This window comes from Eurosta solidaginis, chromosome 5, assembly GCF_040869045.1.
Source record: "Eurosta solidaginis isolate ZX-2024a chromosome 5, ASM4086904v1, whole genome shotgun sequence".
Lineage (NCBI taxonomy): Eukaryota > Metazoa > Arthropoda > Insecta > Diptera > Tephritidae > Eurosta > Eurosta solidaginis.
The window spans coordinates 218331027-218890417 of NC_090323.1; the positions used below are offsets into that span (position 1 = coordinate 218331027).

A 559391-nucleotide genomic window follows, 5' to 3' on the forward strand; every position below is an offset into this window, starting at 1 on the left:
AGTAAAATAAATTGTGCACTTTCTTTCCGGAACAGTCCTTAATTGGAAATTCGCCAAGTGGGTTAATCCGTTTATCGATAACTACTGTCGACTTGTGTATATTTCTTGTACCAATGACAGTTCGCCCCAGCGCGTTAGGGACTTAGAATATACCCGCGGTAGGTATGCTTGTCGTAAGAGGCGACTAAAATACCAAATTGATTCAAGGGGTTACCAGCGCAATATATAGCTTCTCCAACCCAATTGTCAGGTGAGGCGAATCCCGTTTCACTGACAGCCGATGCTCTGGCGACCCCGAACTCCTGATGGATCTAGGGGGTGGGAGGGCGGTATGGCCTAGAATGTTTCATGTGATCATACCAAATAGTTCCCGAGATGTTCGGGCTAGTACCTTTATGGTGCTTGTTACTGGAACGTACCGGATCTGCATCCGGCAATGGACCATCAACATCGATAACACTCCCCAAGGCCAGTTTTTGTTTTTGCAATATATATGTAGGTATCCACTTCTAAGTTAATCCACAATTTGACATAAAATTCCATCATTAACCCTTCATGGCAAAAATTGGAGTTTATCGGTACACAAATGCCACAGTACTTAAATTGCCCTATTTCTCTTGAACTAAGCAAGATTTTCTGAACTTTTTTTTACATTGCAGATGAAAACACAATTTTATTCAAGGTTCAATCATCTAATCGATTATTTTACCCAGCTGTACTTGTAAACAAGTTATTATAACTTTGATTGGATAACGGTTGGTTGTACAGGTATAAAGGAATCGAGATAGACTTCCATATATCAAAATCATCAGTATCGAAAAAAAAATTGTATTGAGCCATGTCCGTCCGTCCGTCCGTTAACACGATAACTTGGGTAAATATTGAGATATCTTCACCAAATTCGGTGCACGAGCTTATCTGGACCAAGAATATATTAGTATTGAAAATGAGCGAGATCGGATGATAACCACGCCCACTTTTTATTTATATATATAACATTTTGGAAAACACAAAGAACCTGATTATTTAGTAAATAATACACCTAGAATGTTGAAATTTTACGTGTGGACTGATATTGAGACTTAATAAAATTTGAAAACAATTTTAAAAATGGGCGTGGCACCGCCCACTTGTGATAAAATCTATTTTACCAATATTATTAATCAAAATCGTCAAACCTATCGTAACAAAATTCGGCCTTTACTATAAGGAATGCTTTGCAGAAAAATTAACGAAATCGGTTAAGGACCACGCCCACTTTTATATAAAAGATTTTTAAAAGGGTCGTGGAAGAAAATAATAAGTTATATCTTAGCGAAAAAGGGCTTTGTAATAATATAATTTTACTTTCTAAATTGAATTATAACATTAAATTGGAAAACACTAAAATTTTTTAAAATGTGTGTGACACCGCCCCTTTTTTGTCTAAGCAATTTCAATGTTTCGGGAGCCATAACAAGAAATGGGAAAAAATTCAAATCTTGAAAAATGGGTGTGGCACTGCCCCTTTCTTACAATGCATTTCCCAACGTTTCTGGAGCCATAACTCGACGAAAATTTTGGTGTTTAACAGGAAATATTTTCAGTAAAAATGGACTAAATCGGTTAAATCGCCTTTTATATAAAAAATTGTGTAAAAGTGCTGTAATAAGCTATTTCTAGTATAAGTTGGAAAATTTCGTTAATAACCCTGCCCTTTTTTTGTAATAACGCTTTTTAGTACAATGGCACTTGTGTGTTTATGTTTGTTGTTCTGTTATATCTTTATTTTAAAATAAACCGTAGGGAAATCCCCATATCTAAAGGAAAAATGCATTATTACCCGCTCAAGGTCATTGGTGTTAGCCTCTGTATCCTTTTTGCTTCTTTTAAACGAAAATTAGTTCAGAATAGAACCATATGTATATGTATTATTGAGCAGCCTTGTATGTAACACTATTAAGCACACAAAACAAACAACAACAGCATTTCAAGTGTACAGCTGGGTATGTAATGTTCGGTTTCACCCCAAAAAAATTTTTTGTTGGACTTTTAGATTGAGCCACAATTTCATTCAAAGTTCTATGACTAACGGATAAGGCGTTAAGTGGGTTAATCGGTTTATCGATAACTAATGCCGATTTGTGCATATCTCTTGAACCAAGCCAAATGGAACCCTGAGTCAAGTTGTGTCTTAATATACCAATTGGTACCAGTGAGCTGCAATTATTCATCTTTTAAGGTTATTAGTGGACTAACCAAAAAATGAGTATTACTGCGTATGCAAACAAAGAATATCAAGCACTTATATCCACTAACACCCATTTACATAGTCATGCTTCGTAAAATGAATAACCGCTCATAAGCCACGAAACAGTTCAGTACTCAATTGTCTTATTGAGCAAGAAAGTCAACTGTGGCATACGAAAACACTAATTGGAATAAGTAAGACTTACAGTGCAATAAAATGAATAAAGTCAAATCAGTCTTCTGACGCTAGCAACACAACGATGTACACGAAACTAAACTGAATACAGCGCCAAAGTAAAACCGATGATAAACGAAGTATACAGTGTATTACACACGAAATCAACGTGCTACTGAGTTAAAGCGAATATGACATTAGTTTATACTCACCAATGTCATATATGTATGAGACATATGTGTTAGGGCACTCGTATGTATTTTCTATTTTATGTGCTAATCACTCATAGTATTTGTCTGTACTTGACTAAATACACATTTAGACACAATTTTTTGGCTCATGACTAAGTGCACTAATTTTATTGGTACTCAAAGCAGATCTCTGATTGGTACCTATATAATACAAAAAAAAGTTATGAAAATTTTGCTTGCTTGAAGACATATAGGGCAATTTAGGTTTTGGGTCTTTTGTATGAGGGTTGATGATAGAAGTTTATGTCAAATTTCATTTCATTTTTATTTGAGTTTATGGTTTCATCGACCTTACAGACTAGATAACAATATTGACTTAGTCCTAAAGACTAACGTATCTTGAAATACATTTAAACTCTAGTTAATATATCAGCTGTTTGCGTTCTTGTTTGTTTTACATTAAAAAGTGACTATTTTTATTTCCTTTATATTAAGGTCTGTTGAATGTTTGTACGCATTTTCAATACAAATCTTGCCATCGATTTTTAAGTAACTTCTCATTAAGCTACAAACTTGAAACTACACAGATAGATTACCACACCGAGACAATGCAACAAAAGTAGAAAAAAATTCCGTTAGGTGGAGCATGGATCGAAATAATTAGACACAAATTTGGAAATTCGGAATTTTAAGATTGATTTTTAAGTAACTTCTAATTGAGCTACACAAATTACGAATCGAAATAATTAGATGAGAATTTGCAAATTTTAAACCGGCTTTTAAGTAACTTCTCGATGGGTTAGAGACTTGAAATTTCAAACTTAATTTAGAGGCCGATGACAGTATAAAACATAATACAAAAAGTTTCGATAGGGGGCGCACGAATTGGGATGTTAAGAAAAATCGTACGGAACGGGGGAATCGTGATCAATTTTCAAGAGACTTACCATTGAGCTACAATCTTGGAACTTCATCTACATACTCACTTGTAGCAAAATTCAAGCTTGGCATACACATATGAACAATTTTTATATTTTTATTTCTCATAAATATTTTTACAATTTTTATGTCAAAATTTTAAAATCAAAGTTCAGCGAGAATATGTCTTCCTATAAGGATACATTTTTCGCTGATTTTGTCCATTTTTATAAAGGAAATGTTTAAAATTTATTTATTTTCTTTTTATTATATTTATATAAAAAATTATTTACTCTGACGAAAATGATGCTGAGGTAAACGAATTAATTTATTTATACACAGATATTTCAAATTATTGCATTCACTTGTTTGATCACACCAATTTTTTCTCTGCAAATGTCGCCGCGTCTATAAGTAATCCAGATAACGAAAAACCAGTGTTGTCGCACAAAAAAGCCTACCCCAAAGGCGGCCTTAAACCATGACGAAAAAAATGCTCTGTAGTTTAACTGGAGTTTAAATTTGACTAGGGTCTAAGCAAACTTGGTTTAGGCTTAGCTGAAAACCCGGGCCGTAAACCATTTTGTCGGACGAATAGGAAACAGATTATTCTACGGAATATTTATAAAATGAAAATTTCTGAACGAAAAGGGACAGCCTTACATTTTTGGTAGTCAATTAACAAAATTTTTAATTTTTTCAAATATGTTTGTCGTAAATGGGACAAGATTTATTTTCTTTTTTGGCCGTCAGTATATACCGTTGTTTTATATTTTTGAGCTCAAGGCCGGATTAAATAAAACACTTAATTTTTAATTTAATTTGTTTTATTTTAATTATTCATCAATATTTCGACTTCCCTCTGAAGTCATCATCAGGACTGACTGCAAAAAACAATACGTAATTTTAATACCAATATATACAAATAAAAACATTCATTAACGCATCAACACCACTTACATCTTCAAACGCGCTTTCAAGACTAACATTTAACATAAAAATTATAAAAAGAAATAGCGACTAAAAATCTAAACAAACAGAGTAAACAAATGAAAAGCCGTAATTGTAAACAAAAAACTTTAAAAACAACAATATATTAGACGGCGAATAGTACATCGATACATATATATTTGGCATTACAGTGTTGTTGTGACACGAAGACGAAACCTTTTATGTTTGTGTAGGTCTGTAAAAATGCATCACGAGCTTTTGTTGTTTTTTATAAGGTTGCGATAGACGTGAGAACAATTCGCGATGTCCGTATTGAAATTCATCCTCTTATTATTAGGGGTGTCCACTATATGAAGCATTTCTAATGTGAAGCGCTTGTTGTAATTTTTCCCTTTTTCTAAAATGGTTACATTATCAAAGTCTGGATAATGTCCTGTTTCTTGGCAGTGGGATGTTAAAGCCGTTCTGTTGTCCGAAAAATTGTTCCTTAATTTTATATTGGATCTATGTGCGGATATCCTTGTCTTCAATTTTGTTTTTGTAGTCCCCACATATACTTTCTCGCATACGTGGGACCCGTCGCCATTGCAAGGAATCTTGTATACTACATCCGATTTTTCTTGTGTTGGAATTTTGTCTTTAAGGTTGCTAAACATTTTTCGTAGGGTGTTGTTATATGGGAAAACTAACTCACGTTCTCTTTATCGTACGTGTTTGAATATTTTATTCTCTCCGATAATTTCGGGACATACGTTGCAGACTTGTAAATATTGGCATCTCTAGTCTCTTTATTACCTATATCACTGGGTCGGGAATAATAAACACGAATTATTTTCGATGTTAACTTTATGGGAAAGTTGTGGTTTTCTTGATTATTTGTGATAACTTTTATGTTTTTATCGTGATAAATATTGTCGCTGATGGATAGAACTCGTCTGACGAAGTTTTTGGCTGTGTCCAAATTATTATCTTCTCATGTTGGGAGTGAAAGTTTATAAGCCTCCCCGAGGTTGTTGGTTTTTGATACCAATCTATAGTTAAGAAATTATTTCTTTTGATAGCCAATGTATCCAAAAATCGTATTTGCCCGTCTTTTTCTATCTCAATGGTAAATTTGATGGATCTGTGATATACATTCAGTATGTTAAGCAATTTGTTTGTATCTTCTGTTTTTACTATAACGAATAAATCATCCACGTACTTTGTAAGTAATCGTGGTTTGTTAACATATAAAATAACGATAAATGGGACAAGGAAAATACATAAATACAAATGAAATACAGACTATTTTATGGTTTATAGTTATTTATTGTAAGACAATTCACAATTTATATAAACTTATTTTATAAATTTCACAAAGTTTAAAATACGACTTTCTTGGTTTAGATTTTTTCAGAATCCAACGTAGAAAAAATAAAATTTTAAAACTTGATGAAAAAAAACACAAAAGCCTTTTAGAACATAAAACAAATTAAATTAACAAACAAAGTAGAAATTCGAGACAGTATATTACTCCTCCCACCTTAAAAAAAACAATGCCTTCATTGTTTATAACATGTTAATATTAAATTTCTTAACTTAACATTTTACTCAAGTTTAAACATATTTATAACTCCTATGTGGAAATCGGGAACGATAAAACGACAAAACTATTAAATTTTTTGAGTTTTTAAGCGGGGTTTACCCTTATTGCTTTAAATGTATGAAAACATTTATTAGAAGCAATTTTAATTTATAATTTATTTAATAATTTGGAAAAAATTTTAAACAACGTGACATCAGGGCGGACAAGGCGACAGTTGTTTCGATTATACCTTGTAAATCTCTTCAAAGCCTTTTCTCCCGGGAGTGGGATTTGAACCCGAACTCCTACGATGGTTGAAGTGTTACAAACGCATTCAGCCACGTCATGCATTAGTTGTTGTAAATTAACAATTGCTTCAAATAAATGTTTTCATACATTTAAAGCAATAAGGGTCATACAAATAGACAACATTGGTTAATTCGTTGTAGTTCTATAAAACAGAACAAAAACAACACCAAAGTTTCTTTGAATGCCGCCTTACCAACGCATAACTTTTCCATATGATAAAAAAATATTTAAATATCATACCCCAAGATGATTAAAAACGTTCAAATTTAAAAGCATTTTCTGTACCATAAATGTGATTATTCTTGAATAATCATTTATGATTCATATTTCGAAACACTTTTTATACTCAGTTGAGCAGAGCTCACAGAGTATATTAAGTTTGATTGGATAACGGTTGGTTGTACATATATAAAGGAATCGAGATATATATAGACTTCCATATATCAAAATAATCGATAACTTGAGTAAATTTTGAGGTATCTTGATGAAATTTGGTATGTAGGTTCCTGAGCACTCATCTCAGATCGCTATTTAAAATGAACGATATCGGACTATAACCACGCCCACTTTTTCGATATCGAAAATTTCGAAAAACCGAAAAAGTGCGGTAATTCATTACGAAAGACAGATAAAGCGACGAAACTTGGTAGATGAGTTGAACTTATGACGCAGAATACAAAATTAGTAAAATTTTGGACAATGGGCGTGGCACCGCCCACTTTTAAAAGAAACTTTTGGCAGTCGTTGAAGATATCATGATGAAATTTGGCAGGAACGTTACTCCTATTACTATATGTACGCTTAGTAAAAATTAGCAAAATCGAAGGACCACGCCCACTTTAAAAAAAAAAAATTTTTTTTAAGTAAAATTTTAACAAAAAATTTAATATCTTTACAGTATATAAGTAAATTATGTCAACATTCAACTCCAGTAATGATATGGTGCAACAAAATACAAAAATAAAAGAAAATTTCAAAATGGGCGTGGCTCCGCCCTTTTTAATTTAATTTGTCTAGGATACTTTTAACGCCATAAGTCGAACAAAAATTAACCAATCCTTTTGAAATTTGGTATGGGCATAGACTTTATGACGTTAACTGTTTTCTGTTAAAATGGGCGAAATCGGTTGATGCGACGCCCAGTTTTTATACACAGTCGTCCGTCTGTCCTTCCGCATGGCCGTTAACACGATAACTTGAGCAAAAATCGACATATCTTTAATGAACTTAGTTCACGTGCTTACTTGAACTCACTTTATCTTGGTATGAAAAATGAACGAAATCCGACTATGGCCACGACCACTTTTTCGATATCGAAAATTACGAAAAATGAAAAAAATGCCATAATTCTATACCAAATACGAAAAAAGGGATGAAACATGGTAAGGTAATTGGATTGTTTTATTGACGCGAAATATAACTTTAGAAAAAACTTTATAAAATGGTTGTGACACCTACCATATTAAGTAGAAGAAAATGAAAAAGTTCTGCAGGGCGAAATAAAAAACCCTTAAAATCTTGGCAGGTTTTACATATATAAATAAATTAGCGGTATCCAACAGATGATGTTCTGGGTCACCCTGGTCCACATTTTGGTCGATATCTGGAAAACGCGTTCAAATATACAACTACCACCACTCCCTTTTAAAACTCTCATTAATACCTTTAATTTGATACCCATATCGTACAAACTCATTCTAGAGTCACCCCTGGTCCACCTTTATGGCAATATCTCGAAAAGGCGAACACCTATAGAACGAAGGCCCACTCCCTTTAAAAATACTCATTAACACCTTTCATTTGATACCCATATCGTACAAACAAAGTCTAGAGTCACCCCTGGTCCACCTTTATTGCGATACTTCGAAAAGGCGTCCACCTATAGAACTAAGGCCCACTCCCTTTTAAAATACTCATTAACTCCTTTCGTTTGATACCCATATTGCACAAAGGAATTCTAGAGTCACCCCTGGCCCACCTTTATGGCGATATCTCGAAACGGCGTCCACCTATGGAACTAAGGATTACTCCCTTTTAAAATACTCATTAACACCTTTCATTTGATACCCATATCGTACAAACGCATTCTAGAGTCAACCCTGATCCACCTTTATGGCTACATCCCTAATTCAATTCAAAAATGATTCCAAATTGTGATTGAAAAATTGTTCTCTTTTATTGACCATCAAAAGAAAACAAGTTTTATTATTCTCTATGTTCATTTTTATAAAATCTTAAAATTTGTTCATCAAAGTTATCGAAAATTATTTCAAAAAGTGATCGAAAAATGATTTTCAGTTTTTGATGATTAAAAGTAATCTTATTATTTATTTTGTTCAACTGTATGAAAACTCAGTATTTATTCGCAAGGAGTAGTCAAATTGTATTGATATGAAGGAAAGTTCAAAAATTTATCATCTAAATGCTGTGTGGGAATATGCAAAGAAGGCAATTGGGATAAGGTTTACAACAACTAAGGCATGGCGTGGCTGAATGCGCTTGTAACACTTCAACCATCGTAGGAGTGCGGGTTCAAATCCCACTCCCGGGAGAAAAGGCTTTGAAGAAATTTACAAGGTATAATCGAAACAGCTGTCGCCTTGTCCGCCCTGATGTCACGTTGTTTAAAATTTTTCCCAAATTATAAATTTTTTTTTTTATGTTTAATTTGTAGTGCGTTATTTTGACAAACTTCAAAAATTCAATTAGTGATACCATATCGCGTAATAACAAACAAACGAAATTACATTTTTTTCCTTTTAAGTTGATTCTTATATTTTCGGACTTTTCTACTTCTATATTTTATTAAATGATGTGCCTTGTCGTCCTCCGTTTGCACAACCTTTACTTTATTATAAGGATTACAAATTTTCCTTAATCTTTTCCTTGAATTATCTGCTTTAACATAATTTAAGTCAATAGGGCTTTCTTGTGTATTTCTGTTTAAATAATTTATTCTTTTCTCTTTAGCCTGTGGGTCTATTTCTGGACTAATTTTATAAAAAAAAATATTATATGGAGTTACGTTGGTAGTAGAATGAATTATGTTATGATTATATGTGAAAACGGCTTGTTCTACTCCGAAATATTTAATTTCTTTGCATTTGACGTATTGATTATTCTCAATTTTTCATTCAAAGTCTTATGAAAACGTTCAATATCTGCGATTCCAGTTTTCCCCGTAGTTGTCTCTACTACAATATTCAATTGTCCACACCATTGTTTTATATTAATATTATTTAATCCTTGATCCTGATCAATCTTCATTCGATTGGGCTCCAGACATTATAGCATCGATGCTATCCACGTACACGGCAAGATACTTAGCGTCAACATCAAAAGGAGTTATTAATTTTATGTTTTGCAAAGCAGATTCCCTGCGTCCTCTCGCTTCAGTCATGTTGGAAAAATCTTGTAGACTAATTGTTTGAAAACTAGCGTTTAAAATATCCAGCTGTTCGTCAATGCTCATATAGGAATCAGAATGATTTGTTTGATATTTTTTCTGGTTAATTTTCTCTATGGAGATTGTTTGTATAGGTTCTCAACGATCTTTTGCACAGATCCTACCGACTGCGCCAATGAAATACAGACTATTTTATGGTTTACAGTTATTTATTGTAAGACAATTCACAATTTATATAAAACTTATTTTATAAATTTCACAAATTTTAAAATACGCTTTCTTGTTTTAGATTTTTTTCTGAATCCAACGTAGAAAAAATAAAATTATTAAACTTGATAAAAAAAAACACAAAACAAATTAAATTAACAAAGTAGAAATACGAGACAGTATATTACTTACATATTGCTATGTTTAATAGAAATTATGAAGCGTATTTATTAATAATTGTATATTTTGTATGTGATTGGTGAACAAATCCAATTGAATTTTTAATAAAAAAACTTGGAAGAAAGCACATGGGCCCACTTGCGGAACTTTTTAACACAGATTGAGTTTTTAAAGTTGTCAAAGTTTTATGAGTTTAACCCCTCATAAGAAGCTAAATCTGAGTTCAAGTGGGCCTAATTATCGAATACATTGAATAGCAAATGTGCTTAATTCTTACTGTGCAGTCCTTTCAAAAAAACTTACTTTAAAAAGATATGTAAAACGAAAGTTTGATAAACAATGTATGTATATAATTCAATCCATATGTATATAGTAAACTCATAATAATAATAAATTACATTTAATAAAAAAAATTTATTTCATAAACTAATTACATACCATATAGAGATCGTGGGCGACAGATATATAACCTCAAAATTTCAAATAAATTCGTTGAACAACACTAGCAGGTTTTGAAAATGTTTTCCAATTACAGATTGGTCGATTAGTGGATTAGCGTGTAGTGCGCACGCTTTTTGCTTAATTATCCACATAAAATAATTGAAAATCATCTTGATAAAGGCCGGTTATAATCCAGTTTCTGAAAGCAAGATCAAAAAAGGCGTGACTACCAAGTACTAGCGAAGTTCGATGCATAAACATACAGCTATGGAATCGTAACATACGATCACGAATCGAAAACTATATTCACTCAAGCGATAAAAATTAGGCTATCCAACTATTTGAAAAAATAGTAATATTTCATGGATCTAATGAGTACACGTTGTCCCTAGTTTACATATTTTACGGATCGTATGTAACGATTCGGCCGCAGGTATATGTGCGTCTAGGAAACGATTTTTTTTAAGTTATGTGAGCTCGCCCAGGGATTGGAGTTAAACCACAATAGAGTTAACTTTTAGAGAAACAAAAAATGTCGGGCTTTTTGAGAAGGCCATTGTCAACTCTTTAGCGGTAACAGTTGACACCGACAAGTTATAGCTTTATTATCAGTTTCTTATTGATAGCGAGTCATTATCGATTTGTTATCAGCTCGCTGTCGATTTAATCTCTTCTTATTTGATTCTTATCAGATAATTATCGAGGAATTACACCAGTGCTATAAAATTTATATTGAAGTTTTAAAGGCATTTGTGTCATAAGAAACCGATGAGTCGTCGTTAACAAATCGCTAACATGCCGATTAAAAGTTCGTAGCACTCCGATAACAAATCTATAAACAATCAAAAACAAATCGATATCCTTTTGATAACATGCCGATAAATTTTTGGTAACAAAGGTAAGGCAAAATATTGATAAGTTTCTAATGATAAATCCAAAATCTTTAATAAACAAACGAACAGCGCATCTACTAAAAATTCATCGACATTTATTTTGTTTTATTTCATTTTATAAAATTTTTATTTATTTTATTTGTTATTCAATTAAATTATATTTTATTTCATTTCATTCTGTCTTACTTTTATATTTCCTTTATTGTATTTTTACTTATTTTATTGTTATTTTTTTTTTTTTAATTTTAATTAATCTTATTTTCTTCATTTAATTTAATTTTATTGCTTTGTTTTATTTCATTTTATTTTAACAATTTTATTTTTCTCCCGTGTTTACACTTTCTTATTTCTTATAAATCTAACCAAATATAAAATAATTTTGCAAGTAACGAAACCTTAAAAAGAATAAAATTCCAACTCAAACCTGAATACCTGACCTCGTGCTTTGGTTTTGTAAACACTCTAAGTAACGCATTTGCTCATTGCTTCTCTGCATCCGTATTTTCAACAAAACAACAGTGAATACATCTCTTCGTGCACTTTCATACACAAAAGTTGTGTATATGCACAGGGACTTTAATTTATATCAGTGGTCGTCGCGCCATAGTTCAATTGAGCCAGACTTGCTTCACACATATTCTACTCTCCAACGTTAGTCGATAGCGAGACAGCAACGAATAAACATTGTGCACGACTGTGGCAGAAATGTTAAGATTCCCTGTGAAAAATATTACGATGGAGAAATGCAACTGGTAAGCGACATCCTTTCCATATGTAGCTCATCTTCCAAACATGTTTAAGTTTGGGTTTTTACCTTTTTAGGTATGTTATACTTAAAAACTTTCCCACACAATATGACTTCTTTTCAATTATTTAAAAAAAAATTGTTACAATTTCATTCTGGACTCCCTTTTTTCTGAGCCAAAAAAATGTTAACCTCTGCACTGGAAAAAAATTACTATAGAGTGTTTAAAGTAACTTAGAGAAATAGTAAAAAAATCAAATTAATGTATCTTTATGTTTTTTTTTAAGGTCAGCCATATATTTTTTTAACATTCTGTATTTCCATGGTGTAGGTTAGGTTGAACTGACCGGTCCATGAGGACCTCACATAGACTGATTGAGTCCGTAGTGTTACCAGAAGTTTGTTTTAACGATCAAACTGAAAAACCCTATCAAAAACCAGGACCTATGTTATAAAATAACTCCGTCCTCTTGGCAAATACTAGAAGCTTCCTATGACTTAAACCACTTGCTGCTTCTAGATCTAACAGCTGTGTCACTTCTAATAGCTGGAGTCTGCCTGGCAAGAGCACAGAACGTGCTCGATCGTTTCCTCCTCTAGCCTGCACTTCCTACATCTGCTATCACTGACCAAGCCTAATTTAAAGGAATGTGACGCCAGAAGGCAGTGCCCAGTCAGAATACCCGTTATGGGTCTACAGTCCTCTCTTTTTAATGATAGAAGCAATTTTGTTGGTCTAAGGTTGTAAGACCTGCACATAATCTTCGACAGCCCGCACTTGAACCCACGCCTTTCCCGCTTGGTCGATCATGTGCACCTCTCGCCATCGCTTAATTTCGCCCAGTCTAATTGGGACGTCTACGGAGCAAGCTTCAAGGAATGCGCCCTTTTTAGCTAGTTCATCCGCTTTTTCATTGCCATCTATTCCCATATGCCCTGGGACCCAATATAGATGTATGCTTCTCCCTGTCCCGATTCTCTTCAGGGACTGCTTACACTCTAACACGCATTTAGATGCTGTGCTATGCGAGATTATTGTCTTAATTGCTGCTTGACTGTCAATATAAAAGTTAACACGATTGCAGATTGGGCCATTTTTTTCCAGGGTTTCTACTGCATATTCCTTATATTCCAGGGCTTTCTCTATGCTTATTACCACCCTATGCAATGCGGTGTCTATCGACTTGCCTTTGGTGTACGCATGCTGTGTTGTGGAGAGCAGCTTTTCATCCACGTTGGACTTTATGTACACATCTATCAGCCTCTCTAAGGTTTTGAGCAGAAATGATGTTAAGCTAATGGGTCTATAGTCTTTGGGATACACGTGACCGATCACCCGCCCCCTCCGCAGCATGGGCCATGTAGCAGGACGCCAGGATAAATACCTGCTTCTTCTTTTGCTCAACGGCCACCACTACGAGGTCCTCAGTAGTGTAATTAGGCAGCATATATGAATGCAGCTGTTTCCTTACCATTACTACAGCTCGCACCCGTCCTTCCGTTTGCGCGTAGAAAACGCCAAACCCACGCGCGCTAAGTCCGGAAACCTTTCCTCCCGATTAGAGCCACGGCTACTGGATCTGCGCCACGTTAGACAAACCCTCCTCAAGGGTTAGGAGGAGTTCGCTCGACGCCACTTTACTGTGTTGGAGCTTTATCTGTAGGACTCGCAGCACCATTGGGCTGTTTGTCCCCCTACAGCACCTTCGTCGTGACGACGTCGTCCTCCCCTTGCCCTTTTGGTTTAGAGTATTCGAGGCCTCTTTCAGCCTCTCGTAATTGTTGTGCCGGGTGTCCCTCTGTGCGAGTCACAGCCCCATTTGGCGGTGGTCCTCTTCTAACACCTTCGTGGTGACGTCGGGGACCTCCACCTGTCTTTTCTTCCCTTATGCTATTGAGGTCCTTTTCGACTTCGCCCACCTCTATCGTGTTAGGATTTTTACCCTCGGGACTTCTTTTCCTGAGTCGCATGTAAATTTTGCGCATGACATTTTGCCAAGCTGCGTGTACAAAATATCCTCCGCCTGCTTGTTTATTTGGAAGATGTAGAACTGACCTTCCTCGGTAGGCCGAGATACAGTAAGTACCTTCCAATCCTGTGTCGGTATGTTCGGATTGATTCTGCAGAAGTCGCAGTGTATCCTCCGACTTCATCACGCATGTTATCCATACCTTAACTTTTGATACCGTGGGGATTTGCGCTTTATCCACCACCTCAAACCGCGCGTTCGTGCCTTGCCTTTGGAGTTTGGAACCACTTCCTCCAGCCACCGCAAGCTCGCGATGTTGTCGCACGCTATCATTTTCACACCGTTATACCATCCCCCCGAATCAAAGGTTGGAAGGGGCTTACTTGGTTGTTCCGCATCATCTTAAGCATTAAGCTAATAAGCTCCCTTTCCACAGATCTCCACCTTTCAGTAGTCATTTGTCCGAAAGGACTGCTACGATCAACCAGCGCCACAGTCAGTGACTGCTTTGCCACATCACTCATCTTCTCGGGAAAAGCGGAGTCTTAGTGTTATCTCCATTTGGCACCTCCTAGAAAGCCGTATTCTTAGCGTTAACTCCCTTTAGCACCTCCGATAAAGCCGGAGTCTTAGCGTTATCTCCTTTTGGCTTATCTCCTACTTTAGATAGATAAATATTAAGATGATTTTCTCACGTTATGCACATTTTTTTCAAACGAAACATGAAGCACGCCCAGCAAAGCTTTTGCCAAGTACTTACCCATTATCACTGCAAGCTATAAAATTTCCTTTACCGCGCAAAGCACCTTGAATAATAGTATGGAGGCCATCGCGAATGCTGAAAAAATAAAAAGGCTAAAATTGAAGAAAAGAAGAAAATTTAGAGTTTTACTTATAACATTCTAAAGATCCATCGACTCCAGGACAATATATAATATTTCCCTTTTTCGAAACTGCAACGGCATTTTTGAAAGGAAGCGGAATTTGTATAGTTACGTCTGTATTATCCTGTAAACAAGCAGAAGTCCATGCATAAATATATGTACAGGTGCGAGTAAAAAAATGGCAGCAAAAATTATGTCAAATTTTTAGTAGTTAATTTTCGTTTATTTTAGTGAAACGGTGATAAATTACAAATCAAAAATTATGTAAACCGATTTCGCGAAAAATTCGATACGTTATTTTAAATTTTATTTGCGTCACTCCCATAAATTGCCATCCTCGAAAGAGCTCCCCCCTGAAGGAGCTTGGGAAAAGATCGCGGAGATAGTTGATTACATGAATTAAAATAGTATCCGTATAGCCGCAATTCAAGGAACAATGCTGTCAGATCAGACCTTGAACTTGCGTTGGCTACAACGACGAAGGAAAAGATCGCACAAGGGGTAATGGTGTAGTGCCTTCATCACCCATTACACCAAGCAATATAGTCTATTTCAACCCAACATCAGCCGCAGGGACAAAGCTTATGAAAGTCAAGGCATAACCACCGGTCAGGTGATGTTGACCTAAAAATAATTAACATTACTATTCCTGCCACCTGCTGTCAAGTGGCTATCGCCTTGATATCAGTGCGCTACTTAGTGGCGAAAACCGTCTAATTGGCGATTTCAACGCACACCATGACCTTTTGCATTCCAGCTTGCCTGTTGACATCAATGGCAGGCAGCTAGTACAACAAAAAGACAATACGGCTTTCTGAACGATAAACGGCGATGCCGCCACTAGAATTGCAGGTAACAGCTCGCAGGACATTTCCATCGTCAGCGCAGATATACTGCGTCGAATGGCAGCCGATGTCCACCTTAGCATGTTATCACCTGTCCATACTCCTTTCAATACAGCGAACATCTTATTTTATCACCTCTAAAAAGCGGACTTTTATTAATTTCAAAAAAGCTAGCTGGGGAAACCTTCAAAAATCAATCTTTTGCTGCTCGCCCAATTCCGACTGATGTCTGGCAATGCGAGCGTGCCTTCCGCAATGTCATCGCTTCAGCTTCGGCACGCTTTATTCCGGCAATAATACCCCAATTCCTGGCTGAAGCTGCAAACTTAGCAAGAGAACGTGACAACTCGACCCTAGAGACTCCCATGTTGGGCATCTAAACTTGGATATATTTGAACACAAACCAAATGGGAAGAGCACTTAAAGAACAGCAGCCTCTCTGCGGGTGTTGGTAAACTGTGGTCAACGCTCAAATCCTTGCCTAATCTAAAAAAACTCAATGATAAAGTATATATCGCCTTTTGCGATAAAACTTTGTAGGACTCGAACAAATTCGCGAGCGCTATTTGCTGGCAATTTATAATGCAACCTTCAGTAGACAAGGCTAGACGTCGTGCAAACAGACGGGCACATAAATACAAACACGACGTGTCACTTATTACCATCACCCCTACAGAGGTCGAAGAAGCAATCAAAGAGGAAAAGCCCTCTAAATCAATAGGCCCAGACGGAATAGCCATGCCAATGCTACAAAACCTTGGCGATGAGGGAATAAACTACCTAACGAACGTTTTCAACTTGTAATGGAAGTCCTTTGTCATTCCCGAACAATAGAAAATGACAAGAATAATTCCACTACGAAAGCCTGGAAAACTAGCTAACGAAGGCGAGTCATATCGATCGCTATCACTCCTTTCGGCAGCAGCGAAGCCATTGGAGACCGTCCTGCTCGATGGACCGCAAATTATGTGAATTGTCGGCAAGCGTCGGTTCAATTTACCACAGGGTGGTATCCTATCCCCGCTTCAGTTTAATTTCTACATATCCCTCCGCTCCCTTCCCCACAAATATTCCAACGGTGAGTGGATCAAAAATGCTCAACGGTGTTGCTCAATTGTGTTTCCTGAAAGCGCCTATTGTAACCATTTGAAAGTTGACGTTTTGACCATTTCATATGGTCATAGTTTTAATTGACTTTGTGGCCATTTAAAGTGGTCATAAGGTCAATTGACGTCATTGTCGTTGACCTTATATCACCTCTTGTATAATTACATCAACTAAATTGGCTGTCAGTTTATCGAAGGAAATGCAATAATAACACAGGCCGACAAAATTTAACCAACATTCAGACCCAGAAACTAGACTATATATTTCCGAAGGTTTATGATGCGCTGAGTCCAAATCTGGCTCTATTAGATCTGGTTTCGATATCCTAACCTAAAAGTGCAAAAACACCGTTTTTGCCCATATTTGAGGTTATGTAGCCTTGCATATGTTTCCTTTCACCAAAATTAAAGGACGGCACCTTTAAATACAAGTCTTCTTCTTTCAAATGGTGTTGAGTTTGCTCAAATATCATTTTTTTCTCGCTGAGATAAGACATTTTGAAATTTTCATGTTTCTAAATTTCCCAAGGTACGGTGGGTTTGCCTGCTTGTGTGGTAGGGGTGGTCTCTAGGGGTTAGGGGATACGGGAGTTGATGGGTTAACAGTTAAGTTGGTGACCTGGCAACTCTCGCACTAAACAGATGTGTGTTTGCGATCGCTCGTCGAAAAAATATAAAAATTTAAAATTTTACAAGTTTTAAAAGCTTTAAAAGTTGTTTACTCACTCATTTAGAGGCACTACAAAATTCTGAACATTGTGAAATTGGATTCCAGTAAGATAAGTAGAAATATGATTATTTATTTAATATAAAAATATAAAATCTGCTGATCACAAAAACAACAACAATATTTAATAAGAACAAGCGCGCAACCTACGCGGCCAGCTGATGCTATCTGGCTGTCAAACTGAAATTAAATGGAACGTAAGCTCCAGTTAGTGGAACGTAAACATTAGTTAGCAAAGACTAGACCCTGCACATCACGATTTTTAAAGGGTAGTTGCACGGATACTAGCATCGACAAAAAGCTGCGAAATGGACTCTACGGTTAATATCGTAAATGCAATAAACATGATATCACGTGAAATAAACCGCTTATTGAAAGATTCTGGAAATGTGAAAAGGGAAATAAAAACTGGGATAATCGACCAAACATCGAAATTGATAGCTCTTATTCCAGCAATCGAGTCATTGAATATCAAAAGTAACCAAAATTCGGAAGATATCCGTAAAACGATTCGAGAAGAGCTTGCTTCATTCAAAGAATCTATGGAAGCTCAAACTGACTCATATACATATGCCAACGTAATTAAAACTGGGGTTGTAGCATCTAAGCCTGCAATTGTAATCAGCGCTCCTCAGGGAAGCCAAGATAACCACTCCCAGATACTAAAAACATTTCGATCCAATGTTTCATTTAAAGACACCAACTTTGCTCCAGCAAGAATTACTCCGGTATCAAACAACAAAGTTCGCATTGAGTTTGATAATCAAGACCAGCGCGAAGTCACAATGAATAAAATATCCAACGTAACTACGCTTATAGCTGAACACGCAAGAAACCGCCAACCACTTGTTATAGCAAAAGGAATATCAAAGTCAATCACCTCAGATGAACTGATAACTTTGGTGAAAAATCAAAATCCAAGTGTATGTGCTAGTATGAAGAAAGATATAGACATAAAGTTGCGATTTATAAAACGCAACAAACGAAACCCAGAATTTCTGTACAATGCCGTGCTTGAAGTTTCCCCCCTGCTTCACAATGCAATGATTAAAGCAGAACGATTAAATGTAGATCACCAAAGAGTCCATGTATCAGACTACAGCGGCTTCGTACAATGCTTCCGATGCCTTCAGTTTGGTCACACTAAAACAAAATGCGATTCGCAAATCACACCATGTTCTCATTGCGCTAGCAAAGAGCATACATTTGCCCATTGTCCCTACAAAAACGACAATACAAAGTTGAAATGCTTCAACTGTGCAGCCCGCAATGAAAAGTCTGAAACAAATGTAGATATTCATCACTCAGCAACGAGCATAAAATTCTGTCCCCAAATCCAGGCAGTATCCCAACGTATTAGTGCTCGCACCAATTATGGGCCATAAGCCTCTGAAATTTATACAAGTCAATGTAAATCATTGTCATACCGCCTATAACGAACTAGTCCAATATATTACTTCAAAATCAATAGATATAGCATTAATCAGCGAACCACCAGTTGATAAAGATAACAATGTTCGTACAACAAATGGCGTTCAGATATATCAGTTCCCAGCAGAGAATAGAAGAACAAAATCATGTATATTGGTAAAAGAAAACGTGGCGGCACCACTAGGTATTACTCAACTGTCCACTCCAAATTTAAGTGTAGTAAAAGTTCGTATTGGTCAGCGTCTATTATACGTCGGCAATGCATACGTAGAGCCTTTAGTTGATGAGTACGATACTCTCAGTGCAATAAACCATTTTCTGTTATCAACATCTTCCTCTTTACGTATAATGGGTGGAGATCTTAATGGCTGGCATCCTTCCTGGGGCTCGAAATCTGAAAACGCTCGAGGAGCGGCAGTTGCGAACATTGCAGCTACTAACAATATGATAATTTGTAACGAGGGTACAACACCTACTTTCACAGCTATACGGCACGGTTTGTCGGCGACGTCTATCGTTGACATTACAATGGCGTCAGACAACATTATAAATTATATAAAAGATTGGCAAGTAAACATTGAAGCAGTTCAGAGCTCTGACCATAACTCGATAACTTTCAAGCTGGAGAAGAATGAAGAACTCAAATCATCCAAACGAACATCTACCTTTTTGTTTAATAACAAAACCGCCAAGTGGGACATTTTTCATGAACGCCTACATAAAAACGTACAAAAGTCCAAAATACTAAACATAAACTTTAATAATTGCACCTCACTAGAAATTGATAATGCAGTCAGTAGTCTTACAAGCAGTATACGCGACGCTTGTAACGAATCGATGAAAATAAAGAAAGGTGGAAAACCGTGTAATCCCTGGTGGAATCAAGATCTACAAGCCCTCAAAGAAAGCTGTATTAAACTTCACCACAAACTTAACTGGTTAAGCAAGAACCACAGACCAGTAAACGCAGTTGCACTGATCCATGCGGAAGCAAAACGCAAATACGCTAAAGCCTTACAAGAAGCATCGGTGAGAAATTTTAGAGAGTTCTGTAATTATCAGGGTAAAGAAGATGTATGGATGGTTACAAATCGTATCATAAAAGATGCACCTACTAAACGCCCACCGATAACTCTGCACAAAGATGGTAAATTTACTGAAACAAGCAGCGAAACAGCTGAATCACTATTGCGCCACTTTTATCCCGAAGATAGTGAAGATTCTTCAGCACGGCATCGAAATATACGAAATCAAGCTGAGCAGATTTTAAGCACTCCGAATGATCCAGATTTCACACAAGATGAAGTTTTTGAAGCCCTAAACTCTATAAATCCCAACAAGGCTCCGGGTCTAGATAATATTACATCTGATATTTGCATGGAGGTAATGAAGGACTACCCAAGGCTTATAACAAGTATATACAACGCATGCTTAAGAATAGGACATTTCCCCAAGGCCTGGAAAGAAGCCTACGTAAAAATCTTGCCAAAAACGAACAAAGTAGCTGACAGTTTATCATCATACCGTCCAATAGGTCTGCTACCTGTATTTGGAAAAGTTTTGGAAAAAATATTTACCCAGCGCTTGGCGTATCATGCTGAAAACAACAAATTGTGGTCGTCCAATCAGTATGGGTTTAAGAAACAAACGTCAACCACAGATGCACTCTACAATGCAGTACAAAATATTAAGGATAAAAAGTGTAGGCGATATCAAGTGGTTTGCGTGTCTTTAGACATAAAAGCCGCATTCGATAATGCCTGGTGGCCAATGCTGTTAAGCCAATTAATTCGATACAAAACGCCTTCAAATATTTATAATCTAATCAAGAGCTACCTCCATGATCGCACGGTAAAACTGGATTACGCAGAATCCACCGCAACAAAGCCTATGACCAAGGGCTGTGTTCAAGGCTCTATATGCGGCCCCATTTTCTGGAACATAATTTTGGATGACCTGCTCTCGATGCCACTGCCACAAGGGTGTGAAATACAAGCATTCGCAGACGATGTACTACTCACGGTCAGTGCAAAAACACGCGCTGAGTTGGAGTGCTTAGCAAAAATAAGCTTAACCCAAATAAGTCAATGGGGAAAGGACGTGAAATTAACATTCGGCGAAGCTAAAACGCAAGCTATAGGATTTACAAGAAAGGCAAGAGCTGCAAACTTATTGATGAACGGCGTCACCCTACCGTTGGTAAAAGCCATTAAACTACTAGGTGTGGTGATAGATGATCAGCTGAAGTTCATAAGTCATGCGAAGTATATCATAGCCAAAACACAAAGAATTTTTAACAATCTGTGTAAATTCGTTCGACCAACTTGGGGCATCCATCCTGAAAACGTCTTAATAATATATCGACAAGTAATAGAACCGATGATTACTTACGCTGCCGCCGTTTGGGGTAGTGCAACAAAGTATTATTACATTCGTCGACTTCTACGATCGTTCCAACGATGCTTCGCTATTAGAGCAATACGAGCTTTTCACACCGTATCTGCAACATCGGCTTTAGCATTAGCTGGCTTCAAACCATTACATCTGAAAGTTACTGAAGCAAGCAATATATACGAAACAAAAAGAACAGGTTACTTTAATACAACATCAAGAGAACTCACTATACAAAAAAGCGTATGGCCACATAACCTACTGCATCCGGCAGATCGACAAACAATTATTTATGATATGGTAATGCAACAAACACAAATCGATATAATATCAACAATCGATACAACTTTAATTTTTACTGATGGAAGCAAGCTGGAAACCGAAGAATGTGGCTGCGCTTTTGTTGTCTTTCAACCAAACGGCACCCACTATAAGGAGGCATTTAAATTAGATAACGTTTGTACTGTCTTTCAAGCCGAGGCCTTAGCTATAGATTCAGCTCTAGCATGGTCCCAAACCTATCTTGGGTCTACCAGGCTACACATCTTAAGTGATAGCCAGTCATGCCTTGAAGCTATTAAAGATCGGAGCAACACGAATTCATTGATTGCATCCATACACGAAAGATTATACCAATTACGTCAAAACTATTCGGTTGAGTTCTCATGGGTGAAAGCTCATATCGGTATCATGGGCAATGAGCTTGCAGATGAAGCGGCTAAAGAAGCAGCGGCGCTAACAACAACTCCCTCGTATTACGCATGTCCACTTAGCTACGCTAAGCGCCAAGAACATCAAAAGATTTCTGAAACGTGGCATAGTGAGTTTATAAACGAACCAACTGGAAGCGGCACTAAACTATTTTTTCTATCTCCTGCGGAAGCGGAAAGTTATAGTCAAATACTGGGTATATCTTTCGAAATGACTCAAATCCTGACAGGTCACAGCTATTGCAAGGCGTATTTAAAACGTTTTAAAATCATCGAAGAAGATACATGTCCATGTGACTCGACAACATCACAAACAATCAACCATCTTTTGATTGACTGTCCAGCCTATGAAAGAGCCCGAAGACCTCATACAATACTATGTGAAGATCTCGGCGTACGACCATTCAACATTATGGAAGTCGTTAGACACAAGCAACTAATAAAATCACTTAATAAATTCGTTTATACTATTATTAGTACTCTAAAAACTTTTAACGCATAGATTGTTATTTGATAAATTTTCAATGCTTGCTATTAAATTTTAAATTGTAATATATTTTTGCTTGTATCCATTTGCAAGCGGTATTATTTTAATATTATTTACAACTAATCTGGATACATACATACCAATATTATGAAGAGTTATCATACAGTAACATAAGATTGTAATCACAAAGTTAAAATAATACATTCCTCGAAGCGCGGTTAGAGTGTAGAGACAAAGAAAAAAAAAAAACAGTTAAGTTGGTTAGCCCACATGTGGTGTGAGATATCTAGATAAATAAGACTTATTTTAAGAAAAATGTGCGAGTAAACGCTGTCCCCAGGGTTAAGTGTGTTAGCCTGGTTGCGGTATGACAGGGGTGGTTTCTAGGGGATAGGGCTGTGTGTGTATGTTCTAAATTCTTTACCTCGAGTCGGCCCTAGAGGTAAAGAATTTAGAACATAAATTGCGTGCAAGCGAATGCGCCAAGGATAGAAGTCCATCACCCCCAGGAAAGCGACCGAGGAATAATTCGTACTCGACCAAGGAGAACAACGTGGTAAAACCCACTACTACTCTAAAAGATGTCTTACCAGGGCACGTGGGTGGACACAAACGACGGCAAGAAACGCAAGAGAAGACGGAGCGGAAAGAGGAAACTGCAGCCCAAAAGACGGGAGAGTGGCAGTTAGCCAAAAAGAAGAGCAAGAAAAAATCACTTAAGGCTAGGCCGGATGCAATCATCATTTCCAAGGCGGGGGATGCGACGTACGCCGACATATTGCGTAAAGTGAGAAGATGCGACGAATTAAAATCCCTGGGTGATGACGTCAAAACGATTAGAAGAACGGCGAAAGGAGAGCTGTTACTAGAACTGAAAAAATCGCAAGATGGGAAAACAAGCGCGTACCAAGCAGAAATTGAAGCGGTACTAAAGGACTCAGCTAAAGTTATAACAAAGTCCCAAATGGTCACGCTACAGTGCAGAGATCTCGATGAGATTACTACGCCCGAGGAGATTTGCAACGCCCTCCACCAGCAATGCAACATCAAACTTCCAGATGTGGCTGCCATAAAAAGCATACGCACAGGGTACAGTGGCACGAAGTCGGCACTTATAAGCCTTACAGCGGATGATGCCAAGGCGGTTCTTAATACGCAAAGAATCCGGGTAGGATGGGTTTCCTGCCGAATTAGAGAGTTCAAGCAAGAAAAACGCTGTTATAGGTGCTGGGGCTACGGGCATATAGCTCAGAAATGTAAGGAGACTGTAGATAGGTCTAGCCTATGCAGGAAATGCGGCCAGGAAGGTCATAAGGCTGCAAGTTGCGAAAATGCACCGAAATGCGCGCTATGTGGGGGACAACATTCAGCAGGCAGTTTTAAATGCCCACAACGAGAGGGCAGCAAAATGACTGTCTCATGAGGGTATTGCAGCTCAATTTAAACCATTGCGAGGCAGCCCAAGAGCTATTATCCCAAACAGTCTATGAAGGAGGATATGACATAGTGGTACTCTCTGAACAATACAAAAATCGCCAGGAGCAGGGTTGGCTCTCAGATTCAGCAGGGAAAGCCTCAATTTGGGCACCAGGGAAATTTCTCCCACAGGAAATTATGACGCCAACGGTAGCAGGATTCACGTGGGCAAAAATCAACGGTATATACGTCTTCAGTTGCTATGCCCCTCCGAGCATGACCATCGCCGAGTTCGAAGACATGATATACGGGATCACCATTGAAGCACGAGGTAAACACCCGCTTTTAGTGTGTGGAGACTTCAATGCATGGTCATCTGTGTGGGGAAGTAGACGAACCAACGAAAGAGGGAGAGTTCTCCTCGAAAGTCTTACTTCTTTGAGGCTAGAACTCCTAAATGAACCAGGGATATATACCTTCGATACAGGTACCAGACGATCCATTATAGATCTCACCTTCGCTAGCAACGAAATAGCAAGACGAGCAAAATGGTCCATAAGCAACGTCTACACACACAGCGACCATAAAGCTATTAGCGTAGAGCTGCTCGAAACTCCACGAACGGTAGCAGCAAGACATCGACAAAGTAGGAAATGGAAACAGCACCTTTTCGACCCACAAATATTTGACATTATCTGGAAGGACGCCATAGTACGAGAATCGCATGCGGAAGACCAGTCGGTTCAAATCACTAAGTTGCTATGTATGGCATGTGATGCTGCCATGCCCAGAAGTCGCGGAAAAGCACAGCGCATCCGGTATATTGGTGGAATGACGAAATTGCGGAAGAGCGTAGAAAATGCCACAAAGCACGAAGAACAGCGCAGAGGGCACGCTCATCACCACGATATGCAGAGCTACACAGCACCTATGTCGCACAAAGAAAGGCACTTAAAAATGCCATAAAAAAGAGCAAGAAGTTATGCTTTAGGGAACTGCTGGATAATGTCGACCTAGATCCTTGGGGATCAGCCTACAGAACTGTGATGGCCAAAGTTAAAGGACCGATATCACAGCAACCTACGTGCACGATACTGATGAATATTATTGTTGAAACACTTTTCCCGGCGCAAGATCGCTGGACTTATCCAAGCGAGGATCTAGAAAGTACGGAAATTCCGCAAATTACAGAGCAAGAGGTGCTGGACGCTGCAAAAAGAGTTGCTGATAACAAATCCCCAGGACCCGACGAAGTACCAAACATAGCACTTAAAGCCGCGATTACAACTAGGGCTACATTATTTACTGATCTTTTTAATGCCTGTATGCAAGAAGGCGTGTTTCCTCGCCCGTGGAAACGACAAAGACTTGTCCTATTGCTGAAACGTGGTAAACAGCCGGACCAACCATCCTCATATAGGCCACTTTGTATGCTGGATTCCCTAGGGAAGATTTTCGAGCGTATAATTAGTGAGCGCCTACAGCTGACTCTAGAAAGACCAGGTGGCTTATCGAATAGTCAATATGGATTTCGCAAATCAAGATCCACCGTAGATGCAATACAAACAGTCGTCAATATAGCTAGAGAAGCTATCTCTGGAGGCCAAAATAAAAGGAAGTTCTGTGCACTGATTATGTTGGACATCAAGAATGCTTTTAACACTGCGAACTGGATGCAGATAATGGCAGCGCTGCAAAGCTTCGGCACTCCAGCTTACTTACGCAGAATTATAGGTAGCTATCTTAAAGACAGAGTACTTCTTTTTGACACGGATCAAGGAGCTAAAGAGTACAAAATCACAGGAGGCGTCCCACAGGGATCTGTTCTCGGTCCAACGCTTTGGAATGTAATGTATGACGGGGTGCTAAAGATTGATCTACCAGAAAACACGCAAATTGTGGGATATGCTGATGATATTGCAGTGGTAGTAGTGGCCAAGAAACTGGACCTGCTTAAAGCATTATGTAATGACGCCGTAGCAAGAATAAAGGAATGGCTGACCAATACAGGACTGGAGTTGGCTAGCCAAAAGACGGAAGTGGTATTAGTAAGCTCCAAACGGTCGGCGAACGAGTTAGTCTTAACTGTCGGGGATCATCAAATCACCTCAAAGGATTCCTTAAAATACTTAGGAGTGCACATTGACTCTAAGTTAACTTTCAAAGAGCACTTCAGAGCGGTGGGGGAGAAAATTACCAAAGTTAATGGATCACTTATGCGAATAATGCCTAACATTGGTGGTCCGCGCGAAGCTATACGTCAGCTATTGTCCACAGTAACCAGCTCAATAATACTATACGCAGCACCAGTGTGGTATGGATCTAAACAGACCCATCAAAAATATATATTAGCAGCGTACCGACTTGCTTCTTTAAGAATAGCAAGTGCTTATCGGACGGTGTCCGACGACGCGATCCTGGTTCTAACCCGGAAAATCCCAGTGGACTTACTGGCAAGCGAAATGGCCGATCTGTATAACACTAATATCGAGCGACCATCTGAAGAAGACAAGAAAAGAGCAAGGACACAAACAATAGCTAAGTGGCAAGAACGGTGGGAGGCCTCGAGTAAAGGGCGTTGGACTTTCACACTAGTTTGGAACGTAGCTCAACGGAATGAGCGGAAGCACGGCGAACTGAACTACCATCTCACGCAAATAATGAGTGGACATGGCGGTTTCAAAGAGTATTTATGGAAGCGTAGGATAGAGGAAGATCCTCATTGCCCAATGTGTACCACAGAGTTAGAAAACGCAGAACACGTCATGTTCTACTGCCCCCGTTTCCACGAAGAAAGACTCACCTTGCATGGAGTCTTTGGGGAGGAACCTACCACGAGAAATTTAGTTTCACATATGTGCAGCAGGAAAGAATGCTGGACTGCAGTGAGCAAAATGGCATTTATAGTAATGACACGCCTGATGGATGCTGAGAGGGAGCGCAGAGAAATGCGCATGCGAAGCAGTGGTGATTAAATGAACACTCAGAGCAAATAGCGGGAACCTGGACGCAGGGACAACAGTAGGCTCTTAAAAAATGAGAAATATGGAACGCCACCCTGAAGTAATGCGAAAGTGGTGCCGGGGTGGGCGACGGTTCCAGAACGGGGCTGTTTTTTAGTCTACGGACACACGGTTGCTGCGACGGCAGCAATTATGGTGCATTAGGCATTTTTCAGCCTCCCCGCGAAAAAAAAAAAAAAAAAAAAAAAAAAAGGGCTGTGTGTGTGACTTGGTACCCGAGGGTTAGATAGTGTAGAGGTGTGGTGAGTTAGCACACTTATGGTGTGAGACAAAATTTTAAGAAAAATAAGACTCAATTCAAGAAATTTAGTAAAATTTAGAAAGATGAAAATTTCGAAATGCGATATCTCAGCGAAAAAGATGATATTTGAGCAAGCTCAACGCCATCTGCAAGGCTACATAACCTCAAATATGGACAAAAAATGTGTTTTTGCACTTTTAGGTAAGGATATCTCGAAAACCAGAGCTGATAAAGCAATTCTGAGGCCAAATTTGGATTCAGCGCATCATAGACCTTCGGAAATATATAGTCTGGTTTCTGGGTCTGAGATGCTGTCGGCCTGTGTAATTAATTATTACCAGTAAAATTTTACCATAAACATCTCCACTGCGTTTTCGAACCGATACGTATTTTTTGCGCCCCCAAAATTATTGTTACACAGTGTAATTCGTTCTTACCTCTTCCGTATTTTCGATATTATGACAGTAAACCTGGCCACTCAAATCGCAACTTATTATAGTACGATTGCCATTGATTTCGGTTTTTAGTAAAGTTGATATCATAAATAAATGTTTTTTCAATGAAATAAACTCCAATTGCTTGCGTATTCCACTAAAACTGGTTATAGTACATAAAAAAATGCAGCCATCTTTGACGCCAACTGCGAACGTATTTGAACTTAAACAAACAGATGCTGTTATCTCGTTGGAGCAATTCGGTGGTGGCTTCAGCTGGAAGCTATTGAAATAGAAGTAAACGCTTGAATTATTTTAAAAAAGTTTAGTTAAATTGCTGTTTTCAAGATAAATTAGATATTGATCGGGTAGGCTCCAGAAACTAGTACTACTAAATTACTAGTGTCAGCATCACATACACTGAAAGAAAAAGACTAGTAAAATTAACCGAAATACGGGTCAATTCAACCGAAATTTCTGTAAATTTTTATCCATCGCAACAAGATGTTGAATCAACTGCACACAAATCGTTGATTCGTAATTGACCGTTTTAGTAGTCAAATGAACAAAAAAAGTTGTTGCGACAGCTTTGTACGAAAGTACCTATGTTGCCATATACATACATACGTAAATATGTGAATACATAAATTCGCATGCTTGCTACGTATACATACATATGTACGCACTTACTAACCGAACTTCAATTGGGCGCACATCAAATATGCTGGCACACCTTAAACATTATACACTTTATTATTTTGTTTTATTAAACACACTTTCACCAAATTTTATAATTTATTTAATTTATAGGTTTGAACTTCGCTTTGCAAATAGAAATGAAAATAGTAGTCACAAAACTGATTCTCAATTCTTTCAATTGCAGCTCAGCTCATTCTCAATTTCTTCTCTCGCATGTAGTTGCCACACTTGATTGTTTCGAACAAAACTTTTAGTATAAATGTTTGACATAACATTTTAAATGGAGAACTTGTAAGTTATAGAAAAGTAAAGAATCAAATCGCAGGAAGGTAATTCACCACTGGAGTAACTTTACATGTAATTCGGCAAGTTTAATTTTCGTAACACTTTAAGTTGAAACGATTCCAAAACAACTCAAACTTTTATGTTGTCAGAAACACCAACATCAAAAAAGATACGTTCGAGTGATGAAAATTTGTAAAAACTTGAACAAAATGTTACTAACTTTGGAAAAATCCTGTTCGTTCAAACAAAACTTTTGCAACAAGAGGGCGCAATTTTGCATTTCGCTTGGAGAAGTTGAAAAATTGTACCCGATAAATAGTTGTCCCGGTATCTCATAATTTTTTGCACAGTAAATTCAAAAAAGGGGTTTTTGTTTTGTATTGATAACTGGAAAACTATGTAGTTTTTTGTTGTTTTCCCATTTTGTGTGTTTTTTCGATTTGGTGGTTTTCTTATTTTGGTGTTTTTTTTAACAAGTGGCACCATCGTCATAAGTACAAAGTAGAGAGCGCAGTGAGCGTAAAATTCTCTTTGAAATTTGCTCACGTATTGACTGTTGATCGCTGTTGAAATGACCAGTGAGATCAGTTGTGTTAACAAAAAAATCAGTTAGATTGATTAGGAATCTGTCAATTTTACAGAATTTTGTTAACTTAAGGGCGACAATTTCTCTTCTGTTGAAATGACTAAACTAATTTGTTCGCTTGACAAAGAACTCGGTCAAATTAACCGTAATTCGATCAATTTCACCGAATCTCCTTTAAGTCAAGAACAGAACAGATTTGTTGATTTTACTGGCACCATTTCTTTCAGTATACATATGTTTGTCATGTCACATTGAACCTTATTGATCTGAGGTTTTTAGTCGCTTCTTACGGAAGGCATGCCTATCGCGCAAATATCCCGACGACCCCCACTGGTGGCTGCTTAGGTCAGGTGTGAATGGGAAAACCTTGCGGACTAAAGCGTCTTCAGCTATTGGCACAAAATGACGTAGGAATTGAATCCACTCTACTGCTCATCAGTTTTCTTTTATAGTTAGCGTTGGATCAAGGCGAAAGTCCTTTATTTAACCCCCTGAGGAACATTTCTCCCCATTACTTTAAGGAGCATAACACCACCTTTTGACAGGGACCATGAAGCCAAGGCGTACATCAAGGAGAGCAGGATGAGATTACCTACAGACTACACCGATTCTTCGTTACATTTTATGGATGACATTACTTTGTCTCGTAAGATTGGTTCCTAAATCAAACGTTTAGCAATGACTAGCCTAGCAAGTCGCAAGTGCGCGACTCTTCCTTTGTGCATGATCGAAAGCGTGGAGCCCTTTATCTAACTGAGAGAAGGTAGAATCTAATCCAGTCGGAATCGTTGGTGTTTCCCAACGTGATTTGGACTAGGCGCATAAGCTTCGCAGTGAAGTAAATTTCATATACAGCGGCGTGCAGGTAGCTCCTTTACGCACTGTCAAAATCCACTTTTAAAAGTCAATGAGCCTCCCTACGATTTCCATTTCCATGCTATTATAATTATTATCTACCAACTGAGGTCCTCAGAAAACAATATTTTCAACAAGCTTGAGCCTTAGTTATGTTGATATGGTTCGTCTCTTATTTTGCTATATGTGGCGATAGTACTCGTATTGCGGGATTCGCCGGACTTGTTGTAAACGGTCACTCGGCACACCGTCGCATCAAAAAGTTGTGTTGCTGAATCTGATCTCATAAGCTCTCGGAATTGTCCTATTATATTCCTGGGATAGGGACCGTTTCTAGTAGTTGGCTACTGTGATGTACCATGAATTAAAAATCTGGCAGTAAATGGGCATTTAGCATTTCGTTAGGAGCATTTGAGGCTGGATGTGCAGTCGATATTAAGTCCGTCTTAAGTGTGGTAATTTGGTAGGAACTCTTACATAATGGCCTAGCGGCAAATTGCTTTGTATATTCCTAGAATTGTCCCTCTGGATTAACGGCAAGTCATTTGAAGATTTTGTGGCGGCTTTGTAACATAGTTGCAGACGCAGTTGTATGAGCGGTGAATTAAAAACGTCGTGCCATATCGAAGGTCCAGTCAATTCAAGAGAAAAGTAATATCAAATACACTTTACAAAAGTTTTTGTAAACTAGGTAGCCCCTCGACAGAGGTTTGGGACTACGTCCGAGTGTATTTCTCTAATGTTGTTGTTGTATTGACTATAAAGACTCTTCCCGAAGGTTTTGGGGAGTGTTATCGATGTTGATGGCCCTTTCCCGGCTGCGGATCCGGTACGTTCTGGTAACAAGCACCATTAAAGTACTAGCCCGATCATTTCGGGAACGATTTGGTATGATCACATTAAACCTTCTAGGCCATCCCCCACTCCCTAGTTCCATGAGGAACTTGGGGTCACCTCAGCCTCGCCTGTTAAATATGTATATGATAGATTCATATTTGTAACAGGATTCCCCTCGCGTAGGTGAGGTTGACAATTGGGTTGCGGAAGCTTTGAAGCTAAAAAGCTTTGTATTGCGATTATCAACCTCTTGAATCCCATATTTCTTTAATGATAAGCTTATGCGTTAAAGTTCATCTATGCCTTTCGAAGTCGGCATAGGACAGTTTGTAGGAAAAAAATAAATTCGGACAAGAATCTCTGATTCTGGTATGGAACGGAGTTTCGATGCTTTATTATACATAAACTTCCAAAGGGATTTTTAGAAGTGTAAGGATGGTTTCCTAAAGGGGATTGTCCGCTTGACTATGTGTGGGTGCTTTCTTTAACCATCTCCTGCGTTAACTAAGGAAACAATATAAAAGTCTAGTTGAGGGGTCGACTGCTAATACGCTACCAAAAATATCGAGAGAGGTGTCAAAAAACGCGTATTGACCTCGACAACAATAATCCGAAGGCGGAAAAGAAAAATTGTATCTCTGTCCTGAGATATTTGCAGTTGAAGTTGGTGATTTTCATGTAGTTGTTGTACCCACAAAAAAAAAGTGGGTAAAAGTGTTTTGCGCGGATATAGTTTTGGTCTCCAAACCGGTGTTGGACCCACCCAGAGTAATTTTTTATAAGCGCGGCCGAAGGCCGCCAATGCTGAAAGGTGTTCTGCGCAAAAATACTAAGGATCTCAGCCACGGTTTCGGAGGGACCCGTGGGTCAATTTTCGGTTTTTCGTTAATATCTTTTGAACGAGTTAAAATTTGTATTTCCGCCTTCGGATTATTAATACTGACGTCAATAGGCGTCCTTTGACACCTCTCTCGATATTTTTGGACGCGTATTAGTAGTCGACCCCTCAACTAGACTATTACCGGAAACAGCTAGAAATTGGTAGATTCCCGGGTTTTCAGTGCGAGTTTAAACTACAGTTAAAGTTGACTAGAGCTTAAAATTGCCACTTTGTGCGATAACATAAAATTTCGCTGCTCATCTCAGCTTAAGCGGCCGAAGTAGTGTCAGGGTTAAACTCTAGTAAATTACAACTGTAATTTAAACTCGCACTGAAAAACGGGGCATACATTAGATATAGATATTTGGCGCTTCCAGCAAACACGACCATTTAGTAATCACTTGCTGAACGCCCCGTTGAGTATTTTTAATCCACTCAACGGTTTGGATATTTTGTCAGGTTACTGAGCTTACATTTTTATACCCAGCGTGCTTTGCACACAGAGTATATTAACTTTGATTGGGTAACGGTTGGTTGTACAGGTATAAAGGAATCGAGATAGATATAGACTTCCATATATCAAAATCATCAGTATCGAAAAAAATTTGACTGAGCCATGTCCGTCCGCCCGTCTGTCCGCTAACATGATAACTTGAGTAAATATTGAGATATCTTCACCAAATTTAGTACACGAGCTTATCTGGACCCAGAATAGATTGGTATTGAAAATGAGCGAAATCGGATGATAACCACGCCCGTTTTTTATGTATATAACATTTTGGAAAACACAAAGAACCTGATTATTTAGTAAATAATACACGTAGAATGGTGAGATTTGACGTGTGGACTGATATTGAGACTCTTGATAAAAATTTGAAAAAAAATTAAAAATGGGCGTGGAACCTCCCACTTGTGATAAAATCAATTTTTGCAAATATTATTAATCATAAATTAAAAATCGTTAAACCTATCGTAACCAAATTCGGCGGAGAGGTTGCCTTTACTATAGGGAATGCATTGAAGAAAAATTAACAAAATCGGTTAAGGACTACACCCACTTTTATATAAAAGATTTTTAAAAGGGTCGTGGACGAATAAAATAAGCTATATCTTTGGAAAAAGGAGCTGTATATCAATGGTATTTAATTTCCCAAGTGTATTTATAACAATAAATAGGAAAAACTTCAAATTAAAAAAATGGGCGTGGCACCGCCCTTTTATGACTAAGCAATTTTCTATGTTTCGGGAGCCATAACTCGAAGAAAGATTTACGTTTCCTAATAAATTTGGTACACAAATTTTCCCTATATCAGGAAATATTTCTAGAAAAAGTGGACGAGATCGGTTAAAGACCACGCCCACTTTTATATAAAAGATTTTTAAAAGGGTCATAGACGAAAATAATAAGCTATATCTTAGCGAGAAAAAGCTTTGTATCAATAGAATTTTACTTTCTATATTGAATTATAACATTAAATTGGAAAATACTAAAATTTTTGAAAATGGGTGTGGCACCACCCCTTTTATGATTAAGCAATTTTCTATGATTCGGGAGCCATAACTCGAAGAAAAATTAACGGATCGTAATAAAATTGGGTACACAAATTTTCCCTATAGTAGAAAATATTTCTAGAAAAAATGGACGGGATCGATTAAAGACCACGGCAACTTAGATATAAAACAAGTTTAAAAGGGTCGAATACTAGAATAATATTCTATAACTTAGCTAAAAATAGTTTTGAATCAATGATATTTCACATCAAGTTTTACTGTAAGAGGAAATGGGGAGGCATTTTTTTTTAAACGGGCGGTGCCACGTGTTATGTAGAAAAGTAATTTATCTGAAATGAAATGTACAATTGAAGCTCACGCTGAGTATATAATGTTCGGTTACACCCGAACTTAGACACCTTTTTTGATTACGTTACATTCACTCAACGTATTAATTCGACTTTTTAGCAATTTTCAATAAATTTTTTCTTCTTAACCTTCGGTAGACACACCTTTTTTTTACGTAAACGAGATACTGGGGTAAGTGTCACCCCAATTCATTAACATGTTAAAGTCTTTATTTCCATTTTTTTTTTTGTAAGTATTTAAAATAAATTTAAGAGGAATTGTATAATTTAATTAGTTCAAGGACATCAAATAATATAATACAATACTTGGTTTTTATTGACATAAAGAAAATTTCTATCAGAAATAGGTTTTGCTTTCTAAAGAAAAAACAATATAAGGAAACTATCTTGGACTTCAAAAAACTATGTAATTTAGAAATAAATAAGTAAATATACGAAAGAAAAACGAATTTATAAAAATTAGTAAGTTTACTTAGTTTAGCTAAACACTCTAACAAGACAATTTGAGATTATAAAGTTTATTCAATCTTCTTCCGCGCATTGATTTGTTACCATAGCTCTATGTTCCTCACACATAGGTAGTGGCAGCTAGCACAGGCCTTGGACGTCTTCCGGTCTTTTTTCTGTCCTAAAACTCACATCTAACAGGTTTTCGAAGTCTTGTGTTACGAGTTGCGCAAATGTCCTGCACTGATAATATTTGCTGTATTTGAATACGCAGGCTTCGTCTAATATGCGTAGACTCTAAGCGCTCTTTTAAAAACGCTCCAACTCGATTAGAGGACGAATTCTAGACCACATTGATCTTAAATAAAATCTTTCATTATAGAAATGGAATTGAAAAAAGATGAAAATTCACCTTATGGAAAAAAGTACGCGAACTACACTCTGGGGTAAATTTCACCCACTCACTTTCCTAAATTTGGTGCTCACTAACTTCTGACGACTAACTGCCTGAATTCGAAAGCTAACGGTATATTTCCAGATGTTAAAAATAAACAACCAACAACCCAGCAAACATTTTGTGGGGTGACTCACACCCCAGTGTGTTTACCGAAGGTTAATACTATTGTGAAGTGTGAACAATAATTTAAGAAAATGTATTTCAAGTGTCAGTTGGCTCAACTCGCCGTTCATGAAAAAAAAAAATTTATCTATTAGTTGTGTTCGTTGAAAGCGCTCTTTCTCTCATTAGCATATTAACATCCTGGTGTGTTCTTACTCATTTTCCAAAATCAACTGCTTGCCAACAGCCCAACAGATAATCACTCCATTCGCATAAAAACTAAGCAAGCGGTTTTCACTTAACCAACCCAAAGCCACAGCAAAACCTTGCGGCGATGTTGTACAGCTAAGCTCTTCGATTTCGTGTGAATTTGTCATATTCACATTTAATTGCCCATCATCTATACGGCTGCCCGACCGACATAACCATATGTGTATATCACCATCCATAGTAGAACCAGCAAATATACTTTTATTAAATCCATTTGTACTTAAGCTGCTCAGACATGACTTCAATGGCAAACTTTTGACTTCTTTGAAGATAACTAAATTACCAGTTGGCATACGTTTTGGTACGAATAGTTTTAGAAATTGTTGCATGTGATCACACCAGTCATCGTGTGGCGCCTTGCTGCTCGCGACCAAAATAGGTGCATTGTTTGTGTGTACTGATAACCATGCGGCAATGCCTTGGGAATTTTCCACTGCACCCATTGAAAGTTTTTGATATATCTGTATGTTAGATTGTTCAGCAAGTATGACTGCGCCAACATTATCGTTGGTGTCATTTAGTGGTGTAGGTCCCTTTAGTAGTTGCTCCTCAACAGCAGGACAAATTTTACGTAACCAATCGGCAAGCTTCCTTTCGTCCACTACACAATCCATGGATGTGGAGAATTCAGTCTGTGTACTCATGTGTGAGCTAAGTGCAGTTTCGACGGACTTATCGTCCCGTTTTGGCTCCGGGTCGGTGCTAACACATGCTTCGACTACTTTATTGTGTTTTTCCAATTGTTGCGTTGGCAAAAAATCAACAACTTCCGAAGAATAATCAGATAAGTCTTCCATTGAATATTTTTAAAAATTGTTTCTTAAATAATGTGCGAGTTTGTAAATAGAAACTAATAAAGAATGAGAGATTTGTTGTTTAGAAATTTGAATGTGTTGCCATGGAAACTAAACGTTGTTAAAAGAGGGATGAATGTAACAAAGTGATATATGGGACATAAAGGGTAATCTAATATATAAAATTCTTGTGTCACGGCGTTAGAGGCTTAACTCCTCCGAAACGGCTGAACCGATTCTCATGAAATTTTGTGAGCATATTGGGTAGGTCTGAGAATTGGCCAACGTCTCCCTTTTTTTTCGCTACGTGCCTAGGGTCTTGAGATCAAAACGTGGACCCGGGTACCCCTAGAATGTGTTTGTACAATATGGATATCAAATGAAAGCAGTTGAGGAGTGCTTTAGTGCAGGGTAGTTTTCATACCTTTTGGTGACTAGGGTCTCGAGATATAGGCCAAAACGTGGATCAGGGTAACACTAGGATGTGTTTTTACATTATGGATATCAAATTAAAGCTGTTGATGTGTGCTTTAGTATAGAGTAAGTTTTATGCCGCTGGGTGACTAGGGTCTCGAGATATAGGCCAAAACGTGGACCCGGATACACCTAGAATGTGTTTTTACATTATGGAGATCGAATTGAAGCTGTTGATGTGTGCTTTAGTACAGAAGAAGTTTTACACCGCTGGGTGACTAGGTTCTCGATATATAGGTCGAAACATGGACCCGGATACCCCTAGAATGTGTGTGTATTATGGTTATGGTTTATTAATTTTTTCTTCCATCGCAACATAGTAACTAAAGTAACATCATTTAGATTGAAATATAAGAAAAAAGGTAAAGCATTCTGTAAAATATGATATATTAGTGTTGAATGCTATAACTATATAAATTATTGAATCTAATGTGTGGGGTTACATGTCACTTAAAAAGCAATTAAAATGAGTATGTATGTATATGTCGAAATAACAAATATCAAATGAAAGCTGTTGCTGAGAGCTTTAAAGTAATTTTCATTGTGATATTCGATTTAGTCGCATCAACCTGGAAAACTGATAAATATGCATGCGAAGCCGAAATAAAGACAAGAGCTAAAAATACCCACATACCTATTTACATACGTCCTATTCGATTTGCCTGAAATTTGGTATATAAATTTGCCTATATTAGTATTTACGATGCTGTTTTCCGGGAAGTAGACCAGAGACGGACTGGGACTGGGATTAGGACTAGGACTGGGATTAGGACTAGGACTGGGACTGAGATTGAGACTCGGAGTGTGAATGGGACTGAGACTCGGAATGGGACTGGAACAAGATACATACCACCCTCTGGGACTGGCACTAAAATATGAAGAAGAATGAGAAAAACTTGAGAGAAGAGAAAAGAGAGAAGGAGATTGAGAAAGTTTGTTTCCCTAACGATTAAATTGAACTGGTCGGTCCGTGAGGGCCGCACATAGACTGATTACCAGATGTTTGATTAACGACCAAACTGAAAAACCCTATCAAAAATCAAGATCTATGCTATAAAACTACTCCCGTCTTCTTGCTAATACTAAAAGCTTTCTAGAACTGTACCACGTGCTGCTTCTAGATCTGACACATGTATCACTTTAAATAGCTGAAGTCAGCTTGGCAAGCGCAGGGAACGAGCAGAGAACGTGCTCGATCGTTTTCTCCTCCAGCCCGCACTTCCTACATCTGCTATCACTGACCAAGCTTAATGACGCGAGAATGCAGTGTCAATCAGAATACCCGTCATGAGTCTACATTCCTCTCTTTTTAATAATAGAAGTTACTTTTTTAGTCTGAGGTTGTAAGACCTATGCATGAGTTTCGACACTTTACAGCCCCGCGCTTGGGTCCACGCCTTTCTCGCTGGGTCGATCGTGTGCAACTCTCGTCTTCTCTTAATCTCGCCCATTCTAATTGGAACGTCTACGGAGCAAGCTTCGAGAGATGTGCCCTCTTTAGCTATTTTATTCGCTTTTTCATTCTAATCTATTCCCACATCCCTGGGTGCCAATATAGATGTACGAGTATACTTCTCCCTATCCCGATTCTTTCCAGGGATTGCTTATACTCTTACCCACTTTTAGATGATGCCCTTTGCGATATTATGGCCTTAATTGCTGCTTGGCTGTCAATATAAAAGTTACCGCGGCTGCAGTTTAAGCAACTTTCTTTCATTGTTTATACTGCTCTGGCTACGGCTAATACTTCCGCCTGAAAAACGCACAGTGATCTGGCGGCTTGCAGTGTCAGTTTATTTCCAGATCAGCACGATATACCACCGACCCTACGCCTTCCGCCATTTTGGGCACCCTTGCGCCAACCATCCACTTCTATTGTGGCTCTAACAGCCCCTTCGAAGCGCAGATACGGAATCAGGTAGTCTGTTTTGAGACACTGAACGTAGTTTCAATTGTTAAATCTATGTTCCTTGCCACCAGGTTTACAAGTGAAATGTGCAGAATGGCACACGGTGTAGCCGTCGTGATTGTTTTCGGGGCTCCCGTAATGTGGAGCCTTGATGACGTTCATACCCACTCTAATTTTTATACTCAGCTGAGCAGAGCACACAGAGTATATTAATTTTGTTCGCATAATGGTAATCCGTAACGGCATAAAATAATCGAGATAGATATAGACTTCTATATATCAAAATAATCTGGGCGAAAAAAGAAATTCATTTAGCCGTGTCGGTCCGTCCGTAAACACGATAACTTGAGTAAATTTTGAGGTATCTTGAGGAAATTTGGTATGTAGGTTCCTGGGTGCTCATCTCAGATCGCTATTTAAAATGAATGAAATCGGACTACAACCACGCCCACTTTTTGATATCGAAAATTTCGAAAAACCGAAAAAGTGAGATAATGCATTACAAAGGACGGATAAAGCGATGAAACTTGGTAGGTGCGTTGACCTTGACGCAAAATAGAAAATTAGTAAAATTTTTAACAATGGGCGTGGCACCGCCCACTTTTAAAAGAGGGTAATTTAAAAGTTTTACAAGCTGTAATTTGGCAATCGTTGAAGATATCATGATGAAATTTGGCAGGAACGTTACTCCTATTAATATATGTGTTCTAAATAAGAATTAGCAAAATCGGATGGCGAACACGCCCATTTAAAAAAAAAATTTTTAAGGCAAATTTTAACAAAAAAATTGAATATCTTTACAGTATATAAGTAAATTATGTCAACATTCAACTCTCTCCGCCCTTTTTCATTTAATTTGTCTAGAATACTTTTAATGCCATAAATCGAACAAAAATTTACCAATCCTTGTGAAATTTGGCAGGGGCATAGATTCTATGACGGTAACTGTTTTCTGTGAAAATGGGCGAAATCGGTTGAAGCCACCCCAAGTTTTTATACACAGTCGACCGTATGTCCTTCCGCTCGGCCGTTAACACGATAACTTGAGCAAAAATCGATATATCTTTACTAAACTTAGTTCACGTACTTATCTGAACTCTCTTTATCTTGGTGTAAAAAATGGTAGAAATCCGACTATGACCATGCCCCCTTTTTTGATATCGAAAATTACGAAAAATGAAAAAAATGCCATAATTCTATACCAAATATGAAAAAAAGAGATCAGACATGGTAATTGGATTCGTTTATTGACGCAAAATATAACTTTAGAAAAAACTTTGTAAAATGGGTGTGACACCTACCATATTACGTAGAAGAAAATGAAAGAGTTCTGCAGGGCGAAATCAAAAGCCCTTGGAATCTTGGCAGGAATGCTGTTCGTGGTATTACATATGTATATAAATAAATTAGCGGTACTCGACAAATGATGTTCTGGATCACCCTGGTTCACATTTTGGTCGATATCTCGAAAACGCCTTCACATATAAACCTAAGGGCCACTCCCTTTTAAAACCCTCATTAATATGGTACAAACACATGCTAGAGTCACCCCTGGTCCACCTTTATGGCGATATCTCGAAAAGGCGTCCACCTATAGAACTAAGGCCCACTCCCTTTTAAAATACTCATTAACACCCCTCATTTGATACCCATATCGTACAAACAATGTCCAGAGTCACCCCTGGTCCACCTTTATGGCGATATCTTGAAAAGGCGTCCACCTATAGAACTAAGGCCCACTCCCTTTTAAATAATCATTAACACCTTTCATTTGATACCCATATCGTACAAACACATTCTAGAGTCACCCCTGGTCCACCTTTATGGCGATATCTCGAAATAGCGTCCACCTATAGACTCCCTTTTAAAATACTCTTTAATACCTTCCATTTGAAACCCATGTCATACAAACAGATCCCTATGTTCATTTTGCTAAATGGTGATTTTCCTTTATTTTGTCTCCAAAGCTCTCAGCTGAGTATGTAATGTTCGGTTAGCCTTTCTTACTTGTTTGAGGTAGGTTTTTTTTTGTGTGGTTGTCTACTAAACAAGGACTCAATAGCATAGGATAGGCTTTACAATCGCCAATCCACGTTGAGCTTCCACCACAACTAGACTGTCTAGAATGATTCCTAGATATTATGAGCAAGGTTTCTCCTGCAGGGTCACCCCTCCAAACTTGGGCCTGGTTCAATTTCGACCTTCTAGACAAGACCATATCTGTTTTCTCCGCGTTGGCGGTCAACCCGACATTAAATGCCCAGGTATGTATATCCCGAAGTGCCCGATCCATTAAAGAGCTTATTGTCAGAAAGCACTTTCCACTTGTGACAATTGCAACATCGTCTGCGTAAGCCGTAAGTTTTACGGGTCACTCATCAAACCGCCTAAGTTGATTGATGATCAGCGTCCACAGCAGAGGTGATAACACCCTCGTGCGGCGTGGCCCTGACCAATAATTGCATGGCCTCGTACAGCCCCCATTGTGAAGTATTCTTCCTGTAATTTAACATGCAGCCGATACAGACGAAACTGATATAAATGAAGTAAATTTAATGATATGATATGATTAATTGGAAAGTAAATTTATGACAAACAATTTGATACTAAATTAGAAACGTTTCATGCACTGTATTAAATAAATCACGCGCTAAGATACAAAAGAGCAATGTGGCTAATAATTGTTGGAAACCTTTTACAAATGATATTTTCCATTGGCTGATGCATAGTATTCCCATCGGTTTGGTATAAAACAAAAAAAAAATATCAACAGTCGTCACTGCTATCGTCAATTACTACGAAAACGTCATCAGCGTTTTCATACTTTAAGCAAGATGTCGACTTATTTACTAAGCTTAAATCCATCAACTTCTCAAATTCATCGTTTTGATGATTTGATTTATCAAAAAAATAACTAATATTTTGCTTTTCCTCAATTTCAGACGTGGTACTAGAATTTATATCCGCTAATTTCATTAACGAAGAATGCAAACTATTTCGCTCTATGAAACGATCTAGATGTGTCTTGGGCTTTGTTGGGGAAGCTGTAGCAATAAACAAATTCAATTTCTTAGCCTTTTCAGTTACATTCTGCAAGCGATGACGTTTTGCATTTACTAATGCATCAAAACTATCATCCAATGATAAACGTTTTGATATAGGTGAAGAGCTCGTTGTATCTTTTTGTGAGCAAATTGATAAATTTCTTTTATGCGCTATTAAATCTAGATCATCCTTAATACTCCATTCATTTAATAAAAGGCTTAAGTCGTTTGAAATGGATTCATAATGCAAAGCCTGGCCTTTGAATGTGATAAGTTTATGCAGATGCCCTGTTTCTCGGACTATTCCATTAATAATTTCTGATATATCGTGCGTCAATTCATCGCAATCGCTTTCCAAATCGGATGGCAAAGTTTTAGTTATTGGTGTTGAGCATTGGGCAGCTACAAGATAACTGTTTGGTTTGTTTTTAATGGGAGTACTAGCCCCATTGATTGTAGCAACCTTTTGTCGCTTAAAGAATTTGTCAATTAATTGCAAACCCTTTTTATTATTTGTACGTTTTTGCTGCGGTTTCGATTTCTTTTTCGTATTAATACCTTTGGTTATATCTTCCGTGGCATTGATTAAATCAGTAAGGTTTTCAAGCGAACTTTGCATAGGCACATCCTGTAATTTAGCTTTTCGACGTCCTTTTGTAGCTTTCGGCGGTTTTTCTTTGGATTTGATGAATGTTGCAACCAAATCAGGATAAGCATTTTCAACTAAATAGAAGGGTTCAACTGTACTCCAAAGTGAATTAAGTCCTTTAGGATTTTCACTCTCGTAATCTTCAAGTTGTTGTTGTGGTATGAGACCATTGAAGAAACCACGTTCATCTTGCCAAATTATTTCAAGACTTATCACACCACGTACAGTTCGTTTCTTGAAAATTTCCTTGATCGATATATATGTGACAGTATTTAAATCGGTGTTTAATGGTATATTTTTTACCTGCCAACGTGCTAAGAGCGGTAGAAATTTTTGAAAGCAGTAAATTTCGGTCCACTGTAGTAGATGACCCATTTGTTTCACAAACTTGATTAAGTTGGGTTGTCGCCAAATCAAATTTAACTTTGGTATTATGGCCGGTTCATTGAGGAACTCAGCTATAATTTCTTCAGATGGAAATGATGGATCAGTTAGGGCCTTTTTACGTAAAGCAAGTTCCGCTTTCAACGATAAACGCTCCTCCCTAAAAGAATAATAATAATACATCAATATATTTTATGTTTTAAAACAAAGAAAATAAGTGTGTTTGGAAAGAAAAGAAAGTGAAACTACATAGAAAAGGTGTGAGAAATGGGAAGCTGAAGTCAGCATTTACAATTAGAGGTGCAGTGTATGTGAGGAGCGACAGCGCTGCGAACAGCCCGCCAACTGCCATAAGCTGCGTAGACGACTTGCATCAGTTTCGCTAGTTTAGTCTTAAGTATTTGTCCTAGTTGTAGTGAATTAATCTTTGGAAGGGTAGTTAAACTCAGTTATTGTACTTTCTCGTTTTATTTACTTTCTTGTTTTCTTAAAGTTGCTTTTCACTTGTGCTGTCCTAATGATGGTGGGTAATGATGCGAATAGCATTGGCGATAATAGTCTTGTACTAATGAATATTTTATGCAGTCGGCAAAAGGGTTTTAATGTCGCACACTTTAATGCGAAAAGCCTAAATATTGAGAAAATGGATCAGGTTAGGAGAACATTTGAGCAATCTTCGGTAGATGTTTTAGTGTAAATGATTTCGTTAATACGTTGTCTGTAGTATCTGTTGATTATGATGAAATAATATTATGTGGTGATTTTAATGTAAATATGTTATCCCGTGATATGTATAGCTCCCGCCTTTTAGGTGACATGTCTAGTGTTGGTCTTTCTTTAGTAAATTCCTCTGTACCGACTAGATATGGGAATAATTGTTGTCATAGTCTACTAGATGATTTCATTGTGTCTGATTTGTCTTCTGTCTTAAATTTCGACCAAATTTCGTTTGTGTCTGACCATGATTTAATTTTCTGTTCTGTTCCTTTGACATTTGATCATGGCAATTTAGTTTCGGTTCCTTCAAGTTTTCCTGATTATCGCTCGATCAATTTTAACAACTTGAGTACTGAGATGTCTTGTGTTGACTGGACTTATTGCTGGAACTTGCCATCGGTAAATGACAAGCTAAACTTTTTAAATAATATATTGTTATCTTTTTATAATGCTCATGTACCGATGCGCACAGTTCAGAGAAAATCTCGATCTTGCCCATGGTTCAACAAAACTGCTCGTGACATAATCTGTAAACGTAACAAAGCCTATGCAGTATGGAAACGGAACCGCACTGATATAAACTGGCGTTCATATACGAATATACGGAATGTAGCTACTGCAACTATAAAACATGAGAAGCAGGCATACTTTCGAAAAATGTTAAATTGTGAACTTCCTAATAATGTGTTGTGGCGTAACTTGAAAAGTCTTCGTGTACTTGTTAAAGACAACCTTGATTGCTCGCTAAACCTTGAAGATCTGAATGTAGTATTCGTTAATTGTGCTACCTCTTCCAATGACCCAATCACCCACCCGATGCATTGTCCTGTGAATTTTTCTCAGAAATTTGAATTTTGTGCTGTGTCGGAGCATGATGTGGTGAGATGCATTTATAAGATTCGCTCAAATGCTATTGGTGAAGATGGTATTCCTGTAAAATTTATAAAAATTGTTCTTCCACAGATACTGCCAGCCCTGACCCATATTATCAACCACTGCATCACAACCTCGTGTTTTCCTGATGTCTGGAAGATCGCATGAGTCCTTCCTGTAGCTAAAAATAAGTCCGCCTGCCGTCTAAGTGATTTTCGTCCCATAAGCATCCTTCCTGCGTTGTCGAAGACTTTTGAGAGCTTGTTATCAGAACAGATTCATGCTTATATTGACAAGTTCAATCTATTTTCCCCATTCCAGTCTGGATTTAGAGCAAAGCATAGCTGTTCAACTGCAATAATCAAAATCTTGGATGATATTCGGGCCCCCTATGACAGTAACAAGATAACAATGTTGTGTCTGCTCGACTTTTCCAAAGCGTTTGATTCTGTCAACCACACGTTGTTATGCATGAAGCTTAAGTCTTATTTTGGTTTTGGGGACTCTGCTTTACGTCTCATGAGGAGTTACTTGGGTGGTAGAGCGCAACGAGTGAAGGTGGGATCGCAAGTCTCTAGTCTTAAGATGTTATCTAATGGTGTCGCCCAAGGTTCGATACTTGGACCGTTATTATTTAGCCTATTTATTAATAAAATATTTACCACCTGCATGTATGCTCAAATGCATGCTTATGCAGATGATATACAACTTTATATGTCTGGAACACATGCGCAATTTTCTGAACTTTGTGCCAAGTGTAATAGTGATTTGTCAGCTATTTTGTCTTGGGCGCAAAAAAATTATCTTTTCCTTAATAGTGATAAATCGTATGTGCTACCTATATCTAAAAGGCAAATTAACTCATCAAATCTACCAGCTTTATACATTAATAATAAGTGCCTTAAGTACGTGTCTAAAGTAAAGAATCTGGGGGTTGTTATTAACTCTAGTCTCTCTTGTGATGATCATATTAACGCTGTTATCAATAAAGTTTACTACACTCTACGTAATCTACGAATGTCTGCCCCCTTCACCCCACTTGGAATTAGGAAGCGGCTTGCTATACAACTAATACTACCAATTATCTGCTATTCGGAATGTATATACAGCAAATTAGTTTCAAAATCGGCACATAAGATTGATGTCGCCTTTAATCATGACACGCGGTATGTCTTCGGGTTGGCTAAGTATGATCATATAACAGCGTGGCGAACGAGTCTCTTGGGTTGTGAAATATCTGAGTATCTTAAGGCAAGAAAATATATATTTTTGTGTCGTGTGATTGCTGATAAAATGCATACTTATTTATATAACAAGCTAACATTCTCTAGATCTGCTCGCATAAATGACTTGATTGTGCCCAGCTACAATTATCTAAACTCTGCAAGACTTTTCTTTATCAATGCTATCTGCATTTGGAACTCTATCCTCAACTCGGTTCGCAATAACTTAAGTAGAAGCAACCTTAAGAATGTTATATTTTCTTTCTTTGGTAAGGTTTATACAAATTAGAATCTGAGTTTAACTACTTATTAGTTTATTCAATCATTGTTGCTAAATGTCCTTCTCACAATTCTTGTTAAACTGATATATTATCACTTTTATTACTTTTTTTTACATGCTTACCTGTTTTCTAAAATTGTATATGGAATAATATATACATTTTTAAGTTTTAAGTTTTAAAAAATTATACTCATTAATATGTAACCATTGTTGCACTATAAAAGATCATACAATATCTTATTGTGCTAATACTGTCAATAAATAAATGAAATGAAATGAATGTTATTTCCATATTGTTGTTGTATTAGCAGTTATTGCAATGTACGAGTATTGCTACCAAGTGCGGAGCTAGTACTAACTCGCCTCAAAAATATACCGAAATTTACTCACACAAATGTATATATGTATAATATTGTGGCGAATATTATCATTTCTAGCATCACTATGCGGTTAGTAAATAAACACAACAACAGTAAGCCATTTACACACATACATAGAAGGCGACGAAGATTATTTCACACACATAACCAGCAGCTTGAAGCAGAGATTATTTCACATACACATATATGTAGTCATCAGCTAAGAGCAGAAGTTGTAACTCACACATACACACGCATATAGCTAGAAGAAAAACATAAACTACAGATATCTATATATATATAAATCTAATTCTGTGTGTGTGCGTGCTCGCTATGGAAACGTATTTCTCACACTTCAATCATCACCAAATTTTGGCTATAGGTTCCTTCGATCAACATGAAGGTTTTAGGCTAAAAATAATTTCGATATATAGAAGAGGCGTGGTACCTCCTATACAAATGGAATCTTTGGTACTGCATAACTCTGAAGGTATACATGCCAGAACATTGAAATTCAGTAAGGAGTTATATGAGGTCAATCCTCAACACCACCAAGAAAATGTGGAATTGGGAAAAAGGGGACGTGGCACGTCCCATACAAATGGAATATATCATACTGCATATCTCTGGACGTAGTAATCGTAGGATAATGCAAATTGGTAAGAAGCTATATGACGTTAAGTACTAACACCTCCAGTAAAATGTGGAATTGGGAAAAAAGGGGCGTGGCACCTTCCCTACAAATGGGATTTTTCAGAACTATGGCTCCCGTACAAACTTAGGTTATTTTAATACCTAAAGTTTGACTGCAATGTTGAATTTGGCTGCTATTCCTTTTGTACGTTTTCAGTCTACATCTTCTATAAAAATCAAATTCTGCGTGTGTGACCCTATGAAAACGTATTTTCTACACTTCAATCATCACCAAATTTCGGCTATAGGTTCCTTCGATTAAGAGGAAGGTTTTTCATATATCAGAATAAAGAATTTTAAATTTAAGTTTTTTTTGCTATGCGAACGAGCAATCTTAGCTCCCAAAAATGATCATGTTAACAAAATCAATGATCGCATTCAAAACCAAATTCCTGGTGAAGAGTGGCGAAATATACATCGATCGATACAGTTACAGATGAAGATCAAATTGTGAATTATCCAATTGAATTTCTAAACTCTTTAGACCACCTGGAATGCCTGCGCAAATATTAACTTTGAAAATTGGCTCACCAATCATGCTTCTTCGGAATTTAGACCCACCAAAATTGTGTAATGGAACCAGACTTTGCGTTAAGAAATTAATGCCGAATGTAATCGAAGCAACAACCATCAGCGGTAAAAGCGAAGGTGAAGATGTGCTCATTCCACGGATCCCAATGATTCCTACAGATTTGCCATTCAATTTTAAGAGTTTCCTGTACGCCTTGCTTTTGCAATTACAATCAACAAAGCACAAGGACAATCGCTTACTGTTGCAGGATTAAATTTAAAAAGTCCGTGCTTTTGCCATGGCCAGCTATATGTTGCTTGCTCTAGAGTTGGAACGTCAAAAAATTTGTTATTTTTGCACCGAACGAAAAAACCAAAAATATTGTGTACCCACACGCATTACAATAAGATACAATAATAAAATGGTTTAAACGAAAATTTCACCAAATATGCGTACAAAATTCAGTTCAATTTACAGAACAATAAACTAAATTATCAACAAACAAAACAGATAAAATAACGCTACATTCATTCGACCTCGGGCATTACAACGTTTTCTGGGTATAGCTAGTACATGTATACAAATAAATAACCAAGTATGAGAAATTCTCGGCAAATAACCGTAATAAGATTTAATAATAATCTTGAAATTTTTCCAAATTAATCTATACTGAAATACTACACACTGAACTCGAAAGAGTATAGTAAAAAAAGTAAAAATTGTGAACGATTTACAAAATAATGTGAAAATGGTACAAAATCACCAACGATGCAAGATTTGGGCAAAAGTTTATCTATGTATTGAATTTTATAAGATATGTTGATCGATGAGTGTATGAGCTACCCAACGCGCTAGATAGATATACCGATAATCCTTGATAAAGTTGTCATGACTCTCTTCTACCAGTTTACTTACTACTTCGTGCGTAAACAGCGTGTTTAAAAATCTATCAACACTTACTTCCAAAGACTTTCATCGCATCCGCGACTGGTGCGACAAACGCCACAGCCGCTCTTTGTATGACTTTGTGTACGTCCCATATGCCCACAATTACTGCAAATGGTTTTATCATCAACACGCATTTCCAACGCTGTATATTTACTATCTTCACTTCGCCATGATCGAATTCTGAAAATTGAGTAATATATTTATATTTGGATAGTAGATACAAATATACATTCTGCATACCTCTCTAAGATTTCTACTTCTTTATATTTATTGAATAATTTAAGTACTCCATCACGTCCAATGCCACCAATACCTTCTGGGCAATAATCACATCCACAAAGTAAGGCCATTACAATGGTTTTGTTTTGTCCAAAATCTAATCGAGTAAATAGTAGTAATGTATATTAGAGGCTCTTTCAACAACTGGTATCGGATATGCATTACGACAAGGTTATGGGGCTTAAAATATATCCGCGGCAGGTATGCCTGTCGTAAGAGGCGACTAAAATACCAAATGGATTCAAGGGGTTGCCAGCGCAATATATAGCTTCTCCAACCCAATTGTCAACCTCACCTTCTTCTCGGTGAAAAGCCGAGTCTCAGCGTGAGCTACCTTTAGTATCACCGAGTATGCTGAGGTCTGATCGTTACATGCCTTTAGTTTATATACGTTTTTATTTCTTATTTCCTCTGTATTACAGCTTTTGAGGTACTTGGTTTTCCAGTACTTACCTCTCCTCTCCGCGTTGCAGATTTTGAGGTCTGGTTCCTGTTGTTGTTGTTGTTGTTGTTGTTGTAGCGATTAGGTTACTCCCCGAATGCTTTGGGGAGTATTATCGATGTGATGGTCCTTTGTCGGATACAGATCCGATACGCTCCGGTAACACAGCACCATTAAGGTGCTGGCCCGACCATCTCGGGAACGATTTATATGGCCACATTGAACCTTCAGGCCATCCCTCCCTTCCCACCCCCAAGTTCCATGAGGAGCTTGGGGTCGCCAGAGCCTCGTCTGTTAGTGAAACGGGATTCGCCGCTCGAAGGTGAGGTTGACAATTGGGTTGGAGAAGCTATATATTGCGCTACACAACCTCTTGAATCTGGTTCCTGTCATTCCGGCTAGTTCGCTTCCTGGTTCTGGAACTTGTCAGGTTCAGCCGATCGCTGCCCGTTGCTTCTCGAGGCTTGTTGTTGTAGCGATAAGGTTTTGGGGAGTATTATCAATATTGATGGTCCTTTGCCGGATGCACATCCGGTACGTTCCGGTAAGAAGCACCATTAACGATTTAGTATGACCACATGAAACCTTCTAGGCCATCCCGGCCTCCCACTCCCTACATCCATGAGGAACTTAAGGTCGCCAGAGCCTCCACTGTTAAATAAACAGAATTCGACACGGGTAAGTGGGGTTGACGGTTGGGTGGGAGAAGCTATAAATTGCCCTGGCAACCTCTTCAAAGGTTGCGCTACACAGCCCCTTGAATCAATTTGGTATTTTAGTCGCCTCGTCCGACAGGCATACCTGCCGCGGGTATATTCTAAGCCCCTAATCCGCTGGGGGATTATCGGGGATTCTTCCTCTCTGAGGTACCCATAGGATTACCTCAAGGCTCAGTATTGGCACCTATATTATTTCTTATATACATAAATGACATAGTCAATGCTATCGAAGGTTGTGAAATTAGAATTTTTGCGGATGATGCATTAATTATGATAAGTGAAAATAATATTAATACTGCACTCGCCAAAATGCAACATGAACTAAATAACTTGTATAAATGGTTGTGTGGTAATAGACTGAAACTAAACATAAATAAAACTAAATATATGATAATAACAAGGAGGAATATCAATGAGGAGGATATAGCCGAGCTAAAAATAAATGATGAAATCATACAAAGAGTTAACAGTATAAAATACTTAGGAATAATAATTGATAATAAACTCAAATTTGAAGATCATATAAATTATACAATTAAAAAAGTAGCTAATAATAATATAGGAGTGATGCAGAGAACAACTAAATTCATTCAAAAAAGTACAAAATAATCTTATATAAATCAGTTATAGAACCGCACTTCGTGTACTGCCCGTCCATTCTATTCATAATATCGGATAAAGAAGTAGACAAGCTCCAAAAGCTTCAAAATAGATGCATGAGATTTATTCTTCAGAAACCTAGAGATACACGAACGGCTGACATGTTGAAGACTTTAGACTGGTTAAGTGTGAAACAAAAGATTTTTTTCTACTCCATGAAATTCATATTTAATAAACATGGAAATGTACCTGAGTATTTAAATAAAAATATAGCATTAGTTGAGCAAACTCACAACATAAATACGAGGAGCAAACATAATTTCAAATTTCCGTTTTTTCGAACTGAAACTGATCAACAGAACATTTTCTACAAGGGTCTGAAAAGTTACAATGATATGCCTAAGGATATAAAAAGTTGCAACCAAATAACAGTATTTAAAACAAAATTATATGAATATTGTAAAACCTTAGCTATAAGATAAAAAAACTGTAATATTTTCAAATTTACGAATTAGGCTTCTGGCCGTAATAAATAAATAATCTAATCTAATCTGATACCGGTTGCAAAATTGAGAATTGGTCGAAGCAAAGTTCTTGTCAATGAACTGTCTTCGACATTTTTCCACTGGCTCGCTGGCCTATGTCAAGCGATCGCTCCCGTCGTTGGTTGGGTTAACCACAGACACTCCCCGAAGGTCTTGGGGAGTGATATCGATGTTGATGGTCATATGCCGGATACAGATCCGGTACGTTCAAGTAACACAGCACCATAAAGTTACTAACTAGCCCGACTATCCCGCAAACGACTAATATGATCACATTAAACCTTCTAGGTCATCCCACCCCCCACCCCCAACCCCTAGTGCCATGAGGAACTTGGGGTCGCCGGAGTCTCGCCTGCTAAACATGGGTATGATACAATCATATTTGTAACAGGATTCCCCTCGCGTAGGTGAGGTTGACAATTGGGTTGCGGAAGCTTTGAAGCTATGTATGCAACTTTGTATTTCGCTTATCAACCCTAGCATTCGTTCTTTATTATCCCCAAAACCTTAGAATAGTGTATTTATAGTTACAACAGCAACAGAGATTGGTCTTCAAACGAATTTTAATATACGCTACCTTCCAATCAAATTTAGAAATACGTCATTCTAGAATAATTTTTTGATATATCAACATAAGCGATCTTGTAATCGGTGATCAACAATAATCATGATCATATTTTAACTCGAATTAAAGATGACTACAAATGTAATACCTTAAAACCTTAACATTTTACATTTACGTTCAACTTCGCCCAATTGCATATCTGTACATACCCATCTTTTCTCTAATTTGCCGCATATCATAAATATCAACTGCACCTCCTTGAGCAGCTTGCGCACCTTGAGTAGATACCGAAAAATTGCGATACACACGCACAGCGCCATACGCAAAACAATCCGAATCCTGACTGATCACACCATCAACTAACTATATAATACTCATAACGGTAAATTGTATTTATCAGAAAATAATATTGATATGCTTGCCCCTTTTCTGTTGAGAAACGCGCAATAAGCTTCAGCCTCACCGGGAGCCTGAACACATTGTATACCCATGGATTGCAAAAGGGTTTCGCATTGTTTCAACACATGATTGAATCTAGTTCTGCCTTTATCTTTGTTTTTGTTTTGTGATTCTTGTGTCACTACTTGTATATTTTGACTTGGTTTGGTACCTCGGAACTGCAGCTCAGCACGTTTTGCAATCACATTGTTTTTAAGTTTAGGCGCCACTCCTTCAAGAACGAATACGGGTGTCACATCCTCCCAAATTAAGTAGCAAGTACGAAAGAACAAATTTCTTTGGGATAAAATCAGTTAATAATATTCAATGGTAATACTTGTTAGGTACTTACTTCAAATGATGCCTAGGATGAACAAAGTAATCTACAACATTAAGACTTTCACAAATCCAGCCAGCAAGGTCGATCGCCACTTTTTTACCTCTGAGTTCACAGAGTGGTTTGCGGTCAGCATGTGGCGTTAGTACAGACCAAAGGTCTTTTACACCCATTTAATTAAATTTTTTGCAAAAAAGAAATACATTAGAATAAAAATTAAATTGAACTTTGGCGGTTCCTGGATAAACGAGTTTTTTAAATTTTGCAATGTCAGTCATTGTGGATCAAAGTTTCATTCACAATGAACAAAATTTCTATCACTCAGCTGACGGAAACATGTTTGCAACGTATCAACTAGTGATGGACGATACAGCGAAGTTAAAATAGATATATCGATTTTTGAATCGCGCCTATTTTTTACTGCTATAGCGATCGCTTTAATATATTTTTAATAAGCGAATCTGCAATTTGTATATTTGGACATAAAAAATGAATGTTTTAGTTTGTTTATCGGAGTAGATTGAATGCTATACATTAATTTAATTTAGTATACAGAATAAATGAACCAAAATTGGAATAAAAAGAAAAAATATATATCTTTTATTATAAACTAATGCAATGTGAAATTCTAATTTTCTGAGATGTTATGATACAATATTATTAACTGGCTGACGACGTCGTGTTCAGTCTCGTATTACACTCAATGAGATGAAACTGGCTGAAATAGATGTCTATGCATCTTTGTTTTATAAATTTTGCTAATTGAAAATGCTTTGATTTTTAATGTAAGATGAATCAATCCGAAATAAATCTGTATATGTAACACCATAAAAACATGATTTATTACTATTATTTTTATACTATACCGATGTATTCAGAAATACTCCGTATGAATTTATTCAAAAATTTTTATTTGGCTGCATAATGTTTTTATAGTAAAATTAATTAGTTTTAAATGAAAAATGCAGAGCAAAAATATAGCAAATTCTTCAAACTATTATAAAAATATTTTTTAACAGAAAATTAGCAACGCACTCCAGTGCTCTTGAAATCAGAGGAAGAATCCAGCCAAATAATATGACAAAACTTGAAATGCATTCTCCCAAAAAACTTAAATTTTGAGTTACATCTGTTTACAATAAGAAGCGTGATATATATTTCTTTGATTCTTTTATTTTTCCATCAAAAACACAAATTCTATAAAACTGCTAACGGCTACTGCCTAGAAGTATTAACTTAGAATTACACAGGCAACCAATCTTAGACCAAGTCTAAAGACCCAGATCTATTTGGCGTCATTTGTAATTAAAAACAAAAAAATTCCGTCATTTAATCTCTTTTATACACTTCATGAAATGTTTATATGAGCGGAGACTTTTACAATTATCACCGGGCTATGCATGCGTTTCATTTATGGGCTCCTAAAGTTGCCACATTTCACTGCTTTTTTTACTATAATTTGCTCCTGAAAGAGCAAACTAGCTAAAAGTAAACACAACCGAGTGAAGAAATATCGCTTCATGAAGTAATATCGCTTCATGAAGAATTATCTTTTCATGAAGAAATATCGCTATTGGCGAAATGCTGTCAAAATGCCAATCACCGATATATTTGGATAGCAATAGCTGCATTCACCAATAGCGAAATATCCTTCCATCATTAGTATCAACAAAAGCCCCCATTGATAACTTTTTATAATCGAAAAGCTTGCCAAATATCGCTAACTCGTCGCTAATAATGGTGGGTAATGACACTATTTTTTGAGTGTTAACACAGTAGGACAGGCACACTTTGCAGTGTTATCACATTGTGTTGACACAATTGTGTTATAACTGATTATCGAAAGTCGATATGAGTGTTGGCACAATATCAGAGCACAGTACTGTGTTAGGCAAGGTGCACACGAGGCTACGCGTCATAGACGCGTACAAGATATTTTATGTAGCTACAATTCCTCTACGCTTCAAGATCTGCATACGTAGCTACTTACAAGCGTCGCTACAAAAATTTATTTATGCTGTATAATTGCCATTATACAAAAGTTGATTTTGTATAAAATTAAAAACAAAAGTTTTCACCACCGCGCATAAGAGAAAAAAAAAGAATTTTCAATTCAAAACGGTTTTCAATAACAATTTTTGTTTGTATCGGTCAAGATAAACATGTCCAGCGACGAAGAATTGGTATTGTTAAATTTCCTTCGTCGCAGAAAGGAAAAGAAAGCAAAGAGAAAATATTGGGCACATCCATATATTCAGAAAAATGTTAATTGTAGACTGTTTGTATCTGCAAAAGAGTTGTCTCAGAATGAGACAAAGTTCCGGACATTTTATCGCATGTCAAAAGCTACATTCAAGGATTTGGTTATGCTCGTTGGTGCTTCCATACAGAAAGAAGACACCAATATGCGTGAAAGTGTTCCTCCTGAAGAACGGCTTATGGTAACATTAAGGTATGTGTATAACATTGTTTCATTCAATGTACGGGATTCAATTGTGTAGGGCCTCATTTTCGGAAAAGTTTCAGTAACGTTGTTGTTTTAGTAATGTTTCGCCCCACCTAATAGCTGCGACCGATCACAAATTGCCATCAATATCCTCTAACGAGAGTCCAAGGAAACTTGCTGTTTCGACAGGGGTGGACCATAATTAAAGGGGTGTTAGAGGTATTGGTGATTCGCGTTTCCCTAGGCAGAGTGCGTTTCTCCTGTTGTTGTGTTAACAGTGGTCGTTCCTCTTCTGCTAGTTTTTGGTATTGTTCTTTAAGTACTGGATTCACCGGGCAATTCCTGGCATAGAGGTCCGACTCTTTGTGGATTTCACTGAGGTCCTGTTTGTGGTTTTTAGCTTTATATGGCTGTGTCCTCAGGTACCTTATTTCCTCATAATGCTTACGGAGATAACCTCATAAGCCCTGGGCGGTGTAGCCTCATCAATCAGATGTCTGTTGGGATGTCCAGGTTTCTGGGTATTCAACAGAAACTGTTTTGTTATCATTTCATTTCTCTCCCTAATGGGGAGTATTCTCGCCTCATTATGTAGATGGTGTTCTGGGGACGTAAGACGACAGCCCGTAGCGGTTATGAGGGTGCTATTTTGGCAGGCCTGTAAATTCTTCCAGTGAGTAGCCTTTAGGCTTGGCCACCATAACGGGGACGCGTAGCATGCAATCGGCCGGCCAATTGCTTTGTAAGTGGTAATGAGCGTTTCTTTATCTTTACCCCAAGTGCTGCCGGCAAGAGGTTTGAGGATTTTATTACGCCTCTGGATTTTCGGTACAATTGCGGTTGCATGCTCTCCAAGTTAAACAAAATAGGGGATAGGACACCACCCTGTTCCACACCTTGTTTAATTCCTCTTGGTTTTGATGTTTCGTTTCTGAATTGCACCGATGCCTGCCGACCACCCAGATAATTTGCGGTCCACCTTTTAAGACATGGGGGAAGGGTAGACCCTTCCAGGTCTTGCAGTAACAAGCCATGGTTGACCGTATCAAAAGCTCTTGATAGGTCTAGCGCTACGAGTACTGTTCTATGGTGGGGGTTTTGATTGAAACTGCAATTTATCTGGGTGCTAATGGCATTTAGCGTGGTGGTAGTGCTATGAAGTTTTCTGAAGCCATGCTGATGACAGGCTAGCTGCAAATTTGCTTGGAAATAGGGGAGTAAAATGGCTTCAAGCGCCTTGGCTACTGGCGACAGGAGAGATATCGGGCGATATGACTCTCCTATGTTAGCTGGTTTCCCAGGCTTTAGTAGCGGGACCACCTTGGCCATTTTCCATTTTTCGGGTATGACAAAGGTGGAAAGAGACAGGTTGAAGACATGCACTAAATCTTTAAAACCCTCTTTCCCTAGGCTTTTAAGCATTGGCATGCCTATGCCGTCTGAGCCCACTGCTTTGGATGGTTTAGCATGACCGATGGCATCGCCAACCTTTTTGGCGGTGATGGTAATTGGTTGCGCGCTGAATTTATGTTTATGTGCGTGTCTGTTGGCCCTCCGTCTATCTTTGTCGACCGTAGAATGCATTATATATTGTCGGCAGAAAGCGCTCGCGCATTTTTTCGCATCCGACAGCACTTTATCACCAAAGGCGATGGAAACTTTCTCATTGTGCCTAGACGGATTCGATAGGAACTTTACGGTGGACCAAAGTTTACCTACAACGGCAGAGAGGTTACAACCGCTTAAATGCTGCTCCCATTTCGCCCGCTTGTGTTCATCCACAAGCAATCTGATGCGTTGTTTTATATCCCTTAATTGAGGGTCGCCGGGATCGAGCTGTCTTATAAGGTCACGTTCTCTCGCTAAACTTGCGGCCTCCGCCGGGAAGTGGGGCCGAATTTCCGGAATTCTACCGGCGGGAGTTAAGCGAGCCGAGGCGGGCATCAGTCGGGATAGGAAGGGCAGCAAAGCGGTTGTCTGTAAAGGATTTGTATTCGTCCCACTTTCCTTTTTTAAAGTTAATGAAAGTGCGTTTTTCTATGACGATGAAGTCAGCTGAACGCTCGAGCGAAATAAGTATAGGCAGGTGGTCGGATGCCAATGTTACCATCGGCTGCCAGTTGACGCAGTTTACTAGTCCTGCGCTAACGATTGATATGTCCGACGAACTGAGACAGCTTCCTACCATACGTGTGGGGGCGTCTCCGTTTATTGTGCAGAACGTCGTTTCTTCTATTTGATCCACCAACATCTCACCCCTACTGTCCGCCCACAAGTTTGAACACTATAGATCGTGATGGGCATTGAAATCGCCTAAGATAATGCGATTGTTGCCAGTGAGTAAGTCGCTGATATTAGGGCGGTATCCACTGGGGCAACAGGTGGCAGGAGGGATATAGATGTTGATGATTTCTAGGTTTGCATCGCCTGACCGGACAGATAAGCCTTGACGTTCTAAGACACTGTCCCTGCGGTCGATGCCGGAATCAAATATATGATATTGCACAGAGTGGTGTATGATAAACTCGAGGCTGCCTCCATTTCTGCTCTCACGATCTTTTCTGTGGACATTATACCCAGAACACGTCTGCAGTGCAGATCGTCGCGGAGACCAGAACATCTAGGAAAGTGGCACCGTCCATGGCAGGAGTTGCATTGGGCGGATGTCGCAAACGTATATATTCTGTGCTGGCAAACGGTGCAAAGGGAGGTAGGGACTAAGAGTCTGTTTCCCTGACCTACACAATTGCTGTATTCAACTATTGAGCGAGCGATTGGATTTGATTGTGGTGAAAGCTATGAGCCGCCGTTATCACTAAATTGCACATAACCGTCTAGGCCATTTAAACTGCTGCGTAGAGATGCGACACAAAATCACTTGCAGCACCTGGGGGAAAGTACAAAGCAACACCTTTGACGATGTAGAACGCAATTGGCCGACCGATCTTTTTTGTGAGCCACCAGTATGGTCTTCCGATCTACATAACCTCCACTGGATACAGTTGCAGGCCTACCATAATTCTACACTCATAACTGCTATGGAATGCTTGGTTAAGACATCTAAATAACACGAACTCCTCCTTGTTGAAGATCGAAATGATATGCTAAACAAGCTGCTTCTGAAATTGTCTAAGCCGGGATTTCCCGACCGAAAACCGTTTTATCCAGATAAATACGCGCTGGCCCGCAAAGGTTTGTAAACACAGTTTGCTTAAACCGCATTTCCATACGTTGCAGATAAGTACGCACATTTTCAGGGCCCGATACCATCTCGCCTTTCATAATCTGGTTAAAATAGTGCTTAGTCCCTCCAAAACCTTCCGGGACCTGGGGTAATTAAACACTTCCCCGTGAGTTCCTTGTCACTTGCTCAGCTTCGATATTGTTACAGAGTAAATTCTTACTTATCCAGAATCAGCCCGGCATGCGTCATGTAATCCGCATGACATACACCACCGAGTCTATTGTAATGTAGAACCAACAACTCTAGCAGTTATTTCTTTGTCGTCCAACTCTGTTGAAAATCCTAGTATTAGGTGTTGCTACAACAACAGCTACCCTGTTCTGATGATAAATTCGATTTGTTATAGGAATGTTTTCTGAGTCGGAGCTTTTCATTAGATATGAGTCTCTTTGAATTGAGGCCACTACTGAGTTGGTAGCGAACATGTTGTTGTGTATGTGCGTGGTCTAAATTCTTTATAACTTTTTGTTTAGGTATCTGGCTACAGGATGCATGTTCAATGCGCTTGCTTTATATTTTCAAAGAGGAGAATGTACAATCGGAGTAATTGTTGAAGAAACAACAAAAGCTATATGGAATTCATTAAAAGATTGTTATATGACGTTGCCAAATGAGGAGCGTTGGAAGAATATTGCGGGACGGTTCTCTGATCTATGGCAGCTGCCAAATTGCTTTGGAGCTATCGACGGAAAGCATGTGCGAATTCAAAAATATCCAAATTCGGGCTCAGCTAATTTCAATTACAAAAACTACCATTCAGTAATATTACTTGCCTGTTGCGATGCCGACGGGATATTTACATCAATAGAATGCGGATTTGCAGGACGAAATAGCGACGGGGCAGTTTTTAAAATTTCGACGTTTGGACGTTGGTTAGAAAGTTAGAATAATTTACCATCCCCAAAGGAACTACCGCATGACGAGAGTGGAAATAAGTTTCCATATTATTTCGTAGCAGATAACGCCTTTCCTTTAAGGAAAAATGTTATGCGGCCTTATCCGGAAAGAAACATTGTCAACAAGATGCGCATATTTAATTATAGACTAAGTCGCGGTAGGAAGAACATAGAGTGCAGTTTCGGAATGATGGCAAAAAAATTTGGAGTTTTCCCAACACCTATACGATGCCAAAAGTACGAAACAATCATTTCAATTATACAAAGTGCATGTATCCTACATAATTTTATAAGGAAAAAAGATGGCATATCATACACGACCTTCCTTCCCGATATCGAAAACCAGCAACCAGTTCAACGGAACCCAAGTACTCTGCCAGAGTTCGATAATGTAAACATAATGGAAAATTCTGCCCCACAAAACTTACGACACTATTTAAGCAATTATTTTTTATTACCAAATGTTTCTTTGCCCTGGCAGTGGAATTATTGTTTATAAAAACTGTTAGAATGTTTTACTTTCCATTTAACAACATTTATTGCAATAAATTTAATTCAAATAGTTGAAAAAAAGTGAATAATAATTCATATCAAATAATATTACGAATAGTACTCGATCTGTTCTGTGAATGAGGCTAGTTTGAACTATGTGTACACATGCGAATAAAATTATAGCAGCAAAAATTAATTGCAAGTTGTTTCAGCTACTTCCTTTTTTGTTTTCACTATTTTTAAATAAAACTTAAATGAATTGCAGAACGAAAACTATGCAAACCGATTTCAAAAACATGTTCTAAATTTTGGGAAACATTTTAAGCATGTGATTTTTTAGTCCATCTTATTTGTATATATATTTATATAATTATTTTTCTAAAGCAAAGCTAGGTGAAAACCGCAAAAAGGCCTTGTGCCAATACTTACTTCCCTGGGTGTACATGTATTCAAACTAGCATCCACTTGTAACACTGGTACTTTTTTCGTTCACTATTGTATCGTCTAATTCATGACTACTTTTATGTAGTAAGATACTTATGAGATCAGCCCACTGAAAACATACCCATTCTAACATCTGTTTATAACTAAATAATAGTATAATTATATAACAAATAATATACAAAAACGCAAGTTTACTCGTTTGTGTAAAAGGCTCTTTCATTTTCACAGTAAATTGTTTCAAATAGTACTGGAGTATAGGTTGGAGTATCATCGGGCGAAGGAGTTGGGGTGCAGACTTCTATATTTTGGCCATAAGACGTTGCTGGATCAAACAATTCCCGCCTGACAGATTGTGCCCTTTGTTCATTTAAAAGCTCCTCTAGCAGCCTCATAGATCGAATTTTAAATGTGCGCAAATTCTCGAGAGAAAGACTTCTTACGTCGGGAAGCTCATTAGAAACATTTTTTGGATCTCCCGAAGTTGTATTTCCCTTTTTTGTTTTAAGGTAATTTAGCACCGCCACATCGACTTCATCTCGGGCTGTTTTCTTTCTTTTCTTGGCACTAAATGCAAAATTGCTTACTTTGGTTGCAGATCAAAGACCCTGTCTTCGTGGGGGCACAATCGCTGTAGTTGTCGTCAGCAATTGATCCGTTTTCAATTTCATCCAAATATTGTTCTTCCATTTCTGATATTATAATGTTGCTGGTATTTTCAGAATGATGCACTGGGGCCCTATTCAGTAACTGTGAGTTTTAAAATGTACACTTTTTCTTCATATAATTTGTATGAAAGAAAAATGTACATTTCAAAACTCATTTAGGGCCTCTGGTTTTACATATGGAAGAACGAATTGCATAATGTCGTGCAAATAGTAAGGCCTCTTCGCTTTAGTAGAAGATCCACTAGGAGATGGCTTGAGACTTCTTACAAAGCCATTTCGCAAGTTCTTCCACCTTGCTTTGCAATCAGGCACTGTAAGGAATAGTGTAATAAATTTAGATCTATTTAGACATATTCTTTGTTTTTATTTATAAAAAGAAACCCAAAATCTACACACCTGACCAATTCATTTCCACACCAATTGCTGCCCACGCTCTTTCTGTAACATCTTTCTTCGAATATTCTGCTAAATAATTTTTGTATAGGCAAGGATAATTCTCAACCAATTGAACGAATTTCAAGATTATGAGTACAATGAACACACAAGCACAATGGACTATGTATGTATGAATGTGCACTTACGATCTGAATGTCATTCTCTGTGCTATAGAAACAGTCAGCTTTGTGCCATCGAGTGTGCCACTGTGTTATAAATTAATCGATAAGTGTGCGTGTGCGTGCCGCACATTACTGAGTGTTAACACAATAACACAGCACAGTGCTGTGTTACTCAGCGTTAAGCCGGAGTCATTGGTGCCGTATGTCGTATCGCTGTATCCGTATCCCTAACGTAATCAGCTGTTTATTGTTACGACGGTAAACCAAAACCCAATTGGTTGGCTACGATACGGTTACGACTTTAAGCTGGAGACATTGGTGCTTTATCGGTAACCGTATCGGTAACCTTATAACAGCTGATTCGACCAATCTTATGAGAATCAATGCAATCGATATTGGTGCCGCTAAGGTCGTAACCGTATCGTAGCCAACCAATTGTGTTTTGGTTTACCGTCGTAACGATAAATAGCTGATTACGTTAGGGATACGGATACAGCGATACGACATACGGCACCAATGACTCCGGCTTTAAGCTGGAGACATTGGTATTTTATCGGTAACCGTATCGGTAACCTTTTAACAGCTGATTCGACCAACCTTATGAGAATCAATGCAATCGATTATTGGTGCCGCTAAAGTCGTAACCGTATCGTAGCCAACCAATTGGGTTTTGGTTTAACGATAAACAGCTGATTACGTTAGGGATACGGATACAGCGATACGACATACGGCACCAATGACTCCAGCTTTAAGGGCGAATTAATGGTGACTTATAACCATAAAGCCATAACCAGATAAAACAGCTGATCGAACCTATCTTATGGAAATCAATGTAATCGATTAATGGTGCCATACCATAACGCTAACTCGCTTACATTGATTTCCGTAAGACAGGTTCGATCAGCTGTTCTATCTGGTTATGTCTTTATGGTTATAAGTCACCTTTAATTCGCCCTTTAGCGGCACCAATAATCGATTGCATTGATTCTCATAAGGTTGGTCGAATCAGCTGTTAAAAGGTTACCGATATGGTTACCGATAAAGCACCAATGTCTCCAGCTTTAGTCGCTATTAGTCCATCCGCAGTTGTTTAGACTTCTTCCATTTTTTTTGTTTATTAGTTGTACGAATTGATCTTATCTGCATAAAACCAATAAATTATGGATGAAAAACGTAAGTATATTCGTAAATATCCGTGGATATGTAAATCAAGAATGCTAAAACTTTAAGGATATATCAAACGGAAAGAAAAAGCGCGAAGCGAAGGAAACAATCAACAATTGGCAATTTGCTGTAATAATTTAGGTGATTACTACAACCAACAAGGTAAATATCAATTTGCAGTAATTGAGTATCAGCAGGAGGCGGAGCTGTATGCGAAACTGGGTAAAAAGTTGGAAATGGCGAAAGCGCATAGAATGACTGGAGAAATGTTTATGTTATTGAGTGAGTTTGGAAAAGCTAAGGAGCATATACAACTATACCTCGGTGAGTTATTTTAAAATCAAAGTAATTTCACGAAGATCTTATTTAAAACTCAATTCGGAAGATATTGTCAAAAAGCTACAAAACAAAGTTGAAGAACAACGTGCATATGCTACTCTGGGTCGTGCACACCTGTTGCATGGTCAAAGCACTTTAGAGACTTCAGCTAGTATCACGATGGAACAGTTAAGGCAGGCTGAACGCGCTTTTCTTAAAAGTTTGCTTTTAATTAAGGAGTAAGTTATGTATATCTATCAAATAGCCAATGTGTATTTAAAAAAAAAAAAAAAAAAATCATTATTCATTGCTCTAGGCTTTCCGGTCAAATATCCAAGCTAGAGCAGTTGGATATGCAAGCACGCTGTTACCTTAATATTGGTGTTGTAAAAGAGCATATGGAAGAGTTTGAAGAATCCATCGCGTATATAGAAAAAGCTATAAAAATCTGTAAAACACATGATATATTCGAATTGACCCACTTATGCTACACTTCGATGAGCTTGCAATATTTCTATAAAAAACATGACTCGACACTGGCGCTACGGTATTGCAACTTGGCATTGGAGGTTGCAAAACGCCTGCCCAACAGGGTAAAGAAAATATGCGAAACACTTATTATAAAATCAGAGATATTAATTAAAGATGGCGATTTTGCAAGCGCCAAACAAATATTAACCAAAGCATATAAGAAAAATACACCTGACGAAAATGATCGATATACAATTGAAAAATCGTTGCGTATAGGTAGGTTCTTTATAAAAGAAATATATATGTGCATATAAAGATATGGCTTGTAATTGTCCGGGATTGTTTCCAGAGCGTACCAGATCAATATCCGGACAAGAACGATCTGAAAGAAAAAAGCAGGCTTTTCTCTTTTTTGTAATAACTTTGCTCCTCATAATTACTTCCCATTACAATAATATTTATCTTTTGTGTTTCCTCTTTAGTTGTAAAAATTTGTCAAATTCTAGACGAATTGATTACCACCAGCTCTGTTGACTATGCAAAACGCAAAAGTTTATTTGAAAAACTTGGTGATGGTTGTTGTCAATTACAAAACTATTCTAAAGCCATTGAATACTATCAGCAAATGTTAAGTTGCGCTGAAAAAAAATTGGAGCCAGAAAAGAATTTAATACCGATTTATGTTAGTCTCTATCAAACCTATAAAGATAATAAAGAGTATGACAAAGCTCTAATTTATTTATGGAAAGAATACGAGCTCAATAAAGATATACCTTCGGAGGCATTCACCACACTATGTGCCATTGCTGATGTTTGCGAGCAACAGCGACAATCGTTCTGGACAATACAAGACATTTATCAAAAGGCGAAACAGCAAGTAGCTAAAAATTGTGATGATCGGAAGCGTGCCAAGCAGGAGCGCATAGTCTTTGTACGACTAAAAAAACTGATGTTAAAGCATAAAATGCAAATGCTAGCTGATGAACTATTGCAAGAGGCTAAAGAAAAAGGTAAGTAGTTGTAGCAACTAAAGATGAGTATGCATATATACATAAATAGTATGTGGTTATTAATACGATATAATACTTCACAAAGGCATACATTTGAAATTTGAAGGCGATGAAAGCGACTCCGAGTCAGATGTTGATTCGGCAGCAGACAAGGATGAAAACACCCCAGAACTAGGTGATGATGTATGTCTCGATGATTTAACCGATTCAGATATGAGTGATTTAGATGAAACGGAAAAACCGCGACCACACCGAGCAACTCGTGGCGTACGTGCACTCACAATTAAACGTAATAATAAAGGTGAAACCCAATTGCATCAGGCATGTATAGCAGGAAATATAGAATTAGTGAGCCGTCTACTTGATCAGGGTCATGTAGTTAATGTGCGGGATCATGCTGGTTGGATTCCGCTGCATGAAGCCTGCAATCATGGGCATCGGGATATAGTCGAATTACTATTAGATCGTGGCGCAGCAGTAGCCATCAACGATAAAGGTGGTCTCAGTTGTGACGGTATAACACCACTTTACGATGCATGTTCAAATGGATTTCTTGATGTAGTTGAACTACTATTGGATCGTGGTGCTGATACGGCTATTAAAACTGATTTTGGTGAAACATGTTTGAATGGTTTAGATAAATGGCGAAGTCAAGCTAATTTAACAGAAGGCGAACAAGCGCAATATGAAGTGATCAGAGGGCGTCTATTGACAACACTTTCGGGAGCTGGAATATGTAAAAAATTAGCAGCGCCTTTGAAAAATGCAGATGTTCAGTTTGCAACAAATACGGGTTCGGACAGCGATGATAAGACTTTGATGAAAGAAGAATTGAATTGCAGTGGACGTAAGAGTACCAGTCTTAATCGTTCGAGCGAAAACAAAAGATTAAATAAGGTAATTTACATTAATTTGCGGGGATATCATGAATATATTATTTTGGAGGTAAGGAGATGGAAATTTTTTGCTCGAGTTCCATAAAAGGACCCTTTTTTTAAATTCGTATAGCGCCAAAAAGTTGTGAGTTATGTGGTTACAACAAGGCTAGCTGGAGATATCCTTTTTGCCTATAACAACACTCTGTTCATACACAGGCTATCAAGGGGATTCAAGGGGTTGTGTAGCGCAATATATAGCTTCTCCAACCCAATTGTCAACCTCACCTTCGAGCGGCGAATCCCGTTTCACTAACAGACGAGGCTCTGGCGACCCCAAGCTCCTCATGGAACTTGGGGGTAGGGAGGGAGGGATGGCCTGAAGGTTTAATGTGGCCATATAAATCGTTCCCGAGATGGTCGGGCCAGCACCTTAATGGTGCTGTGTTACCGGAGCGTATCGGATCTGTATCCGACAAAGGACCATCACATCGATAACACTCCCTAAAGCCTTCGGGGAGTAACCTAATCGCTACAACAACAACAACAACAACAGGCTATCAAGCTTTGCGAAACCGTGAAGTAAAAAAGTGCTGAAATAACCATGTTTTAGTTTCGGAAAGAAAGTTACCCTTTTACCGATAGCCTCCATTGGGAGCATGTTGCTCTTTTAGGCGAAGTTTTGTAGAGTGGCATCTATGTTGACGATCCTTTCTGGATATGTACTTTGCCCCGTAGAACCTTCTGGGTCATCCCTCCTCCCACCTCCTAGTTCCATGAGGAACTTCGGATCTTCACTTCCGATCCATTCATATTTTTAACATGATTCGCTTCTATAGGTTTGACGATTGAATCCCTCCATTGGGCGCATACAGCGCTGCCTGTTAAAAATTTTCTTGAAATTCCTAAACCTCTGCGCGACCTACAAAAATGGGTAAAAACAAGTATCCAATTTGGTCCAGTCGTTTTCAAACTCTGAGTAGCCGCACAAATCTGGATAAATTTTTATATATGTGTGGTCATAAGTGATAACGGATGCCCTTTGATTGAAATTTTTATTTTTAAGGATTACAAAAAACCATCACCACGCGATAAATCTGCCAGCGTAGAATATAAATCAGTAATGGCACATTTGAAACATCCCAACCGGGCATCAACCTTTGATGATGTCAACTTTGAGAACTTAAGTGTCGGTAGTTCGTCACTATCTTCTAAATCCCGACGCAGCGCATTATTGGATGAGAACGAAATAGTTGATGATGATGATTGGTTAATTGATGATTTAGGTCCAGAACGTAAAAAACGACGTTTCCATACGCCTACAAAAGAGTCCCCCGTGAAATCGAAACCAACCTTGCATACAAATTCAATTAATAGTACGTGGTGTGTCGATGATGTTTTGGCACCTGATGATGCTTTTCAAGTGCTATTCGATGCATCAAACACTTCCAAGAGCAAACAACAACGGCATAAACAAACACGAAAATTACGCTTATCCGGCTCATCTAGTACAAGCACTAATTCTATTTCTAATTTATCAAATAGTAAACAAAATAAATTTAAGCATCAATCTTCATTGCTTGAAAATGGTTTTTGCCGTTTTCGAAGTGAAAGTCCCAGATCTGCGGAAGATGACTGCTGCGATGCCATGCCAAATAATATATTTTCAAATGAACCTGATTCAACTACAACATCAATACATTTACTTATATCACCATCAAAATCTTCACCAATTCAGTTACAAACCACACAAGTTATACCAACGACAATATCTTTTAAGGTCAAAATAGAAAATGAATTGTTATTAGTACCGATTGAGCGTAAGAAATTGAATGATATAAATATACGTTGGTTAGCTGAAGAGGCGGCAAGGCGTTACTATAAGTAATTAAAAAATATATCTACAATACCTATATGTGGCTTGGAATCATGAAACCATCCTATTGTGCGAAAATACCGTTGTTCACTTTGTTGAGTGATTCTTATAGGAAATTTAACGCTCTTTCCAATGGAACAAACCGCAGTTTTCTATCCTTCTTATCGCATTTAAAGCCAAATTGAACCACAGATACGATTTTTGAAATATCTCGATCCATGCGCCACCTATCGGAGATTTTTTTCTTATTATTGCATTGTCATCGGATTCTGAACTATATTCCTAGTTTCAAGCTTGTAGCTTATCGTCTAGTTACATAAATTTTAATTACAAAATTCGTTCACAGCGGCCGGCCGCTACACAGAGTCAAGCTAAACAACAACTTTAAACGCGTTTTTCTCGAAAACTTGTTTTCGCACAATAGGGTCGTTTCATGATTCCAGGTCACATATAGTAATTAATATGTCTTGATATATATATAAATATATTTTCTTAAATTTCAGTTTGATTGGACTAAAGCCAGTCTTACGTTTAAAAACAGCCGATGGTTTTGCATATGAGGAGAATGATTCTGTCAATGTAGCTGTGGAACAGAATATGATATTGGCTACAGTACTAGATTGGCAAATATCACCGCTTGCGCAGCGTTATGAGGAAATATGCCATCAGTTGAAAAAAGGTAATTAAACACACTAAATTATACCTATGTATGGCTAAGACAAGCAATCTATATTTTCACGTTTTATGGATAAAGAGCGTTTTTGAATCTATAACTAATTTTTTTTTTAAACGGTTTTATTTAGAGATTTGGTTTAATGGTGGGGTCTATATTTAATAGTCCCATATTCCAGGTTATTATCAATCGTAAATGGTGCTTAATTAATGGATTAAATTTCCAGTGTTGTATTGACGCACGTTGAGCTCCACCAGTACACAATGGTAATACCGAATGGCCAGAACCATGGGAGGCAGCTTGCTATTAGTATTTTACTTCCAGTGATTTTGTCATATTTTTTTAAGAATATGGCAGAGATTGTGAATCTCTATTTGCCAGGTTATTTCAATTGAGATTAGTTAAGTATTCAATATGCAGTAATTATTTTGATGAGTGCAATGAAAATTGCATTTATTTATGATTGCAATAAAAAATTGTAGTTAGGTTAGACATATGCAATGAGAATTGCAGATTATACAAAACGAGCTGCTTTTCAGCATTAAATATGTATGTAATCAATATTGTAACGAATTTACTGCAATTCCCCTTATTTGCAATCTTCTGCCAACGTTCGTATCGCTAAACTGTTGAATAAATAACTCCAATATTGAATAATGGAAAAATGGCCTTTATTAAAGTACTTCACAATAACACTTATACTTTGCAACGAATAGCTTGCTTAATAACCAAACTGATTGATAGCTCAAATGAAACTGATTTCTCGCCTCTACTGTCGCGCCTTTTATACTTTTTTATTTCTCATTGCATACTTCTAGGCATTTCCTTCCAGAACTTACTAGTTAGTTATCAGCTACAAAATCGCCAGCCACAACTACGTTTATAACTTCTCATTTGAGTAATACTTGCACAAATTATTGCCCTCTCTTGTGACAACTCAGATAAGATATATGCATGTGTTTGTAAATTGCTTCTCCGCTGCTCGTATACGTACATATGTGTAGACGCAATTATTGATTCGTTTATGTAGATACATAATGATTTATTTATGGATGTGCATGATATCACTGTTTAGCATCGGCTTAGAGATGGCAGTACCCCTTAGTGTTGCTAATATTGTAACAATATTTTTTATACGCCGTTAATATGTGTCGTTTGTTTGCGAAACACGAGCATTTTTTTATATTAATATATTGTACCGAATTTAGTAAAACTCAACTTATTCCAAGCCTTCTGCTAACGTTCGAATCGCTAAACTGTTGAATAAATAACTCCAATATTCAATAATACAAAACGGTCTTTATTAGACTACTTTGAGAGTACTTCACAATAACACTTAACTTCACGACCAATGGCGTTTTAAATCAAACTGATTACTGACTAGTCAGCTTGCGCTGCTTTTATACACTCCGTTGCTTCATTCGCATATTTCTACTAAAGTCTAGTAATTTCGTGAACTTCATGCTTGGTTACTAGCCATATGCGTGTGTATATGTGAGTACTACTTCGGCTGATGATGACATGCTTTTGTGAGTATCTCTCTACTGCCTTGTATGTATGTGCGTAAATGATGATTGATTTGTTTACGTACACAAGAGTAGCAGCTTGCTTTATTGTTGCTGTGCCCTTTATTCAATAACCGCTTAGTGATGTGAGTATCACTTAGTGATGCTAATATTCGTCACATGATATTAAATTTCAATGGGGCTTGTTGCCATGTATTTTCCACTTTCACCGTTACGATCCGTTATGTATATATAAAAACGAGTTGGTTATTAAATGGCACCAAGCCAGCTTTTAAATCTCACAATACACTGATTCCTGTTAGGAGTGCAAAAATACCACCGTAACTCCGGGTCAGGGAAATATAGCATCTCCCAAGTCCGCGAAAATGGAGCACATATGCCAACCTTGAGGCCTATATTAATTTTCAGCTAAACCAAAAAAAGAGCGAAAATATTAAGGTTAAGCCGAGGATGACACTGCACGACCACTCAGACGAACTGACAAGAATGGAATGTTATAACTAATTTATTTTCTTAATCCTCTATTATTATTTGGTGTCTGTCTAAACTTTTTAATATGTTTATCGCTTCTTGTTGTGTCTAAAGTATTTCCTTCTTTATTTCGCTTTTTATCTTTCACTCACTGATGCGAAATTTCGAAAAATTATTTTTCTGTTGGTTTTTTCTACCTCTACTTTCCCCCATCCTTTTTTTTATCCTTCCATTCCGATATCCCCCACTTTCTTCTTATTCCCTCTTACTTCATATATTTTTTGCCACAAGGTTATTGTAAGATTCCATACCACAGCATTTTCACGAAAATAAAATAAAATATATATATATAATTTATTTTTGATTAATTACGCTTCATACACCGAAACTTAGAAAATTGCTTAGTTATAAAAGGGGCGGTGCCACGCCCATTTTTTTTAAATTTTAAGTTTTTCCTATTTATTGTTATAAATCAACTTGGGAAATGAAATACCATTGATATAAAGCTCTTTTTTGCAAAGATATAGCTTATTTTATTCGTCCACGACCCTTTTAAAAATCTTTTATATAAAAGTGGTTGTGGTCCTTGACCGATTTCGTTAATTTTTCTTCAAAGCATTCCTCTTAGTAAAGACAACCTCTCTGCCGAATTTTGTTACGATAGGTTTAACGATTTTTGATTTATGATTAATAATATTTGTAAAATTGATTTTATCACAAGTGTGCGGTGCCCCACGCCCATTTAAACAAAATTTTACAAATTTTTATCGAGTCCAATATCAGTCCACATGTCAAATTTCAACATTCTAGGTGTATTATTTACTAAATAATCAGGTTTTTTGTGTTTATATATAAAAAGTGGGCGTGGTTATCATCCGATTCCGCTCATTTACAACACCAATCTATTCTGGGTTCAGATAAGCTCGTGTACCAAATTTGGTGAGGATATCTCAATATTTACTCAAGTTATGGTGTTAGCGGACAGACGGACGGACATGGCTCAATAATAAAATTTTTTTTCTATACTAATTATTTTGATATATGGAAGTCTATATATATCTCGATTGCTTTATACCTGTACAACCAACCGTTATCTAATCAAAGTTATAATACCCTGTGTAAAAGTACAGCTGGGTATAATAAAAAAAAACCAATAGCCGCCATCCAGTGAGTTTTACAGCTCTGGATCACGCTCAATTCTCACGGGAATGCTCTGAATCATTGAGAGACTTGAGAAGCAGAGGTCGTGATATTTTCGCACACGTGGAATGTGATAGGTAGATGTCGCCGCTGTTATTCATTATCTCATACGGCGAAAGGCTAAGCAGCGACATCTATTTTTGAAAAAGTAGCTTTATTAAAGGCAGCGTTGCCAAAACAAGTAATTAACAAATTATCTGGCTCACAAATTGAACCAGACTTCTGTCTGGATTTATCTGGCTCAAATCGTTGTTGTTGCATTTACATGCAAAATTATTTATCTGGCTCAGGATCTTTGCCACCGGATGCTGGCTAATGTTGCTGCACAAAAAAGCCTACCCAAAGGCGGCCTTAAACTGTGACTGAAAAACTGCTCAGTAGTTTAACTGGAGTTTAAATTTGACTAGAGTTTAAGCAAACTTGGTTTAAGCTTAGCTTAACCAACTACTAAAAAACCGGGCTTTTATCTTAAAATATAGTTTTTGATTTTACTGTTTTATTTGCATCCTCTTTATTCTTTCTCGCTCTTCTCCCGTCTTTCTTTCTACATATAATCAGCCCAAATTTAATCACATTCATATTCAGCCCAATTCTAAATACTCCTTCGGAATTTTGTTCTCGGGAAATAAGAATTTCGAATTTTCGAAGTCGGCTGTTTTGTCAATTGAAATTTCGTTGCGCATTTCTTATTTTGTTTAAAAAATGAAAAGTTTAATTATTGTTGCAAATTTTTTTGAAATTAAGAAATAAAATATAAAGAATGCACAATATTGCATTTCATGCGGTATTCACTGAAATGAGTAATGAACACAGCAACATCAACAGAGGAGCATAAGAAGAAGAAGGACGGCAGGATAACACAGATTCGCCGGAGTTGCCTGCTTCCATTCAGCAAAGCAATTTTCTGGTGGCCAAGTCGAGTTGAATTCGTCTTTCGTCATATGCCAAAATCTACGGCCGAATCGTAACATACGAACCGTGATCGCATGCCGTTTTTTAAACCACAATAGATTTAACAAGTGAAAAAACTCCTAAGAAAACTCCCTCTCACTCACATTCATAATACCTGCTTTGTTCAGAATAGGAGGAAAGGGAGATGTGAAAAAACTCACAAGGAATTTTTATTTAGAATACGAGGAATGGGAGAAGGGAAAAAACTTGCACGGAATTTTTGTTTAGAATTGGGCTGATTACCTCCTTTAACTGGTTAAGAAGTAAAGTAAATGAAAAGAACTTTTTATTTAGATTAAGAGGAGTGGGGATCGTAAAAAACTCGAAAGGAATATTTGTTTAGAATTGGGCTGAATTTATCTCTCTCGCTCCTTATCGCTCTCTCCACCAATCTGTCCATCTTAATTTAAATTTCTCTCCATTTCTACTGATCCTCAAATATCTTCATTTTGTTTATCGCTTCTTTTTAATCCTTAAAAACTCTTGACAGCAATCACTATATATGTGACCCGGTCTATGAAAAGGTGGCTTATAACTAAAAAAACAGCTGTTTCTCGCAATTTCTTTTTTGAGTCATAAGCCACCTTTTCATAGACCGGGTCACATATGTTGTTTGACAGTAGAGACTTCTGGATTTCCCTAATGCCCTTCATGTTTTATTTATATTAAATATTTCATATTATTTGTATTGCAGATGTGAATAGCGAGATTCAAAGCGCCTTGGAACAAACGCAAACTTCAAATGTAATTTGCTTGTCCGATTACTGGCTGTTACCGCCCAGCACTGAACCGTTATTCAAAGCGGTGCTGCATCAGGCTAATTTACGTATTATTAATTTAAGTAACAACTTTATACAAAATGAAGGTTGTCGTCAACTGGCCAAATCAATACCAACACTCAAACAGCTAAAAGCGCTTAATTTGAAAGGTAATTTTATCACTGCAGACGGCATAGATGCTTTACTTACAACACCGAGTGGACTGGAAGAACTAGAAGAGTTGAATTTAAGTCAAAATCCTTTAGGCAATGATAGCTTACGCATATTGGAGAGATATTGCAATAGTAGTGCAGCGCGATCACTGCAACAAATATCGCTAGCAAATTGTAATTTAACAAATTTGTATGATTATGATTTGGCTTTTTATCAATTGAGTGCGCTTGATTTGAGTTATAATAAACTAACAGATGATTCCTTGCGCAAGCTTTTGAAAAAATTAAATGCATCACGACTAAGAGAGTTGAACTTGAGCTATACACAAGAAAATATTCACAGTGCTGATGAACGTAATGCCGCTATTAATGCCGAGCATATCACAACATTTTTTGAGAGTGGCACATGTGAAAAATTTCGGCGTATTAAACTTTGTGGCTGCCACCTTAGAGATATGAATATTTATAAAATTGCACAAAATATTCAAAAGGCATCTGAATTAGATTTGCTTGCATTGAATGATAATAAAAAATTAACTGGTGCAACTTTACTGACAATATTAACGAAAATACCACAATTGCGCAAGTTATGTGCAATAAATTGCTTGGAATTTGTGGATGATGAACGTTTGGATAAAATAGAGCAATTGAAACAAATGCCAAGTTTCCTAACATTAACTTTAGGAGACAATTACGATGAGTATGAAAGGCGTTTGCGCAATATATGGCAATTGAATTGGGGCGATAAAGCACAATCGAAATCGTTTTCTGGTTGTTTGTTGCTGTATATAAATGAGCAAGATCTCCAGCAAAATTGGTAGCAGAAATACGTACATATAAAGGAGAAAAACTTTGAAAACTTTTTAACACAGTTTTATTGATATCTGAACCTCAATCTATGGAAATATATCCACAACACGATATTTCGGCCCGGTTTTTCAGTAGTTGGTTAAGCCAAGCTTAAACCAAGTTTGCTTAAACTCTAGTATGCTTTTTTGTGCGGCAATATTGGTCTTTTATTATCTAGATAATTTGTAGATACGGCAACAGCTGGATTTTGTTTATCCAACAAACATGGAAAAAAATTCTCTAGCGAAATTTATATATACATATGTGACTCGGCCTATGAAAAGGTGATTAAAAAAAAAATTTTCCACTTTTTCTGGTTTCGATAGTTTTTGAGACGCTCTTTTACGTGGTGAAAACTAGAAAGTCCAAACTTGCTTAGAAGTGTTCTGGAGATGATATTTTCATCCACTTCCATTTGACCTTCAGCTTGAAACAATGCTTGTAGTTCGTCCTCGTGATTGATACCAACATCATCGAAAGAATCATCATCATTCTTTTCGTTTTCACAGAAATATGTTTGACAGACATTATTCACAAGCGGCACACGTCCTACTCGTTCAGCATTGCTTTCTCACACGATTTTTTTTCGGTCAGAAACTGGTTTGTGCTTTGCATTGAAAAAAAAAAATCATCGCTCTTTATATACACACACGAACTTATCTCATTTATGCTCTTTTGCCTTTTTTGGTTGCCTTTTGGCCATTACTCTTCATAATGCAAAAGAAAAACTACTAAGAAACTGAAGAAATGAATTGTTTATCTTTAACAGCTGTTTCTCGCAATTTCTTTTTTGAGTCATAAGCCACCTTTTCATAGACCGGGTCACATATATAGTTCCGGAAGTGATATCCAACATCATTATTTAATTATTCTTAAACCAGATAGTTCTCGAGTTGATATTGAACTTCATTCTCCAATCACTACTAGCCTTTGAGAAATTTTGTGAAATTAAAAGTTCTCGAGTTGATCTGCGACGGCATTAATATTTTCCAATTATTATCGAGAGATTTTGAGAAATGTATAGTTCTCATATGTGTATTCAACACATTTCTCCAGTTGATATCCTACATTGTATAACGAGCGGAGGTGAAGTTGAAAAAATCTCCAAGGTGGTACCACCAAAACCAGCAGCTGTTTATTGTGAGAAATAAACACCTGGTTCATAGCAGTAATGAAGCGTAGTTAATCAGTTAGAGAACAACAAGTTGGAAACTAAATTTTTTCAACTTAAGTAATAGCATTTTTGGTTTATAAAAAATTCCCTCTTTTGCTGAGTACGCTATGATTTTCGAGTATGCCTAGTTATCAACATGAGCTCTAAAGGTATTCAAGCCCAAATGTTTGTTGGGTATATTCGACGAAATTTCGAACGAACGCAAATAACTGATAGGTTAACTAGAGTTTAACCCAGCCAGATCGACCGCTTAAGCTCAGCTTAAACTTCAGTTAAAGTAGACTGAAAAACTGCAGAGTAAGTTTAAGTGTAGTTTAACTGAGAAACTGAGTTGAACTTGTACTGAAAAACCGGGCCATAGAGTGTTTAAAACCTGGATACCTTAGCAAGTTGCAAGCATATCTGATTTTCCAAAAATTTATTTGGATAGCTAAATTTAACATTTCAATCGAACAAAAAATTACCATAGCGCTTAAGATCTATAGATCCATTTAAAGAATGTTTCTAATATCCCAATGCATCTGAAACTGAATGAACAATTATCAGCAGTATATTCACTATATCCGTATTATTTTTTCCACATGCAAGTATAACCGCAAGGATTATTCAATTTTTCGTATGTTTGGATAGCATAAAAAATACAGGTAATATGTAGTTAGTTAAGTCAGCTAGTTAGAGCCTTCTTACATCAGCTAAGTGGATAAGTCTATCTATCTCGGTTGCTCTTGCTATAATACCCTATCTCAGCCAATTTGTGAAGAACAAAAACAAAGTTTGGTTTAAGGTCAAATGCTACATTGAAATACGTTCAGATCGTTTGTAATTTAGTTCTGTGATATGGCAATCTTTAACCAAGCTCTTGTTAAGTAAATTTTTCAACTGTCGACTGAGAAAGGGTAATTATTTTGCAAAATAGTTTTAGCAAAGTTTTTAATAAAACTTATTTTGCCTAAGTATTATTTTCGACAATAAATATTGTTTCTATAGTGAAAAACAGGTTTTTATAAATTTATTTAAATGTATTGCTTAATAACATTCATTCAATTTATTTATTTTATTCTATTCTATTTATTATTTTTATCTCCTACACCCCTTTATCCGGCTTCTTGCCTTTCAGTTTTTAGGTATTTACTTGTTTCCTTAGAAAGGTGGTTTTCGTTGTTCTTGTTGTAGCGATAAGGACACTCTCCGAAGGCCTTGAGGAGTGTTATCGATATTGATGGTCCTTCGCCGGATGCAGATCCGGTACGTTACGCTAATAAGCACCATAAAGGTACTAGCCCGACCACCTCGGGAACGATTTGGTATAACCACATGAAATCTTCCTTTGTTGGTGGTATTTAGTTTAGACGTACACACACCGTGGCGGAGTGTTGTATCTAGTTAGTATACGCTGGGCATCATAACCAGCTTCAGATTGATGGAAGGGGCGACAGGAGTGGGACCGATGGACATCGTCCAACTGCCGGTAAAGTCGGTTGACGGATGGTGTTTGCAGCGGACTAGTGTCTTATCGATCAGAGATGGGGGTTAAGGTAATTTGTGGAGGCGATGACGAATCGGTGGATCGATTCCCAAGCAACCAGTGATTGGTGGAATCGATACCCGGAATAAAGGGACATTTTTTAATATCAACTGGAGCTGCGTCCACAAACCGCCTGGTACGCACATACGAGCGCTGTGCCTGGGCAAAAAAGGTGTATTTGGCCCACAGCAGGAGAGTTCAGTCTCAACCATGACGCATCATCTAGTAGATTGAGACTGATCGACTTCGACAATGCACGAAATACTGCCATATCCAACACTAGGTTAGGTTGAACTGGTCGGGGTATGAGGACCTCACATAGACTGAATGAGTAGGTAGTGTTACCAGAAGTTTAGTTAAAGACCAGACTGAAAACCCCTATCAAAAACCAGGACCTATGTTATAATATAATTCCTTTCTCTTGGCAAATACTAGAAGCTTTCTAGGCCTTATGTCACTTGCTGCTTCTATTTATAACAGTTGTATCACTCCTAATAGCTGGAGTCTTAGCCTGAATAACGCATGGCACGAGCACAAAACGTGCTCGATCGATTCCTCCTCCAACCGCACATCTGCTATCACTGGCCAAGCCTAATTTAAAGGCATGTCACGCCAGAAGGCAGCGTCCAGTCAGAATACCGGTCATGAGTATACAGCTCTCTCTTTTTAATGATAGAATCAACTTTGTTGGTCTAACACCCTAACCCACAAACGCTTTTATCTAAATACATTTGCGGGTATCTGTTGTGCTATCATTGAGTAATTAAAAACACTTCAACATACCCAATAAATTTGTACATTATTCAAATATATTTGCTAATGGGTTTCGTAAACAATGGGGCTGATAAGCTGAGAATACGGCATATTTGACAATGAACCTCATGAAAGGTTGCAAACACAAATTTTATCGCAATTATTGCTTGTTATACTTAAAAGTATTTAAAAAGTAAAGAGTCTACCAATTACAGCACTTCTATATTTTTATGCATATACATTAGACTGGGTCGATTTATTAACCGATATCGCGCCATCGATTTTTCAATAGGATTTGGGCTCAGGAAAAAAAGTTCCACTACGCATACGCAAAAAAATAATATTCGAGCATGCGAAATTTAATTTTTTTTGTATGAGTTAATTGGGTATTGCCCGTATTGCTTTAAATGTATGAAAACATTTATTTGAAGCAATTTTTAATTTTATAATTTATTTAATAATTTGAGAAAATTTTAAACAACGTGACATCAGGAGGGACAAGGCGACACCTGTTTCGATTATACCTTGTAAATCTCTTCAAAGGTTTTTCTCCCGGGAGTGGGATTTGAACCGGCACTCCTACAATAGTTGAAAGTGTTACAAACGCATTCAGCTGCGTCATGCCTTAGTTGTTGTAAAGTTTTTCCCAATTGCCTTCTCTCCATATTTAATCTTTTACACACTGCATACTTCGTATTTAATTATGTGTTAAAGTTATGCTTGGTGGTAAGGCGGTTTTCAAAAAAACTTGGTATTGTTGCTGTTTTTGTTCTATTTATAGAACTACAACGACTTAACCAATTTTGTCTATTTATATGAGCTAATATTATTATTAAATATATTAAAAAATTGAAAATTGCTTCAAATAAATGTTTTCATATATTTAAAGCAATACGGGCAATCCCCGATTAACTCATACAAATATACAAAATTGGTTAATTCGTTGTAGTTCTATAAATAGAACAAAAACAGCAAAAATACCAAGTTTTTTTGAAAACCGCCTTACCACCAAGCATAACTTTAACACATAATTACATACGAAGTATGCAGTGTGTAAAAGATTAATTATGCAGAGAAGGCAATTGGGAAAATTTTTACAACTAAAGAGCCCATTACTGATACTTAGCATAGACTTGACTTGACTTGGCGTAAACTTGGCAACTTAGCCACGATTACACTCCACTTAGCGTATACAATCTGGCATCATAATCAATAAATGTCAATTTGTATGAAAAAATATCAAAATGGAAACAAACAAATGGCCTCTCAAAATGTAAACGTCACTTAGAACTTACATAGAAAATCAAAATTCAACAGACTTCTAAATCAAGTTAAGTGTTGCTAAGTTTTGAGTAATCAGTAACATGCAATGTTCATATAACAGAACTGTAAGTGACAGTTCTCAAGTCAAGTCAAATCTATGCTAAGTATCAGTAATGGACCCTTAAGGCATGACGTAGCTGAATGCGTTTGTAACACTTTCAACTATCGTAGGAGTGCGGGTTCAAATCTCACTCCCAGGAGAAAAGGCTTTGAAGAGATTTACAAGGTATACTCGAAACAGCTGTCGCCTTGTTCGTCCTGATGCCAAGTTGTTTAAATTTTTCCCAAATTATTAAATAAATAAATTTTTTTTACTTTTTTTCGTCTTTGATTTTTAAGGTTTTTTTTATGACCTACTGAAAAAATTTTCATTTGATTGTAACATTTTCATGTATACCCTGTCCGACCCAAAAATGTCCGCCAAAAACGTTGTCGATAACAGTTTTTTGAAATTTTTTTTAGTAGGTCATGCAAAAATGCTTAAAATCAACGTCGAAAAAAAGTTAAAAAATGAAATTTCGCAGGCTCAAAAATAATTTTTTTGGGTATGTATAGTGGAACTTTTTTTCCTGAGCCCAAGTCCTATCGAAAAATCGATGGCACGATATGGGTTAGCTTTCGACCCGACCCAATACACATATTGTAACGAATTTAGGGCAATTCCGCTTATTTGAAACCTTCTGCTAACGTTCGAATCGCTAAACTGTTGAAAAAATCACTCCAATGTTCAGTGTTGCAAACTAGTCTTTATTAAATTAGTTTGGGAGTACTTCACAATTATACTTCACTTTGCAACTGATAGCGTGTTTAAATCACACTGATTACTGACTACTCAGTTTGCGCTGCTTTTATACTCTCCGTTGCTTCATTCGCATATTTCTACTAAAGTCTAGATGTTTCTCCTACTAGAACTGCTGTATCTCCTGCTTGGTAATTGAGGTACATATATGCGTGTGTATGTGTGAGTAACAACTTCGGCTGACTACATCTGTGTGTGAGTTATCTCTTCGCTGCCTTGTATGTATGTTTGTAAATGATGATTGATTTGTTTATGTACACCAGAGTGGCAGCTTGCTTTATTATTATTGTGCCTTCATTTACTAATAACATAGTGATGCTAAAATTCGTCACAATATGTATATACCGTAGAAATAAAGCTTGGCTTTTCCAGGACCAGTTATGACAGCCTAAGAATGAAGTGCTGTTAACAACTAGATTAGAAAAGCTAGTTACCAGCGCAATATCAGGGAGGGTTCTTAGACAGAAGTGAATTCGGCACGTTTCTATTCGACAATCGAGGCTATGTAACATTTAAGCAATTACTTTGTGATTTAGGGCTGTAGAGGCCGAGCCTTAGGTTAGGTTGAACTGGCCGGTCAATAAAGACCTCACATGGACTGAATATGTTGCCAGAATTTGTTTGACGACCAAACGGAAGAACCCCAAGTTCCAGGTACCAGGACTTAAGTTATAGAATCACTCCGTCCTCTTGGAAAATACTAGAAGCTTTCTAGGACCTAGCTTAATTGCTGCATCGAGATTTGGCAACACTGCCGTCCGTAATAACTGGAGCCTTGACCTGGCGGGCGCAGGACACGAACATAGAACGTGCTCAACCATTTCTTCCTGCAACTCTCACTTCCTACACCTGCTGTTACTGATGAGGCTTGACTTATAAGCATGTGACGCCAGAAAACAGTGGGAGACTCATATGGTGCAATATCTCTCATATCGCCAGTAGCCAAGACGCTGGCTTTCGAAAAATACATAGCATCGCCACCGCACTTAACGCCATCAACACACGAATAAATTGCGGACTGAAATAAGAAGGGTATACCCTTCCTCGAAAGGTCTTCCGTTAGCTAAATCTAAATATCGAAACAGATTTTTCATTTTGGTTCTTTTTTTTGAGATTTTTGTATCTGGAAGTGCTAAAAACATGTTTGTCTGCTACATTCACACGCTTTTTTCAAATTTTGTCGACCTGTGTTATCAGTTCAGGAACGTCACATCAAAACCTATACGAATTAAACAAGGGGTGCCGCAGTATGATGTCCTATCCCCACTTTTGTTTAATTTTTACTTCCCATTTCCCATTCACCTCACAAAATGTGACACTGTCACTTACCAAATCTTCGGCGACCTTACTTACAACGTGGATGTGACAGTATTGGACATCCACGTCGATGGTATTATGCTACCGACTGTCCAACACCCTCAAATACAGGACGTGATGTTCGACCAGGACCTTCATTTTGCCGATCATGCAGTATCAATTGTATCTAAAATTCAGAGCCATAAACATCTGATTCAAGAAGCCCGCCGCGCAGGGAATTAAGGAGTTATCTCCCTAAGCAGTATGAAGAACTCCGGCACTTTAGAACTCAGCCGTTAATCCTGATGAGAGTAAACAAGCCCGCTATCTCATCCATTATGAGTCGCCCCAGGTTTATACCGATAATTGCTCGGTGAACCCCGTTCTTAATGTAATATGTTGAACACTTACTAATCCTGAATCAACCCCGATGTCTCCACATGACAGCAACTGTCTTTTTAATTGTAATGCAGAACCAACGCCTCTACCACCCATAACAATTTGGTGCAACTCCGTTGAAACTGCAAGTTTCCTTTGACTCCCGTTGTAGGATGTTGATGACAATTTGTGGGCGATCGCAATGCTACAACAACATGAAAGTGGAGAGGTCACGCTTTGGTACAATAAGATGTCAGTTAATCAATGCAAAATTTCTTTTGGCTTGACATTCTTCTGCACAGCGAATTGGGTTGAACTCGCTTTGCCACCACCCTTAATTTTTTTTTAGTTTTTACGACAAGAAGTAGAGTCTATCAAATTTTTAAAGTTAATTAAATTAACATAAAAATAATTTATGAAACCAAGGCGAATCTATACAAGGTGATGCCCAAGGCGAATTCAGTACCAGGTGTTGTTATCCCAACAGCTGATTACTTCTTATTGATTATTTCTTTAATGTCAGTTAATCGAAATCAATTAAAATTTTATTTTGACTTGACATTCTTCTGCACGGCGAATTGGTTGAATTAGTTGCCACCACCGGGTATGGATTCGCGTTGGTGATGGCAAAGCAAGTTCAAGGCCATTCGCCGTGCAGAAGAATGTCAAGTCAAAAGAAATTTAGCATTAGTTTTCAATAAGTGACATATTGTTGTACCGAGGCGTTATATGAAAAATTTCAAGAAGAAACAATCAGCTGATGGGATAACCGCAAGGCGAATTCAGTACCAGGTATTATCCCAACAGCTGATTGCTTCTTCTTGATTAGTTTCCATACAGCGCCTTGTCATGTTGTAGTAAGTTAATCAGAATCAATGAAAATTTTCTTTTGACTTGACATTCTTCTGCACGGCGAATTAGTTGAATTCGCTTTGCCACCACCTGGTATGGATTCGCCTTGCTATATTGTAATAAAATACTTACAAACTAGTCGATTTTCAATAAATACAAAAGTTGCTACTCGACTAATCGATTAACCGAATAATCGATTGTAAACAACTTCCTCCTTTCACGAAAAAAAAAAAATTCTGTCCTGTTAGTTTAACATTTTGATTGCAAAATTTAAAGAATTTTCACATTTGCATTAATTTATAAATATAAATATTTTATTTTGTGTTTGTATCAAAGTATTCCTTGTTTTTCAATTATTTCTTGTACAAAATCTGCTTGCAAGAATCAAACAGCCTGTAAAACCTCTACATGGTTTTTTTTTTTTCGTTTTATTTCATAATACATTCTTATCTAAATTAATACCGTTCTTAAACTTATTTGGCCGACTGTTTAACCTCTTCAAACATATTTCGAGAAATAATCAGACGTTGGATTTGAGATGTGCCTTCATAGATTTGATAGATTTTAGCATCACGCATCAACTTCTCCACTGGATATTCTGAGTTGAAACCATTACCACCGAAAATTTGTACAGCATCACTGGCAATCTTGTTTGCCATATCCGCTGCATGACACTTCGCTATCGAAGCATAATAGCTGTTGCGACGACCCTGATCGACTTCCCAAGCAGACAGCTTATAAGCCAGTCGTGATGTTTCCACACCGATTGCCATATCGGCAAGCATAAATTGCACAGCCTGGTGATAAGCGATTGGTACGCCGAAAGCCTTGCGTTCGAGCGAGTATTTCAAGGCTTCATCTAGACAACGCTGAGCCAAACCGACTGCGCCAGCGGCGACAGGTGGGCGTGTTTTATCAAAGGTACCTAAAATAAAAAAGCAGAAAGAAGTACTTACAAAAATTTGAAAAAAGAGGGAAATTTAAGCTCGAGAGAAATAGAACATGCATATTTTTAGTCTACTCGAATCGAACTTCGAATCCAATATCGAAAAGTTCGAATGGTTCGAATTTAAAGAATTTAAAGCTTAAATAGACTATTTTAGTGTCTTAATAATAATAAACGTTTCTAATTAGAAACATTTCCTGATATGTGGCTTATAAAAATAAACTTAAATGGTTTAGAATAGCTCGAAATATTCAAATAGTGGGAACTATTCGAACAATTCGAGCTATTCGAATAATTCGAAAACTCGAATATACACATACCCCTACTTTAATTGTTGGGGGGGGGGGGGGGGGGGTGAGCAGATTCAATAGGGGTGGACCAGAGCTAAAGAGGTGTTATAGACCATGGTTCCACATTGCAATTAAAAATATGGTTGATGTCATGTGTGAGCACATTGCAAGCAGGACATCCGTTATGTGTATCGGGGTTGATTCTGGATTCCTGGCATAGGGTGCGACGCCTTTTTGTGGATATCACTGAGAACCTTTTTGTGTTTTCTTCTACATACGGCTGAATTCTAAAATGCCGTTCTTCCTCATAATGCTTGCCGAAATGGCTTCTTAAGTTCCTGGGAGGCGGGCTCTCTGCACTCAGATGTCTGTTGGGATACCCAGGTATTCAACAGAAACTGTTTCTTGGGTATTTAATTTCTCTCCCTAATGGATGATAAGCTTATTTTAGCTTCTGAAAAACCTCTTATCTAAATAATACGTCGTATCGGATATAAATTATCTTGAGGATTTTTTCAGACAATAATTTATGCTTAATATATATGTAAGTATCTTGTGAAATTGTTTATCCAAAAAATCTGTTGTGTGACAGATTTATGCTATAGAAGTCCGTTTCTGTCGGTTCCGAAAAACGATTAATCGGACACCCTAATATACTCGTTCACCAAATTTCATCAAGATATCTCATTTGCGGGTCTATCTCATTTCCTTTAAGGACTTACAATTTTCGAGACACACTTACTATACCATTTCAATTTCATAAAAGGTATAAAAACTTAATATAATTGGATTGGTAGAGGATAAATGTATATCTGGTTTTCTTTTTCTACGAATTAAAAGACAATAATCTAATTCTAATTTTTTAATTAAGGTGTCGTTTTCGATGAATTGTCCCATATGCTACTAAGCTTCTGGAGGGCTTTCATAAATAAATCTTAGCTCGTGTGCGATTTCTCTATTTCCTTAATTGCTTTTTGAATTCTTATCATTCCTTCGCCCTTTATCTTTTTCTTCCTTTTTTTTCTCGTTTCTACCCCACTTCCTCATTTTCGATTCATCTCCATTCCCTCGACCTTTTTTTTAGTGCTGTTACTATTCCTTTTCTCTCTCGGCCTTTTCTTCTCTACCTTTCGTTTTCCCAACTTACTCTTTTCCCTTCTTTCCATCCATCTTATCGCTTGTCTTCCTAAAACTCCACCCCTTTCTCTCTTTCTCCATTCTCTATTTCTTTCCGTATTCGTTTTCCTCCCTATTGTAATTTCGCTACTCATCCACACCATCTTCACCTTTTTCTCCCGCTGCCTCATCTCCCCAATATACAGGATCAAGATAAATATAGTTTCGGTTACAAAACTTATAGAAGTTGTTTTCTTGAAATATCGAAAATTAAAAAGCAGACTTTGACGAAATTCGATAAAATAACAAAGAGCTGTAAAGATTTAGCAATCTTATTTTGGGCAGACATCATTTTGCCTTAAACAAAAGCATTGAAATTGTGCTCTTGGTGATTTTCGTAAAAAGGGGGTTGATTACTTGAATGCTATTCCAGCCATTTGAAATAGCAGTCTACTCAAGGTAGATAGAGCACAGACTGGGGGACTGGCATAACCCAAGAGAGCTTTTGTATATTTAGAAGCCCATATATCCTGATCATTTTAAGCTGCTATAAACTACCGTTTGACGCATAAAGTTCTAAAAGAAACGAAAAAAAAGTAAGGACAGCTGTGCCCAAGGCTGTATGAAATAGATATGACCATGAATCTCTAACCTGAACAATAGGTTGTATGGGATATGTACTATATGAACGACCAACCTATACGATTTTTTCATTCAGCAATATATGCCGCATACGTAATCATTTGGTGAAATTTGAAGCTTGTAGCTGTTCAAATGAGGCGAAAATTATGAAAAGCTTCTGATCATCCGAACAATCGGTTGTAAGAGATATATACTATATATACGACCGTTCTCTACGATATTTTGAGACAACAATAAATGCCGTATACGCAATCATTTGGTGAAAATTTAAGCCTGTAGCTATTACGAAAGTTATGAAAAACTTTTGATCTGAACAATTGGTTGTAAGAGGCATATATATACTACCGATAGCATCTGGTGAAATATGAAGATTATATCTCATAAATTGAGAAGATATGACAAAAACAACCTATTTTCTGAAAAATCGATTGTATGGGGACAAATGTCTAATCGGCCAGCTAAATAAACCTGCTCACCAAATTTTATCGAGATACATCAAAAATTGAGGGACTAGTTTCCGTTCAAACAGACAGACGGGCAAACGAACATGGCTAAATGAAACCAGATAGTCCACCCAATCAATTCGGGTTACTTATTGTAGGGTCTATTTCTTGTCCTTCAAGAACTTACAATTTTGAGATTCGTAACAAACTTATTATAGCATTTTAATTTCATGAAATGTATAATGACACTGAAGTTGGCACAACCCCAAAACGGTTTGTCTGCAAACTGAATTTGACAAGGGATTACGGAAAATCATTCCAATAAAACTAAATTGCATAATGTACTTTAACAACTTACCCATGGCAATTTTGAATCCAGAACCTTCACCAATCAAAACATTCTCCTTCGGTACACGAACATCTTCAAATGTAATTCCACGTGTATCAGATGCACGCTGTCCCATATTTTGTTCTTTACGACCAGGCGTAAGACCGGGTGTATCTCGTTCCACAATAAAACCGGTAAAAGCTTTAGATGCAGGCGCTTTTGGATCGGGATTAGTGCGTGCAAGTACGAAATACCAATTAGCTACACCACCATTGGTAATCCACATTTTTTGTCCATTTAAAATATATTCGTCACCCTTAAGTTCAGCCTTTGTTTTAATACCGTTTACATCAGAACCAGCACCAGGTTCTGTAACACAATAAGCGGCAACAATTGGTTCTTCTAGTAGACGTCCCAAATACTTTTTCTTTTGTTCCTTGTTACCAGCCAATATAACGGGTGTTTGCTACAAATTAAATATTAAAATAAGTGTTTTTTCAAACGTAGAAGTTTTCGGGTATCAAAACCATTGGATTTGTTCAATTTACAACTGAAACTTACACCCAAACCGCTTGCTTCTAGCGCAGTCATAATGCCGGTACAACCGTATGCTAATTCCTCGGCAATCAAACAACTTGTAAATACATCTAAATCCATTCCACCAATATCGGCTGGTATGTGATTGTTCATTAAACCTAGAGACCATGCTTTCTTCACAATATCCCATGGATACTCGCCAGTCTTATCGTATTGAGCTGCTACTGGTATGATTTCTTCGCGCACAAACTTCCGTGCTAAATCTTGCATTTGTTTTTGGTCTTCATTTATGCCGAAGGATGGACCATTCGGTGTGACGTGCGAAACAGCGGCATAGCTACGAGCCGCTAGTTGACGTATAGTTGTGGCGGCAGTGATCTAAAAGTAAAAGAGGAAGTATTATAAAATAAAAACGTAAAATGTCGATTTAATGTGATAACTTCTCACAAAGTTTTTGCATTTTAAAGCTTAGCTATGTGAGATAGTTAATTTATTTTATAATATTGTGACGAATATTATCATCACTAAGCTGATACTAAATAAATAATCACGCAACAATAAAAAAACATGAAGCAGCCACTCGTATATACATACATGAACACATCAATCATCATTTACACACATATATAACAGACAACGAAGAGATAGCTCACACACAGATGTAGTCATCAGCCGAAGTTGTTTACTCACACATACACACGCATATATGTAGCACAATTACCAAGCAGGAGATACAGCAGTTCTAGAAGGCGAAACGTCCAGACTTTAGTAGAAATATGGGAATGAAGCAACGGAGATTATGAAAGCAGCGCAAGCTAAGTGGTCAGTCATGATTTAAGCACGCTATCAGTTTCGAAGTGAAGTATAGTTGTACTACTCCCAAAGTAGTCTAATAAAGCCTATTTCACAATACATAATATTGGAGTGATTTATTCAACAGTTTAGCGATTCGAACGTTAGCAGAAGGTTTCAAATAAGCTGAATTTCTCTAAATTAGTTACAATATGGAGGAATTTATAATAGGGGCTAGGCAAATTGTTGAAATGTGGTTTAAAGTAGAGCTTACGATTTCTCGAACATGTTCGAGAAGAGATTTCTCGCGAGTTTCTCGAATCGTAAGGCTCAATAGATTGTCGAATCTCGAATTACTCGTAAAGCTCGCGAGCTTCTCAACATTAAACTTAATCGATTTATTGCTGTCTTATATATAGCTTATGATTTCTTCTGGAGCACAAGCCAAAATGTCCGCAAAACTACAAGTAAAAAACTCCGAAATGTATAGACTATTGCCAATGCAGCGAATGAATTGAAAGTCGAGGAGATCGCGTGTATTACGAGTAATTCGAGATTCGAGAATCTCGCGGGAAGCCGTGTTCTTGATGTCTCGTTGAAAAATAAAATATTGCGAACAAAATTATTTGTATAATAAATATGTTTTGAGTTAAATGTCATTGAAACAATATAATCAACAAAAAAGTCACAAGGAAAAAAAAAACAAGTGTATAAATACTGTCCATACAACGATTAAGTAAGAATTTTGAGGAGCTCGCGAGATTTGCGAGGACATCGCGACACGAGAATCTCACGAGAATTCGAGTTCTCGATTTCTCGGGTCTCGAAAATCTCGCTTGTGTTCGAGAATAAATCGTAAGCTCTAGTTTATAAACATAAATAAATCGACCTATCCCAATAAAAAGGTCGTTTTTAAAGTTTTGTTAAGAGGGACGTATCTCAGACATTCTGTTAATAAGGCAGTATCTGAGCGAAGTCGGTAATAAAGTGCTATCTCAGGTGACTGGTTTAAAAGATTGTAACTGAATTTATAATTTTTTTTAATAAAGCTTCGAGTTTAACTTAATTTATTTCCTATTTACAATTCGCGAAGGACAAAAATTAGTAAACCAGAATATTGTAACGATTTTAGGGAAATTCTGCTTATTTGAAACCTTCTGCTATAGTTCGAATCGCTAAACTGCTGAATAAATCACTCCAATATTCAGTATTAGTATTGCAAACTGGTCTTTATTTAGATTACTTTGGGAGTAGTACTAGTAGTACAACCAATAGCGTGCTTAAATCAAAACTGACTCGTCGTTACTAAGCTTCCGCTGCTTTTATACTCTCGGTTTCCTCGTTCACACATTTCTCCTAACGTCTAGTAATTTCGCGAACAGTTGTAGCTCATGCTTGGTTAGTTACCAGCTATATAAGTACATGTATGTTTGTAGTTTATATCCATATGCGTGTGTATGTGTGAGTAACTACTTCGGCTGCTGACTACATCTGTGTGTGTGAGATAGCTCTTCGTCGCCTTCTACATAAGTGTTGCTAGCTTTAATGTGTACACGTACATAAGGGTGGCCGCTTCATGTTTTGTTGTTGCGTGATTATTTATTAACAGCTTAGTGATGCTAATATTCGTCACAATATAGATTCATGTGTCTTCTATAGTATAGTTTAGCATTTTAAGGCGTTAACGAATTGTGAGCAAAAATTCAACTAAATTTAGTGCTTATCTGTTCTGCCAAAAAATTCTTTATTTCAATTACAACCCTATTAACCGGCGTCCTGGGATACTAATTTATCAACGACTTCGGTCAGAATGTCTGACAACATCCTTTTTAACAAAACTTTTAAGCTATGACCTTTCTATTGGGATAGGTTAAAATATTATGCGCAATGTACCTCCGAAGAGAATTTAAGTCGAGATTCGCTTCCAATTTGCGTCGTGCGTATTTTACATGACTTTGGGAAGCTTTTCATGACCTAAATACACTTAGTGTGTTTGCCAAGGGGCGACCTTGATTATAAAAACTTTTTTCTGATTAGAAAAAAACCTTCTTTCTAAATTTTTGATGTTGCTTTGCCCAGGGCTTGAGTCTAGGGCGTCAGTATGCTAGACGAAGCACGCTATCACCACATCACGGCAGCCGCAAAATTGCAGTTTACACAGCTATAAATTAACAACGAATCACTCCATTGAAATATTTCTAACTTACAATGAAACTTTGAAATATTTACTTTCGTTATGCTTTACAGAAATGGTTGATTCCTTTCGAATAAGGACTGCGTTTGAAAAAATTGTCATTTAAAAAATTCGAGATATGTCGTATAAACTTTATTGTTTTTTCCAACGGCACTTTACTCCTTTTTTATTGCGGTTTTTATGTCTCTAAATTTTGCACCATAGTTTAGAATAAATTTGAAAAATATTTGCACCTCTTCTATTAAGGCTTTTATAATATAGCAAGATCAAACCGATTCATTATTTCTTAGCTTCCACTTGTTTTATACTGTCAGTTGCCTCGTTCGCCTATTTCTGCCAGGGTCTAGGCTTTTCGCGAACAGCTGCTTATTTATTTCTCCTTTACGTATCTGATATTCACCTTTGTTTTCTAGTTATATGCATGTGTATGTTTGAGTAATAACTTATGCTCTTATATGATAACTACATATGTGTATGTGAAATTATCCCTTCGCTCTTAGCTTCGCTGTTTGCATGGATGTGTGGTTGCTTACTTTGCTGCTCTTGCACATTTATTTATTAACAGCATAGTAATGTATAGAACTGCTAATATTAGCACCATATTTTCTGAGGCTTTGCAAACTGCTGAGCATCTTTTGTGCACACTACTACCTTGGAGGTAACTTTTTTTATACTCAGCGTGCTTTGCACACAGCGCATATTAACTCTGATTGGATAACGGTTGGTTGTACATGTATAAAGGAATCGAGATAGATATTGACTTCCATATATCAAAATCCTCAGTATTGTAAAAAATTTTGATTGAGCCATGTCCGTCTGTCCCTCCGTCTTTTCGTTACCACAATGGCACCGCCCATTTGTGATAAAATCAATTTCACAAATATTATTGATCATAAATCAAAAATCGTTAAACCTATCGTAACAAAATTCGGCAGAGAGATTGCCTTTACTATAAGGACTGCTTTGAAGAAAAATTAACGAAATCGGTTAAAGACCATGCCCACTATTATATAAAAGAGTTTTAAAAGGGTCGTAGACGAAAATAATAAGCTATATCTTAACGAAAAAAGAGCTTTGTATCAATAGAATTTTACTTTTTAAATTGAATTATAACGTTAAATTGGAAAACACTATAATTTCTGAAAATGGGTGTGGCACCGCCTCTTTATTTTCTATGTTTCGGGAGCCATAACTCGAAGAAAAATTGACATATCGCAACAAAATTGGGTGCACTAATTTTCCCTACAGCAGGAAATATTTCTAAAAATGGACGAGATCGGTTAAAAACCACGCCCACTTTTATATAAAAGATTTTTTAAAGGGTCGTAGACCAAAATAATAAGCTATATCTTAGCAAAAAAGAGCTTTGTATCAATAGAATTTTACTTTTTAAATTGAATTATAACATTAAATTGGAAAACACTAAAATTTTTGAAAGTGCGTGTGGCACCGCCCCTTTTATGACGAAGCAATTTTCTATGTTTCGGGAGTCATAAATCCAAGAAAAATTAACGGATCGTAATAAAATTGGGTACACCAATTTTCCCTATAGTAGAAAATATTTCTAGTAAAAATGGACGGGATCGGTTAAAGACCACGGCAACTTAGATATAAAACAAGTTTAAAAGGGTCGAAGATTAGAATAATAAGCTATAACTTAGCAAAAAATAGTTTTGAATCATGATATTTCACTTATCAATTTTTATTGTAAGCGGAAATGGGGAGACATTTTTTTTTTAAACAGGCGGTGCCACGTGTTATGTAGAAAAGTAATTTATCTGAAATGAAATGTGCAATTGAAGCTCACGCTGAGTATATAATGTTCGGTTACACCCGAACTTATACACCTTTACTTGTTATACTCAGTTGAGCAGAGCTCACAGAGTATATTAACTTTGATTGGATAACGGTTGGTTGTACAGGTATAAAGGAATCGAGATAGATATAGACTTCCATATATCATAATCATCAGGATCGAAAAAAAATTCGATTGAGCCATGTCCGTCCGTCCGTCCGTCCGTCTGTCCGTTAACACGATAACTTGAGTAAATTTTGAGGTATCTTGATGAAATTTGGTATGTAGGTTCCTGGGCACTCATCTCAGATCGCTATTTAAAATGAACGATATCGGACAATAACCACGCCCACTTTTTCGATATCGAAAATTTGGAAAAATCGAAAAAGTGCGATAATTCATTACCAAATACGGATTAAGCGATGAAACTTGGTAGGTGAGTTGAACTTATGACGCAGAATAGAAAACTAGTAAAATTTTGGACAATGGGCGTGGCACCGCCCACTTTTAAAAGAAGGTAATTTAGAAATTTTGCAAGCCGTAATTTGGCAGTCGTTGAAGATATCATGATGAAATTTGGCAGGAACGTTACTCTTATTACTATATGTCTGATTAATAAAAATTAGCAAAATCGGAGAACGACCACGCCCACTTTTTAAAAAAAAAATTTTTTTAATTCAAATTTTAAAAGAAAAGTTAATATCTTTACAGTATATAAGTAAATTATGTCAACATTCAACTCCAGTAATGATATGTTGCAACAAAATACAAAAATAAAAGAAAATTTCAAAATGGGCGTGGCTCCGCCCTTTTTCATTTAATTTGTCCAGGATACTTTTAATGCCATAAGTCGAACAAAAATTTACCAATCCTTGTGAAATTTGGTAGAGGCTTAGATTCTAGGACGATAACTGTTTTCTGTTTTCTGTGAAAAGGAGCGAAATCGGTTGAAGCCACGCCCAGTTTTTATACACAGTCGACCGTCTGTCCTTCCGCTCGGCCGTTAACACGATAACTTGAGCAAAAATCGATATATCTTTACTGAACTCAGTTCACGTACTTATCTGAACTCACTTTGTATTGGTGTAAAAAATGGCCGAAATCCGACTATGACCACGCCCAATTTTTCGATATCGAAAATTACGAAAAATGAAAAAAATGCCATAATTATATACCAAATACGAAAAAAGGGATGAAACATGGTAATTGTATTGGTCTATTGACGCAAAATATAACTTTAGAAAAAAACTTGGTAAAATGGGTGTGACACCTACCATATTAAGTAGAAGAAAATGAAAAAGTTTTGCAGGGCGAAATCAAAAGCCCTTCGAATCTTGGAAGGAATAGTGTTCGTGGTATTACATATATAAATAAATTAGCGGTACCCGACAGATGATGTTCTGGATCACCCTGGTCCACATATTGGTCGATATCTCGAAAACGCCTTCACATATACAACTAAGGGCCACTCCCTTTTAAAACCCCCATTAATACCTTTAATTTGATACCCATATCGTACAAACACATTCTAGAGTCAACCCTGATCCACCTTTATGGCGATATCTCGAAAAGACGTCCACATATAGAACTAAGGCCCACGCCGTCTTAAAATGCTCATTAACACCTTTCATTTGATACTCATATCTAACAAACAAATTCTAGAGTCACCCCTGGTCCATCTTTATGGCGATATCTCGAAACGGCGTCCATCTATAGAACTAAGGCCCACGCCCTTTTAAAATACTAATTAATACCTTTCATTTGATACCCATATCGTACAAAATAAATACTAGAGTCGCCCCTGGTCCACCTTTATGGCGATATCTCGAAAAGGCGTCCCCCTATAGAACTTAGGCCGACTCCCTTTTAAAATTATCATAAACACATTTTATTTGATACCCATATCATACAAACAAATTCTAGAGTCAGGCCTGGTCCACCTTTATGGCGATATCCCTAAATGGCGTCCATCTATAGAACTAAGGCCCACTTCCTCTTAAAATACTCTTTAATACCTTCCATTTGATACACATGTCATACAAACACATTCCAGGGTTACCCTGGGTTCTTTTTACAACATGGTGGTTTTCCCTTACTTTGTCTCCACAGCTCTCAACTGAGTATGTAATGTTCGGTTACACCCGAACTTAGTCTTCCTTACTTGTTAAATTTAAAGTCAAATGGTTACTATTTTCACTTAATACTGATTTACTGAATACCTTTCATCAAATAACTTGCGTCTGCGATAGCACACAACCCATGCTCACGTTCTAACAATAGTTGCCCTAGCGCAACTGTCACGCAACGCTAAGCGAGGGTTGTATTTGACAACTCGTTTCTTCTCTTTATTTCTATTTCTCACTAGTATTTTTTTTTTGACATCTGGTAGCACACACACAAACTTAGTTGTCAATTTGCAACAATGACAGCATCTATGAGATACTCTCCGCAAGTAAATTATTTAATAAACATATTTGAGTAATAACTTTTTAGATTTTAAAGTAAAAGAGCAATTGTGAGCGATTGTGTAAATATTAAAGTGTTTCGCATAGAAGTAAAAATTTGTGCGAAGTGTACATTTAAACGTGTAAAATAAAAAGAAAATGGTGAGATTCTTAAACAATTTTCTTTCATTTTTTTTTCAATAACAAATAACACCTAGTACATTATTAATATTAGTGGGTACCTTTTTTTAGTTTTTAAAAAATTTGACATCAAAGGCCACACCCGAAGAACCGCACAAAGTTTCTTCTATTACAAGCTAGTAGGTGTCATTAAACGACAATGATTTTCTTCTGAGTCTTGCTACGATGACCCGCATTTTACCTCACAACAATAATTTCTAATCAAGTATTCATAAAAATAAAAGATCTATATTACCTTGATTTGTTGATAAGTATACAAAAATGTTGTTTTTTCTACTTACATTAATATTTATGTACCACGTATGTATGTATACATGTATGTATGTAGCTATATACATGCATACATACATTATTATATGAAATGTGTATACATTAAGGTGGGTCAAATTTTTCTTGCCTTTAAAGTATACTACCGTCCATAGCAAAAAGGCAGTAAAGTTCACTCAATGCTTTTTAAAAATTTTGATGCCAAATCATTTCTCCGACACCAATTTACTCACTAACTTAAATACTTATTTTATTGATATTAGACAAAAATTGCAAATTAAATACAGATAATTATATCAACAGCCGGACCTGTGCGCATCTTGCGCAACCAATATAAAAGTCTCTTATCAAATATCAACTGAAATCAGCTGTTCTATCAATCAATTAAAACTTACAGCTTGCGCTGCTATCTGGCGTATGGTAGCAAATGCCGGTAATGCAGAGGAAATATTCACAATAGTGCCACAGTACAAATAGATTTCTTTATGTGCTCACGATCGTTTATTTTTAACAAATTATTTTAATAAAATATAGCAAAACAAAAGCACTACGACCAAAAATACCCAAAGCTCGCTAGTAGCACGAATCTCTATCTTTACAACCAAAACTTTATTTATAGATTTGGATTCCAAATAAGAGCGAAAAAGGGACCCGTACATAAAAACAGCAACTAGAAATAATATATATGATAATTATATCAATAATAGTGAACACGGGAAGTACTTCTAATAAAAGCACTGCTATAAACATCCAATGTTACTAAGCTCTGTCTATAAATATTCCACACAATCAGGATTAAAAAGCTATTAATAATTAGTATGTGCCTATATGGTGAATAAAGGAATAGCAACAAAAAGGCAATACTTAGAGACCAATTTCACGGCGAGCAGCGGGGCATTCATATGGCTGAGTGGTTAAAGGCATTTGCCTTTACACTAGGATAAAGTATGAATGTTGGAGATTTCGAATTCAATACTCAGCTCCCGAGAATCTAGCTGATGAAGGACTGAAATTCAGAAACATGTCCTAGTAACTATCGCCGTTTGTAAACTTTGCATTTTTTCTCTAATATCAATAACAACAAATAAGGAAGTCTAAGTTCGGGTGAAACCGAACATTACATACTCAGCTGTACACTTCTGGTTCTATTCTGAACTAATTTTCGTTTAAAAGAAGCAAAAACGATACAGAGGCTAACACCAATGACCTTGAGCGGGTAATAATGCAATTTTTCTTCAGATATGGGGATTTCCCTAATGTTTATTTTAAAATAAAGATATAACAGAACAATAAAAATACTATTGATACAAAACTATTTTTCGCTAAGATTTAACTTATTATTTTTGCCTACGACGCTTTTTAAAGTCATTTATTAAAAGTGGGCGTGGTTCTTAACCAATCTTATCCATTTTTACTAGAACTATTTCCTGCTATAACGAAAATATATGCAGCCAATTTTGTTACGATATGTAAATTTTTCTTCGAGTTATGGCTCCCGGAACATTGAAAATTGCTAGACAAAAAAGGGGCGGTGCAACACCCATTTTAAAAATGTTTAGTGTTTTCCAATTTAATGTTATAATTCAATTTAGAAAGTAAAATTCTATTGATACAAAGCTCTTTTTCGCTAAGATATAGCTTATTATTTTCATCTACGACCCTTTTAAAAATCGTTTATATAAAAGTGGGCGTAGTCTTTAACCGATCTCGTCCATTTTTCCTAGAAATATTTCCTGCTATAGGGAAAATTTGTGTTCCCATTTTTATTACGATCCGTTAATTTTTCTTCGAGTTATGGCTCCCGAAGCATAGAAAATTGATTAGTCATAAAAGGAGCGGTGCCACGCCCATTTTTTAAAATTTGAAATTTTTCCTATTTATTGTTATTAATCCACATGGGAAATAAAATACCATTGATATAGATCTCTTTTTTGTAAAGATACTATATCTTATTCGTCCACGACCCTTTTAAAAATCTTTTATATAAAAGTGGGCGTGGTCCTTAACCGATTTCGTTAATTTTTCTTAACAGCATTCCTTATAGTAAAGGCAGCCTCTCTGCTGAATTTTGTTACGATAAGTTTAACGATTTTTGATTTATGATTAATAATATTTGTAAAATTGATTTTATCACAAGTGGGCGGTGCCACGCCCATTTTAAAATTTTATTCAAATTTTTATCAAGAGTCTCAATATCAGTCCACACGTCAAATTTCAACATTCTAGGTGTATTATATACTAAATAATCAGGTTTTTGTGTTTTCCAAAATGTTATATATATATAAAAAGTGGGCTTGGTTATCATCCGATTTCGCTCATTTTCAATACCAATCTATTCTGGGTCCAGATAAGCTCGTGTATCAAATTTGGTGAAGATATCAATATTTACTCAAGTTATCGTGTTAACGGACAGACGGACGGACATGGCTCAATCAAATGTTTTTTCGATACTGATGATTTTGATATATGGAAGTCCTTATCTATCTAGATTCCTTTATACCTGTGCAACCAACCGTTATCCAATCAAATTTATAATACCCTGTGTACAAGTACAGCGGGTATAAAAACAATTGTATAAAGCAATATGAGCATGTCTCGCGAATTAAATACAGTTAAATATTTATCATTAACAGTTAACAGTAATAAAGTTAAAGATAAAAAATATATAAAATTTGTTTTATATATCGAACAGTTTAATTTTCCTAACCAGAAAAAACAGTCTATCAAATTCCCAAGACAACACAGCAGTATAATATAAATATTACTGCTTTTATTCTCTGAAAATTGGTTATACATAGAAACGTTATAATTTAACATTAACATTGTAATAAAATTTCACTGTAAGGGTGATTCCAAGCAGTGTAAGTCCAACTCTACTATGAAAAAAAAAAAAAACTAAAATAAAAAAGCAGTAAATTTCATTTTACTGCTTTAAGATTTAAAAGACATGAAAGCAGTTCGCGTCTAACTTCGAGCTCCGAAAAGAATTATGATGTACTAGAAGAACATGATAATGGATCTCCATAAAGTTATTTAATAGAACATATTCGTAAATTTTTGTTGTGTACCAAATAAAATTATTTATTTAATTATAAAAAACCTTCAAATAGGCATTTCATATTTCTGTGATTTTATTTTTTACACCTTATTGACTTTTTTCTATGGACGGCTTATTTGGTTCGTAATTTCTCAGCAATGGTGGTTTGTATGAAAAAAAAAAAAAAAATCATTGATCGGATGTGGATGTGTGGCGTTATGCAACTCTTCGCATATTTTAGGTCTAAGTTTGACTGGCTTCTCAGCGCAGACAAGTGCTTTCAAGAAGACGCGTTTCCTCCCCAGTACGGTGCCTGTACCTTGCAATTCGCAAGTGCCTGAAGAGTGTAAAGTATCTCTAGATGCACCGCCCTATACATAAATAAAGAGCTATTGTTATGCTCAATGTGACGCAGACTGAGTAAGTAAAGTACTTAGGCCATCTTGTGCTATCCTGTATGCACACACATATACATATAGCTTGTGGACTCTGAAACAACTCCGCCGATTTTGTTCAAATTTTAATTCGATACAAATAGACGATGTCCTACACAAGTATGTACATCGTCTTACCTTCATTCAAGTGAATGCAATTATAGAGCAGAAATATACCTCGAAGAACCTTCTCCGAATCACATGTGATGTTGATTTCTATACCCTGTGACCTCTGTTTGGCTAACAAGTACTTTACTTCTCAATTATGTACCTTAACAGTGTAAATTAGCACTTGTCGGCAAGAGGGGGTTTTCCATAGGATTTCTAAGGGGACATTAGTTGGGTTGGCAATGTGTTGGTTGCCAAGGAGTCCTTGTTCCTTTCATAAAAAGCTACTAAATTAACAATTATGCTATAATTTATCGCACAATCTCTTTGGCGGCTTTAGCATACGTAATTTGGTTTATTAATTATATACAGGGCTGTTCAAACATTTTTATACGGAAGTGCAAATCACAATACAAATACAAAATTATATGTACACCGAATCTTTTATAAATAAAAAAAAATATATTTTAAGTGTTTAGAGAATAATGAATAAATTTTGAATTAAAATTTTTCTCAGTGCTACAATATTTTTGAAAAATTGTTTGGTGTCAATTTGTTATTATAAATTTGAATTTGAAGTGCCTGTATAGGGGTTGAGCAGCCCCCAGCGGGTTAGGGGGTCAGAATATACCCGCGGTAGGTATGCCTGTCGTAAGAGGCGACTAAAATACCAGATTCAAGGGGTTGTGTAGCGCAACCCTTTCAGGTTGCCAGCGCAATATATAGCTTCACCAAACCCAATTGTCAACCTCATCTATCCGTGGCGAATCCTGTTTCATTAACAGCCGAGGCTCTGTTGGCCCCGAACTCCTCATTGATCTAGGGGGTGGGAGGGCGGTATGGCCAAGAAGGTCGTATGTGGTCATAACAAATCGTTCCCGAGATGGTCGGGCTTGGTACCGGAACGTACTTGCATCCGGCAAGGGACAATCAACATCCATAACACTCCCCAAGGCCTTCGGGAAGTGTTCTTATCGCTACAACAACAACAAAAAACAACAGCAACAACAACAATAACATATGCATATGGAACTCGAAAATACCCTTCCATCGCAAAGGGTTGATGCGCTTCTTTATAATTTTTTAAGTAAGAACTTCTTGCTTACAACTTGAAGTAAATATTAATTTATAAAATATTCCATACGAAAAAATTGACCCTCCCTAATATATAGCTATGCATGACTTAAAGTATCCACGTAACAACATTGTGTAAATGTATTTCAATGTCATATCTATGTCACTATTTGTAGTCTATTTCAAGGGTTCAAAGTACAAAAGTGACCTATGTAGGTCATATAGTAATACCACCTACATATAAGGAGTCATCAGTGATCGTTTAGTAAACAATAGAAAAATATTAAACAAATCTTGCTGACGTCACCTTACTAGGCTTCCACACATTTTCACATAGTTGCACTCTGTTTTTTTTTTTTTGTACTGCAACTCCTCCATTTTCACTACACTTCCAAAGTCATCTTCAACAACGCATCCGCATGACTGTTATTGGGATTTTTCCTTAACACTTTTATTGTATATTTTCTTTCTTCCTACTGCCATGTGCAAGATATTTGCTTACCTTATTCAAAAAAGCCATATTTAGTTTGCGTTAAAATTGATTACAATAAATAACGAAATTATTAAGTTTTATTTATGTATTATTGTGAAATATTTATATATAAATGCCAAGTGCACAACTAACTCTCCAACGAGTAGGTATTTAGTATTTTTTTATTTATGAGAATTCACGTTCCTAACACTGCTATGTCGGCGGTACGAATAAAAATAAGTTTACTCTGTGCTCTTGCTTTATTATTGAAATTCGAATACATCAGTTTTTTGGACTTTGGAACCTCGCGCTCATTGTTTAGCGGCAACCTCAAATACGACTTGTTGTTATCAAGAAATGTGCTATTGTGTGTGCGCGGGTACCCATCTAAAAATTTCCAACTTATATAAATCTTATATCAATTGATCATCGACCTGATATTTAAGGTTTGAAATCTGTAAAGGGGAGGATATTTTTTATACTCAGCGTGCTTTGCACACAGAGTATATTAACTTTGGTTGGATAACGGTTGGTTGTACAGGTATAAAGGAATCGAGATAGATATAGCTTCCATATATCAAAATCATCAGTGTCGAAAAAAAATTTGATTGAGCCATGTCCGTCCGTCCGTCTGTCCGTTAACACGATAACTTGAGTACACGAGCTTGGTACACGAGCTTATCTGGACCCAGAATATTCTGGTATTGAAAATGAGCAAAATCGGATAATAACCAGGCCCACTTTTTATGTATATAACATTTTTGAAAACACAAAAACCTGATTAGGTATTTAGTAAATAATACACCTATAATGTTCAAATTTGACGTGTGGACTGATATTGAGACTCCTGATAAACATTTTTTTAAAATGGCCGTGGCACCGCCCACTTGCGATAAAATCAATTTTACAAATATTAATCACAAATCAAAAATTGTTATACCTATCGTAACAAAATTCGGCAGAGAGGTTACCTTTACTATAAGTAATGCTTTGAAGGAAAATTAACGAAATCGGTTAAAGACCACGCCCACTTATATAAAGGATTTTTAAAAGGGTTACGGACGAATAAAATAAGCTATATCTTTGCAAAAGAGAGCCTTATATCAATGGTATTTAATTTCCCAAGTGGATTTATAACAATAAATAAAAAAATGGGCGTGGCACCGCCCCTTTTATGACTAAGCAATATTCTATGTTTCGGGAGCCATAACTCGTAATGTAATTGTGTACCTACACATATTTTCCTTATAGCAGAAAATATTTCTAGTAAAAGTGGACGGGATCGGCTAAAGACCACTGCAACTTAGATATAAAACAAACTTAAAAGGGTAAATTTTAGCTGTAACTTAGCAAAAAATAGTTTTGAATCAATGGTATTTCACTTAACAAGTTTTATTGTAAGAGGAAATGTGGCGAAATTTTTTTTTAAACGGGCGGTGCCACGTGTTATATAGAAAAGTATTTTATCTGAAATGAAATGCACAGTTAAAATTCACGCTGAGTATATAATTTTCGGTTACACCCAAACTTAGACACCTTTACTTGTTTTTTGGAAGTAATTGGTTATGAAAACTATGATTTGAGGGCAAATACCCTTTAAGGGGATGGTGACCATGCACAGCTCGTTGATGTCCTCGTAAGAGCAAATGTAGACATCACCGCGTTATAGAAAACACGAAGGACAGCACGACAAAAGAGTTTCGTAAAATCTTCCGATGTATGCATAGGGAGGAAAGCGCAAATCGGAGCTTCAGTGTGGTTTTGTGGTAGAAAAGAGACTTCGCTACAAAATATTGTTGCTGATGTTTATGTTTTAACCGCCAAAAGCTCTGGAAATGTTATGGACATTGTAAATCTTTTCAAGTAGCACAACTCACATTTGATCGCTTAAAATTAGAACACACACACAAGCATTAGTCCATTCTATATTACGAAAATCTTTTAGAAAATTCAAGTCGAATATTAAACAGACATACACTTTACCAATTTTAGAATATATAGCATTTCCTTACTTATTTTATTGGCGCTTAACTCTTTAAACGGTTATGGCCGTCCAACAACTCGCGCCAGTCGCTTCTTCGCTTTGCTAACTGGCACCACTTAGTGACACCAAGAAATTTAAATCGTTTTCCATCTGGTCCTGGGGCCGCCCTCTTCATCTGCCTCCATAGTCTGGTTTCGATAAAAATACTTTCTTAGCCGGATCACCATCTTTCATTCGCATAACAATGCCTCGACAGCGTAGCCGTTGCGTTTTAATTCGCTGAACTATGTTGATGTTTGCGTAAAGCTCGTACAGCTCATCATTAAATCTTGTTCGGCACTCGCCGTCGCCGTTAAAGACAACCCCGAAAGTTTTGGGGATTGTTATCGATGTTGATGGTTCTTTGATATAGATCCTGGACGTTACGGTTACAATAACCATTGAGGTACAAGCCCACATTAAAGGTTCTAGGCCAAATAAACTTCACTACCGACCCCCCGAAAGGGTTGCGCTATATAAGTCCTTGAATCCCACTGTAATTAAGTCAACAAACTGATTGAAGCTTATGAGTGGGTCTTCAGACCTGGTAATTCAAACAGATTTTCACTATACGTCAAATTTTTTAGAATCTTTTTGCTGATTTCAAAGCATATTTTGGCCGCACGAAAAGGGGTTACCTGTTTACTGCTATGTTTGAATTTCAGTTGCCTGCGAAGCCTACAAAAGTAAGCAAGATCATTAGCCACGTTAGGATTGATTTTTTGAAAAAAAGTAGCATAATCAACTGCGCTGCTTCGCAATCCTTATTGTTTATATCGTAACTACTTACACTATTCTTTGGTGGTCTCTTATCAACAAATGTGCAAATGTTTAAGTGCATTATACCTACTCATGCAGATACACAAAAAGTAAATTTTTTCTGTTTGTTTCGTCATAAGTATATATTCTTGTTCTCAAATCGCATTCGTTTATCACTTTCTCTCATTTTTGATGTTTTCTTTACGTTACGTTGATGTTAAAGTTACCTGTTACGTGAAGATGTACAGTGTTGCAGGAATAGACGCATTGTTAACAAATGTAAATTGGCCAGATACACTCAACATTTAAAAGCTATGTTTTAACACCTGGCATGGCTGCTAAAACGAGAAAAAATTGTGGCCGGACTTACATCAAACGCTTTGCCCAGAGCTTTGCTTCGTCAAATGAGTTCAACGCGTGTTTTAGATGCCGTATTGCTACACAGAACGTAAAGTGAATAAAAAGAATAAATGCAACGCGCGATAACCTCCGATTACCTAGATTTTAGGCTGAGCTTCTGTCGCAATTTCGTCGTGCTCCTCTTAATTTTATCTACGAATTGGTGGGATCGGACAAAGAGTAATCTCATCAGTCGAAGTGTGAGGATTTTATGCAATTTGCTCTATCTCTTTATTAAGACTCACTTTTACTTCGTTTATGCACGCAGGTTACTCGCGTTGACATCTTACTCGTTTGGTACATTGGGTCACAGCAGATATAGATCGAGCTTTTGCAGGCCCATTCTAGTCATAGTCGGTTTAAGAGCGCACTAAGGTTTCCAACGCCTTAGAGCCAGCTGCAGCATATATAAATATGCAAATATTTTCGGTTCTTGGGAACCGTCGCGTTAAACTAATACCTATAAGGAACGATGAGTCAGCTTAGAAATACAGCGAGGAATCACACTTACCAACAGGTGCCACTTAAGGCTGGGTATAAAGTGAAAAACTAAATTCCTCTAAATAAAAAAATTCGCTCTATAGATGCACAAGAAAAGATCGGATGGCACCGTTCGCTACATAAGATTTATGCAGCTATGGAAATGGATCAATGAATGCAGGGTCCAAGGCTTCATTGCCTAGGTCACATTATGTGAATGGGCGAAGAACGCTGCAGCACAGATAGTATTGTAACGAATTTTGGGAAATTCCGCTTATTCCAAACCTTCTGCTAACGTTCGAATCGCTAAACTGTTGAATAAATAACTCCAATATTCAATAATGCAAAATGGTCTTTATTATACTACTTTGAAAGTACTTCACAATAACAATTATAGTTCACAACCAATAGCGTGCTCAAATCAAAACTGCTTAGTCATGTCTCAGCTTGCGGTGCTTTTATACTCTCGGTTTCCTCGTTCACCCATTTCTCCTAAGGTCTAGTAATTTCGTGAATTTCATGCATGGTTACCAGCCATATACATGTATATTTGTAGCTTGTAGCCATATGCGTGTGTATATGTGAGTACTACTTCGGCTGACTTGTATACATGTGTGATGATGATTAATTTGTTTACGTACATACGAGTGGCTGCTTAGTATCGGCTTAGTGATGCTAATATCGCTTAGTGGTGCTAATATTTGTCACAGTATTTATATTAGGGGTCTGCATTCCACTGCACAATTGTGCTCTCCATGCGTATGGGAATGGGCAATTACTTTCAAGTTTTGGAGACCCAAGAAGGAGGCAGACCTGCACTGAGTTGGGAGAGATAGGGGAAAGAAGGCTTGATGCTCCCAGTTGTCGTCAGTTATCGTGAAGTAGGGAAGACTGGCGTGATTTGCTATGCAAAGATCAAACTTAAACGGTTAGGCGCCCCTAATAATCGTGATGATTTATGTGTACAAGTCAATGCTACCCTACTTAAGCAAACCTAACTATCGGCACAAATTTTGTCGGCATACAATATGCACATATGTATGTATGTGCTTGTATTTGCAATTTTCTTATTAAGTGTGTTCTAATATTATGTTCGAAAGAATACTAAAGATGAGTCAAAGATGATAAAAACCAAAACAAAAGGACGTACATACCACTACACTAATACTTACTAAACTGAGCATCCCTTAACAGTACAACTAGAGCTAAATACATGTAAGTACCAGAAACGATATAATAGCCGTGTTTTTTAACACGCGTATATCCGTTTACGCTTAAACTTTATATTGACTGCTAAGAGACAAACTATAAATACACCTCTGAAATTGCTGCGCATAAATTTTGTCCTACTAAATTTCAATACGCATTATACTCAGATGTAACTGAAATATGTGTCTTTGTTTCACCCTGTACACTAATTCTATGTATTATATGTGTGTCCACAATTCATCGCAACTGATTCAGCTATATGTTATACCCTATGGCCATCAGAGCGTTGCGTCTCCGCTTTTCGGTACACCCTGTTGCTGTAGCTAGTTGTTTTACCACAGCCGCTAGATGAGTCTCCTAAGCATTATCTAAGCGAAGATAGGCGTTTTTTAACACGCGCAAACGAAACGTATACGCGCGTGTTAAAAAACACGGCTAATATAGAGACATAGGCGGCCACCGTGGTGTGATGGTAGCGTGCTCCTCCTATCACACCGTATGCCCTGGGTTCAACTCCCGGGCAAAGCAACATCAAAATTTTAGAAATAAGATTTTTCAATTAGAAGAAAATTTTTCTAAGCGGGGTCGCCCCTCGGCAGTGTCTGGCAAGCGCTCCGATTGTATTTCTGCCATGAAAAGCTCTCAGTGAAAACTCATCTGCCTTGCAGATGCCGTTCGGAGTCGGCATAAAACATGTAGGTCCCGTCCGTCCAATTTGTAGGGAAAAATCAAGAGGAGCACGACGCAAATTGGAAGAGAAGCTCGGCCTTAGATCTCTTCGGAGGTTATCGCGCCTTACATTTATTTATTTTTATTTTTAATATAGAGACATTGCATAGACGAAAAATCGTGTGTGGCAAGCTTCACAAAATTCTAGTAAGTCACATTCACCACTTACCACAGCAGAATTTGTTAAACTACCACTGTCTGTATTTGTTATTTATAATCATTTGTACACTTTTTATTCAGCTAATGTGTTCAGAATTTTAACTTTTACTCACTAAAACTCCAATCAGTGTATTTCTGTGCTTAAATTATGTTAAAAATTGTGTTAAAGTTTTTGGTGGTGAAAGTGACCTTCTAGAATTTTTTTACGCTCCGCTGCTTTCCACCGAAGTTCGCGCATGCAATATCTTTATATTCAAAAATTTTTGTAAGTACCGAGCTACACCCCCATTTTTTGCTACCCTGCCCATTGAGTTCACGGTAACTTGGATGCTAGTACTTAATAAACCTTAACTTCTTAGCTGGCATCTGTAATATGTGTATTAGTAAGTATATGCTATTCGGTGTTGTTTTTGTTTTAGTAGCTTAACATTTGCAGGCGCTAGCGGCGAGGTATTTGCCCGGTTAACACCAACATTTATGCCATACACACATATGCATAAACGGCCGGGTCTTTGTCGGCCAAATTTGTACACATATACACGAATGTGTATGTGTAGGTGCCGAAGTGATGCGAAAACATGGTCGCCACCCAGCAAAATTTTTTAGCACCGAAAATTAAAAAAAATTATCAAATATCTTTGGTCACACTTTCCCTTTCTTTTTCAAAAAAAAAAAAAAAAAAACAGAAAATGCAATTATAATTGCTATTAGTCGCTGGTGAGAGGTGATATTCAATGATTGGATCTGATATGATTTTATGTGGTTTCGATGGGTTTCAAAATGGTGTGATTTCACGAATCCTGCTTACTTTGGGTATGTGTTATGATATCCATCGATATTTATATTGTGACGAATATTAGCATCACTAAGCTGTTAGTAAATAATCACGTAACAATAAAAACATGAAGCAGCCACTCGTATATATGTACATGTAAGTGCCGAGATCTCTCACACACACGCATGTGGTCATCAGTCGAAGTAGTTGCTCACACAAACACACGCATATGACTATGAGAAACGCATAAACTACAAATATACATGTACCAAGCAGGAGATTATTGAAGGTGAAACGTCTAGACCTTTGGAGAAATATGTAGACGAGGCAACAGAGAGTATAAAAGCAGCACAAGCGAGGAATCAGGATCAGTTTTGATTTAAGCACGCTATTGGTTGTGAGGTTTAATTGTGAAGTACTGCTCCCAAAGTAATCTAAATAAAGACCAGTTTGTAATACTAAATATTGGAGTCATTTATTCATCAGTTTAGCGTATTTAACGTTAGCAGAAGGTTTCAAATAAGCAGAATTTCCCAAAATTCCTTACAATATTATAATAATGTGATATAATATGACCACATTTGATCAAATGGATTTTGTATTAATTGGTTTGTACAATTAAAAAAATACCAAGTAATAGCTTCATATGATGTGATATCGTATGACAATATTTGATCTAATAGGAAGGAGTTGATTTAATCTGATCTAACCAAATTTGTCGCAACATTTGGGACTGTGGTTCATTGAATTGAAGTATTAACGAATAACGCCCGCAAACTCTACCATAAAATTCGTCGATATACATACAGAAGATTTTAAGCCCAGGTTAAACTCCTGTAAAAGCGAAAATAGCAACCTGGTGACCATTGTAATGAGTGTAGAACGAACACCCAGGGAAGATAATAAACTCCAGCCCAAAATCGATGATGATTAAATGAATTAGTGGGGAACAACTGTAACGTAGTCAGAATAGCAATAACCAGATTACTTGCGGAGCTATACAAATACGTAGCGAGGAATATGGTCGGACAAGTGCATTTCTCTAAAATTAAGTGTTCTTTGCCCATTCCACAAGAAAGGGGCTTCTGCAAATCGCACCAACTATCGCGTATTAAGCCTTCTTAGTATATCATATGAGGTCCTGTCAAGCGTATTGTGCGAAAAATCTAAGCCCACTGTAAATCGACTGATTGGACCTTATCACTGCAGCTTCAGACCTGGTAAATCTACAATCTTTAGATTTTCACTATGCCCGAAAATCTGAGAAAACTGCGCACACACTTGACACACTTTACCTCTTCGTCGATTTTAAAGCCGCCTTAGACAGTAGAAAAGGAGCTGGGCAACGCCATCAGCTCAGTCAGAACAACCCCTGCTAGTCCTTAGAAACTAAGCGAGATTTTAGACAGGATGACACAATACCGCGATATTTCTTTAATTAGATGCTGGAGAAAATTATACTAGCTGCACAACTTTGCCGCTCTTAAACAATATTCTATAATATCGTGCGATAACTGGCGTATGCTTACGACATTGACACCATTGGGCTGAACACTCATGCCATAAGTTCTGTTTACACCACACTGAAAAAAGAAGCGGAAAAGATGGATTTGATGGTGAAACCAAGCGAAGTCCTTGCTGTCATCAAGCAAAGCGTCGGCCTACTTGCTCCTTGGCCACCACGCCACTGTTGAAGGCCTTCTTTATTTAAGGAACCAGCGATTCTTACTCTTGCAAACAAATCCTAATTTGGACTGCGTAGGCAATCGAAAATTGACTATAACAACATCAGTCAAAAGTGGCAATGTTCGACATACAAATTTCTCGAAATATTTATAATCCTCTACGCGTCTGCAATGGCTTGTACCGAACAAGATTTTATCAGGAGCTGTACGAGCTTTATGCAGACACTATCGTAGTACAGCGATATCGATTGTTATCTGTTATCCTAACCGAATTGCTTTTTCTGGTTAACCGTTAAATGAAACCTTTGGTATTTTGCGAAAAAAGTGCAGGTGATATCACTAGTCTTTACCAGGCGCGATATTGTTTTCTTAACTGTCATAGTTACTATGTTTTCTAAAGATTTTGCAATCAGGAATACAGAAAACATTTTAAGTTTATTCAATTTTTCGACGTAGCTGTTGCAAAATGTACAGAAACTTATTAAATGTTAAAATTGTATCCAAACGGCAATACTCATGCGTAGTCGTGTGCGTGCAAAAAGTCCTGCAAACGCTATAAGGCAAAATCTGAAGCCAATACATTTAGCAAAAAGTGCTATCAGTTGATTGTAACTGTTCCTGGCAAAAGGTTGTCCTGGCGGCTGATAGTGCAAACAAACATTTAAACCAGTAAACGCACACATACACATGCACACAAGTGTCTTACTGCAAACATTTTAGTATACCCACAAAATGTGAAAAAATTGTATATTTTCTTAAGTCAAAGTTATCTAATCGTTTGTGAAACCGTGCTTTATAGTGAAAAATGTAAATAACAGTAAAAAGTGTGAAATTAAAATGAGTGATAAAGGTTTGAAAAAAAAAAAAATTGTATTAATTAAAAATTATTTTCTTTAAAGCTCAAGTTACGCAGTGCTTTCCGAGACGGCAGTGGTGTGAGTTAATTTTTTTGAATGAATGTTGTTCAACTGCACTGATTTTGTATAAAAAATTAAAAAAATAGACTAAAAATAATTAAAAAAAAAAATGTATCTGCTTTTGCCAAAAAGTATGCCTAAGTTAGGGTGGAGCACAATTATACAAAATATATTATGTTCCCTTAGCTTGGAGAAAGAGCAGTTTAAAGGACATTTTTATTTTGAAATTTTAAGTTGGCACACTGACTATTAAAGTTATAATACTACATTTACACTAACCTCAAATGAGTACTTCCAAATGAGTAATTTAAAAGCGTTTACATTGGCCTTCTTGGCATTTCATTTAACTTTCCCTGCAAGACTCCTTAACTGCCAGTACACCAATCTATCGCGATTAAGGGCCAATTAATGGTGACTTATCCATAACCAGATAAAACAGCTGATCGAATCAGCCTTATGGAAATCAATGTAATCGATTAATAGGCCCATAAGATAGCCAACCAATTGGTTTTTGGTGTTTTGCCATATCCATAACCTAAAAATATTTGAGTTGGTGAATTTATTAACTTTTTGTATATTTTATATTGTTTGTGGAATATGTTTGTAATTTTTTGCGTTTTACTAATTTTTGTAAAAATGTCAGCTGCTTAAGGTTATGGCACCATTAATCGATCACAATGGAGATGGTTAGGGTGGGTCGAATTGTATGGACGAAAGTTAACCGATATCGCGCCATCGATTTTTCGATAGGATTTGGGCTCAGCAAAAAAAGTTTCATTATGCATACCCAAAAAATAATTTTCCAGCCTGCGAAATTTAATTTTTTTGACTTTTTTCGACTTTGATTTTTAAGTTTTTTTCATGACCTACTAAAAAAATTTTCATATAGGGTATACATGTATATATATATGTATTCATGTATACCCTGTCCGACTCAAAAATGTCCGCTAACAACGTTGTCGATAACAGTTGTTTGAGAAAAAAAAAATGTTATCGACAACGTTTTTAGCGGACATTTTTGGGTCGGACAGGGTATACATAAAAATTTTACAATCAAATGAAAATTTTTTAGTAGCTCAGGAAAAAACCTTAAAAATCAAAGTTGGAAAAAAGTAAAAAAAAATGAGTTTTCGCAGGCTCAAAAATTATTTTTTTGGGTATGCGTAGTGGAACTTTTTTTCCTGATCCCAAATCCTATCGAAAAATCGATGGCGCAATATCGGTTAATAAATCGGCCCAGTCTAATGGGTATGGTTACGACTATGGCGTTAGGGTTACGGAAGTTTATCTGGCCCTTTAATCGCACGGACGTAATTGATTAAACAATAACTTGATAAAAAAGGAAAAAATATAACAGAGCAGCTTCTGGTAGAGTTGTCAGTTTTGCTTTGAAAAGCTAGTGAAAACTGTTATTTATAAATCTGGTACAGTACTGAAATACGTCGCTAAACTATTGCATTCTTGCGGGGTTTCTTTTAGTAAGGAATTGTCAAAAGCGTGTGTGGATCGCATTTGCAGTCCCAATGCGGTGAAATGCGATCAAGTAAGTAATTTCGGAAATGCGATTTACATGAAGAAATGCGTTGCATTTGGTGCATTGTAAATGTGCTATAAGAGGAGTTTTTTTTTGTGTTTCATACATTTGCTATATAACATTTGTATATATTTCTTTCAATACTTTTAATAGCCAAGGTTTGTCATGTTATAACCTTTCAAATTTTATTTAAATACGTCTTAAGCTGTAAAGAACTATTTTCCTTCTCTCGAGAAGCATCGCGAAAATCTTCCCAAAGCTATATTTTTTGTTTCTTCATTGCATTAAAATCTTACTAAGACCTAAGTCTGCTGAAATTTCCCGTTTAATACTACAATCTCATTCGATGAAGTCATCATATTCAAATATGGCGAATATTTGTTCGCAAATTTTTATTTAACCCTAAATGTGCCACAAGTATACTTATACACAAATTTATAGTACAATATGGAAAACAAAAACGGCTACCGTGATCTTAATATTCACCAAAAAATATCGCCCAAAACCCAAAATGCCTTCAATACATATTTTTTTTTCGGGTACTGAATTTTCTTATTTTGGACTCAAGTCGATCTAAATTATTTAAAATATCTAATTTATCTTAAATCGATTAAATGTTTACTCACTCAGTCTACGATCATATCGGTTGTTCTGGGTTATTCGTAAACTGATTCACCGTTAATCTGCTTTAACGGAGGTTTGGCAACGCCATTCGCTAAGATGCTGTCACCCTACATCATCGACCGTCTATTTAGCTAGCTACTGCTCCTCTTTCCAACATCAAGGTTATTTACATTCTCTGTGAGTGCCTGTGTGGGTGTTTGTCTGACTCAAATAACATCAATAAAGTAATATGTATTCATTTATTACATAATAATAAGGCATATTCATCTTTGGATTAGCTGATCGTTTATCAGCCTTCGCAATGCTAATTTCACCGTTGGCGCCTGAGCAGGAACCCGCTTCTACAGGCGACGGTGTAAAATTAACGATAGGCGGCATCACCGAAGAAGCGAGCTAACTGAATGCACACGAAAATAACTTTATGCATATTAGCATATAATATTTTAACTCATTGCGTGCCAACTCTTTTTAAAGGGTTTTCTAAAAATAAGAAAAAAAAAAAGAATAATAAATTGTACCCTCGTAAACGATTTAATAGACGTTTCCTAAAAGAAAATATTAACCCAAAGTAATTCAGTTTAGTTTTTTTTGTTTTTGCTAAAATGAAATTTTTGCTATCTGGCAAATATAGCTATCTTCTTGAGAGGTTTTCAAAATAAAATTAAAATTTGTGTAGCGAAATACATAACAAACATTACGACCACCCTGACACATTGGTATTAAGAGCTCAATTTTTATAAGTTTTTTATAACTAAACTTGGCATTTTATAAAGTTTACGAGAAAAAAAGAAGTTTTTATTCACCCTAATGTACGTACATACACAACCACGCGCATATAGATGTTTATGGAAAAGTTGTGAAAAGCACATAAAATAAAATAATAAAACACAAGTTTATTTGTGAATAAGAAAGTTTACCAAGTAAACAATAAGCAAAAAAAAATTTTCGCAGCAAAAAAACTGGCAAAAATTCAAGCCATCGAAGAAAAAAAAAAAACAAGTGAATATCGTTTCATCATAAAAAAATGGCACAATTTGTGACGCACATACAACCGACTTTGTTGGAAGCCTCACAGGGTCATGTACCCCATCATCATGGCCATCATGTTGGTATGCAACATTCTTCGCATTTGCCACATAGCGGCCATAATATGCCATCGCCGCCAACAGCACACAATCATCATCCACATTCACATTTGCATCATCAGGAGCAGCAACACAATCATCATCATCATAGTCCACCATCGCAATTGTCGTCGCCGCCAAGTGGAGCACCATTACACCAACATCATATGGGCAAACATGGTGGTGCCAAACATGAGCATTTTGCACATCATGGAACAGTAAGTAACATTAAATATTTTAGTTGTGTAAATACGTATTATTATGTATGTATGTGTGTGTGTACAAAATATTTATGCGTATGTGTATAAAATCATCATGATTTTAAACAGGGTGCGTCAATTCAGCTACATGACAAATTAAATTTACGAGCCAGACCCGTGCGCATCTTGCGCAACAAATATAAAAGTCTCTTCTCAAATATCAACAAAAATCAGCTGTTCTTTCAATCAATTAAAACTTACAGCTTGCGCTGCCATCTAGCGTATGATATAAACTGCCAGTAATGCAGTGAAAATATTCACAATAGTGCCATAGTAGAAACAGATTTCTTTGTGTGCTCACAATCGTTTATTTTTAACAAATTATTTTAATAAAATATAGCCTAACAAAAGCTCTACGACCAAAATTGCCCAAAGCTCGCTAATAGCTCGAATCTCCATCTTCACAACCAAAACTTTATTTATAGATTTGGATTCCAAATAAGCGCGAAAAAAGGAAACGTACATAAAAACAGCAATTAGAAATAATATATATGTCCATTTCAAATGGTCACAAAGTCAAATAAAATAAAGTTACATTTTTTTGTTTTAAATTTTGGAATACGGCGCTCCTTTTACCATATTTTGGTCATATTCTAGTAAATAATCGGATGGATACTGGCTTAGTGAGGTTCTCTCTGAGCTAAGATGAACTTATTAAAAAAAAAACGTTTTGAGAAAATTTGTTTTTTTGCTGATCTTAAATTGCTGGTATTTTTCCCCAAAATGGTTGTTGTCGCTGTGATAAAGACACTCCCTCGACTCGGAATAGTCATAACATCTAACGGAAATTTCCTAAATGGCCATAAAGTCGAATTAAAAAAGGTCAAAAGACAATTGATCTCACGACCCTTTGAAGTGGATATAATTGATCTTATAGCCATTTGAAGTGGTCATAATAACAGTTGACCTTTTGGGGTTTAATCTTATGTCACCACACCATTTTTTTTCTAGCGTTAATGTTTTTAGCAGAGTCTCAATAAGTTTTTCGCCAATTGACATTGTATGACTATAAATACCATCAACTGTGGGAATCAAGAAATTTAAATACCGTTAAACCAAAAGTCTAGCGTCGTTATTTCTTTGGTCTGATCGGTACAATTGAAACAGATTTCTAGGTGCTAAACATGCAGGGTACCGTCTTATAACTAATCTTTTTCGAAGAGAAAACAAGCATGGTTCTCCGGCCAGCACAGAAACTGGCAGTTCCAGAGAACGAGTAGGGCCTGACCTCTTTCTTTTTTTGTGTACCGATAACTAAACCACCGAACTTTTTGTGTAAGTATCATCGGTGTTAATGATTTTTTCCTTGGTACTACTCCCAGACGTTCCGGCAACAAGCACAATTAGAGCACTAGCCCGATCGGGAATGATTTGATACGACAACGTCAAACCTTCTATGTTTTACGTTTATTCCTATTTTGCTTCTTTATTACAAACCGATGGCGAAATGCACGAGATTCCTGTGAAATTGGTGAACGAGGAAACCGAGAGTATAAAAGCAGCGCAAGCTGAGGCATGACCAAGCAGTTTGATTTAAACACGCAATTAGTTGTGAAGTAAGAGTTATTGTGAAGTACTCTCAAAGTAGTCTAATAAAGACCATTTTGCATTATTGAATATTGGAGTTATTTATTCAACAGTTTAGCGATTCGAACGTTAGCGGAAGGTTTGGAATAAGCGGAATTTCACTAAATTCGTTACAATATTTTGGCTATTGCTGTCGAAATGCTCGTTATTATAATCAAGCAGGCAACTATCGATCTGAAACGATACAAAATTGAATGTTTGAAGACATTTATTTGTTCTTGAGCAAGCTATTTCTAGTTATGGTGATGTATGATCCTGATAAAAAAAAAAAAAAAACTAGTCCCAACAGCTGCCTGTAATATCGTATATCCAATGAAACCAACTACCTAGCTAGCCCCGAGCTTCCTTCCCATAACAACAGACACTCGCGGTTGATGCGATTGACACACACTCTTTAAGAACATATGTCAAAGTTCAACGACACCAAAGTGGCAAAAATCCATTTATACGTTGAAACGTAACTTACATTTACGCCTCCTTACCATTGAACTAGGTGAATATAAGAGACAGTTTAAGCCGAGAGCTTTTTGTGTCAGATGTACATAGTTCCAGCTGCTCAGAAAAAGTTTGCAAGTAGACAGCTGTATTTGCATACCTTCATTATCCATGATAATAGAGTTCGAATACTCGAATGGAAAATAGTTTTTGTGGAAGAAAAGTATCGATATGACATCATCCCAACAAACATCGAAAATACTTCTTCAAGCTTCGAGAAATATACAGGCCTCAACTTGATATTCAACATCATTCTCCTGACATCATTCTCAAATTAGTCTCCAACCTTACAGAAATATTAAGAAATGTACAGTTTTCAAATCTACCCAAAAAACATTTAAAAAATATATATCCTAGGAGAAACATATATGTAGTTCTCAAGTTGAGGTTGAACATCATTGACTAATAACTATCCCATCTTTACCTTTCCAACCTTTGAGAAATTTTTTGAAATTGTTCTCGAGTTTATCTAAAGCATTATTCTCAAATTATTATCCTGTTGATATTACACATTAAATATTGAGTTAAGGTGAAGTCGAAGTTGAAAAGAGAAAGGTTCTTAAAAGTGGCACCACCGAAGCCAACAGCTATTTAATGTGGTTGGTAGCATTAATAAAGCCTTATTAATTAAAAATAATTTATACTTATTTAAATTTATTTTCATGACAATACTGCAGTACTGGAATATTAAATTCGAGCCCAATTAGATAATCACACTTGAGTACAAGTTGAGTACTATTCTTTTCTCAACTTGAGAAACAGTTTTTTTTAAACAGCTGACCTTTTTGTTGGGAATGATTCTCAATTTGAACCACTGTTGGGGAAAAACGCTTGAGATTTGATAACTATGCTATTTATCAACTTGACTTCTAATGCTAATTATCAACTTGACCCCTAAAAGTTTGTTGGGATATCGCATCATTTTCAAATTAATTTCCCAGAAAAATCAAAATATTTTTTTTTTCGAAACGGTCTAATATAAGTTCCCTCATAAAATTTGTAATATGCAAATGACTAAATTAGTCACAATGTCGCATCATCAGAATGTAGACACGCCATGCTATACGTTGTAATCAAATACAGATGCTTATACATAGGTACATACCTACAAACTCACTTTTACTCTATTATGTCACTGAGTCAGTATTGTTAATTAAACAGTCGATATTCTTTTAATTGAACTGCTTGAGTGAGAAAGACACAATGAGAAAAATTAAGCTACATGGACTTGTACTAGCATTAATGTCGAACTTAGCTAGATCCGGATACCAATGCGAAACAGAACCGAGTCGGTCGATGCGTCTTAAAACTAGAGTTGGCAAATATTTATGTAGATGCGATTTTGCCACAGCATGCGACAGCTTAGAAGATATCGAATGAAGGAATGATTGTAGCGGCATATGCGTTTCCTTCGCAAACACTCTTAACAATAATGACAATCACAGTCCCGATAGTAGCTCTCGTAAGAGACATAATGAACTGCGATTATATGAACCATTTTAAGCCCGTGATGTGTGTTGGCACAAGTAGCAGTTTCAGCCATCTCCGGTTGATCGTTTGGTAATCTGTTAAATAGAGTTCTTATCAGAGTTAACCGAAGATGAGGAAAACGAACCACAGTAGGTCAAGATACTGCAGTAAACTGCTTATTCAGCCCTCGATTCGGTAAATTCGTGCAGTTTTCTACTGCTAAATTTCGCAGTCATTTTCGAGCGAGGAATGTGGCATAGCCGCCAATGTAGCCGTTTGCTGTGTTATTTTACAGTAGATAATATCACAAGTCAGGGATTTTACTGCCTGATGTTTTTGTAGCTAATTGTTTCTGTTAGCGAGCTTTAAATAGCTCTTCGATCATTATTCAGTCACAGTCACCAATAAATCGTAGCGCCTTTGTTTAGCTACATTTTATTAAAATAATTTGGTAAAAATAAAAGATTGTGAGCACACAAAGAAATCTATTTGTACTATGGCACTATTGTAAATATTTGCACTGCATTGCTGGCAGTTGCTATCATACGCTAGATGGCAGCGCAAGCTGTAAGTTTCAATTGATTGATAGACCAGCTGATTTTTGTTGATAATTGATAAAATACTTTCATATTAATTGGGCAAGATGCGCACGGGTCCGGCTCGTAATACTTACTACTAACTTGACATCACTAAAGTTTATCGAAATACACTCAAAATCGGATTCGACAGACATGGTTATTTAAATATTCGAAACCTTGCATCACTTCACTTACGTACATGGAATTGTACACCCAAGCTCATGGGGTGGTTTAAAGTATACGCATAAAGCATTTAAAGAGCGTAAATATCCTTTTTGACTGGATGTTGTACGTGCCATGGATGACGTAATTCTTAACTACGACGTGCGTATGTAAGTAAGCTTTCTTGTTTTTATACACAAAGATAATCCCGTAGACTTGATGGGTGTTTTGAATTTCAGCATCGACGCCAGTTTGCCGACTACGTATTTACAAACATTAAAGGATATCGAATTTTTTGGATTAAACGGTATGGCGGTTATAAAATATTATCAGCCCAAGATACCCTGTAGGAAAAATCATTGCTTATCAATCTTTTTTACATGCAAACTACAGGGGAAATAAAACAATTTTATCTAGTAAATTTGTTTTTTGGTTTCGGGTTTACAGTCCAATAAATCAGAAAAACGCCTTTTTTATTTTCTCGCCAACGTTTTATTTTTATTTTGGTCTTCTTCAGGGCCTAATTACAAAATATATAACTTAGTATATAAGGCCTTACATTGCAAAAGAGGGTTAATAATTATTAATTACATATACACACAAAAGTACATACGTATATAACACAATTATCGAAATCACAGATTCTTACTCAAAATTACTGCGTTCTTCCTTGTCCAGTTGTTTTGTATAGATATTTTGTTTTCTGCATTCTATAGAAATGGTCATATATATTTCTAACGATGTCAGCAATCATCAGCTGCTCTACATAGTCCATCAAGCACGAACCGGCTGACAAAATATCAACAAACGTCAAATACGTATATATATAGTTTGTTGTTTGAATTTACATTGTGTTCATTTTATTATTTAAAATTTTATATATGAGCATTTCTGCACAATGCAGAAAACAAAATATCTATACAAAACAACTGGACAAGGAAGAACGCAGTAATTTTGAGTAAGAATCTGTGATTTCAATAATTGTGTTATATATGTACTTTTGTGTGTATATGTAATTAATAATTATTAACCCTCTTTTGCAATACAAGGCCTTATATACTAAGTTTTATGTTTTTTGTCATTAGGCCCTGAAGAAGACCAAAATAAAAGGTCGAAACGTTGGCGAGAAAATAAAAAAGGCGTTTTTCTGATTTATTGGACTGTAAACCCGAAACCAAAAAACAAATTTACAATAAATAAAGAAAACAGTCGGTAGTACAAAAAATATGAATTTTATCTAGGTAGGCTTATCTCGCGGCAACGTGCGGTATATTGTAGCGTTATTGTGATGCAAAGAGGAGGAGATACGACATGAGTGGGAGGAGCTGGGTAATAGGAATACTGCCCGCAAATTGTATCAAAAAATACCGCGAATGACGAAAGTTTTCATTTTATTTTTATTTAATTTTATTCTGTTTTATTTTATTTTATTTAATTTGATTTGATTTTATTTTGTCTTCTCTTATCTTATTTTATTTTATTTTATTCTATTTTATTTTATTTTATTTGATTTAATTTTGTTTTATTTTATTTTATTTTGTTTTACTTTATTCAATTAATTTTTATTTTATTTTATTTTACTTTATTTTATTTTATTTTATTTTATTTTAATTTATTTTATTGTTTTTGTTTTTATCGGCCTATTGATAAACGATTCAAGGTTCGATGCGAGCTCAAGGCCAGAACAATAATTTTTTTCCAATGATAATTATTGTAATTTTTTAATTTTTCTAAATTTGAAAATTTGTATTTTGTTTTTGGAATAGTAAGTAGACAATTTTTCAGACAACCTGCCATAGCTGCGCAGATATATCCATTTCGAAGGGTGCTAAGCCTTCATGTTGTTGTTGTTGTTGTTGTAGCGATTAGTTACTCCCCGAAGGCTTTGGGGAGTGTTATCGATGTGATGGTCCTTTGTCGGAAACAGATCCGATACGCTCCGGTAACACAGCACCATTAAGGTGCTGGCCCGACCATCTCGGGAACGATTTATATGGCCACATTAAACCTTCAGGCCATTCCTCCCTCCCCACCCCCAAGTTCCATGAGGAGCTTGGGGTCGCCAGAGCCTCGTCTGTTAGTGAAACGGGATTCGCCGCTCGAAGGTGAGGTTGACAATTGGGTTGGAGAAGCTATGTATTGCGCTACACAACCCCTTGAATCCCTAAGCCTTCATCATCAGTACGCTTAAACTATCTGCCAACGTACATATATGTATCATTAGGTGGGTCGATTTGTAGGTGGGTCGATTTGTAGGGACGAAAGTTGACCGATATCGCGCCATCGATTTTTCGATAGGATTTGGGCTCAGGAAAAAAGTTCCACTACGCATACCCAAAAAAACGTTTTTTTTTTTCAAAAAACTGTTATCCACGTTTTTAGCGGAAGTTTTTGGGTCGGAAAGGGTTTACATGAACATTTTACAATCACATGCAATTTTTTTTAGTAGGTTATGAAAAAAACCTTAAAACTCAAAGGCGAAAAAAAGTAAAAAAAATTAATTTTCGCAGGCTCGATAATTATTTTTTTGGGTATGCCTAGTGGAACCTTTTTTCGTGAGCCCAAGTCCTATAGATATCGGTTAATAAATCGACCCAGTCTAATGTACATACCAATATACAATGTATACCAACTGGCGATTCACAGAGCCATTAAACTTTCGTGCTCTCAACAAACAAAAATTATAAACAAATGTGGTCCAAAATACATACATATACATATATCCATTCATTTGAAAGCAAAAAGAATTTGTTTAGATCATCAGAAAATTCTCCTGCTACATGTTTTTTTGTTTTTTGTCTGAGATCCACATGATCCACAATAGAAGCTGGCATAGATTCCATATATAATATCTAGACTAGAGAACATTAGAATATGCAAAAAAGTATCTTTTACTCTCAGAGTACTCTAATGATTTTTTAAAAATAGATTAGTTTTGTTTTGATTATTTTGCTCGAAACTGTGTACATCTATACAAACATATATATTTAAATACTCAACAAACTATTAATGATCTGCTACTGTACACATCACACGCCTAGATCTAAACAGTATACAAGTCAAAAAAACAAATTGTTTAGAAAAAAATGAAAGACTTATTGCCGCTCTCATATGCGGTCGAGGAAATTTTGTATTTCCACAAATTCTTTCTCGGTGTGTAGTGGAGTTACCATGGTATGGATGATAAAGTTCGGTAGCCATGAAATCCATGAGGTCGATAGCTTGCATATTTTGAAAATTTAAGAAATTTGAGTTAGTTCTCTTTAGGTTTAGCTGTGCGATATATTGTAGATAGAAATTGCTCAACTGTTTCTATGTATATCCACATACTATTTTCTTCTTAAAATCACAAATTGAATCTCATTTTCATTTTCAGTATAAAAAATGTCTCACCGCCGTTTGCATGTTGAATAAAATTATAAAGTGAAAAAGCAATTAAATGCATTTGGAACATTATTAATATATTCATTAAGTACACAAATAACTAGTTTACATTATTGATTAAAACGGCGTAACCAATCAATTGCAATTAAAGAGAAAATAAGAAAAAAAGAAAATGTTGTCGCTGAAGAAACGTTTTCCATCGTTAAATAGTTTGGGTGTAAGTGTTTCGAAGAATTTAATGTGCAAAACAAAAACAAACAAATAAAAAAACAGAAAATAATTTTAATAAATCTTGATGCATGCATATATCAACTGCAGTCAGCTATATTTTAAATATGAGCTATTTTACCTATAAATAGTATATATATGTGTATGTACATTAAGCTGCCCCTTAAAAAAAATTTGCTTTGCCGGGCTGAACCTAAAAAAGCAAAATTTCATTTTTGATAACTAGGCATACTTCTAAAATCTCAAGAATTGTTTCGAAACAGTGGCTCAACTCGAGAATCATAGCGTACTCAGCAAAAGAGGGAATTTTTTTAAAAGCAAAAAATGCTATTATTTAAGTTGAAAAAATTTAATTCCCAACTTGTGGTTTTCTACCTGGACTCCAGTGTCAGAATCCATACTACAGTATTTTCACGAAAATAAAATAAAAAATATATAATTTATTTTTGATTAACTACGCTTCATTACTGCTATCAACCACGGGGCCGGGCCAATTCCTGTTCTGCGAAGTGATAAAAGGGAAATGATTTTTCATACATTTGAACCAATTTTTGTGTGAGGTTTTTTTTTCCATTTTATTATTTCACAGAACGTGAATTGGTTCCCAGATGTTTATTTCTCACAATAAACAGTCGCTGGTTTTGGTGGTACCACCTTGGAAATTTTTTTTCAACTCCACCTCAACTCGATATCCAATGTAGGTACATGGAGAAATGTATTTGATAGTCATTTGAGAACTGCACATCCTGTACAAAGGTTGGATAATAATTTGATAATGATAATAACGTTGGAGATCAACTGGATCAAAATTTCTCAAAGGTTGGAAAGTGATTGAAGAATGAAGTTGGATATCAACTGGAGAACTATCTGGTTTAAAAATAATTAAATAATGATGTTGCATATCACTTCCGGAACTAGATATATATTTCGCTAGATAATTTTTTTTCCATGTTTGTTATTTACTTACTTAATTGGCGCTTAACCATTTTTGTTGGGTAAACAAAATCCAGCTGTAGACGTATCCACAAATTATATAGATAATAAAAGACCAATGTTGCCGTACAAAAAAGAGTACCTCTTAAATTGTGACTGCACAACTGCTCAGTAGTTTAACTGGAGTTTAAATTATACTAGGGTTTAAGCAAAATTAGTAAGCTTAGCTTAACCAACTACTGAAAAACCGGGCTTTAATCGTTTACCATGGGAAACAACTTACAGAATTAGATTATGAAGATAAAAATAAGAATTCTAGCGGGCCCGAGAATTTGCGAAGTTATCGACTCTCAAAAAACAAGAAAACGCAATTGTACCATCCAAAAAAACTTCAGTTTGAAGTTGAGTCAATGAAACAGCCAAAACTTGATACTTTTGTAATACAAGTAAATAATGGCAAATAGAGCTGCCGAAAAAGTAAGGTTATGTTGTTGACATCACCTTTGTTATTGCATTATGCATAAAACCCACACTGGTATTCGTATGAAATTTGTAATTTGAAAAAAAAAAAAGTTGATTTTTTGAATATAAATTTTCCGATTACATGTGCTGTACAGTATCGACATATCAAATGAATCTATATAACTTTACTAAATTTGCTATAACATTGCTATTTTTGAACCGATTTTAAAGTGGTTCACGTCATTGTGAAACTATTGATCTATGCTACCTCACTATAATCAAAATCATATAATTTTTTTTATTAAAGCATTTGGCAGAATATCACAGTCTTTAAAGGGATTTATATCGTTTTCGCAGTTCCATCTAAAAAACTGAATTTTTTTTAGATAGTACGAAAATGGCGTTTTCTTGGCTTTTGAAAGTCGATAACTTCGCAAAATCTTAGAACCAATAACATTTTTTCTTATTTTTACCTTAATACTTAATCTAATTCTGTAAGTTTTTTCACGTGACAAATGATAAAAAAATTAAGGATTTTGGTTTATTTTATATAAATTGCTGCACCTTGTACACTCAGAGAAAAAATCGTTCTAAAACGAACGAAAGAAGTTCAAAATTAAGAACATTCTTTGAAAAAACTCTGTTAGGTACGTTTTTTCTTAACTTGTGATCGATGGGCTTGTTTTAAGAACAGTTTTTCCAAGCACACCGTTTGTATTTTATGACCAGTTTGGTATTGATGTGTGAAAAATCTGTGCTCATTTCAAGCACTACTAGGGCTTGATTTAGGATTTTTCGTTCTCACGCTTCGAGAACGATTTGGGGTCGATTTAACATTTTTAGGTCTCAATTTAAGAACGGTTCGTGCTTGATATTTGGTGGGAGGGGAAAGTATTTTTTTAAATATATTTATTTATTTTTTATTAATAATTTTTTTTTTCATAAATAAAAAATATTTATAACAAAAAAATTGTTATTAAAATTCAAAAGTTTTAGAAAAAATGCATAATAAGCATTTTCTCATACATTTCTCTTATTGAGAAATTATTCTTATTTGAAGATGTAATCTGCATATATACTTAAAACATTTCATAACAAGTTTGAGAATTACCTGTGCATATGTGAATGGAACTGAACGAAAAATAAGATTTAAACAAAATAGAACATAAAAAAATTGTTTTAAAAAAATTCAGAGTATGACGGTTATCGAACTCGCGCCACACGCAACATCATAGCCGCTGGGCCACTACAACTGCTTGATAGCTGGTGCCAAATGTTGTATTTAACATTGTAGTGCACACGAATTGTACCGTTTTTTTTCTTGGGCTTAATTTAAGAACATCGTTCTCATTAATAGAACATTTGTTCATATTTTAAGACCAGCCGTTCTCTTTTCAAGAAAATGGTGTCAGTTCAAGAACAAGGTTGTTGTTTTAAGAACAGGTCGTTCGTTTTTCAAGAACAAAAAAGTAAGAACATGAAAAGCTTGAATTGAGTCCGGTGGTGCTGGATTTTAGAACGGCGTTTTTCTCTGAGTGTATACATATGGTTTTCAAAATTTTCAAATACAACGTGCCAGCTCTGAGAGTTATCCAAATCGAGTGAAGTTTTGCACAGCTTAATTTTAGATCATAATTTATTATATTCCGTGCGCCGAACTTAATATTGTAAAAATACAAAGAACGGCTTAATGTACATTAGACTGTTTCAAATAATTTTTATTTTGATGCACGCTCAAACATTTTGTCAAAGAACTTTTAGCACTCATTTAAAATACTAGGATCAAAGTACCGATGCTAGTACTTATACCAGTAAAATAAATCGAGTATACTTGACCGAAGTGAGTACTGACGATGAAGTGCTCGCTAAAAGTTAACCTAGGCGAAATGCAATTTTTTCATATATTTTACAAGTTCCAAACGTTTGTAGCACTCTGACATCTTTTCCATATTAATAATTTTCATGTAGTTTATTATATAGCAACGCTTCTCGCATCCACTCTGTCGTCACCCTTACCAAAAGTGAAAAAAACTATTGATGGTAGCGTGCTCCGCCTACCATACCGTATGCCCTGGGTTCACACCTCAGGCAAAGCAACATCAACATTTTAGAAGAACATTTTTCTAAGCGGGGTCGCCCCTCGGCAGTGTTTGGCAAGCGCTCCGAGTGTATTTCTGCCACGAAAAGCTCTCAGTGAAAACTCACCTACCTTGCAGATGCCGTGCGGAGTCGGCATAAAACATTTAGGTCCCGTCCGGCCAATTTGTAGGGAAAATCAAGAGGAGCACGACGCAAATTGGAAGAGAAGCTCGGCCTTAGATCTCTTCGGAGGTTATCGTGCCTTACATTTATTTAATTTTTTTAAATGAAGTGAACCTAAAATAAAATACAATAATTTTAATTAAAATAAAATAAAGTAAACTAAATTAAATTATATTAAATTAAATTAAAGTTAATTAAATGATGTTGAGTAGGAGCAACAACAGTTAACTTTAATAGTTGGTTGTTATTGGATTTATTTAAACTAAATTAAATTAAATAAATTTAAGTTAAATTAAATAAAATTACTTTCTTGTATTTCGGCCTTTTAGTTAATATATTCAAGGTATGTTTGAGCTCTAGGCCAATATATACATATGTTTATTAAAAGACAGCAAATGTGTTTAAGTAATATATTTGTCGAATGGTTTGTCTTGTCAATAATTCGACTTCAATCTGAAGTCATCTTCAGGAACTTATGACTGCACCTGGTCGACCAGGTGAATATATTAAATTATATTAAATTAAATTAATAAAAATCAAATTAAATTAAAATTCATCGATTTTTTATTGACAAGTTTGTTATCGGCAACTTATAGATTTGCTATCGGTGTGCAAGCATTTTATTATTGGCATGTTATCGGAAAGTTATCGATTTCTTATCGTAATTTGCATCTTGTCGGTTTGTTAACTACGACTCATTGCTTTGTTATAAAACAGATACCTATAAAACTTCAATATAGAATCGAAAGGACATGTGAACCTAACAAGTAGATAGCAAATCGATAGCAAACTGATAACAAAACGAAAATTTGATGATAGTAATCGGCTATCTATAATAAACAGGTAATAAAACAAGTAAAGATGGGGCTGTCTTCTGCTGTTTAATCAAACTGATTTAATGACTAACAGCAGCTGTGTCAAACACCGATATCGTTTAAACCTGGCATAAAACTGCATAAATAAGATAATTGAGATAACGACATTAACAATTCTTTTTGCCTCCTAAGTAAACTGCCTGATTAGAGGAGGATGGCATGGTCGAGCGTCTTCTGTGCGTCTGTCCGGCCTTCGCTAAGCTCATCATTATTACTATCACCGTTACCATCGTAAACATTATTCTCACTATTAAAATCATTACTCCTCGGACACTAATTTGCAAGCAAACCTGACCGAATTACGATAGAAGAAGAACAGAGAACCTACTAAATAGGATAAAAAAGAAATCTTTAGGATCACTGGCACAATCATGTGAAACTGGTCGTTTGGCCTGTATTCTGAGAAAATGTGGATACCCTTAAAAGTATTTGCAGTAGCTTATGTACTTATGTGAATGCCCAGCACTAGCACACATTAGGTTTCTAACTATGGGCAGTTACATATTGCCGAAACTTAAGGAAGTAGCTAAATGCTCTGTAAAAGACATCAGCAGATTTATTGTACGCATCAAATTGTTCGAATAGAGTACCGACTAGCCATACCAAAACATCAGCAATTGGTTCCAGGAGAAATGTGCATCAAAATGGTGCTACTTGGGCTCGGAACTTTGGTGTCCAGTCGGTACAGCAACCAACCAACCAGTCGGCCATTTTTAAGAAAAAACCTTGCGAACTTTTCGCGACAAACTGTACTGACTTTACATTCTATTTCTGTGACTAAACTTCATTTATGTTTGTAATGTTAGATAATGTTTCCAACAGGGTAGGAATTAAAGTTATTTCCGAACAATTATGCTTCAACCCTTGTTAATTTTTTCAATGTTTAATTGGCAAGTATGAGAGAAAGTTGTTCTAAAATATTTTTAAATAAAATTCAATCTAATCTCAAAATATCAACCTTTAAAAAAACTATTTCAATTGCATGTTTGTATGTATGTGACTCCTTAGTAGCAAATAATAAAAAAGTAGGTTACGTATACGCACCGGTACCCGTGTTTTCATATGATACGAATATGTCTGCGAAGATGTACGCGTCATATCCGTCAATCCGTCGCTATCCTAACCTTTTTTTTTTGTTTCTCCTTGTTTTTGAATAAATTCGCAAAAAGAGTTAACGGTGTTTTAATATTCTGATCCAGGACTGTTTAGGCTTTGTTGATCGAAATTTTCGTGTTTACTCTGAAACTTTCTACTTTTGCAGGCCGCGAAAAACACACCTAAATGTTTTTTTTTTCTAAAACGGTCTCGTGTACTTAGATATGTAATTGAAATTTTAATTTAAATGTTTAGTGGCATGAGATCAGCATACTTTAATTTAGTTACTTCTATATACAGTCATACATATGTATATATGAACTTATTTATAAAATAATTTCCTTTTGCGTACACAAACATATATGTATATTAGAGCGGGTCAAATTGTATGGATGGATTTTTTCCCATCAGGAGTATAGCAAAAACGTAATCTACAGATGATTCTAAGAAAAATTGCTGAAGACACCATAGCTCTAAGTCCGATTACGAGGTCCCGACTTTTGCAAAATTGATATTTTCTCATAATTTAAGCCTGATATCTCTACTAAAATTCAAAAACACTATATATATTAATACAGATTATGAAATATACGTAAAATACCTTTAAAGTAAGCCCAATATGATATTTTTCCTATAATTCTATCAGAAGCTATGAAGATTTTTTAGCCAAACCCTACATTCAAATGCAAAATATCTATTTTGGAAAAGTCGGGACCTCGAAATCGGGCTTCGAGCTATTTTTCTTAGAATCATCTGTAGATTACGTTTTTGCTATACTCCTTAAGGGCAACAAATTTGACCCCCTCTAATGTATATGTATGTATATAGGGCAAGGGCCATGTATGTAAGTACATATATACATACATAGGTAAACATTTTTATTGTTATTGGGTTTTGTGATTGCTATTTAACTTCATATATATCAGTGAGTTTTACAGCTTCGGCTCACGCTCAATTCTCACGGGAATGCTCTGGATCATTGAGAGACTTGAGAAGCAGATGTCGTGAAATTTCCGCACACGTGAAATGTTATAGGCAGATGTCGCCGCTGTTTTTCATTTAACTCATACGGCGAAAGGCTAAGCAGCGACATCTATCTTTGAAAAAGTAGGTATATTGAAGGCCGCGTTGCCAACCTAAAAGAAGTAATTAACAAATTATCTGGCTCACAAATTGAACCAGACTTCTATCTGGATTTATCTGGCTCAAATCGTTGTTGTTGCATTTACATGCAAAATTATTTATCTGGCTCAGGATTTTGCCACCGGATGATAGCATATGTATGTGTATATGCATATTTGGTACAAATTATTTGCCATGACCTATGTACAGTGATGTTCCATGAAACAGAGCCACGTACTATCAAAATCGTATAAATTAAAGAAAACAAGGGAACCTATGGATTCAAAGTTTTTTTATTAATAGGTAGAAAAAGTTTATTTATAGATTTCACATTGATACATCAATTCAACTGACTAATGTTCCTTGCCCACAAATTTCTAAACTTGTAATATTCTTCTATGGGTGTGACATAAAATAAAGCCAGACGAAATTTCTTACCTTTGGTTGTGCCCCCCCAGCGGGTTAGGGGGCTTAGAATATACCCGCGGTAGGTATGCCTGTCGTAAGAGGCGAGTAAAATACCAAATTTATTCAAGGGATTGTGTAGCGCAACCCTCTCAAGGGGTTGCCAGCGTAATATATAGCTTCTCCAACACAATTGTCAACCTCACCTACCCGTGGCGAATCCTGTTTCATTAACAGCTGAGGCTCTACCGACTCCGAACTCCTGATGGATCTAGGGGGTGGGAGGGGGGTATGGCCTAGAAGGTTTCATGTGCTCATTTCCAAATCGTTCCCGAGATGGTTGGGCTAGTACCTTTATGGCGCTTGTTACCGGAACGTACCGGATCTGCATCCGGCAAAAGACCATCAACATAGATAACACTCCCCAAGGTCTTCGGTGAGTGGCCTTATCGCTCCAACAACAACAACAACTTTGCTTGTGTCCCGTGATGTGACTGCTTGAAATTCCACTAAATTGTGAATAGAAATTGATGTAAGACACTTGATTTGAGCGCAATACTTGGTAGAGTGTTATTGCTGACTGCTGAGCTATGACTGAGCCCCTAATCCCCTAGTTCTTGACAGGAATTCGCAGGGCTGCACCCATAGTTGCACCCTAAGAATACTTTTTATGCTCAAATAACTGACTGCGAGAGTGATTTTTATAACTACACATCCATTTTTAACATGCTTATATTAGCTTTACTTGTATGTATGCTTGTTTGTAACCCTCTATGCTAGGCTCGCAAAGGAGTGTTAGACCCATCTAGCGGCAATTATTGAAGACTCGCTACAGTGGTGAAATAACTCGCTATAAAAGAAGTTATGCCTAATAGCGGAGACACGAACCTCCGTGCTACGGTGCTATCAACATCAAATATCTTAGTGGATTGTAGATACTAAAACGATACCATATTGGCGTGTTTTTATACTCAGTTGAGCAGAGCTCACAGAGTATATTAACTTTGATTGGATAACGGTTGGTTGTACAGGTATAAAGGAATCGAGATAGATATAGACTTCCATATATCAAAATCATCAGGATCGAAAAAAAATTGGATTGAGCCATGTCCGTCCGTCCGTCAGTCCGTCCGTTAACACGATAACTTGAGTAAATTTTGAGGTATCTTGATGAAGTTTGGTACGTGGGTTCCTGAGCACTCATCTCAGATCGCTATTTAAAATGAACCAAATCGGACCATTACCACGCCCACTTTTTCGATATCGAAAATTTCGAAAAACACAAAAAGTGCGATAATTCATTACCAAAGACAGATAAAGTGATGAAGCTTGGTAGGTGAGTTGAACTTATAACGCAGAATAGAAAATTAGTAAAATTTTGGACAATGGGCATGGCACCGCCCACTTTTAAAAGAAGGTAATTTAAAAGTTTTGCAAGCTGTAATTTGGCAGTCGTTGAAGATATCATTATGAAATTTGGCAGGAACGTTACTCCTATTACTATATGTATGCTTAATAAAAATTAGCAAAATCGGAGAACGACCACGCCCACTTTTAAAAAAAGTTTTTTTTTAAAGTCAAGTTTTAACAAAAAATTTAATATCTTTACAGTATATATGTAAATTATGTGAACATTCAACTCCAGTAATGATATGGTGCAACAAAATGCAAAAATAAAAGAAAATTTTAAAATGGGCGTGGCTCCGCCATTTTTCATTTAATTTGTCTAGGATACTTTTAATGCCATAAGTCGAACAAGAATTTACCAATCCTTGTGAAATTTGGTAGGGGCTTAGATTCTGGGACGATAACTTATTTCTGTGAAAAAGGGCGAAATCGGTTGAAGCCACGCCCAGTTTATATACACAGTCGGTCGTCTGTCCTTCCGCTCGGCCGTTAACACGATAACTTGAGCAAAAATCGATATATCTTTACTAAACTCAGTTCACGTATTTATCTGAACTCACTTTGTATTGGTATTAAAAATGGGCGAAATCCGACTATGACAACGCACACTTTTTCGATATCGAAAATTTCGAAAAATGAAAAAAATGCCATAATTCAATACCAAACACGAAAAAAGGGATGAAACATGCTGATTGGATTGGTTTTTTGACGCAAAATATAAACTTTAGAAAAAACTTTGTAAAATGGGTGTGACACCTACCATAAGAAGTAGAAGAAAATGAAAAAGTTCCGCAGGGCGAAATAAAAACCCTTGAAATCTTGGCAGGAATACTTTTCGTGGTATTATATATATAAATAAATTAGCGGTATCCAACAGATGATGTTCCGGGTAACCCTGGTCCACATTTTGGTCGATATCTGGAAAAGCCTTCACATATAAAACTACCACCACGCCTCATTAATACCTTTAATTTGATACCTATATCGTACAAACACATTCTAGAGTCACCCCTGGGCCACCTTTATGGCTATATCTCGAGAAGGCGTCCACCTATAGAACTAAGGCCCACTCCCTTTTAAAATACTCATTAATACCTTTCGTTTGATACCCATGTTATACAAACGCATTCTAGAGTCACCCCTTGTCTACCTTTATGCCGATATCGCGAAAAGGCGACCACCTATACAACTAAGCCCCACGCCCTTTTAAAATACTCATTAACACCTTTTATTTGATACCCATATCGTACAAACATATTCTAGAGTCACCCCTGGTCCACCTTTATGGCTATATCTCGAGAAGGCGTCCACCTATAGAACTAAGGCCCACTCACTTTTAAAATACTCATTAATACCTTTCGTTTGATACCCATGTTGTACAAACGCATTCTAGAGTCACCCCTTGTCCACCTTTATGCCGATATCGCGAAAAGGCGACCACCTATACAACTACCACCACTTCCTTTTAAAAGCCTCATTAATACCTTTAATTTGATACCCATATCGTACAAACATATCATATAGTCACCCCTGGTCCACCTTTATGGCGATATCTCGAAAAGCCGTCCACCCCACGCCCTTTTGAAATACTCATTAACACCTTTCGTTTGATACCCATATTGTACAAACGCATTCTAGAGTCACCCCTGGTCCACCTTTATGGCGATATCTCGAAAAGGCGTTCACCTATAGAACTAAGGCCCACTCCCTTTTAAAATGCTCAATAACCCCTTTCATTTGATACTCATATCGTACAAACAAATTCTAGGGTCACCCCTGGTCCACCTTTATGGCGATATCTCGAAACGGCGTTCACCTATGGAACTAAGGATCACTTCCTTTTAAAATACTCATTAACACCTTTCATTTGGTACCCATATCGTACAAACAAATTCTAGAGTCACCCTTGGTCCACCTTTATGCCGATATCTCGAAAAGGCGACCACCTATACAACTACCACCACTCCCTTTTAAAACCCTCATTAATACCTTTAATTTGATACCCATATCGTATAAACACATTCTAGAGTCACCCCTGGTCCACCTTTTTGGCGATATCTCGAAAAGGCGTCCACCTATGGAACTAAGGCCCACTCCCTTTTAAAATGCTCAATAACCCCTTTCATTTGATACCCATATCGTACAAACAAATTCTAGGGTCACCCCTGGTCCACCTTTATGGCGATATCTCGAAACGGCGTTCACCTATGGAACTAAGGATCACTCCCTTTTAAAATACTCATTAACACCTTTCATTTGGTACCCATATCGTACAAGCAAATTCTAGAGTCACCCCTGGTCCACCTTTATGCCGATATCTCGAAAAGGCGACCACCTATACAACTACCACCACTCCCTTTTAAAACCTTCATTAATACCTTTAATTTAATACCCATATCGTACAAACAAATTCTAGAGTCACACCTGGTCCACCTTTATGGCGATATCTCGAAAAGGCGTCCACCTATGGAACTAAGGCCCACTCCCTTTTAAAATGCTCAATAACCCCTTTCATTTGATACCCATATCGTACAAACAAATTCTAGGGTCACCCCTGGTCCACCTTTATGGCGATATCTCGAAACGGCGTTCACCTATGGAACTAAGGATCACTCCCTTTTAAAATACTCATTAACACCTTTCATTTGGTACCCATATCGTACAAGCAAATTCTAGAGTCACCCCTGGTCCACCTTTATGCCGATATCTCGAAAAGGCGACCACCTATACAACTACCACCACTCCCTTTTAAAACCTTCATTAATACCTTTAATTTAATACCCATATCGTACAAACAAATTCTAGAGTCACACCTGGTCCACCTTTATGGCGATATAGAACTAAGACCCACACCCTTTTAAAATACTCATTAACACCTTTCGTTTTATACCCATATTGTACAAACGCATTCTAGAGTCACCACTGGTCCACCTTTATGCCAATATCTCGGAAAGGCGACCACCTATACAACTGCCACCACTCCCTTTTAAAACCCTCATTAATACCTTTAATTTGATACCCATATCGTATAAACACATTCTAGAGTCACCCCTGGTCCACCTTTTTGGCGATATCTCGAAAAGGCGTCCACCTATAGAACTAAGCCCCACGCCCTTTTAAAATACTCATTAACACCTTTCGTTTGATACCCATATTGTACATACGCATTCTAGAGTCACCCCTGGTCCACCTTTATGCCGATATCTCGAAAAGGCGACCACCTATACAACTACCACCACTCCCTTTTAAAACCCTCATTAATACCTTTAATTTGATACCCATATCGTACAAACACATTCTAGAGTCACACCTGGTCCACCTTTATGGCGATATCTCGAAAAGGCGTCCACCTATGGAACTAAGGCCCACTCCCTTTTAAAATGCTCAATAACCCCTTTCATTTGATACCCATATCGTACAAACAAATTCTAGGGTCACCCCTGGTCCACCTTTATGGCGATATCTCGAAACGGCGTTCACCTATGGAACTAAGGATCACTCCCTTTTAAAATACTCATTAACACCTTTCATTTGGTACCCATATCGTACAAGCAAATTCTAGAGTCACCCCTGGTCCACCTTTATGCCGATATCTCGAAAAGGCGACCACCTATACAACTACCACCACTCCCTTTTAAAACCTTCATTAATACCTTTAATTTAATATCCATATCGTACAAACAAATTCTAGAGTCAACCCTGATTCACCTTTATGGCGTTATCCCTAAATGGCGTCCACCTATTGAACTATGGCCCACTCCCTCTTAAAATACTCTTTAATACCTTTCATTTGATACACATGTCATACAAACACATTCTAGGGTTACCCTCGGTCCATTTTCCCACATGGTTATTTTCCCTTATGTTGCCACCATAGCTCTCAACTGAGTATGTAATGTTCGGTTACACCCGAACTTAACCTTCCTTACTTGTTTTTAGTTATTTTAAACTATATTTATTACTTATTACATTAGGGTCTAACGACTGTGGTGGTCAGCTCAAACGTTCTATGTTTTTTTTTTTTATCAGAACGAGTCGTTTGCTTGTTTTCACATGCTCGTTATTTTTGTTGAGACGTTCATAGAAATTTCATGTTAAACATTGTATATAATTAAGTATGTTCACACAAAGTTCTGTTGTATTACAGAGCATTCCTCATAATTCGCTAAAAATTAGTAATTGTTCGATTCATGTCAAAACCATTACGGCCCTATCGCTACGTTTTGCTAATTTGAAAGTGTTCTAAAGAAAAAATTTGATGTTGCCGGATCTTCGCTGTGATTTTGTCTCACCAAATAATGACTGTTCACTTGATTAGTGTTCAATAGCTTTGATACAAAAATTTAACCTTCTTTTCACATATACTGTGTTCCCATATTTCTTTTTGGGGTTATGTCGGATGCTTTACCGTGCAATAGGATTTGAAACCATTAAACCATACCATGATTCGCGGTGTTTAATATACCACCTTGCTAGCTACCCAAGCTGAATAAACACTTACGCGAAAACGGGCTGGGTTTGACCGTCACAGTTGTTGGACTATAATCATCCAAAAACTTTACGACTAGAGTAATTCGGGAAAGTAGAATTGGCGCATCCCTGCCAAATCCTAACAAAATCTAGTAGATTTCAGGTCCAGACATTGCTCATAAGCTAGCGAAAATAATGGTATGGTTTCTACGAAATTACTGATCTGTTGCTACTCTTTTGGGCCTCTCAGTATTTTTGCTGTAACATTATCGACAGTGATTTGGCCGATTCTTCCCTCGATTAACTGTCGGTTCTGGCTCCATCGCGGGCATTTGCAGAATGTTTGTTCAGCATCCTCCCTCTGGATCCCCGTAACCGCACTTAGGATCTTCGGCCTTTATATTTTTTGGGGTGACGTAGTTATTTACCTCGCAAAGCTTATGGTGCTCTATGCTTCAACATCTGTTTATAGTTTCGCTTTCCATCTGCCCTGTTGCTCATTTTTCTACCGTTCTTGCCACAAGAAACGTTTCTTTTCTACTCTTTTTACTAACGACTTTCATGCGCTCTTGATCCGTGTAATAGGTTGGTGGGAATTGTTTCGCTTGTCACTTATACGGCTGCTCCTGATACCGCGCGATAAGCGGTAGATACTCTCAGAGCTGCTGTTCGCCGTACAGCTGTTAGAAGCTCACAACGATGCCCACAGTGGATAGGGTGATGTCCATCAACGGTTTCCTTTTGTTTTTTGTTAGTCCTTCGATGTTTGCTATCAGCCACTCAGCAAATATACCTGTTTACATGCCGTCTCAGTCGCATGTTGAATTTGTCCCGAATATGTCAGTCGGGAGTCTAACCTTACTCCTTAATAGCTGACTACCTTCTCTGATGTTTCAAAGCTAATTTCTTGCGGTATGCGCTTTTTTAGTAGGAGTATTAACTCTGTTTTTTCCGATGCCAACTGGACTTCACGCGAGTTAAGCTACGCCTTTGTGCGTATCATGACTAGATTGAGCTTTATGCGTGCTTCTTGTGTTCCGGGCTCTAATGACTGCAGTAATGCCGTCTGCGAATGGAAATAATAATGAATTATTAGGCATTTCAATATTGAAAATTCCATCGTAACTGGCATCCTGCTCCGCATGTGACTTTCATGGAACTCGGGCCCTCTGAGGTTTGTGATAGGTAGCAAGGTCGCGATGTTGACAGCGTGTCTTTCGTCTAAGGCTGCAAAAGGTACAACTCGCTTTGATTTGGCATAACCTCGCTGTGTTATTTCTACGCTTGTAAGAACATCTTCAATTGCCCCTAAAGTACATTTTGCAGGCCTGCAGCCATAGTCCTCCTTATCGTTGTACAGCGTCTACTAAACGTGGTTTTAGGAGCCTTTCAAAAAGTACTCCGGCAGCTTCAAGCATACATAACCGCCAGTATGCTGATGAGGAGGCGGGTTTCTCTCTTTACCAATTAACACAAGCTTCAGATTTTTCCATTCTTCGGGGAAAAATCCGTCCTCTACACATGTATTACACATATCCAGGATAATTTCTGGGAGCATTTTTTCAATTTCCTTTATTGCTTCTGCTGGTATGCCATCTGGCCCTGAGGCCTTATTATCTTTCCAGCTTTTTACTGCAAAATATATCTCTGTTGAGGTAAATAAAGTGTGCTTAAGAGGAAATTACTATCTTCCCTTATTTCGTGGGTGGGGAAAAGTGCTTTTACTATTTTATCCATTTGAACTGTATCTAACTTCGGTGCTATTTCTTTTTCTTGTATGACTCTGTTTCTACAGTAGCTTGTTCCTGTCTGGCCCTTTTATATACTCTTCTTAAGCGTAAGTAGTTTCGTCTTATCTCTGCTATGTCTTCCGTCCAGAAGTAAACGCTGTTTATTTTGTAGCATTGACATAAATTTGCTGCTCTTAATTGGCTCCAGATATGCTCTCCGATACCATCGTAATATCTTCGCAGCCCGGCCAATGAGTCAGAGTTTATGACTGTTAGTTCCAGCCTAGCCGCTATGTCCAGAACCCGTCTTCATCTTGGATAACTAATTGGCTTTTCCCATTCACAGCTCTCTAGTTATCGTCACCCGCTATGATCACCGCTCCGCCCATTTCTCGGGCCGTGTCCTCAATATCGTCAAGTTTTTGTTGGAACTCCAGTATGCTAGCCCTGGGTGTCAGGTAACTATTGATTATTGTGGAGTGCTGATATTGGGCCAAGACGTACGTGGTTTCGTTGCCTATCTTAGTATGAAAAGCCCCTCTTCCAGACGCCAACCAGAATGTAGCGGTTCCAGTGCGGTCTTCCAGGGAGCAGCCGGCGTCTTTTCGTTTATATTACAGAGTAGTGCACTTGTTTATGTTAAGGTAAACTAATTTGTTATTTCCAAAGTGTCACAACATCCAAAACAGAGGCTGAAACCACAACACAATATCGCATAGTGTGAAACTCACCCAACGAACGTGCCAGTATGAATTTGTTTCCTATTCAATATTCATTTGGTTTGCTAAATAGCTTTTGTTGCTGGCTTCACCCCAATCAACACGATATTGATCTCTGTGGTGGTGGAACGTTCGCCCTCTCATTCATTACCTCGTATTTTCGTGTATAAGAGAGAGGGTTGCAGTTTCATACCATTCTTATTGCTATTTTTATAAGCTATACAAAGCGTACAGAAATGTATGTATGTACATAAGGGTGGTCCCTGAATGCAATATTTTCTATGCGAACATAGACTGCTCCAGCGATACGGAAAGACTGAGGAAAGTCCTATCTAAAGTTGGTACAGTCAGGGTACTGACAAAATAGGACGACTGGGAATGATCACAGAGTAGCGAAGAGTCACTCGAGGCGCTACTTAACACACTTCCCATAAGGATGTTAGTCGGAAGAATTTTGTAACAACATCTACACTTCAAATACGGAGCGAGAAGTCCCAAATTAAATGGGCGACAAAAAATGTGTCAACTTAAAATCTCCTTTTTCAGATGAGACATTCTCTGCTATGTTGCAGATGGTAGGTGGAACGATTGTAGAATGGTTTAGAACTATCGTTGAGGGTTGCATAAAACTGAGAACGAATAGAATAGTATTCATATCGAAAGCGGGAAGAACCAGTGATCTGCACCCGAAAGACTACATCTTTTCGGCTCCAAACCCTAGAGAAATTAAGATACGTATATATTGTAACGAACTTTGGGAAATTCCGCTTATTTGAAACCTTCTGCTAACATTCGAATCGCTAAACTGTTGAATAAATCACTCCAATATTCTGTATTGCAAAATGGCATTTATTAGACTACTTTGGGAGTAGTACAATTATACTTCACAATTAAACTTCACTTCGCAACTGATAGCGTGTTTAAATCAAACTGATTACTGATTCTCAGCTTGTGCTGCTTTTATACTCTCCGTTGCTTCATTCTCATATTTCTACTAAAGTCTAGAACGTTTCGCCATTTAGAACTGCTGTATCTCCTGCTTGGTAATTGAGCTACATATATGCGTGTGTATGTGTGAGTAACAACTTCGGCTGACTACATCTGTGTGTGAGTTATCTCTTCGTTGCCTTATATGTATGTGTGTAAATGATGATTGATTTGATGTACACAAGAGTGGCAGCTTGCTGTGTTGTTGTTATGCCTTTATTTACTAATAACATAGTGATGTTAAAATTCGCCACAATATATATAATCAAATATGAATGAAGCATTATTCTCTTCAAAGTAACATGCTTAAGTTAAGGGCATGTCGGCGAATACTGCATTGCATAGGGTTTCCATGAATATAGATAACGCCATGGAACACCAGAAATATGCCCTAGGTGTTTTTTTGTCTCGAAACGTGCAATCATCGACAGTCAACTCGATTGAAGTTCATCCGGGCTTGACAAATTGGATAGGCTCTATGTTAAGCTGCAGAACGAAGTCGCAATGAGGCCACAAAATCTGTAAACAGAGAGTTAAACTCACGCTGATAGATCAGCCCAACCGCCAACGCCGAAAAAACCGATCCAATATTATTTACTACGAGATATAAGGTCTCTAATTGGGCTTGGAGGGGTAACTCTATAAGAAAAGTGCAGCACAAAATATTCAGGAATTTTGCTAGATAGTATGTTGTTGTGGAAATTCATGCGGAAGAGAGAGCGAATAAATCCTTTGTGGTACTGTATTCATGCAAGAATATGCTACAGTGCACGTGGGGCTTGTCGGCAAAACTTTCTCATTGCGTATTAACGGGAATAGTCAGTGTGGCTAACTCGAGAGAGCTTCTATAGTCAAGTATACGCTAATTCTCAAGGTTTGGTGCGTCGACCCCTGCTCCTTAGCGCCAGACAATTTACAATACTGCAGAGTTCTCCATGAGGGCTCTCATAATCCCTCTGATTCGTAACCTTCTCCACTCTTTTTCTCTCATTGGATTCACCTGCCGTTTCATAACGAACTTTGTTAATTTTCTGCCAATCTTGCTCCCCGAGTCCGACGCATCGCTTATGGCGCTTTGGCATGCTCTCGCTCATGACTCTGTTTTTCCTCTGTTTTTCTAGTTATCAACGCAATTTATCGGGAAGATTGCGTTGAAATACAGCCCCATATACCCTCTGGCTGCAAATCATCCACAGTTCTTGGTCAACAAAATTCCACCGTCCTCATAACAAGCAGAACGGCGTGGATGGAATGCCCTAGAGCTCTCTCTCTCTCTCTCTCTCTCGGGAGTTTTGAAAGTGTTGCGTAACCTGTTTCGTTAAACCTAAGCCGACAACCAACAATACTGTAACGAATTCTGGGTATTTCTGATATTTATGCACCTTCTGCTAACGTTCGTATCGCTGAACTGTCGAATAAATAACTGCAATATTCAGCCACCGTGGTGTGATGGTAGCGTGCTCCGCCTACCACACCGTATGCCCTGGGTTCAACTCCCGGGCAAAGCAACATCAAAATTTTAGAAATAAGATTTTTCAATTAGAAGAAATTTTTCTAAGCGGGGTCGCCCCTCGGCAGTGTCTGGCAAGCGCTCCGATTGTATTTCTGCCATGAAAAGCTCTCAGTGAAAACTCATCTGCCTTGCAGATGCCGTTCGGAGTCGGCATAAAATATGTAGGTCCCGTCCGGCCAATTTGTAGGGAAAAATCAAGAGGAGCACGACGCAAATTGGAAGAGAAGCTCGGCCTTAGATCTCTTCGGAGGTTATCGCGCCTTACATTTATTTATTTTATTCAGTATTGCAATATGGTCTTTATTTATTCTACTTTGGGAGTAGTACAATTATACTTCAATATCACGTACTTCACAACTAATGCGTGTCTAAATCAAACTGATTAGTTATTACTCAGCCTGTGCTGCTTTTATACTCTCTGTTGCCTCGACTGCATATTTCTCCAAAGGCCTAGACGTTTCACCTCTAGAACTGTTGAATCTCCTGCTTAGTAATTGAGCTACATACCTATATATGTGTGTATGTATGAGTAAGAACTTCGGCTGATGACTACGTGTGTGTGTGAGATATCTCTTCGTCGTTCATTTACACAAGTGTAGCTTGCTTTAATGTTTTTGTTGTTGTGCCTTTATTTACTAACAGCTTAGTGATACTAAAATTCGCCAGAATATGATGAAATTTTCTTTATATTTTATATGGTGTCGAAAAATATAACTACAGTTAGTAATGTCAATACTTTTTTGTTGAATTGAATCGACTATCTAAAAAAAAAGTGGGCAGACGCTACCACTACATCAAGTCGATAGAGGCTTCCGAAAAAATTCTGGTTCTATGTAGTTCCCAAAATGTCTCTGTTATCCGCCCCTGCATACTTATTAGTAAGACGTCGTCAGTAAAAGCATACATGGACGTGCGAGCTTATGGACTAAACATCTAAGAACGTTCTGTCTTAGTGTATTGCGTTCGCGAGGTCAAGATTTTAGCTTCTACGGGCGGCAAAGTCGCCAGATTTCGAGGTCTGTTGAACTAGGTCTGTTAAACTAGGTCTTAGAAAACTTACAGAACGAATTTATTAAATAACATAAGTCCTGGTACCTAATTGGGGGCTTTCCCTTTGGTCGTCAAACACATGCTTGACACATTGAGTCTATGTGACGTCTTCACTGACCGGTTAGTTCCACCTAACCTAACCTACCGTCTGAAGAGCTGAGCCTGGGACAATTGTTTACTTATTGTTTAAAGACCACCCTAATGTAATCACCGAGCAAGGAAAATGCAACGAAGCATAGAAAATTTGTAGAAAGCAAGTGCAGCATGAAATTTCAACATTCACATTAATAATGCTTCCTTCCATATGCACATGAAAAAAAAAATTCGAAAAATATCCTCAAACATTGTGTATTTACTTAATTGCTTACTGCCCTATTGACTTGTCCAAAGGACATTTTTTCATAACAAATTTTGCTTTTGATATATGCAAGGGTGGCAAATATTTACTATAGGGTTATTGAATATTATGCTTAGGGTAAAGGTTCGTGACATTTTTGCATTTAAGTATGCTAACGATTGCAAATATTTCGAATTCATTTTAATTGATCAGTATTGTTTAAACTTTACTCAAGCTTCGATTATCAAACGTGGAGGTTTTTAATGTATGTAAGAACCTCTTTATGCTTTTCACTCCACATCACGAAATAACTAAGAGTCACGCCACCTAGATGATAAAGTATCTGCCTTGCCAAAGCGAAGTATTTGCAGAGATTGTGAATCGGCGTTTCATCCTCCAGTTCACACAAGCGAAAGATTTGTGCAAGGAATAGTTTTGTTTTACTTAGGTGATATCGTAGCCCTCAGTGACCCGTATAGCACCCAATGAGAGTTCGTAAACCCTCCTGCTGCGAGAATGAATAATTTGGCCTTTTCCTTGGGGCATTCAATGTAGTGTGGTCTGAGCTACCTTGTTTCCCAGGTACCTTTGGCTTTCCTAGTATGTGCCTTTGTGAGTCTGGACCATAGAATGCTTCTTAAACACCCTGCTTGGTAGGTAGTCTACATGTTTATTACCTTCGTGTTTCTGATGCCCGAGGCCTATCCAGATAAAACCTAGTTTTTGGCTCCCAGATCATTTACCAATCCAATACATTCCTTCACTAGCTTAGAAGAAATTGTGGAGGACTGCAAAGCATGTAACGTTGCCTGGCTGTCAGACATAATGAGGACCCTCCTCGCGGACAAGCCTCTACGTAGACATCATTTAACAAAGAGTCCAGTACAGCTCTTCTTGATTTCTTTAAGGTATCATTTAATGAGCATTCCAAGTGAGAGCTCTGTCTAGTGTAACCCCTTGGTATTCTGCGTCCATTGAGAATCGGATATTGGTGCCACCAAGGGTTGGTTCTGGCATGGATAGTTTTCTTCTCCGGTATAATGCACTGGGTCAGTTTCTGGATTGATACACAATCGCGTCAACTTTCTATGATGTGGAGGGCTTGTTGCATATGATTGGATATTGTTTCCGCGTGCATCTCTGTCATCTGCATACCCTTGTGTGTCAAATCCATTTGATTTCAGTAACTGAGGGAGGTCATCTATGACTAAGGTCGCCCTTGAAGGCATCCTCTAGTGGCCCCAATTGACTCAGTTGCTCCTCCCAGCTCAATACTGATTTTGCTTTCCTTTAGCATGGATAGCACCCAACGAATAATCATTAGGCTTACATTCTTGACAATCATAGCTTGTTCGAAAGCTTGGTGTGTAGTGTTAACGAAAGCCCCTTAGATGTCAATAAAAGCATGGAGGATTTTTAGAGTTCATAGTTTTTTCAATTTTGTCCGTGAGGCTATGAATAGCCGCCTTGGTAGATTTTACTAACTGATAGGCAAATTTAGTCCTACGCAGAGCGAATTTGTTAAGCGAAAAGGATAGGTTTGATGTAGAATGAGGATAAAACGAAGTACCTACTGTCATCAACCAAATAATTGGTACATTTGCGCAATCACGCAACTGTTGGCAGCCGTAATTTCGGAATAGTAAAAGACTTTGTTTATTTGGGAATCACCCTTGCTAATAAATGCTATTTTGGACAAGGTAGACAATTGAAAAGTAAAGTCCTCTTTCGGCAAACGGATGTCATGCTCTACAAGTCGCTTATCGTATACGTCCTGATATATGGTGCAGAAGCATACACACACACATCGAATGAGGCGGCTCTGTGAGTGTTCGAGAAAAAAGTTCTTCGAAATATATACGGACCTCTACGTGTTAGCAACGGCGATTACACTGCAAGAAAAATACTGGTAAAATCAACCGAAAAACGGGTCAATTCAACCGAAATTTTTGTCAATTTTTATCCATCGCAACAAGATGTTGGATCAACTGCGCACAAATCGTTGATTCGGAATTGAATGTTTTAGTAGTCAAATGAACAAAAAAAGTTTTTGCGACAGCTTTGTACGAAAGTACCTATGTTGTCATATATGTACATACATACGTAAATATGTTAATACATAAATACGCATGCTTGCTTTATATACATACATATGTACGCACTTGCTAACCGAACTTCACTTGGGCGTACATCTAATATGCTGGCACACATTAAACATACACTTTATTATTTTGTTTTATTAAATGCACTTTCACCAAATTTTATATTTTATAATTTATATAATTTATAGTTTTGAACTTCGCTTTGCAAATAGAAATGAAAATAGTAGTCACAAAGCTGATTCTCAATTCTTTCAGTTGCAGCTCAGCTTATTCTCATTTTCTTCTCTCGGATGTAGTTGCCACACTTGATTGTTTCGGTCAAAACTTGTAGTATAAATGTTTGACATAACATTTTAAATAGAGAACTTGTAAGTTGTAGAAAAGTAAAGAATCGAATTGCAGGAGTAACATACATGTAATTCGGCAAGTTTAATTTTCGTAACACTTTATGTTGAACGATTCCAAAACAACTCAAACTTTTATGTTGTCGGAAACATCAACATTAAAAAAGGATGTTTTTTATTATCTTATTAGATTCGTTCGCGTGAGTGAAAATTCGTAAAAACTTGAAAAAAATGTTACTAACTTTGGAAAAATCCTGTTCGTTCAAACAGAACTTTTGCAACAAGAGGCACAATTTTGTATTTCGCTTGTAGGAGAAGTTGCAAAATTGTATCCGATAAATAGGTGTCCCGGTATCTCATAATTTTTTCCACAGTAAATTCAAAAAAGGGCTTTTCGTTTTGTATTGATAACTGAAAAACTAGGTTTTTGTTGCTTTCCCATTTTGTGTGTTTTTTCGATTTGGTGGTTTTCTTATTTTGCTATTTTTTTTTAACAAGTGGCACCATCGTCATAAGTACAAAGTAGAGAGCGCAGTGAGCGTAAAATTCTCTTTGAAATTTGCTCAAGTATTGACTGTGAGATCAGTTGTGTTAACAGAAAAATCAGTTAGATTGGTTAGGGATCTGTCAATTTTACCGAATTTTGTTAAATTAAGAGCGACAATTTCTTTTCTGTTGATATGACTAAACTAATTTTATCGCTTGACAAAGAACTCGGTCGAATTAACCATAATTCGATCAATTTAACCGAATATCCGTTAAGTCAGTGTACCGAAGAAGATTTATTTATAAGCTATACGATCTCTACGCCGATATCAACGTAGGCCATTGGTGCCAGTTAACCCAACGAAGAAGCGACTGGCGACTGGCAGCCATGACTGTTTAAACGGTTAAGCGCCAATTGAGCTTGCAATATAGTCCATGTCTCTTCCGGCTTAGTGCAGCTTCCATCTTTCTTTTTCATCGTACCAATTTGTTTTTCGTTGTTCCGCTACTTCATTCACTGTCCTTTTGTTAGGCCAGAGCACAACCATAAACCATAACAAATGTACATAAAAACTTTAATTTATTAAAATTTGAGTTGCGCATGTGCAAAATAATGCAAATTAGGGTGGGTCGATTTGTATGGACGAAAGTTAACCGATATCGCGCCATCGATTTTACGATAGGATTTGGACTCAGGAAAAAAAGTTCCACTACGCGTACCCAAAAAAATAATTTTCGAGCTTGCGAAATTTATTTTTTTTGACTTTTTTTCGACTTTGATTTTTAAGGTTCCTTTCATGATCTACTAAAAAAATTTTCATTTCATTGTAAAATTTTCATGTATAACCTGTCCGCTAAAAACGTTGGCGATAACAGTTTTTGAAAAAAAAAAATTTACCTTTTTTAGCGGACCTCTTAGGGTCGGAAAATTTTGTTTAGTAGGTCTGCAATAAACCTTAAAAAATAAAGTCGAAAAAAAGTCAAAATAATTAAATTTCGCAGGCTTGAAAATTATTGTTTTGGGTATGCGTGATATCGGTTAAATTTCGTCCATACAAATCGACCCACCCTAACGCATATGGCTTCAATTCCTCATGTACATATGTATGTATATATACGTACAAGAGCATGACAATATGTATATACATAAGAGTACAAATTTATGTAAGTGGTAGAACAATAACAAACAAATATGAAACCGGTAACTTCGTTTATGAAAACAATAACATTTGCACGTGCTAAGCACGTTGCTAAACACGCGACCGGCTCTTCATATCAACCTCTCTCTGCTCTCTCTTTAACTTTTTCGAAATTACCACCCACTTTGCACTCAATCCCTAATTTCGAAAATACACATATTGAATATTAACTGCGCAGGTCCTTCGAACATCCTGAGTTACCGAACTCAATAGCCCAGCTACTAGGATTCTTTAAAGTTGCGTTCACATCCAGTCTAAGGTGAAATTTTCAAGAAATCGGAAGCAAAAATTCCTCTTAACAACGGCGGTTAAATGAAAAGAAAATCTATTATACACATACTAACTTATATATTATACATACACATATAGAAAAAGAATTAAAAACGGGTTTTAAAGTGTTTTAAGCACCAAATTTGTATTTAAAAAGTATACTAAAACCTTTTAAAGGTTAAATTTATTAAGTTTTTTATAAAATAATGTGCACATAAATGAAAATTTTCACCTGCAAAAATAAATGAAAAGCTATGACTAAGCAGTGACGACATCGACTTACACAATTTCTCTATACTATATAGTAAATTTTTTCTAAAACTAAAGTGAATTGCTGGAAAATTTGGAACTTTTTTAGAAAATGGTGACGGAAAATGGAACGCAGGTAATTTTGAACACAGTTTTGCTTTTTTTAATGAACTGAGAAATATGAAAATTTTGCTATTAAATAATGAGGCAGCCATATTGGCGTCCATCTTTGACGATATCGATTTTTCATAGCTACTAAGAATTATTGCATTTTCTCTACAAAACTCCAGAAAATTTGCACAAAAATTTGAAAAAAATTAATTTTTTGATGTGAAATGCATTTTTGTTTAATAAAAATCGAGTATTACTTAAAATATCTATCAAATTCCTATTCAGACCCACCCATTTGGAGGTGGCTGAAAATTTTCATCGATTTTTCGTTTTCCTGTCGCAATGGTAGCGAAGGTAAAATATATATCCGTGTACATTAGGATGGAGCGAAAACATCTTTTCTTAGCATATCATTTTTGAGATGCGGATATAATTTATTTTGTACACTGTTTTGATGTACGTAGGTGCACTGCGTAGAAAAATTAATCAAAAATACTTAAATTAGGTGCGAAATTTAATTCATTAAAATAAATTTGAAAAAAGGAGGGTATATTTCAAAAGAAGAGAGTGGAATTAAACTTTTTTCGAAATCAAATGAAACTTTCTTTAAACTGAATTAAACTTTTTTCAAATAAAATTTTTTTCAAATCAGATGAAACTTTTTATTTCAGTTAAAACATTTTTCAAATAAATTTTTTTTCAAATCAGATGAAACTTTTTATTTCAGTTAAAACATTTTTCAAAGCAAAAGAATTTTTTACAAATGAAACTTTTTTCAAATTAAATGAATATTTTTTACACTAAACGAAACTTTTTTCAAAGCAAAAAATAAGAATTTTTTTCAAATCAAATGAAACTTTTTTCAAAAAATGAAACTTTTTTTTAAATCAAACGAATATTTTTTTAAATTAGATGAAACTTCTCAAACCAAATGAGACCTTTTATTTCAAATATGAAATATAATATAATTTTCAAATGCAAATTTCTTTAATGAAACTTTTTTCAAACTAAATAGAAGAACTTCTTTCAAATCAAAAGAACATTTTTTAATGGAACTTTTTTTATTTCAAAAGAAACATTTTTCTAACCAAAAGAAACTCTTTTCAAATCAGATGAAACTTTTTTCAAACCAGATGAAACTTACCTAAGGAAATTACACTTTTTATTTCAAATAAAACTTTTGTCAATCAAATGAAACTTATTTAGAACCAAATGAAACTCTTTTCGAAGTCAAATTAAACTTTTTTTAAATCAAACGAAACGTTTTTCACATCAAATGAAGCTTTTTATTTTAATTAAAACATTTCTAAAATCTAATTAAGTTTTTTTTTTATTTCAAATCTAACTTTTTTCTTGCTTCAAATCAAATGAAGTTTTTTATTCCAAGTGAAACTTTTTTCAAATCAGATGAAAATTTTCTCAAAAAATAAGACTTTATTTCAAATAAAATTTTTTTCCAATCAAATGAATCTTATTTCGAATCAAATGAAACTGTTTTCATTCGAAAATATTTGTTGAATTATGAGATCCACAATTTTTGCACCTTGTTTTACACCACCTAAGAACTATTTTTCTAATATTATTATTATTAGTAGATCTGGAAGCACTGCGACCTTTGTGCAGAACTATTATGCAAGACCTTTCAGCCCAATTTGGTATCTGGAGCCTTTTGATGTATCTAAGTACCTCTCCAGGCTTTTTACGCCATGTCATATAGGGATTAAGAGTCCACCACCTAGATGGGATAGTCTCTGCCTAGCTAGAGCGACGCATTCGCAGAGAATGTGAACCGGCGTTTCATCATCCAGCTCACAGAAACGACAAATTTGGGTATGGGATAGATTTAATTTACTTGGGAGATATCGTAGACCGCAGTGTCCCGTAGAGTACCCAGTGAGAGTTCTTAGGTCCTCTCTGCTTAGATTAATTAGTTTGGTAGATACTTTCGTTGCCGGAAGTATAAACAGTTTGGCCTGCCTTTGCCCTGGGCAAACTTTTGCTGAAGATATAGTGGACGGACCACGGATGGACATATTTCAGTCAGAATTAAAAAAAAAAAAATTTGTTTTATTACAAGCCACCGTTCTACGATTAAAGTTAACATACAACTTCAGCTGATTATAATAGACCTCCTATGTCATTTTGAGGCTCAATTATGTAATTTGAAAGCTTGAATTCAAAAAATCGGCCTAGTTGATCGGTAGTTTTAGTGGAACAACTAAGTTATAGATTTTCTAAATTTTACCGACTGCTGAGTTCATATTGTCGCAGCGAATTGTAGCTGTGACGAGAGCTGTGATTCATATATCGTAAGCATGATTGCTACAGATATGTAGATGTAAGCATAGTCAGTCAGTCACGGCAATATCCGTGAAGTGTTTTGCTGTGATTTCTTAGTCGATGTAGCAAAATCACAGAGCAAACTATAAAGTTTAAATACAAAAAATTAAAAAAATATAACTACTATATTTAAATATATTGACTGCTGCAGCTTCCAAACTCTTTATCTCAGAAAGCTTTTGAAAAAACTGTTTATTTCAAATATTATTTGCCCAATGCCCTACCTCGGAATTTTATTCAGAAAGTTCTTCTCTGAGCATAAACTCAATACATTTTGACGTGAGAGAGGACTTTAGTGAAATCAATTGTGAGACGGCGCGTTCTTCAACCAAATTCTGAGATGGGAAATTTTTCAAGCAGGGAGTTCTTAAAAAATATTTTCTGATACGGCGTTTTCGAACTGGCATCTGCGATAGTGTGAAATTCCACTAGCAGTTGACAATATATATAAATAGGTACTTTTTTAATGTTTTTTATTTCAACTTTTTCGTTTTCTTCTCTTGTGATTTTCCACACGTAGTGAAAGATCACTGCAAATCGAAGCGATATCTTAAAAAAAAAAAAAACAAAAAAAATTGCCGTGACGAACTGTGATTACAGCCTTGTATCTTTTGGAATGCTGCTTACGTATTATGGCAATCACATACTGAACAACTGCTCTCATTACAACTTTAATTAGCTGTGATAATATGAACCAACGAGCCGTACCCGTCCGCATCATGCGCGACCAATCTAAAAGTCTCTTATCAAATATCAACAGAAATCAGCTATTCTACTAATCAATTAAAATTTACAGCTTGCGCTGCCATCTGGCGTATGAGAGCAACTGCCGGTAATGTAGTGCAAATATTAACAATAGTGCCATAGTACAAATAGATTTCTTTGTGTCCTCACAATCGTTTATTTTTAGCAAATTATTTTAATAAAATATAGCTAAACAAAAGCACTACGACCAAAATTGCCCATAGCTCGCTAATAGCCCGAATATCCATCTTTACAACCAAAACTTTATTTATAGATTTTGATTCCAAATAAGAGCGAAAAAGGGGCCCGTACATAAAAACAGCGATTAGAAATAATATATATGATAAGTCTAAGATTTGTACTACGAGAAAGTAGCGCCAGATGGCGGAGTAAAATGCCACATACTGGACTATGCAAACGTCCCCGCTATGAGAAGAACTGTGGTTGGTTCTTTGTGATTTAGTTCATAGTGCGTAGGTAGTTAGTGCTTAAGTAGTCAGAGTCCTTCATAAAAACAGTTGCGTCTGCGAATACATGCTGTTCCGCAAAAATCACGGGATCTAACAACTCTATCTCTAGTTATAGGTAAAACAATTCCTTTATTTTTACAATTTAATCACTTTTTTATAATGGTGAATTCACACATTTCAAGGTTAAAGTCGTCTCCCATTTGTTGGGAACTACATTTTGTACCCAAAGAGACCTAAAATTATGGCATACATAAAGATGAACGAAAAAAGTTAGGCCTTACCTTTCACTAATAACGCTCAATCGAAGAGTGCTAATATTTTTGTACGCTCCGCCCTAATAACCATATCCACTTTCGTCTAAGATAGCCGATAGTGCTTGTGTAGTGCAGGTGTTAGTGGTGTAATTTTGTGGCTTTTTTCTGAGTGCACTAAATAGGAATTTACAGGATTCTTAATTCCATATGCAAATCTTAATGTGTACATATTCAGCGTTGTGTCAAATTTCAAGGGATGGTGTCTATTAATAAGATAAGTTAACTTTTAGGCGCGGCTATGGAAGTATATGCATACGTATGGGATTAGGACATTGCTACGGATGTGCGTGTCTTATTTTAGTTAGCGCACATTTTCATCATTTATTTCTTATTTTTAGGTCAACCAAATGACAATGCAATGACAAACTTCTAGATATAATATAGTCACAAGTCATCCGTTTTAGGCCATCCCATTAGTATATAATGAGTCATACGAAATTTGGCTTAAGGATTTTTGGCGTCGTTAACATATTTTTCATATTAAGTCCTTCAACTTGCTGTAGTCCACGCAAAACTTCATTTTCCATCCTTCTTCTTTACAAGTACTACCGGTGAGCTCCATGGACTAGCTGATGGTTGGATGACACCGCTGTCGCTCATTTCTTGTATGATTTGACTCAGTACTTCCCGCTTCGCCAGTGGAACACTACGTGGAGCTTGACGGAGCGACCTCGCGTCTCCAGTGTCAATTTGATGTTTCACAACATTGGTGCGGTCTGGTTTGGAACCATCCTGGTCAAATATGTTTGCGTACTTTAGGAGCAGTTGCTTTGCCTTACTCTGATAATCTTCCTCTAGCCCTCCGTCCATGCCGTGATGTCATTTGAAAGATCAGTATTACTAGTTGAAACATGTTCCTGGAGCTGTTCACAGTTAATAATAACTTCAGCCTCTGGGCATCTTCCCAATATAGCTCCTTTGGTCAGTTTGAGTGGTGACTTTAACTCATTGAGTACTCTTACTGGAATACGTCCATCTTGTTTTGTCATAGCCAGGGGTTTTCATACAAGTATGTTCGATGTCGATTTGTTTGCTGCTTTGACAACCCACACTTTGTTTGTCCCACAGTCTCCATTAACCTTTGCCCAGATGACTGCTTCTGATTTTGGTGGTATTTGCTGACTCTCTTCCACCAGAACTCGTTTACTGCTGTAGCCTTTCTCGTAGCCGAAATTAAGTGCACATCCATGTTCTTAATCGCATCGTCTTGCTTTGCATATCGATCTTGATGCCTTGGTCGATTAAAAATTTCACTCCAATTTTGACTTCCTCAACAATCTCTGCCACTATAAAATGGTGTAGTACCGTGACGTTCCCAATTGCTACTTCACATGCTACTTCTCCAATTACCTGGGTGTCCTCTCCCGTGGCTGTACGTAATCTTGCTCCAAGGAATGGTCTTATCTTCTTGTTGACTAAATCCGATCGAATGATGGAATGAGAAGCACCTGTATCCACAGTCAGTAAACGTTCCTTTCCATCCACATACCCGCCGACAGTAAGAATGCTTGACCTTCTTCCAATTTGCGAGATAGAGATTATGGGGCATTCAATTGCGGGAGCCAGCTGTCGCCCCTTGCGGCTGACTCGCTTTAGTTAACGATTGAGTAGATTTGGAAATTTGCTCATCTCTGCGTTTACGGCCACCCACATTGTTGGAACTGTTAGGGTTGGTACTGCAATGACATGCAATGTGCCCTGGCTTTCCACACTTAAACCATTTGACGGCAGTTTTTCTGCTGCGTTCCTTTTAATGCTTCCAAAGTTGTGTCTACGCTGTTTCCTGAGTCAGTGCATGGGATACCGTTTCAGCAAATGTTAGCTTTGGGTTTGCGTATGGAGCTCGCTTCGTTTCCACGTCCCATATCCCATTTATAAAACTCTGGATTTTTACACTCTCGGTGTATTCCATGGGCGCATTTGCCAAATGAGCCAACCTTTCAACTTCCGAAGTAAAATCTTGCAAAGTCTCATTAGCCTTTTGGTAGCGGTTTTGCAACTCTATTTGGTATATCTGTTTCCTGTGTTAACCCCGTATCGCCTCTCTAAAGCGCTCTTCAATGTTTCGTAGTTGTTCCGCTCTCCCTCGGGAATAGTCTGTAGGATTTCAGCAGCAGATCCTTTCAATGCCACGAATAGTGCAGCAACTTTATCTTCAGTACTCCAGTTGTTCACTGCTGCGGTCTTCTCAAACTGAATCTTAAACACCTGCAAAGGAACAGAACCGTCAAAGGATGGTGTTTTTACCTTTGGATTACTCGCTGGAACAGCTGGGCGATTTAGTTGTAACTGCTCCATACGACCTTTCAAATCATCGACTTCTGCCTGAAATTCAGCGATTTTTGCATCCTGCGCTTCCAGCTTTGATGATACCCTTGATTCCTGTTCTGACAGCTGCGAGGATATGCGAGCCTCTTGTGCTTTCAACTGCTCCGCCATATATGTCTTCTGTTCTTCTAGCTGTGTTTCCATCTTGGATGTAATCTGTGTCGACATTTCTGAAATACGCGTTTCTTGTGCCTCAATCTTTGATGTTATGCGTGTCTCCTGCGATTCCAGTTGGGATGCCATATATGTCTTCTGTTCTGCAAGTTGAGATGACACTGTCGATGTTTGAGCAGATATTGCAGCCAGAATCATGTTCAAGTCTGTGCTCGTAACTGTCTGCGATGTCTCGTTTTTCTCTTCAATTTTTGTTGTTTCATCGCCATCAAGATGAAAGACACAATCTTCCACGTTAATTCCTTATAATTCCATTGCCTCTCGTAGTCGTGCCTGAAGTTCGAGTTTATTGCTGGTTGTATTCAATCCACGGCTCTCCAACTCCTTCTTCAGTTGTTGGATCTTCAATTCACGCCACTTTACCCTGTCCTTGTTGTACTCTGCAACAATTCCTCTTCTGACACCAATTGTAACGAATATAGTGAAACTCCGCTTATTTTACACCTTCTAATAAGGTTCGTATCGCTAAATTGTTGAATAAATAACTCCAATATTCAATAATGCAAAATGGTACTTTGGAAGTACTTCGCAATAACATTTATACTTCGCAACCAATAGCATGCTTAAATCAAACTGATAACTGACTACTCGGCTTGTGCTACTTTTATACTCTCTGCCCAAATGTCTAGACGTTTGCTCTTCTAGAATCCTCTACCTGGTCACGAGCCATGTAGTGCGTAACCATATGCATGGGTATATGTGAGTACTACTTCGGCTGATGATGACATGCGTGAGTATCTCTCTGCTGCTGGTATGTATGTGTGTACATGATGATTAATGTGTCTATGTAGCTTGCTTTTAATGTTTTTGTTGTTGTGCATTTACTTAGTAACAGCTTAGAGATGGTTATATTCGTCACAATATCCTTAACTTTATTTAATTTAATCTTATTTTACTTTACTTAATTTAATTTTATTATCTTTTTTAATTTAATTTAATTTAATAAAATTTTATTTTTTAATGTACTTTCCTTTAAACTGATAAACTAAAACTTTAAAAAGTTTAATTTTATTTTTTAATTAAATTAAAATTTTTTAAAATTAAGTTAAATTTTTTTATTTTCTTTTCTTTTATTTATTTTCTTTTCTTTAATTTATTTAAATTTATTTCAACTTTATTTTTAATGAACTTTCCCTTAAAGTGATAAAATAAAATTTTGTAAAATTTTTTTTTTAATTAAATTTTAAATTTTATTTTTTATTTTTCTTCTTTTTCTTTAATTTAATTAAATTTAACTCGATTTTATTTTTTAATGCACTTTCCTTTAAACTGATAAAATTGAATCATATTTAATTTTATTTTTAAATGAAATCTAAATTTTTTTAATTAAATTGAATTTTTAAAATTTTTTTTTTTTTTTTTTTTTAATTTATTTAAACTGCGCTGCAATAACGCATCACAGAGGTGGTAACGGCGTACGGCACGACCTAAAACATGTATCTCTGCATACTTTGCGGTTAATAGCAATCTTCTCAAGCATTCTTATTATCCTAGGTAAACAAACTTATTTAAAAAACTGAATTACTTCCGGAATTCACATACATGACTGCCTCCGTATTTAAATTACAAAAGAGCTTGTCTGTAATAAGAAAAACCTACCTTTTCAATTCATATACTTCCAGCATAAATTAGTATGTATGTATGTGTATGCGTACATACATATGTCCAGAGGGGTGTTTCCACTGCATGCGCATCATGTACATTGGTAAACATTAAAAAATATATAAAAAAAACGAATTCTATTCACGTTTACTTGCCATGGATATATTATTTTCAGATGGTAGAGAATCACAGAAAAAAGGAAGAAAAGGAAATAAATAAATTTTAGATTGACTTTTCGAACATCAAAAAAATTCTACTTTCGAAATCGCTCTGATGCTCTCTAACAGATGACGCCATTTTTAATTATTCATGCTCTTTCGAATTTAAAATGCATGAGTGCAAACATGAGTACATAGTAAATTTCAACCCCAAAGAATTTGTAAACAAATATGTATATATGTACATATATACATTTTTAGTAAACAATTTTATTATTCGATAGAGTACATATAAACTCTTTGAATATAGATATGTATGTATGATAACCAACAGATGGTTGCATATTTATCTACTATATACATATGTATGTATGTATTGAAGAATTGACGTACACTTACATACTCCATACTTACGTAAAAATCCACTTGCATTTGTAGGCATGACACTGTTGCCATTTAATCAAGATAGTTTGTTAGCAGGTAAATAGGAGGGTTGGGTGGTTGGATAGCAACGGGAAAACTTGAATGCACCTGTCATAAGTTGAATGACCACTTTTATGTTTTGTGTTATAATATATCTGGAAGGCAAATCTTTTGATCTTATATTTTCAGTGAAAATTTATGTAAATTAGTTAGCAGATCAGACAAACATTGTCTTCAACTTCGGTTAACCTCAAACTGGGTTGGTCCCCTTACCAAATAAAAATTTTTACAACAGAGTTCACTATTTTTTCGAAATAGCAAAAGACTTCGTTTATTTTGGAACCAGCTTTAACACAAACAACAAGACTAGCTTTGAAATACAACGAAGAAGTCCTCTCTCGGCAAACGAAATCATGCTCTACAAGTCACTTGTCGTGCTCGTCCTGCTACATACATATATGGTGCAGAAGCGTGGAGCATGACATCAGATGAAGCGGTTCTTAGAGGATCGAGAGAGAAAAATCTTTGAAAGATGAATGTAACTCTTTGCTTTGGCGGCGTCGGGTAAAGAAGACGATTTAATGATGAGCTGTACGAGCTTCATGAAGACACCAACATAGTACAGCAAATTAAAACGCTTTCTAGATCATGTTATGCGAATGATAAATTACATTCCGTCTTAACAAGTATTATTATCGGAACCCACCTATGAAAGCAGCGGAAGAAGGCCCCACTCCGCTAGAACGACCAGGTGGAAAACGATTTAAATTTTCTTGGCGTTAAAAATTGACGCCTGTTAGCCTACCGAAGAAGCGACTCGCGCGGCATGTTGGACGGCCATTAAAAGACCCGTCACATAAACAGTTTTTCATATACATGCGTTTAACAAAATCGTATGCATTATGAGTAGATTGCACGCATTTTTATGGAGAAAGGCAGATCGAGCGACACTAGCGCCATTTGACATGAAAAAGTAGCCAACTTCCAACTTTTGTTGCAAGCAAAGCATAAGAAGAAGAATTCGACATTTGATTTGGCTAAGGGTGTTTTCACACTTTGCAAGTGAAATTATTTTTTCCATTTGTTGGTACTTTTCTAAAATTTTTCACAGTTAAAAACTGCAATTTAACAAATGAGTTGAACACAAAATAGCAAGTATGAATAGTAAGAATGTTTATAACAGTGCTTCGCGAAATTTTGTACGTGAATGGGCAAGGTGAAATAAATTTCAATTGCCAAGTTTGAAGATCCTTTATATTAACGAACGCATTTCCTTGGTTGATTGTGGCGATGTTCCTAGAATGCATAAGATTGCGTTGAACTCATCTATATGAAAACCTTCTTGGTGGGTCGGCCATAAGTAATTAAGGTATTCAATAATAAAAAACTCTCAAAACACGAAATTAGAACGAATGTATAAAAAAAAGATACAATTCTATCAAAAGGGCAACGCTGGGTGTATGACGTTCAAATTATGGTGACATCTGCAACACACACCACAAGCCTATTGGTTGCCCGTATAAACGAAGGCAGTTGATTTACGACTCACGCAATTACACATCTTGCGGCTACAGCACTGATTTTACGTTTGTTCGTAGCAATGCTGTGCGGGGTGTAAAATATTCTGAAACTTAACTGTTAAATATTTAAGATATGCATGGACTGGTTTTTATTTTAAAGAGCTATCTTTGTGGATCTAAATTTCAGAATTTTTTGAAAGAAAATGTAAGATCTTAATTTATAATATGCGTAGATAAGGGGTGAAGAGCAAGATCATTTTGAGGGGCTAAGTCCCAATCCGCTTTCAGAATAACCCAAATTCTGGTTTGGCCTTCCTGAACTTCAGGGGTATAAAATAATAAGATTTTAAAAATATTCGCCTCTCTGCCCCAACCTCGCACAACCGCAGGCATCCAGTATGAATATAAATAAGAATTTAAATAATATTTTCAACTAATTAATATTTCTTCGACTCTACTATTTTCAGGGCGATGGTAATACATCATTTCTACGTGCAGCCAGAGCTGGTAACTTGGAACGAGTTTTGGAACATTTAAAAAATAATATCGATATTAACACCAGCAATGCTGTAAGTACTTTATTCGCACTTTTGTCCGATTTACAATGGATACTTTGGTGGACATTAGCGGCATACGTAGACTGAATGAGTCCAGTGTTACCAGAAGTTTGTTCAACGACCAATCTAAAAAACCCTATCAGATACCAGGACTTATGTTATAAAATAACTCCATCCTCTTGGCAAATACTAAAAACTTCCTAGGAACTATGCTACTTTCTGCTTCTAAATCTGATGGCTGTGCCACTCGTAATAGCAAAAGCACTTCCCACATCTGCTATCAATGATAAGGCCTTATTTAAAAGCCCCTGACGCCAGGAGGCACTGTCCAGTCAGAATATTCATCATGAGCCTACAGCCCTTTGTTAATCTAAGTTTGTAAGACATGAACATGATATTCGACATTTTGCAGACCCGCTCTTGGTTCCACGCCTTTCCTGCTTGGTTGATCGTGTGCAGCTCTTGCCTTCTTTTAGCTAGCTCATACGTCATCTGTTCCCATCTGTTCATATATGCCCATGGACTCAATATAGATAAATTTTTACCTTTCGCGATTCACACTTTAACACACTTTTAGATATTGACGGTTTTTAGGGCTCCCTTTATGCCAAGCATTGATGACTTACACACCTCCCCTAATTTTTTCGAGGTACGTTATTTTTTGAGTGACCGTCCACCAAATAAGGACTCCATAGTATAAGATAGGCTATATAAATAAAACAAATGTACGGCGCGATAACCTCCGAGAGATTTTAGGCCGAGCTTCTCTTCCAATTTGTGTCGTGCTCCTTTTTTAATTTTTCCTACAAATTGGCGGGACGGGACCTACTGTCTTCTAATTGAAAAACCTTATTTCTAAAATTTTGATGTTACTTTGCTCGGGGCGGGAACCCAGGGCATTCGGTGTGACAGGCGGAGCACGCTACCATCACACTACGGTGGCCGAAGATGGGCTTTATAATCGCTGTAAATATTCAATCAAAGAAAGAGAAGGCGATAAACCCTGCTTACACCCCAGAATTCTTTTCCATGCATACAATGCTGTCGAGACCTTCGGCACTCTCTCCTCCACGTTGAGCTTTCACGACAACTTACTGTCTAGAATGATTCCCAGAAATTTGTACACGGTTTCTCGTGAAAGGTCACACCACAAAGCTTAGGCCTAGACCAATTTGGGATCTTATACCTCAATTCTTGAAAATATCTCGCCTTATGCTCCACAACCTCTTTGTGCCAAAATCGAAACTGAGCCTTACATTGTTGTTGTTGTTGTAGCGATAAGGTTACTCCCCGAAGGCTTTGGGGAGTGTTATCGATGTGATGGTCCTTTGCCGGATACAGATCCGGTACGCTCCGGTAGCACAGCTCCATGAAGGTGCTAGCCCAACCATCTCGGGAACGATTTATATTAAACCTTCAGGCCAGCCCTCCCTCCCTCCCCCAAACGGGATTTTCCGCTCGAAGGTGAGGTTGACAATTGGGTTTGGAGAAGCTATATATTGCGCTGGCAACCTGAAAAGGTTGCGCTACACAACCCCTTGAATCTGGTAGTTTAGTCGCTTCCTACGGCAGGCATACCAACCGCGGGTATATTCTGACCCCCTAACCCGCTAGGGGTAAGCCCTACATTGAATTCATGTTTCAAAGTCAAGCACTGGGCAAAGTGTTCTACGTAAATTCGCCTTACATCATATTTCAAACACCAAATTAAAATTTTAATTATCTCTTATTGTATTTTTCACTCATATATTTCCAGAACGGCTTGAATGCACTGCATTTGGCTTCCAAGGATGGGCACATACACGTCGTGTCTGAATTGTTAAAACGTGGCGCTATTGTTGATAGTGCCACCAAAAAGGGTAACACCGCCTTACATATTGCTTCATTAGCCGGGCAAGAAGAGGTGGTGAAACTTTTGCTGGAGCATAATGCCTCAGTTAATGTACAATCGCAAAATGGTTTTACTCCACTTTATATGGCAGCACAGGAAAATCATGATTCTGTAGTGAAATTATTGCTCGCCAATGGCGCTAATCAGAGTCTTGCCACTGAAGATGGCTTTACACCATTGGCAGTGGCCATGCAACAAGGTCATGATCGAGTTGTTGCTGTACTATTGGAAAGTGATACACGCGGCAAAGTGCGATTGCCGGCATTACATATTGCTGCTAAGAAGGATGATGTGAAAGCTGCTACACTACTTTTGGATGTAAGTATGAAGGGGGGGCAATTATGCAATTAATTCTGTATTTACATATGCACTTATGCTGAGTGATTTTTACGGCAAAGGATTCCGAGACGGTCAGAATTATGGTCCGGATAACGGTTATGGTGCCTGTTATAGCGGCTGCTGTAGTTAGGGGTATATTAGCGGTTACGTTGCAGTTAAGGATATCTGTATAATTATGCTTACACGTATGGTTTCAGTTACGGTCATGGTTATGTTTATAATGGCAGTAGCTTTTACGGTTGCGTTCATAGTTAAGGTCAGGATAATGATTTCGGTGGCTAAGACCGTAGATATAGTTCTGATTCGAGGCTTCATACAGGTAGCAGGTTCAAGCCCCGCGCACAGCTCAGACAAGAGATATGGATATCAATCGACAGACATACCTACCGCGGATATATTCTGTGCCCGCAGGCCTGAACAAACCAGCCGTAAGTTCAGCCTTCACGGGATTGGTTAAAGAGGCAAGTGGGACTGGCGGCTAATGAAGACGAAGTACTTCCTGTCATCTAAAAATAAATCGGTTCATTCGTGCCTTGGTGGCCTCTTTTTTATTGATGGATATAAATTCGAGACTGTGTAGGTCTTCGTCTAACTGAAAACCACCATTAACAGGGAAAACAATGTCAGGTGCTACTTTGAACTGAATAGACAATTGAAAAGTAATTTACTCTTACGACGAACAAATATCATCATCTACAACAGCTCGCTCATTAACACTGTCCTGATATATGGCTTTGAAGCATGGGCGGTGACGGAAGATGATGAGATTCAAGTGGTTGAAAAGCGTAATTCATAGTGCAACCAAATTGTCAATCTCAACTATACGAGGCGTATCCTGATACAAATATGAATGTATCAAGCACATATTAAGCAGGCGCGGTTGTGGCGACTCCAAGCTCCGCATGGAACGGTGATAGGCTGGATAACCTAGAACGCTCAATGTGGTCATATTAAACCGCTGGTCGGGCGGGTACATTAATTGTGCTAATTACCGGAACGTGTAGATCTATCTATACCCCGCAAAGGACCATAAACATCGATAACACTCCCCAAAACCTTCGACGGTAACGATAAAGTTCCGAAAAGTGAGACAAGCAACTCGAATATTTCCCCTGGAGATTCAAATACGCCTCGACCGAGACATTCACGCCTCATTGATGCTGCATGACTGAGTATAAAGTGACTGCATAGATCTAACACAGGCTGAGGCTGTTCAGGACATTAAGCCGCACTGCATGGATCCTAATAGCAACATGGACCCAACAGCAACATCGACAGCTGGCGGGGGGTGGTATTAGCCCAGCGTTTGCTTCGCTTACTCGAGTCGCACGTGTCCACCAGGGAAACACCAAAGTCTTTACTGACGACAAAGCTGAATTCGGAAGTGCCTGCTAGTTGCATGAGATCAGCGCCACAGTCCTAGCGATATCCGAATAAACCTATAATTTTTATCAAAAATGTATTCTATACCGTTGCGAGAAGGTCTAGAAACCCCCAACAGCCTTCGGCCTCACGGGGACAAAGCTTATCGCAATGTAGCTTATAAAATAAATAAATGTAAGGCGCGATAACCTCCGAAGAGATCTAAGGCCGAGCTTCTCTTCCAATTTGCGTCGTGCTCCTCTTGATTTTCCCTACAAATTGGCCGGACGGGACCTACATGTTTTATGCCGACTCCGAACGGCATCTGCGAAGCAGATGAGTTTTCACTAAGAGCTTTTCATGGCAGAAATACACCCGGAGTGCTTGCCAAACACTGCCGAGGGGCGACCCCGCTTAGAAAAATTTTCTTCTAATTGAAAAATCTTATTTCTAAAATTTTGATGTTGCTTTGCCCGGGAGTTGAACCCAGGGCATACGGTGTGATAGGCGGAGCACGCTACCCATCACACCACGGTGGTCGCAATGTAGCTTGCTGACTGAATAATCTCAGTCTGGAAAAGATGCAGTGATGGGGCAGCTAAAATTTCCACAAGGGCCGACTTTTTCCATCCAGCATCAAAAGTGTCTAGGGCTGCTAACTACACCAGCGTTTCATAGAAAAAATCGGCTTTACAACTATATCCTACAACTCTTCTATCATCCTGGGTGAGAGCACATAGCGTCTCCCAGTTGCCCCTTGACATCAGTACAGGGAAACCGAAGCCTTCATAGACTTCACCAGCAGTACTCCCACAATTGAAGGTGGTTCAAAATGAGGGAAAGCAGTTTATTGGAAAATGCTTCTCAAATAAAAACATCACGAGGATTTAAATCTGAAACAACATTAAACAGTTAATAGCCGATATTCAAGTACAAAGAAGAGGGCTTTCTCAGTGAAATATTTTTATTTTTAAAAATTTTTAGGTCTTTCAGAGTGATTAATTTTGATTTTCGTATATTTTCAATCTCTGGTTTATGAACATTTTGAAAACATTGCTGAACTGTTCGGGGATAGTTTTTTTGGGAAGGTGTAAGGAAATAATTTCGGGATTATGTCGGCACTATTTCGGGGTTATGTCGGGTCTATTTTGAGATTGTTAAGGGATCATCTTGGGATCATTCCAGAGCGATTTCGAGATAATTTTTGGTATAATGTCAGCGATTGTATCATTCATTGTGTAGTCTTCGGATTGTTATCGGCATGTTATTAATTTGTTATCGAAGAGTTATCGGTGGACGTGTTTTTGGCTTATTATCGAAAAGCTCTTGATTTATTAACTAAATACTATCGATATGTTATCGAAAAATATCGGTTTCCATCGGTTTGTTATCGAAAAAATATCGATTTGTAATTAAAAAGATATAGATTTGTTATGTAAAAATTACAAATTGTTACCGAAAATATGTCGATTTGTTATCGAAAAATATCATTTTGCCATCGGTTTCCTATCGAAAAAATATCGATTTGTAACCAAAAAAATATAGATTTATTATGGAAAAAATTACGAATTGTTACCGAAAACGTATCGATTTATTATCGAAAAAAGTATCGCTTTTCTGCGGAAAAATGTAGATTTGTTATGGAAAAATATCAGACTGCTATCGATTTGCTATCGGAAAAATATTGATTTGTAACAAAAAAACCCCGATTTGTTATCGAAAAAATATCGATTTGTTATCGAAAAAAGTATCGATTTTCTATGTTAATTTTAATAAGATACACATTTCGAAAAAATGTTTGGACTTGTTTCTGTGCGTCTGCTTAGAATAATTTTTATTTTTTTATTTAGGGCTTCAAGAAGGAGTTATTTCTTTGTTACATAGTAACTTGAGCAAAAGGAGCCAAAGCATATTCGTGATTCGGAAATTCTTAATGCCTTTCAATTAAGTCTCCATAGAAGCTAAAAACAGCGTGTACTTTTGAACAGGGACGGAAAATAATAATTTTTTTTTTTTCGAAGTCGAAAAAGTCCTGGTCAAAAAATTTTCCTAGGTGAAAATGTTTGAGTTCCCAGCTATCCCTATAGCAATATCATGTCGAATCATGCATCCTTTTTATTTTTCGAACTTTTTCCATAAAAGTCCACATATAAGAGTAAAATCTGTATTTTTATTTTTTGAGTCCGATAGAACTATTTAAACTCGGATTTTTAAAAATAAAAGTCCGGAAATAAAAGTTAAATCCGGACTTTTATTTTTTAAAGTGAAAATAAAAATCCGGCTTGATAACAAAGAAACGGCTTATCCGAATTAAACAAATTTTTTATTTCGAATAAGCCGTTTCTTTGTTATCTAGCAGGACTTTTATTTTGGCCTTAGAAAATAAAAGTCCGGGTTTGACTTTTATTTACGGACTTTTATTCAAAAATTAGGGGGAGTTTAACTAGTTCTATCGGCCTCATGTAATAAAAATCCGAAAATAATTTTTATCTTGATCCAAATATATTAAAAGTCAAAAATTAATAGTTTTGTAAGGAATTATATTATAAAAGGAATAACAGTTTCTGCCCCTGCTTTTGAATAATTTTTTTGGGGTGCTCCTGCTTTGATTAGCCGGAATGGAGTATGAGGGCTTCTAACGTTACACCTATACTATATGAAGTACCATATGACTCACATCAGGTAAAAGTCCACTTAATGTCTTTTCGTCTCAGATGAATGTATATGTGTATATGTATGTATATCTGCTTTTTAACGAACCATAAATATTCTTTTTAAACTCTTTACAGAACGACCACAATCCCGATGTAACTTCCAAATCTGGCTTTACACCATTGCATATTGCTTCCCATTATGGCAATCAAGCTATCGCTACTTTGCTCATACAAAAAGGTTCCGACGTCAATTTCGCCGCTAAGCATAACATCAGTCCATTGCATGTTGCTGCAAAATGGGGTAAAACTAATATGGTATCACTGTTGTTGGAAAAGGGTGCCAACATTGAAGCAAAGACACGTGATGGCTTAACACCTTTACATTGTGCAGCACGTTCCGGACACGAACAAGTTGTTGATATGTTGCTAGAGCGTGGCGCACCGATAAGCGCTAAAACAAAGAATGGTCTAGCACCATTACATATGGCAGCACAAGGTGAACATGTAGATGCAGCACGCATTCTACTTTATCATCGTGCACCAGTTGATGAGGTAACCGTTGACTATTTGACTGCACTTCATGTGGCAGCACATTGTGGACATGTACGTGTTGCCAAATTGTTGCTAGATCGTAATGCTGATGCTAATGCACGTGCTCTGAATGGATTTACACCATTGCATATTGCATGCAAGAAAAATCGTATTAAAGTGGTCGAATTGTTGTTACGCCATGGTGCAAGTATTAGTGCTACAACAGAGAGTGGTTTGACACCGTTACATGTGGCTGCATTCATGGGCTGCATGAATATTGTTATCTATTTGTTGCAACATGATGCGAGTCCCGATGTGCCAACTGTGCGCGGCGAGACACCACTTCATTTGGCTGCGCGTGCTAATCAGGTTGGTATGAAATTTATTTAAGATTACAAATTTGTGAATTATCACATTTATTGAATCATCAGCGTTAATTTGATCTTAAATTTTGCAATCAGTAATTGTCTGTACATACAAACAAATTATAGTGTTAAAACTGCACTTTGTGGTATTGTGCCCTATACAAACCAAAATAGTGTGAACTTCATCGCCAAGTGCTGACGAATCTGTAGAATAAATAGAATTTAAATTATAATAATAATAAAAACAAATAGATTTGTGATGATCATGTGCAGCTCTCGCTTTCTTTTAATCTCGCCCAATCTAATTGGATTATCTATGGTACAAGCGTCGAGCGATGCGCCCTGTTGTTGTTGTTGTTGTTGTTGTAGCGATAAGGACACTCCCCGAATGCCTTGGGTGTTATCCATGTTGATGGTCCTTTGCCGGATGCAGATCCGGTACGTTCTGGTAACAAGCTCCATTAAGGTACTAGGCCGACCATCTCGGGAACGATTTGGTATGACCAAATGAAACCTTCTAGGCCATGCCGCCCTCCCAATCTCACCACCCTTATGGAAATCAATGTAATCGATTAATGGTCTCATACTATAACCCCAAAGCCATAACCATACCATAGCCAACCAATTGGTTTTTGGTTTCTCGCCATATCCATAACCTAAAAATATTTGAGTTGGTGAATTTAATAACTTTTTGCAGATTTTATTCATTGTTTTGGATACGTTATGACTAAGAGACTTATTTTTTGTGGAATAAGTTTGTAATTTTTGCGTTTTCTTCATTTTTATCAAATTTTCACGATTTTTAGGTTAAGGCACCATTAATTGATCACATTGGAGATGGTTATGGATATGGGTATGGTTACGACTATGGCGTTAGGGTTAAGGAAGTTTAATTGGCCCATTAGTCGCCTCTTACGACAGGCATACCTACCGCGGGTATGTTCTAAGCCACCTAACCCGCTGGGGTAGCGATGCGCCCTGTTTAGCTTGATCATACGTTTTTTTCATTTCCATCTATACCCATATGCCCAGGGACTCTAAATAGATATTTATTTATTCCTATCCTGATTTTTTCAAGGGATTGCTAACTCTAACATACTTTAAGATGTTATGCTATGAGAGATTATAACCTTAATTGCTGCTTTGCTGTAAATCTCTGCTTTAATCACGGCTACTACTTCCGCCTGAAACCACTACAGTGATCTGACAGCTTGTACGACTTGTTTATTTCGGGATCAGCGCATTATACCCCAGACCCTACTCTATCCATTAGGTACTTTGGAATCATCGGTATACATGTGTATCGTCTCGTTAAGCGCCCTTGCGCCAAACTTCCACCTCTATTGTGGCTCTAAGAGACACATCGAAGCGCAGGTAGAGTACTAGGTAGACTACTTGTCCGTCCAACATTTTATGACGCTATACTACGTACGGTATGCGCTTAAGCTGCCCCGAGACATTGAGTCTCGTTGCAGTTGTTAACGCTATGTTCTTCACCAGGGGTCTACAGGTGGAATGTGCATAGTGGCATATAGTGAAGCCGTCGGGGTCGATTTCACGGCTCACCCTTTAATTTTTTGAGAAAGGTGCTTTTTTTATGTGGCCGTACACCAAACAAGGACCCCATAGTATAGGACAGGCTTTACAATCGCTGTAAAGATCCAATGAGAGAGAGAGAGAGTGATAGAGTCCACGTACAGGCCAGCATTTTTTACATGCATAAAAGCCGCTGTGCTTTCTTCACGTAGACGTTCCAACACAACTTATTGTTTTGAATGATTCCTTAATATTTGGTATAAGGTTTCTCTTGCAGGGTCGCACCTTCTAGCTTAGGCCTAGGCCAAATCGGTATCTTTTATCTCCTAGCAAACAAGACTATATCCGTTCCCTCATCTAGAGTTCAAATCATTGTACTGTCAAATATGTAACAATATATAATAACGGTTATTAACTGCTATAAATTTTCCTTACCTTACAGACTGATATTATACGCATTTTACTACGCAATGGCGCCCAGGTGGATGCACGTGCTCGTGAACAACAAACTCCATTACATATTGCTTCACGTCTTGGTAATGTTGATATTGTAATGCTCTTATTGCAACATGGCGCTCAAGTCGATGCCACTACAAAGGATATGTATACTGCATTACATATTGCCGCAAAAGAGGGACAGGATGAGGTAAAAGAATTGATAGCGAAAAAGATTGTGGATCACATAGATACGGTTTATTTGATGCAATTATTTTGGATACGCCATCAGGAGTATTTTATTTAGTCTGTTTTTGTTTTTTCTTGTTCTACTTAAATTTATATACATATCTGGTTTTGTTGCTTTTTCGGTACTCAATTTAAATAGTTAGTAGATTAGTTTAAGTTGTTGTTTATATTTGTTAATTGAGTACTTTTGGCGTAAAGTTCTTTTCATTGTTGTTTAATTGTTTGTTTTTTTGTTTTTGTTTGAATGTAGTTTCCAAATACGAGCATTTACGAGAGGGCTAAATTATTTCACAGCGTAATTTTGCACTATAGCATTCTATTTAACATAAGGGGGATTCGCTTTGTCTTGCAAGGTGCATGGATTGCTTGTATCCCACGACGAAATATACAACACTACGAGAGCACGCTACTCACGTTTTTCACCTCGCGAAACCTGACATTATCACCGACTAAATCATCGGCGACCTTATTTACAACATGGACGTCCCAAATGTCGACCATTTTGAACATCCACGTCAAAGGCACTACAGTCGGTAGTGTCTTACACCCCAAAATCTTGGGTGTGAAATTTGATCAGTATCTACATGTTGGTGAGCATGCAGCCGCAATTGTACCGAAAATCCAGAGCCTTAATAAAATCCTCAAATCTCTTTCTGGCAGTACTGGGGGAAAAGATAAAGAAACGCTCATTACCACCTACAAAGCAATTGGCCAGCCGATTGCATGCTACGCGTCCCCGATATGACCGCTAAGCCTAAAGACTACTCACTGGAAGAAGCTACAGGCTACCAAAATACTGCCCTCAGAACCGCCACGTGTTGTCTTTTTATGTCCTCAGAATACCATCTACATAATGAGGTGAGAATACTCATAAGGGAGAGAAATGAAATGCTAACCAAACAGTTTCTGTTGAATAGCCAAAAACCTGGGCATCCCAACAGACATCTGATCGACGAGCCAACACTGTCCAGGGGCTTAAGGAGTCATCTCCGTAAGCATTATGAGGAAATACGGCACCTGAGAGCACAGCCGTATGAAGCCAAAAACACAAGCAGGTCCTCAGTGAACTCCACAAACAGGCGTCGGACCTCTCTGTCGGAAATTGCCCGGTGAATCCTGTACTCAAAGAACAACACCCTAAACTTGCAAAAGAGGAACGCACACTCTCCAGGGAAAAGCGAGTCCCTCTAGCTCAACTTCGATCTGAATACTGTAACAGGTTAAACTCTTACCTATCCAGAATCAACCCCGACATACAAAATGTATGCCCTGCTTGCAATTTGTCCCACATGACACCAACCATCTCTTCAACTGTATTGTGGAATCAACGCCTCTAACACCCCTCTCATTATGGTCCACCCCTATTGAAACAGCAAATTTACTTGGACTCCCGTTAGGGGATATTGATGACAATTTGTGATCGGTCGCACCTATTGGATGGGGCGAAGCACGCTACAACAACAACAAGCACGCCACGTGAAGTTATACCATGCATCAGCAAGAAGCATGAAAAAATTGGCAAATTAAATAAAAAAATTTGACGAAAAAATATGAAAAATAATTGCTCGATCTTTGTGTGAGCGTAAGGAGAGCATTGTGAGTAATAGCGTTGAAACAGGGTTGATTTCTATATACAACAATTCTTTGCACGAAAACATAGTTATATAGGTTTGAGCATAACGTCAATTGCACGGATTTTTTGTGTGTAGTTTGTTGTTGTGACCTTACAAATCGTGCAATCCATGCACCGTTTGCAAGGCAAAGCGATTACCCCTATAATTTTTTAATAATTTTTATTACTCGTTGTTGACATTACAAAAACATTAAATTAATAACCAGTTCAAGCTCAGTGTGAAAGATGCTAGTCAAATTTTCAAAGTCCTACCTTTTAGTAATTTGTTGTTAGTTTGTTCTTTTTACAAAGGCTCAAGGGAATTTTTTCAAAGACTGATGTTTTACTACTTCTTTGCTTGCAATGATGCCAACATACGAGGAACATAAGAGGAACAGTCAAAATTACAAAAACTTAAAGTTAATGCATATGTACTTACATATTTATACATATATTGTCACTGACGTATATTAAACGAATAAATATGTTTCTAAAATTTTTTCAACAACCAAAAAACATTTTGTGCCAATGCATATTAGAATGTTGATTTCCGTGCAATATATGTATTGATTATGAATCAAAATTTTTTTTACAAGTACTTTGGTATGGTGAAAATACGCATTAAAAAAAAAAACAAGATCACCACGGACTATTTAAACAAATAATATAATAGGGGAGTTCTGGATTTTGTGCAAATGATCAAGCATCATTGTATTTGCAAACTGGTGTAGTATTTTTACACGAAAAGCCAAATATTATACGGATACGTCATTGCAAATATGCAACATCAAAAACCGTAGTTTATTTTTTCAATTTTGAATAGCAAATTAACAACAGTCAAAAAAGAAATATGAAAAAATTAAAAAATTAAAACAAAACAAGTAAGGAAGGTTAAGTTCGGGTGTAACCGAACATTACATACTCAGTTGAGAGCTATGGTGACAACATAAGGCAAAATAACCATGTAGGAAAATGAACCGAGGGAAACCCTGGAATGTGTTTGTATGACATGTGTATCAAATGAAAGTCATTAAAGAGTATTTTATGAGGGAGTGGGCCATAGTTCTATAGGTGGACGCCATTTAGGGATATAGCCATAAAGGTGGATCAGGGTTGACTCTAGAATGCGTTTGTACGATATGGGTATCAAATGAAAGGTGTTAATGAGTATTTTAAAAGGGAGTAATCCTTAGTTCCATAGGTGGACGCCGTTTCGAGATATCGCCATAAATGTGGACCAGGGGTGACCCTAGAATTTGTTTGTACAACATGGGTATCAAAAGAAAGGTGTTAATGAGTATTTTAAAAGGGAGTAATCCTTAGTTCCATAGGTGGACGCCATTTCGAGATATCGCCACAAAGGTGGACCAGGGGTGACCCTAGAATTTGTCTGTACAATATGGGCATCAAACGAATGGCGTTAATGAGTATTTTAAAAGGGAGTGGGCCTTAGTTCTATAGGTGGACGCCGTTTCGAAATATCGCCATAAAGGTGGACCAGGGGTGACTCTAGAATGTGTTTGTACGATATGGGTATCAAATGAAAGGTGTTAATGAGTATTTTAAAAGCGAGTAATCCTTAGTTCCGTAGGTGGACGCCGTTTCGAGATATCGGTATAAAGGTGGACCAGGGGTGACCCTAGAATATGTTTGTACAATATGGGTATTAAAAGAAAGGTGTTAATGAGTATTTTAAAAGGGAGTAATCCTTAGTTCCATAGGTGGACGCCGTTTCGAGACATCGCCATAAAGGTGGACCAGGGGTGACCATAGAATTTGTTTGTACAATATGGGCATCAAACGAAAGGTGTTAATGAGTATTTTAAAAGGGAGTGGGCCTTAGTTCTATAGGTGGACGCCGTTTCGAAATATCGCCATAAAGGTGGACCAGGGGTGACTCTAGAATGCGTTTGTATGATATGGGTATCAAATTAAAGGTATTAATTGGGGTTTTAAAAGGGAGTGGTGGTTGTTGTATAGGTGGTCGCATTTTTGAGCTATCGCCATAAAGGTGGACCAGGGGTGACCCTAGAATTTGTTTGTACAATATGGGTATCAAAAGAAAGGTGTTAATGAGTATTTTAAAAGGGAGTAATCCTTAGTTCCATAGGTGGACGCCGTTTCGAGATATCGCCATAAAGGTGGAGCAGGGGTGACCCTAGAATTTGTTTGTACAATATGGGTATCAAAAGAAAGGTGTTAGTGAGTATTTTAAAAGGGAGTAATCCTTAGTTCCATAGGTGGACGCCGTTTAGAGATACCGCCATAAAGGTGGACCAGGGGTGACTATAGAATTCGTTTGTGCAATATGGGTATCAAACGAAAGGTGTTAATGAGTATTTTAAAAGGGAGTAATCCTTAGTTCCATAGGTGGACGCCGTTTTGAGATATCGCCATAAAGGTGGACCAGGGGTGACTCTAGAATGTGTTTGTACGATATGGGTATCAAATTAAAGGTATTAATGAGAGTTTTAAAAGGGAGTGGTGGTAGTTGTGTATGTGAAGGCGTTTTCCAGATATCGACCAAAATGTGGACCAGGGTGACCCAGAACATCATCTGTTGGATACCGCTAATTTATTTATATATGTAATACCTGTCAAGATTTTAAGGGTTTTTTATTTCGCCCTGCAGAACTTTTTCATTTTCTTCTACTTAATATGGTAGGTGTCACAACCATTTTATAAAGTTTTTTCTAAAGTTATATTTCGCGTCAATAAACCAATCCAATTACCTCACCATGTTTCATCCCTTTTTTCGTATTTGGTATAGAATTGTGGCATTTTTTTCATTTTTCGTAATTTTCGATATCGAAAAAGTGGGCGTGGTCATTGTCGGATTTCGTTCATTTTTCATACCAAGATAAAGTGAGTTCAAGTAAGTACGTGAACTAAGTTCATTAAAGATATGTCGATTTTTGCTCAAGTTATCGTGTTAACGGCCATGCTGAAGGACAGACGAACGACTGTGTATAAAAACTGGGCGTGGCATCAACCGATTTCGCCCGTTTTCACGGAAAACAGTTAACATCATAAAATCTATGCCCTACCAAATTTCAAAAGGATTGGTTAATTGTTGTTCGACTTATGGCCTTACAAGTATCCTAGACAAATTAAATGAAAAAGGGCGGAGCCACGCCCATTTTGAAATTTTCTTTCATTTTTGTATTTTGTTGCACCATATCATTACTGGAGTTGAATGTTGACATAATTTACTTATATACTGTAAAGAAATTAAATTTTTCGTTAAAATTTTACTTTAAAATTTTTTTTTTTAAAAGTGGGCGTGGTGCTTCTCCGATTTTGCTAAGTTTTATTAGGCGTACATATAGTAATAGGAGTAACGTCCCTGCCAAATTTAATCATGATATCTTCAACGACTGACAAATTACAGCCTGCAAAAGTTTTAAATTACCTTCTTTTAAAAGTGGGCGGTGCCACGCCCATTGTCCAAAATTTTGCTAATTTTCTATTCTGCATCATAAATTCAACTCATTTACCAAGTTTCGTCGCTTTATCTGTATTTGGTAATGAATTATCGCACTTTTTCGGTTTTTCGAAATTTTCGATATCGAAAAAGTGGGCGTGGTTATAGTCCGATATCGTTCATTTTAAATAGCGATCTGAGATGAGTACTCAGGAACCTGCATACCAAATTTCATCAAGATACCTCAAAATTTACTCAAGTTATCGTGTTAACGGACGGACGGACGGACGGACATGGCTCAATCAAATTTTTTTTCGATCCTGATTATTTTGATATATGGAAGTCTATATCTATCTCGATTCCTTTATATATGTACAACCAACCGTTATCCAATCAAACTTAATATACTCTGTGAGCTCTGCTCAACTGAGTATAAAAAGTGGTTCACGATCCGTAGCTTTCATTTGCTATAGCAACATTTCCAATACCAAATACACAAAATTCAGAAGTCCCTTAATTTTTTATTGAAATATAAAAAAAAAAAAATTTTCAGTCTAAAGCATGATACAAATAAAGAGAGGTGGTTCTACTCTTCTTCTCCGCCGTTGCCGCCATTTCAAACAAACTGTGTTTTGCTATTTCCCATGACGCAATAAAACCAGACAGGTGAAGTTAGTAGTACAGCAACAAACATTTTACGGCCCTCATAATCCGGTAATGAGTTTTGAAGTACTAGCAAGGGGAAATTTGTGGTACTATGTATGTTGTTACTTTTTATTATCTTTGTAAAGTAAAGTGCGGAAAAAAGCCAAACTCGATATATCTCCACATTGCAAACGAGTACACGAAAGAAAGGAAAATATAGAACAGAGGAAATGGGGGGAAAGGGTAGAGGAAGCTGGAGGGAAGTCGAAAATGTAAAAAGAACAATATGAAAATTCAGAGTGAGAGTAAAAGTATAAATAAAGATTTGAGGCTAAGTAGTAAAAAGAGGTTAACAAGATTATTAAAAATAAGAATAAGATTGAGAGTAATAGTGAGAGTTCGACTTGGATAAGAACAAGAGCGGGAAGAGTAAGGGGAAAAGTGGGCAGATTTACGGAAAAATGAAAGGGGTAGATAAATCGAATGAGCCGATTAAGGGAAACTAGAAAATGAAGAGGAAAAAGAGAGAATAAGAGAGGAAAATGGTTAGGCATAGGAGAGACAGGTGAAGATATAGAGAAAGTTAGAACAACGTTTGTCGGGTTTGATCATACGGCTGGGAGTATTTCATAGTTTTGTCTCAACGTTTCCAAGATTAGCCCGAGCTGTTTAAATACAAAGTTTTGATAAGCCAAATTTTTTCTTATTGGTCATCAGGTAAATCTGTAAAATCTTATATGTTGAAGCATCGTTGCTGTAAAACTTTTTCCGCTTTACTATATTTTCACACCAGCCACCTCTTTCTGCTCATTGAGCCTAACTTAGCGCTTGGTTTACATAGATAAATGTTAGGCATTGGCACCGTATACCGTCAATCGCAAGTTCTCGTATTACAAGCCTCGCAGATACTCATGTTTATGTTTCAGATCGTCAATTATCTGTTTGATATCAGCAGTATGTTTCCATATTCCTTAGTTGTGGACAATGTGATACTCTGAACATCCAGCCATTCAGTTACGTTGACTAAAACTTTTTCATTTTCCTTCAGGAATAACAGACCGCATGCATTATTTTCCTACACTTTACTACATATTTCAGAAAGGTATTAATGCAGTATTTGTTTATGATATTGAAAAAATCATTGCTGTAGATAAGTCAAGAAGCAACACCTAAAGGGCCAGTTAAACTTCTTTAACCCTAACGCCATAGTGGTAACCATACCCATATTCATAACCATCTTCATTGTGATCGATTAATGATGCCATAACCTTAAACAGCTGACATTTTCATAAAAATGAGAAAAACGCAATAAATTACAAACATATTCCACAAACAATAAGTCTCTTAGTCAAAACGTATTCAAAACAATAAATAAAATATACAAAAAGTTAATAAATTCACCAACTCAAATATTTTTCGGTTATGGATATGGCGAAAAACCAAAAACCAATTGGTTGGCTATGCTATGGTTATGTCTTTAGCGTTATGGTATGACACCATTAATCGATTACATTGATTTCCATAAGGTTGGTTCGACCAGCTGTTTTATCTGGTTATGAATAAACCACCATTAATTGGCCCTTAAATCTATGAGGGCGAGTATTGTCAAATGCGATTTCATTTGCTAATATTGACTTCAGCTGTCTGATGTTATTGCGTCATAGTATTTATTCCCTTTTAAAACAGCGCGACGATATCCTTTAAAAATGAACGTCCCAAAATTACATTTTTGTTTGCAGCTCTACTTGTCTCATTCTTTAATTTCTTTGGTATATTTTTCGTTCTTTAACAAGCTGTCCTGAACCTGAACTGGACCTGAACCTGAACATACAAGAACTGCATCTGCTGATAAATATGTCGCTTGCTCGTTTGTAATAGGTGCTGCCAACTTTGCCCCACCGTAAACATATATCTGCTAGGACAGGCAGCTTGTTACTGATGTTAAAGATTAGCCCAACTATGCAGCTGAGTCTTAGGCGCTTACGTTTGCGTAAATCGCGCTGTATTTGAACAGAGCCTTCCTCTCACTAAGTCGCCCTGCGTAATAACGGTGGCCTTGTTCCATCAAAGATTGCTGCTGCTACGAAGTGATTAATAACTTAAAGCGTGATAACACAGATACTCTGTTTTTCTGCTGCAATTCCGGTTGTTCATAGGAAGATGAACGGAGCGGCGAAGCCTGCGTCCAGCAAGCAAATGGGCAGATTATATGTATGTTGTACCTAGAGCGAAAAGAAGGCGTAGTCGCAATGCTCGAAACTGCTTAGCAATGGTTTGCAGGGTGGTTTTCTTACTTAAGAGGTCAGAGTTTAAGGAGCACTATCCACTTTGAGGAATATACAGATTTTGCTTTACTTATTGTATGCGGCTTTTTAGTTGTATTTAAATTAGTGCACACTTTTCAACAGCTCTGTAGATATTTATCGTTTAAATATTGATAGTTAAATAAAAAAAAACCCATAAAAAATTCAAATTTCCAAAACATAATTTTGTTGAGGTGGCAATGCCAATTGAGAATTTGAAAAATTGTGTCTCTGACAACTAACACTGTTTATGTCAAATAGTTAGTTGTATTCCTAGATAGAATTGAACATCTAGTTGACAATCGCAAAAGTTAAAACTAATACCATAGCCTTGCAGAAGCACAACTTATCGCTGCTAGTCGGAGCATAGGGCGGAGACGAACGCTCTCCAGCGACTTCTATCAGTCGCTAAACGTCTTATTTCATTCCAGGTTGCGGTGAAAGAGCTCTCATTGAGAATCGTACGCATCCAAGTTTGTCGAGGGCGCCCCCTGCGCCGGCTTCCCTGTGAATTCCATTGGAAGGCCATTTTGGCAACGTTGTCATCTTCTCTGCGGAGAGTGTGACCGATCCAACCCCACTTACGTTTTTTAATTTCAGTGTAGATTGGGGTGTTGTTCGTGAGTGACAGTAGATCGGCGTTGCTTATTGTTCTTGGCCAGAAGATACGGCAGACTATTCTCAGACACTTGTTTATAAACGTTTGCAGTCGTCGGTTAATGCGGTCGGAGACAAGCCAGGTTTCGGACCCGTATAACAGAACTGATTTCACGCTGGTGTTAAAAATCCTCAGTTTTGTTTTCATCGACAATATGCGAGAGCGCCATACTCGGCCTAACCTGTGGAATGCAGTTCGTGCCTTGCAGATCCTTGCAAATATATCCGATTCTGCGCCGCCATCTTTAGTAATTTGGTAGCAGAATTCTTCTACATCCTCAATGACGGTAGTGCTGCCATTTGATACAAGTTGGAGAGGAGATATGTTCATTGTTTGCAGTCTCATTAGCTTAGTTTTTGCGTAGTTAATTTTCAAACCGACTGCGCGGGCGTTGATTTCGAGTCGCTGGAGTTTTGCGGTAACAGCAGCTAGTGTATGAGTAGTGAAGACGATATCATCAGCGTAGTCTAAATCACTTAGTTTCTGATTCAGCCTCCATTGTAACCCATCTGGAGCTTCTGCGTTTGTGCGCTTCAGGACATCGTCCAGCACTACTATGAAAAGCAGCGGTGATAGGACGCACCCTTGTCGTACGCCTTTGTCTATGCTAAATTTGTTGCTGTTTTTTCCTTTGAAGCGTACACTGATCATTGCATCTTTGTAGAGGGCCTTAATCATGTCGACGACTTTCCCTGGGACCCCGCAGTTTTGTAGCGCACTCCATATCGCGTCACGGAAGATTGTGTCAAACGCACGCTCAAAGTCAACGAAGAGAAGATATAGTGGCGATCTCCATTCATTAGACTGTTCTATGATTATTCGTAGGGTATTGATGTGGTCTACGGAAGATCGATTTGGTATAAAGCCGTTCTGTTTTTTACGCAATTGTGCGTTGAGCGTGGGCGATATTCTTGCCAGTATGATGAATGCTAGAACCTTGTGGATTGAGTTAAGCAATGTAATGCCGCGCCAGTTTTTGCATTGGCTGAGATCGCCTTTTTTTGGGATAGTGATTATAACCCATTCTTTCCATTCACCAGGAATTGTGGATCCTATCCACGTTGACTGTATAATAGGATGTAGGGTACGGGCAGTGACGTCTGCACCATACTTGAGAAGTTCTGCTGTAAGGTCATCGGGACCGGGAGATTTATTGTTTTTCAATTTGGTTATCGCCTCTATTATCTCTTCGTATGACGGCGGATCTGTTGGAATATTTCTGTTGGGGTTTCTTCTCTGCATTATTCGTGAGTTTGACGCCACTTTCTCGCCGGGGGCGTTGTCCTTAAAGAACTCCTACCATCGGTTCAGTTGGTCTTCATCTGAGGTTAAAATGGTGCCATTTTCTGCTTTGATGGGGGGCACGTTGGGCTTTGAGTTTGTTAGCTTCTTAATGGCAGTGTACACGCCGCGTAGGTTATTGCTGTTTGCTGCTATTTCTGCTTCGTTTGCTATGCTATGCTATGCTTATGTCAAATACGTCAAATTGAAATTAACTTGTTTTCTTGTATCATGTTTCAGCCATTGTTTTTGTGTTGTTGTTGTTGTTGTAGCATTGCTTCGCCCCACCTAACAGCCACGACCGATCACAAATTGTCATCAATATCCTCTAACGGGAGTCCAAGGAAACTTGCTGTTTTAACAGGGGTGGACCATAAGGAAAGGGGTGTTAGCGGCGTTGGTTCCACATTACAATTAAAGAGATGGTTGTTGTCATGTGGGGACACATTGCAAGCGGGGCATACATTTTGTATGTCGGGGTTGATTCTGGATAGGTAAGAGTTTAACCTGTTACAGTATCCAGAACGAAGTTGAGCAAGAGTGACACGCGTTTCTCTGGGGAGTATGCGTTCCTCTTCCATGAGTTTTGGATACATTTCTTTGAGTACTGGATTCACCGGGCAATTCCCGGCATAAAGGTCTGACGCCTGTTTTTGGAGTTCACCAAGGACCTGCTTGTGTTTTTTCGCTTCATACGGCTGGGTTCTCAGGTGCCGTATTTCCTCAAAATGCTTACGGAGATGACTCCTTAAGCCCATAGGCGGTGCTGGTTCATCAATCAGATGTCTGTTGGGATGCTCAGGTTTCTGGGTATTCAACAGGAAATGTTTGGTCAGTATCTCATTTCTCTCCCTGATGGGGAGTATTCTCGCCTCATTATGCAGATGGTGTTCTGGGTACATAAGAAGACAGCCCGTGGCAATTCTGAGAGCAGTATTTTTGCAGGCCTGTAGCTTCTTCCAGTGGGTAATTTTTAGGCTTGGCGACCATACGGGTGACGCGTAGCTCGTAATCGGCTTGCTAATTGCTTTGTATGTTGGCATGAGCGTTTCTTTATCTTTTCCCCAGGTACTGCCAGTGAGGGATTTGAGGATTTTGTTACGGCTCTGAATTCTCGGAACAATTGCGGCTGCGTGCAAAATGTAGATCCTGATTAAACGTCACACCCAAGATTTTGGGGTGTAGGACAGTTGGTAGCGTAGTGCCATCGACGTGGATGTTCAAAATGATCGACATTTGGGACGTCCATGTTGTAAATAAGGTCGCGGAAGATTTAGTCGGTGATAATGCCAGGTTTCGCGAGGCAAAAAAACTGGAGAGATCAGGGCGGTAGCCGTTTATTTTATTACATAGCTCAACGATCTTTGGGCCAGGGCTTGTGGCCATTATTGTGCAGTAATCAGCGTAGGAAACGATTGTGACTCCTTCCGGTGGAGAAGGTAGCTTAGATATGTAGAAATTAAACAAAAGTGGGGATAGGACACCACCCTGTGGCACCCCTTGTTTAATTCTCATTGGTTTTGATGTTCCGTTTCTAAATTGCACCGATGCCTGCCGACCACCCAGATAATTTGCGGTCCACCTTTTAAGACATGGGGGAAGGGTAGACCCTTCCAGGTCTTGCAGTAACGAGCCATGGTTGACCGTATCAAAAGTTTTTGATAGGTCTAGCGCTACGAGTACTGTTCTATGGTGGGGGTATTGATTTAAACCGCAATTTATCTGGGTGCTAATGGCATTTAGCGCAGTGGTAGTGCTATGGAGTTTTCTTAAGCCATGCTGATGAGGGGCTAGCTGCAAATTTGCTTGGAAATAAGGGAGCAAAATGGCTTCAAGCGTCTTTGCTACTGGCGATAGGAGAGATATCGGACGATACGGCTCTCCTATGTTGGCTGGTTTCCCAGGCTTTAGTAGCGGGACCACATTGGCCATTTTCCATTTCTCGGGTATGACAAAGGTGGAAAGAGACAGGCCATTGTTTTTTTCTTTTATGCTTGTTTTTCACTAGGTCAAATTTTACCAAAAACTTAGACATATTAATAAAAACGTCTTGTCATACAACGTCAAATGCTTTTGCCGTTTGATTTGACTACAAAGTGGCACTTAATTGATCCATAAGTGAAAACTACAATTGCCCAACCGTTTGTCAATTTTGACATTAAAATTTCTTTTGCTTACATGTTGGCAATTTATTTTCATTTGCAAACTGGCAATAACGCCACAGTGTGCGAAAAAACTGGAAATAATGAAACGGGTTGCAGAATATGTAACTGACCACAAAATTTTAGCGTAGGGCTTCACCACGCACTGCTTTAACGACTTCGAATCAGTAATGTGACATAATGCAAACACTTTTGACCTTCAATTGACCAGCGTGTCAGCTTTCAGGCAGTTTTTGATGTCAGTCATTTTGACCTAATAACAACGGGCATTAAATTTAAAATCTCACTTTACTTTTTTTGTCAAAAATAAAAATTAATATTGTTAAATTATCTTTTTAGATAAAATTTCAATTCAGAAGTTTTCATTTTTTCACCAGATAAAAGAATTTTTTTTGACCCTCACAAAAAAAAAAAAAAAAAAAAAAAAAAAAAAAAAAATAAAAATTGTGCTGAAAGAAAATAAAACTAAAGTTTGATTTGACAAAAGTCCAATTTTTTTGTACTTTATTTAAAGCAATAAATAACCGTTACTGTTCGTTGATTTCACACTATGTAACAAAAAATATTATGATTTTTGTTAATTTGTTAAAATAACTTTGTTTAAAATACGTTGTATTTTGTTTTCAAATATTTATTCTTGAATAAATTATGAAACTACAAAATTTCAGTTAGTTTTATTGTTTCTCTTTTTTAAACACCATATCACAGTGAGGAAATTTTGCTGAAATTTGTTTCAACACTTTTTTATATAATTAAAATACAATATGCATTAGACCGTATGAAAGAAAACCAAAATTTCGACATGAACTGCTTAACATGAAGTATGTATATTTGATAGGAAACTTCGACAATTTTTCGAAATTTTGCTTTATATTTATAAATCAAGTGATTCAATAATCAAATTATTAGTTTTAAATAAATATCTAGATTCGAATGATCAATAATCATAAAATTAATATTTAAAAATAATCAAATTGAGAATTGTCATACATAGCACGAAGTCATCAAACATTTGACTATAATCATAAGCCTAAAGACATTCAAAAAGTGTGGATTAATCAAATAATTTTGCAAAATATTGATTTTTAGTAAAAATTAGGTAATGAAGAATCATCGCATAATTCAAAAACAAAAATAATCATCAATTTCAAATTTAATAATGATATAAATAGAATTGAGTAATCCAAATCAAATTTTAAACCATATGCCATCAAATAACTAAAAATAATAAAATAATTAAAAATAGTCATTTATTTCAAAGTGGTTTTATAAGTAAAATTAATCATATTGTGACGAATATTAACATCACTATGCTGTTAGTAAACAATCACAACAACAAAAATAGCTAGCACCCTAACTCATGTACACATTAAAGAAAGCGGCCACAGTTATGTACAAGGCAACGAAGAATATTCCATACAAATAACGAGTAGGTTAAAGCAGAGAGATTATTTCACATACATATGTATATGTAGCTGGCAGCTAAGAGCAGAAGTCGTTACTCACACATACACACACACAGATTGCATGTTCATGAAAAGTCTAGACCTTAGGAGAAATATGCGAACGAGGCAACAGAGGGTATAAAAACAGCACAAGCTGAGGAATAACTAATCAGTTTGATTTAAACACGCTACTAGTGAAGTATAATTGTGAAGTGCTACTCCCAAAGTAATCTAAACAAAAACCATTTGGCAATACTGAATATTGGAGTTATTTACTCAACAGTTCAGCGATTCGAACGTTAGCAGAAGGAGTATAATTATCAGGAATTTCCCAAAATTCGTTACAATATATTTCAAATCTTAGACTCAAACATAAAATAATTAACTGTAACCGTAATTGAGCTAGAAGTGAACGCGACAAGAGGAGTGTGTGAACGCTGCCGCGAGTTGAAAGAAGAAACGAGACGTCTTTACTAGAAGCAAAAGCAGAGGCACAAAGGCGTATGTGCGAGCAGCTTGAGCTGCTAGCCATCAGAAAAAACGCACAAAAATTTTACGGCGACAAACAAAAGGTTTTAATCCAGCGGCAAACTCCTGTAATAACGAAAACTGGACTCTGATAACCGATGCCCAGAGAACGCTTCGATTATGGTTAGATTATTCTCTGCGATTAAAGATTTAGGGACTCCGAGCCCGCAATCGATGATTAAGGATTTAATGTTCCGCCACGGGAAGATGACGGAAGACGAAACGCAATTACCATATTAAAAAAGAATAGGAAGACCGTCGGCGGTGATGGATTGCCTGCCGAGCTATTAAAATACGACGACGAGGAGTTGTTAAGACGCATGCACCAAGCTCTATGCATATAATGTGCTTGTCCAACTATTGGAATCAAATTGTTCTTTGCCAGTTATCGCTGAATTAACATGCGTAGTATCGCATATAGTTAAGGTGGTGTCAAGCGTTTTATGCATAAGATTGAAGCCCACGGTGTATCGGCTGATTGAACCCTGTCAGTGGGGCCTCACACTTGATAAATATGCCATTGACTGGGTTTTCACTATACGCCAAATTTTGGAAAAAACAGCGAAAAAATAATTAACACGCATCCCTTCTGCGTCAGTTTTAAAGTCGGCTTGGACATCACGAAAAGGAGCTGCCCATATGCCGCTATGTCTGAATTTCGAAAAATTAACGGACCTCTAGGCGTTGGCGACGGCGAGCACCGAAGAAGCTGCAATTATGAGCTGTACGAGCTTTACGTAGACATCAAATATGTAGTCTAGCGAATTAAAACACAGCGGCCACGCCATGTGCCATGCTTTGCGAATGAATGATGATGCTTCGGCAAAAAAAAGTATTCTTATCGGAACCCGCCTATTGAAGCGGAGGAAAAGGGAGCAGGGGGGACCAAGTTTAAATTTTCTTGGCGTTACCAATTGACACCAGTGTGCCTAACGAAGAAGCACTGCTAGAAACAACAACAAGCGACTGACGCAAAAAAAAAAATACATTAAAAATGATTAAATAATGAAAAATATATTTATTAATTTTAAAAGGTTAATAATTGAAATAATTAATAATAATCGAACATTTAAAAACAATTTAATGTTCTAAATAATAAAATACTAAAAAATAATCATGAATTAAAAAAACGAAGAATCATTCAACAATAATCATTAACTTAAAACAAAACAACTAAATAATTGAAATAATCAAATAACTAAAAAAAATTGAGCTCGAATCGAACCTTGAATCATATATCAATAGGCCGATAAAAACAAAAACAATTGTTAAAAATAATAAAATTAAGTACAAAAAAAAAACAAATAAATATTGATCAGGTAGCTAGAAATAATCATAAATTGAATGATTTAATTAATTAATATTTATTGCATGCCTTAAAAATTAATAATCATAAACTAAAAAAAAAAACACAAAACAATTAAATATTTAACAAATAATATTAAAGAAAATCTTAGCAAGACCTGCCCCAGGGTAACCACAATTTATTTTATAAATTTTCCTATTTTAATTATTGTTTTTTTTTACTTATTACTCCAAAAACAAAATTCAATTTTTCAATTATAGAAAAAAAAAAAAAAAAATAACAATAAATATCATTGTAAAAAAATTATTGTTCTGGCCTTGAGCTCGAATCGAACCTTGAATCTTTATCAATAGGCCGATAAAAACAAAAACAATTGTTACAAATTTTCCTTCGAAAATCTATCATATTACATAATGAACGACGAACTTTTATTTATTTTTTGTTACGGTCTAATGAAGACATGTTTTTAATTAAAACAAAAACACACAATTTTACCTTAATTAGGTTGCTGCTGTTTTAATTGAGAATGGCGCCGCTTTGGATGCTGCTACAAAAAAAGGCTTTACACCTTTACATTTAACCGCCAAATATGGTCACATTAAAGTTGCTCAATTGTTGTTGCAAAAGGAGGCTGATGTCGATGCACAAGGCAAGAATGGCGTCACACCATTGCATGTGGCATGTCATTATGATAACCAAAAAGTTGCTCTGTTATTGTTGGAAAAAGGCGCTAGTCCACATGCAATCGCCAAAAATGGCCATACACCATTACACATTGCTGCACGTAAAAATCAAATGGATATCGCTACAACATTATTGGAATATGGTGCACAGGCTAATGCTGAGAGTAAGGCTGGATTCACACCATTGCATTTGAGTTGCCAGGTCAGTGCTTGTTTTCATTTTAAAAATTAGGTTTGAAATATTTATATGGAAAAGGAAAGCGTGGTTACTATAAATAACTCACCAATAGCATAAGACTAGTTAAAATCTGAAATCCGTAACTAGTTGGAGCAACGGTGTGATACTGCACTTCCCTGTAATGTCAGCCTTGTGCACTCTTACTGTAACTTTTTTTTTGTGTCAAAGGGAAATTTATTCTTAACCTATCGAAATATTGCCAAAAATGCACTAAAGGCGCAAATCAGGCTCGACACATTAGATGTCAATGCCTTTATGGCAGCCTGGTTGTTGACAAAGTTTTGTGCCACAAAGGGTTTTCAATCAGCGCATGCACTAAAGGCGCAAATCAGGCTCGACACATTAGATGTCAATGCCTTTATGGCAGCCTGGTTGTTGACAAAGTTTTGTGCCACAAAGGGTTTTCAATCAGCGCATGTGACGCAATTCTACTAGCGCTATGAATGTCTTCATTTACTTCTTGTTACGTGGTAGTGATGGCTCCTTAAACCTTACGAATAATATATTAGTAAGATGAGTCAACCTAAAGATTCTACAGGTAAGACAAAGAGCTCGTAGCTGTACAGCCGCTTTCTTTGTAGTCCCATCAGTCCCATCTACCCCGTTCATTTTAAAGCCGTCAATGTGGATTGTAACCTCGTATCATATATGTATGTCTATGTCATATATCCATTCCTCTCTCCAACGGTACTTTATATTCTGTGACTGCAAGGCCACAATTGATGCGATCTAGTTCATTTCTTTCCGGCAACAACAACAACATGCTGCGAAGATTATCGCTAGAATTCGCATTCCACATTAGACCCGTACGTAAAAAGTTATTATCTCCTGTTAGGAAAGATAATTCTATTGTTTTAATCAGACACGGCCGTAGCATATATGTATGTAGTTCGACTTGTGTTTTGTTGGTATGCTGCAAATGTGATAATAGATTCAATCGATGGCATGGTACATATCATGCTCAGATATCTTAAACGCATGCAGTCTTCTGAGTGATGTTCCTGATGTTCGGGCAGCCAACTTTGCCATGTTCTTCCACACTGAAAGGTTGCAGCCCACCGCAAAGATATTGATTATCAGTCCTTCTTCATATATTGCTGTCCTATTAGAAACCAGATTCTCAAAATACTCGAGCTCTCTGAGACGACCTGCGAAATAAGAGTAGGCAGGCCCAACACTTGTCCACGATGTTAATCTACATTTGTGTGGCTTTGCATTAACCGAGGTTTCGGACAAATTACCATCCGATTTCTGTAATTACATCTGGGGATATCGGGAGCCGGAATCGAGTGCAAATTTGCTCCAGAATCGGATTCAGATCCGTATTCGGAAGTCTAGAAAAGATTGGGTTAGATTGATCAGTACCTGTCCGGGTAGTATAAACTGACTTGAATAACTGCTTACTTGAATGGCTGATACCAAAATACTTTCGTAGGAACATGTTTTCAGTAAGCTGCTGGTCACCCATTCAACGATGACCAGTCAGCCAATTCAACGGTGACCAGTCAGCACCCTACTATCCCTTAAGAGATGAGCCTTGGTGGGCCTAATATTTTCGGGAGACGGTCTGCTATTTTCGGTCAAAAGGATCTCGCTATATTTGTTCACCGTTCGCTTATGTGACTCCTGGCGAATATGTTAGGTGTACACAAAAGGTGGCCAGGGGCACTCCGAATTTCCCATACAGTTGACAATTGCCCATGATAGCACTATGTTCCACTACCTATCCTACTCTTAAAATCATTCGATGCAACCTCATAAGATGTCAGGCGCTCTCAGATAAATCTTGATGCCAACACAGCTGATCTCAGGGCTTTGATATCCGCTTGACAGTCTGAGTAGACGTTAAATTCTCTAACCTTAGTAGCACTGGATAAAATCCCATTCAACGAATCTTTAGTCGCGACAGCTTGAAGTTGAGAGTTATCTATATCGAGCTCCTGACAGAAAACCTCTCCGCCAAAATGATTCACTTCCAACTTCGACGCATTCTAGTAAGTGTGAAAGATACACATATATTTATATATTGTAACGAATTCTGGGGAAATTCCGCTTATTCCAAACCTTCTGCTAACGTTCGAATCGCTAAACTGTTGAATAAATAACTCCAATATTCAATAATGCAAAATGGTCTTTATTATACTACTTTGAGGTACTTCACAATAACACTTATACTTCACAATCAATAGCGTGCTTAAATCAAAACTGATTACTGGCTACTCAGCTTGCGCTGCTTTTATACTATCCGTCGCTACATTCGCGAATATCTCTTAAAGTCTAGACGTTTCGCCTACTGCTGTATCTCCTGCTTGGTAATTGAGCTACATATATGCGTGTGTGAGAACCAACTTCGGCTGATGATTACATGTGTTTGTGAGTATCTCTTCGTTGCTTTGTATATATGTGTGTAAATTATGATTGAGTTTTTTACGTACATACGAGTGGCTGCTTAGTATCAGCTTGGTGATGCTAATATTCGTCACAATATGAAAACATAACGAGGATGTCAAATAATTTTAATCTGCTCCAACTGCTTTGGAAAAACTGGCGGAGAAGGATGTGTCTTCCTTTAATGTTGCCAATTGATGTCATTTGTCCCCGTATAAGGCATGATTGACCAGCTTCCTTGCGGGGCGCCTAGAAGCTAAAGCTGCTCCCACCGTCAGAAGGCAATGATGCTTTCGGTTTTCGCACTAACGATAGGATATGTAGCGTGAAGGGTGGTCACCTTGATCACATATCGGTATTTATCCTCCATAGTTATGTACTCTAGCACTGCTCTTTGCCCGTCTATTTTCAGTATAATGAGAACGAGCCTATTTCATCACAGTTGGGCTCTCAATTTAAAGTAACGATGCTCTTTTTTCTATAGAAGTACCGTTTGGTGCGACCTAACATCTCTCTCCATAACGCTGGAGGCTTAAAAAAATTATGCCTCTGCTTCCGAATCATACGTATGAGCGCGAAGGACACCCAACTCTCATAAAAATAATTTTGATTATAATTATTAACTCTTTGCGTGCCTACGGATTTATTTAGTAATAAATTTTAACATTCCAGGAGGGTCATGCTGAAATATCAAATCTATTAATCGAGCATAAGGCTGGCGTTAATCATCCAGCCAAGAATGGACTAACACCAATGCATCTATGCGCACAAGAGGATAATGTAAATGTTGCAGAAATTTTACAACGCAACGGAGCTAATATCGATATGGCAACCAAAGCCGGTTATACACCGTTACATGTGGCTGCACATTTCGGTCAAGCAAATATGGTACGTTTCTTATTGAATCATGGCGCTAATGTGGATGCTGCCACATCAATCGGTTATACACCATTACATCAAACTGCTCAACAAGGACATTGTCATATTGTTAATTTATTATTGGAGCATAAGGCAAATGCTAATGCACAAACAGTTAATGGACAAACACCGTTACATATTGCACGTAAATTGGGTTATATAAGCGTTTTAGATTCATTGAAATCGATTACAAATGAATCTGATGATGCACCACAAACACAAAGTGATGAGAAATATCGTGTTGTGGCACCAGAAGCAATGCATGAATCATTTATGTCCGATTCAGAAGAAGAAGGCGGTATGTATAATTTAAAAATATATAATAATTATGTATATGTGTGCGTGTGTGTATTAGGGTGTGTCGATTTGTATGGACGAAAGTTAACCGATATCGCGCCATCGATTTTTCGATACGATTTGGGCTCAGGAAAAAGAGTTCCACTACGCATACCCAAAAAAATAATTTTCGAGCCTGCGAAATTTCATTTTTTTGACTTTCATTTTTAAGGTTTTTTCATGACTTACTAAAAAAATGTTCATATGTATACCATGTCCGACCCAAAAATGTCCGCTAAAAACGTTGGTGATAACGTTTTTAGAAGACATTTTTGGGTCAAACAGGATATACCTACATGAAAGTGTGACAATCAAATTAAAATTTTTTAGTAGGTCATGAAAAAAACGTTGAAAATCAAAGGTGAAAAAAAGGCAAAACAATGAAATTTCGCAGGCTCGAAAATTATTTTTTTGGGTATGCGTAGTGGAACTTTTTTTCCTGAGCCCAAATCCTATCGAAAAATCGATGGCGCGATATCGGTTAATAAATCGATCCACCCTAGTGTATATAAGTATATATGTGAGCGTCATATACATTTTATTAAGATTTCAAAGTTTTCTTGATTTTAACATTTTCTTCATGACACCTACATAAGCACCCTTTCATTTCATCAACATAACTAAACGTTCAGCTGCACTTGAAAAATCTTTGATTTAAAAAATAATCACTTTATATAACTTTCATATACTGTTTATATATATTATATATAACACTGTGTAACAATTTCCTAATCACGGGCGCAGGCAAATATGATGTTAAGGACGACATAACAACATACATACATATCATACTCAGGGTTTGGTCACTTTCAATCAGAGTTAGGCAAAACTTATTCGAATAACGAATGAAATTGTAATAATTTTTTTGTCTGTTATTAACGAATACAGATGATTTGGTTTAGAGTGATATGAATAAATTACTTCGAAAACATTTATTTTCTTTGTATACAAAATAAACTCCAAAGGCCCAAACACATTAGAGTTTTCCGTAGTTTTGGCGCTGGCGTCACTGGCGTGTCTGCCAACAATATTTTTTTTAACAGAAATACAAAGTTTTGTTAAAACAAGGCGAATTCAGTACCAGACGGTGTTATCCCATCAGATTATTGCTTCTTCTTGATAGTTTCCAAGCAACGCACTGGTACGACAAGATGTCAGTTAATCGAAATTAATGATTTTTATACCCATCGTGCTTTGCACACAGAGTATATTAACTTTGATTGGATAACGGTTGGTTGTACAGGTATAAAGGAATCGAGATAGATATAGACTTCCATATATCAAAATCATCAGTATCGAAATAAAAATTGATTGAGCCATGTCCGTTCGTCCGTCCGTCCGCCCGTTAACACGATAACTTGAGTAAATTTTGAGAAATCTCAATGAAATTTGGTGTGTAAGTTCCTGGGCACTCATCTCAGATCGCTATTTAAAATGAACGAAACCAGACTGTAATCACGCCCAATTTTTCGATATCGAAAATTTCGAAAAACCGAAAAAGTGCGATAATTCATTACCAAAGACGGATAAAGCGATGAAACTTGGTAGGTGACCTTGTGACGCAGAATAGAAAATTAGTAAAATTTTGGACAATGGGGGTGGCACCGCCAACTTTTAAAAGAAGGTAATTTCAAAGTTTTGCAAGCTGTAATTTGGCAGTCGTTGAAGATATCATGATGAAATTCGGCAGAAACGTTACTCGTATTACTATATATGTGCTAAATAAAAATTGGCAAAATCAGAAGACGAACATGCCCACTTAAAAAATAAAAATTTAAAAGTAAAATTTTAACAATAAACTGAATATCTTTACAGTATATAAGTAAGTTATGTCAAAATTCAACTCCAGTAATGATATGGTGCAACAAAATACAAAAATAAATGAAAATTTCAAAATGGGCGTGGCTCCGCCCTTTTTCATTTAATTTGACTAGAATACTTTTAATGCCATAAGTCGAAAAGTTTACCAATCCTTGTGAAATTTGGTAAGGGCATAGCTTCTATGACGATAACTGTTTTCTGTGAAAATGGCCGAAATCGGTTGAAGCCATGCCCAGTTTTTATACACAGTCGCCCGTCTGTCCTTCCGCTCGGCCGTTAACACGATAACTTGAGCAAGTTGCTCGATATATCTTTACTAAACTTAGTTCAGGTACTTATCTGAACTCACTTTATCTTGGTATTAAAAATGGGCGAAAACCGACTATGACAACGGACACTTTTTCGATATCGAAAATTTCGAAAAATGAAAAACATGCCATAATTCAATACCAAACACGAAAAAAGGGATGAAACATGCTGATTAGATTGGTTTTTTGACGCAAGATATAACTATGGAAAAAGCTTTGTAAAATGGGTGTGACACCCACCATATTAAGTAGAAGAAAATGAAAAAGTTCTGCAGGGTGAAATCAAAAGCCCTAGGAATAATGACAGGAATACTGTTCGTGGTATTACATATATAAATAAATTAGCGGTACCCGACAGATGATGTTCTGGGTCACCCTAGTCCACATTTTGGTCTATATCTCGAAAATGCCTTCACATATACAACTACCACCACTCCCTTTTAAAACCCTCATTAATACCTTTAAGTTGATACCCATATCGTACAAACATATTATAGAGTCACCCCTGGTCCACCTTTAAGGCGATATCTCGAAAAGGCGTCCACCTATAGAACTAAGGCCCACTCCCTTTTAAAATACTCATGTTAACCTTTCATTTTCATTTGATACCCATGTCATACAAACATATTCCAGGGTTACCCTAGGTTCATTTTCCTACATGGTGATTTTCCCTTATTTTGTCTCCAAAGCTCTAAGCTGAGTATGTAATGTTCGGTTACACCCGAACTTAGCCTTCCTTACATGTTTTTACATAACATTCTTCTGCACGGCGAATTGCTTTGCCACCACCTTGTATAAATTCGCTTTGGTTTCATATTATTTTGAATGGTGATGGAATTTCAATGACTTTTAACGAATAGAAAGAAACTTCAAGGAGTAATTGACAATGCAAAATGTAATGTTAATTATGCTTTTTGCGTTAATTTGGCCCTGCTATTGCGTTGCCTGTGAATTGCCAACATAGCACAGAAGGGCGTGAATTTTCAATGTCAACTGTTGACGTAACTTGAGCGCCAAAATGAAGCATTTTAAAGTGGTTAAATCTGAAAAATTTAAAAAAATTTATTTTTTTTCTCAAAATTTTTCCAACGTTTTTTGGCAAATTTTTGCCCTACCTATATGAAGTAGTGTTCTGCAAAAATGGGAATTTTCATATTTTCGCCGATATCTCGGAAACTAGATCTGCCACAGGAAAATAGAAGTCATATTCGGAATCAGGAGAAAATTTGACTTCAGGACAGGCCTATTTTATTTTTGGAGATTTTTTTTGTCGAGTAGTGTTATTTTCTCCTTTTCGTACACGGCCACTTCCTACATTAACGAAAATCCGTCAGCAGGCCGAAACAAATTTTCTTTTTTACAATAAATAATTGAAATGGAAAGCAGCCTTTTCCTATTTAACTATGAAATTAATCCGAAAAAAATGGTTGAGCAAATATTACCAAATGTTGCATCTAACCAAACCTGTGCCTATTTTTTGGCTGGCACGGATGCACTATTTTTGTATTTTTCTGGTTTTTCATAAATTATTTAAAGCTGACTAGAATTTTGACTTCATTAGGCATTCAATAATGAAATAATTGCGAATTTGTATTTTGTATGGAAAAGTTAGTGCAATAAGCGCTTTAGGCCCGTTTTCACCATCTACAGTTAGTTACTAATCTGTCAGTTATCGAAATTGCGTATAAAATTACGTAACAAATTGTTTCAAACTGCAAATGCAACCTTGTAAAGTGCGTTTATTGAGAAGATTTAAACGTCAATTACGCATGGCCAAGTATATGGTTGGCTCATCTCATCAGCTGATTTTATTTTTTTCATTTCACTGGAGTAGGGATTGTCAAAAGAAGATGGTAAACTCAAAATGAAACCAAAACATTGAACAAATTTTCTTACAACACACAAGAATTTCAAAGTTTTATGCTTTCATTCCATTCCATTTGCCTAATACCAACGCTCACATTTTGACAGTCTGAACAAAGGTATGTTGTTGCTGTAGAGATGAGCCAACCAGCTATCAAATTACTATTGTGTAAGCTAAATTGAGTTGTATGAACACCACTCTATTTAAATCGAGATTGCCTCAATTTATTTTTCTGTTTGAACATAGTATTATTCAAGCAACTCGAAATTGTCAAAAAAAAAAAAAGTTAATAAATCAGATATAACCTTGAAATAGGTCCAAATATAACCTGTCCAGATAGTCGATTAAGAAAACAATTCAGTAAAGGTCCCGGAGTGTTCCCAGAATGTTCCAGAAATAATTCAGCAATGTTCCTGAAGTGATCTCGAAATATTGTTAAAATAAATGCAAGAATTATACCGAAATGGTTGCGTATTAGTTCCAAACTGATCCCAAAATTTATTGTAAAATGATTGATTGATTTAAAATATCTGTGCCCGAAAAAAAAACTGGTATTTGTACTGACAGTCGAGAAATTTTGTCTGTAGTATTTAAATAATAAAACTGCCAATATAATTTGTTTGTAAGAAGTACTTCAAATTGTATTTTGTGCAACTGTATTTGAGAAAAGGGTAAATGAATCGGAGAAAAGGACAAATACATTTGGGAAATTGGCAAATGTATTCCAGAAACGAGCAACTATTTATGAGAAAAGAGCAAATGTTTTTCAGAAGAGATCAAATATATGTATATTGGAACGATTTATAGGTGCTTTTTCAATTTGTCAGACAACTACTAAAGTTTAAATTATGTACATTAACAAAAAAATGGTATAAAAACTTTGACATGCTAATTCAATATAACACAATGCGAAGCACACCACTTATTTGACACAAAGTTAATTTTTTTCTAATCAATAAATGTGTAGCCAAAACAGAAAAGAAAAATTTTTAAAATTTGTATGCAAAATTGATTAATCCAAAATGAACTCTAACTACTTTGTCAATATATCTTTTGCTTTTGTTTGGCAAATCTGTGTCAAATCAGATGACACGAACGATTTGGATCCATGTTATGGCATTAGGGGTGATCGAAATACGAATGAAGGCCACATTTATCTTCCATATTATCATGGTGAAACTCTATTTATGTCTAGTAAGTTTCGCAAATTGGGCTTTATGTTTATTAGCAGTATTCAAAAATATCTTAAATATCGATTTACCACATAATAATCAAAGCTATTCGTAATTAAAAAAAGTTCCTTATAAAGTGTGTGCGTGTGTGGTATAGTTTACAACAAAATTTAAAATTTTCTTTTCTAGAAACTAATTGGCTATCAAGTTTTGTAAATAAATACATATGTAACATGTCAAAATTTTTAGACCACCTTTCACACTTTACGGGGGATATATGTACGTATGAGTATATATGTATGTATTTGTGTACACAACTACACATTGATTGAAAAAGATTTTCTACTCTGCAGTTTTTTTGCTATTGCATCGGCTCTGAACATGAAGAGCAGAGCCGTAGTATAAAAAATTAGAGCATTTCCTAGGTTCTTCTATGAGCTTCGTCGTGTTCAAGAGTGGAGCAAAAAGCTCCGAACGAAATGCTTTTTCTGGTGGAGCTTTAGCAAAAGAAATAAATTTAATGGTATTTGCTCTGCTACAATGACCAAAAAAAGAAGCTACAACAACAACTTAATTACTGGCAATTAATGCCACAGATACATGAATAACAACATCACAACGCTTCATAAGCTCCAACAACCAAAACAAGTTCAACAACAAAGACAAGGTTCGGCATAACAATGTCTAATAGAGCAAATAGCATTAAATATATTTTTTTTGCGATCGCTCCACTAGAAAAGGAATATAGCTCGCAGTTTTTATTCTGCTATTTGCTACGCTCTAAAACACGACGTAACTCGTAGCAGAGCCTAAAGAATGCCATCACTTTTTAATGCTACAGCTCTGCTCTATACTCTGTTTACGTTTAGAGCCGGAGCGGTAGCAGAGCGCATTTTTGTTGCTGCTGCTTCTCTGAAGTAGGAAATGCAAACACTGCACATGCGTATATCAGTAACAGCAGATGTGAACTAGGGTGATCGTAATATTTCAAACATTTCTTATAGCAGAGTTTAAATAAACATAATACTAGTAGTCAGTTAACAATGATTTCGACGAAGCTAAAGATTTGAAGAGTCAGTTACTAAGCAAAACATTATAAATAAAGCGCGAAGGTCCCAAAACTAGTTTTACCGAAATGTTTAGCTACCTGAGGCATTATTTGGGTATTAAAAAGCGATTGGTCGGTCCCCATAAGAAATAAAAAGCTTACTTTTTTGTTCCATTCCCCTAAAAGCAGCCGAAATGGTTTTCATATTACAGTTGTACCATCTTTAAAACTGTATAATGAAAATAAAATAAGCGCAGCAGAGATGTAATGGAAGTAAGCTTACGGGACCTGGAATTGGAATCGAAACATACAAATCTGCTTTATCGGAATCGGAATCGCAATCAAACTCGCAGGAGAAAGCAGATATGTAAAGGACACATAGAAAAAAGCAAAACGGCTATGCTGTTAGACCAGACACCCGTCAAACTGTTGGCTTGGGATAGAAATTCCTGGCATCTAATGTTGGTTTGACCACCAACGCGGACAAGACGGATATGGTCTTGTTTACTAAGAGAAATAATGTCCCAAATTCGACGAAGCCTAAGCTTGGGGGGCGACCCTTGCACGAAACATCTAGGAATCATTTTAGATTGTAATTTTTTGTAGAAGCTCAACGTGGATGGAATAGTGAAAACGCTTTCTGTCTCTCATTGCGTATTTACAGCGATTGTAAAGGCTATCCTATTCGATAGAGTCCTTGTTTGGTAGAAAGTCACACAAAAAAGAACCTACATCAAAAAAGTTAAAGGTGGTATGATGGCTATCAATGCTTAGCATTACGGGAGCCCTGAAAATAGCTTCGACGGCTGCAATGTGTGCCATTCTGCACATTCCATCTGTAGACTTGATGGCGAAGTACATAGCGTTAACAACGGCAACGAGGCTCTGTGCCACTATGCAGCTTGTGCGTAGACCACATTATGGCCGCATAGTAATATATCGTCATCATGATTCCGTATCTGCGCTTCGAAGGGGGTTTTAGAGCCACAATAGAGATGGAGGTCAGCGCAAGGGTGCCCAAATTGCGGACGAGGCGATACACGTGTACACCGATGGCTCCATAGTAGTAGAAGAAGTAGAGTCTGCGGTATATTGTGCTGATCCGGAAATATATCTTATCTCAATAGCCATTAGAATCCAGTGAAAGCTTTCATCTCAAAGCTCTAGTTTCGATCACCCTAGTGTATAGACTGACATCCTTACATACTACGTTCACGTTGCTCCCTAAACTCGAATTAACGAGCTGTTTTGGAGTTTAACAGCAGGTATTAAGTCCAGTTTATGGCGCAACGTGAATATAGTTTTAAATCAGTGATGCATTCAAGCACTTCGTAAAGCTGCAGAAACTATTCGGCATTTACCTACATGTCGTGTGAGCGCACCGACAAAGATTCAGTACAGCAAGCTGTCAATCGGTTTTTGCTTGTACTTCAAGCAGTAAACATCACATACTTGAATTCCATGCTCAAATACGTTCCATGTAAACACATAAAAAAATATAAAGCGCCACATCCTCCGCAGAGGTTTTATATTAATTTTCCTACAAATTGGCGGGACGGGGCCTACATACATCTTTTAAGCCGACTCCGAAAGGCACCTGCAAGGCAGACGAGTTTTCACTGACAAGCTTTTCATGGCAGAAACACACTCGGAGTGCTTGCCAAATCACTTACGCGGGTCGACCCCGCTTAGAAAAACTTTTCTAATTAAAAAACTTGTTTCTAAATTTTTGATGTTGCTTTTCCCGGGGCTTGAACCGAGTATCTTCGGACAGCGCGCTTCCACCACATAATAACGGTAAACACATACTACTACAAAAAATTGCGTTTGTATTCGAAGTTTTGCCGTCCTTGTGCACCACTGTGGTACACACATACATACATATGTGCATGTGTGTGCATAATATTTGCGTAAATGTTTAAACCAATCTTAATGTGTGAGTTTGTTTATTTATTTATTTTTTTTGGTGTTGATGCATTTAATTACTCCATTTATGGTGTTTGGTACTTTTGTAAATACTCGTAAACATACGAATAATTTTTAAAAACACATAAACAAATTTTAAAGTATATACATTAGACTGGGTCGATTTATTAACCTATATCTCACCATCGATTTTTCGATAGGATTTGAGTTCAGGAAAAAAAAGTTCCACTACGCATACCCAAAAACAAATAATTTTCGAGCTTACGAAATCTCATATTTTACTTTCTTTCGACTTTGATTTTTAAGGTTTTTTTCATGACCTACTAAACAAAATTTCATTTGATTGTACAATTTTCATGTAAAAAAAAATATATATTTTTTTTAAACTATTATCGACAACGTTTTTAGCGGACATTTATAAAGGACAGGGTATTTAAAAAATAAAAATCAAATGAAATTTTTTTTAGTAGTTCATGAAAAAAACCTTAAAAATCCAAGTCGAAAAAATGTCAAAAAATGAGATTTCGTAGGCTCGAAAATTATTTTTTTGGGTATCCGAAGTGGAACTTTTTTCCTGAGCCCAAATCCTATCGAAAAATCGATGGCGCGATATCGGTTAACTTTCGTCCATACAAATCAACCCACCCCAATATACATACATACATATGTACATAAGAAATAGCAAACAATTTTTTTCATAAGATATTTGAAGGTAAAATGTACTTTTTTCACATGACATAATGACAAATCAAAATTTGGCATACAATTTTAATAAAAACTCGAAATTTTTTATGTTAGGAACTTATAAAATTTTGTTTTCATGAAGGATTGCGCGTGTCTATAAATTGAAGAATGAATCGTTTCAAACACTTGAGTTAGAAAAGCTATATATATGCCCACAACGATCCGCTAAACCAGCGGCTTTCAAACTTTTTAAGTCGCGACACAGAAAATGGTTTCCAAAAAATCTGGTGGATGAAATTCTTCAAATTGAAAATCCAGTACAAGTTACTAAAATTTGCAATACTTCACTCTTCTTGGAATATACTCACTTGGCAAATACTAGCTGGAGTCTTGACCACGCGAGCGTAGGACACGAACACATAACTTGAAGTCAGTTATCCCATCGTGAGCCTTTTAAGTCTTCTCTCTTTAGAGATTTGCGCATTTTTATACTCAGCGTGCTTTGCACACAGAGTATATTAACTTTGATTGGATAACGGTTGGTTGTACAGATATAAAGGAATCGAGATAGATGTAGACTTCCATATATCACAATCATCAGTATCGAAAAAAAATTTGATTGAGCCATGTCCGTCCGTCCGTCCGTTTGTCCGTTAACACGATAACTTGACTAAATTTTGAGATATCTTCACCAAATGTGGTACACGAGCTTATCTGGACTCAGAATCGATTGGTATTGAAAATGAGCGAAATCGGATGATAACCACACCCACTTTTTATATATATAACATTTTGAAAAACACAAAAAACTTGATTATTTAGTAAATAATAAACATAGAATGTTGAAATTTGACGCGTAGGCTGATATTGAGACACTTGATAAAAATTTGGAAAACATTTTTAAAATGGGCGTGGCACCGCCCACTTGTGATAAAATAAATTTTACAAAATGGTATTAATCATAAATCAAAAATCGTTAAACCTATCGTAACAAAATTCGGCAGAGAGTTTGCCTTTACTATAAGGAATGCTTTGAAGAAAAATTAACGAAATCGGTTAAGGACCACGACCACTTTTATATAAAAGATTTTTAAAAGGGTCGTGGACGAATAAAATAAGCTATATCTTTGCAAAAAAGAGCTTTATATCAATGGTATTTCATTTCCCAAGTGTATTTGTAACAATAAATAGGAAAAACTTCAAATTTTAAAAATGGGCGTGGCACCGCAATTTTCTATGTTTCGGGAGCCATAACTCGAAGAAAAATTAACGGATCGTAATGAAATTGTGTACACAAATTTTCCATATAGCAGGAAATATTTCTAGTAAAAATGGACGGGATCGGTTAAAGACCACGGCAACTTAGATATAAAACAAGTTTAAAAGGTTCGTAGACTAGAATAATAAGCTATAACTTAGCAAAAAATAGTTTTGGATCAATGACATTTCACTTATCAAGTTTTATTGTAAGAGGAAATGGGGAGACATTTTTTTTAAACGGGCGGTGCCACGTGTTATGTAGAAAAGTAATTGTTCTGAAATGAAATGTACAATTGAAGCTCACGCTGAGTATATAAATGTTCGGTTACACCCGAACTTAGACACCTTTACTTGTTTTAAGGACATTTAATTCGTTTTCAATCTGACCTTTCCAGCGAAGTGGGGGCCGTCCTCTTGTTCTGCTTCCATAGGCGGGTTCCGATAAGAAAACGTCAAGAGAGAACTTTATTTTTCAGTTGCCTACTCAGTCCAAAGTAGAATCTTTTGCTATTTTGAAAATTTGGTTGCCAACAGTGGCGTGGTTGCCAAGGCGCAAATGAGCTGACTCTTTGCTTGCCAACAGCAGGTGTTTCGATTTGTACTCATTTGCCATCAAACCCTTCTTTTCCGCACCCTTTTCCAATTTGGAGTAAGCAGAACTTACAGCGCGACTTCAGACAAAGCGGCATATAGGCAGTTCCTTTTAGCGCTGTCGAAGGCAGTTACAAAATCGACAAAGAGGTGATTTGTGTCTATCCTTTTTTCGCGTATTTTTTCTAAGATTTGGTGCATAGTGTAAATATGGTCGAAGGTAGAGCCGCACTGATAAGGTCCAATCAGCCTATTTACAGTGGGTTTCAATCCTTCAAAATCCTCCAATACACTTCACACGATCTTATATGCGGTACTAAGAAGGCTAATTCCACCATAGGAGGCGCAGTTTGCAGTAAAGCTATTCTGACTTCGTCACAGACATTTGGGATACCATTAGTTCCATCAACATCAATTGTGGGCTCGGGTTCATCACCTTCCCAAGGCGTTCTATCGCTTTCTCCATTCAGGAGCATAAAGAAGAGTGTTTCGTCCTTAATCTAAGTATCCGCTGGAGATTAACTACTAACGGAACAAGGTAACGCGAGATACGCCATGGAAGCAACATGCGGGGTTTCCAGGCAAATCTGTCCCAAGCTGGAAGAAAAGAGATCGCAATCGGTCATACTTCTGAATTGCCTCTAACAAGTCACTGTCTTGTGGGCGCTCATGGTGCTCATTTGAGCCTGCAAAGAAATTACTTCTGTCCAGCTGTATGGACGAGATGGAGGTAGAAAGAGTAGATCATTATCTATTAGGGTGGGGCGATTTGTATGGACGAAAGTTAACCGATATCGCGCCATCGATTTTTCGATGGGATTTGGGCTCAGGAAAAAAAAATTTCCACTACGCATGCCCAAAAAAATAATTTTCGACCCTGCGAAATTTAATTTTTGTTACTTTTTTCGGCTTTGATTTTTAAAAAAAATTTCAAATGTAAAAAAAAATAAATTTTTTTTTTCAAAAAACTGTTATTGCCAACGTTTTTACCGGGCATTTTGGGGTCGGACAGGGTATACATGAAAGTTTTACAATCAAATAGAAATTTTTTTAGTATGTCATGAAAAAACCTTAAAAATCAAAGTTGAAAAATGGTCAAATAAATGAAATTTCGCAAGCTCAAAAATTATTTTTTTGGGTATGCGTAGTGGAACTTTTTTTCCTGAGCCCAAATCCTATAGAAAACTCGATGGCGCGATATCGGTTAATAAATCGACCCAGTCTATTATCTATGCTATTGTTCCGCTCTGTCACAGACACTTCTATGGGTGCCTTGCGGAGCTAGAATACGCAAATATAAATAAAATTCTGCGCAGCATTAGGGAAACGCACTGGTTAAGTTTCATGGGTGCATGAACCACTTTATACAGGAGGGAAACAAGGGCTCCTTCGTGGCATCACAACGGGCCACAATGGTCTAAGTGTGTCCCCGCTTGGGCAGCGGAGGCGGCCAATTCAACCTTACCTAGATGGAGTGACCCATATATTTAAAATAACAGATCTATTTGGTATATAATTTAAGTTACTTCTGTTTTAGTTATCTTATGACTTAAGTACATAATAACACATAAACAGATATGTATATATCCAAATCTTAAATATATGTCATAATCATTCATATAATCCCAATTGAGTGCCAGCGCCAATGCATTATAAGCTTTCATATTTAACAAAAAAAAAAAAAAAAAAAATAATAACAACAATACTGCATGTGTGTTTGCTATAAATTTAAACAAATAAAAATTGTATGATACAAAAAAAAGTCATTTGCATATTTTGATTTTCCGTTTATTTATTTCTCTTATACATTTTTTCTGCACTCTTCGCGCTGGCACCGCTAAATAATTAAACTGCAAAAACAATTCAATCGGCATATAAATCGGATATCAATGGAATGCCAAATAAATTAAAACTTTATCAACTTACCACTTCAATCAACACAACCACACAAACAATCAACCAGGCGAAGATAACATGCTTTCCGATCAGCCTTACCGTTATTTGACAGTTGATGAAATGAAATCTTTAGGCGATGACTCATTACCAATAGATGTGACACGTGATGAACGTATCGATTCAAATCGCATGATGACTCATAGTGCTGAATATGCTAATGGTTTTGGTGGTGGACAACCACAACAACAAGCCATTGCTGAAGAATTAATTAGCCCACATAAGGCACAGGTGCATGGTGTTGGTAAATCACATGTTGATGGTATTTATATGGGCAATGGACTTACTGAGGAACAAAAATATCCTGGGTAAGTTGTTATGGTGTGGTTTTTGTTTTTTCATTACCGTATTCATACCCTAATTTATACATATAACCTACTCAGAATTTGTATTGGTTTAAGCTTTTAAAGATTTCGTTTTAATTTCAATATTTTTCTCTAATTTCATATCTCTCTAAATCGAAGTTCTAAATTTTGGTCTTATCTTTAAGGCCCACTTGCAGAACGGCAAATTATCTTGAAGCTCATAGTAAACATCACATTAGAGTTTAGTTTAGGTTGAACGCGCCCGTCACTTAGACTGAATTGAGTCCATAGCCTTACCAGAAGTAACTTAACAACCAAACTGAAAAAACCTATCAAACACCAGAACCTATGTTATAAAATAACTCCGTCCTATTGGCAAATACTAGAAGCTTCCTAGGACTTAAGCCACTTGCTGCTTCTAGATCTGACAGTGGTATCACTCCTAATAGCTGGAGTCGTAGCCTGGCAAGCACAGGGCACGAGCACAGAACGTGTCGATCGTTTCCTCCTCCAGCCCGCACTTCCTACATCTGCTATCACTGATCAATCCTAATTTAAAGGCATGTGACGCCAGAAGGCAGTGCCCAGTCAGAATACCCGTCATTGATATACAGTCCTCTCTAATGATAGAAGCAACTTTGTTAGTCTGAGGTTATAAGACCACATAATCTTCGACAATTTACAGCCCCGCGCTTGAACCCACGCCTTTCCTGCTTGGTCGATCATGTGCACCTCTCGCCTTCGCTCAATCTCGCCCAGTCTAACTGGGACATCTACGGAGCGAGCTTCAAGGAATGCGCCGTTTTTAGCTAGCTCATCCGCTTTTTCAACGTCGTGGCAAATACTAGAAGCTTTCTATGACTAATGCCACTTGTAACTTCTAGATCTGATATGCTCTTAATACCTGGAGTCTTAACCTGACGAGCGCAGGGCACGAGCTTCTCCAGCCCGCTCTTCCTACATCTGCTATGCCTAACTAAGTCTTATTTGAAACTCATGAGCCTACAGTCTTCTATTTTTGATGATTACTTTGTGGTTCCACGATTTTTCTTCTTGGTCAATCGCCGTCTTTTAATCTCGACAATCTGATTGGGAAGCCTACGGTAGAAGTTACGAGGGATGCTCTCTTTTTAGCAACCTTATCCGATTTCCATGCACATCTATTTCCATATGTCCTGCGACCTCATATGGATGCATGCTTTGCATCCCAATTCTTTTCAGGTATTGCTTACACTTTTAAATGTTGCGCTATACGAGATTATTGCCCTAATTGCGGCATGGTTGTCAATACGCGACTGCGGTTTAAGCGATTTCAATGATCTGTAGAGTTTGTAGGATCGGTTAATTTCCGGATCCGCATAGTGTACCGGAAACACTACTCCTTACAACTTCGTGTGCCATTTTGGCAACCTTGCGCAAACTTTACCTCTATTGTTGCTCTAACAGCCCCTTCGAAGCGCAGGTGCCGAATTAGGTAGTCTGTTTGTCTACTATGTGATTACGCTAAACTACTATGGCCGTATGGCCTGTGCTCAAGCTGTTCCGGGGCATTTATTCTCGTTCCCCATTGTAAAGTATTCTTCCTGTAATTTGGCATGCAACCGATCCATCTGATTGGGGCTGTATGTACTCTCTCTCTATTATCTCTCTATTATTTAACACAGAAATTTTTCCACGAGACTCTCTTCGTCCTGGAAAGCCTTTACTTAATTTCGCTTTAAACATTTTTTTCATAGAAAACTAGTTTCAAATCCATCTAAATCTACGTTCGAAACTTTTTTCAAACCTTCCAGGCCAAGGCAAGAGTTCTTTTAATTTTACTTCTCATTAGGGGTTAAACTCTGCAAGTGGGCCTTAAAAGTTGAAAAAAATTTCGAAAATTTTGAAAGTTTATTCCAAATTTTAAATCAAACACCCAAAGCACAATTTGTGGAAGTAATATATGATGCATTCAGAAAAAAAATTTTAGCAGTAACAACTTTGAAAATAGATCTCCATTAGAAAAATATTGAAATTAAAAATTTAATTCAGCAGCGAATACGAAAATAGCAGTGCCAATTTAAAAAAAAAAATCGTCAATTATGTTCCTTTACATTTTCTATAATTTTAGAAAAACCTGACTGATGCATAGCTTCAATCTCAATCTCAAACACATTTCCGAAAAAAATTTCGAGCTTTATATTTGAAGAATCGACAATTTTTTTTAGCTCTCAGTTATGCAGCCCAAACGTTTACATCCAACAACTAAAAGTGATAGGTCTCTCAAAAGTCTCATTAAGTTTTGAAATATTTTTTTAGAAGGTTGTTTCGAATGTTTTCATACAAAAGTGTGAGTATGGCAGAAAATCTAAAAAAATCCTTTCAGTAAAAAATCAATGCGAATTTTGAGAGATCTATAACTTGTACATTGAAATTGATTGAGCTTCAAGCTAAAAAAAAAAACAAAAAAAATCTGAGAGTTCCAGAAAAAGAAGTACAAAATTTTCGTAAAATTTTCTCGAATTTTCAAATATTTTCGAAAACAGTTATCAGCTTGGTTTGCATAGTTTCAGTTACAAAACTCATAGAAGTTTTTTCTTAAAATATTGTAACGAATTTAGTTAAATTCCGCTTATGTGAAACCTTCTGCTAACGTTCGAATCACTAAACTGTTGAATAAATAACTCCAATATTCAATAATGCAAAATGGTCTTTATTAGACTACTTTGAAAGTACTTCACAACTAATTGCATGTTTAAATCAAACTGCTTTCTGACTACTCAGCTTTCGCTGCTTTTATACTCTCTGTTGCCTAGTTCACCCATTTCTCCTAAGATCTAGTAACTTCGCGAACTTCATGCTTGGTTACCAGCCATATATGTACATGTATATTTGTAGTTTATAGTCTCTCGCATAGTCATATGCGTGTGTATATGTGAGTACTACTTCGGCTGATGGTGAGTATCTCTCTGTTGCCTTGTATGTACATGTAATAATGTAAATAATGATTGATTTGTTTACGTACATACAAGTGGCTGCTTAGTATCGCATTAGGGATGCTAGTATCACTATTCACATCAATTCGTCCCAATATCATAAATAAAAAATGAAGAATTAAATTTACAAAATTAGATATAAAATTGCCACTGTTATTATTTTGTTCGCTTCTGTAAATTATTGAAAAATGTTTCTTTGAGTGGGTATATACATATGTTATACAAAATATATAATCTTGGAGGATTTGTAAGTAATATTGTCATACTTATGAATTTTTGTTTACATGCAGCCGAAAGCTTTCTTGGAAGAGGTAGCTATGCTAAAATCTAAATAATGAGGGTTTCGTACAACCGGGAGAGGGTGGTATAAGTTGTTTAAAAAAGCACAGTTTATATGTTTTTATATTGTATATCACTTTTCAGTCATTCGATATGCAGAATTGGCTTAAAATGATACGAGAATTTTCAAATCCGAAATTTGAATTAATGGTACTCTCAAATACGGACCATAAATACTAAACGGTATTTAAAAAACTATCGAAAAAACAAAAAACATTTTGATGTTCCATCACCTGAGAGTGAATGCTTATTCTAATTTTGATTGAACCGACGTCTGTTTAGGTCGTATAGCTCCAATATAAAATCGCGCAAATTTTAAAAGCCTTTTAAAAAATGTTGAGGAATACGACTTAAACGAATCCTAGATTAGAATTCTGCATTGCGTAATACTCATGGACTGATCAAAATTAATTCAACAGGTAGTTCTTGCAGAAAATGAAAGCAGAATTTCCAGCGTGATGGACGTCACTTGTTGAAACTGCTGGTTTCCTCGCGAAAGAGGATTTTTAAGTGGTCTCGTTAATTGAATGGGGCAAAGTACTATTCCTGCAACAACAGCATAGAAGAGTCGGGCCTTGTATCTATATAACTCGCTGTTAGTAGATGTCGGTACGAATTATTCTTCACGAAATCACGCTTAAGCTGATATCCCACAAATTAGAACTGGCGGATACAAATCTGGCGATCCCCTGCAGACTTTTTAGAGTTTTTTTTTATTTTGAAGTGTATTTTTTGTGACCTGTTGCTAGACCAAGCTCTAGGAAAGCTATCATATTCTTTTAACTTCCTTTATATTGGGTCGGTTTCATGTTTGTCCCCAAAATTTCAATACAAAATTGGGTAGTTTTGCAATAGATTAAGCTAGAGTCTTGAAACATACTTTAGAACCCGATGGCAATGAAACATGGAGAAAAAAAGTTTCGCTAGGTGGCGCAAGAATTGATATTTCGAGTTTGAAGTAACGTTCCGGTTGCCTAGGGATATTTAAAATATTCGTTCAGAGCATGTGGAATCTTGCGATCGATATCTCATTGAGCTAAAAATTTTAAATCTTCCTGCAGCGAATCGCACTAGTTCTGACTTAGCGCAGAACTATCTCATTTAGAGAGGGTTCTAATACAGTCCTCGTATTGCTTTCAACTGACACATTTAACATAATAATGGCTTACAAAACAGCAGACCATTTGAACGCATTCTTAACTGATTCAGTCGTAGGGGTATAAAGTTAGCCGCAGCCCTGTATTGATTAATTTAAACACATATAGCTTAGACGTAAATGCTGTTGGTGCAAGTATGGCTGGCAACTGTCCCGCGCTGCACACTCACAAATTATTACTTACTTGTTTATATAGCGAGCCGATTGATCCGACAGTAGTGAGCTGCTTGAACCGAATGCAAAAGAATCGCTCTGGCTATTGCCTAGTGAATGGCGGTCAAAAGCTTTCCCCACTTGCACACACGGACCAAACCCTCATTGTTGACTACCTATTATTATTTTATCAATGGAATCTAAAATTGTATTACCAAATCTAAAATTTTATTACTAAATGCAAGTATTTCAGTCCTTACATCACGTACGTGCTGTCCGTGAAAATTGGCGTACGTCGTGACGTTGACGGATTGTATGTGCTCAGCTCATTAGTGATTTAGTATTAACAAAGATTTGCCTTATGGGAGTGCGAAAATTGGTTTGCCTACATTCAAAAAGTGAGTCCCGCCTTCCCCCTTCTCTCTCTCTATACCATTCTCGTCTCCTTTATCCTCAATTTTTTTTATTCTTGATCATCCCTTATTCCATTTATGTATCTCCTTCCCACTCTCATTCTCACTCCCGCTTTTACTCCAAATCACACTCCTGCTCTCACTCCCACTCCTATCACTCACTCCCACTCTCACTCTAACTCCCACTTCAACTGTAACTCCCGCTCTCACTGCCATTCCCACTCCAAATATCACTTTCACTCGTACTACCACTCCATCTCTTACTCTTAGTCCAACTCTCACTTCCACCCCGACCCTCACTCCCACTGCAATAAAACTCATATATGGAATCCGTATAACAAATAACTGCGGAAATAAAACGAATTAAAATTTTTATCTAAAAGTAGCTTTTTCAACCTTCCTTCAACCATTTGTGACACACATGTTCACGAGTGTGGTTGTATATAACGCGAAATAAGGAGAATAAAATTTGAAAACATGTTGTACGGAAACCTTTAACTTATTATTTTAATACTACAACGAACTTATTAAAAAAAAACTAAAATAAGTCAATCATCTTGCAGCTTTCTTGTTTCATTCCTCGTCGATGCTCGCGGCGGTGCAATGCGTGGCTGTCGTCATAGTGGCGTACGCATGATTATACCATCGCGTTCCACTTGTCAACCGACTCGCGTCACTTGCCGTTATGTTAAACCACAACGCACCATGCATCCACCACAATTAATGGAAGGTGAGGCATTGGCAAGTCGTGTTTTAGAATTGGGTCCAGTTTCAACAAAGTTCATTGGCCCGGTCATTATGGAGGTACCACATTTTGCATCTTTGCGCGGTAAGGAACGTGAAATTATAATTCTGCGTTCGGATAATGGCGAAACTTGGCGTGAGCATACAATTGATAATGCTGAAGAAATAATGCATGATGTAATGCAACAATGTTTTGAGCCCGAAGGTAATTGAAGATACATATTACAAATGTGTTCTTTTTTTACTTATTATTTAAGAATTCATGAGCTTAACACCGTCTTATAATAATTGAATATTCAATTGTTATGTTTTTTCTAAGAGAAACTGAAAAGAAAGAAAGAAACATTTACTGGCATATTGCGATGGTACCATTTCGAAAACCGCCACGTAATCATCATCAGGCAATTTCGTAATGTTATGAAAGTTTCACCGACATCCGAACCGCGAATCACACGGTGAAACTACAGTTGCCTTAACCACTAGGCTATCCTGCTTGTACTTGTTTCCTTGTTTAATTCAGTTTATCTCATTTCTACACTAACAACACAATTGAGACATTCTGTCTCTATATTAATTTGTGTGTTATGTAGGTTTTGTTCTTGTAAAGTTTCTTTTTCGTTGCGAATGATAAGCGCTGAAAACTCGGGCTCGGTTTTACATGTTTATGTTTGTTTGTTTAATGGTGTGTTCAATTTATACTTATTATTTAAGAATTCCTGAGCTTAACACCGTCTACATAATAATTGAATATTCAATTATTATGTTTTTCTAAGAGAAACTGAAAAAAAAGAAAGAAAAATTTACTGGCATATTGCGATGGTACTATTTCGAAAACCGCCACGTAATTTCATTTCATTTCATTTATTCGGAAAAAAAAAAAAAAAATACATTAGTACAATAAGACAAATTGTCTTTTGTAGTACAACAAACATAATTCATATAATTCATTTAAATAAATAAATAAAAGATGCTAGAAAACAAGCATATCAAAAACAATACTACAAAACTTTAAATTTTTAATTTTTTAAATTTTGGTTAAATTAGATTAAGATAAGATAAAAATAAAACAAATGCCCAGTTTAAGTTTGTTGACTAGAAAAATAACTGAAAATAATATGTTTGTAGTTGCTTTGGTTTACATTATTCCTGATTGCAGCTGGGATAGAGTTCCAAATACGTACGGTGTTGACGAAAAACAGCCTTGTCGAAGCAACGAAGTTAAAGTTAGGCACAACTAGATTACTCGTCCTGGGAGACCTAGTGAATGTCAATTTCTCAAAAAGATATGCTGGTGATTTTGTGACAATCAAGCGGTACAAAAAAATCACACTTCTAGCTTTTTGGTAGTGAAATATGTTACATCCTAATAGCTTGGACCTCCAAGCCGAAATATGATCAAATTTTCGTAACCCGAAAACGTAACGAGTTACATGATTAAAGGCGACCTCAACTTTGTGTGCAGAACATGAGTCCAACTTGTTATAAACGAGCTCTGAATAGTTTATTATTGGCAAAAGAAGCTGTAGGGCCAGTTTTCTTCTAATATGCGGAGGTGTGAAAGGTGCAGATTGCCTAAGATTGCGCAAAGTGGTATACACTTTACCCATGACTGTATTGATGTGGTCTTCACAAGTTAGATTAGAGTTGATAACGAAACCCAAATTTTTAGTTCTAGAAACAATTTGTAAAGCCGTGTTTCCAATGTATATTGGTGAGGCAAGGGCATCAACGGACCTATTCTTCGAAATGGGCAAAATGAACGATTTAGTTGCATTAAGGCAGAGACCATTATTATTGGCCCAGCTCTGTACTGACAATAAATCATTATTTACTTTAAGACAGAGGTTGGCTACGTCCGTGAAACTACCAGACAAATATAATTGTATGTCATCTGCATATGCGTGCATTTTCATGTGCTGACAAACCGAAAAGATATCGTTTACGAAGATACTGAATAACAAAGGCCCAAGAATGGAACCCTGCGGAACACCTCGGGGTAGGTGTTTGGTCCCCGAAATTTCGCAACCAGTATTAACAAGTTGTGATCTTCCTGTTAAGTAACTCTCCATTACCATCAAAGCACTGTAGGCAAATCCAAAATATGTTTTAAGTTTATAAGAAAGTAACGCATGGTCAACAGAATCAAAAGCTTTAGAAAAATCTAATAGACAAAGCAGAGTTAGTTGGTTTTTATCAAAAGGTATGCGCATGTCATCAAGAATTTTAAGTAGTGTCGTTGTACAACTATGCTTGGCTCTAAAGCCCGATTGGTGTGGTGATAAGAGGTTATTTCTAGAAATGTGCAAAATTATTTGCTCTGCTAGCAGCCTTTCAAAAACTTTCGACAGCGCGGGCAATATGCTAATGGGTCGATAATCACGGACCGAGTTTGCAAGCCGTTTCTTCGGGACGGGTCTTACCATAGCACATTTCCACGATTCAGGAAACCGAGAAGTTGTGATGCAATCATCATCAGGCAATTTCGTAGTGTTATGGAAGGTTTCACCGAGGTTCGAACCGCGAATCACACGGTGAAACTGCAGTTGCTTAACCACTAGGCTATCCTGCTTGTACTTGTTTCCTTGCTTAATTCAGTTTATCTCATTTCTACACTAACAACACAATTGAAACATTCTGTCTCTATATTAATTTGTGTGTTATGTAGGTTTGTTCTTGTAAAGTTTCTTTTTCGTTGCGAATGAGAATTTTTGTAAACTCGGGCTCAGTTTTACATATTTATGTTTGTTTGTTTAATGGTGTGTTCAATGTTTTTGTTTTTTTTTTTTTTGAAATTGTATAATAATTGTTTTGCGCATTTTCAGAAATCGCACAACTCGATGAGCAAGGTGGCGGTCATGTTTGCCGTTTTGTTACTTATGATTTTCCACAATATTTTGCGGTCGTCTCACGTATACGTCAAGAAGTGCACGCTATTGGACCCGAAGGTGGCATGGTCTCTAGCACTGTTGTACCACAGGTACAGGCCGTTTTCCCGCAAGGTGCACTCACCAAAAAGATCAAAGTCGGCTTGCAGGTAAATCTTTTTAAACCACGCAAAGGTGTTGCACCAGAAAAATTACGCAAAATAAGCGTTAATCATGTACCAAAGAAGAAGCGTTTTTCGCTTATTTGGTAAATTTGCAATAGGCGAGATTACAATAAAAAAAATTATAATTTTTATATCGCACACCTAGATCAATAGAGAGCTAATTTTGAAGCTATTCACAGAAGTTGCTGTTAACTACTATTAAATATTAGTTCCACTAACCAAATGAGGTATTGGTGAGAACTAAAAATTGCACTGACGTACAAGAGAAGTCAATTGGTCCTTTGCCTTTCGTAAACATTGTTATTTTTTAAGTTGATCGCTGTTTTGATCTAAATGTGCGATATAAAGAAAGATCGAATTTCGATTTCAAGTGCAAAAGTTTAATATTGAGGATCGTTTATATGCATACATAACTAGAAAAAGGCAATATTGCAACATATTGTATTGTAACCAATTTTGCGAAATTTCGCTTATTTGAAACCTGCTACTAACGTTCGACTCGCTAAACTGTTGAATAAATAACTCCAGTATTCAATAATGCAAAATGGTTTTTATTAGACTACTTTGAGAGTCCTTAACAATAAAACGTATACCTCACAACCAATAGCGTACTTAAGTCAACGCTGACTACTCAGTTTGCGCTGCTTTTATACTCTCCGTTGCTTCATTCGCATATTTCTACTAAATTCTAGACATTTCGCCTTCTAGTACTGCTGTATCTCCTGCTTGGTAATTCAGCTACATATATGCGTGTGTATGTGTGAGTAACAACCTCGGCTGATGACTACATCTGTGTGGGTGAGGTATCTCTTCGTTGCCTTGGACATAAGTGTGGCTAGCTTTATGTTTTGTTGTTGCGTGATTATTAACTAGCCTAGTGATGTCAACATTCGCCACAGTATTCTACAGAAGCGGAGCTTCACACAGGGTCTTTGAAATAGGTAAGGTTGCACTGGCTGGTCTGTGAGGAGCCCACATACACCTAATGACTCCATGGTGTTACCAGAGGTTTGCTCAACGGCCGAAATGAAAAACCCGATCAGAAACCAGGACCTATGATATAAAATAAGTCCTTGCTCTTGGAAAATACGAGAAGCTTTCTAGGACCAATGCTACTTGCTGCTTCTAGATCTCACAGCTGTGCCACTCCGAACAGCACAAAAGGTGCTCCATAGTTTTCTCCCCCAATCCGCATATCGTACATCTGCTAAGACTGACAAGCAGCATGTGATGCCAAAATGTAGTGTCCAGTCAGAAAACTCATCAAGTGCCTACAATCCCCTCTTTGCAAAGATATGGTTAACTTTGGACTTTGAACTTTAATCTAAGGAAGTAAGACCTGCACATAATCTTCGCCACTTTACAGCTTCGCGCTTGGCTCCTGGCCTTTCCCGCTTGGTCGATCATGTGCAGCTCTCGCCTTTTTTTAATCTCGTCAAACCTGATTGGAACGTTTACGGTACTAGATTTTCAAAAGTTTTAGCTTTGAAGCGGTAAGTGATATTATATAAAATACCAGATTTAGCCGCGACCAGTGATGCCAAATAAACAAGAATAAAAATCCCACGAAATGAGTTCAACTGTTCCATTTTTTTCACTCATTCGAGCCAGAAATTCTCTCATGTTTTCCTATGCAGCCCAAGGACATAACAATTTGCTCGGAATGAGCACACAGTACTAAAGAGTATCTTAGGGCGCTATTTAAGGCACACTTCTCATCAGGAGATGATGCGTAAGAATTGTGTAAAAATGTCTGCTCTCGGAATACGGAGGGAGTAGTAACAGGATTGGTGACAAGTGCCGAAACTGAATGAGCCATTTGCTAAGTTTAAATCGCCGGGCTCAGGTGGGATATTGGGAAAATGGAGAGATTGTAGAATGACTTAGAACACTCTTTGAGGCTTAACAAATTGGATCGGCTCCATGTTAAGCTGCGGAATGATCACGTCGTAATCGGGACTATACTAGGCCACAAAATCTGAAAACAGAGGAACGGATGGGATAGGGTATTACCATAATGCTGTGGAAATGTTCATCAAGGATTTGCTTAGGCGGCAGGGACCCGTCATACTCACGGCGTATGCAGATGACTTTTCAATCAGAATAAGTGGCAGAGTCTACCAGCAATCAGTTCTCTGATGGATCAGGCGTTCCGGGATGCACATATATATAAATATAAGGTACCTATTGGACTAAGTCTAAGCTTGAGGGGAAAGAGGAAGATGGCAAGTTGATGTGGAAACTCCATGTGAAAGAGAGAGCGAAGAAAGCCTCCGTGGCAATTTATGCGTGCAAGAGGATGCTTGAATGCACGTGGGCCTATCACCCAAATTCTCATATTGGGTATGTATTTACAGAAATTGTCCAGTCCATATTTACCCCGAAAGCAGCATTGCATGCCTACAGGTCATATGGCCTTGGCAGTTTAGCGCCATTAAATATAGGGGGAACGGACTTCGAAAAAGATCTTGGGCGACAATAAAGACGGAGGAATGGCGCAAGCGTGCGGAAATGGCCGAACACATTATACGCGTGCACAATGATGTTTCAAATTAACGGAAGGGAACGGGTCTGCTGTTTACTTGTGTCGATCCAGAAATAAGTTGATCCTACAAGCTGCCAGATCACTGCAGTGCCTCTAAGTCGGAAGCGAGGAAGCGTGCTTATGCTGCAGTCACGCTCAGGCCGGGCCATACATCTATATTGGTTTCCCGGTCATAAAGGGATAGAAGGTAACGAAAATGCCGTTGGCAAAGGAGAAAATACCACTCTATGAAACGACAGTAGACGTTCAAGAAAAATCACGATGGCATACTAACTGGACACTGCCTTCTGGAGTCACATGCGTACAAGTTACTTACTTACTTCCTTAATTGGCGCTTAACCGTCTAAACGGTTATGGCCGTCCAACAAGGCGCGCCAGTCGCTCCTTTGCTCCGCCAACCGGCGCCAATTGGACACACCAAGGGAGTTTAAATCGTTTTCCACCTGGTCTTTCCAACGGAGTGGCGGCCACTCTCTACCTCTGTTTCCATAGGCGGGTTCCGATAGAAACGCTGCGTACAAGTTAGGCCTCGTCATTAACAGCAGATATAGGAAGTGCAAACTCTAGGAAGAAGCGTTTGAACACGTTCTGTGTTCTTGTTTTGCGTTCGCGAGGCCAATGCTCCGGCTACTAGGTGCGGCAGAGTATCAGACAACTCGAGGCAGAAATTAAGCTATGTCCTAGAAAACTTCTAGTATTTGCTAAGAGGACCGAGTTATTCTATAACATAAGTCCTGGTATCTGGTTCTGGTAACACTATGGTGTCCATAGTGCATTCCGTCTATGTGAGGTCTTTATTGACCGGCCAGTACAACAATAAACACATGATTCAATCACAAGAGGTTTGCTCGACAGAGACATTTTTTGACAATTGCAGCCATTTTGCTCCCAAATCGAATTAAAATCCGTTAGCTGTGTTGTTTCTTTGCGAATTTTCGAAAAATATTAGTAGTAGAAATAGGAAGCAATCAGTTTACAAATACCCGATAAGTACATAACTGCATAATTCCTTAGAAAAATTATTTTAATTTTATAATGAATTTACACATTAACTATGCCATGATCTATTAGTGTGGCTGAACATACATAGGTTTTATGAAAAGTGAGCACACCAAGAAATCGTGCACTTTCGTAAACCTATGAATATACGAAACCTAAACCAATTCAAAATTCATCGTTCAACGTAAAAACCTCGACTATTAAATCGATTCACGTAAAAATGTCATTAGTAAATAATGAAGATGCCATAATGAAATGTAGTCAGTGGGCATGTTAACTTATTCAGGTAAAAGTCTAGAACAGGAGTCGACTGCTAATACGCGTCCAAAAATATCGAGAGAGGTGACCGCGAAAACAATAATCCGAAGGTGGAAAAGAAAAATTGTGTCTCTGTCCGGAGATAGTTGAAGTTGACAATTTTCATGTGATTGTTGTAATGTTTTTGTTCACTGAAAAAGATTTTGTGTACAAAGGGATTTTGCACGCATTTAATTTTGATCCCACCTCATTGGTGAACCGGCCAGGGTAATTTTTTATAAGCTGGGCTGAAGGCCGCCAACGCAACCCGGGGTAATTTTTCGGCTTTTCGTCAATATCTTTGAACGAGCTAAAATTTTTATTCCCGCCTTCGAAATATTGTTATCGAAGCCAATACGCGTCTTTTGACACTCCTCTCGATATTTTTGGGCGCGTATTAAAAGTCGACCTTCTGTTATATTAATTCCATATGTTCGGAACATTCGTCGCCATTTAAGAATTTGGAGAATCGGTTCGTATTTGGAATAATATGCATATTCGGACCTCGTGAGGTAGTATCAAATGTATTCCGAATATTCTAAATTAACGGTTTATCCGGTACCCTTCCATGAATACTTAACGGAAAAGAGCTTTCCGAAATTTCAGAATAAAAAGGTGAATACTCCCTGTGTAGCACGACCGCACAAAAGCTTAACTCTTCTGTCAAAGTCAAGGTAGGAATATAAAGTTCTAAGACAATAAACCATTTTCTTTTATTTTTGTTTTTGTGAGTTCATTGCGGCTGCTGAGTATCGTATCACTCCATGTCGGCTGCCTATTCAAAATCATGCTATCTCAAAATATTTTTAAAAAATTTCCCAATTCAAGATTTGTCACAAAACCGCCCTATATTAGAATTAGATTGAAGAACGCTTCTTCTAATAATGCTTTTCATTAACTCCCTCTTATGACAAAATGCATTGAACTTATGCTCATGTAGGGAGTTTTGGAAAAAAATTTGATAGAGTGCATTTTTGAATAAAATTCTAACGTATTCAAACAATTTCTGAAAGAATGAACAAACCAACATAACTTTATCAATTCACGAAATATTTAGTAGAAAATGAATTATTTCCCCAAAAAACCTTTGGCATTTGTAAATTTATTATTACTACTAATATACTACAAAAGATACTTGTCTACTACAATTTCACTGAAGGGGATTGAATTATTCCCCGTTTTCGTTACATCGTAAAAGCAACCCGTCCAGATTTTTCAATTTGGGAGTGTCAAAGATCTGTCATCATTGAAGAACAAACCTCTAGTAATTGAATCATGCAATAAACAGACTTTTCAACTATAGCTAAGTTGGCGAAAATTCTTCACAGTTCATTAAAAAATTTAGCGAACATTTTCAACAGCTTGAAGTTTGCGAATTTTCATACTAAATATTCACTTGATATGGTGGTAGCGCCTACCACACCGAAAGTCTTGGGTGTGATTCCCGGGTAAAGCAGCATCAAAAACTTGGAAACAACAAAAAGTCTTTCTTTCACTCCGAATGTGTTTTTGCCATGAAAAGCTTCTCAGTCAAAAACTCATTTGCCGTTCGGTACGGTTTTGTATTGCAAATCGAAGTTCGGTCATTCTATAAAAACTGCAGTTATATTTTTCCTAAATGCAGTATAAGTATAAATTCTCTAGTCATTAATCTAAGAAAAATATCAACAACAATAACTTATCAAAAATATTTATTAAGATAACAAATATTTGTACTATGTAATGAAAAGTGTCGACACCAAATATATCTTGCACTATCAATGTAAGCACTATCGTGCAGATGCTGTCATAAAAAAATATGCATTTATACAAAAAAACCGGCGAGAAAGAATTTATCATATTAAGACCATAATATCCTTTCCGAAAACTACAGAAAAACATCTGCTATTGTGGATAAGACAGGTGTGATAACTTATTCATAGACGTCAAAATGACGAATAGAACCGATGACCTGATTTTTAATTGAATATCATGGCCTCATTCTGTTTATCTTTCTATCACCCGCTGCAGATAGCCGGTCATATGCGACGCCATATTGAACATCCTGCCAAACGCTAAAAAGTAGCCGTCTTGAAGATCCTGTCACGCAGTTGACGGATAAGATATCACACTTCTTTGATCCACAATGACATCTGCAACAAAAATATTTAAAAATGAAGAAAAATAAAAAATATACATATGTACATATATCCAAGGCGAATTAAGTACAAGTTGGTGTTATCTCATCAGCTGATTGCTTTTTCTTCATAATTTCCAAGCAACGCCTTGGCATAGCAAAATATCAGTTTATCGAAATCAATCAATTTCTTTTGATTGACATTCTTCTGCACCGCGAATTGGGTTAAATTCGCTTTGCCGTCATCTTGTATAGATTCGCCTTGCATATGTACATATATCATCGGTGCGTCAACAAAAAGAGTTTTGTACAAATTGTTTGTCTCCAATTTTTTTTTATTGCATATTACATACATAAGCATTACTTTACATTGCCATTTTTTGACACGTTTGGTTTAGTATGGTTGCTGTCAAATCGAATTCAGTATCAGGTATTGTTAACCCAACAGCTGCTTGCTTCCTCTTTATTGTTTTCCATACAATGCCTTGGTCAAGGCGAATTCAGTACCAGATGTTGTTATCCCAATAGCTGATTGCATCTTATTGATTATTTTTCATACAAGGCCTTGTACTCCAATATGTCAGTTAATCGAAATCAATGAAAATGTTCTTTTGACTTGAAATTCTTTTGCACGGGTGATTTCGCTTTGCCACCGCCTGTTATATATTCGCCTTGTCTTAACTTGACATTCTTCTGCACGGCAAATTAGTTGAATTCGCTTTGCCATTACATTATATAGATTCGCCTTGGGTTGCTGTAGGTTCAAAGTGCTAAAAACGCTATATAAAACAATCAGGGTTTTCACTCTCCTGAAAAAAAAATAACTATTTTTCTTGGCGCAGTGACGATATAAAACATTATACTACGAACAAACGACAAAACTAATCCCTTTTAAGTGAGCATTGAATCCGATCCACATTTGGTCCTGGCAATCCCTCCTGTGGAGGAATCTGCTAAACTAAAAAATAAAATAAAAAAGTAAACCTTAAAAATGGTTTAATAAGAATATGGATACAAAAATTATTGAAGCAAGATCAAAAAAAAAAAAAAAAAAAAAATTTTTTCCTAACCGGTGCACACTTAGCAATTTGGAAACTTTCTGTTACAAGTAAATATAATAAAAATATCCGGCACTCCAATATAAATTGTCGTTGATTTTTTGTTAATATTCTCTCAATACTTGCCCATTATGGAAAGTATTTTTATTTCCTGTTATCTTCTTTTCGATACCTAGTCTATAAATTTTGAACTTAGCGATAACGAAGGAGTATGAACAGCACATAAGGCGTCCGTTATACAAGCTGAAGCTTCTTCTTACTGAATATTTTCGACGTTTCTGTATTTATTATGCATTAACTTTCAAAAATAGGAATCAAATTCAGGCTTATATAAATCTAATCGGCGAATAACATTTTAAACCGGACTTCCTTCTCCCGTTGGGAGATGCTACACCGTTAAAACATTTTTTAAAGCATTTTCCGACTGTAGGATCAAAGACTAGTTAGTACGGCGACGAAATCTGTTACGCCACAACCCATAAAATCAAAGTCCTTAAAATAGTTGGCAAAATCATGCAAAGGCGAGCATAAACATACTATGAACTGAAAGAAAAAATCTGGTAAAATCAACCGGTGTCGAGTCAACCGAAATTGCTGTAAAATTTAGCCCTCGCGAATAGCTGTTGAATTAACTAACTTCGCATAAATTGTACCGTTTCAACAGTCAATACCATAACTCGTCAGCCGCAGCACTGTTAACTTAACAATTATTACTACCACCCTAAGACATTCGAATAATAGTGAAGGCTGTTGCTATGACAGAGATTTCTGCGGCACCACAAAGTAGTGAGCGCCGCGAACGTAAGTTTCTCTTTCTTTTGATGTATTTGCATACAGTTGCTAGCTGTTCAATTTACCAATGAAATCAGTTCTTTTAACAGAAAAATCATTTCGATTTATTGGTAATCTGTCGTTTTTACAGAATATCTTCGATGTAGAAATGGCGTCTTCAAAAGATATCGATTTACGAATTTGGGAGTAGCCTAAAAAAAAAAATATTTAGAAAAGTAGTTTGGTTTCCATAAAATAAAAAATACGATTTATGACAATGTGATGCTGCAATTATAAGTTAAAAACCTATAAGAATACAATACTCTTAAATATATAGAAACATATCAGAAAGCATATTTATTACGCTGGGGGGATTTTACAACCAAGTTAAGTTAAAAACCTATAACAATACCCTAAAGCAGATATTAAACAAACAAGCATATTAATTAGGCTGGGGCGAATATACATACAACCTATGATTTCTCTTGTAAGTGCGAACAAAAAATTGCCCTACGGCATACGTCTAAAATTAGTTATTGTGCAATATATTTATTTTCCGAAGAATCGACAGGACAAATAATTATAGCATATTGTAACGAATTTAGGGAAAAACCTGCTAACGTTCGAATCGGTAAACTGTTGAATAAATCACTCCAATATTTAGTATTGCAAACTGGGGGCCTACTCTGTATTGCGATGCGAAAGGCAGTGCGATGCGAAAATAAATTGCGATGCGAAAGGTAATTGGAACTCTGTAGCGCTATCGCATCGCTAACAATGTCGCTTTTTTATTTTTCGCTAATTTTTTGCTTGAGTATTTATCACTGACCAAACTCAAAGAAAGAGAACAAAAGAAACAAGGCGATTACAATTTCGGCAAACGATTAATTTTTGTTGAACAAATTAAAAAAAGGATTCTGTAGCATTATGGAACGATTTAAATGAAGAAAGGATTGATTTAAATGAATAAATCCTCCCAGTTCAGAAATTGAACTGGAAGAAGTGAACGTGATAAATACAGAAAACGTGGAAAATCATAGAATGGGAAATATTGCTAGTTGTATCAGAGAACAAATAAAAAATGACATGATTTCAAATAGAAATGCTTTATAAAAAAGTGGTTTCGATTTAATTGTTATTTATTTATGTATTTTAAGTCCACTAGGATTACAAATTGTTGCTTTTGTGATTGTTTTGTTTTTTGAGTTGTCCTATATATTTTTAAATGAATATAAAGATATCAATTTATAAAATCATCAATTAATACTTACATATTTGAACAATGCGAATGCCTATTACTTGTAGCAAGAAAAATGCGAAAATGAATGCTGTTTGACATTCGCTTTCGCTTTACAGAGTGCCGGCAATGCGAAAAGGGAGAAAAATTGCGAATGGGCAAAATGTGAATGCGAAAGTTAAAATATACATGCGAATGTCAAGATACAGAGTACCGATTTTGCGATTTCGCGTATTTTTTATTTCGCATCGCAATACAGAGTAGGCCCCCTGGTCTTTATTCAGATTATTTTGGAAGTAGTACTTCCCAATTAAACTTCACAACCAATAGCGTGCTTAAATCAAAACTGATTCGGTATTACTCAGCTTGCGCTGCTTTTATACTCTCTGTTGCCTCGTCTGCATATTTCTCCAAAGGTCTAGACGTTTCACCTTCTTCATCGAGACGGTGACACACCCATTTCACAAAAATTTCAGTCCCGCTTATTGGCGATCACAATGCTAGGCCAAGTACAGAATTTGAGCGAATTCTCTTTATTTATTGCTAATCTAGGACGATGTCAGGTTACAGCGAGTGCTCACTCTGTAACTTAGAAATGGTGAGGCACACGAAAAAAGCAACCAGGCTGACCTTGTGGAGACAAAACGCGAGTAGGCTGTAGGCAGCGAAATATTTGCGAATACTAAATTTGGCGACATTTGCCCTCGAACATCTCAAGACGCTCACAAGCGATTTATAGAAAATTTTCATGCCACATTATAACAATGACAAAATATAGACGAATGCAAGTTTTTTTAGTTTATTATCTCAAATCATGAGTTTAAATCCTAATATGAGTGAAATAATTCGACTATTCTCCCGAAAACCAAATAGGGGGATTCTCTTTTTATTGCAAATAATGCACGGATCGTATGGATTGCACTGATTGTAAATTCGCAGCAACAAACTACACGCAAATTATATGCATTGCTTCCAATTTATAGTATGCTCAAATCCATGTATATTTTCGTGCAACCAATATTAGGACATAATTATCAATCTTGTATTCCTCTCGATTCTCTCATTTCGCTCACAAAAAGTTTAAGCAATTTTTTTTTATATTTTGTTATTTTATGTCCCAATTTTTTTGCGCTTCTTAAAGCCCCATCACATAATCAGTTTTTCATATAGATGCGCTTAACATAATCTTATGCACTATGCGTAGATTGCACGTATTTTTATGGAGAACGGCAGATCAAGCGACACTAGCGCCATCTGACATGAAAAAGTAGCCATCTTCCAACTTTTGTTGCAATCAAAGCATAAGAAGAAGAATTTGGCACTTGATTTTGCTAAGGGTGCTTTCACATTTTGCAAGTGAAATTATTTTTCCACTTGTTGGTACTTTACTAAAATTTTTCACAATTAAAAATGCAATTTAACAAATGAATAGAATACAAAATATTGTAACGTATTTACGGAAACTCCGCTTATTTCAAACCTTCTGCTAACGTTCGAATCGCTAAACTGTTGAATAAATCACTCCAATATTCTGTATTGCAAAATGGTCTTTATTAGACTACTTTGGGAGTACTACAATTATACTTCACAATTATACTGCACTTCCCAACTAATAGCGTTTTTAAATCAAACTGATTCGTTATTACCCAGCTTGCGCTGCTTATATACTCTCTGTTGCCTAGTCTGCATATTTCTCCAAAGGTCTAGACGTCTCACCTTCTAGAACTTTTGTAGCTCATGTTTGTTACGAGCTATATACGTGTATATTGTAGTTTGTAGCCATATGAGCGAGTATGTGTGAGTAACTACTTCGGCTGATGACTACATGTGTGTGCATGTGAGATATCTCTTCTTCGCCTTCTACATAAGTGTTGCTAGCTTTAACGTCGACATGTATATAAGAGTGGCTGCTTCATGTTTTTGTTGTTGCGTGATTATTTTCTAACAGCCTAGTGATGTCAACATTCGCCACAATATGTTAGGGTGTATTTTCCTTGTATAGTGAGAATATTTATATCAGTGCTTCGCGAAATTTTTTATATGACTGGCCAAGACGCAATAAACTTCAATTGCCAAGTCTGAAGTTTCTTTATATTTACAAACGCAACATCTTGGTGGATTGTGGCCATGTTCCTGGAATGCGTAAGATTGCGCTGAACGCATCTATATGACAAAATTTATTGTGGCTCGGCCATTACTGATAAATGGTATAACTACGCAGTCGTAGTCTTGTATATGTGGTCGTAGGATATACATACATATACAATCCGTGCATCTTGCAAGACAAAGCGAATATCTCGAACATATTGCATAGAAATGCATTTTAAACCTATTCCGAGGAAAACTTTTATGTTTGTGCCAACAAGAGGAACCAAGAAGAGGTTATTCAAGCGTCAAACACATCACCCAGTCTAATATTTATGCCTAATTATGCTCTTATTTAAGTCAAAACTAGAAATTTACTAAAAAGTTATATTTAGTAGATTCGTATTAAAAGTTAATCAGACGGCAAGTCTTGTCCGCATTAAATATTCACTGCAACCGATTCAAATTTGAACTTGATAATATGAAAGATTGGGTAAACTATGAATCTAAATAAAATGATAAGAAATAACAAAAAAATTTCAAAAAATACAGTAAATTTGTGCAAGGTCTGAAGTTGAACCCACAACTTCTAGAAGGAGAACAAAGCCGATAGTTCGCTTAATAAGATAATATTAACCAAAGTTAATTGTAAAACTAATGCCGAATCATGTAGTTAATCTAGATTAACGCGTCGTCTGTCTAGGCTATGCAAGTTATTATAATTAACTATTTTTGTAAATGCCTACATACATACCTACTTACATATGTATGCAATACTTTATATATCAAAACTATGTAACTTCAATAATACCTACTAATACAATAACTTATTTATTTATGCCTATATATAATCATATAATAAATTAACCTAATGAATATAAAAATACTACCCAATAAATTTAGTTCCAATATAATAAACTTTAAACTAAATCGTTTTTTTTGTTGTTGTTGTTTAGTACAAAAAACAGTTTACTTTCCGTTTTCGCATTTGTTGTTGTATGCTGTTATTCAATGTGTGTTGGCCAATGAAATCGTAAGATATAAAATATGAAATTCAACTTCATTCGTAGTAAAAAAAGTAGCTAATGTTTAGTATAATGCAATTGGGTCTGGATTAAGTAGTGTGCCTTGAATGTTTTAAAGCGAAGAATTGTGTGTATGCATATATGCGCAAAATGATTTTTCAACGGTGCTTTTATAGTCGCAAACTTTTCTAAACTATTTTCACAAGAATACGTTGTATTATATAGAATAATGTTAACTCGAGCAAATAAGCCGCATTTAACTCGGTACTAAAAACAGAGCTCTATAGCATTTTCAGGTCAAATGAAAAATTTTTCAAATCAAATGAAACTTTTTCAACTCAAATGCACATTGTTCATGTAAAATTTTTTTCAAATCAAAAGAAATTTTTTTATGTCAAATGAAACTTGTTTTCAAATCAAATGAAACTTTTCAATTCAAATTAAACTTTTTTCATGTTAAATAAAACTTTTTTCAAATCAAATTAAAATTTTTTTATGTTAAATGAAACTTTTTTCAAATCAAATGAAGTATTTTTCATGTCAAATGAAACTTTTTTCAAATCAAATGAAATTTTTCTCAAGTCAGATGAAAATTTTTTCAAGTCAAATAAAATTTTTTTCAATTCAAATGAAACTTTTTTCAAGTCAAATGAAACTTTTTTCAAATCAAATGAAACTTTTTTTATGTCAAGTTAAATTTTTTTCAAATCAAATACCTTTTTCCTGTCAAATAAATCTTTTTTCAAGTCAAACGAAATTTTTTTCAAGTTAAATGAAACTCTTTTCAAGTCAAATGAAATTTTTATCAATTCAAATGAAACTTGTTTCCAATCAAATGAATTTTTTTCAATTCAAATGGAACTTGTTTCATGCCAAATGAAACTCTTTTTTGAATCAAATAAATTTTGCTTCAAATCAAATGAAAATTTTTTTAAATCAAAAGAAACTTATATCATTGCAAAAAAACTTTTTTCGTGTCAAATGAAATTTTTTCAAATCAAATGAAACTTTTTTTATGTCAAATTAAACTTTTTCCACATCAAATATTTTCTCAATTCAATTGAAATTTTTTTCAAGTCAAATGAAACTTTTGTCGTGTCAAATGAAATTTTTTAAATCAAATGAAACTTTCTCAATTCAAATTAAACTTTTTTTCACGTTAACTGAACCTCTTTTCATATCAAATGAAGCTTTTCTCAGCTCAAATGAAACTTAGTTCATGTCAAATTTTTTTCAAATCAAAAGAGACTTTTTTCAAATCAAAAGAAACTTTTTTTCAATTCAAATAAAACTTTTTTATATCAAGTAAAACTTCTTTCAAGTCAAATGGATCTTTTTTATTTTCCATTTAATTTGAAAAGGTTTATTTTGATTTAAAAAAGTTTGAGTTGCTTTAAAAAAAAAATTATTTAATTTGAAAAAAAAGTTTCTTCTGATTTAAAAAAAATTAATTTGTTTCGAAAAAATTTGATTTGAAATGAAAAAAGTATTATTTGATTCGAAAAAACTTTCAGTTGATTTGAAAAAAAAATTTTAATCTTAATTTGAAAAAAGATTCGTTTGATTTGAAAAAGGTTTAATTTGAAGTGAAAAGATTTCATTTGAAATAAAAAAAGTTTGATTTGATCTTAAAATGGTTTCATTTAATCTGAAAAAGTTTCATATGATTTAAAAAAAGTTTCATTTGAGCTGAAAATGCTATATTTGTGTACGCTAGCAATGCTACAATGTAAAGTGCTTGCACACAAAGCCTCCCCCCAAACATTGTGGATAACACAAGTGTCATATCTTCTGCATAGACGTCAAAATTACAAAAGAATAGATCACCTGATTTCGAAAGTGACCATTGTGATCTCATTTGTATCTCTTACTATCACCCGTTGAAGATAGCCGACCGTGTGCTTCGCCATATGGAGCAGCCTGTCAAAATGCTGCCAAAACGCTAAAAAGTAGCCATCTTGGCACTATGCCCCCAAAGTTGGCCTCTGCTGGCGCATAATGTACGGTGTGAGTACGTGGGTATGCTCTTTTTGTAAATAGTAGCTATGTTAAAAGGAGATTTTATCATAGTTTAATTTTTATTTTTGGAACTCGCTTACCAAAGATTGTGACTTATTACATAAGTTAGTATCGAAAGAAAAACTGTAATGAAAATTTATAGTAGGTTTCTTTTGGAAGTTACAAAAAATTGCGAAATGCGTATTGGTAATGAGTTTTTAAAGTTTATTTGTTAACTAAATTTATTGGGAAGCTAATGGGCCTGTGAATTAACAACAATTAAGAGTACTAATGCAACAAAAAAAATATTCCGTGTCTACTCACACATACATACGCAAATAATTTAACTCGCTGCGTATGACAAAAACGGTTATAACTATTTTTCTGAGCTTTTGATGAAGAGTCCAGCGTTAGAAAAAGTTTTTTTTTTATATTTTTATATATGACATCACAAAGTGAATCTACAATCTGTAAACATTTTTACCATAGCTTTTGACAGCATAAACGTGTTATGGTATTGGAAAAATGTCTATTTTTCCTATGACGTTACAAAATTAAAAGCTTATGGAAAGTTTTCAAAGATGTCCGATTTTCAGCAAAGCTTTGAGCTTTTAAAATCTTTGTAAACAAATTCACCGCTGCGCCTTATTCATCCAGCAATCCGAAAAAATACAAATTAAATTTTAAGTTATCTCATGAATACTTTTTACGCGCCTAGGTGCTCTTGATCGTTACATGGGTTTTGTCTCCAAGACTTCTTTTATATGCTCTATACCCACATTCCCTGTGCGAACATCGCTTCATTAATACATGACCTACATGTTGGCGCATAAGCTTGCAAATAAATCTCAACTAACATGGTATGTACGATTTGAATTCAGAAGCTGCGATATAATCACATTTCCACGCTAGTAAATTCTTTACAAACATCCTTAGCGAAGACTAGAAGGCTTCACATAAAAATGCGTGATATATTTAAAATTTCGTTGCCTACATTATGGAGCATAAACTTGCAGCTAAAAAATTGTCTTTGAATTTTTTCATAACGCACATAAACATTTGTTGAGCGAAAAACAAAAATAATGCTTAAACATAAATAATATAACTTCAGACACATAAAAACAAAAATTAGAACTCTTAAATTGAACAATATTTGTAAAATTAAAAAAGAAAAAAGCAATAAGTTATAAAATAATTTTTTTTTTTCATAAATAAGTTAAGCAAACGCATACCATTGTAGCTTCAATATGCTTTTCGTGTTTTTTATTTACTTGCCTTTGTTTACAATTATTTGTATTTTTAGTTTTAAGCGGCCATTTTTCATGTTGAAATAATCATATTTGTGTATATGTCTATTTAACATAATTAAAAAATAATAAAAAAATGTTTAAAAAGAAATAGAATTGAAAAAAAAAAACAAACAAACATGGTAATCACAAAAATGTATCGATCATTTCTTGTGTTTACCTCATTCTAGGCACAACCAGTCGATCCAGATCTAACTGCTAAATTACTTGGTCGTGGCGTGGCAGTTTCGCCAATTGTTACAGTAGAGCCACGGCGTCGTAAATTTCATAAGGCCATCACGTTGAGTATGCCCGCACCAAAAGCACATAGTCAGGGCATGATAAATCAATATTCTGGCAATACACCCACTTTACGCCTGCTTTGCTCCATAACAGGTAAGTTCAGTTAGTTCTTTGTGTGATTTTTTTTGCCATTGTCAAAAGTGTATGTACTAGAAAAAATTATTAAATGTGATTAGTATTAAAAAACAAAAAAAAAAAAAACAAAATTAAAACTTTAGTCTGAAAAATTATTATTTGTTTATTAAAAATTTATACCTACCATATATTTATATTTATATTTATATTTATATTTGTAAACCAAGTTAGGCCTTCCATGAATTTAAGTTTTTTCCAAGTTTAATAATAATTATTTTTTTATTAAATAAGTAGTCTTTGTTTCAAATTAAATAATAAATTTTTTTAATTAACTATTGAAATATTTTGAAAACTTAGTATTTGTTTTTTTTTGTTTGTTGTTGTATCTGAAACATTTTCTTTCCAACTGCATACTCACATCTCTATTAAATCCTTAAGAACGGTTCGTTCTCGTAAAAATTTTATTAGTCGGTCGTCTTGTAGCCCAGCGTTAGACATTTCATTCATATATACCTACTCGCAATTAAATGGATTAAAAAATCGTAATAAAAATAAATTTATAGCGCACCCCAATTAGTATTTGTAAGAAAATTTAACACATTACAAACACACTCATGATGCATACATACATAAAAATACAAATGGTAGCAAATTTTTTATTTGCTAATCCCTCGATCATCATAACACCCAACGCATTACCCAACATATGCCGCCGACGCATAGTGTTCGATTTGCCCCCGCCAGCGGCAGCAAATACAATTTTTTACGTTGAATAAAGCGACATTTTTTTATTTCCTATCTGTAACCGATCCTTCAATCAGCTGTAATCGATTTTTCATACACACAAATAACATTTGTTTCAGAAAGATCTTTAAGACACATTCTCGAATTGTTGCTGTCTTTTGATATTGTTAAAAAAAGAGTATCTCATTTAAGCGCAGTATTCACATCATAATAAAACACTCGAGAAAAATTTCGTTTATATTTCTTGTGTGAAAAATAGTAGCAGCCAAGTAATTTGACATTTAATTTATCGGCATCACTATTTTGCAAGAGACGGAAATCAGATTCAGCATTACAAGCGTTTTTTTTTTTAATTAACATATTCGAATTGAAAACGCTCTTAAGTTACATAGAACACACTAAACAAGAGAAAAATAATATTCGTGCTTAAATAGAATTGCAAATTCCATTCAAAAAAACTCATAAATACAGTCATTGTTATTCCTGGTATTTAACCTATCGTGTTCTTACAGGGTCGTTGCTCAAGAGATAATGAAAGACATATACATGTGTATATATCTTTTAAAAACCAGCCGCAAAACCCTCGCTAATGCTAGAACTTCATCGCCAAAAATATCTTAAACAGTGCGCAGAAAGGTATGCAACATTTAGAACCATATAGTCATAAGAAATAACCGCCTAAATCCCAGACCTGTAAGAAAAGTACCAGTAAAAGCACAAGTATCAGTACCTCAGTGCTTCGAAAAATGAGTACAAGTATAAGTATCGAAGTACTTGTACTTGAATTGTTGAAGTACAAGTAATGTACTTGTAAGTACTTTCGAAGTACTTTGACAAGTATTGAAGGGGTTTGAAGCAGATCAACCAATATTTTTTAACAATCAGCTCAACTACTGATCGAAAAGGTATTTTCCTCAAATATGAGATCTTTTATGATACTAAAAATTTTTGTAAATCGTTCGCTAATTTATTCATTAATTTTGAACATCTCATCACCTTTAGCGAAGTTCCTTTCAACATTTGGTTGAATGATTCCCTTTCCACAGTTTAAAGTGGTGATGCTCATCACTCTGTCATGAAACCTCTTCCCACCTAATCAAATTGTTGTACGGGCTTGAGTGCTTAAGCCCCGCATGCTTTACCGGGTGTTTTATACGCAGGTGCTTCAAAAATACGACGAATTTTTTTTTTCGAAGAAATAGGCCACGAACAACCAGCACCCTTACGATCACCAAACTTTCACAAAATGGTTGAAGAAGAGTTTTACAGGTATCTTAAACATCAAAATATTTCAATATGCTTCATATTTCTCCTCTTATCAAGGACCTATCACTCAAAGTGAATACGCCCTTAGCTTCCGGCGCCCCAGTAGAACGTTTATTTTGCTTAGCAGGCATTGTTTATAGTCGTAGAAGGCAAACAATGACTTTTCGTTTGAAAAGCTAGTACTAATGAAGACAAATACAAAACTACTTTAATATTGTTAGATGTTGTATAATTTATACTTTTTTAATATGTTGTTTTACTTCTTGTTGCTTTCTAATATGAATACTTGTCAAACGATTTTTACTTCCTTTATATTAAGTCGGTTGAATGTTTGTCCGCTTTTCATACAAATCTTGCAATCGATTTTTAAGTAACTTGTCATTGAGCTACAAACGTGAAACTTTACACATAGGTTAGAACAACGTGACAATGCAACAAAAGGGAAAAATCCGTTAGGTGGCGCACGGATCGCAATAATTAGATAAGAATCTGAAAATTTTCAAACCAGCTTTTAAGTAACTTCTCGATTAGCTGGAGACTTGAAATTTCAAACTTAATTCAGAGATCGATGACAGCCGATGACACGATACAAAAAGATTTGCTAGGGGACGCACGGGATGAAATATTTAGAAAAATCGTTCGAAGCGGAAGGAATTTTGGGATTGATTTTTATGTAAGTTCTTATTAAGCGTAAAACTTAACAGATAGGTTAAGACACCGAGAAAATGTAAGAAAAGGAGAAAATAAAAATAAAATAAAAAAATTTTAGGCACTTCCTTTATATAAATGGACAAAAATCTGCGAAAAATGTCTCCTTATATAAAGACATATTCTTGCTAAACTTTGATTTTTATATTTTGACATAGAAATCGCAAAAATATTTATGAGAATTAAAAATGTAAAGGTGGGCGCAATTGATTGACTAATAATATCCTTTCCTACCAACTTTCCAATCCAAGTAATGTGCTGTCCACTTTCATATTTTTGCTTCTCATAAATATTTTTGCGATTTCTATGTCAAAATATAGAAATCAAAGTTTAGCAAGAATATGTCTTTATATAAGGAGAAATTTTTCTAAGATTTTTGTCCATTTATATAAAGGAAGTGCCTAACATTTTTTTTATTTTATTTTTATTTTAAGCATTTCTTTAGCTTTTTTTTTGTATGGTATTTTTCATTTCTTGCGATGTGAATACCGCGCTTTAATCAGAAGTTTTATTTGATATGTAGACATTTTTGCTCACGTTATGGGAATCTGGACAAGTGCAGTATGTAAGCGTAAGCGTAGTGTTTAGAAGATGTATGCCATATAAGGATATATATGTACATAGAATGTAAATGCTAGCGTGTTGTGGGGTATTGGTATGCTATATGGGGGAATACTAAATGTTAGCGTAACTGTAGTTACTACACTGCAGCTTGAGAGTAATGTACGTGGTAGAGTAGATATGCGTCCAATCAGATGGCAAATCAATTAATAGAAATTAACGAAGACAGAAAAACAAATCGATGTTGTGGTGTACGATAAAAGATTCTGTTATCTTACTGTACTAATAACGAACTCTTAAATAAATGATGATGATGATATATACAGGGGAAAGTGAAACTACAAAGGAAAAGAAGTAAGTGTTAAGTAGATGAAACAGAAGGAGGAGACTTTTATGTTAACAAAAAAAAACCTAGCTAGAATTTATCGTTGTTGTTGTCGTCGTAAATTAAACGCCCAAGAAAGCGCTCAGTATCTTTCTTTTTGATATTCTAAAATCATTTGAATAGAGGCTTCAGGAATTGAATTGATACAACAAGACAATAAACTACCCAGCAAACATTCGGAGTAAAAATGATTTCTTACTTCATTTGAGCTCAACTATGTGTCTTACACATGCCTCTTTCCAGTGTCATTTATGTGCCTTATACTACTCATCGTAGTTGGGGGTGGTGCAATTACTTTTGATTGCATTACACTTTCATTGGCATTAGACTATATTGTAAAAATTTGAGTGCGCACTATTTTTTTATCACTTTAGTTATAGTGCTGCATTTCTTCGCAACGACTTAACAAATTTACTACAGTCATTATATAAAAAATATTATTGGAAGTTGTGTACACTAAGCTGAAGCTGAAAATCTTTTCACTACCACGGTCTGTATCGTACGTATATGATCACGTACCGAAAACTAATTTCACTCAAGCGATTAATATGAATCTGTCAAACTATTCGTAAAAATTATAACACATTAGGGATCTAATAAGTATCTGTAGTCAACATTTCCCATATTTCCGTAATCCGATTACCCATTTCGGAGCTATTCCGATTTAATAAATTGATTTCGATCACGGATCGTATAACGCGGCGCTGGCCCTGGTAGTGACACATTTTTCAGATTCACTACCACTTTAGCTGAGTTGTGCTGACATTTTTGGCATTACTACTCAACTGTGAGCCAAGGTTGGACCACTAATGCACTACCCCCATCTGCGCTGCTAATTTTGAATTTTATAATGACATTAGCTGTGTGTTTTTTTTATATGAACTGCTAAGCTTCAAACTTTAAATACACCTCTGAAATTGCTGCGCATAAAATTAGTACTATTAAATTTCAATACGCATTATACTCAGATGTAACTGAAATATGTGTCCATGTTTCACCTCTACACTAATTCTATGTATCACCTCTTCAAATGGTGCAGTCCACTATTCATCGCAACTGATTCAGCTATATGTTATACACTATGGCCACCAGAGGTTTGTGTCTCCGATTTTAGGTACACCCTGTTCTGTAGCTAGTTATTTAACCACTGCCGCTAGATGGGTCTGCTAAACATTATCTAAGTGAGGATACGCGTTTTTGTTTACCCGCAAACGTAAAGTATACGCTTGTAAAAAAAACCCGGCTATTATTACGGGGCGTTTAGGAAGAATTTTGGACACAAAAAAATGGGAAAAAAGAAGAACATTATTTTATATTATGTATTACAAAAGATATATACGCAAATTCATCTATGAACTAGAATTACCAAAAATATCCTGCGGCTATGTGGGCAAAATTTCCAAGAAGTTGAAGGTGGTCAGCAACATCATCAGGAAGCAAATTTCTCGGTAAATAAGTTAATAAGCAACATTTATGTGATAAAACTTATAACTATTACGCTCCCGATTTTTACTGAATTTCGATAAATCTGTTATAAATGTTTATTTTGATTTTACGCCACTAGCAATGGTAAATTGACCACAGTGCAGAAGTCTGAATGGACTTTAGTGGTAGTCAAGGTCTTGTGTACAGCCTATTTTGTGACGTCACAACCCGCTGATTTTGCCAAACGCGGAGAATTTTTTAAATAGGATTGGCATCGTCTTCTATCGTCGCTTTCGAGCTAGGAATCATAGTGGGCTCATGGCAGAATAAGACACCTTCTTGGTGAAGAAAAAGCATAATAAAAACTAAAAATCGTATTCACCCAAATTTTTATGTATGTATGTACAAATTCATAATTATGTAATCACCCCAGAATTGGAGTATTTCAATTTTGTAGAAATCTATGCTCTAAACTTTGTTCATTAATATAAAAAAAAATATGTTTTGAAGGAGTTTAAAAAAGTGCAACTTTTGGATAATTTAAATAAAATCCGTCTGAATTTTTAGAATATTTTTTGCCGCAGTTCTGGTCATTTCAGACCCGAGTGAGATTACGCGTTCTTCGTAAACTTTGTCGGCTGACCAATCCGTTCTTGAGTGAAACCTCACCTTGAAATTCTTTTCAAAGTTCAATGCATCTGGTAATTTGTTGTCGCACCAACGTGGGGATCATTCTTAAGATACCGCTGTGGCCCTAAAGCTTTATCAATTCTCTAGACTTCCTTCAGGTGTGTGTGGAGGTGCCATGGCAGCTGTTTAATGATAACATTTAGCGCCTCCCTTGGACTCGACCTAAGTGCTTCTATTACCCCAGCGCATGCTGCCCGCTGTTTCCTGTTCAGTTTCATGATGTTGTATTGCTTGTCCAGGGCTGGCCACCACACTAACACTCCGTACGCTACGATAGGTCCTATGACCGCTGTGTAGAGCCACATCATAAACTTTGGCCTTAGGCCCCAGTTCTTGCTAAATTTTCTCTTAGCGAATAGTATGCAATGTACTCTTCTGTGAATATTGACTTTCCAGTTTAGCTATTGTCTATCTAGACGCCAAGGTACTTTACTCTCGTTGAGAGGACAGTTCAGTGCCATTTAGTGAAGGCATTCGAAATTGAGGTATTTTGGATTTGTTTCTGAAGAGTATTAGTTCTGTCTTGCTTGAATCGATATTGAGGCCGTTCCATTCAGCCCAGGTGTGTTACCTGGTTAGCGCACCCTTAAGGAGTTCGCTTAACGTTGAAAGAAAGACCACGAAACTGCGATTACTTCTACGTCGTCTGAGCTCATAAATGGCTACATTATTATATGGAACAAAAATGTATGATGCCTTTAGGAAAAAATTCAATGAGATTTTTAAGCAACCCATGCACATATAAATCCCAATATATACATTTCTTCTCTACGTTTGTTTGTGACAAAACTCCTCCCAAACGAGTGGACCGATTTTTATGAAATTTATAGTTATACAAAGACTATGCGAAAAAAGAGAGATAGAAAAATAAGAGATAGAAGTGCAAATTGGAGACGGAGAGAAAGATAAGAGTGAAGATAAGAAAAATAGAGAGAGGGTGAGGAAGAGGAAACAAGGTACGAGTAGGAAATGGAGAAAGTATGAGGGAAAAATAGGAAACTGACAAACCTGGAGAAGTAAAGGAGTTGAAGAAAGCTGAAGGGATATTGAGGGAGAGGAATAGGTGGAAGTAGAAAGAGAAAAATGGAGAAAGTGAAAGACGGCAGATACGAAAGAGCGACAGGGATTAAATATTTAAAGGAGGAAGGAGTGACAAGAAGACGTGAAAATGTTTGTTTGCAGAAGCTAAAACATGACAAATGCCTCTGTTTCTGAGAAAGTAGATGCATTGGAAAGCATTCCAATTATCTATACATATTATATACATATGTAAAGATGAATTCGATTTTTGCAATGCGTTGGTTTCAAATAGATTCGTAGTGGTTCATAAAAACAAAGAAATTGAAATCTGCCGGTCTGGTGAAGCAGGTATGCAAAAAATTGGTATAGAGCCTCCGTATATGAAATTGTGGTGAGAGAGGTAGAGGCAGTGCGAGTGGTAGTGTGAGGGGATTGACAGTGAATCTGGTAGTGGGAATGGCAGGGGAGTGTGACGGGGAGTGGAAGTGGGAATGAGAATTAAAGTGTTTGTGGGAGTAGGAGTGGGTGTGGATGTGGGAGGAGCAGTGGGAGTAAGAATGGAAGTGGAAAGGGAAGTAGGAGGGGGGTTGGAGTGGGGGTGGAAGTTGAGGTGGGTTCGGGAGTGGGAGGAAGAGGTATGAAAAAAGAAATGTATAGGAATAAGAAGCGAAGCACAATTTTGAAATGTAGGCAAACCAATTTTCGGCTAGAACAAAGTCTGCTGGGTTCTTGTATATATTTAATATTCAATAGAAACTTATAGGCAATTCACATGGTCTCTTTTTTGCCGCATGTGCTATGCTTCAATCATATTTTATATTGGAAACCATGGAAACTCTAATCTCAATATTTTACATGAATACGACACTCTTGTGAATTGCCCATTAAAATCTAAATGCTTCCAATAAAGGGATCTTCTCGTATATAAGTTTTAAACTAATACGTCCTCCTTATAAAAAAAATTGTAAAATACCACACTAAGGCCCGGTTTTTCAGTAGTTGGTTAAGCTTAGCTTAAACTAAGTTTGCTTAAATGCTAGTCAAATTTAAACTCCAGTTAAACTACTGAGCAGTTTTTCAATCACAGTTTAAGGCCGCCTTTGAGGTAGCCTTTTTTGTACAGCAACATTGGTTTTTTATTATCTACATAATTTATAGATACGACATCAGCTGGATTTTATTTACCCAACATACAGTTAAAAGATATTTCTCCAGCGATATATGTCTAGTTCCGAAAATGATATCCAACATCATTATCTAGTTATTCTTAAACCAGATAGTTCTCAAGTTTATATCCAACTTCATTCTCCAATCACTATCCAAAATGTATAGTTCTCGGGTTGATCTCCAACGTCATTAGCATTTTTATATTATTGTCCAACATTTGAGAGATTTTCAGAAATGTACGGTTCTCAATTTAATATTCAACACGTTTCTCCAGTTGTTATCCTACATTAGATATCGAGTTGAGGTGAAGTTGAAAAAAAAATCTCCAAGGTCGTACCACCAAAACCAGCAGCTCCAAATCTATAAATAAAGTTTTGGTTGTAAAGATGGAGATTCGTTTTGTTTAACTATATTCTATTAAAATAATTTGTTAAAAATAAACGATTGTGAGCACACAAAGAAATCAATTTTTACTATGGCACTATTGTGAATATTTGCACTGCAAGCTGTAAATTTTAATTGATTAGTAGAATAGCTGATTTCTGTTGATATTTGATAAGAGACTTTTATTTTGGTTGCACAAGATGTGCACGGGTACGGCTCGTAAATTATATTTCATTTCATTTTCGTGAATATACTGTAGTATGGAATCTTACACTTGTGTCCAGTTAAAGAACCACAAGTTGGGAACCATCATTTTTTCAATGTAAGTAAGAGCATTTTTTGCTTTATAAAAAATTCCCTCTTTTGCTGAGCGTGCTGTGATTCTCAAGTTGAGCCACTGTTTCAAAACAACTTTTGAGATTTGAGAAGAATGATAGTTATCAACATGAGCTCTAATGGTCAGGCCGCAGAGAGCCGAGCCGGCCCCTGAAACGGTTCGCGTTTACGGGCCCCCTAAAAAGTAAACTCAATCCAGTAAAAAAATAACATAACATACATAAATTTTTCAATTCACATTGCTAGTTTCATTTCATATAAAATAAGATTAACTGAAGCACTTACGTAAATGAAATGTTAGATTTCATTGTTTGATTTACTTACATTAACTTTTTCTAAATATGTACATTTTAAGAGCTTGAATCAGCCAAGGAAAACCTTCCGTGCTTTTTGGTCTGCAAATATGAAAATTACCGATTCAAAACTAATGCTGCGAGCAAGGCTGGACTCCAACGCCAATGTTCCAAGGCTTGTCAAGCGATTTTGGCTCATAGTAGAACGTAAGAAAATTTCACGCGAGACAATAGACTAAAGGAACGCTCCCCTTCAGCCACACTGACTGGAAGTGTGCAAAATATTCTTAATGCTCTGCAGATGTTCGGAAATAATACTTCCATCTTCAAGTCATGAAATTTGTTCAGAAATTGATATGGTAGCAGCGAATCACATCCCAAATTTGCTAAGTGGATGGCTTTGAGATGAATGATTTCATCTATTAGATCCGTAGAAAAATCGATACCATAAATCGTGCAGAATGCCACTGCCTTTTCTCTGAGCTCTTCTTCCGTCAGATCCTGATACTTCCAAAAAAACTAAATTTAATCGTAATGTCATTTACGGCTTCGAAACGTCTTGTCATGTTACCAATCAAGCAGTCCAAAAGAACGTAAAAAACTTGCTATTTGAATTGAGTTTCGGAATCACACTCAGGTGATTCGCCAGGTAATTCATCGAACTCATCTTCCTTCTTTTCTCTGCGAAGGTATTCACATCTCCTATACTCCCTGCCAGAACCTTACATTCTTGAAGTATGATCGACCATTAATCCCTGAACTTCTTCAATTCATCAATCAGGCTACGTATATTTTCTGTTTCCACGTCCAGTGTGGCATTTCTAGCTTGCAGGACCAGATTTCGATGGTTCATTACCGTCAACACTTTAAGCCAAATAGAGGCTAAGAGGATACACTCAAATTTCCCCATATATGCTCCAATACCTTTCAAATCCGTTACTGATTCTGAACTCAGATTTCATCAATAGCTTTCAATATTTGGGGAATGTGAGTTGCGAAAGGTTTCACACTATCCACACGAGCAGACCATCGTGTTGGTGACATGCTGTGCAAGGAGCAATTAGTTTTTTCTTTGAGAATATATTATAAAATTTCTGCATAATACCGAAAAATGTGAAGACTTCTGCACAACATTCAGCAGATTGCACTCCACATAAATTTAAACTATGACAAGCACAAGATGCAAATTTTGCCAGAGAGTTATCTCTCATGATATGACTCTGCGCTCTTTTGTAATGACCGCTCATATTACTGCCATTAGTGGCAGTGGAATATTATGTTTTTTTAGAGTGCTGCGAATCAGTTCAGCGATAGCTTCTCCGGTTTTTGCGTTACAATCGACAAACTCTAAGAAGGTTTCTTGGATTTTCCATTTTCCGGAGTCCCTGTCTAATAAAACATAACGCAATATAAAAACAGTCTGCTTAATATGCGCCGAATCAGGGGTTGCATCCACTATTACTGTGTAATACTTGACGGACTTCCTCTCGCCTTCTATCTTTCTAATTACTTGACTTGTACAGATTTCTATGAACCCATTTTGTATTCCATCAGACAAATAATGTGCTTGGAGACGATTCTTTTTCGTTTGAGATTCCCTCATCTTCTCCAAATGTTCATAATATAGGGGGTCATAATTGCTGATCAGTTCCAAAATACCAAGAAAGTTTCCATTTTTTGGATTTCAGATCAATGAATTATCCCCTCTAAATGCCAATCCTTTTTCTCCAAGAAATAAAACAGCGAGCTGCTTCATTTTTAAGGGTTTCCGCTAAGAGAAAATCCACTGAACTTGCATTTCGAATTCTCATTTCATATTGGCTCCACTCTATATATGTATCAAGTTTTATGATTTTGACTATTTTCATGTTCACGAATTTTGTCGTGTAACCTCTTCCAACCTTCTTCTTTAGAATAACCTGAAGACTTTGTCAAAGCTGATCGGGTATTTTCGGAAATTTTGCTGAAGAGCCGGCATGGAAAACAAAAAAGCGCTTATTTTCTTGCACTCCAAACGAGCCAAACACGCTTTACCGCTTTCTTCGTTTTTTAGAGTAGTATGGAGTATGCTTTGAAGGAAATGGCGACCACTTATGTCGTTGGAAAGCCGAAATAAAATGTGATTTTAAGTTAGTTTAAGCATTTTTGACAGATAGCGCTTATAAAATTGTGTCAAAAACGTATATTTAACTTAAAATCACATTTTATTTCGACTATGACTATGCCCCATAGTATTTGATCGGATGCTTATGATTTTAGTTAAGTGATTTTCAATTTTACAACAATTTTCTGTATCAACAAAATATGTATGTATCTATGAAATCCTAGTTACAGTACTGTCAATACTGCTTTGCCTTGCCGGGACCCCAAAAACCTTCCGGGCCCCAGGGCATTGCCCTGGCTGCTTTAGTTAAAGTAGACTAAAAAATTGCAGAATAAGTTTAAGCGTAATTTAACTGAAAAACTGAGTTCAATTTGTATTGAAAAACCGGGCCTAAATATGTAAATCAAAATAATTTCATACCATTGCATACATACACATACACATATATAAATATACAAACAAAAGAACACTTTACATTGACATTTTGTATATATAAATATTTTTATGAAATCAAATCATAAATGCCAACAATTTAAGGTTACAGTTACTTTTATTAATTTTCATGTATTTTTCTTTTTTTTATATTTTTTATATACATTGTATATGTATATTTATTTCGTTAGTTTTTTTTTTTTATTTTGTAACTGTTGTGTTTTCTTCCTCTGATTTAAATTTCAAAATGTATTAAATTCGTATATAATTTTGTACTAATGCGTAAATGCATATGTGCACGCATACCATTCTTTTATTCCATCAATGAAGGTGTATTTCGGAAAAGATCTCTAAAAGGTAACTAAGCTATTTCAAAATCACAAACATGTATGAAATTTCAAATCCAACTTAGACAGACAAAATCATTATTGTATTTTTTGTTTTTTTTCGTTATTAAATTATTGTACTAAAAAAATATAAAAATTGAAATTAAATAAAAAAAAAAATGGAAATAAAAAAAAATCATGAAAAAACATGAATTAGTTAAATTTAAAAAAATATATATATATATTTGAAATTCTGCATACAATTAATTTTTTCACAATTTTCGAGCAAACAGTTCCAATTACTACAATATTTATTCTAATACAAAAGCATATGGAAGCATTATTTTTAAATATTTTGAATTAATTTTTCATTATTAAATATTAAAGTTTGACTTTTTTAATTTTAATTTCAATTTGTAACTTATTCTTAATTTGCTTTATCTTTCAGTAATCTGCAATGTTTTTTTTATTTATTTTGTTTAGCATTCTAAACTGCATTTCATATAATTAAGCGAATATTCTAAAGATTCTTTGCATAGGCACAAATTTAAATAATTACTGGGGTTGTCAAGTAGAAAAATTATTTACAATTTATTGGTTGAATAAAAAGTTAAAGCAAATATTAAAATAGAAAACTAAAACAAGAGCTTGAAAAATACACTGTACTGTAGCACTGAACTCTAATGCCAAATTTGCTCTTAGGGCTGTGTAACATCGCAATTTTTTGAGCGCACGAAGGCATTGGGGAGTGTTATCGATGTTGATGGTCCTTTTCCGCATGCAGACTCGGTACGTTCCAGTAACAAGCAACATTGAACATGAAACCTTCTAGGCCATAACGCCCTCCCACCACTTAGGTCAAAGAAACAGAATCGCCACGGGTGAGGCTGACAATTGGGTTAGAGAAGCTATGTATTGCGCTGGCAACCCTTTGAAAGGATTGCGCTGCATAACCCCTCGAAATAATTTGGTATTTTAGTCGCCTCTTACGACAAGCATACTTGCCGCGGATATATTCTAAGCCACCTAATCCGCTGAGGTGGGCGTATCTGGTTGAACATATCCGGGTTTGGCGCTAGGGTAATATTCACATGTTATTTGGAAAAGTGTCACCGCGAAGAAGTTTCAAGGTTTTTTTATACAATAAATTTTTTTTTTAGTTTTGTGGAAGAAGGGAATGTTTTATATACTGAATGGCATATTTGAGCCTCATTGCGAAACTCTCGGAGTGTAGGACTCCGTTCTTCCTTGAAGAGCTACCTGCCGCTGGAACCATGTCGAGTACGGGTGCGCTTTACAAGAGCTTAACGGCTACTCTCACGCTAATAAGCTAGGCATCCATTTACTCGTTTGCCGAAGAGTATTTCAGATATATGTGTTGGCCGTATCCCATCTGTCGCTTCGGCAGGTCATGTTATAAATGACACTGTCCGGGGATAGATCGTCAATTATATTTTCTATCCTTCGCTGTTGGGAAAAGTCAAAAGCTGATTCAAGCTTTGGACGGCCTGTATTCTCCATTAATCTACTCAGGGTCGTTATTGTGTGTGCAGCCGTTTTGCAAGCTCCTAGGTTATGCTCCGAGAAGATGAGCTTACTATCTAACCTCGCGGCCAGATATTGAAGTGATTGTTTCTACTTGCTGATCCCCAAATTCCAGATTCTTAATGAAACAAATCCACCTATTTGTGAGGATGAGAATCTCAGTGTTTGCTGTTGCTAGCTGCAGATCGTGGTAGTGGCCATCCATTTATTTACACTGTGTATAATTAGGCTTAGTTTCAGCGGTGCAAGCTCGCAGCTTCGTGTTTTATCTCAGCTGTCACGTCCTCTGCGAAAGCGACATAAGTAATATTCCACAGATCGCGACCTAGTACCGAACTTTTGGCCGCCCGCTAGTTATTTTTACCTTTATTTGACCGTGAGTGGTTTCTCCTTGCTGTTTTTATATATGATAGCCGTGTCACTCCTAATAAGTGGAATCAAAACCTTGTGCTGGATAGTTTTCTTTCTCAACCTGCACTTGCCTTATCTGCCACACTGACAAAGCCTACTTTAAAACCATGTAGCGCAAGAAGGCAGTATCTAGAGAGAATACCCATTATGAGCCTACACTCCCCTCTTTTCAATGATAAAAATAACTTTGTTATCTAAGGTTGTAAGACCGGCACATGACACTTTGCAGCCTGCGCTTGGTTCCATGCCCTTTCTGCTTGGTCTGTCATGTGCAGCATTCTCCTTCTTTTAAACTCGCCTAATATGATTGCAACGCCTACGGTACGGTACTGGCTCATCCGCCTTTTCACTTCCATATATTACCATATGCCGAGGGACCACATATAGATGTATATTTCTTCCTATCCAAATACTTTTCAGAGATTGCTTGAACTCTAACACACTTTAAGATGCTGTTACTGTGCTGCTTGGCGGTCAATGAAAAAATGGGCGCATCTGCAGCTTAAGCTATTTCCTTCCAGTGTTTCTACTGCTTTAGTCACGGCTACCCCTTGCGCCTGAAAAACACTACAGTGATCTGAAAGCTTGTGGGATTTGCTTATTCCCGTATCTGCACAGTAATCCACAGACCCTAGTACTTCTACTACTTTGGACCCATTCGTGTACCCGTGTATCGCCTGTCTGCCATTTGAGCGGCCTTTCTTTCACCTCTATCGTGGCTCTAAGAGACTCATCGAAACGCAGGTAAAGAACTAGATGGTCTGCCGCCAAATATTTGATGATGGTATACTATTATGGGTGTATGGTCTGCGCTCAAGCTGCCCTGAGGCATTGTATCTTGTTGCAGTTGTTAACGTTACGTTCTGCGCCACCAGGTCCCCTTATGCTAAGCATTGTGTTCCTACATATCCTCTATAATTTCTTGAGGTACGCTCTTTTTTGAGTATCCTTCCACCAAACAAGGAGGTATAAATATTTTTGTTGAATATTTAAAAGCAATATTTACTATAGGAAACAAATAAAAATAACAAAAATTTAGGGTCGATGTAGGGTTAAAAATGTTCAGCGGAACTTTTCACTTGTTCAAGAATTTAACACTCCATCGGCCAAAACTTTTGTTTCTCAAATTTTTCGCGTTAAGTTGGAAAATATTGCTTTAAAAAGGTTTTGCAAATAATTTGAATCAACTTTAAACCAACTGAGGGGAGCTTCTAGATAACGAACACATACTATTTTCTGACTAATTTTCAACAAATATTTACTTTTCAACTTATATTTCAACACTTAAGGCCCGAACACATTCGACATTTGCGATGTTTTGACGCTGGTGTCACTTTGAAATAACGCACGATGGAAGTTTGCCTGCCACAATGAACGCAAGAAATCTAAAATTTTGATTTGTATTCATTGCTTAATTTTAAAAATAGCTTATTTTTTTACATGAATATGGAAGTATTCTTTAAAATATACAAAATAAAGATAAAAATTCATGAATTTCGCATACAATTTAGAAGATTGGAATAAGGGATTGTTAGCGCAGGGAAAAGCGTAAGTTATTGCACTTTTTGCTGTTGCTTTGGCGTTCCCGTTGCGTTGCCTGTGAACATAGCAACAAAGACATGTGTGTTCAAAGTCAGCTGTTGACGCAACGTAAACTCCAAAACGGCGCAAAAGTCGTGTTTGGGCCTTTAGCTTATGGAGTTTCAATTGCTCTTTTTTTATGAAGACGGTACATTAAAAAAAAAATTTTAATTAAAATAAATAAATTATTCTATTTTAAATAGCTTTTACTATATTTTATATGAATTTTTTCGAAATTTCACAAGACAACCTCTATGTAATTTAAATAAAATAACAATAACAAACAAATTGGAAGCTATTGCATAAATATCGAAAGCAAAGCACTTTTTAATTCTTGTTTTGATACAAATTAATTAGCTAAACACGAATGCACAGCAAACGTATAAGCTAACAATGTATTTACGGAAATTTTCGATAAATTTTTAAGCTTTGCTTTAAGTTTTTAATTTGTTTACAAATCGCGTTTGTTTCAATTAAAAAAAAAATACAAAATTTTTTCAATAAATTACTGCACAAATAAGTAAGGTTATTTTTCACTTAAGATAAACAAATAAATAAATATTCACCTTAATACAAATTTCATAAAGCCTTTATCGCAAGTTACTCTTTGGTCCGAGATTAGTTTTGATTATTTTATCATGCTTCAGTTAAGTTGTATTTCATTTGTTTTTAGTTTACATTTGTTTCATTTATTTTTTTTAAGGCCGTTTTCCACAAAAAAAATTTGTTGGGCTAGTTTTACTTAAAAAAAATCACTTAGTCAAAAAATATTTCGAGAGGTTCTTCAGCTAGAATATTTATTCAACTTTTTTTTAATACGTCGCCAATTATTTCCGCAAGATTATTCGCATAGCAGAAGACCTGTAACATAAGGCATATTTTTCATAAGGTCAAAATGACTGACATCAAAAATTGCATTAAAGTGACCCGCTGGTCATTTGGTATCAAATGCTTTTCCATTATGTCCTGAAGTCGATAAAGCAGTGCGCGGTAAAACCCAAGCTAAGTTAATGTGCTCATTTATTCCTCAGCCTGTTTTAATATTTTCACACGCTGTAGCATTATTTATTGTTGGTACGCCACTTGGCAAACGAAAATAAATTGCCAACATGTTAGCAAAAGAACTTTTAATATCAAATTTGCCAAACCATTGTGGTTTTCACTTATTGGTCAATCTAGTTGTCACGCATAAACGCATTTGACGTTGTATGTCAAGTCGTTTGCATGGATATGACCAATTTTATGGCCAAATTCCAACTAGTAAAAACCAAGCATAACAATACCACCAATGAATGGTACGAACAAGAAATACCTTAACGACCTAGAACGACCAGCAAAAACTGCTGCCAAGAGCTCTAAAAATTTTGGCCTGAAGTTTGATTTCTTAAATGGAAGCAACAGAATCCAGGACAGTAATTAATAAATTATTATCATCATACGCATTGTCAGTGAATTTGAACTAGCGTTTCATCCTCCAGTTCACAAAAGCAATCGATTTGTGAATCGGATATATTTAACTTACTTATGCTTGATTTTCACTAGGTCAAATTTGATCACAAAATTACCCATATCCTTGAAAACGGATTACCATATAACGTGAAGTGCGTTTGCCACAAAGTGTCAGTTAAATTGACCAAGAAGTGAAAACAGCAACTGCCCAACGGTTTGCAATTTGGCATTAAAATTTTATTTGCCAACATGTTGGCAGTTTATTTCCATTTACCAACTGCCGTTCCATCAAAAAAATAATGCCACAACGGATGAAAGGAGGGAAAATAATGACATTTCTTGTGAATCGAATGAGCACACAATTTTAGCGTATGTTTTGACCACGCACTGCTTTACCGACGTCGAGTCAGTAATGCGACTGACGCCTTACTGAACAGCGGGTCAGCTTCAGACAGTTTTTGATGCCAGTAGTTTTGACCTAATGAAAACTAAGCATTAGGTGTTGTCGTAGACTACAGTGCTCCGTGTAGTACCCAGTGGGAGTTTGTAGGTTTTTTCTCTGTTGGCTGATACTCTCGTTGCTGGAAGTATAAACAATTTGGACTGCCTTTGCCCTGATCATTCAATCTACTGTTGTCTGAACTGTTTTGTTTTCCTGTTACTTATAGTTTCCCAAGTTAGTGTCTTTGTGAGTTCACAGATTGGCTCTGCATCAATTGGGTAGCATCCCATTGGTATCGTTTTTTTTTTGTAGTTCGACCCATAGATGCTAGCTTTCGTTTTTCCTTCATAAAGTTTTGATCCATACCTAATTTTCAAAAAATAGGCCATTGCATCATATAGTTGGGAACTGTCCACTCATTGAACAGAGTTTTGCTTTTTAATTGGACGAATCACACTTATGCTATGGTATGACCAATTGGCTCTTATTTCGTGAGATCTCATTTAGTTCGCAGTAAATATCCCTGAAGTTCACTTTTTGGCTTAACTTACAAACTAGTCAGGGAGACCAGTTGTCATCACTAATAGTATGCATTGTATTTCAGGAGAACAAAAATTGGCAGCCCTACTGAGTGCGCGTTGCGATTTCATCAAAAGTTGAGATTTTGTAAACTTCTGCCGCTATTAAAGCAACGCGTTAAGGGTTTTATGTAGGTGCAGCCTTTGTGTCATATATGGGCAGTTTCGCAGTACATATACTGATTGGATATACCAAGAATATTTCATAACCCAGATTAATATGCGTTTAAAAAAAAAGTATATGGCAACTTAAAAAATGTGAACTAATTAAAAAAATGTATACGTAAATTTTTGTTACCAGCTTCAAAAAAATAACTGACTGTTAAAGTTATTATCGTTTTAATATGTTTTTGTTTTATCGAAGCAAAGTTTTTGTATTTTGTACATATGCATGTACTTTTAAAACTAGCGAAAATTTGCACAAGTTACTACACTAATAAAGACAGATTTAATTTTGTTAATTTTATTTTATTCTTAATATATTTTGTGTTGTTACTTTTATTTTTTACATTTAAATTTTCGTTTTGAATTTTTATTTGCTTTATTTAGTTTCAATTTTTATTTTTGTGTTATTACAAATATGATTTTTAATAACATAATATTTTCTTGCTTCATATAAGAGTACTTCGAAGTTCATGGCGTTCTCTATTCTGGAAAAAATTGCTACCCTCATTTTGCAGTCTTAAATTCTAACCTTTGATTTCGATTACTTGGCGCTCTGCAAAAAGGCTGAGTTTGTAGATAGTGGTGACCGTTTTCTTATTCAGTGGGAAATATTCTTTATAACACCATAGAAACTTGCTAAAGAGCTGAGAAAAACCAACTGGGGACATTATTTTCAGAAAAGAAAACGTCATTAATGATACGGCATAGACACTTGGATAAAGCTGAAGCGCACAATGTCAAAGACTTGCTATTCAGTTTTCAACAAAGATATTTTGGTAATTTTAAAGGCATTTGCATTTATTTAAACCACAAACTAAAAATATATGTTAGTAAAAAATGCCTTTTTTGAAATATTGTTCAGTACATCGAAAAAGTACAGCTACGGCACAAACAATAAATTTGTATAGTCCAAAACCAGACTTGTACATTGAAATATACGAAACAGGGATAGGGATGTAACGATATTGATGACACCAAAAGGTATCGGTATTTTTGAGCCGATATCAAGAAAATTTGTAATCGATGCTTTTGCATCGAGTACCGAGTAGTTGTACTGAAACACGATGTATCGAAAAAATGTTGCATCGATTAATTTGATTATCGCTTTTTAAGGAAACGGCCTGAACACTTGGAATTATTTCACAAATCGGGTGAATATACAGATTATATCTACGCACTTCGCCGTTTTCAGCGTATTCATATTAAATTTCGCAAATTATTCCACCTATAAAAGAACTCCAGCTATAAAAGAATAGCGGATAACAACTTACACCCCAATAAGAAGAGTATGGGTTAATTGATTAATTTAAAAACTCACACATTGGACTTCAACCTTGGTTAGGAGCCATACGGCAGGCTTGATTAATTTTGTAAAAAGTTCGGACAAAATATAATCACCTCCGCAAAGAGAACGTGTTCTCTTAACTTTTGTGATGTTTTCTATCATTTTCAATTATAAGATTTTGGATAACAGCTTGTGCATGTGTCTCTTTTAAAACTCTCGGAACGAAAAAATTTACTTGACCACTTCGGTTTTGTCCGCTTCACTTTCAGTCAAGATTTGCTAACAGGAAAGACGGTGCACTGCATATTTTAAATCCGAAATTATGGATGTTGGTTTAAAAAGACGAGTTTTTACGTCAGTATCAATAATGCAATGGCCGAAATGAAAAATTTACCCCGGACCGCTTTAGCACTATAGGGCGACCGTGGGTGGGTCCAACACCAGCTACGCGATCCACAGTATTACTTCACAGAACACCTTTCGCCATATATGTATGTCAAAATATGTGGATTGCAAGGCGAGGCAAAATGTTGAATTATGGTTAACTTAAGGCGGAATTACAAAAAAATTGTGTCCACTATAACAGCGCCATATAACAACATTGTAACGCATTGCCGCTTTTTCGCTTTGAATCGACCAATGAGTTAATGTAACGCTATATTTACGTAGAACTCTTGTCGGTTTGCTCCGCTCCGACGCTTTGCTTCGCTCTGACGCTTTGACAGCGACAGAAGTTAAGAATATCTTCACTTTAACCTGGCTTTACATTTAACAAACTTTGTGTAGCAAGATATATATACGTGCGGCCTCACATTGAACACTTCAGGCCGAGCCACGCAACAAAGCGTTCTATGTAAATCCGGTATAAGTCCCCTTTTATGGTGCTGGCAAAAAATCAAAGCGAAGCAACGCGGCAAGAGATCTATGTAGGTCTAGCGTGTACAATAAAAGTAAAACTCGATACTTTCATGGTATTGTTTCATCCCTAAATAGGAAATGAAATGGGGAGAATAATGCAATCGTAAAATTCTGGCATATTTCGATGGAGTTTTGCACCATCGTTGCGCAGGCAGCCACGGTAAAAAGTTTAGCTTGGTTGGGTCATAATTATTTCGGGTATCATTGTGCAATCAAAAAAATGTAAGGCGCGATATCCTCCGAAGAGATCTAAGGCCGAGGTTCTCTTCCAATTTGCGTCGCGCTCCTCTTGATTTTCCCTACAAATTGGCCGGACGGGGCCTACATGTTTTATGCCGACTCCGAACGGCATCTGCAAGGCAGATGAGTTTTCACTGAGAGCTTTTCATGGCAGAAATACACCCGGAGCGCTTGCCAAAAACTGCCGAGGTGCGACCCCGCTTAGAAAAATTTTCTTCTAATTGAAAAACCTTATTTCTAAAATTTTGATGTTGCTTTGCCCGGGGTGTGAACCTGGGGCATACGGTGCGGTAGGCGGAGCACGCTACCATCACACCACGGTGGCCGTCCAATCGGTTAGTAGAATTTTAAGATAATTTTCGAGACAGTTTCGAAAAAATGAAAAGAAAATTACTTCACGAGTTTTTGAATATTTCGTGTCTATAATCAACAAAATGTCGCATTATTTATTGGTTTCTTGGTATTCGTTGAGGATCTTTTAAAAATAATGTCTGGACGATTAAAGAATCAGTTATGGATCTTTCTTTAATAATTTCGCAGTTTTTCTGGCATTACGTTGAACTTGATACGATTCTGTAAATAGTGACATTCTTTTCGTAATGATGTCGCCTGAGGCCTAGTTCGGGACTTTTTCGGTTTTAATTAGAAACCAATTCAAAACTACATCGGAACTTTTTCTGAAATATCTCCGTTTAATTTTGGGATCTTTTCGGTATAATTTCGGGACCAATTAGGAAGAGCTTTACTAGCGTGTTATGAGTAACAAGCAACAACAAGACGAGTTATCAGTTTATTATCAGCTTATTCTCGAAGCAATATTGGTTTGTTACCGTACATAAACGTTATCGGTGAGTTATCGGCTACTTACCGATTTGTTATACATAGACGAGTTTGCATAATCCAATTTTTTATAGTAGTGTTTACGCCGTGTTGTCGCTTTATTTAAGGAAATGTCAACGGCGTGTTGTCGGTAACAACCATTATCAATAAATTATCGGTTTGTTATCGATAGGTTATGGGCGGGTAATCGTCGACAAGTGTACCCTTATTGTGATCAATACATATTCCCATAGGATATAGAAGGATCTGCAAAAAAAAGTCTAAAAATTGGCTCGTTAAAACCTTGTTCCGGGTTAAAGTTCCACGTCAAATTATAAACGATGATATCCACAATTATTTCAACTTTATCACAAGATAAATGCTCAAAAACAGTGTAGGTATTTCACATTTTGTATCACGATCATACATACATATGTACATCATTCTATTCTTTATGAGGATGTCTGTAAATTTAAAGAATAATACTTAGTTTCCACCATCCCAAAATGACTGCCATCATAAAATGCTTTCAGCTGATCCGCTGGTAATGTGGGATGAAAGGTATTTCCATTATATCACATAAGTGACTCGATGTCGATAAGCCGCCAACGCAAGTCAAAACCCACGCTAAAATTTTGTGTTCCTTAATTTCACAAGTCTGTTTCATTATTGGTTAAAATTGCCACTTTGTAGTCAAAACGCACAGCAAGCGCATTTGACGTTGTATGACAAGCCGTTTTCATTGGTATGGCCAAATTTTTCATCAAATTTGATCTAGTGAGAACCCAGCATACGTAAGTCTTCGCTGAACAAGCGAAGTAGCAACATCGGGGGAGGCTATTGTTTAACTACTTATTTAAAAATAAAATATTTTGCAAACAAGCGCATATTTTTAGTCTTTTTAATGTTAACATTATATTGTAACGAATTTAGGGAAATTCCGCTTATTCCAAACCTTCTGCTAACATTCGAATCGCTAAACTGTTGAATAAATCAATCCAATGTTCTGTATTTCTTTTACTTTGAAAGTACTTCACAATAACTCTTACTTCACAACTAATTGCGTGTTTAAATCAAACTGATTACTGACTAATCAGCTTGTTCTGATTTTATACCCTCGGTTTCCTCGTTCACCCATTTTTCCTGAGGTCCAGTAATTTCGTGAACTTCATGCTTGGTTACCAGCATATACGTGAATATTTGTAGTTTGTATTCATACGCGTGTGTATATGTGAGTACTACTTCGGCTGATGATGACATGCGTATCTCTGCTGCCTTGTATATATGTGTGTACATGATGATTGATTTGTTTACGTACATACATACAGTGTCTGTTTAGTATCGGTTTAGTGATACTAGTATCGCTAAGTGATGATAATATACGTCACACTGCTCACAAACCGTTGCTAGCCTCTCCAAATGCACCATTCTATTTCGTGGCTTTCCAATGGTTTGTATGCTGTAGATGGTATAACTGAACCTCTTCGTGGCTTTCCAATGGTTTGTATGCTGTAGATGGTATAACTGAACCTCTTCCCAACTTTGTACGGGCCTTCCCAACTGCACCACAATTTGAATGGAACACATTTCCGCCGCTGAGGGTTGTATAGCAGTACCAAATCTCCCTCCATGAAACCTTCCGAATTATTATTCTTATCGTACCTGTATTTCATCTTACTACTCACTACCGTGGGCCGTTCCCTCACACTCTGTTGTTTGGCCAATGAACTACTTCGCAGAGCTTGATCTTGACGGATTGACTTTGCATCATCAGTATCGTATTGACGGTTCACAACAGTAGTGTGTGCTGCCTTGAAACCACCTTTGCATTCTTTCTGGGAAATGCTTTCCTTCGTTTTAGTGCATCTATTTGATTTTGTCTATGCCAGTGTTTCTCTCACAGGTATCTTTGATTTTGCTTTGTTTAGCCCATTCGTTCCATCAACCTTTGCCTTTTCTACTGCCTTTGACTTTGGTGGTCTTTTTCGAATCGCCTCCATCAGCACTCGCTTACTGCTGAACCCTTTCTCCAAACTGAAGTTGACTCTCTCACTCATACAGTGGCTGCTCAGTATCGGTTTAGTGATACTAGTATCGCCTAGTGATGATAATATGTGTCACAATATTTTTTTTAAATTCGTTGGTACTCTCGTGTAATTTTTTGAATGTTAACAAACAATGCGTGCCTTCGTCTTGCTTCATTGCTCGTTTATTAACGACTAAAGCACTAACACTACAATCAAAATACTCTTACTAACTTAGTCACAGTTTCAGCTTTGATGAGCCCTACCATAAAATAAAGCCGATGATAATAGTCCGTGATGCTTTTAGTTCTTCAACAATGCTGTTGTTACTGCAAAGTGACACTTGCAGCCGATCCTACTTATCACGAAAGAAAATTTTCGCTTACTTCCTTCGTTTAATCTCACAGCAAGTAGCCTAACATCGTAGTTGAGATTAGTTAATAATTGGATGTTAAAAAAAAATATGCTGTGCTTAGTTTTTATTTTTAATATAACCGAAATATTTATGCTATAAACGATTAACGTTATAAATTGAATATGAAACATCCAAGTTTTAATACAAAAAAAAGTTATTCGAACTTCTGCATTTTTTTTTACTTTATTGTTTTTTTTTTTTAATAATTTTACTTTTTAACTTAAGTAAAAAACATAGTAAATAAATTATTTGCAATATATTTGAATTTTATACTGTTTGTGGTACCAAAGAGAACTTTTCTGAAAGTGGAGCCTCAACATTATTAAAAAAAAAATAAAATAAGCATAAATTTTGGCAGTTATGTATTTTTTGCATTTATACAAAAAGAACTATTAAAAAAGCGGTAAAGTTTTAATAGTTTTAGTGCGCAATTTATTCGCCATTGCTTGAAAATATAAAGTAATTTGCAGCTGGTTTATGAGTATTTAGCTATTAGGAATATTGACTTATATAAAAAAATGAAGAATATATATAAATACTACATATATATATATATAATGCCGAATTAAGCCCAGCTTATGTTATTCTCATTAGTTTCACGCATTCAACTTCTATGAAATTGTTATTTATAATTTACTCATTAATTAATTCTAATATTTTAAATAATATTTTCTTAGTTTTTTTTGTATTATTTTATTTTTTATAATTTTTTTAAAGTTGGCAAATTTTTCACCAATCTTAAAAAATGCATAACTAAATATGTACATACATATATATATTTTTTTGTTAGGATACGTACACAGAAAAACAATATCTTCACATTTCATAAATTTTTTTTAACTTTTAATACATAGCGCATGTTTTTTTTTTTTGTAATAAGATAAAAAAATTAAAATTTCTGCAATTGAAAGTGCTTTAAATTCGATTTTAGAAATAAATTCATTTCAAAGCAATAAACATGTATTACATATATAACTACTTAAGGCTAATTATAGCTATTTAAGCAAGCTGCTTGATAATTGCTATTTTATTTAACTTAAACATTTTGCATCCATTTATCACATTTTCTTACAATTTTTCTACAGTATATTTTTGACAAGCTGATTCATTAAGCTTTTTCTTTTTTAATTCATATATTTTACAGCGACACCATTTGCATTTTTTTAAATTTATTTATTAAAATTTATTTAATTTTTAATTTTTTGATAAGTTAATCGATTTTTTTTTAAATTATGTTTTTGCTAATGATTATGTAGTAGAACAATATTTTTAAGTTTAATGTTTTATTGTTGCAAATATTTTTTTAGTTTTTGTTTTTCCTGAAAATCCTAACATTTTATGAATTTCTTTATTTTTGTTATTTTTTTGTCTATGGAAAATTTAGGTGGACCATCACGCGCTCAGTGGGAAGATGTTACAGGATCTACACCACTAACATTTGTCAATGATTGTGTATCATTTACAACAACCGTTTCGGCTCGATTTTGGTTAATGGATTGCAGAAATATTTCTGAGGCAACTAAAATGGCTACCGAACTTTACAAGTATGTATACGAATGTTAATATACAGTAGAATGTATAAAAAAAAACATTTAAAACGTCCCCTCTACGTATTAATATATTTACTTGTGAGGATTTCAAAAATAGTAAAAAATATCGTTTTTCCCTTGAACTTTTTTATTTCATATTGTATTTCTTTGAGTTATACGCCATGATATGACCTAGGTCGAGAGTCTTTGTCAACAAATCGATCATCACAGAAGTGCGGGTTCAAATCCCGCTCCCAGGAGAAAAGGATTTGAAGAGATTTACAAGGTGTAATCGAGACAGACCGTCCTGATGTCGTGTTGTATAATTTTTTTCTAAAATATGCAATAAACTAAAATAAAATAAAATTCAATAAGATACAATTAAATAAAAATAAAATTAAATTAAATTAAATTCAATTGCTGCCATGAAAGGTTTCTCAGAGAAAACTCATATGCCTTGCAGATGCCGTTCGGAGTCGGCATAAAACAAGTAGGTCCCGTCCCGCCAAAGATTAAAAGGAGCACGATAAAATAAAATAAAATAAAATAAAACAATACCAAATAAAATAAAATAAAATTAAACTAAATAAAATGAAAAAAAAAACAATAAAATAAAATAAATTAAGATCGCGGGTTCGAATCGAGCTCAAGGCCTAACAATAATTTTTTATCATTATTATTGTTATGATAAATTTTTTCTTAATTGAAAAAATTTTTAAATTAGACTAGAAGAAGGAAAAAATTTAGACAACTGCCAAAGCTCGTTGTATAGATCCATTTCGGGAACTGCTAAATTCCTTCATCGGCAACGTTTAGGCGCCGCTGCTATAACTATTCAGCCATCACAGCGGTTTTTTGTTTGTCCTCATTAATCCTACTTCTATTCTGGTTCGTGCCAATTGATATTCACAACAAAAATTGTTAATACATCCCAGAGCACGGGGAAAAAGTGTCAATAAAATATGACACTATGGCAGCATTGCCATCAAACAAGTCCAATTTTCACATCCATTCTGCAACAGATGTCGCAGTGTTGTGAATATCAATTGGCACGAACCAGAATAGAAGTAGGATTAATGAAGACAAACAAAGAACCGCTGTGATGGCGGAATGGTTATAGCAGCAGCGCCTAAACGTTGCCGATGAAGGAATTTAGCAGTTCCCGAAATGGATCTATACAACGAGCTTTGGCAGTTGTCTAAATTTTTTCTTTTTTCTATTCTAATTTAAAAATTTTTTCAATTAAGATAAAATTTATCATAACAATAATAATGATAAAAAATTATTGTTAAGCCTTGAGCTCGATTCGAACCCGCGATCTTAAAATCAGTAGGCCGATATAACAACAAAAATTGATAAAATAAATTAAGATAAAATTAAATTAAATAAAAATTTCCAATCGAAAAATAATATGAAAAAACAGAATAAAAAAAAATATAAATAACAAGTAAGGAAGGCTAAGTTCGGGTGTAACCGAACATTACATACTCAGTTGAGAGCTATGGAGACAAAATAAGTGAAAATCACCAGGTAGGAAAATGAACCCAGTGTAACCCTGGAATGTGTTTGTATGACATGTGTATCAAATGGAAAGTATTAAAGAGTATTTTAAGAGGAAGTGAGCCATAGTTCTATAGGTGGACGTCATTTAGGGATATCGCCATAAAGGTGGACCAGGGCAGACTCTAGAATTTGTTTGTACGATATGGGTATCAAACGAAAGGTGTTGATGAGTATTTTAAAAGGGAGTGGGCCTTAGTTCTATGGGTGGACGTCTTATCGAGATATCGCCATAAAGGTGGACCAGGGGTGACTCTAGAATGCGTTTGTACAATATGGGTATCAAACGAAAGGTGTTGATGAGTATTTTAAAAGGGAGTGGGCCTTAGTTCTATGGGTGGACGCCTTTTTGAGATATCCCCATAAAGGTGGACCAGGGGCGACTCTAGAATGCGTTTGTACTATATGGGTATCAAACGAAAGGTGATAATGAGTATTTTAAAAGGGAGTGGGCCTTAGTTCTATAGGTGGACGCCTTTTCGAGATATCACCATAAAGGTGGACCAGGGGTGACTCTATAATATGTTTGTATGATATGGGTATCAATTTAAAAGTATTAATGAGGGGTTTAAAAGGGAGTGGTGGTAGTTGTGTATGTGAAGGCGTTTTCGATATATCGACCAAAATGTGGACCAGGGTGACCCAGACCATCATCTGTCGGGTACCACTAATTTATTTATATATGTAAAACCAGTATTCCTGCAAAGATTCCAAGGGCTTTTGATTTCGCCCTGCAGAACTTTTTCATTTTCTTCTACTTAATATGGTAGGTGTCGCACCCATTTTACAAAGTTTTTTTCTAAAGTTATATTTTGCGTCAATGAACCAATCCAATTACCATGTTTCATCCCCTTTTTCGTATTTGGCATAGAATTATGGCATGTTTTAATTTTTCGTAATTTTCGATATCGAAAAAGTGGGCGTGGTCATAGTCGGATTTAGGCCATTTTTTATACCAATACAAAGTGAGTTCAGATAATTACGTGAACTGAGATTAGTAAAAATATATCGATTTTTGCTCAAGTTATCTTGTTGACGGCCGAGCGGAAGGACAGACGGTCGAATATGTATAAAAACTGGGCGTGGCTTCAACCGATTTTGCTCTTTTTCACAGAAAACAGTTATCGTCATAGAATCTAAGCCCCTGCCAAATTTCACAAGGATTGGTAAATTTTTGTTCAACTTATGGCATTAAAAGTATCCTAGAAAAACTAAATGAAAAAGGGCGGAGCCACGCCCATTTTGAAATTTTCTTTTATTTTTGTATTTTGTTGCACCATATCATTACTGGAGTTGAATGTTGACATAATTTACTTATATACTGTAAAGATATTAACTTTTTTTTTAAATTTGACTTAAACAAATTTTTATTTTAAGTGGGCGTGGTCGTTCTCCGATTTTGTAATTTTTATTAAGCATACATACAGTAATAGGAGTAACGCTCCTGCCAAATTTCATCATGATATCTTCAACGACTGCCAAATTACAGCTTGCAAAACTTCTAAATTACCTTCTTTCAACAGTGGGCGGTGCCGCGCCCATTGTCCAAAATTTTACTAATTTTCTTTTCTGCGTCATAAGTTCAACTCACCTGCCAAGTTTCATCGCTTTATCCGTCTTTGGTAATGAATTATCGCACTTTTTTGATTTTTCGAAATTTTCGATATCGAAAAAGTGGGCGTGGTTATAGTCCGATATCGTTCATTTTAAATAGCGATCTGAGATGAGTGCCCAGGAACATACATACCAAATTTCATTAAGATACCTCAAAATTTACTCAAGTTATCGTGTTAACGGACGGACGGACATTGCTCGATCAAATTTTTTTTCGATACTGATGATTTTGATATATGGAAGTCTATATCTATCACGATTCCTTTATACCTGTACAACCATTCAGTCAAAGTTAATATACTCTGTGAGCTCTGCTCAACTGAGTATAAAAAAAATTAAATAGTGAAACAGAATGAAATATAATAAAATTAAATAAAAACAAGTAAGGAAGGCTAAGCTCGGGTGTAACCGAACATTACATACTCAGTTGAGAGCTATAGAGACGAAATAAGGGAAAATCACCTCGTAGTAAAATGAACCTAGGGTAACCCTGGAACGTGTTTGTATGACATGTGTATCAAATGGAAGGTATTAAAGAGTATTTTAAGAGGGAGTGGGCCATAGATCTATAGATGGACGCCTTTTCGAGATATCGCCATAAACGTGGACCAGGGGTGACTCTAGAATTTGTTTGTACGATATGGGTATCAAATGAAAGGTGTTAATGAGTAGTTTAAAAGGGAGTGGGCCTTAGTTCTATGGGTGGACGCCTTTTCGAGATATCGCCATAAAGGTGGACCAGGGTGACTCTAGAATTTGTTTGTACGATATGGGTATCAAATGAAAGGTGTTAATGAGTATTTTAAAAGGGAGTGGGTCTTAGTTCTATTGGTGGACGCCTTTTCGAGATATCGCCATAAAGGAGGACCAGGGGTGACTCTAGAACTTGTTTGTACGATATGGGTATCAAATGAAAGGTGTTAATGAGTACTTTAAAATGGAATGGGCCGTAGTTCTATGGGTGGACGCCTTTTCGAGATATCGCCATAAAGGTGGACCAGGGTGACTCTAGAATTTGTTTGTACGATATGGGTATCAAATGAAAGGTGTTAATGAGTATTTTAAAAGGGAGTGGGTCTTAGTTCTATTGGTGGACGCCTTTTCGAGATATCGCCATAAAGGTGGACCAGGGGTGACTCTAGTACTTGTTTGTACGATATGGGTATCAAATGAAAGGTGTTAATGAGTATTTTAAAAGGGAATGGGCCTTAGTTCTATGGGTGGACGCCCTTTCGAGATATCGCCATAAAGGTGGACCAGGGTGACTCTAGAATTTGTTTGTACGATACGGGTATCAAATGAAAGGTGTTAATGAGTATTTTAAAAGGGAGTGGGTCTTAGTTCTATTGGTGGACGCCTTTTCGAGATATCGCCATAAAGGTAGACCAGGGGTGACTCTAGAACTTGTTTGTACGATATGGGTATCAAATGAAAGGCGTTAATGAGTATTTTAAAAGGGAGTGGGCCTTAGTTCTATAGGTGAACGCCTTTTCGCATTATCGTTATAAAGGTGGACCAGGGTTGACTCTAGAATGCTTTTGTACAATATGGGTATCAAACGAAAGGTGTTAATAAGTATTTTAAAAGGGAATGGGCCTTAGTTCTATGGGCGGAAGCCTTTTCGGGATATCGCCATAAACGTGGACCAGGGGTTACTCTAGAATGCGTTTGTACAATATGGGTATCAAATGAAAGGTGTTAATGAGTATTTTAAAAGGGCGTGTGGCTTAGTTCTATAGGTGGACGCCTTTTCGAGATATTGCCATAAAGGTGGACTAGGGGTGACTCTAGAATGCTTTTGTACAATATGGATATCAAATGAAAAGTGTTATTGAGTATTTTAAAAGGGAGTGGGCCTTACTTCTATAGGTGGACGCCTTTTCCAGATATCGCCATAAAGGTGGACCAGGGGTGACTCTAAAATTTTTTTGTACGATATGGGTATCAAATGAAAGGTGTTAATGAGTATTTTAAAAGGGAGTGGGCCTTTGTTCTATGTGTGGACGCCTTTTCGAGATATCGCCATATAGGTGGACCAGGGGTGACTCTAGAATGCGTTTGTACAATATGGGTATCAAACGAAAGGTGTTGATGAGTATTTTAAAACGGAGTGGGCCTTTGTTCTATGTGTGGACGCCTTTTCGAGATATCGCCATATAGGTGGACCAGGGGTGACTCTAGAATTTGTTTGTACGATATGGGTATCAAATGAAAGGTGTTAATAAGTATTTTAAAAGGGAGTGGGCCTTAGTTCTATAGGTGGACGCCTTTTGAGATATCGCCATAAAGGTGGACCAGGGGTGACTCTATAATGTGTTTGTACGATATGGGTATCAAATTAAAGGTATTAATGAGGGTTTTAAAAGGAAGTGGTGGTAGTTGTATATGTGAAGGCGTTTTCTAAATATCGACCAAAATGTGGACCAGGGTGACCCAGAACATCATCTGTCAGGTACCGCTAATTTATTTATATATGTAAGACCACAAACAGTTATCCTTCCAAGATTCCAAGGGCTTTTGATTTCGCCCTGCAAAACTTTTTCATTTTCTTCTACTTAATATGGTACAAAGTTTTTTTCTAAAGTTATATTTTCCGTCAATAGACCAATCCAATTACCATGTTTCATCCCTTTTTTCGTATTTGGTATATTATTATGGCATTTTTAGTAATTTTCGATATCGAAAAAGTGGGCGTGGTCATAGCCGGATTTCGGCTAATTTTTACACCAATATAAAGTGAGTTCAGATAAGTATGTGAACTGACTTTGGTAAAGATAAATCGATTTTTGCTCAAGTTATCGTGTTAACGGCCGAGCGGAAGGACATACGGTCGACTGTGTATAAAAACTGGGCGTGGCTTCAACCGATTTCGCTATTTTTCCCAGAAAACAGTTATCGTCCTGGAATCTAAGCCTCTACCAAATTTCACAAGGATTGGTAATGTTTTGTTGGACATATGGCATTAAAAGTATCCTAGACAAATTAAATGAAAAAGGGCGGAGCCACACCCATTTTGAAAATTTCTTTTATTTTTGTGTTTTGTTGCACCATATCATTACTGGAGTTGAATGTTGACATAATTACTTATATACTGTAAAGATATTAACTTTTCTTTTAAAATTTTACTTAAAAAATTTTTTTTTAAAAAGTGGGCGTGGTCGTTCTCCAATTTTGCTAATTTTTATTAAGCATACATATAGTAATAAGAGTAACGTTCCTGCCAAATTTCATCATGATATCTTCGACTGCCAAATTACAGTTTGCAAAACTTCTAAATTACCTTCTTTTAAAAGTGGCCGGTGCCACGCCCATTGTCCAAAATTTTACTAGTTTTCCATTCTGCGTCATAAGTTCAACTCACCTACCAAATTTCATCGCTTTATCCGTCTTTGGTAATGAATTATCGCACTTTTTCGATTTTTCGAAATTTTCGATATCGAAAAAGTGGGGTTGGTTATAGTCCGATATCGTTCATTTTAAATAGCGATCTGAGATGAGTTCCCAGGAACCTACATACCAAATTTCATTAAGATACCTCAAAATTTACTCAAGTTATCGTGTTAACGGACGGACGGACGGACATGGCTCGATCAAATTTTTTTTCGATACTGATGATTTTGATATATGGAAGTCTATATCTATCTCGATTTCTTTATACCTGTACAACCAACCGTTATCCAATCAAAGTTAATATACTCTGTGAGCTCTGCTCAACTGAGTATAAAAAAATAAAATAAAATAGAGAACAAAACAAAAATAAAGTAAAATAAAAAATATTAAAAAAAATATATAAAAATACCATATTGAATTGCATGACATGATATAATATAACCTGACGTTATATGTTATAACATGATACCATATGAAAAATGTGGCAAGATACGATATATGTAATATATCGTTGTCGTATGGCCTTTTCCAAAACTCTGGGCGACGATATGATATATCATGATATGATACGACATCATATGATATTATGTGACATGATTTGATGTGATATCATATAACCTGATATGATATCACAAGGTATAATATGATATTACTAATATGATATGATATTACATGATATGATATTACATGGTATAATATGATATCACACAATATGATATGATATCGCATGGTAATATATTATATCATACGATATGATATGATATCACACCATGTGATATGATATGGCATCACTCATTATGATAACATTGATTGGTGCTATAATTTTTTTCGTACACGGATCTAACACATGGCAAAAGAGTTTAAAGCATGTATGACGTACATATGAAAGCTAACACTGTCAAAAGATTTCATAAAGATATTCAATTTGAAAGTGCTAGTTATCTATCGTATTACATAAACTGAATTTGTCCATAGTGTACCCAAAATTTGTTTGACGTCAAAACAGAAAAACCTCAGTTAAGTAGATCGAAAAAAATGATAGTTGTAAAATCAGTGGGTTTGTTTTTCTTGAATTAATAGACATCCAATAAATTGATAGCATAGTGGTTACTACAACCTAGTTTATTGTCAAGGATAAAATTTACTTAGACATTTCAACAGAAAAGAAACCCACAGTTGCAAGTAAGCAATAAAATTTACAGATCTGCCATTCTTTTTTTTTTTTGTTTTTGCTAAAATTACTGTTTTCTTTGGTTATTTCAACATCGAACAACTGTCAATATTCTGTAAAAATGGCAGATACGCAGTAGATCTAACTTGTTTTTCCGTTAAAAGAACTGATTTCTTGAAACTTCAATCGCGAGTAACTGTCAATATTGTGCAAATGCATCAACTAATTTTTAAGAGAAACTTGCGCTCACGGCACTCACAAGTTTCTTCCTATGCCCATTCTGCGTAGAAATCTCTGCTACAGAGCCCAAAAAATATATATTAATGGATTATTTCTTATCTATTTAGGGAGGTAATACATGTACCTTTCATGGCCAAATTTGTAGTTTTTGCCAAAAAAGTGGAACCATATGAAGCTCGCTTACGTGTCTTCTGTATGACCGATGATCGCGAAGATAAAACACTTGAAAAGCAAGAGCTTTTCACCGAAGTAGCCAAAAGTCGTGACGTGGAGGTACTTGAAGGCAAACCGCAATATATCGAAATGGCTGGCAATTTAATACCAGTGACAAAATCTGGTGATCAATTGCAATTGCAATTTAAAGCCTTCCGCGAAAATCGTTTAGCATTTACAGTGCGTGTTAAGGATCAACACGCTGACATTGTGGGACGTACATTATTTATGAAGGAACCCAAAGTTGCTAAGGGCGAGCCGCCGCAACATCCCATCTGTATTTTGAATATTGTATTACCCGATATTGTTATACCAGATACGACTACCGAATTCAGCGATAAAATAACAACAACCTATCGTAGTTCATTATTTAGTTTGAGTAAACATCAGAATGATCATTATATTGGTGATATACGTATTGTGGATTTATCTAATTTACTTGGTAAAGATTGGATACAATTGGCCACTGAAATCGGTATAAGTACGGAAGAGATTGATGAGATTATAAATCATAATACTGATAGTATTGCGCGGCAGGCTCAAAATATGATACGTTCATATAAGGATAAACCAAATTATGATATACATGCACTCGAAGCAGCGCTCAAAAATATTGGACGTGATGATATTATGAAAAAATGCAAAAGTGGACGTCTATCACATTCGCGCGATTTTGATGATACAGATATAATGAAGAATTCGGAATCGGTCGAAGAGCTTGTGCGACAAGAGAGTAAGTAGTGTATTTATGTGTATGTGTGTGTTTTTTGAATTTTAATAGATAAGTAGTGTTGGAAAGCTATCGATAGTTTGCATTATACACAAATTATCGCGTAAATGCGGTAGTCACACAACATACATATATGTAATTACATTTGAGATTATCGATATTTTCCGATAGTGCTTTGAAATAAGTTGAATTCGTTTTCTCTTTACTTATTTACCAAATTTATATATATCTATTATTATAAATTTTAGTTAGAGTGATCTGAGAGTGACATGACGTAAATATCGAACGTTTGTTAAGGACGAATACTGAATTATGCATAACGACTTTTGTAAAATAAAATTTTGTACTATGCAAAAACAAACAGCAAAAGAGAGTTTCGATAATGAAAATGATTCTACGTTTATCCCAGTGAAAAATATTAGAAGCACTTTACTTTAATTAATTAACATGTATATATATGTATGTACACACTTATGAATGTATGTATGTTTAATCGTATATTCTTTATATAAGCTTTTTAAAGTATCTTGAAAATGTTATTGGTTTTTGAATTTAAAATTAATAAATGATTTTCATACTTTTACAAAATGTGTTATTTATTAATAAATGTTTTTTTTTTGTAATTTTCTGCGTTTTTGTTTTTGGAATGTTTCATCTGTTTTTATTTGTAAGTATGTTTGCGAATGCGGCTCCGTTTTTGTTGTTTTGCTTGTATACTTTTCTTCCTATATTTTTTTTTTTTGAATTTTTTTTGCTGAAACTTTTCTTTACTCTTTAACTTACATTTTTTTATCTGCACCTACACATTTGAGATGGAAACACCACATAATACAATATCATAAAAGTATGCTCGTTATTTATAATATTTTAATAAAGTAGGCGGAGTTCTTATGATGTCGATTGCCGCCATATGGAACTGTCGTCGTTGCTGCAGAGTCGTCTTAAAACAGAAACGATATAATATAGAGACATTGCATAGACGAAAAATCGTGTGAGGCAAGCTTCACAAAATTCTAGTAGGTCACATTCACCACTTACCACAGCAGAATTTGTTAAACTACCACTGTCTGTATTTGTTATTTTATAATTATTTGTACACTTTTTATTCAGCTAATGTGTTCAGAATTTTAACTTTTACTCACTAAAACTCCAATCAGTGTATTTCTGTGCTTAAATTATGTTAAACATTGTGTTAAAGTTTTTGGTGTGGTGAAAGTGACCTTCTAGAATTTTGTTACGCCCCGCTGCTTTCCTCCGAAGTTCGCGCATGCAATATCTTTATATTCAAAAATTTTTGCTTAAAATAAGCATTTTGAGTAGCGGCCTAAAACTAAGGTGCATGTGTTCTTAAAGTGCCGTCACATAAGCAGTTTTTCATATAGATATTGCACGTATTTTTATGTAGAACGGTAGATTGAGCGACAGTGTCGCCATCTGACATGAAAAAGTAGCCAACTAAGCATAGGAAGACGAATTTGACATTTGCTTTGGCTAAGGGTGCTTTCACACTTAGCAAGTGAAATAATTTTCCCACTCGTTGGTAACTTTTACAACATTTTTCACAATTAAAAACTGCAATATAACAAATGAATACGGCACAAAATATGTCAGCAAGTATTTTTGTTGTATAGGGAGAATGTTTATACAGTGCTTCGCGAAATTTTGTATGTGAACGACCAAGGCGAAATAGACTTAATTGCTAAGTCTGAAGTTCCTTCATATTTATAAACGCAACATCCTGGTTGTTTGTGGCGATGTTACTGGAATAAATAAGCTTGTGTTAAACGCATCTATTTGAAAAATTTCATTGTGCCACGAACTTTATGAAGCAATTCACACCTATCGGTAGTACCTTAAGCCACGTGGCCATGAGCGACAATTGTTGCATTCCAATGAAGCGTGTTTATCAAATAGACAAACAAGTGTCGCGCCGCTGTGACGATATGCACGCATCTTAGATAGTTAGAAATTTCTTAAACAACTATTTAGCACTACGAATTTTACGGTATAGAATTGCAAAGCCGACTTGGGCAGTAAGTTCCGTTGATTTTTCTGAATATTTAGGTCGTTTCCATTTCCGGAGGCTTGCACTTATGCCTACATTGACAAAGTTATAGAGATATATATTTGTAGCATGTATAAATCTGCATGCGCCTCTTATTAATCTCAGTTTACCTATCATTGCTTTGTAATGTTGTAACCTTCAGTTTTGATTGCCACGGTTGAAAATTTGAGTCAAAAACTAAAACTCTTTTTATTACATGTATGACTAAATCTAATTAAGTTTACACTGGAAGAAAAAAGCTGGTAAAAAAGCTTAAAATTTAAACCGAATAAAATTAAAATAAGCCACAGTAAATTGAGAGATTTCCAATTTAGTACAAACAAATTTGTAAAAATTGCTTAAAGCACGGCATACACACAAGAAAACGTTCAGAAAAATACATATATCTTGTGTAAAAAGTAGTAGCTACCTAGCGAGTAATTTTCATACTTCCTCTATCTCTCTGTTCTCTATGAAGCGGCATCACTTCCCCTGTAAGACACGAAAGTCAAATTAAGCAATGTATTATAATACATTTGATTATAATAAACATATTCGGATTGAAATTCACTTATGTAAGTTAAAGAGAATACAATAAACAAGAAAAAACCATACACAAAAACATACAGTCAACAAATAATGGGACGAACTTATGTATATTTTTTTGCGAAACCACAGGGCTCCCCTGCGCCCGTTTGCTAAAAAAAATTTTAAGAAAAAGGTAACAGTAAACGTATGAGTTTACTTGAGAGGTGGATACTACTTAAGAAACGAAATTTTTCTTGAGGTTTTCTCGAGTTTTTTTTTTTTGTATGGAACTTTTCACTTCTTGCGATGTGGATACCGCGCTTAACCCGATTAATTGTTTGAATTTTTGGTCAAGTTTTTAACCATGAATTAATATCGCTACTTTTACCTTTGGAAGACACATTGATGTTTGACAGACGTGACTACAATTTTATTGGGTTTTAGTTTGCATAGTTTCAATAGGAAAGCCTTTAGATCAGATACTTGAATGGTATGAAAAATTAAGTAATACGTTTAGTGCCGTTTTCATCATCTCTAGTTAAGTTAGAATTTAACTGGAGTATAGCAACATTTCGGAGAGCTTTATTTGATATTTTCCTTTACACCAACACAGGACCACCAACCTTCAGTTAAATAAATAATTGATAATATTTTGTAGGAAAAATCGAAAAAATCTATTTTGAATTTACGAAAATAAGCAAAACAGCTGACTCTTGATTATACTTTTTACTTCCACTTCTGGCTGGCGAAGTTTTAGTTATCATGAAGAAAACGAAAGTTTCGATAACTTATAGATACATAATAATTAACTAAACATGGTGAAAATGACCCTTACTGGTTTAAAAAGAATTTCACAATCGGGTAGGCCCATGAAGTGGATAATTCTTGGTTTTGAATCGATTCAGGAATCATTCCATTTAAAATATAAATCTTTTCAGATTCAAAATAATGCAAAAATATCGATTATATTAATATCTATATTACTCCGGTTCCAAACCGGTTCACACTCCTACTGTAAAAACTAGCGAATTTGCATTCCGAGTACATTGAAACCGGTTATGTACTGCCCAGTTAATAATTCCAACGACAACACAGATTATTGTATCTGTTGTAGATCGCATATTTTTGTTATCAACTTTGAGTTCTTAAGACATATTTTTTCTGTTTTTCTGAGACCCATTTTTGTTTCTTCAGTCATCTCTTATTTCGCCGCCCATCCGAGACGAGTGGAATGTCCATGCTTTGCGTAAGCTGCACTTATATCGTCTTTTTTCTAGAGGGACTCGCTTTGTCTTGATCGGTGCACGGATTGTAAAGTCACAACAACAAAATAAGCATATGCATATTTTCGGGAACGAATTGTAGGAACAACGCAGTTTCAACGGTACTCCTCTCATTTCGCTCACGAAAAGGTTGAGAAATTGTTTTACATAAGAGAGAGATATCAAGTTGCCTTAGCTGTAGAAACATTTCACGCTCATCCCATTACAAACTTAGCAGCCCCCAATTACTATTGACGCTAAAAATCGTCTTTTTGGCAGCAGCCGCAAAAATTTTTGGGAAATGCTTTAATAAAAAGGGTTTGTTTTTGTTTTTAAGCGCGGTATCCGCATCATAAGAAAAGGCTCATGAAAAGTTTCATATATACTATATCGTAAGTGAAAAAAGTAGCAGCCAAGTAATTTTGACATTACTCTCTATGAAGCGACGTTACTACCCAGCAAGACACGAATGTCAAATTCAGCAGTGCATTACAAAGAAATTTATTTAATGGAACATATTTAAATTGAAATTGCAATTAAGTTAAAGAGAATACACTTATCAAGAGAAAAATAATATTTGTGCGATAGAATTGCAAATATCATTAAAAAAAAACACATAATAGAGTCATTGCAATCCTTGGTATTTAACCGAATGTGTTCTTACAGGGTCGTTGCTCAAGAGCTCCCCTTTGCATGTTTTCTGAGCAAATCTTTATAAAAAGGTATCAGAAAGTGTATGACTTTTCTTGAGAAGTGGATACTACTTGATAAGCAAGGCTTTCTTTGAACATTTATCGAGTTTTGTTTTTTGTATAGAACGAGCCGTTCCCGTGCGCATCTTGCGCAACCAATCTAAAAGTTTCTTATCAAATATCAACCGAAATCAGCTGTTCTATCAATCAATTACAACTAACAGCTTGCGCTATCAAATGGCATATGAGAGCAACTGCCGGTAATGAAGTACAAATATTCACAATAGTGCCATAGTACAAATAGATTTCTTTGTGTGCTCACAATCGTTTATTTTTAGCGAAATATTTTAATAAAATATAGCTAAACAAAAGCACTACGACCAAAATTACCCCAAGCTCGCTAATAGCCTGAATCTCCATCTTCACAACCAAAACTTTATTTATAGATTTGGATTCAAAATAAGAGCGAAAAAGGGACCCGTACATAAAAACAGCAATTAGAAATAATATATATGATTTTTTATTTCTTGAGATGTGGATACCGCCCAATATATATTAAACTGGAACAATAAAAATAAAAAAAAAATAAATTGTAAATCTCTTCAAAGCCTTTTCTCCCGGGAGTGGGAGTCGAACCCGCACTCCTGCGATATTTGAAATGGTTACAAACGCATTCAGCCACGTCATGCCTTAGTTGTTGTAAAGTTTTTCCCAATTGCCTTCTTTTGCATATTTTAATCTTTTACACATTGCATACTTCGTATGCAATTATGTGTTAAAGCTATGCTTGTTGGTATGGCGGTTTTCAAAGAAAATTTGGTATTGTTGCTGTTTTTGTTCTATTTATAGATCTACAGCGAATTAACCAATTTTGTCTGTACAAACTCTGGTATTGATTAAGAATTTGTGTCTTCTCTGCTTGAGGTCACTGCGTTTTTTTCTTAACAAGCAACATCACAATTGGCGGTTTGCTGCTAACTATTGATTATATCGGCAGGAATATCAATAGTTTTCCATCACTAATAAATAGGGGGTTAAGGGCTATTATGCATACTTGGCATGACAGGGAATATATTGAGAACTTTCACTTAATAAAACTGTGCCCATATTACGTTTTACGATAAGTGACTGAAAGCCATTTTACTCAAACAATAATTATGGAACTTTTATAAAAATTATGATAAGCTATGGATCTAACGAGTTCTATTTGTTGCTGGTTCGCATATGTCATTAATCCGATACACCATTTCATAGCTTACTTACTTACTTACTTACTTAATTGGCGCTTAACCGTCTAAACGGTTATGGACGTCCAACAAGGCGCGCCAGTCGCTCCTTCGCTCCGCCAACCGGCGCCAATTGGTCACACCAAGGCTATTGTGATTTAAAAAGTGAGTTTCGATCACGGATCGTAAAAAATTTACTACGTGTTACTACTATGTAGAATACTACTTGCTCATTTACAGTTCTTAATTTATTCTCTGCTGCCTTTTTAAGTATACATTAATATGCTATCAATTTAATGGAGAGTTTGTGTTAATTTCTTATATAATTTCAAAGGTAAACGACTTCAACAATTACATGATCATGAAGAGGTCAAGTACTCCGCCGAAGAAAAAGAGGTGGAGGAGTCTGAATCCGACGAAGAAATTACCAAACGCTCAGTAGCTGAACGACGTGAGAAAATTGTTAAACGATTATCTATTGAACGACAAATTCCTGCATCCACACAAAAGAAAGAAATCTCACGTGAAATTTCTGAGATCAAACGTAAGAGCTTAATTGACGACAAAAAAGCTATACATGAATCGGAAATACTGATGCAATTACCAGCAGACAATATTGTAAAATCCACTGTTGCACCAGATCAAGTAATGAAAATTAAAATGGGTAAAATGGACTCAACTGAAATAAGTAAAAGTGATTTTGATAAAGAATTGACGCACAAATTAAAAACTTCTGGACGTAGCTCAGAGGAGGAAGACTTATCGTCCACAGCAGATTATAAACAAACTGTAGGTGATGAAAATCTAAAACCTGTACAAGATATAAGCGCCGTTGAGAAGACGATGAAGCAACTAGAGGAGGTCACACTCGCTACTACAGAACAAGAGAAAACAAAACAGATGACTGAAGATTTTTTAAATGTTGAAAAACAGACACAACTTCCTGTGGATATAACGTTTAGTGAGAAATTCGTGGAGGAAGTTAAAGAGAAAGAGGTAAGAGGCAGCTCAATTGAGGAAAAAATTGCTGATTTCGAAGCTAGAGGTGTGACATATGATATGAAATCAGTATTATCAAAAGATATTAAGAAACACGATGATATAGATAGCGATGATAGTTACCAAGCCAGAGAGGAGGCCACGCATGCAACTGTGGAGAAAAAACTAACTGCAAACTTTTTGAACATGGAGAAAACGTCTCAACTGCCAGCAGCGACACCTAAGGATATGCAAGAAGCAACTGCTATGGGACATGAAGCAAAAAATGCTACAGAATTTGTTACAACCCATACTTCCAGAATTCCGATTGCAGGAAAGAGAAGCAGTGTAAGCGCTGAAAAGCCACCGGAACCAAAAACACGTTTAGCTACAGAAGAAAAAGAAAGTGTTGAGAAAAAAGATGTCAGAAAAGAATTTGAGGAAAGTTTTGAAAAAGAAGTAAAAATTGGAACAACAGAAACCAAAAAGTTAACCGAAGATTTTTTGAGCATGGAACAAAAATTACAGACAGATGTGAAGAAAACTGTAAACGAAGTGCTTAAAAGTGCAACCGAAGCGAAGGAAACAAAAACGGCAGATAGCTTTGAAACAACAAGTGCCTATGAATTACTTAAATCTACAACACATACCTTTATGCCAACGGTATTGAGCGCAACTACTTCATCTGCTCCAACTATACCCAAGGATTTATTTAAGGCAGAAGAAAAAGAAACTGTAAGAGATTTTCTCAAATCTATATCTGAAGAAAAAACGCATATCCAAACTACTGAGGTCAAAAGTTCTATGGGTGATTTAATTAAATCTACAAGCGTTATTATGGCTACTGTACCACATTTAGCAACTGAAGAAGGCATAAAATCATTGGAAGAAAGTATTGAGGAAATGAAAACAGCCAAAATCAAATCGACTATTGATGAAAGCAAGAAAGCAGTACAATCAGAAGCAACGCTCATTGATTTTGAACCAGAAATAACAATCGATGAGAAAACGACTACACTCAAAATGAGTTCAGCCATTTCAGATACTGTTAAAGAGGAAACCAAAAAACTTGTCGAAACCGTTAAAAAGCTCGAAGAAACTATAAATGTTGTCGATAAAAAACGTGAAGATGCTAAAGGTGTTAATGATGCTGATGATGATGGCATTAATATAGCGGCACCTATCAACGAAGCAGACAAAATATCTGCTGCCGGTGTACGTAAACTAACCGAAGATTTTCTAACAATTGAACAAACTAAACAAGTTTCAACAAGTACAAAACCCGTAAAAGAAACTATTGTAACAGATACTTTTGGTAAAACAACAACATTACCAGCTGATGAAAAGTTCAAACAACGATCGGAAACTATAGTAAATAAAGATGATTTAAGTGAGGAAATAGGCAAAATTGTCACTGAAGCTGCAACAAAAATTGATGCAATCAAAATGACGGATGATTTTTTAGTCACCGAACAGAAACGTTCCCAAATACCAGTGGCCGTCGATAAATCAAAAACAACTCAAGCACAAGTATTACAAAAGTCTGGCGATGATTTAGCTGCCCCAACACCTATTGAACCGCGTAAATCTATAACACTGACGGATGCCGAGTTCTGTAAATCAGTTGAGGAAACAATCACAAAGAAAATGAGTGTGGGACAAATTGAAATAGGCGATGAGCTCACCAGCAATGGTAATCATTGACCTTTCTTGTAAAATTCGATTAGATGCTTTAATTATTTGTTGTATTACTTATGCAGCGAGCGATATACCTGATTCTCAAACCCCACCCCCTACACCAATTGAAACCAGAGGTGAAAGGCAAGACGAAGCATCCCCACCGCGCACGTCTTCCGATGATAAAAGTAAGTAGAAGTTTATTTATTTATGTACATTTTTGTTTTTCTTTCTTTACGAAGGTCGATCAGTGCAAATGGTCGCAGAGCTGGTGGCCGGAGTGTTTTAAAGCCCCCCTCATTTAATGTGATATATTATTTAGGGTGTAAAATAGACGACTCTCACTCGCATCGTCAGGTAGTGCAACATCTGGTAGCATGGGTCATTGAATAAGTATGTTTCACAGAAACTACAGGTATATAAAGTCATTTTTCTTTTCAATAAATTACAAACTCTTTGCAAATCTGCATCCTAACGCGCTGCTTTTGATATTAAATAACAAAGAAAAAGTCCTAAATAAAGAACGGGACTGTCTCAGACCGCAAAAGGAAACATCGTAGAATAGAATAAAGTAAAATAAAATCAAATAAACGAAAATAAAATTATTTTATTTAAGATAAAATAAAAAGTTAGAATAAATAACCATTTCAACTATCGTAACCATTTCAACTATCGTAGGAGTGCGGGTTCGATTCCCACTCCCGGGAGAAAAGGCTTTGAAGAGATTTACAAGGTATAATCGAAACAGCTGTCGCCTTGTCCGTCCTGATGTCACGTTGTTTAAATTTTTCCCAAATTATTAAATAAATTATAGAAAATTAAAAGTTGCTTGAAATAAATGTTTCCATACATTTAAAAGCAATACGGACAATTCCCGAATAACTCATACGAAAAGACAACATTTGGTTAATTCGTTGTAGTTCTATAAATAGAACAAAAATAGCAACAATACCAAGTTTCTCTGAAACCGCCTTACAAACATGCATAACTTCAACACATAATTTACATACGAAGTATGTGATGTGTAGAAGAATATATGCAAAAGAAGGCAATTGGGAAAAACTTTACAACAACTAAGGCATGACGTAGCTGAATGCGTGTGTAACTATTTCAACTATCGTAGGAGTGCGGATTCGACTCCCACTCCCGGGAGAAAAGGCTTTGAAGAGATTTACAAGGTATAATCGAAACAGCTGTCGCCTTGTCCGTCCTGATGTCACGTTGTTTAAATTTGTCTCAAATTATTAAATAAATTATAAAAAATTAAAAATTGCTTGAAATAAATGTTTCCATACATTTAAAAGCAATACGGGCAATCCCCGATTAACTCATACGAATAAAATAAAAATAAATTAAATTAAATTAAATTAAATTAAATTAAATAAAATTAAATAAATTTAAATAAAATATAATAAAATTAAGTTAAACTAAAAAATATTAAATTGAGCTAAATAAACAAAATAATATTAAATTAAATTAAATTACTTTAAATTAAATAAATTTTAATTAAATAAATTAAATTAAAATTGAATTAAATTAAATTGATTTTTAATCGATGAGCTATCCATTTGTTATCGAAAAGTTTTGGATTTATCATCAAAACAATTTTCGATATGTTATCTATTTGTTATCGGATTAGTACCAATTTTTATCGAACTTTATAGAAAACTTACCGAAACGTTATTGGTATATTTTAAAAAGAATATCAGTTTGTTTTAGAAAACGTATAGATTTTTTTGCAGTGTTGCCAGGTTGTTATCGGCGCGTTATGAAAAAGGTATCGATAACGTTATCAAGAATGTATCGGTTTGCTATTGAAAAGCTATCGATTTCTTATTGTTTTCGACATGTTATCGATCTGTTAACGAAGACTCATCGGTTTGCTAAGATATCTTTTAAAACTTAATATGAAATAGATAACAAATATGTAACCCTTCTATGAGAAGCCGATAAGAAGATAATAAGAATCCCAGGCAAAAACAGTTACAAAGCGATAAGTCGACGATAGTTATACGTTATCGATAATAAGCCGATTATAAACCATATGGTCTGTTACCAATAAGAAGCCGACAAAGCTCTTCTCAAAAATTCCGAAACTATTTTTTTTTTGGCAAAGCTACCTCTGTTGTGGTTTAGCTTCAACCCCTGTGCGAGCTCTAGTTGTCTTAAAAGCACATCGTACTTCACGAGTACTTGATACTCACGCCCTTTTAAATAAATTTTTATTTTTGTGATTTAATAAAAGCATTTAACTTCATTTTGTAAAAAGACGAGATTTCAGCGTCCACCGCTGATGGTGCAACGAAATGTTTGCGGGAGCTTCTTAGTATATTGAAGAATTATAAGCATGTCCAAGAAAGCAGTGCCCAGTTAATATGCCTATCGTGAGTCGTAAGTTTTTGCACATGAATTTAGAAATTTTGCATGCTTCTGTCCACGCATTTCCTGCTTGATTTTACCCAAACGGATAGGGACTTGAGACTTGTGACAAGAAAAAATTGTTGGTCATGTTATAAATCTGCAGCCAGATCAGTTCTATACCTATCGATCGACCTTCGTATTATTTGCTTAACCATAGTGCTAGCTTATCTTGTTTGGTTGATTTTCCGACAGGGTCGATAAATGATGTATATTGGAACGATTTTCCGTCATCCCTTGTCAAATTTGGTTTTGAGACAAACCGGTTTCGGCGTTGTGCCATCATCAGTGTCGATTTTCGTTCTGATCTGTTGTTGTCATTTGTCCTGTATTTATAGTTCGTAGGTATATGAGCAGGTATTGTCAAATTGATGTCTGTGTATATTTAGTTATGTGTATGTGCTGTGTGTTCGTTCAGAACAGAGGGTGGTTTACTAATCGATTTGTGTGGCTGACGGGTAGGTAGAAATCTGTGATTTTAGTCGTTTGACCTTCTTTGTCGGTTTTTTGTTTTGGTGTGATAATTGTTTTGTGTTTATTTGTTGTTGTGTGTTTGTCTGTTGTACCTATGTGATTAAGTTGTTTCCTGTAAACAAGTTTTAAAGGCTCGAATATTGTGTCAGAAATTGTGTTTATCTGTTCGTTTACTATTCTACCGTCGAATGTTTTCTGTTTGTAGATTTCCATGTTTTCGAGTACGTTGAGACGTCGGCCCTTTTCTTGTATGTGAAGAACCCTAACTGTTTTATTGATGTTTGCAATAAAGGCAAATACCAAATCTAGCAGGAAAACAGTTAGAAAAGCGGAAAAGGATTTTTTAAAATATGAGTTGGAAAGCTTATACTCGAAGAAGGATGAGATAAATGCCGAGTTATTATCTATCCATTTAAGATTGGCAGAACAACTACCTACGACTGCATTAATGGAATGTTTCGACCGCATTAAGGCAGAGGTCGATCACGAACTACAACAAAAATACAGGTCGCTGAACCGAAAATTGGACAAGCTGGCAGGACGACGAGAGGGTAACCAAAACCAAAACACTCACCAGTTTCATGACAAGTTCGTTAACCTCACAACAGTGGCCATTACCAAGGAAGAGGCACAACTTCTCGAAAAGGGCCTGAAGCACAATATTATGGACCAGAATACAGTAAGAAAAACGGAGCAAGCGATTGTAGATGCGGAGATCGCAATATCATTGATACCACAGGAAGAACAGGAGCACGCAAGACACATGTGCAGGGAAATCATAAAAAAGGAGGTGAAAGCACAGGAAGGACAAAAACCGAATACAGAGGAGAAAACAATAAAGAATCTACGGCATAAACTAAGGAAAAACAATATTGTCACAACGAAAGCGGACAAAGGAAACACCACTGTGCTAATCGAAAAAGAGCACTATATATCCAAAACCGAGGATCTCATAGAGGAAATGAAATGTCGTAGAATGAGAGAGGATCCCACAGATGAATACCAAAAACAAATCAAAGTTGCTATAAAAAATGCAGCAAATATAGTAGATTCTAACATGGCACACAGATTGGTCCAAATGAACCCTTCGGCTCCTCCATTGGTTGCGCTACCAAAAATCCACAAGCCGGACACGCCAATGAGGCCCATCATTAATTTTAAATCGGCACCATGTTACAAACTGTCCAAATATTTAAAAACGATATTGATAGATACTCTGGAGCTAAGGAACGAATATGCAATAGCTAACACAACAGAACTAATAGAGAGACTCGAGACCGTAGAGCTAACAAGAAACAGCAAATTGGTATCTTTTGACATAAAAGATTTATACCCATCTATACCACTATCGGAGACTTTGGACATAGTTAGCTCAACAATAGTTAATAACACAAAAAACAAAGTGAAAAGTATGCAAATCACAAATACGCTAAGAACCACTTTACGTCAAAACTATTTTAAATTCAACAATAAAATATATAGACAAACAAACGGTCTTGGAATGGGAAGCCCCACATCAGCAATTCTTATGGAAGTGTTCATGCAAAATCTGGAAGAAAAGTACATACAGGAGCTGAAGTCCAAATTAGGCGTGTCATTTTATGCTAGATACGTGGATGACATAATATGCGTTTAAACTACTAATAACGAAGAGCTCGTACTGGAGTACCTCAACAAACAGCACGGCAATATAAAATTTACAATGGAAACCGAAAAAGACGGAGGAATCAACTATCTAAACCTCACGATAAATATTGATAAAGAAGCCAAAAGATTTAACTATGACATATATAGAAAGTCAACGGCCACCGACACAATAATACACAATACCTCAAATCACCCTCAACATCATAAAAATGCAGCATTAAGGCACTTGGTACATATACTTGAAAGAACACCTCTTACACAAGAGGCATATAAGAGAGAACTTGAGGTCATATATAATATCGCTGCAAACAACGGATACAAAAAAGCACTAGTAGATAAGCTCAGAAGGACAAATGGAGAACCAAAAAGAAATAATGAAAAGGAAAATAATAGCTGGACGACTATGACATATACTGGAAAAGCAACATATAAATTGGCAAACTTCTTTAAAAAATACAACATTAACACAGCATTCAAAACATCGAACAATCTAGGGCGAAAACTAAGAACTAACATTAACTCAGAGGATCCGTTTAGCAGCCACGGCGTATACAAGCTTACCTGCGGATGCCAGCATAGTTACATAGGACAAACAGGACGGCAAATAAGAACGAGGTTCAGAGAACATATTAGAGATTACAACAAAAAAATACGGAATCCAAACATTATACCCGAGTCTAACTTCGCGAATCACATGGTCGAGAATGAATGTTCCCCAGCAAACATCAATAAAACAGTTAGGGTTCTTCACATACAAGAAAAGGGCCGACGTCTCAACGTACTCGAAAACATGGAAATCTACAAACAGAAAACATTCGACGGTAGAATAGTAAACGAACAGATAAACACAATTTCTGACACAATATTCGAGCCTTTAAAACTTGTTTACAGGAAACAACTTAATCACATAGGTACAACAGACAAACACACAACAACAAATAAACACAAAACAAATATCACACCAAAACAAAAAACCGACAAAGAAGGTCAAACGACTAAAATCACAGATTTCTACCTACCCCAGTCAGTCACACAAATCGATTAGTAAACCACCCTCGGTTCTGAACGAACACACAGCACATACACATAACTAAATATACACAAACATCAATTTGACAATACCTGCTCATATACCTACGAACTATAAATACAGGACAAATGACAACAACAGATCAGAACGAAAATCGACACTGATGATGGCACAACGCCGAAACCGGTTTGTCTCAAAACCAAATTTGACAAGGGATGACGGAAAATCGTTCCAATATACATCATAGTGCTAGCATAATAATCATTTTTAACTTTATTTTAAATTTTTTATATCTATTAAATAGGCTATCTAACAGATACTGTGATCACTCTACACAAGACCACAGAATCAACATTCGAACGTGTGTCAGGAACATCGAAAATCGGTAAGCGCTGAAATATTACCGTTATATGTAGTATTTATTGTAAAGAAATTATCATACTTTCGTTGCTTTTTAGCATTGTCCGAAATAAAAAAAAATAAATAAATAAAAAAATTTGATATATTCGACCACCATATCTTACGTTTTATTTTTTATTTTGTATAGCATTTTGTAGATTTATTTTGATTTGATTATCGTATCATATCATAAATTTACATACTTTTGTTGGTAAGTGTTTATGTTTGGTTTTATGTTATATATTTTGGATTTTCTTCGTACATAGGCTTTTCGTATGCAAATTTTATTCATCATTATTAAACATAATTATTAACTATTATGCAATCAATTTAGTTATTTGTTTATATGTATATTGCAATAAAATTCATAGACTTGTGTTCAAAAAAAAATATATAAATAAAATTCAAATAAAATACGGACATAACTTTAAGACTATACATTCCAATTCAATTAAACAGAAGCTAATTGAATGAATTAGCGGCTGGTAGTGATAAAAAAAATAAATTAAATAAATTGTTAATGAGTTTCAACAGTTTCTTTTTATTAAAAAAAAAAAACATAGTGAGGCGCGGTTTTATTTTAGATAACTTAGATGTTTGATGCGAGAGATTCTTCATAAATATATCGACGTCCTCATGACGGAAGCATGCATTGTAATCTGGAAACGGAACCGAAGCTTCATAAAATCTCTTTAAATATATGGTATGTTCCATGAGAAAGTGAACTTTTATACGGAAATAAGTTTTTTTTTTATAAAACTGTAGCCAGTTTGGAAACAAATGTTTTAAGAGCTTTCAATCAACCCAAAAATATTAAATTTATCTTTTAAATAAATTTTCAATACCAGGGCTGCTCAACTACACACTTATAGCACTTTTGTTTTTGTTTTACCCCGAAGAACAGGCACAGATACAAAATCACACTTTTAATAAAAAAAAAAAATTTAATAGTACTCCCATATGCCCTCACATACATATATGTTCGATTCATATGAAAGTGCCTGAATTTCATATGAAAGTGCAAAGAAAAAGCCCTTCCATATAAAGCCAAGGCACTTCGGTATTATATTGATATCTACACTAACAAATTGACACCAAAAATTTTTTCAAAAATATTCTAGCAATGAGAAACATTTTAATTCAAAATGTATACATTAAAGGGACCATCAAAATTCTTTAAACATTTAAAATAAATTTTTTTTTTCAATTTAAAAAAGTTTCAGTGTACATATAATTTTGTACAGCCCTGTTCAATACCTTCTTTTAAGTTCTGAAGATTGTTTTGGAAAAGCTGTCAAACAATTTGTGATTAACTGATTAATAAGAAAAATAACTACCGTAACTCATTTATATTCAATGAAGCTGATTTAAATGCCAATTTCTATAAGCCCTAAATTCTTATTATAACCCCTCAAGTTTATAGTACATTTTTGACAAATTTTTAAATTAAGTAATTTCAAAGTGAATCAGAAAGATAACTTGCTGGTATTAAGAGGGTTAAGATTTTAAAAATTTTTCGTAACTCATATTTATTTAGCCCATGAACTGATTACGGCGGCCATCGTGGTGTGGTGGTAGTGTGCTCTGCCACCTACACCGAAGATTCTAGGTCCACGCCACGGGAAAAACAAGATTAAAATTTTAGATACAAGTTTTTTCAATTAGAAGAAAGTTTTTCCAAGCGGGGTCGCCCCTCGGCAGTGTTTGGCAAGCATTTCGAGTGTATTTCTGCCATGAAAGGCTTCTCAGTGAAAACTTATCTGCCTTGCCGATGTCGTTCGGAGTCGGCATAAAACATGTAATGCCAATTTGTAGGAAAAATTAAAACGAGCACGACGCAAATTGGAAGAGAAACTCGGCCTTAAATCTCCTCGGAGGTTATCGCGTCTTGCATTTATTTATTTATTATAATTCTTCGAGTGCACACTTCTTTTTGGAACAGATATTGGCTATGGCAAGTTTGAGTAATATGACTTAATTGGTTCAGGAGATATGTGACATGGAAAGAAAATTTTTATGAGAGGTAGCACACTTTTTTTCCCATTCTTTCCACCATTCTCCAATGATACAATATCAATGTTGGGTATCTGCCTGACAAGTATCATTTATCTGGTATTAATACTCTTAGAGATATTTGATTTTTCAAATGTTGGTATATATATAGAAGATGTCATGCTCCCTAAGAGAATTATATTTCCAATATCGCGGGTTCGAATCGAGCTCAAAGCCTAACAATAATTATTTTATCGTATTATTGTTATGATATATTTTTCCTTAAATGAAAAAAAATTTTAAATTAGAACAGAAGAAAGAAATAATTTAGACAACTGGCAAAGCTCGTTGTGTAGATGCTAACCTGGTTCGATTTTTATGAACGAAAGTTAACGGGTATCGCGCCATCGATTTTTCGATAGGATTTGGGCTCAGGAAAAAAAGTTCCACTATGCATACCCAAACAAATAATTTTCGAGCCTGCAAAAAAGGGTTAATTTTTCGACCAAAACACTCCCCAAAAAATATTTTTTTTTTCAAAAACTGTTATAAAAACTTTGACGATAACAGTTTTTTGAAAAAAAAAAAATATTTTTTGTGTTTTGGGGAGTGTTTTGGTCGAAAAAATTACCCTTTTACCATTTTTTTTCGCAGGCTCGAAAATTATTTTTTTTGGGTATGCGTAGTGGAATTTTTGTTCCTGAGCCCAAATCCTATCGAAAAATCGATGGCGCGATATCGGTTAATAAATCGTCCCAGTGTAATAGATACATTTCGGGAAATATTGCGTACATCTGTCCCACCTGTGACGATGGAACAACTCATATGACATTCGCTAGCCCTTTTCACCGTTTGACCTCATTTGTTGTGGCATGCTCTCACTGAACAGGTTTTGAACTTTTGGTTCACAGCGAACACACAAACAAACCGCTCTTTCGAAAAAACAATTTGGTTATGGATTTTAGAAAGGAATCAAGTAAATGTATGTATCAAGTTTAGATTCCAAAAAATATTTCCAAGGTTCTCTTTCGATTTATTGCTGTGTAAACTACCATTTTATAATATTTTATCAAATTGTGGTAGATTGCCAAGTAGATTTCTCGATATTATATAAAAATTAATCATCTCTCATAGCTATGAAAGCTTAAAAAAAACGTTTTTGAAACGAGGCTTTCTGTGTTACATTAAATATGGATTTAGCGACTTTATTTTGTAAGAAGTTTGGAAATAGCTGGACCATTTTCAAGTCAATTATCTTAACCAAAGTGCTCATATGCGCTTCTATCATGGGGACGAAGATATTATAATGGTAGCTATGTATGTATGTGTGCAATTTTATACGAGGGAAGATAAACGTCGTACTTGTAAGTCGGTAAATGAAAATTAAAGTAAAAAAAGAACTAAGAGAATTAGGAATATTTTATGATGATTGTAATATTTTTTCTGCTGTGCCGTCCGGACATCTAAGATCCCAATCGAAGTAAAGCACGGGGCTAGTCGGTACTCCGTTGGAATCATATGGTGCGGACAATGAACCTGCTAATATTTTTTTAGTAGAGCATTGAGCTTCTTTCTTAAGTTCTGGCAGTATATAACTGCCCATAGTTAGAAATCTGGGTATGCCACAAATAATGCGGACTATTTCATTGCTGGCGGCCAACGTGGTGTGATGGTAGCGTGCTCCGCCTACCACTCCGTATGCCCTGGGTTCACACCCCGGGCAAAGCAACATCAAAATTTTAGAAATAAGGGTTTTCAATTAGAAGAAAATTTTTCTAAGCGGGGTCGCCCCTCGGCAGTGTTTGGCAAGCGCTCTGGGTGTATTCCTGCCATGAAAAGCTCTCAGTGAAAACTCATCTGCCTAGCAGATGCCGTTCGGAGTCGGCATAAAACATGGGGCCTACATGTCCGGCCGATTTGTAGGGAATATCAATAGGAGCACTACGCAAATTGGAAGAGAAGATCAGCCTTAGATCTCTTCGGAGGTTATCGCGCCTTACATTTATTTATTTTTTATTTTTATTTCTTTGCTGCCCTCCCCGCCTAAAAGGGTTTCCCATTCTCACGGCATGCGGCGATGAAGTGGACAAAATATAAGAAGTTGGAGTTACAATTTTGTAAAAGGGATTTAGGTAAAAACTTGAAATATCAATTAATCAAGAGGGTATGTTTAGTAAATTATTTCATACCCGGACTGTAGAAAGTGTGCGTTGTACTTATATACTTCCCGTCATAATGTTCATATATACGTACATATATATACGCCCTCCCCCTTCCTTTAACATGACAATTAAACTAAGTTAGTTTCACTAAGGAAAGCGTTTTTGCTGATCCACAGACGAAAAAAATTGGCTTTTAGATGGTTTCTTTATTGATTGCTTAATATCTGAGGAATTTTGTAAAAATGACGCTGTTTTGTGTGTAACTTAGCATTGTCAAGGTTTTGAAGGCGTTTACAAAAAGCTTACACTGTTGCTTCTCCTATCGGCGGTAGAAAGAAAAGCTAAATCAGTTTTTTTGATTATACATATATGTACATTAGGGTGGGCCAAGTTGCTCTGCAGGAATTTAGTAGAAAATCGTTTCGTATTTCGGTATGCTGCAGATAACTAACCTGTGTGACTTTAAAAGTAATTATATAGTGATGCTACTTTATTTCTTTATGTTAAGTCGGTCTCATGTTTGGCAGCAAATTTCAGTACAAGAGTAAAGAATTTTGGAATCGAATTTAAGTAACTTACCGGGAAGAGGAGTCATGAAGTTTCAAACTTTATTCAGAAACCGAAAACAATGCAATATGAGCAAAAAATAGCACTAGGACAGTCTTTAAGGCACTTCCCGACAGAGCTGGGTAGTAATGATTACTTTAGGAATAAAACCACCGTCAATTCCCCATTACAAATACTTGAGGAAAGTCACAAAATTCGTTTTGCTCGAGCACAAAGAACTTTTGTTTGTAATTGAAAAAAAAGAAACACTTGGCCCAAATGTAATTTCCGTGGCAATACTTTCGGAAGGAACCGAAAATGCAATTGAAATTTTCCAATTACATTATAAGGAGTCCCAAAAGAAGTTAGAAATTTCCTATTACTTAAAAGAATCGCAAAGGTAATTGAAAAACTCTTAGTGTAAAAATTAAACTTTCATTTCATCATTTGACGTCATTGTTCCGTAACCAAATTTTTCTATAATACGAGCATCTACTTATAATATTCTTAATATCCATGTCTCCCCGCCATATATCAGGAGAGATATAGTACGATTACACCAGCGCAGTCCGGAATCAGGTTAATAAATTCGCACGACAGGGATCATCTTGTCCTAAAACTAGCTTAGTTTCGAATGGCTCGGAAAGATCGTTCCCAGTCTTTGTAGCGGTGCACAGAATTCTTATTCAGACAAAGCTGCAAATAGGCAACTTTTTTCGCCCTTTCAAAAGCTGCAGAGCCGTTGGGCGTTCTTGGTAATTTCGGAATTATTAGAAAAAAGTTTTTTCTGTAAAAATGTATCCCCCTCGGCAGTGACACTCTTTGTGCATTTCTGCAATGAAAAGTTTCTCAGCGAAAATTTATCTGCCTTGCAGATAACGCTCAGAGTGGTCGTAAAATATTTAGGTACTGTTCCGCCAATTTGTAAGAAAAATTAAACCGAGCACGACACACCTTGGAAGAGAAGCTCGGCTTGAATCTCTTCGGACGTGCATCGCGTCTTGAATTGCATTATAGATTATTTCGGGGGCATTTTGTGGTAATTTCAGGTCATCACGGGATCATTTTGAGTAATATTTCGGTCTTATTTCAGGATTATTGATAAGTCATTTTGGGGGTCTTATTTCAGGATCTTATTTCAGGATTATTGATAAGTCATTTTGGGGCAGAGTCGTTTCGGGATCGTTTTGTAAATAAACTTCTGATCTTTCCGATAATCTGGTGCCTAACTTTGACCAAAGTTCAGAATTTAGGATAAAAAAGTCTTCTGGAACAAAATATAATAAAATATTTGATTAATTGATTAACAAAACTGCTTATATTGCTTTATACAATTTATTTTTTTATTTCTGTAACATCAGTTATTAAAATAAAATACAATACAATGAAATAAAATAAATAAAATATGAAAGAATTAAAAAAAAAAAATTTATAAAATAAAAATATTTTTGTTGCTTAATCGGCCTACTGTTTGGTGAGAACGCGGGTTCGAATCGAGTTCAAGGCCTAACAAAAATTTTAGTTCCATTTTTATTGTGATGATGAATTTTTTCTTGAAATGCAAAATAAAAAAAATAAAACCAGAGAATAAAATAATTAAAAAATTTAAATAACATAAGACATAGGAAAGGAAACGAAAAAAGGACCGGAAAGGGAAGTTAAGGTAAGGAAAGGAAAGGAAAGGAAAGAAAGGAAAGGAACAGAAATTAAAGGAAGGGAAAGGAAAGGTTAGGAAATGAAAATAGAGGAAAGGAAATTAAAGGAAAGCAAAGGATACGAAACGAAAGGAAAGATAAGGAAAAGAAAGGAAAGGAAATGAAACGAAAGGAAAGGAAAGCTAAGGGTATAGTGCGATCTGTAGTGCTTGAATTTCAACCACTGGGCGAATTCTCTCTTCACTCATAACGGCGGCCGCCAATTATTGGACTCATATAAAATTTTTGCCGAAACAAATTTGACCCTTCCTAATATACATATACATATGTATATTTAAAAATCATTTTGTATACATGCATTAATACATGCAGTAAGTAAATTGACAAAGTCTACCTTTGGTTGCTTTTGCAGACTTTTAAAACGTTAATCTTTTGAGGTTCAAAAGCACATTTATTTGTTCTAGCCTTATGTTTACCTAAGTAAATACTTTATATATGTGCATATATACATATGTATATGCTGTCCATATGTTGTATTCAATTTGTTCTTGAACGTTGGGTGGGGAGGGGGAGGGCGGGGGTACTTGCGCAGCAAATTGTTTTTTGCACTACGCACCCTTCCAAAGCTTTCTACATACACACATGCATACATATTTCGTTGTTCATACGCTAATTAAATTTAAAAAAATTTGAGGGTAAATACGGGTTTTCTTTCTTGCTAAATAAAATTGACAAATCACTTATAGAAAGGCATTTGATTTTCGCGTGAACGTTTCTTATTTGGCGTAAGCTGTATATTGATATTTAAATATACAACCAAATAATAATTAATACATAACACAACAACGCTTTTAAAACACTAAAAACAAAAACGTAAAACAATACAAAAACAAGCAAGCTCGGATGTTACGATTTTGAGTTATTTCCAATGTAGTTATTATATTAAAAAAAAAAATTGTAATTCCTAATTAAAAAAAAAAAAATACCTTATAAATTTTTAATACATATTTACTAAAATTTAGTAATGCGTTATTGCTGGCATTACAGATATGTTTAACGATTTGTTCGTTTATTTAATAGAGCTGAAAATGAATGAGTAAAAGTATATAAATATACTATAATTATAACATATTTGAAGAAATAAAAAATTAATAATTTCGTACGGTAAGTTTGAAACATGTCGGAGTCCCTGTGGTCTGCTGTTATACGAGAATAATGTGGAAAATTATTTACAAAAATAACAAAATAACAATGAACAGTGTGTAATGGTTTTATTAGGCTTAGAAGATATTTAGGCATAATTATGTAAGGAATATTTTTTATAAATCTAAAATTGTTAAACGTTTGCAATTTTAAATGAAAATAAAACATTTCTAGCAATCCAACTACTTCAAGCTAATTTATTCAATTTGGTATGAAATGCATATGTACATACATTTTATACATATGTTTTGTATCCACTAATATAAAATTGTGTATAAGAAAAACTTTTAAATAAATTCTTACTTGAAGTGCGGTAACCACATCATAGGAAAACATTCAAGAAAAATTTCGTATATGATGAATTTCATATCAAAACCGATATGCATTGAACCCGACTCCCTCAGATTTTGATGAAATTTTGCATACAGGTACACTTTACCTATACAAATACAACCTCATTTTTAGAAATTGCATTTTTGAAAAATTGTGGGCGTGGCAAGGTGTCAGGTTGAGTTGTGATAACTACGGAATGGCCCAAACCGATTTCAAATGGTATGAAAGGTACTCAGATCGGCTTTCGAACACATACATTGTACAAAATTTTTAATACTCTGAAAAGATTTTTTCTCTAAAATAAAATTTTAAACTTGAAAAAACTTCAAAGGCCAAGCGTTTTAAAATAAAATTTATTTTTATTGATTCAAGGTTCGATTCGAGCTCAAGGCCAGAACAAAAAAAAAAAAAAAAATAACAATAATTATCATTAGTAAATAATTAATATAGAGCGGTAAACGACTCACACAATAAAGAATTAAAATTGAAACACCTCATAGTCGTTTATATATACGACATAAACGACTATAAGGTGTTTCAATTTTAATTCTTTATTAATTATCATTAGAAAAGAAAAAAAAATTATTGTTCTGGCCTTGAGCTCGAATCGAACCTTGAATCATTTACCAATAGGCCGATAAAAACAAAAACAATATATTTTTATTACAAAGGTCTATTTAATATATATAACATATCCAAAAACTGAAATGGCGTTTTTTTTCTTTTCCTATAAAAATTTTTTTAGTAAATTCATCTCTCTATATTTTGATATCATAGTACTTTTGAGCTGTGATAACTACAGAATGGCTGCACCGATTTAAAGATCTTGGCACCATTAGAAAGGTATTAAAATAGGCCTGCAAGAATTTTTATTTCGCTGAAAACCCATTCTTTTTAAATTTTGTAAAAACTAAACTTGGAAAAATTACAAAGATCAAGCATTTAAAAACAAAAAAAAAAAAAAATACTTTTCAGTGTAGCGAAAATTTTCTCAGTATACGATTTAGATTAGAATACCTTTCCAATGGTACCAAGACCTTGGAAATCGGTTGAGCCATTCCATAGTTATGACAGCTCAAAATTACCATGATATCAAAATATTGTAACGAATTTACTGCAAATCCTCTTATTTGCAACCTTCTGCTAAGTTCGAATCACTAAACTGTTGAATAAATGACTCCAATATTTAATAATGCAAAATGGTCTTTATTAAAGTACTTCACAATACATAACTCTACTATTGCTCGGCAGATAGCGTGCTTAATCAAAACTGAATCTAGCGCCTCTACTGTTGCGGCCTTTTATACTCTTTGATTTCCTCGTTGCATCTTCTAGGCGCTTCTGTTCTAGAATCTACTAATTGGTTATCGGCTATAATTATAACTACAGATGTACGTATATAGCCCTCATATGCGCGTGTGTTTGTGAGCGACACTTCCACAATTATAATTGCATATCTCAGATAAGATATCTGCATGTATTTGTGCGTTGCTTCTCCGCTGCGTGTACGTACATATGTATGTGTAGACATAATTATTGATTCGTTTATGTAGATACATAATGATTGATTTATGGATATGCATACAAGGCGCTGCTTAGCATCGCCTTATAGATGGCAGTATCCCTTAGTGTTGCTAATATTCGTAACAATATAAAGAGATGCATTTACTTAAAAATTAAAAAAAAAAAAAATAAAGAAAGAAAAAATACGCCATTTTAGTTTTTGGATATGTTATATATATTAAATAGACCTTTCTAAAAAAATATATTCTATTTTAAAACGCTTGGCCTTTGAAGTTTTTTCCAAATTTAAAATTTAATAAAAAAAAAATTCAGTGTAATAAAAAATTTTTAGAGTGTATGTTTTCGAAAGCCGATCCGAATACCTTTCCAATGGTACCAATATCTTGGAAATCGGTCGAGCCATTCCATAGTTATCACAGCTCAAAAGTACCTATTACCGTAATTTTTCACGCATTTTTCACAACTTTGACATCTTGCCACGCCCATAATTTTTCAAAAATGCAATTTCTAAAAACGAGGTGGTGTTTGTATAGGTCAAGTTTACCTTTATGCAAAATATCGTCAAAATCTGAGGAGTTCGGGATCAAAATGTGCCTTTTTTATAGGTTTTGTTTCATCATATGTGGCCTGGAATCATGAAACGACCCTATTGTGCGAAAATACCGTTCTTCACTTTTTGAGTGATTCTTATAGGAAATTTAATGCCCTTTCCAATGGAATAACCCGCAGTTTCCCAACTTTCTTAGTTTTTTCACAAATCGAATTTAAAGCCAAATCGGACCAGAAATACGATTTTTTGAAATATTTCGATCCATGTGCCACCTATCGCAGTTTTTTTTCTTATTATTGCATTGTCAACAGGTTCTGAAGTATATTCCAAGTTTCAAGCTTGTGGTTTTCGGGAAGTTAATTAATCTTTAATTACAAAATTCGTTCACAACGGCCAGCCGCTACACAGAGTCAAGCGTTTTTCTCGAAAACTTGTTTTCGCACAATAGGGTCGTTTCATGATTCCAGGTCACATATATGTATTTTTTGCGTGTAAAAAAGTAGCAACCAAGTATGTAATTTTGACATTACGCTATATAAAGCGACGTCAAGACGAAAGCGACGAAAGTTAGATTCAGTAGAGCGTTAGAAGGAAATGTATTAAAAATAACATATTCGTATTGAAAATCCACTTAAGCTAAAGAGGGTGCACTAAACAGGAGAAAAAGATCACTTGTGCACAAATAGAATTGCAAATTCAATTCCAAAAACTCATTAGTATAAAAAATGTTATAACCTGGTATTTAACCGACTGTGTTCTTACTGGGTCGTTGCTCAAGTTATAATAACATGCACATATACTTCCAAGCGAAAAGGGCGCTCCTGTGCACGTTTGCTAAAAAATCGCTGGGAAAAGGTAGCAAAAAGCGTAACAGTTTTCTTGAGATTTGGTTACTACTTGACATACCAAGTTTTTCTTGAGCATTTCTTATGCGTGTTTTTTTTAATTTTTTCAATTGAATTTTTCATTTCTTGCCATGTGGATACCGCGCTTAACTCAAGAATTGAGTGTACAGTTGAATAAAGATACTATATATCACAAATCGGCATTAGCACTGTATATTATTTTGCTTGTTACTTAAATACTTAAACTCGTAGGGTGTGCGGCTTGGATGAATCATTTGATGAAAATTTGTGAGTGGTCGCACTTTTTGAATCGGGCGAAGTACAGGTAATAGAGCAACAACAACCTCGAACATAATATTTTTATACCTTTCATGGGAACGAAAATGGTATATTAAGTTTGGTCAGAAATCGAAAATTATAGGTCCTTAAAGGAGAAGTGATATACCCACCAATAATTGAAAGAAAATGATCAGTATGACAAGCTCATTTGATTTACCAATGTCCGATTGTTAGACTGTCTGTTTGAAAGCAAGCTAGTCCCTAAATTTTTGAGATATCTTGATTAAAATTGGTGAGTTGGTATTTTTGGTGTCCGGTTGTTGGAACCGACCGTATCGAACCACTATGACATATATCTCCACTACAACCGATTTTTAAGATATGAGGATTTTCGCCCCTTCCCCATTTTTACAGAAGCTTAAATTTTCACCAGATACTTACGTGTATGGCAAGCATTGTTGGTTGAAAAAATTATTAGCATAGGTCATATACATATATAATATATATCACTTATAACGGATTTTTCAAGGTTTTCGTCATTTCTTCCTCGTTTCAATAGCTGGAAGCATCAAATTTCACCAAGTGCATACGTTTACGTCATCCATCGTTGTCTGAAAAGATCGGCCTCAAAGCTCATACAACTTGTTGTTCTTATAATAGGGGTTTCTTCATTTCTTCCCCATTTTTTGAGCTAGAAGCTTTGCTTATATATATGACACAATGTATTATCTGAAAAATTGTTAAAGATCGCTTATACATATAACATATATACCATACAGCCGGTTGTTCAGATAAGAGGTTTTTCGTAATTTTTTTTAAAGAAATTTTAAAGGGTGCTTACCTGCAAGGCATCAACTGTTGTTTAAAAAAAGATATATTTATAATATCTGCCCTATACAGATGTTCAGATTTCATGTATTTTTAAAATTTCATCACATTATTGCTTAGCTCCATTCATGAAAGATATGAGGTCTTAATGTTAGTGTCGTTGAACAAAACCAAATAACTCGAGAAAGCACTGAGGGTCTCTGTGGTTCACATACATTATTGAATTCTTCAAATTTTTATGAACTTTGATTTACACGAAGAAGAAAAAACAAGATACTCAAAGCAGGATCAAAAAAGAAGAAAACTTAAATAAATTGTATTAAATTTTAAAATAAACATTTTTTTTAAATTAAGTAGCCGTCATTTCCACGAGCAAAAGATCTACACATATGTATTTGAAAGTTAAAGATATAGTTGGTTCTGGTTACATCATACATAATCAGGCTGGACGTTTTCAAATGAGTCTATTGTGACGTCCCATTAAGGAATCCGCCCTGCAGAAAAAAAATTTTTATTTTCATGCCGCATTGCATTTTTTAAACCTATAATTTTCTTAAAAATTGAAAAACTCAACATAAATAAATGTTACGACAAGTTTGAACTGGCTGGTACGTGAGCATCTCAAATGGACTAAATGTCACCATAGTGTTACAAGAAGTTTGCTTAACAACCAAACTGAAATACCCTATCAGTAACTAGGATCTATGTTATAAAATAACTCCGTCCTCTTGGCAAATACTTGATACTTTCTAAAACCTACGCTACTTGTTGCTTCTATAGCTGTGCCATTCCTAATAGCTGGAATTTTAGCCTGGCGCGGGCAGGGCCCGATAATAAAACGTGCTCGAGCGTTTGCTTCTCCAACCTGCACTTTCTTCATCTGCTATCACTGACTAGACCTAATTTAAAAGCATGTGACACCAGAAGGCAGTGTCCTGTGAGAACACCAATAAGAAGTCTACGGTACCCTATCTTTAATAATAAGAGTAACATTCCAGAGATTGCTTACTTACAATCGAACATACTTTCAAAGGATGTGCTATGCGAGATTATTGCTTTAAGTGCTGCTTGCCTGTCTATATAAAAATTAAGTTTAAGTTTAGGCTATTTTCCTCCAGTTTTTCTGCCCCTTTAGTTATTGTCTATTGTGCTATTGGGGCTCTAAGAGCCCCTCCGAAGCGTAGTTACGAAATCAGTTAGTCTGTCCATCCAATATTCGATTATGCTATACTAATATGGCTGTATGGTTCGCGCTCAAGCTATCCCATGGCATTGAGCCTCGTTGCTATTGTTAACGCTATGTTCTCCACCACCACATCTACAGTTGGAGTGAGCAGAACGACATACAGCCCAGCTGTTTGTTTTGAGATCTGTCATTATGCTAAGCATTGAAAGCCTGCACATCCCCTTTAATTTTTTGAGGCACGTCGTTTTTTGAGTAGGCGTTTTACAATCGCTGTAAATACCCAATGAAAGAGTGATGACGATCATGCCAGCTTTCATTTACATGCATAAAGCGCCATCGCGGCTTTTTTCACTCTCTCTTTCAAGTTGACTTTCCACTACAACTTACTGTGTAGAATGATTCCTAGATATTTTGTACAAGGTCACCCCTCCTAATTTAGGCCTGTTGTAATTTGAGGCCTTGTACTTCTTAGTAAATAAGACCATATCTGTCTTCTCCGCATTGGCGGTCAACCCGATATTAGATGCCCAGGTATTTACATATATAACGAAGCGCCCGATCCTTCAAAGTGTTAATTGTTTTAAGGCACTTTGCACGTGTGATAACTGCAAAGTCATCTGCGTAAGCCGAAAGTTTGACGGGCTCTCATCGAACTGCCTAGGTGATTGCTTGATGCCCAGCGTCCACAGCACAGGTGAAAATACCCTGCCCTGCGGCGTGTCCCTGTTGTTGTTGTTATTGTATTAACGACATAGACATTCCCCGAAGGTTTTGGGAAGTGTTATCGATGTTGATGGTCTTTTGCCGGATATAGATCCGGTATGTTCTGGTAACAAAGCACCATTAAGGTACTAGCGCGAAAACCTCGGGAACGATTTATATGACCACATTAAACCTTCTAGACTATCCCGCCCTCACCACAAAGTTCCATGAGGAATTTGGGGTCGCCAGAGCCTCGCCTGCTAAATATATATATGATACATTCATATTTCTAACAGGATTCCCCTCGCATACATAGGTGAGTTGACAATTGGGTTGCAGAAACTTTGAAGCAATAAAGCTTTGTATTGCGCTTATCAACCCCTTGAATCCCGCGACGTGCCCCTGTCCCGTAATTTCGTAGCCTCATTCAAACACCCATTGTTAATTTATCTTCCTGCATCCAGTCGATTCATCTGGTCAATGTAGTAAAGACCATCCACGATCACTATTTCACTAAGTTTAATGGATCACCAAAACAGACTTGTCATAAAAGTTTTAAAGTGATTATGTAAAGAACGTTGGCAGTCCATACACAGTTTTTATAAATTTTTTGATTAATATAAAATTAGATTAAAATAAAAATAAAAAATGGAGAATAGCAAAAAATATTTCCATATTTATTCAAATCAAAAATTAAAAATAATTTTTTTTTTTTTTTTTTGAATTTTTAATATTAATTTTTTTTGTTTATTATGGCTTTGCTTTTGTGTTGTGTATATTTAGTTTAAATGCAGCAAATATCACGGATTTATATAGACATAAATTCCCTTTTGTTAGATTTTAAATTTGTTTTAATGTACAGCGCTCCAAAATAATCACGTAAGCATTAACGCGAATTTTTATTTATGCATTCAGTGTTAAAAAAAAATAAATTTTTTTTTTATAAAAAATGCACTTGTCTTTATTTACTACTAAATTATTTTATGCTTTTAAAGTTATATTTGGCATTGCAAGGGCTTGTAAAGATTTTAATGTCGTAAATGCATACATAACTGTATATATAGCAATATATGTATGTTATATGAAGTCGTGGTTGGATAAGAGCTAAAAATATTGGAAATTAAAAAATTTTATTTTTTTTAACTCAACGCGTCCAGTATACACGATTTGTTACTTTCATTTTCTGCGCCATTTAAATAACTACATAATTATGTACATTTGAAAATGCAAACGTTCTAAACACAGTTTCTTTATACCAAATATTAAATATATAAATAAAACTAATTTTAAGTAACGGCTTATCTCGAATACAATATATACGATAAAAAGCTACATTGCTACATATTTTCTTATACAATCCACGACCTCGTATAGCATATTGTCTTTACATACAGTATCGATACTCATAATCGTACTAACACCGTACATACAGTCGTTCACAGTTCAAATGAGATATAAAAGTCTTACATTAATTTTCAGGAAATATTAAAAAAAAATGTTTATTAAATACATTGTACAATAATTCATTAAATTGTGCAATAATTTCAGTGTAATGTATAAAAGTAGACAAGTTCTGACTCAGCATGGAAAACCCAGATTAATGTGATGAAAAAAAGGTGTACCATCACGACACGCTTGGCAGATGTGAAACATCGACATTAGCTTGTAAAAGCAACATGCAGGACAGAACAGATTGCGATAGGAATCAAATATGGCATGATAGCGATAGAATATAATATTACGATATTTTTCGAGAGTCTTCAAAGTCATACCGAAATGACCGAAAAATGAACCCACAAATGACCCCAAAGTGATCACGAAACGACTCCGGGAAGATCGCGAGCGAGTCGCCAAAATCATTCCGAACTGAAGCCAGGAGGACCGTGACGTGACGACTAGGTGTCGCCAATTGGTAACACCAGGAGAATTCAAATCATTTTCCACCTAGTCCTTGCATCCAAGTGGAGGCTGCGTTCTTTCTCTACTTCCGTAGGTGGGTATCGATAAAAGTACTTTCTTAGGCGGAGCAGCGTAGTCGCTGTGTTTTAATTCGATTGGCTATGTTGATGTCTGCGTAAGGTTCGTGCAGCATATTATTAAATCTTTTACGGTATTCGCCGTCGCCGACTCGTTGTAGAAGTGCGTAAATCTTTCAAAGAACGTTTTTATCAAACACCTGCAAAGCCAATTGGCCTGATTCTGTTATGATCCACGCTTCTGGACCATATAGCACAACGGGTACAATAAGTGACTTGTAGAGCATGATTTATAGCATAGCCATATACATTTTACGGGGCAAACAAGTTCAGACATAGCGGTATACAGGCAGCTTTTTTCGTGCTGTTGAAGGTGGCTTTAAAATCGACGTAGATGTGATGTGTGTAAATTCTGGTTTCGCGATTTTTTCCAAGATTTGACGCATAGTGAAAATCTGGTCGACGATAGATTTACAAGGTCTTAGACCACAATGATAAAGTAAAATCAGCCTATTCACGGTGGGTTTCAATCTTTCGCACAATACTCTTGAGAGGACCTAATATGTGATACTAAGAAGTTTGATTCCGCTATAGTTTACACAGTTTGCAAGATCCCTCTTCTTGTAGACTGGGCAAAGAACACTGAGATTCCAATTATCAGGCATGCACTCGTTCGACCTTGTTTTGTAAGGAAGCTGGTGTAAGCGCTTTACCAATTCCTTTGCCGCCGTAGACGAATAGCTCCGTAGGCTATCCATCACTGATTGTTGTTGCAAAGAAATAAAACAGAAATTAAGACTGTGAGGCACTGTATGTACATATGTATGTATAGCATAACATGTAAAATAAAAGTGGCTATGCGAGAGCTTTAAGAAATTTAAGTTAATAGCAATATAGCTGGTCGTATCATTGTAAATCTTTTATCGTTTTGTTGCTAACCACACATCACCATATAAATCACATGTGCAACTTGGTGACTACATAAAAAATAAAAATTTTACATTACTTACATACGAATGAATCAACACCATCACTTCTCACATATGTATGTATGTATGTATACAATAATGCATGTTGTCAACTAAACTACCACCACTACTACAAAATAACACCACTACTAAAGCATAAACTAAATTGAGCAATTGATTTATAAAATCGATTTTCATGGTATTAACCCTTAAGTGTTAATTGTACTTGTTATTTTACATCGTATATTCTTTCATAAACTGCCTTTTAACTGGAAAACAACAACTGAAAAACAAATTTCAAAAATAATTTAAAATAATAAAACTTGTTACAACAACAACAAAAAAATTATAAAATAAAAAACAAAATATAAAACAATATGAACTACAGAGCACTTCAGCATTCAAAATGTTAAATCTAGTAGCTTTGCCAAGATTACAAGTGAACGCCAGAAGTCGCACGATGCAACGAACATTTTACGAACAGCAAACGATGAGAAACAAGATGATAATTATGATAATCTCAGTGACACTACCTCATTTAGTCAAATGAGTGGTGGTAGTCAAATTAAGACAACCATAACAACGGCTGTAACAAGAACAGAAATGGCACATAAGCACGATACCGCAACACGTTATGATGATAAACCGTTACAAAAAACATTTGATCATCATGAGCACACAGAAAAATCACAAACAACTGAAATCACTACTACAGATGACGATGATGACGTTGGGTCTAATGTGGAAAAACTAAAAAGTCAAGGTGGTGTTAAAGAAAAAATTTTACAATTAGAAAATAATAAATTTAAAAGTGCATTGCCAGTTATGTTAAGCAAACAACAAAAATCCTTAGCAGATCTTGGCGAGAAACCACCCGCTGTTAGGGAAAAAGTTAAAAATTTCGAAGGTCAAATAATGCATGATTATGCTGTGGAAGCGCCACCTTTTAAGGTGCGACCACGTGCAGCCTCGCCAGCTAAAATCGATGAAGAGGCATTAGAGAAGCAAATTTTAACAGCAGTCGATGTAGAGTTAGAAAAATTGATATCACATGAACCACCAGCTGTAGAAGTAAAACTTACGCCAATTGAGGCGCTCGAAAAGCGTTTAAGTGATGCTGATATACCTAAAGAGGAAATATGCGAAAAAGTATGCCTGAAGCGTAAAATGTTTGATGTGGCTAAAGAAGATGATGAGCATAGCGAAATAAGTCTGAAAGCACTTGACAGCGACAATGATTTAGAACAGGTAGCTAAGAGAGCTATAGCAAGTGATTTAGATTTCTTGCAAAAGCAAGCATCTTTTAAGGAAATAACTCGTGATTCGATTTTAACAGTCAGTGAAGATAGTGATTTAATTGAAAGTCTACCAAATGTTAAAGATGTCGTTAAAACATATGAGCAACGTTTGGCAATGTCTTCCCAGGAAACGTCACCCTATCATGTACGTAAACGTAGCGCTGTACGTGATGATGAGAGAGAGGCTAGAGATATAGCAGATATAGACAAATTTGTATTAAGTGAAACTGATGTAGTAATAGAAAGTTTAGCAGGAACTTTAGCGCCATTGCAAACAGCAAATATTGTTGAAATAGTTGCAGAAAAAGTAGATAGTACTATGCCATTGGAAGAAGTACAGGTCATCGAAACGTTAATAGATAAGAAAAAAGTATCCGAGATAACAGAAGAAATTCCGGCAGTATTAAGCGACAAACAAACAGAAGACAATCAAGTTAGGTATGCCGTGATAAAAGAACCAAAGATCACAACAGAAACTTTGGAAAACATCATTCAATTCCAAGACCAGCAACTCATAGCAGATGAGATACCAAAGGAACAGAAGTTCACAGCAGCGACTAAAAGCGATATACACACGAAAACAGTCAAAGACATTCCAAAATTGTTAACTCAAAAAGTTGATGAAGTTGGTGTTGATGAAGCAACCCAGAAACATATACAATACGACATGAACATAGAGAGACTAAAAGACAATAAAGAACAGTTAGTGACTAAGAACCTAGAAGAAGTTAAATTAGCTTCTTGTATAGAAACGGTAGATAATGCAACGATATGTGATACAAATCAATTTCCAAGCGAAGCAAAATGTGTGATAGACAACATAAATACTCCATATGAAGACAAAAAAACTGTTGATAAAACTGAGAGAAAGGTAGTAGACATTACCGAAACACAAACTACTAACAAACACTTAACGCAAATGCATGAAATTAATATTTGCGAGAGTATGACAAACACACTATCGGAACAAAATAAAACAAAAACAGAGATCAGCAAAATTAGTTTACACGCAGAAACTTCCAAAGAACCAACAGAAACACAGCCAACTTTAGAACAGAAAATATTTGAACAGAACATACGTGAAATAGAACAACAAGAAATAGCCAATTTACAAAACACAAAACAAACCTTAGAACAGCAAATAATTACAAAACATATAGATTCAAAAGCCCTCAAAACTATTGCTTCTGAATCTATAATGCCTGCAACTAAACCAACTGTGCCTTCAGAAATATCTGTTAAAACAGAACAAACTAAAACAGAAGATACAAACACAGCTAAAAAGACTCAAGTTCCTTACGATATATTACAAAAAGACTGCATACAAAAATATGAAGAAGCTTCCGAAAATGTAATGAATATTAGACAAGAATATGAAGAACATAAAGAGAAAACTACAATAACCATAACAGAACATACATTTAGTGAAAAGACTGCAAAGTTACTTGACGTAACTAAGCCCATTCCACAAGAATATACTACTGATGAAGAATTCGGCAAACCCAAGGCTACTGACATTAAGTCTGTTCCACCTCTGATTCCATCGGCTCTAAAGTCTGATGAAAAAACCTCTAAACCAGAAGACAAACCCAAATCTCCACTTGACGCAACTAAGCCCATTCCACAAGGATATACTTCTAATTTATCTGATGAAGAATTCGGCAAACCAAAGGTTACTGAGATTAAGTTTGTTTCGCCTCTGATTTCATCGGCTGTAAAGTCTGAAAACAAAATCTCAAAACCAGAAGACAAACTCAAATCCCCACTTGACGCAACTAAGTCCATTCCTCAAGGATATTCTTCTGATGAATTTGATGAGGAATTCGGCAAACCAATGGTAACTGACATTAAGTCTAATTCACCTCTGATTCCATCGGCTGTAAAGTCTGAAGACAAAATCTCAAAACCAGAAGACAAACCCAAATCTCCACTTGACAAAACTAAGCCCATTCCACAAGGATATTCTTCTGATGAATCTGATGAAGAATTTGGCAAACCAAAGGTTACCGACATTAAGTCTGTTTCGTCTCTGATTCCATCGGCTGTAAAGTCTGTAGACAAAATCTCAAAACCAAAAGGCAAACCCAAATCTCCACTTGACGCAACTGGGCCTATTCGACAAGGATATTCTTCTGATGAATCTGATGAAGAATTCGGCAAACTAAAGGTTACTGTCATTAATTCTGTTTCACCTCAGATTCCATCGGCTGTAAAGTCTGGAGACAAAACCTCAAAACCAGAAGACAAACCCAAATCTCCACGTGACGCAACTAAGCCCATTCCACAAGGATATTCTTATAATGAATCTGATGAAGAATTCGGCAAACCAAAGGTTACTGATATTAAGTCTGTTTCGCATCTGATTCCATCGGCTGTAAAGTCTGAAGACAAAATCTCAAAACCAGAAGGCAAACCCAAATCTCCACTTGACGCAACTAAGCCCATTCCACAAGGATATTCTTCTGACGAATCTGTTGAAGAATTCGGCAAATCAAAGGTAATTGACACTAAGTCTGTTTCGTGTCTGATTCCATCGGCTGCAAAGTCTGAAGACAAAATCTCAAAACCAGAAGACAAACCCAAATCTCCACTTGAGGCAACAAAACCCATTCCACAAGGATATTCTTCTGACGAATCTGATGAAGAATTCGGCAAACCAAAGGTAATTGACATTAAGTCTGTTTCGCCTCTGATTCCATCGGCTGCAAAGTCTGAAGGAAAAATCTCGAAACCAGAAGACAAAATCAAATCTCCACTTGACGCAACTAAGCCCATTCCACAAGGATGTTCTTCTGATGAATCTGAAGAAGAATTCGGCAAACCAAAGGTTACTGACATTAAGTCTGTTTCGCCTCTGATTCCATCGGCTCTAAAATCTGAAGACAAAATCCCAAAACCAGAAGACAAACCCAAATCTCCACTTGATGCAACTAAGCCCATTCCACAAGGATATTCTGCTGATGAATCTGAAAAAGAATTCGGAAAACCAAAGGTTACTGACGTTCAGTCTGTTTCGCCTCTGATTCCATCGGCTCTAAAATCTGAAGACAAAATCCCAAAACCAGAAGACAAACCCAAATCTCCACTTGACGGAACTAAGCCCATTGCACAAGGATATACTTCTGATGAATCTGACGAAGAATTCGGCAAACCAAAGGTTACTGACATTAAGTCTGTTTCGCCTCTGATTCCATCGGCTGTAAAATCTGAATACAAAATCTCAAAACCAGAAGACAAACCCAAATCTCCACTGGACGCAACTAAGCCCTTTCCACGAGGATATTTTTCAGATAAATCTGATGAAGAATTCGGCAAACCAAAGGTTACTGACATTAAGTCTGTTTTGCCCCTGATTCCATCGGCTGTACAGTCTGAAGACAAAATCCCCAAACCAGAATACAATCCCAAATCTCCACTTGACGCAACTAAGCCCATTCCACAAGGATATTCTGCTGATGAATCTGATGCAGAATTCGGCAAACCAAAGGTTACTGACATTAAGTCTGTTTCGCCTCTGATTCCATCGGATGTACAGTCCGAAGACAAAACCCCAAAACCAGAAGACAAACCCAAATCTCCACTTGACGCAACTAAGCCCATTCCACAAGGATATTCTTCTGATGAATCTGACGAAGAATTCGGCAAACCAAAGGTTACTGACATTAAGTCTGTTTCGCCTCTGATTCCTCCGGCTGTAAAGTCTGAATACAAAATCTCAAAACCAGAAGACAAACCCAAATATCCAATTGACGCAACTAAGCCCATTCCACAAGGATATTCTTCTGATGAATCTGATGACGAATTCGGCAAACCAAAGGTTACTGACATCAAGTCTGTTTCGCCTCTGACTCCATCGGCTGTAAAGTCTGAAGACAAAATCTCAAAACCAGAAGACAAACCCAAATCTCGACTTGATGCAACTAAACCCATTCCACAAGGATATTCTTCTGATGAATCTGATGACGAATTCGGCAAACCAAAGGTTATTGACATTAAGTCTGTTTCGCCTCTGATTCCATCGGCTGTAAAGTCTGAAGACAAAATCTCAAAACAAGTAGACAAACCCAAATCTCCACTTGACGCAACTAAGCCCATTCCACAAAGATATTCTTCTGATGAATCTGATGAAGAATTCAGCAAAGCAAAGGTTACTGATATTAAGTCTGTTTCGCCTCTGATTCCATCGGCTGTAAAGTCTGAAGACAAAATCTCAAAACCAGAAGAGAAACCCAAATCTCCACTTGACGCAACTAAGCCCATTCCACAAGGATATTCTTCCGATGAATCTGATGACGAATTCGGCAAACCAAAGGTTATTGACATTAAGTCTGTTTCGCCTCTGACTCCATCGGCTGTAAAGTCTGAAGACAAAATCTCAAAACAAGTAGACAAACCCAAATCTCGACTTGACGCAACTAAGCCCATTCCACAAGGATATTCTTCTGATGAATCTGATCATGAATTCGGCAAACCAAAGGTTACTGACATTAAGTCTTTTTCGCCTCTGATTCCATCGGCTGTAAAGTCTGAAGACAAAGTCTCAAAACCAGAAGGCAAACCCAAATCTCCACTTGACGCAACTAAGCCTATTCCACATAGATATTCTTCTGATGACTATGATGAAGAATTCGGCAAACCAAAGGTAACTTACATTAAGTCTGTTTCGCCTCTGATTCCATCGGCTGTAAAGTCTGAAGACAAAGTCTCAAAACCAGAAGACAAACCCAAATCTCCACTTGACGCAACTAAGCCCATTCCACAAGGATATTCTTCTGATGAATCTGATGATGAATTCGGCAAACCAAAGGTTACTGACATTAAGTCTTTTTCGCCTCTGATTCCATCGGCTGTAAAGTCTGAAGACAAAGTCTCAAAACCAGAAGACAAACCCAAATCTCCACTTGACGCAACTAATCCCATTCCAGAAAGATATCCTAATGATGAATCTGATGAAGAATTCGGCAAACCAAAGGTTACTGATATTAAGTCTGTTTCGCCCCTGACTCCATCGGCTCTAAAGTCTGAAGACAAAATCTCAAAATCAGAAGACAAACCCAAATCTCCACCTGACGCAACTAAGCCTATTCCACAAGTATATTCTTCTGATGCATCTGATGACGAATTCGGCAAACCAATGGTTACTGACATTAAGTCTGTTTCGCCTCTGACTCCATCGGCTGTAAAGTCTGAAGACAAAATCTCAAAACAAGTAGACAAACCCAAATCTCCACTTGACGCAACTAAGCCCATTCCACAAGGATATTCTTCTGATGAATCTGATGAAGAATTCGGCAAACCAAAGGTTACTGACATTAAGTCTTTTTCGCCTCTGATTCCATCGGCTGCAAAGTCTGAAGACAAAGTCTCAAAACCAGAATACAAACCCAAATTTCAACTTGACGCAACTAAGCCCATTCTACAAGGATATTCTTCTGATGAATCTGATGAAGAATTCGGCAAACCAAAGGTTACTGACATTAAGTCTTTTTCGCCTCTGATTCCATCGGCTGCAAAGTCTGAAGACAAAGTCTCAAAACCAGAAGACAAACCCAAATCTCCACTTGACGCAACAAAGCCCGTTCCACAAAGATATTATTCTGATGAATCTGATGACGAATTCGGCAAACCAAAGGTTACTGACATTAAGTCTGTTTCGCCTCTGACTCCATCGGCTGTAAAGTCTGAAGACAAGATCACAAAACAAGTAGACAAACCCAAATCTCCACTTGACGCAACTAAGCCCATTCCACAAAGATATTCTTCTGATGAATCTGATGAAGAATTCGGCAAACCAAAGGTTACTGACATTAAGTCTGTTTCGCCTCTGATTCCATCGGCTGTAAAGTCTGAAGACCAAATCTCAAAACCAGAAGACAAACCCAAATCTCCACTTGACACAACTGAGCCCATTCCACAAGTATATTCTTTTGATGAATCTGATGAAGAATTCGGCAAACCAAAGGTTACTGATATTAAGTCTGTTTCGCCTCTGATTCCATCGGCTGTAAAGTCTGAAGACAAAATCTCAAAACCAGAAGACAAACCCAAACCTCCACTTGACGCAACTAAGCCCATTCCACAAGGATATTCTTATGATGAATCTGATGAAGAATTCGGCAAACCAAAGGTTACTGTAATTAAGTCTGTTTCGCCTCTAACTCCATCGGCTCTAAAGTCTGAAGACAAAATCTCAAAACCAGAAGACAAACCCAAATTTTCACTTGACGCAACTAAGCCCATTCCACAAGGATATTCTTCTGATGAATCTGACGACGAATTCGGCAAACCGAAGGTTACTAGCATTATGTCTGTTTCGACTCTGACTCCATCGGCTGTAAAGTCTGAAGACAAAATCTCAAAACAAGAAGACAAACCCAAATCTCCACTTGACGCAACTAAGCCCATTCCACAAGGATATTCTTCTGACGAATCTGATGAAGAATTCGGCAAACCAAAGGTAACTGACATTAAGTCTGTTTCGTCTCTGATTCCATCGGCTGTAAAGTCTGAAGACAAAGTCTCAAAACCAGAAGACAAACCCAAATCTCCACTTGACGCAACTAAACCCATACCACAAGGATATTCTTCTGATGAATCTGATGAAGAATTCGGCAAACCAAAGGTTACTGACATTAAGTCTTTTTCACCTCTGATTCCATCGGCTGTAAAATCTGACGACAAAATCTCAAAACCAGAAGACAAACCCAAATCTCCACTTGACGCAACTAAGCCCATTCCACAAGAATATTCTTCTGATGAATCTGATGAAGAATTCGGCAAACCAAAGGTTACTGATATTAAGTCTGGTTCGCCTCTGATTCCATCGGCTGTAAAGTCTGAAGACAAAATCTCAAAACCAAAACATAAACCCAAATCTCCACTTGACGCAACTAAGCCCATTCCACAAGGATATTCTTCTGATGAAACTGATGAAGAATTCGGCAAACCAAAGGTAACTGACATTAAGTCTGTTTCGCCTCTGATTCCATCGGCTGTAAAGTCTGAACACAAAGTCTCAAAACCAGAAGACAAACCCAAATCTCCACTTGACGCAACTAAGCCCATTCCACAAGGATATTCTTCTGATCAATCTGATGAAGAATTCGGCAAACCAAAGGTTACTGATATTAAGTCTGTTTCGCCTCTGATTCCATCGGCTGTAAAGTCTGAAGACAAAATCTCAAAACCAGAAGACAAACCCAAATCTCCACTTGATGCAACTAAGCCCATTCCACAAGGATATTCTTCTGATGAATCCGATGAAGAATTCGGCAAACCAAAGGTTACTGACATCAATTTTGTTTCGCCTCTGACTCCATCGGCTGTAAAGTCTGAAGACAAAATCTCAAAACCAGAAGACAAACCCAAATCTCCACTTGACGCAACTAAGCGCATTCCACAAGGATATTCTTCTGATGAATCTGATGACGAACTGGGCAAACCAAAGGTTACTGACATTCAGTCTGCTTCGCCTCTGATTCCATCGGCTCTAAAATCTAAAGAAAAAATCTCAAAACCAGAAGACAAACCCAAATATCCACTTGACGCAACTAAGCCCATTCCACAAGGATATTCTTTTTATGAATCTGATGAAGAATTCGGCAAACCAAAGCTAACTGACACTAAGTCTGTTTCGCCTCTGATTCCATTGCCTCTAAAATCTGAAGACAAAATCTCAAAACCAGAAGACAAACCCAAATCTCCACTTGATGCAACTAAGCCCATTCCACAAGGATATTCTTCTGATGAATCTGATGAAGAATTTAGCAAACCAAAGGCTACTGGCATTAAGTCTGTTTCGCCTCTGATTCCATCGGCTGTAAAGTCTAAAGACAAAATCTCAAAACCAGAAGACAAACCCAAATATCCATTTGACGCACCTAAGCCCATTCCACACGGATATTTTTCTGATGAATCTGACGAAGAATTGGGCAAACCAAAGGTTACTGGCATTAAGTCTGTTTCGCCTCTGATTCCATCGGCTGTAAAGTCTGAAGACAAAATCTCAAAACCAGAAGTCAAGCCCAAATCTCCACTTGATGCAACTAAGCCCATTCCTCAAGGATATTCTTCTGATGAAGAATTCGGCAAACCAAAGGTTACTGATATTAAGTCCGTTTCGCCTCTGATTCCATCGGCTGTAAAGTCTGAAGACGAAATCTCAAAACCCGAAGACAAACCCAAATCTCCACCTGATGCAACTAAGCCCATTCCACAAGGATATTCTTCTGATGAATCTGATGGAGAGTTCGGCAAACCAAAGTTTACTGACATTAAGTCTGTTTCGCCTCTGATTACATCGGCTGTAAATTCTGAAGACGAAATCTCAAAACCAGAAGACAAACTCAAATCTCCACTTGACGCAACTAAGCCCATTCCACAAGGATATTCTTCTGATGAATCTGATGGAGAGTTCGGCAAACCAAAGTTTACTGACATTAAGTCTGTTTCGCCTCTGATTAAATCGGCTGTAAATTCTGAAGACGAAATCTCAAAACCAGAAGACAAACCCAAATCTCCGCTTGACGCAACTAAGCCCATTCAACAAGGATATTCTTCTGATGAATCTCATGAAGAATTCGGCAAACCAAAGGTTACTGACATTAAGTCTGTTTCGCCTCTGATTCCATTGGCTGTAAATTCTGAAGACGAAATCTCAAAACCAGAAGACAAACCCAATTCTCCACTTGACGCAACTAAGCCCATTCCACAAGGATATTCTTCTGATGAATCTGATGAAGAATTCGGCAAACCAAAGGTTACTGATATTAAGTCCGTTTCGCCTCTGATTCCATCGGCTGTAAAGTCTGAAGACAAAATCTCAAAACCCGAAGACAAACCCAACTCTCCACTTGACGCAACTAAGCCCATTCCACAAGGATATTCTTCTGATGAATATGACGAAGAATTCGGCAAACCAAAGGTTACTGACATTAAGTCAGTTTCGCCTCTGATTCCATCGGCTGTAAAGTCTGAAGACAAAATCTCAAAACCCGAAGACAAACCCAACTCTCCACTTGACGCAACTAAGCCCATTCCACAAGGATATTCTTCTGATGAATCTGACGAAGAATTCGGCAAACCAAAGGTTACTGATATTAAGTCCGTTTCGCCTCTGATTCCATCGGCTGTAAAGTCTGAAGACAAAATCTCAAAACCCGAAGACAAACCCAACTCTCCACTTGACGCAACTAAGCCCATTCCACAAGGATATTCTTCTGATGAATCTGATGAAGAATTCGGCAAACCAAAGGTTACTGATATTAAGTCCGTTTCGCCTCTGATTCCATCGGCTGTAAAGTCTGAAGACAAAATCTCAAAACCCGAAGACAAACCCAACTCTCCACTTGACGCAACTAAGCCCATTCCACAAGGATATTCTTCTGATGAATCTGACGAAGAATTCGGCAAACCAAAGGTTACTGACATTAAGTCTGTTTCGCCTCTGATTTCATCGGCTGTAAAATCTGAAGACAAAGTCTCAAAACCAGAAGACAAACCCAAATCTCCACTTGACGCAACTAAGCCCATTCAACAAGGATATTCTTCTGATGAATCTGATGAAGAATTCGGCAAACCAAAGGTTACTGATATTAAGTCTGGTTCCCCTCTGATTCCATCGGCTGTAAAGTCTGAAGACAAAATCTCAAAACCAGAAGACAAACCCAAATCTCCACTTGACGCAACTAAGCCCATTCCACAAGGATATTCTTCTGATGAATCTGATGACGAACTGGGCAAACCAAAGGTTACTGACATTCAGTCTGCTTCGCCTCTGATTCCATCGGCTCTAAAATCTAAAGAAAAAATCTCAAAACCAGAAGACAAACCCAAATATCCACTTGACGCAACTAAGCCCATTCCACAAGGATATTCTTCTTATGAATCTGATGAAGAATTCGGCAAACCAAAGCTAACTGACACTAAGTCTGTTTCGTCTCTGTTTCCATTGCCTCTAAAATCTGAAGACAAAATCTCAAAACCAGAAGACAAACCCAAATCTCCACTTGATGCAACTAAGCCCATTCCACAAGGATATCCTTCTGATGAATCTGATGAAGAATTTAGCAAACCAAAGGCTACTGGCATTAAGTCTGTTTCGCCTCTGATTCCATCGGCTGTAAAGTCTAAAGACAAAATCTCAAAACCAGAAGACAAACCCAAATCTCCATTTGACGCACCTAAGCCCATTCCACACGGATATTTTTCTGATGAATCTGATGAAGAATTGGGCAAATCAAAGGTTACTGACATTAAGTCTGTTTCGCCTCTGATTCCATCGGCTGTAAAGTCTGAAGACAAAATCTCAAAACCCGAAGACAAACCCAACTCTCCACTTGACGCAACTAAGCCCATTCCACAAGGATATTCTTCTGATGAATCTGACGAAGAATTCGGCAAACCAAAGGTTACTGACATTAAGTCAGTTTCGCCTCTGATTCCATCGGCTGTAAAGTCTGAAGACAAAATCTCAAAACCCGAAGACAAACCCAACTCTCCACTTGACGCAACTAGGCCCATTCCACAAGGATATTCTTCTGATGAATCTGACGAAGAATTCGGCAAACCAAAGGTTACTGATATTAAGTCCGTTTCGCCTCTGATTCCATCGGCTGTAAAGTCTGAAGACAAAATCTCAAAACCCGAAGACAAACCCAACTCTCCACTTGACGCAACTAAGCCCATTCCACAAGGATATTCTTCTGATGAATCTGACGAAGAATTCGGCAAACCAAAGGTTACTGACATTAAGTCAGTTTCGCCTCTGATTCCATCGGCTGTAAAGTCTGAAGACAAAATCTCAAAACCCGAAGACAAACCCAACTCTCCACTTGACGCAACTAGGCCCATTCCACAAGGATATTCTTCTGATGAATCTGACGAAGAATTCGGCAAACCAAAGGTTACTGATATTAAGTCCGTTTCGCCTCTGATTCCATCGGCTGTAAAGTCTGAAGACAAAATCTCAAAACCCGAAGACAAACCCAACTCTCCACTTGATGAAACTAAGCCCATTCCTCAAGGATATTCTTCTGATGAAGAATTCGGCAAACCAAAGGTTACTGATATTAAGTCCGTTTCGCCTCTGATTCCATCGGCTGTAAAGTCTGAAGACAAAATCTCAAAACCAGAAGTCAAGCCCAAATCTCCACTTGATGCAACTAAGCCCATTCCTCAAGGATATTCTTCTGATGAAGAATTCGGCAAACCAAAGGTTACTGATATTAAGTCCGTTTCGCCTCTGATTCCATCGGCTGTAAAGTCTGAAGACGAAATCTCAAAACCCGAAGACAAACCCAAATCTCCACCTGATGCAACTAAGTCCATTCCACAAGGATATTCTTCTGATGAATCTGATGGAGAGTTCGGCAAACCAAAGTTTACTGACATTAAGTCTGTTTCGCCTCTGATTACATCGGCTGTAAATTCTGAAGACGAAATCTTAAAACCAGAAGACAAACCCAAATCTCCACTTGACGCAACTAAGCCCATTCCACAAGGATATTCTTCTGATGAATCTGATGGAGAGTTCGGCAAACCAAAGTTTACTGTCATTAAGTCTGTTTCGCCTCTGATTAAATCGGCTGTAAATTCTGAAGACGAAATCTCAAAACTAGAAGACAAACCCAAATTTCCGCTTGACGCAACTAAGCCCATTCAACAAGGATATTCTTCTGATGAATCTCATGAAGAATTCGGCAAACCAAAGGTTACTGACATTAAGTCTGTTTCGCCTCTGATTCCATTGGCTGTAAATTCTGAAGACGAAATCTCAAAACCAGAAGACAAACCCAAATCTCCACTTGACGCAACTAAGCCCATTCCACAAGGATATTCTTCTGATGAATCTGATGAAGAATTCGGCAAACCAAAGGTTACTGATGTTAAGTCCGTTTCGCCTCTGATTCCATCGGCTGTAAAGTCTGAAGACAAAATCTCAAAACCCGAAGACAAACCCAACTCTCCACTTGACGCAACTAAGCCCATTCCACAAGGATATTCTTCTGATGAATCTGATGAAGAATTCGGCAAACCAAAGGTTACTGATATTAAGTCAGTTTCGCCTCTGATTCCATCGGCTGTAAAGTCTGAAGACAAAATCTCAAAACCCGAAGACAAACCCAACTCTCCACTTGACGCAACTAAGCCCATTCCACAAGGATATTCTTCTGATGAATCTGACGAAGAATTCGGCAAACCAAAGGTTACTGACATTAAGTCAGTTTCGCCTCTGATTCCATCGGCTGTAAAGTCTGAAGACAAAATCTCAAAACCCGAAGACAAACCCAACTCTCCACTTGACGCAACTAGGCCCATTCCACAAGGATATTCTTCTGATGAATCTGACGAAGAATTCGGCAAACCAAAGGTTACTGATATTAAGTCCGTTTCGCCTCTGATTCCATCGGCTGTAAAGTCTGAAGACAAAATCTCAAAACCCGAAGACAAACCCAACTCTCCACTTGACGCAACTAAGCCCATTCCACAAGGATATTCTTCTGATGAATCTGATGAAGAATTCGGCAAACCAAAGGTTACTGATATTAAGTCCGTTTCGCCTCTGATTCCATCGGCTGTAAAGTCTGAAGACAAAATCTCAAAACCCGAAGACAAACCCAACTCTCCACTTGACGCAACTAAGCCCATTCCACAAGGATATTCTTCTGATGAATCTGACGAAGAATTCGGCAAACCAAAGGTTACTGACATTAAGTCTGTTTCGCCTTTGATTCCATCGGCTGTAAAGTCTGAAGGCAAAATCTCAAAACCCGAAGAAAAACCCAAATCTCCACTTGACGCAACTAAGCCCATTCCACAAGGATATTCTTCTGATAAATCGGATGAAGAATTCGGCAAACCAAAGGTTACTGATATTAAGTCTGTTTCGCCTCTGATTCCATCGGCTGTAAAGTCTGAAGACAAAATCTCAAAACCAGAAGACAAACCGGAATCTCCACTTGACGCAACTAAGCCCATTCTACAAGGATATTCTTCTTATGAATCTGATGAAGAATTCGGCAACCCAAAGGTTACTGATATTAAGTCCGCTTCGCCTCTGATTCCATTGGCTCTAAAATCTGAAGGCAAAATCTCAAAACCAGAAGACAAACCCAAATCTCCACTCGACGCAACTAAGCGCATTCCACAAGGATATTCTACTGATGAATCTAATGAAGAATTCGGCAAACCAAAGGTTACTGATATTAAGTCCGTTTCGCCTCTGATTCCATCAGCTATAAAGTCTGAAGACAAAATCTCAAAACCAGAAGACAAACCCGAATCTCCACTTGACGCAACTAAGCCCATTCCACAAGGATATTCTTCTTATGAATCTGATGAAGAATTCGGCAAACCAAAGGTTACTGACATTAAGTCTGTTTCGTCTCTGATTCCACCGGCTGTAAAGTCTGAAGACGAAATTTCAAAACCAGAAGACAAACCCAAATCTCCACTTGACGCAACTAAGCCCATTCCACAAGGATATTCTTCTGATGAATTTCATGAAGAATTCGGCAAACCAAAGGTTACTGACATTAAGTCTGTTTCGCCTCTGATTCCAATGGCTGTAAAGTCCGAAGACGAAATCTCAAAACCAGAAGACAAACCCAAATCTCCACTTGACGCAACTAAGCCCATTGCACAAGGATATTCTTCTGATGAATCTGATGGAGAGTTCGGCAAACCAAAGTTTACTGACATTAAGTCTGTTTCGCCTCTGATTCCATCGGCTGTAAAGTCTGAAGACAAAATCTCAAAACCCGAAGAAAAACCCAAATCTCCACTTGACGCAACTAAGCCCATTCCACAAGGATATTCTTCTGATGAATCTGATGAAGAATTCGGCAAACCAAAGGTTACTGATATTAAGTCTGTTTCGCCTCTGATTCCATCGGCTGTAAAGTCTGAAGACGAAATCTCAAAACCAGAAGACAAATCCAAATCTCCACTTGACGCAACTAAGCCCATTCAACAAGGATATTCTTCTGATGAATCTGATGAAGAATTCGGCAAACCAAAGGTTACTGAAATTAAGTCTGTTTCGCCTCTGATTCCATCGGCTGTAAAGTCTGAAGACGAAATCTCAAAACCAGAAGACAAATCCAAATCTCCACTTGACGCAACTAAGCCCATTCAACAAGGATATTCTTCTGATGAATCTGATGAAGAATTCGGCAAACCAAAGGTTACTGACACTAAGTCTGTTTCGCCTCAAATTCCATCGGCTGTAAAGTCTGAAGACGAAATCTCAAAACCAGAAGACAAACCCAAATCTCCACTTGACGCAACTAAGCCCATTCCACAAGGATATTCTTCTGATGAATCTGATGGAGATTTCGGCAAACTAAAGTTTACTGACATTAAGTCTGTTTCGCCTCTGATTCCATCGGCTGTAAAGTCTGAAGACAAAATCTCAAAACCCGAAGAAAAACCCAAATCTCCACTTGACGCAACTAAGCCCATTCCACAAGGATATTCTTCTGATGAATCGGATGAAGAATTCGGCAAACCAAAGGTTACTGATATTAAGTCTGTTTCGCCTCTGATTCCATCGGCTGTAAAGTCTGAAGACAAAATCTCAAAACCAGAAGACAAACCGGAATCTCCACTTGACGCAACTAAGCCCATTCTACAAGGATATTCTTCTTATGAATCTGATGAAGAATTCGGCAACCCAAAGGTTACTGATATTAAGTCCGCTTCGCCTCTGATTCCATTGGCTCTAAAATCTGAAGGCAAAATCTCCAAACCAGAAGACAAACCCAAATCTCCACTCGACGCAACTAAGCGCATTCCACAAGGATATTCTACTGATGAATCTAATGAAGAATTCGGCAAACCAAAGGTTACTGATATTAAGTCCGTTTCGCCTCTGATTCCATCAGCTATAAAGTCTGAAGACAAAATCTCAAAACCAGAAGACAAACCCGAATCTCCACTTGACGCAACTAAGCCCATTCCACAAGGATATTCTTCTTATGAATCTGATGAAGAATTCGGCAAACCAAAGGTTACTGACATTAAGTCTGTTTCGTCTCTGATTCCACCGGCTGTAAAGTCTGAAGACGAAATTTCAAAACCAGAAGACAAACCCAAATCTCCACTTGACGCAACTAAGCCCATTCCACAAGGATATTCTTCTGATGAATTTCATGAAGAATTCGGCAAACCAAAGGTTACTGACATTAAGTCTGTTTCGCCTCTGATTCCAATGGCTGTAAAGTCCGAAGACGAAATCTCAAAACCAGAAGACAAACCCAAATCTCCACTTGACGCAACTAAGCCCATTGCACAAGGATATTCTTCTGATGAATCTGATGGAGAGTTCGGCAAACCAAAGTTTACTGACATTAAGTCTGTTTCGCCTCTGATTCCATCGGCTGTAAAGTCTGAAGACAAAATCTCAAAACCCGAAGAAAAACCCAAATCTCCACTTGACGCAACTAAGCCCATTCCACAAGGATATTCTTCTGATGAATCTGATGAAGAATTCGGCAAACCAAAGGTTATTGATATTAAGTCTGTTTCGCCTCTGATTCCATCGGCTGTAAAGTCTGAAGACGAAATCTCAAAACCAGAAGACAAATCCAAATCTCCACTTGACGCAACTAAGCCCATTCAACAAGGATATTCTTCTGATGAATCTGATGAAGAATTCGGCAAACCAAAGGTTACTGAAATTAAGTCTGTTTCGCCTCTGATTCCATCGGCTGTAAAGCCTGAAGACGAAATCTCAAAACCAGAAGACAAATCCAAATCTCCACTTGACGCAACTAAGCCCATTCAACAAGGATATTCTTCTGATGAATCTGATGAAGAATTCGGCAAACCAAAGGTTACTGACATTAAGTCTGTTTCGCCTCAAATTCCATCGGCTGTAAAGTCTGAAGACGAAATCTCAAAACCAGAAGACAAACCCAAATCTCCACTTGACGCAACTAAGCCCATTCCACAAGGATATTCTTCTGATGAATCTGATGGAGATTTCGGCAAACTAAAGTTTACTGACATTAAGTCTGTTTCGCCTCTGATTCCATCGGCTGTAAAGTCTGAAGACAAAATCTCAAAACCCGAAGAAAAACCCAAATCTCCACTTGACGCAACTAAGCCCATTCCACAAGGATATTCTTCTGATGAATCTGATGAAGAATTCGGCAAACCAAAGGTTACTGATATTAAGTCTGTTTCGCCTCTGATTCCATCGGCTGTAAAGTCTGAAGACGAAATCTCAAAACAAGAAGACAAATCCAAATCTCCACTTGACGCAACTAAGCCCATTCAACAAGGATGTTCTTCTGATGAATCTGATGAAGAATTCGGCAAACCAAAGGTTACTGACATTAAGTCTGTTTCGCCTCTGATTCCATCGGCTGTAAAGTCTGAAGACGAAATCTCAAAACCAGAAGACAAATACAAATCTCCACTTGACGCAACTAAGCCCATTCAACAAGGATATTCTTCTGATGAATCTGATGAAGAATTCGGCAAACCAAAGGTTACTGACATTAAGTCTGTTTCGCCTCAGATTCCATCGGCTGTAAAGTCTGAAGACCAAATCTCAAAACCAGGAGACAAACCCAAATCTGCACTTGACGCAACTAAGCCCATTCCACAAGGATATTCTTCTGATGAATCTGATGGAGATTTCGGCAAACCAAAGGTTACTGATATTAAGTCTGTTTCGCCTCTGATTCCATCGGCTATAAAGTCTGTAGACAAAATCTCAAAACCAGAAGACAAACCCAAATCTCCACTTGACGCAACTAAGCCCATTCAACTAGGATATTCTTCTGATGAATCTGATGAAGAATTCGGCAAACCAAAGGTTACTGATATTAAGTCTGTTTCGCCTCTGATTCCATCGGCTATAAAGTCTGTAGACAAAATCTCAAAACCAGAAGACAAACCCAAATCTCCTCTTGACGCAACTAAGCCCATTCCACAAGGATATTCTTCTGATGAATCTGATGAAGAATTCGGCAAACCAAAGGTTACTGATATTAAGTCTGTTTCGCCTCTGATTCCATCGGCTGTAAAGTCTGAAGACGAAATCTCAAAACAAGAAGACAAATCCAAATCTCCATTTGACGCAACTAAGCCCATTCAACAAGGATATTCTTCTGATGAATCTGATGAAGAATTCGGCAAACCAAAGGTTACTGACATTAAGTCTGTTTCGCCTCTGATTCCATCGGCTGTAAAGTCTGAAGACAAAATCTCAAAACCAGAAGTCAAGCCCAAATCTCCACTTGACGCAACTAAGCCCATTCAACAAGGATATTCTTCTGATGAATCTGATGGAGATTTCGGCAAACCAAAGGTTACTGATATTAAGTCTGTTTCGCCTCTGATTCCATCGGCTACGAAGTCTATAGACAAAATCTCAAAACCAGAAGACAAACCCAAATCTCCACTTGACGCAACTAAGCCCATTCAACAAGGATATTCTTCTGATGAATCTGATGAAGAATTCGGCAAACCAAAGGTTACTGATATTAAGTCTGTTTCGCCTTTGATTCCATCGGCTATAAAGTCTGTAAACAAAATCTCAAAACCAGAAGACAAACCCAAATCTCCACTTGACGCAAATAAGCCCATTCCACAAGGATATTCTTCTGATGAATCTGATGAAGAAGTCGGCAAACCAAAGGTTACTGATATTAAGTCTGTTTCGCCTCTGATTCCATCTGCTGTAAAGTCTGAAGACGAAATCTCAAAACAAGAAGACAAATCCAAATCTCCACTTGACGCAACTAAGCCCATTCAACAAGGTTATTCTTCTGATGAATCTGATGAAGAATTCGGCAAACCAAAGGTTACTGACATTAAGTCTGTTTCGCCTCTGATTCCATCGGCTGTAAAGTCTGAAGACGAAATCTCAAAACCAGAAGACAAATCCAAATCTCCACTTGACGCAACTAAGCCCATTCAACAAGGATATTCTTCTGATGAATCTGATGAAGAATTCGGCAAACCAAAGGTTACTGACATTAAGTCTGTTTCGCCTCAGATTCCATCGGCTGTAAAGTCTGAAGACCAAATCTCAAAACCAGGAGACAAACCCAAATCTGCACTTGACGCAACTAAGCCCATTCCACAAGGATATTCTTCTGATGAATCTGATGGAGATTTCGGCAAACCAAAGGTTACTGATATTAAGTCTGTTTCGCCTCTGATTCCATCGGCTGTAAAGTCTGAAGACAAAATCTCAAAACCCGAAGAAAAACCCAAATCTCCACTTGACGCAACTAAGCCCATTCCACAAGGATATTCTTCTGATCAATCTGATGAAGGATTCGGCAAACCAAAAGTTACTGATATTAAGTCTGTTTCGCATCTGATTCCATCGGCTATAAAGTCTGTAGACAAAATCTCAAAACCAGAAGACAAACCCAAATCTCCACTTGACGCAACTAAGCCCACTCCACAAGGATATTCTTCTGATGAATCTTATGAAGAATTCGGCAAACCAAAGGTTACTGACATTAAGTCTGTTTCGCCTCTGTTTTCATCTGATGAAGAATTCGGCAAACCAAAGGTTAATGTCATTAAGTCTGTTTCGCCTCTGTTTCCATCGGCTGTAAAGTCTGAAGACAAAATCTCAAAACCAGAAGGCAAACCCAAATCTCCACTTGACGCAACTAAGCCCATTCCACAAGGATATTCTTCCGATGATTCTGATGAAGAATTCGGCAAACCAAAGGTTACTGATATTAAGTGTGTTTCGCCTCTGATTCCATCGACTGTAAAGTCTGAAGACATTATCTCAAAACCAGAAGACAATCCCAAATCTCCACTTGACGCTACTAAGCCTATTCCACAAGGATATTCTTCTAATGAGTCTGATGAAGATTTCGGCAAACCAAAGGTTACTGATATTAAGTCTGGTTCGCCTCTGATTCCATCGGCTTTAAAGTCTGAAGACAAAATCTCAAAACCAGAAGACAAACCCAAATCTCCACTTGACGCACCTAAGCCCATTCCACAAGATTATTCTTCTGATGAATTTGATGAAGAATTCGGCAAACCAAAGGTAACTGACATTAAGTCTGTTTCGCCTCTGATTCCATCGGCTGTAATGTCTGAAGACAAAATCTCAAAACCAGAAGGCAAACCCAAATCTCGACTTTACGCAACTAAGCCCATTCCACAAGAATATTCTCCTGATGAATCTGATGAAGAATTCGCCAAACCAAAGGTTACTGATATTAAGTCTGTTTCGCCTCTGCTTCCATGGGCTGTAAAGTCTGAAGAAAAAATCTCAAAACCAGAAGGTAAACCCAAATCCCCACTTGACGCACCTAAGGCCATTCCTCAAGGATATTCTTCTGATGAATCTGATGAAGAATTCGGCAAACCAAAGGTTACTGATATTAAGTCTGTCTCGCCTCTGATTCCATCGGCTGAAAAGTCTGAAGACAAAATCTCAAAACCCGAAGACAAACCCAAATCTCCACTTGACGCAACTAAGCCCATTCCTCAAAGATATTCTTCTGATGAATCTGATGAAGAATTCGGCAAACCAAAGGTTACTGACATTAAGTCTGTTTCGCCTCTGATTCCATCGGCTGTAAAGTCTGAAGACAAAATTTCAAAACCAGAAGACAAACCCAAATCTCCACTTGACGCAATTAAGCCCATTCCACAAGAATATTCTTCTGAAGAATGTGATGAGGAATTCGGCAAACCAAAGGTTACTGACATTAAGTCTGTTTCGCCTCTGATTCCACCGGCTGGAAATTCTGAAGACAAGATCTCAAAACCAGAAGACAAACCCAAATCTCCACTTGACGCAACTGAGCCCATTCTACAAGGATATTCTTCTGATGAATCTGATGAAGAATTCGGCAAACCAAAGGTTACTGACATTAAGTCTGTTTCGTCTCTGATTCCACCGGCTTTAAAGTCTGAAGACAAAATCTCAAAAGCAGAAGACAAACCCAAATCTCCACTTGACGCAACTAAGCCCATTCAACAAGGATATCCTTCTGATGAATCTGATGAAGAATTCGGCAAACCAAAGGTTACTGATATTAAGTCTGTTTCGCATCTGATTCCACCGGCTGTAAATTCTGAAGACAAGTTCACAAAACCAGAAGACAATCCCAAATCTCCACTTGACGCAACTAAGCCCATTCCACAAGGATATTCTTCTGATGAATCTGATGAAGAATTCGGCAAACCAAAGGTTACTGATATTAAGTCTGTTTCGTCTCTGATTCCACCGGCTGTAAAGTCTGAAGACAAAATCTCAAAACCAGAAGACAAACCCAAATCTCCACTTGACGCAACTAAGCCCATTCAGCAAGGATATCCTTCTGATGAATCTGATGTAGAATTCGGCAAACCAAAGGTTACTGATATTAAGTCTGTTTCGTCTCTGATTCCACCGGCTGTAAAGTCTGAAGACAAAATCTCAAAACCAGAAGACAAACCCAAATCTCCACTTGACGCAACTAAGCCCATTCAACAAGGATATCCTTCTGATGAATCTAATGAAGAATTCGGCAAACCAAAGGTTACTGATATTAAGCCGGTTTCGCCTCTGATTCCATCGGCTGTAAAGTCTGAAGACAAAATCTCAAAACCCGAAGACAAAGCCAAATCTCCGCTTGACACAACTAAGTCCATTCCTCAAGGATATTCTTCTGATGAATCTGATGAAGAATTCGTCAAACCAAAGGTTACTGACATTAAGTCTGTTTCGCCTCTGATTCCAACGGCTGTAAAGTCTGAAGACAAAATTTCAAAACCAGAAGACAAACCCAAATCTCCACTTGACGCAACTAAGCCCATTCCACAAGAATATTCTTCTGATGAATCTGTTGAAGAATTCGGCAAACCAAAGGTTACTGATATTAAGTCTGTTTCGCTTCTGATTCCACCGGCTGTAAATTCTGAAGACAAGATCTCAAAACCAGAAGACAAACCCAAATCTCCACATGACGCAACTAAGCCCATTCTAGAAGGATATTCTTCTGATGAATCTGGTGAAGAATTCGGCAAACTAGAGGTTACTGACATTAAGTCTGCTACGCCTGTGATTCCATCGGCTCTAAAGTCTGAAGACAAAATCTCAAAACCAGAAGACAAAACCAAATCCACACTTGACGCAACTAAGCCCATTCCACAAGTATATTCTTCTGATGAATCTGGTGAAGAATTCGACAAACCAGAGGTTACTGACATTAAGTCTGTTTCGCCTTTGATTCCATCGGCTGTAAAGTCTGAAGACAAAATCTCAAAACCAGAAGACAAACCCAAATCTCCACTTGACGCAACTAAGCCCAATCCACAAGGATATTCTTCTGATGAATCTGGTGAAGAATTCGGCAAACTAGAGGTTACTGACATTAAGTATGTTTCGCCTATGATTCCATCGGCTGTAAAGTCTGAAGAAAAAATCTCAAAACCAGAAGACAAACCCAAATCCCCACTTGACGCAACTAAGCCTATTCCACAAAGATATTCTCCTGATGAATCTGATGAAGAATTCGGCAAAGCAAAGGTTACTGACATTAAGTCTGTTTCGCCTCTGATTCCATCCGCTGTAAAGTCTGAAGACAAAATCTCAAAACCAGAAGACAAAGCCAAATCCCCACTTGACGCAACTAAGCCCATTCCACAAGGATATTCTCCTGATGAATCTGATGAAGAATTCGGCAAACCAAAGGTTACTGATATTAAGTCTGTTTCGCCTCTGATTCCATCGGCTGTAAAGTCTGAAGACAAAATCTCAAAACCAGACGACAAACCCAAATCTCCACTTGATCCAACTAAGCCCATTCCACAAGGATATTCTTCTGATGAATCTGGTGAAGAATTCGGAAAACCAGAGGTTACTGACATTAAGTCTGTTTCGCCTCTGATTCCATCTGCTGTAAAGTCTGAAGACAAAATCTCAAAACCAGAAGACAAACCCAAATCCCCACTTGACGCAACTAAGCCCATTCCACAAAGATATTCTCCTGATGAATTTGATGAAGAATTCGGCAAACCAAAGGTTACTGATATTAAGTCTGTTTCGCCTCTGATTCCATCGGCTGTAAAGTCAGAAGGTAAAATCTCAAAACCAGAAGACAAACCCAAATCCCCACTTGACGCAACTAAGCCCATTCCACAAGGATATTCTTCTGATGAATCTGGTGAAGAATTCGGCAAACCAGAGGTTACTGACATTAAGTCTATTTCGCCTCTGATTCCATCGGCTGTAAAGTCTGAAGACAAAATCTCAAAACCAGAAGGCAAACCCAAATCCACACTTGACGCAACTAAGCCCATTCCACAAGGATATTCTCCTTATGAAACTGATGAAGAATTCGCGAAACCAAAGGTTACTGATATTAAGTCTGTTTCGCCTCTGATTCCATCGGCTGCAAAGTCTGAAGACAAAATCTCAAAACCAAAAGACAAACCCAAATCTCCACTTGACGCAACTAAGCCCATTCCACAAGGATATTCTTCTGATGAATCTGGTGAAGAATTCGGCAAACCAGAGGTTACTGACATTAAGTCTGTTTCGCCTCTGATTCCATCGGCTGTAAAGTCTGAAGACAAAATCTCAAAACCAGAAGACAAACCCAAATCCCCACTTGACGCAACTAAGCCCATTCCACAAGGATATTCTCCTGATGAATCTGATGAAGAATTCGCGAAACCAAAGGTTACTGATATTAAGTCTGTTTCGCCTCTGATTGCATCGGCTTTAAAGTCTGAAGGTAAGATTTCAAAACCCAAAGAAAAACCCAAATCTCCACTTGACGCAACTAAGCCCATTCAACAAGGATATTCTTCTGATGAATCTGATGAAGAATTCGGCAAACCAAAGGTTACTGACATTAATTCTGTTTCCCCTCTGATTCCATCGGCTGTAAAGTCTGAAGACAAAATCTCAAAACCAGAAGACAAACTCAAATCCCCACTTGACGCAACTAAGCCCATTCCACAAGGATATTCTCCTTATGAATCGGGTGAAGAATTCGGCAAACCAAAGGTTACTGACATTAAGTCTGTTTCGCCTCTGATTCCATCGGCTCTAAAGTCTGAAGACAAAATCTCAAAACCAGAAGACAAATCCAAATCTCCACTTGACGCAACTAAGCCCATTCTACAAGGATATTCTTCTGATGAATCTGGTGAAGAATTCGGCAAACCAGAGGTTACTGACATTAAGTCTGTTCCGCCTCTGATTCCATCGGCTCTAAAGTCTGAAGACAAAATCTCAAAACCAGAAGACAAACCCAAATCTCCACTAGACGCAACTAAGCCCATTCCAAAAGGATATTTTTCTGACGAATCTGATGAAGGATTCGGCAAACCAAAGGTAATTGACATTAAGCCTGTTTCGCCTCTGATTCCATCGGCTGTGAAGTCTGAAGACAAAATCTCAAAACCAGAAGACAAACCCAAATCTACACTTGACGCAACTAAGTCCATTCCACAAGGATATCCTTCTGATGAATCTGGTGAAGAATTCGGCAAACCAGAGGTTACTGATATTAAGTCCGTTTCGCCTCTGATTCCATTGGCTGTAAAGTCTGAAGACAAAATCTCAAAACCAGAAGACAAACCCAAATCTCCACTTGACGCAACTAAGCCCATTCCACAAGGATATTCTTCTGATGAATCTGGTGAAGAATTCGGCAAACCAGAGGTTACTGACATTAAGTCTGTTTCGCCTCTGATTCCATCGGCTCTAAAGTCTGAATACAAAATCTCAAAACCAGAAGACAAACCCAAATCTCCACTTGGCGCAACTAAGCCCATTCCCCAAGGATATTCTTCTGATGAATCTGGTGAAGAATTCGGCAAACCAGAGGTTACTGGCATTAAGTCTGTTTCGCCTCTGATTCCATCGGCTGTAAAGTCTGAAGACAAAATCTCAAAACCAGAAGACAAACCCAAATCTCCACTTGACGCAACTAAGCCCATTCCACAAGGATATTCTTCTGATGAATCTGGTGAAGATTTCGGCAAACCAGAGGTTACTGACATTAAGTCTGTTTCGCCTCTGATTCCATCGGCTCTAAAGTCTGAAGACAAAATCTCAAAACCAGAAGACAAACCCAAATCTCCACTTGACGCTACTAAGCCCATTCCACAAGGATATTCTTCTGATGAATCTGATGAAGGATTCGGCAAACCAGAGGTTACTGACATTAAGTCTGTCTCGCCTCTGATTCCATCAGCTTTAAAGTCTGAAGACAAAATCTCAAAACCAGAAGACAAACCCAAATCTCCATTTAACGCAACTAAGCCCATTCCACAAGGATATTCTTCTGATGAATCTGGTGAAGAATTCGGCAAACCAGAGGTTACTGACATTAAGTCTGTTTCGCCTCTGATTCCATCGGCTGTAAAGTCTGAAGACAAAATCTTAAAACCAGAAGGCAAACCCAAATCCCCACTTGACGCAACTAAGCCCATTCCACAAGGATATTCTCCTGATGAACCTGATGAAGAATTCGCGAAACCAAAGGTTACTGATATTAAGTCTGTTTCGCCTCTGATACCATCGGCTGTAAAGTCTGAAGACAAAATCTCAAAACCAAAAGACAAACCCAAATCTCCGCTTGACGCAACTAAGCCCATTCCACAAGGATATTCTTCTGATGAATCTGGTGAAGAATTCGGCAAACCAAAGGTTACTGATATTAAGTCTGTTTCGCCTCTGATTCCATCGGCTGTAAATTCTGAAGACAAAATCTCAAAACCAGAAGACAAACCCAAATCCCCACTTGACGCAACTAAGCCCATTCCACAAGGATATTCTCCTGATGAATCTAATGAAGAATTCGCGAAACCAAAGGTTACTGATATTAAGTCTGTTTCGCCTCTGATTGCATCGGCTTTAAAGTCTGAAGGTAAAATCTCAAAACCCAAAGAAAAACCCAAATCTCCACTTGACGCAACTAAGCCCATTCAACAAGGATATTCTTCTGATGAATCTGATGAAGAATTCGGCAAACCAAAGGTTACTGACATTAAGTCTGTTTCCCCTCTGATTCCGTCGGCTCTAAAGTCTGAAGAAAAAATCTCAAAACCAGAAGACAAACCCAAATCTCCACTTGACGCAACTAAGCCCATTCCACAAGGATATTCTTCTGGTGAATCTGGTGAAGAATTCGGCAAACCAGAGGTTACTGACATTAAGTCTGTTTCGCCTCTGATTCCATCGGCTCTAAAGTCTGAAGGCAAAATCTCAAAACCAGAAGACAAACCCAAATCCCCACTTGACGCAACTAAGCCCATTCCACAAGGATATTCTCCTGATGGATCGGATGAAGAATTCGGCAAACCAAAGGTTACTGATATTAAGTCTGTTTCGCCTCTGATTCCATCGGCTGTAAAGTCTGAAGACAAAATCTCAACACCAGAAAACAAACCCAAATCTCCACTTGACGCAACTAAGCCCATTCCACAAGGATATTCTTCTGATGAATCTGGTGAAGGATTCGGCAAACCAGAGGTTACTGACATTAAGTCTGTTTCGCCTCTGATTCTATCGGCTGTAAAGTCTGAAGACAAAATCTCAAAACCAGAAGACAAACCCAAATCTCCACTTGACGCAACTAAGCCCATTCCACAAGGATATTCTTCTGATGAATCTGGTGAAGAATTTGGCAAACCAGAGGTTACTGACATTAAGTCTATTTCGCCTTTGCTTCCATCGGCTCTAAAGTCTGAAGAAAAAATCTCAAAACCAGAAGACAAACCCAAATCTCCACTTGACGCAACTAAGCCCATTCCACAAGGATATTCTCCTGATGAATCTGGTGAAGAATTCGGCAAACCAAAGGTTACTGATATTAAGTCTGTTTCGCCTCGGATTACATCGGCTGTAAAGTCTGAAGACAAAATCTCAAAACCAGAAGACAAACCCAAATCTCCACTTGAGGCAACTAAGCCCATTCCACAAGGATATTCTTCTGATGAATCTGGTGAAGGATTCGGCAAACCAGAGGTTACTGACATTAAGTCTGTTTCGCCTCTGATTCCATCGGCTGTAAAGTCTCAAGACAAAATCTCAAAACCAGAAGACAAACCCAAATCCCCACTTGACGCAACTAAGCCCATTCCACAAGGATATTCTCCTGATGAATCTGATGAAGAATTCGCGAAACCAAAGGTTACTGATATTAAGTCTGTTTCGACTCTGATTCCATCGGCTGTAAAGTCTGAAGACAAAATCTCAAAACCAGAAGACAAACCCAAATCCCCACTTGACGCAACTAAGCCCATTCCACAAAGATATTCTTCTGATGAATCTGGTGAAGAATTTGGCAAACCAGAGGTTACTGGCATTAAGTCTATTTCGCCTCTGCTTCCATCGGCTCTAAAGTCTGAAGAAAAAATCTCAAAACCAGAAGACAAACCCGAATCCCCACTTGACGCAACTAAGCCCATTCCACAAGGATATTCTCCTGATGAATTTGTTGAAGAATTTGGCAAACCAAAGGTTACTGATATTAAGTCTGTTTCGCCTCTGATTCCATCGGCTGTAAAGTCTGAAGACAAAATCTCAAAACCAGAAGACAAACCCAAATCCCCACTTGACGCAACTAAGCCCATTCCACAAGGATATTCTTCTGATGAATCTGGTAAAGAATTCGGCAAACCAGAGGTTACTGACATTAAGTCTGTTCCGCCTCTGATTCCATCGGCTCTAAAGTCTGAAGACAAAATCTCAAAACCAGAAGACAAACCCAAATCTCAATTAGACGCGACTACGTTCATTCCACAAGGATATTCTTCTGATGAATCTGGTGAAGAACCAAAGGTTACTGACATTAAGTCTGTTTCGCCTCTGATTCCATCGGCTCTAAAGTCTGAAGACAAAATCTCAAAACCAGAAGACAAACCCAAATCTCCACTTGACGCAACTAAGCCCATTCTACAAGGATATTCTTCTGATGAATCTGGTAAAGAATTCGGCAAACCAGAGGTTACTGACATTAAGTCTGTTCCGCCTCTGATTCCATCGGCTCTAAAGTCTGAAGACAAAATCTCAAAACCAGAAGACAAACCCAAATCTCCACTAGACGCAACTAAGCCCATTCCAAAAGGATATTTTTCTGACGAATCTGATGAAGGATTCGGCAAACCAAAGGTAATTGACATTAAGCCTGTTTCGCCTCTGATTCCATCGGCTGTGAAGTCTGAAGACAAAATCTCAAAACCAGAAGACAAACCCAAATCTACACTTGACGCAACTAAGTCCATTCCACAAGGATATTCTTCTGATGAATCTGGTGAAGAATTCGGCAAACCAGAGGTTACTGATATTAAGTCCGTTTCGCCTCTGATTCCATTGGCTGTAAAGTCTGAAGACAAAATCTCAAAACCAGAAGACAAACCCAAATCTCCACTTGACGCAACTAAGCCCATTCCACAAGGATATTCTTCTGATGAATCTGGTGAAGAATTCGGCAAACCAGAGGTTACTGACATTAAGTCTGTTTCGCCTCTTATTCCATCGGCTCTAAAGTCTGAAGACAAAATCTCAAAACCAGAAGACAAACCCAAATCTCCACTTGACGCAACTAAGCCCATTCCACAAGGATATTCTTCTGATGAATCTGGTGAAGAATTCGGCAAAGCAAAGGTTACTGACATTAAGTCTGTTTCGCCTCTGATTCCATCGGCTCTAAAGTCTGAAGACAAAATCTCAAAACCAGAAGACAAACCCAAATCTACACTTGACGCAACTAAGTCCATTCCACAAGGATATTCTTCTGATGAATCTGGTGAAGAATTCGGCAAACCAGAGGTTACTGATATTAAGTCCGTTTCGCCTCTGATTCCATTGGCTGTAAAGTCTGAAGACAAAATCTCAAAACCAGAAGACAAACCCAAATCTCCACTTGACGCAACTAAGCCCATTCCACAAGGATATTCTTCTGATGAATCTGGTGAAGAATTCGGCAAAGCAAAGGTTACTGACATTAAGTCTGTTTCGCCTCTGATTCCATCGGCTCTAAAGTCTGAAGACAAAATCTCAAAACCAGAAGACAAACCCAAATCTCCACTTGACGCAACTAAGCCCATTCCACAAGGATATTCTTTTGATGAATCTGATGAAGAATTCGGGAAACCAAAGGTTACTGACATTAAGTCTGTTTCACCTCTTATTCCATCGGCTGTGAAGTCTGCAGACAAAATCTCAAAACCAGAAGACAAACCCAAATCTCCACTTGACGCTACTAAGCCCAATTCACCAAGATATTCTTCAGATAAATCTGATGATGAGATCGGCAAACCAAAGTTTGCTGACATTAAGTCTGGTTCGCCTCTGATTCCATCGGCTGTAAAATCTGATGGAAAAATCTCAAACCCAGGGGACAAACCGAAATCTCCAATTGACGCAACTAAGCCCATTCCACAAGGATATTCCTCTGATGAAGAATTCGGCAAACCAAAGTTTACTGACATAAAGTCTGGTTCGCCTCTGATTCCATCGGCTGTAAAATCTGATGGAAATATCTCAAAACCAGAGGACAAACCCAAATCTCCAATTGACGCAACTAAGTCCATTCCACAAGGATATTCTTCTGATGAAGAATTCGGCAAACCAAAGTTTACTGAAATTAAGTCTGGTTCGCTTCTGATCCCATCGGCTGTAAAGTCTGATGGAAAAATCTCAAAACCAGAAGACAAACCCAAATCTCCAATTGACGCAACTAAGCCCATTCCACAAGGATATTCTTCTGATGAAGAATTCGGCAAACCAAAGTTTACTGACATTAAATCTGGTTCGCCTCTGATCCCATTGGCTGTAAAGTCTGATGGAAAAATCTCAAAACCAGAAGACAAACTTAAATCTCCACTCGACGCTACTAATCCCATTCCACAAGGATATTCTTCTGACGAATCTGATGAAGAATTCGGCAAAGCAAAGGTTACTGATATTAAGTTTGGTTCGCCTCTGATCCCATCGGCTGTAAAGTCTGATGGAAAAATCTCAAAACCAGAAGACAACCCTAAATCTCCACTTGACGCTACTAAGCCCATTCCACAAAGATATTTTTCTAACGAATCTGATGACGAATTCGGCAAGCCAAAGGTTACTGCTATTAAGTCTGTTTCGTCTCTAATTCCATCGGCTGTAAAGTCTGATGACAAAATCTCAAAACCAGAAGACAAACGCAAATCTCCACTTGACGCTACTAAGCCCATTCCACAAGGATATTCTTCAGATAAATCTGATGAAGAATTCGGCAAACCAAAGGTAACTGACATTAAGTGTGTTTCACCTCTGATTCCATCGGCTGTAAAGTCTGAAGACAAAATCTCAAAACCAGAAGACAAACCCAAATCTCCACTTGACGCAACTAAGCCCATTCCACAAGGATATTCTGCTGATGAATCTGATGAAGAATTCGGCAAACCAAAGGTTACTGATATTAAGTCTGGTTCGCCTCTGATCCCATCGGCTGTAAAGTCTGATGGAAAAATCTCAAAACCAGAAGACAAACCTAAATCTCCACTTGACGCTACTAAGCCCATTCCGCAAAGATATTCCTCTGACGAATCTGATGAAGAATTCGGCAAACCAAAGCTTACTGATACTAAGTCTGTTTCGCCTCTGATTCTATTGGCTGTAAAGTCTGAAGACAAAATCTCAAAACCAGAAGACAAACCCAAATCTCCACTAGACGCAACTAAGCCCATTCCACAAGGATATTCTTCTGACGAATCTGACGAAGAATTCGGCAAAACAAATGCTACTGACATTAAGTTTGTTTCGCCTCTGATTCCATCGGCTGTAAAGTCTGAAGACAAAATCTCAAAACCAGAAAACAAACCCAAATCTCCACTAGACGCAACTAAGCCCATTCCACAAGGATATTCTTCTGATAAATCTGATGAAGAATTCGGCAAACCAAAGGTTACTGATATTAAGTCTGGTTCGCCTCTGATCCCATCGGCTGTAAAGTCTGATGGAAAAATCTCAAAACCAGAAGACAAACCTAAATCTCCACTTGACGCTACTAAGCCCATTCCACAAAGATATTCTTCTGACGAATCTGATGAAGAATTCGGCAAACCAAAGGTTACTGATATTAAGTCTGTTTCGCCTCTGATTCCATCGGCTGTAAAGTCTGAAGACAAACTCTCAAAACCAGAAGACAAACCCAAATCTCCACTTGATGCAACTAAGCCCATTCCACAAAGATATTCTTCTGATGAATCTGATGAAGAATTCGGCAAGCCAAAAGTAGTTGACATTATGTCTGTTTCGCCTCTGATTCCATCGGCTGTAAAGCCTGAAGACAAAATTTCAAAAACAGAAGACAAACCCAAAACTCCACTTGACGCAACTAAGCCCATTCCACAAGGATATTCTTCTGACGAATCTGATGAAGAATTCGGCAAACCAAATGTTACTGACATTAAGTCTGTTTCGCCTCTGATTCCATCGGCTGTAAAGTCTGAAGACAAAACCTCAAAACCAGAAGACAAACCCAAATCTACACTTGACGCAACTAAGCACATTCCACAAGGATATTCTTCTGATGAATATGATGAAGAATTGGGCAAGCCAAAGGTAGTTGACATTAAGTCTGCTTCGCCTCTGATTCCATCGGCTGTAAAGTTTGAAGACAAACCCAAATCTCCACTCGACGCAACTAAGCCCATTCCAGAAGGATATTCTTCTGACGAATCTGATGAAGAATTCGGCAAACCAAATGTTACTGACATTAAGTCTGTTTCGCCTCTGATGCCATCGGCTGTAAAGTCTAAAGACAAAATCTCAAAACCAGAAGACAAACCTAAATCTCCACTTGACGCTACTAAGCCCATTCCACAAAGATATTCTTCTGACGAATCTGATGAAGAATTCGGCAAACCAAAGGTTACTGATATTAAGTCTGTTTCGCCTCTGATTCCATCGGCTGTAAAGTCTGAAGACAAACTCTCAAAACCAGAAGACAAACCCAAATCTCCACTTGATGCAACTAAGCCCATTCCACAAATATATTCTTCTGATGAATCTGATGAAGAATTCGGCAAACCAAAGGTTACGGACATTAAGTCTGTTTCGCCTCTGATTCCATCGGCTTTAAAGTCTGAAGACAAAATCTCAAAACCAGAAGACAAACCCAAATCTCCACTTGCCGCAACTAAGCCCATTCCACAAGCATATTCTTCTGATGAATCTGATGAAGAATTGGGCAAGCCAAAAGTAGTTGACATTAAGTCTGTTTCGCCTCTGATTCCATCGGCTGTAAAGTCTGAAGACAAAATCTCAAAACCAGAAGACAAACCCAAATCTCCACTCGACGCAAGTAAGCCCATTCCACAAGGATATTCTTCTGATGAATCTGGTGAAGAATTCGGCAAACCAGAGGTTACTGACATTAAGTCTGTTTCTCCTCTGATTCCATCGGCTCTAAAGTCTGAAGACAAAATCTCAAAACCAGAAGACAAACCCAAATCTCCACTTGCCGCAACTAAGCCCATTCCACAAGGATATTCTTCTGATGAATCTGATGAAGAATTGGGCAAGCCAAAAGTAGTTGACATTAAGTCTGTTTCGCCTCTGTTTCCATTGGCTGTAAAGTCTGAAGACAAAATCTCAAAACCAGAAGACAAACCCAAACCTGCACTTGACGCAACTAAGCCCATTCCACAAGGATATTCTTCTGATGAATCTGGTGAAGAATTCGGCAAACCAGAGGTTACTGACATTAAGTCTGTTTCGCCTCTGATTCCATCAGCTCTAAAGTCTGAAGACAAAATCTCAAAACCAGAAGACAAACCCAAATCTCCACTTGGCGCAACTAAGCCCATTCCACAAGGATATTCTTCTGATGAATCTGGTGAAGAATTCGCCAAACCAGAGGTTACTGGCATTAAGTCTGTTTCGCCTCTGATTCCATCGGCTGTAAAGTCTAAAGACAAACCCAAATTTCCACTCGACGCAACTAAGCCCATTCCACAAGGATATTCTTCTGACGAATCTGATGAAGAATTCGGCAAACCAAATGTTACTGACATTAAGTCTGTTTCGCCTCTGATTCCATCGGCTGTAAAGTCTAAAGACAAAATCTCAAAACCAGAAGACAAACCTAAATCTCCACTTGACGCTACTAAGCCCATTCCACAAAGATATTCTTCTGACGAATCTGATGAAGAATTCGGCAAACCAAAGGTTACTGATATTAAGTCTGTTTCGCCTCTGATTCCATCGGCTGTAAAGTCTGAAGACAAACTCTCAAAATCAGAAGAGAAACCCAAATCTCCACTCGACGCAACTAAGCACATTCCACAAGGATATTCTTCTGACGAATCTGATGAAGAATTGGGCAAGCCAAAAGTAGTTGACATTAAGTCTGTTTCGCCTCTGATTCCATCGGCTGTAAAGTCTGAAGACAAAATCTCAAAACCAGAAGACAAACCCAAATCTCCACTCGACGCAACTAAGCACATTCCACAAGGATATTCTTCTGACGAATCTGATGAAGAATTCGGCAAACCAAATGTTACTGACATTAAGTCTGTTTCGCCTCTGATTCCATCGGCTGTAAAGTCTAAAGACAAAATCTCAAAACCAGAAGACAAACCCAAATCTCCACTTGATGCAACTAAGCCCATTCCACAAATATATTCTTCTGATGAATCTGATGAAGAATTCGGCAAACCAAAGGTTACTGACATTAAGTCTGTTTCGCCTCTGATTCCATCGTCTGTAAAGTCTGAAGACAAAATCTCAAAACCAGAAGACAAACCCAAATCTCCACTTGCCGCAACTAAGCCCATTCCACAAGGATATTCTTCTGATGAATCTGATGAAGAATTGGGCAAGCCAAAAGTAGTTGACATTAAGTCTGTTTCGCCTCTGATTCCATCGGCTGTAAAGTCTGAAGACAAAATCTCAAAACCAGAAGACAAACCCAAATCTCCACTCGACGCAACTAAGCACATTCCACAAGGATATTCTTCTGACGAATCTGATGAAGAATTCGGCAAACCAAATGTTACTGACATTAAGTCTGTTTCGCCTCTGATTCCATCGGCTGTAAAGTCTAAAGACAAAATCTCAAAACCAGAAGACAAACCCAAATATCCACTAGCCGCAACTAACCCCATTCCACCAGGATATTCTTCTGATGAATCTGATGAAGAATTCGGCAAACCAAAGGTTACTGACATTAAGTCTGTTTCGCCTCTGATTCCATCGGCTGTAAAGTCTGAAGACAAAATCTCAAAACCAGAAGACAAACCTAAATCTCCACTTGACGCTACTAAGCCCATTCCACAAAGATATTCTTCTGACGAATCTGATGAAGAATTCGGCAAACCAAAGGTTTCTGATATTAAGTCTGTTTCGCCTCTGATTCCATCGGCTGTAAAGTCTGAAGACAAACTCTCAAAACCAGAAGACAAACCCAAATCTCCACTTGATGCAACTAAGCCCATTCCACAAAGATATTCTTCTGATGAATCTGATGAAGAATTCGGCAAACCAAAGGTTACTGACATTAAGTCTGTTTCGCCTCTGATTCCATCGGCTGTAAAGTCTAAAGACAAAATCTCAAAACCAGAAGACAAACCCAAATATCCACTAGCCGCAACTAACCCCATTCCACCAGGATATTCTTCTGATGAATCTGATGAAGAATTCGGCAAACCAAAGGTTACTGACATTAAGTCTGTTTCGCCACTGATTCCATCAGCTGTAAAGTCTGAAGACAAAATCTTAAAAGCAGAAGACAAACCCAAATCTCCACTTGACGCTACTAAGCCCATTCAACAAGGATATTCTTCAGATAAATCTGATGAAGAAATCGGCAAGCCAATGGTTACTCATATTAAGTCTGTTTCGCCACTGATTCCATCAGCTTTAAAGTCTGAAGACAAAATCTTAGCTAAGCCCATTTCACAAGGATATTCTTCTGATGAAGAATTCGGCAAACCAAAGCTTACTGGCATTAAGACTAATTCGCTTCTGATTCCATCGGATGTAAAGTCTGAAGACAAACTCTCAAAACCAGAAGACAAACCCAAATCTCCACTTGACGCAACTAAGCCCATTCCACAAGGATATTCTTCTGATGAATCTGATGAAGAATTCGGGAAACCAAAAGTTACTGACATTAAGTCTGTCTCGTCTCTGATCCCATCGGCTCTAAAGTCTGATGACAAAAACTTAAAACCAGAAGACAAACCCAAATCTCCAATTGACGCAACCAAGCCCATTTCACAAGGACATTCTTCTGATGAATCTGATGAAGAATTCGGGAAACCAAAGGTTACTGACATTAAGTCTGTCTCGCCTCTGATCCCATCGTCTGTAAAGTCCGAAGACAAAATCTCAAAACCAGAAGACAAACCCAAATCTCCACTCGACGCCACTAAGTCCATTTCAAAAGGACATTCTTCTGATGAATCTGATGAAAAACTTACCAAACTAGGTGGTACTAACTTTAAACCTATTTCACCGGCGACGTCGTCGTCTATTAGGCCAGATAATGAAATCATGACACCAGAGGGCAAACATAATTCGCCATTTAATGTAGCAATGCCCATTTCGCAAGGATATTTTCAGGTTGGATCTGAGGTAAAACTCGTAAGGCCAAGGTTCATAGATGTCAAACCTCTGATTGTATCACAATTGAAGCCCGAAGAAGACGAAACTCAGCCTATTTCCCTACCACAGGACAAACGGAAATGTTCCTCCGATGACGGCTATCTTGATGAGTCAAGATTGACAGACTTGAAGGACGACGATAAAGATTTTATTACGAGCACAAATATTTCATATGCAGCGGACGGTGCTACACAAGGAGTAGATGATAGTGCTATTAGCGTAGGGCGTTTGGAAGGTTCCACAAGTATATCGCAAAGTCGAGACATTTTAGACTCTTGTAGTAGCTTAGATAGTTTAGAAAGATCTTGCTCACATGCAGCCAGTACACGCAAAGAAAAAGCCGTAGCTTACTTTGTTAACTTAGGAGATGGAAAGAAATTTAGTCGGCGTGCAAGTGATGATATTAAGAAAGGTTTTGTGAAGAAACTCACTTCTAGGGAAGTTGGGAAATCGATAGGTAGTGCTGCCACAAAAGCACGAACCAAACAAACTGTGAGAAAAACACAAGCAAAAACGCATACGTCTGCTGGAAGAGTACGAACATATTCGTCGAGTAGCGATGTGCCAACGAAATCTGCTAAGGTCAAGCCAATACCAACAATGCCGCTTAAAGCGAAAAAAGATTTAACGAAGAAAACTGAGACGACATTAATAGCGACAGCTGAAAAAACACAAACACGTCTCAAAATTGATGAACGCGCCGATAGATCCATTAGTACGCGTTCAACAAAAATTCATGTTGGTTTGAAAGAGGACAATTCTCACAGTCGTTCCACAACACCTAGACCCAGAATACGTACAGATGTAACTACCATACCAACCAATGCAACATTGCGTACATTAAGTCCAAAATCAAGTCGTCCAAAAGCTGATTATTCACATATTACTAGCGTTTATGCGCAAAATAAAACGAGCAATTTGAAGAAACCTATAATTAAGAAAATTAAAACTAAAACAAAGACAAACGCTATATCTTCCGAGTCTTCTCGTGGTGAAGATGCACACCGTAAACGTTTGACAACACCACCACCAACCGGAAATGTGAAGGCACGTTATATGCAACCAACTTTGGCGCATAGCATGCGTTATGGAAATACAAAATTATCAACAACAAAACTAAATCAAGATACGGCGACACCGACAGGAACGCCTTTGGCATCAAGTTCACCGCTACCGCCACCAGTGATGCCTACAACAAAAGGTAAGCAGTTCACAACAACTACTATTAATGGACCAAAAAGTCATGTACGCAATCTATCCAAAGAGGAAAATGCAATTAATTTTAAAAGTACTTTAACGAATTTAAAGAAAGACACACTTGGGCATAGTAAAGAATCGATAAAAAGCACCGATAATATTTATCAAAGAAAAAAACAAAGTGATGTTTTAGAAAAATCGAAATCTGTGATAGCACACAGTAAAACAACTAGTGAAAAATCAAGCACAACCCATAAAACAAGTAGGGAAATGAGTAATGTATTGAATAGAAATCAAGTTAAAATAAAATCTAAAATTGAAAGAGCAAAGGAATTGAAAACTGTTACGACAACTACGGGAGCTAGTTTGTCAACGAACAGAACACAACGTGCAGTACGACGTGATATGACAGAAGAGAAACGAGTTTTGACACAAAATCGTACGAAACTAGCTACTAGCACTGATTCCGCTACTACTTCAGGTACAAGCCGAAAGCTACAAACTCAAACTAGTAGCAGTCGTAGTAGTAGTAGAACAGAAAATAGAGAAAAGGAACTTAGACCTCTAAAGGGTGACAATAAGTATACAAAAGCTATGCCTACTACAAAAAAAGAACAACATCTCAAAAAAGGAGTCACCAACAAACTAACAAAGAAAAGTGATGTAAAAGTACAAAAGAAATTAAAAGATTCATTAAATGAATCAAGTGTAACGGGTAGTGGTACTACAAGTGCCAGTGGCTCATTAAGTAGTGTACGTAAATTGACACGACCATCAACGCAACAAGTTAAAAAGATCGATAAAGAAATGGCAAATATGCGTTTAACTGATAAATCTAGCTTAGCTGCCACTACAGCTATCACGCAAGCATCCAACAGCAACCTAAAGAAAGTATCGCAAATGCCAGCCATCCAACCAATACATGCCACAGCTATTAAGGTACAACAAGAACCTTTAGCTGCAGCTACCGCCGCTATTATTAGTACAATTATATATGATGATGATGCTGAAATTTCACGATCTTCATTTAGATCAACAGAGAGTACAAAAAGTTCTACCTCATCTTCGAGCAGTCGAAAAATTTTAACTAGCGAAGTTTTTACAAAAACATTTGGTCCCGAAGTTATTTATCGACAACCGGATACCGACATACTAATATGTTCATCATCAACTGAGCAGCGTTGCACTACAAATGAATTTGATACTAGTTTTATTGATACCGATTCTAGTTTATCGGATTCATTTGCATTGCCAATGTTTGGTAATATGGAACATGAACGTTTATTGACTGCTAGTCCGGGATCACCAAAACCAATACGTAGCCCCTTGGCATTGATTGAGGAGACATTGCGTCGTCAACAAGTTCAAGGTTATGCTACAGAAGATCCTGCTCTACAAATGAAATTCAGTGCTATGGGCAAACTTAGTATGGGAAGTATTAGTCCAGCAATGTCGAGAAATACGAGAGTGGAACCGTATGAAACGCCTAAAGGTAATTGAAAACTACATATGTATATTTGTGTAGGTATATATATGATTGATTAATTGTTAAATGATATAGTTTTAGAAGTAACTGTATTTGATCCATGCTTTATGAGTACCGAGCTTTTATCTATCGATAATTTATACATACGTATAATTGATATAAAAGCCTAAACAAACCATACACACTGTTATTGTTTTTCAATTTTCAAAAGTACTAGTATTTATTCATCTAAAAAATTAAAGTGCACCGTATATTAGGGTTTCAAAAATAAAAACGCAAAAAATAAATACATTTTTCGAAAATACTACATAGGACTATTTCTTAAGGAATAGGGAACCACTTAAATGAATTCTCCTATTTCCACTTTTTTTAGCAACGACATATCCATTTTATTGTATAAACATGCAATCTAACTTAAAATATAATTTTTTTTCCACATTTTCACTATAAAGTGCGGTATCCAAATCATGAGTAAACGCTCAAGAACTTTTTTTATTTTCCCTTTTGTAAGCCAAGCCTGGGCCGGTATTGTATTGTAACGAATCTTGAGAAATTCATCATAATTATACAACTTCTGCTAACGTTCGAATCGCTGAACTGTCGAATAATTAACTCCAATATTCGGTATTGCGAAATGGTCTTTATTTAGACTACTTTGTGAGTAGTACTTCACAATCACAATTACACTTCACTAGTAGCGTGTTTAAATCAAACTGATTAGTTATTCCTCATATTGCGCCGCTTTTATACTCTATGTTGCCTCGTTTGCATATTTCTCCTAAGGACTAGACTTTTCACGAACATGCCTTCTGGAACAGTTTTATCTCATACTTGGTATGTGTGAGTTACAACTTCTGCTATTAGCTGATGACTACATATGTGGATGTGAAATAATCTCTTTGCTTCGAGTGGCTGATTATGTGTGTGGAATATTCTTCGTTGCCTTGTACATAAGTGTGGCTACTTGTTTTGTTGTTGTTGTAATTATTTACTATCATCATAGTGATGCTAATATTCGCCACAGTATTAATACGCTCGCATATCTAAAATCAATTTCACTCCAGCGATAAAGATGAATCAGTCAAAAGAGTTATGAATCTGATGAGTACTAGTAGCCACTATTTTGCATATTTCTCTAAGCCGCTTCACAATTTCTGAGCTATGCGATTTGAAAAATTTACATCGATCACGGATCCTATAACACGATACGTGTTTTGAAGTGTTTTTATTTGGAAATTTGTTGTTGTTGTTGTTGTTCTAGCAGTGCTTCGCTCTATCCAATAGGAGCGATCAATCACAAATGGTCATCCATATCCTCTAAGGGAGTCCGCTGATATATTTCACAGAGCATATAGCTACTTCCCCAAGTTCCGCAGTATATAACTGCTCATAGTTAGAAACTTAGGCCGTGCTAGAGCTCAGCATTCACACAAGTAACTAGTGCAAAACTGTTTCTATGCTACCCTTCTCGTTCTCACAGCAGGCAGGTCCCTTGATTGTGGCAGTGATCCTAAAGACTTATTTTCATTGACCTACATATTTAGTAGATGAGAAAAGCAATGCCCAAAGCAAAATCCACACAGAATCTGTAAACACCGTTGCTCGGTCGCGCCCGGTGAACCTCGTTAAAAATATACACTATCCTACCCTTGCAGAACAAGAAAGCAGACTAGAAAGGGAGACACGAGTCACAGGTTAAACTCTTAATTGTTTAAAATGAAAACCAGCATACGACATATGTGTGTCCTACATGCGTTCTGTTTCCACATGCCACCAACCATAATTTCAATTGTAATTTGGAAACTACACCTTTGAAAGCAACTTCCCTATGTCACGCCCCTGTTGAAACTGCTAGTCTCGTTTCAATATACACTATCCTACCCTTGCAGAACAAGAAAGCAGACTAGAAAGGGAGACACGAGTCACAGGTTAAACTCTTAATTGTTTAAAATGAAAACCAGCATACGACATATGTGTGTCCTACATGCGTTCTGTTTCCACATGCCACCAACCATAATTTCAATTGTAATTTGGAAACTACACCTTTGAAAGCAACTTCCCTATGTCACGCCCCTGTTGAAACTGCTAGTCTTTTTGAACTCCCGTTAGAGGACTTTGATAACAATTTGTGAGTGGTCGCATGCATAGAATGGTATTAACAAAACAACAACAACAGTAGTAGGTCCTCTATTCCCTTACTAACTTAATTGGGCCAGGTTTGCTTGGTTAGCTAGCAGGTGTTCGAGGAACACCAGTTGAAGACTGCTAACTCCTATGCTATGTGCTATGTATGCTCCATTTGATTCACATCAGTGTATGATGCTGGGCGTATGCCCTTGCAAGTTCGTATGCCTTCTCCATGTTCCTGTGAACAGGTACCTACCCAAATAAAGGTTATGTTTGCGAAGTAAGCTGCAGTTTGAAGTGACCTGCAGCTGATGATGGCGAGTTAAGCGCCATGAGAGCTGCTTAGCTATCTGAACAAACGCACAACTCGCGTATTCCGCGTCCACATATGTTTATGTAAGGCTAAATATTTGATCCCGGGTAAAATATGCTCCACCATGAGAGATGTTTTTCTTGCCCGATTTTGTATTCATAGAATTGCTTGATTCCATCGGAAAATATTTATGTTTACTCTAGTAGTTTTGTCTGATGACAATGTTGTGGCTATTAAAGCTTTAAGAAAGATTTTCAGAGGTTTTGTATTATAGTGGTTGTTTTATTGTGCCTATGGGTTTTATAGTCTTCGTAGACTTTCCCTTCACATATAAATATTGCTTCTTAAACATCTTCTGTACGGTTATTGTTGTAGTTATTTCAGTATTTAAAATACCTCTAAGAATTTTCTGTATGAAGAATGGTTCTAATGCCTTTAGTTCATCGTACTCTCAAGTGTTCGTCTAAAGTTTCATCTCCTCCCTTAACGTAACTTTCACTCATTGTTTCATTCTCTCTAGCTCTACAAATTTTTTTGACGCTTTGGCAGCACATTACCCTCAAGTGACCCAATGACACCAAACTAATCCTGTTTATATGTCCACATCCCGTAGCACCGCCGTTAGGCATTACATTTTAGCGGGGAAATGTGATTTAATCGCCGCTGCTTCGAATGCAGGTTCCTCCATAAAAATACTGTTTGAATATTGCTATTCCTAGCGTCTTCAGATGGTTGCTAGATTCCAATGTCATACAGATCCACCATTTTACTTGACAGAATATTTACTTGCATTTTTCGATATAAAACAAGGATCGCGTCATTGGACACCGTCCAACATGCAATTGCTAATGGTATGGGTTTAAGTCGATAGGCTGCTCATATATCTTTATGATATATCAGCTTAGGTCTATGCCACATTTGTGCTGCTTATTATATTATCGAGCTGTACATATATATACCTCTACCTCTAGCTCTACATCTACATCTGTCTCTATCTTTACCCAAATATTTACCTCTACTTCTCCTTCTCCCTCTATCTCTCGCTCCTAATTGATCTCCCCGACTCTATCCACATATTGGGCGCTATCTACGAAACCAGTCTGTGTATAGAAAAGAAACATTTTGAGCGTACCAAAATAGGGTGCAGCATTTTATATAATTAATATAGATTTTACAGCTTGCGCTGCCATCTAGAGTATGATTGCAACTGCCGGTAATGCAGTGCAAATATTCACTATAGTGCCGTAGTACAAATAGATTTCTTTGTGTGCTCATAATTGTTTATTTTTAACAAATCATTTTAATAAAATATAGCTAAACAAAAGCGCTACGACCAAAATTGCCCAAAGTCCGCTAATAGCCCGAATCTCCATCTTTACAACCAAAACTTTATTTATAGATTTGGATTTCAAATAAGAGCGAAAAAGGGACCCGTACATAAAAACAGCAATTAATCAATGTGTTGCAGTAGTATTATATAAACTAAAAATATAGATTAACTATACTCAGGATATATGAGTAGATAATACTCGTGCTTAAATGCTTACGTAAAAGTTGTCGTAATTGTTTATACAACAAAACATAAATATAAATTAATTGGTAATAACTCAAAATTTGAAATCAACTCTTCCACTAATAGCTAAAACTTAAACAGTAAATATTTACAACAATTAAGTTCCTATAAACCAAACTGAAGCAAAAAGTACAACATAAAACAACAAAATGACAGAAAAACTACCAACCATTTCTGTTACCGAAGAAGACCAAAAAGCAGAGTCGCAGGCTTCTGAAGATTCGAATAGCAATGATATGGATTACAATTTCAATAATAGCGAGGCTACGGATGTTGAAGATTTCGATAGTCAAGTCGATTCTAAGAAATTCCCATCACATAAATCATCACCCCATAAATTAAATATACCAAAAATTACGCAAACTGATAACAATGCAACAGATATTGAAGATTATAATGATAGCGACTCCGAAGTTGAGGATGATAACAGTAATGTATATCCAGAATTGAAGTTACCAATTCATGAGTTCTTAGAACATGGCTTATGTGAAGAAAGCAATATTAATAATGAGGCTAGACAAAATGTTGAAACAAAGCCTGGCGATTTTTTGCGAGCGCAAAATTTGAATCAAATCAATGATTATCTAACAGATTGTGAAGATTATAATACAGATTCTGAGATTGAAAATGCTTGTGAAAAATCAGCATGCGTCGATCTCGATGTCGCGCTATGTGATTTGGGCAAAGTAGATATAGCCGAACGTGCACAAACACCAAATGCTAATGAACAAACTGATGAGTATGAAGATCCATCGGCGATAAGTGATGTTAGTGATATTGCAGCAGCGCTAAGAGATATAGCTGATGGTAGTGCAAGCGTTGGAATGCGTGGTATGTCCGAAGATGAAATGCTAGAAATATCGGGTGATGAAGAAGAACTACACATTTTTGTATCCGATGAATCTGGATCTGAGGCAGATGATTACTTTTACGACAGCGCAAGCTTTGCAAGTATACCACCAATCAATGTGGCATTTATTAGCACTGGTTGTCAACAACGTCGAAAATCGACAACAATATCAGCTAATAAAACTGCATTTTTAACCGTAAATGCTGCCAACACTGAAGAAGTTCTTACAGATATAGAAAAATTTGATGACTCTGCTGCTGAGGATAGTTTTGATAGTGAGAGCGAAGATAAATCTATACCAAGAGCTGTTATACTTAACGCTGCTGCGGGTGGTGGTGGTGGTGCGAATGATGATGATTATGCTGATATAACAGATGTTGAAGATATTTTTGGTAATGACTCTGATACGCAATCCTCGAATGAATTGGTAAACAACGTGTTAGCGGTAACTGAAGAAATTCTACCACCAGTACATCGTGAAATGATTGTGTTAAAAGAAAATAAAGCTGGTGATATCACCGAGATGATAATGCCAATCGATGCTGAATATCAATTTGGTATATGTTGTGGCGTTAAAGAAGATATACCAACTGATGATGATGATTTTTCGTGTACAGATGATCTATCGCGTAGACCTTCGGTAGCAGAATGCATAAATGCAGAAAGCTTAATTGAAGGTGACGTAACTGTACTCAATGAAACGTTGAAACCACAAATGAGTAAACGTTTGGAATTACAATCGAATAATGAATCGATAACAGATGTTGAAGAAATATATGTTGATGTCACGAATAGAAAGAAAAAATTGAAGCGTAGCATAAGCAAAGGTAAAAATAAGCTATTAGTTGTTCAAAGTGAGCGCGGTGCTGCTGGTGGTACGGATGTTGAAGATATGGAATTTAGTGATCGAGGCCTACCAGCAGATCTTAAAACAAATACGCATGAAAAGCGTGAACAAGCGCAACAACAACAAGAAAACCTAGATAAAAATATCGATAAAGAAGATGTAAGTGCTGATGAAATAACCGATAATGAAGCTCAATCCGGCAATGTGGATGCATCAACATTGAAAGCGTATATAATGAGTAAGAGCAATATTGTGGTAACTATAGAAACAGCAGCAGGACAAGAACCTTGTTCAAATGCAATACAACGCAGTCAAATTCAAAATCTAGCATTGGAAAGCGAGAGCGTTGGTGGTGCTGTAGATAACACAAATCCGCCAAATACCGATATAGAAGATGGGCAATGCGCTTCGGAAGAAGCTGATGAAGGCAGTAGCGATAATGCGGCCGACGAGAAGGTTATGTGCGATTGTAAACATTTGAATGAGATGTTAAATGAGAGTTACACTGTGGTGCATGAGCAGAATGTAAATAGCTTCAATTTGGAAGCGGAAAAATTACATATAAAAAGCAATTTCGATACACGCGAAACGCACACAGATATCGAGTATGTTGAATCGGATTAGTCGGCAGCCAGAGGAAGTAATTAAAAATATTGAAAAAAAATATATGAAAATAAATGAAAAAATATTCAAAAGAAAAAAAAAACACAATACAAATAAATTTTCAATACCGTTACTCAGCATGATTTGTAAGTAAAAAATTGTTCATATCTACTAATTAAAAAAAAAAATTATATATATATACATATGTATATATATAAACAATAATACTACACACAAAAATACTTCATTATTGCTAGCGATGTCAACGTTACTACAGTTTTGTGAAAAAAAATGTCGTTAGATATATATTTACTAACAAAAGCATATGCTAGTTTTCATCAATTTGTTATTTACTACTAACAAAGTACTAACCCAGTTTTTAAGCGTGAGTTCATTTTGCCAACAAGGAGCCTTGAATAATTAGTACTTAACCATTTTTTATAAATTTGTTCTTCATACATACATATATAAATACATAATATATATTATTATATCATTTAAAATTTTATTTATAAATAACATTTTCATAATATTTTGTGATCGTATATTTTTTTGCGTTCATAAAAATAAATTAAATAATTCTTTAATTTCTCAATACAACACTCTATGCTATGTCTTACATTTATGCAAATATTGTTATGTAAACAATGCTAATTTTTATTTTATTCTCTTTAAATGTTTTTCAGAAACTATAGAAGAAAAACTTGTTTTAGCTGAAGATACCTTCAGAGATATTGGTAAGTTCTAATAAAATTAAAAAAAAAAATAATAAAAAATTGTGATTTTATTATATCCATAGTAAAAATTGTATCTACATCTATATTAATATACATTTAAACGTAATTCTGCTTTAAGCCACATGCTTCCATACATAAATTACTTACTTACTGACATACATATGTATCACAAAAAATATATAAATATTCACTTCTTCGCACTGCTTTTAACTTTAAGTTTGTGTTTTCATCATATCACGCCTATAATTTTATTTATTTTTAAAAACATTATTTAAATTAGAGCAAATTTTAGCAAAATCAATAGTTTTTCAATACTCGAATTTTGTTGAAAATACATTTCACTATCGGATCATTAATAATATTTAATTTTACATTAATATTTCATTATTCTTACTATTCATGTTATAACAATAAATATTAACAGATACTTATGTACGTGGAGAAGATTAACAAAATTGCTGGGAAAACCCCAAAGTGAGAGATTATTTATCATAACAAGAGTGAAAAAGTCTCATAAAACGTCATAATATCATAAACTTTACGGTATTATCATAAAATGACGTTATGAAACTTTGAGTAAAGGTCTGATTACATTCACGAAATCGCACTATGGCGGTTTTTGAGATTTTTCTTTGCAAAAATTACAACTTGTCAACCGTTATATATATAAGATATTTTAAAGATTTAAATTGAACTCGAAATTTAATTGTTCGGACTTTCAACATTGTAACGAAACTGGAGAAACGTTCGAATGGCTTTAGCGTACTTTGGGAATATTACAATTATACTTCACTATCACGTAATTCACAGAAGCGTGTTTAACTCAAACTGATTAGTTATTCCCAGCTTGCGCTGCTTTTATACTCTCTGTTGTCTCGTTCGCACATTTCTCCTAAGGTCCTAAGGAAATGGACCAAATTTTTGTACTTTTAATTGGCTTGCAAACAATTCGGCAATTCATGAATGTGTCGAATTCTATGTAAAATCTTTGATTTAAGGTTGTGGTAAAGTACAAAGTCACACACACTTTCACTATAACAAAAAGCCTTATATAAATAATTGTTTTAACGAAAAATCTTAGAGCAAACCAGTGCCGCAAAACAAAAAGTTAAAAAACAATTGTTTCCAATAGCTGGGTGCACAACTTTTTTTAAATTTAATTCTTTACTCTTCCGTTTACCTCACGCTTCAATTTTCACATCCATGGCCTAGATTCAGTAAGTGCGGGTTTTGAAAGGTACATTATTTCCATGTAATTTGTGTTAGAGAAAAATGTACATTTCAAAACTCAAATTAGTTGAGTCTAGCCACAGTCCTCAGATTTACTATTGAGAAGTCTTAAAAGTTTGAACTTTGTAGTCATGGTGGAATTTCCATTTGACGAGGTACAATAGAGAGTTAATTCTGTAACTGATATTAAATTTAACGGTTGTGTAGCAGAAATGCTATTAACTTCCAAACACAAAAATAGAAAATATAGCGGCATCGCAGTGTGAAGAACATAATAGCCTTGGAATTCCCAAAACTCATCAATTTGTTTTGTGTTGTGTGCGAAAAATTTAAAAACTCTCATTACCTATCGACGCATATCGCATAACGTGAACATAAAACAGTGGTATGTGCACTTAATATAAAACAAATTAGTTTCATTAATTTATTTAGTTTTCAATACAAGAATGTCTTCATCAGTGGACAACTCCGTCAAATTACTTTCTAAACTACCTGCTAGGTGAAGTGCCATTGTTCTGCTACATTTTGTTGACATCAATTTTTTGTAATAAATCCATTGAGGTAAATTATAAATTATATAAGGGTTAATGAAGGTGTGGAAAATTTTGTGGGCTGTGTTGAACATTTTTTCCTCAGTGAAAACAAACAATTTTGATTACAGCCTAAAAAGGACCAAAATTGGAAAAAAGGGACCAGCGGACCAAATGGGGTTGGAAAGGTCCAAATGGACCTAAAGTGGCAACCGTGAACGCATACTTGATTATGCAGATGTATGCGTGTGTATGTGCGAGTAACAATTTCTGCTCTTAGCTGATGACTACATGTGTGTATGTAAGAATCTCTTCACTTCAAGCTGCTGGTTATGTGTGTGGAATATTCTTCGTTGCCTTGTACATAAGTGTGGCTGCTTGCTGTTTTTGTTGTTGTGATTATTCACTAAAAGCATAGTGATGCAAACATTCGCCACAATATTTAAAAATATAGGGTGCCATAGTAACCGCTTCACATGTCGTCAAGATTTATTAATTTTAGAAAAATGCAAAATAAAGTTTTTTTTGTAAAAACTGAAGGAAATCCGTAAAGGTGTTATTAAACATGAACCAACATAAACTAATGATTTTTATGAAGGGGCATGGCGTGACATTGCCCACTAATGATAATAGGTTGTATCATAGTACCTACTAGAACTGGGAGTGTCAACCGTATTTTTCAACTAGCCGGATAAACCGAATGTTCGAATATCCGTATAGATTTGTTAAAAATTCGGCTATCCAGATACCCAGTTACACAAACGGAAAATCCAGATATTCGTATGTCCAGGGTACACAAATATCAGGATATTGGAATATAAAGAAGCATCCTCAGAAAACTGAGATCGCACGGCCTGGATATAATCCTAAATTATAATGAGAGTGACACAGCGGAGGAATACGACGTTTAGCGCTACGTGCACTAAGAATAAATAACCCACAAACGCAGTGCCAGAAATTAGAGCAAGATAATGAAAATATATTTCCCAGTCTGTCGAAACTGGCAAAAAAAAATTGCGGTACCTGTCACAGCTCCTCATAAGGTATTTTCCAGTACCGGCTATGCAGTAAGTCCCATATGTAATTGTTTACAGTCGGAAAATGATACCGACACTTGTTTTCTTAAAAATGTTAAATTTATTCTTAAAAATAAATGTAAGGCGCGATAACCTCCGAAGAGATCTTAGGCCGAGCTTCTCTTCCAATTTGCGTCGTGCTCCTCTTGATTTTTCCTTTTTATTGCTATTCCTTTATACACCATTAGGTACAGTCAAAACGACTGGTAGAAATACATGACTTATTTATGCAGCGATATACATACATACGTTGCCTATGGTTTCGTAAATATTACAAGGGTATGATAATAAACGAAATCATGCGAAACTATAGGCTCGCATCGGTTCACAGAGAATTTAGCTTAATATAAATATGTTTCGTACTTATTTGGAAAACAATAATCTGATTAAGAGTTATACGTTTAAATCGCCCAAGACTAGCATTGAGTCCAATGCCTTCATCATGGAATAAGCAGTTATCAGTGAAATATGCTGCATATACACTGATAGTTCAGATGGCGGAGAAGGGTCGCTTTCATTAGACCTGTTTTGAATATCGATGTACATATTCTTGTAAAATTCGGAGAAGGAACATGCCCGTCGAACAGGGCCGAATTAACAAGTAGGCAGAATAGGCAGTTCCCTCGGGCCCCCGATTTTAGGAGGCCCCCAAAAAATGAAACAGACTTCTAAATTTTCTTACAAACATAAAATTCTAGAGAGTGAAAGAAAAATATAGTCAGAACTGAAAATAAATTTTACTTAAATAAATAAAACTCAATTGACCGCATTCAAAAGGCGACGACCAACGAACTAGGCAAGGTTCCTAAAACGAACATTTCCGACTCATTTGACAAATTGAGCATGCAAAGACGTGTATCGAAGTGAAAGGAGAGTATATTCAATAATAAAAAAGAATCAAAATGTACACCGGTTGGTTTTATTTTGAAAAATTTCGGCTAATTTTGGAACATAGGGTTTAGAAGCCTTCAAGCGGAAATTTCAACTAGAATGATGAATGAGTTAATGATTAATGATGGATGAAAAATAAGTGAATGTGTTGTAACGAATTTGGGGATTTCTTGAAATTTTTTATTCGGATCGTTAGAAGAGAGTTTAGTTTCACAAAAACAAAACAATTATTACCTGGTGTAGGTTACACAGAAATCGTAAAACGTACTCGTCATAGAAAAAAACAACCTAATGCCTGAAATGCTTCAGAAGTAGAATTTTCGCCTCGCGATGATTTTAGGACAAAAGGTTTCCTCGAAGTCATCGACAATCTCTACAGTGAAATCATGGAAGTTTCAGAGAGATTTGCATTTCTCATCAACTTTTCTCTAAGTCATGGAGACCTCCACGAAGCTATAAATAACTTAATTCGTTTTTATTCTGTAGATTTGGAAAATTTTTCAATAAAATGAAACAATTCCAAAGTTACATGAACTCCAGATATACTGATGCACAAAAACTCATAGACATTTGTATAAGATTCTAATGGAAGATCAATTAGCCATTGTATTTCCTAACACAGAAATAGCTCATCGGATTTTTGAACATTAATGATCACAAATTGTTCTGCCGAACGATCCTTCTCGCAATTAAAAAGAATCAAAGCTGCTGAAAGAGCTACAACGCGACAAGGGCGACTCGAGATGTTAGGTATACTTTGCGGTGAGTCAGATTTATTGAACAAAATCGATATTGATGATAAAATTGATGAATTTGCCGAAAACAAATGTAGAAAACGACATGTTTAAAATGTATATAGTAATTTTATTGATAATATTACATTGTAACAATAAAATTTTTATGAAAGATATTTCTTAATCGAAAAAAGAAGGGAAGGGTCGTGAGAAAAGGGCCACCAAATTGATGGTTGCCTAGGGCCCCGTTGAGGGTTAATTCGGCTCTGCCGTCGAATATGATTACCTCGCGTTATGAAACATAAGTATATGTATATGTTCCCAGTAATAAAAATAATTTGATTGTTCCTTTGAATTTCATTAATTAATTATCACCGCTTCTCAAACATCACATCAAACACATCGCCTTATCATTGAATTACACACCATTTCACTTTTCATTAATGCATTGAAACTGGATTTTGCACGCTTTTTGACTAATAATGTGTAACTAAGAAAAAAAACCAAAAACAATACAAAATGTAATATAAGAGTTGTTGCCACAATTGTTGCTGTAATTACATATGCTGCTTAAAGTATTGGATTAATGATGCATACACATTACATATCATATTGTATGTGCATAATGGAATTGTCTTGCAGGCGATGCAGCTCCAGAACGAAATATTGGTACCGATGTCGATGATAATGATGAACAAAAATTAATCGATTTTAATGAAAAAATAAGTTTTAAGAAAGATAACGCTTTTTATAAAGAAACAAATATACTTAAAAATAAGGAAGATAATGATGATAGTGATGATAATGATGATGATGATGACGAAAATAGAGGCTGTAAAGCTGATGATGATAGCGAACTTATCGATATTAACGATATTATACGCAAAGAGGCTACTGTTTTAATCGATAACGTTCTAGAAGAGAGCATTAACATAATAAGCAATCAACAACAACAACAGCAACAACACGAGCAACAGTTGTTGCATGACTCCAATGGCTATGATTCAATAAGACATGAATACAATTCTGAAAGTGAAAATTTTGCAATTACATGTGATGATATCATTGGTGGCTTAGATGTTATTAAATCACCAACCATTGAATCGATGTCTGGCAAATCATTTGATGATAATATGAGTTTTACCGATGAACAATGGCATGTCCCACAGCAACAAACGCAAATAACTACAACAACTGGTGTTAAAACCACAACAATCACCACTACAACACAACAACAACAACAAACACATGATTTATTACAATTTCAAGATGATTTTGTACCATTAGCAGTCACAGAAGTTACAACAACACAACAAAGCGTTACAACCACTAGAGAAGCACCAACATTTGAAGGTATTCGTGGTGATGTTGTTGGTGATGATGCTGAGGCAATGTTGAAAGCTAAAGGTAATTTTTAAGTGGCACCGCACACACGTTGATATACATACGTATATACATAGCGGGCTTACCAATATATCAGGTCGGACATTTAGGGTGAATAGCATTGCTCTTACGTAATCTTACGCTAAAGTCAGACCGAAGGCTTCCTCTTACAAAAAACTTTGAAAATAAGCCGGATTAATCTCTTGCTTATCATCTTTGTTTTTTAATAAATAGTTACCTTCTGGGTTAGGTTAGGTTGAAATGGGTGCTACGACCTTACATTACAGTATTACCAGAAGTTTCCTTAATGACCAAAGTGAAAAACCCTATCAGAAACCAGGACCTACATTATAAATAGCTGCGCCCTCTTGGCAAATTCTTGAAGCTTTTTAGGACCTATGCTACTTGCTGCTTCAAGATCTGATAGCGGTACCACTCCTAAAAGCTGCAGTCTTAGCTATGCGAGTGCACGATACGAACACAAGACCTACTCGATCGTTTCCTATGAAGGCCTAATTTAAAAGCATGTGACGCCAGAAGGCAATGTCCAGTCAGAATACTATTTTACAGAATACCATAAGACCGTTACCCCTCCTTTTATGGTCTTTCTGCAAGCCTACCAATAAGGCAGTGCCCAGTAAATTCTCCTTCAAGTTTGGAAATTGTATCCCTACTTAGAATGTGATGAGATCTCTTATTTACCTATTTTCGACACTCAGGTATTTGTAGCCATCTATCGTTGGCTTGACGGTAGATGCACTCTTTAAGCATTGTTTGGTTGTAACTTGTCTAGAAAGCTCGCCTGCAATACAGGCGTTCCCCTGTGTCCCGGGAAATATGTGAGGTGTATATGTTTCGGGTGGCCTGTTTCCTGAAGAGATCAGCGAAAGCTTCGTGTTAGTTTAGAATTTAATGAACAAAAGTCAAGGGATTTGATTGCCACAAGGATGACGCTAAAACAAAGATTCCCTTGCCGATAGTGTATTTAACTAATCACGCTATGGCTTCCATGATAGCTGATACTTCTGCTGGAGGATCTGGTAGTCTGAAAGAGAGTTGAAGTGCTCGGTCCTTTGAATATACCCCTCCTTGAACCCTACCCTACATCCAGGCAGAAATGCTGCCTTCAACAGCGAAGCTCTTGTTCGCCCCAACCCAATTATCCCCTGCAGGGAATATTTACCATGTTGTTGTTGTTGTAGTATTAACGATAAAGATACTCCGGAGGTTTTGGGGAGTGTTGTCGATGTTGATGGATACAGATCCGGTACGCTTCGGTAACAAAGCATCATAAAGGAACTAGCCCGACCATCTCGGGAACGGATAATATGACCACATTAAACCTTCTAAGCCATTAAGTATGTTAGAGTGTTTGGTTTTTGGAAGTCCAAGTAGACGACTCTATCAAGCGCAGGGCTGCCGCTGCGTGGTATCTTCATAGTTCCAAGAGTAGTATATAAAGAATGATCGGAAGGGCCTCGCTTGACGTTATTCTTAGAGCACCACAATGCTGATCATACTAGATCTGTGAACTTTTCACAACAAATTTAGGTTTGACACCTGGATCAGTGCTGGCCACCATACGACTATTCTAGGCAGCAATATGGGTAATATGAGTCGAGAAATCCCGATATAAATCCATATGCATTCATTGGGAGTTAATCCCAATTGTTTGCCGGGTGCTTTCTTACAATGATAAAGCAATGTATGCTTATTCTGACGTTGAATGGCGTCCTATTTTCTAGAACTTGGCCTTATCGGCTAGGTTAAGGCGAACACCATTTAATTCCGGTAAGCTAACCGGTGGTATTTTATACTGTCTAGTATGTAAGACAATAAAACTTATCGCAATGCTACCTGCATCAGGTCACACAAATTTTAAGGAAATTTACTTCTGTAATTAGCTAGGTCATAACCCTTTCATTAGTTCGTCTTCGTCCGCCATTATTTCATATCATGCAGCCGTAGGGGGCTGTTTTCTAACTAGGACTCCATAGCATATTATAGGCTTAACAATTGCTACCATCAAGTGAGGTTGATTGCTGTGCTGCCCGGCCGAAGAGACTGAACCCAAACAGCTCTATAGGTGTCACATTCATGCGCATATTCCTGGAACCAATGGCAGCACAAAACTGCCTAGAGTTTGGGACCGTATGTTCGTAGGGCCGGTCAGCCGTAAAGGAAATGGGCGACTGTCTCCTCACAACTGACCATACTACGGCCCGTGCACCTGTCTTTAAAAGGGATTTCCATTCTCTCCGCCAATAACCCAAATCGCCAGTATCCTGTGATGGTGGATGTGATCCCGAAGACTTCTTTACTAGACATATTCAGTAGACACACTGTTCTCCTCTGCTTGCCGTCAGGCTTTGTTTGCTTGGTGATTTTGCAGATAGCCGTAGAGTACCAATTGCTAATAACGGTTTCTTCGAAATTGATAGGAATGTCACTCTTTATTGAAGAATGTGGCCGGTGCACGGGGACTGCGTTAGGTATGTCTAACGACGCACCGGCCTTTGCCAGTTCATCTGCTTTTTCATTGCCGTCGATGCTCCTGTGAGCTAACCAAGTGACCGTGATGAATGCAAGGTTTGCTGCTTCACCTAACGCCATTTTATAGTTTTCGCCATCTTAGAGAATGTATGTGGTGATTCTAGTGTTTTGAGCGCTGCTTGGCTGTCCGAGTATATGCGTATCTCACCGACGCTTACCCGATTCTCTAACAGTAAATACAGGCAAGCTTAGGCAGATCTTTATATTGTCGCTAGGTATCTAGTAAAGTTCTATACTCGGACTGATACACAATCCTCATAAAAGACATTTCACCAAATTAACATTTTTTCATATTCATCTTCCTTTTTACATTTCCATGCAATAGTTTCGCAAAATAACGCTGATACAAAATAAAAAAAAGAGGTCTGTAGATTTGAGTAGACAACCTATGTACCTCGTTATACACATTTCGACGTGTTGAGTTCGAATCTGGTCCGTTCAATTGGAACACCCCTAATATTTGGAAGGAATTAGTAAATGGCTAGAATGACTTTAGATTTGGATTCAACACATAGAAAGGTTTGTTGATATAATGGATATGGCCTTGATATGCCGAACACAAAAAAATTTAACAACATATATTTATAACAGTTGCAGAATCCAAATCTGGGGCCGTTTGGGTCTTAAATCCCAAAGTAACATGTAAATGGAGGAAAACTGTCGAAAATTATTATAACACTTTACAAATTTTCGGGTTTCAGCAATTTACTCGAAACTTTGGAATGTTCGAGCCAAACGAACCTCAGACTCGAATTCAGCTCATCCAGACAAATTTGACCCCAGTACTTTAACACATTCGAATGTTTTGTTACAAAACGTCAGAAAATCAAAAATTCGTTAATAAAATTGTTGAGCATGGAATTCTGCTAAAAAAAACAACAACAAATAAAAAAGCACTTCTTTACAATGGGTCAAACTTTACCCGAAGACACGAAAAAAAGGACTATATCTAAAAAAGTAGTGAAGATAGCAAATTTTTTCTAAAATGGCTCAAGTTTTACCCGGAGACCTCATGAAGTTAAAAACGTAAGCCAATGCAAAATACTCAATGATTTTACACGTTAAGTATGGTAGGGTGATATAACACCATAACATCATTGACCTTGTGACTGGTTTAAATGCTTACTTACTTACTTAATTGGTGCTTAACCGTATAAACGGTTATGGCCCTCCAATAAGGCGTGCCAACTGGCACCAGTTGGTCGCACCAAGGGAGTTTAAATCGTTCTCCACCTGGTCCTTCCAGCGGAGTGGGGGAAGACCTCTACCTCTGATTCCATAGTCGGGTTCCGATAGAAACACTTTCTTGGCCGGAGCATCATCTTTCATTCGCATTACATGGCCTAGCCAGCGTATCCGCAGCGTTTTAATTCGCTGAACTATGTTGATGTCTGCGTAGAGCGCGTACAGCTCATCGTTAAATCTTCTTCGGTACTCGCCATCGCCAACGCGTAGAGGTTCATAAATCTTTCGAAGAACTTTTCTCTCGAAAACCCCAGAGCCGCTTCATCTGACGTTGTCATGGTCCATGCTTCTGCACCATAAAGCAGGACGGAGGACTTTACTTTTCAATTGCCTACTTAGTACAAAGTAGTATTTATTGGCAAGGGTGATTCTTCGCTGGATTTCAGAGCTGATGTTGTTGCTAGTGTTGATGCTAGTTCCCAAATAAAGGAAGTCTTTTACTATTTCCAAATTATGGCTGCTAACAGTAGCGTGGTTGCTGGTTTAAATGGCCATAATATTAATTGGTCATAAGGTCATTTGACTTTGCGACCTTTTTAAACTTGACTCAATCACCACTAAGGTTGTGGTCAAAAGGTCATTTGACGTTGTGGCCATTGACCTTTAGTCATCCCTATGTGCAGTATAATGTTTTTTTGATTGGGGTTTCACTTAAATGCAGCCCGCCTGCAGGCACCATTGGCGTGGAATGATAGGAATAAATGATTTAATTTGAGTTTCTCAAAACCGAACCCTCCAAGAAAAAAAGTTAACTCAGAGTTAACTATAAGTTGTTGTCAAATAAGTCAAATAAACTAGGGTGCAGTATTATTTGATTATTTTCTTTGAAAAGATTTGACTATTTTCCTATGGCGTTGGCCGGAAAAAATCTGTTGCTCACCTCTGCATGACATGACAACCAAAAGGTAGTGGGCGGTGGTTACTTCTATGGCACCATGACTACACAACAAGTTTAAGAGCTAACTTTTATGTTCAGTTGACTTTAAGTGAACTGTTTTTGGGTATTCCCACAAAATAGTCAACTACTACATAGTGAGCAATTGCTAGTTTTTTCCTGCAGAGAAGCTTGTCAAACAGTTGCATACCATTACAAAAAAAATACTTCAATGACATTAATTCCTGCATGATTTGGTTACGATCTGTAAAATTGAAATAAGTCAATTTCAGAACCGCGAATTAATGTTAGGTATTTTTTGTTCTCTGACCGGTAAGAAATTTTAAATCAATTGTGGCTGTCTTCTTAAATATTTGTTTCCTAAACAATTTCAGTTTTTTATGCCAAATTCTGTTGGTAGTTCTATATGACTTCGTTGAGTATTCCTGAAATGGGTAAAAATGCCATTTTTTATGGATGTAAGCAGTCGATGTACGGCGACTGCCTCAGTGATGTCTAACAATGTACCAGTCTTTGCCAGTTTATCCGCTTTTTCATGTCCGTCTATATTCCTGTGACCACCCGTTACTCACGAGTTGGCTGCATCGCGCCTTCTTACAGTTATCGACAGACGTACATAAGTGTTGAATCTAACTCTATAAGCGCTGCTTGGTTATCTGAGAATATGCATACCGCTCGATCGTTTACAGGGTTCGCCAACAGGAAGCAAGAGGCCTTCTCTATACCTAGTAGATAGAGTGAAAGATGCGTGCTGAATTTGGAAGACGAATCCATTTTTGACCCGTCAATGTGCTAAACGGTCTAACTCGGAGGAGGCTAACAAAGGTGATTTCAGTTATGGGAGAAACGTTGGAATCGTTGTGTAGAGTTAGAGGGGAGGGAACTATTTTGAAGGGTGCCCCCCATAAATTCAGAAACACATTTTTTCAGAAAACATTAGTCAGAACCCTTTTTTCAGAAAGACGAAATTCAGAGGTCAAAACTCAGAAGTCTAATTTCAGAAGTCAAAATTCAGAAAGCAAAATTCAGAAGTCAAAATTCAGAAAGTAATCAGACGACAGAAAAAACATTAAATTTTTCTCCAAATTCAAGAACGTTTATTTATTTGGAAGGAATTATGTATAAAGAAAAAGTAGTACAATCTAAAATCTTGAATTGTGTGCAATAGCAAGCATGTAATTAATTAATTTTTTTCGCATTTATCCTGTTCAAATGAATTTACAATTTTTGCTGTTATATCGGCCTATTGATTTGTAAGATCGCGGGTTCGAATCTAGCTCAAGGCCCAACAATAGTTGTTTTATCATTATTAATATTATGTTATTCTCAATTGAAAAAATTTTAATTAGCAGAGAAGAAAGAAAAAAATTTAGAAAACTGCCAAAGCTCGTTGTATAGATCCATTTCGGGAACTGCTAGATTCCTTCATCGGCAACGTTTAGGCGCCGCTGCTATAACCATTCAGCTATCACAGAGGTTGTTTGTTAGTCTTCATTACACTTCTACTCTGTTTCTTGCCAATTGATATTCACAGCACTACAACATCTGTTACAGAATGGATGTGAAAATTGGACTTGTTTCATGGCAATGATGTCATAGTGTCATATTTATTGACACATTTTCGCCGTGTTCTGTGATGTATTAAAAATTTTTGTTGTTTCAATTAAGAAAAAATGTATCATAACAATAATAATGATAAAGTAGTTATTGTTAGGCATTGAGCTCGATTCGAACCCGCGATCTTTTGAATTTACAGTATTAAAAAACAAAGTCTTTTTTCTTGCGTTTCCGATATGGCTTGCCTCCATTTGTACGGATTTCACCCATAATTCGATTGAATATAACGCCTTCTTTCGACGTTTCTGTTTTCCAGGCTGAAAAAAATTCAGAAGTAAAACTTCAGAAGTCAAAATTCAGAAAGTAATCAGACAGCAAAAAACATTAAATTTTGCCCAAAAATTTATATTTTTTTGCTGTCTGATTACTTTCTGAATTTTTACTTCTGAAATTTTACTTCTGAATTTTGACTTTCTGAAAAAAGGATTCTGACTAATGTTTTCTGAAAAAATGTGTTTCTGAATTTTTTTTTCTGAATTTATGGGGGGAACCATTTTGAAGATCCGCAGTAAGAGTTTTCCAAAAAATTCATATTCTTGTTTTTCATTGAAACATTCCCGGAACCTAATTGCCAACCCTTCTAGAAATTTCTCTCGACACGCGAGACTAGCCTGACAGCTTCAATTTGAACATTATACGGATTTTACCATCAGATTTTTCGAAGCGGCGTCGAGGCCAAAACATGAAAACCTACCGAAGTAAAAGAAGGCAAGCTTGGCTAATCCAGCTCTTAAAACATAAGATCGATTTTTTTTTTCGAGGAAGTAGTGAGGCATTTCTATCTACACAACTGCATATAATTTAAGAGTAGAAATGTGTAGATTAATCTATCCATATACGTATGTACTATGTATGTAGGTGGTACTTGTGATAACAAAAAAGTAACAGATGAACGCAATGCAACAAAAACTCGACGTATCGAACATAAATTTGAAAAGCTCACATCAAATGTCGATGATATTGACGAACAAGCGTCTTCGTTCGATGCAAATTACGATACAATGGTACATGATGATGAATTGAGTAATTTACAAAGTGAATATTCAAAAATGAGTTGGGATGATAGTGTGTCACCGACAACAAACACTTTGGGCGATATTGGTCAAAGTACACCCGACAATGATATACAAGTTATAGCAACAGGTATTTTTTTAGTGTATACAACGTAAATAAAATTAATGCATATGTGTTTGATCGAAATTATACATTTTGAAGTTTTTCAATAATTCTTTAATAAAATTACTAACTAAATTCAAAAACAAACAATGTATACGAAAAAATTCCATTAAAAAAAAAATAAAATTATATATGAGTTATGTAGAAAAAAAAATTGTTTGATTTTTGTATACTACATACAAAAATAAAATTAGCTATAGGTTTTGTTAAAGTTGAGCTCTAATTGCATAGTTTAAAAATTTTTCATTTCTTTTTACTAGAACGCTTTTCAATGTATTTACAAATATTATTTAATATTTTTCATTTTTGTTCTTGCTTGTTTTTTTTTTTTTTGCCCCACAATATTATAACCAAATTTGCATGTTAATTATATAATTTCTAATTATTTGAAATAAAATATTTGTAAAAATAATATTTTATAAACCATATATGTATTTTACTTTTGCTTGTTTCTATAACACTGTGCAACAATCATTTTTGAGCCGGAGTGATTCACATGCGGGTTAAAAACTTTAAATTAAATTATTTGTATACCTTTCATTAAAATGAAATGGTATATTAACTTTGTCATGAATCTGATAATTGTAAGTCCTTAAAGGAGAAGAGATAATAATAATAATACCCAATGGATTAATACCCTCCAAAGCCCGCCCAACCGACGCGAGGGACGCATCCGCATGACGCGCGGATTTGTTTTTGCCGAGTTGTTGATAGGCGGAGGTTTGTTAAGCGTTCAGATCTAAAACTGCTCAGCTACAGAATAAAAATCATCAGCTCAGTATTATAAATAACAGTTAGAAATTATGCATATACTACATTGTTAAGTAAGTGAACTTTTTAGTACGTAAATTTTTTTTTTTTTTTGTTTATTTTTGTTACGAGTTAAGATAGGATAGGACAGTTTTCTTTATGGTAAAAAGTGAATCCGTTATATCAAATGAACTAGAATGAGTTTTGAAATCATGACACAAACACCGAAAATATTCATTTAATGCGAAATTAGTTCTACACTGCCTCAAACGAAGAGGTTTGTAATGTTTTGACACTCGTGATGGGACGTTAAAGTTTACTTCGTTTAAGAGATTTGGGCTCGAAATCAATTCATTCAGTAGTTTAGCCATAAATATTACACCTAGCATTTCTCTACGACTTGCAAGAGATGGAAGATTGATAAGCTTCAACCGACTAGTATAAGGGGGAAGATTATACGCAGAGTCCAATTGAAAATTTCTTAAAGAGAAAAGTGGAAATTGCTTTTGTACTGATTGAAGTCTATCTGCATGAACTCGATATTTAGGATTCCAAACTATTGATCCGTATTCTAGCATTGGTCTAACTAAAGTGGTGAAAAGTGCTTTAGTTACATAAGGTTCACTAAATTCTTTGGACAACCGTTTCACGAATGAAAGTACACCTCTAGCCTTATTGACAGTACCATTAATATGAAGGTTGAAATTAAATTTAGTATCTATCGTGACTCCCAAGTCCACAAAATAGTTTACTGATAGAAGACAAAAATTATTAATTACATAAGAGGCTGTTGGCAAAGATCTCCGAGAGAAGAACATGAATTTGCATTTATTGAGGTAGACCCAGCAATAAGTATACCGAAATGATCAGAATGAAGAGCTGATTTGATTTAGCCATGTCCGTCTGTCCGTTTGTCTATTTGTATGCAAACTAGTCCCTCAATTTTTGACATATCTTGATAAAATTTGGTGAGCGGGTATATTTAGGTGTCCGATTAGACGTTTGTCGGAATCGGCCACTATAGCATATATCCCCCATACAACCGATTTTTCTGAAAAGAGGATTTTTGTCATATCTACCTCGATTTATCAGATTGAAGCTTCAAATTTCACCAAATGCTTTCGTATATTACATATACTGCTGTCTGAAAAAATGGATAAGATCGGTCGTATAAATAACATATGTCCCATACAACCCATTGTTCGGATAAGAAACTTTTCGTAATTTCTGTCCCATTTTAAAAGCTAGAACCTTCAAATTTCACCATATGCCTTCGTATATAGCAAATATACTTGCCTGAAAAATTCAAAGAGATCGGTCGTATATATAGCATATGTCCCCTACAACCGATTGTTCAGATGAGAAATTTTTCGCAATTTTAACAGCTATAAACTTCAAATTTCACCAAATGCTTTCGTATATTGCACATACTGCTGTCTGAAGAAATGGATGAGATTGGTCGTATATATAGCATATATCCCATACAACCGATTGTTCAGATAAGAAATTTTTCGTAATATCTGCTCCATTTTAACAGCTAGAATCTTCAAATTTCACCATATGCTTTCGTATATAGCAAATATTGTTGTCTGAAAAAATCGTAGAGATCGGTGGTATATATTATATACCCCATATAAACTGTTATTGTTGTCCCCTTTTTAACGGCTAGAAGCTTCATCAAATTCTAACGCTTACGTCATATATTGTTGAGATAAGTGATTCATTGTCATAGTTATTTCATGCAGACCACAAAAAAAGTGAAACTTGGCATCCTCACACAGATTACCTACCTATTTTTATACCTTTCATGAAAATGAAATGGTATATTAATTTCGTCACGAAACCGAAAATTGTAAGTCCTTAAAGGAAAATAGATAGACCCACCATTAAGTATACCGAAATAATCAGGTTGAAGAGCTGAGTTGATTTAGCCATGTCCGTCTGTCCGTCTGTCCGTCTGTCTGTTTGTATGCAAACTAGTCCCTCAATTTTTGAGATATCTTGATAAAATTTGGTGAGCGGGTGTATTTGGGTGTCCGATTAGACATTTGTCGGAACCGACCGGATCGGACCACTATAGCATATATCCTCCATACAACCGATTTTTCAGAAAAAGAGGATTTTTGTAATATCTTACCCAATTTAACAGATTGAAGCTTCAAACTTCACCATATACTTTCGCATATTGCACACATTGTTGCCTGAAAAAATTGATGAGATCGGTCGTATATATAGTATATATCCCCCACAACCGATTGTTCAGATAAGGAACTTTTCGTAATTACTGCCCCATTTAAAGAGCTAGAGGCTTCAAATTTCAACGAATGCTTAGGTATATAGCATATATTGTTGTCTGAAAAAATCATAAATATCGGTGGTATATATAGTATATATATGGTGGTATATATAGTATATATATATAGTATATATATATATAAATTTTAGCCCCATTTTAACAGCTACAAGCTTCAAATTTCACCGAATACTTACGTATATAGCATATATTGTTGTCTGAAAAAATCATAGAGATCGGTTGTATATATAGTATATATCTGATACAACCGATTGTTCAGATAAGAAACTTTTCGCAATTTCTACCCCATTTTACCAGCTATAAGCTTCAAATTTCACCGATTGCTTACGTATATAGCATATATTGTTGTCTGAAAAAATCATAGAGATCGGTTGTATATATAGTATATATCTCATACAACCGATTGTTCAGATAAGAAACTTTTCGCAATTTCTACCCCATTTTAACAGCTATAAGCTTCAAATTTCACGGATTGCTTACGTATATAGCATATATTGTTGTCTGAAAAAATCATAGAGATCGGTTGTATATATAGTATATATCTCATACAACCGATTGTTCAGATTAGAAACTTTTCGCAATTTCTACCCCATTTTAACAGCTATAAGCTTCAAATTTCACCGATTGCTTACGTATATAGCATATATTGTTGTCTGAAAAAATCATAGAGATCGGTTGTATATATAGTATATATCTCATACAACCGATTGTTCAGATAAGAAACTTTGCGCAATTTCTGCCCCGTTTTAACAGCTAGAAGCTTTAAATTTCACAAAATGCTTACGTATATAGCATATATTGTTGTCTGAAAAAATCATAGAGATCGGTGGTATATATATTATATACTTCATATAAACTCTCATTTTTGCCCCTTTTTTACGGCTAGAAGCTTCAAAATTAATCAAATTTCATCAAATAGTTACGTTTACGTCATATATTTTTGAAATACGTGATTCGTAGTCATAGTTTTTACATGCAGACCACAAAAAACGTGAAGCTTTGCATCCTCACACAGACTACCTACCTATTTTTTATTTTATATTTATCTTAAAAATCGTTTAGATATGTTCAAATTTCACTAAATGCTTACGTGTATAGCATATATTGTTGTCTGAGAAAATCATAGATACCGGTTGTATATATAGTATATATCCCATACAACCGATTGTTCAGATAAGACACTTTGCGCAATTTCTTCCCCATTTTAACAGCTAGAACTTCTTCAACTTTCACCAAATGCTTACGTGTATAGCATATATTGTTGTCTGAAAAAATCATTGATATCGATGGTATATATAGTATATATCTCATACAACCGATTGTTCAGTTAAGAAACTTTGCACAATTTCTGCCCCTTTTTAACAGCTAGACGCTTCAAATTTCACCATATGCTTACGTATATAGCATATATTGTTGTCTGAAAAAATCATAGAGATCGGTTGTATATATAGTATATATCTCATACAACCGATTGTTCAGATAAGAAACTTTGCGCAATTTCTGCCCCGTTTTAACAGCTAGAAGCTTTAAATTTCACAAAATGCTTACGTATATAGCATATATTGTTGTCTGAAAAAATCATAGAGATCGGTGGTATATATATTATATACCCCATATATACTCAATTTTTGCCCACTTTTTACGGCTAGAAGCTTCAAAATTCATCAAATTTCATCAAATAGTTACGTTTACGTCATATATTGGTGAAATACGTGATTCGCAGTCATAGTTTTTACACGCAGACCATAAAAAACCAGAAACTTTGCATCCTCACACAAAGTACCTACCTATTTCTTATTTTATATTTATCTTAAAAATCGTTAAGGTATGCAGATCTGTTCACTATATATTTCTTATCTTATACATCCGATTATTCGGAGATTACGAACGGGATAAGATTATTGTTCAGCCCCATTCATGAAAGGTATGAAGTCAGTCCCGTTCTTACTTGTTTATTTTATATTTATCTTACAAATCAATAGTTCCTGAATTTCGGTTCTTCATCAGCCAGCATTTCAGGTGCTAAAGTTTGAACTCGGATTTACTTACATTTACATTGATTGAATGTATTTGTTCCAAATTTCAAAATAGATGGAAGCTATACTAAGCTGCCGGAAGAGAAATGTGTCTAGCAACAACAAAGCCCTCCACTCGTAAGCAAGCGCAATGTGCTTTGTCTATTTTCAGTCCATCAAGTCACCAGTGCTGGATGGGGTCCATACCTCACTGCTACAGCAGCGAATTAATCATGTAGCCTTGGCCTTATCCAACCTATTTAATTCATGAAATAGTAGCATGCGGTAGAGAATGTCTACGAAGAGGTTAACCCTCGTGGAGTATCCCCATTATGTCTGACAGCCAAGCAGCCTTATGTGCCTTGCAGTCACACACAATTACTTCTAGGCTAGTAGATAAATGCATTGGAGTTCTAAATAACGTGGAAGCCAAAATAGGGGTTTGTTAAGGAACAGGCAGACTAGCTAGCATTCTATGGTCCAGAGCTCTTCTGTGGGCTCACAAAGGCACACACTACGGAAACCATAAGTAACTGGACAACAAAACAGTTCAGACTACTTTGGATTGAATTTCCAACGCAAAGACATGCCTAATTGCCAACTTTTTTCTAAATTATCTGTTTTGAAAGTTATTTGAGGTGAAATATGAACCGAGTCTGAACACTGGATTGAATGCTCAGGTCAAAGATCTACAACAAGGATGAAAGGTTGTTTTTGCTAAGTTAACTGGATTAAAAGTAGTTTGAGGTTTAAACCGAACCAGGGCTTGAAGCCAGGACCTTCGGTGTTGTATGTAAGCACGCTACCACTACACCACGAAACCGCTCCATTAGGAACAAATAGTCCTATTTTTAACCGCAATATTATTTTTTTAATCCACTGTCATAAAGCATTCAATATGCTTATGGTCTTCTACACATTAATGTTCCGATCTTAGCACCACGCCTTCTCTGATTATTTGATCATGTGCTACTCTTCACTACTTTTTATCTAGTCCACTCTAATTGGGACAGCTGCAAATGCAATATAGATTTATTTTTCTCAAACTCATTCTCGGGCTTTTCTGCATATCTTGGCCCTTTTTCCGCATCACCCTGATTAATAAGCAAATATCGGCTCAGTTCGATGCCTCCTTTATTTGAGGATCTTCCTGGCACATTGGTGAGGGCACACTTTAAACCTCTGAAGGCATTTAAGGATACAGTTAAATAGCATAGATGTTTTTTCAAAACAAAAGAGCATCACAGAACAAAGCATGAACATAACACAGGAAAGAATTTTCGAAGCCTCACTCACTGCTATCATTCAGGCTTCAATATGAACGCTTCATTGGAAAAATTCTTTCCAATATCTCAACCTAATTCCGTAGTTATACCGCGCCCAATAACTTACACATCATTATATATATTATTTCTAATTGCTGTTTTTATATATATGTACGGGTCACTTTTTCGCTCTTATTTGAAATCCAAATCTATAAAGTTTTGGTTGTAAAGATGGAGATTCGGGCTATTAGCGAGCTTTGGGCAATTTTGGTCGTAGTGCTTTTGTTGAGTTATATTTTATTAAAATAATTTGCTAAAAATAAACGATTGTGAGCACACAGAGAAATCTATTTGTATTATGGCACTATTGTGAATATTTGAACTGCATTACCGGCAGTTGCTCTCATACGCCAGATGGCAGAACAGCTGATTTCTGTTGATATTAAGATATAAGAGACTTTCAGATTGGTTTTTTATTCCATTGATAATGCAAGAATATTTGTAAAGCTTATATTTTTGGAAATAATTGCCACATTGCATCCTATTTTGAAACATTCCGCCGCTCAAAAAAAAAAAATTATTATAAAAATGTTGCACAATGTACTTTATGCCTTAATATACATACCCACTATACCTATCTCTTATGTTTTCTTAACCATTTACTTCTTGATTTTTAACCTCTTTTCCATATTCTTTAATATATCAAAAAAAACCTTTACTTTCACAATCTGTTATTATTTTTGTAGAAACAGGCTTTGAATTTGCTAAGTCATCTGAAACCACCCAAATACCACGTAGTGCTACTACCACAACCGCCCCAACTGGACCCGATGCACCAACACCTAAACCACGTTCCGCTAAAACAACTTCGCCAGTAAGAGATTTCGTTGGCGATGCCACGCAATCGCTCAAAAGCGATGATGGACACAGCCTTACGGATTCCTCTGAAATTTTGCACGAACTACCAGCCACCCCTGTACCAAAACCACGGCTACAAATGAAACCCACTGACTCCTATAAGAATTTAACAGCATTAGCTGGCGAGCAATCAGATAGTATTAGTTTACGTAGTTTGGACATGACAGAGGATCTATCGAAAACCGATGAACCATCTACAGAAATTTCCATCAAATCATCACATGCACGGGACTACGCTACCACTACAACTATAACAAGTACGACAACAGCATCAGAAGAGCAAACAGAATCATTTGAACCGACTAGTGAAATTTCGGTGGATGATGGCGAAACAGAAACCGAAAGATCCGAACTAATCGATGGAGGAAAAACAAAAACTAGTTTTTATATTGGTGAATCAAGTCGTAATGTCATTATGAAAACTACGCCCATGAAGGGAGATCTAGATGAAACAACTACGGACATCACATGTGCAGATAGCCAGTCTGAACCCAGAATCGAAGCGCAAGATATCGCACTAATGAAGGAAATCTCAGTCGATTCAGATGAAAGCAGCGATTTATTTAAGGAATATGTGACAATTAAACGTGACACAGATGTAGCTGAGAGTAAAATAGTGCGTCAAGGCTCTGAAACAAGAAATGATCTTTTAGAACAGGAAGCTATAAAAGAAAAGTCAGAAGATGAGCAGAGAACTGCTACTAGCTTCGTTGTTACAGCGGAAGTAGAGCAAATGCTCAATAAAACAATTGAAAGCGTGACTCAAACGCCAACAAGTAGACAAACCATTGCAGAACCTGAAACGAATGCGGAGACTGCAAAACACGATTTACAACTAGAAAAGAGTGAATTGGAGACAGCAGAGAAGGAAATACCAATTGGCAAACCAAAAGTTATACATTCACCACAGCAATTGTGTGAGCTGCCAAAAGCTTTGATTGATGAAGAAATGGTAGCGCGTACTTTAGAAGAGGCACAAGAATCAATTAAAGCGGTAAACAATGAACTTAAGTTTATAGTGAAGGATGGCAAATCTATCAAGGAATCACCATCTGAATTCGAGTTCCGAACAATTTCACAAGCGTTCATAACCGCTGAGAAGAAGGAAAAATCGTTGACAGAAGCTGAAATCAAGAAAAATCTATCATATACGGAGGAACAAGATTTTACCACTTTCATTGGCATACCAGACACAGTAAAATCCGCAGCTAACACAGGTGAAATAAGTTCTCATATAAAGTCAACAGATTTGTCTTACGAAGCAACAATAAAGGAAACACTGAATAAAGAAGCTGTCATGGCACACTATGCACGCGATTTGTTCGAAGAAGTCAAGCAAGAAGAGCTTAAAGATGAACATGGTTCTTTGGGTTTCATATCAACGGGTACTGCAGACGATTTCAGTTCAATGGAAGAGTATGCAGCTAAGCAAGAACATGCATCACTTGGTTTTGTATCAACTGAGACTGTTGAAGATTTCGATTCCATGGAGGATTATTATCAAGAAAAGTTAGCCAAAGCTAAAATTGTTACCGCAGACAGTGGTCCCTATAGCAAATCGCCAGTTACCGCTGGTAGTCGAACAGTTTTCTCAGAAATAATCTCCGCACAAACAATGATACCATTCGAGGAGGTAGCACATCGCAGCAAATCCGAAGGTAGTGCGACAGCAGATGCCACAAATAGATGGTCTGTACCCGAATTAGATCAGTCAAGCTCTAGTGAAAGTTACTACAAAAGCTTAGACAAAAACGATAGTCGTCCACTATCTTCGGATGTAGAAAATTTGCTAACACAAGCCAACACTTCAGAGTATCAAACTGCATTGGAAATGTCATCGGAAGCACGTGAGGCTACCGAGTATATAAGCGCTGTTAGCACACTTAAAAGCAGCAGTGGTAAGACGATAAGTTCACATGATAGCATGAAAAGTTTCGACTCGCAATCAGAGTCATCGGCCAATTTAGGTAGCATTGATGTTTCAGAGCTATCTGAAACTTTGGTAGCCTCCTCAACGGATGCTGACGCTTTGGAAGCAGAAGAATTGGCACGTGTGCGCGATTTGCGTGCAGATGATGAGGATAGCGATGACAGTCTAGAACTGCAAGACTACAATAAAACTGAACAGCAAATGCAGCGTTCGTTGATGAAGCGTTCACAAGAAATGATATTTAAACCTAAACCCGATGAGCCCAAACCAGAGGAGAAAGAATTCGAGAGCATCACTGTTGAAGAGTTTCCTAAGCCTAAGGAGATAGAACGCACTTGGGGTTTGGCTTATCCGCTAGATGAAGCTAACATAATTGATGACGTGAAGGATACTGAACGTACCGACGATATTTTGCTCTATCACGGCGATATCAGACGTTCAATCGATGATGCAAAATTGGCCTCCAGTTTAGATGAGGGTAGCATACTTTCGGTTAGCATGTCGAGCACATCGAATATAGAAACTGTTGTAGAGAATTTTGAAGACTTAATTGGCTCAGCTGGTTCTTCATCCTTGATTGGTATTGAAGCTTTCGGTTTTCCACACGATGAACAGGCACACTCATCTCATGAGCACGAAGAGACTTTTACCATGGAAATGGACAGTAAAGAGGGCTCACCACAAGATTCTAGCCCAATGACACCACCAGGAGGCGAAAGCCGTAAACGTGGACATAAGCGTAGCGATAGCACTGCAATTGCAGGAGATGTACTTAAAGCTATAGCCGATAAAGAGCCGCCAGAAAATAAAGAATCTGAAAGTGAATCCGATACAGATCCCTATGAATCTGAATATGCCAGACAATTTCGTGCGCCAAGCGAACGTAAAACTAATAAAAAGAAAAAACAAGCAGCCGCCGAAATGGATCATAGCTACGAACTGGAGAAGCGTCCCTTCACACCATCACAATTGGTTGCTGAAGTTATTGTTGAAGATAGCTTAACAGAAGAGATGGAAGCCGAAGCTATTGAGGAACAACGTCGGCCATCGCAAAATATGCAAGATTATTCAAATATACCAGACATAATGGTAACTGAAGACTTTGAAAAGTCACCAAGTCCGGAAGAAACCGTTGAAGTGTTTGAAGAGAAATCATTATACAAAGTAAAAACTCAAGAGGAGCTACACAAAGCCGCCGATGAACCGTTGCATCAGCAAAAGCGTATGGATGGAAATGAGGAAACATTTCATAAGTTGGTGCAGGAACAGTATAAACAAAAACTGGCGGATTTACAGCGTCCACAGGCAGGCGATATAGATTACGATGATAACGACGACAAGGCGCCCGATTCGCCAGATTCATTTGAAATGATCGAGCAACCAGATATCTCTGATGAGTTCGTAATTGTGGAGGAGGTAGCCAAAGAGGCGAACGAAGTCGATTTGGGTGGTAAGAGCATTAAGATACAACCCACAAAATACGAATCGAAACATGATGAAGATGTTGAGAAAATTATAATAAAATCAGCACCAGCCGATCCCAAACTCGGCTCACAAATCTTTCGCGATGATCTCAATTTTGAATTTGAAGAAAGTCCGCCCACAGCGGGCAGTAGCAGTGATGCACAGGAAGAAAGCGATTCCGGTGATATGGCTGCCTCAAATAAGCGCTGGGTTGAAATGCAACTTACCGATAATCAGCTGCGCTATCCATACGACATAACGGGTGGCGTGCTAGAGGACATCAAAGAGGAGGATGCCGAATTCGAAGTGGGTAGCAGTCGTATAAGCAGTTTTAAAGATTCATTCTCCAGCACACCCGAATACGATGCTATGGCAGCACGACGCTATTATGCGCGCGGCGAACACGATGATGTATCGATGAGTAGTTTACAAGAATTTGAATCATTGGAGCAAGCGATCTCATTAGAAAATCGCAATAGGACACATCAGGGTTCGACCGACTCAAGTAATGGCAGCTTTACACGACGTTATATGGTGCGTCACAGCGCTAGTGGCACCACGGCGCACGGTGACGATATATCAATATCAAGCCTAAAAGAGTTTGAGGGTCTGGAGAATGCGTGCATAGAAGCGCATCTAATCGAAATAAAGGCTAAGGAAGAAGCAGCATCACTACTTTCACGGTCGGATGATTCAAATAAATCGAGTGGTAGTGATCGTGAAAATGGCGCTACCAATGTTGTTGTAAGCAAAGTAACGCGTACTATTACACGCACCGAAGTATTACCTGCACAACAACAACAACAAAATATTGAAACATTGCTCAAACAAAAATTGCAAGAATGTGAAGGTCGTGTGTCTAGCGTAAAGATAACAGAAATTGCAACTGAGCCTTTGGAGACCAAGCTAAAGCTAATGGATAAACAAGATTCGGAAAAGGGAAGCGTTGATAGTTTGGAGATTAATAAAAGTCTTGATATGCGCTCAAGCAGTATTGGCAGCTTCGAAATTTCCAAAGATGCAACAACACGCTCCGATATTGACTCACTGGAAATTGATCGTAAACAACCGACACGCGAAGAGAGCATGGATTCAATGGAAAATGAACAATTTGATTTGTTAGCACGATTTCCAACGAGTGAAACAACATTGGGTGAGGGACTAACAACTACAACAACAACCACCACCATCACCACGGATGCTGAAGGGCATGAACATACTGTAACACAAACTATAACAACAACAACAAGCGTTACTGATAATACGTTAGATTATCCAACGGAACAACAACAACTTACCAAAGACGTATCAACTGAATCGTTGTGTATTGAACAAACTAACACCAGTTCGGCTGGTACAACAGCCACTTATCAAACCAGCGCTGGTAATTCGCAAATGTCAGGAAGTGTCACAAGCTGTGCATCCAGCACTCTCATGGAGGACTCTTATCCTGGTGCTTGTTCAAGTTTAACATCCAGTTTTTGGTCTCATGAAGAATCAACGGTTGTGGAAGATAAGAATGCAATGGAGGAAGTGCTGTTGGATGATGCTGAAGCTTTTAAACGGCGTCAAATACAACAAAGAGAAGAACGCGATCAGCAGTAGAATTAATTGGAAAAGAGTGTAAACGAAGAGGAAAAGAGAAAAGTATTAAATAAATCGATAGCATTAGTTCGAGACGCATAAAAGATATTACTACAAAATTAAGGAATTACCTACAAGCTTTTTATACTCAACCTACATGTGTACATCAAAGTGGTTAGGTAAGCACAATCTCGTCTACAGAAACATTTTCATTATATACTTCTTAGTACATTCATACAATGGCACATACTTACATACATAAACTAAACAGTCTGTTCAAATGGAGAAATGACAAAAACCTTGGTTCTTGAGGACTCTTGTTTAAGTAGTTTTTTTTTTTTTTTTTAATTTAGCGCACACCAGGAGAATTAAGCTGGAGTTCAGCACAACCTTTTGCACACGTAAATTTAGAAAACACATTCGTTGTTTTCTCATAGCGTACCTGTCCTATAAGGCCTAAACTACGTAAATGGTGAAAAGAAGACTGTATGGTCTTAAGAAACTCATATATACCAGCTAGCCCATTGTGATCGCATTGTTGGGCGCTGAAATCTTCCTATTTAAAATGTGGATGCAACTGAACAATTGCGTCAGCCTTAAAGGCCAATTAATGGTGACTTATAACCATATACCCATAACCAGATAAAACAGCTGATCGAACCAACCTTATGGAAATCAATGCAATCCATTAATGGTGCCATACCATAACGCTAACGCCATAACCATATCATAGCCAAACAATTGGTTTTTGGTTTCTCGCCATATCCATAACCTAAAAATATTTGAGTTGGTGAATTTAATGAATTTTTGTAGATTTTATTCATTGTTTTGGATACGGTATGACTAAAAGACTTATTTTTTGTGTAATATGTTTGTAATTTCTTACGTTTTCTTCATATAATATTTTCACGATATTTAGGTTAAAGCACCATTAATCGATCACATTGGAGATGGTTATGGATATGGGTATGGTTACGACTATGGCGTTAGGGTTAAGGAAGTTTAATTAGCCCTTTATATAGCTCAAACTGTCGTTGGGTTTCGCCACTTAACCCATGAAGTACTTGCTGAAACATTTCATATCAGAATGTGTACCGAAACGCATTCTTTGTTATGTGTTTGTATATGGGTCATTATTTTACAAATTGAACAACTTTTGAGATTTCATTTTTGATTCGGCTCAAACTTTTTTTAAATTGCTCGCACGAAATAAGCAAATACCTGTGTCAGGATATGCTCGAACATTTTTTTTCAGAGATCTGCATGTGCTCAGATTCGATGGGTATGCAAACTTGCCCACATTCAAAATGCTATATCTTTGGTGCCAATCGTCGTATCTTATTAATTTTTGTTTTAGTTTGAAGGTAAAAATATTTACTTTATAACTGTGTTAAAAAAATATTTAATTTTATAAAATCAAAATAATGAATAAAAAATGAATTTTTAAATAATTATTACATACTGTTTTCCGCCACGAATATTATCGAAAAAATATACATATATAATTTGCGATACACTTTCAGCTAAAAAACCCTTTTTATTTTAAGTTGAACAATTTTGTGGTTCAAAAGATATCAACTCATTTCTGACCTGACCTTGAGCAACTTGCTTACATTTACTTGCAGCAGGTACGTGCTACAATTGTATGTAGCCAACGCCTGCCTGTGTATGCATGCATGGTCAGCTTAACTACAATATACATACATATGTATATGTGCTTGTAAACAAACCTACTAATCACTTAGGAGGTAGCTAGTATTTTTGTTTTACCAAATCATTATTGTAGTACAATATTCAATAGAATACAAATCAAAAAACAATTTATATTTTTTTTAGTTATTTTTAAAAATGTATTTACATATATTATTGAAAATAAATGGGAATGCACACTTCAAAGCCGTCGTAAGAAAATATTGTGATGAATATTAGCAACACTAAGGCATACTATCATATTTAAGCCGATACTAAGTTTTTTTTTTTTTTTTTTTTAAGCAGTCACTTGTATCTACATAAACAAATCAATCATTATGTTTACACATATGTACATACAAGAAGCGGGGAGATATGCGCATACACATGCATATATGTATCTGAGATACTCACAAAAGTATGCAATCATCGGTGGAAGTATCACTCACATATACACGCGCATATGGCTATGCAAGAAGCTATAAACGTGCATCTGTAGTTTATAGCTGGTGACTTTATAGGTTGTAAACAAGTAGTAAATTCTAGAAGAAGAAACGACTAGAAGTATGCGAACGAAGAAACCGAAGAGTATGAAAGCAGCACAAGCTGAGCCATGAGCAATCAGTTCGATTTAAGCACGCTATTGGTTGCGAAGCATAAGTGTTATTGTGAAGTATTTTCAAAGTAGTCTAATAAAGACCATTTTGCATTATTGAATATTTGAGTTATTTTATTCAACAGTTTAGCGATACGAACGTTAGCAGAAAGTTGCAAATAAGAGGAGTTTCATTAAATTCTTTACAATATGTATATGTGTGTTTACAAACTACATGTAACAATATAAAAAACTTCGTATTCGAAATTTGAATTTAATAATTTCTAATAATATAGGATTTAATAATTAATAATAAATTATAATACATATTTTTGTAAAATTAAGATTTTTCAAGTTATTTTTATATTTTTATATTATTATTATTATAAGTAGAAAATGAGCAAGGTTTATATCAGTTTCAGTGAGTACTTCACTGAAATTAATATCATCTGATTCTTTCATCTGGAAAAATGAATAAATGTATGATAAGTACCTAATGTTGCCGAATTTTATAATATTGAAGTTAAAATATGAAAAACCATATGTGTATGAGGGCAGCTGCCAATGTCTTACATATGAGTTCCATAAATAGATATATTGTTTCTAAATGTGTATATTCAATTATTTTATGTGTAAGTATATACAAACCTCATTATCTTTGTTGATTTTTGATAGCTGAAGTCGACATTTGTTGCAAATTCGTTGTTCTATCGCTCTTTTTGTTACAGGAATATCCAGCGTCAATAAGTGTTTTTTTTTTTTACTTTGCTCCGAGTCCCGTACTTTTTGGTGTTTGGGTGCGGAGACAAATCAAATGGATTAAAACATTTAACTTTCGGCATTTTCCTAATAATATTTATTTAAAACTTCAATAATAAAACAAGAACTTTCTACATTAAGGAAATTAACGATGTTTCTACATTGAAATAAAATTTAATTCTGTTTTCTATTTACAATCTTACATCTACTTATAGTAATTCTGACATAAATAATAATTTCTTAAAACTAGCTATCTGCTAAGTGATTATCAGGTTTATTTACAAGTACATATATGTATGGATGTTGTAGTTAAGTTGACCATGCATACAGAGCCGCAGAGATCCGAGCCGGGTCGCCCTAAAAAATAAACTCAATCCAGTAAAAAAAATAACATAACATACATAAATTTTTCAATTCACATTGTCAGTTTTATTTCATATACAATAAGATTTACTAGAGCAGTTACATAAATAAAATGTTAGATTCCATTGTTTGATTTCACTTTTATCCTTTTACACGTAAAGCTAGGAAGTAATTTTTATCTGAAGCCCCCAATTTTCCAGGAATCATCAATAATTTTTTACACAATATAGATCATGATGATTTTTTTTTTTTTTTTGTATTTAACTGTAAAATCGTGATTTTTGAGTTGTGACACTCTCGAAGTAAATGTGTGATGCATTATTTTTTTCATTTCATTTATTTAATAGATTCTCACCTTTAAATTTTATAAATCAATGCTTAGTGTATATCTTTAGAAGACCCGTGAAGAATTACAACCGAAATTACATTCACAAATTAAAAAATTTACCAATAATTGCACCACTGACAAAAGAAATACGAAGCTTGCAACAATTAACGCGAAACTGACCTATGTAAGCTCATCCACGGCATACTCATACTTTGCACAAATTGGCGCTTCGCAAAACAAGTCAAGTGTACTAATTTTTTCAAATTAACGCTCTAGTTTATTATCAGCCTGTATTTACAGATGTCGCTGGCTTTTACAAAAATGAAAAAGCAATACGACCAAACCGGTAGGCATAGTTATAGTCGAAATAATAGTTGAAGCATTTTTGACAGATAGCGCTTATAAAATTGTGTCAAAAACGTATATCTAACTTAAAATCACGTTTTATTTCGACTATGTCTATGCCCCATAGTATTTGATTGGGTGCTTATGATTTTAGTTTAGTGATTTTCAATTTTAAAACAATTTTTTGTAGCAACAAAATATGTATGTATCTATGAAATACTAGTTAGATTACTGTCAATACTGCTTTAACTCGCCGGGCCCCAAAAAACCTTCCGGGCCCCAGGGCAATTGCCCTGGCTGTCTCTCCCCTCCCCCCCCTTTCCGCGGCCCTGCATGCATGCATACACAGGCAGGCGTTGGCTGCATACAATTGTAGCACGTACCTGCTGCAAGTAAATGTAAGCAAGTTGCTCGAGGTCAGGTAAGAAATGAGTTAATATCTTTTGAACCACAAAATGTTCCAACTTAAAATAAAAAGGGGTGTTTAGATGAAAGTATATCGCATATTATATATATTTTTTCGAAAATATTCGTGGGGGAAAACAGTATGTAATAATTATTAAAAAAATCATTTTTATTCATTATTTTGATGTTTTGTAATTAAATATTTTTTAACGCAGTTATAAAGTAAATATCATTACCTTCAAAATAAAACAAAAACAAAAATGAATAAGATACGACGAGTGGAACCAAAGATATAGCATTTTGAATGTGGACAAGTTTGCTTACCCATCGAATCTGAGCACATGCAGATCTCTGAAAAAAAATTTTTTCGAGGAAATCCTGTGTGTTGGCTTAAATTGCGTAAAGATTCCAACAAATAAATTTGGTGTCTTTTAAGAAAGTGATTCTACAAATCCGTACGATTTGTAAAATAATGGCCCATATGCCACAGTTGTACAGCGTCAATAATTTTATCTTACGTGAAGGAAAATTTTTAAAAATAATTTGGGTTTCATTTCTGATATCAATAGGATACTTGCGGCATAATTTTCAGGACTTTTTCGATAGCCTTAAGTTTAGTTCGTTATTTAAAAAAGAAATCAGTTCCAAAAACTAGCGAAGTTCCAAAAAGTATTCCAATTCACGTAAAAGTACTTGTTCATAGATAGTAACCAGTTCAGAAAAAACCAACCCCAAAAACATAACTATTCACAAAACGTAGCTAGAACTTCTAAAAATTAACAGCTCCACAAAAGTAATTAATTTAAACCGGTTTATAAACATGGTTTCAGAAAAGTAACCAGTTCTCAAAAGGAATCATTTTATAAAAACAGTTCCTAGCGCGTAGTCAGTTCCAAAAAGTAACCGGTTCTTGATGAAACCAGCCCCAAAAATATGACTTCTTTGTATTGCAACCAGTACCATAAAGATGGTTTTAAGAAAGCAACAAGTTCCAAAAAAGTTATTAGTTCCTGAAACGACTTAAAATAAGTAGGAGGTTCGAAAGAAGAAACTAGTCCCAAAAAGTTACCAGTTTCAAGAAAATATAACGTTCTAAAAAGTAAAGAGTTCGGAAAAGTAACCGGTTCCAAAGTAGTAAACGGTTCCAAATAAGCAACCAGCCAAACACGCCGGCTCCAAAAAAGTTGCTAAAGAACGCACCACTTACCAAATAAGTAACCAGTTGAAAAACGATTCCAGAAAAATAGCCGCTTCCGAAAAATTAAACAAATTCTAAAAGCTGGATTAAAAAAGTAAAAACTTGCATAAGTTAAAGAAAGATCCATTAAAAAATACCTCTTAGGAAAAATTAGCTGTTTCTAAAAAAATATTAAAATAAAAGTAAGCAGTTCAAGCAACAAACAAATTCCAAAATTAAACGATTCCATACCCAAAAAAAAAAAAAAACAAGTTCCAAAAGTCAGTGGGAATATCTTAAAACGGCTTGAAATCACTTTGGGAAGAACCCGCACTATTTAATGCGGAAGTCCGTACGAAAATATCGTAAACTAGTCCCGAAACTATCAAAAGGATTCTCGAAATATACCGAAGTAATTCTTTAATTATCTTGATCTAGTTTTCTAAAATGTCTTCAAAATACGGAGAGAACATGATAAATAAGTCATGAAAAATGCGGAATAATATTAAAAAAATTTTCTTAAAATGATCATGAAGCAGCCTAAAACAGGTCTCTAATTATCTAGAATCTTTACCTAAAAAATATATCCAAAAGTTATATCCGTTTGCTGTAGAAGTGAAACTCACAAGCTGAGCTTACATTTTTTTCATTGCACACTCTATTCCATACCCCGCTTTACCCATAGCAGGCCGGCCATTGGCATAGAAAGTGTTCGTTTATGATATTATCATTCGGTCGTATTGAGGTTCCACTGTCGTCCAACTTCAGTTCTCTTTCTCGATGAAAGCAGATCCAGACCTGAGATAGAAACGAAGTCATCAGATCATGCGCTTCCCTGGCGCACTTTCGAAGATCGCTACTTCCACTTAAGAACCAAAACTTATTATCAGTCATTTAAAAGCTGCTTTTGAGGAGGCTTTACTACCTTAAAGAGCTGAAAAGCTTGTAACAAACCTTTGATTTGTATATAAAGCTGACATCGTCCGTTAAATTAATCTAAACTTAAAATATTGCATTAGCTTATAGACTTAATATAATGTAATGTGGTGTGATACCTGGAAAACAATCCTTCGAAGCAAGCCGCTATGGTGGAGCAAAGAACTGAGGCTTCTTTAAGACCAAGTGATAGGAGGGATATGTTTAAGCCAACAAAATTCGTAAAATTCCAGTAATGATATGATTAATACAGGGATTTAGGATATAGAAACCGAAAATTAGCAGAGCAAAGAGAATATCACGGAAACATTTATCTGTGGAAATAGGATGCGAAAAGGTATGGCTGTGAAAAAATGATGGGGAAGAGCCAGAAGAAAGTTATCAACATCATTTCTGCTCAAAACCTTTGATAGGCTAATATATGTTTATATAACGTAGCGTTAAAATGGCCAATTTGGTCATCTTGTCAGCCTTAAGGGCCCATTACTGATACTTAGCATAGGCTTGACTTGACTTGAGAACTGTCACTGTTAAATGAAAATTGCATGTTACTGATTACTCAAAACTTAGTAACACTTAAGCTGTAGACATTGGTGCGTTATCGGTAACCGTATTGGTAACCTTATAACAGCTGATTCGACCAACCTTATGGGAATCAATGTAATTGATTATTGGTGCCATATCGTAACGCTAACGTCGTAACCGTATCGTAGCCAACCAATTGGTTTTTGGTTTTTCGCCATATCCATAACCTAAAAATATTTGAGTTGGTGAATTTAATAACTTTTTGTAGATTTTATTCATTGTTTTGGATACGTTATGACTAGGAGACATATTTTTTGTGGAATATGTTTGTAATTTTTTGCGTTTTCTTCATTTTTATGAAATTTTCACGATTTTTAGGTTAAGGCATCATTAATCGATAACAATGTATCGTATAGGGTTACGTTAGGGATACGACTACAGCGATACGAGAAACGGCACCAATGACTCCGCTTTTAACTTGACTTAGAAGTCTGTGGAATTTTGATTTTATATGAAAGTTCTAAGTGACGTTTACATTTTGAGATGCCATTTGTTTGTTTCCATTTCATTTTGACATTTTGTCATAAAAATTGACATTTATTGATTATGATGGCAGATTGTATGCGCTAAGTGGAGTATAATCGTGGCTAAGGTGCCAAGTTTACGCCAAGTCAAGTCAAGTATATGCTAAGTATCAGTAATGGGCCCCTTTAGTAGGTCTTTCATCTGCCTTGTAGCGATAAAAAACACTCCCGAAGGTTTTGGAGAGTGGTATCGATGTTGATGATGAGGTGAGGTTGACAATTGGATTTCGGAAGCAGTGAAGCTATATAGCTCGGAATTGCGCATATCTACACCTTGAATCCCTTGAACATATGTATGTATATAGGTCTCGCGGTGTCATGCAATCCGCTTTCCCATTATTTTATATAGACGTTACACTACATTTATAGAACTATTTAATCACGTTACCTAAATTTTAAATTCATTTCTCTATGGTGGAACAGATTATTTATGTAATTGTATGTATGTATGTATGTTTGTATGGAAGTGCGGTATGCATGTATGTATGTTTGTATGGAAGTGCGGTATGTATGTATGTATGTAAGTATGTTTGTTTATGCATACTATATATATAAGTTTTGATTTTCTCTTGCGAATTTCTCTATCATTATAAATTTTCTACTAAAATTCGTTGTTGTCCTAACATAAACAAAAAATAAAAATAAAATTTAATAAATGTTTAAGCATTGAACATTTTGCAATAGAGCTCAACTAATTACATATGTACGTACGTATAAAAAAAATATGTATTAGTGTTTCTCTTTATAAACATTTTCAGATTGAATTAGTTTTATGGGTTTATTTTAGGATGATATTCATATAAGGAGATTTGTTCTTGGTTTGCGAGCAATGAGGCTCCATATATGAATATTGTCTAAGAAGTTTGTGGAAATCATAACATATTTTCATGGCATTTACATACATTAGTACATATGTATATACATATGCACAATATTTTTTAATATACATATATGTAGTTTATTTATGTATAAATTATATATATATATACATATATGTACAAGGCTAAAAAGCAATAATTGAATTGTGTATCTATGTATGTTAGAGTGGGTCAAATTTTCTTCCATCAGGAGTATAGCAAACACGTAATCTACAGATGATTCTAAGAAAAATTGCTGAAGACACCACAGCTCTAAGTCCGATTTCGAGTCCCCGCCTTTTGCAAAGTAAACATTTTGCCATATGAATGTAGGGTTTGGTCAAAACATCTTCATAGCTTCTGATAGAATAATAGGAAAAATATCATATTGGGATTACTTTGAACATATTTTACGTACAATTAAGAATCTGTATTAATATCTATAGTGTTTTTTGAATGTTAGTAGAGATATCAAGCTTTAATTTTGAAAATTAGCCTAAAATGAACTTTTAACTATTATATTATCATTTATAACAAATTTGTTATGGATATTTTTTTTCTTTACAGCTAAAATAAGTTCAAAATAAAAATATTTCCAACAACTTCCATTCAGACAGTTTTTCTTTTTTCGAATTCGTTTTAGTAGAAAAAAAATTCAAAAAAACAACATATATTTTCAAGTAATAAGCAAAAAAAAAAACAAACACAATTTTTATAATTTTAATGTAATTTATTTAAAAAAAGATTTTTTTACTTAGAATTGGCCATTTTAACGTATTTTTCAAAATGGAAGTAATGGTATGTTATTATTTTTTAAAATCTTAAAATCTGACTTAGAGCTATGGTGTCTTCAGCAATTTTTCTTAGAATCATCTTTAGATTATGTTTTTGCTATACTCCTGATGAAAAAAAATCCATTCATACAATTTGACCCGCTCTAATATATGTACTCTACAAGCTGGACTAAACTTCAGCGAAAAAAAAAATATATAGCAATCTAGAAATAATCCCGCTATAATTCCACAACGATTCCAAAATTAACCCACAAATTAGTTAAAGACAATAACGAAATAATTCCAATATTAAAAATCAACAGTGTAATTATCGCAAATTAGTGCCGAAAAGGGTCTTCAACTATTAACGGAGTGATTCCTCAAGCGGTTAAAAATTAACCCGAAATATTGCCGAAATTTTCTGAAAATGATCTCGAAACCCTCTGAAATAAAGTTCGTAACTGTACCGCTAGATTCCCGAAAAGAAGCTGGAAATAATTTAAATATTTGGATCATGATTGATTACGCAAGTTCTTTTACTGAATAATCATGAGGCGCAATCAGAAATTATAACATCGCTGTTATTTAACAAAATATAAATACATAGAAAAGATTCTTTACATGGGTTTGAATGGTACATCAGCACCTTCCAGAGCGTGGCGTGTAAGATTTCACTTTTGTCTATTAGGTGCCTTTCTCGGATCGCATCATATATAAACCTTTTTACATGTAGATTTTTAATCGAAAAACACTCACCAGTAAAGCATCAAGCGCATTTTGGATATTTTTGCCATGGATTCGGTGTCTCCACATCTTGACTTCAGATAGAAAATTTTCTTTGAACAATCCAAGACATCTTCATAAAAAGTTCGAGAAATTTCTGACAGTGTTGCCATTGGATCCTTTTTGGAGCAGTATTTAAAAAATTAGACTTGTTACATTTGTTTCGAGCCTACTTTACCTCCTGGCTACACCTTCAAATTTTGCTCATGTCAATCTCTTTAACCTTTTTTTGGATCTTGGCTAGTTGTTCCTATACGGTATCTCATAATTTTCTGTTATATATATATAAATTTTCAGTTATAGACCACCCCCCCCCCCTCCCGCCCATTGACCTGATCCTGGATCCGACACTGCTGCTGCTATATTCTAAGCCCCCTAACCCGCTGGGGGTTATTAAAATAGTAAACTGCGGAATCATTGCTGATTATGCACTGCTAGCAAAACATAGGTTCAATGTCACTAATCTAATTTTTGTCGAACGAGCCTAAAAATATTCCACACAATTTGAATTAAATTGGAATAATCGAAACAACTATCGCCTTGATCATCCTGATGTCAAGTTGTTCCCATTTTTCCCAAATTATTAAATAGTTAATTTATATTTATAAAAATTATCTCTAAATTAAAATGTAACGAAAAAAAAATTTCTATATTTTCAGATTTAAAGAAATAAATGCAAAACTCATGCTACGTTAATGATGAACGGACATTGAAGGACGCTTGAAGATTTCAAAAAAAGTTATTAGCCTATATACAAACATACAAATATGCATAGTGAAAAGGATACATACAAACATATATAGAATTTTAAAGTTATTGGCGCATCGAAAATTATAAATACAACTACAAACTAATTAGCACACAAATTTTAGCAGGAAATTAAGAGCAGTAGAGAAATTACATACATACGCTAATACATACTAACAGACAAACATAAATATGAATGCTTTTTGTGAAATACTTGCTGTTGTTAAAAAAATGTTTTTTCTTTAAAAACTCGAGCTTTTATTATGCTATTGTATGTATTTAATAAATGTTGCTTACGTATTTTCTTAAATTGGCTTTAACTAAAAAAAAAAAAGAATATGTATTGTTTCAAAAAAAAGTTTGTCAAATAAATTAAAAAAAAAACATTATATGTACGTTTTATGTTTATTGTATGTGTATATATTGTTTTCTTTAAAATCCATATTGCCCGTTATGTTATTAAAAGTTGCAACTAGCAAATCATTAATGGGCTGATGTGAAAAATTTACTAATTAAAAAAAAAACATTATAAGTGAGGTTATGTATGTACTAATAATTTTTATGTAATTTAGTTTAGGCAGCTACATTGGGATATCCATACATACATACTAGAGGTTTACGCCGATCACTTTATCGATGGCGGCGCCGTAGGCGGCGCGCCGGCGTACGCCGGTTTTCTTACTTTAAAAAGCTTGCTTTTTTCTATTTAAAAAAAATAGTATTTAGGAAAGGTTTTATTTGTACGTATTTAAAGAAATCAACGTGTTGGCCATTTCGGAAAGATCCGGGGTTTTTCCTCAAGATTTCGCAGACCGTACAAAAAATTTCAGAAGTAGCTCCTTGCGGAGGGATTGTCCCTCATTCACTTACTCCAGAGAGGCTTCGGCGACTTACGGTTGCTATTAATGGTCTATTAATACTCATGACTCTCGTGGCACAGGGCACCTCCAGTTTTTTCGGCTGTTTTTAAGAGCTACAATTCCCGATGTGCGAACAGTAGCAATCCCGACCACCAGTCGCTACCACACCTCCTGACCCTCACACGATATGCCAGCACAGAATCTATAGGACTGCGACTTCGAACTCATACCTTCGTCGACGTCATTTTCCTAGAAGCTCTAGGTGTAGCTCCGAAGACTTTCCAACGGATGCTTTTGTCGCGCTATGCTGCCGAGCTACACCAGAGAAACACCTTGAAACGTTAGAGAGTGACCATTATGGATAACCGCGTAGCTTCAGTTTTCAGTTCGACTGTCCACTACGTTAAGGTAGTAGCACACACGGTCATTATTTCGACTGTCTTGGGAAAGCTTTTGCTTCACCACTTTGAGTGCTCTTGCGAAGGACAAAGCCTCACCTGGTAAATACATATATGTGCCTACGTATTCACATTTGTAAAAGGAGCCGTAACGTGTAGGTGATATTTAAACTTGGTTGATAGGCTATAATCAATGTGATTCACTCCAAGGGACTAGTTTTGGATAGGGCCGCCATCTTTATGTCAAACCGGGAGACTTGGGTGTTGAATGATGAATTGTGAAAATTAAAATTAACATTTCAGGCGCTATTTTATAGTTTCGGAAATAAACAACAGATTTTTGAATGTAAGCCCAAATGATTTTTCAAGACCGTCTCATACGTATGTACATATATCCTCAACTTAAGTATGAGGTAAGAATCATTTCAAAGGAGTGTTTATGCCCCTAGAACCTAATAAAGGATTTTGCATCACTGATTTGGCTTATACTTTCAGCCAATCGCAATATACAATTTTTTAAAAAATCGGCACCTGTTTTTGCTTTTTTAACAACTTGAGGATAATTTGAAAACAATTTGAAACGCCATGGGTAATTTTATTTGAATTCATTGTTCATTATTTTTTGGGAAAAATTTGCAAAGTGAGCATATAAATTTATTATATAACTTTTCTTTTAGTGTTTTGTTTTAATAACTTGCTGAATTGGGTGATGGAAAGTCCGTGTTAAGCTGACATCGAAAACATCTGTTTTTTTTTTTTAAATAACTTTTGAACAGTTAGAAAGAGTTAAATTTCGTAATTAGTTTCTTATAACTGACAGTGATGCGCATCCGTTGATACCACCTTCGATCATATCCGACCAATTTTCGACATGAACAATAAATGGCCTAAACAGTCTTAAACGAGTAGAAAATATATTAACGCGTTGGACGCAGCCGCCGCCGCGCCGATATTTTTGACATTCGGAGGCGGCGTACGAAAAACGACCCTAATCAGCGGCGGCGACGGCGTTTATCGGCGGCGTATATATCTAATACATACATACATATGCATTACATGTTTGAGTGTGTATGATGCCTTAAAGATAAAATGCAACAAAAAATTTAATAAAAATAAATAAGCATCATTATTATTACATATTTAAAACAAATAAAAAAGAAAATAAATATAAATGCTTTTAAAGTAATTTTTTGTCTAATTCATTTTTTAATCCAATGGGGCAAATAAAAAGAGCAAAAACATTTTTAATAATTTGTATTTAAATATTTATATCAAAATAAGTTAAGTACAATATGTATTTAAATATATGAATGTAACAAAGCACATACATACATACATACACATACACGCATACCTATGCTAACATAACAAAAACAAACATGCACATACATACATATTTATGAATGAATTATATTAGTCAAACTTGCTGCTAAGTAAATATGAATTCAATAAATACAAAAACAAATTGCATTTCCTATCGTTGCATGAACGGATGGAACGTGCATATAAATAGGTACATATGTATGTATTTGAAATGCAACACACATGCCTATGATTAACTAAATAATTGCTTAATCTAATATAATATAATACATATTTTTTATTGATTTACTTAGTGAAATTTTGACACGGTAAGTGCTCGTATCCTTAACCTAAAATCCGTGGCCCTTAAGGGCCAGTTAAAGGTGACTTAACCATAACCAGATAAAACAGCTGACCGAACTAACCTTATGGAAATCAATGTAATGGATTAATGGTTCCATACCATAACGCGAACGCCAGAATTATACCATAGCCAAACAATTGGGTTTTCGCCATATCCATAACCTAAAAATATTTGAGTTGGAAAATTTATTAACTTTTTGTATATATTATTTATTGTTTCGGATACGTTTTCACTAAGAGACTTATATTTTGTGGTATATGTTTGCAATTGTTTGCTTTTTATTCATTTTTATGAAATTTTCACGATTTTTAGGTTAAAGCACCAATAACTGATGCCAATTTGATATGGATGAGTAAAAGTATGGTTATGACTATGGCGTTATGACTACGTCAACTTTAACTCGGGCTTTAGCATCTGGTCACCTGTCCATACTCCTCTCAATACAGCAATCATCACCTCTGAACCGCGGACGTTTATTAATTTAAACAAGTACGGAAGTCTAAGTTCGGGTGAAAGAGAACATTACATACCCAGCTGTACACTTCAAATGCTGTTGTTGTTTGTTTTGTGTGCTTAATAGTGTTACAAGGCTGCGCAATAATACATATACATATGGTTCTATTCTGAAAAAATGTTTCTTCGAGTTATGGCTCCCGAAAGACAAAATTGCTTAGTTATAAAAGGGGGGGGGGGGAGGGGGGCGCCACGCCCATTTTTTTAAATTTGAAGTTTTTCCTATTAATTGTTATAAATCCACTTGGGAAATGAAAAAACATTCATATAAAGCCCTCTTTTGAAAAGATATAGCTTATTATATTCGTCCACGACCCTTTTAAAAATCGTTTATATAAAAGTGGGCGTGGTCCTTAACCGATTTCGTTAATTTTTCTTCAAAGCATTCCTTATAGTAAAGGCAACCTCTCTGCCGAATTTTGTTATGATAGGCTTAACGATTTTTGATGTATGATTAATAATATTTGTAAAATTGATTTCATCACAAGTGTACGCTGCCACGCCCATTTTTAAAAATTTTTCCAAATTTTTATCAATAGTCTCAATATCAGTTCAGACGTAAAGTTTCAACATTCAACATTCTTACTAAATAATCAGGTTTTTGTGTTTTCCAAAATGTTATCTATATATATATATATATAGATAAATTTGGTGAAGATATCTTAATGTTTACTCAAGTTATCGTGTTAAAGAGAAGCTCGGCCTTAGATCTCTTCGGAGATTATCGCGCCTTACATTTATTTATTTTTTTTTTATCGTGGCTCAATCAAATTTTTTTTCGATACTGATGATTTTGATATATGGAAGTCTTTATCTACCTCGATTCCTTTATACCTGTACCGTTATCCAATCAAAGTTATAATACCCTGTGTACAAGTACAGATAGGTATAAAAAAGCCTAAGTTTTAAACACCAATATTTCACACGTACTGAAAATGGAAAAAAAAAACAAATAATGTGCAACATATATGACGTGACTAACTTATGTCAAAAGTTGAAAATTGGCAAATAAGGATGCAACCACCAATACGTTGCCTTTCTGGCGTTTACCCATAAAATAAACACAGCCAACTTTGCTGTCAGTTTCTTGCTTGTCCACCAAGTAAGTGACAAATTGTATTTGCTTAAGTCATCAGGCCATAGGGCCGCCGTGAAGTGATGGTAGAAGCAAGTTTTTATACCTTTCATGAAAATGAAATGGTATATTAATTTCGTCACGAAACCCAAAATTGCAAGTCCTTAAAGGAAAATAGATAGACCCACCATTAAGTATACCAAAATAATCAGTATGAAGGCTTGAGTTGATTTAGCCATGTCGGTCTGTCTGTTTGTATGCAAACTAGTCCTTCAATTTTTGAGATATCTTGATAAAATTTGGTGAGCGGGTGTAATTGTGTGTCCGATTAGACATTTGTCGGAACCGGCCGGATCGGACCACTATAGCATATATCCTCCATACAACCGATTTTTCAGAAAAAGAGGATCTTTGTCATATATTCCTCAATTTATTAGATTGAAGCTTCAAACTTCTCCATATACTTTCGTATATTGCACATATTGTTGTCTGAAAAAATTGATGAGATCGGTCGTATATATAGTATATATCCCCCACAACCGATTGTTCAGATAAAAAAGTTTTCGTAATTACTGCCCTATTTTAAGAGCTAGAAGCTTTAAATTTCAACGAATGCTTACGTATATAGCATATCTTGTTGTCTGAAAAAATCATAAAGATCGGTGGTATATATAGTATATATATGGTGGTATATATGGTATATATGGGGTATTCCATTCATTTTTGGACCAATTTTGAACCCGAATTGAGCTTAGAATTGGCTGAAAGTTTTTCTTCTTTTTCTAGCTTACGAAAGACGTTTTTCAGAATTTTTTCAAATTTTTTCATCCAACTCAAAAAAAGTTATGAATTTTTAAAAAAACACCGTTTTTGTTTTCAAAATGCTATAAATTTTTGAAAAATTTACCGTTTGGGATCTTTTTTTTTTTAAATTTGTTTTTAAATGTACTTTTCGGAAAAAATACAAAAAAAATTTTAAAGTTTTTTTTTTTTTTAATTTTTCAGTTTTTCGAGATTTTTCGAATTTCGCCATTTTTTTTTTGTTTTTCTCATAAAAAACTTCAATCAATTCTGCAATCATCCCCACTAATCCCGGAGTTGGCCGATTTTCTTTATATATATATTTTTTTTATTTAATTGAAAACAAAATTTTCAAAAATAAAAATTTTTTTTATCAATTTTATTTATATAACAAAAAAATGTAAGAAAATGATTTTTAAGTATTCTTTTCTTTATATATTATGGTAATCTACGATTAAAATGACTCGCTTTCGCTGTCCAGCAACTGTTAGTCATTAATCCTGGTTATTTTAATCGTAGATTACCATAATATATAAAGAAAAGGATACTTAAAAATCATTTTCTTACATTTTTTTGTTATATAAATAAAATTGATAATAAAAAAAATTTTATTTTTGAAAATTTTTTAATTCAATTAAATAAAAAAAAATATATATAAAGACAAATCGGCCCACCCGGGATTAGTGGGGATGATTGCAGAATTGATTGAAGTTTTTTATGAGAAAAAAAAATGGCGAAAAACTGAAAAATAAAAAAAAAAATTTTTAAATTTTTTTTGTATTTTTTCCGAAAAGTACATTTAAAAACAAATTTAAAAAAAAAAGATCCCAAACGGTCAATTTTTGAAAAAGTTATAGCATTTTGAAAACAAAAACGGTGTTTTTTTTTAAATTCTTAACTTTTTTTGAGTTGGATGAAAAAATTCTGAAAAACGTCTTTCGTAAGCAAGAAAAAGAAGAAAAATTTTCAGCCAATTCTAAAGGGGTCGGGTTCAAAATTGGTCGAAATGGGATGGAATACCCCATATATATATAGTATATATATATGTTTTCGCAATTTCAGCCCCATTTTAACAGCTAGAAGCTTCAAATTTCACCGAATGCTTACGTATATAGCATATATTGTTGTCTGAAAAAATTATAGAGATCGGTTCTATATATAGTATATATCTCATACAACCGATTGTTCAGATAAGAAACTTTTCGCAATTTCTACCCCATTTTAACAGCTATAAGCTTCAAATTTCACCGATTGCTTACGTATATAGCATATATTGTTGTCTGAAAAAATCATAGAAATCGGTGGTATATATATTATATACCCCATAATAACTGTCATTTGTGCCCCTTTTTTACGGCTAGAAGCTTCAAAATTCATCAAATTTCATCAAATAGTTACGTTTACGTCTATATTTTTGAAATACGTGCTTCGTAGTCATAGTTTTTACGTGCAGACCACAAAAAACGTAAAGCTTTGCATCCTCACACAAAGTACGTACCTATTTTTTATTTTATACTAGCAGACCCGCCAGACGTTCTTCTGCCCTAAATTTGGCCTATCTGCATACATTTTAATAAGCTTTTTCCGTCTAACTCTGCCCTACCCCTCTACACTTTTTCCTAATCTTTTTATTCACTCCTCCCTCCGTCTTTTTCGCTTCATCACCATCTTGTCTCATTCTATCCCTTTCTCAGTCTCCTTCTCTCTTTTCTCTTCTCTCAAGTTTTTCTCCTTCTTCTTCATACCTTATTGGCAGTCCCAGAGGGTGGTATGTATTTTGTTCCAGTCCCACTCCGAGTCTCAGTCTCAGTCCCAGTCCTAGTCCTAATCCCAGTCCCAGTCCGTCTCTGGTATACTTCCCGGAAAAAAGCATCGTAAATACTAATATAGGCAAATTTATATGCGAAATTTCAGGCAAATCAAACAGGACGTATGTAAACAGGTATGTGGGTATTATTATTAATTCTTGTCTTTATTTCGGCTTCGCATGCATATTTATCAGTTTTTCCAGGTTGATGCGACTAAATCGAATATCACAATAAATTTTAGAGCTCTCAGCAACAGCTTTCATTTGATATCCATAATACACACACTTTCTAGAAGTATCCGGGTCCATGTTTTGGCCTATATCTCAAGACCCTAGTCACTCAGCGGTGTAAAACTTACTCTGTATTATATCACACATCAACAGCTTTCATTTGATATCCATAATACACACACTTTCTAGAAGTATCCGGGTCCATATTTTGGGCTATATCTCGAGACCCTAGCTTCCCAGTTGTATGAAAATTATTCTGTACTATAGCACTCATCAACAGCTTTCATTTGATATCCATATTGTATAAACGCATTCTAGGGGTACCCGGTCCACGTTTTGGGCTATATCTCGAGACCCTAGCCTCCCAGTTGTATGAAAATTATCCTGTACTATAGCACTCATCAACAGCTTTCATTTGATATCCATATTGTATAAACTCATTCTAGGGGCACCCGGGTCCACGTTTTGGGCTTTATCTCGAGACCCTAGTCTCCCAGTTGTATGAAAATTATCCTGTACTATAGCCCTCATCAACAGCTTTCATTTCATATCCATATTGTATAAACACATCCTAGGGTACACCCGGTCCACGTTTTGGGCTATATCTCGAGACCCTAGCCTCCCAGTTGTATGAAAATTATCCTGTACTATAGCACTCATCAACAGCTTTCATTTGATATCCATATTGTATAAACGCATTCTAGGGGTACCCGGTCCACGTTTTGGGCTATATCTCGAGACCCTAGCCTCCCAGTTGTATGAAAATTATCCTGTACTATAGCACTCATCAACAGCTTTCATTTGATATCTATATTGTATAAACACATTTTAGGGGTACCCGGGTCCACGTTTTGGGCTTTATCTCGAGACCCTAGCCTCCCAGTTGTATGAAAATTATCCGGTACTATAGCACTCATCAACAGCTTTCATTTGATATCTATATTGTATAAACACATTCTAGGGGTACCCAGGTCCACGTTTTGGGCTATATCTCGAGACCCTAGCCTCCCAGTTGTATGAAAATAATCTTGTAGTATCAGCTGCTTTCATTTGATATCCATATTGTATAAACACATTCTAGGGGTACCCGGGTCCATGTTTTGGCCTATATCTCGAGACCCTAGTCACTCAGGGGTATGAAAATTATCCTGTACTATAGCACTCATCAACAGCTTTCATTTGATATCCATATTGTATAAACACATTCTAGGGGTACCCGGGTCCACGTTTTGGTCTCAAGACCCTAGGCACGTAGCGAAAAAAAGGTAGACGTTGGCCGATTCTCAGACCTACTCAATATGCTCACAAAATTTCATGACAATCGGTTCAGCCGTTTCGGAGGAGTTAAGCCTCTAACACCGTGACTGAAGAATTTTATATATTAGATTTATCTTAAAAATCGTTTAGATATGTTCACATTTCACCAAATGCTTACGTGTATAGCATATATTGTTGTCTGAAAAAATCATATAGACCGGTGGTATATATAGTATATATCTCATACAACCGATTGTTCAGATAAGGACAAAGTCGTCCTCGAAACCGAATTATAATTTATTGTAAGCCTGACTTCGCATGCAGTTTTACCGTAAATTTCAGAAAATTCCAGTATGTAGCTGGAAAAGTTTTTGGCGATATCAAAGGCAAATATAGCTATTGTGTTGGTATACCGATACTTTAACTTTTGTCGAAATTCATCAAACGATATACTTGGGAGGAAATTGGAGCAGCTGGGACTGCATTCACTTTTGGAAAATCTTACCACTACGAAGCGACAAACTGCTATTGATTAGTTACTGACCAGTTTATCTCCGGACAGTGTAAAGGCGATTACTTATGAAACGCCTTACAGTGACCATGATGGAATATTTTTATGTGTTCCTGCTGTTATTAATACAATTTTAATCATTATTACAGAATGACAGACCCGTCGAAATTATCAGAACAATGAGGTTAGTCGATTAAGCCATGGTTGTCTCACAGCCAGGTTTAACGCAATTTAGTTTTTCTCCCATTCAACTAATTGTTCAAATAAATTTTGTTTGCTTTAAGTTTTTTTAGCTTTGTCAATATAGTTTAGATTATATTTATCTTAAAAATTGCTTAGGTATTTACATCTATTTACTGTATATTTGTTATCTTATTAAACCGATTATTTGGATATTACGAATGGGATAAGATTATTGTTCACCCCCATCGCAGGATCAGCATTGTCAATTACAAGTGTGAGTGTATTAGTAAAACTATCAGCGTTTCTTCCCTACAAGAAACGCTGACAGTTTTACTAATACACTCACACTTCTAATTGACAATGCTGATCCTGCGATAACGTAAACATTGATACGCAAATTTATGTATGTTCCTTTGTTCGCTCACGCATGTCCGCATGTTCCCGACGACAGCCTATAATCATGAAAAAGGACTCAAACTGGGGAAGCTTCGGAAACCTGGTAAAGAACAAAAGAACATACAGCAGATAACATTATGAATGTGAGACAGATACATACATAATTCTCAACAGAATTTTATGTATGCGAGAACAGTTTATCCGATTTAATCATGTTGTCACTACTGACTGTCATATGACAATCAAATGATGATCACGGTTGTTTTGTTATTTTTATATTCCGCCATTTTCAAATGACGAAAACCATATAAAAAATAAGTTTAAAAAATGAAAAAGAGAGCATTTCAAAGCTCCATGCTAAAAGAAAAGAAATCGAAAATAATATTAAAAAATAACAAAAGCTGTCGGAATGTATGGGGCGCACTCAAAAAATTGATAGGCGAAAAATAGTAGTGGTTAGTGATGATTCATTTTTAAATGTGTTTCCGCATGAGGAAAGCGCTCTTCTGTTGTTTTGTTATTTTCTGAATTTAAATTGAACATTCTGAACTCGAATTCTTATAAAACTATTTATTTTAAACAAATAAGAAAACGTATGCTTTTACCACGTACAAAATTAAAAACGTAATGAAATAAAGTAAATAAAAAGCAAAAAGCATTGTTTCATTTTTGGCGGAATATAACAATGGTCATTTATGATAGTATAACAGTCAAACCTGATATCTACAGTAAACTATCATTTATGACACTTTTTGATAATTAGAGTGTCAGCACTGATCCAGGAAAAGGAATGAGAGTGAGCAGTACGGCTATATACTTAATCAGTAGGCCACGTTGGTGTATAAGAAGGAGACAAAAACTCACACGTACACAGTTGTTTACATCACATTTGCGCAAGTCCCCTTAAGTTCGTGATAGAAAGTTTGTATGAGGCGCTGATCGTTAGGTTGACATTGCTGACAATCAGATTATAGTCATATGATAGTCAGTATTCTTGTAGGGAAATTAATATATTATTTAAACCTCCGAATACCCTGAGAAAACTCTTGGTAGATAGCATGTTATATAAATATCTTGCCTACCCCAGTCTTCAATGAAAGTTTAATGGAATTAATTGAAAGCGAAATAACGGTCTGTGTCAATCGGTAGCAAAGTTCCTTGGAGAGACTAAAGTTTAAGGCCCATATTATGAGACAAATCCGATCTTCGACTGTGGTCGAAAAGCTGATCGAACGAATTTTCATTCGGTACTATGACGCGCGTTCGATGAAGGCAAGCGTTATTGTGAATGTCGATAAATTCAAAAGTTCACAATAGCACATTTCCAATAAGCTGTCAAATAAAATAAAATAAATAAAGAAAAGCAGAACTAGTTATTAAATGCAAATATTAAAAACAAAAGTATAACTACGACGGAATTGTGTTTTTTCTGATTCGTCAGATGAAGAGGAAAGCTTACTGGAGCTAGCCAGAAGTAGAAGACGGATGAGGGATGTTTCAAATCCTTTGAAAATTAATTCCACCACGTAAGTGAATCTTTCTAAATAAGTTGTTAAATTGTTGAAATTATAAGTTTTGTTTATAGATTTATTCAAAACTTCAGGCTGTCCAAAGAAGCGTTCATGTACTTCTTGTCCAGTACAGATGAACTGCTGCAATAATGCACAAGAGCTCAGTCTGTTCCTAATATTCTAAAATTGGCAACAGTTCTTCGATTTTGTGCTCAGGCATCCTACCAACTGGGCATTGGAAACGAAAATGCACTCGTACTTGCCCAGCCGACTGTGTCTGTGGTACTATCAGAGGTGTTGAATGTCTTGGAAAATTTTATTTGTGAAAGATGGATCAATTGAATTACGAGGAGGCTGAGATGCGTCAAACAAAGTTGCATTTCTATAATGTACAAGTTCCTTTTGCTATATGGGGATTTTGTTCCATAATTGAAACCAGTCTTTCAAGATGTTGTTTTGTACTCACGGCCTTGGACCTATATAAAATTAATTCAAATAGTTTAAAATTACTACTAGGTGGTAAAAAAGTAGAACATAAATACAAAAACTTACATTTTAAACAATTATTTTTCTATTCGCTACAGCGTCGACAACAAATTTCTATTCGCTTGAAAATTAGATACACAACGAAAATTTCGACAGAGATGAGATGTCATAATACCAATTTCAAATTCAATTTTCGATGTTCGATAGACAGCGAAAATCCAAGATCGAATAATGCTCATAATAGGGGCCTATGATTACCCTTCAAAAATCGCGAGTACTCCATAAATAGTGTAAGGAATACTCCTTTAGGAGTACAGGAGTGTTCCAAAACTAATCTGTATACATACAAAAAATGTGCTCCAATTAACATTGCGATGTCCTAGGAGAGGAGTAGGTGATCCCACTTTCGCTTTGTTTGTGAGTATTCCATAGAGTACACACGTGAGAGTATTTTCCAAAGTACTTTCACTGTAGAACTCCATGGAGCATCCACAGGGGATCATATGCCAAAGTACTAAAGAGGAATTGTGTCGAAAAGAATTATCGGAGTGAATTTAATTTAAAATGAAAGTAAATGAAGAGAGGCAATACAACTTTTATATTTAACACTACGAATATACTTATGTTATTTAGCATTTGTGTGAATAAAAAAACCAACATTTCGCTATACTATAGTATGTATACATAAAACCAGTGCGCGGTTGCATTTTATCAGAGTTGCCATAGTAAAATTTTATTATCAGTTATTTGTATGCAATATTTTACTTTTGGCAACTCTGTTCGATCGTCATCGTGTCGTGATCACGGTCGTTAAAAAACGAGCAATGATCGGCTGATAGTGGTCCGCAAACGCATTGTAAAGGAGCATTGTTAGAGTACTCCAACATGAAGGAAATGGAACACGTAATCCAACAATTTTTGCAGGGTATTAAATATTAGAGATATTTGACCATAGTAAAAAAATTACCAATTGGCACAGCCCACGACATAGGCATGTAAGTGGGATGTTGTTTCATGTTGTACCATGGCGGAACCATACTGCGCCGAAAATTGAAATGTCAAATCATATTAAACAAGTACCAACTAGTTGATGCCCGGCAGTTACCTATCACAAATCTCACACAGAAGAGTGCGCATTCACGAGTTCAAAATTGCTTCGTTCTGCGCATCGACGTCATACTTGACTGCTTGAGCGAATGAAAGATAGAGAGAAAAAACAAGAGCTAAGGGAAAGTGACGTAAAAATTGGCTATAAAAAACAGCTGATCTTTTGTTTACATGCGCAGTGCGCAATCTTTAATTAACAAATTATCTGGCTCACAAATTGAACCAGACTTCTATCTGGATTTATCTGGCTCAAATCGTTGTTGTTACATTTACATGCAAAATTATTTATCTGGCTTAGGATTTTGCCACCGGATGATAGCTTCTATATTACTGGTTCCGTCATGTGTTGTACTAAAAAAAATTTTCAAGATGTTGCCACAGCATGCCAATTTGCTTTATTATCGCCCCCATTATTCAATCACAAGAGGTTTGTTCGACAGCCAGAATTTTTGACAATTGCGGCCATCTTGCTCCCAAGTTGAACTGACATCCCCTGACTGTGTTGCTTCTTGGCAAGTTTGTTTAAAAAAATGAGTTAAAGGCAAAATCTTAGAATAAAAATATATTTCAGCAACACTTATATCTATTTGACGATGTAATTTTTATTTATTTTTGAAAAAAAAAAAAGAAATTGTTTTGATCACATGAAAATTGGTAAGTTTAGACAAAAATTTAATAATGAAGCAATATACAGGAACTATTCTTGATTTTGCAGGTGTTAAGCATTACGAAATACCCGCTGCTGCAGTTTAATTGTTGTGAATTCGATTGCTTAGTTTGAGGTAAGACAATTAATTGTAAAACATAAATTCAAAATTTATTCGTGACCATTTTTCAGATTAATCAAAAATAAAGGACACCCATCCAAAACCATTGTGACGGTGAGTGACCGGTTCTGCACATTTTAAGCACACATATTAAGGTATGCATAAGTAGTTCACTTTCAGTTTTAGCCTGTTTAAATTAGTTTAAAGCACACACATACACTCATGGACAAAATAAGAGTCGTACACGCCTTTGGTTCTTTATCATTACAAGATTTTGAATGAAAACCAATTTTGTGTAATAATATTAATAACTCTAGTTACATATACTAAACATATGTAAGTCATTATAATTTATTAATTTTATAACTGGCAGTGATGCGCATTCCGTGATACTCGACCATATCGGACCAATTTTCGAAATGAACTTCTTGAGGTTAGGGCCGAACCTGAATCCTTAACGGCAATCGTGATACCGGATTGGACAATTTTCAACAAACCGACGAACAACTAACATTTGCGAGCGCAACTTGTACAGTTTCCACACCCTAGGCATATTGATAAGGTAGTAAAGCTATGCCTAATATATTATTATTGCAATTGGTAAACATTTTTATTTATTTTCATGTCTTATGGGGGCGTATCGCCTTTTACAACCAGGCCGTGTTGTGATTTTAGAATTAAGTCACCTATAATTATATTATAACATAGAATGAAATAAATGGATAATTATTTAACACACAATATATATTTCAGTTAAAATAACCAAGTTGTAGCAAATATTTTAAAATTCACTTACAACTAATTTACTATATTAAAGTAAAATTTAAATTAAAATGTTAATGGAAATATTTATAATAAAATCACTTTTTCCATTGAAACTGTTCATGAATATTTGAAGGTTTGGTCATATACTGTCGAATGGTTGAAGAGAATTTTCTCCAATTCGCATTCATAGCACCTGTGAAAATCTTGTCTTGCTTACCGGTGCACTTAACGGACAATGTGAGCATACAAGAATTATGTATTTGTAAGAAATTGATACAAAGTACATATGGGGTATTCCATCCCATTTCGACCAATTTTGAACCCGACCCCTTTAGAATTGGCTGAAAGTTTTTCTTCTTTTTCTAGCTTACGAAAGACGTTTTTCAGAAGTTTTTCAAATTTTTTCAACCAACTCAAAAAAAGTTATGAATTTAAAAAAAAACACCGTTTTTGTTTTCAAAATGCTATAACTTTTTCAAAAATTTACCGTTTGGGATCTTTTTTTTGTTAATTTGTTTTTCAATGTACTTTTCGGAAAAATACAAAAAAAATTTTTAAATTTTTTTTTTTTTGTAAGTTTTTCGAGATTTTACGAATTTTGCCATTTTTTTTTTTTTCTCATAAAAAACTTCAATTCTGCAATCATCCCCACTAATCCCGGAGTGGGCTAAGCGATGTCCAACTCAAAATAAGTTATGAATTTAAAAAAAAAAACGGTGTTTTTTCAAAATGCTATAACTTTTTCAAAAATTGACCGTTTGCGATCTTTTTTTTTTTAAAATTTATTTTTAAATGTACTTTTCGGAAAAAATACAAAAAAATTTTTAAAGTTTTTTTTTTAGTTTTTCAGTTTCAGCACTTTGAAAACAAAAACGGTGTTTTTTTTTAATTCATAACTTTTTTAGAGTTGAGTAATGCACTGCAATGAACTAGTCAAAAACCAATAGCCGGCAATCGCGGGCGCGCTTCTTTTGGTTATCTTTGCATACCAATCGTGTACATACATATATTTAGTTTGAATATATGTATGTATATTGAAACTAATTTCATTTAGTATTAAATGTTTGTAAAAAGTGAATTGTGTAAAATCATTAATAACTAAAGAAAATTTTAAAAACTGAAACTATAACGTCTTGCAAAAACTAAACAATCATCTTTTTATTTGTGCAAAAATTAGCGCAGTGCAGCGAAGAGAGGCCAATTATTCAGGAACAGTAATACGATTATACATATGTACTTATTTATTTCGTCTATGCGTGTAAACATACTTTAAAATGCAAAATTGATAACTATTAATATACTACCTTTCTTACTAGTCTACTACCATTCTTACCATCATGGGGAAAAGTTATTCCCCTTTTTCCTTCCTACAGAAATGCAACCCGGAGTGATTTAAAATTTGGGAGTGTCAAAGCTCTGCTGTCAGTTGGAGAACAAACCTCTAGTAATTGAATCATGTATCGCCCCAGCAAAACCTCCTACCCTACAAGAATACTGACTATCATATGACTATCATCTGATTGTCAGCAATGTCAACCTAACGATCAGCGCTTCGTACAAACATTCTATCACAAACTTAAGGGGACTTGCGCAAATGTGATGTAAACAACTGTGTACGTGTGAGTTTTTGTCTCCTTCTTATACACCAACATGGCCTATTGATTAAGTATATAGCCGTACTGCTTACTCTCGTTCCTTTTCCTGGATCAGTGCTGACACTCTAACTATCAAAAAGTGTCATAAATGATAGTTTACTGTAGATATCAGGTTTGACTGTTATACTATCATAAATGACCATTGCTATATTCCGCCAAAAATGAAACAATGCTTTTTGCTTTTTATTTACTTTATTTCATTACGTTTTTAATTTTGTACGTGATAAAAGCATACGTGTTTATTTGTTTAAAATAAATAGTTTTATAAGAATTCGAGTTCAGAATGTTCAATTTAAATTCAGAAAATAACAAAACAACAGAAGAACGCTTTCCTCATGCGGAAACACACTTAAAAATGAATCACCACTAACCACTATTATTTTTCGCGTATCAATTTTCTGAGTGCGCCCCATACATTCCGACAGCTTTTGGTATTTTTTAATATTATTTTCAATTTTTTTCTTTTAGCATGGAGCTTTGAAATGCTCTATTTTTCCTTTTTTAAACTTATTTTTTATATGGTTTTCGTCGGTTGAAAATGGCGGAATTTAAAAAATAACAAGACAACCGTGATAATCATTTGATAGTCATATGACAGTCAGTAGTGACAACATGATTAAATCGGATAAACTGTTCTCGCATACATAAAATTCCGATGAGAATTATGTATCTGTCTCACATGCATAATGGTATCTGCTGCATGTTATTTTGTTCTGTACCAGGTGTCCGAAGCTTTCCCAGTTTGAGTCCTTTTTCATGATTATAGGCTGTCGTTGGGAACATGCGGACATGCGTGAGCGGATTTGAGTATCAATGTTTACGTCATCGCAGGATCAGCATTGTCAATTACAAGTGTGAGTGTATTAGTAAAACTATCAGCGTTTCTTGTAGGGTACCCTACAACCCTACAAGAATACTGACTATCATATGAGTATCATCTGATTGTCAGCAAAGTCAACCTAACGATCAGCGCCTCATACAAACTTTCTATCACAAACTTAAGGGGACTTGCGCAAATGTGATGTAAACAACTGTGTACGTGTGAGTTTTTGTCTCCTTCTTATACACCAACATGGCCTACTGATTAAGTATATAGCCGTACTGCTCACTCTCATTCCTTTTCCTGGATCAGTGCTGACACTCTAATTATCAAAAAGTGTCATAAATGATAGTTTACTGTAGATATCAGGTTTGACTGTTATACTATCATAAATGACCATTGTTATATTCCGCCAAAAATGAAACAATGCTTTTTGCTTTTTATTTACTTTATTTCATTACGTTTTTAATTTTGTACGTGGTAAAAGCATACGTTTTCTTATTTGTTTAAAATAAATAGTTTTATAAGAATTCGAGTTCAGAATGTTCAATTTAAATTCAGAAAATAACAAAACAACAGAAGAGCGCTTTCCTCATGCGGAAACACATTTAAAAATGAATCATCACTAACCACTACTATTTTTCGCGTATCAATTTTTTGAGTGCGCCCCATACATTCCGACAGCTTTTGGTATTTTTTAATATTATTTTCAATTTTTTTTCTTTTAGCATGGAGCTTTGAAATGCTCTATTTTTCCTTTTTTAAACTTATTTTTTATATGGTTTTCGTCGGTTGAAAATGGCGGAATTTAAAAAATAACAAGACAACCGTGATAATCATTTGATAGTCATATGACAGTCAGTAGTGACAACATGATTAAATCGGATAAACTGTTCTCGCATACATAAAATTCCGATGAGAATTATGTATCTGTCTCACATGCATAATGGTATCTGCTGCATGTTATTTTGTTCTGTACCAGGTGTCCGAAGCTTTCCCAGTTTGAGTCCTTTTTCATGATTATAGGCTGTCGTTGGGAACATGCGGACATGCGTGAGCGAATTTGAGTATCAATGTTTACGTCATCGCAGGATCAGCAATGTCAATTACAAGTGTGAGTGTATTAGTAAAACTATCAGCGTTTCTTGTAGGCTACCCTACAACCCTACAAGAATACTGACTATCATATGAGTATCATCTGATTGTCAGCAAAGTCAACCTAACGATCAGCGCCTCATACAAACTTTCTATCACAAACTTAAGGGGACTTGCGCAAATGTGATGTAAACAACTGTGTACGTGTGAGTTTTTGTCTCCTTCTTATACACCAACGTGGCCTACTGATTAAGTATATAGCCGTACTGCTCACTCTCATTCCTTTTCCTGGATCAGTGCTGACACTCTAATTATCAAAAAGTGTCATAAATGATAGTTTACTGTAGATATCAGGTTTGACTGTTATACTATCATAAATGACCATTGTTATATTCCGCCAAAAATGAAACAATGCTTTTTGCTTTTTATTTACTTTATTTCATTACGTTTTTAATTTTGTACGTGGTAAAAGCATACGTTTTCTTATTTGTTTAAAATAAATAGTTTTATAAGAATTCGAGTTCAGAATGTTCAATTTAAATTCAGAAAATAACAAAACAACAGAAGAGCGCTTTCCTCATGCGGAAACACATTTAAAAATGAATCATCACTAACCACTACTATTTTTCGCGTATCAATTTTTTGAGTGCGCCCCATACATTCCGACAGCTTTTGTTATTTTTTAATATTATTTTCGATTTCTTTTCTTTTAGCATGGAGCTTTGAAATGCTCTCTTTTTCATTTTTTAAACTTATTTTTTATATGGTTTTCGTCATTTGAAAATGGCGGAATATAAAAATAACAAAACAACCGTGATCATCATTTGATTGTCATATGACAGTCAGTAGTGACAACATGATTAAATCGGATAAACTGTTCTCGCATACATAAAATTCTGTTGAGAATTATGTATGTATCTGTCTCACATTCATAATGTTATCTGCTGTATGTTCTTTTGTTCTTTACCAGGTTTCCGAAGCTTCCCCAGTTTGAGTCCTTTTTCATGATTATAGGCTGTCGTCGGGAACATGCGGACATGCGTGAGCGAACAAAGGAACATACATAAATTTGCGTATCAATGTTTACGTTATCGCAGGATCAGCATTGTCAATTACAAGTGTGAGTGTATTAGTAAAACTATTAGCGTTTCTTGTTGGGTTGTTATGCTGTGGGGGTGGCAACATTTGAACTGCTTTTCGATAAAAGTAATTTTTAGTACAACAGAATTTGCGTCAGCTGTGCTGGAACAGCTGTTCACACGAAAACAAGAAATTCGAAAACGGATTCGTTTTGGCCACGAATTCTAATAGGACTTTGTATAACAAATGTGAGCAAAAATCCGCCATATTAGATGTAATAAATCGTTTGCCTACCCTTTCATAAGTTGTATTAACAAATGTTGTAAAAGAACAGTGTCCGGTGAAATTAGCATAATAAAATAGTGATTCAATTAAGCTCAATATATTGTGGAATAATTTCATTTTGCTACATGCAAAGTGCATCATAATCGGCCATATATAGAATCGACAACAGAATAGCAACAACTACATTAGCAAGTATAGACGATCAGCCGACCGCGTTTATATGTTTGCATTGGCTGCTGCCATTTTTTAGTGCGTATATTGTTGTTGTTATTGGTCGCCTTGTGTGTTGCTCGTTGTTTGGTAGCTCGACATTCCAAAAAAAGTCAGGTTGAGGGAAAAAATCGAATAAAAATCAAATTTCTTGAATTGTACTGCAGAAGATGGCTGACCACACCTAAACACAATAACGTAGACGTTTTCAAAAAATATAGTGGAACCATATTAACCTTATATTTCTGTTTATATTTTCAATATCTTTACGTACTATTCAATTGAAAGGTGTGCTACTAACTTGACAAAAAAGCGAAAATCCATTTTCGTTTTTTGGGCTCGGGTGCTGTGAAAAGTTCGCCAGCACATCAGCGCCTTCAAAATATATTGAACAAAAAAAAGCTGGCAGGAGCACCACAAGTTTTTAAAATATGGATAAATTGAAAATCAAAACTATTGGTGTTTTACGTGAACGCGAGGGTGTCACAAATGGCAATGGCAATGGCATATGTCGCATGATTACGCTCAACTCTGCTCTCCCTGATAGTGCTTGTGCTGGTAGTAATACAGCCCTTGTAACTGGCGTTAACGAGGATGACAAAGTGACCAATCGTGCGGACGATAATGAAACAGCAAAGATTTACATACGCCCAAAGCCTGTAGCTTCTGCAACTGCAGTTCCCAAAGCTTTTGGCGAATGTTATACAATGTTGCAGCAACAAGGACAACAACTAAAACGGGATAATAAAGTTGTCAGTGGCGGAGGTGAGGGAGTCAACTCAGCTCAAACTAACCGCACCACTACTGCAGCAGCGCTAGTACGACAATTGCCGAAAATGTCAGCACTGGATTTGGCTGGCATATTAAATAGCAAACGACGTCTTGAATGGACAAAAGAATGGTTGAAAAAGAACCAAACTGAGTTTCTGAGCAAAGAAAACCTGCGTCAAGAGATACAACTTCGTAGCAATGAGATATATCACTTTAATTGTTTCTTCGATATAACTGAAAAACAATTTCGATTTTTGGTATCTAATTTATCGCCGGTTATAAGTTCCTATGAACCACATCGAAAAAAGAAATCGTTTAGCGCCGAGGAGAGAATCGCAATAACATTAAAGTATTTGGCAACGGGTAAGTGATGTGATGTGCTCTGATTTTAATTATCATTCTTACGTTGTTTGACTTATAACATTTCAGTGTGGAAGCTTGGCTGACACCCAATAAAGATAACAAGGCTAGATTGCAAAATATCTCGTCATTGGTCCCCGTTCTTATTAAATAATTTACCTTAATTTCGACTCAATCTTATTTCGACTATGAGAATAATTTTGCACAGAAACTTAATGAAATCACAGTTATGTTAAATGTAGTAACTAAGTTTTCCTTTTCACAAAGGGCCAAATACTTCATTAAGCGAACATCTATCAAAAAAATGTTACGCCTTAACAAAAAATAGTTAAATAGCCGTTTCGTTCTAACTACAAAGATAATAAAATAAAATGCATAAGCAACTACTCATAGATCTTGCATCTCACCAAATATGAGCCTATTTGTGAAAAAGCAATATTATCTTTTGCTGCAAAAACGCATCTTTTGATACCACCTTTGATAATATTTGATAAAAATTAGGTGGTGCACCGTCTTATAAAACGTAACCAAATTGTATATTGGAAACCGTGGAAAAAACTCAAATCTTAGAAAAATATAACATGATCCAGGACCAATTTCCATGCTGATGCAGCCGTAATTGCCTCTTAATACTGCTACAAAATTATCCAGTCGTTAGCTATTGTCATTTGGGGAAAAGATAAAAAACGTTGATAACCACTTGTAAAACAACTATACCTCCGCTCATGTTCTACACCTCTGCTCACCTGAATTAAAAGACGAGGCTCTGGCGACCCCAAGCTCCCCATGGAACTTGGGGTGGGAGGGAGGGACGGCCTGAATGTTTAATGTGGCCATATGAATCGTTCCCGAGATGGTCGGGCTAATGGTGCTGTGTTACCGGAGCGTACCGGATCTGTATCTGTCAAAGGACCATCACATCGATAACACACCACAAAGCCTTCGGGGAGTAACCTTATCGCTACAACAACAACAACATAAGCTAGCACGAGTGAGACAGTTGATATTATATAAGCTAATAAGGGCCTTGCTGAACTTGGGCTCATCAGGGAATATATCCTCAGCAGATAATTTGCTGCGTCTTGTAAAACGTAACCAAATTGTATATTGGAAACCGTGGAAAAAACACAAATCTTAGAAAAGTATAACATCATCCAGGACCAATTTCCATGCTGATGCAACCGTAATTGCCTCTTAATACGGCTACAAAATTATCCAGTCGTTAGCTATTGTCATTTGGGGAAAAGATAAAAAACGTTGATAACCACTTGTAAAACAACTAGACCTCCGCTCATGTTCTACACCTCTGCTCGCCTGAATTAAAAGAGACGTGCTTGAACACGGCTCAAAATACCACAGGATGTCTCCTTATGACACCTGAGTAACATTTGAATTGTTAGCAGAAAATATTCAACGCAAGAACTGAAATGAATTCTGAATAGAAAGTTTCTACTGACTGCCGCACATCTGGGCATCTAAAAAGACACCCCCCAGGAAAATAAAGTGGCGTTGCTGTAAGTATTGTGGATATATCCTTCACTTTACAGCAGTTTGATATGAGGTTGGTGAACCCCGTTCTCAAAATGCAATATCAAATTTGTTCTGATAAGAAAGCTAAACTTCCCAGGGCGTCATCATACCATCTTCAAGGAGCTGTGTAGCGCAACCCTTTCAGATTGCCAGCGGAATATATAGCTTCTCCAAACCCAATTGTCAACCTCGCCTATCCGTGGCGAATCCTGTTTCACTAACAGACGAAGCTCTGGCGACCCCAAGCTCCTAATGTTGTTGTTGTTGTTGTTGTAGCAATGCTCGCCCCACCTAATAGCCGCGACCGATCACAAATTGTCATCAATATCCTCTAACGGGAGTCCAAGGAAACTTGCCGTTTCAACAGGGGTGGACCATAAGGAATGGGGTGTTAGAGGCGTAGGTTCCACATTACAATTAAAGAGATGGTTGGTGTCATGTGGGGACTCATTGCAAGCGGGGCATACATTTTGTATGTCGGGGTTGATTCTGGATAGGTAAGAGTTTAACCTGTTACAGTATCCAGAACGAAGTTGAGCAAGAGTGACACGCGTTTCCCTGGGGAGTATGCGTTCCTCTTCCGCGAGTTCTGGATATTTTTCTTCAAGTACTGGATTCACCGGGCAATTCCCGACATAAAGGTCCGACCCCTGTCTATGGAGTTCACCAAGGACATGCTTGTGTTTTTTCGCTTCATACGGCTGGGTTCTCACGTGCTGTATTTCCTCAAAATGCTTACGGAGATGACTCCTTAGGCTCCTAGGCGGTGCTGGTTCGTCAATCAGATGTCTGTTGGGATGCCCAGGTTTCTGGGTATTCAACAGAAACTGTTTGGTCAGCATCTCATTTCTCTCCCTGATGGGGAGTATTCTCGCCTCATTATGCAGATGGTGTTCTGGGGACATAAGAAGACAGCCCGTGGCGATTCTGAGAGCAGTATTTTGGCAGGCCTGTAGTTTCTTCCAGTGGGTAGTTTTTAGGCTTGGCGACCATATGGGTGACGCGTAGCACGTAATCGGCTGGCTAATTGCTTTGTATGTGGTCATGAGCGTTTCTTTATCTTTTCCCCAGGTACTTCCAGCAAGGGATTTGAGGATTTTATTACGGCTCTGAATTCTCGGAACAATTGCGGTTGTGTACGCACCAAAATGTAGATCCTGATCAAACGTCACACCCAAGATTTGGGGTGTAGGACAGTCGGTAGCGTAGTGCCATCGACGTGGATGTTCAATATGGTCGACATTTGGGGCGTCCATGTTGTAAATAAGGTCGCGGAAGATTTTGTCGGTGACAATGCCAGGTTTCGCGAGGCGAAAAAACTGGAGAAATCAGGGAGATAGCCGTTTATTTTATTGCATAGCTCATCGATCTCTGGGCCTGGGCCTGTGGCCATTATTGTGCAGTCATCGGCGTAGGAAACGATTGTGACTCCTTCCGGTGGTGAAGGTAGCTTAGATATGTAGAAATTAAACAAAAGTGGGGATAGGACACCACCCTGTGGCACCCCTTGTTTAATTCTCCTTGGTTTTGATGTTTCGTTTCTGAATTGCACCGATGCCTGCCGACCACCCAGATAATTTGCGGTCCACCTTTTAAGACATGGGGGAAGGGTAGACCCTTCCAGGTCTTGTAGAAACGAGCCATGGTTGACCGTATCAAAGGCTTTTGATAGGTCTAGCGCTACGAGTACTGTTCTATGGTGGCGGTATTGATTCAAACCGCAATTTATCTGGGTGCTAATGACATTTAGCACGGAGGTAGTGCTATGGAGTTTTCTGAAGCCATGCTGATGAGGGGCTAGCTGCAAATGTTCTTGGAAATAAGGGAGCAAAATGGCTTCAAGCGTCTTTGCCACTGGCGATAGGAGAGATATCGGACGATATGACTCACCTATGTTAGCTGGTTTCCCAGGCTTTAGTAGCGGGACCACCTTGGCCATTTTCCATTTCTCGGGTATGACAAAGGTGGAAAGAGACAGGTTGAAGACATGCGCTAAATATTTGAAACCCTCTTTCCCTAGGTTTTTAAGCATAGGCATGGCTATGCCGTCTGGGCCCACTGCTTTGGATGGTTTAGCGCGACCAATGGCGTCCTCAACCTCTCTAGCGGTGATGGTGATTGGTGACGCGCTGAGTTTGTGTTTATGTGCGTGTCTATTAGCTCTCCGTCTATCTTTGTCAACCGTAGGATGCATTATATATTGTCGGCAGAAAGCGCTCGCGCATTTTTTCGCATCCGACAGCACCTTATCGCCAAAGGTGATGGAAACTTTGTCTTTGTGCTTAGTCGGATTCGATAGGGACTTTACGGTGGACCAAAGTTTACCTACACCGGTAGAGAGGTTACAACCTCTTAGGTGCTCTTCCCATTTCGCCCGCTTGTGTTCGTCCACAAGCAATCTGATGCGTTGGTTTATATCCCTTATTTGGGGGTCGCCTGGATCAAGCTGTCTTATAAGGTCGCGTTCCCTCGCTAAGCTCGCGGCCTCCGCCGGGAAGTGGGGCCGGATTTCGGGAATTCTCCCAGCGGGAATGAAATGTGCCGAGGCGGATTCAATGACCTTACGGAAGGCACGCTCCCCTTGGCGGGCATCAGTCGGGATAGGGAGGGCAGCAAAGCTGCTGTCTGTTGCAGATTTATATTCTTCCCACTTTCCTTTTTTGAAGTTTATGAAAGAGCGTTTTTCGGTGACGATGAAGTCGGCGGTACGCTCGAACGAAATAAGTATGGGCAGGTGGTCGGATGCCAATGTTACCATCGGCTGCCAGTTGACGCAGTTTACGAGTTCTGCGCTAACGATTGAGATATCTGGCGAGCTATGACAGCTTCCTACCATACGTGTGGGGGCGTCTCCGTTTATTGTGCAGAACGTCGTTTCTTCTATTTGATCCGCCAACATCTCACCCCTACTGTCCGCCCGCAAGTTTGAATGCCATAGGTCGTGATGGGCATTGAAATCGCCTAAGATAATGCGATTTTTGCCAGTGAGTAAGGCCTCGATATTAGGGCGGTATCCACTGGGGCAACAGGTGACAGGAGGGATGTAGATGTTGATGATTTCTAGATTTGCATCGGCTGACCGAACAGATAGGCCTTGACGTTCTAAGACATTGTCCCTGCGGTCGATGCCAGGATCAAATATATAATATTGCACAGAGTGGTGTATAATAAACGCGAGGCCGCCTCCATTTCCGCTCTCGCGGTCTTTCCTGTGGACATTATACCCAGAGCAGGTCTGCAATGCAGATCTTGCTGTGAGTTTAGTCTCTTGAATCGCAGCAATGCGGATGTTGTGCCGCTTCATGAAATCGACTATCTCCGTGGTGGCCTTGGGACTGGGCGCCCTTGGGCAAGCATTGGGGTACCCGGATGATTTGGGTTTGCGACCTGGCGCGATGAAACCCGTCGAGGGGTTGCCGTCGCGGAGACCAGAACATCTAGGAAAGTGGCACCACCCAAGGCAGGAGCTGCATTGAGCGGATGTCGCAAACCTATATATTCTGTGCTGGCAGACGGTGCAAACGGAGGTAGGGACTAAGAGTCTGTTTCCCTGGCCTGCACGATTGCTGCCAGAAAAGAGGGGGGGGGGGGGGGGAGAAGAAGACGTGGGCAGGGGCTGATGCTCAGCATTGCTACCAGCTCTACTACGAAGGTAGTAGTTATGAGTGGTATCAGCTGTTTGAGTTGTTGGCGCCGTGGGGCGCGAGCAGCAGCGGGTACTTGTTGTGGCTTGCTGAGCAGCGAGGCTGCTGGAAGTTAGTGGGGGGGGGGGGGGGGGCGCTTAGGCGTAGACTACTGGACGCCCTTGGGCGTGAGCAGCAAGGAGCCACAAAAGATTTATAAAAGTTACGTGGACGTCGGGTTTTGGGATCAAGCCCAGAACAACTTGTCCGATGCAACCATCCCTTGCACGAGACACACTGAACAGAGTATGACCGTCCTAAAAAGATTCTTTTCTGGCAAATGCAGCAAAACCATTTCTCAGGACCGTGGTCAGGAGACGGACCCGGATTGGGTTCGATACCTTCCCGGAGTAAGAGAATATGTAGCAGTCCTGCTTCAAGGAGCTGCTGGGAGGATGACAATTTGTGGGAGTGACGAAACAAATTAAATGGGGTCACACTGAAATGACAGTCCTTGGTCGGGAAAAATCCCGAGTCGCTCCGGTACATAGAACCGACTGCCTTGGGACCGACCGAACCGACCCTCATGGAACTTGGGGGTGGGAGGGAGGGACGGCCTGAATGTTTAATGTGGCCATATGAATCGTTCCCGAGATGGTCGGGCTAATGGTGCTGTGTTACCGGAGCGTACCGGATCTGTATCTGTCAAAGGACCATCACATCGATAACACACCACAAAGCCTTCGGGGAGTAACCTTATCGCTACAACAACAACAACATAAGCTAGCACGAGTGAGACAGTTGATATTATATAAGCTAATAAGGCCCTTGCTGAACTTGGGCTCATCACGGAATATATCCTCAGCAGATAATTTGCTGCGTCTCACCCCATTTTTATCGGTACGGTACGGTACTAGTAGCACCCTTTTCTATATCGAATATCGCGGCCACGAGTTGATTAACCGTTCGAAATTTCGAGTCGACTCACCTTGTTTAATTATTATCCAAAATACTTTTGAAGTTAATGTCATCTAATGTGAATGATAGGCGTATTTTTATAGCGGAAGGAGAAATGCGACCTGTTCGCAGATAAGCTTTTGAGTTGCATGGCACAACCAATTCGCCTGGCAAGAGCACACAAAGGATGAATTGGTTTAGAATATGCCCGTTGTAAGGCATATCTGCCGGTTGCGACGACTAAAGTTCACAGATCTCTAGGTTCGAGGCTGATTTAAGTTTTTCCCGCGGTAGGTGGACTAACGCCTGAAGGGGCTAGTCAATGTACTATCCATATCTGCAACAGCACCATAAACCTAGCGGGTGTGACCGCACTGGCATAACCCTGTTGCAACCGCAGATGTCTTAAGACCTCCATGGAGAGAAATGTGCTATGAAACTTCGCTTTATTGAGGGGAGTTATGCAGGGTGACAGACCGGCTCATTACACTCCTACGACTCGGATGTTGGTGCGACACTGACACGTTGATTAAAGATATTAATCGATTTAAAATAACTGGATTCGGATCGATTTTAACTTGTTATTTTATAAAATTCACTAGTTATTTTTTTCTTAGCAGACTTCTAAGCAGAGGTTTGTTGCCCTTAAGCTGTCCCGAACGTTGGAAGTTCATTTTTCCCCAGCTTCGGTTTTAAAAATTTAAACGGTGGCGGCTTTGGCTCTAGTCCTTGGTTCTGAAGTTACCCTACAAAAATCGTGAGTACTCCATGCATGCATGTATGGAGTACTCGCTATGGACCAACCGAGTGCTCCAAAATTAACCACAATTCATACAAAAAATATGGTCCAATTAACATTGCGATGTCCTAGGATGGGACCATATACTCCAGCTCCGCATTACATCAGAGTAATCTATGGAGTACCCACAGTCCAATAAACATCGTGTAGTGATTACAATCATTAAAAACGAGCAATGATCGGCTTACAATATGTTCGTGAAGAAATATGAGTTGGTCCATTGCTGCATTACAGTGGAGTACAATGGTAAGTACTCCAGTGGACCACATGATCCAACGATTTTTGCAGGGTATCTGTTTAATTTTCAAGTTGTGTATAGTGTGAACAAAAACAATTGAAGCTGTGGAAAATGTGATAACCAGATTTGATTCCAGTTCAAATGAGTCTTACCCTGCAAAAATCGCGAGTACTCCATACATGCATGTATGGAGTACTCGCTATGGACCAAGCGAGTGCTCCAAAATTAACCACAATGCATACAAAAAATATGGTCCAATTAACATTGCGATGTCCTAGGACTGGACCATATACTCCAGCTCCGCATTACATCAGAGTAATCCATGGAGTACCCACAGTCCAATAAACATCGTGTAGTGATTATAATCGTTAAAAACGAGCAATGATCGGCTTACAATATGTTCGGGTAGAAACATGAGTTGGTCCATTGCTACATTACTGTGGAGTATAAATGTAAGTACTCCAGTGGACCACATGATCCAACGATTTTTGCAGGGTATGCCGAATCGCAGTGCAGATGAACTGTTCTTTTTCGATATCTTCACATTTTCCCCACTGTTGTTGTTGTAGCAGGCCCTCAGTGAACTCCACAAACAGGCGTCGGACCTTTATGCTAGGAATTGCCCAGTGAATCCAGTACTCAAAGATGAGTACCCAAAACTTGCGGAAGAGGAACGCTTACTCCCCAGGGAAACGCGAGTCACTCTAGCTCAACTTCTTTCTGGATACTGTAACAGGTTAAACTCTTACCAATCCAGATTCGACCCCGACATATAAAATGTATGCCCCGCTTACAATGTGTCCCCACATGACACAAGCATCTCTTTAATTGTAATGTGGAACCAACGCCTCTAACACCCCTCTCATTATGGTCCACTCCTGTTGAAACAGCAAGTTTCCTTGGACTCCCGTTAGAGGATATTGATGACAATTAGTGATCGGTCGCACCTATTGGATGGGGCGAAGCTCTGCTACAACAACAACATTTTCCCACTGTGCTACCTTTTATCTTTTCAGTAATTGAGTAAAATCTTATTCTTATTTACAATGTTTCTATTTGCTTAAATCGTTATCATTGTTTTTAATAAGCCTAAAAAAACTTTCTTGTAACTTGTCTACCAGGTGAAGTACATTCATGTCGTAACTATTGCTTCCGTGCCTCGAAACCTGTGATACTAAAAATGATAGCCAATATATGCCTCAACATATACGAATTACTCAAGGACCTATTTGTATCACTACCAAAGACTGATGAACAATGGCAAAATGTGGCTAACGAATTCCAACGAAAACACTGTATGCCAAATTGTGCTGGGCATCTGGCAATGCAAGAAATCAAGTTCCATTCAACGTCACGTGCGGAGGAACAAATGGACTATATCAACAAGCATCCACTAATTTTCACCTCCATTGTAGATAGTAGCAATAATTTCCTTTATACTGATATTGAAAAAACCCAAGCGGGTGCTTTCGACGAAATATATGAAAAATCAACAATCAGAAATATGATTGAAACGTATAAAGTTAAACTTCCAGTGAGTAATGAAGCACAAGATGGCGTAGGACAATCCTATTATTTTGCAAGTAAATGTGGATTACCATTGAAGCCTTACCTCCTGAGCGGAACAACCGATGTGCCAAATGACTCGCGGGTTAATTATAATAATATTATGAGTTTGGTTAATAGACATACAGAAAATGCGTTACGTATGCTATCAAATATTTTTCCAATATTAGCACAACCACTACGAATAGATGAAGAGAATGGTCGTAAAATAATACTCGGTTGTGTGGCGTTATATAATTTCCTGCGTAAAACAGATCGTTCTTTCTACAAACAAACTGAAAAAATTACACTTAAGAATGATTGGATGGATGATGATTGTATAATGATTGCAAGTGAAGAAGAATATGGTGATAATGAAGTGCTCACTCCGAAAGTTACTAACACAAGCTGTTTTCAAAATTTGCATACACAAAAAGGCGACTCACTTGAAGGTGCAGCCAAACGTGACTTAGTTATGAAAAGTTTGGCAGAAGTGAATGCAAACTCGCAGTAATATAATAGCATAAAATCAATAAATGCAGCTTAACATTTGTATAAGATATGGAAGATTAAAGAAAACTTTGCGCTAAATTGTGATTTCACTACAAAACAAAAGACGGCATGCGATTGTTTGTTTCTGCAATTTTCAGCTCCTATTTTGAACGCAGCTTATTTGTGAAGTGTCAAAAATGAATTATATATGTATACACAGTATTTACTGCTCGAACGGAAGTGCTTATTATTAAAATGTTAAAAGGAGTTGAACAAAGGGAGACTGTTAAGCCTACTAAAGCCAAAATCAGTTGCAGCCTATAATAAGTTTATGTAGTTTGTCATCTTAATGTAAATAACTACATCCTGCATGTTTGTTTGTAAGCATATGTAACTGAGAATTTAAATTATTCGAAGTTTTAACATACATCACAAAATCAGCGGCTAATGAGATTATGATCAGGTGTAAGCATACACTTTAACGCCAAAATGGCGTGCATAGATGTCTTCAAATCCTAAATTTTTTTTATAATTAGCTTGTTTAAAAAACTTAATTTTATTACTTAAATATGAATACAAAAGGACTTAAAGTCCTGACTTTTCTGCCAAATTAAAAATCAACTGCAAAAATATCACAAAAAAAAAAAAACGAATAAAAATTTTAATAAAAAATTATAATAATTGCAGTACAAAATTTTCCGCTAGAATAGTGACAGCCATATAAAACGGTTAAGTTACATCTGTTTACAATATAACGTGTGATGCATCTGAATTATTTAATAAGCAGGCAATTTTAGTTACAAAAATTTGAAAAAAAAAAACTTATGTTTGTTGAAGTATATTTAGGTTTGAGAGAAAACCTTTAATAATAAAATGCGGCATTGTTTTACAATGCCATTTCCTTTTACTTAGATTTTTATTTTATTTTTGTTAATTTTAATAAATGCCAATATGTACACAATCATATTTACCGAATTTTGCATTAGATATGAAAAACAAAAATTATAAATAAAACATTGGCAATAATTGGCATGAAAATACTGGATTTTTTTTTAGTTTTCGCTGTAGACATCTGGCTATTTATGCTTGAGTTAATTAAATACATAGCTGTAAATAACTTTTTTTGTATGCGAGCGCGCTTATGTCCATATAAGTTATAGTCGTATATCTTATAACTTCAAACGAGCAATTTTTGAATATTTGTTTATTTGTATGTTTGTATAGCCGAACGATCTCGGGAACGGCTCAACCAATTTAAATGAAATTTCGCACAGAGATAATGTATCACCTTCTAAGACTTTCTACCTAGGTGTTGCCACTCAGAATGTTTCACAAGGATGCCTCCTAACCGAAATTAAAAAAAAATTGCATGAGATATGGGTATCAAACGAAAGGTATTTCCCTCCGCATTACAATAGAGGCATTTTTGGGTACGGTTGCCACCAATTCGAAATTAAAAGAAATTGCATGAGATATGGGTATCGAACCATTTTTGATTAGGGTTGCTATTTAGGGTTGGGGTAGTTAGATGAAATAGTACTCTACTTACTCATAACTATTAAAGCTTTAAAGGAGAACACATAAGTTAAAAATCTTCGTAAAACAATCTTACACATGATTCGACTTCATTTTCTTAATTTCACACACGCTAATAAAATTTAACTAAGGCACCATGGCAAATTCTAGCAAAATATATTTAAATGCATATTTTTGGCAAATATAAAATGAATAATTGCAATTTCTCACAGATTACTATGAGAAAGATTTCTCACTGTAGCAAAAAGATATCTCACCATGGTAATTTGCTCCCGTTGAACACTAGAGGCATATGTTCAATTTGAAAACGACATCTAACCATTTAACTACTTACCAACAGATGGAGCTTAGGGGAGTAAGGTGACATTTAATTAAACTAACTGATACTTGTCATTCGTGAAATTTACAAGTTTTTGGAATGTAATAAAATTGTGAGACTTTCATAGTGTATAACTAAAAAAAATTTGAAATTAATAATTCGCGCATGAAGATACTCGACCTAAATAACTTAGTTCTCGATTTCACTAATTGTCGTAACAATCCCTTATACTATAGGCTGGAATTACTCATTTCAAATTTTTCATTCCAATTCATTTTGCGGTTAGTGTTTGATATGTTTTTGAAATCTATATTTAAGGAAATCAAATATTGGTAAGTAAAAGTATATAATATATGTACATATAAAAAAAGTTGTGTTTGATTAATGATGACATGCAGAACAAAGTATGTTATGCGGCATACTCGAAGATTGCCGAGCAAAGCTCGGTCGCCCAGGTACTTTCACTTATGCTGCACTACGACTCCAATGTGGGCATTGTTTGATGGTCTCATATAAGGCTGCACCCGGACTTGTTTTGAAGACAACTGACGATGTCCATAAAGTTTATAATCTGCACTTAACTTAGCCGTGCTTATACCCATATCTAACAATGATTGAGCAGCTTGTAAGGCTTGTTCGCTTGGAGCGTTTTTATCATATGTACCATTGAAAGCCACACTCAAACTTCCTTCATTAAAAGTCTTGGTCGTAGCACCTACAAACTCCCAACCACGTCCCTCATATACATGCCCATCATTGCCGATAAGAAAATTGTAGGCAATATCATCAAACTGTAAATTGAGATGATAATTTTGTATGTTGCGAACTTGTTGAGAGCACGTATCCTGAAAAAAAGAAACGGTAAAGATGTCTATTATGTTCGGATGACACAAAGTATGCATGAAAGTAGTATTCACTTAAAATTCTTTCGAAATTTCAAGTGATTGCTATACAAGAGTGTTTGCTGTTTGTATTCATAGAAATAAATGTATAGTTGTTGTTGTTGTTGTAGCGATAAGGTTTCTGTTGTTGTTGTAGCAGTGCTTCGCCCCACCTAATAGGTGCGACCGATCACAAATTGTCATCAATATCCTCTAACGGGAGTCCAAGGAAACTTGCTGTTTCAACAGCGGTGGACCATAATGAAAGGGGTGTTAGAGGCGTTGGTTCCACATTACAATTAGTCGGTTCTATGTACCGGAGCGACTCGGGATTTTTCCCGACCAAGGACTGTCATTTCAGTGTGACCCCATTTAATTTGTTTCGTCCCTCCCACAAATTGTCATCCTCCCAGCAGCTCCTTGCAGCAGGACTGCTACATATTCTCTTACTCCGGGAAGGTATCGAACCCAATCCGGGTCCGTCTCCTCACCCCGGTCCTGAGAAATGGTTTTGCTGCATTTGCCAGAAAAGAATCTTTTTAGGACGGTCATACTCTGTTCAGTGTGTCTCGTGCAAGGGATGGTTGCATCGGACAGGTTGTTCTGGGCTTGATCCCAAAACCCGACGTCCACGTAACTTTTATAAATCTTTTGTGGCTCCTTGCTGCTCACGCCCAAGGGCGTCCCGTAGTCTACGCCTAAGCGTATCCCCACTACCTTCCAGCAGCTTCGCTGCTCAGCGAGCCACAACAAGTACCCGCTGCTGCTCGCGCCCCACGGCGCCAACAACTCAAACAGCTGATACCACTCATAACTACTACCTTCGTAGTAGAGTTGGTAGCAATGCTGAGCATCAGCCCCTGCCCCCGTCTTCTTCTCCTCCCCTCTTTTCTGGCAGCAATCGTGCAGGTCAGGGAAACAGACTCTTAGTCCCTGCCTCCGTTTGCACCGTCTGCCAGCACAGAATATATAGGTTTGCGACATCCGCTCAATGCAGCTCCTGCCTTGGGTGGTGCCACTTTCCTAGATGTTCTGGTCTCCGCGACGGCAACCCCTCGACGGGTTTCATCGCGCCATGTTGCCAGGTCGCAAACCCAAATCATCCGGGTACCCCAATGCTTGCCCAAGGGCGCCCAGTCCCAAGGCCACAACAGCAATTGCGTCCTTGCCTTCCACAACCTAGGCGTAGTCACCCCTCACTTACCCCTAGAGTGGCGGCGTCACCCCTCATGCACTTCAGAATTCTGCAGTTCAACTGTAATGGACTAACTGGGAAGATTACGGAGATAGTCGATTTCATGAAGCGGCACAACATCCGCATTGCTGCGATTCAAGAGACTAAACTCACAGCAAGATCTGCATTGCAGACCTGCTCTGGGTATAATGTCCACAGGAAAGACCGCGAGAGCGGAAATGGAGGCGGCCTCGCGTTTATTATACACCACTCTGTGCAATATTATATATTTGATCCTGGCATCGACCGCAGGGACAATGTCTTAGAACGTCAAGGCCTATCTGTTCGGTCAGCCGATGCAAATCTAGAAATCATCAACATCTACATCCCTCCTGTCACCTGTTGCCCCAGTGGATACCGCCCTAATATCGAGGCCTTACTCACTGGCAAAAATCGCATTATCTTAGGCGATTTCAATGCCCATCACGACCTATGGCATTCAAACTTGCGGGCGGACAGTAGGGGTGAGATGTTGGCGGATCAAATAGAAGAAACGACGTTCTGCACAATAAACGGAGACGCCCCCACACGTATGGTAGGAAGCTGTCATAGCTCGCCAGATATCTCAATCGTTAGCGCAGAACTCGTAAACTGCGTCAACTGGCAGCCGATGGTAATATTGGCATCCGACCACCTGCCCATACTTATTTCGTTCGAGCGTACCGCCGACTTCATCGTCACCGAAAAACGCTCTTTCATAAACTTCAAAAAAGGAAAGTGGGAAGAATATAAATCTGCAACAGACAGCAGCTTTGCTGCCCTCCCTATCCCGACTGATGCCCGCCAAGGGGAGCGTGCCTTCCGTAAGGTCATTGAATCCGCCTCGGCACATTTCATTCCCGCTGGGAGAATTCCCGAAATCCGGCCCCACTTCCCGGCGGAGGCCGCGAGCTTAGCGAGGGAACGCGACCTTATAAGACAGCTTGATCCAGGCGACCCCCAAATAAGGGATATAAACCAACGCATCAGATTGCTTGTGGACGAACACAAGCGGGCGAAATGGGAAGAGCACCTAAGAGGTTGTAACCTCTCTACCGGTGTAGGTAAACTTTGGTCCACCGTAAAGTCCCTATCGAATCCGACTAAGCACAAAGACAAAGTTTCCATCACCTTTGGCGATAAGGTGCTGTCGGATGCGAAAAAATGCGCGAGCGCTTTCTGCCGACAATATATAATGCATCCTACGGTTGACAAAGATAGACGGAGAGCTAATAGACACGCACATAAACACAAACTCAGCGCGTCACCAATCACCATCACCGCTAGAGAGGTTGAGGACGCCATTGGTCGCGCTAAACCATCCAAAGCAGTGGGCCCAGACGGCATAGCCATGCCTATGCTTAAAAACCTAGGGAAAGAGGGTTTCAAATATTTAGCGCATGTCTTCAACCTGTCTCTTTCCACCTTTGTCATACCCGAGAAATGGAAAATGGCCAAGGTGGTCCCGCTACTAAAGCCTGGGAAACCAGCTAACGTAGGTGAGTCATATCGTCCGATATCTCTTCTATCGCCAGTGGCAAAGACGCTTGAAGCCATTTTGCTCCCTCATTTCCAAGCACATTTGCAGCTAGCCCCTCATCAGCATGGCTTCAGAAAACTCCATAGCACTACCTCCGCGCTAAATGTCATTAGCACCCAGATAAATTGCGGTTTGAATCAATATCCCCACCATAGAACAGTACTCGTAGCGTTAGACCTATCAAAAGCTTTTGATACGGTCAACCATGGCTCGTTACTGGAAGACCTGGAAGGGTCTACCCTTCCCCCATGTCTTAAAAGGTGGACCGCAAATTACCTGGGTGGTCGGCAGGCATCGGTGCAATTCAGAAACGAAACATCAAAACAAAGGAGAATTAAACAAGGGGTGCCACAGGGTGGTGTCCTATCCCCGCTTTTGTTTAATTTCTACATATCTAAGCTACCTTCACCACCGGAAGGAGTCACAATCGTTTCCTACGCCGATGACTGCACAATAATGGCCACAGGCCCAGGCCCAAAGATCGATGAGCTATGCAATAAAATAAACGGCTATCTCCCTGATCTCTCCAGTTTTTTCGCCTCGCGAAACCTGTCATTGTCACCGACTAAATCTTCCGCGACCTTATTTACAACATGGACGCCCCAAATGTCGACCATATTGAACATCCACGTCGATGGCACTATGCTACCGACTGTCCTACACCCCAAAATCTTGGGTGTGACGTTTGATCAGGATCTATTTTGGTGCGCACGCAACCGCAATTGTTCCAAGAATTCAGAGCCATAAAATCCTCAAATCCCTTGCTGGCAGTACCTGGGGAAAAGATAAAGAAACGCTCTTGACCACATACAAAGCAATTAGCCAGCCGATTACGTGCTACGCGTCACCCATATGGTCGCCAAGCCTAAAAACCACCCACTGGAAGAAACTACAGGCCTGCCAAAATACTGCTCTCAGAATCGCCACGGGCTGTCTTCTTATGTCCCCAGAACACCATCTGCATAATGAGGCGAGAATACTCCCCATCAGGGAGAGAAATGAGATGCTGACCAAACAGTTTCTGTTGAATACCCAGAAACCTGGGCATCCCAACAGACATCTGATTGACGAACCAGCACCGCCTAGGGGCCTAAGGAGTCATCTCCGTAAGCATTTTGAGGAAATACGGCACCTGAGAACCCAGCCGTATGAAGCGGAAAAACACAAGCAGGTCCTTGGTGAACTCCATAGACAGGCGTCGGACCTTTATGTCGGGAATTGCCCGGTGAATCCAGTACTTGAAGAAAAATATCCAGAACTCGCAGAAGAGGAACGCATACTCCCCAGGGAAACGCGTGTCACTCTTGCTCAACTTCGTTCTGGATACTGTAACAGGTTAAACTCTTACCTATCCAGAATCAACCCCGACATACAAAATGTATGCCCTGCTTGCAATGTGTCCCCACATGACACCAACCATCTCTTTAATTGTAATGTGGAACCAACGCCTCTAACACCCCTTTCCTTATGGTCCACCCCTATTGAAACGGCAAGTTTCCTTGGACTCCCGTTAAAGGATATTGATGACAATTTGTGATCGGTCGCGGCTATTAGGTGGGGCGAGCAGTGCTACAACAACAACAACAACAGATGGTTGGTGTCATGTGGGGACACATTGCAAGCGGGGCATACATTTTGTATGTCGGGGTTGATTCTGGATAGGTAAGAGTTTAGCCTGTTACAGTATCCAGAACGAAGTTGAGCTAGACTCGCGTTTCCCTGGGGAGTATGCGTTCCTCTTCCGCTAGTTTTGGGTACTGTTCTTTGAGTACTGGATTCACCGGGCAATTCCTGGCACAAAGGTCCGACGCCTGTTTGTGGAGTTCACTGAGGACTTGCTTGTGTTTTTTGCTCCATACGGCTGAGTTCTCAGGTGCCGTATTTCCTCATAATGCTTACGGAGATTACTCATTAAGCCCCTAGGCGGTGTTGGCTCATCAATCAGATGTCTGTTGGGATGCCCAGGTTTCTGGGTATTCAACAGGAACTGTTTGGTTAGCATCTCATTTTTCTCCCTGATGGGGAGTATTCTCGCCTCATTGTGTAGATGGTGTTCTGGGGACGTTTAGACAGTTAAGCGCCAATTAAGTAAGTAAAGTTCTTGGGACATAAGAAGACAGCCCGTGGCGGTTCTGAGAGCAGTATTTTTGCAGGACTGTAGCTTATTCCAGTGAGTAGTTTTTAGGCTTTAGGTTTCTCCCCAATGGCTTTGGGGAGTGTTATCGATGTGATGGTCCTTTGACAGATACAGATCCCGTACGCTCCGGTAACACAGCACCATTAAGGTGCTAGCCCGACCATCTCGGGAATGATTTATATGGCCATATTAAACATTCAGGTCATCCCTCCCTCCCCACCCCCAAGTTCTGTGGAGCTTGGCGTCGCCAAAGCTTCGGCTGTTAGTGAAACAGGATTCGCCGCGGATAGGTGAGGTTGACAATTGGGTTTGGAGTAGCTATATATTGCGCTGGCAACCTGAAAGGGCTGCGCTACACAGTCCCTTGAATCTGGTATTTTAGTCGCCTCTTACGACAGGCATACCCACCGCGGGTATATTCTGACCCCCTAACCCGCTGGGTGATACATTTATAGTCGGTGTTAATTTTAATAATAGGGTGGTGTAGGTTGATTCAAATAGGATTTTACAAATAAACCCGAGTCAGATCAGCCAATGAATATTTCTTTAGTTGGGCAAGACTATGGTGCAGTTGGGTATAAAAACAATACAGACACTATTGTTATTGTTCATTGAATTATCTCACCAAATTCTGACATTCTACACCCGCTGTGTGTGTCACAATGACACGTCCAATTGGCAAATATTGTTTAGTTGGCTCCTTCACCGCTTCGACTCCATTCCACTGTGACTTGGTTATAATAGTGAGCTCAGCCCTTATATTGTTTACTTGGAAACCACAAAAGCTGGCTAAGAAAAGTATATAGCTGAAAAGCCGACCGGTGTTTTGATTCATTTTGGTTGAACTATGATTCGTTGTATGCAAGAGCTGCAAATACACTGAAAATGATTAAACCCAAACCAGCTACTTAATGGGTGAATGTGTAGCTTAGTAATTAATTACATATCATTTTTCATTATCGCAAGCGGCTTGAAAAGACAGCAAATATAAATATAATAGGTACCATATACGCTACATTAGGCCAATCCGTTTGGAAAACATCATCTCCAATTTTAGGGGATTTTGACTCAAAATGATGGTGAAAGTCCCAATGTACAAAAAAAAAGTGCCATATATGCCAGGAAGACTAGCACTGGGATTTTAGTGTCTGATGAAAAGTAGCGATTTCATTTCATGGTTTACATAAAATAACACTCAATATGAGTACGCTTTGTTTTTTTTATTAAAAGGTTTTATTTAGCTTGACTCTGTGTAGCGATAAGCTACAAGCTTCAAACTTGGAATATGGTTCAGAACGCGATAACAATACAATTCGATAGGTGGCGCATGGATCGCAATATTTAAAAAAAATCGTATTTGTGGTCCGATTTGGCTCATATTTGGAACACATATTACATACAGCGCTTTAGGTGGTCGGAATATACCCGCGGTAGGTATGCCTGTCGTAAGAGGCGCCTAAAATACCAGATCCAAGGGGATGTGTAGCGCAACCCTTCCAGGCTGCCAGCGCAATATATAGGACAAGCATACGTGGCACTGACTCGACTAAAATCTTATGTATTGAGGAGTTACAATTGTTACAAAATTGTCAGGAATGAGTCCTTGTAATAATGAGGCACTAAATGAACTATATATAATGAGAAATAACAGGCAATTAAATAAAAACATGAAAATTAAATTATTAAAAAAAATTAAGTTGAACGGTTTTATTTAACAATACTGTGACGAATATTACCATCTCTAAGCGGTTACTAAGTAAATGCACAACAACAGAAACATTTAAGCAAGCTACATAAACACATTAATCATCATTTACCCACATACATAGAAGGCAACGAAGAGATAACTCATATACAGATCACAAATCACACACAGAGTGATTTGTGCATACAGATGTATACTACATACTATAGTCATCAGTCGAAGTAGTACTCACATATACACACGCATATGCCTATGTGAGAGGCTATAAACTACAAATACACACCCCTATAGCTGCTAAACAAGTAGAAAATTCTAGAAGAAGAAACGTCTAGACATTTGGGGCAGAGTGAGCAGCACAAGCTGAGTAGTCAGTAAAGAGTTTGTTTTAAGCACGCTATTAGTTGTGAAGTTAAGTGTTATTGTGAAGTACTTTCAAAGTAGTCTAATAAAGACCATGGATAGAAATTTACCGCGGCCCACGCTTTTATTTATTTGTCTGATCAAGACCTACCTAATTATTTTCTATCTTTTAGTATTATTATTACTTAAACCGTTTAACATAAAAATTTTTTTATACTCAGGTGAACTTGTACACAGGGTATTATAGCTTTGATTGGATAACGGTTGGTTGTATAGGTATAAAGGAATCGAGATAGATATGGACTGCCATATATCAAAATCATCAGTATCGAAACAATTTGATGGAGCCATGTCCGTCCGTCCGTCCGTCCGTCTGTCCGTTAACACGATAACTTGAGTAAATATCGAGTTATATTCACCAAATTTGGTACACGAGTTTATCTGGACCCAGAATAGATTGGTATTGAAAATGAGCGATATCGGATGATAACCACACCCACTTTTTATATATATAACATTTTGTTAAACACAAAAAACCTGATTCTTTATTAAATAATACACCTAGAATGTTGAAATTTGACGTGTGGACTGATATTGAGACTCTCGATAAAAATTTGGAAACATTTTTTAAAATGGGCGTGGCACCGCCCACTTGTGATAAAATAAATTTTACAAATATTATTAATCATAAATCAAAGATCGTTAAACCTATCGTAACAAAATTCGGCAGAGAGGTTATCTTTACTATAAGGAATGCTTCAAAGAAAAATTAATGAAATCGGTTGAGGACCACTCCCACTTTTTATAAAAGATTTCTCAAAGGGTCGTGGACGAATAAAATAAGCTATATCTTTGCAAAAAAGAGCTTTATATCAATGCTATTTCATTTCCTAAGTGGATATATAACAATAAATAGGAAAAACTTAAAATTTAAAAAAATGGGCGTTGCACCGCCCCTTTTATTACTAAGCAATTTTCTATGTTTCGAGAGCCATAACTCGAAGAAAAATTAGTTCACAATAGAACCATATGTATATGTATTATTATGCAGCCATGTAGCACTATTAAGCACTCAAACAAACAACAACAGCATTTCAAGTGAACAGCTGGGTATGTAATGTTCGGTTTCACCCGAACTTAGACTTACTTGTTTAATTATCTTTTTTACAAGGTATTCGATAATACTTAAGGTTATTTATAATAATATATATAGATTTCAGATACTCTAGATATTAAACCTGTAAGTTATATGCACATTTAAACGAAGTGGTGTTTCAACCATAAATGACCGCGGGACAATAAGACATGTGAGACTGATTGCAAAAAAATGAACTTCTTATAGTTATAAAGACACTCCCCGAAGGTTTTGAGGATTGTTATGTTGTTGTTGTCCTAGCAATGCGATATCTCACAAATTGTCATCAATATCCTCTAACGGGAGGCTGAGAAAACTTGCAGTTTCAACAGGGTTGGTGTGATGTGGGAAAACGATACACACGGGGTATACAATCGGTACGTCGGGGTTAATTCAGGATAAGTAAGAGTTGCACTTAAAAGGAGGTAATAGGCATAGTAATTAAATGAATTTTTGTTGTGTCTCTAAGGAACTTGTTTTTGTTTCTTTTCTTCGTACGGCTGAATTCCTGAGTGCTGAATTTCTTCATGGTGCTTGCAGAGATGATTTCTTAAGTTTCTGGGAGGCGGGGACGCTTCAATCAGCTGTGTGTTGGGGTGTCCAGACTTCTGAGTATTCAACAGAAACTTTTTATTCATTCATTTTTCTCCTTTATAGGGACGATTCTCGCCTCACTGCGTTGATGATGTGCTGGAGGCATATGACGACATCTCTTGGCAGTTCTGAGCGCGATGTTTTGAAAGGGTGGCAGTTTCCTACAGTGTTTTTTTTTAGGCCAGAGACGCGTAGCATACAAGCCGCTGGCCAATTGGTTTAAAATGGCTATGAGCGTTTCTTTGTCATTGCCTTTGAACTTTAAGTACAACTGCGGCTGCATGCCGATATTTGCCACGTCCACGTTGTAAGTAAGGTAGCCGAGGATTTGGTTGGTGACAGTGCCAAATTTCGCGAGCTGAAAAAACTGGAAAAACCATGGAGATAGTCGTTTATTTTATAGCAAAGCTCATCAATGGATTGACCAGGACCTGTTGCCATTATCGATTGTCGGACTAATATGGTATTGTTTACCAAGAGATATAAGGTCTCAAATTGGATCAGGCCTAAGCTTGGAGGTGTTACCCTGCATGAGGAACATTGTGCAAAATATCTAAGAATCATTCTAGACAGTAATTTGTCGTGGAAGGTCAACGTGAAAGAGAGAGAGTAAATAATGCTTTTGGTTGAAACACCCATATAAATATGTCAGATCTCTATCACTACCTCATCTCCCTATTTCGCTCTTTGCCATTTCCCACAATGCTTAAGGCCACGGCCGAATTAACCCTCAACGGGGCCCTAGGCAACCATCAATTTTGGGGCCCTTTTTTCACGTCCGTTCCCTTCTTTTTTCGATTAAAAAATACAAACATATCTTTCATAAAAATTGTCACAATGTAATAATATCAACAAAATTACTATCTACATTTTAAACATGTCGTTTTCTACATTTGCTTTCGGCAAATTCATCAATTTTATTATCAATATCGATTTTGTTCAATAAATCTGACTCAACAACACACATTTCTAATCTCGAGTCACTCTTGTCGCGTTCTAGCTCTTTCAGCAGCTTTGATTATTTTTAATTGCAATAAGGATCGTTCGGCAGAACAATTTGTGATCATTAATGTTAAAAAAATCCGGAGAGCTATCTCTGTATTAGGAAATACATCGGCTAATTGATCTTCCATTACAATCTTATACAAATGACTATGAGTTTTTTGTGCATCAATGTATCTGGAGTTCACGTAACTTTGAAATTGTTTGATTTCAATGAAAAATTGTTCCAAGTCTCCAGAATAAAAACGAACTAAGTTATTTAAAGCTTCGTGGAGGTCTTTATCACTTAGAGAAAAGTTAATGAGAAATGCAAATCTCTCTGAAACTTCCATATATTTTCGATGACTTCGGGGAAACCTTTTGTCCTAAAATCATCGCGAGGCGAAAATTCTACTTCTGTAGCATTTCCGTCATTAGGTTGTTTTTTTCAAGACGAATACGTTTTACGATTTCTGTATAACCTACACCTTTTTTTCCTCGAAATTATTGAACTTATCACGGAATGAAACTAAACTCTCGTCTAACAATTCGTACAAAAAGCCACACGTTTGCAAATCTGCTTTTTCACTTTGCAATGACTTACTCACTGAACGCATAGCAGTCAAAATAGAGTTGAAGGCTTCTACACCCTCTGTTCCAAAAATAACTGACATTTTTCAAAATAACAAGAACCAGTAAACATTTTGAGATAATTCTTTATTATTCAATATACTCTCCTTTCACTTCGATACACTTCTTTGCACGCTCAATTTGTCAAATGAGTAGGAAATGTCTTTTTTAGGAACCTTGTTTAGTTCGTCGGCCGTCGCCTTTTGAATGCGGTCAATTGAGTTTTATTTATTTGTGTAAACATTATTTTCAGTTCTGATTATATTTTTCTTTCACTCTCTAGAATTTTATGTTTGTAAGAAAAATTTAGAAGTCTTTTTCATTTTTCGAGGGCACCCTAAAATCGCGGGTCACAGGCAACTGCCTATTCTGCCTACTTGTTAATTCGGCCCTGCTTAGGGCAATTTAAACTAAGCGGTTGAGTGTTCAATTTTATTGACACTATTGCGAAAACAATTTCAAGAGGCTTTTTTGCGAAAATGAAAGAAAAACTTTATAAAGGAATATATATGTATGTATGTATATTGTCGTAAAAAAGCGCCAAGATTAGAAATATGTGTTTTAAAAGTAATACATAAAACCGTTTAAAAAAGCAATGATTAATTGCGTACGTGGGGTGTGCCTGCATTAACATTAGGGTGTGCCAATCTTTGTAGCGTTCCTAGCAGAATCGGATTCTAGAGTTAACTTTAAGCTGCACAATTCTTAAAAAATTTTTCACGAGTTATTACTCGATCCTTCTGAATTTTTGAAGCCATATCGCAAAATAGTTTTAAGGACCAAAATATGAGCCTTGATTACGAGTTATTTCCACATTCAGATATGGATTGAAAATTCAACCAAATTCAAATACATCATCAATAGTAATTGGCGCTACACCGCCTAATCGATTTTGACCCTTGCCAAAAAAAGCTATCCAGTCAGTCAGTTCTTCGCGATAACTGTCAAATCGGGACTCCAAAGATTTCCGTACACACAAATTTATTAAAATAAAAAGAAAATGTAACACAAGACTCGTCTAATCAAAAGTTTTATGTGGTATCGACCAATATATAGATCTGGATAAGCATACTCACTCTTACATTTTTATACTCAGTTGAGCAGAGCTCACAGAGTATATTAACTTTGATTGCATAACGGTTGGTTGTACAGGTATAAAGGAATCGAGATAGATATAGACTTTGTTATAATTATACTTCCGTATATTGTACCCGTTCATACGGATTCGGTGGGGGTTCAAAGCGCTCGTGCATGCTTGCTCTATCCAGGCTTAGTCACTCGGATTGTCGGGGTTCTTGCTCCTTACGCCCTACCATAATACTTATATATAACAACATTATTTCATGCACTTAGTTGGTCGAAACCAAAGGTGGAACTACACCTACAGCAAAATAAATAACTTTTTCACTCAGCCTTTTTCATATATCTACGGACGGACAGACTAGTGTTGCATAAAACTAAAATAAAACGGACCGACTAATGAAATTTAATAATTACGATATTGTTGAATATCATCAATGCCAAAATTACATAAGCTCTATGCAGAGGGAATACAAATGCATAAACAAATAAAACAAAACAATATTTTGTCGAATGGTGGCTAACGATGGTGTTTCGCCTCCTTGTCATCTCTCCTTCCCTACCCTACCATTGCGCTGAGAGTCAAATATGCTCTCCCGTACCCAACCGAAAAAAATAAACCAACAACTACATTTGACTCACAAGACTTTCATTGATCTCTTAGACTTTATTCATATTAAATACTAACATCAACATTACTCATTCATAGAAAGCTGAGAAAATAAAACTTTAAGCTGGAAACATTGGTGCTTTATCGGTAACCGTATCGGTAACCTTTTAACAGCTGATTTGACCAACCTTATGATAATCAATGCAATCGATTATTGGTGCCGCTAAAGTCGTAACCGTATCGTAGCCAACCAATTGGGTTTTGGTTTACCGTCGTAACGATAAACAGCTGATTACGTTAGGGATACGGATACAGCGATACGACATACGGCACCAATGACTCCGGCTTTAGGTATATCTATTACAATCATAACATATGATACCTAGGTAATGACTTTGTCTTTTCATAGACAAGGGATAGTAGATGAAAAAAAAACCAATTGTACATATGTATGTTTGTAATAACGAGCTACAATTCAAATCTGCACTACCTGCTTATATGCAGGAACAATATTGCCTTACTTAGAGCATTTTATACTTGAATATTTTAAGTATTCATTGATAACTTAAATGTTTTCTCTTAAAAAAAATTGTTTTTTTTTTGTGTTTTTTTTTTTTGGTTTTTACATGATAAAATTTTATTTTACATGAATGCAAATTTCCTTAAGCGGAATTAATAATAACCTCAAAGAGCAAATTCATTATGTTTTTTTTTTTTTTGTTTTCGAGTCTAACTTGATAATTCATGCATATGATACTTAAATAAATAAATATTGATTAAGAATTTTAACTTACATTTTGATGAGCTCCTCCATCGATGTTTGCGCAAACAGCAACCAGGTGTAGCTTTACATGTTTTTGTTTGTTTTTTCTTTTTTCTTATTTAATGTAAAGGTTTTTTTTTTTTTTTTTTTTTTTTGTATGACTATGTATTAACTTTAAAATACGTATGATTGCTCAAATTTTTGGTGCTCGCTCTATATAACTTTATTTAGATGTTTTCTCCTCTTTTTTTTCTCTTTCCTTCAATAAAATTCATTTATCATTTAAAACTAAAACGAATTATCGATGTAAACGATATTTAATAGAATGTTAATGAAATTCTAAAACAACTTTTGCATATTTAAAGTTGGAACATTCCATACGGAAAAATTTAGAGTTCCTCGAACATATTGAAACCAAGTTTTGATAGTAGCGCTAAAATCAATTAAAATTTCTTACTGTATATTTTTGATATTTTTATTCATGTTATATTAGATATTGTTTATTCCTTAATGAAAGCTTAGCTGGGCAATTCATAGGAGCATAGAGCATGTGGCTTCCTTCGCTCACGAAATGAAACCGGTTGCCTTTAACAATTTGGCAAAATTTGTACTGCTGCTACGAGAATTTTTCGTAGTTTCAGAATTTTCTCGGGATCACACTTTTCATCCAACTTGTGATGCAGATGCTGCTCGCAATAGTTGAAGTTCCCTTATGGATTATCAAATGCTCGATGCACGTGTGCAGTCTTAGGATCATCAGCTCAGAATTTTATTTACAGTCGAATAATTTTAAAGACCGTGAAAATATATGTATTGCGACAAAGCAATAACTTTACTAAAAACTCTTACTTTTAACAAATGTACGCACTACGTAAGATTTTTATAAAAACTTGAGATTTTAAAAATTATATATTTGATCGTGAGCCTAGCTCCAAAAAAATACTTCTGCTCCCAGCGGATACTCAATCGAAAAGGCAGAGGAAATTCACTCGACGTAGTTTGACAGCTTCATAAGCACTCTCTCGCCCATTTTCTTCAACCAGTGTTGGGTAGTGGTGACAATATATTCTTATAGATATAAAAAAAATTCTAAGCTATGTGACAGACTACAACCGTAATTAGCTTCAGGCTTTATGAACAACGGGAAATAAAAGGATTACCCATCACAGGGCAGGTTTGAAAATGTAGTACACCTATCGGTTTTCAAACCTGAATAATGGCGTAGAAAAAAAATTATACCTTTTGGATATCTTTAGCGTGATATGTTCCCAAGAGTTTTCCGTTCATATCTTCAAGTATGTAACACGAATTCCCAACTTTGTCTCGAATTCGCGCTTTAGCAAACGTTTTAGCCAATTTGCTACTGTACTGTTTTGCCGCATCACTTAGCGTAAAATTCCTCCTTAAAACCTCTTGTCCAATTTGATAGCTAACAGGTTTCGATCGCAAGTTGTATCGCTGTGAGCTTTCTTCGTAGGCTTTTTGAATATTTTTCCGAACAGAATCTCTTACCTTTTCTACTATATCCTGTCGGTTGAGGGGACTCTCCACTCGCCCATCTCTTATCATTCCCAAATTACGAAGAAGCTTATAGTCTTGACCATGTAACAGCATGTGCTGACCAAATACAGCAAAATAAGGGGTCTGCTTTATAGTTTGGTGAAAAAAATTCCTAAGGGCGCAGTTTATACTACTCAAGTGCACGTCCCATTCCCTCTGATCGGTCTTTATATAGGCGCGTAGGGCCGCATTAATAGATCGGTTTACTCGCTCTGAGCTATTACTCTGGGGCGAATATAGGGCTGTGTATATATGTTTGACCCCAAATTTCTCCAGGAAACTTTCGAAATCACGAGATTTAAATTGACTGCCGTTGTCACTAACAACAAATTCGGGTACGCCAAAGGTATCAAAAACATGCTGTTTTAAAAAGTTAACTATTGGAGAAGTTGTGAATTTCTTCAATGGACATAAAAATGTAAATTTTGACATTTGGTCAAGTACAATTAATATGCCGATGTGACCTTGTTTTGATCGCGGAAACGGTCCAATGATATCAATATAAAGTCTCTGGAAAATTCTTTTGGTAGGAGTGAGCTTACCCATGGGAGGTCTTAAAACTTTTGTCGAGTGTTTGGTCGTTTTGCAAGTTCCACATCGTGATACGTATTCTACAACTGAGCCATAAAGGCCAGGCCAGTAAAAATATCTTCGTACTCTTTCAACGGTTTTGGAAATTCCACCGTGAGCAGCTGTATCAGCGTCATGGCAATTACCTATAACTTGGCTTCCATGCTGACTCTTGTTGCTCTTCGTTACCGCTATAGAATTCCGTACGATGATAAATATACTTTCCGGATATGCTAAAATCTGGAAGTGATTCGCCCTTACGAGAAAGTTTTTCTCTTAGATCCCCGTACTCCGCGCTATCGAATTCTGGCGAAAGCAGGTCGATATGAGGCACATTCTCGTAAGTTACTTTTAATTCCTCATTACTGTTATCAACGCGAGAAAGAGCGTCTGGTACCACATTGGCTGATCCCTTTCTATGCTCGATAGTAAACGTAAACACCTGCAGCTTCAATGCCCAGCGCGCTAAACGCCCACTTAGATCTGTTTGTCGCATCAGCCACTGTAGGCTTGCATGGTCCGTTATAATTCTAAACTCCTGTCCTTCAATATAAGGTCGAAACTTTTTCACAGCCAACACTGCTGCAAGGCACTCTTGCTCGGTTACGGAGTAGTTCCGCTGTGCCTTGTTAAGTTTTTGGCTCATGTACGCAATAGGGATCTCATCTCCGTTTTCATTTTCTTGAGCAAGCACTGCACCTACTCCGCTCTGGCTCGCATCACATTGCACAATGAAAGGCCTACTAAAATCTGGGTTAGCTAAGATAGGAGCTGATGTTAAACGCTGCTTCAGCAAATCAAAGGCGTTTTGTGTATTCTCATTCCATTCAAACTTATTCCCTTTCTTTAGCAAATCAGTTAAAGGGTTTGTAATGGCAGCAAAATTTGCTATAAAACGCCTATACCATCCCGCCATTCCTAAAAATCTCCGTAGTTGTTTGACAGTTTTGGGAGGTGGATATTCACTGATCGCAGAAACCTTATCTGGATCTGTTTGAAGGTTGCCGTAACCAACAACATATCCAAGATATCGAACTTGTTTTAAGCAAAATTTACTTTTTGCGATATTGATAGTAAGTCCAGCTTTCTGTATCAGCAACGCTACTTCTTGTAAGAGCTTAATGTGGGAGTCAAAGTCCTCGGAAACCAGGAGGAGGTCATCTAAGTAAACGAAGACGCGTTCTTTGAGATGGTAAGGAATAACCTTATCCATTAACCGGCACATAGTTTGAGGAGCATTACATAAGCCGAAGGGCATTACTTTAAACTGATACAGCGGCCTATTTGGTATAGTAAATGCCGTTTTCTCTCGAGAGGTCATTTCCAGTGGGATCTGCCAGAAGGCGTCCTTCAAATCCAAACTGGAAATGAACTCTGCGCGAGGTAATCTGCTCAATATGCCCTCTATGTGCGGTAATGGATAGGCATCCTTCACCGTCAAAGAGTTAACTTTGCGACTGTCTAGACATAATCGTACTTTACCTGGCTTCCTAACCAACACAACAGGGGAAGACCAGGAACTATTCGACTCCTCTATAACTCCTAAAGAAATAATGCGGTCAATTTCTTCGCCCATCAGCTTTTCCACAGCTGGCGATATAGGATAATGACGTTGTTTGATCGGTTTAGAGTCACCAACATCTATCAAGTGTTGAACGAGCTTTGTTTTGCCTAAGCCTTTTTCCTCGAATGAAGGAAAGCATCGAACAGCTGCGTTAAGCTTCTCCTTTTGAAGAGTTGATAATAAGTGGACATTTTTTTCATCTTCATGAAGGTTGATTTCGCTAAGTATATCGGGTGCAATTTGAAATTTCTTCCAGAAATTTACCCCTAAATACACATCTTGACTAAGACTGGGAACGATGTAAAAGTCAATTGGATAAGATTTGTCTTGGTACTGAACATCTAGAGTTGCTATACCTATTACTGTTTGTTTAGTGCCATCTGCTGTGCATAGGTTTGAGTCGAGTTTTTTCATCTTTAGTTTTCTTTCCATAACCTCCGATGCCCATTTTGAGCCTAGACAACTAATTGAGGCACCTGAGTCAAGCAAACCTAAAACACTTTTGCCTAAAATTTTTACGGTGGCATATGGTCGGATGTCACCTGGTTTACATATAGTTGTAGCAGCCAAACGTACATTTTTCTCCTTTACGTTGGACCAATAGTCTCTAGCTCTTGTTGTCGAACGTGGTTTTGAGAATATCCCCGCCCGCTTAGCTGCGTACTCTTGCAACCGCACGTGCAAAGGACGAATCGGATATTTTGGCAAATCTGGTGAATTAATCCTGTTTGTCCTAGTCAAAATTTGTAATGGAGTTGTTATTTTGATGTTGGGTTGGGATGTCTGCCGGTGTTGTTGAAGACACCCCTCTGCCTGTTTTCCGAACCCTTGCAATTGGGGCAATTCGGTAAAAAGAACGCGAGTAACCCACAACCATAGCAAAACACACGACGAGGTTTCACACATTGTTTATAGTTGTGCCAAGTTTCGTCGCAATTCCGGCATTTCTTTTCTATGGCATCTATTCCTAAGGCTTCGTCAGACTCCGGAGTTACTATACAGTCTGTCTGGTGTTCGTTTCCCACTTCCGCTAACTGTCGCTTTTGTGGCATAGCTGGTCTAGGTAAGGTAGTTTTGACGGTTTCAAAAAAGTTTTCCCGACGCCTACAAGCTCTTCTAAGAGCAGAAATGGAAGTTATATCCAAATGGAGTAATTCCAGTCGAATATCTGGAAGTATATTGCGAATAAGTGTTTCGACTATCTCCTGCTCAGACATAGGTGATCGGAGGCTATCACACAATGTCATGACAACTTCAAAAAATTGCTCAAATGTTTCTCCGTGTTTCTGTTTTCTGTTACGGATTCTTTCTTTAAGGTCATAATCTGTGCGCACGTCTTTAAAATTGCCTTTCAAGGCATCGCACAAATCGAACCAATCAAGCACTCGAACTGAGTGGTGGTATCTCCAATACCAGTTCTTCGCTTTTCCTTCGAACAGAATGTGCGCATTCTGGCAAAGTGCAATAAAGTTCCCTCGCAAAGACGATATTGTCAATGCATTTACCCTATAAATAAATCCATCAACTGAAACGTTGTCTATCGATCCGTCGAAAGTCAGCTTCCAGTTGACAATTATTTTTGAAATTGCTTTTTGGGATAAGCAACGTACATTTCCCGTAGTATTGGGATCAGGATTGATGTTGTTGTTGGGTGTGTTAAGATTTCTGACTATGCCTTGGTTGTGTACGGCCTGAGCAGCCGGAACCTGTCTGTCACTAATATCATGTAAGTCTGGTAAAATCGGTTGCACATTTCTATTTGGTCTACTACTGCGTTCGTTATGTTGACTCGCTATGGTAAGGTTTTGGAAATGTGACGCAAGTGATTGGGATACAACTTGGCTAACTATGTCTGTAATTTCACGCGTCATATTTAGTCGCTGTTGCTGCGTTGTATCTTCAACTATTTGTTGAATTCTCTGTATATCAAAATTTTGTTCACGGTGTTCCCCTCGATTTTGCCTATGCCCTCGCCCTCGACGTGCATTTCCAGGAGATCGATTTCCACCGTGATTGGATGCATTCAGTAAATTAGTGTTTGCAGTTCTTGAACGCGTTGCAGGGCCAGTATTGGAATTGGAGTTCCTCGGAACTGCACCTTGAGCACCTTGAAATTCTGTATTATCAATACCGGAAGCTAAATCCTGTTCATTAAAACTTCTTAACGATTGGGTATCAATTATTCCTCGACATAATGGACATGAGTCATGGTCAGTAAGCCAAATCGTTAGACATGACCGATGAAAACCGTGCATACATGGGGTAGACACAAAATTAAAATTCGTTGTTTCATCATTACAAATAGAGCAGATGTTACCGGGAGTGGCGAGATTAGCCAAATGCTCTTCGCTATGCCGTACTGACATCTTGTTCAATTAACGACTAATACGTTTTTAAAAATTTAGTTCCAGTTAGATGTTGTTTTTGTTTTTTGTAATTTTTCGTGTGGTTAATCGAAAATAAGTGATTTCAAGTCTTGTGAGTTTAGGTAATCGTTGGTTCATATAAAGAGAGTTTATTTTATACATTTATTGTTTATGCATTTCGAAATGGTCACATGATAGCTGGAGCAAAAAAAATAGGTGGTTATGCTATTTTACCAATAAGCATTTCCTTGAAACGCGTTCAACTTGATAAAAAGGGCATAAACCAATTTTACAAATATTTCAATTTAATTACTGGTAAGTTATACCAAGCCTAGTATAAAACTTAATTCCTAGCAGTCAAAGAGATGAAGATATTCATAAATTACTCATGCATGACTTATACTAGTTGGTTAGGTGGACGACCTATCGCATCCAAACTAATTCCGACACTAGTAAGATCAAGCATTTTGAAATAAGTACGGCCTGAGAAAACGTATTTAAAACACCTTATTCTTCCAGGGCCCCACGCGTTGGGCGCCATTTATTGTTATAATTATACTTCCGTATTGTACCCGTTCATACGGATTCGGTGGGGGTTCAAAGCGCTCGTGCATGCTTGCTCTATCCAGGCTTAGTCACTCGGATTGTCGGGGTTCTTGCTCCTTACGCCCTACCATAATACTTATATATGTATAACAACATTATTTCATGCACTTAGTTGGTCGAAACCAAAGGTGGAACTACACCTACAGCAAAATAAATAACTTTTTCACTCAGCCTTTTTCATATATCTACGGACGGACAGACTAGTGTTGCATAAAACTAAAATAAAACGGACCGACTAATGAAATTTAATAATTACGATATTGTTGAATATCATCAATGCCAAAATGACATAAGCTCTATGCAGAGGGAATACAAATGCATAAACAAATAAAACAAAACAATATTTTGTCGAATGGTGGCTAACGATGGTGTTTCGCCTCCTTGTCATCTCTCCTTCCCTACCCTACCATTGCGCTGAGAGTCAAATATGCTCTCCCGTACCCAACCGAAAAAAATAAACCAACAACTACATTTGACTCACAAGACTTTCATTGATCTCTTAGACTTTATTCATATTAAATACTAACATCAACATTACTCATTCATAGAAAGCTGAGAAAATAAAACTTTAGGTATATCTATTACAATCATAACATATGATACCTAGGTAATGACTTTGTCTTTTCATAGACAAGGGATAGTAGATCAAAAAAAAACCAATTGTACATATGTATGTTTGTAATAACGAGCTACAATTCAAATCTGCACTACCTGCTTATATGCAGGAACAATATTGCCTTACTTAGAGCATTTTATACTTGAATATTTTAAGTATTCATTGATAACTTAAATGTTTTCTCTTAAAAAAAAATTGTTTTTTTTTTTTTTTTTTTTTTGGTTTTTACATGATAAAATTTTATTTTACATGAATGCAAATTTCCTTAAGCGGAATTAATAGGGGGCCAACAAAATGCACATAAGTAACCTCAAAGGGCAAATTCATTATGTTTTGTTTTTTTTTTGTTTTCGAGTCTAACTTGATAATTCATGCATATGATACTTAAATAAATAAATATTGATTAAGAATTTTAACTTACATTTTGATGAGCTCCTCCATCGATGTTTGCGCAAACAGCAACCAGGTGTAGCTTTACATGTTTTTGTTTGTTTTTTCTTTTTTCTTATTTAATGTAAAGGTTTTTTTTTTTTTTTTTTTTTTTTGTATGACTATGTATTAACTTTAAAATACGTATGATTGCTCAAATTTTTGGTGCTCGCTCTATATAACTTTATTTAGATGTTTTCTCCTCTTTTTTTTCTCTTTCCTTCAATAAAATTCATTTATCATTTAAAACTAAAACGAATTATCGATGTAAACGATATTTAATAGAATGTTAATGAAATTCTAAAACAACTTTTGCATATTTAAAGTTGGAACATTCCATACGGAAAAATTTAGAGTTCCTCGAACATATTGAAACCAAGTTTTGATAGTAGCGCTAAAATCAATTAAAATTTCTTACTGTATATTTTTGATATTTTTATTCATATTATATTAGATATTGTTTATTCCTTAATGAAAGCTTAGCTGGGCAATTCATAGGAGCATAGAGCATGTGGCTTCCTTCGCTCACGAAATGAAACCGGTTGCCTTTAACAATTTGGCAAAATTTGTACTGCTGCTACGAGAATTTTTCGTAGTTTCAGAATTTTCTCGGGATCACACTTTTCATCCAACTTGTGATGCAGATGCTGCTCGCAATAGTTGAAGTTCCCTTATGGATTATCAAATGCTCGATGCACGTGTGCAGTCTTAGGATCATCAGCTCAGAATTTTATTTACAGTCGAATAATTTTAAAGACCGTGAAAATATATGTATTGCGACAAAGCAATAACTTTACTAAAAACTCTTACTTTTAACAAATGTGCGCACTACGAAAGATTTTTATAAAAACTTGAGATTTTAAAAATTATATATTTGATCGTGAGCCTAGCTCCAAAAAAATACTTCTGCTCCCAGCGGATACTCAATCGAAAAGGCAGAGGAAATTCACTCGACGTAGTTTGACAGCTTCATAAGCACTCTCTCGCCCATTTTCTTCAACCAGTGTTGGGTAGTGGTGACAATATATTCTTATAGATATAAAAAAAATTCTAAGCTATGTGACAGACTACAACCGTAATTAGCTTCAGGCTTTATGAACAACGGGAAATAAAAGGATTACCCATCACAACTTCCATATATTAACGTCATCAGTATCGAAAAAAAATTCGATTGAGCCATGTCCGTCCGTCCGTCTGTCCGTTAACACGATAACTTGAGTAAATTTTGAGGTATCTTGATGAAATTTGGTATGTAGGTTCCTGGGCACTCATCTCAGATCGCTATTTAAAATGAACGATATCGGACAATAACCACGCCCACTTTTTCGATATCAAAAATTTCGAAAAATCGAAAAAGTGCGATAATTCATTACCAAATACGCATTAAGCGATGAAACTTGGTATGTGAGTTGAGCTTATGACGCAGAATTGAAAACTAGTAAAATTTTGGACAATGGGCGTGGCACCGCCCACTTTTAAATGAAGGTAATTTAGAAGTTTTGCAAGCTGTAATTTGGCAGTCGTTGAAGATATCATGATGAAATTTGGCAGGAACGTTAGTCTTATTACTTTATGTCTGCTTAATAAAAATTAGAAAAATCGGAGAACGACCACGCCCACTTTCAAAATAATTATTTTTTTTAATTCAAATTTTAAAAGAAAAGTTAATATCTTTACAGCATATAAGTAAATTATGCCAACATTCAACTCCAGTAAGGATATGGTGCAACAAAATACAAAAATAAAAGAAAATTTCAAAATGGGCGTGGCTCCGCCCTTTTTCATTTAATTTGTCTAGGATGCTTTTAATGCCATAAGTCGAACAAAAATTAACCAATCCTTGTGAAATTTGGTAGAGGCTTAGCTCCTAGGACGATAACTGTTTTCTGTGAAAAAGGGCGAAATCGGTTGAATCCACGCCCAGTTTTTATACACAGTCGACCGTCTGTCCTTCCGCTCGGCCGTTAACACGATAACTTGAGCAAAAATCGATATATCTTTACTAAACTCAGTTCACGTACTTATCTGAACTCACTTTGTATTGGTGTAAAAAATGGCCGAAATCCGACTATGACCACGCCCACTTTTTCGATATCGAAAATTACGAAAAATGAAAAAAATGCCATAATTATATACCAAATACGAAAAAAGGAATGAAACATGGTAATTGTATTGGTCTATTGACGCAAAATATAAATTTAGAAAAAAACTTGGTAAAATGAGTGTGACACCTACCATATTAAGTAGAAGAAAATGAAAAAGTTTTGCAGGGCGAAATCAAAAGCCCTTGGAGTCTTGGAAGGAACACTGTACGTGGTATTACATATATAAATAAATTACCGGTACCCGACAGATGATGTTCTGGATCACCCTGGTCCACATTTTGGTAGATATCTCGAAAACACCTTCACATATACAACTAAGGGCCACTCCCTTTTAAAACCCTCATTAATACCTTTAATTGGATACCCATATCGTACAAACACATTCTAGAGTCACCCCTGGTCCACGTTTATGGCGATATCTCGAAAAGGCGTCCACATATAGAACTAAGGCCCACTCCTTTTTAAAATACTCATTAACACCTTTCATTTGATACCCATATCGTACAAAACAATTCTATAGTCACCCCTGGCCCACCTTCATGTCGATATCTCGAAAAGAACTAAGGCCCACGCCTTTTTAAAATACTCATTAACACCTTTCATTTGATACCCATATCGTACAAAAAAATTCTAGAGTCACCCCTGGCTCACCTTTATGGCGATATCTCGAAAAGGAATCCACCTATAGAACTAAGGCCCACTCCCTTTTAAAATACTCATTAACACCTTTCATTTGATACCCATATCGTATAAACAAATTCTAGAGTCACCCCTGGTCCACCTTTATGTCGATATCTCGAAAAGGCGTCCACCTATAGAACTAAGGCCCACGCCCTTTTAAAATACTCATTAACACCTTTCATTTGATACCCATATCGTACAAACAAATTCTAGAGTCACCCCTGGTCCACCTTTATGGCGATATCTCGAAAAGGCGTCGACCTATAGGACTAAGACCCACACCCTTTTAAAATACTCATTAACACCTTTCATTTGACACCCATATCGTACACAAAAATTCTAGAGTCACCCCTGGCTCACCTTTATGGCGATATCTCGAAAGGGCATCCACCTATAGAACTAAGGCCCACTCCCTTTTAAAATACTTATTAACACCTTTCATTTGATACCCATATCGTACAAACAAATTCTAGAGTCGCCCCTGGTCTACCTTTATGGAGATATCTCGAAAAGGCGTCCACCTATAGAACTAAGACCGCCCTTTTAAAATACTCATTAACAGCTTTCATTTGATACCCATATCGTACAAACAAATTCTAGAGTAACCCCTGGTCCACATTTATGGCGATATCTCGAAAAGGCGTCCACCTATAGAACTAAGACCCACATCCTTTTAAAATACTCATTAGAACCTTTCATTTGATACCCATATTGTACACACGCATTCTAGAGTCACCCCTGGTCCACGTTTATGGCGACATCCCGAAAAGGCGTCCACCCATAGAACAAAGGCCCACTCCCTTTTAAAACACTTATTACACTTTTCGTTTGACACCCATATTGTACAAACGCATTCTAGAGTCAACCCAGGTCCACTTTTATAACGATATTCCGAAATGCGTCCACCTATAGAACTTAGGCCCACTCCCTTTTAAAAAACTCATTAAAACCTTTCATTTGATACCCATATAGTACAAACAAATTCTAGAGTTACCCCTGGTCCACGTTTATGGCGATATCTCGAAATGGCGTCCACATATAGAACTAAGGCCCACGCCCTCTTAAAATACTCATTAACACCTTTCATTTGATACTCATATCGTACAAACAAATTCTAGAGTCACCCCTGGTCCATCTTTATGGCGATATCTCGAAAAGGCGTACATCTATAGAACTTAGGCCCACGCTCTTTTAAAATACTCATTAATATCTAACTACGTATGCTCAAAGCTTGGTGTTGAACTTAACAGCAATATTAATGTTTATAAATTTAATTTTAAGTCTGGGAGAGAGATCTCTTCTTTCTTCTTCTGGCCGAAGCACTCTGTGGTGCATTTGTTTACTAGAAAGTCGAACCGTGACCGCGCTACTTTAAATGCATCAAAAAACTTGCCAGACAACACTCCAGAAGTGGTACAAACTTAAATTATGTCTTATCAAACGTAAATAATATCTCACTTAGTATACTTTACCAGAACGTTAGGGGGTTGAATACCAAACTAACGGAAATTTTTCTACGGAGTCATGAGAGTCCTTATGATGTACTCGTTTTTACTGAGACTTGGCTAAAACCAACAGTTTTTAATGCTGAATTTTTATCGAGTTCGTTTCAAGTGTTTAGAAAAGACCGACTGGCCAGAGCTGGTGGAGGTGTGTTAATTGCCGTTCACACTAGGTTTTCCGCGGAGGAACTACATTTTCCTGACTTTGAGGATGTTGAGCTTCTTTGTGTAAGAGTAAAACTTTCCTCAACCTACAAATATTTTATAGCCAACTACGTTCCCCCACAAACTGACATTTCCTTATATTTGAATCATTCCTCAATAGTGAAATCTGTGTGCAGTACTGCCAGGGCCTGTGATTCTGTCACTGTACTTGGCGATTTTAATCTGCCATGTGTGTCATGGAGTCTTATCGATGGGAAGCTAGTCCCTACTTCTTCTCGTGCTATCGACTATGATTTCCTAAACAAGTTTGCTGATGTTGGACCTTTTCAAGTTAACAACATTCAGTAAATGCTTGGATTTAATTTTCTCAGACGATTCAAATTGTTTTGTAAATCGATGTGACCCCCTTGCCCTGCCTGAAGATGTGTATCATCCTGCTCTCGCGATGTTTATGGAATCTTACAATTTTTCTGAGCGTTCCTCCAACGTAGTGCGAAAGACCCCTCACCGATTTCTGTTTAGAAAAGCCAATTGGTCTAAAGTAATACTCGAAGTATCGAGAATAAATTGGCCTGAGTACGATGGGGATATTGATGACAGTATATCCCATTTTAATAATGTATTATACGGAATATTTAAAAAATGCATACCTACGTCAGAAACCACTGCTATATCATCATCGGCTTGGAGCACTAAATAATTGAAACGCCTGAAAAACCAGAAGACGCGTTCATTCAAACGTTACAAACTTTCTGGATCAATGACTGACTATGCGGCCTACTCAATTTTACGTCACAAATATAACACATTGAACAGAATTTGTTACAAGAACTATATCAGTAGGATTAAATGCCAAATTTTTGTCAATCCTAAGTCGTTTTACAGCTTCGTTAATACAAAAAGGAAGATAAAAGGGTTTCCTTCTACAATGAAGCTAAATGATCAGATTTCCAACGATAGCTTCGAAATTGCTAACATGTTTGCGGATTTCTTCGAATCTAATTATTCAAACACCTATGATTACCTGCCATCGAATTATCCTTTCAGATTGTCTCCTCTGGATTCACAGGCAGTCCCATATATATGTACTGATGATGTTTTAACTCATCTGGAAAATCTAAAAATTTCTTACTGTAGTGGTCCGGATCATATTCCGTCGGTAGTGCTGAAATTTTGTGCTCGATACTTATATCGACCTCTAACCTGTTTGTTTAATGCGTCACTGAAGCAAGGGGTATTCCCCAAGAAGTGGAAAGAATCATTCATTATACCACTGCATAAAAATGGAAGCAGAACGTGGGTTATAAATTATAGAGGAATAGCCAAACTCAACACTATTCCTAAGCTATTTGAATTGATTATCACAAAACAGATTGCCTTTAGAGTATCTTCATTAATTGACTTTTCACAACACGGCTTTTGCAAGGGTAAATCAACGGTGTCCAACCTGCTCGAGTTTACAACCTTTGTATCCAAAAGTTTTAGGACTAATTGTGAAGTTGATGTTATTTATACTGATTTTAGTAAGGCATTTGATAAAGTTTCTCATTCTATACTTTTATTCAAACTTGATCGGTTAGGATTTCCTCCTTTGCTTCTATCTTGGGTTTCTTCTTATGTGAGGGAAAGAAAACAAACAGTTATATTTAATAATTGTTGGTCTCGGTTCATAAACGTAACTTCTGGTGTTCCCCAAGGCAGCCATCTTGGTCCGGTTTTGTTCCTGTTGTTCATTAATGACCTTGCTAGTGTTTTGAAGAGCTGTAAGCCGTTGATGTACGCTGATGATGTCAAACATGTAATGCCTGTCCGCTCACCCGTGGATAGGGCATGTCTTCAGGCTGATCTGAATAGTCTTGGTGACTGGTGTAATGTAAACGCCATGTCACTAAACCTACCTAAATGTAAGTTCATGTGTTTTACAAGGAAGTCCTTCCAATCCCATGATTATGTTATTGGCGACTATGTAATCAAGCAAGTTACTAATTTTATTGATTTAGGCGTTACAATGGACCCAAAACTCGATTTTAAACTTCATATTGAATTTTGCGTGAATAGCGCTAAAGGTACTTTGGCTTTCGTCAAACGTTGGTTTAAAGAATTCAATGACCCATACGCTACAAAAACTCTTTTTATATCATTGGTCATACGCTTCAATAATTTGAAATCCGCGTTATCAGGTTCATTCTGACAAGCTGGAATCGGTCCAGAAACAATTTTTGGTTTTCGATTTAAAATAGTTACCATGGGATCCTTCTAAAAATCTTCCCCCCTTTTGCAGCCGGTTAAAAATAATACAATTGCCCACATTGCAGAGCCGCAGGGAGATGCTTGGTGTCTTATTTATTGTTAAACTAATAAGAGGGTCAATAAATAGTCCATTTTTGCTTGGTGAAATTAAATTTAACGTTCCTATTAGGCCATCTAGACATTTTCAATCAACTTTTTTAGCTACATGCAGGTCTAATTATGAAATGCACGAACCACTTCACTGCTTATGTCGTGATTTTAATAAACACTGTAAAAATTTAGACGTCTGCGACTCGTTTCTTGGTATTAAAAAATACCTTTTAACTACATTAAATTTGTAATTCGAAATGAAGCAAAGAACGCTAAACCGTGATACTGTTCAACCCTCTGTTTCAAATTTGAAGTACCAGTTACTTGAAACTTGTTTGCAAAATTGCGTTGTGATCATTATTTTTTTATGTATGCAATCAAATTTACTCTGTATAAATTCTATTCTGTATATATTTTATCTACTATTAATTTAATTTATTGTCAATTTCATAAATTATTATTTACTAGCTCCTCCATGAGTATATTTTAACACATTTTCAACATTTTATCTTTTGCTTACTTCTAAGTTTTTAATTGAAATTGTCAAGCGCTTAATTCAATACTGTTTAAATATTACTTTAAAATTGATGACTGCTTATGTTGTTTACATCGTGTATTACATCTGAGATTTAAGTGTCGGTATATTTGGTCTGTATAATTGTTTAATTTGTAGACTGATAAATAAATAAATAAATAAATAAATAAATACCTTTTATTTGATACCCATATCGTACAAAATAAATTCTAGAGTCACCCCTGGTCCACCTTTATGGCGATATCTCGAAAAGACGTCCACCTATAGAACTTAGGCACACTCCCTTTTAAAATTATCATTAACACATTTCATTTGATACCCATATCGTACAAACAAATTCTCGAGTCAGGCCTGGTCCACCTTTATGGCGATATCCCTAAATGGCGTCCATCTATAGATCTATGGCCCACTTCCTCTTAAAATACTCTTTAATACCTTCCATTTGATACACATATCATACAAACACATTCCAGGGTTACCCTAGGTTCCTTTTACAACATGGTGATTTCCCTTACTTTGTCTCCACAGCTCTCAACTGAGTATGTAATGTTCGGTTACACCCGAACTTAGCCTTCCTTACTTGTTTAGTATAATCTAGGTAGCCTAAAAATCCAACGAAGGCTTGTTTTTTTACTTTTCTTTGGAGTGTTGTTTTACATGACGGCCCCAAGCTTAGATCACAAACCGTCAAGCGGGGATGAAAGTATTTCTTGCACGTTTTGAAAGCGCTTGACCCAGAGCTTGCAGCCGTATCTTATGGTGGTTGTACGCTGTCAATGAAATTCCCCAGCTGGCTCCTAAGCCGATTATGTCGGACTGGCTTACCCAGGCTGTAACCTTCTCAGAGTCACTCTTGTCAACAAATACTACTTTGGACTAAGTAGGCAATTGAAAAGTGCATAGAGGTATGGTCACTGACAACATATGATGAGACGGTTTTAGGAGTGATTTATGGACTCCTAGGCGTAGGCGACGGCGAGAACTGAAGAAGATTTGATGATGAGCTGTACGAGCTATATGCAGACATAAACATAGTTCACCTTAGAAAGCGAATGGACCTACCAATATGGTGTTCTTATCAGAACCCGCCTGTGAAAGCAGAGGAAAAGGCCGGCATCAATCCCCCTGAGAGAAATAGGTGGAAAACGATTTAAAATCCCTTGTTGTTACCAATTGGCGCTTGGGTAGGCCAACGAGGAAGCGACTGGCGCTTGGACGGTCAAAACCATTTAAACGAGTATTGGAAGCTATATCGAAGAAAATTCAATGATGACCATTAACTTGTTGTCTTGGATTTTGTGTGCACCTCGAATTTGCGGGGCTTTTTTCTCTCATATGCATAACGACATATACTGAGGCAAGTTGATTTAGGATGGTATTGTGCATTAATTTTTGATGTTACTCGACCCAGAAATCGACGCTGGGAATTTAACGGCTGATAGATTACATTACCTGTCGCTGAAGGATCATTCCTGCGGTCCCTTTCCCTTTCTCCTTGGTACTTCTCTTCCTGAGGCGCTTATAAATGATCCATGCTTCAGAACATTTCTTCAAGTTCTTTTTAAAACATATCCTTCGCGGCTTATTTATTTGCTTGGTGTTTTGCTACTCTCCTCCATAGGCCGAGAAACGTGATGTACGTTCCATAATAAAGGACTGTTTCGCTATATCACTCATCCTCTTAGTAAAACCTGGATACGAAAAAGTTAGCTCCCTTTAGATTCCTCGAGTAAGCAGGTACCTTGGCGTTACCTTCTTTTGGCTTATCATACATAGCTACATCCGTGCTCTTTGTTAATGGCATATTGCCACTACTTCCCTTCCCTTTCTGATTGGAAGCTTTGCAGGTAGTTGCTTCCTCGCTATAAAGGTGCCTTTGTCTTATGCTTTAGGACTACGTGTCTTGCCCACGATGCTAGCTCTTTTAAACGAACTGCTTTTGACCAACTTCTAGAGTGTCACGCCTCCATGCCAAGCACTTAAACTTCGGGCGGGGGTTGGGGTTTCCGGTTGTTTGTGTCGGGCACTTTTTCAAGCGCTTAATAATTTTTTATGCTGACCGGTACTGTGAGATGGCTCTCCCTACCCCTCTGCTTTGTGCCGTTCTCTACTCTTCTTATATGTTCTCAATGTGTCTGCCGCTCAATGACAGAATTTTCCGATGGTATGCAGTTTGGCTAAACCTTCACATCACCGACAAGTCGCATACCCTAGTGAGAGGATATTGGCCTTTACATTGATGACATATTCAGTTCATTTTGTTGCATGACGTTTTTATCGGCTAGTGGGAATCCCAGATTTGGTTGTTTGGCTCGCAAGAATTCGATTTTTTTTTTTTTTTTTGAGATTTGAATTTATAAAAAATCCCTCTATTATTACTTCAAAATTGTCACCGCTATGATAAATATTGGCAGAAATACATTCAGTAGTGACAGAAATATTAACTGCTTCTTGAACATTTGTTTTGCCTTTTGCAACGCTTCTTCCAACTGCGCTTCGGAAGCATCCATTTGTGTCCCGAATTTTTCACGTTTTTATATTTTTATTGTAGAGGCTTTGATGTGATTCTCTTATTTGAAAGCCTTCTTTGTCTTGCACTTCTTAAAAAATTATAAAAATAAGTAACAAATGTAATAGTTCTATCCTCGACTGAGATTTTCTAATTCTGGCAGCGATTTATAGCGTTTTTAAATCGCACTGATTGACCATCACTTGGACTGTGCTGCTTTTAAACTCTCTTTTGTTCGGGTGAACTTTTTCCGCCTATCGGCAATTTCGGGCGAATAAAAGTTCACTTCGAAACAGATGATGTGAATTAGTAGTGAACAAATAATTTACTTACAATTGTGTAAATTTTGTAACCAAGCATATATTTCCTTAAAATACAACAAAAATTTAAATACAAAATTTATAAAATAATAATTAGTATTGCACTGCTGTTGTTGTATTGCACGCTGTTGTATTGATTGAGCGCGAGGAGAATATAAAAGTGAAAGCGATTCGGAGGCAATTAAGGGACAGTTCTAACCCTTTGGAGCTAAATGATTCACTGTAAGCTAGAAATTACTATTTTCTGCGCTTTTGAATAACAAGTTAATTTTTTTTCAATTAGCTTTCGCCAATATTACGGGCTAAACAATCCGGCATTCTAATATTTGCTAGATATTCTTACCAACTCCTTGCCACCATTGAAGCAAAAATTTGGAGTTCCACCAATTGTAAAGTTGAGTACTTGCCTTTGTTTTTTCGCATACGGAAAGGCGTTGGAAAGGACCATGAAGTGGGTCTTAGCCAATCTTGCTTCAGTGAGGTGCTCAACATTTTGGAACCGTTGCTTTGTCCACAATGGATAACTTGACCGACTGATACGTTGTCACAAAAAATAGAATTTATGTACATACTTAGCAATACAGGAATTTCAATTTTTTCCACTCAGCTTCCGATTGTGCATTATTTATTGATTTATTTCTAATAATAAAAGTACATATAATTATAAAATTATAATTATCAAATTTCAAAACAAAAAATTACTTACATTTTGTTTTCCTCTCTTTCGCCTGTAAAATATAAGTAAACAAATTTGTGTTTCCCCGCTGTTCATTACGCCAAAACAAAGAGTTGCCGATAAGGTGAAATCTTTTTCGAACACGAAAAATTGTTTCGGCATCCTCTGCGATAGGGTGAATAAAAACTGTGAATATTTTCGGGTGAAAATAAAACTCGCTATAAGGCTGATTTCTATCTGCCATTCCGTTTTCGTCTTTTCGGCCGTGGACGTGCAGTGTCATCCTCGGTTCAACTGCAATAATTTTGGACTTTTTCGGTTGAGCTGGAAATTAAAATAGGCTTAAGGTTGGCTTCTGCGCTCCATGCTGGCGTTTTGGCGGAGTTGGGAAATGCAATGCTTCCCTGACCTGGAGTTAGGGTGGTTTTTTGCACTCCCAACAGGAATCAGGGAAAATTTAAATCTGGCGTGGTGCCAAATAAAGACCAAACGTTTTTTATATACGTAAAATAGTGAAAAAAGACATGGCTACAAGCCGCATATTGGATTCTGAAATACATATTACTAATTTTGTGCTTGGCGTGGTGCCAAAAAAAAAAAAAATAACCAAAAAATTTACATTTCGGGAAATAACGGAATTAAATAATGAAGCTACTGTGAATAACGGAGCTTTTGTGAATAACGGAGGAACAAGTGAAATGAAACGACAAATTGACTTTGAATAAAATTAATATAACCTTGCAGTTTAAGCATAGTGTACCTATACCAAGTGTGTCAACTAAGCGATAAACGTCAAAACTACAAACAGCCTCACTCACTTGATGCAAATCTCAGGTCTAGAGTTGCATTTTTGGTACGTAAGAGTACTTCAAGCTGAGTTGCATTTAATAGTTAAATAAAACTTTGTATTATTTACAGATGTAATAGTTGCATATATATCCGCGGAAATAAGAATACTAGATTTGTAGCCTGCAACAATGCGGAAACATACGGAAAGCAAAATTTATTTAAATTAGAGTCAAAATATAAAGCGCCACACGTGTAACATGGAAAAATTTCACTTCTAAGGCTGTTTACACAAATGCATAAAGGCATAATTATATAAAACGCTTTGGTCACTTCAAAAGCATATATGACACTACTTTATTTTTGCTTGGATTTCAAGCTAAAAAAACTAACGAAACTTTATCGGAACTTCAAAACACAAAAAAAATTTCTATCATGAAAAAGCGAGGCCACTATTCCCCCATAATTAGCGAGTTTGTCAAATTTTTGTTTATGTTTTACATTTTATTTTTACATTAACATTTTTAACAATAAAACAATGCAAATAACACGCGCAAATTATTTCTTTCTCTAATGGTTCACTTTTTTCACAAGAAACTTGATTCTAATTGTGTTTTTATGCACCAAATTTTCAAACTAAAAAAAAACTTTCATTTGTCTGAAAAAAATAAAGAAAAAACGGCCGAATGTCAAAAAACCTATCGAAAAACAAACTGGCTCGTTTGTTTTTAATGAAAGGTTGTATTTTTCTTGTATTTCGTAAGTTTTTTGAAATATAGTTTAGCATAGGCACGCAACCAAAGCATTTATGTAAATTTTTCGATACTTCGCCCGACAGATGAATTAATGAATGCAACACAACCAAAGCGTCTGTTTAAATGCGCCTTAATTTTTGTAGCTGTGAAAGCCTCCTGCAAATATAATGGTGCTGTAATTGCAAACAAATCAAACTCCTATATGACGCTACTTTATTTTCTGTGTATTTTCTCTTATATTTTTTGTCGAGGGAGCCAATAAGGTTTCAATACTGGTGAAAGTATGTGAACTATATTTGAAAAAACTAACGAAGTACAAGAAAAATTCAACGTAGTTCATTAAAAACAAACAAGCCAGTTTGTATTTCGATAGGGGGTTTTGACATTAGGCAGTTTTTTCTTTATTTTTTCTGACAAATGAAAATTTTGTTTTTAGTTTCAAAATTTTGTGCATAAAAACACAATTAAATTCAAAGTGTAAATTGTGTGTGCAAATGAGTTTTCAATAAGTGTACATTTTTCAGTTTTCATAGTGAACTTGGGTACAGAAATTCAAATTAAAAAGTTTTTCACAATAATTTGAAAAACTAGGTTTTCTCTGCTTTTTACAATTAAAGGAGTAACCCTCCGTAATAAATTAAACTTTTTATGAAAATCAATAACTCTGAACTGAACACTTTTCGCCATGATATAAAATTAAAATGCTGTGGAACAGGAGCAACACTTGTGTGACTACATAAACCCTGTTTGAATCTTTTACGTCTCTGCACAGAACCCTAATTGACCTTTTTCAACCGAAACAACAATGGCAACCCAGATTTTCCCGTTATGCTCACTTAAGCGAGTGCCTGTCAGAATGAAGTCAACACACTTGTACTTGTACACTATGATTTTAAGGGCTCTTTTAAGCACCTTGCCATTCTACCCTTGCGAATGCAGTGTCAATTAAAACCAAAAAAAAAAAAAAAAATATCTGCGCTCTTAGATGCTGCTGACATGTATGTTGCTGTGCTGGCTTTGCAGCATTTATTATTAGCGGCATAGTGACGTATCGAAACTGCTAATATTCGCCACAATAAGTAATTCGGAAATTGTACTACATTAACGGCCGTTTTCTCATGTGAACTTTAAATTGTATCTGTCCTATACACACGAATTTTGGCGGTGAAAACTCATCTGCCTTGCAGATGCCGTTTGGAGTCGGCATAAAACATGTAGGTCCCGTCCGGTCAATTTGTAGGGAAAATCAAGAGGAGACGACGCAAATTGGAAGAGAAGCTCGGCCTTAGATCTCTTCGGAGGTTATCGCGCCTTACATTTATTATTTTTGTTATACACACGAATTTTGTTCACAAAAATTTTTTTATCGGATAGATAAACCTTAAAGTTTACTTTAGATTTTTTTTTCACGTTGAATTTCCAAGAACGTTTCTTGTTCAGTTATTTCTTAAATATTTGACCCTATCAGAAAGTAGAAGAAATACTCCCATAAGCGGGAAAAACCTGAAAACACAGATCTCTTGTTTTGTCTGGTCTTGATTTTCTTCGGCTGAAAGCCAATCCAATCAATCATAATTTGCTTAGCCACAGTGTTTAGATACAAAACATCGGAAAAGGTGCTCGGCCAGTTCATCATAAGATCATCTCCTTGTTGCGTATCTGTGCACACTACCCTTAGAATTGTGGTCCCACCCCATCCTTCTAGTTTTGTTTCATTATAGTTTGTTAAATAATTAAAAACAAACTTCTTCGATGCCTAAAAAGTTACCCATGGAAAATTCTTTTTGTTCTGGAACCCCTATATTTGTTTTACAATGGAATTGAGAGCTACTTCAATTGATTTGCTCTTGTACTGGGAATTCTGTGGTACCGATATTAACTATAGAGAAATTTCGCCACGCACAGCTCAGTCAGGTGCTTCCGCTTTTGTAGAACCAGGGATTGATACTACTGCAGCTATAGCTTTGACTACATCTAAACACCTCGCGATGTATCTAACTGTAAGTCAATTATCGTTAATGATAACAATACAGTGTTAAGCAGGAGTCATTGGTGCCGTATGTCGTATCACTGTATTCGTATCCCTAACGTAATCAGCTGTTTATCGTTACGACGGTGAACCAAAAACCAATTGGTTGGCTACGATAGGGTTACGACCTTAGCGGCACCAATAATCGATTGCATTGATTCCCATAAGGTCGGTCGAATCAGCTGTTATAAGGTTACCGATACGGTTACCGATAAAGCACCAATGTCTGCAGCTTTAAGAACTTGCGCAGAATCAATGCCATTCAGCCCCTGAGTCCCTCACACCAGAGCACAGTCGAAAAAGCTGTCTCATCCCCTCAGACTTCTGAATGACTCCACATATTATCACAATGGAGTCCTATGACCCTGAGCTTTAGAGTCATCAGCAAAGATATTAGAACACTACCGAACACAGAATTAACTCAACGTTGAGGGATCTTTTTGGTGTGGTGTTGTATCGTCATTAATCGCTTTATATTGTGCTGATGGTCTAACTTTGGACTTTAGACTTTAAAACGACGTTTATACATGCCCGAATCTACAATAAATCCCCAATACATAACATAGGCGTTCACACATGTCCCATCCCTAGGAAAAAGACTACGAGCTGTCAAATTTTCACAATAATCGTTTTTGGGATCTTAAGCTGGGCGCAAACCCCAATTATCCTTTGATGAAAGAAGTATCGTTGTTCCGTAAATGATTTTGCGATCCAAGTCTACGTTGTGTAGAGTAGGCGGAACCGGCAGCTTTTCGGTTTGATCCACATAAAACGGGACTATCATCTTTCTTTTACTTAAGGCATGCAGTAATCTACAGTAATCTACAATAAATCCAGAAAAGCTAATCTTTTTTTGACGTTCCTTTTTTATCTCGAGTTTCCATTTGGGGCCGTTTAGTTAGTCAGTTATCTTTAAACTATCGAAATTTTTGTTCACTTTTCCATGAAAAATTGTAAATAGAATTAACAAGTAAGAAAGTCTGAGTTCAGGTGAAACCGAAAATTACATACCCAGCTGTACACTTGAAGGCTGCGCAATAATACATATACATATTACATATGGTTCTATTCTGAACTAATTTTCGTTTAAAAGAAGCAAAAAGGATACAGAGGTTAACACCAATGACCTTGAGCGGGTAATAATGCAGTTTTCCTTCAGATATGGGGTTTTCCCTACTGTTTATTTTAAAATAAAGATATAACAGAACAATAAAAATACGATTGGTACAAAACTATTTTTCGCTAAGACTTAACTTATAATGTTTACCTACGACACTTTTTAAAGTCAGTTATATGAAAGTGGGCGTGGTGCCTAACCAATTTTATCCATTTTTACTGGAAATATTTCCTGCTATAAGGAAAATATGTGTACCCAATTTCATACGATATGTAATTTTTTCTTCGAATTATGGCTCCCGAAACATTGAAAATTGCTCAGACAAAAAAGGGCCGGTGCCACACCTATTTTCAAAATGTTTAGTGTTTTCCAATTTAATGTTATAATTCAATTTAGACAGTAAAATTCTATTGATACAAAGCTCTTTTTTGCAAAGATATAGCTTATTATTTTCGTCTACGACCCTTTGAAAAATAATTTATATAAAAGTGGGCGTGGTCCTTAACCGATTTCATAAATTTTTCTTCAAAGCATTCCTTAAAGGCAACCTCACTGCCGAATTAGTTACGATAGGTTTAACGATTTTTTATTTATGATTAAAAATATTTATAAAATTGATTTTATCACAAGTGGGCGGTGCCACGCCCATTTAAAAAAATGTTTCCAAATTTTTATCAAGAGTCTCAATATCAGTCCACACGTCAAATTTCAACATTCTAGGTGTATTATTTATTAAAGAATCAGGTTTTTTGTGTTTAACAAAATGTTATATATATAAAAAGTGGGCGTGGTTATCATCCGATTTCGCTCATTTTCAATACCAATCTATTCTGGGTCCAGATAAGCTCGTGTACCAAATTTGGTGAAGATATCCCAATATTTACTCAAGCTCAATCAACTTTTTTTTTCGATACTGATGGTTTTGATATATGGAAGTCTATATCTATCTCGATTCCTTAATACCTGCACAACCAACCGCTATCCAATCAAAGGTGATGTTGAAAGCGGAAATATCAAATGAGGCTATCTGAAAGATTGCTATCCTCAAGTTAAATTCTAACTTAATTAGAGATGGTGAAAACAGCTCTAGGAGCTGGCTTATATTTCATCAAATTGTTTCTAGGGATGGGACATGTGTGAACGCATAGATTAACTATTGTGAATTTTTTGTAGATTAGTGCATATGTAAACGTGTTCTTAGAAATGAAAACCGACAACCTAGAAATGGCTTAGGAAGGAGTATTGATATATCTTGAATTTGTTCAGAATTACGGATTATCTAAGGGAAACCCTACTTACTAAATTACAGATTAGAAGTTAAAAGTACGAAAATGAAAATATTGTTTATATGTAAACCTAGTCAAACTCCTAATCTGTAATTATATAACTAGATTTCCCATATAAATGTTTGCCTTCGATAATTTGTAAATATTGTAACGAATTTAGTGAAATTCCACTTATTCCAAACCTTCTGCTAACGTTCGAATCGCTAAACTGTATAAATAACTGCAATATTCAATAATGCAAAATGGTCCTTATTAGACTACTTTAAGATGTACTTCACAATAACTCTTACTTCACAACTAATTGCGTGTTGAAATCAAACTGCTTAGTCATGCCTCAGCTTGCGCTGCTTTTATACTCTCGGTTTCCTCATTCACCCATTTCTCCCAAGGTCTAGTAATTTCGTGAACTTCATGCTTGGTTACCAGGCATATACATGCATATGTGAGTACTACTTCGACTGATGATGATATGCGTTTGTGAGTATCTCTCTGCTGCCTTGTATGTATGTGTGTACATGATGATTTATTTGTTTACGTGCATACGAGTGGCTGCTTAGTATCGGCTTAGTGATGATAGTATCGTTTAGTGATGATAATATTCGGCACAATATGAACAAATTTAAGATATGCGGATTTTTTTTCAAAGAAAACAACCACCTCTAATTGGAAGCACGAAATAAAAGATAAACATGATAATTAGACAGCTATTAATCTAGTTCTTAGGGATGGACATATGTATGTGGACGCGTAGATCAAGTATTGTGAATTTATTGTGCATTAGTGCATGCGTAAAGGTGGTCCAGGGCCCCTATTCAGTAACTGTGAGTTTTAAAATGTACACTTTTTCTTCATATAATGAAAGAAAAATGTACATTTCAAAACTCATAGGTACATATATCTGTATGAAGGCGTGCATACATGCATGCAAGTTTGCTCTTGGCTTGCTTGGGAAATTGGCTATATAGAGGGCAGCTTCCCAGTGGGCATGCCAAGTTGGAGGAAGGCAAAAAAAATCCAAGGGCAGTGAAAACCATCAGACTTACCTGGTTTTAGCGGTGGCGATAGCCTTTGTGATCTAATTTATTTCTGCTGCAACGGTCAGGATCGGGGGCTAGGTGGCAAACCAGATTTGCCTGGTTCCAGCGGTTGCGAGACACTTTTCACCGCGCACTACACAATTAAAAAAAGGTACTTCGCTACAAAATTTAGTAAACAGGCTTTTTCGGTTTGAGGCGCGCACTAAAAACTTATTGATAATTTTTTTTTTTTTTTTTTTTGTTAACCACTTTCCACTTGCGCTCACTGGCACTGACGAAATAATACTTTGGCCCGTTGGCTCATTTTGCCCCTTCTTATAGCTACCGCTGTGGTAAGGAACGTTACCCAGAAACGGAAAATTTTTACCATTAAATGTCAAACTTTCTTTTCGGCTTTCCCGTATTTTCCATCTATACAATCATGCACTCATACATTCATACGCTTACCGCTCCACACAACGAACACCTACACAGATACATTTGGTTCGTGCCTTGACCGCTCCCACTGATGCATTCACACGCTCATAGCCTTGCACAAATACACATCCACATACATAATACAGAACAAAACAAACACATAGGTGCATGGCATACATCAATGTTGCTAAGTTATTAGCAGCATGGAGACATTTTATTTATTATAACAGCATGATGCCAAGCGCAACATCTTACTTCCGCTGCAACATTGTATTCACTATCGGTACAATGTTGTCAATGTTAATGTTATTATGTTAATATTATGTTGATGGCAACATTGCGGCTAAGGCACGGACCTGGACACAAAACACCTAAACACATAGACGCATATACGCTCTGCCACTCATTTAAGCCAATATGGAGACAGGCTGTCGTTACAGTCTACACATTATGTACGTACACGCAGCGGAGAAGCAACGCACAACCACATGCATATATCTGAAATACTCCCGAAAGTATGCAATGAGAGAAGCTATAAAATCGTGCATCCGTAGTTACAGCTGAGAAATTTTATAGCTGATGGTCCACTAGTAGATTCTGGAAATGAAAGCGCCTAGAAGATGCGAACGAGGAAATCAGAGAGTATAAAAGGCAGCAACAGTAGAGGCGCGACAATCAGTTTTGATTTACGCATTCCATCTGTCGAAAGTATGCAATGAGAGAAGCTATAAAATCGTGCATTCGTAGTTACAGCTGAGAAATTTTATAGCTGATGGCCTACTAGTAGATTCTGGAAATGGAAGCGCCTAGAAGATGCGAACGAGGAAATCAGAGAGTATAAAAGGCAGCAACAGTAGAGGCGCGACAATCAGTTTTGATTTAAGCATTCCATCTGTCGAGCAGTAGCAGTGTTATTTTTGAAAGTACTTTAATAAAGCCCATTTTGCATTATTGAATAGTGGAGTTATTTATTCAACAGTTTAGTGATTCGAACGTTAGCAGAAGGGCAAATAAGGGGATTTGCAGTAAATTCGTTACAATATGTACGCACTTACTAAAAAAAAAAATGTAAGGCGCGATAACCTCCAAGGAAATCTAAGGCCGGTCTTCTTCTTCCAATTGGCTCATCGGTTTTTCTTTATCTTCTTTCCCTTTACGACCGGGAACCCAGTACACATGTATGGTCCGGTCTGAGCGATGTCTGCTTGTAGGACACTTCTTGATGAAGTACTGTGTGACTATTAATATATATATATATAATGACGCGACTGCAACTTAAGCACGCTTTCCCCAGAACTTCTGTCGCTGTCTTCACGTTTCACCGTTACCGTTAATAAGCCAAATATTTGTTTTTGTTTCTATCGAAGTGCCCAGAGTGATTCAACTCCTCGCACCGCGCACTGCAGCGACTTTTCGTCCTTGTACCAGTTATTTTGCAATCACGGCCGTTTGGAGCCAACGGTTTCAAACATCAATAACCACGCCGTCATGTTTAGGTGTTAAACCAGTCATGTATAGGACCTCCACGAAAATAATAAATAACATCATTAATTAAAATATGTTTGTTTTTACTTTTCAAACAAATAAACACAAGTAATCAGCGATCCTACATGAGCAGGACTGTTCAAAAATTTTTATATTGAAGTGCAAATCACAAAAATATACAAAATTATATATACACTGAAACTTTTTTAAATTGTGTAATAACTGCACACATCTTTTTGTTAAAGTAATATTTATTGAATATTGTTTCTTGAATTAATAATTAAAATGCGCAAACTTAAGACTAATGGAAATTAGCGCGATGCTCAACAACCAGAGGGTACGAACGAATGAATGTCAGAGAGTCGAACATCTGTTAGAGCAGGCACCATTAACATAGTAGTAAAGGTGTAAGTTGGTTATCGATATCGGTTTACATTGACACACCACAATACCCCCTCTTTAATTGTTAAACCTCACGCTTTACATTGATGTACCATATTAAGGCTTATTTATAGCCCTTAAATTATACCCGTGACGGCTAGCCACCGTTTCTTTTGGCTCATTACATTTTATAATTTGATTCGAATGAGGCTTCCAAAACATACCCGAATTAGCAATTTTCACAATATAAGTTTGTCTTCCTAACTTCCGTGTTACTACGCTGCGCGCCCATGACACTTTGCCTGGGGTAGAATAATCTTTAACCATTACGTTATCATTAACCTCAAATTCATGTGAACTCTTGCCTTTGTAATACTCTTGCTGTTTGAGTTGTTTACCCTTTACATGTCTGCGGACCGTTTCTAAGTCTACTGTGGCGACTTGGCGTTTTGAATTTAATAAATCGCGTCTCGTTTTCAATTGCCGGTTGAACATTAGCTGCGCTGGGGACACTCCCGTGCTTACATGTACTGTGTTTCTATAGTCTAGTAGAAATCTGCATAATACCATTTCCAATTTTGAACTTTCCGCTTGATACAAGTTTTTTTAAAGCATTTTTAATCGTTTTCACACTATTCTCCGCCTGACCATTGGTAGCAGGATTTCCCACTGGTGTGATCAAGTGTTCAATACCATTATCCTTTAAAAACTGTCGAAATTCAAGCGATACAAATGCTGTCCCATTATCTGACATTATCACTTGTGGCAGTCCAAAACGCGCAAAAAGTTCCCTCAATGCCCTGATAGTGGCACCACTGGTGGTGTTCCTACCCATATCAACGCACTCCACCCATTTACTAAAACTGCCTACGACGACTAGGAACATCCGGTTATATACCGGACCAAAAATATCAATGTGGACCCGTGACCAGGGCTTTTCCGGCCATTCCCATGAAATAAGCTTTTGTTTAGGTGGATTATCTCTAACTGCTAGACAAGCGTCACACCCCTTGGCTACGTTCTCTAAATCGCGTGACTGTCCCGGCCACCAACAGCATTCTCTAGCATTCATCTTATTAATGCCCATGTGAAAAGCATGCAGAAACTCACACACCTTTTGCTGCAATCCGCTAGGAATTGTGATTCGATGACCCCAAAAAAGGCAATCATTTTCAACTGATAACTCTAGTTTTCGCACAAAATAAGGCTTTAGCTTCGGATCGGGACACTTATTTGGCCATTTTGTTCTGACAAAGTTCACCACCTTGGAAATTACGGTATCAGCCTTTACTTCTTATCTTATGAGGTCCTCATTAACCGGTAGAGCACTTATTTCCTGAAAATAATTTAATCCTATATTTTCCGGTAAAATTTCCATTTCTTCCCCACTCGGATGACGATAAAAAATGTCCGCCACGTTCTCTTCTGAGTTGATATGTGTGATATCAAAATCATATCCCGATAAAACAATGGCAATTCTTTGCAATCTATTGGCTGCCAGCACCGGAATGCCCTTCTTAGGACCAAAAATATGCTGCAGAGGCTTGTTGTCTGTTACAAGGGTGAAATGTCTACCAAATATATAGTGATGAAATCTTCTAACACCAAACAAAATGGCTAAAGATTCCCTGTCTAGCTGTGAATATCTTTTTTCCACCTCGGACAACTTCCTAGAAGCGCTATTGATAGTTAGTTCTTGGCCATCTTTGATTTGAGACAGCACCGCTGATACCCCAACAGGGCTTGCATCAACTGTCAGTCTAGTTTCCAACTTAGGATCATAGTGCGCTCGGCAAACATTTTCTTTTAATTTATTTTTAAGCAGATCTACTGCCGCAGAATGCTTCTTAGTCCAGATAAAATCTGCATTTCCCTTTAGTAAATTGTATAAGGGAGCTAACAACTCCGTAATATCTGCGACAAAATGTCTAAAAAAATGTATGACTCCCAGGAATGATCTCAATTCCTTTTTAGTGGTGGGATACGGCATATTGGCTATTTCGCGCGTTTTCTCGAAATCTGGGTGCATCCCATTTGCGTCAATCACATGACCTAAATATTTGATTTTTTTAACAAAAAATTCGCACTTATCAGGCGCCAATTTGAGACCTGAGTCTTATAAAGTTCATAGAACTTTAACTAAAGTTTCCGTATGCAACTCCACACATTCTATTCGGGGCAAGGGATATTGGTCTACAACAAATTGTGGGTTCAAGGTGATTTTAAAATCACCACAGATCCTTATGTCCCCATTTTTCTTCAAAACGGGTACAATGGGTGTACCCCACTCACAGTAATCGACTGGTTTCAAAACACCCATATTAACCAACTTCTGAATCTCATGATCCACATTTTTCTCCAGCGCTAATGCTATTGGACGTGGCTTAAACAATTTCGCAACTGAGTCTTCCTTTAACCTTAAAGTCACTTTTTTCCTTTTTGAAGCATCCTAAGCTTCCATCGAAAAGTCGAGAAAACTCCTTCAAAATTGCATTTTCCTTAGTGTCACTTCTATAATTAAGGGACGTTAAGTTGATGTCAAATGTGCGCATAAAATTTCTACCTAAAAGCTGGGGACCCCCATTTTGGACTACCAATATTGGCACAACCTTTGTTTGACCCTTGAATTCTACTTCTATATTGAACACACCAACTGGGCTTATCACTGACCCATTGTACGTTTTCAAAACTACGTTTGACTGCTTGAGCGCGTATTCACCAAATACCGCCTAAATGTATCAAGCAATATTACATTATTTTGAGACCCAGAATCTAATTGTCACTTAAATGGGCTTTTCTGAATACAAATGCTTACGTAAATTGGAGTATCCTCTACTGCATTTAAGCATTTTAAGTTGAACAAACTTTCTTCTTGATTTTGCACATAAAACATTTCTTTTTCTTCTTTATTCTGACATACTTTAGCTAAATGCCCTTTTATATTGCATTTGTTACATTTGTATTCTTTATATTTGCACTTACTCGCTTTGTGGTTGTTGTATCCACATACCGTACACGTCTGTCGTTGCTGATTCTGCCCGTCCCGCTGGTGCTGCTTTCTTGGTTGTTATTGCTGTTGTGTGGTGGTTTTCTTCTTCTTGTACCTTATGTACAAAAGATGATCTTGCTGTTTTTGCTCTGGTCGTGCGTATTGTTGTTGTATGTATTCCGTTGCTTTTGCGATATCGACTGTTTTCTGGAATGTACAGTTAGCCACATCTTTTAGAAAAATCTTATCGCGACCTGGACCTTTCTCCAAACCCATTACAAACTTATCTCGCAGAGCAATCTCCAAAAAACTTCCAAACTGGCATGAAATTGCTAATGATACGCTCGAACAGCCCACTCACTTATACTTTCAGTTGTAGCTTTAGTTGCAATGTAAACTTGCACCTTTCTGCAAATCCAGAAGAAGGTGGCTTAAAGTACTGCTCAAGCGCCTCCACGCAGTTTTCATAAGTTGTCGATGCATCCTCCGCTTTCTTTGGATTCAATAGATTCTGCAATAATATGTACGACTTCTCCGTAAGTGCTGTCAGTAATATTGCTCTTTTCTTCTTATTGTCGTCAACTTCGTTTGCAATAAAAAACTGCTTCAGTTGCACGTGAAAAATTTGCCATTTGCTTATTGCGTGATCAAATCGGGGAGATGTGCTGACAAGTAGAGCACCGACTAACAGACTAACGTTTCCATCATTAAAATAAAAAAAAATAAATGTAAGCCGCGATAACCTCCGAAGAGATCTAAGGCCGAGCTTCTCTTCCAATTTGCGTCGTGCTCCTCTTGATTTTCCCTACAAATTGGCCGGACGGGACCTATATGTTTTATGCCGACTACGTACGGCATCTGCAAAGCAGATGAGTTTTCAGTGAGAGCTTTTCATGGCAGAAAAACACTCGGAGCGTTTGCCAGACACTGCCGAGGGGTGACCCCGCTTAGAAAAATTTTCTTCTAATTGAAAAACCTTATTTCTAAAATTTTGACGTTGCTTTGCCCGGGGGTTGAACCTGGGGCATACGGTGTGGTTGGCGGAGCACGCTACCATCACACCACGGTGGCCGCGCCGCATTTCCATCATTGGCCATAGCAATTCGCTATCTTTTTTTTCCTTTCGTCGCCAGAAATGTAATAATTGCACACGTCTTTTTGTTAAAGTAATATTTATTGAATATTATTTCTTGAATTAATAATTAAAATGCGCAAACTTAAGACTAATGGAAATTAGCGCGATGCTCAACAACCAGAGGGTACGAACGAATGAATGTCAGAGAGTCGAACATCTGTTAGAGCAGGCACCATTAACATAGTAGTAAAGGTGTAAGTTGGTTATCGATATCGGTTTACATTGACACACCACAAATGGCAAAAAAAAAAAAAAAAAAATTTAAAATTGTTTTAATGAATAAATTTTGAATTTAAAGTTTTGTCATTGCTACAATATTTATTATTTGTTTGTTGTCAATTTGTTAGTGTAAATTTGAATATCATACCGAAGTGCCTTGGCTTCATATGGAAGTGCTTTTTCTTTGCACTTTCGTATATCTGTGCCTATTCTTCGGGGCAAAACAAAAACAAAAGTGCTATAAGTGTATAGGGGTTGAGCAGCTCTGTACATGCGGAAAATGATAACCATGCTGCATGAGAAGCGTACGAGCCGTATACGGTTCCCCATTTAAAAACATGTGTGCGACATACAAGCGTACGCTATCTGATGTTGCTTACAAGCACGATGCGACGACGAGCCAGTTCGTCTGCGGGGGGTTTAAAGATTTCATGTTTTGTGGATTTCATACAGCTGACGACTTTCAAAGCGTGCTGGTTTAGTATGTAGCGTCTAATATGTGCCGTTGACGATACGCTTCGCGTGCCTTCAGCCTTTTACTCATAGAAATTTTATATCTTTATTAATTAAATTTATCTCATTAAAATACAATTTTGAAAACATTGCAGAAGTAAATTTACTAATTCACATAATATATCTAATTTCTTTTTCTACTAGACTAGGACTTAAAAGTTAATTAATGGTAGATCAGAAAAAGTAAGATACATACTATATGAGCACAATTCCTTAACACCTGCATATATATAAAGAGCTTTCTATTTTTTACCATTTTATTTTTATCGCGATACCTCAAGTTCTTTACATCCTTCCCTAAAGTAGTGACGTAAATGCAGACTTTGATTTTATATTAAGTCAGTAAGGGGATAAAATAATCACTAGTAGTTAAAAAACAACTTTGAAAAAAATTCAACTAAATGTATTCACAATATAAACATTTATAAAATATTTTATGCTTACTTAGATAATTATTAAAAATTGCACCTCTTAACTACTTTTTATAAAAAATTTCAATAAAATATAAAAAAAAAAAATTAATCAGTCCAATGTGGCCAATTGTTAAAGCTTTTATACAATTCATCAGCTTTCGTATCTGTCGAAGTTGGATCCAACTTATATGCTCCATATATTTTATAATCTGATGTGAGCTTTCCTAGACGTACACCTTCTTCCAACAAGAGTTTAGTCGCATTCATTTGTTTATCTGATGGCTTTTGTTTCTTAAACGTTCCAATATAAGCGAAACTAATACTATTCGCATTGAAGGCCCTTAAGTGTGCACCGGTTACATCCCAACCACGCCCCTCATATACATTGCCATCTCCGCCAATTAGAAAATTATAGATGATATCATCGTAGCCTTGAGATTCAATATTTAGTGTTTGTGTCATTCGTACGCGATATACACACATGGCCTGAAAAGGATACAAAAAATAAATAAAATATATATATATATTGTGGCGAATGTTGACATCACTAGGCTGTTAGTAAACAATCACGCAACAACAAAAACATGAAGCAGCTACTCTTATATACATGTCCACATTAAAGCTAGCAACACTTATGTAGAAGTCGACGAAGAGATATCTCTCACACACATACATGTAGTCATCAGCCGAAGAAGTTAATCACACATACACACGCATATGGCTATAAACTATAAATATACATGTATATATCTGGTAACCAAGCATGAGCTACGAGAGTTCTAGAAGGTGAAACGTCTAGACCTTTGGAGAAATATGCGGACGAGACAATAGAGTATAAAAGCAGCGCAAGCTGAGTAATAACGAATCAGTTGTGATCTAAGCACGCTTGTGAAGTATAATTATGTAGTACTACTCCCAAAGTAGTCTAAATAAAGACCAGTTTGCAATACTGAATATTGGAGTGATTTATTCAACAATTTAGCGATTCGAACGTTAGCAGAAGGTTTCAAATAAGCGGAGTTCTCTAAATTCGTTACAATAAGTATTAAATTAACGAAATTAAAATAAATTAAAAAAAGGGCATTGTTCCAACATTGCTTAAATATTAAACCAATATAAAACCATGGGCCATTTTAGAGTTAACCAGTATATGCCATAAACTTTGAAATGCGAATAGATTCCAGCTCCCACTTGCTCTAGCTTGAGCCTGGCATTTGCACAGAAAATCCTCAACAGTCTTTTTGACAGTTGCATCTTTAAAACTTCCGCATTGGTCATTATGCGGAAACCCCATCTTGTGTTTATCGGTGTCGGCCCAGGATCTACCCAGTAAACTACTTTCTTGCTTCCACTTTTGCTTAGATTTTTTAACGTAAAAATTCTTAGTTTCCTACATGGCTACCCGTAGTGTCATGACTACTTCGACGTTGGTGATTCCCTCACTTTCTTCGGCTGAGCCCCTCCAACCCAGTATATTTTCAAAGATTCTGTTAACGCAGCTATAAATTGGTTGCATGACCCTACAGCTTTGAGCTAGTGAATGATGCTGCTAGCACCATTCGCTTGTTGCTTCTTTCTGTTCCGGACCACGATTGATTTGAATGGCTGCCAAATCGCGAGGACTTCTGCTGGAAACACACTACAGTGTGACGGCAGTTTGAATGACGTAGAAATATCTAGGGAGAGCAAATAGACTTCAGCCCCACACCTGAGTTCAAGTTGAAGCCATCGATGTAGATTAGTATGCCGTTTTTAGCTGGAACCGTGACCCTCCTCCTATCATTCCTACTTGGAATCATAGTGCTAGAACTGCTATAAAACTTAAGTTTGCGGGAATAACAATCTTTTTCGGAATTGAAAGATCCCGGCGAAAGTAAATTTAGGATACTGTTATGCACTTCTGTCTATCCTTCCAGCCCCCAGATTCCCTGAGGCTTAGTGCGGTTTGTACCATGTCTATCGGAAGTAGGTTTAAGATGGGGTCTAAAGCCGCCGTGGTGTGGTGGTAGCGTGCTCCGCCTACCACACCGAAGACTCTGGGTTCAATCCCCGAGTAAAGCAACATCAAAAATTTAGAAAACAGTTGTCTCAATTAGAAAATAGTTTTTAAAAGCGGGGTCGCATATCGGCAGTGATTTGGCAAACACTCCGAGTGTATTTCTGCCATGAAAAAATTCTCAGTGAAAATTCATGTGCCTTACAGATGCCGTTGGGAATCGACGTAAAACCTGTGGGCCCCGTCCTGCCAATTTGGAGGAAATATCTAAAAGGAGCACGATGCAAATTGGAGGTGAAGCTCGGCCTTAGATCTCTTCGGAGGTTATCGGGCCTTGCATTTATTTTATATTTTAAAGCCGCCATGGGGCAGGTGCGACATGCTCCGGTAGCACCAACGTACGCGGTTCGCTGAGATTTTTGTAGGCTGGTGTGATTGCAGTTATTACTAACAGCTTCTCACTACACTATAAAATCATTCATCAGTACTGGTCACAATACAGCCATAGAACCATCTTTGCCTTAAGATCCCATTTCTCAGCCAATATCGCCTTACAGGTGTGGAAAGCGATGCTGGCCTTCTGTACCCGTTCTTCGGTGCACGCTGTCCTAATGTGCCCAAAATCGATTCGCCAGTCCAAGATATTTGGTACTACTTTATAGGGTTAATTGCTGGCCGTTTAGCCTTGTTAATTTAAAGGTGGGTGGTTTGTGCTTCCTCGGGAAGAGTAGTAGATCCATCTTCTCCGAGTTTAAACTAAGGCCACATCCCTGTGCTCACCTACTTAGTTTTGACAACGATATTTCCATGACCTCATCACTGAAAGGAATGAACCCCAAATTAGCATCGCCACATCGTCAGCATGCGCCACAATTTTCGCACCATTTATGTCGGGTTTTTCTAGAATATCGTTCATAGTAATGAACCGTAGCAGAGGTAAGAGTACCCCACCTTGAGGTGTACCTCTACATATCTGCTTATACATTCTCGTTCCCTCCAGGTCAGCTGCTTTCTCGCGATAAGGAAGAGGAGACAAGGTCTAATTTTTAGATTAGATTAGATTATATTTATTCATTTTCTTTCAAATCACAATATTTTATACATGTTTACATATATAAATTTTGACACTTAATACATCGAAATTGAAAGAAAAGTAAGGCATGCTGTAAAGTTATCTAAAACTTTAGTTTTGAATGCCATCTCAAAATAAATTAATGAATATATACAAACGTGTGTGGGGTGAAAATAGTTAATAAGTTATAACCTAAGTGGAAGTTAAAGTACCAAAGGCAAAATAAAATGTATAATCAATAGAAAATAACAATGTTGATTTTAAATTACTAAGTGGCAGGGTTCAGCAAAATTTTGATGTCGTCGTGTGACTGCTCTAATAAAAATGATTTGATATTTTTTAAAAATTTACGCATATTTCTAATGACTCGTATAGACACAGGTAGCGTATTGAAAGCTTTACGAGATACGATAGTAAAAAAGTTATTATAATGTATAGTACGCGATGTAGGAACAACAACAAGTCCGAGTGAGTTTTGCCTCAAATTATAATTATCCGTGACTAGGCTGTGTAAGTACCCACAACGAATAAAGAATATTTTTAAAGTTTTGTAATAGTACATGTGTTTTACTGGAAGAATTTTCAGCTCTCTAAACAACTCCATGCTGTGGTAGAAACGGTTCACATTACATATTTTCCTTATGACACATTTTTGAATAGTAAGAAGTTGCTGGATTTTACTGTAAGACGCACCACCCCAGCAGCATATGCCATATTGAGGCTTAGAGTGAACCAAAGCGTAATAAAGCGTCTTAAGCGTTGCGTTTGAACATATATTCCTTAGACTTTTGTTTAATTTTTACATATCAAAACTACCTTCGCCACCAGGAGTTACTATCATTTCTTACGCCGATGACTGCACAATAATGGCCACAGGCCCGAGCCCAAAGATCGATGAGCTTTGCAACAGAATAAACGGCTACCTTCCTGATCGTTTTGCGCCCCGCAAAACCTGGCATTATCACCGACTAAATCATCCGCGAGCCTATTTACAACTTGGACGTCCCAAATGTCGACCATTTTGAACATTCACGTCGATGGCACTACGCTACCAACTGTCCTGCACCCCAAAATCTTAGGTGTGACGTTTGATCAGGATCTACATTTTGGTGAGCACGCAGCCGCAATTGTTCCGAAAATCCAGAGCCGTAATAAAATCCTCAAATCCCTTGCTGGCAGTACTTGGGGAAAAGACAAAGAAACGCTCATTACCACATACAAAGCAATTGGCCAGTCGTTTGCGTGTTACGCGTCCCCTTTAAGGTCGCCAAGCCTAAAAACTACCCACTGGAACACAAGCCTGCCAAAATACTGCGCTCAGAACCGCTACGGGCTGTCTTCTTATGTCCCCAGAAAACCATCTACATAGTGAGGCGAGAATACTCCCCATCAGGGAGAGAAATGAGATGCTAACAAAACAGTTCCTGTTGAATGCCCGGAAACCTGGGCATCCCAACAGACATCTGATTGATGAGCCAGCACCGCCTAGGGACTTAAGGAGTCATCTCCGTAAGCATTTTGAGGAAATACGGCACCTGAGAACTCAGCCGTATGAAGCAAAAAAACACAAGCAGGTCCTTGGTGAACTCCATAAACAGGCGTCGGACCTTTATGCCGGGAATTGCCCGGTGAATCCAGTACTCGGGGAACAGTACCCAAAACTTGCGGAAGAGGAACGCATACTCCCCAGGGAAACGCGAGTCACTGGATGCTGGATACTGTAACAGGTTAAACTCTTACATTTCCAGAATCAACCTCGACATACAAAATGTATGCCCCGCTTGCAATGTGTCCCCACATGACACCAACCATCTCTTTAATTTTAATGTGGAACCAACGCCTCTAACACCCCTTTCATTATGGTCCACCCCTGTCGAAACAGCAAGTTTCCTTGGACTCCCGTTAGAGGATATTGATGAAAATTTGTGATCGGTCGCAGCTATTAGGTGGGCCGAAACATTGCTACAACAACAACAACAACAACTATAAAAATAGTGCACAGTAGATCGCATGTATGCCTTCAAGCGGGAAATATGTGTTGACCAACTTAACGAGTTGTCCACAGAAACACCCAGATATTGGAAAGTATCAACTCTTTCAATTGGGAAACACTTATCGGTACAATTTGCTTCATGATTAAATGATGTGCCAGAGCACGACATATTGCTCAGAGCGAAACGTCTGCAGTCAGTGGCGTGGAATATAATGGCAATATCAGGTGAGGTTCTTGGATGTAAATTGTAATACATCGGTTGAGTTTTCTTGCTGACGATCAGTTTATGTTTAGCAAACCACACTCTCAACAAATGAACATCGAAGTTGACGCCTGCTACCAAATCCAGATAGTTCGATAACCTTTTCATATAACGGCAAAGAAAACAAAGAATTCCAATAAACAAGGAACAGTATTGGACCTAGAACAGACCCTTTGGATACTCCTAAGGTAGTTGTCACAGGATTGCTTAAACAATTGCCAACCTTTACTTTCTGCACTCTTCCTGATAAGTATGATGAATTGTACATAAAGCCACGAAAGCCCTACGCAATAAAATTTATCTAACAGTATTTGGTGATCAACCATATCAAATGCTTTCGTGATATCAACAAACAGGCCAGCACAGTTCTGCTTTTTTCTAGTAGTGAGCGCATGAGTTCAAAGGGACGACCTGTAATTGTTTATATCTATTTTGTTTCCCTTTTTAAATAAAGGAATGACAACAGCACATTTTAAATGAGTAAGAAAAGTTCCTTACTGGTTCCTACAACCCTGCCCTACCGAGGGCTGATTATATCGCGCCAGCTTTAGCATTGTTGAAAGTACGTTCCACAACCACAAATGCTGCCGGAGTAAATTGTTTATTCATAAGGGATTTCTTCACTATTCTTTTCACCTTGTGTAGCGCTGCTGCCGTCAAAAGTGGAATCTCGTGGAAAACTTTCAAGCGGTTTTAGCACAAAAGATGTAAGATGTAAGACATATTGGCCTGAAATCTTTGGCCAGCTTGTGCCCCTATCTTTCCGACTTTAATGAAGACCACACTTGGATGGTCGTCAACAAGGATGGAATGTGTCTGTAGCGAATGCATGCAGGTAAGATTTCTTTAACTTCCTTACCCAAAGATTTTTTTGGGTCTTCTGCAGCATAATTTGTTCCATCAGCGCGCTTAACAAAGGTTTTATTTGAATGCTTTTTAGCTAGAGTCTTTCCAAGCCTTGCTGAGTTCGATGAAGGATTCGCAAAATTCTGGCCAGGATTTAGTTCTGGCACTGCGTACGGCTTTCTTATATTCCCTCATGTATACCCTATGCTCCTGAAAGGCACCTATTGAATGCATTCGTTGAATACCTTTCTGAGATTCAACCTTAGATCGCTAGAGATTTCAACTCACCATGGCGGGAAGGTCTTCTTACTCCTTGAGTTTGGACAGGAAGATTTGTATGCTACCTGAAAACTTTTTCGTGTTTCTCTCGAGATTTTAAGATGTTCGTTTTGGTGTATTTTGTATGCGGTCTATTTCTATCTGTGAGATCCTAGCAATCAGTTGATATCGTGAAAAATAAGAGGACTAAGAGATAAAAGCCTCTTAAAAGTCATGCAGATAAATCAAAGAATAGCGTCTGCCGCATCCGCTTATATAAATATAGTGACAAATATTAGCATTTCGGTTCATCGCTATGCTACTACTAAATAAATGCACAACAACAACAAAGCAAGTAGCCACACATATGTACATTAGGGTGGCCCTTCGTTGTATGGAGGGAAAAAAGTGTTTGGATTCTTGAACCCACCCTTAAAAATATGCGAATAGCTCAAAAACGAATATATACAAATTTTTAGGCCAATCAAAAAAGATTTAGAGGTAGCGCAAAGGGCTTGAAATGCTGAAAAATTACGAATTTTTACAAGTTCGTCTTTCAGGCTTCCATATTGCTAAACCCTACGAAAATTTGCTGCTTTTCCATACTGTAATAAAATCTGTATTTTCTTACTTTTCTAAAGTGGCCACAATCTTCAAAATCGGTCGATCAATAACAGAGCTATATTGCTTTCGACAAACAAATATGAAAAGTAAATTAAGTCTGTGCAAATGTGTTTATCAGTGAATCGTGGTATTCGGGTAAAAAACGCTCAAATACATTTTTTTATACACAAATACATATGCCTTGAAGCCAAACTTGAAGTTTATTTATTTAAAAAAGTATACACATAATTTTTTTATAAATTTTCTTTCGAAATTCGTGATGCCACAACAAATTTAAGCCTGCACTGCAACTTGTTCTTGCAACAAGCATGTCGAAAGAAATTAAAAAACAAAAAGTATAAAGAAATTAAAATATATGTTTTAAAATTGCAAACAACTACAAAAAAATTCTTTGACGTTTTCTTATTAAAACTATACTGCTCTTGAATGAACAAATTTTGAATAGTAGATTTTTTTTAAATAGATAAATTGCGGCACTTTGCATTGGGATCGAAAACCACTTCCAGAAATAACAGGTCGTGAAAAGGTGAAACGACTTCCAGTTGTTGTTGCTTACAGGAATGGTGAACAGTTAATAGGAGCTCCAAAATTATATGCTGCAACAGGCTCGGAAATAGCTGATACGTTGTATGAACTGTTATTTGAATGGGATCTGAAGGATGATATTGTGGCGAATAACGAAGTGAAATTACTATTAAGCGATAGCAAAGATACTATTTTAAAAAACCCTCTAAGGAATAGTTGAAAAAGAAAATAGTAAGGGATGACTATAGGGAATTATTGGAATTAACGTCTATATGTCTAGGATCAAGTGATGGCATAAAGTTTCATGTACCAAAGCGCACCTATCATGCTCGGTGGATGTCGAAGGCATTGTATTGCTTAAACATCCATTTATTTCGTGAACAGTTTAAACTAACGGAGTATGAAGAGAATTCGATAGCAAGTATATGCGCGTTTATTATACAATTCTATGTTAAGCTTTGATTTTACTGTACCAACTCTCATAGAACACCACTTCAAGACTTACCTTTTATTAAAGAAATTTATAAATACAGAAATGTTAATAAAAAATATCTGACATTGCAATAAAAAAGTTTTGTAACCACCTATAATACCTGTCTGAAGAAGGTATTGCATTGGCATTGTTCGATGATGACGTCTCTTGTACCATGAAAAAAAAGAGTGTGGAAAAAATCAAAAGCATAGGATAACTGCGACAAGGAAACAGAAAATTTAAAGAGGTTACACTTAAGGCCCAGTGAAACCAATAAATTCATAGAAAAAGAACTACACGATTTTGTAACAGGGATATCATCTCAATTTCTGGAGATAGATCCACTATACAGTGGGGATACAGGAATCTATAAAAAAGCTAAGGATACTGTTATAAATATAAAAGTAGTTAACGACACAGCAGAACGGGGAGTAAAGCCTATGGAAGAATATAATAGAATACTTACAAATGACGAACAAGAAAAACAATATTTTTTACAAGTTGTAACTGATTACAAAAAACAATTTGAATCACATACTAAATCATCCTTAAATAGATCCTAGGAAATAATATCATATCATATACGTGTCAGCGAAAGTTTCACACGATATATGTATGTGTTTTAAAAATGTATTTTCAACAAAATTTATAATAAAAAATTTGAAACAAACTCATTTACGTATACTCATTATATACACATTCTTGAAGTAATGACACCGTGTTTAAGGCATAATTTATTTTAAAACTTTATTATTATTTGACCAATTTTTGTTCTTTTAGATTTATTTGAAAGTCTAATATCTCTAGAACTTACTAATAACACGATAAATTACGATTCGCCCTTAACAAATGAAGTAGGGTTGACCAAATTTAAGAAATTGTAAAAATTCGTAATTTTTCAGGACTTTAAGCTCTTTGTGCCACCTCTAACCCTTTTTGATTGACCTAAAACTTTGTATATTCTAGTTTTTAGGTTATTCGCATATTTCTAGGGGGTGAGATCGAGAATCGGAACACTTTGGAAAATAAGGGACACCCTAATGTACATGTAAATATCAAAGATAATATTTCACATACATACATGTAGGCAGCAGCTAAGAGCAGAATTTATTACTCACACATACACACGCATATAACTAGAAGACGAAGCGTGGATATCAGACACATACAGGAGAAATAAATAAGCAGCTGTCGCTAAAAGTTAACTTGAGAGAAATATACGAACGAGGCAAAAGATAGTATAAAAGCAGCGCAAGCTGAGGAATAGTCATTGAGTTTGATTTTAACACGCTATTAGTGAAGTACGCGAGTATTGTAATTGTGAAGTACTACTGCTGTAGAGTTTTAAATAAAGAGATATTGCTATACTGAATATATGAGTTATTTATTCGATAGTTCAACGATTCGAACGACAGCAGAAGGTGCAAAATAATGAAGCATTCCTAAAATTTGTTACAATAAAATAGAGTCAAATCGTTTCATCTGCTCTATATTTGTGCTACATGATCTTACCTGTGTGTCACACACGTCAGTTTGTGTGGATATCACGATAACTCTGTCAACAGGTGTGGCTAGAGGGATTGCTGCTAATGGAGGCTGAGCCAACCAGGCGTCGCGTGGAACTATACGCAGTATCATGCCTCCGCCTACATTATCGTTAGCTGAAATTATATTAAAAATGATTTATAGATAAACATATGAAAGCAATCATGGGATTTTGGGTGTCATGGTATTTCCAAGTATAAACTGTTTTTTGTTTGAATAGAGAATCACGTTTTTTTAACTTTGCTGAATTTGTGTTATTTTATCTTATATTATATTTTATCTTATATTGCTTAATATATTTATATTGTGACGAATATTAGCATTACTAAGCTGATACTAAATAAATAATCACGCAACAATAAAAAAATATACAGCAGCCACTCGTATATACATGAACACATTAATCATCATTTACACACATATATAAAAGGCAACGAAGAGATAACTCACGCACAGATTTATTCATCAGCCGAAATTGTTACTCACACATACACACGCATATATGTAGCTCAATTACCAAGCAGGAGATACCGCAGTTATAGAAGGCGAAACGTCTAGACTTTAGTAGAAATATGCGAATGAAGTAACGGAGAGTACAAAAGCAGCGCAGTAATCAGTTTGAAAAGTGTTACGCTATCAGTTGCGAAGGAGGTCTAATTGTGAAGTATAATTGCAATACAGAATATTGGAGTGATTTATTCAACAGTTTAGGTAGCTTTAACAGAAGGTAAGCAGAATTTCCCAAAATTCGTTACAATATTTATTTAACTTTGTGCTAGCAATATATACGTACTTTTTGCACTTGGAACATTAATAAGCGAGTACAGTGTAAAAATTTTATACCCATATGTGTATATAATAAAAATATCAGTTTTAAGAACACTAACTTGAATTCGATTAACGGTAGGCTAAAGTGTATCAATAATTTTATAATTTAAGCATTTCTACTCCAGTGTGGCCATTTCATAATAATGCTATAAAGTGCTTTTCCAGGACTTTCGGTGGCGCTTAACTGTCGCATTCCATATAATCTGTAATCTTTGGCGAGAATACCCAACTTGACACCTTCTTCAATCAATAATTGAGCTGCTTTCAAATCATTCTCCGTCGGCAGTTCTTCAATAAATGTGCCAATAAATGCTATACAAATGCTATCTCTGTTATAGCCTAATGTATGCGCTCCAACTTTATTCCAACCACGTCCTTCGTATACTAAACCATTGCCGCCCACTAAGAAATTATAGCCAATATCGCCCCATTCATTTGAAAGCAAATGAAAAGCTTGTACATCGCGTACCCGTTGATCACATTCTTTCTGTAAGACAAAAACAATCGCTTGGGTTGTTAAAGAGACCTTTGTGCATGACTTAGGCTAGCTTCAATCGTTTACCTTAGTGTCACACTTTCCTGAAGCAGTATGTGCGACAATTACGCGGGGCACTGGCAATTTCAATATTTCTACGCCCTCTCCTTCAGCCATAGCAAGCCATTCGTCGCGGCTGATAATTAAGAGTGAACCGTTAAATTGGTGTGCGCTATCTTGCAAGGGTTCTAAAAAAAATTTAAAATAGATAAATATTTTAAAACCAAGCTATATTTATTAGACAATTTAGTCAAGTAATTCCATTCAACTTAACTTTTAGTTTTAGCTTGGTGCTCCAATATCATTAATTGCATAATCACTTCACAATTAGGAGCTTGTTAATGGAAAATGCAACTTCTAAGATTGCAAGTTAAAATTCGATAGCTTTCTTCATCGTCGTGACTCTAATCAAAAATATGATTATTCTACTTAAAAATTGTTTTAAAGCGCAATTTTGTGAGCGGTCAATGTAAAATTTTAAGAACTTGTGGTTTAACCATATCCAATTAATGCTGGCCTTAAGCATATTTGACAGATCGCCGAATGATTTAGGTCAAACAAACTCCTAGTCAGAGTTAAACGAGCGTCAAGAAAACAGCTCCAAATATTCAATGTAGATCACTTATAGTAAATAGGTTTTATAAATCACAGTCACGAAATGAACCAAAAGCTAATCTATATATAAATATACAAGTTGAAAGCTTATGACCAAACTATAACTTTAGGGTAAAAATAATAGGCATTCTCAATGGTCTCCATTAACTACAAATGCCATACAGGTATTTAAACTATGAGAGTATTTGCACTCACACTACGGACGCTACTTGTGCCATCTTGCTGTCTTGAGAAAATCATCTTCAATGAACTAAGTATTACTCAGATACGATATCGCGCGCTAATGAACGAAGAGGTACAGAGAGTGTTAAAAGTATAGCGCAAGAATCAGCAAATACGAGTAAATGTGTAATTTTCTTTGCTGATATTTAAAGTGTTTACAAAAACAAACGAGAATATTCAAATTGGAGTATTGGATCGGTTGGTTGCAATAGTATTTATTAACAACATAAAATAAAAACATCTTTGTAATCAAATAAAAAAGAATAAAATAAATGCCTTTTCTCAGAGCTTGTTTCAAATAAGTACATCATAACTCAATAAAAACACAAAATATTTTCAGCAGGATAAAGGTGAGATTTGGAAAAGCTGAGCCAATGTAAGCATTATAAGAAATTTTACATTTTTGTGCTTTAACCTAGAGTTAGTTGTAAGCCCCGTTGAACCAATATAAATAAAGAGATCGAGTTCCTCTTCCAATTTGCGTCGTGCCCTCTTTGTAATTTTTCCTACAAATTGGCGGGACGGGACGTACGTGTATACGCCGACTGCGAACGGCATCTAAAAAGCATCTGAGTTTTCACTGAAAAGATTTGCATGCCAGAAATACACTCGGAGTGTTTGTAAAATCACTGCCGAGGGGCGACCACGCTTCGAAAGACTTTTTTCTAAATGAAAAAACTTGATTCTAATTTTTTTTTTTGCTTTGCTTTTGTGTTACCACCACACCAAGGCGGTGGTTGACCCAAAATACTCCAGATTAAACCAAGGAATACCTCTATCTGTATCATTCAGTTAATCATCCATCTATAAGTAATCGAAATGCTTGTTTTATTCATGCTTGCGGAAACATCGACTGTCAGTTAAGTACAAGATAAAAGTTTAAACAAAAGTCAGCTGTTTTGCTGATTTCCGTGTATTCACAATAGATTTTTGCAATTTTTTCTGCAAAATATTCACAATTTTCGATTAAACGGGGGGTTATTCACCCTAGTATTAGTAGAAGTATTGCTACAATCCAATTAAATTGTGACCTAACCAGAGTTTACTCACACGTTTAGCTACGTGTTCCCAATCGGCGCCAGTTAGCTCAGCGAAGAATCCACTGGACAGTGAAGATCGCTAAAACGATTAAGCGTCATTTTCACCATCTTCAGTTAGTCACTTATCTATAAGTCAACGAAATTTTTGTTTTCTCCAGGTTCACACGGAAAATCTTGTTTTGCCAAAAAAAAGTGACGGCATAAAATAATCAAAGTTGAACATTCGATAAAATTATTTAAGGCCCAAACACATTCGATTTTTTGGTCGTTTTGGTGCTGGCGTCATTTTAAAATAACGCACGATGAAAATTCCCTGCTACAATGAACGCAAGAGAAAGTCAGATCTAGATTATTTTTTGTCATGATCAAAAACAGCAATTTGTTTAACTTGAATACAAAATAATGTTTAAAATGTAATTTAATAGTTAACTTAATTCAAAGATTTTTCAAGAATTGCAAAATTTTGAAAAACTTATTGACTATGGCAGTTTATGAATTCTTCTTGTGTTGCTTCGACGTTGCCGCTGCGTTGCCTATTGATTGAGAACATAGTAAGGGGAGTCATGTAACCGTATAAATGCCCTATAAAGTGTGTAAACGTATAAATTTATCTAGTGCGTAAGCGAGCTGTCAAATTTTGTATGAAAAATCATTTACACAATTTGGATAAATTTACGCGCACATTTCATTGTGTAAACACGGTAAACTCAAAGGAATGCAACCTTGCAGACATTACAGCAGGCATTTTCATCAGAAATCTCCAACATCAGCATGTAAAAGCGTTTAAGTTTTGATATTTCACTCAATCTTGGCATTTTTTAATTTGTATAACAATCAAAAAAATTTAATTTGGCAATAATACCGCTGATAAACAATCAAGTTTATCAAGAGTATTACTAGGTGCGTTCATATAACAGCGTTACACACATATAACAGCGTTACACAATGGTTATAATTTTACACCTTATAAGTTTATATGCTTTTATGAGTCCCCCTAGTAACTAAAACGCACGTGTTCGAAGTCAGCTGTTGACGCAACGTATTTGCTAAAGCGACTCAAAAGCCGAAAAAGTGTTTGGATCTTTAGAATTCAATAAAGTGAAATTGTTGTGACTCAAGCACGGCATAGTAAGGAATCAAAATGAGTTACACCCGACGTGCTACGTCACGAAATGGTGTGGAATAAAGCGATGTATCTACTACCTTTGAGGAGAGCTACTTTCATTCAAAATTTAATATTAATTTATATTTAAAACCTATTGACCATGAGCACCAAAATCGAATGCATTTATAAAAAAATACCTATTGTTGAATTGATTGGAATATGCTTTCTGGAATCATCGCCATCCCCAAGAATCTTACTTTTTCGAAATGGTTGCTTTGTGTGAGAACTCGTGACAAAGATTATCCCAGCTAATATCATTAGTATAATTATTAAACCAGCAATGATGATCGCACGACGATTAAATATATATTTTAATGGTCCCTGGGGTTGATTGGTAGCATACTTTGTTTTGAGAGTATTTTCTGAAAGAAAACAAGAAAATTATAATTTAGAAATGGGTGGCTTCATATTTGATATGTTTAGCTTATAAAACAACATATGCATTTTAGAATGGGCCGAACAAAAAATCGAAGTTTGATTTTCTTCAAAAAAGAAAAACTTGATGCTAGAGCTACAGTTAGATTGTCATAATTTTCAATATAAGGCAAACGCTCTAAGTACAATTTTAAGCATGCCGAAGCGATACAAGGTGGCAGCATGGTTACATACCTACAAACATATATAAAAATTCTATGTACTTTGTTTTTGTGAATTCGTTGGACAAATGTTGATGTATCAAATCAAATAAAAAAAGTTTATAATCAGCTGTCCCATGCTGCCACCTTGTATCGTTCCGCCATGATTTTAAGGTATAAATAAATATATATGTATCTTTAGGTCTTCTCAAGGAGCAGCTCAGGGCAACTAAAACAATTTTCAAAAAGTTTAATACAGCTCTAAAAATGACACCACTACAATTGCCAAATACGTATTAAAATTTCACTACACTCATAGTTACTACGGACGCTAAACGTGTTTGATGTTGTTGTGTTCAAAAAAGCAACAGGCCTCAAGCAAACGAACTCAGATTTGATCTCGCGAGCAAATCAACGAAGAATGTGTTCATATTTATCATATGAGAAAACGTGCAATTTTCTTTGGTGATATTGAAACGAGAAAATTAAATTTGGAGCATTTATTCGTTTTGTTGGTTGCAACAATTTTGTTTACTTTGTTAAAATGAAATAAAATAAAATAAAATAAAATAAAATAAAATAAAACAAGTAAGGAAAGCTAAGTTCGGGTGTAACCGAACATTACATACTCAGTTGAGAGCTTTGGAGACAAAATAAGGGAAAATCACCATTTAACAAAATGAACCTAGGGTAACCCTGGAATGTGTTTGTATGACATGTGTATCAAATGAAAAGTATTAATGATTATTTAAAACTTAGTGGGCCTTAGTTCTATAGGTGGACGCCTTTTCGAGATATCGCAATAAGGGTGGACCAGGGGTGACTCTAGAATCTGTTTGTACGATATGGGTGTCAAATTAAAAGTATTAATGAGGTTTTTAAAAGGGATTAGCCCTTAGTTGTATATGTGAAGGCGTTTTCGAGATATCGACCAAAATGTAGACCAGGGTGACCCAGAACATCATCTGTCGGGTACCGCTAATTTATTTATGTATGTCATACCACGAACAGTATCCCTGCCAAGATTCCAAGGGCTTTTGATCGCGCCCTGCGGAACTTTTTCATTTTTTTCTACTTAATATGGTAGGTGTCACACCCATTTTACAAATTTTTTTCTAAAGTTATTTTTTGCGTCAATAAACCAATCAAATTACCATGTTTCATCCCTTTTTTATATTTGGTATAGATTTATGGCATTTTTTTCATTTTTCGATTTCGAAAAAGTGGGCGCGGTTATAGTCGGATTTCGGCCATTTTTTGTACCAAGATAAAGTGAGTTCAGATAAGTACGCAAACTGAGTTTAGTAAAGATATATCGGTTTTTGCTCAAGTTATCGTGTTAACGGCCGAGCGGAAGGACAGACGGTCAACTGTGTATAAAAACTGGGCGTGGCTTCAACCGATTTCGCCCATTTTCACAGAAAACAGTTATCGTCATAGAATCTATGTCCCTACCAAATTTCACAAGGCTTGGTAAATTTTTGTTCGACTTATGGCATTAAAAGTATTCTAGACGAATTAAATGAAAAAGGGCGGATTTACGCCCATTTTGAAATTTTCTTTTATCTTTGTATTTTGTTGCACCATATCATTACTGGAGTCGAATGTTGACATAATTTACTTTTATACTGTAAAGATATTAAATTTTTTGTTAAAATTTACTTAAAACAAATTTTTTTTATAGTGGGCGTGTTCGTCTCCGATTTTATTTAGCACATATATAGTAACAGGAGTAACGTGCCTACCAAATTTCATCATGATATCTTCAACGACTGCCAAATTACAGCTTGCAAAACTTTTAAATTACCTTCTTTTAAAAGTGGGCGGTGCCATGCCTATTGTCTAAAATTTTTCTAATTTTCTATTTTGTGCCATAAGGTCAACGCACCTACCAAGTTTCATCGCTTTATCCGTCTTTGGTAATGAATTATCGCACTTTTTCGGTTTTTCAAAATTTTCGATATGGAAAAAGGGGGCGTGGTTGTAGTCCGATTTCGTTCATTTTAAATAGCGATCTGATATGAGCGCCCAGGAACCTACATACCAAATTTCATCAAGATACCTCAAAATTTACTCAAGTTATCGTGTTTACAGACGGACGAACAGACGGACTGACGGACGGACAGACGGACATGGCTAAATGAATTTCTTTTTTCACCCAGATCATTTTGATATATAGAAGTCTATATCTATCTCGATTAGTTTATGCCGTTACTGATTACCGTTATGCGAACAAAGTTAATATACTCTGTGAGCTCTGCTCAGCTGAGTATAATAAAATAAAATAAAATAAAATAGTATAAAATAAAATTTAAAAAATTAAGTAAAATAAAATAAAATGAAACGAAATGAAATAAAATAAAATAAGATAAAAAATAATATAAGGAAATGAAGGGGAGGAAAGGAAACGAAAGGTAAGGAAAACAAGTACAGGTGTCTAAGTTCGGGTGTAACCGAACATTATATACTCAGCGTGAGCTTCATTGTACATTTCATTTCAGATACATTACTTTTCTACATAACACGTGGCACCGCCCGTTTAAAAAAAATTTCTCCCCATTTCCTCTTACAATAAAACTGGATAACTGAAATATCATTGATTCAAAACTATTTTTTGCTAAGTTATAGCTTATTATTCTAGTCTACGACCCTTTTAAACTTGTTTTATATCCAAGTTGCCGTGGTCTTTAACCGATTCCGTCCATTTTTACCAAAAATATTTTCTGCTATAAGGAAAATATGTGTACACAATTTTGTTACGATATGTAAATTTTTCTTCGAGTTATGGCTCCTGAAACATTGACCATTGCTTAGTCATATGCAAAGATATAGCTAATTGTATTCGTCCACGACCCTTTTAAAAATCTTTTATAGAGTGGGCGTGGTCCTTAACCGATTTCGTAAATTTTTCTGCAAAGCACTCCTTTTAAAGGCAACCTCTCTGCCGAATTTTGTTACGATGTGTTTAACGATTTTTGATTTATTTTATAACTTTAAACGAGCAATTCTTGTTTGTTTGTATAGCCGAACGATCTCGGGAACGGCTCAACCGATTTAAATGAAATTTGGCACAGAGATAATGTATCACCTTCTAAGACTTTCTACCTAGGTGTTGCCACTCAGAATGTTTCACAAGGTTCCCACCTATTCGAAATTAAAAAAAAGATTGCTTGCGATATGCCGATATGGGTGTCAAACGAAAGGTATTTCAATCCGCATTAAATAGGGAGATTTTTGAGTAGGGCTGCCATTTAGGGTTGCCACCTACTGGAAATTAAAAAAAATTGCATGAGATATGCCGATATGGGTATCAAACGAAAGGTATTTCACTCCGCATAACACTAGGGACATTTTTGAGTGGGGTTGCCATTTAGGGTTGCCACCTATTCGAAATTAAAAAAAACTGTATGCGATATGGCGATATGGATACCAAACGAAAGGTATTTCACTCCACATAACAATAGGGTCATTTTTGAGTAGGGTTGCCATTTAGGGTTGTCACCTACAGGAAATTAAAAAAAAATTGCATGAGATATGCCGATATGGGTATCAAACGGAAGGTATTTCACTCCTCATTACAAAAGGGACATTTTTGCGAGGGGTTGCCGTTTAGGGTTGCCACCTATTCGAAATTAAAAAAAAATTGCATGAGATATGCCGACATGGGTATCAAACGAAAGGTATTTCACTCCGCATTATAATATGGAAATTTTTTAGTAGGGTTACCATTTAGGGTTGGGGTAGTTAGACGAACTAGTATTCTACTTACTCATATTCTATTAAAGCTTTAAAGGAGGACATTAAAGTTAAAAATCTTCGTAAAAAAATCTTACACATGATTCGACTTAATTTTCTAAATTTTATACACGCTAATAAAATTGAAATGCAATATCAAGGCACGGTGGCAAATTCTAGCAAAATATATTTAAATGCATATTTTTGGCAAATGTGAAATGAATAATTGCAATTTCTCACAGATTACTATTAGAAAGATTTCTCACGGTAGCAAAAAGATATCTCACCAAGGTAATTTTCTACCGTTGAACACTAGAGGCATATGTTCAGTTTGAAAACGGCTTCTAACCATTTAACTACTTACCAACAGAAGGTGCTTAGGAAAGTAAGTTGACATTTAATTAAACTAACTGATAGTTGTCATTCGTGAAATTTACAAGTTTTTGGGATGTAATAAAATTGTGAGTCTTTCATAGTGTATAACTAAAAAAATGTTTAAAATTAATAATTCGGCGCATGAAGATAATCGACCTAAATAACTTAGTTCTCGATTTCACTAATTGTCATAACAATCCCTTATACTATAGGCTGGAATTACCCATTTCAAATTTTTCATTCCAGTTCATTTTGCGGTTAGTGTTTGATATGTTTTTGAAATGTATTTTTAAAGAAATCAAATATTGGTAAGTAAAAATATATAATATATGTGCATATAAAAAAGTAGAGTTTGATTAATGATGAACAAAGTAAGTTATGCGGCATACTCGAAGATTGCCGAGCAAAGTTCGATCGCCCAGGCACTGATTAATAATATTTGTAAAATTGACTTTATCACAAGTGGGCGGTGCCACGCCTATTTAATAATTTTTTTTTTAATTTTTATGAAGAGTCTCAATATCAGTCCACACGTCAAATTTCATCGTTCTAGGTGTATTATTTACTAAATAATCAGGTTTTTTGTGTTTTCCAAAATGTTAAATGTATAAAAAGTGGGTGTGGTTATCATCCGATTTCACTCATTTTCAATACCAATCTATTCTGGGTCCAGATAAGCTCGTGTCCCAAATTTGGTGAAGATATCTCAATATTTACATAAGTTATCGTGCTAACGGACATACGGACAGACGGACGGACATGGCTCAATCAAATTTTTTTTTGATACTGATGATTTTGATATATAGCAGTCTATATATATCTCGACTCCTTTATACCTGTACAACCAACCGTTATCCAATCAAGGTTAATATACTCTGTGTGCAAAGCACGCTGAGTATAAAAAGAAAGGAAAAGACGGGAAAGGAAAGGAAATGAAAGGAAAGGAAAGTAAAGGAAATGAAAGGAAAAGAATGCAAAGAAAAGGAAAGGAAGGGAAAAGAAAGGAAAGGAAAGGAAGGAAATTAAAGGAAAGGATAGGTGACGAAAGGAAAGGAAAATAAGGGAAAAGAAAGGAAGGGAAAGGAAATTAAAGCAAAGAAAACGAAACGAAATAACGGAAAGGAAACGAAAGGAAAGGAAATAAGAGGGAAGGAAAGTAAAGTGGTTAAATTTCAGCCACTGTGCGAGCTTATTCATTATTATTCATTAATTGGTGCTTAACCACCTAAGCGATTTTGGCTTCGATTATTTCTTGGATGACAGAAAGTACCTCGTCTTACCTTATTTACCGCAAGACTGACTTTTTTGCTTCTTTATCTAGTGCTGAGAATACAAAACTCACTGCGCGTTTGTTTAGGACCGTTTTTTCAGGTCAATAATATCAAAATCATCATCATACGCCAGTAAGTATGATACTAAAACAAAAATGTACCATCACGGTTTAGTTCTGCTGCTCGAATTATCTTCTCGAGCATTATGTTAAAGAAATCGCACGAAAAAGTGTCGCCTTGTCTGACGCCTCTTTTGGTTTCGAATAGCTCGGAGAGGTCCTTCCCAAACCTTACAGAGCTGGTGGTGTTGCAAAAAGTCATTTGGCAGAGCCTTATTAATTTTACAGCGAATTTAAATTCAGTCATAGCAGCATACATTCAGATTCTTTTCGCTCAGTCAAATGCTCATATGAAGTCGCCGAATGGATGGTGAGTTTCCATGCTTTTATCGTGGGTCTTCTCCACGATCTGTCACACGTTTTTTCCTTCTAAATAGGCGCCTTTCTTCCTTCTTCATCTCACGATAACATTCCATTATAGCGCTCGTTGCCGCGCCTGTACGCAGCGTAGCCTATAAGTAGCGTCCTTTTTTCCAAAGCAGCGCAACATTCCTCATTTTACCAGCTGTTGACAGTAGCGTCGGTATGTAGTGAGAGAGAAATACGATCCCACTGCTCGGTCACGACGTCAGGTCGGCGATTTCTCTCGATGAGCAGGTGTGATAGCCGAGCGGTATGTTTTGTGATCAGCTTTTAGACGGCAAACCTTCTTTGTGTCACTGCGTGCACTCTCTTTGCTGCAAAGAGGCACCTCATTGAGTTCGCATATTCAGCACAATGAAACTATGTGTTCCTCGATCAGAAGACAGTGAAGTAGTCTGCCAGTATCATCATTAGTTAGCGCTTGGGCGATTTCAAAGCTGTGATAAAAGACAAGAAGGCTTCCCCTCGACCAGGAGACAGACAAGTCACGAGCGTTTGGGCGATTTCAATACAATATGGTTTCCCTTTTCTCCGCTTCCAAATAAGGGTGGTGATAAGAACACCTTCTGGGCCAGAGAGTCCTCTTCCATTCATATAATATGATCTAGACAGTACCATAAATCTTCCGAAAAACTGTTCTCTTGAAAACTTCAGGGGCCGTCCCATTTTATCTTGAGACTCATAGAGAGTCTTTTTTTGTTTGTCGAGAGATGGCTTCAATTTTCAATTACATAAGTACTTAGCATAAGCAGCCAAGACGCAAGTCCCTTAATTTTTCCTCGATTGCAGCCTTCATTTTCGTTCATCGCAAGGCAGAGCTTACGGTGAGTTTGGTAAGACCGAAGATTCACTTTTGCCTTGACATGATCAGAAATGACATTGCTCTATATTTGTTTGGAAATGATTTTAAGATTTCCCAACACTGGCAGAGCTTACGGTGAGTTTGGTAAGACCGAAGATTCACTTTTGCCTCGACATGATCAGAAATGACATTGCTCTATATTTGTTTGGAAATGATTTTAAGATTTCCCAACACTGGTCCGGACTTAATTTATGGTTACACATTTATATAAGGAGTTGCTTGATCCACGTCAGACAGGAATTCGAGGAGGTATATAAGTATATGTATTAGGGTGGGTCAAATTGTATGGGGAAAAATGGAATCTATGGGTTATGCTGAGTAATATTGTCCATGGGACCATAGGTCTGAAATGAATTTCGAGCCTCCCTAATTTTGTTAGAAAATTTTATATCCCAATCCAAATCCGAATTTGACATTTATTTTTATGTATTTTATTTGTGAGAGCCGCTATGACTCATAATTCAGAAACTGGATGTGCCTTTTCAACAATAAATTTGACCCACCCTAATGTGTATTGTTTAGTTATAATATAACATCCTTAAAATATTTCTAAATATTACCTATATTAGTTTTCTAACTTACTACTCGTGTTTAAAAGCGAATAAGCCAGTAATACGTTTTCCAAAGCTTCTATTCGTTCTTCAATTTCACACAACCTCTTTTCGGACAAATCATATTTCTTTTCCAACTCTCCAAACTGGAGCAATTCTGCGACACATTTTTCACTTGCATTCATTTTGGAAATGTTACGAATTAGGAGCTCTTAAGAGTCTTCTAGCTTTTACGATACACCACAATATACTGAAACCAAAAATCCATAGTGCCTCGAATTTCCGCTTACTGCGTATTGTAGTGCTATTGATTGCATTGTTTTCCATTAAACACATTAAATTTATGAGAATGGGAAAAAATCCCCCCAAATCATCTGTTATAACTGAAGATAACGCTCCGGTTTTATACAAAAATTCCCCCAATCGTTAATGTATTTGTATTGCATGGCTTTTAGTCTCAAATAAAAACCGGTCTTAGAATTTGTTCGCAACATTACTTAATATGTCTTCAAATGTACGCATTTTTATGAATTTTATTTTTGAGTATTTTATTGGCAAATTTGTAGGACTCCTGTTGTTGTTGTAGCAATGTTTCGCCCCACCTAATAGCTGCGACCGATCACAAATTGTCATCAATATCCTCTAACGGGAGTCCAAGCAAACTTGCTGTTTCAACAGGGGTGGACCATAATGAAAGGGGTGTTAGAGGCGTTGGTTCCACATTACAATTAAATAGATGGTTGGTGTCATGTGGGGACACATTGCAAGCGGGGCATACATTTTGTATGTCGGGGTTGATTCTGGATATGTAAGAGTTTAACCTGTTACAGTATCCAGAACGAATTTGAGCCCGAGTGACTCGCGTTTCCCTGGGGAGTATGCGTTCCTCTTCCACAAGTTTTGGGTACTGTTCCCTGAGTACTAGATTCACCGGGCAATTCCTGGCATAAAGGTCCAACACCTGTTTGTGGAGTTCACCAAGGACCTGCTCGTGTTTTTTTGCTTCATACGGCTGAGTTCTCAGGTGCCGTATTTCCTCAAAATGCTTACGGAGATGACTCCTTAAGTCCCTAGGCGGTGTTGGCTCATCAATCAGACGTCTGTTGGGATGCCCAGGTTTCTGGGTATTCAACAGGAACTGTTTGGTTAGCATCTCATTTCTCTCCCTGATGGGGAGTATTCTCGCCTCATTATGTAGATGTTGTTCTGGGGACATAAGAAGACAGCCCGTGGCGGTTCTAAGCGCAGTATTTTCGCAGGCCTGTAGCTTATTCCAGTGGGTTATTTTTAGGGTTGACGACCATATAGGGGACGCGTAGCATGCAATCGGCTGGCCAATTGCTTTGTAAGTGGTAATGAGCGTTTCTTTGTCTTTTCCCCAAGTACTGCCAGCAAGGGATTTGAGGATTTTATTACGGCTCTGGATTTTCGGTACAATTGCAGCTGCATGCTCACCAAAATGTAGATCCTGATCAAACGTCACACCCAAGATTTTGTGGTGTAGGACTGTCGGTAGCGTAGTGCCATCGCCGTGGATGTTCAAAATGGTCGACATTTGGGACGTCCATGTTGTAAATAAGGTCGCGGAGGATTTAGTCGGTGATAATGCCAGGTTTCGCTAGGCAAAAAAACTGGAGAGATCAGGGAGGTAGCCGTTTATTCTGTTGCAAAGCTCATCGATCCCTGGGCCTGGGCCTGTGGCCATTATTGTGAGTCATCGGCGTAGGAAACGATAGTAACTCCTTCCGGTGGCGAAGGTAGCTTAGATATGTAGAAAGTAAACAAAAGTGGGGATAGGACACCACCCTGTGGTACGCCCTGTTTAATTCTTCTTGATTTTGATGATTCATTTCTAAATTGCACCGATGCCTGCCGACCACCCAGATAATTTGCGGTCCACCTTTTAAGACATGGGGGTCTTGCAGTAACGTGAATTGGTTGAGCGTATCAAAAGCTTTTGACAGGTCTAGCGCTACGAGTACTGCTCTATGGTGGGGCTTTTGATTTAAACCGCAATTTATCTGGGTGCTAATGGCATTTAGCGCGGTGGTGGTGCTATGGAATTTTCTGAAGCCATCCTGATGTCAGGCTAGCTGCAAATTTGCTTTGAAGTAGGGGAGCAAAATGGCTTCAAGCGTCTTGGCTACTGGCGATAGGAGAGATATCTGGCAATATGACTCTCCTATGTTAGCTGGTTTCCCAGGCTTTAGTAGCGGGACCACCTTGGCCACTTTCCATTTTTCGGGTATGACAAAGTTGGAAAGAGACAGGTTGCCATGTGCTAAATATTTAAAACCCTCTTTCCCTAGGCTTTTAAGCATCGGCATGGCTATGCCGTCTGGGCCCACTGCATTGGATGGTTTATCATGACCTATGGCATCCTCAACCTCTTTGGCAGTGATGGCAATTGGTGACGCGCTGAACTTATGTTTATGTGCGTGTCTGTTGGCCCTCCTTCTATCTTTGTCGACCGTAGAATGCATTATATATTGTCGGCAGAAAGCGCTCGCGAATTTTTTCGCATTCGACAGCACTTTATCGTCAAAGGCGATGGAAACTTTGTCATTGTGCCTAGACGCATTCGATAGGAACTTTACGGTGGACCAAAGTTTACCTACACCGGCAGAGAGGTTGCAATCGTTTAGGTGCTCCTCCCATTTCGCCCGCTTGTGTTCATCCACAAGCAAGTGCTGCCGGAAAAGAGGGGGGAAGAACACGGGGGCAGGGGCTGATGCTCGGCATTGCTCCCGAGATTGTAGGTATGTGTGGGAGTAGCCATGTGAGTTGGTGGCGCCGTGGGGCGCGAGCAACAGCGGGTACTTGTTGTGGCTTGCTGAGCAGCGGGGCTGCTGGAAGGTAGCGGGGGGTACGCTTGCCAAGGCCGTCGGTTCTATGTACCGGAGCGACTCGGAATTTTTCCCGACGAAGGACTGGCATTTCAGTGTAACCCCATTTAATTTGTTGCGTCCCTCCCACAATTTGTCATCCTCCTAGCAGCTTCTTGCAGCGGGACTGCTCCATATTCTCTTGCTCTGAGAAGGTATCGAACCCAATCCGGGTCCGTCTCCTGACCCCGGTCCTGAGAAATGGTTTTGCTGCATCTGCGGGAAAAGAATCTTTTTAGGACGGTCATACTCTTGTCAGTGTGTCTCGTGTAAGGGATGGTTGCATCGGACAGGTTGTTCTGGACTAGACCCCAAAACCAGACGTCCACGTAACTTCTATAGATCTTTTGTGGCTCCTTGCTGTTCACGCCCTAGGACGTCCCGTAGTCTGCGCCTTGTAGAACTCCTCTCAACCACTGTTCTGATCACAGTAATTGTACCTAGTTAAAATTCAGGGAAAGCATCGAAGCAGGCTACTAAAAGCTGGCTATTTAATTATCAAATAAAAAAGACCATTGTCGTTAACTGTCTAACCGATTTTGGGCGTTATATAACAATAACTGATTTCAATCTGGAACACATACCAGGTTCATACTCAGGCTCCACTTTTTTCTTCCAAGCAGTGGACGTCTCTCCCTTCCTCTGCCTACAAATACGTGTGTCAACAGAAATACTTTCTGAGCCGGGGCGTCTGCTGTAATTCTCATACCACGACCTAGCCAGCGAAGCCCTTAGGTTCTTAACTATCATACATAGCATTTGAGGGACCTTTGTAAAATCATTAAGAAATTTGAAAAAAATTTACTACACATTTTGCTACAGGCATGTGAGGGCATCGAGCTACGAAAATCAAAAACTACGAGAATATTGGAAAGAAATTAAGATAGACCACCTGAGCGTATGAGCAACTTTTTCTATGGTCTACGGTAAAGTCCCTAGGTATCAAAACCCAACTAGGTTAGCTTATGTTGAACTGGCCGGTCAATAAAGACCTCACATAGACTGAATGTGTCCATAGTGTTACCAGAATTTGTTTGACGACCACACGGAAGAACCGCAATCAGGTGCCAGGACATATTTTATAGAATAACTCTTGGTAAATACAAGCAGTTTTCTAGAACCCAGCTTAATTGCTGGCTCGAGATCTGGCAACTTTGCCGCCCCTAATAGCTGGAGCCTTGACCTGGCGAGTGCAGGACATGCACACAGAATTTGCTCAAACGTTTCTTCCTACAGCTCACACTGCCTACACTTGCTGTTACCGACGAGTCGTAACTTATAAGCATGTGCCGTTAGAAGGCAGTGTCCAGCCAGTATGCCCAACGTGAACCTTAAGTCTTCTCTCTTTAGATATATGTATGTTCAACTTAGTAAGTTTAATATCGTAGGCTTTGCATGTGCAAATTTCTTTGAAATTTTACAGCCTGCGCTTTTGTCCACGCTTTTCCTGCTTGAACAAACCCGACTAAGCTGTCGGATATGAAAAAATGAGCGAGCGCTTTCCGCCAACAATATGCATTCTACGGTTGAAAAACCTAGACGGCGGGCCAACAGACGCGCACGCAAGCATAAACACAGCGCGTCCCCAATTACCATCACCGCCAAAAATGTTGAAGATGCCAACGTTCATGCTAAACCATCTAAAGCAGTGGGCCCAGACGGCATAGCCATGTCGATGCTTAAAAAACTTGGCAGAGAGAAATTTAAATATCTGAGGCATGTCTTCAACCTTTCCTTGTCCACCTTCGTTATCGAAAAATGGAAAATGGTCAGAGTAGTATCGCTACTAAAGCCTGTGAAACCAGCTAAAGTAGGAGAATCTTATCGCTCGATATATCACCTATTGCCGGTAGCCAAGATGCTTCACTATTTCACTGCAAACTTGCGTCTTACCAATCATCAGCATGGATTTCTAAAACTACGTAGCACTGCCCCCGCGCTAAACGTCATCAAAACGCAGATAAATTGCGTATTTACGTACATAATCGTAGCGCTGGACCTACCAAAAGAAGTTTTTGAGACAGTCAACTACGGCACGTTACTGCAAGACTCAAAAGGTGGACCGCAAATTATCTGTCCTGTTGGCAAGCATCGGTGCAATTCAGGAACGTAACGTCTAAACCCAAAAGAACTCAACAAGGAGTACCATAGGATGCTGTCCTATACCCGCTTTTGTTTAACTTCAACATATGGAAGATCAATTCGCCACCATTGTATCCTACGTCGGTGAATGCACGATAATGTAATAAAATAAACAGCTATCTCTCTAATCTTTCCAGGTTTTTCGCCTAGCGAAACCTGACATTGCCACCGACCAAATCATCGACGACTTTATTTACAACAAGGAAACGGCAAATGTTGACAATATCGGACATCCACGTCTATGGCATTACGCTATCGACTGTCTTACACCCCAAAATACTGGATGTGACGCTTGATCAGGACCTACATTATTAGGAGCATGCATCCGCAGTTGTACCTCAAATCTAGAGCCGCAGTAAAATCCTTTTCCCGGCAGCACTTGGGGTAAACACAAAGATACGCTTATCACCACTTACAAAACAATTGGTTGGCCGCTTGCATGTTACGCGATAGGAAGAAAATACAGACCTGTTAAACCCCGCTCCCAGAACCGCTACGAGCTGTCTTCTTATGTCCCCAGAACACCACCTACACAGTGAGGCGAGAGTAATCCCATTAGGGCGAGAAATGAATTGCTGAACAAACAGTTTCTGTTGAATACCTAGAAGTCTGGGCATCCCAAAAGACATCCGTTTGAAGAGGCCGCACATTCTAGGGGCTTAGTAAGTCATCTCCGGAAGCATTATGAGTACATACGGCACCTGAAAGCACAGCCGTATGAAGAAAAAAACACAAATAGGTCCCCAGTGATATCCACAAAAAGGCGAAGGACCTCTATGCCAGGAATTAACCAGCGAACAGCTCTTAAGAATAAATATCCTGAACTCGAAGAAGAGGAAAGCACTCTCCCTAGGGTAACGCGCGACACTCTAGATCAACTTCGATTACAGGTTAAACTCTTAGTTATCCAGAATCAACCCCGACATACACAATGTATATCCTGCTTGCAATGTGTCCCCATATGACACCAACCACCGTTTTAATTGCAATGTGGAGCCAACGCCTCTAGCACCCCTCCTGCTCTATCAATCAATCAAAAAATAAAAAATAAAAAAAAATCAATCATCGATCAATAAAAACTTACATGCGCTTGCGCTGCTATCTGGCGAAAGTTAGCAACTGCCGGTAATGCAGTGTTAGTTCTAATCAAATATTCACAATAGTATTCTTTGTGTACAATAGATTTCTTTGTGTGCTCACAATCGTTTATTTTTAACAAATTATTTTAATAGAATATAGCTAAACAAAGGAACTATGACCAATAATGCCCAAAGCTCGCTAATAGCACGAATTTCCATCTTTACAACAAAAACTTTATTTATAGATTTTGATTCCAAATAAGAGCGAAAAAGGGACCTGCACATAAAAACAGCAATTAGAAATAATATATGTATAAGAATAAATATAGTTAAAAAGGTTGTTGTTGTTGTTGTTGTTGTATTAACGACAAAGACACTCCCCGAAGGTTTTGGGAAGTATTATCCATGTTGATGGTACTTTGCCGGATATAGATCCGGTACGTTCCGGTACATCGCCCGACCATCTCGGGAACGATTAATATGACCACGTTGAACCTTCCAGGCCATACCTCCCCCACCCCATAGTTCCATGAGGAACTTGGGGTTTCTAGAGCGTCGCCTGCTAAATATGTGTATGACACATTATATTTGTAACAGGATTCCCCTCTCGTGGGTGAGGTTGTAAATTGGGTTGTGGAAGCTTGGAAGCTATAAAGCTTTGTATTGCGCTTATCAACCCCTGGAATCTCAGTGCAGGTAAAAAGGTCGAACTAAACAGTGCGCAGAATTATCACATTAAGAGGCGTATTTGTTTTAACTTTGTTCTTCTGTTTACCTTAATCGGTCCACTCAATTCCCTATCCCTTTCATTCTTAAACCTTCCCCCTTTGCTCTTACGTTTCCTACCTTGTTCTTATCTAGTTTAGGTTGAAAAAGAAAGGTTGGTCAATAAAGACCTCACATGGTACCATGTAGCAGGGCTTATGTTATAGAATAACTCCGTCCTCTTGGCAAATACTAGACGTTTTCCAGGACCTAGTTTAATTGCTGTCTCGAGATCTGGCAACTCTTCCGCCCCTAATAACTGGAGCCTTGACCTGGCGAGCGCACGACACGAACACAGAACGTGCTTAACCGCTTCTTCCTGCAGCTCGCAGCTTCCTGACATCAGAAAGCAGTGTTTAGTTAGTATGCCCATCGTGAGCCTTAAGTCTTCTCTCTTCAGAGATATGAACCGCTAATATCATGGGCTTTGTCTTCTTTTAACTTCTCCCAAATGGAGTGGGACGTCTACTGTCGTTTCAGTGAGTATTACACCCTCCTTTGCCAACTCATCGACCATTTCCTTACCTTCTAACCCTTTATGATCGGGAACCCAGTATAGATATGGTCCGACCAATGCTTCTTTGCATTCCAGAACACTTCTTCACGAAGTACTGTGTGAGATCTTGCCTTAATCGTTGCCTGACTATCAATATATATATTGACGCGACTGCAGCTTAAGCACGCTACCTCCAGAATTTCTGCTGTTTTCTTCACGGATATAATTTCTGCCTGATAGACGCTGTAGTAATCTGGCAGCCCGTAGGATCTACTTATTTCTAGAAGAACTTGAGATAATAGAAAAAAGCGAAGGAGAAATAGACTGAGAAAGAGTTAAACGATAGAGAGATGGGAATAGATGGAGGTGAAAGGAAGTGGGGGAAAATATTGGGAGATAGAAAGAGACATAGAAAAAGAGAAAGGCAGAGAGAAGAGTGAACAAAAGGATAAGACAAAGGGAGAGAGAGAGAGGCGAGAGTAAGAGGTAAAAACTTCCTTGAAGTTTTGCATATAGCCCAAAGTTAGAGCAGATCATCGTCTGCTAGTAATGAATAAAAAAGTAGCCATTCAGAGTACATAACAACTTTTGATAGCTTTGTTTAACGAATTTACTGATTAGAAAATCTGCTTTATATTTTAATAAGCTAAACAACAAAAAAAGATCTAATTGCGATTTGTACAAATTTATTTATTATGACTGAAATGACTCGCGGAATTCGTTTGAGAGACCTTGAAAACTTAATCAACGTATAAGTGAAACGTCTACACAAACCTATTTAAAATTACTATATATTTATGTATATATTGATGTATACAGTGGAGGATCCACTTGCAAGGGAATATGTTGGGGAAACTCTTCCCAAAAGCTCTTTTGCATGTCTTCGGTAAGATATTATACTGTGAGCAATGATAAATGTGATATACATATTTCGAATCCAAAAATATATATGCACTGAAAGAAAAAGACTGGTAAAATCAACCGAAATTCGGGTCAATTGAACCGAAATTTCTGTAAATTTTTATCCATCGCAACAAGATGTTGAATCAACTGCGCACAAATCGTTGATTCGTAATTGACCGTTTTAGTAGTCAAATGAACAAAAAAAGTTGTTGCGACAGCTTTGTATGAAATTAATTATGTTGCCATATAAATAAATAAATGTAAGGCGTGATAACCTCCGAAGAGATTTTAGGCCGAACTTCTCTTCCAATTTGCGTCATGCTCCTTTTTAATTTTTCTTACAAATTGGGGGTCAGAATATAGCCGCGGTAGGTATGCCTGTCGTAAGAGGCGACTAAAATACCAGATTCAAGGGACTGTGTAGCGCAACCCTTCAGGTTGCCAGCGCAATACATAGCTTCTCCAAACCCAATTGTCAACCTCGCCTATCCGCGGCGAATCCTGTTTCACTAACCGACGAGGCTCTGGCACCCCAAGCTCCTTATGGAACTTGGGGCCTCCCCACCCCAAGGGAATGGCCTGAAGGTTTAATGTGGCCACATAAATCGTTCCCGAGATGGTCGGGCTAGCACCTTAATGGTGCTATGGTACCGGAGCGTACCGGATCTGTATCCGGCAAAGGATCATCACATCGATAACACTCCCCAAAGCCTTCGGGGAGCAACCTTATCGCTACAACAACAACAACAACGGGAACCTACTTGTTTTATGCCGACTCCGAACGGCATCTGCAAGGCATATGAGTTTTCACTGAGAGCATTTCATGGCAGAAATACACTCGGAGTGCTTGCCGAACACTGCCGAGGAGCGACCCCGCTTAGGAAATTTTTCTTCTAATTGAAAAAGCTTGTTTCTAAAATTTTGATGTTGCTCTGCCCGGGGTGTGTGGTAGGCGGAGCACGCGACCATCACACCACGGCGGCCGCCATATAAATACGTAAATATGTGAATACATAAATACGGAAGCTTGCTACATATGAATATAGAAATGAAAATGGTAGTCACAAAACTGATTCTCAATTCTTTCAGTTGCAGCTCAGCTCATTCTCAATTTCTTCTCTCGCATGTAGTTGCCACACTTGTTTGTTTCGAACAAAACTTGTAGTATAAATGTTTGACGTAGCATTTTAAAAAGAGAACTTGTAAGTTATAGAAAAGTAAAGAATCAAATCGCAGGAAGGTAATTCACAACTGGAGTGCTTTACATGTAAATCGGCAAGTTTAATTTTCATAACACTTTAATTTGAAACGATTTCAAAACAATTCAAGCTTTTATTTTGTCGGAAACATCAACGTTAAAAAAGGATGTTTTTTTATTATCTTATTAGATTCGTTTGCGTGAGTGAAAATTCATAAAAACTTGAACAAACTGTTACTAACTTTGGAAAAATCCTGTTCGTTCAAGCAAAACTTTTGCAACAAGAGGGCGCAATTTTGCATTTCGCTTGGACGAGAAGTTGCAAAATTGTACCCTATAAATAAGTGTCCGGGTATCTCATAATTTTTTGCACAGTAAATTCAAAAAAGGTTTTTTTCGTTTTGTATTGATAACTGAAAAACTAGTTTTTTGTTGTTTTCTCATTTTGTGTTTTTTTTCGATTTGATGGTTTTCCTATTTTGGTGATTTTTTTTTAACAAGTGACACCATCATCATAAGTACAAAATAGGGAGCGCAATGAGCGTAACATTCTCTTTGAAATTTGCTCATGGATTGACAGTTGATCGCCGTTGAAATGAGCTGTAAGATCAATTGTGTTAACAGAAAAAACCAGTTAAATTGATTAGGAATCTGTCAATTTTACAAAATTTTGTCAACTTAAGAGCGACAATTTCTCTTCTGTTGAAATGACTAAACTAATTTGTTCGCTTTGTCCGTTAAGTCAAGAACAACAGAACCGATTTTTTGATTTTACTAGCACCATCTCCTTCAGTGTGCAATTCACAAGGTCTCCTATTCGTCGTATGTGATATTTTTCAATCAAATTTCATATTGGAAGCCATGGAAATAGTCTTAATACGTATATTTCTTCTATACTCGTGTTTGTGACTGAACTCCTTCTAAACGACTGGACCGGTTTTGATAAAACTGTGTGTGAGTGTGTATGTTCAAGATGATTTGAGGAAGCTTAATATTCACAATTTGGTTCGTTTTCTTTCTTATCTTTCAGGGAAGTGAATCAGGTCGGCCGTTCCTTGAAGTTTGGTAAACTTGGTAACTAGCTTATTATTTGAGAAACTTTTCTTTCTGGGAAGTAGACCAGGGATCGACCTCTTCCAAAAAATCTAATTAATGGGGCGATTTGCTAGAAATTCGATACAAGGGTACCTCTTGGGTCAAGTTAATATAAGATAAACTTTTTACTCTGGTAAATGGATCTGGGGCGGCCCTTTTCTAAAATCGACTTGCTTGTTTTCAGAAAGTGGACCAAGGTCCGACCTTTTCCCATTCGAATATAATTTTTGTTGAAATTTGCTAAAAAATTGGTAAGGGGTACCTCTTTGGCCAAGTTAATATTGGAGAAACTTATCATTCCGGAAAGTTGGCAAGGAGCCAACCTTTTAAAAAAAATCGTATTTATGGTAAAATTTGCTTGAAATTTGACACACGGAAACCTCCATTATTGGTTTATTATTTGAGAACTTTTCTTTCCGGAAAGTGAACCAATGATCCACCTATTCCAAAACAAAACCTAATTAATGGTGCGATTTGCTAGAAATTCGATACAGGAGTACCTTTTTTAAGTTAACATAAGACAAACTTTTCATTTGTGATATAGACCTGGGGTCATCTTTTATAAAAATCGATTTGATTCTTTGCGGGAAGTGGACCAAGGACTGACCTTTGCCCATAAAAATATAATTTATGGTGCGATTTGCTTAAATTTTGCTGCAGGGGTTTCACTTCGTCAATTTTTGGACCCATTTAATATTTGGGACCCTTTTACTCCGGAAAGTGTACCAGACCAGAACGATTTGTTTGAAATTTAATATTTGGCAGCCGTCCGAAAAAGTCAATCTTATATAAAAGGAAATGGCAACTCTATAACTCAAGTTCAGATGAACCAATTTTAAAAGTCATAGCTGTGTTAGGTTTGTAGATGGTTTGTAAGTGGGTTTTAGTTAGTTGCATATGTGAATCCATTTCTTAGATTAAGACCGAAATGTAGACCTGGGTGTATGTTTTCAAATACAATACAAGACGCGATAAACTCCGAAGAGATTTGAAGCCGAGCTTCTCTTCGAAACTAAGTCGTGATTCTTTTGTTTTTTCTACAAAATGGCGGGACGGGACCTACATGACTACGAACGGCATTTTCCATTTCATTTCTTAATGTATTAATGAGATTTTTAACAAAGGGTGGTGGTTACAAACCGACTTAGGCAAACGGAGAGTTATACAAAAAGCCATAGGCAGAAAAAGAGATAAAGGAAGATTAGAGATAGGAGTGGAAATTGGAGGCGGAAAGAAAGAGACGGTTGAGGGGAAGAAAAAAAAGAGGAGTAGGAGTAAGAAATGGAGACAAAAATGGAGAAAGTGTGAGGGGAAGATGTGAAGAGAAGAGAAGGAGATTAAAAAACTAGAATAAGGTTAAGGGAGATGAATTAAATGAGAGTAGAAAAGAGAAATATTGAGAAAGTGAAAGAGGGAAGATATGAAGCGGGCAGCGCTTAAATATTTAGAGGTGGAGGAAGAGGCAAGAAGATATAATTTTTTTTTTTCAGAGGCTACTAGGTAACAAATGCCTCTGTTTACTGAGGAACTAGATTCAACGCAGAGGAGAAAGTCTCAATTATCTATCTGTATTTTATATGTAAAGATGAACTCGTTTTTTAAAAATTGTACCTGTGTTAATTTCATATAGTTTCGTAGTGGTTTATAAAACAAAGATATTGAGATCGCCGGGTCCATAAAAACAGGTATTCCATATATGTTATAGAGATTCCATGTATGAGGAAATCGTGGTTAGAGAGCTAGAGGGATTAGGAGTGGAACTGAAATTGGGAATGGGAGGGGGAGTGAATACTGGAGTAGGAATGCGAGTGGGAACGGTAGTTAGTGTGATAATGGGCTCGGGAGCGGTAGGAAAACTAATGGAACAAGAGAAGTACAAGAGTAGGAAAAAATGGAAGACAAGGAAGAAGATAAAGGGGAAGCGAATAAAGAGACAAAGCGAGCAAAACAATTTTCGGACAGAAAAAAGTCTGCCTGGTACCCTAGTATGCTATAAAATATCATCGCAAAGGCGATCTAGAAGCGTTTAATTTCGAAAGAAGATAAACTCATTAAATCTTAAAAAATCTCACATGCACAAGCTAGCAACTCTGACGATTCCACTGCAAATAAAAATGCCTCGATAAAGCATATTCGCTCCACACCTTCTGAAAAGTGTTGCTAGATACGCCCCTGCCAAGTGGATATCTGTATGCGTACGTTTATCGTATAAATTTTGTTAATAAGTGATGGGCCTTGTAAAATTTCACGTACAATCCATTGTCTAAACAAATTAGTATGTCTACGCCCCGTGCTGTAAACATTTGTTAAAATAAATAAATGGAACATGTTGTAAACATATGAATGTATTTATGTTAGCATATGCATTTCAGGAATGCTACAAATGTTTGCAATCGAGGTTAATCAATAAAACGAATTACGTCAACATTATATCGTTTGCTAAGCGGAATATCACCCCTTGCATATTGGGTCCCTTGGCATATGGGAATAAATGGAAATGAAAAATCGAATGAACTAGCAAAACAGGGTGCATTCCTCGAAGCTTGTACCGTAGACGCTGCAATTAGATTGGGCGAGATTAAAAGAAAACGAGAAATACACATGATCGAGCAGGACGTACAAGCTCTTATAATTGATATGAGCGTGGGTACATGATGGGTATTATGACTCGGCATTGCCTTTTTGCATCACATGCTTTCAAATTTTGCGTTATTAAAGATAGTACATGTAGGAAGTGCGGATTGGAGGAGGAAATGATCGTGCACGTTTTATGCTCGTGCCCTGCGCTCGCCAGGTTAAAACTCCAGATATTAGGGGTGGCACAGCTATCCGATCTAGAAACCCCAAGTACCATTTGTTCTATAAAGCTTCTAGTGTTTGCAAAAGGACGGAGTTATTTTAGTCGTCTGCGATTTTGTGATTAATAAGTGGGTATAAATTTTTTCCAGAGATCTATATACAAAGTGATACACTTAAATACTTTGCTTCCTCGAGCCAGGACGGACTCAAATTTAAGATACATTTTTTTAATTCCATACACATTTTTTGAGGTGCTCAAATCAATCATGTAAGCCTATCCGTTATCTCTCGAGCGGACTTTTCGTCGTAGAAAGATCAGATATGGCACGTTGGAAAAGTACACACCTCCCCTTTAACTTTAAAGATTCAGATATTTCCAATGGCCACAAACCGATTCCCAAAAATTGTAAAGAAGTGGATTTTTGACCATTTAAAAAAAAAATTAATTATAAATAAAACAAGTAAGGAAGGCTAAGTTCGTGTGTAACCGAACATTACATACTCAGTTGAGAGCTGTGGAGACAAAGTAAGGGAAAATCACCATGTTGTAAAAAGAAACTAGGGTAACCCTGGGATGTGTTTGTATGACATGTGTATCAAATGAAATGTGTTAATGATAATTTTAAAAGGGAGTGGGCCTAAGTTCTATAGGTGGACGCCTTTTCGAGATATCGCCATAAAGGTGGACCAGGGGTGACTCTAGAATTTATTTTGTACGATATGGGTATCAAATAAAAGGTATAAATGAGTATTTTAAAAGGGCGTGGGCCTAAGTTCTATAGATGGACGCCTTTTCGAGATATCGCCATAAAGATGGACCAGGGTGACTCTAGAATTTATTTGTACGATATGAGTATCAAATAAAAGGTGTTAATGAGTATTTTAAGAGGGCGTGGGCCTTAGTTCTATATGTGGACGCCTTTTCGAGATATCGCCATAAAGGTGGCCAGGGGTGACTCTAGAATTTGTTTGTACTATATGCGTATCAAATGAAAGGTGCTAATGAGTATTTTAAAACGGAGTGGGCCTTGGTTCTATAGGTGGACGCCTTTTCGGAATATCGTTATAAAAGTGGACCAGGAATGCGTTTCTACAATATGGGTATCAAACGAAAGGTGTTAATAAGTGTTTTAAAAGGGAGTGGGCCTTAGTTCTATGGGTGGACGCCTTTTCGGGATATCGCCATAAACGTGGACCAGGGGTGACTCTAGAATGCGTTTGTATAATATGGGTATCAAATGAAAGGTGTTAATGAGTATTTTAAAAGGGCGTGGGCCTTTTCGAGATATCGCAATAAAGGTGGACCAGGGGTGACCATAGAATTTGTTTATACGATATGGGTATCAAATGAAAGGTGTTAATGAGTATTTTAAAAGGGCGTCGGCCTTAGTTCTATAGGTGGATGCCTTTCCGAGATATCGCCATAAAGGTGGGCCAGGGATGACTCTAGAATTTGTTTGTACGATATGGGTATCAAATGAAAGGTGTTAATGAGTATTTTAAAAGGGAGAGGGCCTTAGTTCTATAGGGGGATGCCTTTTCGAGATATCGCCATAAAGGTGGGCCAGGGGTGACTCTAGAATTTTTTTGTACGATATGGGTATCAAATGAAAGGTGTTAAGGAGTATTTTAAAAAGGAGTGGGCCTTAGTTCTATATGTGGCCGCCTTTTCGAGATATCGCCATAAACGTGGACCAGGGGTGATCCAGAACATCACCTGTTGGGTACCGCTAATTTATTTATATATGTAATACCACGAACAGTATTCCTTCCAAGATTCCAAGGGCTTTTGATTTCGCCCTGCAAAACTTTTTCATTTTCTTCTACTTAATATGGTAGGTGTCACACCCATTTTACCAAGTTTTTTTCTAAAGTTATATTTTGCGTCAATAGACCAATACAATTACCATGTTTCATCACTTTTTTCGTATTTGGTATATAATTATGGCATTTTTTTCATTTTTCGTAATTTTCGATATCGAAAAAGTGGGAGTGGTCATAGTCGGATTTCGGCCATTTTTTACACCAATACAAAGTGAGTTCAGATAAGTACGTGAACTGAGTTTAATAAAGATACATCGATTTTTGCTCGAGTTATCGTGTTAACGGCCGAGCGGAAGGACAGACGGTCGACTGTGTATAAATATTGGGCGTGGCTTCAACCGATTTCGCCCTTTTCACAGAAAACAGTTATCGTCCTAGAATCTAAGCCTCTACCAAATTTCACAAGGATTGGTAAATTTTTGTTCGACTTATGGCATTAAAAGTATCCTAGACAAATTAAATGAAAAAGGGCGGAGCCACGCCCATTTTGAAATTTTCTTTTATTTTTGTATTTTGTTGCAACATATCATTACTGGAGTTGAATGTTGACATAATTTACTTATATACTGTAAAGATATTAACTTTTCTTTTAAAATTTGAATTTAAAAAAATTGTTTTTAAAAAGTGGGCGTGGTCGTTATCCGATTTTGCTAGTTTTTATTCAGCAGACATATAGTAATAAGGGTAACGTTCCTGCCAAATTTCATCATGATATCTTCAACGACTGCCAAATTACAGCTTGCAAAACTTCTAAATTACCTTCTTTTAGAAGTGGGCGGTGCCATGCCCATTGTCCAAAATTTTACTAGCTTTCTATTCTGCGTCATAAATTCAATTCACCTACCAAGTTTTATCTCTTAATCCGTATTTGGTAATGAATTATCGCACTTTTTCGATTTTTCGAAATTTTCGATATCGAAAAAGTGGGCGTGGTTATTGCCCGATATCGTTCATTTTAAATGGCGATCTGAGATGAGTGCCCACGAACCTACATACCAAATTTCATCAAGATACCTCAAAATTTACTCAAGTTATCGTGTTAACGGACAGACGGACGGACATGGCTTAATCGAATTTTTTTTTCGATACTGATGATTTTGATATATGGAAGTCTATATCTATCTCGATTCCTTTATACCTGTACAACCAACCGTTATCGAATCAAAGTTAATATAATCTGTGAGCTCTGCTCAACTGAGTATAAAAATAAATAAAATAAAAATAAATTTTTTGACATTCTTCCCAAAATATAAGTTTTTTTCGGAATTTTTTTTAAGCCTATTAATATCTTTCATATGGAGCCGGAAAGTTTTAGAAAATTTTACTTGGGACACCATTATCAGACATATCATTTCAAGATTTCAATATCTAATAATCGGCCAAATTAACAAAGATTCAACAACGACGACGTTTGTGCTACATACATGGCGTATACGTAATTTTTTCATACATATTGTGACGAATATTAGCATCACTAAGCTAATACTAAGCAGCCACTCGTATGTACGTAAACAAATCAATCATCATTTACACAAATACATACAAGGCAACGAAGAGATACTCACAAACACATGTAATCATCAGCCGAAGTAGTACTCACGCATACACACGCACATGGGTACAAACTACAAATATACTTGTATATGGCTGGTAACCAAGCACGAAGTTCGCGAAATTACTAGACCTTAGGAGAAATGGGTGAACGAGGAAGCCAGGAGTATAAAAGCAGCGCAAGCTGAGTGTAATTGCGAAGTACTTTCAAAGTAGTCTAATAAAGACCATTTTGCATTATTGAATATTGGAGTTATTTATTCAGCATTTTAGCGATTCGAACGTTAGCAGAAGGTTTGGAATAAGCGGAATTCCCAAAAATTCGTTACAATATGAACACTTCATGCAATAATCGAACGTTCGATTTTTAAAATCGAATACGAGTTGAGCTGCGATTATTTGAATAATCTAAATCAACTGCTTGAATAGTGAAATCGATTTTATTGCCGACTTCTAACGGCTGCTGCAAGGCAGATGAATTTTCCTTGAGAAGTTTTTCATGGCAGAAATACACTCGGAGTGCTTGCCAAACACTGCCGAGGGGCGACCCCGCTTAGAAAAACCTCTTCCAAACGAAACATTTTGTTACTATTGTAATAACGATAAAGACAATCCCCGAAGATTTTGGGTAGTGTTATCGATGTTGATGCTCCTTTACGAGATATAGATCTGGTACGTTCTGGTAACAAAGCACCATTAAGGTACTAGACCGAACATCGCGGGAACGATTAATATGAACACATTAAACCTTCGAGGCCATCCCGCCCTCCACCCCTAGTCCTATGAGGAACTTGGGGTAGCCAGAGCCTCGCCTGCTAAATAAGTGTAGGATACATTCGTATTTGTAACATTATTCCCCTTGCGTTGGTGAGGTTGAAAATTGGGTTGCGGAAGCTATAAAGCTTTGTATTGCGCTCATCAACCCATGGAAGCCACGAAAAATGTTGCCTAGATAGATAGATAGATAGATGTTGTGAGGTTAAGCACTGCGACCTATTGGTCTATTGTGCCCTCAATTCTCTTTACAACACTTCATCCAAGCCGAGTTCCCTGAGAAAATCCAGAATGGTTCCCGGCTTCAGAGAGTGTATGTGACTATTTCCTAGTTTGGATGATCCTAGGATTCTAAGTCTTCGTCTCGCGACTGCCTCACATTCCTTCAGGATGTGTTCTGCAGACTCATCTTCGACATCACAGAAGCGACAAAGGCTACTAGCTGATATGCCCAATTTATGCATGTGGCTCTTTAGCCTACAGTGACCTGTGAGTATACCTGTTACAATCCTAAGGCTACTTTTTGGGAGGTTAATCATAGCCTTATATCGCTTCGAGTTGTACCCTCCTATTAGTGCCTTTGCCTGCCGAAATCCTGGACTCTCGCGCCAGTGTTGTTCTCTGAGGCACGCCTCCTTTTGTATAAAGTCCTCCCTTATTGTATGTGACCCTATTGGCACCATAGGCTCGGGTCCTATTGGCTTTCCGGCCGCTGCCAACTTGGCAAGCTCGTCGGCTCGCTCGATACCATCCACTCCTCTGTGTCCAGGTACCCATGCCAGACGGATGGTGTTGTTGACTCCTAGATTGTTTAACCTCTCCACGCACTCAAGGACTGTTGATGATTTGATCTCAACCGAAGCTAATGCCTTGAGTGCAGCCTGACTGTCGCTGAGTATAACGATTTTCTCGTTGGTATATCCCCGCTGTAAATTTATCTCTGCACACCGGATTATGGCAACAACTTCGGCCTGGAAGATGCTCGGATATTTTCCGAGTGGTAGGGATATTTTGGTTCGGGGGCCGAAGATCCCCGCTCCTATGCCCTCCGGTGTCTTCGAGCCATCGGTGTACCATATTATAGTGTGTTCCTGGTGAAGCGCTTCAATCCTGGAGGTGTCCCACGTACATTTGTTCCCCAGCTCTATTTTGAAGCGCTTCTCAAACTTAATTATCTTCCTCGTATCATCTCTGGGAAGTTGGATAAGTGGAATCTGCTCCTGCAGCTTCGCCATGCTCCGTGACTGTATCACTTTGCCTCTTCCACATCCCTCTTTAGCTATGTTTACTAAAGTACTCCTGGCTGCCTGCTCAATTATTATATGTAGAGGCGTTAACTCAAGCAGCACTTCTATTGCTGCCGTCGGGCATGTTCGCATGGCTCCCGTAATGCAGACACACGCTAAGCGTTGAAGCTTCGTGAGCGATTTTTGTACGGTCACCATGGTTGTTCTTGATGCCCACGCAACTGCTCCGTACACTATGATAGGTCTCACTATCATAGTGTACATCCATCTTAGGATCTTTGGGCTGCATCCCCAGGATCTTCCTGCAATACGTCTGCACACCATTATTGCTCTTGTAGCCTTTGATATGGTGTTGTCGACGTGTTTCTTCCATAAGAGCTTAGAGTCAAACGTGACTCCCAAGTATTTCACCTCAGACGTGTACTCCATCTGTACTCCATCCATTGTGATTTGCCTAATCCCTTCCAGTTTCCTTTTCCTGGTAAAGGGCACAATGGATGTCTTGTTAGGGTTGATGCTTAGCCCTACCTCAGTACACCATTCTTTCGTTAACCTCAATGCCCTTTGCATTATGTCGCAAAGGGTGCTCTCAAATCTGCTCCTTACAATGATAATATCATCCGCGTACCCCTGACATCGGATTCCGTTGTCTGAGAGCCTCTGTAGAAGTTCATCTACTACCAGGCTCCACAGCAGGGGTGACAGGACGCCCCCTTGTGGACATCCTTTCGTTGTTTTAATCTCTACTGTACCGTCCCCACTTGAGGTTTCGGCAATCCTCGTGCGCAATAAGGCATTTATCCACATACGGATTGGACGCTGTATCTCTCTTCTCTCGAGTACCCGATTCACACTTTCGTGTGTCGTGTTGTCGAAAGCCCCCTCTATGTCCAAAAATGCGCATAGAGTTATCTCCCCGCACTCGAGCGCACTTTGGATTTCTGTGGACAGCTGATACAGTGCAGTTTCTGTCGACCTGCCTGTTCTGTATGCATGCTGATCTTTATGTAGTGGCACTCTAACGAGAGCCTTTGATCTAATCTCATGGACTACAATCTTCTCCATTGCTTTGAGAGCAAAGGATTTCAGGCTTATAGGCCTAAAGGACTTAGGACTGGAGTAGTCCTTTTTAGCCACCTTAGGTATAAAGACCACTTTTGCTCTTCTCCACACCGTCGGGATGTATGCCAGTGCGAGGCTATCCCTCATAATCCTGACCAGGTGTGGGATCAATTCCTCGCCCTGCTGCAGAAAGGCTGGATATATACCATCCACTCCCGGAGACTTGTAGCTCTGGAAAGACTTTACTGCCCACTTAACTGTGCCATCGTTGAAGAGTTCTTTAGCGAGGTTCCAATCTGTGGGTGTTGGTCTCCCTTCTCGAGCCTCCTCCGTTGAGGTATCCGAGGATGCGTCCGGGAAATGAGCTGCAAGCAGGGCACGTGCTCTTTCTTCCTCAGTCCTTGAGTAGGTTCCATCAGGGAGCTTAATTGATAGTCGTGTTGCCTAAGTTTTAAGCATTGCTTTTTCCGGGACATGAGCCCAAAACCTTCAGTGCGACAGGCGGCCGTCAGGAAGAAATCGTAAGCTCCATTGAAAACCAACAAATTACACGGCTGCCGGTGCGTATACGTAACATGCACAAGTCAAGCTAATATAAGCAATGTGTTGGGTCGATTTGTATGGACGAAAGTTAACCGATATCGCGCCATCGATTTTTCGATAGGATTTGGGCACAGGAAAAAAAGTTCCACTACGCATACCCAAAAAAATAATTTTCGAGCCTGCGAAATTTCATTTTTTTACTTTTTTCGATTTTGATTTTTAAGGTTTTTTTCATGACCTGCTAAAAAATTTTCATATGTATACCCTGTCCGACCCAAAAATGTCCGCTATTTTTTGTTTTTTTTTTGTCAAAAAACTGTTATCGCCAACGTTTTTGGGGAACATTTTTGGTTCGGACAGGGTATATGTACATGAAAATTTTACAATCAAATGAAAATTTTTTTAGTACGTCATGAAAAAAGCCTTAAAAATCAAAGTCGATAAAAGGTCAAAAAAACGAAATTTCGCAGGTTCGAAAATTATTTTTTTTGAGTATGCGTAGTGGATCTTTTTTTCCTGAGCCCAAATCCTATCGAAAAATCGATGGCGCGATATCGGTGAAACTTTCGTCCAGACAAACCGACCCACCCTAATAAGAATATGATAGCACTTACCTGGATCAGAACCATCACTACTGTGTGCTGGCTTATCTTTTCCGTCATATTCTCCATTTTTCCGTTTATTCCGACTATCAATGACAATTTGTTGAATCGTCACTGGACCTTCGTAAAAATGCTTGTCGCCGAAAGTAACATCAGTCGAATTTGATAGTGCAATACTACCGATTTGTGCTGTATTTGGTGACATTGGCGGGGATAATGTGGGTAGTGTTCCACCATTAATTAAACACTGAGTTAGCGGTACAGCTGTCGGTGGTAAAGAACCAGGACTTATCGTTTGACCTAAAACTTGCATGCCTTCATTAATATGTAGCAAATTAGGATGGTCCGGCTTGTAAGTTGTTTGTTGTCCGAGCTTCTTAACAATATAATCACTGTGTTGGCCCTCGTAATCTGAATCGGAATCAACAACACTCGAATCAATGGCATTTTCATCTATCGATATAACCGATATTGTATTACTACGTATAGATAGAGCGGGCGAATTATGCTTGGAAGACGTTCTACTGGTGGTTGAATGACGCGGACGTCGCATATTATTGATGCCCGCAGCAATATTAATCACATTTTCAATATTTATGTTATCTTTATCAATTTTATTATTAATTGAAAAATTTTTATTTGCTTTCAAATTGTCTTCGCTATGTCGCCGCTTATCATTATGATTATCACTTTCCATATTGTTGTTGTTGCTTTTATCATATGATGTATTGCTACTTTTACTATTGCAATTGTTGTTGGTGTTATGGTTGTTTGCATTTTTATCGTTGCTGTGTAAGTTTGTGTAATTGTTGCTCTCGTTGTTGTTGTATGTTCTCGTGTTGTCAGTAATAATTATACCGGAATCAGTTGATGAAGCACAACTGTCGGGTGACAATGTTGACGTTTTTCCTATTATTTGTGCACCTCTAACCGATTTGCTACTGACACCATAAACACTTAAATTCTCTATTATCTGATTTTTATTTAAATTTAAACTTCCTTTCTCACTTGAGTTAATTTCATTATCATTCAATAAATGCATTTTTTACACTGAAGCGTCGTATATGCAGTACTTGAAATAATAATTTTGAAATACTCAGATATAAGTAGTACACTTTCGATTTTTATTAAATTCCATTGTACTGATTACAATTATCCAATTTTGCTTTCTGTTATAAAATAAATTTTCCAATTTGGTCTTGGCTCAATAGCTCTGAAATATAAGAAGAAAGGTATTGATTATTAATGGGATTCATAACAAACATATACCATTGGTATGGTGGTGAGGTACTTATATGTCATACAAAAGAAGACACTCCCACTTAGGCTACGTTATATACTTCTATATAACCGTAAGGAACACTAGAAACTCATGCAGTCTATGTGAGGTTCTCACCGACCAGGCAGTTCAACCTAACCTAGCCGTACGCAAATCAAAGGTCAACAAGAAACTGCAAATTGTAGCAGTTGCAGTTTACTACTCTAGAACACAGTTTGTTTAAAACCGTCTCAAATGAGCCGGCACTAGTAATATTAGGAATACATCCAATCGACATATTGTCAAATGAAGTAGTAATGATTTCTAAGAAGTAAAAAAAATACACGCTCCGAAGAACTAGAAGTCAGCATACAAAACTGGCAGCTGAGATGGAATAACTCGACTAAAGGGCGCTGGACACATCGGTGCATCCCCGCCCTGAAGCGCTGGCCGACACGAACGCACGCGGAAGTAGATTTCAACCTGACTCAGTTCTTAACTGTTTTAAAAAATACCCTTGCCAGTTCAAACATCTTCTTCGAATGCCCAAGGTATTATGACTTCAGATGTAGCATCATATTTGAGGTAGTTTATACTCCCGAAACAAACGTAGATCATATTGTGGCGAATTTTAACATCACTAAGCTGTTATTGAGTAAATGCACAACAAAAAAAACATTAAAGCAAGCTACATAAATACATTAATCATCATTTACACACATATATAGAAGACGACGAAGAGATTACTCACGCACACACGTATTCATCAGTAGAAGTAGTTATTCACCCATACACACGCATAAACAAATATACATGTATATGGCTGGTAACCAAGCATAAGGTTCGCGAAATTACTAGACTTCAGGAGAAATGGGTGAACGAGGAAACAAAGGGTATAAAAGCAGCGCAAGCTGAGGCACGACTAATCAACTTTGATTTAAGCACGCTATTGGTTATGAAGTATAAGTGTTATTGTGAAGTACTCTCAAAGTAGTCTAATAAAGACCATTTTGCATTTTTGCATATTGGAGTTATTTATTCAATAATTTAGCGATTCGAACGTTAGCAGAAGGTGGCAAATAAGCGGAATTTCCCGAATTTCGTTACAATATGCTTGAAAGTATCGAAAAATGTATGGAAACGAGCTATGTCACACAGACGCAAAAGTCGAATGTGTCTGGGCCTCAAGTTGTTAGCTTACATAAAAATGGCATACCCGTGAAGTTAGAAATGTAAGTATACAGACATACGTCCAGAATACTTCGGTAACAAAGCGATAACTCGTCGATAATAAACCTATCACATGCTGATTAGAAACAATAACGCACTCCGTTAACTAGCGATCACAAATCTGTAACACCGCGATAGCAAATCGGTAACACTCCGAAAACAAATTGATAGCATTTTGATAACCATTTGATAATTTTCGATAACAAATCTGAGTAAGTATATAGTACTCATGAAGTTAGAGATGTAAATCACAAAGCAAAAAGTTCATAGATAATAAATTGATAGCATGCCGATTACAAACGGATATTTCGTCAATAACGGCAATACTTCGAAAACTCTTTCAAATAAATCAGTTATCCTCCGAAAATAAATCCATAACGATTTGAAAACAAATCCATATTTTTCGAGTACAAACCGCGATGATACACGTACGCCGAGAACACTTCGGTAACAAAGCAAATCAGCATCGATAATAAATTGATAACATGTCGATAATAACCGACATTTTTTCGATAACGATAACTCCCTAATAACACGTCGACAGAAAATCGGTTACACTGCGAAAACAAATCGATAACGTTTTGAGAACATATCGATATTTTTTGATAACAAATCGATATTAGTTCGATATGAAATGATAACTCGTATATACCTAGTCGATAGTACGGTGATAAAAACCATTAGTAACGGGATAGAAAATCGATAACTCGTCGATAACGATTGTTAGCGATAAAAAAACCCGTTAAAACTGCCATAATAAATCGATTACACGCCCTCTGGATTGAGCTATGGTTTTTATTCTTTTCTTTCCTACTGTCACTACCCTGCAAAAAATCGTGCGATTAATATCTAGAGAGACTTATCTGCGGATATATTTCTTTTGTATAGACTGGGGTATAATTGATACCCTCTAGACCTTCTGGGTACAGTTGGGATCCGTCAGTTTAAAATTTATGAAGCTAATTTCAAGAAACAATAAAAATCAGCAAGAAAATGGGGAAAATAAAGAACATTAAGGAGAAACTAAACGAATTATGTCAGGAAAATGCGTAGCCTCATACCGAGCCTAACTTATGTACCACTACCCTATGTTTCATCCACGAAGAATTCGTTTTTTATACTCAGTTGAGCAGAGCTCACAGAGTATATTAACTTTGATTGGATAACGGTTGGTTGTACAGCTATAAAGGAATCGAGATAGATATAGACTTCCATATATCAAAATCATCAGTATCGAAAAAAAATTTGATTAAGCCATGTCCGTCCGTTCGTCCGTCTGTCCGCTAACACGATAACTTGAGTAAATTTTGAGGTATCTTGATGATATTTGGTATGCAGATTCCTGGGCACTCATCTCAGATCGCTATTTAAAATGAACGATATCGGACTATAACCACGCCCACTTTTTCGATATCGAAAATTTCGAAAAACCGAAAAAATGCTATAATTCATTGCCAAAGGCGGATAAAGCGATGAAACTTGGTAGATGCATTGACGTTATGGCGCAGAATAGAAAATTAGTAAGATTTTGGAAAATGGGCGTGGCACCGCCCACTTTTACAAGAAGGTAATTTAAAAGTTTTGCATGATGAAATTTGGCAGGAACGTTACTACTATTACTTTATATGTGCTAAATAAAAATTAGCAAATTAGGATGAAGAACACGCCCACTTTTAAAAAAAAATTTTTTATTTTTGTTGTTTACGGCCTTTGAATTATAACTTTTTAAATATAAACGAGCTCTAGGCCAAATATTTGTATATTCTTAATAAAACACAATACGTGAATTTTTGATATATAATTATATTATTTAATTTGTCGATATTTCGACTTCAGTCTGAAGTCATCATCAGGACTAGGTACGAAAAGAATAAACATACATATTAAAATCCTAAAAATACACATTTGCACAAGTACAGAACTTACATTTTTGAATGCAATATGTCGACTAGTGTAACAAAAATATAAGTTTACGAACAGTGCAAAGCAAATAACAATAAAATGTAAATAACACACGGCCGTTATCATAAACAAAAAATGAACATAAGCAGAAAGTTATCTAAATGAGTAGTGAGCGCCGCTCAAGTGATATCAGCTGCAGCCTGCAGGTGAACTCTTTTGTAAACAGTGGGAGATGCTCTTATCTATTATTGTTGTTGTTGTTGATCAGCTGCCTAAAGGCAGAAACGATAAAATATAGAGACATTGCATAGACGAAAAATAGTGTGAGGCAAGCTTCACAAAATTCTAGTAGGTCACATTCACCACTTACAACAGCAGAATTTGTTAAACTACCACTGTCTGTATTTGTTATTTAACAATTATTTGTACACTTTTTATTCAGCTAATGTGTTCAGAATTCACATTTTTACTCTCTAAAACTCCAATCAGTGTATTTATGTGCTTAAATTATGTTAAAAATTGTGTTAAAATTTGTGGTGTGGTGGAAGTGACCTACTAGAATTTTGTTACGGTCCGCTGCTTTCCACCGAAGTTCGCGCATGCAATATCTTTATATTCCAAAATTTTTGCTAAAGGCAGAGGCAATACCAATTGTATCAGATTTGAAGTTCATGCGTTTGTCGCTGGGTGTATTTATTATGTGCAGTATCTCTAATATGTAGCGTTTGTTGTAATTCCTCTCTTGCTGTAGAATTTCTACATTTTCTAAATTGGGAGAGTGTCCAGTTTCTCTGCAATGCTGTGTTAGCGCCGTTTTGCCATCATTAGGGTTGTTGTGATTTTTAATATTCGTTTTATGCCCGTATGTACAATTTATGCAAGTATGTGGTTAATATTCTCACAAACATAACCAAATCGTCCAAATATAACGTAAAAGACTTAATTGAATTTAAAAACAAAATAAAAGATACATACATATATGATGATGAGAGTCTCGTGTCATTTGATGTCATCTCACTTTTTCCCAGCATTCCCGTAGATCATGCCTTAGAAATTATAGCATCTAAGTGGAACCAGATAAAGAGCCACACCACACTCACAAAAGAACTTTTTCTAGAAGTTGTTCGTTTCTGCATTAGAGATAATAGATATTTTAAATTAAACAATAAAATTTATGAGCAACGCTGCGGTATGCCCATGGGTTCCCCAGCATCCCCCGTCATAGCAGACATTGTAATGGAATAATTACTGGAGAAATTTGAAGATGACTCCCCTTATAAGCCACGTTTGCTTACCAAATACGTCGATGACCTTTTCGCAATTGTGAAAACTGATACGGTGGAAGAATTGCTAAATATTCTAAATGGATACAACAGGAGTATTAAATTTACAATTGAGGTGGAGAAGGACGGAAAACTACCGTTTCTCGATACTCTTGTTATAAAAAAGAATAACCAATTATGTTTTGATTGGTATAAAAAACCTACCGCTTCAGGTAGATTAATTAACTTTAATTCTAAACATGACAAATCTACAATAGTGAATACGGCCAGAAATTTTATCAACAGAGTTCTCTCGATCAGCGATGAAGTTTATCATAAAGAAAACATTAAAATAATAATAAACGTTCTAGAAAATAATGAATTTCCTACACGCATAATAATTGGCGCTTAACCGTCTAAACGGTTATGGCCGTCCAACAAGGCGCGCCAGTCGCTCCTTCGCTCCGCCAACCGGCGCCAATTGGTCACACCAAGGGAGTTTAAATCGTTTTCCACCTGGTCCTTCCAACGGAGTGGGGGCCGCCCTCTACCTCTGCTTCCATAGGCGGGTTCCGATAGAAACACTTTCTTGGCCGGAGCATCATCTTTCATTCGCATAACATGGCCTAGCCAGCGCAGTCGCTGCGTTTTAATTCGCTGGACTATGTTGATGTCTGCGTATAGCTCGTACAGCTCATCATTAAATCTTCTTCTGTACTCGCCACCGCCAACGCGTAGAGGTCCATAAATCTTTCGAAGAACTTTTCTCTCGAACACTCCCAAAGCCGCTTCATCTGCTGTTGTCATGGTCCATGCTTCTGCCCCATATAGCAGGACGGGTACGATAAGTGACTTGTAGAGTATGATTTTCGTTCGCCGAGAGAGGACTTTACTTTTCAATTGCCTACCTAGTCCAAAGTAGCATTTATTGGCAAGATTGATTCTTCGCTGGATTTCAGTGCTGATGTTGTTGCTAGTGTTGATGTTGGTTCCCAAATAAACGAAGTCTTTTACTATTTCGAAATTATGGCTGCCAACAGTAGCGTGGTTGCCAAGGCTCATATGCGCTGACTCTTTGCTCGATGACAGCAGGTACTTCGTTTTGTCCTCATTCACCATCAAACCCATCTTTACCGCTTCTTTTTCCAGCTTGGAGTAAGCAGAACTAACAGCGCGGGTGTTTAGGCCGATGATATCAATGTCATCAGCATATGCCAGTAAAATCGCAACAACCCTAATGATGGCAAAACGGCGCTACCACAGCATTGCAGAGAAACTGGACACTCTCCCAATTTAGAAAATGTAGAAATTCTACAGCAAGAGGGGAATTACAACAAACGCTACATATTAGAGATGCTGCACATAATAAATACACCCAGCGACAAACGCATGAACTTCAAATCTGATACAATTGGTATTGCCTCTGCCTTTAGGCAGCTGATCAACAACAACAACAATAATAGATAAGAGCATCTCCCACTGTTTACCAAAGAGTTCACCTGCAGGCTGCAGCTGATATCACTTGAGCGGCGCTCACTACTCATTTAGATAACTTTCTGCTTATGTTCATTTTTTGTTTATGATAACGGCTATGTGTTATTTACATTTTATTGTTATTTGCTTTGCACTGTTCGTAAACTTATATTTTTGTTACACTAGTCGACATATTGCATTCAAAAATGTAAGTTCTGTACTTGTGCAAATGTGTATTTTTATGATTTTAATATGTATGTTTGTTCTTTTCGTACCTAGTCCTGATGATGACTTCAGACTGAAGTCGAAATATCGACAAATTAAATAATATATCAAAAATTCACGTATTGTGTTTTATTAAGAATATACAAATATTTGGCCTAGAGCTCGTTTATATTTAAAAAGTTAAAAAAATTTTTTTTAAATTCCAATTTTTAACAATAAATTTAATATCTTTACTGTATATAAGTAAAATAAGTCAAAATTAAACTCCAGTAATGATATGATGCAACAAAATACAAAAATAAAAGAAAATTTCAAAATGGGCGTGGCTCCGCCCATTTTCATTTAGTTTGTCTAGAATACTTTTAATGCCATAAGTCGAACAAAAATTTACCAATCCTTCTTAAATTTGGTAGGGGCATAGATTCTATGACGGTAACTGTTTTCTGTGAAAATGGGCGAAATCGGTGGAAGCCATGCCCAGTTTTTATGCACAGTCCATCGTCTGTCCTTCCGCTCGGCCGGTAACACAATAACTTGAGCAAACACCTAAACTTAGTCCACGTACTTATCTGAACTCACTTTATCTTGGTATAAAAAATGGCCGAAATCCGACCATAACCACGCCCACTTTATCGATATCGAAAATTACGAAAAATGAAAAAAATGCCATAATTCTATACCAAATACGAAAAAAGGTTTGAAACATGGTAATTGGATTGGTTTATTGACGCAAAATATAACTTTGGGAAAAACTTTGTAAAATGGGTGTGACACCTACCATATTAAGTAGAAGAAAATGAAAAAGTTCTACATGGCGAAATGAACAGCCCTTGGAATCTTGGCAGGAATACTGCTAGTGGTATTGCATATATAAATAAATTAGCAGTACTCGACAGATGATTTTCTGGATCATCTGGTCCACATTTTGGTCGATATCGCGAAAACGCCTTCACATATACATCTAAGGGCCACTCGCTTTTAAAACCCTCATTAATACCTTTAATTTGATATCCATATCGTACAAACACATTCTAGAGTCACCCCTGGCCCACCTTAATGGCGATTTCTCGAAAAGGCGTCCACCTATAAACCTAATGCCCACTCCCTCTTAAAATGCTCAGTAACACCTTTCGTTTGATACCCATATCGTACAAACATTCTAGAGTCACCCCTGGCCCACCCTAATGGCGATATCTCGAAAAGGCGTCCACCTATAGACCTAATGCCCACTCCCTCTTAAAATGCTCAGTAACACCTTTCGTTTGATACCCATATCGTACAAACATTCTAGAGTCACCCCTGGCCCACCCTAATGGCGATATCTCGAAAAGGCGTCCACCTATAGACCTAATGCCCACTCCCTCTTAAAATGCTCAGTAACACCTTTCATTTGATTCCCATATCGTACAAACACATTCTAGAGTCACCCCTGGTCCACCTTTATGGCGATATCTCGAAACGGCGTCCACCTATGGAACTAAGGATCACTCCCTTTGAATCACTCCCTTTGAAAATACTCATTAACACCGTTCATTTGATACCCATATCGTACAAACATATTCTAGAGTCACCCCTGGTCCACCTTTATGGCGATTTCTCGAAAAGGTGTTCACCTATAGAACTAAAGCCCATTCCCTTTTAAAATACTCATTACCACCTTTAATTTGATACCCATATCGTACAAACACATTCTAGAGCCACCCCTGGCCCACCTTAATGGCGATATCTCGAAAAGGCGTCCACCGATAGACCTAAGGTCCACTCCCTCTTAAAATGCTCAGTAACACCTTTCATTTGATTCCCATATCGTACAAACACATTCTAGAGTCACCCCTGGTCCACCTTTATGGCGATATCTCGAAACGGCGTCCACCTATGGAACTAAGGATCACTCCCTTTGAATCACTCCCTTTGAAAATACTCTTTAACACCGTTCATTTGATACCCATATCGTACAAACATATTCTAGAGTCACCCCTGGTCCACCTTTATGGCGATTTCTCGAAAAGGTGTTCACCTATAGAACTAAAGCCCATTCCCTTTTAAAATACTCATTACCACCTTTAATTTGATACCCATATCGTACAAACAAATTCTAGAGTCAGCCCTGGTCCACCTTTATGGCGATATCCGTAAATGGCGTCCATCCATAGAGCTATAGCCTACTCTCTCTTAAAATACTCTTTAATACCTTCCATTTGATACACATGTCATACAACCACATTCCAGGGTTACCCTAGGTTCATTTTCCTACATGGTGATTTTCTTTATTTTGTCTCCATAGCTCTCAACTGAGTATGTAATGTTCGGTTACACCCGAACTTGGCCTTCCTTACTTGTTTTCTTCTAAAATACCAATATGAAAAAAATTATAAATATTTTATTAAGGTTTAAAAACAAGTTTTAAATCAGTGGGAGCTCCCCTACGGGTAGAAAGAGTATTTATGTGAAAGTAGCCGTAGGCGGAGAAAGAGGACCTGACAGTACCCATAGGAATACAAAGAAGACATTCACGACACAACCCATACTATCGTAGGGATAAAAAATGAAGCTTCGAACAGGACCCGTAAATGTAAAAAAAGAGTGTAGAAATTGGATCTGTCCAACAGTACACGTATGGATATCAAGAGGACTAGTCCGACACTACCCATTCAGGTATAAACAGGTAAAATTGGTTTCTCCATAGGACGTGCTCGAACAAAAGAGACCACCTCAATCCCTATAAAGAGATCAAAACTGGCTATAGTCGCATATTCCTTTGCGACACATCCCGGATTAATCCTATACTAATCCTATCTTTTGTAAGGATCTTACACTTACACTGAAAGGAATGGTGCTAGTAAAATCAAAAAATCGGTTCTGCTGTTCTTGACTTAACAGAGATTCGGTGAAATTGATCGAATTATGGTTAGTTCGACCGAGTTTTTTGTCAAGCGAACAAATTAGTTTAGTCATTTCAACAGAAGAGAAATTGTTGCTCTTAAGTTAACAAAATTCTGTAAAATTGACAGATTCCTAATCAGTCTAACTGATTTTTATGTGAACACAACTGATCTCACTGGTCATTTCAACAGCGATCAACAGTCAATGCATGAGCAAATTTCAAAGATAATTTTACGCTCACTGCGCTCTCTACTTTGTACTTATGACGATGGTGCCACTTGTTAAAAAAACACCAAAATAAGAAAACCATCAAATCGAAAAAACACACAAATTGCGAAAACAATAAAAACTAGTTTTTCAGTTATCAATACAAAACGAAAAAACCCTTTTTTGAATTTACTGTACATACCGGGACACCTACATATTTATAGGGTACACTTTTGCAACTTCTCCTCCAAGCGAATATATATGTAGCAAGCATGCGTATTTATGTATTCACATATTTACATATATATGTATATAGCAATATACTTTCGTACAAAGCTGTCGATCGTAATTTGCAACAAGTTTTGTTTATTTGAATTCAGATTTAAGTTATTATTATTTTAATTAATATTAATAAATATAGCAATAAAATCATTAGAAATGAAATGTACTTATGTGTAATTTATACAAATAAAAAAAAAAAAACTACGTAAGTTTAGATATATATTTATCCGGCTTTTATTTTTTCCACAGGTATTGATGTCATATGAACAGAAAACTCTGCTGATGTAAAAGTTTACGCTAATGATCTAGAAAAAACAAAAATATCTGTTATTTCAATAGATTTCACTGGTAGTGTCATTTAGACATGAAACTCTGTTAATTTAAGAGTTTGCACTGGTAATTTCAAAAGAACAGAAATCCCTTTCATATTAACAGTTTAGACGGGCATTCTTAGAACGACAGTAATAATTGTTAATTTAATAAAACTATGGGTAAAGTATAATGAAACAACTTCTTTTTTTATTTGACTACTAAAACTGTCAATTACGAATCAACGATTTGTGCGCAGTTGATTCAACATCTTGTTGCGATGGATAAAAATTGACAGAAATTTTGGTTGAACTGACCAATATTTCGGTTGATTTTACCAGTCTTTTTCTTCCAGTGTACATTCTGCAGTTCCCAATACAGCATAATATTTCCATATATTATGCCTACACTTACATTCTGTAGCTCCCCATTCAGTATTTAATTCTCACATATAAATCCTATAATATTCCTACACTTATATACATTCTAGATTTCCCCATACCGTGACAAAATATGTTTCCGCATCAAAAAACATTTCCGTTAAATACACAACACCCTAATATTTATGGACGTTATATATCAACATTGCATATATTTGCTAAATCTGTATTTTCTAGCAATGATAGCTATAAATACTGAAATTCAGTTTATTGTCAATTCTAATTAGTGAGCGCTAGGTTAGACTCTGAACAACATAGATTGACGTAGACAGTAAAGAAAATATTTTGTTTTTGTAAAAAGCCCAGAATTTAGAAGAATTAACTGAAATTCAAATTTGATGAATAGGAAATTCCCAACTTTATTATAAAAGCATCCTTTTTTAATTGTCTTATATTATCCAAAGATAACTGATAATTACTTATACTTTCTAGAGCCAAGCTTTCTCCTGTCACGACAGCGTCTCCATCATTGACTCACGCTTAACCCTACAGACGATTTGGTTTGTGTCCCAAATTTAGTGTCTGTAATTTATTCTTAGGCTGACGACAGAGTGAAAGCTACAAGCCTTGCTATAATTTAAAGATAGAAAACTACGAATAATATTACTTATGGAAAATTGGTTAAGCTGTCAGAATACCAGCAAAGTTTCAAGCTTGAAAATATATGAAAACTAGTAAGGAAATCTATGCTCGGGTGAAACCTAATATTATATATCCAGCTGCTTTGTCCTCTTTTAACATATTTAGAAGCTGGAAAACAGTCACTATCATAGGAACCACACATACCACATCTCGTTAATAAAAAGAAGATACAAAACTTTTAAGCAAATTCTTTATATAAATTAAGCCTAAACAGTTTTTTATTAAATAATAATTTGGAAACAATTTAAAAAACGTGACATCAGGACGGACAAGTCGACAAGGCATAAATTAAAAATTGCTTCAAATAATCTTTTCATACATTTAAAGCAATAAGGACAACCCCGCATAATTCATATAAACAGTTTTTTTTATTTATTTAGTTACAGAATAATGCCTAATCTTCTTTTATTATTTGCCTCCATATTTTGAACTCCCGTGTTTGTTCGTCCGTCAGATTTATGCATTTATTTGGAAAAATATTTAAAATTTTTGAGAGCAAACTGCGATGCTTCAAAAATCGTGATTGAAGTTGTTCCAGAAAATGATTCTTAACCGGTGTATAAACCGACCCACGGTAGGATATTTGATTAATCTAGGTGGCCAAAATTAAAACAGCAGTTATTCCTGTTAAAAAAGTGGTTGTCTCACTTCAATGTTATGAAAGGAAATATTTGACAGTAAATTCACGGTGTTCCGCACAGAATTACTATGAATCGAGCCCCGGTTTCGGAGGGACCCGTGGTAATTTTTTGGCATTACATGATATATGTATGTCAATATGGATATCAAACGAAAGGTATTTTACTCCGCATTTCTATTGATAATTTTAAGTAGGGTTGCCACTTAGGGTTGGCACCTCACCTTCTTTTTTATATTTCTTTGTGTGGGGGGATTAACCCCCAAAACCCCATGGCTGCGCGCCTGTTAGTTATGCTTGAAAACTTGAACCTAATAAAGCCCAAATCTACGTTCAAAGTTTCTGATCCCTGAGTTATCACGAAGTTGCTTTGAACTCGAAAACAAACTTTCCAAGTTCGGACGTTTTTTTTTAATTTTCGCGATCCCTGGACCACCTAGCGAAAGTTTTTCCCTGATATTGTATTGTCATGGGGTTCTGAAGTATGTTCTTAGTTTCAAAACTATAGCAAAACAATATACCTATACCAAATTTCCACAGGGTTGGTTGATTTTCGTTCTATTTATGTATTATAGAGTGATTTCCAAAAAAGGGGGCCGGGCCCTGATCATTTTGAACAATTTTTTAAATCTGTATTCCTTGCTACCTCTATGCCATATTTAAACATGATATCTTCTTTATAAATTTCTTTTCCCTATCTTAAAGTCAACCCACATATCAAGTTGCATTAGCTTATGGGTCTTTGGTAATGAATTATCGCATTTTTGTGATCTTTCGAAACTTTCGTTATCGAAGAAGTTGGCGTGGCTATTGTCCGATGGGTGACCGTTATCAATACCAATCTATTTTTGGTCCAGATAAGCCGTTATACCCAATTGAGTAAAGACATCACATTTTTAACACGCTTATATTAGCTTCACTTGTATGTACGCTTGTTTGTAACTCTCTAGGCTAGGCGCGAAAAGGAGAGTTAGACCCATCTAGTAGCGGCAATTATTGAAGACTCGCGCTAGTAGTTAAATTGCTCGCTACACAACGAGTTTGCTTAATAGCGGATATACGAACCTCTGTACGATGCATAGATACTACAACTACAACGGAACCATATTTGCAAGTTTTTGAGTTTTTATACTCAGCTGAGCAGAGCTCTAAATGATCTGGGTGAAAAAAGAAATTCATTTAGTCATTCCGTCCGTGTGTCCGTCCGTCCGTAAACACGATAACTTGAGTAAATTATGAGGTATCATGATGAAATTTGGTATGTAGGCTCCTGGGCGCTCATCTCAGATCGTTATTTAAAATGAACGAAATCGGAATACAACCACGCTAACTTTTTCGATATCGAAAATTTCGAAAAACCGAAAAAGTGCGATAATTCATTACCAAAGACGGATAAAGCGATTAAACTTGGTAGGTGCGTTGACCTTATGACGCCAAATAGAAAATTAGTAAATTTTTTGACAATGGGCATGGCACCGCCCACTTTTAAAAGAAGGTAATTTAAAAGTTTTGCAAGCTGTAATTTCGCAGTCGTTGAAGGTATCATGATGAAATTTGGCAGGCACGTTACTCCTATTACTATATGTGTACTAAATAAAAATTAGCAAAATCGGATGACGAACACGCCCACTTAAAAAAAAAATTTTAAGTCAAATTTTAACAAAAAATTTAAAACCTTTACAGTGTATAAGTAAATTATGCCAACATTCAACTCCAGTAATGATATGGTGCAACAAAATACAAAAATAAAATAAATTTTTTTCTAAATGGGCGTGACTCCGCCCTTTTTCATTTAATTTGTCTAGGATACTTTTAACGCCATAAGTCGAACAAAAATTTACCAATCCTTGTGAAATTTGGTAGGTGCATAGATTCTAAGACGATAACTGTTCTGTGAAAATGGACGAAATCGGTTGAAGCCACGCCCAGTTTTTATACACAGTCGACCGTCTGTCCTTCCGCTCAGCCGTTAACACGATAACTTGAGCAAAAATCGATATATCTTAACTAAACTTAGTTCACGTACTTATCTGAACTCACTTTATCTTGGTATAATATATGGCCGAAATCCGACTATGACCACGCCCATTTTTCCGATATCGAAAATTACGAAAAATGAAAAAAAAAAATGCCATAATTCTGTACCAAATATGAAAAAAGAGATGAAACATGGTAATTGGATTGGTTTATTGACGCAAAATATAACTTTAGAAAAAACTTTGTAAAATGGGAGTCACACCTACCAAATTAAGTAGAAGAAAATGAAAAAGTTCTGCAGGGCGAAATCAAAAGCTCTTGGAATCTTCGCAGGAATACTGTTCGTGGTATGACATATATAAATAAATTAGCGGTACCTGACAGAAGATGTTCTGGGTTACCCTGGTCCACATTTTGGTCGATATCTCGAAAACGCCTTCACATATACAACTAAGGGCTACTCCCTTTTAAAACCCTTATTAATACCTTTAATTTGATACCCATATCCTACAACACATTCTAGAGTCACCCCTGGTCCACCGTTATGGCGATATCCTGAAATTGCGTCCACCTATGGAACTATGGCGCACTCATTTTTAAAATACTCTTTAATACCTTCCATTTGAAACCCATGTCATACAAACGCATTCCAGAGTTACCCTAGGTACATTTTGCTAAATGGTGATTTTCCCTTATTTTGTCTCCAAAGCTCTCAGATGAGTATGTAATGTTCGGTTACACCCAAACTTAGCCTTCCTTACTTGTTTAAACTATATTTATATTATTTGCACAAGTTATTGTGTTAATGGACCAATGAACGGGCATGGCTGAATCAAAATATTTTTTGATCCTGATTATTTCGATAGAGATAAGGAAGTCTATATCTATCTCTATTCCTTTATGCCACTACGTACGTCCGTTATCAAATCAAACTTGAAATATCCTTGTGTACAAGTACATTTTGTACTTCGGCGTTAACAAATGTCTTCTCTTTTACCTAAGTGTTGAATCACGGTTTCCAATTTTGGTCTATTTGGACCAAAAATGGTCCCTTCCAACCCCGTTTGGCCCGCTGGTCCTTTTTTTCAATTTTGGTCCTTCTTAGGCAGTAGCCACGATTTTGGTACTTTTCTTCCTTTTTCACTGAGGTTAAAATTCACAACCCACAACATTTGGCAAACTTTCATTAACCCACATATAATGTTCAATTTACTTATGTATATGGAAATCTTACCACAAAAATTGCTCAGTCAATAAAATGTAGCAGACCAATGACATAAGTGATATTTTAGGCGAGGCATAAGAAAAGTGATGGTTCTAAGGACAAATAAATTACACGGACTTATCAGAAAAAAATCTTGTTTTAGTATCCAGATATTTATCAGTTATCAAACACTTTTCGCAATAGATTTATTTCACTAGTTGAGCTAAGAAAGTTTTTCTCAAATGCACGTGTGCCTCTAAGAAATTTGACAGTGCTTTCCACTGATGGAGCCATTACGATAGCCGTCGAGTTAAAATTTGGATTGAAAACTAAGTAAAATAACAAAACTAATTGGTTTTATGTTTGGTAACACTTTCAAAATTTTTTACAAAGAAATCCCATGTAAAAATTGCAAGAGTATTGTGGTGCTCAAGGAGTATTATGGTGTGACGGCACGCCGAATACTTGAAACTAACTGGAAGTAAGGCAGGAAGACTTCTTGAAAGCGGTAAGCGGTAGAAAAGATTTGATTTCGAAAGAAGTGTTTTGTGTTTTATTGTCATAAGTGCAGAACCCCATAAACTTCAATAACAACGCTGTTAGCTAATTTCTAGTGCCTACTTAAATGTAATCAGGTTCCGTTATTGCACAGTTGATACTTTTAAGGCGTTTGATTTCTAATCTGAAACCTGGGGCTAGATTCGGTAAATGTGAGTTTTTCAAAAATCACACTTACTAAATCTAGGATTTGGTATGAAATTTCAACGTTCAGGGGAAAAAGTAAGCATCATTTATGATTTACTGGGTTGTCTTATAGTTCGGCTAAATCAAAATGCAATTTTTGAGCATTTTCTTACTAAAATATAACTGCGCTATACATTTTATTTCTTTCCAATTAACAACATAATGTTGCAACTAACAGCTTTGTCATCAAAACTGCGTTCAAAACATATATTTACTGAATGCATAGACTTATCCTAGGAATTTGGAAATATAATACCTAAAAGTAGTGTTTTTGTTTGTGCAGTTTGAATTAAGTCTCCTATTCACTAAGTTTATTAAAATATTAAAATTTTGTATAGGAAACCATGGAAACATCCTAAAATTTTATATTTAACAACGACTACGTCACTTTTGTGAATTGCTTGTATCACAATCAAATAAAACAAAAATTTGGTCCTTTTTTCTGAGATTTGGTCCTTTTTTATGAATTTTGGTCCCAAATGAAAACATGGTGTGGCAACCGTGGTTGTGATACACACTTAAGTGAGCGACACCCGCGTTGTATAGGAACGCAAAGCCAACGGAAAATATCCACATGCATACATATACAAAGATAACAACCAGAATAAAAAAGCAAATAATCGCAACCGGCTGTGAACAACAAAAAACATAAAAAATCGTAATCCATTATCATTTATTGCGTTGACTTTACTGTGGATGGCAGAATGGGCGGGCAACCTTGCGAATCCGCTTGCGAACAGTTTTGGATAGTGTTCGGAGTAAATAATTTATTTTTTTTGCAGGAAAAAAGTAGTTTATTAAAAAATGTAGTAGTTGATTTCACAAAACTACTCTACAGGAAAAATTTATCAATTTCTAAAAAAGCTAATAACACCCAGAGAAAAAATCGTCATTTTTAAGCAACACGATTCATGTTAATTTCACACGATCGATTTTAACATGCAAAGCAACAACAATTTTTGAAAATTTTTCAAATTAGCACGATCTGGCAAACAAGGGTTTTACTTCTTCGACTACATGAAACATGAAGTACATATACTGATAACAATATTTTACTGTTGAAGTAACACTGAAAAGTGTTGAAAAAAGAACAACAGCAACTCTTCCGTTATAAATTCGTAAGTTTTCTCGAAGTTTCAGCGTCGCTTGCAATATAATATTGTGAGTTGTTAATAAAAGCTTTTTTGTTTTGATGATTACGCAAGTTTCTTCATAAATATTTAATTAAAGCATTTCGTTAATAAAATGAGCAGTGTAGTGAGTGATGTTGGCCAAGAATTCACCCAAATACTTATTATTGTTCCCAGTGGTGATCTGCTGCCTTCTGGTGAAATTGAGACTTCTCTGCCACAGAGATGCACCACAGTAGCTCCGACGTACGAGAACACGAATCTAAAGGTCATCATTTGCGGAAAAATGGATTTTGGCGAAGAAGTGTACAAAAGAATGATAGGTAAGATAATTTAATTAAGTTTTTATGAACAGGAACTTCAATTGTGTGTTTGTTAATAAGTGTGCATATTAGGGTGCACCATATTTGTATGGAGGCAAATTTGTATTAAGGAACAAATCAAGAACTTTTCGGAAATTTATGTTAGGTAGTGAAAACGTAATCTGTGGAAATATTTCAAGATATGGCAATGCGACAACCTGCCAGAAACGGCTAAAGGTCCGCAAATTCTTGCTTTGTTTGAAAATTTGCAAAAGAGGGCCCACCCTAGTGCATATTCATAAATATACATATTGTGATTTTATATTTTTAGACTGTGGAATGGACACTGAGAGCCTCTTTTTAATTAAAGAAGACAATATTAATGAACTCTTCCCTGTTTCAATGCTTGGTACTAGAATGAAATTTAAGCAAAGGCTAGCCAATTTGAAGGAAAATAAAGTAAGCGTTGGTTTTAGTTAAATGTACATATATATATTTTTTGCATTTCTTTTTTTATTGCAGGAAAATATAATAAGAAGTCCGTTCTTTTCGAAAGAAACTTTATTAATAATCTCCAAATTTCTGCAATGCTTATAACTAAGTTGACAAAAATGAGCTTAAAACTAATAATAGTAACTGTAATATGTAATGTTGTTGTTAATTGCGAATAAAGAGAAAGAGATTTATTTATTGGAAGTTGTTTACGGAAATATAGCTAATAAGTGAGCGGATATGGAAAGCGAAGGAAAGGTGTAAAAGGAAATGGTATAAGTAAGAAGAGCATGACATTTATTAGTAGAGAGTGTGTCAGTATGTGACTAATGATAATTATTGGTAGAGGATGTGTCGGTATGTGACTATATTATTTGTTTTTTGGAATCTTCAAATAGTTCGCTTAGCTGCAGCCACAAATCTCAACCTGTCGTAGCAAGTACACCTGTGAAGAGTCTAGGTGAAATACTAAAAGCAACTCCATTGGGGTAAAGCATTTTGCAACAATATAAGGAACATTGTTTGTTGCTAGACGAACATCGCGAAGCGTTGGTAAATATCATAGTCCAAAATTTTTCTGAGCGGTCGATGCCTATGACAATTTTTCAGAACAAATTATATTATTATTTCCTATAGAAGATTTGGTAAGATTTTTAAAAGAAACCGTTTTTAATATTGGCTGTGTATTACCCCGATATCCAGCTTTCAGTTTTGTTATAAGTAGTATCAAAGCTAAAATGTTGTGCCATGTTTGATTTAATGTATTGCGCGCGTAATGGTAAAGTGAATTCACCAACGATACAAAGCTTTAGATTTAATATTATGATTATTCAAAAAAGATGTACTTTAAATAGCTGCAGCAAAGTATGCTCTGGAAATTTTTGGTTTATTTTTTCAACGCTTCATATTCATTAGTGGGAGAATTCGATGAACCAAAGAAAGCTATGGTCCCCAAAGAGTTCCACCATTCATTGATTTTTCGTCCAGGCATATGGACTAATAAAAAACAAAAATGTAAAACTTATTTAAGTATATACAAATTATTTAAAAGGGCGTAAATTATGTTAGTAAAACAAGGCGCCTTAAAGAGCATTGAAAAGCTTGTTAAAAGAAGTCAAGTATTATTAAAAAGGTTGGCCAAAATGTATTATTTTAATTATTATTATTACTATATATTATATATAGCGGGCATTATTCGCATAAGATTTTTCTCAAGTCTGATTACATAAGTATACTAATATAAGAACGCTGAATTAATTTCATTTATCACAAGATTTAAGTTAAAAATGTATGCATATTGGATGTGTTTCATAAATACAATCACTTTAGTGTCAACCTTAAACCCAGCCTTTTACTTAAGGGTAAAACAAGAGGGGATAGTGTTAAACTTAACATGATTTACTGTTGTTTTAATACGATCATGCAGTGGTAATTCAACATTAATTCCTGTTAGTTTAAGCATAGGTATCATGTTAAATATCATGTAAAATCAACAATATTTTGGTGTAAAATCAACACTTTGCATAGTATTAAATAAACACTTTAAGTTAATGTTTAATTAACACTTTTTACAATAATTCCTGTTAAATGAACAGTAACCACCGTGTTAAATATCATGTTAAACCTACCAAATTTTATTGTTGAATCAACACTTTCCATAGTGTTGAATAAGCACTTTAAGTACATGTTGAATTAACACTTTTAACACGAAGATTACACTCTGCTTCGGTTTGAAAAATTTTAAACACAAAAAGTGTTAAAAAGTGTTGATTCAACACGATTTTTTTCTGGGTGAAGTAATAGTTGCACTTTTTGCGAGATTCCAGAAAGTAGAAAATTTTGAGTTAGATTTGTTTGCTTGCGAAGAAGCTAGTTCCTTCCCTATCCAAACATGGGCATAGGGACCTTGAGACCTCGCCATCATCACGGTTAGTCCACAGTTAGTCCGTTGCCCTTATCGCAAATGTTCGATTTTCCTCAAGCGATAACTGAGCGGTGGTCGTACAGAGCTGTTCGCCTCGCTAATTTCTATTTCGGAACCTTTCCTGGCCATATCATCTGCAATTTCATTCCCTTCAATATCGCTGTCCCCCGGAACCCAACAAAGTGAGGCATTTAGGTGCCTCATGGATGCCAGCTTTGCCTAGCGGCCGCCGTGGTGTGATGGTAGCGTGCTTCGCCTACCACACCGAAGATCATGTGTTCAATTCCCGGGCAAAGCAATATCAAAAATATGTAAATAAGTTTTTTTTAATTAGAAAAAAAAGTGTTTCTAAAGCGGGGTCGCCCCTGGGCAGTGTTTTGGCAACCACCCCGAGTGTATTTCTGCTATGACAATCTTCTCAGAGAAAACTTGTCTGCATTGAAGATGCCGTTCGTAGTCGACGTAGAACATGTAGATCCCGTCCCTCCAATTTGTAGGAAAAACTAAAAGCAGCACGACGTAAATTGGAAGAGAAGCTCGGCCTCAAGTCTTTTCGGAGGCTATTGCGTCTTGTCTCGGAGGCTCGACACCTCCGCACGACATAGGAGTTTATCACGTTGGATTATAATGCCTTTAAGGCGGCCTGGCTGTGGACAGGTTAGGTTAGGTTGAACTGGCCGGTCGATGAGGACCTCACATTGACTGAATAAGTCCGTAGTGTTACCAGAAGTTTGTTTTAACGAACAAACTGAAAAACCCTATAAAAAACCAGGACCTATGTTATAAAATAACTCCGTCCCCTTGGAAAATACTAGAAGCTTCCTAGGATTTAAGCCACTTGCTGCTTCTAGATCTGACAGCTGTATCACTCCTAATAGCTGGAGTCTTAGCCTGGCAAGTGCAGGGCAAGAGCACCGAACGTCGTCGATCGTTTCCTCCTCCATCCCGCACTTCCTACATCTGCTATCACTGACCAAGCCTAATTTAAAGGCATGTGACGCCAGAAGGCAGTTTGCAGTCAGAATACCCGTCATGAGTCTACAGTCCTCTCTTTTTAATGATAGAAGCAACTATGTTAGTCTAAGGTTGTAAGACCTGCACATAATTTTCGACACTTTACAGCCCCGCTCTTGAACCCACGCCTTTCCTGCTTGGTCGATCATGTGCACCTCTCGCCTTCGCTTAATTTCGCCCAGTCTAATTGGGACGTCTACGGAGGAATATTCAAGGGATGCGCCCTTTTTAGCTAATTCATCCGCTTTTTCATTCCCATCTATTCCCATATGCCCTGGGACCAAATATAGATGTATGCTTCTCCCTGTGCCGATTCTCTCCAGGGACTGCTTACACTCTAACACGCATATAGATGCTGTGGTATGCGAGATTATTGCCTTAATTGCTGCTTGGCTGTCCATATAAAAGTTAACACGATTGCAGCTTGGGCTATTTTCTTGCAGGGTTTCTACTGCTTTGGTTACGGCTACTATTTCCGCTTGGAAAACGCTACAGTAATCCGGTAGCCTGTAGGATCTGTTTATTTCCGGATCAGCACAGTATACCACAGACCCTACTCCTTCCACTACTTTGGAACCATCTGTGTACACATATAACGCCTCGTCCACCATTTGAGCACCCTTGCGCCAACCGTCCACCTCTATTGTGGCCTTAAGATCGCCCTCGAAGCGCAGATAGGGAATCAGATGTCGACAAAGATCGTTACATTGATGTCTGGGATCGTACTATCATTGAGCAATCTGGCTGCTCTCTCTATAGCATAGACATCCGCCAGGAAGACACTTCATGCGTCTGAAGTCTGGTATGATTGAGTTACCTGTAGATGAATTGTGTATATTCTAGCTCCTGCTCTATTTTCCATTTCGAGCCGTCTGTGTAGATTCTAATGTTATACCAAAAACAAAATTTTAGTGAATCCGCCATATATATCACGGATATAGGGTACTGATAGGAAAAATAACCGAAATATTGTTTTTATAAGAACTGGAACTTGATGAAACGTTTCAAATAGGTACTTCAGTTAAGGCAATACTACCTTCTGCTACCAAATAGCGAAAGTACTGATGAACCTGACAGTGCAATCGATGATGGTGGAATATGTATGTGCTTTCAAAAGGGCCCTCCGCAATACATACGAGCGAATTATTGAGAAATCGCATGATATTGCATTTAAATTTCTATTTAGCGTTGGTTGAATTAGCCGGTCTATGAATACCTCATATAGACTTAATCTGCCCAAGGTGACTAAGGGCTACTATCAGCAATCGGATAGAACTATATTAGCGCAACTTCAGACACTCTTGGATATGTAAAAACGGAAGTGATACGACCCTCTTTCTTGTCGATTTCGAAGGAGAACCACATATGACTTCCAACTGCATTGGTAGAGATTTAAAACAAAGCGACTGCCTTTCATGAGATTTCTTCGATTTAATGCCAGAGATTAGAGTTCTGCATTTTTTGGACCAAAAAAATATATAAAAAGATTGGTCGAGCAGTGTTAACGAGTACAAGAAAAAATACTTGATTTTATCGAAGAATATATCGCTGCGATCATTTTGCTATACGCAGTCAAATTATATTTCGTTTAAAAATATGTAGTAGCTCCACTGCAATTTAAGTAAAGTTCAAACTCTGCTTCAGGCTGCACTCACGTATATATTTATTCACGTGTATGCATTTGTGTTGGTGAGTGTTTGCGCGATGAGAGTTTGCACAAGCGTTGCCGCAACTAAATTTCTGAAAATTGATAACGCTACAAATCAACAAAGTACAACAACAAAGTATAAGTGTTTCTGTTTTAATATTTAATGGCAACAAAAAAAAGCTGTTCAAACACGAAGTCAAATAACCGTTTCTAAAATAAGGTCGGATTGTGCACAACCACAAGGAAGGGCCATCGAAACAGTTGATAGATTGAAATTGTTGGACGTTATGTCAAAAATTGGCATCAGAGGCAAGGCCCTGGAATGGTTCCGAAGTTATTTGAGTGGAAGAAAGCAGAGGACAATAATCGGAAAAGTAGTTTCATCGGTTGTAGATGTAGATATTGGAAATTAAAATAGAAATTATTTACATTGTATATCAATGATATTAAAGGATGTTTAAAATATTGTAAAATACGCTTGTTTGCAGATGATGCTTTGCTCATCATCAGCGATAAGTATGCGGACTGTGCTATGCAGAAAATACAAGAAGATCTTGACTCCTTATACAAATGGTTGCGCCTTAGAAAATTTAAGTTAAATGTTGATAAGTCTAAGTTCATGATATTTTGCAAAAATCAGAACATCATATGGCACAACGATTTAAACAATATAACTTTGAAGGTAAAAAAATTAAAGAAAAAAAACACTTTTTTAAAAATAAGCTTTTATTATTGGTTAATAAAATTAACTAAAAAGTAAAAAATAAATTGACTGTAAAGAAATATAACACTTTATAAGTTCATTGTAACCTTTAACGATAATTAGGCTTTTTCGTCTGCGACAAAAAAATTCTATATTGTACATAATTATATATTTTTAACATTAAAACTTTACACCTAAATTATTAAATCTTACAGTTGATATCACAGTTCTAATTGTTCTAATAAAAGCGTGTTAAATTTTCATGGTATAATTAAGAATATTTAGGATCTCCTTTTCTTGCTATCACAATGTAACACGCTTTTATTAGTACAATTAGGTTAGTTAATTAGTGTTACAAACTGTAAGATTTAATAATTTAGGTGTAAAACATACGTTTTGCCCCTGCTTCGTTTTCACCATCTGGATTAAAAAAGTCATGAGCCTGGGCATTCGCGCAATTTTAGTGATGTAAATTGCATGGTGCCAGCTCAATGTAGCTCATTGGCCCAATGACTCCAAGCGAATTTTTGACGCTACTTAGTTGTGAGTGCGAAGTACATTTCACTTGCCCTATTGAGTGAAACGACTTTTGTGTGTCAGGCACGAGTTTGGTGTTATTGGCGCTACTGGCAATGATGACACTGAGCTGATGACGGTAGCGCTGGTAGTTCAGCTTTTGAATCAGAGAAAGAATTGATGGCCCGTGTAAATTATTATGGCTTTGGCTATTACTGGTTGTGTATTTGAACCAAATAATTGCTGCGAACATAGCAACCGGAGTCATTTTTGAGTTTTATGTTTTAGATTTAATGCACAATTAATATGGGTGTTTGAGCAGCCAAATAATAACAGTAGTATTGCTAAAGTGCTGCTTAGTTGATGGAATGTCGCTAATTTCCTAGCGATGATCAATAGATTGTCAATATTTAGTTCAACGAACGCGCGAAATTGCCACATCTGCTCAAATTTTCCAAGATTTTCCGTTGTTGATTTAACTTAAGCTGTTATACCAATATTTTTCAGACAGCTTATTTCAAATAGGTAATTTTTTCAAAAGCAAAATAAATTACAGCATAGATTACAGAGTTAAACAGCCTTAAAAAATCAGCTATGTTGGTTATACACAGAAATACAACAGAGGGTTGTGTCTCAGCTTTTCGCAAGCGTGGGATTCACTATCTGTGATTCACCACGTCTAAGTCTCAGAATCCACGGTTAGGTACCGGCGGGTTTGTATGGGACTTAAGCTGTTATGCCAAAGTAAACACAAATCTTTACCGATAACTGTGTTATCGATTAATTTATCGAATTCTCGCAAAGTAATATTGCATTGTCATCGGATTTATACATGTGTGCAAAATTTCAGCTTAATCGGACACCGGGAAGTGTATCAAATTTAACTTGCAAGATTACATTACATACAACAGAAGTGAAACTAAATAAAAGCTTATAAAAACAGCGAAATTCAAAGAGTAAAAGAAATAAAGTATTTAGCAGTTTTAATTGATGATAACTTGAATTTTGGCGAACATATAAACTATTTTGAAAGAAAAATTGCTCAGAAAATAGGATTCATGTACAGAACATGTAAGCATATTAGTCAACGTCACAAAATTTTAGTGTATCGTTCAGTTATTGAACCATATTTTATCTACTGTCCTACAATCCTTTCCTAGCGAATGAAATGCAAATTAAAAAACTGCAAATACAACAAAGCAAAGCAATGCGTTTCTCCAAGTCTATTCTAATGGAACTGATTTTTTCCAAAAATTATTAATTATCATCCATATCTGAATTTAAATTTCAATCAGTTAATCTGAATAAACTCCATTGGGCTACAATTGTATCGAAATCGATATTACATAAGCTTTGAAAATGTAAAATTAAATCTAAAATTTAATTATCATTTTCCGATAATGCTTCATTAGGGGTTATTATTTTTAAAAGTTCCAAGTCTTTTCTTCCGAAATCGAATCTCAATCTGATTTGATCTAATAACTCTATATAAAATTTTAGGATTATGCTTTTAATTTTAATAACTTAACTGGGAGCAGCCTTCGTTTTTAATAGAAAAAGTTCTGATTTTGTACCAATAAAAATGTTTGACACTTCAATGTAATTTGAACTGCTTTTGTAGTCAATATCAAGGTGAAGTATGTTTTTTTTAAATAAAATTGTTAAAATCAACAAGTATTATGACTTTATATTTGAATACAGGAAGGGAAGGCGACTATGCTCAGACTGAAACTCTTTATTTATGTTGTTAATAAGAGGTAGCACATAGGAAAGAAAAAAAAATACCCTTGTGTTTCATCATTCATTTCTTCAGCTAATTGAGCTGATCGTATGCATCGACCTCTAATTTACAATTTATAAAAAAAAACCTTAAGGAGTTCCATTGCTCATTTATACGGGAGAGGACAACTTCTAAGGACAGCCATCTAGTCATAGACAAACCCAAAAGTATATGGAGCTTAACCGAGCAATAGTCTTGGAACTCCTTAAAATCGTAATCGTAAACTCGCTTATACGCCAATTACACGGCTCAAGTATCCTTGTGCCAATTACCAATTTGCACAAGGATTTGCCCGGTGTGTGCACTGGTTGCGCTATTGACGCAGAGAACTGTGCTAAAATCAAAACGATTTTGATATTTACGCGTGTCTGCAAATATTGCACATGCTTTTTTCTTCGTGTGTGGTGAATGTTACACAGTTTACCTGTGGTTTCTGATAATATATAACATCAGTAAATATTGCTTAAAAATGTTATTATTGAAGGCGTAAGGACCATCTCTAGCTTGTAACAGGAATTCAAACAAATTCAATAATAATAATAATTTTTTATACAATTATAACACATGTTTCATTTGTTGCGCTAGTTGAAAAATGAATATTGCGCAGTGCTGCAATGAGTTGAGCTGGTCTTGCAATTAAAAAATATATATTATAAATAAAATGGAAAATAAACGTATTACCAGCACTGTGGAAAATAAAGAGTGGTTTTTTATACAACTGTGCCTTTTTTATACAATTAAAACACATGTTTCATTTGTAGCGCTACTTTAAAAATGAATATTGCGCAGTGTTTTTGAGCCGTGTAGGGTAGAGGGGGAAGGCTTCGACAGGTTAAGAGAAAATGATTTTTTTAGAGAAACTAGAATGAGAAATAGATAACTCCTTTCATAATTACTGATGCCATGTATGTTTATGACACTTCGGATTTGTGGTTAATATTCCACATGCTTTTTTTTATAAGTTATAATCAAATAACCAAAAACAAAAAATATGACGAAACCTCCCTTTTTCGGGGAGGCTTCGTCAGTCATCTGGGTGGCTTCGACATTGGGTGGGAGATTTCGACATTTATCAAATATCAAATCAATTTAACCAGCATAATAAAAAAAGGATGTTGGAAAAAACTCTAAATACGATTTTTAATTCATATTTGATGTTATTTATTTCAATACAGTAACAAATTTTTCGAACAAAAACATAAAAAAATTTAAGCGAAAAATAAAGTATAACTGCACTTTTAACGAACATCTAAATTTGAAAAATCAAAGTTAAAAGTAAACTTGCTTTGCGCACGTGAATTTCCTGGTGGATGTTCAGTTGTGGGCAATATACTTATTATATCCTGCTTTGAAACCAAGTGTCTGTCTTCTACAATCGGTTCATAGAAATATTGGGTTTTATTTTGATGTCTGAGGAATTTCGCGACGCACGTCGAATTTTCAACTTCCACGACTTGACCAGTGTAAAAGAAATTTGTTTTGTCAGTGAACATAATAACAAAAACAAAAACGAATCGTCTAGCCAAGTCATACGTCAATCCATGATGAAGATTTGAACATTTCTTGAAGTAAACCGTTAAGTCTTTTTCCTGGGAAGCTGTAAGTACTTGATTGGAAGAAAACTTCGACTGAAAATCTTTAACAGTTCCCATATTTGTTTGCTCTTTTGAAATTCGAGATATTAGTGTTGTCCGCTTCAAGTTGTATTTCCGAGCAGCGCTTGATGGGGTTTCTTTCTTTTGTTTTATCTCCTCGATGGCTTTTTTCATTTTGTCTTCGTTGATGATCTTTTCAGGGAACTTTCTTTTGTAGATATTTGGCAACTTGATGGCTGTAAAATATTACTTGCTAAGTAAAAGCTTTGTCGAAGCCACTCAAAACATATTGTCGAACCCTCCCCCGTGCACTTATTTCAGATTTTTCGCTCCAAAATATACATCTTAGTGTTATTGAAAAAGTCTTTAAAAGCAATAAATCTTAATTTTATTGCAATATTAATGGGCAGAAAACTGATGTTATATATTCTATATTGTACACTTTACACGCGAATACTTACCAGCAATTTTTACATCAACACTTTTCAAAAATAAAAAATTTCGTCTTCATACTATCGCCGTTGAACAAGCACTGAATAGCTTTCATGACAGCGTCACACTCAATTTGGTTACTGTTTATTGGTGGAATAAGAACAATGGCAGTAATAACGGCGGCCAAATTTGAAAAAGTCGAAGCCTCCCTCATGTCGAAGCCTCCCCCTTCTACCCTATGTCAAAATTTTCATTTGCACACATTTCGTCGTTTTATATTTGCGCATGGCTTTTGTGTCATGTATGGGCCGTCTTAGGGCTGTGTGAAAAAAGCTATAAATGTTACGGCACATCCAATCAACGTTCTGGGGAAGTTGCTTACATGCATAGCCAGCACACGAGTGCAAAGAGTGGCAAGTGCATTTTAAATAAAAAACGTTTGTTTCCCACTGGAAAAAGTTTTCACGCCCCTAATTTTCCGGCCATTACACTGGCTCCATCGGTAGCCAAGCCAATGATGTTTCCGAATGGAATACCACCATTACCAAAGAAGCTTTTTATTACTTCAAAAATAGATTCTGCATCACATTTTGGTAATTTTAAAAGAGCCAGAAAACGATCGCGTTCAATAAAACTTTTGCAATATACTAGCACTAAGCAATTTTTAAGTGAGACGTCGGTTGTCTCATCTATTATAATTGAAAACTTAAATGATTTATATGTTGAAATTAGTTCATTAGTAGTGGCACATGAAATGTCTTCAGTAACTTTCAAAGATTTTTTCTGGTGCATTTTATATGCTTCGCAACTTCTGAATCTGGGCAACATTCTGATAAAAGCTCAGGTAAATAATCCATAAGCAAAAAAGGTAAATTGTGTGCTACTAAGAACATAGCCATAGTGAATGCAGCGAAATTCACCATTTTGTCCAAATCGCATTTCTCTGTATCCAAAAAATTGTTTATTAGCATTTGATTACTTTGGTGTTCAATGTTTTTTAAATATAGAGAAGATGTTTCGTGTCTGTTGAGGTGATAATATAAATTAACTACACTCCTGTTGCACGCCTTACAATATGCTGCTCCGTTTTTATTTTGCAACCACGAAAACTTTTGTAGCCACTCCACCCTAAAGTTTCTCATTCTTTTTGAATCTTCACTAAACAAAATTAATGCAGCTTAAATAATTTTTGAATAGCGCAAAAATCACAAATACATACTTTTCTTCTGTATTTTCATCCCTTTCAGCTTCTTCCTGAGCTTCATTTGCTTGCTGAATTCGTCTTCTTCCTGAACCGACAGATTTTCTACTCCGGGCTTTTTTACAATAGCCGTGTTTTTTTTAGGAGCGTATACGTTTACGTTTGCACGTAAAAAAACGCTTATCCTTGCTTAGATAATGCTTAGGAGACCCATCTAGCTGCAAATACCTACTTCATCTAGCGGCAAATAGCTACACAGCATGTTGTACCGAAAAGCGGAGACACAAACCTCTGTTGTATGGCTGTGTATAACCTATAGCTGAATCGGTTGCAATGAATAGTGGACACACACCATTTTTAGAAGTGATACATAGAATCAGTGTAGAGGTGAAACATAGACACATATTTCAGTTGCATTTGAGTATAGTGCGTATTAAAATTTAGTAGTACAAATTTTATGCGCAGCAATTTCACAGGTGTTTTTAAATTTTGACGCTTAGCAGTCCATATAAAGTTTAAGCGTAAACGTCTATAGATGTAAAAAAAAACACAGCTAATAAATCTAAAATGCACCCGTTTTAGCAACAAGCAAACCAAGCATCAATGTTATTAATACTTACTTATCCATTACTAAACCGCAAAATTGATTCCACTCAAGATATTTGTAAAATATTGTTAAGCAAAAGTAAGGAGTGCTGCCATCTCTAAGCCGATGCTAAGCAGTGACGTTAATGCACATCAATAATTATGTATCTACATAAACGAAACAATAACTGCGTCTACATATATGTACCATGTACGTATACGAGCAGCGGAGAGTCAATGCACTGACACATGCATATATCTGAGATACTCCTATAAGTATGCAATGAGAAAAACTATAAAACTATGCAATTGTAGTTACAGCTGAGAAGTTTGAGAGCTACTGGACTAGTAGATTCTGGAAGCGCCTAGAAGATGTATAAAATTGTGCAATTGTAGTTACAGCTGAGAAGTTTGAGAGCTGCTGGTCTAGTAGATTCTAGAAGATGCGAAGGTTGAAATCAAAAAGTATAAAAGGCGACAATTGTAGAGGGGCTGGAATTCAGTTTGATTTGAGTTGTCAAGCAGTTACGACTAAGACGATATCTAGCGAGCAATAGCACTATTATTTTGAAAGTCAGTTTCGTTTAAGCTATCAGTTTGGTTATTAAGCTATTCGTTGCACAGTTTGAGTGTTATTGTGAAGTATTTTAATAAAGGCCATTTTTCCATTATTCAATATTGGAGTTATTTATTCAACAGTTTAGCGATAGGAACCTAGCAAAAGGGCAATAAGAGGATTTGCAGGAAATTCGTTACAATTGGTGTCAGAAGAGGAATTGTTGAATAAATTCCGAAGATTGGGAATACAACTTGGACATGGCAAAGTTCAGTGAATTGAAGATCCAGCAACTGAAAAAGGGGTTGGAGAACCGTGGATTAAATACAACCGGAAATAAGATCGAAATTCAAGCACGGCTACGAGAGGTAATGGAGTCGCAAGGAATTGATGTGGACGAGTATGCCTTTTATCCTGATGGGGACGAGACAACAACAAAAATTGAAGAGAAAAATGAAACATCGCAGACAGTTACGAGCACAGACTTGAACATGATATTGGCTGCAATAGCTGCTCAAACATCGACAGTAACATCACTGTCGTCACATATATCATCCCAACTAGAATCGCAAGAGACACGCATAACATCGAAGATTGAAGCACAAGAAACGCGTATGTTAGAAATGTCGACACAGATTACATCGAAGATTGAAGCACACGAAACACGTATGTCAGAAATGTCGACACAGATTACATCGAAGATTGAAGCACAAGAAACGCGTATGGCAGAAATGTCGACAGAGATTACATCAAAGATGGAGACACAACTGAAAGAACAAGAGGCACGCATAACAGTACAACTCGAAGCGCAAGAGGCGCGTATATCATCAAAACTCGAAGCACGTATGGACGAGAAAATAACGCAGTTTAAGGAAAAAATCGAAGCCGAGGTGGAAGCTTTGAGAGGTCGTATACAAGAGTTGCAATTAAACCGCCCAGCTGTTTCAGCAAGCAATCCAAAGGTAAAAACACCATCCTTTGACGGTTCTGTTCCTTTCCAGGCCTTTAAGCTACAATTTGAGAAGACGTCGGCAGCTAACAACTGGAATGCTAGAGATAAAGTTGCAGCTCTGTTCGTGGCATTGAAAGGGCCAGCAGCCGAAATCCTACAGACGATTCCCGAAGGAGAGCGGAACAACTATGAAGCATTGATGGCCGCTGTCGAGAGACGTTATGGATGCGAGCATAGAAAACAGATATTCCAAATTGAGTTGCAAAACCGCTACCAAAAAGCAAATGAGACATTGCAGGAGTTTGCTTCAGATATTGAAAGATTGGCTCATCTGGCAAATGCCGACGCACCCGTGGAATACACTGAAAGGGAAAAAATCTAGAGTTTCATAAATGCCATACGGGACGTGGAAACGAAGCGAGCTACATACGCAAACCCAAAGCTGACATTTGCTGAAACGATATCACATGCATTGACTCAGGAAACGGCCTCACTATTGAGTAAACCAGCATACAAAGCTCATCGTGTGGAAGTGGAAAGACCAGATTGGGTAGACACAATTTTGGAAGCACTGAAGGGATCACAACAGAAAAATGCCGGAGTTATTAAATGTTTCAAGTGCGGCAACCCAGGTCATATTGCACGACATTGCAGCAGCGGTCCCAATAGCTCCAACAATGTGGGTGATCGTAAACGCAGAGCAGAAGGTGATGAGCAAATCTCCAAGACCACTCAATCGTTAAACTAAATCGAGTCAGCCGCAAGGGGCGACAGCTGGCTCCCGCAATTGAATGCCCCATAATCTCTATCTCGCAGATTGGAAGAAGATCGAGCAATCTTACTGTTGGAGGAAGGAGGACATGTGGACGGAGAGGAACGCTTACTGACTGTAGATACGGGTGCATCTCATTCCATCATTCGAGCGGATTTAGTCAACAAAAAGATAAGACCATTGATTGGAGCAAGATTACGTAGAGCCACGGGAGAGGACACCCAGGTAATTGGAGAAGTAGAATGTGAAGTCGCAATTGGGAACGTCTCAGTAGTACACAATTTTATAGTGGCAGAAATTGTTGATGAAATCATAATTGGAGTGGACTTCTTAATCGACCAGGGCATCAAGATCGACATGCAAAGCAAGACGATGCGATATAAAAACATGGATGTACCACTTAATTTCGGCTACGAGAGAGGCTACAGCAGTAAACGATTGCTGGTGGAAGAGAGTCAGCAAATACCACCAAAATCCGAAGCAGTCATCTGGGTAAAGGTTGATGGAGATTATTGGACAAACAAATTGTGGGTTGTCGAAGCAGCAAACAAATCAGCACTAAACATACTTGTAGGAAAAACTCTGGCTATGACAAAACAAGATGGACGTATTCCGGTAAGAGTACTCAATGTGTTCAAGTCACCACTCAAACTGACTAAAGGAGCTATTTTGGGAAGATGCCAAGAGGTAGTTATTAACTGTGAACAGCTCCAGGAACACGTTTCAGCTAGTAATACTGATCTTTCAAATGACCACGGCATGGACGCAGGGGCTAGAGGAAGCATATCAGAGTAAGGCAAAACAACTGCTCCTAAAGTACGCGAACATATTTGACCAGGATGATTCTAAACCAGGCCGCACCAACGTTGTGAAACATCAAATTGACACTGGAGATGCGAGGCCGATCCGTCAAGCTCCACGTAGTGTTCCACTGGCGAAGCGGGAAGTTGTGAGTCAAATCATTCAAGAAATGAGCGACAGCGGCGTCGTCGAACCATCAGCTAGTCCATGGAGCTCACCGGTAGTACTTGTAAAAAAGAAGGATGGAAAAATGAGGTTTTGCGTGGACTACCGGAAGTTGAATGACGTAACGAAAAAGGATAGCTACCCATTGCCAAGAATTGACGACACTCTGGACTCGCTATCTGGTATGAAATGGTTTTCCACGCTGGACTTGAAAAGCGGCTACTGGCAAGTGGAGGTGAAGGAGGAAGATAAAGAGAAAACAGCCTTCAGTGTCGGTGATGGTCTTTGGCAATTTACAGTGATGCCTTTTGGACTTTGTAATGCACCAGCTACTTTTGAGAGACTCATGGACCAGGTACTGAAAGGACTACATTGGAAAACATGCTTGGTGTACCTGGACGGCATCATCGTATTGGGCAAGAATTTTGATGAACATCTTAGAAACTTGGAGGAAGTTTTCCAAAGAATAGCTGGCGCTGGTCTGAAGTTAAGTCCCAAAAAGTGTGCGCTGTTTAAAAAGGAAGTAAATTATTTGGGTCACAAGGTAACGACAGAGGGCATCTGCACTGCGAACGAAAAGATAGAGGCTGTAAAGGATTGGCCAAGACCACAGAACCTACATGAATTAAGAAGTTTCCTTGGGCTGTGCACATATTACCGCCGATTTGTACGAAATTTTTCCAGCGTAGCCCATAGCCTCCATGAGCTTACAAGAAAAAATAAAGCTTTTGAATGGAAGAAGGAGCAAGAAGTGGCTTTCCAAACATTGAAGGAGCGTTTGTGCACTGCCCCAATGTTAGCATATCTGATTCCAGGAGCACCATTTATTCTAGATACAGATGCGAGTGGATATGCTATAGGAGGCGTTTTATCACAACTGGTCGATGGACAAGAGAAGGTAGTTGCATATTACAGCCGTTCAATTGGAAAACCAGAGAGGAACTATTGCGTTACACGGAGAGAGCTGTTGGCATTGGTAGAGTGCATTAAACATTTTCACAAATACCTCTACGGCCAGCGATTCCGTGTCAGGACAGATCACGTAGCGTTGAAATGGCTTCTGCAGTTCCGTAATCCGGAAGAACAATTGGCACGGTGGATCGAGCGACTACAAAGCTATGACTTTTCCATTGAGCATCGAAAAGGTAGTACCCATGGAAACACTGATGCAATGTCACGAGTTCCATGTAGTCTGGAATGCAAGCACTGCTCAAAGGCCGAGGCTAAAGAAGACATTATAGATGTCCGGATAATGACTATAACGTGTACGGATGAATGGGACAAGGAACAACTAAGAAAGTGTCAGCTAGAGGATACAGATCTGTCACATGTTATGCAAGGGCTCGAACGAAACGAAAGACCAAGCAGAGTGGAGATGTCAGCAGAGAGTCCCATTGCGAAGTCATATTGGGCACAGTGGAACAGTTTAGAATTGATATCCGGTTGCTTGCATCGAGTATGGGAGAGTGAGGATGGTCAATGCAAGAAGAAACTGAGAGTTGTTCCCAGGAAGAGGATTCCTGACGTGCTCAGCGAGCTGCACAATGGTCCAAGTGGAGGTCATCTTGGAATCACGAAGACACTCGAGAAAATTAAGCAGAGATTCTATTGGGTTGGTTGCCGTCAGTCGGTCACCGAGTGGATTGCCAACTGCGAGGTATGCAACAGAGCGAAAAGGCCCAAAACCCGAATTCATGGCCAGATGAAGCAGTATATTTCAGGTGCACCATTTGAAAGGATCGCCATGGATGTCGCAGGTCCATTTCCTACTAGCAACCGCGGAAACAAATACGTACTGGTGGTTATGGATTATTTCAGTAAATGGCCAGAGGTATACCCAATCCAAACCAAGAAGCAGAAACAGTAGCAGAAGTGGTTAAAAACGAATGGGTTGCAAGGTATGGTGTACCAATGGAGTTACATTCTGACCAAGGCAGGAATTTTGAATCAGCTGTGTTCCAAGAAATGTGCAAGAAGTTGGGCATTCGAAAAACACAGACAACTGCATTGCATCCTAAGTCCGATGGTATGGTGGAACGCTTCAATAGAACATTGGAGGAGCATTTAAGGAAACTAGTAGACAAGTACCATAAGGACTGGGATACACACATATCATTATTCTTGATGGCCTACCGATCGGCAGTAGATGACACAACGGGCCAAACTCCCGCAAAGGTAATTTTTGGCAATGACCTTCGACTGCCAGCTGATTTGAAGTATGGGATAGATGCCGATGCGGAGAGGAATGTCAAGAAATCTACTGGTGTCTTGGAAGAAGAGCTGAGAGAGATACACGATCTGGTAAGTCAACGAGCAAAGATTATGAGTGACAAGATGAAAGCGAGGCACGATAAAGCAATTAATTCGGAAGGGTTTCAGGAAGGAGATTTGGTGCTGCTATACAACCCACAACGAAAAAAAGGGTTGTCCCCAAAATTGCAGTGTAACTGGGAAGGCCCATACAAAGTTGTAAAACGGATCAACGATGTAGTGTACCGCATACAAACCATTGGCAAACCACGAACCAAAATGAAAGTGGTTCATTTGGAGAGGCTAGCAGCGGTTAAATCGAGAGATTTGTCTAATCGGGACGATCAGACTTAGGTGGAGGGCAGTGTTACGAATATTAGCAAAAGTAAGGAGTGCTGCCGTCTCTAAGCCGATGCTAAGCAGTGACGTGAATGCACATCAATAATTCAATCATTATGTATCTACATAAACGAAACAATAACTGCGTCTACATATATGTACCATGTACGTATACGAGCAGCGGAGAGTCAATGCACTAACACATGCATATATCTGAGATACTCCTATAAGTATGCAATAAGAAAAACTATAAAATTGTGCAATTGTAGTTACAGCTGAGGAGTTTGAGAGCTACTGGACTAGTAGATTCTGGAAGCGCTTAGAAGATGTATAAAATTGTGCAATTGTAGTTACAGCTGAGAAGTTTGAGAGCTGCTGGACTAGTAGATTCTAGAAGATGCGAAGGTTGAAATCAAAGAGTATAAAAGGCGACAATTGTAGAGGCGCTGGAATTCAGTTTGATTTGAGTTGTCAAGCAGTTACGACTAAGACGATATCTAGGGAGCAATAGCACTATTATTTTGAAAGTCAGTTTCCTTTAAGCCATCAGTTTGGTTATTAAGCTATTTGTTGCACAGTTTGAGTGTTATTGTGAAGTATTTTAATAAAGGCCATTTTTCCATTATTCAATATTGGAGTTATTTATTCAACAGTTTAGCGATACGAACCTAGCAAAAGGGCAAATAAGAGGATTTGCAGGAAATTCGTTACAATATATTTAAAAGTAGTATTTATATTAATTTATCTGCTACGCAATTGATAGAACAAATCAAGCGCACGTCAAAATATTCTAGAACATAAATTACCGACACGTGTGAGTCTTGCTTGTTTATGATAGAACGAGCAGCTCGATAGAAATGAGCGATTAGATAGGGATGAGCGATTAGATAGGGATGAACAGTACAAATATTTGGTATAGGAATAACACAATACTCTAAAGTTATGAACACAATCAAAGCTGCATACAAAAATATTTCTTTAGTTCGTTTTATCAATTGGTGAACCTATTAAAAATTTATCCATTTGAGATTTTTTGTATCTTTGTATCCACTCAAATAAAATGTACCAAATTGATACAATTGTATCCAAAGAGCAACACTGGTTCTGGGAAATAGGGACGTTGGGGGAGACTGCATTGCAGATGAACTTGCTAGGGAGTACTATGAGGCAGAATTTTCCTGACCATGAACGCTTAGGTATGGCCCTCGCCACAAGCAACCTAATGTTAAAAAAGCACATCCACCGTCAAGCTGACTAAAGATGGCTACAAACACCGGGGTGTCGGACATCGAAGGAAACCTGGCCAATATGGGATCCCAAAAGATCCCATCACGTGTACAATCTAGGAAGGGGCACTAAATGGACATTGCCCAACATGTAGGCATGCAGAAAGGCTAGGAGCGCCTTATCATCGACGCTGCAGTAGTTGTAAAGAGGATAAAACAGTGGTTCACTTCATCTGCAACAGCCGGCACTAAGTGGGTATTCCATTGCTGGATAATCTGAACCAGGTTTTGGAGCATGAAATTTCTTCTAGGTCCTTAGTTTGTTGTAATCCATTCAGATTTACCAGTTTTGTATCACTTAGCGCGATATTGTTTGTAAAATCTCATTTTTAACTTTTTTTATTATTCCCTAATGCATCATTTACATATTTTCTTGCCACTTTAGGGTTTTCCTTTTAATTTTGTTCATTGCATGTACTTTCCGCTCTATCTATAAATATAAACTCACACATTTAAAAAAAAATTTTTTTTATCTCACACATACTAATGCAACTGTAAGAAAACTAATTTAAGCTTTGTTTTATACTGTTTAAATATCAGTAAAAGCTCGTTGTAATATTTCTTTGCTTTTCTTTACACTTACATTTTCAATGCACGTTAGTTATTTTACATTGTTTTATATTTTTTACGACAAGCACATACCCACAACTAATTTGAACAAGAGGTTAAACGGGTATTGTAATTACTAGTTGTTGTTATACTTAATTAGTTACTTTTTTTTCTTCAGAAACTACACAAAAGCTCTACGCACATTCTTAAAAGCACAGACGAGTTGAATTACTCCGTGTGCATATCTATTAGCGGCACATTCAAGCGTTTCTGATCAACTGAGTACGACCCTGGCAGCTTTAGTCAAATCGAGTATTCGTATCTGAAGCTGTGAGCACGGTTGCCGAACTTGGTTATTAGTAACCAAATTTGGTTATTCTTTTCGCCGTTGGTTACTTGGTTACTTTCAGACGCGTATGGTCACTTTTTTCGAGGTTTTCGCTGCACAATGAAGTATAGAAATAATTGTCCTACAATACTAATATAAAACATTTTTCAACACTGGCTAACCAATTGCCGGTTCATGTGAACTAGGGTTCGCCCAGTGGTTGAAATTCAATCACAGGAAAGGTAATTTTTATTGTGTACAAAGCAACTCCTCGGCCATGCTCAGGATTCAGCATAGTACACAAAAAGCAAGTACACACATATAGCGTGTCTATAGTATGAATAAGTGCATGTGTAGTGGTGTGACTTTTATGTTAAATTTTTTATATTAAAATGATTTTTCAATTTTTTATTTATGGATAACAGTGCAGCTCAAAATTTCCTATCAATACATATATAATTCGTATACCTTAGAATTATAGTTTAGCAGAAAACGGTTCCACATTTTTACATCTTGTCTATTTATATATAAGATAATAATAGGAACATTCGATGAGTAATATAATGAAAAAGTAAGCTCAAAATAGGGAAATTTTATATTGCTCTGGCAGGAAGGGTATTAGACTGGGTCGAAAAAAAAGTTGCTAATGTCCGCCCCTAAATTTGAAGATTATGCTGAGGGGGTTTCGGAAAATATTTTTTTTATTTTTTTTTTTGATCCTTCGAAATAGAGCCAAAAAGGTTTTTTCATTATAGCTTGGTTATTTGACGTCCGATTTTTAAAATTGATATGTCATGCTTCATATTTCCGCTTAATGTCCTTTTAAGCTATGAAGTCGTTTTCACATGATTAGATCAGCTAACAAAATTTTACCCCCCTAATGTATGTTTTTTTCCTTACCAAACGAAAGTACTTGAAAATTGAAGAAAATTTTGCCTTGGAACCATATTACTAAAATAATAAACAAAGAAGTTATAGCACTTTAAATATTTATTGCAACTGTTATTTTACCTGATTCTTATTATACTTAGACCTGAAAGTCATAATATTTTTGGAGGCAAAATTGCAGGGTTTGCATTGAAAAGTTAATAAAGATATGCCAAATATCATGAATAGGGGAAGTCAAAGTAAATAAGTGAGTCAAACCTGTTGTTTCGTATTTATGATAATAACACTATGCGACAAAATCAACATTTCTGAAGAATTTCGAACTTCAAACTTCGTAAGCCAATATCTATTTTTTGGAGGCTAAGTTCGAAAAAAAAGATACTACTTTGTTTACTTAAGCCTCAATCTCTACAAAAAAGTGGGTTTTGTCCAATAACCAGAAATGTTGATTTTGTCGCATAGTGTTATTATCATAAATACGAAACAACAGGTTTGACTCACTTATTTACTTTGACTTCCCCTATTCATGATATTTGGCATATCTTTATTAACTTTTCAATGCAAACCCTGCATTTTTTCCTCCAAAAATATTATGACTTTCAGGTCTAAGTATAATAAGAATCAGGTAAAATAACAGTTGCAATAAATATTGAAAGTGCTATAACTTCTTTGTTTATTATTTTAGTAATATGGTTTCAAAGCAACATTTTCTTGAATTTTCAAGCACTTTCGTTTGGTACGAAAAAAAATACATTAGGGGGGTAAAATTTTGTTGGCTGACCTAATCATGTGAAAACGACTTCATAGCTTAAAACGACATTAAGCGGAAATGTGAAGCTTCTCAAGGCCAAAATAATGACAATTTTAAAAATCGGACGTCAAATAACCAAGTTACAACGAAAAAAACCTTTTTGGCTGTATTTCGAAGTATCAAAAAAAATTGTTTTCCGAAACCCTCTCAACATAATCTTCAAATTTAGGGGCGGACATTAGCAACTTTTTTTTTTGTATGGGAACCAACCCAGTCTAAAGGGTATGATGTAATCAATCTGCTTCTCGTAAACAAAAGGTAGGAAAAGGAAAGGTAAGGAAAGGAAGGAAAATCAATGGAAGGGAAATGAAAATAAAAGATATGAAAGAAAAGATAAGTAGAGGAATGGAAAGGAAAGGAAAGGAAAGGAGAAGAAAGGAAGGAAAGAAAGGGAAGGAATATGAATGGAAGAGAAATGAAAGTAAAAGAAAGGAAATAAAAACAAAATTAAAAGAAAGGTAAGGTAAGGAAAATAAAGAAAAGGTAAGGAAAGGAAAGGAAAGGAAATGAAAGGAAAGGAAGGGATAGGAAAGTAAAGGAAAGCAAAGAAAAGATAACAAAGGAAACGAAAATAAAAGAATAGAATGGAAAAGAAAGGAAAGCAAAGGAAAGAAAAGAAATAGACTTGATGCATGATCAGCTATGTATTTTTGTTTAATTTTTATTGTGTACAAAACAACTCCTCGGTCATGCTCACGATTCAGCATAGTACACAAAAAGCAAGTACAAACACACAGCGTGTCTAAAGTATTGTCACGGATATTAGCATCACTAAGCTATACCATCACTAAGGCGATGCTAAGGCCATGCGAAGCGGTATTTACGTCATTAATCAAATCATGTATACACATATATAAGGCATACGAGAGATGTCACACACAGATGCATTTACTTATACGCCTATGTGTGTGCGAGAGACTGTAAACTACAAAAACATACATCTGAGAGACGCTGAAAAGTAGACAATTGTAAACAAATAGAAACTATATGAGAACTATAAACACACGAAATAGTTGGTAAGTTCTGGAAATAGAAGAGCCTAGATGTATGCAGCGTAAACTATAAAAGCGGCGCAAGCGAGTAAAAAGTAATTCAGTTTGAGTTGAGCAATCAATCAGTTATTGATTAAGCACGCGATCTGGCGGCCAATAGTAGAGTTCAATTTGAATTATCAATCAGTTTGGTTATTAAGCCAGCGAGTAGCAAAGTATAAGTGTCATTGTGAAGTACTTTAATAAAGGCCATTTTTCCATTATTCAATATTGGAGTTATTTATTCAACAGTTTAGTGATTCGAACTTAGCAGAGGATTGCAAATAAGAGGATTTGCAAGTAAATTCGTTACAATTGGTTTCAGAAGAGGAATTGGTGAATAAATTCCAGAGGACAACAAGGACATGGCAAAGTTCAGTGAATTGAAGATCCAGCAACTAAAGAAAGAGTTGGAGAGCCGTGGATTGAATACAAGCGGCGTTAAACTCGAACTTCAGGCACGGCTACGAGAGGCAATGGAAGCAGAAGGAATTGATGTGGACGAGTATGTCTTTTATCCTGATGGGGACGAGACAACAGCAAAAATTGAAGAGAAAAATTAAACACCGCAGACAATGGCGAACACAGACCTGAACATGATATTGGCTGCAATAACGGCACAAATGTCCGAAATGTCATCACAAATATCTACAAACATGTCGTCACAATTGGCATCCCAACTGGAATCGCAAAAGACAGAAATAACATCTCAACTGGAATCCCAAGAGACACGTATAACATCAAAGGTTGAAGCACAAGAAGCGCGTATTTCGGAAATCTCAGCACAAATTTCAGCACAGATATCATCTCAGATCTCCACACAACTAGAAGAGCAGGAAGTCCGTATATCATCTAAACTGGAAGCGCATATGGAAGAAAAACTAACCCAGTTTCATGAAGGCTTCAGTGGTCGACAGGATAAAATCGAGGCCGAGGTGGATGCTTTGAGAGGACGTATTGAGCAGTTACAACTAAATCGTCCAGCAGTATCAGCGAGTAATCCAAAGGTAAAAACATCATCATTTGACGGTTCTGTTCCTTTCCAGGTCTTTAAGCTACAATTTGAGAAGACCGCAACAGTGAACAACTGGAATGCGGAAGATAAAGTTGCTGCACTATTCATGGCGTTGAAAGGGCCTGCAGCTGAGATTTTACAAACCATTCCAGAGGGCGAACGGGACTATTATGAAGCATTGGTGGGCGCTCTATAGAGACGATACGGAACTGAGCATAGGAGACAGATATACCAAATGGAGTTGCTGAACCGCTTCCAGAGGTCTGGTGAAACATTGCAAGAGTTTGCGTCGGATATTGAAAGGCTAGCACATTTAGCGAATGCGGACGCATCCGTGGAATACACTGAACGGGTAAAGATTCAGAGCTTTATAAATGGCATACGGGACGTCGGAACAAAGCGAGCTACATACGCAAACCCAAAGCCAACATTCGCAGAAACGGTGTCACAAGCTCTGGTTCAGGAAACAGCGTCGCTTCTGTGTAAGCCAGTTTTCAAAGCACGCCGTGTGGAAGTAGAAAGGCCAGAGTGGGTAGACGCAATATTGGAGGCGCTGAAAGGATCGCAAAAGCGGAGTGAAAAAGTTATCAAATGCTTCAAATGCGGGAAGTCCGGTCACATTGCACGTCATTTCGATCTTGGTCCTAATAGTTCCAACAATGTGGGTGGCCGTAAACGCAAAGCTGGAGGAGATGAGCAAGAGCGTGCCAGATGGAAAAATCGAGAGCTAGCTCCAGCTATTGAATGTCCTGTGATGTCTGTGTCACAAATTGGAAGGAAATCAAGTAGTCTTACCGTCAGAGGGAATGTGGATGGTAAAGAACATGTACTGACTGTAGATACGGGCGCATCTCATTCCTTGATCCGATCTGACTTGGTCAACAGGAGAATAAAACCGTTACCTGGAGCAAAGTTGCGTACGGTCACTGGCGAGTATAACCAAGTTCAGGGAGAAGTGATATGTGAAGTCTTGATTGGAAAGATCACGGTTCTACACAAATTCGTTGTGGCGAAGATCGTTGAAGAAGTCATATTGGGAGTGGACTTCTTGGTTGACCATGACATCAAGATTGATATGCAGAGAAGGGTGATACGTTATGAGAACCAGGATATACCACTTAACTTCAAGTTGGAGAAAGGGTTCAGTATTAATCGAATAATGGTGGAAAAGACTCGACAAAGGCCACGAAAGTCAAAAGAAAAGATTGATAGGTCGAATGGGCCAAATAAAGTAAAATCAAAAGTACCTGCGAGAGAAACACGGGCATCGACAAAACCTAAAAGACGCAGGAAAACGAAGCAACGAATTTCAGAGAAAGAATGCGAGGGTAGTTTCAAGCCAGCGCGCACTACTGTTGTGAAACGTCCAGACGATAATGATGATGCGAAGCCAACCCGTCAAGCGCAAGCTCTACGAAGTAGTTCATTGGCCAAGCAACAGAGTGCGAGGGAACGATCCAGGATAATGAGTAGTAAGATGAAACACAGGTACGACAAGGAAAATAATTCGGAAGTTTTCTTGGAGGGAGATTTGGTACTGTTGTACAACCCTCACCGGCGGAAAGGTGTTCCTTCCAAATTTTGGTGCAGTTGGGAAGGCCCGTACAAAGTTGTAAAAAGGATCAGTGATGCCATCTACCGCATACAAACAATTGGGAAACCACGAAGTAGAAGGGTGGTTCATTTGGATAGGCTAGTAGCGGTTAGATCGAGAGATTCGTCTGATCGGGACGATCAGACTTAGGTGGAGGGCAGTGTCACGGATATTAGCATCACTAAGCTATACCATCACTAAGGCGATGCTAAGGCCATGCGAAGCGGTATTTACGTCATTAATCAAATCATGTATACACATATATAAGGCATCCGAGAGATGTCACACACAGATGCATTTACTTATACGCCTATGTGTGTGCGAGAGACTGTAAACTACAAAAACATACATCTGAGAGACGCTGAAAAGTAGACAATTGTAAACAAATAGAAACTATATGAGAACTATAAACACACGAAATAGTTGGTAAGTTCTGGAAATAGAAGAGCCTAGATGTATGCAGCGTAAACTATAAAAGCGGCGCAAGCGAGTAAAAAGTAATTCAGTTTGAGTTGAGCAATCAATCAGTTATTGATTAAGCACGCGATCTGGCTGCCAATAGTAGAGTTCAATTTGAATTATCAATCAGTTTGGTTATTAAACCAGCGAGTAGCAAAGTATAAGTGTCATTGTGAAGTACTTTAATAAAGGCCATTTTTCCATTATTCAATATTGGAGTTATTTATTCAACAGTTTAGTGATTCGAACTTAGCAGAGGATTGCAAATAAGAGGATTTGCAAGTAAATTCGTTACAGTGTGAATAAGTGCATGTGTAGTGGTGTGACTTTTATGTTAAATTTTTATACTCAGTTGAGCAGAGCTCACAGAGTATATTAAGTTTGATTGGATGTTGTTGTTGTTGTTGTTGTTGTTGTAGCGATAAAGTTGCTCCCCGAAGGCTTTGGGGAGTGTCATCGATGTGATGGTCCTTTGCCGGATACAAATCCGGTACGCTCCGGTACCATAGCACCATTAAGGTACTAGCCCGACCATCTCGGGAACGATTTATGTGGCCACATTAAACCTTCAGGCCATTCCCTCCCTCCCTACCCCCAAGTTCCATGAGGAGCTTGGTGACGCCAGAGCCTCGTCTGTTAGTGAAACAGGATTCGCCGCGGATAGGTGAGGTTGACAATTGGGTTTGGAGAAGCTATATATTGCGCTGGCAACCTGAAGGGTTGCGCTACACAGCCCCTTGAATCTGGTATTTTAGTCACCTCTTACGACAGGCATACCTACCGCGGATATATTCTGATCCCCTAACCCGCTGGGGGGTTTGATTGGATAACGGTTGGTTGTACAGGTATTAAGGAATCGAGATAGATATAGACTTCCATATATCAAAATCATCAGGATCGAAAAAAAATTTGATTGAGCCATGTCCGTCCGTCCGTTAACACGATAACTTGAGTAAATTTTGAGGTATCTTGATGAAATTTGGTATGTAGGTTTCTGAGCACTCATCTCAGATCGCTATTTAAACTGAACGATATCGGACTATAACCACGCCCACTTTTTCAATATCGAAAATTTCGAAAAACCGACAAAGTGCGATAATTCATTACCAAAGACAGATAAAGCGATGAAACTTGGTAGGTGAGTTGAACTTATCACGCAGAATAGAAAATTAGTAAAATTTTGAACAGTGGGCGGTCCACTTTTAAAAGAAGGTAATTTAAAAATTTTGCAAGCTGTAATTTGGCAGTCGTTGAAGATATCATGATGAAATTTGGCAGGAACTTTACTCCTATTACTATATGTACGCTTAATAAAAATTAGCAAAATCGGAGAAGGACCCCGCCCACTTTTAAAAAAAATTTTTTTTAAAGTCAAATTTTAACAAAAAATTCAATATCTTTACAGTATATAAGTAAATTATGTCAACATTCGACTCCAGTAATGATATTGTGGAATAAAATACAAAAATAAAAGAAAATTTCAAAATGGGCGTGGCTCCGCCCTTTTTCTTTTAATTTGTCTAGGATACTTTTAATGCCATAAGTCGAACAAAAATTTACCAATCCTTGTGAAATTTGTAGGGGCTTAGAGTCTAGGACGATAACTGTTTTCTGTGAAAAAGGGCGAACTCGGTTGAAGCCACGCCCAGTTTTTATACACAGTCGACCGTCTGTCCTTCCGCTCGGTCGTTAACACGATAACTTGAGCAAAAATCGACATATCTTTACTAAACTTAGTTCACGTACTTATCTGAACTCACTTTATTTTGGTATAAAAAATTGCCGAAATCCGACTATGGCCACGCTCACTTTTTCGATATCGAACACATTCTACACATTCTAGTGTCACCTCTGGTCCACCTTTATGGCGATATCTCGTAAAAGCGTCCACCTGTAGAACTAAGGCACACTCCCTTTTAAAGTACTCATTAACACCTTTCATTTGATACCCATATCGTACAAACACATTCTAGTGTGACCTCTGGTCCACCTTTATGGCGATATCTCGAAAAGGCGTCCACCTTTTAAAAAAACTCATTAACACCTTTCATTTGATACCCATATCGTACAACACGTATTCTAGAGTCACCCCTGGTCCACCTTTATGGCGATATACTGAAATGGCGTCCACCTAGAGAACTATGGCCAACTCCCTTTTAAAATACTCTTTAATACCTTCCATTTGAAACCCATGTCATACAAACACATTCCAGGGTTACCCTAGGTTAATTTTGCTAAATGCTGATTTTCCCTTATTTTGTCTCCAAAGCTCTCAGCTGAGTATGTAATGTTCGGTTACACCCGAACTTAGCCTTCTTTACTTGTTTGTCCTACATTCTTAAAATAATCAATGATTTAAATAAAGAATTTCAGTCAGAAAACGTTCGCTACCATTCTTGTATTTACAAATCGAAATCAATTTTAAACTAATTGAATGTTATTGATAACCAATATGTAGAAAATGTGCAAAACCTAACAAACCTTGAATTCTGTTATCAAAGTAGATTTTTACCTGTAAAAGATATATTTATTGGAGTTAAGGGGAAACTTAGCTACAGTGCAAGAAGTTTTCAGAGATGGAAATATTTAAAATAAAGAATGCCATACGTCAGTTGTATATTGAAGTGCTGAAACAGTTAAAAATGCGCTTTGATTTTAGTAGACAAGATATTAAAGATTTGTCAATTATTATTCCAAAAAATGCGCTATATCAAACGAATACAGCAATTATGCAACTTGTAAATAATTTCTCCTATGTATTGTGCTCAGATGCAGTAGGTTATAACGCAATGGAACCTATTATGACTATCCAAAAATCATTTAAAAGATGACCTGGATTTAGGAGCTTTTTGGGATCAGGTTCGTCTTTTTAAAAATGCTCTTAATGATAAAGCATTCAATAACTTATCAAATTTTGTATTTAATCTGATGTGCCTTCCACACAGCTCTGAATCTGCAGAACGTAAATTTTTTGAACTAAGTTTAATTAAAACGAAATTACGAAATAAACTTGCTTGCGGGGTATCGGTCCCCTACCGGGCGCCTCCTCAGGTGGTGGACAGAGGAACGCTTCCCACAAGACCGGAGGTACTGAGTAAATTAAGTACTCAGGGCGAACCAAAACAAGCAATCCAGTGGAAAAATGGGATGTGTTGCTCTAAGGGCAACACATCCCAAAGTTCCGGTGGAAGGGCGATAGGATGCCGCACTAAAATACCCCATCAAGCATCCACAGGATCCAGACCAGTAAGATCCTGTTGACCAGTAATGGAAATATGATTATGAAAAAAAAAAAACCAAATAAACTTGAGTTCACTACTGTGAACAATTTCATGAGGGCAAAATAATTGTACCATGCTATTGGGGATAGGGGAATATGGACACCGTAAGGACGGCGTCAGATAGGGCTTTATGCAATACTTCAAGTTTGACAATTAATGTTAAAGTACTAAAAAGTTAAGGCTTAAGGCCCCATTACTGATACTTAGCATAGACTTGACTTGACTTGGCGTAAACTTGGCAACATAGCCTTGATTATTCTCCACTTAGCGCATACAATCTGGCATCATAATCAATAAATGTCAATTTTTATAACAAAATGTCAAAATGAAATGGAAACAAACAAATGGCATCTCAAAATGTAAACGTCACTTAGAACTTACATAGAAAATCAAAATTCAACAGACTTCTAAGTCAAGTTAAGTGTTGCTAAGTTTTGAGTAATCAGTAACATGCAATGTTCATTTAACAGAACTGTAAGTGACAGCTCTCAAGCCAAGTCAAGTATATGCTTAGTATCAGTAATGGGGCCTTTACTTAACTTTTCGTTTCGCTTTGAAGTCGAAAGATTCATTCTACTAACCTTCAAAAAATGTGTATGCTTGAGGTTTTTGTCAAAGTTGAAATCTGACGTAAAGCCACAGTAACATCAATCTAAGACTTATAAAAGTACAACTATTTAAAAACCGCACTAAGTCATTTATTTTTAATGTACATATATATAACTTTATTTATATAGCATATGAACTGGTGTTTTGTTTGTTTTTTGAGTGAGTTGAGTGCTTATACCTATGTAACACCTGATTTTTGTTAAATCAATAACAACTGGTTTTTGGATCGTTGGTTACTTTTTGTTTATTTTTTTGTTCATGCTTGTGGCAACCGTGGCGGTGAGCTTGCGATCGCTTGGTGCCACATGCTAACACGATCGTTGAGATAGCAATCACTCATACAAATGTCGAATCGTTATTTCTCTCCACAGTCGCAATGCACTCATTGTTTTTTCTCTGTATGGAGACTAAACAAAACAAAATTGAATTCAAATTAAAAGAAAAAAAATATATATATATTATTATATATATATATAATTATTATTTTATTTTTATTATTTAAATAAATTATATTGTTGCTTAGCATATTGGAGCCCTAACTTGGTTGACCTTTCGATTTTTATTGTGTGACGCTTTAACTCTGATCGATATGCTTAAAATCTTTTGTCTTCCTTTCCGCTTTCCTACTTTTTTTTAACTTTTGTTGCTACAAAAACCTGCACTGAAAGCTGCCGAAAATGCTCAATTTGGGAATATCTTGTGGAATATTAATAGAGTGGCATAATGTTGGTACAATGTACGTAATAGAATTAAAATGAGCCTAATCTGACAGCAAATATATGCAAACAAAGGAAAATATAAAAGAAAGCGTGAGGAGAGAGGTTAGGTCAGGTTGAACTGAATGGTCTCCCAACAAACTTTTAGGTTAGAAAACGATTAGAAGACGAATCGAATTCTAATGTATTTCTCTAAGGTAGAAGGTTAGAGGACGATTTGCGAAACTGTCGCGAATTATAGCATTCTCGACAAAAAGGGGACTTCGTTCTCCACATCGAGGAGATGGTTAGAATTCCAATCGAATTCTAACGTCAATTTCTAATGGGTTTCTAATGAGAATTTTGAAGTGATGCGCAATTAAGTTCAATTATTTAAAATCAGCGAAATTTTCATTGTTTCATTATATCAAATACTTTTATTTGGTTATAAGCTTATGTATTAAGAAGGAACATATTTCAAAGGCTTTTTCTATTATAATAAATTAAACCCGTACTTAAATATTGAGCTCAGCATTTCTAGAGTTATTCGAATCGTTTTACAGTCGAATTCTAACCTAGTTTTCGATTCGAAATGCATTAGAGAACTACATTAAAATTCAAATGTAAAATTACAATGTTTCGCTAAAGTTAGAAACTGTGTTTGCTGGGCTATGAGGACCTCAAGCAGACTGAATGAGTCCGTAGTGTTATCAGAAGTTTGGTTAACGACCGAACTGAAAACCCCTATCAAAAACCAGTACATATGTTATAAATTAACTCCGTCCTCTTGGCAAATACTAGAAGTTTTCTAGTACCTATGCTCCTTGCTGCTTCTAGATTTGATAGCTGTATCACACCTTATAGCTGGAGTCCTAGCATGGCAAGCGCAGGGCACGAGCACAAAACATGCTCGATCGTTTCCTTCTCCAACCCGTACTTCCTACAACTGCTATCACTGACCAAGCCTAATTTCAAGGCATGTGATGCCAGAAGGCAGTTTCAGTCAGAATACCCGTCATGAGTCTACAGTTTACTCTTTTTAATGATCGAAGCAACTTTATTAGTCTAAGGTTGTAAGACATACACATAATCTTCGACATTTTACAGCGCCGAGCTTGGACTCACGCCTTTCCCGCTTGTTTGATCATGTGCACCTTTCGCTTTCTCTTAATCTCGTCCAATCTAATTGGGACGTCTACGTAGCAAGCTTCAAGGTATGCGCCCTATTTAGCGTTTTCATGCCCATCTATTCTATATGCCCTGGGACCCAATACCGATTCTTTCCAGTGATTGTTTACACTCTAACACACTTGTAGATGCTGTGCTAAATGCTGCTTGGCTGTAAATATAGAAGTTAACACGGCTGCATTAAAAGCCATTTTCTTCCCGTGTTTCTACTGCTTTGGTTATGGCTAACACTTCCGCTTGAAAAACGCAACAGAAAAGAGAGAAAGGAAAGATTGAAAAAGTCAAAACCGATGCTGGAATCGAAACCGTGTGGCTTCCTATAAATTTTTTTCGATGTGTTAACGGTTTGTAGGTTAGCTTGAACTAGTCGTTATTGACCTCAGACAAGATGTGTCCATAGAGTTAACAGAATTTGTTTGACGATAAAACGGAAAAACCCCAATTCGGCACCACGGCTAATATTATAGAGTAACTCCGTCCTATCGGCAAATACTAGAAGTTTTCCAGGACCAAGCTTAGTTGCTACCTCGATTCCTGTCAACTCTGCCGCCCTTAGTAGTTGAAGCCTTGACCTCGCGAGTGCACACAGAACGTGCTCAACCGTTTCCTCCTGCAGCTCGAACTTCCTACATAATCTGTTACTGAAGAGGCCCAACTTATAAGATGTGACCCCAAAAAGTATGCCCGTCGTGAGCTTTCAGTCTTATTTCTTTAGAGATACATGTGAGCAACTTTGTGAGTCTAACGTCGCAGGATCTTAGAAATTTTGCAAATTTTTTCTTGTCGATTGGTTACCGCTTTTGTTGTCGGTGGTTTCTTATCGGCGAGCTCGTCTTAGATGTGCTATCGACAAGGTAGAGGCGAGTTATCGATTTGTTACCGAAGTTTTATAAATTCACTCTAAAGGAAAGATTATCGACGAGTTACTGCCGTTTTATCTACTTGTTCTCGAAAAGTTATCGTGTTATCGATCATTTATAGCCAAGTTATCGATATTATATTAAAAAGTTACCGAATTGTTGTGGGACTGTTACCAATTTGTTGTCGTCGTGTTATTGATTTGTTATCGAAAAGTTATCGATTTTTCATTGGAGTGTTATCAATTTTTTATTGGAAAGGAACAAACGACTCAGCGATTTGTTATGAAACATACCACTAAAACTGCAATATAAAATCGATGAAACATCTGTAATCTATCGATAAGAAGCCGACAGGAAGCTAATAAAAAGCCGTTGATTCGCGAATACCAAGCCGATAACTCGACGATAGTAATTAGCTCTTAATAAATGGCCGAAGGTAGAGCAAAATCTTGTGTGTATCGGCTGTTACCATTATGAGCCCAACGAAGCCCGAAAACTATTTTTATCTGATAAAACGACCGCTGTTGTGTTTCAACATGCGGCGAGCTCTAGTTCACTTATGTGTTATTACATATTGTGCTTTGGTACTCACGCCTTTTTTCATTGTCACACTGATCGTGCCGTCTATTTATTGGCACTCTATAACCCTCTTTTTTCAGCGTGAATAGGTTGTTCCGACGTTAATGGTCGTTATACTATACATGATAAGCGAAGGCCTGCTGCTCGCTAAAAAGTAATATGGATCTTATAGTGATTCCTTATCTGACATGTTTTTGTGAACAGTTTGAAGCTGCGCAGTAGCGGGGATAGGGTGATGACAATTAGTAGCTTCCTTATACTTTTTGTTGGTCCTTCAATATTTGCCATCAACCTGCTTAACAAAGATACCTATTTAGATGCCCCTCTCTGTAGCATGTTGAATTTCCAAAAATTGTTTCAAAGCCAACCTGATCATGACGCTGAGGAGCTTTCTGACTGCTTCTTCAGTATTTAGTTTGAAAATTGTATAGTAGCTGAAGTTACATTGATCAGAAGTGACAGTTCATTCTTCTGATGCTCCGCACGTGACATTCGCGGTCCACGGGCCCTCTGAGATTTTTTTTTATATATGTCATCTTTAAGATAGCTGTTGTAGCATTAAATGAGGAATTGTAGTCTGTCGAATGACTTTAACTGTAAAGAGAAGCGTTCGCCTGGATTAGGTGCTATGAGGGGTCTGATGTGGTGAAATTGGCGCCTAAACCACACAACATAATAATGCAAAAATGCACATGCTTATTTATTTTCCCCAAGGAAGGCCGTAGGCATACTTTTATCTCGAGATAAAAGTATCTCGTTAGGTGGTTTTCAGATATAGACCAAAACGTGGATCCGGGTAAACCTAGGATGTGTTTGCACAATATGGGTATACACTGAAAGCTGCTGATGAGTGCTTTAAAGTAATGTAATTTTTATTGTGATATTCGGTTGAGTTGCATCAACCTAACAAAACGGGTAAATAGGCATGCGATGCCGAAATAAAGACATGAATCGATAATACCTATAACATATGTACATACATCCGAAATGAAATGCCCGAGTTAAAACGCATAAACTCCGTGTTGCTCTTATCGGCAATTCTCTTCTGGTGTTGCTCATTTCTGGGACTGGGACTGGGAACGGGACTCGGACTGGGACTAGGACGGGAGCTTTGAATATGACTGGGAATAAAGGGTTTAGAAGAATAAAAAATAACTTTAGAGAAGAGAAAAGAGGGAAGGAGAAGGACACTGAGAAGAGAGTAAAGATAAAGAGATAGGAATAGATGAGGAAAAGCGGAGAGGAAGAAAGCGCCGCAAAGTATGGGAAATACAGAGGGAGGAGTGAATAAAGGGATAAGAAAAAGGGGGAGGGAAGAGGTAACAACTTTTTAAAAATTATGCATATAGACCACAGTTAGGGGAGAACAACGTCTGCCCTGTCTGCTCATTTAATTTATAAGAACCACCCTAACCTACTATTATATACAATATGTGTATGCAAAAACTGATTTGCAATATGTTCAATATCGATCGTCATAAATAATTTTAATTAATCTAATTATTGAATTGTTTTATTTTCCTTTATTAAACCAGCGTACGTGTTGGAAATTTACCTGGAAATTCAGTATTTTATTGTGGCAAATTTTAGCATCACTATATTGTTAGCACTGATGACCTAATACGAAACATTCATTCCCTCAATGGGTCTTGAATATCAGCTGTCTGTTCATTCAATTGTAAACAAAAGTTCATTCGTTTCTAAGAATGGGTCTTGAATATCAGATGGCTATAGAGTTGCGTAAAACGCGCCAAAAAATTCCGAGAAATCGGTGCGTCTTCATTATTTTCAAATAAATCAGCGAGTAAGCTGATAAAAATTTATTAAAATTTATAAAAAGGCAAGGTTTTGTAAAAATATTTTGCGGTAGATACATAAGTGAAAATATCTATATGAAATAATATATTTCGATCGCGTTGCTTTGCTTTGATGCTCTGGCACCGCCATAAGATAACAATGAATGGCTATCCCTCTTCTTTGCTTTGATGCGACCAAAATGTATATGTATATCCACATACAATGAAAAACGCAAAAAATTTATAGTAAATTACGAAATTAGATCCACTGTTATTTTAACGAACGCAAAAAGATAAAACTTGGTGAATTACCTGCGTTATCGTCGGCAAAAAGCAGTTATGAAACATGTTGCGTTAACCTCTACGTATACGTAAAATTTATCTCAGCTTTAAAAAACGGAATGTCGTAACGTGGCACGAAAACATGGGCTTTATCCATCCACTAACATCAATGCGAAGGCCAAGAAGCCAACTTTTTCACCAATCGAAAGTCGCTACCAAAACCCGAAAGGTGTTGTTACAGATAAATTTTCCACGGGTGTAAACGAGTTATTTTTTTCTTCTGGTTTGTAATCCTGACATCAATTCGAGTTTTTTGATATCCCAATTGACAATGTTGAACAATTTTTCGATGAAATACATAAATTAAACCTTTACCATGTAAAATAGCCCAAAGTTATTCTGAAATGCCCAAATTTGATTTTGAGGATGATTGCATCTAATCTATGGCCAATATTAAAAAAAAATGCACCGAGTTGTTTCATATCAGGCCATCAGTGGTTGTTAGTAAATAAAGGCGCAACCATGGCGGAACGATACAAGGTGGCAGCATGGAACAGCTGATTATAAACTTGTTTTATTTGATTTGATACATCAACTTCCGGCGCAGTACGATTTTGACATTTGTCCATCGAATTTACAAAAACAAAGTACATGGGATTTTCATTTATGTTTGTAGGTATGTCACCATGCTGCCACCTTGTATCGTTCCGCTATGGGCGCAACAACAATAAAGCAAGCTGCCACTCTTGCGTACATGAACAAATCAATCACACACATACATACAAGGCAACGAAGAGATACGCGCAAACACATGTAATCATCAGCCGAAGTAGTTACTCACAAATACACCCGCATATGGCTATAAGATAACCATAAACTACAAATATACATTTATATAGATGGTAACCAAGCAGAAGATACAAAAGCTCTAGAAGGTGAAACGTCTAGACCTTAGGAGAAATATGCGAACGAAGCAACGGGGAGCATGAAAAAAGCGCAAGCTGAGTAATCAGTAATCAGTTTTGATTTAAACACGCTATTGGTTGCGAAGTATAATTGTGAAGTACTACTCCCAAAGTATTCTAAATAAAGACCAGTTTGCAATACCGAATATTGGAGTGTTTTATTCAACAGTTTAGCGATTCCCTAAATTCGGTACATTATTTCAATCTGGCTAGATATCACATTCGAAAAAGAAGTTCCTGGGTAGGAATATGTATGTGAACTCGCTGTATTCATCAATTTTAATAATAATTATATAATAAGAGCTTAGCAAGACAAGTTTCCGAAGAAATTTAAGCCGAGCTTCTGTTCCTATTTGCGCTGTGATACTTTTTACTCGACGGGACCTACATGTTTTACGCCGAACGGTATCTGAAAGGCAGATGAATTATCATTGATCAGTTTTAATGGCAGAAATACCCTGGGAATGTTTGCCATATTAATGCCGAGGACGACCCCGTTTAAATTTTTTTTTATAAATTATTTTGATGTTACTTTTTCCATGACTTGAACTCCGAACTGATATAAAGTTTGTATTGAATTCGGGACTGCACATGGATTCCAAAGTCGATATCATTGACGTAGATCGGGGCCTGTAATACGTTTTACATATTTACTTTTTTGTGCAGATTTACACTTTTATCGGCATTCTCAAAACTGATTCATCGAAGAGAATCAGATACATCATCGAAAAGAACGCACTGCTGAGCAGAATCACAACGAAATCAAAAATACATGACTTACCTTTTATCTATAAAAATATTTTAATTTGCATATTGACGCACTACTTTCTTAAGCTTCTAGATCAGTAATCATTAATAGCTCTGCTATTCTCACTGCTATTGCGACGAATGTAAAACTTGACAAACAAAAACATATTTAAACCTGAATTCAATAGAAAACCAGACTTCGACAAATGAAAGCTGGGAAAACCAAGCTTTAAATTTTTTAACATTAATGAGAATGTGTGAATGATATTGAATACCGACAGCTAATATTGTGGTTGCAGGCGTTGTAGAGGATGGTGCGTTATAACGCTGTATGGCGCTACTTTATTGCGGGTAGTATCGGGTAGTTATATCGTTTTTTTTTCTGAAAAAACTTGTTGCCTAAATAAATGGTAAAACCTTAATAGAGTTACTCCTATCCTTGACAACTGTCAACTTTTATAGTGCATGAAAAGAACCATGGTTCAATTATGTACAGGTTGGCTCATCTCATCAGCTGATTTTATTTATGTCATTGCATGGTCGAAGGGATTGTCAAAAGGAGATGGCAAACTCAAAATGAAACCAACACATTGGCAACATTTTACTTATACATACAAAAACTGCTAAGTTTTATGTTTCCATTCCATACCATTCGCACCAACACCAATACACAGATTTTGACAATTTGAACAAACATATTTTGTTGCTTTACAGATGAGCCAACCTGTATATAGTTGAACCATGAAAAGAACATAAATGGCTTCCCCGTGTATCAGCTGATTATCACAAGCGCGTTGTTTATAATAATAAAAATTCATTATTGCATTTATTTCAATTTTCTTCGCTAAAAATTTGCGAAGTTACGAAAATAAATTGTCACAATCAGCTGATTTGGCAGGGTTACAAGTTTCACAAAAGAACGAAATACCCTGTAAAGGCGTTTCCTGTTTTTTAGAATGGAATAAATTAAATTGCGCAACGTACAAACAGCTTAACACTTTGCCAGAAAAGAAAACGCTATTATAGATGCATATATACCACTGAGCGGAGTCTCAAGAACAATTGGCGCGATTGCGTTGATGTATTTCACTGATGCCGGCCATAGCGCCGGGTTCATGGCGTCAGCGCAAAAAATTGTCGACAGCACACACCTCTAATAAAAGCAAAACGATTAAAACCCCGACACATATGCAGTTTTTCATATAGATGAGTTTAACACAAGCTTATGCATTATGAGTAGATTGCACGTATTTTTATGGAGAACGGTAGAACGAGCGACACTGGCGCCATCTGATATTGAAAAGTAGCCAACTCCCAAACTCTGTTACAAGCAAAGCATAAGAAGAAGAATTTGACATTCGTTTTGGCTAAGGGTGTTGGCACATTTTGCAAGTGAAATTATTTTTCCCACTGGTTGGTAAATTTTCTAACATTTTTCGCAAGTAAAAACTGTAATATAACAAATGAATACGACACAAAATATGTTAGCAGGTATCTTTGTTGTATAGGGAGAATGTTTATACCAGTGCTTCTCGACATTTTTTATGTGAATGGGCAAGGCGAAATAAACTTCAATTGCCAAGTCTGAAGTTCCTTCAAATTTACAAACGCAACATCTCGGTTGATTGTGGCGATATTATTGGAATGCATAAGCTCGTGTTAAATGCATCTTTATGAAAAATGTCATGTGCCGCGGCCTTAATGTTTGATTTTGATTCAAGAGCAAAAAGATTAGAGTGTGAGAGGGGCAATTGAACAAATTCAGCTGCTGATTTTTTTATATGGCCCAGCAGCGTTGACAGATTGACGACGCCGTCGTCATTTTGACGATTTTCAACTAGAATGACGCTTGGACGATTTTGTAATGGAAAATGACGATTTAAGCCTGCCTTCTATGTAGGATTTATTTTAAATATTCAAACACCAAGAAATTACATATAATTAAAATTGAGATAGTACAAGCTTTATTGAACATTGTATACCTTATACTAAAAATACGCTAGCATTTGCTGCAGACGGAGCCAATAACATGACCGGCTCGAAGCATTCGGTCGCCCAAATTTTTGAAAAAGAAATTCCTAACTTAAATACTTTTAAATGTACTTTGTCGCTTTGCTCTTCGTATGCCTGCTTAAAGCTACCCAGCAGTGTGGAAACATTGATCCGCAATGTGTATAATTACGTTTCCAACAGTTCTCAGATAAGTACCTACTCATTTGAAAAATATAATTGCGCTATTGGAATTGCAGCGAAAAAGATGCTACATCCATGTCAAACTCGTTAGCTATCCTTAGAGGCAGTAGTTTACAGAGTATTAGAACTTTATGAGCCAATAAAAATATTTTTTAACTTCGCTGTTAAAGTTGACAAAATAGACAGTGCAAAAACCATTCTTGATAAATTGGATGATATGAATGAAATTTATTCTCATTCCTGAAGTATATCATTCAAAATATTAATAAAGTTAATAAAACTTTCCAGAGTGAGGGGCTTCAAGTACAAATATGTATTCAGAAATAAAAAGACCTTATTTAAGTATATTGTATAATTTTGTAAAGCCGGAATGTATTACATTAGACAACATAGAAATTATAGATTATAAAAACATTTCAAATATATTTTAAAGTGATCAGATTTATATAGGAGTTTATGCGATGGATAAGCTTATCGGCTCTAACATTTCCGAGCACGAAGAAGCCAAATTTAAACAAGATTGTATTATTTTTTTATATTGAGCTGTGTGATCAAATTACAAAGTGTTTTGATTTTAACAATGTTGTTCTACAAAACTTAGGTTTCATGGATCCCAAAGAAGTTGCTGGAAAAAAATTGATTCTTTGCATATGGTCTTGCAAAATTTTTCGCGCAGAATCGATCGGAAAATTGTGCAGGATATTGATAGCGAGTATAGGGAATTAAAGTTTTTAGAATTTAAGACATATTTTGAAAACATTTCTAAGGTTCCTCCAGAAGTTTTTTGGAAAACTATTTCTACTATCTGACTATACATACAGAACGAATTTTTTCTAAAATAAATTTAAACAAAACAACAATCCGAAACCGCCTGGAAACTGATACATTAAAAGGAATATTGCTAGCCCAAGATTATTTAAAATTGAATAACTTTGCCTGTCATAATATTAAACCGCAAACAAATATGCTAAAACAAATGAAAGCGAAAATGTATAAATAAGAAACTAAAATGATATAGGAGTTTATGCGAGGTTCGATTCGAGCTCAAAGAAAACAAAAGCAAAATAATTGTTAAAATGACTGAAAATAAGTACCTTTTGTATGTAATACAAAATTTATCTCTTAAGACGTTATTGTTATTAAACGAAATGAATTAAAACCTATTTTATATGTTTTATGTGGCAACAAAAAATAACAATCAAAGACAGAAAAGCGCTTTTAAAGTTAATATTGTTGAATGCAATCCGGCGATCTCATTTTGGTTTCTGGCGAATACAAATGTACGTCCCCTGGTAATAACTTCGTCCTAACTCAACTTTGGTTATTATTGGTTGTTGCCATAGATATGACGTTTTTTGACGATTTTTTCGGCGGCGTCTGACGACTTGGAAAAAAATATATGGCAACGCTGTGGCCCAGTGAGCCTGGCCAAAAGGGAAAGAGCATATTTTAAACAAAGAAGAATGCAATTTTTTTGGAGAAGCTACACACCCATTTACTTTTAGGGAAGCGTCTGCATATCAACTAATATGAAGTTAAGTGACACCATTGTCCATACGTAAAAGTTGACGGTATTCGATAAAATTTTGAAGGGGATGGAAATGTATCCTATATCATTGGACCATTTTGGGACTACTTCACCACCGCTTCATGAATATTTCGTGATGACTTCAGAATCAGATCGTTCGGAACCAATTCGGAACAATTTCAGGATCACCTCGGGATTATTTAAGGCATCATTTCAGAAAAACTTCAGAATTATTTCAAGAGTGTACCGAAGTAGTCCCGAAATGGTCTAAGAATAAACGATACAGTTCCATCCGTCCCATTCAAAATTTTATCGAAGTTCGTCAATGCTTTACACGTGAACAAAGATGGATCTTAACTTCACAAAGAAAATCAGAGTTTCCGAAAAATTTGAAACAACAGTGAACTAAGAGAAGGCAGTAAGTAGTCCAGATTTTTTTTTTTTTTTTTTTTTTTTTTTAAGTTACTTCATTGCGCGTATATATAATACCGGATGAAGATCGAATTAAATTCGAATTATTTGGCCAGCACAAAAGCTAAAACACCAACGCCAATTCTTCAGATTACTTTGTTACTTATAGTTCCAATTTACATTGTTTGAGAAAACTAGTGATGGTATTGTACATTTTGTCACCATATTTCTTCTGTATATCAATTAATGTGGTATGATTTTGTAATAATGGGTATTTACTTCTAATGTTTGCATATTTGTTGCAGTGGAATAAAATGTGATTAGTATTTTCTATTGTGTTGCAAGCTTCACAGCTATTGTCATCATATATGTTGATTTTGTTTAATGTATCTTTGCAAAATGTGTGATTAGATAATATTCTGTTGATTACTTTTATATCTCTTGGTTCGAGTTTGGTATTTTTCTTTTCGAACCATGGTTTTTTTATTATTTCTGGGTAAATTTGTCCGTAATCTTTACCTTTGTTTGTTATTTTTCCTTTATAATCTGTCTCCCATTCTTTCCTTATTTTGTTTTCAATTTCTTTTATGGCATCTTTAATGGTCCAGGGTATTCTAATTCTTTCTCCATTCTGGTTTGCATTTTTTGCAGCTTCATCTGCTTTCTCATTTTGATTAATGTTTTTGTGTGCAGGAATGTAATGTATTTCTATTTTATCTAACTTTGATGCGTTAATTATTTCAATGATTTCTTGTACGATGTGGTTATTACTTTCTTCATTTTTTATAGCAAAAATGCTGCTTAGGCTGTCTGTAAGTATTGCTATTTTATTAAAATTTTGTATTATGGCAAATTCCACCGCTTTTTGTATTGCTGTTAATTCAGCTGTCATCGATGCCACTTTTTTATTGCTATAGAATGATTTAGTAATGTTAGATTTTTCATGAATAAACACAGCTCCCATTATATTGTCTTTGATTAATCCATCCGTAAATATTAATTCAAATTGTTGTGATTCTAATAGTTATATTTTTTCCTTGAAGATTGTATTTATAATATTCTTGTTACATTCTTTATTTTTTGCCGTATTTTTGAAAAAATTGTCGTCTGTTACTATTTTCCTTAATGATTGTTTTTTATTATTGATTGTTGCAATGTTGTAAAAAATTAGTTTGTATTTTTGGTATATTTTGTAATAGCTAGTATTTTTACTTAATTTATCTGTGATTATTATTTTTTTCATTGGTAGGTTATATGCTATACATTTTATAATTTCTTTAGCTGTTGCCATTTCTAGCATGTAAATCGTTGGCATCTCCGCAGCCATGTGGTATATAACATGTGTTGGTGTAGATCTTATTAGACCCAGAAAACGTCTTAGATTGGTATTACTACATATTGATAGTTTCTGTAAAGCCGATTTTCGGATATTAGCAAACGTGGAAGCCGCATAATCCAATTTAGCTCTCGCGAACGCTTTATATAGTTGTAAAGCCTTCGGAGGTGCTATACCGAATTTACAGCCGCTCAAAATATTTAAAAATTGGCATGTTCTATTAGTTTTGTCAACTATTTTGTTGATATGCTGCATACAAGCATTATTGGTACTAATATATCTTTCTAAATATTTGATGTTTGTTACCTGTTCAATCGACGTGCCATTTATTTGTATATTTATTTGTGCTTTTTTTCTGATTGAAGAATATAGTTTTGGTTTTATTAAGATTTATTTTTAATTTAATTGTATCACATTCGTTAATAAATTCTTGTATTTTTATTTCTAGTAATTGTTGTGTGGTGTCTTTCTTTTTGTTAAAGCATACTAAGAAGAAGTCATCTGCGAATTGGAATAGTTTACAGTTTTCATTAGTTATTTCATGAATGTGTGTTGTATAGAGATTAAACAGAATTGGACTTAATCCACTTCCTTGAGCAAGTCCATTTGTTGTTTCAATTTTTTGTTTACCTAATATCAGTGTACGTTGTTTTAAAAATGATGTTATCCATCTTATTACTTTGCTATTGATCTGGGTTTCGTTGAGTATGTTTTCTAGAATTTCAATGTCTACCGAATCGTATGCTTTCTCCACATCAATACAGGCCGCCATTACTTGGTATTTGTTTTCTTTGTAATATGCTACTGTATTTATAAGGTCATTTATACAATGTGCTGTTGATCGATTCTTCTTAAATCCATATGATCTTTCCGGTAATAGTTTGTGTTCTTCGATTTGATTGTCAATATGGATTTTTATTATGCCTTCCATTATTTTTGCCATCAATGACAGTAGACATATTGGTCTGTATTTGTAAATATCCGTTGAATTTCTTTCTTTAGGAATCGGTACGATTTTGATTTCTCTCCATGTTTGTGGTATCAACCCTTCCTGCCAGATACTCTCTATTATATTGAATAACTTTTTCTTTTCTGTCTCTTGTAGTTCTAGTATCATACGATATGAAATTTGGTCAGGACCATTAGCTGAATTAATCTTTCTGCTGTGTAAGAATTTGAGGAAATTCTCCAAATTCATTTCCTTTAATGGTATGCCAGTTCTGTTTGTTGTGTTATTGTCCATAACATTTCTGTCCGAATTTCTTGCAATAAATTGTAAGTATTTTTTTGAATCTTCATTATTCCAACAGTTGTTAATATTTTTTTCACATTTATATTTTTTGATGTTTTTTATTATATTCCACATTGAATTAGTTTTTGAAATTTCATCTATGAGTTCATTAAAATTTTTCCTCTTTTGTTCTTTAATATGTTCCATCAATTTTTTCCTCGCCCCAATCAATGCTTCATTGTTTTGTAATGTTTTATATTGATTAAATTTTTTTTGAGTTGCGTTTTTTATTCTGAACAATTTTTCTGTTTCTTGTGTCCACCATTTTTTTGGTATATATTTGTTGTTATGGTTTATTTTCGATTCGGACCATTATCTCGTTGCAGCCAAAATATGCACCCGCCTCAACGCGGCTAAAAACAAGGAACAAAAAACACAAGGAAAGCTAGACGTCGAAAAGCTTCAATCACAACAGACTGCCAATGATTTCGCAACTCGACTCTCACACCTGCTCTCTGAGGGCATAACTCATCCTGAAGGAATACAGGAGCAGTGGGAGCATATCTCCAAAACACTTCGTACCGCCGCCGAGGAAAAAATTGGTTACCGGCGGCCACGAAAAAACAACTGGTATGATGAAGAATGCCGCGTCGCAACCGAAGGAAAAGACGCTGCCTACAGGGCTACGTTAAAAGCGAGCGCGACAAGAGGAGTGTGTGAACGCTATCGTGAGTTGAAAAGGGAAGCGAGACGCCTTTTCAGGAAGAAAAAAGCAGAAGCAGAAAGGCGTGAGTGCGAGGAGCTTGAGCTGCTAGCCACCAGGAATAACGCCCGAAAATTCTACCTAAAAATACGGCGACAGACGGAAGGTTTTAAGACCGGGGCAAACTCCTGTAGGAATGAAAACGGCGACCTTGTAACTGATGTCCAGAGAGTGCTTAGATTATGGAGGGAACACTTCTCTGCTCTCCTAAATGGAGGCAGCAATTCACCGCGCAGAGATGAAGAACCCGATCCCGCAATCGATGATGATGGAATATATGTCCCCCCGCCCGATTATGACGAAGTTAGAATAGCAATAACCAGATTGAAAAACAACAAGGCCGTGGGCGCTGATGGATTGCCTGCGGAGCTATTCAAGTTCGGCGGCGAGGAGTTGGTAAGGCGCATGCAGCAGCTTCTTAGCAAAATATGGGCGGACGAAAGCATGCCCGACGGTTGGAATCTAAGTGTTCTTTGCCCAGTCCACAAGAAGGGGGATACTGCAAAATGCACCAACTATCGTGGAATCAGCCTTCTTAATATCGCATATAAGGTCCTTTCAAGTGTATTGTGCGAAAGATTGAAGCCCACCGTGAACCGGCTGATTGGACCTTATCAGTGCGGCTTCAGACCTGGTAAATCTACCATCTACCAGATTTTCACAATGCGCCAAATCTTGGAAAAAACCCGTGAAAAGAGAATCGACACACATCACCTCTTCGTCGACTTTAAAGCCGCCTTCGACAGCACGAAAAGGAGCTGCCTATATGCCGCTATGTCTGAATTTGGTTTCCCCGCAAAACTTATACGGCTGTGCAAAATGACGTTGAGCAACACCATCAGCTCGGTCAGAATTGGGAAGGACCTCTCCGAGCCGTTCGAAACTAAACAAGGTTTCAGACAGGGTGACCCCCTATCGTGCGATTTCTTTAATTTGATGCTGGAGAAAATTATACTAGCTGCAGAACTTAACCGCACTGGAACAATATACTATAAAAGCGTGCAATTACTGGCATATGCTGATGACATTGATATCATCGGCCTAAACGCCCGCGCTGTTAGTTCTGCTTACTCCAAGCTGGAAAAAGAAGCGGTAAAGATGGGTTTGATGGTGAATGAGGACAAAACGAAGTATCTGCTGTCATCGAGCAAAGAGTCAGCGCATATGCGCCTTGGCAACCACGCTACTGTTGGCAGCCATAATTTCGAAATAGTAAAAGACTTCGTTTATTTGGGAACCAGCATCAACACTAGCAACAACATCAGCACTGAAATCCAGCGAAGAATCAATCTTGCCAATAAATGCTACTTTGGACTAGGTAGGCAATTGAAAAGTAAAGTCCTCTCTCGGCGAACGAAAATCGTACTCTACAAGTCACTTATCGTACCCGTCCTGCTATATGGGGCAGAAGCATGGACCATGACAACAGCAGATGAAGCGGCTTTGGGAGTGTTCGAGAGAAAAGTTCTTCGAAAGATTTATGGACCTCTACGCGTTGGCGATGGCGAGTACCGAAGAAGATTTAATGATGAGCTGTCCGAGCTATACGCAGACATCAACATAGTCCAGCGAATTAAAGCGCACCGGTTGCGCTGGCTAGGCCATGTTATGCGAATGAAAGATGATGCTCCGGCCAAGAAAGTGTTTCTATCGGAACCCCCATATGGAAGCAGAGGTAGAGGGCGGCCCCCACTCCGTTGGAAGGACCAGGTGGAAAACGATTTAAACTCCCTTGGTGTGACCAATTGGCGCCGGTTGGCGGAGCGAAGGAGCGACTGGCGCGCCTTGTTGGACGGCCATAACCGTTTAGACGGTTAAGCGCCAATTAAGTAAGTAAGTATGGTTTATTTTTACTGTATTGTTTTTATGGTGTTTTTAATCGCATTATTAAATTCTTCTAAACTGTTTCCTATTGACATTGTATTTATTTCTTTTAGGACTTCGTTCATAATAATTTTTTTGGATTTTTGTGGTTTTAAAAATTCTTCGAATATATTTATTATTATTGGTTTATGATGACTATTTGTGAGTTGATGTCTTGTTTTCCAATTATTTTTAATATTATGATTTATAAATGTGACATCTATTGCTGATGATGTATTGTTTATCTCAAATGTATGTTCCCCGGTATTGAGTGTTTGAAATCCATTATCCATGACTAAGTTTTCCAGTATATTTCCTTTATTGTTTGTTGTTTCAGGGTCCCACATTGCCGCTATAGCGTTGAGGTCACCTCCAATCAATGTTAAGTTGTTAAATTTTCTTGAAAAAATAAATATTTTTTCCATTTCAATTTTAAATTCTTGAGTTGAAACGTTAGGTGCAGAATATACGCTTATTATGTTTATATTTCTTTTAAGATTGATGGTTGTAAGCCCGATGTTTTCAATTTTACTTGGTATTTTAAACAAAGTGAATTTAATATTTTTTTAATGTAAATTCCTACTCCTCCATATCCATCTTGTCTATTTGTAAAAGCAAAGTTATAATTATTTATATTTGAATCAAAATTGTTTGTTAGCCATGTTTCGGCTAAAATGGCTATATCTATTTTATTATTTAAAAGATAAATTTCAAGTATTTCCTTGTTCCCTTGTTTTTTCAAGCTTTGGATGTTAAATTGTAAGATCTTGATCTGATCAACCATTAGGGTCATGGGTTATTAGTGTTGTGTCAAAAATATTGCTAATTTTATTAATTGCAATACGAATATTGCTCAGTAACTCCATAGTATTGTGGTTTAGTCTCTCATTTACATTTGATGCTAAATGTTTTGTTATTTCTACACTTAGTTTATTAAAGACTTCTTGTGTGTCTTTAATTTTATTTGTGTCTATAGTAATTTCCGTCTTTATTGGTTTTATGGCCGCCCGCCATTCATTCATTGTGTCGATTGCGTTTTGTTGTTCTCTCTGTCTATTTTTGTTGATGTTTTTAACTACCTTCGCATATGGCACCATTTTGTGAATGTACTCTGTGGTATCGTTCTCAACACTTTGTTTGTTCGCATCCTTCTTCTGTAGTTGTGGGAAATTTTGTTCAAAGTTGTCTAGTAGTTCAAATCTGTTACCCAAAATGTTAGTTACTTTTTTAAGTGACCCTTTGTATGAACTGTTGTCTAATGTCATTGTTCTTTTGATTATATATGCTTTTACTCGTGCAGGACAGTCTTTTGCAGTTGGTGGATGTTGAAAATTACAGTTAACACACATTATTGTTTTGCACTGTTCTTCTGTAAGATGTACCTGATAACATTTTTTGCATCGTTCGACCTTTTCTTTGTAATTCTGCGCAAAATGGTTGTACCTGAAGCATTTGTAGCATTGTGTTATGGTAATGAATGGTTTTACCATTATTTTTGTATGTGCATAAATTATTTCGCTCGGTAGTGTTTGTCCCTTGAAAAATATTTTTACACGTCTTGTTGGAATTCTTTTTTCTTTGTCATCCTTATCTTTTCTTTCTATTCTTACAATTTTCATTATAGGTACTGTTGAAATAATGTCTTTTTGTAATTCCTCCATTGTCATTTCCGTTGGAATATCAAAAATGATACCCATTTTTGAAAGGCAGTGTTGTAGAATTTTAGGTTCGTAACCTTTGTTTTTAATTGTGTCATCATTACAAATTTTATTAGCTGTTTCTGTGTTTTTACAAATAGTTTTCACTCTACCAAAACCTACTTTCCTTACCTCATCCACTTCTTCGTATTTAAGAATTTTTAGAAGGTTGGCTACGGCTATTACATTAATTGAATTTCTTTCTGGTCCAGTTTGTTTTTTGTCAATGTATACCACAAATGGTCCTTTGTGATCTTTGTCATAGTATAGATATGAATTTGTTGTCATATTTTCCTCAGGTTTATTATTAGTCTTTATATCCTCGTTTTTATTCATTTTTGGTGTACTTTGTTGAATAGTTGTTGCTTGAATGTTGTTTTTATCCACGATATTTTCTGATGTATTTTGTTTCGCTTGTTTATGAATATTTGTTTGTTGAGTGAACAATATATTGTTTTCTTCATTTGTCAAATCCGGTGTAATTTTCTTATCTATTTTCGGTTTTTTATTTCTGTCTCTATATTGTTGTACCCAGGAGCCCCCAGGCTCCTCGGCGTCCACCTCCATTTTGAGGTTAGGTTGATTTAGTAGTTAGTGTATTTTTATTTTGTTTAATTATCTTTTTATCTAGTAAGATTAACTTTTATTTAAGTCAAATTAATGTTTTTATAGTTTAAATTTTATTAAAACTCGTCTCCAATTATTATTAATTACTTTTAATTTTGTTTTTTGTCCTAAAGTTTATTTCATGATTTTCTGTTTTATTATAAACAAAAACGAAAAGAAAATACATTTTTCGGTATAAAATTTGCTTTCGTAATAGTTATTGTACCAATACTCATGGAGCTAGAGTGATAACTAAACAGCGATAATGTGTTTTTCACAAATCTAGAATACCCTAAAATGTCGTCGCGAAAGTGTAAATATGAAGCTGATGCTTTTGTTATATACCTATGTGGGAAATTTATTAAAGTTCGAGATATATAATATGAATAATATTATGTGAAGCCTACGAAGAATATTTTGGATGCGCTGTTTGGAATCAAGACAAGACATGGACTCCACATGTTGCTTGTAGTTATTGTAAAAGATGTTTTGGAAGGTAAGCAAATTTTAGTAAAATAGTAAATTAAATAAAGTAGACATATTGATTTCTCTTTCTCTATTTTAGGTTGGTATCGAGGTGAGAAAAGATCTATGAAATTTGCACCACCAAGAATCTGGCGAGAACTAAAAGATCACGTTAAAGACTGTTACTTTTGCATTGTGAATCCGAGTAAAAGACGTAGAGGTAAAAATGCAAAACTTATCAAGTATCCTGATCTTGAATCTTCTTCTGCTCCAGTCGCACACGATCTGACACGAACAGTACCAGAGCCACCGAAAAAATTATCGCAGAGAAGTGGCTCATATCTTAGTTCTTATAAAAGCAATGCCAATAAGGAGTTTTTACCGACACCAGAACAATCAAAACATCATTTCATCACTACTGAAGATTTTAGTGATTTGATTAGAGATTTAAATTTACCAAATAGTAAGGCAGAGCTTTTAGGCTCTTCTTCAAACAACATTATCAAGGCCAATATAATGTAAACATGATGGGAGACTATATTTGGGGTTTATTGAGGGATAGTACCTGTGAACATAAAAGAAAAAGTAAAAGTGTACACTTTTAAATCCTTTTCCACTTTTTTGTAAGTTATATCGATATTAAAACTTAATAAAAATTTTGAATTGTTTCATTTTCAAGCAAATATTAAAACCACGGATTTTAAAAATTTCATTCAAGCGGTTTCCTAAATAGGAAAGCAAACTTTTTCATGCCATATATTTTTTTTCGTCAAATTACGACCTTGAGAAATGAAATTTAATGCTTTGAAGTCAAAGTCAAATTTTGTGTTGACCCGTGTAATGTTTATCCATGTCATATCTCGCGTCTCTGATGTTGAGGGTGCACCTACTTCCTTGTAGGGAAAGTCTCTAGTTCAAAAAGGTGTGCCTCTAGTGCTTACGGAACCACTACTAGTTTGCCATCTATAATTCAACTGGCGATGTCCTAGTCGGTGGAAAATGTCCTTGCTACATTACCATTTTTCTAGCTCCCAACTAGATAAAAATTTCCACTTTAAAACGAGTGGCTTTATTGACGCACTTTCGATACATATTACTTCAAGCACGCCATTATCCCCTTTTTCGAAAGTTCCGAACCGGTGGGAAAGTGTGGAAAAAAAGCACACTCATAGTCGAAGCTCCGTAAGCTGGTAGCCCATTTCTCAAATATATGTTAAATATGAAATACAAAAATCCAAACTGTCGATTTTATAACTGCAGAAAATCTAGCTACTAACGAAATAGTACTTTTTACACTTTAGGTCTAGTACCTTCTGGATGTGTCCGAATTCCTGGTCCACATCTGGATTTAAGCTTAAAAAATAATTTAAAGATATGACTCTGTTTGCATTTGGTGTCATCATATATATGAACATATGTATGCACGTTGAGCTAAGCTTACAGGTGGGCGATGTTTTAAATACGTGCGCGTGTGTGCCTGTATTTATTTCACTCATTAGTTCAAAAATAGTTTTTATGGAAATTTTATTTATTTGAGCTTTCGAGGCTTCTTCATTCGTTGTTCACGTGATGTTTCGACAACTAACGGGAGCGGAATATTAACTTTGTTTTCTTTTTGCAACAAAATAATGTCATAAATACGTAGGTAGGATTGAACTGGCCGGTCAATACAGAGCTCACACAGACTGAGTGTGTCCATAGTATTACTAGAATTTGTTGGACGGCAAAACTGAAGAACAGCAATCAGGTGCCAGGACTAATATTATAGAATAGTTCGGTCTTTTTGGAAGATACTAGAAGCCTTCTAGGATCTAGCTTAGTTGCTATCTTGAGATTTGGCAACCCTGCCGCCCTACTGGCTGGCGCCTTGACCTCATGAGCGCAGGATACGAACACGGAATGCGCCCAACCGATTCCTCCTGCAGCTCGCACTTCCTACATCTGCTGTTACCGAACGAGGCTTAACTTATGAGCATGGGTCGCCAGAAGACAGTGTCCAGTTGATATACACATTGTGAGCCTTAAATCCTCTATCTTCAGAGATATGAGCCACTTTGTGATTCTAACATCGTAGGATTTGCACATGATCTTGAAAATTCTGCAACCCCGCGCATTTCCTACATAATGGATCATACGCAACTCCTGTCTCCTTTTAATTCCTCTCAAGGATTGGAATGTCTACCGTCGATTCATCGTGTGATGCATCCTCTTTATGTCAACTTAACTGCATTTTCGTTACCTTCAACCCCTTTACGACCGGTAATACAGTATTGATATATGTTCGGCCTTAAATAAGTCTCTCCAAAGCTTGCTTGCATTCCAGGACACTTATTGATGAAGTATTGTATGAGCGGTTTAACTTAATCGCCGCCTGATTATCAATATGTATGTTGACGCGACTGCAGCTTAAGCATCCTTCCTACGGTATTTCTGTTGGTTTCTTCACGGTTAACGAACACATTTTTAAAAAGCTGTTTAAAGGTCTAACCTTAATTGAATTTGCAATAATTTGAGAATTCATGAGTTCATTTCTCCACAAATATTTTAATGCGATAAGTCGATCAAAACCCTATTCATTCCAGCGAAAACGTTATTTGACATTGCAGTTTTCATCTTAATATTGTTGCGAATATTAGCATTACTATGATGTTAGTAAATAATCACAACAATAAAAAAAAGCAAGTAGCTTCACTTATGTACATTTACACATAAAGGCAGCATCCACACTTATATACCAGAAAACAAAGAATATTTCCCACACATAACCAGCAGCTCGAAGCGAAGAGATTATTTCACATACACATATGTACGTAATCAGCAGATAAGAGCGAAGACGGAGGAGAAACAATCACAAATCACATCATCAGCTAAGAACAGAAGTTGTTACTCACACATATACACGCATACAGCTAAATAAACAAGTATTAGATACAACTGTTCCAGAAGGCATGTTCGTGAAAAGTCTAAACTTTAGGAGGAATATTCGAATGAGGCAACAGAGAGTATAAAAGCAGCGCAAGCTGAGGAGTAATGAATCAGTTTGATTTAAACACGCTATTAGTTTAGTACAATTGTACTACTCCCAAAGTAGTCTAAATAAAGAACATTTTGCAATACCGAATACTGGAGTTGTTTATTAGACAGTTCAGCGATTCGAACGTTAGCAGAAGGTGTATAATTATCAGGAACTCCCCAAAATTCGTTACAATATATATGTGATGGCCCACGTGTATATTTATTGTTCAAATTCTAGAAGACATAGGTACTTAGGCACGTATAGGGTAAGTCTAAGGGTAAGGCCTCGGAAGGAAAATATATATAGATGAATTTCATGAATAAAGCACTTTCAATCTGTAACAATGTTACACGAACAAAATACTCACCTTTTACTCAGAAATGGGAGACTTAGCAGATGTTGGCTTTACATACATAAGACTAAACGTATGAGTTTTTTTATGGTGTTCTACGATAAATAAGCAGTTTTTTGTGGAATTTCAATAGCTGTGTCAGCATAGTACACCTATGAGTGGCGACATGACGTAACAAAGTCAATCGCTCAATCG

General features: G+C 36.9%; 10 protein-coding genes, 2 long non-coding RNA genes and 1 pseudogene across 37 annotated transcripts; 7 read left to right on the top strand and 6 right to left on the bottom strand.

The window, feature by feature from the left end:
• Positions 1-8940: 8940 nt before the first annotated feature.
• Positions 8941-42059, bottom strand: LOC137252507 (uncharacterized). The gene is made up of 6 exons (XM_067788335.1): positions 41931-42059; positions 35098-36001; positions 27878-28157; positions 15072-15187; positions 14940-15017; positions 8941-10770 (listed from the first exon to the last, which is right to left on the bottom strand). Exons 2-6 carry the CDS (start codon positions 35946-35948, stop codon positions 10710-10712), a joined length of 1386 nt encoding a protein of 461 aa, XP_067644436.1. The 5' UTR covers positions 35949-36001; positions 41931-42059; the 3' UTR covers positions 8941-10709.
• Positions 40895-52268, bottom strand: Gen (XPG-like endonuclease). Its single transcript, XM_067788334.1, has 6 exons — positions 51950-52268; positions 51582-51894; positions 51369-51522; positions 48250-48385; positions 48022-48189; positions 40895-42565 (listed from the first exon to the last, which is right to left on the bottom strand). The coding sequence occupies exons 1-6, from the start codon at positions 52105-52107 to the stop codon at positions 41095-41097; spliced, it is 2400 nt and encodes a 799-aa protein (XP_067644435.1). The 5' UTR covers positions 52108-52268; the 3' UTR covers positions 40895-41094.
• Positions 52269-53841: 1573 nt separating this feature from the next.
• Positions 53842-59413, top strand: LOC137233649 (uncharacterized). The gene is made up of 2 exons (XR_010947520.1): positions 53842-54386; positions 58098-59413. It is a non-coding gene; the product is annotated as an uncharacterized lncRNA (long non-coding RNA).
• A 2318-nt stretch (positions 59414-61731) lies between these two features.
• Positions 61732-75164, top strand: LOC137252513 (tonsoku-like protein). The gene is made up of 9 exons (XM_067788360.1): positions 61732-61851; positions 61909-62166; positions 62228-62399; positions 62477-62907; positions 63114-63641; positions 63727-64538; positions 65583-66400; positions 66896-67071; positions 71908-75164. The coding sequence occupies exons 1-9, from the start codon at positions 61839-61841 to the stop codon at positions 72963-72965; spliced, it is 4266 nt and encodes a 1421-aa protein (XP_067644461.1). The 5' UTR covers positions 61732-61838; the 3' UTR covers positions 72966-75164.
• Positions 75165-81385: 6221 nt separating this feature from the next.
• Positions 81386-98453, bottom strand: Mcad (Medium-chain acyl-CoA dehydrogenase). The gene is made up of 4 exons (XM_067788369.1): positions 98244-98453; positions 85420-85773; positions 84889-85324; positions 81386-82018 (listed from the first exon to the last, which is right to left on the bottom strand). The coding sequence occupies exons 1-4, from the start codon at positions 98259-98261 to the stop codon at positions 81567-81569; spliced, it is 1260 nt and encodes a 419-aa protein (XP_067644470.1). The 5' UTR covers positions 98262-98453; the 3' UTR covers positions 81386-81566.
• Positions 92592-370592, top strand: Ank2 (Ankyrin 2). 13 transcript variants are annotated; one of them, XM_067788343.1, is made up of 23 exons: positions 118559-118783; positions 142868-142947; positions 153463-153564; positions 155309-155761; positions 159934-160698; positions 162673-162876; positions 178783-179163; positions 182260-182803; positions 195479-195776; positions 201373-201758; positions 204376-204587; positions 220211-220415; positions 232243-232269; positions 245495-245654; positions 253722-254560; positions 260644-262980; positions 263048-263152; positions 268838-268918; positions 331256-331306; positions 336410-337174; positions 344319-344603; positions 351727-357055; positions 367655-370592. In XM_067788343.1, exons 2-22 carry the CDS (start codon positions 142924-142926, stop codon positions 356895-356897), a joined length of 13395 nt encoding a protein of 4464 aa, XP_067644444.1. In that variant the 5' UTR covers positions 118559-118783; positions 142868-142923; the 3' UTR covers positions 356898-357055; positions 367655-370592. The 13 variants fall into 13 exon arrangements, with proteins under 13 accessions (XP_067644454.1, XP_067644446.1, XP_067644448.1 ...); XM_067788344.1 differs by having other exon boundaries at positions 118766-118783; positions 142890-142947; XM_067788345.1 differs by lacking the exons at positions 118559-118783; positions 142868-142947 and adding an exon at positions 92595-92782.
• LOC137252521 (uncharacterized) lies at positions 211449-256964 on the bottom strand. 2 transcript variants are annotated; one of them, XR_010953578.1, is made up of 4 exons: positions 256733-256964; positions 256378-256654; positions 255341-256317; positions 211449-211517 (listed from the first exon to the last, which is right to left on the bottom strand). It is a non-coding gene; the product is annotated as an uncharacterized lncRNA (long non-coding RNA). The 2 variants fall into 2 exon arrangements; XR_010953577.1 differs by lacking the exon at positions 211449-211517 and adding an exon at positions 228336-228723.
• LOC137252516 (uncharacterized) lies at positions 275872-336493 on the top strand. 4 transcript variants are annotated; one of them, XM_067788365.1, is made up of 4 exons: positions 275872-276160; positions 328336-330715; positions 331256-331306; positions 336410-336493. In XM_067788365.1, exon 2 carries the CDS (start codon positions 328419-328421, stop codon positions 330588-330590), a length of 2172 nt encoding a protein of 723 aa, XP_067644466.1. In that variant the 5' UTR covers positions 275872-276160; positions 328336-328418; the 3' UTR covers positions 330591-330715; positions 331256-331306; positions 336410-336493. The 4 variants fall into 4 exon arrangements, with proteins under 4 accessions (XP_067644466.1, XP_067644467.1, XP_067644464.1 ...); XM_067788366.1 differs by having other exon boundaries at positions 275872-276072; XM_067788363.1 differs by having other exon boundaries at positions 276122-276217.
• Positions 276115-289012, top strand: LOC137252979 (uncharacterized). The gene is made up of 3 exons (XM_067789169.1): positions 276115-276451; positions 286070-288863; positions 288982-289012. The coding sequence occupies exons 2-3, from the start codon at positions 286228-286230 to the stop codon at positions 289010-289012; spliced, it is 2667 nt and encodes an 888-aa protein (XP_067645270.1). The 5' UTR covers positions 276115-276451; positions 286070-286227.
• Positions 370593-386893: 16301 nt separating the features above from the next.
• Positions 386894-398572, top strand: LOC137252522 (uncharacterized). Its single transcript, XM_067788372.1, has 3 exons — positions 386894-387419; positions 387510-388355; positions 396621-398572. Exons 2-3 carry the CDS (start codon positions 387653-387655, stop codon positions 397556-397558), a joined length of 1641 nt encoding a protein of 546 aa, XP_067644473.1. The 5' UTR covers positions 386894-387419; positions 387510-387652; the 3' UTR covers positions 397559-398572.
• A 1112-nt stretch (positions 398573-399684) lies between these two features.
• Positions 399685-406192, bottom strand: LOC137233652 (peptidoglycan-recognition protein SD-like; annotated as a pseudogene).
• A 39760-nt stretch (positions 406193-445952) lies between these two features.
• On the bottom strand, positions 445953-543875 carry PGRP-LC (Peptidoglycan recognition protein LC). Of its 8 annotated transcripts, XM_067788380.1 has the most exons (6): positions 526701-526875; positions 488953-490153; positions 460322-460486; positions 457110-457270; positions 456607-457034; positions 455696-455835 (listed from the first exon to the last, which is right to left on the bottom strand). In XM_067788380.1, the coding sequence occupies exons 2-5, from the start codon at positions 489980-489982 to the stop codon at positions 456654-456656; spliced, it is 1737 nt and encodes a 578-aa protein (XP_067644481.1). In that variant the 5' UTR covers positions 489983-490153; positions 526701-526875; the 3' UTR covers positions 455696-455835; positions 456607-456653. The 8 variants fall into 8 exon arrangements, with proteins under 8 accessions (XP_067644478.1, XP_067644477.1, XP_067644482.1 ...); XM_067788377.1 differs by lacking the exons at positions 456607-457034; positions 457110-457270; positions 526701-526875 and adding exons at positions 445953-446612; positions 543770-543875 and having other exon boundaries at positions 455687-455835; positions 460262-460486; XM_067788376.1 differs by lacking the exons at positions 456607-457034; positions 457110-457270 and adding an exon at positions 445953-446612 and having other exon boundaries at positions 455687-455835; positions 460262-460486; positions 526810-526877.
• On the top strand, positions 506297-507869 carry LOC137252524 (uncharacterized). Of its 3 annotated transcripts, none has more exons than XM_067788382.1 (4): positions 506297-506733; positions 506821-507068; positions 507379-507506; positions 507570-507869. In XM_067788382.1, the coding sequence occupies exons 2-4, from the start codon at positions 506861-506863 to the stop codon at positions 507642-507644; spliced, it is 411 nt and encodes a 136-aa protein (XP_067644483.1). In that variant the 5' UTR covers positions 506297-506733; positions 506821-506860; the 3' UTR covers positions 507645-507869. The 3 variants fall into 3 exon arrangements, with proteins under 3 accessions (XP_067644483.1, XP_067644484.1, XP_067644485.1); XM_067788383.1 differs by having other exon boundaries at positions 506846-507068; XM_067788384.1 differs by having other exon boundaries at positions 506869-507068.
• Positions 543876-559391: the final 15516 nt, after the last annotated feature.

Excerpts from the sequence above, each read along its gene's own strand:
- LOC137252524 (XM_067788382.1), top strand. The coding sequence starts at position 506,861 with ATGAGCAGTGTAGTGAGTGATGTTGGCCAAGAATTCACCCAAATACTT. Across the intron at positions 507,069-507,378 it reads AGTGTACAAAAGAATGATAG|ACTGTGGAATGGACACTGAG; the intron begins GTAAGATAATTT and ends TTATATTTTTAG. Across the intron at positions 507,507-507,569 it reads CCAATTTGAAGGAAAATAAA|GAAAATATAATAAGAAGTCC; the intron begins GTAAGCGTTGGT and ends TTTTTATTGCAG.
- LOC137252513 (XM_067788360.1), top strand. Across the intron at positions 62,908-63,113 it reads TGAAAAATCGTTGCGTATAG|TTGTAAAAATTTGTCAAATT; the intron begins GTAGGTTCTTTA and ends TTTCCTCTTTAG. Across the intron at positions 63,642-63,726 it reads GCAAGAGGCTAAAGAAAAAG|GCATACATTTGAAATTTGAA; the intron begins GTAAGTAGTTGT and ends TACTTCACAAAG.
- LOC137252507 (XM_067788335.1), bottom strand. The coding sequence starts at position 35,948 with ATGGAAGACTTATCTGATTATTCTTCGGAAGTTGTTGATTTTTTGCCA. Across the intron at positions 15,018-15,071 it reads GGATCTTTAGAATGTTATAA|CATTCGCGATGGCCTCCATA; the intron begins GTAAAACTCTAA and ends TTATTTTTTCAG. Across the intron at positions 10,771-14,939 it reads ATAGCTTGCAGTGATAATGG|AAACTGGATTATAACCGGCC; the intron begins GTAAGTACTTGG and ends TCTTGCTTTCAG.
- PGRP-LC (XM_067788377.1), bottom strand. The coding sequence starts at position 489,982 with ATGCATTTATTGAATGATAATGAAATTAACTCAAGTGAGAAAGGAAGT. Across the intron at positions 455,836-460,261 it reads TCCAATCAATTCAACAATAG|CTAACGATAATGTAGGCGGA; the intron begins GTATTTTTTTAT and ends ATATAATTTCAG. Across the intron at positions 446,613-455,686 it reads CTGACGTGTGTGACACACAG|GCCATGTGTGTATATCGCGT; the intron begins GTAAGATCATGT and ends TATCCTTTTCAG.
- Mcad (XM_067788369.1), bottom strand. Across the intron at positions 85,325-85,419 it reads TAGAAGCAAGCGGTTTGGGT|CAAACACCCGTTATATTGGC; the intron begins GTAAGTTTCAGT and ends TTTAATTTGTAG. Across the intron at positions 82,019-84,888 it reads TGGATTCAAAATTGCCATGG|GTACCTTTGATAAAACACGC; the intron begins GTAAGTTGTTAA and ends TTTTTATTTTAG.
- LOC137252516 (XM_067788365.1), top strand. The coding sequence starts at position 328,419 with ATGACAGAAAAACTACCAACCATTTCTGTTACCGAAGAAGACCAAAAA.
- Gen (XM_067788334.1), bottom strand. The coding sequence starts at position 52,107 with ATGGGTGTAAAAGACCTTTGGTCTGTACTAACGCCACATGCTGACCGC. Across the intron at positions 48,190-48,249 it reads GAAGTAGAAATCTTAGAGAG|AATTCGATCATGGCGAAGTG; the intron begins GTATGCAGAATG and ends CTCAATTTTCAG. Across the intron at positions 42,566-48,021 it reads TGCGATGAAAGTCTTTGGAA|GGAGGAGCGTTTATCGTTGA; the intron begins GTAAGTGTTGAT and ends TTATTCTTTTAG.
- Ank2 (XM_067788340.1), top strand. The coding sequence starts at position 110,531 with ATGGCACAATTTGTGACGCACATACAACCGACTTTGTTGGAAGCCTCA. Across the intron at positions 179,164-182,259 it reads CATTGCATTTGAGTTGCCAG|GAGGGTCATGCTGAAATATC; the intron begins GTCAGTGCTTGT and ends TTAACATTCCAG. Across the intron at positions 195,777-201,372 it reads GAGGAACAAAAATATCCTGG|CTTTCTTGTTTCATTCCTCG; the intron begins GTAAGTTGTTAT and ends ATCATCTTGCAG.
- LOC137252979 (XM_067789169.1), top strand. The coding sequence starts at position 286,228 with ATGAGTGGTGGTAGTCAAATTAAGACAACCATAACAACGGCTGTAACA. Across the intron at positions 288,864-288,981 it reads CTGATTCCATCGGCTGTAAA|GTTACCGACATTAAGTCTGT; the intron begins GTCTGAAGACAA and ends GGCAAACCAAAG.
- LOC137252522 (XM_067788372.1), top strand. The coding sequence starts at position 387,653 with ATGGATAAATTGAAAATCAAAACTATTGGTGTTTTACGTGAACGCGAG. Across the intron at positions 388,356-396,620 it reads ATTAAAGTATTTGGCAACGG|GTGAAGTACATTCATGTCGT; the intron begins GTAAGTGATGTG and ends CTTGTCTACCAG.